General features: G+C 43.5%; 7 protein-coding genes, 1 long non-coding RNA gene and 1 other non-coding gene across 16 annotated transcripts; 4 read left to right on the top strand and 5 right to left on the bottom strand.

Annotated features, from left to right (window-relative positions):
• Positions 1-103,541: 103,541 nt before the first annotated feature.
• fzd8a (frizzled class receptor 8a) lies at positions 103,542-106,457 on the top strand. Its single transcript, XM_037455984.2, has one exon. It carries the CDS (start codon positions 103,961-103,963, stop codon positions 105,704-105,706), a length of 1,746 nt encoding a protein of 581 aa, XP_037311881.2. The 5' UTR covers positions 103,542-103,960; the 3' UTR covers positions 105,707-106,457.
• Positions 106,458-111,211: 4,754 nt separating this feature from the next.
• On the bottom strand, positions 111,212-114,882 carry gjd4 (gap junction protein delta 4). The gene has a single exon (XM_037456014.2). It carries the CDS (start codon positions 113,439-113,441, stop codon positions 112,263-112,265), a length of 1,179 nt encoding a protein of 392 aa, XP_037311911.2. The 5' UTR covers positions 113,442-114,882; the 3' UTR covers positions 111,212-112,262.
• Positions 114,883-114,970: 88 nt separating this feature from the next.
• Positions 114,971-143,016, bottom strand: ccny (cyclin Y). 5 transcript variants are annotated; one of them, XM_037456017.2, is made up of 12 exons: positions 142,373-143,016; positions 128,338-128,412; positions 127,441-127,461; positions 126,246-126,280; positions 126,072-126,095; positions 125,503-125,603; positions 125,355-125,390; positions 124,919-124,976; positions 124,642-124,758; positions 122,362-122,528; positions 120,281-120,443; positions 114,971-119,020 (listed from the first exon to the last, which is right to left on the bottom strand). In XM_037456017.2, the coding sequence occupies exons 1-12, from the start codon at positions 142,524-142,526 to the stop codon at positions 118,904-118,906; spliced, it is 1,068 nt and encodes a 355-aa protein (XP_037311914.2). In that variant the 5' UTR covers positions 142,527-143,016; the 3' UTR covers positions 114,971-118,903. The 5 variants fall into 5 exon arrangements, with proteins under 5 accessions (XP_037311914.2, XP_037311912.2, XP_037311916.2 ...); XM_037456015.2 differs by having other exon boundaries at positions 114,972-119,020; positions 124,642-124,761; positions 142,373-143,015; XM_037456019.2 differs by lacking the exon at positions 126,072-126,095 and having other exon boundaries at positions 114,972-119,020; positions 124,642-124,761; positions 142,373-143,015.
• A 1,850-nt stretch (positions 143,017-144,866) lies between these two features.
• On the bottom strand, positions 144,867-151,690 carry LOC119198635 (cAMP-responsive element modulator-like). 2 transcript variants are annotated; one of them, XM_037456031.2, is made up of 6 exons: positions 151,634-151,690; positions 150,809-150,923; positions 150,322-150,465; positions 149,991-150,095; positions 145,937-146,201; positions 144,867-145,494 (listed from the first exon to the last, which is right to left on the bottom strand). In XM_037456031.2, exons 2-6 carry the CDS (start codon positions 150,876-150,878, stop codon positions 145,359-145,361), a joined length of 720 nt encoding a protein of 239 aa, XP_037311928.2. In that variant the 5' UTR covers positions 150,879-150,923; positions 151,634-151,690; the 3' UTR covers positions 144,867-145,358. The 2 variants fall into 2 exon arrangements, with proteins under 2 accessions (XP_037311928.2, XP_037311929.2); XM_037456032.2 differs by lacking the exon at positions 151,634-151,690 and having other exon boundaries at positions 150,809-150,946.
• A 617-nt stretch (positions 151,691-152,307) lies between these two features.
• On the top strand, positions 152,308-162,864 carry cul2 (cullin 2). The gene is made up of 21 exons (XM_037455981.2): positions 152,308-152,446; positions 153,480-153,618; positions 153,932-154,034; positions 154,138-154,232; positions 157,681-157,786; positions 157,933-158,015; positions 158,139-158,235; positions 158,364-158,474; positions 159,044-159,206; positions 159,314-159,438; positions 159,533-159,640; positions 159,838-159,897; positions 159,995-160,123; positions 160,248-160,334; positions 160,421-160,573; positions 160,696-160,773; positions 160,849-160,915; positions 161,042-161,244; positions 161,389-161,490; positions 161,607-161,723; positions 162,049-162,864. Exons 2-21 carry the CDS (start codon positions 153,500-153,502, stop codon positions 162,178-162,180), a joined length of 2,238 nt encoding a protein of 745 aa, XP_037311878.1. The 5' UTR covers positions 152,308-152,446; positions 153,480-153,499; the 3' UTR covers positions 162,181-162,864.
• A 1,319-nt stretch (positions 162,865-164,183) lies between these two features.
• trnaw-cca (transfer RNA tryptophan (anticodon CCA)) lies at positions 164,184-164,255 on the top strand. Its single transcript has one exon. It is a non-coding gene; the product is annotated as a tRNA-Trp (tRNA).
• Positions 164,256-169,645: 5,390 nt separating this feature from the next.
• Positions 169,646-451,108, top strand: pard3aa (par-3 family cell polarity regulator alpha, a). Of its 3 annotated transcripts, none has more exons than XM_037455958.2 (24): positions 169,646-169,945; positions 197,731-197,832; positions 254,313-254,487; positions 271,530-271,708; positions 274,183-274,320; positions 290,347-290,453; positions 291,434-291,517; positions 294,962-295,087; positions 297,388-297,615; positions 299,844-300,031; positions 304,102-304,241; positions 305,016-305,144; positions 315,980-316,168; positions 316,398-316,568; positions 326,540-326,687; positions 335,982-336,168; positions 344,658-344,806; positions 352,088-352,321; positions 356,798-357,029; positions 373,464-373,592; positions 382,771-383,073; positions 435,517-435,634; positions 443,675-443,802; positions 448,020-451,108. In XM_037455958.2, exons 1-24 carry the CDS (start codon positions 169,826-169,828, stop codon positions 448,450-448,452), a joined length of 4,137 nt encoding a protein of 1,378 aa, XP_037311855.2. In that variant the 5' UTR covers positions 169,646-169,825; the 3' UTR covers positions 448,453-451,108. The 3 variants fall into 3 exon arrangements, with proteins under 3 accessions (XP_037311855.2, XP_037311853.2, XP_062415210.1); XM_037455956.2 differs by having other exon boundaries at positions 169,647-169,945; positions 435,514-435,634; XM_062559226.1 differs by lacking the exon at positions 274,183-274,320 and having other exon boundaries at positions 169,647-169,945; positions 435,514-435,634.
• LOC119198638 (uncharacterized) lies at positions 196,449-199,459 on the bottom strand. Its single transcript, XR_005114538.2, has 3 exons — positions 199,343-199,459; positions 198,716-198,822; positions 196,449-196,632 (listed from the first exon to the last, which is right to left on the bottom strand). It is a non-coding gene; the product is annotated as an uncharacterized LOC119198638 (long non-coding RNA).
• A 74,249-nt stretch (positions 451,109-525,357) lies between the features above and the next one.
• On the bottom strand, positions 525,358-527,953 carry LOC134107490 (uncharacterized). The gene is made up of 6 exons (XM_062559278.1): positions 527,824-527,953; positions 527,554-527,752; positions 527,063-527,286; positions 526,640-526,787; positions 526,428-526,537; positions 525,358-526,098 (listed from the first exon to the last, which is right to left on the bottom strand). Exons 1-6 carry the CDS (start codon positions 527,938-527,940, stop codon positions 525,790-525,792), a joined length of 1,107 nt encoding a protein of 368 aa, XP_062415262.1. The 5' UTR covers positions 527,941-527,953; the 3' UTR covers positions 525,358-525,789.
• Between the last annotated feature and the right edge of the window lie 48,763 nt (positions 527,954-576,716).

The following is a 576,716-nucleotide window of genomic DNA, read 5'->3' as shown; positions in this document are numbered from 1 at the left end:
ATAAAAGCTGGAATTAATTTCAAAAAGTTGCTTAAAATGCAACAAGCTGAAATTATTTTAAACATTGCTGAAAGAATAGAAAAAGCTGAAATACATGAATGAGAAAAGCTGAAATGAACTTGAAAGAATATCAAAAAAACAGAAATGGGAGAAGCTTCTATGAATTTGATATCACAGAAATAATAAAAGCTGAAATTATTCTAAACATTGCTGAAATAAAAAAGGCTGAAATACATTTAAAAATTGCTAAAAATACAGAAATGAGAAAAGCTGAAACGAACTTGAAAGAATTGGAAAAAACAGAAATGGGGGAAGCTTCTATGAATTTGACAAAATACAGAACTAATAAAAGCTTAAATTACTTCTAAACATTGCTGAATCTTTTTCATTCAAACTTAATGAACTTGTACACCGCTTTGCTAGTCTTCTGACAACTCAAAGAGCTTTAATACTAGATGACATCTCTCACTCATTAATACACTGATGACACAACCTACCATACACAGTGGCACCTGCCCATGTGCACAGAATAAACAAGACAGGAGAAGATCCTGGCAACAAGTCAAAATAAAATATAAAAACATTTTGCATGGTTGGTGAGTGCCTCAAAAGTTTGCAAATAGTGTAGAAATTACTGAAAGCTTCGTGGCGGTCCCATCAGAAACGCCCCTGGATACTTCCGGATAAGTTAACCGTCATGTCTTGATGACGTCATAAAGATGCGCGGTTTTGTGAAATAAACATGGACGCATACAGCGCCAATGACTAATACAAGTACTACGTGTTTCACTTGGACAATTAAATGTTAGTGGACACACACAAATACTACAGCCCCCATCTCGATTACAATTGTTCACTCCTCAGTGCGCAGTTTCGCCCACCAGCGAACCCCCTCCTCCCCCCTAACCCCGGCTGGTCCACCGTAACTTTTGACGTGCTTATTAACTGACGGACCTTCTTGCGGTCCGATGAAGGTTATTAATAGTATATTAAGTTGACGCTCTGTTGTGTAAAATAAAGACCAAACGATCTCCTGTCATTCGCGTAAGAAAACAAACTCACGTATCTGCAGCTCAATCCCCGAAGGAACAACGTCACGCCACTCCCCGTAACTTTTGACGTGCTTATTAACCTACGGACCTTCTTGCGGTCCGCGAAAAGGTTATTAATAGTATCACTCGCGTAAGAAAATAAACTCACGTGCCTGCAGCTTAATGACAACACCGAAGGAACAACGTCACACCCACGGTTTATGTCTCCAGCGGGGAGTAGCCTTGTTAGCAGTATAGCTAGCTAGCAATCTAGTACTTATGGCTCTCACATGTCTCAAATATCTTACGGTCCAGCCTCCACATTACTTACTGTCTGCTCATCCCGGGTCTCCGTCCCAACTCACGACACGCACGTCCATACGTACCGTTATCTAACCACGGTTAAACCTGCACGTCCATACGTACAGTTATCTAACCACGGTTAAACCTGCACGTCCATACGTACCGTTATCTAACCACGGTTAAACCTGCACGTCCCTGAGCTACGTCTTTATGGCCATAGATCAACAGCTGGTCGCTAATTAGCTCACGGCGAAGAGAGTGAAGAGATTTAGACAAAATCCACACCTCAAACAAATGCTTCCTGGAGCAAAACTATATGGGGTAGCCAAAAAATAATGACATTTTGAGAGACCCAAGACCCTATCAAACGCATGAGTGTAGTTTTTATGTCTCTGTGTGTTTTAAAACTGCTCAAACAGCCGTTTACAAAAAGTGTACCGGCTGTGTTTATTTTTTTTAAATGTCGCCAGATTTGTATGGAAGCTTATGGGGCTCGGGGCAGACTTTGTCTCACAATCGGGCTCCTCACGCAAAAAGTAAATGACTCTGAGATTTCAAACTTATACGAGTCCAACCAGCACAAGCACGGCTAATGTTTTCTTTTTAAATGAAGGCTGAAAAGTGAATATTGTGGCCGTAAAGATAAAAGTGCCTCTTTTTTTTTTACTGAATCCTGACAAGGCGCTCACTCTAAATCGCGGGACCATCCGGAAAACTCCACTCTAAATTCGAAAGAAACCCCAAAACTACTGAAACATAATTAGTGGTTATGAAAAAAGTATAATAGATATCAACAAGCTGTTTTTTTAATAAAATTGTTAAGACTTGTGTCAACATTTTAAAGTTTAAATGGTGTCTCTAGCTGAAAGATTGGAAAAGCTGAAAAAGTTGAAAGTTGAAGAAGTTTTGAAAGGATTTGAAAATTTAATCCATTAGGAAACCATGTTAAAAAGGTTGAAGATATTAATTTATATTAATTCAATTATAAGAGCTAAAAAGCTGAAAAGTCATAGCACCCCTCCCCTGAATGAGCTGAACATTTTAATATTTGAATGGTCTTAATAGCTGAAAGCGTGAAGGAGTTGAAAGGTGCGGCGGAAGAAATAGAATAATAATATGGCGGAATAAAGAAAAGAAGAACAATACTTGGAATGCTTGAAGCATTCCAACTAATAAAGAAAAGAAGAACAATACTTGGAATGCTTGAAGCATTCCAACTAATAAGTTGAATAAAGATTAGAAGAACAATACTTGGAATGCTTGAAGCATTCCAACTAATAATATGAAGAAGATGAATAAGGCGGAATAAAGATTAGAAGAACAATACTTGGAATGCTTGAAGCATTCCAACTAATAAGGCGGAATAAAGATTAGAAGAACAATACTTGGAATGCTTGAAGCATTCCAACTAAAAATACCTAGAAATCCTCACAAAATGAGGAAGCATACTGCTCTTGCCCTTGCAAAAGTAAATTGAGAAATGTCAGTTTATCAAAAGCCAAAGGCCTGTAAGTTGAAAATAATCATTCTTATGTAATCATTGCATGTTTGCTTGAACTTTGACAAAACCAGCGGCTGCCAGAACTTTGCATTAAGGGCATTGTTAAATTGCATTTTGTTTCCACTGTTTGTATTCAAAAGGAGGACAATGTCTTAAGAAATGATCAGATAATTACCTCCCTTTCAAAAAGATATTTAGCAAAATATTTAAAATGCTCCTGTTTTTGTCAAAGCGTTATGCGTCAGTATTGTTTTAAGATTGACATCTGCATATACACCATATGAATTTGGTTACCGTTAAATAAATGCATAAATGTTAAAAATAACGTGTTAAAACGCAATCATCTTGTTTAACCCTTGTGTGGTGTTCGGGTCTTTTGGACCAGTTATCATTTTTATTAAAACAAAAATAATCAGAGCACATTTTCATCCACCACACACAGCAACCCCCCCCCCCCCCCCCCCCTCCTACACATTTATATTTCATGGTGTTTGGGTCCACTGGACCCAGGGCTGTGTACCTACAGTCTTACAAGTCTACACAATAAAACCTGTTATAAATCAGGGGATGAGAGTAGTCCTGGACATGGCTGAGGGACTCAGTGGACACATCACATTCAACAATTTCCTTTACCATTGTTTGCGAACTTCCATCTCTTGCCATTTTATTGTTTGGTGATTCTTTATGGAAAAGGAGTTTCAAAACATATGGCATTATATTGTCGAGGTGTTTGAATGTGCACACCAATGTCTTCGGAGGCCTTTTTGAATGTAATACCGGATGAGCTTTCACCCGCCTATGTTTGATAAACTGAAGCAGAAGCCCACTTCAACTTCCCCCTGACTCTTCAGCACCTAACATTAAGTTCCAAGCTGGAAATAGTACTGAGGTCCACAGCCTGCCAGCACACGCTCACACATACACTCACACACTGGGGAACTGACATGTGGAGGGCTCCAGTAGCTCCTCAGGCCTGTTCAGCTCTCATCTGGACAAATCCCTGGAAGCTAAAGCCAGTGCTGAGTGAAAGCCCTCGCTGTGCCAGCTCCAGACATCCATTCTGCATTCTCCCATTCCACCCCCGCCATCACATTCGAGGGACCGGCATATCTATCGGCTAATAAGATAACATTACATGTATTTTGAAGACAAACACCAGGGCTTCTGAAACCTTTCCTACAGGAGGAGAGCATGAGCCTGAAGAGGGCTCTGGGTCGTTGTTGTTTTTGTCTCCTGCTTCAAGCCCAGAAGACTTGCAATACAGTGCCACATTTATGTGCAGTACAATACGCGTGTCCCCTTAGTGTTCTTGACTGTGAAAGGTCACATCAATGTAGGGTTTATTTTCTCCAATGATACTGACGCGGTGGCGTTGAAGTCCTTGGGTCAGGGGTGCGCTCATTGTATGCTGTTTATTTCATGTCAGAGAGCCTCTCCAAACCTTAAAACTCATCCTTTATTTACGAGCTACTTGTTTGCCTTGTCAAGCTGCGGCCTTGCTGCTGGTGCCAGCATGTGCCCCAGTCCACGTTTTTGCATCTCACAAGGCTAACCTGTATTAATATTTCAAATCAGGAGAGCAAACAGGCCCCGGACTTTCCTTTGATTGGCAGTTTTGGTGATATGCAGCATTGAGAGATTATTGATGTATTGTTACGGGTCTAAGGTTTCGGGTTTCTGTAAAATAGAAAACGGAGCAAATAAAGTATAATTGAATGAATTATTTTTGTTTGCGATACGTCATGCTGATTCAAAGTGGCACAGATGTCCCATGAATAAAACATGGCCCCCTGAGCAAGTATTAACACTAGCAGTTATGTTATCTTCTTGTCAGTGTTTGGCAATGTCACACGCACATTTGGTGTTGCTGTGCGATTGTGAATATAATTGGCCTCGTTGAAAACACACAAGCTGTGGCACACGACTCAAACGGGGAGGAGATTAAGATTTGCATGTCATTTCTGAAAGAAAAATGATCTTTATTTATTGCGTCTTCTGTATGGCGTTCACAGTCAGTGCGGTTTTGTAATCACATCCAGATCAGTGCAGGCTAATTCCCTCCACTCATACTGCATCTGTGCAGGAGGGAATCAAAATTACAGGCCAGATGTCAAAATGGGAGACAGCAGCGCAACGGCGCGTACGTCTAAGATAAAGCATGCAACAGCTCTAGTTCCCTTCATCCTTCCTACCGACCGCAGTCAGCAACTTCTGTCAGGATCCGTAACCTCACAGATCAAGTTAAGCTGACAAAAGGTTATTGCTATGCATCTCAACACCCCAGTTGAAACATTGCTCTTCAGTCCCAGCCTGCAGGGGAGATTGAATACGGGGAGTGTAAACTGAAATATAGAAATTAACTTTAAGTGGATAAGTTGTTTTTGTTAATCTAATGTTACACAAGATAAGAGCACATTGTGAAGACCAAAACCAACATTCATGTTCACGCATGTCTGTTTCGTATCCTGAGCAAACACAGGTCCTGTTGTCTGCTGCCGATATGACGTCCCTTATCAGGTTGTAGGTGTTTATTTTGCATAGGACTTTTCTGTGAATGGAGCACTTTGTGAGCCTTGACTGCCGTCTCTACCTCCCACTAGGTGGTCCAGCCTTTCAACAGAGTTTGTATATTGTGCTTTCCAAAGGGCCATGAGAAATGACATCCCAACGGTGCCCCTCAGAGAGCACATGTTTGGCCTGTGATGACTGACTCTGTTAACACACAATGCTAAAAGAAAAAACATTGTCAAATTCTTAGTGTTGCATTGCATTCTATCTATTCATTATTGTCCCATTGAGAATGCATTGCACATTTTTGTATCACTGCTTATCAACTCATGATGCGATAAATTCACTTACAATCTAAATCGAAACAATTTAGTTGATATTATTTTTCAAATTCGATTGATTGACAAATTAAACACTCCAAAGAAAACAAAATTGCAATATCAGCCATATTCAATTACAGTTGAGAGTTTTAATAGAATTCGACCAGAAATAGAGTGAATATTGAATCAATTGCAAAGCGTTCAGGTTGTTTCCAAGGCTCACCTGAGACCTTACAATCTCCTGACCTTCCGACATCAACATTTTTCAACCAATTTTAGTGACGTGATGTGTTTGAAGATGGGTGCTGATGAAGCTGCATTGGAGGATCAGCTGCTGTAAGAGATGGACGGTGCTGAAAATCCATCGAGGTTAACCCAGGGTACCCTTTCTGTCTAACTTCCATACTAGTTATCTATATAATAAGTACAACGAGAGAGAGAGGTTGCAAAGCCCCCTGGCACTTAATACATAGAGTAGACAAATATCAGAAAATATATTAATTAATGAGAAACAAAATATACCATATGATATTTATCGACGAGAAGCTGAGCGTATATTTGAAGGTATCTTTATCTTTCTCCCTCAAGTAATTGTGTTTTTGAAGCAAGACAAATTCAATCAGCTCCCAGCTGGCTCACGCAGCCCGAGACACTCCTTCCTAATCAGGAAAGTGAAAAAAGACGTTTCCTTACTTGTTTCATTAAGTGGAAAGCAAAGTGTCCTTCACCTTTCTTGGAGCGAAAATGTCCTCCTTCATGTTCTCAACAGGAGGTGTGTCCCCCCCCCATCTCTGTTGCCCTCTCTTTGACACAACTCATCCCGTGTTTGTTTTCTACATCTCTCATGATGAGGGCGTTAAGTGGCGGAGTGAGAGGCCTTTAAACCCCCCCCCCCCCACCAAATGGATTAAATTACCCTCTCTCTGCAGAGGTTTCGCATGCTGTGTTGTCTTCATCGCAGCCATGCTCACATTCATTATCACCTGTCTGTAACATGTCACAATCTCCCCCCCCCCCCTCGATCTTTCGGGCCGACCTTTTTTGATACCCGCTTGACTTTGTACGTATAAACAGATGTTATGCAGCAGGGAAAACAATTTGTCTGCCTTCCTTTAGCAAAGGCCAGGTCCAAGCACTGGCTCATACACCCATCGCCCTGGATTGGCCCGCCGCCACTGATGCTAACGATTGCTTTCCTGTATTTTGTGTTGCAGAGGACGTTAAATTTGGTGTGGGTGATTTATATTCCAAATTGGGGAAAAAAAATTAAATTCTTTCTTTGGAGTAGTTAAAATAAAGAGAATACCAACCCTCCCCTCCCACACACACCCACTCTCAACCCCACCACCAGATCCGCACACACCCAGACCCATTCCTAGCATACCAGCGTCTCCTGTATTTGATCAGATGGATTGAGTCATTAAGCCCATCTTCCATGATAACAGTCATTCTTTGGCCCAATGTGGAGGGATGCTTGGGGCTCCTTGATGAAAGGGCCGCCTGATGGCTGGAACGGGATGGTGGAGGCCGGGGGGGGGGGGGGGGGGGAGGGGATTTGGAAGCTGTCAGCAGTCCTGGACCGGGGTCACTCCACGCCAGGCCTCATTAGGTTGCCATCAGTGAAATGCTGGCTGTCAGGCTCCACATTGAAATAGAGCATGGCTCCTGGTGAGCCGTATGCCACTGAGCACCAACTTTCTGGCTCGATAGTCACGATCAAACACGTCTGGCCGAGCCCACAGCGATACCTTGTGTCACTCCATTAAACCGAATGTATTACTGGTTTCACGCCACGTTAAGGAGTGACAGGAAAAGTCAACTTGACCTTGAATGATCCAGAGGCTGCAATTCTTTCTCAGATGTGTTAATCAAGAAACTAATCAGAGGTCAGCAGTAAATGAACACAAACTTTTAATGAGGGAGAAAACACTTGTGGATAATGTTTGTGGTTTCCAACAGGAAATTGTACCAAAACATATATCAGAGAAGCATAGCAGTATGCAACATTACATCAGACCTGTGTCTCCCTGCTGCGGCCAGTGAAAACGTTCCTATCTGCTCTCTCTTAAATACATAATAGTAACGACTGGATTCTAATTGGTGAATGACGACATGTAGTGGTAAAGCGCTTTGAGTGGTCAGAAGACTAGAAAATCAATATACAAGTACACTACATTTACTATTTAACCGTAAAATAAAAACGACCCTGTAAAATTTGGAATAGTTTTAAGTACTAAGATGCTGCAGCAGGAGGTTCGGTTGCCTCTCTCCGAGGCTACTACAGGCAGCTTAACAGAGGAGTGGGAGACTCTGGGCTGGACCTGAAGCAAATAAAACTGCAAAATTGACTCACCTTGCAAGCGACAGTTCAGCCCTACTGAAGCCTGGGGATCAGAAGGGAGAGAGACACCTCAGGTGTGGCTTATATGGTGGAGGACACAAATTGAATGGCAGGAAGTAGGAAAGGGGTTGGGTCTATCCAGCAACACGATAGGTCACGAGGAACATTCCACTACCAAATACAATTGTATATATTATGTTACAATGTCATGTATGCTGAACTTTCATATGCTCATCATCATTATTCAAATTTAGAATGTTAAAAGTTTGAAAGTCTTTATTGCTTTGTAGGAAATATGTAGAATCATGGGTTTGTTTATTATTGAGGTTGGATTAAATAGTGGTTGATTGAACTGAATTGTACTAAAAGGTGTTTCTGATTCTTTGTAGTCCATATGTATTACATGTGGTAGTCAGAATATTAGAAACACCTCAGAATATGGAATATCTTCAATATCAAAATGTACTTGAACACTTGACAGTGTTAACAAAAATGTTATAGCTTTAATAAAAGTAGACTTTGCAGCAGAAAAAATGCATTAATATAGCAATAAAGTACGAGAGGCTATACTTTATCGTCCAATAACGTAACTGTCCCAATGAAAATATGAAATACTGTTCATTTCATATTTAGATAATACAACAAAAAGAAAATGGACCATGTTGGATTAACTTGTACCATTCGGGAGTGTAAAGATGTTGAACATGAAGTAAACAGTTACAAAATATAATATAACACTTCAATCAAATCAATTAAATCAGAGGAAATAAGATTACTAAAAACACACAATACAATTTACACAAACAAAACAAAAGAAACACATTTATGTTTAAAAGAAAACTTTTCAAACAGTTTTTTTCCTGTCTGGACTTGCTCACGCTCCCTTGCCCCAGTTGAAACAGGTGATTGAGGAAAATGACCCTCGCTAAGAAAGACTGCTAAAAATTGTATTAGTTTAATTTTATTAACTAAAAGATATTCCGTATTAAAATCATTTTTTTCGCAGGTAGAATGAATGAATAAAGGGATGAAATGCCCAGGTGAGCTTCCATCCCCTCATATAAGCTCTGCCCCTTAACCTTCAAATAGTGGGAATTAAGATATGCTCAAAATGTACAATACAATAAAAAGACAGAGCAGAACATATTACATTTAACAAATCAAATCCGGAAATATAGAAGTGCACAAAATGTATATACGGAGGAGTGGAATAGGTTTTTAGGGGAATTGGACCCTCAGACAAAACTTTTGAACGCAGTTACAATTGGTGCTGTGGTCAAAGTTGATTGTAGGTTTAAAAAACATTAATATAAACCTTTTGTGACGTTTAGTTGATTCACTGTTAGGCTTTCTATGTGAAGTCTGATGATACTCACACACTATAACGGGGAACAACTATGTTGGACCAAGTGGGCGGACGCCATCAAAAAAATGAAACTTTTTTTGAAAGGAAAATAATCAAGTGCCTGGTGTATCTCAAAGAGCAATATTTGGTTTAGGCTTTGTGTATTTTAACTGCAAAGCTGAGTATCAGCTGCAGAACAGCATTCATGCTGCTGATCCAGCTCTCACTGCCCTTTTACTACCCAAATAAACAACATCTCCTACCCGCGTTGAGTAAAAAGGATGACTTTTGCACGATGCATTGGAATACAATACAAACATCAGCACGTTCACATAAGCAGGCATTTAAAGGCAAAATAGCGGTTTAGCCATTTCCTGTAAGTAGGTAAGCTTATCACTTCAAAAACATTACGACATCATCCCATTTACTTTACGTAGTAGTGAGTATCCTTAATAACTTCAATGAACACTTTTCCTGAAATGCCAGAATTTGAGTTGATATGGATGTATATGTATATATACATATTTATTGAAATGAAGTTGCCAGTTTTAGTTTTTAGTTCTAACTATTGGCTGGATATCCATACAATTCGGTACACATATTTACAGTCCACCAGGGTGAATTGTAAAAACGTTTTCTCTCGTCTAAAACCAAAAACATGACATTCCACTGTCAGCCACAGATGTATTTTGTGTTTAGTACAAATAAAACATTATTAGTATGCAAACACGCTGAACAAAGATGGCCAACAAGGTCAGTATTTCCCCTACAAACCTTTCCTTGCATACTGATTAGGAGCAGGGGGATGTGTGGGGCTGCTGCTGCTCTCTTAGGCTTTTTTTTATTAGTAAAAAATTATTTCATATAGAACTAATACTACTAAGATTAGATGGTTGCAGTAAGTCATAGTGTGAACCAGCGTGTAGAGTACCAGGACCATGTAAGTTAAAGTAGCCGCCACCTTTCTTGTCTTCATCTTCCTCCCACAATCATCCATGTTTTATTAAGGTACATCACTAATTAAGCTTCTTTCCGGGAGTTTTTTGTGCTTTCTCGCCTAGCAGGTCTCCGTGGATCATAGTTTTGTGCGGACCCCGGTTCTGACTGCTGGCTCATGGCTCTGCTGACACCTGCTGCTGCCATCATCATTACTTTAAATATGATTTATATTACTGTCATCAAAAACCAACATCTTTCTGCTCTCCCTCCCCACAGAAGCCTCTGTGGATGGTGGTTCGATCTGATGGAGGTTGTCCCTGCAGTGGTCCTGCCGTACACCTTTTCTGCTACTTGCAATTACTTGTATCATTTCAGTTAGAGAAATTGAATGTATTGTACATCCTTTACATTGTTGATTCTGTACACATGACATCCATTGCAGTCTGTCCATCCCGGGAGAGGGATCCCTCCTCTGACGTTCTCCCTAAGGTTTCTTCCCTTTTTTCCCCATTGAAGGGTTTTTTCATATTTTGGGGAGTTTTTCCTGTGCCGATGTGAGGGTTTCGGGACAGAGGATGTTGCATGTGTACAGACTGTAAAGCCCTCTGAGGCAAAGTTGTAACTTGCGATTTTGGGCAATACAAAATAAAATGAATTGAATTGAATCTATTTGACTGTGCTGCTGCTACTGCAACATTTTATGATCTCTTCTTTGTAAAAAGCCAAACTTAAAGTTAACATTCAGCATGACCTGACCAGAAGACATTGAATAGTATCAACAGTTTCATGACCTGATATATTATTTTAAACTATAGGTACAAGGGGTTAGGCGGTTGTGTAGAGAGGTTAATATTTGCTTACCATTGTTACTATCTGTTGCTAAATACAATATATATTATACGACCTGTAAAACAGAACTGTACAGTACTGGACTGTTCGCATACAGTGTCAATCAGTCTCCGTTTCAGAAACATTCTTTTCTAAATTCATAATTTGCATGAGAGCATCCAGTGAGAAAAGTTTTAGTTGGAGCAAGATATTGAGCTGTCGTTTATTAACAACTTCTTGGCTGGTTGTCTCATTACAGAACTACTGGGGTCCCTGACTGATAGTTAATGTGTCTTCAGCAGTTAGTCAGTTGAATCAGTGAAACCCCAAGTCCAAAAAGACAAACTGGCTGCCTGTCGTCCCACATCCAAAAAACAAACTCACTCTGCAAATTCCCCCGATGACAGCCGGCTCCTAATAAGTTGCTGGTCGCAGTGCTTCTGTTTGCCAAGGCATAACGACACCAGAGAACGCTCATTCTGTGCCATTGCCAAGTCAGACCACTGCCCTCTTACCATCTCCTTGGACCCAGCATACTCGAAAGTTATCCGGATTTGGCATGATGCAGAACCCTTTCACATGCCCTCAGAGACTGTTGTGTTGTTAAGGAGTAAAGGATGAGTCGTATGCGGTGGCTTTGTCAGATGACAAAACATCAGAAGTTAGTCATTATAAGATGATATGTATATCAATTGCACGGTACAATACACAATATCATAAGTTATTTTACCCTTTAAAGCATACACTATTCTCTGTTAGCGTCTCATGTTACGCTAATGAACATATATATATATACATTTTTTCTTTTTTATTAATTTGAATTGTTTAATTTCTCTTTCAAATTTCTTCATTTTACTGTCTCTGAGAAAATTCAATGCAGACTGTCAAAAATCTATTTTCACTATAAAAAAAGGGCCTCTTGTTTGATAGAGACTGATAATCAAACGTATTAATTTACTAAACATACATTACACAATGTTGTTGTGCCTTAAAACTATTAAAAGTACTTTTTTTCACTTCAACTTTGGCAACTTTGGCAAGAGGAACACATGACTATATGCAACATAGTTATTATAATGACACAGAAAGGAGTTGACAAATAATTGATGGGCCTACTGCTAACCTTGAGGACACATTACTCTGATTTACTTCCTGTCTCATGACTGTTTCATCAAGGCTCCAGCCATGAGGGTTACAGCGGAGCGCTATGAGGTGAAAGATGGGGATACACAGGGAGCAGCCCGAGCATTGTTTATTTTCACAGAAACATTCCAGGAGTTGACAGGTATTCCCTCGTCTGGAGTGCTGAATTGCAGTGCAATTTTCCAGACCTCAGACACGGAGTGTGAACTCCCACTAAGATGTGTCTGGCGCAATGAAGAATGAGTCTCTTATTCACACTTCTACTGTGATGACAGTGGCTGTATTCTGACTAGCAAGGGTTACACAGCTTGTTAACTCATTCATCGGAATACAGCAATGAAGGGAGAGAAAAATGACATTTTTGCAAATCTGTTACTCCAAGTATGATTTATTGTTAGCTAAGCTGCTGCAGAGAGCTTGAGATCTATATTTGAATTCTAAGCCAACGTTCCAGTGTCAACCCTCCACGAGGCCTGTTGCACCGAGCTCTCTACAAATGTCAGGGTAACCAGATCGTTACACACTTGAGTCCAGTTACACCTCAGTTAACGACTGTGAAAAGGATCCCTACGCTGACCCCAGAAAAAGAACCTAGAATTAGCATACATATTTAAAGAATCTGGTATCTGGTTTCAGGAAGGTGTTTCTCAAGGTTCACACCCAAGCTCTCGATGTAGATTCATTCAAAAGGAAAATTACAATACTATATATTAAAATCTTCCAATTTAAAGTTACTTTTGGGGCCCTTGAAGGTGACTGGAGGCCTTAAAAACTGCATAATTGATACTGTAAGTATGATGCAAAAGAAAAATAGTACAGGAAAGGAAAGCTTCTAGTGTGTTCAGTCAGTAAGGATGGGATGGGGGGGTGTCAAAAACAGTGAATCCACAAATCCCTACAGGCTCAGTGTTGTTATAGGGTGTAGCCGCACCCCTTTATATATTCTAAATGTTTTAAACTGTCGTGAACTGCAATTACTAATCATCATGATGGAACTAAACATTCTGACCTCTGCCCTCACATGTCGGCTAACCACAGCATGTCTGAATATGAATTACAGCCTCCAATATGGCAAACATCTGGAAACTCAAATGAAACATGAATTGTGATTCATGTTTCCTATCGTCTTGGTTTTTAAGCCCTTTACAGCAATTGTTGTGGACCTTGCAAGGGAACTTTTAAACAGTATTCCACCAACACGAGGTGGTATGAAAGACACAAAGGCTTGTCTTAAAGACGTCTGGTAGGAAATCTTTTGTTTATCAAATTTTGTAATACCCCCTGGTGACATAAAAAAGGGACCACAAAGAACGAGGGCTAGTTGTTGAAAGGGAGAAAAAAAGTTCACCCAGACCCACGTGCAGGGTGGCCCCCTTGCTGATATCTTGTTCACAAACACTTTGTTTGCTCTTCTGGTGGCTGGAAAGTTCACTGGATTGCTGCCTTGTCACTGGGCCAGCTCCTCAGAGGAACATTAAAATAACATAAAATATATCCCATCTAGTTATTCTGTCCCACTGTGCCCACATGTAGTGTGACGAATCCAAAAATTGGAAGTGGCAATCGTCCACTATATTACGTTGTTTTGTCTCCCTCACGACTATTGTCCAAGTAGATGCCAACGTCTTTTGGTAAAAGATGGACGCTTTGCTTCTTAAATGTCTGCCAGTAAAGGGATGCCACCTATGAGCAATATGTTTGTCTGGCCAAAGCCCCCAAGGCTCAGTAGTTACTGCGTCTCACTGCTGGCACAGACGCATCGGTCCCCTGGTTGATTCTCAAGCATTTAAAAGCTTTGTTGGGTGCGAGCCGTCTCCTCTCATTGTTTGGCAATTTTTCGGAGGGCTGGGAGGCTTGTTGAAGTGTGTTAACAGCTTGTACGCGTCATCCCTCCATGGTTGCAGCTGAAAACAGCTCTTCCAGAGAGGCTGCTTGGCATCATCATTTGCATGTTTCATTCATTCATGTGAATGTTAACAGCCCTTTATTGAATATTCAGCGCTGATCAGCAGGGGTCAATTAATGAGTGGGCCCTGACCAACACATCCCAATTAAGGCTTTCAGAGCACTCCTCCCTGTGCGGCTCAAATACCCAGCTCCATTTGCCTGATAATTGTGTAATTAGAGTTCGAATCAATAATTAAACCAGCAACAGGGACATGCAGGGTATTATTCTCCTGTTTGCCTCATTTGCTAAATTGCAGATACATTTTTATTAATGATGGGCTGATGCGCAAACCTATCCGCAGTATTTAATGGAATAACAAATACAAGTAATACTGTTGCCTTAGTTGCACCAGTTCTGTTAAGGACATTCTAAGTATTCTTCTACTAAACAAAGTGGAGCTGGTGCAGCTAAAAAACTATTTCCTGGGGGTTTGGTGGAGAAAAAAGTTGAGCATAATAGGGAGTGAATGTTGCATTTTTATTCTTCAGGTAGCCAAAAACACAACTCAAAATGAATTATTATTATATTATTATGGCGCTTAGGAAGCAACCTCAATGTCTGAAAAACCAGATGTGGTTTAACAATATATTCTACACATGTTTAACCACCTTGTGTTTACCTGAGAAGTCATTCTCAAAACAGTGCAATGTTAATTTCGTAAATTATGGTATATTTACACCATAAAGCAGGGTGTGCTTCTGATTGACAGGCCACGATCAAAGCATTGTATGATATTTTTTCTGTGTTTTTGTCTTACAACTCAGGAATGTTAATTATAACATTTTGGGGGGCTATAAAATTACTTATTCAGCTTTTGGTTGTACCATCTCCAATTATTTCTTGTTGCAAAAATACAAGATGGCGAAAGCCAAAAAAACAGTTTTCAGGCAACTGAGCCCTCAGTCTGGTAACCAATTGGAAACCATTTGGTATATTATGGTTCCTCTATATCTACTGAATGTGTGAAACACCAACTTGTTGCTGATATGTATACAGGCTACATATAACAGGAACTGTAACATTCATTTCAATAACACTCCAGCATTCACAAGGCACACACGTTTTTGCTTAAACAACTGTGTGTGTGTGGCGAGTGTTGGGATACAGGAGCACGGTCGTCCTCCAAACAGAGAATTGGGAGATCCCAGGTTCTGCTTATCCGCATTTAAATGTGTCCTTGGGCAAGACTTAGCTCCAACATTGCTCCTGCTTTGACTACAGTGTGTGAATGTTACTGATAGACAGGTAGCACTGTGTATGGTAGCTCATTTCATCAGGGCGTGAATAGGCGTGAATAAGTGAATGATGACCTGAAGTGCTTTGAGTGGTCGGAAGACTAGAAAAGCACTGTACAAGTATAACCCATTCAAATTTTCTAAAATTATGGAAATATGGTATTGGTATGGAACTCTTGTGTTTCATATATTTTGGTAATAGGTATGGATTATAACTTTTGGTACAGGCACAAATCCACATATAACTCATTGAAACACAGCCTGTTGCTCCTTTCAAAATACCTCCAGGCATTTCCTCCTAACACAATGCTTGATTTCTTATTTTTGTTTAGTCTCTTACCTTTTCCAATCATGATGTCAATAAATATGCTCCTTTGCCCTTGTTTTTGGTCTGTCCCATGAATGTTTGACAAGACAGCCTTAATAAGGGAAAGGAATGTTATTTTTCACTTTTCAGACTTCCTCATGTACAACATCTGTCACTGATCCTTCAATAAATAATGGGTTGTACCACAGTTTCTCACACAGTGCAGTCTCCTGACATAAATATGAATACCCCTTTGACTTGACGGGGTAACAAGACATTTGACAGCTTCGACAGTCATAGGGCTGCATTCTGATACGCTTTTAAAACCTACCGGGAAGGGGACTTCTGTTGTTCCAACATGTCCATAAGCAATTGCATTTAGAAATCTTAGCTTATCTTGGACATGCACAGGAATCAAACTAAATTCTGGTTGGAGAGAGACAGTCTTTTATTTGAATGGGTGAGATATCTACAGGACTGGGGAATGTCACGAGAAATATCTACTCTGGAGCAATGTTTTCAATGGTGCCAGAGCCCCATATGCTGTACTTGGGAGCACATCTGTGCCTGGTGCCCAAGGAGAAATCCCTTGGAAGAAAAAACTTGATACTGCAAAAAAGGGAGGGAGAGGAAGTAAAAAAAACGCGTTCATTATTATGCCCGCCGGCAACAAATATCTATCCTAATTGCTCCACAATTGCATTAAAACTAGCTATTATGTAGGAATTTAATGTGTTTAAGCCCCGGCTCCAGTTACATTTTTCAGTGTGACTAATTAAAAACAAGGGAGCAGGAAAACCCCAGGCAAAAGCTTCCCCCAAGCAGGAGCTCCAGCTCCCCTGCCATGACTGTATTTAGAGTGTCAATCACAGGCGGAGTCGGAGGCAAGTAATTCAGGCAGCCTTTTTGATTCAACCTATTCACTCCTAAAAGTCCTTTATCTAGACTGTCTGTGTATTGTTGCAATTACCCATCATTCAATGCATTTACGTCGAATTGGAGGGGTCAGCGGTCTTTTCCACTCCCAAGTTTTGGTTCCACATATATTCATATACATGTTCAAGAATCTAGCAGTCTATATGTTTCCCATTGCACCACCTGCAGTAGTGCTTTAATTAAGGTACATTTAGTAGGCTTTGCTTTGGCCAAAGTCCAGCAACGCTGAGGCTGTTTCTGCCTTCCTGCTCAGGTCATCAGAGGTGAGATACAAGCTGATGAACTGAGAGTACAATAATGAGCCGAGAAATGAAGAGGAAATTAATTGGAGCCCAGTGAAGAAAAGATTAACATAGATGGATTAACCAGTCTGTTTGACTGTTGTAGGCAGTTATTGAATTGTTTAAGGGGGTTTTTGCAATGAAATTAGCATGACTTATCGCAACAGCTGCCAAAACTAAATCAAATTAATACTGTGAATAATGGTGTACATAGTCTAAACAATACTGCCTTTTTCCCCATTGCTAACATTTCAAGTTATTTGATTTACATATTAGCCCATTTAACATTTAAAATAATTAGACATGAATCATTCATTTTGTAACTAGCTCTACTGATTGTACTGGCTTTGTCGTCTTTTCTGAAAAACTCCTAAATGAATGACCGCCTACTTCGCTGCTGAATTCTCTGACCCACTGGTCAATAACATTTCATATTTTCAGTTTTTAGAGCTTTTTTAATAATAACGGCTTATTGCGTGTATCGAAAATAAAAGAGTCCTCAGTGAACAAAAACAGTGAAATTGTTGCCGGGCAGCAAGACAATGAGCTAAAATTCAATATGTCATTCTGTTGAAACTACTCACTTAAGTTTATAAATGATCCTATACAGTGCCGCTTTAAAAAGAAAGAGTAAAAGCACAGAAATCCTCTAAGACTGTGAAAAATCTTCAGGGAAAATCACCAGTTGCATAATTGAAAGTAATTAAAGATTGGAAACGTTTAATGGCCATTCACAAAAGCACTAAATACCTGAAATCCACCTTTGACAGCAGTTCCAGCTATCACACAATCAGCACCATTTGCATTAAAGCAATAATGAGTACTAATCGACTTATGAAGCTCTATTGTTCTCAGGGGTCTGGGCTGCTTCATGTGGGGTTAAGGAGTAAGTGCAGAGTGTTTTGTCCTGTGAGGACTGAAGTCTGTCTGCCAGAAGTAGCCACAGCCCCTTCTCTCTTCTCATTGTACCAAATTACTACGTTTATTTTGGGGGGATGTGGTAGATATTTCCCCCCTTAATCTTTGGCGAACTCCATTCTCTCTGTAGGATTGAATGAGAGTGACAGTAAGGAAGTGTCAGGATGTAAAGGAATTTGTAAGGGAGAAGGAGTCGTCAATCACAAAAGTTAAACGCACAACAATCTCATGCCGCACAAAAAAAAAATGGATTTTGTAACATGCTCTATATACAGGCCAGTTTAGAATAAAAACATCATGTTCAAAACATAATTTTATCACCAAAATGGTAATCAAGTTGGATGTTTTTTCTGATTTTATGTATTATTATTCATTTGATGCAGCCAGGAAGAACAACATAGGACTCTAAAATGTTTTGTAAGGTGTGGCATTGAAAACTCTTTTTATTACCATGTTATACACAGCCAGGAATCAGGTGTCAAACGTAGCGGTGGCAGAATGATAACATTTTAACCCCTAAAGATTGATGATGCTGTGCATGGATTTAACTCCTCAAGGGGATTAGTGAGCTATGCCAAAGTTTCTTATAGAGATGGGGAAACTCACACCGGGATTAGTAGTTAATACTTATGACTGCTGCTGACGGACATAGCCGGGGAAGTTTGGATGCCTTCTCCTCTCTCTCCATCTCTCTGGATCTCTCTCCCTCCCATTTCATTACGGTTTTTGGTATCGATTGCCTGCTGCCTTTTGAATAATGCATTCTTCAGCTGGGTTTTGAGGGCTCCTTGGTGGGTTTGTCAAAGCCACAAGACACATGTAGTCAAGCAGTGTGGCTGGGAGCATCAGAAATCCATACAGGTCACAATCATGTCACGCCATCAGTTTTAATCACCCAAAGCCCAATACAAGCTGGTGACAGGGCTTAGAGGTATAGGGGATGTGCCTCTGCCTTGGCTGCTCCCCCGACACACGGGATCTGGTTCAATACTGCAGGATGCCCCTGACAGAGACTCATTATCATCTTAGTGTGGCTTGCGGCTGGGCTCTATGATGAGACGACGTATGCTGGTCTGGGCCTGTGCTCGTTCCCTTGCCGCAGTGCAATTTGGGCCTGATCGCTTTATCAGATTATTCATCACCTTCTGCAGGTATTTTTGAAGTATAAAGTATTTGTAGTTACTGTATTTTAATTGTATTGTAATTTGACACCCTTTCAAAGACAATTATTAAAGCAGATGTTATAGAGTATTAAAGATGAACTTTCTTTATCAGGCTTATTGCACGAACAAGAAAAATATCTTCACGCATACTCTGTATACCTGTGTGAAAATGACATTGTCAGTAATGGATGCACAGCGGATCGTGTTGCGGTTGTTTCCTGCCGGGAATCTTCCCACGCAAGGGCGAGTCTCCAAAGGAGGCAAGTGCTCCTTTGATGAAAACAGTCACGGCACTCCGAGTGTCGCAAACCTAAAGGAGTGAAAACACAACGGGGTCAACAGAGCAAATCCGGCCTTCTGTTCTCGCTGCCTTTATTGTGAGGTTTGCACAAGGCGCGGTGTGATTTGCTCAACACTGCCAATGAAAAGAGGCTTGATTTTCACAGGCCAACTGACCTGCTAAGAGCAGGTGTGTCGCAGATACTGTTTCAGACTTGTTTTCACTCCACTTCCCAGCTGACGATACTGCCGCAGTCACCACAGCTCCAAGTGCTTATCAGGATTCAAATAAAGGCTAATCAATCATTTTCTTTTTTTCCCTTTGTCAGATAATCTCCCTGTCTCTCACTGAAAATGAGAAGATCACCTAAAACGTAACATCAATCACTGAGCTTGGCTTTTTCTCAGTTAACCGTTTTTGTTGAGAATGAAAAAAAATATGAAGACTGATCAGCAAAGCGCTTTCTCAAGTTTTCCCCCTTGGGCTTTTGAGGGGAAATACCTGATATCTTTCTGTAAAGGGATATCATTCGAGGAAAGAACCATTTCAAGTAAAATGAAAATCTGTTTTCAGACCTTAAGGCTTCTTTTGCTCGGAAGGCAGTATTGCGTTGTTTAAAATGTGATCGCTGGTTGTATCTACATCACTTTGTCATCATTGTCTGCCTGTTGTGACACTTTAAAGTAAGCAGAAACAAGTCTGGGAAGGAGCCAGAGACGTAACATCCTCTGCCATGGAGTGGCTCTCTCTGACCCAACACTCAAAATAAACCAACACACCAACAAATCAAAACAGGAATGTTTGTCCAGATTGTTATCTCAAGCTGTACATTTCCTTTTGGGTTGTGCAACTTGTGCAGGGTGGTTTATGTTTGGGGCTGTCAGACTCATTATGGAGCCTTCAGGAGGACGTGCACAGCTCACTTCCCTCAGGCAGACTACCAAGACAATTGTAGCGATAAAGTATCACCAGACTGTTACTTTAACCTCATTGTAAAATAGTGGCTTAGAACTTCAGTTTTTTGTAGTATCAAATGCTGCTCTGAAACTATTGCTCATCTTAAAAACAAATTTAATCCAGTCTTGTTGCGAATTATTCTTTTGAAAAGAAAAACAAATTTAATTTCCCATGCAAATGATCCTCTTTCACAGCTTTGATTAAGCGGTTTTCGAACAATGCAAGTCCTGATTATAGTGTGATGAATATAGGCGTATGTCTTTTGTAGACATTACACAATGTGCTCACCCACACAAGTCTACAAAGAGAAGCGGGATAGGATGATAACCTGTGGCACCGCCATGTCTCTGTCCCAACGTCTCTCTTGACTGCTATGAACTCATTCCACCTGAGCCAAGCTTCCGGGGGCGTCATGGGGAGCCTCCGGACAAGAGACGAGTGTGTTTCCGACCACAATCCTTCAAGTTTTCAACCCTGTCTCCTGTATCCCTCGGTATCACTTTACCTCCTCACTAAACTAAAAGATTTCAAACTGAATTAACAATTACGTTTCTGCTGTCAGGAACAATCACCCAGGAGGTAAAGTGGGTCTCCAACATTGACATCATCACAAAAAAAGGCCCAGTGGACAATGTACTTCATTCATCAGCTCAGGAGGGTCAACCTGTCTCAGGAGCTGCTGACTCCACTGTCATCCAGTCTGTCCTCTGCACTGTCCGGCTTGGATCGGCCACCAAACAGCAAAGGTACCGACTCCAACGGACTGTCATGTCCCGGGACAGAATCGTTGGGCCCAGCTCGCGCTCCATCGGGGTATTGTACAGACTGTGGTTCTTCCTCAGCTAGCTGTTAGCTCAGCCAGCACTGCTGCTGTTGTTTGCGCTGTTCTCACTGTGAGAATTGTTAGCTGTGAACTACCAGCTCAGACACCTTTGTGTTTAGGGGGAACCCCAATTACTCTTTGTTCTACAACATACGAAAGATTGGTTAGGTTAGTAAACAGTTCCGCAAAGAGAGGTAAAATTAAAAGGGTTAATAAACATTTACAGCAAGGGCAACAAGCCTGGTTGGAAAGACTTGGTCCTTTCTGCTTGTTTTGGGTAGTGAGTAATCCTTCTGCCTCACCGCTCGGTCAGGTGTAGGAGCTTCACTGAAATCACCCTTTTATTTGGCGAGTCTACGTGCTGTAGAACAAGCCTCTCTACTATTACAAAAAGCTGGTCGTAATAAGTGTTTGGGCTATATCAGTGCTGTATTCAATTTCCTCAGATCTTGAAAACACCACTGTTAAAGTAACTGAAATTTACGGCTTCGCCCCCTCAGGCTTTCTTAAAGGGAGATTCCCTTGTGTTGGTTCCTTTACTCCTGGCAGAAATATTGCTTTGCACTCTTCAGTGGGCCTGTGGGAGAATTATGGAAATTTTATACTAAGAAGTTTAGAAGCAGTGTAATTGGAGTTGGGCCAGGGTGAGACTCCCCCACCTCCCCCATGTACTGCAGCATCAGAGGCCCCTGAGCCACTCTAAGATCTCTGTGTTGCACATGCAAGCTTTCTTAATTGGACCAGGCTTAAGTCAAAACCCGTAAAAACTCAAAAGAGTGTAAATGCATATGCTGTTGTGGAGTTCAGGAAAGTCCCAGAGGTGTCATACTTAATTGAACATTTCTCAATTAATTTAGTTTACCATTAACACTATCAGTGGTGGTGGACAATCAAACCTCAAGATTTATTTAGGAGCTGTTCTGAAGTTTTAGATCATATACCATCAAATTTTCTCTTTTTTAGCTTTTTTGCTTTCTTGTTGAGACTCATTACAACCCTCTGCACTTTCGTGGTTATGTTTTTTCCTTCAGGACGTTTGTAGAAATTAGACATGACAACAGCCAAAGCAATGTTCTGCTGTAGCTTCAAATTTAAGAGTTAGTTTCATAATGTATCTTTGACCTTCACAACAAACGATCTAAGTTAGTTATAACTAACTATAGTTGTAATTGAAAAACCTAAAAGTAAGCATGTGTTAATGATGTTAAATGCTGCATCATATAAGTCTAAAAACCAAGCCCTTCATAATCTTAATTATTCATAATTTTAGGAGGTAGACTGAAATAATAGAAACATGTTTCACTAATGTGAAATGAGTTTTAGCCAAGTGTTAGCCTTTCATTTGTAGCCTTATTGCGATAAAGCAACATGACATGAGGCTGAGAATGCAGGAGCTACGCACCCCTCTAGCTGTCTGTCATGATTCATGCTATCGCTGATCATGATGCAATGCCCTGCAAAGTGAACTACTGCAGCAGATCATCACAGCGGGGGAGTACAGTGGAGTACGTTCCCATGACCTGCAGGATTCTGTCCATGTACGTTTGGATCGACAGAAGATGACAGTGGCATCATTTTTAACGGTTTGCTGTGACATCTACTGACTGGAGCAGTGGGAAAATCACTCACTTTACTACTTCACTCAGCCAACTAAATCAACTAATTACAATAAAGGTGGAATGAATATAGATTTTTGCTCATTAAAATAACATGCAGACAGTACGTTTGACCAAGGAAATGGGAACAGCTTGTCAATCAGGGGGTTATTTCTCAAGTGATTTTATAAGTTGTGACCTCTGAGTTGACAGATAACATCACCTAGCTTTGCAAGTAGAGATGATGATGTCTGATATACACTTAAATTGGCTTAAACTCCAGTACCTTGCAAAAGTGCATTGGCTCTTATTGATTATGATGTGAGCCAGTGTTGTGCCTGAACGCGTACATTGAATGATAGTTCATGAACTCGTTCATATTTTGGGGCGAACGTGAACTGAACGTACTGTATTAATGCCCGATGAACGTCACTGTGAACTCGTTCATTCTGGTGTCTATGAACGGCGCGTTCTTTCAGGTTAACATCGTTCAATGAGGTGCCTGATTTCTACAGAAAACACACCGTAAACGCGTCTTAATAAGTGACGGATAAAACACCCAATTTGGCAACACCAGCCACCAGTGTCGCACCGCGCATGCGTCATAAAAAAAAAAGAAATGCATGGAGGCGACAGCTGCGTGTAGCAAAGAGGAGGCGTATAATCATTTAAAAGTTTTATGAAGTTACTGACAAGGTCGGTGAGGATGGGAGGAATCTTAATGATTACTGTCCTTTTTTTTCTTTTAATAATTCCTTATTTAAAAAAGACCATTCAAGCAGCATGTGTTTGAGAATGTACTGTAGGGCTGAACGCTGCAGCTGCTGCTAGTGTGGAGTGAATGGACAGCAACATTAAAGCAACAATGTCCCCTCAATGCTAATGTAAACCCTGGTTGGATAAGGATTCAAAATTGCATATGAAGATTAAATCTGATGCATAGCTTCAGTGTTAAAACTGATCAAATAATTGCTGTCTGTGGTTCTATATGGGCTGTGGCAATAATTTTGAAAAATAATACCTTGCAGCAACATATGGAAAAAAACAACTGAACTAGTTGGAACTGTGAACTTAGTTCAAATATTTTGAAGTTTGAACTATGAACTGAACTAGTTCATTTTAAAATTTGTGAACTGAATTTTGAACTAGTTCATGTAGAAAGTAAACTTTCCCAACACTGATGTGAGCTAATGTTATAGTGGAAAACGTGGCCAAACTTTATTGGCCATGTTTGACGCAAGGAATTTCCATCAAGTTTGTCAATATACTTAAACAGATTACCAAGAATACGTTTATCTGAGGATTTTCCCCTAAGAATTCCGGGCTCAACAAAACAAACTTACCAAAGCAAACATTACGGATGTCACTGATAAAATCACATTCACAGCTAAGTTTCAGGATATGACTCAGAATAAGTGATCTTACTACCTGACTGTTTAAGATAAGTAAATACAATACAGACTGAGTTCACATCTGTTACATCTGTCAAACAACCAGTTCTCTGTACGCTTATAAAATTGGAATCATTTGGGAATTTCTAACTAGGGGAGCGTTAGTCTCGATATCTGCCTCTATAGAGCACTCAAACCCCCGGACTGAATGTGAATGGATGAATAGAGTTTCTAGTGAAAAAACAGGATATCGGAGCCAGATCCAGTACATCATGGATCTGACGTTACAAAGAAACCACTTGCTACAAATGCTCTAGCAGGATGTTGGTGCTCTTTGCTCCAACCGACCAGTGTCTTTTTCACAACAGCCTGTTGTTCCCTTCCAGGGAGCAGCTACTCCAGCAAGCGAGTTCTTTGCAAGAATAACGGTACACACAGAGGCCAGAACTCTGCAGTGACCAGCCTGTTATTCCTAACAAACGCCTGAACTGCTCAGGCCAGAACTGAGAGTTTTGGACGCCCTTGAAGCGTTGAGCCCTGAGTGGGATGGTTCAGTATTTGCTTCCAGGCATTAATTGCATATTAAGGTGATTTATTCTCTCAACACCACTTGATCTGTAATGAGCGACGTCTCAAGGCCATGATTAAAATAAACCGAGCCCTATTGATTGACCATTGAAATGTCGGTTCCAGAAAACCTCAATGCCAATACGTTCAAATGTATAATTCATACATGCAGCGATCGAGTGTTGTCAGACATAGCACTGACATTACACCCAACAAATAGATATTTTTCCCAGCACGCGTTCTATTTTGACTGAGTATTGACTTTCCAGAAACACAATAATCGGCAGGCTGCTGGTAAAACATGCAGAGCCATCATCAGCCTTTCAACAGCTCCTCAAGTCAGCTGACTAGCACATTGCCAGGCGCCTCGCTTTATAATTTATTAACGCATGCTGTCTCCGAGAGCAAGTGCTACTGACACGAAGAATCAGCTTTTTTTTGACAGTGCTGAAGCAAATCTGACATTGGACCCGTAAATTCCTCTGTGGCTTCACAGGCAATATAATACTTGTAAACTATGGAAAGCATCAAAATACAAACAAGTTCATCGCCAACAGAATTTGGAGCAGTCTACACTTTGGAGAAGCTGAACATGTGCACGTGTCATAGAAGTTCAGGGGAGTAACATGACTTTTGAAAGAGGCCATGAGCTCCATCCATCATACTTGTCTTTAGCACTGATAGGCCATGTGTCGGGGCACCCTCTGCGACATTTATCACCATCGAGTCTGTAACATTTGTACTTTAGAGTTCCTGCGGAGCAATTTCAGTCACAGTGTAACCTGATACACATGTTTTATGCTGAAGCTGCGGGTATGGAGCCTGTCCTTACGGAGCAAGCTCTGGAGAGAAGACTTTACCATTGATTTACAGTCTGTTTGACCCCATTAGGCCCATGCGCACCTTTGTATTTACTGCTCTTGACATGTGCGTGTGTGTGTGTGTGTTGCAGAAAGTTGGAAAAAAAGAAAGAAAAAGGGGAAGGGGAGGTGGTGATACGGGAAGCTTCCGAGGGTTGTGAGAATTGCATCAGTCCCATGTTTATTTCATAAACATTCTCCCCAGCTGTCAATCTGGGACACATTCGCTTGCCATCCTCCCCCCTTCAGTCACCCATCGGGATAAATAAGCAGCAACACACCTGCACAACTAGTGTCCTCAGATGAGATCACAAATGTGGAATCAAATAGAGATTTACCTTTATATCAATTCCTATTTCATTGTTTTTTAAAAGTTGTAATCACAATTTTCAGTATTTCGAAGGCAGCCAAAGATGTATTTTTAAAGCCCCAGAGGTCCCGTCCAGATGAAAGGTCAAAGAGGGGCATTAGCCATAATATAACAGCTAAAGATCAATCAACAAGGCTATACTTTTACTCCAGTCTCCTTGGTATCTAGCGATGAGAGATGTGTGACTGGGGAGGATGTGGAAGTCTAAAATACCCCCGCCCCCGCCACCCCGCCCCCACCCCCTCACACCACTACCACCAGCACCAGCAAGAGCACCAACCTCTATCCCCAAGGTCTCACCGCCGTCTGCACTCATGTGGAAAAACTCCAAAAAACAAAGGCTTGGATCTTTGCCCCGGGGCCATAAACCTATTGACTGTGTATCAAATGTATTCATTCGGAGCAAGGCATTCATTCATGCCCCCACCACGAGTGTTATGACATATCTGCCTTTTGCAAAGTGTGTGTGTGCAGCTTAGACTGGGTTGGTTCTTCCGCGCTGCCTGCTGGTCTTATGTAAATAGAGCTGTCAGCCACTTGTTATGGACGGGCTGGGAGTCATCAGGAGGCCCTGGCAGCCAGTGGGTCCCTGGACTCTGTGTGATTCATAGCTAGTTGGGGGACAGAGGGGAGGAAGTTCAAGTCTGCCCAAAGCCAAACAGTGAAGGAATAAGGGTGGGGGAGAGGTTGTGGAAAATAGGAAGGCAGAAAGGAAAGGAAAATATTGTGGCGGTGAGCGTTTGAGGGAGATGGGGGATAGAGTGCTGAAGGATGATGGAGCGAGGAAACAATTTGGGCAGTTTGTAAGGTTTGTAAGGACATAAGTGCTGCAGAAGAGTTTGGGTACGTTCAGATTTAGATTAACCGGGTTAGGGAAGATTAACCGCGTTTGCGTTTCCCTTGCTGCCTCGCCTCTTCCTTCACTCAGTCACCGTCACCGTGATCATCGCAGTGGTTTAGCCCTCCTGCACTATTGGCCTCATTATTTTACCCCTCCTGCATCTCTCGCTTTGCTCACTTTCCCCCCTACACAACCCCGTATTCACCACATTGATTGGCATGAACCAATTTCTAAAACTTTAATTTCCACTAAACCCCGAGGACCACATCGCCTCCAACTACTCATATGTTTGACTCAAGCAGTGCAGCAAAGAATTCGTGGTGGTATTGAATATTATAAACATTAGCTGGAGGTGAATTTGGGCTTCATTGGTGAACATCCTCTTAATTGCTCCTGAGCTGAATTTTTACTTTCTTTGAACTAAATTATGAACTACCAGACCCAGCAAATTAATAAATAAAGAACATTAAAAAATGGAGTATCAAGAATTCTATTGAAGCGTTATCCCTTTGCAGCCGTGGTATTGTTGTTAACTCTCATCAGTTTGCTGGGGAAAACATGGATCTTGCTGAGTGTTATTATGTATGACATCGCAGGAATCGACAATGCTGCATATTATTTCCATGCTCGTCTCAAACGAAATACTTCATGTACTACTTCATTGCTTTTCCAAATAGGTTTTGGAAAGTTTCACCAGTACTTTTAATGCACACAAGTAGTAAAAAGGAAATTAAGTAAAATAGATGAGTGTATGTTAGTCCTCCCACATGTTGTTGGATCAGGCTAACAAAGCATTCAGTTTCAGCCTGGTATGACCACTTCTTCTTCAGTAATAATGGCTCACAAATACAAATGTATGGATGAGCCCAGTTTTTGCCACCTGTCCTACATTTCATCATTTAGAGACTGAGGAGAGATGTCCCTCAGAAGTATCTTGGATTTATATATCCTCTGTTAACAGAATCAAGATTCCAAATGAATCCCGATGACGTAAATAGGAATTTTCATACCTTAATTAGACCGGAATGTCAAAGTAGAATTTTTACTTTTTAAATAATGTATGGTAACAATAGAAAATATAAATATTCTCAACAGCAAAAAAGCATCTGTGATTGTTTTTTTTAAACTGCTTTAATTCATATTTGTGCCTCTAGCATTTAATGTATTTCAGCTATAGTCTGTGATTTTAGCTTGTGAAAAATCAATGCTTTAAATTAAAGCTGTAAACCCGTCTTTTTCTTTTTTTCATTCTGTTGGCCTTTGTATGGCCACTTTTTATATTATGTTCACTCTTTTGTTAAGCACTGAGATACTTTTGTCAGTGAGAAATGCTATATAAATAGACTTTACTTCACTTACATACTTAAAGCCAAAGTTAAGTCGCTATCACTTCTCATCATCACCTCCTCTGATGGCTATAAGCCTTTCAATTATATCTTTGTTAAATTTCAATTTGATGGTCAAAACCATCCCCTTTATCTCATGTCAGAATTAAGTCTCCAAACCGGCTCAGAAATTTGACTGTTGCTGATTATTGCCCATGAAGATAAAATAAACCTTCATTCCACAATGTGTGTGTATGCTGTGTGTGTGTATCTGTGGGGGTGGGCGGGTGGATAGTGATAGTAGATACCGCTCAAATTGATTCTTCCGCCAATTGATTAATCTCATACTGAAGACGCCGATAATCTCTCAGTCTCTCCGACTGAGCTTTTTAAAAATGTTCTTCTTGTTCTTCTCGTTGATTACAATGCGAGAGTGCTGAATGTGAAAATAAAGGGGTTTATCTGGCTTGTGTTGAAGTGTTTGCTGGGCTGATAACTCGTCAGATACTTTGTTGTCAACCCACCTCTTTAGAAGCCTGGATTCTGCAGCTGAAGTGAGCATGAAGTTTGCAGACGTGATGAATAAAACAGGCCTTAGGGGGAAAATTGACAAATTTAATGTTCACAACTGTGAGGGGTACATATCAGCAAAGTGTGTGGAGATTGCATTTTTAAAAGAAAAAAGTGTATTTATTTGTTTTCCTCTCTTTCTCTTTGGGAGACTCAACACCTCGACTATTTCCACTGTCTCCTACAGATCAGCCTTAAACAGTAGTTGAATAAATTTGGATTAATTGCAGTCCCGGTGCCAGCAAGCTCAGTTCGACGACTGCTGGGATGTGAGCGGCGAAATCATCTGCCACCTCTTCCGTGCACTGTATTTCCCTCGTCATTGCACTGCAGAAGTCTTGCTCGCTAAAACAGAGATAATTAAATCTCCCCGCTCTCATTAAAAATACAGCTGTCTACCACCGAGCACCACGGCACCACTGAGCAGATGTAAATTTTCATTTCATGGTGCTGAGAGAGAGAGAGAGAGAGAGAGAGAGAGAGAGGTTGTTCTTTGGCAGACACCCAGCCTCTGCCATCACAGTGCAGAATAACTGGTCGCCATCAAATAACTGTCCTTTGGTTTCCCGACGAATTTTATAGGTAAAGGACATGGCTCACAGTCATGGCTCTCTCACTTACTGCTAGGAACAGTGTGGGTATTCAGATATCTCTTTTTTGTGACTAAGGGAAAAGGTAAAAGTTTGGATTGAAAGATGTTAACTGATTTTTAATTGCCTTTTCTTATTAAAAAACGCTCAGATGCTCCTCCAAGATTAACAGTGTGGAAATGTTGGGCGAGGTTAACCAGTAGTTGACATCCCATGCACATGCTCCATTAGGAAGAAGAATGGTTTTGCTGATTTATAAAGATTGGACTAAATTAAATACTGTACGCCCCGTGGGAAGTGTGATGCACTGAGTAAGGAAGGGAGTCAGGCACTTGGATTGACTGATTGACTTAATGAAGAATATTCCTCATGAGGTTCCACACAGCTGTTGTAGTCTGAATTCTAAGCATCCGAAACTCAGAAGGGTGGAAGCAAAGCCATTGGATTCATCCCACCAATTAAATAAAGAAAACAATTTCCATATTTGATGACGTATACACTAAGCAATAAAATAAAAATGTATTATTTCCTGCTTCATGGTTTGCTTGGATGTTCAGCCTTTGATATCTAAATTGTCATCCGCTTCTGTTAAGATTGTGCAAAAACTAAACGTTTTTTTATTGTCAAGGGGTTACACCAAACCCTGTGTATTTTTTAGGGTATTTGATCTGCCATTACAGGAGTTGCATTGTTAAAAAAACACCTCCATGTCTGAAATGCATCATGAAGAGTGTTTGAATGTATTTACTTGGCCTAGGAAAACATCCACATAAAAAAGGAACTGAAGGACAGTTGTGTTAAGGCAAGGAGTAGAGAGACTTTTCCCATGAGTGCTGTACTTTATAGGGAATGAAAATCTCACTGCCACAATGGTCAAATAAGGGGATTTCATTGCCTTTTGCTGGCATTGAGTCAGAAAACGATGCTGAGAGTTGCAGAGCTCTTGCGGTGCAATTTGAGATTTTATTTCATTTTCATGACGGGGGCACGGGGTCTGAAGATGTGCCTCCCCCTACTGTCAATCATCCAAGAAAACGCACCAAAGTAGATCCATAATTTAACTACAGGGGAGCTCATTCAATTCACAGGGGGCCAGTGTTTTCTTCTCCGCTTTTTTTATTGGGTGGCGGGGGGGCCTTGCACTGTTGCATTTACACTTTAATTCCAAAGTCAATGCTTGCACCTGACATCTTGACCATCCACCTGTCCCCAGCCTTATAGAGCAAAACAGCAAATGCTGCAACACCTACATGTCATAATTCAATGATCTCACAGATTTACAGAGGAAGAAAAAAATAAGTCAGATGGTGGTGTTCTCAACTGTCCTCAATTTGTACACTTCTCCAATCATTTCAAACCCTGAGACAGCTTAAAAGAAAAAAAAAGAACGTTCTTCAACAGATTTACCGATTTGAAGCTGTTGTGTTCATAGCATTGGACATGCTAAAAGACATTCATGTGCAGTGTTACCTGAGTCAAAAGTAAAAGGGGGATCAGTGGGAGACAATGTGTAGATTCTTTCAAATGCAAAGGCAGGCGCTTTTTCTCAGGTAATTCAAACACAAGAGCGTCAGCATTTATTTTAAATCCGCATAGCAAAACAGGAAATGAAGTAGAACATTGTGTCAGCGGTTTATAGGTGTCAGCATTTGGATAAGTATCAATTCAAATTGGGTAGCATTAACTGGAGGCCAACTTTTCTCTCATCAGTATTTTCCTCAAGCTGCTCTTTTTTCCCTCCTGTGAGTAGAAGAAGGAGGGAAAAAAGTAGAAAAGTTTTTTTGCTGCTTGGGTTTCACCAGGACAAGGGCATAATCATAGTTTAGACATTAGGGGATTCCAAATGAATACGCTTCCCAATATATGTAAGCACCGGCATGTAAACACCGACCAGGATGAATGAGAGTAAATGGGTTAATGATGAAAGATTCCAGATCAGGAGAACAATGTTGTTGGATTACTGTTGCGTTACTGCACCAGCGGATGTTGGAGTAGAAGTAGATTCCTCCACCCTTCGTCTTGCCGGAGCGTGCGAGAACCACCGAGCCAAGAGACAGGGTTCATAAAAGGAGAACATATATTTGACATATTTTCTGCTCTATATTTGGGGGGGGGGGGGGGGACAGATTGGTATTTTCTCAATATTGGGGGACACACGACCCCCTCAAAGAATGCGTGGTTACGCCCTTGCAGCAGGGTACTGTTTGTTAGGTGTAACGCAACACCGCGGCCACACACTTTGCTTTCTAAACAGCACTGCAAAGCGTACAACATGGAGAGCATGCAGCTAAATTACAGGAACATGTCCCAAAAAACCTACCACAGTCAAGTTATTTTTAACGTGAAAAAACATCTTCTTGTGTCATTTAACTCAAGCATGACACCGAAAAAGCGACCAGCAAGAGCTCTGGAAATCTCCAGTTTTGGGGAGGACGATTTTTGCCGAAGAGTCACTTTATGGACTACAATTCAGGAATAATATAACCTTTAATCAGGGCCCCTGCGATCAAAAGCTAAATCAATTAATACCTTATTTTTATTTTATTTTTTGCATTTTAGAAATATCTACATCATTAAATGAGGGGGGACAAAAAACTTTCTTTCAGTTTAAAAGTGATGTAAAAGATGTTGTGTGGGCACGTGGCCTGGCAGCTAATGCTAACGCTTGCTAGCAATTTGCGGATATCAGGCTGTGTCAAGAGACAAATAGAAGGAGCAGATAAATGAGTGTGCTGACTTTTCAGCTCTATCTGGGTTGAATAATTATTAAACTTGATATCCGTGCTCCCCTTAGTTGGACCATCTGGTGCTGACAGTCAGTAACTGTGTGGCATAACCAGTTATTTTCTTTTGAAATGCATAACAATGACCATTACGCAAAAAGAAAATCATAATTATGACTTATTTTTTCTTGCTTCTTTTTTGTTGACCATTTGGCGTACCGTTCCCATGATTGCTGTCTTGTTGCAATGATGAGTGTTATCTTTCCCAGTTGGATGAATAAATGCCATTATAGCAACAGGGATTTTAAACTTTTTGACAGTTTCGACAATGACTGTGTTGCCATCTGTCAGAGAAGCATTACGTACAAAATTGTGGTATAAATCTCACAAGAAGACAAGATTGCATGTTCTGGTTTTCTTATTTTGTGAAAAAGGGATCTGGCTCCAGTTTGGAGCGAGTTTTTTATGCAGTCGTTACATCTTTTCAAAATACCTGGGCTGACTCAAGCTTTATACTACATTGGTTACTCTGATTTTAATAGGAAGCAGGTTTACTTTGGAGTTGAGCGTGTTGCGTCGCACACAGATGCTTAATGTGTACGTGGGTTAGGGTCAAACGCTGAGGGGCACTGATCGATGATTGAAGTTGCAATATTTGACAGAGGGAGAACATGCTGAATACATGACTTATTAAGGCAAAAATATGAATTGAGAGTATCCAATATTCTTCCTAATCAAAGGAGTTGAAGTAATTCACTGAACAAGTAGGAGGGTCTCACGCGGGTATATACAAGTGGATGTGTGTCTGGCTGCTGTATATATAGACCTGGGACATATGCAGCAAATTGCTTTATGTCTTGCGCATTGGGTGCCCTAGAGCCCGTATTTTGCGAGGTGACGATGATATCTTAGCATTGTACACTCTGCCGAGGTGCAGGCAAATCATGTGAGCATCAATGTTTGTCGATGAACCACGGATTAATCACTAGTGGTGAGACTCCCTTGCAGGAACTAGTGTCCGGGAAGGCATCTTGAAAGGCAAGTGGTTTCACTTCAATGCCCCCCGACTTCCGTCAAAGAAGGCAGGAAAGGGACAATCAGCACTTTATCTCTCTTTCAGACATGGCTTCCGCTCGGAGAGGAGAAAAGCAGGTGCCAGGTGTTCAGAGAGCCAAAGCGATATCGACGTGACGTTCTGGAGTTGACCCCGCTGAACCTGGTCTTCATGAAAAGCCCCAGAAAGTTTCCTTTATGATCACAGCGCTCAGAGAGAGGCGATGGGGGTGAGTCCTTTGTAAGCCCTGTCAGTCTGCCGTAGGAAGCTTGCAGCTACCTTTTAATAACAACTCCTCAATTCAAAAAGAAGACCAATTGAAGGGTTGTCGCCACAAATCGTTTAGCTCAGGCATGCTCTAAACTTGTGTTGACTCTCTTTCGTGGTAATATGTTGAAACGGAGATTGGTTTCTCTCCCTTCTTTGCCGATCCTGCGCAGTATCAAAGAATAGCAGCCCCGGCGTTTGAACTAGCAAAAAAAAAAGCAGCTGTACTTTGGCAAACCAAGTAATCTCGAAACGTATTCATACAAACAAAGCTTGGTCCAATACCATCCCACTGTGGCTTTCCAATGGTTTCTGCATCATTCACCTAAATCCCTACAATAACACCAGGAGCCTCAAGGCTATTTTCAGATTTTTTCTTGCAGGGATACGACACTTAGTGGTTGAGAGCAGTCTCTCTCACTCAGCTGTGTTTGTTTTAGCAGGTAACATCTGCACTGAGTTTGGTGTATGATCGCCTAAGATTAGATACGGAACATACAGTAAATTTGTACTTTTCACCCGCTGCACATTTCTGTTTATGGACTAAAGAAACAAGCTATACTAAACTGCACAAGAGGCAGCCAATGGTGGCTGATGAAATGTTTCCCACTGAGCTGTGAGTGGGACTTCAATCCGCTCAGTCTCTATTCGATTCAAACGTTGGTGCTTGAAGGTGAATTTTGCTACTGTCGAAAGAAGCCAGGCTAGCGCAGGTAGCTACCTGCGTAGCTTCCTGGGCTTAATGACTAGCGTAAACAAATGGGGTTGGTCGTACTTCTCATTATTCCTGCTGCAGGACAACGTAAACATCTTTTTCCTATTACGACATACGATCTGATAACATTAATCTCAAACTCCTAATATTGAATATAGTTTGTTTTTTGTTACTTATTCTCTATTGTTGGATTTTTAAGTAGCAGTTTAACTAAATTATTAAATAGCTCAGTTTACAGTCCCGTCCTTGTGCTATTCTATCTGAGGAGCTGTTTTTTTTAGCCCATTTCAATATTGTGTGTGAAGGTTCTTTCCAATTTAATGCTCCCCAAAAGTAGTGCACAGTTGTCCGTTAGTCCAGCAAATATTCATACACAATAATAACCAGGGTTTCATGAATAAATAAAACATTATTTATAACATTTTAAAACACACTATTTTAAACTGCTTTCACCCTGCTATTAAAAGTAAATGGTATTGTTACTGATCTCTCAAATCTCAAATTTCTATCAAAATCACTCTGTATTCTTTGCTCATGTTGGCGGCAGCTTTAGCCAAAGCCGCAGTATCGTGTGCCTATGGAATTGCCATGCTGGAATGACGCAAGGACGACACTAAGTTAAATCAGTTCTTTAATTAAATGACAGAATGTATTTTCCAAGTAAAAGCTCACTCAAGAACAAAAACAGATTATGTGAGCAAAAGCTGATTTTACAGACAAGCTTTCATCTTGTACTTAATGAATCCAACGCTATTTCATCACGCTTTAATTTAATTAGATTTAGTTTACTTGATATTGAAAGTTGTCTTTTTGCTTATAAAACTGTCTAGAGGTCTGATACAATCGCCTGGTGAAGCTCCAAGATGTAGCTATTCTTCTCATTCTCTGACTTGTATTGGGCGGCTGGGGGCTAGAGCCTTTATCAAACCTGAAATAAGAGCTTGTAGCTCTGTCAAGGCGTCATAACCCAGGTGTGCCAACAAAAGCTCCAGCCAAACCTACCGCTGACCCCTGGGAAAGGTCATGTAGAACTCCAATCTAAATTCCTGTGTGACAAAACCCTTAAAAACCTGCCTGAAAAGGTGGTGCATCCACAATGCGGCACCCCCAAAAAGGCTATTCAGCCGCCAAGGCTTCAATTGAGACATTTGGAATGTGTCGCTCCTTTTGAGAGAAAAAAAGTAGAGCTCTGGGTTAAAGTTTCTAAATTAACTGCGGTTTATAACTACTGTAGGTACCTAACTGGCTTTGGTAACTGGCTTTGCATGGCACTACCGCCAGGGCCTCAGTGCCGAGCTGCCAGAGAAAGCCCCAAGGAGGGGTATTATTTTGGCCTACATTCCCCCTCAGAGGAGCCCACGGCCTGTCCTTCACAATTATTCAGTGTGACTGTGTGGTAGGGTTTGGTATCAGTGAAATGCAGACTCCCTTCTTGTTGCCCTTGTCCCTCACACATCAACCCAGCCCACACTCTCTCTTTCTCTCTCTCCCCCTCTCCATCTCTTTTGCCTTTAGCAGTTTCTCCACATGTAGAACGGGAGAGCTAGCCAGAAGGTGTTTCTAGGGCTTGAGCCCTTTCAGCCTTTGACAACCATGGATGTGCAAATGCGGAGCTGTGACCTTGGCAACGGCTCTTATACCACACTATTTTAGATTTGAAATGCACTTGTATATGAACTCCATTGGGCCAGATGCAAAGAGCTCCAATCACAGAGTATGAATGTTCGAGCTAATGTGAATGAATAAAAAAATCATACACAGCCTACAGTGTCTCTCTGTTTCCCCCAGTAGAATTGAGTTGTTCTGGCATTCGCAGTCAAACTCTCCCGCTCTCCCTCCCTCCCTCTATTGACTCTGTGGATAATCTTGACTCCCCAGAAAAATCCTTAAGCAGCTGGCCACAAACCTTGCGCTTGAGTGCACATGCATACAATATCGTCCTCTAGCCCCGGGGCTATTTTTTTCCGCCCCTTCTTTTTCTTTTTCTTCTTCTTCCCCAGTTCTGTGAGATCCTGAGCCAACATGTCTGTGAAAAAGAAGGATTTGTTGGTAGGGACTGGCAGCGATTGCCAAAATCAACACTGCTCTTCTCCTTGGGGAGACCTTCAGCAAATTGGACTCTAGCTGGGTTTGTGCCTCTCCGACATGCGTGAGGCTGCTGGCTTCCAGTGCCTGGGCCCCATGGTGTAACCAGAGAGGCTTGTGTCCATTTATGTTTAAAAAAATAATAGCAGCCCACAAAATACAGTGCAAAGCAAATTGGACATAGTTCAAATGTATTGATTTCCTGTGTAAACAGGTAGACCAATAGAAAGTCAGTTTTGATTTGCAACCATGCTCGAGCTGTATTAGTAGTTTCCTTCACTCTGGCTCATAGGATCAGCAGCCAAATAGCCAGTGTGTCTACATCTGTGAGTGCTAAAATAACAGTCTACAGTATTGATTCCTATAGCTATAGCACTGGCAGGCAATCCATTGAAGCTTTGGATTGGAATTGAAACACAAAGTAGTTACAAGACATATAGCAGGGTGGGTTGCACTGTCAGGTTTCATTTGGTTTTCCACGAGATGTATACTGAGATATCAGAGAAGGTGGCGAACAAGCAGGTTCAATCTTGTATAGCTTCAGCACATCCTTTGTATCATTACACCTCCTCACATCAAACCGGACCGGACAGCTGCAGATGACACCTTGTTTGAAGAGTTTGACGTTTGATCGAGGATGTGTTTGATGCAGGAGGAATAAAAGTAACACCTTTTCAAACTGGGGTGCTGCTGTTTGAAGTGTCAGGGCAGCGTGGGGAGGCCCAGGTAGCTTCTGATCAATTGCAATTGAGTTTACTGGTAAATTAAATCTCAAATATTAGCCTACTAGCAAAAATTCCAGGCATAAATCAAACACGGTAATATGATACAACTGGTGCATGATGCTTTTTTATTATTTGACAATAGCTTGTGCATGTATTTATTTTAATAAAAATTGTTACCTATTTCAAAAGCCATAATACATTTCATTAGTTTGAACTGAATAATTGTACCTTGCATTACCACTTTTTTGTATCTTAAAATTGCACTTAATGTTTTCATCAGTGATAAAATATAAAGAAGGTGGCTAAAGCTACACATTCTTTGTAAGAAAATCAGCAACCTCACTCACTAAAGCGCAAGATCGGAGTTAACCATGACATCAGGTAGTGGTGAAAATATTAGTAAAAATGCTAATAAGTCCATTTCCGCTTAAAATATTTGGTTTATATACTCCTTGGCTTTCGAGGTAACATTAGTTTAGACCTAGCCTAACATACTAATGATTGAGACTTCAGTTTAACATATTCCTTCAAGATAAAGTACAAAAAGTTTGTTTATAAAACAAGCTAAAAGAAATACAGGCTTAACCGTTGGGATCTTTTGCCCAGTCCCACTGGAGCGGAGGACAGAAAAAGCATATCAACTGAACACTTCCTAGCTGACATAAACGGCGAGCACCAAGAAACATGTTTGTCCAGAAAGTGCAAAATCCTGAGTGGATTAAACCACCTTTCTCTTTAGGCTGCATCGCATGTGCTATATGAACAGATGTCATGTCTTTTAGGTCCCTGTAATATTACATACAGGCCATGACTCAGCATGTCAGGACTTCTCTGCTTCCTGTGGTCTTTTCAGTCTTCTAAATATAGGCCTAAACTAAATATGTTTAAAATGTATCTTGTGAATAACTTTTTCTTGTTGAAATTCATCATTTAGAATATGAAATTAATGGATAGTTTATTATTCTCAGAATGTATTTGATTTAATAAATCTGTCTAGTTCTTTCAACTAAATGACTTCTGAAATAGGGCAGGCTGACAATGCATTCTTCCAGGTGTAGGGAGTTAAATGCACAATAAATACAATTTGAAAAAAATTACGTGATGAGGGAAATTGAGCCAGCTGCATTCAACCTGAGTGTGGAAGCTTCTCTCTTTGGCTGCTGTATACTTTGTAATATTCATTCACGTGAGACGCTGTACATTTGCCAGTAATGCAACAGATGAAGAGGCTATGTTTCATCCTGTGAAGAACTATGCAGCGGGCAACATCCGAGAATGTGTGTGCATTGTGCATGCACTAACACGCATGCATCTACGTGGAGAAGTAGTGTCAAGACACCTGTGGGTGGGGTGAGGTGGTGATTCACCTTGAGCACCTCCACCTCCCCACAGTAATGTTTGAGAGCAACATGTCTGTGTTGGATCTCATCAGGATCTGGTGTGCCATCATGCATGGTGCATCCATCAGTCAATCTGTGCCTCAATACTCACAGTCTGCCTCTTGAAAAATATATTTGTTCAAACAGATCGGTTCTTAATTGACTTGAGTTTATTTTCTCACTTAAATATGTTCTCCTTTTTCTCACTAATTATGAGTTCAGATCTTTTGTAAGAGTCCCACTTTCGCTGATTGCTTATATCCAATTATCCAATTCTTTTTTTCATTCTCAAAAAAACTATTTTTTTTGATTGTTTATCTCCTTACTTAGAAGCAAGTTTGACTATACAATTCCAATTATATACAAACTGATCATTTTTAAAGTTCATTAAAATTGGCTAGTGTGCTATTGTATTACACTGCTATATGAACATCTTATGTGATCTGACCCTATAACGTAATTTCATCAAATTCCTTCCTGTTGGGAAACACATTTCTTCTTAATTTCAGGGACAGTAGAGCCTTCAAAGGACATTCTTGAACAAACATCATGAACTGCAGTTTCATTTCTAACATTCTGCTGGTGACATCGTATGTCCTTTATCGGTGTCTGAGAGACCGTCTCTATTAGAGGATACACTAGGCGGGCCTATTATGGTCTGTTGGGGCTTTGATATGTCTGTCAATTTTCATTAACGCCCATGCACATTAATGCACAGTTGGAATTCCTCACCCATAAGCTGGTCATTTCCACAGTCATTTGAAGCATATATTGAATTCAGACGTAGAACACTAGCCCAACGAAGGGAAAGAAAATCATAGAAAATTAAAATAAGATGACAATGCCGTCCACCTTATTCGGGTGAAGAAGTTTGTGTATCTACGAACCTTACTACAACCTGTGTGCTGTGGCGGGGGGGGGAGGTGGAGCTTGTGCTGGAGGGGAATTGTATCAGTTAGATCTCGTGGGACTTACCTCTACTCACAGCCTCTGCTCTGGAATCGAAAAAAAAAACATTTTTAAACGCAAGATGTAAAGAGAGAGTTCTTGAAAGGTGTTCTTGGGAGGAAAGGCCATTTGTTGTTGGACTTCTGTGCTAGTCACGGATTGTCCATAACAAACACCATGTTCGAACATAGGGATATTCATAACCTTACTTGGTACCAGAGCACCCTAGGCCGAAGATCAATTTTGTGTACATCTTGTCCGATCTGAGGTTGCAGAGTTGTCAACTGATGACCATCTGGGTTCTTGAACCCAAGTGTTCAAAAGTTTCATTGCATCCCGGTGAGTTGTGACCTCAAGGTCTCAGGTCCACTAAACACTAATTAGCTTCGGTATTCAGGTTGTGGTCGGGAGTTTGACCCCGGAAGGGCAAAGGGTTTTGACCGCCAAACCGGATGTTTATACAGAAATATGCAAAGAGGACTCATCAACGGCACGTCATCCAGGTCATCCCGGAAATAGATACAGCTCAATAGCTCAGCAAAAGTTGACAGAGCTCCTTTAACGATAACTATGCTGTCTCAAATTGAAGTACTAAAGGGCTCATTGGTGTAATATTATTACATTTCTACTACATTTCTGATAGCTTTAATGCCAACATGTTGGGTTGTGAATAATAATCTTAAAGTTTGTCTCAATTCAAAGAGATAGTTTAATAAGCCCTTATAGAGTTGTCCATAAAATGCATTATTGGTTGCTGTAGGGTAATGTTAGCTTCCTGCCGAAAGAATTTGATCTGGATTGAGAGGGGACTGCTGGTCAGACTGGAAGCTGCTTATCTCCCATCCCAAAGTGCTAGAAGAGGAAGGCATGCAGGCTCCAGAACTCCTTATGTAAGACATTCTACTGTTTCCATTGGAGACATTCAAATATAGGATTTATCTGCTGATTATAAGAGCAGGATCTTTTCCATAATATACCATAATATAGATTTTGCGTTTTTTCAAACCATGGGCACCTGTTCTCCATTGAACAAATTATGTTTGGAGGCAGATTGTGTCTCTCCTCTCTCCCAGAGTGCTTCAAAGAGCAGGATTCCACAACCCCTTGGGGTTCAGTGGTTGAAAGCTCAGAAGGACGGACTGGGTCCCAAAGTCTTATAAAGAATGCAGCAGAGAACACATACATTATTCAAATTACATTCAAATGCCATTGGTTTGTGGACACAAATATCAACCAAAATAAGTTATATAAGGATTTACCAGGTAATGGTAATAATCAAGTCACCGCATCAAAACATATTTTTTTTATCTGGGGGAATTTCGTCTCACTTCAAAAATCGGAGGGACTGATCTGGCCGCACCTTGGCGTCTTCTCTTTGACTAAAGATGGCATAACACACTTCTGACAAGCTCACCGTGTTGCAGCTAGAGAGAGAAATCCACCCTCCTCCACTTTAAAGTTTTTCATATCTATGGATTTGGCGTGACCACTTCAAATATTCCAGAAATGTTGGTGTGCAAAACTCACGCCGTCTCTGCCCTCCAAAGGGAGTCTTCCAGATGTCAGAGCACTAAACGATTAGCATGGCCCCAAAATTAAGAAGAGGGGTAAACTCTGATACATACATATTAATAAAACCCACTCCCCAAAGGCCTAGGGCCTCCCTACTGCTATTGCAACCCTCTCTTTGCCTGGCTGTAAAAATCGGTTTCCTCTGCCTCTCTGCCATCACAGTGACTGTCTCTACATATTCATCCCAGATCAACATCCCTCTCCCATCCCACACGGACTCACACAGCGCCACAGACCACAAACTCGAGCGAAGAAGAAGAAAAAGAACACCTTTTGGCCAAATAGTATAAGTAGAGGGATATCTTTCTTTCTGTTTACTAATGAGAGAGAGAAGTGTCAAAGCAACCAGATGTTTTCTCCAATCAAAGTAAATAACATACCTCCGATATACCCCTCCTAGAAATGTCTGCATAGGTATTTCTGAAATTTGTTTGCTGAGGTATCATTTACCCTCGTTTCCCAGGTGGACAAGGGGTGTGGAGGGGCTGCAGCTGCACAAAATGTATTTGTCATCAGGTTTAAAGACTTTCTTTGGAAAACTATCCTGCAGCCACCTCCTTGAAAGGCTTTCCCACCGCTCGGCTCCTCTATCCCAGCAGGTCAACAGATTAAATTTACAGCTGCCCTCAATGCCTCTAATGGGCCTTAAAGGGCGAGCAGCGCTTCTCCAGCCTCCCTCCAGATATCAGTCCCAGAGGACTGGGGGCCTTTTTATTGGCAGTCGCTGGAACAAGTGATGTCCCAGTGAGCTGGCATAAGGTGACTCCAGGCTTAGATGCCACGCATGCCACTACTCACTATGTCTTTCCCACAGCCGTGTCGCCTCCCACATGGTTATTCTGCCCGGTTTGTCTGTTTCCTATGCCACCCGTATCTAGATCTCAGTCCACCGTTCCTCACAATACATTCACATTCCGCACTTGTTCATCACTTGTTCCACAATTCACCTCAGTTATGCATGTTTACTATGCATGGCACTATGTTTTGACTCACAATGTTATACAGCTGCTTCACAGGGATGAAATATATGATGTGCATGGTATACAGGAAGATTACGTCAAAGCCATTGGAATCCATAGCTGACAAATCTGGTAAAATTGGTATGCACAGCAGATGCAAGATCATTGCAGTTTGGATCCATTCACAATGACATGATATTTTCTCTAGCTTAACCTGCTACTGCTGCAACACGGCTCCCCATTGCGACAGTGTTACAGTGAACAGTGAAAAAACTATTTGTTTGCCCTGGTGAGAACAGGTAAATGTCATTAGTGTAGGACCTCAATGCAAACAGAAGTGTGAGAAACATTCCAGCAAGCAGCTTCTCATCGTTGTCCGGCCTCGGACCGTCACATTGCCCAATTCAACATAGTGATCATTTTTCTTTAGCTGATTGCATCATGCCGATCTCAGGAGCTGTATTTGATGTAGCCTATGAACGGAATATTTTCAAACCAGGACCCTGTGGAGCATGTGAAAAATAAGGTAGGTCTACGCTGGTTACAGCTGTGTTTGCAATGTGTCTTCATTGTTAATAAAGATATAAGTAAATATACATGTGTGAAAGGAGTCAGTGCTTGCCAAACCTCACTAGTATATGACTGTTGGCATTACTGAGAGAAAGATATCTCTGTGGTCTAATCTAATCATTTAATCTAAACATTTAATGTCCTGCATCCTGCTTTACCTTTAAGAAAGAAGTAAACCGACAACACAAACAAGGACATGTACAGATTTTAGGGCAAACTTCGTTGAGCCAGGTTCTGTTTCACTTTTAGGTTTGCTAATGTCGAGCTGCTGGAGCACATGAAAGGTCACACGCTCATCTCGGGTTCATGACAGTTTTTCCACCTCTGACTTAATCAGGGTGAGCCTGTGAGCACCTCCTAACTGTGCGTCTTGAAGCTATTGATTATCCCGCTCTCTGTCTCCAATTACGTACAACCACAAGGATTTCCGTAGACTGCTGCAATACTTGTTTAGCGCTCCATAAGATGCTGTGCCGGGCCAAGGAACAAACCTTGGGAAAGTGTTTGTGGGAAGGTTAATGAATTTAGATCAGTGTTTGCCACAAACACAGCCTTGCCATCCGCCGCAGGAGCCTTGAAGTCGGCAAGCTCGGGGTCAGAGCCTGGTCGTCTCTGAGACAATGCTGCTGATTAGGACGGCAAACAGCAGAGACTGTGGAACAGTGTCTCGCTGCCAGAAACTGCTTAAATGCAAAGCCCCGGTCCACAATCACAAAGCCATGCGGTATTGGTAAATCAGATAAAGACTTGAAGGCATAGGCGAACCCTCATAACATATTTAGCTATTGAATTAGGAGAAATCCTCTAATGTTTTACATTTTTAAAAATACCGTAAAACAAAAAGGGACGGATAATCTACTGTTGTTCACTCACATGATATGTGGAAGAAAAAAATACCTTTGCTTCAAATTAAAAAGAGCCATTCAAGTTTACCCCCCATCTTGGGTCACACCCTGTTTTCTAGGGTTTATTAGAGATCCGTCAGGGCAATCTTTTAAACATATGTATAATGGTGGTAGATGGTTTCTGGTGCAGTTTGAGTTGTTTTATAATCCAATCAACCACTTTGGCAATATCAATGTTGAAACATCAGGGTATTAAGTATTAGATTAAACAAAGCCATTTAGGTGAAACATAGACCAAAATATTCCCACTAGCTCTATCAAAAGACAGTGGCCTGGCAGAAAAGGAGGACTCTTAAAGTATATGAGTTCATAATGACAATCAAGGGTGATGAATCATAACTACCTACACAACTGTTTAGAGAGCCCCACTGTCCTCTTAGATTTCTCTCAGTATCTCGGAGGGACTTACTTGTCATGCACAAGTTTGTCCCTGTTGAGAGCAGATTTACTGCAAATTTACACTGGGGTAAACAGTGTTCCCTGGGGAATAAGCAAGCTCTTATTGGAGATGCAGGTTGTAGCAGGCATGGCAATTTGTACCCATCATGCAATACTAATTCATAATGACACCCTTGGAAACTCCGCTTCTTTCATTTGCAGTGCTAACTTGCCTCCAGACCAGGCTAACATGGCTCAACAGTCGGACGCGGAGGGGGCTAATTGCGGGGAGGCGGCCGGTAGCAACATGAGAGCCTGAAATTGGAGGAGGCGCTCAATGTGTGTGAAGAACCATTAGCATATCACTTCTGCTGTCTCTGCGAGGTGATTGGAACATTATTAGCCGGAACACTCTCGGCATCAAGCTGGGCGCTCCCTGCATTTATTATTTTCTGCCTTACATTTTTTCTGTGTCAGTCTGCCTGTCCAGATCAGTCTGTGAAATTCGTCTTTGTATGCTTTGCCTGCCAAAATTACATTGATCAACCTTCAACTTAATTGTGGTTTTCCAAAAAGCATTGAGTGAAAAACATATCAATATTATATTAATTCTGATGCTTTGTGTGAAGCTTTTGGCAGAAGAAGACTCCACAGGATACAGTAGATAGTTCAGTAAGAACACGGCCTACAGAGGGTAGATTTCCTGTATCGTTGTCATGTGGGTTTTGCCATTACCCGTTGCTCTATAGCAGACTAGCGGACGATCCTTAGTGTTTTGATTCGGATGGGATATGTTGATGTGAACACAGTTCATAGCTGTTTCTTCGCTCCATTATCGAAATAAATAAACACAATTCAGAAAAATGACTTCATTAAAAAATGACTCTGTCTTGGCAATACAATAACAAGACCTTCCCAGTCTTCCGAACGCTGAATGGGGCGACACTAAAGCTGAATGGAGTGATTTACACAGCGCCCACTTATAAAAAAGGAAGTGGATTTCAAACCCTAACACACAACCACGGTAATAGAAAAACATGCAAGCGGAACCGACATGAGGACTTATCATGCGCTGCCCAGGTTACACAAGCGCAGCAAAGAGGCAGAGAGAGGCGGAGAGTAGGAGATAGAGGGATGTCTAGACATACTGTTAATGGTTAATGTTCTTCAGCTCTAAATATCTAATAACAAGTCTTTCCAACTGCTCTTCGCCAGTACTGACGAGTTATTACATTTTAAGTGCATAATCAATAACTAAGTGCGGAGCTTGTCTTAAACACTAAAAGCATGTTGCACTACATGAGGCCAAAAGGATCAGCCTCATTACTCGACTTTTAAAATCAGAGGACTAACTTTCCCCACTAGGATGGCGCACTCCCCTTTTAGACCTTGTGGGGCTTGTTGTGAGACAATACTCCTAGGAGCCGCCGTGTTGTCCAAGCCTCCTCTCTGCAGAACAATGAGCCTGTTGTGTTTTCCTCAGTAGTGAGAAGAAGTCCTGGGAGACTGGAGAGGCAGCTGTGGCAGGATCCAGGGACAGAGGACGAGGGGAGGAGGAGGGGTTTTTTGTGTGTGTTTTTAAAGGGGGGGGGGGGGGTGTGAGGTTATGCAGTGTAGAGGGGCTTGTGTCTTGTGGGAACCCCAAATCACCCACCCCCCAATCTTTTCTGACTCAAGAAAAGGCCAATGCGACAGAACTGCCATTTGCAATGCAGATCATGTCCAGGAGGAAAGGAAAAGAAGCCAGGAATCAATGGTCCTGTATCAATCCGCTGACTGCTAATGTCCTCCACATTTTGATTCTTGACCCCCTTCGCCGCCATCCCCCAGACAAACTGCCATTGTCCTCCAGTAGCCCCACCTTTCTCCCACTCCCCACTCTATTGCATGGCCAAAGATGCCACATTAGGCAAAGAAAGTCCACAAGGATTTTTTTGAAGGGAGACGCAGTAACTGTCATTTAGAAATGTGTTCAGCAGGTTTGGGGCCGTGGATAATAGGCTGAAAAGAGAGAGAAGTGAGAAGGGGGGATAGTAATATAGGGGGGACCAGTCAGTGTTTGGCAAACAACATTTAACCCTTGTGGTAAGTCATAATATCCCAATTTGTGTCACAAATCTGATTAAGGTGATACGGTAAATCAGCAAAAGAAAGGGAGAGATGTCCTCTAGTGACAAAAGGGAGGACATTTATAATCCCAGCCTTGAGAATCATCACACCTGAGCTGTGCTGCACTGAGACATCATTATTTCCACATGAAGCTAGCAATGAAGTAACCAGCTTCATTAACTTATGAGCACAGCAATTAGAAAATCAGAGCATCCCTCTTTCTTTCTTACATCTCCAACCAGCAATAACGCCACAAATGATGATTTCCTGTTTAATGGAACATCTCAGAAAAAATTAACCCGAGTGCTGCTCTCATTATACCATTGTTATGATATATTTCAATTTGTTCAGTTGATTACAAACCATTTAAGCGTGATACGCAAGATAGTATTTCTATTTTGATTGCTTCAAAACTTGATGCATTCTGTTTCATCATATATATTGAGATAAATAAAGATATTCAACCCTACTTATTCCCATATGCATCCAAATGCTAACTTGCCCAAATTAAACGAAGCACACGGGCACTCTTAGCTGTTCTGGTTAAACAACCGGACATCCATACAATTAGCCAAACTGTAACTCTTATGGAAAACATCCCCTTCTGTTTAGCCATTAGTGATTGGGTTTGAAGTGGAAAATTGCTTCCAAGCCCTTGACCTTGGGGGGTTGAACAGAGTACCAGCGGTGGAGTAAATTGGCCCAGATGTGATTATGAAGCCAAAAGTTCAGCATTGGCCTCAGACTATTTATTATTCTGGAATATTGAGATGGAGGGTCATTGCAGCCTCCCGTGAACAGCTTAAAAAAACACATATAAATGCACTGACCCCTCAACCTGCTCGCGGACTTACTGAAGAATTAAAATGATGACATAGCCCTAAGATAATGAGAGAACTAGGGTTATTTCATTGTTGTGATTCTGGTGTCCTGTAAACTGCACATAAGGGTCACGTTTTATTTATGTTGCATGGTTTTGAGCACCCAGACTCATTTATATTCCATCCATGTTCATAGTTTGGGAAAAAATAAGAGCAGGAAGTTGGTTGTCTGTATTACAAGGGCCTGCTCCACTCATCATGAGTTTTTTTTTTATCTGCCTTAACAAATCCTCTCCAACCCCATAGTGCATATGCATGATTTCTGACCGAGCTACTCCTGAATAAAAATTCCGTATAGTGGATTAGCGAGGACTGAATGGTATGATTTGGAAGCCAATCTGTCAGTTCTCCCTGTGTACAAGAAGCCTGTTCAGTCCTGTTGCCTGCTGTTTATTTATGAGCAGGTCTAGGCCCGGTGTTTTTAATCATTCATGAAACTTCACAAAACAAGTCAACATCATGCTGGATCCTTATCCCAACCAATGGTAGGGGGAAAAAGCATCCAATTTACTTGGATGCCTTTTTACTAGGTAAAATATACTAGATTATAGAATGAAAATAAATGGGAGGAATAGGAAGAAAATCCATAAGCGAAGCCAGGAGATTTACAGGCAGCCATGTCTCAGTTTGCTTGGATTCATTACTTTGCTCTCAAAAACAAATGAGGCTGGCTAATAATTGGGGAGCCCATGTAATCTCATAATTCAACCTCCAATTATTCACCCAGTGTTTTCCCCTCGAGATAACCCATCAAATAACACAACCTATTATATGCAGAGCTGGCATTCTGCAATCTCCGGCCGCCCGCTCCAACAGTAATACAGTTCCCAAAACTCAATTCTCATTAATGAGTAAAAAATAAATTACAGGGGAATGCCGAATAAATTGAAATGTTCCAAAGAGGTCAGTGGCAGTACTCTGTTTTAAATCAGGGAATTAAAAAGTTCAAATTAAAATTGTTGATCTGTTTACCACTGAACCCGAAGGAGCCAGATAGTAAAACTGGTAGGAAGAAAATAATAACTTGATTAACAGCAGAAAATTTGGTCCTTTTATGAACAAATGTGCAAATGTTACTACAAGTGTCTAGAACAGGAGTGCCCACACTTTTCAGGCTTGCAAGCAACTTTTCAACAAACCAAGTCATGGCGATCTATCCCCTCCCCTCCGAGGACCGGCCGGCTGACGGGGGGAGACCAACAACAGCGCTGCCGTAGGCAGAAAAACGAGTCGATAAGAAGAAAACAACGTGCCTCTCATCTGTCAGAAGGAGGAAACTGTCACAAGCATCCCACACATTCTTGTTTATTACCTTACTGGAGTCAGGTGGGTTGCTTTGGAATGACATTAAATAAATTCATGACGTGACGTCATTTTTTTTATTGATGCCACGCGATCGACTGGTACTGCCTTTGAGATCGACTGGTTGATCGCAATCGACCTAGTGGGCACCCCTGGTCTAGAACCATGTTTGGAAATTTTCTTTAAAATGATGGAAAGACGAAACAGTTCACTGCTGGAAAACCTCTTTTGGCAAAAGGAGTTTGGTGGAGTTGTGGAGAGGGTTGAAAACTATGCGTATTTGTGTGAGTGAAAGAGGGTGAGAATGTAGATGGTGGGGTCAGCTAAGCTCTCTTGGGTCAGTTTAAACAGTGTGAAGATCATAAAGCCATAAACCTACACAATTAGCCACTATTAAGTCACTAGCAAACACTTAACAAATCACCTCCTACTGACAGCGCATGTCAGTGTTGAGAGTGGAATCATACCTACATAATTCCTTGGTCCGAGTTGGAAGAGCTTAGCTTGTTGCTTTTTCATATTTGGTTCATTGAGAATTCAAGTGCCTAAATGCAAATCTTAATGGAAAGTTGTTTTGCAGCTATTTCATCATATGCCAACACATTGGAAAATGTATAATTTTACATAAAAAGGATCACACAGTTGTTGCAACTTACCCAGTGGGTAACATTAACAATATGTTGGCCCATGAATCAAATAGTAGTAGTAGTGGAGTGTGGACAAGTTAAACGTAGACCTGCCAGTTGTGCTCCAAAAGAGGGTATGAGGGTATCCTGCTTCTTGAGGTCGCTTACAAGTACAAACTGCACATTGGGCTCCTCAGGTCACACATCTTGGAGAAATCATTAAAAACATATTTATAGGGAGCTATATGTGTAGTTTTGTACTATTTTGTTTGACATTGTCCGTGTTGAAATAACTAGTCTCCTGAAATAAAGCCACCTGAAAAAAGTGATTGATAAGCTAAAGTTGGGCTCCATCTAATCTTTGTATGCACATGTCCTGAAGTATTTCAGACCGACCATCAATAGCAGTTTAAGCTCTCATTAGAAAAGTGTCGCTTTTTTCATGGCTGTGTGTCACGCACAATTGTGCATTGCTGGTGTGCAATGTATCAAACAAACTCTTCCACACTGTTTTTACTACTTAATGACAAAATTGGACACATGTTGGTGCATCTCATTTGAAATTATTTCTGCTGCGGCAGTGCCAGGATCCAGGGATTGGGCCCAAGGAAGCTGCATTACTCAGGAGACAGAACATCTGGGTTTCCGAAGGGCAATCCACGAGGTACCCGACGGTCTTGGAGGACAGATGAGGTCCAGTACTAGCCATTTTAAAAGGTTAGCCAATTTGCCTTTAACCAAATGGAGCCACTGCCTCGTGCACCACTGTGTATTTACCAAACACCACACAGATGGGTAGTGCTAATCATTCCACTGTATAGAATAAAATTGAGAAGAATGGGTACAAGAGGCCAAAATAATAGTGGATGCAAATGTGCCTGAAATTTGACCCAATAGGGTTGTGTAGCACAGAAATAGAAATAGACGAGCAATGAAATACATTCCTGTACATTAAAGCTTTTGGAAACCCTGATGGTAAAAGCCCAGAGAATCTAAAGTATGAAGTCAAAATAAAACCTGGATGAAGTAGAACATTTTGAAAAGTTTACATTTACATGTAAAGAGTTGCCCCCAAAATATGCGTGCATAACAGCATGAAATCATCAATTCAGCTGAGAACGCCTTGATCTTCCTGGGACAACAAGCGCCCAACAGGAGAAAAGATGGATTGGGGACTCAGAGGGTCACCACTGTTTGTGTGTTTGCTTTTGCTGTTTGCAGAGAAGGCCTCTTTTTTTTCCTTCTTTTTACGATGCCATCTGCGCCACAGCAAGAAAGGCCCGCATTGTCCGTACGTGCAAGCTCCTTGTGAATGATCACTGTGTTGAGGCGTTAATGACAATACCATTTGAACTTCCCACACTGCTTTTCTTTTATGGTTTAAAGTTCTACTCCGTGTGCCAAAGAAAACAACAGTGTAATGGACATTTTCTGGCTGAGCAATTATGTGAAACGAGACTGCTCTTGCGTTTTGTTTGTGATGGTTTGTGGCCGGTCAAAAAATGCTGGCCGGTCCGAGGAAAGTGCAAAAGATCAGTGCCTGTAGGCACCAGATTTGACTGAACAAGGGCAAATTTACAATTACATACTCTAAGGTCTTTTGAGATTAAGAGGGAGTCAATTAAGTGTTTAAATGTCTTTGCGATGACCCTTTCCTCCATTCGTCACAAACTTGAGTTGCTTGAGGGATGGTATTAAATGTTGAGCTATTTTAGCTCAGATATAACTTGCTTAGGGGAACGTTTTCATCCACTATTACCTCTTGAATTAAAGTTTACTGCCATTTTCTTCGCCATCTCACAATGTCTTCAGAACACAGTATAATCCATATAGTATATTCTGGCAGATGAACAATCAACCCACATTGTTAGATCCCGTAATGGATCCTTATTCTCACAGAGATTGATTTACAGTGCAGGATGCCAGCCAATCTCCCGGGTGCAAGAGCCAACCAGCCGTAACGTCATTTCTTCTCCAGCTTTACGAAGCACTGATTGTGTCGCAATGCACAGGAATTATCAGAAACCAAACGCCAAGCAGAGGGAAGGAGAGGGAAGTGGAGAGAGGAAAAATGTCATGTCGCTCAGAGGTCAAGCACATCTTGTCAACAGCTGACGTCTCACAGTATAAACTTTTACTCATCGCAAGTCATCTGCAGCTGCACGTTCTCTGCCTTCGCACAGTCTAACACACTCCAAATCTGCCTGCTCTGCACCCAGCCCATCAACAAAAACTGTCAATCCCACTGGCTAATCAAATCAATTTATGTTGCCGTGGCTGTACAGTTGTTGTTGTTGTGTTTTTTTACCATTTCTGAGCGTGCCCGAAGGAGGTGTTTTCCTGAGCAACGGCGAGGGGTCTTTCTTTTTCTGCAGGCTTAATGCAGGCAGCTCATTAGATGCTTCGCTCCTCATCCCTACACAGCTTGGTTTGCATATTGAAGCAAATGGAAAGTGAAGGTGTTCGGAGGCAGAAAAGTGATGATGGGATTCAGACTTACCTCCTGATTGGCATTTTTCTGCCAGGGCCTCATTTTAGATGGGGAGAAAAACAAGTCTCCCCACCAAAAAAAAAAATACTTTCGTGTCTGCAATTCTTATGCTAAACACACTTGCCAAACTCTCTGCTGCTGTTCCTGCAGTGGTTGTGATTGCTGTGTACATCATTTAACTGCATTTACAGTCAACTTTCTCTGAGTTAAAATCAGCAAGCAAGTTGTGTTTTTTGGCATCATTTACTAACACATTGCATGTGGTTAGCTATGTGTTATGTAACTCTAGTGGGGCTAATGAGAAAGTGATGTAAGTAAGTAATACAAAGGTGGGTAAGCTGTGAAAACAAGCAGCAGATGCTTCTTAGTAAAACGGTACAGGAAAGGCATAGCGTAAATTCAAATAGAAAAAGAATGGGGCGAGATTTAGAATTAAGGGCCGCATGAAAATGTAAGTAACCAAGATTCTAGAAAATAAATTATTGCAATATTGGTCAAAAAACCCCAATTCCAAGAAATCAGAGGACATAACCATGATCTGAAGTAGGCATTTCATTCAGACCTCTGACATGTGGACTACAAAAGTATGATGAAATAATCAGATGAAAGAGCTAATTTGAATCAAAACATGTTCATGCAAATTCCAGGAATTGTTATTTTATTATTTACACTGTAAATAAATATCCAAATATACAGGTATTTTCCATAACTATTTTACAGAGACATTTTTTGTCCTGTAGTTTTACGATGAAACACCTTTAATAGAGGGTATTGTGTGTATATATATACAGTATATATATATATATGGCGATGGTGGCGCATGGAGTAGTGCTGGGGGCCGCAAGGTTGGTGGTGTGAATCCCGGCTGCCCCATGTGCCATGTCGAAGTGGCCCTGAGCAAGACGCCTAACCCCTAATTGCTCCCCAGGCCAAAATGTAATGCTCGGGTTATAATGCAATGTAAGTCGCTTTGGATAAAAGCGTCAGCTAAATAACATGTAATGTAATGTATGTATATACATACAGCGGTTGGAATAAATATTGAAGGTCACCATTTTTCTCAGTAAATATATTTGCAAAGGAGCTATTGACATGACATTTTCACCAGATGTTGGTAACAACCCAAGTAATACATACATGTCGGCGGCACGGTTAGCACTGTCGCCTCACAGTAAGAAGGTCCTGAGTGGGCTCTGCCACAGTGTATGTTCATGTAAGTTAATTGGTGACTCTAAATTGCCTGTAGGCGTGTGGATGTGAGAGTGAATGGTTGTCTGTGTTAGTTTGTGTGTTTGTGGTTGACTACAAGACAAATCTGTAAAATAATATTGTTTTACTGCAAAACCTTTGGTGATGTTATTTTATTGAAGGTGTTTGATCATAATAATACAGGGAAAGTCTATAAAATAAAAGTGTTTCTCTGTAAAATTGTTAAGGGAAATTCCTGTAAATTTATGGTTTTTCACACTTTGTTTGAATTAAGCTTTTTGACCTTAATTTTATGTTTTTTGTTAGACAGCCTCTGCTGCCAGTCATTTGACCTTCTTTTAAAAGGTTCTTGTTTTTACATTGTAGGAAACGATTGATACCAAATACTCATGCATTGAATATTTTATTACATCTGCTATATTTATTCCCTACTGTCTATAGGCACTCTCAGATGCTCATCTGAACATTACACCTCACCTGTATTTAATTTTCTCTTCAACTCATTTTTGGGACTTTGGATATGCTCATTTACGATTAGGTGGGAACGGTAGCAGTAAACATAAGGCTCTGTCAGAGGAAGGAGAGTCTGGCTTTCTGACAGAGAGGAAATGAGCTGAGTGGATCTCCTGGACCGCAGAGGGTTTTTCGTTGGCAAACGTAAGGGGGGGATGGAATTCCATGCCTGGACAGCGTCAGAACTTCAGCATGACATAGATGTGGATGTTTGGGTCCAGGCAGACCTTTCCAAAGTAAACATGATAACTGTGATTGCTTTGTCCAATTTTCAAGGTTTTTAAAAACCAGCATCCTGTGTACATTACTCTCCATGTTTTGGGGGGGATTTAGGATTACATGTAACCGTTTCTTCACGAAACCCCTTCACTTAAATGACCTCTGGACAGAAATTGCCCTTTCACTCTCTTCTGGTTTGGGCTTGGGTTGGCGCTTGGATGGAGCACGCAAGAAAACTGATCCAACTGATTCTATGAAATCAGTACTGTAGGTTTGTGATTCGTTCATCTCTTCCAGCACCTCAAACCAATGCCAACGAAGACTATAAAAACACTTTTGAATCTAATCATCCAAGAGGGTTGTCAAAGATGTGTTGCGGCAAGACCCGAGGCGACACCAGAAACATTGTTTAATGTGCTCTGGGGATGTGTAAACAGTCATTAAGACGGTGGGAATCCTATTCATTCTTTTCAGCTGCCTGATAGATGCAGGACGCCTTGCCAAGGTTTACATAAGGAAGCACAACCCAGTCTCCAAAAAAAGCGTGAAATGGCTACGTTGGTCCACCGTGATAAACGTAGTCATGTTACGTTTTCCCCCAAAATAACGTTACTATGTTACGTTTCTTTTGGCCCATTCATTTACATTGCTTTGCAAATAGGTCACGTGACTATCAAGTTTCCCGGTAGCGAAAAGAAAAACATGGCGGACGGTCAGCATAATCTCCGTGAAAAACACAATATTTTAAGAAAGCATCAGCATTTGTATGCATTTCGATGGCATTTCTAGCGAGAAGTATGCGTTATTCTTTCATAATCTTCTATCAGAGACTGTAGAAGACCTTCCGTTTATTCGTTTCTGCGAAGATTTGAGTGTCCCTTTGGCGCATTATTAAAAAAACACTTCCAGTGGGGGCGTTACCGTAAAGAAGCGTTCAGCCTTAAAGCCACTAATCGCCAAACAAAACAAACTCAAAGCACTCGAATCACATTATGACTTTTTAAACATAAATTCCGTTATTTTTATGAGTTTTCAATGAAAGAATGCATCATTTCCGGGGGTAGGCATGCCCGGGACATCCCGAATTATGGGCAATTTTGATTTGTCCAGCTTTTTGACAGCTCCAGTCCCGACTTCCAATCACAGCCTCCTAAATCAATGACGCGCCTAAAACTCTCGGATCGAACATTACGTCTTGTTTACATGGGAAAGGGGGGCGGGGCTTCGCCCTCAGAGCGGAGCGTCATTTCTCGCTCCACACGTCTCCTCTTTTTACTGGCCAGGAAAACGGGCGATCTATCCCACGTGGGTCTGGCTCCATTCCATTGGCTCTGACGAATCCATAGAGAGGCGGGACTTATAATTTGCCCGGCAAACGGAGAGATTTGAGCTGCATTGCTTCCACTGTGCGTGAAGTGGCCGTGAGGCCTTCACTAAAGTCTCTCTCTATTTGTTCTGCTTTACTCAATAAAAGTAAAACCTTTACAGATATACTGTCCACACACTAGGCTAACATAATGGAGACTTCCAGGCTTCGTCCTTTATGTTTTATGGGGATAAAGCCCCTGTAAGTAGTTTTTTCCCAAGCAAATCTGAGTTTCTTCTTTTTTTGTGTGTCCCATACAAATATCAAAATATATATACTGATTTTCACATCCAAACACACTCACTTATGTTCCCTTTTATCATGACAACAAGAAATTTCAAGATATACCTTTTGCTTTCATAAATATGACAGTTTTAGTGTGTAAATGCCCAGCAGTGTACGGTCCGAGGGCCCCTATCGGGCCACTTGTTAGATGGGTTTGATGGGTTACCGACTAAAATATATGCCCCCACCCCCTAACTTGATTTAGGTCTGTTGCCTCAGGGTAACTTGTAAATATAATAAGTCAAACAAGCAATGTAAGCATTAAGAAAGTAGTGCATTTTGAGCACATTAACCACAAATGGATTCAAACATAAATTCAAAAATATTAAACAAAGAAATGAAATGACCAACACTGTATGTACAAAATCCACATACAAAACATGTAAACTTAAAGGGCTTGTTTGTGTCAATTTTATGGCATACACATTCAACTGGCCTACAATAACCTGAAGAATGTCTTAAAATACTGAAGGGGGGGACATGATATCATTAGAAATGTTATGCCAGAGGGAGCACAGAATGTATTGTGGGGTGTTCAACAAGGAGGATTTTCAACCTCTACTATGTCTCCATCCTCATCTTGATCGACAGACTCACTGTCACTATCATCAGACATGCGTTATCCTAGTTTTAGTGTGTAAATGCAATTTCCAGCATGAGACCTAAAAAACGCCTACAGGAATAAAAGGGTTAAACCAGATACAACTTGCTTGTTTGACTTATTTGACTTATTATATTTACAAGTTTCCCTGAGGCAGTTAGGGGGTGGGGGCATACATTTTAGTCAGTAACCCATCCAACCCATCTTAAAACTCAGTCGAAGGAGTCTAACGCCGGAGTCACAGGGTGCAACAAAACTCTGTAGTGAAAAAAGTGAAGGCCGAGGCATGCTGGGTGAGGTGCGATCCCGGCCCTTTTGGGACAGTGTTGTGCCTGAACGCGTTCATAAACTTGTTGATATTTTGGGCGAACGTGAACTCAACGTACTGTATTAATGCCCGATGAACGTCACTGTTCTCGTTCATTCTGGTGTCTATGAACGGCGCGTTCGTTCAGCTTAACATCGTTCAATGGGGTACCAGATTTCTATAGAAAACACACCATAAACGCGCATTAATAAGTGTAGCAAAGAGGCGGCGTATAATAATTTTAAAGAGTTTATGAAGTTACTGACAAGGTCGGTGAGGATGGGAGGAATCTGACCTTTCTTTGCAAACATTTGCACCTTAATGATTACTGTCCTGTTTTTCTTTTAATAATTCCTTATTTAAAAAAGACCATTTAAGCAGCATGTGTTTGAGAATGTAGTGTAGGGGTAAACTCTGCAACTGCTGCTAGTGTGGAGTGAATAGACAGCAACATAGCATCAAAGAATCATTAGGGAAATGCTGTCCCCTCAATGCTAATGTAAACCCTGGTTGGATAAGGATTCAAATTGGATAAGAAGATTAAATCTGATGCATCGCTTCAGTGTTAAAACTGATAAAATAATTGCTGTCTGTGGTTCTGGGCTGTGGCAATAATTTTTAAAAAAAATAGCTCGCAGCAACGTATGGAAAAAAAGAACTGAACTAGTTCATTTTTTGGAACCGTGAACTTAGTTCAAATATTTTGAATTATGAACTGAACTAGTTCCTTTTTAAAATTTGTAAACTAAACTTTGAACTAGTTAATGTAGAAAGTAAACTTTCCCAACACTGGCTATAGGACCCCGGAAGATGATGAACTATGCCTGGGAAGGGCGAAGCCATGCCGGTACGAGCATGATGTGCAAATTAGTCGTCAGATCAAAGTATAGTAGTGATAGACTAATCGAACCATCTAACAAGTGGCCCGATAGGGGCCCCCGGACCGTACACTGCTGGGCATTTACACACTAAAACTGTCATATTTATGAAAGCAAAAGGTATATCTTGAAATTTCTTGTTGTCATGGTAAAAGGGAACATAAGTGAGTGTGTTTGGATGTGAAAATCAGTATATATATTTTGATATTTGTATGGGACACACAAAAAAAGAAGAAACTCAGATTTGCTTGGGAAAAAACTACTTACAGGGGCTTTATCCCCATAAAACATAAAGGACGAAGCCTGGAAGTCTCCATTATGTTAGCCTAGTGTGTGGACAGTATATCTGTAAAGGTTTTACTTTTATTGAGTAAAGCAGAACAAATAGAGAGAGACTTTAGTGGAGGCCTCACGGCCACTTCACGCACAGTGGAAGCAATGCAGCTCAAATCTCTCCGTTTGCCGGGCAAATTATAAGTCCCGCCTCTCTATGGATTCGTCAGAGCCAATGGAATGGAGCCAGACCCACGTGGGATAGATCGCCCGTTTTCCTGGCCAGTAAAAAGAGGAGACGTGTGGAGCGAGAAATGACGCTCCGCTCTGAGGGCGAAGCCCCGCCCCCCTTTCCCATGTAAACAAGACGTAATGTTCGATCCGAGAGTTTTAGGCGCGTCATTGATTTAGGAGGCTGTGATTGGAAGTCGGGACTGGAGCTGTCAAAAAGCTGGACAAATCAAAATTGCCCATAATTCTGGATGTCCCGGGCATGCCTACCCCCGGAAATGATGCATTCTTTCATTGAAAACTCATAAAAATAACGGAATTTATGTTTAAAAAGTCATAATGTGATTCGAGTGCTTTGAGTTTGTTTTGTTTGGCGATTAGTGGCTTTAAGGCTGAACGCTTCTTTACGGTAACGCCCCCACTGGAAGTGTTTTTTTAATAATGCGCCAAAGGGACACTCAAATCTTCGCAGAAACGAATAAACGGAAGGTCTTCTACAGTCTCTGATAGAAGATTATGAAAGAATAACGCATACTTCTCGCTAGAAATGCCATCGAAATGCATACAAATGCAGATGCTTTCTTAAAATATTGTGTTTTTCACGGAGATTATGCTGACCGTCCGCCATGTTTTTCTTTTCGCTACCGGGAAACTTGATAGTCACGTGACCTATTTGCAAAGCAATGTAAATGAATGGGCCAAAAGAAACGTAACATAGTAACGTTATTTTGGGGGAAAACGTAACATGACTACGTTTATCACGGTGGACCAACGTAGCCATTTCACGCTTTTTTTGGAGACTGGGTTGGGAAGCACATGAATGCAAAGCAACTTTCAAAAAAAAAAACCTTTTGCGATTGACGAGCATATGCACAACACACACACACACACATCTATTTAAGCGGTGTGCAAATTGAAGGGATTCACTCAGGCCGACGATAATGTCGTTTTTCTTCTCCAGAGTTTCTATGGCAGATGTGCAAGCGCTGTATGAGCGGAAGGGATACATTGGGGCCTTGTTAATTAGCAGAGGCTTTTGATAGGCCTCGCGTCCCGCCTTGGCTGGCAGGTTGGCAGCACCTGATTAGCAGGGAATAGCGAAGCGCTGAGACGATGCTCTGGTTCCCCAAAATAAAGAGAGGAGAGTCTCTCTCTCTCTCTCTCTCTCTCTCATACATACTTGGGGGCCAGTATGCTTGGCCTCATTTTTTTCCCTCGCCTTCACCTGACAAATTGCATTTACGCTGAAAAAAAAGCTCAGGCGCTTGAAGAGAAAATACGTGTGTCTAAAGCATCTCTTTGAGCTGAGAATGAAGATCATTAGACATACAACATTGCTTTCCAGACGAGTAACATGTTCCATGGAAAAGGCTAGGAATTATCCCATGTGATGAGGATGATGATGGCGATATGAATGGATGTAACATGTACAATGGAGTTGTCCGTCTGGGTGAATTGCAATGTAATCGTTTCTGGTTGTATTCTGGCTCCCGGTACTCCTGCACTTCTTTGACACACATTATTTCTTGAACGACTTCCTAACTGTCCTAAATGGGTACACGGCAAAATTCTTAGAGTTAATTTTCCAGTGTTGGGCATAAGTGCAGAGTTGAAATCACACTGCAAAGTCTTACAGAGTAAAAGAGCTGGAGTCATTATCCAGTGTCAAGATCAGATTCATTTGCAACACTTAGTATAGTTAAATTAACTCTTTGATGGGTTTAAAATGTAACTGTACAGTGTCACACTTCTTAGTGTAGGGTTTAACTCTATGTACTGTGGCACATGGATTGGTGAGGGTTCAAACCCTGGCTGCTCCATGTTCCATTTCATAATGTCCCTGCGCAATACACCTAACCCTGAATTTCTCCCTGGGCTAACACCATGTGTTAAAAATGCAATGTAAGTTACTTTAGCTAAATGACGATGTATTTAACAATGAGCAGATACATTTTTGACACTTATTTCGAATTAAATTGATAACACTTCGTTGAGTGTTGATTTAACACTGACATGATTGGGACAATATAAACACTAGCTTAGAGTTAAAATTGAATTACACAGAGTCAATTCAACTCTCTGAAATTTGCTGTGTAATCTTAATTTATACCTCCCAAATCTCAACAAACTGTCTAATCGTTCGATGTTATTTAGTCAATTTTATGCATTCTGATTCCACCTCCAGCCGCACTGCATAGAAATGAAGAAAAGCTGAAATTGTGTTTAAAATTTAAAGGGGTCCCATTGCCCCGAGCTACATACCCCCCTCGCTGTCACGCATGCAAGATTGTAGACGTTTTCTTCTTTCTCTCGCACTTCTGTGTATCCGCCGATGAGAATTGCACAGCAGGTGCCTCCTCAAAAACAGAGGCAAACATATTTGTGGTACAAAGTAATGTCAATTAAGCTCGTCTTTCTAATTATGCTAGCCAAAAGAAAAAAGAATGCCTGGTGAGTCAGAGCTAAGTGACCTGAACAGGAGTTAGCAGTGGCAGCCAAGGGCAAAGCTGGCTAATGTAAACCAAATCCAGTACCTGGGGAGCACAGCCTATTCAGGCTAATCCGCTGGCCTGGAGGCTGCTGCTTTAATAGGGGCACTATGGACCTAGTCATTGTCCTCTCTCCTCAAGGAGCCCAATGCAACATGTTAGCCCCACTCCTGCCTAAATATTTATCTGAGGCATGTGTGAGGGTGGAGGGGGGGGTGTGTCATTGGGTAGCGAAAAAGGAAGAGAAAGGAAGTGAGATTTTTTTATTAGTGCGCCTCTGCCTGTTATTTAAAAAGTGCCAAAAGTAGCCCGCAAAAAGGAAACAAAGTGCATTTCGCATGCAAGCTCGTAAAACCAAAATACTTTTTACTTGAGGTTAGCAAAAAGGGAATATAAATAGACTGAAGGGAACGAAGATCTGGCGGATTGTCGTGGTTGTATTATCAAACGCACCTTTCTCTGCAGGCCTGTCATTTGGTGCCAGTCACGAGGGAGCCATAGCAGCTGTCAGCCACAGCCCTTTAAATATCCATCCTACCAACACATCTCATTGAATTCAATTCATTTTACCTGGGGCCTTTTTGTCAGGCCTCTCAAATTCTCCCATTATGCGTATGTGCTTTGATGAGTGTTTGACTGTGTGCGTGTATCTGAGCTACATGTACATGCATGCATTTTTTTAATTTGTATTCGGTGTGCATTCATGCACATGCGAGCATAAAATAGCGTAAAAGTTGTATTCACACACATGTTTACCCATGCTGCCATGGGAGTCTGGAGTACGCCAGGGGCTGCTGGGTTTACACAGCAGGGGAGGGAGCCTGTGAAGGGCTGCCTCAGTAAGCCCACTGATTATCTGTACCATTAATTCACACCTTCTTGACCTTGCTGCTCAATCCATACGCCGGTTCTTGTCTCAAGTGGCGCGGTGGAGAAGGAGAGGCTCATACATCGTAATCCATGGTTGACACAAGCCAGAGAAACCGACGCTCCCGATTGTTTTCTTTTCTGACTTTCCACCCTGTGGTCTCGCTGACTTCAGGTATCAAGAAAAAAAAGTTATTTTAATCCTTTCAAACAACTCACAGTGACCTTGATGACCGCAAGGTACCTAGAATGGCGGTTTGCCCGTGGTTTGCAGTACCTGCACAGTTTAAATTTTGAATTAGCGCTTCTCACAGGAGCAAGTGAAGGAGACTTCTTACAACAACTTTCTGTGTGTGATTTATTTTCTGGGGGGCTGTAATACACTCTAAATGTAAATTAAGATTTGTTAAATGTAAGCTCCCCCCAATCTGTGTGTCTGTCCGCAGCTATGGCTGGAACGTAGGGGTCAGATTCATAATTAACCTCTCACACTTAAAAAAAACTAAAATTGGAAGTGACAGGTAGAAAGGAGACTACTAGTGCGCTTCATTGCAGGAAAGGCTATTTTCTCATTACTTTATTTCTTACTTGAGCAAACGCGATTGAAAGTGCATCCAAATTCCACACAACAATTTTTCTCGTATCATTCTCTTTAAAGTGCATTTCCCTTTTTTCGCTATCATGCATGCATAGCGCATGTCAAGTGTGTATCCACTATCATTGAGCGCCAACTCCTGTCCCAACGTTTTGCCTCAGTTGTTATCGCTCATCAGCGTCAGCCGTGTCACCCTTTGATGGCTCAGTTTTGGTGGAGAGAAGGGGGCTGCAGGAGTCGGGTACGGGCGGCGTCAAGCTGGGTTCAGAGGTTAATTGTCAGTATTTTGGTTTGTTACTCCACGTGTAGCTTCCATCCACTTTGATCCCACCACAGACACACACACACACACACACACACACACACACACACACACACCCACACTTTCTGTCTAGCGCGGAATAGGCTCTACGCCGAAAGCATTTGCCGCTCATTAATAGCCATAATCCGAGGTAGGCTCTTCAACGTTGTGTGTGCGTCGCTCACTGCCGCCCCCCTCTCACTCTTCAACCCCACCCGTCGTGGTGGACGACGGCCCCGTTGGATGGCAGGCTGGTGGGCAAAGGGAGGCGTGGCTGGGAGCTCCCGGCGGGTGATGAAAATGCATTCTGCGGGCTTAATTGAAGGTAGAGCTGTCATGCTCCACGCAGACAGCCGCATGTAATTATTCCAGTCTGCCAGGCTTCAGCTTGCCTGTCAGCTACCTGCCTGCTGCTGCTAGAGGGTGTATAGAGACAGAAAGTGAGGGAGGGGAAAAGAAGGGGATGGATAGAGGGAAAGGGAGGAAGTGTGTGTGTTTGTGTGTGCGTGCTCGGCCTGGCTGGGGAGTTTTACTGGAGGGGTGCATAAAAAGCAGTGATCATCCAATTTGTCTCTGCTGCTTGTCCTTTCTCTCTCTCCCTATCGTTAACTCTCTTTCTACCCACTTTTCTCTGGTGTCGGCACCCCCCAGTCAATCTTCTCTCTCTTTTTCTTTTTCCATATTTCCTTCTCCAGGAGAAGACACATGAGGAAGAAGAAACCAAAATACATTCAGAAGTGAGCGACAGTAAATGTAGGCCCTCCACAGATAGCCCAGGCCGCTAAACATAGCCCGCTCGGTTCAACATCGACTTCAATTTGGGGAACCTCAGAGTATTTTGTTCCTCTATGTGGCAATTAGGTTGTCAAATCAAACTTGGGAAGGCAAACAGCAAAGGAAGCCTCCACGCTGCTATTTCCAGATACCACTCTGTCTCAAGCACACACACATACACACCTCTTTCTCTCTCACACACAGAGCCACTATAGCTACGAGTATTACACAAACTCTGTAGCTGCTCTGAGAGCTTTTTTCTCCCATACGGACACACACACACACACACACTCACACACTGTTATGGAAATGATCACATCTCAAAACAATGCCCTGTTCCTGACCCAGCAGTCCAAGGAGCCATAAATCGGGGTGTTTCAATGGAGGCCTGACCTTTGACCCTTCTAACACCAGGCCTCTCCTTACTGTCAGTCAGCCATTATCTCTCTGTGACCTCTAAACATTAGCCAGACAACAACGGGGCAAAGTCAGAGCCCTCAGTCCCAATCACACGCCTATTTCCCCCCCCACCCCAGAATTTGACATCAGTGTGTGCTCTCTGCTCCAAGATGAATCGCTTCCATTCAACTTCGGTGTTATTGTCTACAGCAGATTTGTTGGATTTTGTCGGAAATACCCAACAGCAACACACACACACACACTCAGACACTGATCTATCAGGATTCTCTCGGTGGCTGTGATACCAAATTCTTTTAGTTAAACATCACTCAAGTTGTGGTATTTCTGGATCTTATCTCAGCTTTTGATACAGTGAAGTGATCCTAACGGGACATGATACAACAGCATCCTGGTCTATCTGGTTGATATTGCTTTTACCAAATTTGCTGTGATGGCCGACCCCTTGGCTCTCCCAGCATGTCAAATGATTAGACAGTTGGAGCAATTGAGTATCTGGAGTAACGGAGTCTGCATATGACATGGAGGAGGGGAGGTTGGATGGAGTAAACAAACAAGACTTTACACCATGAGCCCGGAGTACTGTCTGAAAAACAGGTTAATATAATTTACTGTAATTATGTTTCTTCCAGGGTTACATATTTGTAAGTTTCCTATGAAAGCAGTATATTTTTAAAAGACACTTTGCACGTTAACAAGTGAAAAATTTACAAGGGGTCCACCCACGTCCACATCTGACAGTAGAGAGGCGCCTAGAGCCTTGTAATTTGAAGTGTTTGGCAACTCACCAAGCATCTGAATTCAATGACTTGAAAGTGAGAAAGTTTTGCAATGCCTCATTTCTTTTTGAGCTCAGGAGTTCCTCACGGCTCTATCCCTGGCCCAATTTTATTCCCATTCAAATTGCTTTCTTTGGTCCTGATTTTGTTGTTTTAATAAACATTTTTTATTTCATGCAGAGACATGGCTATGTTTTCCCATTAAACACGATGACCACAGAAAACAAACTGACCCTTGAAGAAAAAGACTACGTGTACTCTGAAAACTAGATATTTAAAAACCTTTCCAATTAATATTAAGGACAAGTTATTATTTTTAGTAGGTTTTAGTTCGTTTTTTAGATTTTATCTAAATCAAAGGTCTAATGATACCGTCCATATTTACCATGTTTCATTGATATTTAATGATTTTACAGTAAGGCATTTTATTCATGTTTTTGAATTTAATGTACCAAGCATGTCTCTCCACACAGGATTTTTGCCACTGTAGTTCCAATGCTTATCTGACAAAAATCTTATTTTTTCTTCGGTTAGTCACACTATGCAGTAAATGTTTAAAAATTGTCAAACTTAATCAAATTCTTTGACGTCTGTCCTCACAGTCTTCCTAAATCCAATCCAATCCAATAACATTCCAGAAATTCCATGACAAGTGCAAAACCTTCAAACAAGATATAATATTTAGCCTTGGAGGTAATGGTGATTCAACTTGGCCCCGAACAAGACACACACCCCTCTGGTTAATCAAAAGCACAACCACATGAAGGCACTGTCTACTTTATTCCACCAACTGTTTTCTTTTCCCTTCTACCATAAAGCACTATAAATTATGATTGCTCTGATCTCATTCAAGTGCATGTAATGACAGACCAATAGGGTAAATAAGAGCTTTAGAAAACACTTTGTAAATTAGTAACCTAGGACTCAATCTGTGTGTTTGCATTCGTGCATGTATTCCTGTGCAGCATGAATGTGCTGGTCCTGTGCCAACATGGGGCAGTTAGCGCTAAACAAGATAAAAGAGTTTTCCAAGAAGCTAACTAAATGGAACGTGGACCCTGCTGTTTTTCTGCAGAGGAGGCTACCCGAAGGTTGCTTAGGAATGTGGGGCTGAGTGGGGAAGGGCCATAGGGGGACATGCGACTCACTCTGGGTCACTGCTTTTGAGGTCGCCCCCTTTTCCTCCCCATTGCGTATCCACTCAAACTATATGCCATGAGCGACCTTATTCCTCAACAAGGCAAAAGAACACACCCTTGCTACTTAAGTCATTAAACTGATATTAAGCTGTGTAAAGTCATTTTATTTGTAAAGAAGTCAACAAATTCCAGCCAGGTGTCACATCATTTAATTGTTTCCATTGCATTCATGGTTGCAGATTTTCTCAGGGAATTGTCAAACTATTGAAAGGAAGGGCTTTAAATACGATCTTAAAATAGTCAACAACACTAACTTGCAGTAAGAATCTGAATTCTTATGGTGGTCGTGGATTGCGAACAATTGAACAATTCTTTACACAGTGATCGGCAGTTATTGGTAGGTTATATCAGAAGATGTGCTTCATTGCCGAGATCTCCCTCCATGAAGCTTTATGCTCGGGGGCGTTAAAACGTACCAATTAAAAACCCGCAACTAACACTCTTTAACACAATAAAATTCCAGGACATAACAGTTTGTGACACATAAAGAATTTGTAACACTAATAATTGTACATTTAGAAAAAAAACATGAAAAGAGCAGAAAAGAGCAATGCAGGAAGAACAACGCAAGACCAGAGATGCACCAACACCAGGGTTCGAAATGACTTAGGACTCTTGGGGGGTCCCCTATATTTTGAAGGTGGGATAATGGTCTTGGGATGTTTTTCATGGTTTAGGCTAGTCGCAGTATTGTAGTGGTGTCTAGAGAAGTGGATTGGCTATAATCATAACAGGTAACCCTCTAATTCTGGAGCAACAAAGTACAGCACCTTATATAAATCCCTGACATGACAAAGTGGATAACAGGTCATTCTTTCCTTGAGCAAGGAAGTTAACTAAGTTACCTAGATCCAACAGGTGTACTCATTATTGCAGCACCATGCACCTTCAAAGGGTTTGATCAAATACAACTGGCGTTTCTCATCCCTTATGTTAATGGCATTTGTAAAACAACTAGCCGCTGGATTAAATAATAATGGTGTCTATAAAGAAAGCATCTAAATAAGACACCGAAATCAGAGTTGCTATTCGGTCCGGTAGATAACGGCCGTTAACACACCTGTACCGCCCAAGAGAACCTGTAAATATGCATAGTTCACTGTGTAGAGCAATGTGCTTGTTGGCTTTAGGATGTTTTGACCCACGGGGTTCGAATCCCGATCCTTCCGATCTTTTTTTAAATATATTTTCTTGAATACATGTTTCCATACGTGGTTGTGATGTAGTGCTCACTTATGCAATCGTGAACGCTGCAATGGATTTGTGATGCGTTTTGTAGATTTTCAGCAATATGTTTGTGAATGTGCTGCTGGCAGGTTGTTTGGCTCCATACACGTACAGCAATAAACGTTGACAAACGCACTCTTCTAATCATTACGTTACACTGGGTATCTAAGTTAGTTAATGCAAATTTTTATATAGGAACACAAACTCCAAATATTTTACTACAATAAGCAATTATTATGGAGATATAAACATAATCAAAGCACTTACAGCATTTTCATTCGGGATTTCACTCTTTGTGAGGCTTCGTTTTTGCCGCGTTCAACAATAACCTAGGTGTCTGCGCAATAGACCACAACAACAATCTGTGATGCTAATAGCTGCCCTGATTGCTGCCCAATCGCGCTAGGAAATAAATAAATTATTGTTATGAATATAAAAGGTCACTAAAGACCTTTTCACAATAATTTTTAATGTTAAAAATATTTGTCGGGGACCCCCCAAAATCTAAAAATAAATTCTTATAGGGGGTCCCTAATGACTTATAGGGGGTCCGGGGCCCCCCCAGACCTCCCTCATTTTGAACCCTGACCAACACCACTTGTGTTTCTGAAAGAGGAGCTTTGCGCTGTTTGGAGGGTTTTGGTTTTGAAAAATCGGATGTAAAATAGTTTGTCGAGCCGCTGGTATTGCCTCTAGCAGCCACAACGCTAACAAGCTAACTCACTGGCCCTTTTCAGCATCAATGAATGAATTTGTTTACTCCACAAAATAAATACCGTAATATACCGTGAATCATAAAAAAACATTAAAAAATGTTAGCAATACCCCCCATTATGCTAATAATAATGCTAACAAACTAAACCAAAATGTTGAATGTGGTAAAGGTTTCCCTGCTAAACATAGGTTAGCATACTGCCGTTAGCATTTTGCTCCAGCCTCACAGTGCTGCTAGCAATAAAATAAGAATTATTAATCAGTAGTAGCCATCAAAAAAATACAAAGCTAACCTTTCAAAGATGCAATACAGAAAAACAGAGCCACAAACTACAACCTCAAAAATCCCTTGAGAGACTTTCCCTTCATCATCATCATGTTTTTCGTTTTAATGAAATGCACATTGGTCCAGTGCTGAGGCATTTTTAATCAGTGTAACCTGGAGTTTTGAAACTGAGTGTCTGTGGGCAGAACAAAAGTCTTCACTGTGAATAAGCTGCAAATCTGGGCCAGTCACCACTGAGACCCACCACGGCCCCTGGGCTCACTTAAGGGAAGGCTTGTAAAAACCATGACTGATTTACATCTCCGCTGCTGCCTGTGCTTCCGCAAAGCAGCGCCGCCCCCCGTCCCACTGAGGGTGCTTCAGAGGACCACGGAAGGGGCGGGCTGAAACAACTACTGAGGGGGGAGCACAGAGCACGAGAGAGAGGCTAGGAGATATCAGGAATTTAAAAAAGAAAAACGTAGTAGAGCGAAAGAGTGGGGTGGCTGGGTGGCTTGGGGGGAGGTCACAAGGGCAGTGCAGGGCACTCCCAATCAGCGCTGTGTAAACAGGCCTCCTGTCCAGGAGTGGACAGGTTGCAGGGGGGGAGTCCTCCACGGGCCACTAGGGCTGTCAGCAGAGCAGATAACTGATGGAAGGAATGTGGGATTTGTTCTCAAAAAGAGGGAGAGCGGGAGCAAGAGAGGGAGGGAGTGAAAGTGGAGGAGTTCAACTAGTGGCAGAAAGCGGGGCCACCAATTAACATCTACTTGATGCATTCATACAGCCGAGCCTCTGGCTCCTCAGACCCTGCAGCTGCATTTCTGCTGGCAGGCAACCCCCTGCTTCCTTGGCTACGTATGCTTCACACAGATCTACAAAACGGCTTCGGGTCCATGGCTGTACGCTACAAACATTGTCAGAAAGTTCAGTCATTACTATGCAGACTGATGGTCATCTGGGGAGTTGGGGCTAAAACCCAGGATAGAAAGGGGTTAAAGTTGTAAGAAATACAGTAAAAAATGTGTAAAGGCAATTGGTAGTGTTTTGCTGCCACTCATCACATCAGAGTATATCACATTCTGGGATTTCCCTAACCAATGCTTCCTGTCTGTCTGTGTCCACTCCATGTTTCACTCTGGTAAAGGAGATTGACATCAATCCAAGAGTTAAGCTGCACCGACGGGATTAATGTGATCCACAAGTCAAGTCGTGTCGGCAACCTCTGCGTCTGTCCTTCTGCGCCTTGAGACGAGCGCTCGTCTCCATCTCATCCCAAAATAGTCATTAGCCTGTCCTCCTCCACACGCCCCCCCTCAATCTGGAGCATAGAGAATCAAGACTTGAGTCCGCTGACCTCGCGTCTTCTCTTAAAAAAAGGAGAAAAAAAGAGGCAGAGCTTTCCCTCCGTGCTCTCAATCGGCCAATGGAGCCATGATCCCCATCTCTGACCCTCCCTCTACCACCACCCGTTGTGGTGGTCTTTGAGGCCAAGTGGGGTGTAAACAAATCCAATATACGCTGTATTGTATGGCACCCCAAGGGTCCCAATGAAGTTACTCCAGAGGTACAAATCACTTTGGGTCACGGTTTGCTTGCTTTTCTTGGTCTATTTCCTTGAGGCTCGTGGTCCCCACCCCAAGAACACTACCCAGCCACCCACAGCTGCCATCATATAGGTTTATTTATATTTGGGCGTCTTAGATTGATTGAATGGGCCTCTTTTTGGGGGATTGGACCTCCACAGGTCTGCTTACTGTTCAAGCCAGAGACCACCGTGCAGAGAGGAAAAGGTCCACACATTCTGTTCCTTAAATACCAACTCACAACACAGACTGAGGACATTAAGCTTTGCCATGAATTAGTCTTATCATCTGTACGAGAAGAAGTTGAGGCGCCAACGTTGTGTGTTTTATTGTGTCTCTTTAAAGTCCTTGCCGTGCTTTAAAGGGACTTTTATTTTATAACTGGGTAGGTGTCATGGTGAATGATGGCCATGGCACAAACAATCTAATGAGAGATGAAATAAAAGAATCATCATATTGATACGTTATCTTTTGAAATATCAGACTAACAAAAGGTCAGAGGCACATAACCATTTCAAACTAGCTTATGTTCTGGCAAGAATCAGATATGAATTCACTTTAATGTACTACCAGAGCATTTATCTACCATGCATTCCATTCATATTAAGGGAACTGAGCACAATGTTGCATCAATAGGGGTCTGCAAACAGTGCAGGGGGTCAGCGGTAGCTATCCATCACCTGGACAAACCCATTCCACGTATCTGGCAGTCAGTTATCAGGTCAGCCCAGGTTAAGCCTCAGGGTGTGGCGATGGGGTGTCGCGATGAACGTATGCCGGTTACCTGGTGTGTTATAGAAGCATAAAGGAATGTGACTTGCCGCGCTATATTGTGAACTGGCTGGATTGAACAGGACGGTGAGTTTGCCTGTGTCATCTGCTGTTCTCTGACACAAGCTTCAGCAGGTTACACAGAATCTAGCGTTTCATGTGAGGCCACTGCAAATAATACACTGAAGATATTGATAGTAATCTGACTTGATAACATTGCGAATCCAGCATGTATAGAAGGAATTACAGAGGCAGTTTCAGTATCACTGGGATGCCACAATCGCTCCTTCGTGTCTAGTTATGTCACTATGAGCTGCTGTTTAAAATACAGGAGTGTTTTGGAGGAGTTCTCACTACCACTGAGGCTCTGTTAGGGGATGCACAGTTCACTGGAGCAGCAGCAGGTCTGTGTGTGTGTGTGTGTGTGTGTGTGTAGGTGTGTGTGTGTGAAGGAGAAAGAGTGACCTTTTTGCCTGCATCTGAGCATGTGAATAAGAGATTATGTTACGGGCCAATGAATCGATTCACTTGATATTATGTTGAATAGTTGCAAAATGGCGGTTGCTCTAGATGCATATCACTTAAGTTCACTTTTTTGGTAATTGGATTTGACACGTCTGTGGCGGACAACTGAACAAATGCAAGCAGCAATGCAGTCCAACTTGTCTGGATCAGCAGCATGACAGTCAGGCAAGCTGCTGCCTGTGAATATTCTCTTTTAATTACAATTGTATGATATGCATCAGTGGTTCCCAACAACATACACGCCTGATGGTAAGTTAGCTGAAATTGGCCCAGCATGTTCGAAAATGTTTATTTTAATTCATGAATTAGTTATTTTAGTATTATTTAATGGGGGGGGGGGGGGGGGGGTTCAGTGCAGCCCGCTAAATGACTTTGCTAAGTGTAAAAATGACAGAAAGACATAAAGTGCATTTCTATAAAAGTAACTGGTAACAGACATCAGTGGGCCCCTGCTGACAAAGCTACTACAGGAGCCCCATCAGAGGGCGACTGCTAGTGAAGCTACTACAGGAACCCCATCAGTGGGCAACTGCTAGTGAAGCTACTACAGGAACCCCATCAGTGGGCAACTGCTAGTGAAGCTACTACAGGAACCCAATCAGTGGGCAACTGCTAGTGAAGCTACTACAGGAACCCCATCAGAGGGCGACTGCTAGTGAAGCTACTACAGGAACCCCATCAGGGGGCGATTTCTAGTGAAGCTACTACAGGAACCCCATCAGGGGGCGATTTCTAGTGAAGCTACTAAAGGAACCCCATCAGGGGGCGATTTCTAGTGAAGCTACTGCAGGAACCCAATCAGAGTGCGACTGCTAGTGAAGCTACTACAGGAACCCAATCAGAGGGCAACTGCTAGTGAAGCTACTACAGGAACCCCATCAGTGGGCAACTGCTAGTAAAGCTACTGCAGGAACTCCATCAGTGGGCAACTGCTAGTGAAACTACTACAGGAACCCAATCAGAGGGCGACTGCTAGTGAAGCTACTACAGGAACCCAATCAGAGGGTGACTGCTAGTGAAGCTACTACAGGAACCCCATAAGTGGGCAACTGCTAGTGAAGCTATTACAGGAACCCCATCAGAGGGCGACTGCTAGTGAAGCTACTACAGGAACCCCATCAGAGGGCAACTGCTAATGAAGCTACTACAGGAACCCCATCAGAGGGCAACTGCTAGTGAAGCTACTACAGGAACCCCATCAGAGGGCAACTGCTACTGAAGCTACTACACGAACCCCATCAGTGGGCAACTGCTAGTGAAGCTATTACAGGAACCCCATCAGAGGGCGACTGCTAGTGAAGCTACTACAGGAACCCAATCAGAGTGCGACTGCTAGTGAAGCTACTACAGGAACCCAATCAGAGGGCAACTGCTAGTGAAGCTACTACAGGAACCCCATCAGTGGGCAACTGCTAGTGAAGCTACTGCAGGAACTCCATCAGTGGGCAACTGCTAGTGAAGCTACTACAGGAACCCAATCAGAGGGCGACTGCTAGTGAAGCTACTACAGGAACCCAATCAGAGGGTGACTGCTAGTGAAGCTACTACAGGAACCCCATAAGTGGGCAACTGCTAGTGAAGCTATTACAGGAACCCCATCAGAGGGCGACTGCTAGTGAAGCTACTACAGGAACCCCATCAGAGGGCAACTGCTAGTGAAGCTACTACAGGAACCCCATCAGAGGGCAACTGCTAGTGAAGCTACTACAGGAACCCCATCAGAGGGCAACTGCTACTGAAGCTACTACACGAACCCCATCAGTGGGCAACTGCTAGTGAAGCTATTACAGGAACCCCATCAGAGGGCGACTGCTAGTGAAGCTACTACAGGAACCCCATCAGAGGGCGACTGCTAGTGAAGCTACTACAAGAACCCAATCAGAGGGCGACTGCTAGTGAAGCTACTACAGGAACCCATCAGTGGGCAACTGCTTGTGAAGCTACTACAGGAACCCAATCAGGGGGCAACTGCTACTGAAGCTACTACAGGAACCCCATCAGAGGGCGACTGCTAGTGAAGCTACTACAAGAACCCATCAGTGGGCGACTGCTAGTGAAGCTACTACAGGAACCCAATCAGGGGGCAACTGCTACTGAAGCTACTACAGGAACCCCATCAGAGGGCGACTGCTAGTGAAGCTACTACAAGAACCCAATCAGAGGGCGACTGCTAGTGAAGCTACTACAGGAACCCAATCAGAGGACAACTGCTAGTGAAGCTACTACAGGAAACCCATCAGAGGGCGACTGCTAGTGAAGCTACTACACGAACCCCATCAGTGGGCAACTGCTAGTGAAGCTACTACAGGAACCCAATCAGAGGGCGACTGCTAGTGAAGCTACTACAGGAACCCAATCAGAGGGTGACTGCTAGTGCAGCTACTACAGGAACCCCATAAGTGGGCAACTGCTAGTGAAGCTATTACAGGAACCCCATCAGAGGGCGACTGCTAGTGAAGCTACTACAGGAACCCCATCAGAGGGCAACTGCTAGTGAAGCTACTACAGGAACCCCATCAGAGGGCAACTGCTAGTGAAGCTACTACAGGAACCCCATCAGAGGGCAACTGCTACTGAAGCTACTACACGAACCCCATCAGTGGGCAACTGCTAGTGAAGCTATTACAGGAACCCCATCAGAGGGCGACTGCTAGTGAAGCTACTACAGGAACCCCATCAGAGGGCGACTGCTAGTGAAGCTACTACAAGAACCCAATCAGAGGGCGACTGCTAGTGAAGCTACTACAGGAACCCAATCAGAGGGAGACTGCTAGTGAAGCTACTACAAGAACCCATCAGTGGGCAACTGCTAGTGAAGCTACTACAGGAACCCAATCAGAGGGCAACTGCTAGTGAAGCTACTACAGGAACCCAATCAGGGGGCAACTGCTACTGAAGCTACTACAGGAACCCCATCAGAGGGCGACTGCTAGTGAAGCTACTACAAGAACCCAATCAGAGGGCGACTGCTAGTGAAGCTACTACAGGAACCCAATCAGAGGACAACTGCTAGTGAAGCTACTACAGGAAACCCATCAGAGGGCGACTGCTAGTGAAGCTACTACACGAACCCCATCAGTGGGCAACTGCTAGTGAAGCTATTACAGGAACCCCATCAGAGGGCGACTGCTAGTGAAGCTACTACAGGAACCCCATGAGAGGGCGACTGCTAGTGAAGCTACTACAGGAACCCCATCAGAGGGCGACTGCTAGTGAAGCTACTACAGGAACCCCATCAGAGGGCGACTGCTAGTGAAGCTACTACAGGAACCCCATCAGAGGGAGACTGCTAGTGAAGCTACTACAAGAACCCAGTGGGCAACTGCTAGTGAAGCTACTACAGGAACCCAATCAGAGGGCAACTGCTAGTGAAACTACTACAGGAACCCAATCAGTGGGCAACTGCTAGTGAAGCTACTACAGGAACCCCATCAGAGGGCGACTGCTAGTGAAGCTACTACAGGAACCCCATCAGGGGGCGATTTCTAGTGAAGCTACTACAGGAACCCCATCAGGGGGCGATTTCTAGTGAAGCTACTAAAGGAACCCCATCAGGGGGCGATTTCTAGTGAAGCTACTGCAGGAACCCAATCAGAGTGCGACTGCTAGTGAAGCTACTACAGGAACCCAATCAGAGGGCAACTGCTAGTGAAGCTACTACAGGAACCCCATCAGTGGGCAACTGCTAGTGAAGCTACTGCAGGAACTCCATCAGTGGGCAACTGCTAGTGAAGCTACTACAGGAACCCAATCAGAGGGCGACTGCTAGTGAAGCTACTACAGGAACCCAATCAGAGGGTGACTGCTAGTGAAGCTACTACAGGAACCCCATAAGTGGGCAACTGCTAGTGAAGCTATTACAGGAACCCCATCAGAGGGCGACTGCTAGTGAAGCTACTACAGGAACCCCATCAGTGGGCAACTGCTAGTGAAGCTACTACAGGAACCCCATCAGAGGGCAACTGCTAGTGAAGCTACTACAGGAACCCCATCAGAGGGCAACTGCTACTGAAGCTACTACACGAACCCCATCAGTGGGCAACTGCTAGTGAAGCTATTACAGGAACCCCATCAGAGGGCGACTGCTAGTGAAGCTACTGCAGGAACTCCATCAGTGGGCAACTGCTAGTGAAGCTACTACAGGAACCCAATCAGAGGGCGACTGCTAGTGAAGCTACTACAGGAACCCAATCAGAGGGCAACTGCTAGTGAAGCTACTACAAGAACCCAATCCGAGGGCGACTGCTAGTGAAGCTACTACAGGAACCCAATCAGAGGGCAACTGCTAGTGAAGCTACTACAGGAACCCCATCAGAGGGCGACTGCTAGTGAAGCTACTACAGGAACCCCATCAGGGGGCGATTTCTAGTGAAGCTACTACAGGAACCCCATCAGGGGGCGATTTCTAGTGAAGCTACTAAAGGAACCCCATCAGGGGGCGATTTCTAGTGAAGCTACTGCAGGAACCCAATCAGAGTGCGACTGCTAGTGAAGCTACTACAGGAACCCAATCAGAGGGCAACTGCTAGTGAAGCTACTACAGGAACCCCATCAGTGGGCAACTGCTAGTGAAGCTACTGCAGGAACTCCATCAGTGGGCAACTGCTAGTGAAGCTACTACAGGAACCCAATCAGAGGGCGACTGCTAGTGAAGCTACTACAGGAACCCAATCAGAGGGTGACTGCTAGTGAAGCTACTACAGGAACCCCATAAGTGGGCAACTGCTAGTGAAGCTATTACAGGAACCCCATCAGAGGGCGACTGCTAGTGAAGCTACTACAGGAACCCCATCAGTGGGCAACTGCTAGTGAAGCTACTACAGGAACCCCATCAGAGGGCAACTGCTAGTGAAGCTACTACAGGAACCCCATCAGAGGGCAACTGCTACTGAAGCTACTACACGAACCCCATCAGTGGGCAACTGCTAGTGAAGCTATTACAGGAACCCCATCAGAGGGCGACTGCTAGTGAAGCTACTACAGGAACCCCATCAGAGGGCGACTGCTAGTGAAGCTACTACAAGAACCCAATCAGAGGGCGACTGCTAGTGAAGCTACTACAAGAACCCAATCCGAGGGAGACTGCTAGTGAAGCTACTACAGGAACCCAATCAGAGGGCAACTGCTAGTGAAGCTACTACAAGAACCCAATCCGAGGGCGACTGCTAGTGAAGCTACTACAGGAACCCAATCAGAGGGCAACTGCTAGTGAAGCTACTACAGGAACCCAATCAGAGGGAGACTGCTAGTGAAGCTACTACAAGAGCCCAATCAGAGGGCGACTGCTAGTGAAGCTACACGCCGAACAGCACTGAGCCCGTCGTCTTCAAGGTGCCTATTTAAAGAGAATTTTCCAATCCATTCCCATGGATGGGCATCTCCTTGCCGGATCCTCAGATTTTAGGCCTCACTATCTAGAATGTGAGGCGGTGGCAATTTTAATTAAGTCAGTTGTAATTAAGTTTTTTGCTTCTCTTTCCAAACTCAGCTGGACGATTGGAGGAAAGGTGAATCTGCCCAGCAGGACCCGGGGCTGGCTTGCTAGCTGGTGCAATTACAGTGCTCAGAATCAGGTTTTAAATATAATAGGCCTTGGCCTGGTTTCTCTTTGCCCCAGTTAAAGTTTCCTTTTCACTCTGCCTAATTAGACAAAAACAACTATCTCCTGTAAGTCTTATCAGCCTAACATTACCCAGAGGCGCTCATCGGACAGACGCACAGCTCGTAGGTCTGGAGTGTTCACTCTGCTGCATTGCATACAGATCGGGAAGACAGTGCAACACCTGCGCTTTTATTGCAATATCAAACATATTCATATTTTACCAATATCCCAATTTGACAAAGGGGACATTTTTTGTAACAACAGATGCAGCTCCTTCATTATTTATGGAGGAATGTCAGGATTCACATCTATGAAAATGGCATTTGCTGAACTCTGTCACACGCTCCAGCACACTCCACAAACCAATTAAACCAAGTTGACAGGATTTTTCAAACCGGTGTGAACCCCAACCCACACACATTTTGATCATTTAAAAAGTACAAATGTTTGATTTTTGTCGTAGCTCTGTGGGTTTTTTCAGTACCACTAGAACAGAGATGAGAAAATATTGAACACAGTAATGTTTCTGATGTTTCATTTTCAACGTTATTTTTTTGAGCATTTAATGCAATTTAAACAAATTTAAAATCATTACATGCATAAGTTACCTGTCATACCTTTAACCTATAGCACCCATATTTTCATTCACATTTAACTGGATTACTTCTGTTGGGGACATGTATTTTAAAAGGCATGTCAATGTGAATTGGTTTTTCATACAATTTACAGACCCAGTGGGTTGTAAATTCACTTTCCAATCTAAACTTCTTTCAGTGGTTTTCGGTTGAGAATATTTAAGTATGCTGGTGGATCTCTGAGTTGACATTGGTCAAAGAGATTATTTTTTGAAGAGCGTAACCTCAGCATGAGATGTTTACCGAAAATTCAATGAAAAGGCCCCTTGCTTATGGAGTCAAAACAGCCCCCAACACATGGGAATAATGAACATATGAATTTAGTAGATACAGACTCAAATCTGCCGTAGCACTCTGAACAGGGTTCATGAAGATTGGATCCATATATAGCGAGACAATGAACATACAGTATTCTTTTGATAAACATTTTTTATTCCTTAATTGAAAAAAAGTATTCCTTCCGACAGGGAAGATACATTTAAACAAATCTATATCACATGCTACTTTCACAATATTACAGATTGATGAGAGAAGCTGATGATTTGTCTGATTGATAACTCTCAAGCAATATTTCAACACCAGTCAACTTTTCCAGAGTCAGACAAATCCCCGAGCATCCCCACATAAAGAACCATCAGCCTCAGTTTCACAAACGCTAGATTTCAGCTGTGGTCAGCTGTGTTTTCCAGTCTGCGGCAGCTAATAAGGCCATTTCAGCCTTCTACCTGCAACTGACGGCTGAGATACACTCCTCAATAATGCATTAGACAGGCAGGCTAGCACCCCTGGGTAGCCCCCCCCCCCTCTCTCTCTTCCTCTCCACTGCACACACTGTACAGCTGAATGCGTGATGATGCCTATGCAGCCTAACTCAAAGGTGGGTAGGCCTATTGATTTGTGAACAGAAAGCACCACTTCTCATCTTCTCCAGGCCAGGCTGCAAAATGGATTTGTAGTGAAGAGGATGGTGGTGGAGGTGGTGGTGGTGGTGGTGGTGGTATATTACGACAAAAACAGGCAGGGATAGAGAGGGTAGAGAAGGGTGTGTTGGGAGTGGGGCCCAAGGAGACCCAGAGAGGGAAACAAACAACAGAGGCACCAATCCTTTGTTACCCTTTCAGCTGTGGTGACATCACTGTGCATTTCCCCCGGAGGACGGAACAGAGAGAGGGAGGAGGGTGGTAGTGGGGGAGGAGGGCAGAAAAATGGAAAAAAAGTTGAGGCATGGAAAGAAGTGGCTGTTGCTCCTAGAAGCTACTTCCATGCTCCTCTTAACCTCTTGGGGCATTCTGCAACAGAGTTTTAACCCACAGTGTTTGTGATGTGAGTCTATTTGAGCCCAAAATATACAGAAAAATACGGATATGCACATGACTGAGATTTTGATGTCTTCATTTTTCAACATTCTGATTTTGCTGTACACATTGTGTATGTTCTAGCAAATAATTATGGTCGTCCACAGTAACTGAAAGAGTTAGCCACATGTAATTACACCAACTTTGTTTTGCCACTTTTTTGCATTTTTTTGTTCATCTGCATAATCAAATTGTGAAGATGTTTCTTTCATCTGGTTGTGTTTTGTATGCATGTATGTGCAATGTTTTCTAAATTACATGTCTAACAAACAGCTTACTCTTTCATGTCATTCGGGTTTAACATAAATTTTACATCCTCTACTTTTGTAAAAAAAAGTGTCCGATAATCAGTCATGCCAGTAGAGTGAACCAGAGCGGAGCCAAGACAAAGAGCATTGTCTCCTCATTTGTCTCTGTCCACCGGTGGCTCCCTAAGTGGAGTTGCCATTGATAGCTACACAATGCTCTCCTTCCCGCGCAACAAAGGCTCCCTCAACCAGATGGCAAATTAGTGCCAATTGTCCAAAAACAATGTGGACGGCTGATGACAGACGCTCAGGGCGCACGCAGAGACAGCGGCAGACCGTTGTTTGGACAGATGATTTTTTTTTTTTTTTCATACAAGCTTCCCCATGTGCCACTCTCCAACACCGAGCGAGTGAGGGGCTGCTGGGAGTCATTATCCAGTACTCCGGGGGCTCGGCCCGTTTAACACACATCCGCCAAGTTCAATCTGCTCCAAAAGACACACGGACCTGTGATTTCTCTTTCAGCGTGTCAGTGGAACACAGATGAGCTCATGTCGCGCTCGCTCTGGCAAGGTTTAGACAGCTATATAATCTGTCCACGCCAGTGGTCATTAAAGTAGCACCGTCCTTTGCAGCACTACATTATCTGGGTGTATTAGTGAGCTCTTCACTTTCTTTGTATCCCAGATTTTTAACTGTGAAAGACATTTTCATGTGTGGGTGTTTGTCGATTTCAACATTTCCTCTCTCCTCTCACCATGTGTTGTGCTCTGCTGGAATGTAGCAGTTGTTCCAGGCCTTTCTAAAGGTCTTCTCGGTGTTAATGACTTCACCAGCGGAGCTCGTGACACATTGCTGACACACTGGACAATTCCCAGATATGCGGGGAAAAGCTGGCAGAAGTGGATTCTGCTGAAGAATTGCTCCACTTGCTCAGTTGCGTCCATCTTAAGAAAATAAAATCTGTGGATTGCTAGTGTCGCAAAAATTTAAAAGGTCTTTTTTAAGCCCCCCGTGTCAATTGAAATGTAAAAACGCACGTGTTTGGGTTGGTCAGTTAGTACAATGGCCCAAGTAGAGTAAGATTAGGTAGCGGTGTTCAAGATTATTTTTAGAAGGGGGAAAAGCTTGGTTGGAAACCACTAAATGAATAGGCCACAGCTTCTGTTCAAACAAGCATAACAAACCGAGACTTATTATAGCCTCGCTGGTGAGCAGTCCGGAGGACACACGCTTCTGAGCGGGCAGCTGCGGTGTTTACCAGAACCACAATCTATTACCATTAGATGAAAAATCCAAAACAAAAGACAATGCCAAGGATAACAAACATGAAATAGAAACAGATCACCCGATTACAACATAGCTCGCTTTGACAGCATGCAATTCGTTTTTATTTGGCATGCTGTTTAACTGAAGAGAGGAATTTTTTTAAAGCAAAAATAGGAGAAAAAGGCAATCAGGGAAGGCTGATCATAGAGGACGGGTGAGTTTAAATCTCATTTTTCTATGAGAGAGTTCTTTGATCATGTGGCCATACACTTATACATGTTTGGAAAAATCCTGAACTCTGGTTTCCTGTTATTTGAGTTATCATCTTCTAATGATTATGTTTTTGATTGGCTTGGACTTGATTCAGACCTAAGACACAAAATCACCAAATACTTGCAATCCGACTTGGACCACAAATCACTAGTGCCTTAAATTTACTTTATATATATTCCAAGCCTAAGATTAAAACATAGGTTGTCTAAAAAGTGTTTAACCAGTCATTTACATATACAGTAGTTATTAAATTAAACTTAATGTTTTAACCACATCTTTGTTTAAACCAAACCGGCAATCAATTTGTGCGCGAGAACTATGAAGATTTAACTTCACCGTTCAAAGCAACGCAGTTGTACACAATAAAACAATTATTGCAGGAAAAGAACAACAAAGAAGTGACAGCATTAAGTGAAGGCATTCAGATTGGTGAAGAGCTCATTTTTCCTTCCTTAGGATTAGAAACATTTTAAAACTTGGGCCATTTCAGTCTTTACTTGACTCTGGACAAAAACTTTAAACTTGTGACTCAGAAAATAATGACTTGTTCCCACCTCTAAAAGTCAGAACATCACTCTCAAGTCATTATGATCTATCCTCTAAAAAACATCAAAATATATTTTGAAAATTTTGCAGCAATCGGTCCAACCTCAACCTCACAGTGGGGCTTCATTTGAAAAGTCAAGACATCACAAAGTCAGGATGATTTTTAAGTTTTAAAGGATTAATCTTCCAGGAACCATGAATGTTTATACAAGCTTTAGAGGTTCACCAAACTCATTTAAATGTATCCCTGGGGAACTTGAAAGTCTGTGACCAATTTGACAGCAATTCCTAAAATAGATATTACACACTGAATCCAAATCTCAACCTAATGGCAATGCTGAAGGGACCAAAGTTATTCTAACTAGACAGTGTCTTTTAATACTTAAAATTAAAAACTAACTAAACTAACTAAAATTAAATACTAGTGCGAAAGTCAGCTGCTATGGCTACAACTGACTTAACACCCGTAAGACGTTTGCGTGAGGCAACCCCTTTTATTTAAATCACGGAAATACCACCAATTTAACACAATCACATAAATCAAAACACCTGTTAGTGACGACGCAATATTTTCAAAGACGGTCTGAACTTCCCTGAATGCCTCCCCTCTTCACTCCATCTCCTCCTTTTAGACTACTGATTTACAGCCTGTGACTTCATCTCATACTTGATGAATAGTGGGGCTGTGGGTACAGGGAGATAGAGCATGTCCTGTCTGAGTCAACAGTGGGAAAGGCAAACCTCCTGGGGGTGACGGAGGCGCCGACGTGATCAGGCATGTCTCCTTAAAAGCAGGTACAAAGAGCCCCTCAGCCTGTCCTGGCGCTCCAGTTCCTGCCATTTGTTTTCCGTCTCTGGGATGATAACCCAGCTGAAAGCACAGGATGCCGGATGTAGACAGCCACTCTCGTTTTGTACACATTTGACTGCAATTATCGTCTGAGTTCTTGCTGGGAGAACTTGTTATGGTATCCCCGCTTCCCCTCTATTTGCTCCGTCCTATTTCCTCCTTGTAGAATCCCATTATTTTTGTCCTACTCTACGTCAGCCCCAGTGATTTCACCTGTTCAGAAAAACACACAAGACTCCCACCCTGCCCCGGCTTGTTCTTACTCTCTATTCTGTCTGTCATTTTTCCTTCGAATCATCATTTGGAAATCTACCCCGTAATTAAGTCATTTTGCAGGAATTTCACCCCGCCGTCTCGAAACGCAAGATGGAGCCGGTCTGGTCGGGGCCACGCAAAGCCAGAGCTGGAGTGTATTTACTCTCCTCTTCCTCCAAAGTGTCATTTGTCATGTTCTTGGCAGACCAAATGCAGCTCCGGAGGAGACAACTAAAGGCCTCTTCAATACATGAAAAAAAAAGAGAAAAATAACGCCATCATCGCTTTTCCAGGAGCAGCAGCCGTGTAAATAAATAGCTCGCTTGTCCAGAACCCTTCCATTAAACGTAGCGAAGCTAATTCTGGCAGCGATCGGATTTACCAACAGCGTCGGGCCCGCCCTTGTCATCCCGCCTGACATCTGTGATGATAACAGAGTTAATGCTGGATCCTCGCCGCCTCGTCTCCCCGTTCTCTTTACACGCAGATTAATTTCAGCTCCGGTTTGACAGACACATCGTCGAAACTTGCCGCGCCGCACAGGGTTACAGAGTCAAGGCTGGCATCAAGAATGTGCCTGCACCTGCGTGTGTGCACGTGTGTGCACGTGGCTCTGATTGCCTGCATCTCCTACACCGCCTGCCAAAACCACTTCCTTAAACATGTCAGACATAATCCTGCTGGAGGGGTAAATAGTCAAGGCCGGCAGGCAAGGGATGTCGGAGAGAGAGTGTGGAGGGATGATAAATAGCCCAAGTTATATGTCCAGGTGTGGCACCCCACACCTGTACCAAAGATCCATTTAGAAATAAGCAGACAAACCCAGAGTTCGCTGGGATTCATAACACAGTTTATTTTTTCTAAAAGCACAAAGCCACAGTAGTTCCGGATAGTGGATGTGGCTTTGAGGTGTTCCTGTGTTTTGGCAGTTTCTTTCTAAGTAGAAAAACACAGATTGCAACTAGGCCTTTTTCTGGAATGGTTCACCTATTTCCATTTTTCCCACTCACTCACTCAAAACCAGACTCAGGGGTGTGTGCAGAATGTGCAGGGCTTTTGGTTTACCATAAGGCAGTGGTTATGTGGGTAGTTCATTTTGGTGATGGAATTGTACTTGTCAAAGTAATAAATGAAATCTGCTAACAAGGGGATATTTCAACAACCAGATCTAACCAAACAAGACACAAGCTGCACAGTTAAGCTGAGCTAGAACACCTGTTATGTCAATTATAGTCCCTCATTGCACTGGAAACTGTTGATACAACTAAACAAAAATCTGTAAAGATTATGATTGCAACCAAAACAAATTGTTTTTCCATATCCTTCCTTTGATAACATTCACACCTATATTTCTAAAGACTGTAAAAGGGTGAGTAGGTTTGTCAAACCTGTGGGTTTCTTTCAAACTTTTTACAACCTTTGAGTGTTTTGTGTGTTTTGCTATTTAATTACATTCCCAGATGGGACGAATTATCGAAAGGAATAATCCGGATTATGTAGAAGAAGAACCAAGACTTAACAGGGAATTCCTCTTCAAGACATTTCCTCTGCGGGCTGTTATTTTAAAGATCTCAAACATTTCATTGGTTTTATTTTTACATACAGCAACAGGGTTGGACACACTTTCTCATTCTATTTAATTCAGTGAGATAATCAACAGCTGCAAATGCAGTCTGGATAAAACATAAAAACCAAAGGCATGTGTAAATGAAATATTACACAATATAATTCTCAGCATACAGCAAGAGTCCAGTTATAGTTTACTTTGGATAATAATGATCTGTCTTTTTCCCAGGACAGTCCACAGCACAGCATGACATTGAGTGACTAGGAGATGAACCCGTAACTCAAGCCCAGGACGTTATCTGAAGCGACAACCCTTTCCCGTGATGGTATTCGTGCTTATGGAAAACAACATGAGTGTGTCGGTGTTGTCTATGTTCAACTGCTCCTGTCACTGTGTGTTCTTTCTACGCGCATCAGTCTTCTAAGGTGAAGGCGCGTGCCGCCCAAAACGACACAGAGGCCCCGGTTGGAAGAAGGAACCCGGCAGGCTGGCAGGAAGAGATAGAAGATACCATCCTCAAAATCAAGAAGTCTGCCTCTGCGTCCCACCCGTCAGCGACGCCAACCCGCCGCCTCCTTCGCCGCACATCGTCACGGCATCCTCTGCCTTCCTCTCAAAGTACGAACCAATAGGAGTGCATTATCCAGATCTAAACGCTTTTGGTTGCTTTTGTATCACCAGGCAAGTTTTACAGTGACTTTACATAGCTGGGAATGGGAAACTGGAATAGGAACTGACATGTGCTCCCAATGCTGGGATTTTTTTACCATCACTTTTCTTTGCACATATAGGATTGTGCGCAGTCACCAGCAAATCTAGACAGGGATGTGAGGCAAAAATACAGCTTGAGGTGAAGCGGACAGATGCATACGTAAATTAGTTTGTCCTGCTGATTCAGCACCTCGTTCACCAACATGAGTCTTCTGAACCATATATTACTCTGCCATGGAATTGAATCTTTCCCAGAGGTTCAAAAAAAACAATCCAGTTCCCCCAACTAAGTCTGTCAATAAAGCAAAAAACAAAAGGGCCTGATTTTACAGCTGTCTGGCCAAGAGCCATTTCCCGTAAGAGAAAGAAGAAGTGAAAGAGGAAAGTAAGAATTTGGTTATTTTACTTCACCCTTCCTCGCCCTCGTGCAGCAGCTGTAGACGCATTAGTCAAAACAAACCTGGGATTCCAAGGGCTATTCTGCTTTCCTGCACACTGCCGGCCTCCACCTATGCACACAAACCTGTGCAGTATTTCTCTACCAACTTCTTCACTCCTGCGTGTAAGCTTCATGAGATCTCTCAGCCTGTGGCAAGGGTAACCTCAATGGCTCAGTGAGCGTTGCACAGCAGACTGAATTTTCTCATCCATCAACAACTATTTGTGTTTGGACAAATAGTTGTGGATGGTTTAAGAGCGGGTTGGTCCAGCAGAAAGTTCTGGAATTTAAAAATAAAGGGTGGCTGGTAGGGCTTTAACAAAAAAAGAAAGAAAAAAGGCCCATGTTCTGAAAGTATGGAAAACACGGCTGGTCAGTGGCACACTTCTGAGCTGCCTGATAGCGAAGCAAAGCGGCAATTAGGAGATGATCCACAAAGCAGAGCCCGGCTGCATATACATCTGTAAATTAGACACAAGCTGCTTCAGAGGAGACCAGTGTAGTTTTGTACAGCAATGGATCTTTCTTTCTTGCATGGGTGCGTGCCGAGCGGCTTGCTCAAAAGCTGTGCATAGGTGATTCTGTGTGTGTATATTATGAGTGTGTGTGCAAGATCCACAGCTCCTAACCCTGTGGAGCAAACTAGTCAAGCTGCAGGAAGTGCTTTCATAATCCCACCTGGCAAAAAAAAACAACTCACAGGCCCACTCAGGACCTACACCTAAACTTTTCCTGCTACTGCTCCTACTGCTGCCTCCACTTTATCCCCCCCCCACCAACCTTCTTTTTCCCCCCTCCTCTCCAACCTCCTTTCTTCTTTTTCACATGCTTTTACAGTGAGGTACGTTGAAAGCTCTCTTTGTTGCCACGGTCTGTGGCGTTTGAATGGTACCAAACAAGCGCCCAAGTGCACCGAGCCCCCAAGACGGCCACTGAATAGAATTCTTCCCCTGACTTCTCCCTGGCCGAGCGACAATGAGTGGGACCACTCCTTTCTAGTCAAGCCCACACTAATGGCTAAGACAATATTTGCAGGAATGAGGGGGATTTAATTTGCATTCAGGCTGTCTCCATTTCTTTTCACAGGACTTGGGCCCTGCTCAGTTCAACTGTGCCGCAGCCTCTGAAAGTACGCATTCTGCCGATTTCCCTTTGATTTTTCTTTTTTTTTTTACCTCCCCTGCACCGCCACGGAAACCCTAACCCTGTCTTTTTACTGAGAGGGATCAGGGGGAGGGGATCTTTCAAACACCATTTACTGCCTTGTCCTTGGTTTTCTCTTATTCAAAATTGAGAAAAAGAAAAAAACAGCTGCTAGGAAAGGAACAGGTGTGGGTCAGAAAAAAGAGAGTATGGTTTCAATCCAACAACAAAAAATACAACTTCATATTTTGCCACAAAGAATCTAACATTGTGAACAATGTGACTTGTTTTCTTAAATGTTCTACTCTCTTTGTTTTGTGCGCAGTCACACTAATTGCGTTGTTTTCCATATTATCCTCAGGTGCAATAGAAGGGGTATCAGAGTCCTCCTGATCACTAGGGGTCCACATGAAAGTGGCACTCTAATTGTGTAGATATAACAGCCCCAAGGATTAACTATAAAAGCTGTTTTATCTCATACTGATATTGCAAAAGCTATTGTTACAGGTTCAAAATGAGCTTCGAGGTAGGAAAGTAATTCCTTGGCCGGCGCTCGATTAAATAAAGTAATTAGCCGTTAGTCGTTTTAAGAGGACGGGGCTTTAGATTACAAAAGAAAATACAGGAAAAAACAGTCCGTAATGCTGACTGACAGCAGAGAGAGAGGCGAGATGTGGTAAAACACCAAAATGTGTTTTTCCTCCAGGCTTTTTGAAGTCTTTTAAAACAAGTTACACACACACACACACATTAAGCTACACACACAGTGCTAATTATCACGGCTCCATGTTTTTTTATCCATTTGATGCTGAAAAAGAAAATCTTCCTGTTACCATAGAAATCACCTTACTAAATGCCTGTCGCATCAATTGTCGCCGTATAACTGACTTTTTTTCGTGGGGTTGTTTTCCGGCAAGAAGCTCAGCGCGGTAACAAAAGCACGGCGAAGCACGGCATCAAGTTGGGTATTAGATCGAGAGTGCCTGGAATGTAGCCGTGAGCCGTCCATCCACCGGCAAACAGGCGGATCTTCTACTCAAAGATGACAGTGAAATCTATATTCCGGATGCTGGGATATGAAGCAGTAATCTGCTGCCTGTTTACCGCGCTGGGAGTGAGACCAAACAAATGAGCTGGGCATCTGAACTAAGATTACCTCCATCCATATACTTTTTGTATGAACAGAAGACCTTAAAGCTTCTCCCCTCCTGTATTGTTCTGATGTAAAAGGGGAAACGCTCGTGTTGGCATTCTGAGGAAAAGATAAATACCACTTTCGTTCCTATTAAATATGTTAGCCAATAGCTTAGCTTAGAAAAACTGGGATCCTCCACATGTGGAACAAGACTAGTAAAGGCTGTACCTGACTACAGGCTCACAATGACAACGACCTTTGACCCATCTGAGGCCAATTATTTTGCAGTATTTATGCTTCGCCAAGAAAAGGCTGGCTGCTAATTTTATTAAAAGAACAGACATGAAAGTGCATTCAATATTGTCATCTAGTGCTGGCAAAAAGGAAAAGAAATGTATTTCCTGACGTGTCAAACTACTGCTTTAACATGAGCTTTATCCACGAGAGGGAAATGTAGAAACATTTAGATGTAGACTCTTCCGACCTACTGTAAGATGTTCCGTTTTGTTAACACACGCCATCTTCTACAAGGCGATGTTACTTTGACTGTAATTTGTCCTCTGAGGTCGCTGACATTGATCCCAGCTTTAAAAGCACAAACTGTAGAACGCTGTTGTTTTAAAGACATCTTTCAGCAGGAAAATAGATGTAGCCTCCGTGGAGAGGTTTGTGCCTTTGGGAACTTGAGATGGTAAACATTCGTTTGACAGGGCTGTTCACACACACCTCAATAAAGCTTGTCTATGTTCGCGTATTCTCTTTGAGATGTCTAGGCTTGACGTGACGAGTTTTTGCATTTTTCCTGAAATGTGTGCGTTTTGGTCATAAATATTTAGTTGACAAAATGAATATTAACATAGGTGGATACACACAACAGGATAGGATAGTCTGTCTGACCTGTGGATGAACTTCTCAAAATAATGATACAAAAAATTATACATTTGAATTATTGACAATTGGTCACAGCTATTCTTTTCTTTATTATTATTCAGGTTTTGTTTCATTATGTCTCTCTTGAGTCGTCTGCTTTCTGGAATTTGAAAGTGCTAAGACACTGATTGTGTTTTTCCACAGAGCAAAGAAGTGGTGTGTTTGTGTGTTAGAGACCCGAGGTTGTGTATGCGGTGTGTGTGGTGGATGTGGTGGACACCATGTGCTTCTTCTCTTGACACCGGCTCAGCCACTCCTCCTGATCTTTAACTTTTGATCAGCATCCAAAGACAGAAGGAAAGTTAGAGGAAGTTTGCTTTGGAGGTTTGAGGTGCAGCGAGGCACAAAACAACCACCAATCTCTGGTAAAGGAAGCTTCTCATTCCTTTCCACACTCTGCTCTGCTGGGTCAGCAGAAAGGGGAAAAAGAGAGGCATCTGCTGTCAAATCAAATCTCATTTGTCAGACGGCTGTGCCCCAAACACACACAGCTATGCACATTTTACAGTTAAAACTAGAAAAGGTTGAGGGTTGGGGTTTGTGCAGTGGGATGGAGGAGTGAGAGCACGCTTTGAAATGAACATTGTGTATGAGGCAAAAGGAAGGGGGAGAAGCTCAGCCATATTGAATGAGCGCCTCACTCGGGTTTGTTTTTTTCTGGTTGGCCGAGGCAGGTCTCAGGTTTAGGGGGACCAGCTCCACCACGATTTCTTTTGCCCGCGGTCATATTGACTCCAGCCAGGCTGTTGGGTCTAATATGACTGCAGGCTATGTGTGGGCCTGGCCGCCTCGCTGCTCGGCCGCTATCTCCGTGGACAGAGAGGGAGGGGGGGGCGAGTGTGTTTAGTTTTCCACAGGGCAAATATTCACACTCCCATCTCCCAAATTAACGAGATGTAGTGCTGACGATAACGATTCTGACAGCTTGTCTGTCTGCTGTCTGCCTCTCCGGAGTGAGAAGGAGCCGCTGGTTTCTGTACTGCAGGAATTCCAATGAGCCCAGTCCGAGGACTGTTTGCATTGGTAATTTCATTCCCAGAAGCCATTTTAATGAATCTGAATTGCTGTTCCACTCATCATGATGGGTTTATGTGCCGTCTGGGCGGGCGCTGCCTCGTTTTACCCGTCATCTGTGAAAGTTAGAGCGTAAGTTAGAGCGAAAATAACAAGTTTGCCCCAACAACAAGTAAGCAATAAAAAAAAGTATCTGTGAAAGTACACATTCCTTTCCTCCCTCAAATGATTGTGTAGAGGGCTTTCCACAGGTGAATTGTCCCTAAAGCTATACTTTTAGAATAACAGGTGTCCACCCTCAGCTTTCTAAAATCCTGCAAGAACTCACTAACACGGCTCTTTTGATTCATGGCTCTAAGAATGTGCGTGACGCTTTTCAGCTTCCTGTCAATTCAATTTTGAGGTGAATTATGATGACAGTTCTTTTAACAGCCTCCTGGTAAGATCCTATGCCTGTCTTTCTCTTTTGTCACATGGTAATCTTTTCTCTCCCCAACAGGCCTGTCTAATGTCCACACGTTTAACCAAGAGCTTTGGTTTAACAGATATGACTCCGCAGGAAAGTGTCACACACACATCTGATTACAATGAATGGAAGTAAGAAAGGGAGACGTTCATTTAGACATAAAATTCTTGATCTCTCTCTCTCACACTCACACACCCCGGATCCCCCCGAAAGAGAAAACCTTAGCGCCATGTTGGTGTGTATTACTTTGGGAACCTAAACCAGTTCTCATCCAGAAAGCGAGAAAGCACCTTTGTTCCTGCTACATGTGGATTGAGCTTCTCTGCAGTGACTTACGTTCTGCAGATTTTCACAGCAAATGATCAAAGTGAGGATGTGTCAACAAATGAGATCAGTCATTGTCACTAGTGAGTGTTAAAATGATGCTTTATGCAGACACTTGTGGCAAGGAAAAGCATAAATATTGCCGGTTCAGAGTAACAGGAGTACAGATCTTTATGCTTGAGAAGATTTAAGATGCCGTTTTCTTAGTAAAACAATTATTTCAGTAAGTGGAGGAAGGATGTGAAAAATGATTGGGGTTCTAGAACAGACACTACATTTACATAATGTTAAAATTAATTTGTAAACAATTTTCTTCAAGGTCAAGAATGAGAATGAATATAAACATATCTTTGACACCTGGTTAAGGTTTAAAACTCATTGGGGATAACCATTTGGAACTAGAATATACCAGTTGTGTTCTAGGTGCTCTGTGCAATTGTCAACATATTTCATCCGAATTTCAGGTGAGGCACAAGGCTCTCACGACTCCTCGTTGGACTTGTAACATGCCTGTGAAATACATCCGCAGCCTGCTTTCACTCTGCTAAGTCCTGGAAAGAGGACAGTGTGCTCACAGCTAAAACTGAACGGATTCTTGCAGTGTCAGAGTGGCCAATGTCAGCTCAAACAACAAAATGATTGAAAGGGGAGGGGTACAACGTAATTAACTTCTGTCCAAGGCAACGCCATCCCTTCCGACAGAAACAAACTAGACATGAATGTCTTTCTTTTATAAGTCACGTTTCTAGAAAAAGCGCTGATTGTGCGTGCATGGGTGTGAAGGTTTGCCGGGGTGGTCTGGACCCTGAGACAACAGCTCTATACCGGGGACAATGTCCCGGTCTTTGTGCAAATGGCCTCGCTGAATTAGCCTCTGCCACCTCTCTCTTCCCCCTCTGCTCCGCCGCATCACCATGAATACATTTCCATTGTTGCGCCGCATAATGTCACAATTTCATTATGACGCTATTGCAAGAGGTTTGACTCACAAGCAAGACTCCAGAACAGCAGGGAAGTTCACGCAGGGAAGAAGACGGCGTCCGGTGGTGCCAGGATGCAGTGGTGGCCAGAATCGGTTGCAGGTTACCTCTGAAAGCTCCAATTAGACCTAATTGGATAGCGAGTCCACCCCTTCAATTACGCAGGCTAATGGGGTTTCCTGCTGTGTGTACAACTGTGTGCAAAATAATGAACAAATACCGTATTTGAGGTGTGAGGCTCTGTTGTTTCACAGTTTGGAGAAAAGCTCAACAAAAATACCAATTAAAGCAGAAGCCCAGGCATCAGTCACCAGGAGAGAAGTAGAGGGAAAGAGAAAGAAAGAAAAGAGAGGGTACCAACATGACAGGAGACAAAGACACAACTAAAAAGGTAAAGGAATGGAATATTTGCCTCCCTGAGATTGAATGTTTAACAAAGCGCTTGGTTTGAAAAGTAACAATGCTCAGGGATTGACATTGCTATTATTATTTAGCCAGCTGAGCAGGTTATTCAGAGGTGTGTTCTCTGGTTTTTCATGGAGTCAGGATGCAACACAAAAGCGAGGAATCAAAAAAATCCCAAAAATAAAACTTTAGTCTGCAGTTACATTACAACATTTAACATTGAACAGATTTGGTTGCTGTCTTGCTGTGTGTGTGTGTGTGTGTGTGTGTGTGTGTGTGTGTGTGTGTGTGTGTGTGTGTGTGTGTGTGTGTGTGTGTGTGTGTGTGTGTGCATGACCCCAGCGACCGATGAACCAGAAGATATGCAAGTGACCTCGAGTCCGATGCCCTCCCTCCCGTGGCTGCTGGTTTTTGGTTTTTACACAAGCTTGTGTTCTGACGTGGCAAAGGGAAATGCCTCAAGCAGATGCAATGAGATAGCTTGGTATGCTGTGACAGGCCAGCAGGTAACCCAGAGATGAGAGAAATAGAAAGCTCCAGGATGTTAGGAGTTTTCATTTATAAGCCAACACAATTTTTCTGGATATCTTTCAGGACGCGTCTGCGACAAATTGCGTGTGCGCTTCCTCTCTGATTTCTACGCAGAGGGGATTCAGAGAATAGAGGGTAGTCATGCATTTATCGACTATTGTACGCGGACACGGAGGCTTAACGCGCGCGGCCCTGCGAGGGCGCACCGTGCAGCACAGCCCTTTTCAATCAAATCAAATCTCCCCGCAGCGTGGCAGACAACTTTGGCCCTCGCCACCGAGGGAGAACTTCTCATTCTGGTAATTGCATTAAGGTATAGAGATTGCGTCGCCTCGGGGGTGAAGCGCTGCCATTGCTCAAAACTTGTCGGAACTGCGGTAGGCTGGATGAGCCCGGTGAGGCAGTTTGATCCTCCCAAAAATGGAAGTAAATCAAGGACATCCAAGAAGTGCTGAAATTCAACTCGAGCCCGCAATGCACAGGAACATGTGAGCTTGGAAGAACATGTGTACAATGCATGAGAAGAGGCTGCTCTACTGACTATATTTGGTTTCTATAAATATGTAGGAATTGCTGTTTTGAATATATAACTATTTTCAAACTTTAAACTGCTATGCTAGAAGAGCTGAAATTAAGTTTGACGGTTGCTGCAGAAAAAAGGGCTGAATCCAAAGTACAAACCGTGCAGGAGGTGTGGCGCAAAATAACTGTGCTCCTGGGCAGCAACATTAGCATGACAACACATCATGTTTGCAGTGTCAAATGAAGCGCTTTGTTAACACTGCTGCTAATCACTTGTTTGCACTGGCAGTCAGACATTCAGTGAGGAGTGATAAGGCAAAGCTGCTCCTCCCATAGTAAAGGCAATTATTGAGATCATTTTTGCTTGATCTTATTGAAAAGAGGGGAACTCTACCCAATTTACACATCAAAGTGCAATTCAATATATATTAAATGTTCTTGTTTATCAGCGTATCGTATCACCATTGAGGTTAATTTGAATCATGGCAAAATGATGTTGTGATGTTTAAATGATCTGACGAACCAGCAATACAAAAAAAGCAATACATATGAATATCAGAAATCTCCCATAATCATTTCAGAAATTGTAACCATTTACAAGAGGACTTTAAATGGTAGCGCTAAAAACAGACTAGAAGAGAGGAAACCAGCTCTGGGCAGAACAGGGTTACTGCTGAAATGATGATATTTGTTCTAGTTTTATTCTAGACACCTTTTACCATATTAACTGAGCTTGTTAGCATGCTTACATTTGCTCGTTATAAAAGGACAGTCTTGCTAAAGGAGATTTAATTTTACAAACCAATTTTACAAACCAATTTACTTGCAATTGAGCCATTATTTCTGAAATAAATTGTGTTCCGGCACGGAGTTAAAGAAAGCTTGGATGTCCAAATCTGAATGATGAAACTATTTATATATATGCATGTCTGTAAATGAAAAGGAAGTGGTATAAACGCTGCTTTGTTCATATTCCCGATTGTCAAGCCCGCAAAACCTTTCCAAGTTCCAATTTTTTGTTTTGATATCATTCCCTGCTAGACATTGATGGGATACTGAAAGTGATGTCTGCGTAGGCGCAGCATCTGTTTGCCACTCAGACCAGTGTTCACCCGTGATGCGCCTGCCTAATGAGGCATGGAGGTCAACTTGTAGGTTGTGGGAACCTGGGCTGTGGTCAGACCCTGGAACAGTGGACAAACAGGAGGATGCATACAACAGGTGAGATCTGACACCGGCCCCATTCACTCTGAAAGACCAGGAGAGAAGACACTATAGAGGCATGGAAACCAAATATTCAACCCTGATATCACTTCCTCTTTTCTTAATAGGTTCAAATTACTTTTACTTCCTGTAAACCGTGAGTAGCTAAACTGCTCTGGAATGATCTAACCCTTACTTCTTACTGTTTATCTGTTGGTTTCCTGAGAGGGAGACTTGTTTTTTCCCTTGCTGTCATGCCACATTTTCCCATATAAACACAGAAAAAGTGGATGAGAAAACATTAGAGTTTTAAAGCAGTTAATATCTCCATTCACTGAAGCCAAAACTGCATATTCTGTCAGTTGATGCTCTCGGCTGCAGCTCTGCCTGGCTCAGTGTCAGATTAGGAGCGAGCTGTTCATGAATATACAGCCGGTTACCCTGTTTGGCTTTGAGCCAGTACAGTAGGGGTAAATAGAGTAAATACAGACAGGCCTTGCCCATGCTAATGTACTTAGCGTTAGCGGTAAACAAAATGAGATTACAGAGGAGGGAAGGCAAACTCTGAATTTGATTTACTCAGGCTTAGTGTAAACAGCTTGTCAAACTCTCGCTCTGCTGCGAGAAATGAAAAGGCTGTGGAATGTGTATTTCACTAATAAGCACAGTAAGTGTTTCTTGCTATTCATAAAAATTACTGAGGCAATTGTCACTGTAATTGGGAGTCATTGAAAAGAAGAAATGTAGGCGCATTTCCCCGAGATACTGTTGTTGTTTGGTTTTTGAGGGTAGTGGGCTTACGAGTTGGGAATCAATCTGTTCAATTATTATATTAATGGGATATGCATTAGCATAATGCTGAACAAAAAGAGAGAAACAAGTTAAACGTGCTGATCTCTCCCTGCTGTACGTTCCTGTGCGTTAGCTGGGACATCCACCTGTCTCTGCAACATTAACATAATCCACAGCATAATCAAGATGCGGCCTCGCCGTAACAAAGCAGATAACTACTGCAAGGCGCCAGTTCCTTAGTGAAATATAAATTCTGGCAATTTAGATGGAACCCGGCTTAGTGCACTTATTATTGGAGAAATAGGAGTTTTCTGGCATGGGTAATTTTTTATCCCGCACTTTCCCACTTTTTTTTGTTCTGATGACTACACCATTCACATTATTTCTTCCCTGAGCCACCAGGGGAAAGTGTTCAGTGTCTTTCAAGGAAAGAAATGGCAGGCTAATTGCATGTCAATAATTCAATACCTAATTTTAATGACCAGGAGAGTTCACTTATTCTGTGTCTAGGCTGGCTGACGATGTGATTAATAGGGATGAAAGATTAAGCTTGCAGAGGGAAGAGGGAGAGAAAGAAGAAGGAAGGCGAGGCAAGGGGATAGATAATGTGAGGATATTCTATTCTCTTCCTTCCTCCACCCTTCCCAGATGGCAGAGAGGTCTCGCAGACTCCTGAGTCGGCAGATTGGAGGAGCGTGTGGGCTGCCGGGTCACATGCCGAGCAGGAGGAGTAGGAGGAAGTAGAGGTAGAGGAGGGACGGTGGGGAGACTGTCTCTGGGGGCACTAGGCGTCTAAGCAGCCAGTCAGGATATTCTCTTTCGAAAAGGTGCATTTTAGCACTTTATCTATCTTAACTGGATACTTATGGATTATTTTGACCCACCCATAAAGAGTCCAACAGTCAATAAGCTGAGGAAATTTAAAGTTTGGTTGATCTACACACAGGAAATCCACTGTTTTTTGCATAATCTCAAGCAGGATGCAACCTTTGTTTGTGCTAAAAGCGGAAGGCATTCCAAGTACTTTTATTTTGAATTGAGTAGTGAAGGTTTAGAAGTAGAAGAACCCCCCCTACGTTGGAAGAAGATGAAGGCATCTCAGACCACTCCTCACAATGGAAGCACTTCCTTCAGGCCTAATGGCCTTTGAGCCTGAGCTTTTGTCCCCTGATTAGCCGGCCTATTCAGGGCTCAGCCCCGTAATTGCGTAGCCTGTTTAGCCACCCAGCATTACAGTAAGAATTAATGAGACACAATGACTGCACCCAGGAAATATCCCGTTTCAGACACTATACAGATCTGCAGAAGGACTGAATAAAACCTCCATTTGTCTAAAATTCTACTGTCCTAAAAAAGTAAACATTTTCCCATCCTTGCAGTAGGAAAAGGAATACATGTATTTATTCGAAACTGTCTTATAATTAGGCCCTAGAGTGAATGAGTGAGAGAGGGAGAACAGAGGAGGAGCTGGGAGGAAGAGGGGAGAGGGGTGGGAGAGAAGAGCATTCAATAGCAAAAAGGCCCACAGATACAAAAGGCAGAAGAATGACAGGCACAAAAGGGAAAACCTGCTCGGAGAAATGAGGAGGAGGGAGACGGGAAAGATGGACGAGGGGTTGGGGGGGGGACTCAGATTCAGACCTACGTTTCAGCTACAGATAGCATTTCATGTGGTGCTATGGCTTTGTGGCAAGGCTGAAATCTGGTAGGAGCCCGCGGGGGGCAGGCAGCACGCTCAATACTAATAGTCCTCTGTGGCACTTTAAAGAACCTTTGAAACGGGACAGTGGGCTCCGGTGTCCCTTCCACGTGGGAGAAGAGTGTTATTGCTCGGAGCCAATACAGGATCCACGGGCAAAAAACAAGACCTTCTAGTCCTCACATTCTGTACCCTTGTGACAAAAAGGCAACACATTGTAGCAATTTTAAAGAGGTCGCGGTTCGCTTTTCAATTCTGAGGCCAATAAGTTAACTTGAAGTTACAGTTTGAGATCCTAGTTAGTTGTGTCCTGTTATTTGAGAAAACACTCCAGACCAGCTGCCAATCTTTCACGTGGCTAACACAAACAGACAAATGCACATTTCCTAGCTGATCTGCAAATAAATGACAGGTTTTTGCCCAGCATAAAAAGAACAAGGCCAACATCTGACCGCTAACATTCTGACATCTGTGTAACAATAACTAACCCCTTTGTTAATTGTTGTTTTAAGGAAGAGTTATTTTGCAGAGTGTTACGGGAGAAGTTCGATCCCCCAATCAAGAGGCCACTTAGCTTAGCTTAGCATATAGACTGGAAACAGCTAGCCTGGTTTTATCCAAGAATAACGTAATGTGTTCGGGTCAAGTTATATCTGTTGATATTTGGGATGTTTCAGTTAATGGTGAAGCTATCATGTTGCCTTGTGCAATTCAAAATAAATGAAAAAATACTACACTCAGCCTCTTGTTCTCAATAAATCTAACTAAGTACTAGAAATGGACCAACTCCACTTGTGAGACCTAACTTTTAGGTCTTTTGTGGATGGAAGTAAACCAGTAAATCCACTAAAATGCTAAGGGCAGACCTGAGTTATCCAGAGGTGCTGTAAACATGACTCTGCTGTGGTCTGTTGTAGCTATTCAGCTATCAAACAAGAGTGGACCAATTAGGTAGATAAGACAAGGCTGAAAAGTTGACATTTTCCATCAGTAATTTAGCAGTGATGTCTCAGCCACTCATCAACCTTCCGTCTGCAGCGCTTGGCTGAAGAGGTACTAATCAAACACAAAGCATATTGATTCTTGCACAGTCACATGGGCCGCAAATGCAATTTGAAGTGAGCAAGCGGGGGAGCTTTTCAAGCCCTCTTATGTGGTTTGTAGGTTCTGAATTTGCCCGAGATTAGCCGCCATAAAGAGGATTACTACTTACTGTGTAATATTTTCAACAGCGGCATAGTCATTTCAGGAATGTTCAGTGTGGCTTTCAAAGCATTGTGTTTGCTCACCTGTCTGTCTGTTTTCCCGTTCTCTTTCACTGACTGAAACCAGCCACACACACACACACACACACACACACACACACACCTCACATTCCCTGAGCACCTACTGCGGCCCGAGCCTGGTGGCGTTGACTGTGCAAACGCTAGTACATTAACCTCGATGTTATCCGCACTGGGAGTTTGTCCGTTTCAGGCCTTGCTCAGAGCAGTTTACCTGAATGGCCTTTGTTTCCCAGTGACCCCAACCTCCCCTTGGAGCAGGTCACAGCCTGAAGCCATTCCAGCCTGGATCTTGGCCCTCCTTGAGTTTCCCGAGCTCTAAGGAAAAAAGAAGGGAGGAAAAGAGTGACAGTGAGATGTTAGAAAGAAAAAAAGAAAAAGATAGGTCAGAGGCTCAGGTGAGCTTAGCGTGTAGCCTGTCAATCAGACATCATACAGCGTAGCTCAGGGGAGACTCTTACGTCCACTGCAGTGCTCCCTCTCCTCAACCTCTGGTGCTCCGTTTACCCTCATACGTCTTTCACGGCTCACATTTTTCCTTTGACAGGGGGAATCTAATAGATCCCATTCCCAAGCAATTATTTTGGATTTAAGGTTGCAACACAAGGCCCCAAAGTAACCTCAACATACACCTAAAGTGTTTTACCAGAATATATATATAGTATTATACAGTATATTTATTATAGTAATAACAGGATCAGTAAGAATGTGGCCACAGCCCTTTTGTTTGTCCTGTCCTGATTTCACAATTAGTTTAGCAGCCCACTAAGCACACTTGCATTGACTAGAGATGCCAATCTTAATGGTGTGATTGGCTGATAAAGACGTCCTCAGTCTACAGGGGGTGGGGTGGGGACAACATCTCCAGCTGGAGAGTAGAAGCATTATTACGCCATGTCTTACCTGCCTGATGCAATCAGTAAAAATAAAACAAAGTGCCCTCAAAGGGGCTCACTGAAGCCAGCTAACCTCATTTCAGCAACACGCTGATTTCAATTGATCCAATTACTGTTTGCTGGACTGGAGGCCAGCCTTATGTTGGAGGTGGAGGAGAGAGTCAGGAAGGGGCTTTCATGTTGTCGTCCTGTTACACATTGCACAGTTAGATCAGGAGATGGGAAGGCGAGGCTCAAAAAGGATCAAAAAGAAACAACATTAATTGTGTTGATGCATTTCCTTTAGTCAGAGGTCATCCAAATGTAATTATTCTTGGTTTCAGACGGACGGAAAAGGACAGAGGACACAGTTTATCACCCTGTGGGACAGAGTGTCTAGGTGTACCATCGATGGTGGGTATAGAGCGGCCTTTTATTTGACTCTAAGAAGCTAAGATGGTCTTTCTTTATGCATGGGAGGACTATTGACGGTGTCCAGTGGCTCCATCTTTGTTTAGGGCCCTGTGTACCTATACGTTAGACATGCAGGTGTCCACGTTCATTTGGTTTGCATGACGCACAAAAGTAATTGTCAAGAATGTCAGAGACAGTGGAGGAGGAGCATGTAACAATAAGGTCATCAGTGTCACACTGTCTGGCCTGTGGAAGTTTTCACTAATACATTTACACAATCACTCACCATTAAATACTACCCTTGACTTGCTCGACACATATAGGCCACACACAGACTGTTTGGCTATAAATCTCCACTGTAAACAGGAATGTCTGTTTAATGACTTGTTTGGTTAAATAAAGGTTAAAAAAAAGAAATTCAAATATAAACGCAGTGTGAAGGCTACATTAACACTGAAGGTGGTGTCCGTATTTACATAAATAAACATGCCTTAATCGACTGCTAATGAGCTGTAGAGGATGCCCAGGGTAGCTCACCAGGGACGTCGCTCCGCCTCTGATGTGCACAGTGAGAGCAGTCGGGGGATTTGTTTGGAGCCCATCGAGATTGAGACGCAAACTCCACAAGGTCGTTTGTGTTTTACACATCTGCTACCTCGCTGCCTCTCCGTCTCACACCCTCTGGATATGGTTTCCCACTTCCCTACCATGTCGTTTTTTGCTACTGGCTCTCTCTCCCTCCTTCTGTCTGGCGGTCATCCTTGCCCTCGCCATCTGTTTCACAGAGCGCCACACACAGAGACGGTGGGAGGCAAGAAGGGAGACGGTGCTAAAGAGGGGATAAGTGAGGAAGGAAAAGATGAAGGGTGCAGTACATGATTCCACAGATATTTACAGGCTTGTTTTTCTTTGTCTTGCTGAGAGTTAAAAAAAAACAAGATCTGCCCTCAAATCTGACTGTTAAATATGGAACTAAAGACTGCAGCTTGTTAGCTTAGCATCTGAGAGAAATGACTTACCCTATAACAGTGCACGCTTTACAATCTAAATTGTCAATTTGTAGTTTAATTGATCTGTTATATGCCCTATGAATTAACCACAGGCTCACTAAGAGGACCTGTCCCACACACCCAGTAGGTCTCTTCACTTTCACTGTAGCAGGCTGCGAGGACAAGTCCCAAACCTCCATGCAGGCACAACAAATTGCCATTGATGTATAACCTGGCTTTACAGTTACAGGGCGGCCCAGGATAAGAAATTTTGCTCAAATTTGAGCACACAGAAGACATCTCACTTACACTATGGACCAAATGCATAACAATTCTAACGTTCTAATGCAACTACTTTTTGATAACTCCTGTAACCCCAGCCTAGAACATATTTTGCCTACAGGAAATTTTGAATGTTGGAAAAACATGAAAAGCGACCAAATTTAGTAGAACTGAATTGACATCCCAAGAGTCCAAAGCAAGACTTAAATAAAAGACTTTTAGCTGATAGTAATTAAGAGACACTAGGTGACACTAGGAGCACCGGTAGAAAAGGCATCTACAGGCTCCATGATGACGGAGTTCATTAGCAGGACTTGGTGCCTCATTCCCTCCCTGTGGAAATGACAGAGACCCCTCAGTGGTCTGGCTAAAAGCAGCAGTGAAATAACAAGGCCAACCCCTCCTGTGTGCTACCACGACGACGGGCAGCAGAGTATGAAATAATTAAATCACTACTTTTAGGATCCCAAGACAAGTGTTCAACCCCATGTGTTGGAACCAGATGGCAAGTCGACCTGCTAAAGTACTGTCCATGTGTCGTTCCAGGCACGCAGCCCTCGGCTCAAGTTACACGTAGGGGTTAAGAAAATCAGTTCCAGCTATTATATGGGCTAGTGTGTGTGTGTGTGTGTGTGTGTGTTTCCTGAGTGGGATAAATCTCTGTAGGCTCACTTACCTTTCTGGACGAAGAGAACAAGTCGCATGCTGTTTTACAAGAGGGGAGATAAATCTTGCGGGAGTGTCAAGTAGCAGGCGTCACGGCAGCCAAAAGCAGACCTCTGCTGGCTGACCAGGTTCTTTGGGGGATTGGAGAGTTGAAAACTCCCAACAATCACACAATAACACTCGCACGCACTTACTGGGCACAGGGACAGCAGCCAACAACAGTCAGTACTTTGGCTGCAAGAGAATGGTCCAGATTCTCCTCATGGAGGCAATGTTGTTTTTTAACAAGCTTCTTGAGCAAAAGGTGGGTCTGCTTTTCTCCAGATTTTTGGTGTAACCCATCCCACAGATGTGTGTGTCATTGTGTAACAAGTCCACATTGTTGCTGAGCAACTTGTATTTTATTCTGTTGACGTCGGGAGAAGTTTGAAAACAATCTTCTCCCAGGATTAAGCCACATTGCAATGCAGTGTTTTTTTATCAGCACTAAAAGGGTTGGTCCAACTAAAATATAGGAGTTCCTTAATCTAGCGCGCAAATATAGCTTTGTATATATTTTTCTGCTGCCCTTTATGATCGATGTATATTAAAGTTAGTTTGTATCAATAGAAGAACCCCTAATCAGAATAGATGGAGGGAAGGTGATTCATCCAACAGTGCAAATGTATTCTTTATTTCTGATACTCATTCAATCTATTCATCAAACCAGAGTTGGTGATTATTGGAACATTGTAAAAACTGAAAGTTTAATTTGATTTCTGTTCAGTTTTTAGGACAACCAGCAAGGATACTGTTGTCTCACTTGAGTGAGGTTGGCTTTGAGGAGAGCGCAGTGATGTTTTTGACATTAAGTAATTACAATTACATTTTCAAATCCCTGTTTATTTTATACATTGTATGTTCAGTTCAAATGTGAAAAAAAGGGTTAAAAAAGTTTTCACTCAGATTTCATGTGTCCATCACTGTCAATCAATGCTGGAGCGGCTAAAGTCCCAGGACTTCTGCAGAGTTATTTGTCCCAGGAACGAATAATCTTTGTAACCTTTTCTACAGAAAAAACAAAAGCCAGACGTCAGAGGGGTTTCTTTCCAGGGGGAGAGGGGCTGGACTTAGAGATAAGATGTGAAAAAGGTTTAGCTGAGGAGAGGCTACGTTAGTAAAAGCCTTTAACAGATTATATCTAACACAGAGAAATGTTTATCTTAACTGTGGACAGGTTACTTTGTTAAAGTTAGAAGTGTACAGCATCAGTAACATCCAATATTATGAATGCTGATCAAATAATCAGCGCTGGTTCCTCTCTCTCCTCTTCTGGGCTTTCTCTGGTTCTTCATCTTTTGTTTTTTTTCACGTCTCGTTTCTCTTACCAAGGCTATTATCTGCATTTCTCAAAAGGCCTCCTGAATCTCGTATCAATGTCACTGACATGGTTGTCTCTTTTCCTGAGCTAACATCCGCCATGTCTCTAGCCTTGCAAAAATACATTCTGCAGATGATCCAATTAGTTTTAATGGTGTTATATAACAAAATAAGAAGGCCCATTTTCATTCAGCATTTGTTTCATCTGAAAAACTCCAAATCGCCAAAACCGGAGATAACGGTTTGATGATGGTTTGCTTTGAACAGTGACAAAAAATAACATTTGAGTAAATATTCATTTAGTCTGCAATAATAAATGACTACATGTAATCAATACATGAAGTGCTCAAAAAAAACAAATGGGAATTAATAATCTGCAACCCAAAATAATAAGTGAAGTTAAATTCTCCAAGCTGTCAGTAAAGCTGCTTTGGGCTGCGTTGTGCAGCTTTCTTGACGAGACCTAATTGTCTCTTGGTCTTGTAGTTCTTGCTCTACATGCAAAGACGCACACACAGGTCCTCCCTGGTCTCCCAGAGAGGGACTGCAGCTGTAAGGAAGGATTTATGGGGGCCGCCTGTCCTCCCAGCAGTAGGCTGATTGGAGGGGCTGGCTGTGTTTGTTAAGGTAATGGGCTCTAGGTGAGCTAATTCACAGGGTACACGCTCCACGCTCCGTCACCTCGGGACAACCACGCTAGGAAAAGGAGGTTGCCGCTGGGGGCTGGGTCTAGCAACTGGAGGGGGGTTCCAATCCTCCCCAAAACACCCCCCTCAGCCTTGCTCCGTCTCTTCCAACTCCACCTGAAAGTGATTACCAGGCCAGCCGTGAGCAAACAAGCCCCATATGGAGTGTATATAGTGGGGCAGAGGCTGGGAGCCCTCCTCCACTCCTTTGGAGAAGAGAGGGCCTGAGCAAACACAGCTAATGAAGTCTTAACAAGGGGCCGCGGGTTAGCGCGAGACTGCTAAATACCACTGAGGCTTTTGGAATTGTGTCCAGCAGACTGGCTAAATCTCCTCGAGGTTTTCCTTCACAAGATAATGTCGTATTGGCCCATCTCGGTCTCACCGTCTCGGAGGTAATTCCTGCATCTGGCAGGCGGTCACACTCGATGGGGCTTCCCTCTTCTTCAGTCGGGAGCACTTGATTCTCGACAGACAAAATGGGGCTTTAATTTGAACATTAACTTTAGATCCCAACAGCATTCTGGGTTTCATTCATTAGTCATAGAGTGTTTCCTCACGGCTTTGGTCTGAGGGGGCGGGGTACTTTCTCACAGCGTGCAGCTATCAGTTGAAAACAGGAGACGAGTGGGTTTCCTTGACGTGAATCACTATTGCAACAGAGCCTCTCGGCCCTCATCGTGGCTCTCCCACACTTTGACCACCTTACCCTTACTCCCTTCTTATTATGTGTTCTTTCTCACCCATCCCAAACGCCAGGGGTTTGTTATTTAATGAAAATATCAAACAATCCCACCTCTGTGCAAACAGGGCCTTGCTCCAACTATGCAGCTCTGGCTGAAGCCGAACTCTTGTCCCCTAATCAAAAGCAAACAGCCATTAACGAAGCTCCTTGCTTGTTATCTCAGACCGACGAATCACTTAATCAATCTGGGTTCACCTGATGCCCGGCGCGCTAAGGGGTTATTGCGTTTGCTCTGTGGGTCGAGGCTGGATAAAAGACTTGGCCTGCGCTCCCAACATAATACAAGGAAAGTTAAATACCAGCACACAATGTTGCATTTTGTTTGGATGGGAAGATTTCTGCACTGTGAGACCAAACATTGCCCCCCCCACGTAAACGCTGTGTGAGTGAGTGTGCGCATGTGCGTCCACGAGGACAAAATGCCTATTCAAAAACGCACTCCTCTTGTTTGTGGAGTGAATATCGGGTTTCGGACAGATGTGCCTCTCACATGGTTGGCTTTCCTCGGGCCTCGGGCCTCGTTTTGGCTGCAGTTGCATGGCTTTGCGTCCTTGGACAGCTTGTTATAATGACGAGAAGCATTCTCACAGTAAGAAAATAGTTGTACATCTTTTATGAGGTCATTGAGCGTTTCTTAATGACACAGAAAGATAATTATGTGTCATTTTAAGCTCACCCTCTTGGGTTAAATATATATATATATTAAATAAATATAACAGCATTTTATTATTTGTGACGGGGGTCAAAATGATCAAGGTCATAACAAAATATTGAGGCTGGTTTTGTGTGAAATTCTGTACTTTAATGTGTAGCCAAGCATCCTTGTGTGTGTAAGATTATAAAGTCTACTGAATAGATACTATGTCAGAAAAAAAAGTATAATATGACCCTCTGATATAAAGTGTAAAGTATGAAGAACACTCATCTACCAGAATGCCAAATTTTCAGTTTGTGTTAAACTCGAGAACATTTATATTTTTTTGGAGTACAGTCGAGTAAATAAAATGATCGACAAGACATAAGAATGCTTTGAGAATATTACAAACACACTTTGCAGCACATCTGATCCATATCACACATACCATTGGGTTTTTCAACTACAATGAGAAATCAAATAACCGCCGAGGTCCCGACACGCAGAATGTCCCCGCTGATATGAGAGTTATGACGCCGTCTGCGCGCGCTCTGTTGATCGGGCTTTGCCTCGCGCAATTACCCCTCCCGTGGAGCTCCGCGAGAGCGTTAAACGAAACATTAGCACCTCATTTAAAAAATAAAACAGCCCTCTCACAAGGACAGACAGCTCCCTGGGTAGTCTTATCATGCGCAAATTAGCCAATTTACCACCCCCACCCTCTCTCTCTCACACACACACACACACACACACACACACTATAATCTGCAAATAGACGCATCCTCGCTCTGCCAATGTTGTCACACTGAGTTTTATGGGAAGTTACCAGACTGAACACACAGTTCAGTCGCTGAGGAACATTATGGAAGAAGCCGGTTATTACTTTCAACAGCTTGCCTTTCTTAATATAATTACTTTATATTGTTATTATTATTATTACGATGTTACACATTACATTTTGGCCATTTGAAAGATGTTTGGGGGGGGGGGATTCATTATAGGGTTATTACAGTTAATTGTAGAACAGCCATGCCTCTGGCATTGACGTATTGTCATGATAGCGCTGCCTATAATCTGCATTTTTCTATGAAAATGTGGCGCTTTGGAAAAATGCACGGCACTTGAAGTAGTATGTTGGTGTGGACGTGTGGTTGTTGGTGACCACACGATTCTCCCTCGTTTTCTACACATCCTCCTCCCACCGTCCTGCATCCCACAGGCAGACACGCTGTCAAACTATAGTGTGATCGGGATGTATTTACTACATCTTTTTCAGGGAGAAACACTTGATAAGCCTGCTGGGAAGCGTCACGCCCCTCGCTGCTCTGTGATTGGAGGAGCGACTCTGGGGGTGTGGTTTGTGATGCCTTGGGTATATACAGCACCGCTTCGTCTCCGAGCCGATGATTTGTATGGGAACCGGGACTAAGGTGGGACGAGCCGACTGGATGTAGTCGCTGTGTTTTTGCCAGAAGGAAACAAGGCCCACATTTACCTGTTTATAGCGATTGGACAGCAGCTGCACGCGGGCTGTTTGTTTATAAATAACAGACTGTCGGAGGATACTGAAAGCAGTTTGCAGAAGAAGGTGGATTCTCCTCTCAGCCATCTTGACTGCTCGCCGCCCTGAGGGCTGTTCTCTCCCCTCCTCTTCCTCCTCCTCCTCAGCTGAAAGTAAACACGGTTTGCACATTGCTTGCAACTCCGTGCAGGTTCCCGAAAGAAGCGAGATGGGCTCGCTGCATAACATCTAACCGGACCCGAGGCGAAAGCAGACGGCGGGGAGGGTTTGTTGGCACCAGAGCAGAAGAAGGGGGGGACACGACGCGCCGGAGGGATGGACCTGTTTGGGGTTTACCTGCTCCTCTCGCTCGCTCTCCTGCCCCGGTCCAGCTGCACCACGGCCAAGGAGATCACCTGCCAGGAGATCGCCGTGCCCCTGTGTAAGGGGATCGGCTACAACTACACCTACATGCCCAACCAGTTCAACCACGACACGCAGGACGAGGCTGGACTGGAGGTGCACCAGTTCTGGCCTCTTGTTGAGATCCAGTGTTCGCCGGACCTGAAGTTCTTCCTGTGCAGCATGTACACGCCGATCTGCCTGGACGACTATAAAAAACCTCTGCCGCCGTGCCGGAGCGTGTGCGAGAGAGCCCGGGCGGGCTGCGCGCCCCTCATGAGGCAGTACGGCTTCCCCTGGCCGGACCGGATGAAGTGCGACCTGTTGCCGGTGCAGGGCAACCCCGACACCCTGTGCATGGACTACAACAGAACGGACTCCACCACGGTGTCCCCCGTCCACTCCAAACCAACCAACCAGCCCGCGAAGGGTTACAATCCCCCTAAAAATAAGCCGAGCCGACCCGGCGCGCCTGGGAAGTACAAGCCGCCCACCACCCCGTGTGAGCCGGGGTGCAAGTGTTTGGAGCCCATGGTGCAGGTGAACGCGGACCGCCACCCGCTCTACAACCGAGTCAAAACAGGACAGGTCACCAACTGTGCCATGCCGTGCCACAACCCGTACTTTACGCACGACGAGAGAGCGTTCACCGCCTTTTGGATAGGACTCTGGTCCGTGTTGTGCTTCGTGTCAACTTTCGCCACCGTGGCCACTTTCCTCATCGACATGGAGCGGTTCAAGTATCCGGAGCGACCCATCATCTTCCTCTCGGCCTGTTACATGTTTGTGTCCGTCGGTTACATCGTCCGACTCATCGCCGGCCACGAGAAAGTGGCGTGCCACCGGGAGTTCGATCTGGAGCACATCCACTACGAGACCACCGGCCCCGCGCTCTGCACCGTGGTCTTCCTCCTCATTTACTTCTTCGGCATGGCCAGCTCGATCTGGTGGGTCATCCTGTCTCTGACCTGGTTCCTCGCGGCGGGCATGAAGTGGGGCAACGAGGCGATCGCCAGCTACTCCCAGTACTTCCACTTGGCCGCGTGGCTCATCCCAAGCATGAAGTCCATCGCAGTGCTGGCGCTGAGCTCCGTGGACGGGGACTCCGTGGCTGGCATCTGCTACGTGGGGAACCAGAACTTGGACAACCTGCGGGGCTTCGTCCTGGCCCCTCTGGTGATTTATTTGTTCATAGGTACTATGTTCCTCCTGGCCGGGTTCGTGTCCCTGTTCAGGATCCGCAGCGTCATCAAGCAAGGCGGCACTAAGACGGACAAGCTGGAGAAGCTGATGATTCGGATCGGGATCTTCACGGTGCTCTACACGGTGCCGGCCACCATCATAGTCGCGTGTTACTTTTACGAGCAGCACAACCGGCAGAGCTGGGAGATCACGCACAACTGCTCCAACTGCCTGTTGGAGCGGGACCGCAGCAGCCCGGACTACGCTGTCTTCATGTTAAAGTACTTCATGTGCCTTCTGGTGGGCATCACGTCCGGGGTGTGGATCTGGTCGGGGAAAACTTTGGACTCGTGGAGGACTTTTTGCACGCGGTGCTGCTGGGGCAGCAAAGGCACCGGCGGCTCCATGTACAGCGACGTGAGCACCGGACTGACGTGGAGTTCGGGCACGGCCAGCTCCGTTTCTTGCCCCAAGCAGATGCCATTGTCCCAGGTTTGAATGGGGAGGGAGAGGGAGGGGGTCAGCTTATGAGAACTGCTAATTGTTTGGGAGATAACCCATCACTCCCTGTCTTAAGCAATTTGCATCGTAATGAACCACTGCCGAAGTGACCCCCCCCCCTATCTGAACAGACATACATACCGCAGTGGAGAGAGATGGCTGAAACAATGTGACCTCGCGTGGGTTTCATGGGACCGAGGTACACGCCGAGGATTTTACGCAAAACTTTGGTACTATTCGCTGAAAGACAAGTTTGCACCGATAACCTGCCTCTCACTAAAAGCATTTTTGGTCCTCAATGCCATTTTTTATCTACACAGTGCCAAATAACATTGTATCATCCAATCACATCAAAGATGGTTTAAATTAAGCCTTAATAGTGCCCTTGTGTTTTTCTTTTTTTTTTACGGGTAGTTCATTTTTCTAATTTTCAAAAAATGTATTTATATAAAAGTTCTGTAAGAAAGTAAAATGATGTACATTTGTGTATAAAAGAAAACTTTATAAGCTATTGTAAATTTGTACAGTGTAGATGTCTCTTTTTGTGAGATAAGCAAATATGAGCTTTATTTTGACAATAAAACAAGTTTTTTGACAAATCTCAACTTCCTGTGGACAATTGCAGTGTTTTTTCTTTTAATTTGGCTCAGTAGTTTGTCATGGCTGTTTCTTTTTGTGGTGTCGTCACCTCGTTGACGGTGACAGCTTTTTGAAAGTCTCCCCCCCCCCTCTCTCAACCCCCTTTTAACCATCAGAGACCGGTAATTAGAGGCAGGGGTTGAGTTGGAGCATCTCCATAATTGTTGAAGTCCTCTTCAAATGCTTGCCGAAGCCCGCTTTTTCTTAATTTAGCAAAAGAGGCAGTGGGTGAATGGGGGGGTATAAATGTAGGGAAGGGACCCTTTTCATCTGCAGAAACTTTGATCTTTCTTTTTTAACAGCCGAGAATAAAAGGTGTTGTGTATTAGAAGTGTCTGTCTGATGTGCCAAGGTTCCCTCTAAATGTCCCCATTTAGATGCTTTGATGGACGTCCTACAATTCAATGAACATTTTGGAACCCCCTTCGCTTTTCTGGGTTTGTCAGAGCTGAAACCTGCCAGAGCCCCTGCGTCTTGTGTTTTCTTCTTCTTCTTCTCTTTTTTTCACAGGGTCTGAATTGAAACATCTTCTCCCTTGACTCAAGCTGTGTCAGCGAGTGCAGGGGCCTTGACATGAATGATATTTAAATAGCAATGAAAGCCCCACAGGTGGTCCGTTCACATGATCTCACATTTTAGGGCCCCCTAATCAAGGTATTTTTTTTGTTGCTACAAATGTATCACGTTTGGTCCCAATTAACCAAATGCGCTGGCATAAGATGATACACTGTAACCCAGCGAAGAAATGCCTTTGATTTGCAGGTCAATGGTGACAGTGGGCTTTGTAGGGACTGCTTTGTTCCTGCATTATTCTGTAGATGTGGACCCCCCCCCCCTTCCCAAAAAAAGTAAGCGCTTCTTTTCGGTGTAGTGCAGACATGCATCTGTTGGGAGTGTAAATCAGCCGTATCAATGTTGTATCACCGCTGTCAGCAAAAAGACACCAGGCAGTAAAGATGGAAGTCCTAACAAAACTTTTCCAAAGCTCAAAAGGAGCGGCTTCTTGAGCATTTTGCTTCTGCGCGGCTCATCGGTAGTTCTGAGTGTAAACTCAGTACAGATTCAGTTTGGAAGGTTACATTTCCATTTGAAAATATTGTAGCGCTGTTTGTTTGGTAGAGATTTATAATGCAAGTTGATGCTCTGAATCACTGCGTGGTTATCGATCCTGCACATAGTCACCGTAGCTTTCACTGATGGCCCTTGTTTTCTGTTCTTCTGGTGTTTACCTCAAAAGACCTCTGTGTATATGCAGCTCAGCAGGGACACGTGCAGCCCCACCTAGTGGTAGAAGAGCGGTGAAAGGAAAAACGTGAATCGGCCCATGAGATCTCTTCTAAAGTTCCAATCCCGTCAAGAGAAATATGCGGGTTTTTTTAAATGAAGAAGATTCTACGATAAGTCGAGTGATTTGGTCATTTTTGTGTGGACAAAGCTTACTTTAACACTCTGGACTCGCTGCAAGGTGAGCGCATTTTATTGGGCGTTCAAACTGACACTCACAGCTAAACAAATCAGCAGCCCTGGCTCAACCCTTTTCCTCCACAGGAGTCACCGACCCAAACCACTGCAAAGTACTAGAGAAAGTACAAGAGTGTCGTGAAGGGACTGTTCCCACTGCTGGTCGTATTTTATGAACATGCCACCTAACTGGGCTTGTTGAAACCCCCCCCGATAGAACATCAACGTGACTGATTTCCCCCCCCCAGAGGGGAGTATAGATCACGGTGGGTAAGGCCATAATCTGGGAGACGTTTTTTTAAATCTCTAAATGACCAAGAGGAGCCGCTGCAGATGTGAACATCTTGTCACTTGCATTAGTCGCTTTTTCAAGATTGTCAAAGACATTGGACTATTTTTGGTGTTTCTAATTTGGATGAGAGGAAAAGTTCGATTTTTAAAAATAGTTTTATACCTGAACTGTTAGGCCATCTCTGCGTAGTAACTCAATCGCAGACCCAGTTTGTAACAAACAAACACATTTATTCTTCTTTCTCAAAAAATAAAAAAAAACCACGACGGGGGAAAAATACAGATAGTCCAAAATCAGAAACTCTTTTAAGTTGTCAAATCATAAGGACACACCTATATATAGGAGGGGAAACTAACGAGACACAGGGGAAACAAATTAGGCAAACAATCAAGGGGCAGGTGAGTGACAAGGCAGGGGTGCAGCAGAGGGCGGAGTCTACGGACAATGACAGCACACAAACATGTGACAAAATAAACAAACCGGGGGAAACTCATGGCAGTGATCACAATAAAAAATGTCTCTTGGACCCCAGGGGTCTTAACAGCATCAAAGTGTAAAGCCCCTCCTGTGATTACTTTAGCATCAATGTCAGTGGAAGATGAACAACAGCACTGAAGTTTCCGTGAGTGCATTCTTCCATAGACGACGCATAGCAGTGACCCGTTTCCATCCGTGTTGGAGCTCCTGACCTCCTGTCCCCAGCTGGCCACTCCATGCTGCAGATGTTCATAAAAATAAAGAGGGGTTTGGGCCCCACCGGTCCCTGCTAAGGGACTCTGATGTCATCAGAGCTTTGGCAGTTTGGTTAAGAAACTTTTTTTTAACCAATCAATACATACATAACTTTAGCGTAATGACGGAGTCTCACAGAAATATCAGCAGAAAATGCCGGCTCCTCGTTGGCTCAGCAACAATGCCCCTGTGGTTTAGTAGTCCTTACACTGCACTCCTGCTGCCCCTTACAATTCAAGGACCCCCCATCCTCCACACACACAGCAGCAGAACACTGTGCTCCCTCAGTCCTTCACTGACTGACCGACATGTACACAAAGGAAAACTTAGTTCATCCCAAAGGGTGGCATTAGATGGGTGTGACTCAGCAGAACAATCAGAGGATGAGGGTGAGCGATGTTGCTGTTCATGGGAATAAAAAGGTGATGCTGCTCTACACACAGACTGCTGCAGTGTGCAGCGTGTTAAGTGGAGGATCATTATGGTGTTAGAGGCCATATCCATATAATAATGTATCGGTTTCAAATCGGTTAGGGTTAGCTCAAGCTCAATAGAATTTTGCTGGCTGTTGTTCAGTCAAGATATCATAGTGTTTATAAATTCTTTATGCACTGTATTACTCTATATTGCATGTGTCCCTCCAATCAGGCTGATGGCCAATACCAAAAGTCACTATGCAGCCTGGTCTGTACGGCGCATCTTAACTATAATAATAATACTTAATATAATGCAATTTCCAATTCTGTCCACTTGGTGGAGCCCTTAACTAGACCTTGTCTTTTTCTCCCACAACACTGACTGGATCAGATATATATGTCATTGGGCAAGAGGATAGATAGAAATAATAATAATGTGTCTCATCATCGGCAGGTCCTGGCCCCTGCTTGGGGGCTCCCTGAGTGGGAGACCTCATGCGGTAGGGTCAACCCATAGGGGTGTAGTTTGGATCAGGATGAATGGAGGTTTATTTTGAAAATTCATTTAAAAGCGGTCAGTCAAATTGTTTTCAGCCCGCTTTTGCTTGCGATCCTGCACATAAGCGGGCATCTCCATTCACGCATGAATCCATTAGAGCAAATACTTGGTGTGTGCACCTTCTAGGTAGGAATGTGTGCAATTGATAGTTGGTAGCATTTCCCAGGCGGTTCCAATCTACAACAGCGAGCAGCCTGTTCTACACAGTAAAGATACAACAAAGCAAGTCCTGACAGGCGGGTCTCCTTGCTGCTGCTCTGTTTTCTGTTGTGCAGCATAATGAGCAGAGTGGGACACACCTGGGACATAAGGCATGCTATTTTCTCTGCTTTCCATTATTACGTGCAGATACATGGACACTTCCTGATAAAGAAGGGAACGTGCATTTTCACTAATAAGGGCTTACTGACCACTGCAAGGAAGGCTCCAAACTAAAAGGGGCATTAGGGGGTTGGGGGAATGGGAGAGGGGAAGGGTAATGGATGGCGGGGGGGGAGGGCGGGGATACTCCATATTCATGGCCGTACTGCCAACAAAATAACTTGGTTAGGATAATAGGCAGGGATTGGCATTTGATAGCAAAAAGGGTCGTGTAAACATGGGACAGGATGCAGAGCACAGCAACATTTTCCCAGGGTGCCCCGAGCAGGTTGATCTACCGGTGAGACCGGTGTGCCTCTAGATTGGAGGACTGACAACTTAAATTACCAAAATAACTGCTTATTCTTTTAATACTGTTAAGAAAAACTACAGTACATTTTTTTCTTTTTCTTAAAATGCACCCGATTTATGACAATCAAAATCAAAAATTCCATATAAAGATGCAAAATATTATGTGAATATCTATCTTGTAAAATGTTTCATTTAATAATCGGCAGCATTTCATATTTTGTGTTGGAGTGAAAGGACGTATGATTTCAAGCTACAGTATTGGTGCAGTGATCAAACGAGAGCATTTACAACAAATAATACAATACATACAGTATAACACAATAAAAACATAAAAAAATGAGATCAAAATATTAAGTCTTTTTTCTTTTATAAAGAAACATGAGTTACATAAATTGGCATATTAAACAGTATATCTATACAATTCATACTGTGTTGGAAAATAACTATGAATAGTTTTTGTAATATGTCTGTTAGGCACTGATGGGTGTATGGAGGAGGTGCGGCACCATCAGACCTGCCCTTCTGAAACCCCCCCCCCCGTGGTCACCCATTTGATGGTGAGGGTGCAGCACCCAGTGGATAGGTGAGTCTGGGGAGCTATTGTTGTCATGTTTCAAAGACACCACAAGAGGAGGATGATCCAAAGCTATCCGTTTACACAAAGGCCACCCCCCCCCTCCAGCTATGGAGCGGCAGGTGTGACTGAAGATTTATTGTGGTAGACATGTGAGTATCCTCAAAATCACTTGTGTTGGGTAGTCCAGAGATTTCAAGAAAATAGAATGACATGTTGGTTTAACATTTCAGAAAAGGAAAACGTCATTTAAATCCTGCAGCAACCCAACTATATACACTAGGCGGCCAATGATTGACATGTGTCATAGTGGGAGTGTCGGACTCAGTAATCTTAGTTTCGATCAAAGTGAAACTAAAGCCCCAGTTAGCACACATCCTGAAGGGCAACTGGCATCGCTGCTCCTTTGCAGAGCTCCGCTGTGCTCTATTTCTAGTGTCAGTGTGTGTTAAGGTTGTATTCCTCCTAAGCTCAGCAAGGCCCTGAAATAGAGTGACAAGCCGTCTCCATAAATACTGAACCCCATGGGGGAGCATAATTGCTTTGTGAGCCTATACCGGCTTCAGGGTCTTTCATAGTGTCCTTGACTTCTGACGAAGGAGTCCTATACCTTTCCATGAGTCTGATAACACCACCGTAGACAGATTATGGTCTTTTCATCTGGGCCTGACCTACTTATTCTAAAAAGGTCATCCAACGAAAGGGCCTTAAGGCTAACCTTGTCCTCTGACCCCAGTGACCAACCTCAAAAGAGTTGGTATCACATAGAGTGGGGGGATGGTGTTGAGACAGGTCAAGGCCTGTCAATGTAGATGGACAGCGTGTCTGGGAAGGCGGGATTAAAAGCCAACAACAGGGAGAAACAGGTGGGGTGCTCTCTTTTAGATTTTCACAAGGTTGAGGTTTGTTCAGGGACACGGAAGCACAGGACTTGTTTTAGGACTTTTCATCCCTCCGCTTCTCAGCCTCTCAAAAGGCAACGTGATTCGATGGCGTAATGAAATCACATCAAACACAATTCTGCCTGCATTGTCATTATATAATCTCCTCTAGTAGCAGTGCAGTGTGCATTCTGAAATGGAGCTTGGCATCAGTTGCTGCCACTGTGTAAGCCTGAGGTTATCTGTGTCGGTTGGTCACGTTTCATTCACAAATATTTGTCCCATCCTTGTGCTCCAAAGTAACCTGGAAATAAATCAATCCAACCCTTACACCCACTCGGATCTCATCTCTTCATCATTGGCATGTGGCTCTGTGCCGCTACCCAGTTCAACCAGTGTGTACTGACCCACCCGTCTGGTACAAATTGCTGTGGAATCGTCTCCGAAGGGAACCGCCGGCTCCCTGGGGGACGCCCCGAGGTCCCGTCTGGGCGGAGGTGGGGGTTTGAGTCGACTCCGCTTGCTAACGCGGATCGATCTGGGTGTCCTCATGGCCTCTGGGGGGCAGAGAGCTACCTCGCTGCCATCCCTCTCCAGAGCTTCCTCCAGGGAAACGGAGTAGGCGTTGTTTCCGTTGGAGTTGCAGCCTGGGTGTCCTGGAGAGTGTGGAAGAGAAGAGCGCTCCGAGCCGGGTGTTTCCTGACCTAAAGCAAGCCCCGCACTAGAGCCCTTGCTGCCTCGCCTTTTCCGGAAACTCCCCGGGAGACCAGCCTCTTCTTGCTCCTGCTTAGCCGGTGGAGCATTTGGCTCTTGTCCTCTTGAGGCGCCCATGCCTAAAAGGAAACATTGCTCCTCCTCATATATCTTCTCCACTACCTTCATCCTGCTCTTAATCTTCTGTTTCACCGACCGCTTGATGGCGCAGAAGAAATCCAGCACGTCGAGGGAAAGGGACAAAGCAGCGGCGCCGAGCATGAAGTTGAGCATCACGGTCTTCTCAGTGGGCCTAGAGATGTAGCAGTCCACCTGGGTGGTGCATGGCGGATGCTGGCACAGGAACCTCCTGGGGATGTGGAAACCGAACAGATAGTAGTGAGCTGCACCAAACCCTGCCTCCAGCAACGTTCTGAACAACAGATGGAGGATGTAGGCTCCTGTGAAGCACCGAGTCCCCCCTCGCTCAGCCATCTCGTGTACAGATGTCTTGCGGAACGGCTCCTGGTGGTTCCCGGGCAAAGGTAGGGCTTTGGTGCGGCCCGGGGGGTAAGGGTCGACAGTGAGGCCCTTCGAGACCTTGTGGACCACGTAGATGACGAAGACGAAGTAGGGGAGACACAAGGTGACGAGCTGCACCAGCCAGAAGCGGAAGAGTGAGATGGGAGAAAATAGGTCATAGCACACATTGGCACAGCCGGGCTGAATGGTGTTACACACAAATCGCTCCTGCTCGTCCTGGTAGAGAGGATAACCAGCCAAGAGGAGGATCAGGATACGAAGGAAGATCATCACAACGAGCCACACCTTGCCTGAAAAATAAGCATGTTAATAAAAAATGGGCTGATCTGATAATTGCCTATTTGAGATTTATAGATCTCTAGAATAGCCAACATTTAGGGACAAGCAAAACACAGAAAGCTGTGAATGTGTCAGTGAAAGCCACTCACCCATCAAAGTGATGCTGTGATTGACAGAGATGAAGATGACCTCAGAGCCACTCATTCCCGTCATGCTTGCAATGCTTGAGGCGCTGCAGGATCTTTCAGATTCTGGCCACGGAGTCAAACCCTACACCTCCCTCGCTGCCTCGACACTTTCCCCCTACTCCTCCCTGCCAACACAGACTTGCTGACTCCCTCTCTCTTTTTCCTAGGATTGTGTGCCAGGTTCCAGGTGGGAAGATCCAGTGTGATCCATTTACGGAGCCCAAGTCTCTGTATCACTTCTTGCTCTGTTCCCTCCAGACAACACTCTGTCCTCAGACAACAGAAGCAAGCCCTATTGTGAGTCTATTCTTAACACACTTCCAAAGGCACGTCGCCGTCCCGGCATTGCAGGGATATTTTGGTGGCGCGGGCCGTCCTTACAGGAGAGAACCAGGCCTCCGGGCTTACTCACTCTGTGTTGCTGTATCAAGTGTTCAAGCACAATGGCAAATATGTTTAAACCGACTGCTCCATAATAAGGATACAAGCTGCTGCATCTTCCAGGGATGAATCAATGCAGCATGTAGATATGCAAAATCCTGGATTGGTATTAGCGCTCATGAAATGTTAATGGTATGTAAACTATATTTTCCCCACAGCTCTTGTCAGTTTATGATTTTTGATAAGCCCCTGCTGTATGGGTATTTAATATGGGAATTCAACTAAAATGTGTTTAATTATTATTCTATAAGTACAAAAGTTCAAAGAACCAGATTGATATAAGTTTATTCAAGCTACATTTAAAAAAGGCTTCAACAAACAATCACTGTGGTACAGATCTCCCTCATGAAATGATTTTACAAAGGGCATGAATTCCTTGTTACACATGCGCCCACCACCCTCAAGGACAAGGTCTCTGGTGGGACACATAGACAGTTGGCTTGGCTTATAATCATTGCAGATCAATGGTCATTAGCACCTTCACACTGGCTCGCAATGCAAATCCCCACCGCTCACTTGGGATTGACAGCCACAATCTGGAATATAGCGTGGATTCTTGGAGAACTTTTAGCTTGCTAAGGAAAGAAAATCACTTGCACCTGCAATGCGTCTACCATGGACATGAAGAGTGGTTAATGTTGTGTGGCGTTGGGATAGTTTCAGAGGGGCGTTGAGAACTTGTAGTCTAAGACCATGAAGTGTTATGGTCAAAAACATGAAACAAACACGATAACGAGGAAATAATCGAAGCAGAACCCCAACATGTCAGTCACGGAAACCGCTTGCCTAACTCCCACCACAGAGGAGTGATGGACAGCCCGCCCCTCCCTCCCAGCCTTATTTAAACTGGAACATACCACATGTCAAAGCACATGTTAAGTTGTCTTTCGCGGCGCACACATAAGCGTGTACATAAGCACATGAAAGGTAATACGTTGTCATTAAACCAAACCCCCTAATGCCCCTTTTAGTTTGTCTCGACTACTTGCCAGTGCTCAGTTGATGCTCAGAGGTTAATCAGGCTCACTTGTTTTTTATTTCACTGATGACCTGAATAAACACAAAAGTATTTTATAATCCCAGTAATTATCCACCTCCATTTTAAGTTTCTCCCTAAACAATTTTTTCCCCCATAATATTCGGTCGGCTTCAGTACAAGTTAATCAGAAAGCAAGGCATTTTTTTGGCAGAAATGGAATATAATAGTATTTTTCATTGTGCATTCTGAACCCTCACCACCAGATACCACTAATTCCTACGCACTGCTCCTTTAAGGGATCAAACACGGTTTTGTCAGCTTTAAGACACACTAAAGGAGAGAGAGAGAGAGAGAGAGAGAGAGAGGGCGTTGTATTTCAAATGTTGTGGATCCGTCACTTAAGTTTACAGCAGCTCTTTGTTGAAATGACTTTTTAGGCAATTACCAGAGCGGCGAATGAGGAGAATTGAGGAGAATTAAATTGTCCCTCAGTGACGCAATGGAAGATTAATCTCTGCATTACCGCTTTCTCTTGGCCATTTGAATGGTTCTTTCTGACAGAAGCCCTGCTGAGTCACTTCAGTGGCACAATAGTACATATTGAAACCTTGTGGTAGCAGCATAGAACCACTGGTTTTAGATCTCAGGGGGAGCCTGTGCATTGGTTCTTTGGTTCAAACAAGAGACATTTGCTTGGTTTTTTGCAAGGTTTTAAAGTTTAATTCTTGCAAACGTTTTTCTAAACATTGCTCCAGAGTAGAAGAATTGGGGTTTCTTTAAATCATAGTTGAAAACATACAGGAAAAAACAAAACAATATTAAGATCTGCAAAAGAAACTGAAAAGGAATGGCTGACTCCCCCAAAAGAAGGGCACACTTACAATAACAACCAACAGAATACAGCACTTGTTTAAAACATCAACATCAATAGAAATAAAATTTTAAAAAAATCACAGCCACAGCAGAGGACACCTTCATGATCAACGCTGAAATGTGAAAAGACAGAAATGGCTGCCAAAAAGAGGAAGAAAAATGAAGCGAAAAGCTCACACGCTGTGTGTGACACACACTGAGCAGCCAGCCGACAGGACGCCACTGGCCCGTGGTCTATGTGGACCACATGGCATCAACACTTACTCACCTCTCGGTCTAGAGAACACCGGTCCGTGTATGCACACACACTCCAGCAACGGAACTTTTCTACAGATCCATTTTTGCACTTTATTTTCCCACTCATCCAAAGCACCATGTGAAACAGCAGTTCTCTGTCTACGTTTTTAAATATCTTTCATGTGCAAAGTGTGGGCTCAGTCAGAGCAAGACGCCCAACGGGACAGTCCTTCATTTCTCCACCACTCCGTGTCGGTCCTGTCTCTTCTACAACCTGCTGCTCCGGTTCGGACCTCTCACTCACTAGCCAAAATCACACATGTGAAAGTTGGGATCCACATGAGATCCACTCAATAAGCTGGAGGCTTGTAGGTAGGTAAAAGCTGACGTCACATTTCAATTTTGACCTAAATTGGATCTAAAAAAAACACCTATCACGTTGGTTTACGTTCTACTGCATCCCTGCACATTTTTCTACTATTTCTCATTGCCAAAATAATGATCAAGGATCAGGAGCAGCACAGCAAATGCAAGAAACTGTGTGAAAATGTGTAAATGAAAAAGTTGCAGTTAAAACTGAATACATAAGTCATTTTTTTAGTTAAATAAAAACAATTATGCATAATAATTCTCTCCTCTTTTCTTAAAATAAGTTAATAAAAAAACAAAAATTTGTTTAGAATTTTCAAAACATAATAATTTATCTACTTACTGTCCGACATCTTTAATTTTTATATGGATAGGTTTTTTTACCCACACTATTTCTCAAGTTTAAATAAACCTCCTTTATCATAATGCAAGCTTGGATATCCATGTACGTCTGTGATTGGTCCATGGTGTGTGTGTGTGTGTGATTAGTGCGGCCATTGGCGCGTTCTCGTTTTCTAAGAGGTAAATTGAAAATGACATACCGAAAGGGGAATGTTGATACAGGGACTGGATAAATGATTTAAGGGATGCCAAGACATGACAAATGAAATGAGCTACAGTTCAGAAAGATAGACAAGAGAAAAATAAACTATGCATCACTGAGAGGAAAAACATAAAAGCTTTTTTTTAACAAACTGAAGGACAACTACAACTTTATAGCTCTTCCAACTCCATTGAAATAGTTTTATTATATTTTTGAGTTTTTGAGGTGGCCAGTGACATTTCTTTTTTGTGGGGCTCCATAATGATCGCTGAACTGCACTTCTGGCAATGCCTCCGCAGAGAGGGGTTGAAAAAAATGACAACAATTAATAAAATAAGCCTAAATTGTCTTGTATTATTAAGTTACCATATACAACATGTAATACATTAAAAAAAAACTTTCTGCTGTGTGGAAAAAAAACATTATAACAAGAAAACAGGCCAAAAGATAGTGGTGTCTCCCGTTTGAATCCTAATACTGAATCTTTTCTTGATTTTACATAGGAACATCCAACATATTAACAGTCCCTCTAGAGGACACTATAAACTGATCCAAGATCAGAAAGTCTTCTACCATCATTCTGTTCTCTTTTTACAGTACGATCTTAAGTCTACAGATTTTGTACACCGACGCTGTATTTACACTGTATAGAGAGCAAAACCTTTACAATCTGTCGTTTTGTAAGCAGTGCCTTTGAATTGTCACCTAATGCTTTTTCTCCAGAACACAACCACAATACAACCCTGAAAAGAATCATGCCTTTGGCGGCTCCTAAATATCAGTATTCCACTTCGCTGTGCTGTTTCTTTGTAAGCCGGAAGAACCATACAAAATGTTACAGAGAAAAACAAAATACTTCAGTTATTTGTTCCATTCCTCCAGTGGAAAGGGGAAAACGGTTAGCTTATTACAGGCACCACAGGTCAGGACGATGGCAGTAAATTAAGTACGACACAAGCTCTACAGGACGTCTCGTGTCTGCCTTCCTCCCCTCAGTCTCTTCCCGAGCTTTTTTTGTATTTCGTCCCAAGAATTGGGCGATGCATGATTATTGCTTGAAGTGAAGCGCTGTGTCTGAATGTGGCCGTGGTGGTGCTGGTCCCGTCAGAGCACCCCGGACGATGTGAGGCTTTTGAGTGTCCGCTTCAACAAAACACCCACGATGGAAGTGAATACGATGATATGCGGCGCTGCCCTGAATGTGTCAGGTGCACACTGAAGGTAACAGAGTATAGTACATGCCTTTCCGTTTGTGTACTCACCTCACAGATAGGGGTGCAATAAGAACAGATGAACACCCGACAAAATGTTCAAATGTGCCTTTCTAAAGGAAAAATAAAAATCACCTCATTCTTCCGATCAGAGAGTGACTAAACCTGAAGTTTAAAACAAAAAGGAATGTACACGGCCTCCCTCATTCACCCGCACAAGCGAAAGGAGCCTGAGAGGGAAGGAGCGCTTGTCTCAACTTCACACCACCTCTCTTATAAATATATATCGCCTGCTGCGTTTCTGATCGGCCTCTTCTTCTGCAGTCCAGCTGTTATCGGACAGCTGCAGTCCAATAACTTTCGCACAAGCACTTCAGTTTGGTTCAGCTCAGCTCTATTTGGTTCAGTGCAGGCAGCCAGTGGAACGTCTTTTATGTACAACAACTAGAGGGTGCAATCACACTTGTGAAAGTGCTAGATTTTGTGTGTGTGTGTGTCTGTGTGTGTACTGATCCACGGGTCTGCTGCCCACCTGGTTTGCCTGGCCACTAGGGCAGAAACACAGTGCAGTATGTCTGACAGGTGTGCCTGCGTGCTGTGGGCGGCCAGTGTTAGGAGATGATGGCCGGGCACCAGCGCACCACCGTCAGGTTGTCCGCGCTCACCGACCGCTTCTTCGCTTGTTTCCTCAAGTCCTTGTATATGTCGTCGCACAACCGCGAGATGGCCTGAAAGACAACAACAAACAACACGTAAAACAGCAGCAGAAATGAGACGATGACGCGGACGATTTGGGGTGCGTGGCCGTCAAAAAGGCATTCAACCAGATGTGAAGGCAGTAGTTTTTTCTGAGACAACAGTTAGTAGACTACAATGTTAGTCATGCTAACAGACTATGAAGGTAGATTTGTTTCTTTATCATGCAAACAAAAAATAATGTTTCGACAGCAAATTTCTTGCATTGCAAGCAAAAATAGTTTGTTTTGCTATTGTTTTTGCTCTAAAAAAAACCCCGAAACTTTTCGTTTTGAGACCAAAAGTTTTTGTTTTCAGAGCAAAAACAATAGTTTCATGAGCAAAACTAAAAAATATATTATTCTCAGTTTATATATTTTTACTTACATATATATTTTTTCGTTATTATTTTGTCATAATAAAGACACGAACCTTCATACTAGACAATCTAGACTAGACTGAAATTCACTTAAAGTTTTGGTATCTATTTTGAGAAATCTGTATCAATGTATTCACCTGTGATCAAATTGATCAATGTACGGTTATAATTGTATTGTATTTTAGTATTTAGTATTGTATGAATTTTTCTTTGGACAGCTCACTCCCTTTCTTTTTCAAAAACCACAATTGCGTTTGTTTATTTAGTCTTTTATGATTTTTAAATATTATATGAAATATAAGAATATGGTATATAGAAAGTATAAAGGTTTTAGATTCCAAATTGAAGCACAAAAGAAGCAGAAGTTTTCCCCAGCACAGCCATACTCCACCCACACCGGGGTGTTTCACATTTCAACTTCCATGAGGTGAGATGATCTCAGGACTGTGTGGGGCCATGTTGTTAGTTGTGCTGCACTTGTGAATTTGGGACATCTGCATTGATCATCCAGTTTAGTGACATTACATTTATCCACCTGAGTGACATCAGACAAAGGCTAACATTTTCACTTTCTGCTGAATTAATAACATGAACAAATGGCCATTTGGTACCAGCAGAGTGCCAGCTCCTGCAGCAGGCCTGACTAAAGAGAATACAGTTATGACTAATGTTATTAATTAAATGTGGGTTTTTCCCACAATGTAATGTCAAACAATGTGCTGAATAAAGTCAATGCATCCTCAGGCAGTGAAGCTAATTACACAGAGACACAGTACCGCAGTCTGTGATCAACCCAGGGCTTATATTACCATTTTCATTTTTTTCCTTTATGAAGTAAACTCCCAAAACTGTTGTTTGTGTTAATGCTGCTCACCTCTAGTTTCTGGGCCTTCTCCCTACTGAGGGGTTCCAGTGGGAAGCTCAGGTTGTTGGCCTCAGCCATAGAACGAAGGTCAAAGTAATACTTGGCGTAAACGCTGGACGGCACGTTGATGTTGAACTGCAGCAGCTCCAGAAACTGACGTTCCAGCTCATTCCTTTTTTTAAGAGAGAAAGAAGGGGGAGGAGGGTGTAATCAGATAAAAAGCGCTGAAATAGTTTAAATTGGCTGTCTGCAAATACTTTGTGTATAGAGTGACTGAAGAGGAGACAAAGACTAAAGGCTGGGGGAGGCGATGTTCGCATGTGTGGCACCAATACACATCCCCCAAGTAAATCTCCCGAGCCCACCCACCAGACATAAGCCTTTCCTCCTACTGAAAAGCAGTAATATCTGGGCACAGGTGACGCTTGACAGAGAATATTGATCGGGCATTGAACATGACGAGGTCAGTGGCCCCCCCAGCTGCAGCGCCCTCATTGCCGCTTTCCTCTGCTGATCTTCATTGGCGACCAGTTGCTTTTGCGCTGTAACCTGCGCAAGAGGCACAATCCATCTCTTCTTCCTCGCCTCTGTTCCCCACCCACGCACATTCACAGGCATGCAGCAACAGACAGGCTAAATTTAGCCTCCGCTGTAGCCAAAGTCTGCCCGATAACGCTGCTTCTGTTTCTATTTCATTCGGCTATTCTCATCCGTTTTGCTTTGCATCTCTCCGCTCCTCACTGTTCAGGACATTCAGGTGGTCAGCAGTATTGGATTGAAAAAGAAAAATAATGAAGTTGTATCTTAAGAGAAAATGGCAATTTGTCACATGCCAGGCTCCTCCCAAACAGGTGGGTTAGACGCCTTGCTCTTTAAAATCTGAGCCCATGGACAAGAATATACAGCCACGGGTGCGGAGGAGTGTGAGCGCAGAAGAGGTCAGAGGTCACAGAAGTGGCCTCACTTCTACAGCATTGTGTTGCACCCTTTGGATGAAATCTACCCAGACAGATATGGTATACATGATGGGATGGTGTGGTCCTAGTGCATCTCGAACAGAGGTCACTAACTGACGGACCGCAGTAAGAAAGGTATCGAAATGTGAAAAAAAGACGAGTGAGACGGAATTATATTAAATTCATTTGATTTGTTAGTCGTGTATTGATTACATGCAAATGTTGATACAACTCTATTCCTCTATTTAATCACACTAAATAGTCACATTATGATCTTCCAGACCTTTGCTTCTAGAAGTTTTCTCTAACTGGACCTCTTCACGTTTTATTCGAAGACCCCTACTCTAGAAGCTTCTTCGCTGGCCAACAGAGGAAGTAACAAACGAAGCAGACACCAGCAAAGGTCCACCGGTGCGTGCTCTGTGCGGGCCTGCATGCGGTCATCTTGCTCATATTTTACCAGAGCAACATATGTGTAACTCTGAGCCCCTCTTGAGCTCGCAAACATGATTGACTGAAACTCAATATACAGGTGAAACTCGAAAAATTAGAATATCGTGCATTCTATTCTAATTTTTCGAGTTTCACCTGTAGATACAATGGCCAAGACCCTTAGCAAAGGGGCAATAGCTACAGTGTGTAGAAATGTAAACCAAGGAAGATCAAATGCAATACTAAATTAATCAATTGGTCAATCAACATGAATTGTTTTGTTTGACAGCATTCTGAACTATGAGTTGTGGGCTGAACCACCTAAAAAGTCAACTAATCCACTGTAGCTAATCTATTTTTGCTTGCCCTCAATAGATCAAGCAATAGAAATGAAAAGTTGGCTATAAAAGTCTTATTGACTGTGAGCAAGATTCCATTTTTATCTCAGACATAATTAAACATGCCACCTCCAACAGAACCATAAATCCTCTTTAATACATTTTCACATTTGGTTATTAACGCTACGTAGAGGAAATGGAACCGGTTCAGAAAGACACTTTAGAAACAGCATAACGTGAAGGAGCCGCCTGTATTCAAAAAGCACATTCAAAGTAACTGCCCTCCGCCTACAGGCTTGGACTGTGGACTACGTTCTTATTTTTTAGTGACATTTATTGTGAGTGTGTTCTCGCAGTAACTCACATGTCCTCCACGGTGATATCTTTGAGGATTTGGCAGTAGTCGACGTTCCAGACCGCCTGGTCGTCCCACACTTTGGATGCCAGAAGGATGGCTCCCAGCACAATGCGCTTCCAGTTGGAAGGGCTGATGTCGATCTCGGCATAGGTCAGGAGCCTTTCCAGATATACCTTGAATAAAGACATGTTAAAATCTCAGAACACGTTCATCCATTCCGCTCTATTATTAAAAATAAAAAAATGATACACATAAGAATTGATTTTTTCTTCCATATGGCAAATACGTTCTTACAATACAAGACAGAAGCGTGTATCAATGTGTTATCAACTGGCCTTTATACTGTGAGTGTACATTTGTGCATTAGTTTTTATCCTCCTCCAAGTAAAACAAAATAATAACAACACAACGAGAAGCTGAAGAAATCCAACCTCTCTGGGGCTCATCTCTCCGCCTCTCTCCCCAGTTCCATTTGTCTCTCTGATTTTCCTGTAGCCAGACTTCCCACCGTTTACAGATCACAAAGCACACGGAGCAGCTGCTCTTTACAAGCTGGAATCGAGTGTGTAATGCGGAGGCTGATTCCACTGATCGTCATTTTGTGAGACGTTGTAAAGCATGAAAGCAGCAATGATCCGCTGCAAGGAGACAACTGAATGTCTGGCTTGCCAATCGAAGCCACAGCACAATATTAAAACTCCCTTTCTATAAAGGTGTGCAGACATGAGTAAGTCTTGTATTTTCTCTTGTGCCTGAAAAAACTTGAAGAGAATACTAGAAGACAGTTGGAAAGCAGAGGGCCCTCTGTCACATGATGATTTATCCCGTCTAATTATTGGATATTAAACGGTCCCTATGCTTTAGGATTAACACAGAGGCAAAGAGTAGCCCGGTTTGACTTGGCCAGTAGCACAGCTCAGGTGGCTAATTGGTCCACTCATGCTGGGCTGGGCTTTGTGCTCGCAGGCGGTGCAAGCACAAACTGTGTCGTGGCCCACAGTCTGCCAACCAACAGCACGTACACTGTACACTCCTCTGGCAGGGCGGGGGCAGCAAACATTGAAGAAAGCCTGCATGCAATGAGAGCCACATGCTGAGGGAACCACACACAGACTGTTTGAGATATTAAGATATTGTTTTCACTTGGTTCCTCCCACCCCAGTTCATTACTAATAGGACTATGGTCATATTATTTTATAATATAACTATTTCCTTCTACTTTCAGTCATCTATACTGGTGATTTGTAAATAAACAGACAATCCACATGATTTTAAAAAAGTATGTGGGTACTGGGGCTCACTCTCCGTTTATTTATGTTGCTGTGAAATGTCATTTTACAATACACAAAACACATGTGTTAAGTGACGGTCAGGAGAGGAGGATTCATCACACACACAAACCTAGCATCTCCAAGCAGTGACACAGAAATAAATGACCTCTCACCCCTGAAAACAGATTTGGTAACGTTAAGGCTTTGAGCTGTGGACAAAGTGCAATGCAAGGTGTCTTCTACTGGAAAACTCGGACATCATTGCAGAATTCCCTTCTATTCAATGGTGTGATGGTGGGAAGCGAAGGAAGACTAAAGTTGTGCAAGCTAAACTAACACCATAACCACCAGCCAACAGCCCTATTCATTTGATGTATGGCAGATTTTACTCTGCACAAAGCAGGCCGTGTCCCAGTTTGTGTCTGTGTTTGTGCACATGTGATTTACTTCAAAATCGTTTTGCTTTTTAAGATTTCTGTTGGCATACACATACATGGATAAACAGTGCTTGCTTTCCCATTACTGCCTGAACCCCCCTCCACCCCACCACCACCAATCCTAGAGATCACATATTTGAGCTTCATCCCTCCTATTTGTTATGAATAATAAGTAAAAGAAAAATCCCACTAGTAAAAGAACCTTCTTTTCCAGAGAAAAAAGAGAGAGAAAACGATGCCATAGAATGAGGAGAAACATTGTCCTTGTTTTTGTTTTGGGCTTTTAGAACAGCTGAGCAGCCAGTAAGTCATTAGTCGTTGGGAGAGATCCTAAAGGAAGCCACCAATTTTATCCTACAGGCGCAGACCAAGCGCCTTACACCAAGTCCTTCTGAAGGGAGACCGCACGGATCAAACCAATCATGTGTGACCTCCAAACCTCTGGTGACAGTTGGTTTTTTTATTCAACAATCTCTGGAGGGGCGTATGGAGCATTGGTATAAGATTCAGAGGAACAAGAGAGTAAGCAGAGAAAAGCGTTTAAGGAAGGTACGCCACTGAAACACACACAAACTTACCAAGGTGACAATGGCGCACTCGGCAGTGAGCTGTGCGGCGCTGAACAGCGTCCTGACGAAGCGGTAGATCTGCTTCTGCTCGGGGTCGTGTTTCTCATAATCAGGAGGAAGTTCAGACTTCTAGAGCAGAGGATTTATGAATTACAATGAAAGATTCACTCCGAATGGGATTGTTTACCGAAATGGAAGCTCAGGTTGCTGTGGTCTGTGCTGCTGATGAGTCGTGACAGCTCTACGGTCTTCACACAATGAAACGCATCCTCGGTTAAGACCTCACCGTGAGAGGGTGCAGCTTCTCATCGAAAATGTCCACTAACATTCTTCCGTCGACATCCCTGGAATGACAGACAGATAAGGCATGACTCATTTCATTTGAAACATGACTTCATCTTCCGGGATGTCACATCGCTCGTTCAATATCTAATTTCTGAGCATTTATCTGCGCTTTAAAAACACAAACCGCTATGAGGACGTCCCTCCACCATTCCACAAGACCAGGGTTTATTCCAGGGGCAAGCAGAACTTACTCAGGCCTCATATGGATCCAGCCATCTGGTAGTTTCTCTGAGCGAAGTATTTTACTTTTTCCATCATGGTTTTACTTTTTTTTTGCTAACGCGTGGTGCTGATAATTATGCAAGTTTATGAAAAGGACTGCAGACAGAGAGGAATGAATGAAAGGACCAAAAAAATAATGAAAACAGTGATCATACCTGTTCTTTATGTGGTAGTATATTGCAAGGGCTACGCTGTAAAAAGACAAAAAAAAAAAACATTAAAATGCAAATCATTTCAAACTAAAAGCATCTCAGCAGACAGATTAAACATTAACTTGTGATTTATTTCCTGTTTCGCAGTTACCATTTGATGGTATACTTGAGGTTGGGCTGACTGACGGTGCTGTCGTCAAGAAATATGGTGGAGCAGGAGCTGTACTTCCGTCTCACCAGGCCTGGATGATGCTGAAGTTCATACACACACACACACACACACACACACAGAAAGACATGGCCGTCAATCTCTTTGTGTCCTACTCTAATGAGCCAAGGGGCCGGCTAACAGACATGAAAGCGGGCATCTTTAAACCCACAAACAAACTTAGTCTGTCAGCAGTCAGTGGTTGCATGCAGGGATTTAAAGTGGAGTGCATCAAGACAAACATTGCATCCAGTGATGAACGCTCATGTGCTTCTGAAGGAGTGATGGAATAAGATGAACTAGACTGTACGGGGGAGTTAAGTTGTTGCTATTACATCTAAATAATGACATGGAACTGTATCTTTCAGCTCATAACACACACACACACACACACACACACAGACACATACAAACACCTGACTAGGACTAAAGGTAGACAGTGTGTGGTTTGAAGGGGATGAGTGAGGATTAAAGGGTTGGTTTTTTTCAAAGGTTCATTTTAAGGACTTTACCTTGTTCTCCGAAATGTGTGTGAACTTGCAAGAAATACAAGACAATAAAATCACCATATGTACAATTTTAACATCCACTATTATGCTATTATACTATACAGTATTTGCACCATCTCCATGGTGAGAGGGCATTTGTTTGTTTGTTTGTTTTAATGCATCATATCTATTACTCACATGGTTGATGTAAAGGCTCTTCCGTTTTTCCCGAACTGAAAGGGAAAGATAAGAGAACAGGTGTCAGGTAGCAACACACACACACACACACACACACACACACACACACACACACACACACACACACACACACACACACACACACACACACACACACACACACACACACACACACACACACACACACACACACACACACACACACACACACACACACACACACACACACACGCACACGCACACGCACGCTCAAGCTCAAGCTCAGTAGGAGTGCAGTACTCTACCCCCACAGGCAGGAAGCAGCATTCATCCAGAGTTCATAAACTCCCTCTCACAAAAGCTTAACCCTTTTCTTCTCTCTACTAATTATGCTAAACCACATTAAGCAAAGCACAGCAGCTCTAGCAAGCAGCATTTCTTCTATATTAAAAAATGACCCTGTAAATAGTGATTTTATCTCCTGCAAAATTATGCAGGAGTGAGCTTGAGCTAACGTCTTAATCCATATATCCATTTGGTCTGCTTGACTTCAAATGAAATGAGGCATGTTTTCATTTCTCTCACCTTGTACGCATGCTAATTCTGCTTAACGGCCTTGGTGAACTGTTAGTTCTTCAGAGCTCACCTCAGTGAGTGCACGGCTCTGAGTAACATCCGGACAGACACACACACACAAGTGTTGTTTGTCCTTTGGGCAGACGTGACGTTCGTGTCATAATAAGGGTTTTGTGTTTAGTGAGGGAAACTATTCCCTTCCTTAGTGTTGTCAATAAAGATTTCTGAAATAACAAGGGAGAAAATCAAATACCCTTTTCCTTCTTTTTTTTGCTACACAAAACTCTTGGAAACGCATGCGCAGTGGTGCTTGTGTCAGATCACAGATTAACTCTCCCGGAGGAATTCATTCACACGTCGTCTGTAGAAGATGCAACTCCGCTCCGCGCCGGGCTGGTGGAGGAAAACAAAGCGGCTGGCTTCTTTTTGCCGACTGGACTGACATGCACATGTGCACAAACACACACATAACATGATGTTGGCAGTGGACTCGCATCACCCACTGACACAAAACCCAGACAGATCCAAGTACAAGAATACAATAAAGCTGGATCACATTTAGCTGAAGAAGTAAAGCCCAAAAAGCACACAGTGAGCTTTGTGCTGCACGCTTACAGGGACCAGACACACACATGCTTACCTCTGTTGTTGGGCAGGGGAACTGAAAAAACACAAAGCTCAAATTGTGTCTGTGTCCTGCATTAGTATTCATATCCATGTACAGTATGTTGAAAGCACACTTTCGCACAGGGGCTTGAGGAGGTCGATAAAAGATCCGATCAATACCTACAGCCTTCTGGATACAAACCGGCGTTCCTCCAGCGTGCGCAAATGGGACCCAAATAAAGACTCTTATTGGGAGATTAAAGAAATTGTGGCTCAAATGAATCTCAGGACCTAAATTTATCGCGATCAAATAGAATAAGATGAGTTGCTGTCAGTCCGAGGAGCCCAGGCTGCTCCAGGATCAGTCTCCCTGCCTGTGAAAGATGATCAACGCACTGCGGTGTGCCTCGTTTCGCTGAGGGAGCTAAAAGTTTCCTGCCTGGAGCCTTTATGCTGGATTAAAGGTAGTTTTGTATGGCTCCACATCTGAAATCCCTGCATCAAAGTAGCGCCTCTCTTTCTCAAAGCGGGCGGCCATTGTTAGACTTGAATTGGCATGAATTTGAGGCATTAAAGATACCTTTTGAAATGATTCTTTCGTTCCAGCTTAAAGTGCAATCTGCTGCGTATATGGCGCGTACACAGCCCTTTGAATGGCTCGGCTATTGAGGATCAACGGCAACTAATAAAAATAAACAGTCAAGATGAATGGTCAAAGCGCCCGTGGGGGAGACTGAGGGAAGAGGGTGATGTAGAGCAGCGAGGCAATGTGAGAAGAAAAAAAAAACTATAGACCCTAGAGTTGTTGCGTGTCTAAAACAAGTCCTTTGTGCGTACAATGAAATGATTCGCCCACAATTCGTTGAAATTTTTCCGTCCCTGCACTTCAGTGTGAACGTTTCAAGGGAAGCAATGCGCACACAATGCTCACCGTCAGTCTGGGACTTGCTGAGGAAGATGGTGCTGGCCCGGGGATGGTCTGATGGATTGTACTCCATGGGTAGATCTAAAAGACAGGGGGAAATGAAACATCAATAAATTTAAAGATTGAGTTGATTAAAACTTCAACACCCATCAAAATGCACAAAACCAATTCCAAGCAGTGTTCTTAAAACTTCTTTAAACAAAATAATATTTCACAAGATCATCAGCATGTCAGGAAGCGCAGGTCCGCTGTGTGTTTACCTAAAGTTAAATAAAAACAGCTTTTGTGGTGGGACTAGCTTTAAGGGGTTAACAGCCTCTCCTGAAAATATATCCCAAACTGAATGGCAAAACACTCATCCGGCCGACAGTTTACTGCGCTGCCTCTGTCTAAACGGCGCTTTGTGAATCCATTTGTGCTCAGCAAAACCCACCAGGGAAGTATGGATTAGTTTTCGATCAGTGTCTCCACACCACACGCACCAGATAGGTACTATACTACTATAGCAGATTAAACAGTAAGCTGGGCAATACAAGGAGCAATAAACCACCAGAAAAGGCAGCCACAGAAAGGGCTGTAATTCTGTATTAGCTTGCATTTACTACGATTACATTTTTAGATTGAAAGTGACTACACTTAGATTATTCAGGATATTCTGATGATAAATCAGACCCAGTAACCCAAGTTACTCTTTGAAGTGTCTGGTCAAAATGATAAATGATAAACTGCTTATTAACACATTTAAAGTGTTTCAGTGGTGCATATCTGTGCATATATCCTGTTATCAATTATATTGTCGATTTTCTTGTATTAAGTAGTCAATCGTTTTGCCTAAAATGTCCCGAAACCTTAGACGGAATTTTAGACGCGCTTGCAGCTACGTGGCAGGCATCTATGGAAAACAATTACATTTATACATATTCATTTTGTGTTCTACTTCATTTTTACTAAAGTAAACACTGCCTTTTTTGTTTATTTACAAACAATACATTCGTTGGATTGAACAGCTGATTCCAGGCCTCCTGATTTAATATACTGTGTGAACATCATTACCATGTACCAGTCTAGTTAATCCTTATCTAAAACTTTAATACTAATACTAAGGCCCAACACAAATAAGCAAACTAAATTACAAATATAACACACACACACACACACACACACACATGCACACAAAAATAACATAGTCTGGGGCGGTGATTCCAATAGCAGCTTCCTGGTTTCTTGGATGATGTCATTGAAACAGGAAGGGTCAGGAGGAAGAGACCAACACCCAGACAGACTTAAAGAAAGAGAGAGAGAAACTGATGGCGAGAGAAGTGGAGGGACGGAAGAAGAGTGACAAGCTGATAATGGCAGCGAAAAGGACGCGGGAGCTGAAGTTTGAAACTCTACCGAAGGGCAGAGGAGGGAGGGGGAGACAGCATGGGCGACGAGAGGCGGGCAGAGAGAAAATGAGAAAAAGTAATAAAGAACACAGGGAAAGCGTGAGCATAGAATGGGGGAGAATGGGAGGAAGTAAGGAAGAAAAGGTCAAACCGCAGATTACAACCATCACAACAACAACCACAGAGCACACCTCACACAGCCAGTCTCACTACACTACAGGGTACATCGGTGAGCCAACGCCATTGTGTCTAAGCTCCTTTGAACTCGTGTCTTTTTGTGTTCCAGAGCCACTTGAGGAACCTCAAAGGACGAGATCGCACACACACACACGCACTCTTCTAGCAGGAAGTGACACGCGCTGTTGAATAAAAGATGGGTGAGTGGGAAGAAGCAAAGAGCGGTGAAGGAGAAGTGAGGGTGGATTAATGATGTCGCGCATACACACACACACACACACACATATACACTCTACTGTTGGGGATGTATGTAGTGCACGTGCAAAGTGTGCACTTGTGCAAATAACTTCAACGATGACCTCCTTTGTTTTGTAAGACAAAACAGTTTTAATGCTTTCACATCAATAATTTACAGACTAAAACTGTTTTTTAGTTTGTTCTTAACTGGTCATGTCACATTTTTGAACACAGGAAGCTGGCTGGCCACAGTCGGCGACCCTTGGTGTGGGTTCTCCAACCTGGAAAAGGCCGGAGCACCCAACTTCCTGTGTTCCAGGAAGCGGGACAAGGAATGAAGTAGGGGGTGGCGGCTGCACATTGTTTGGGGGGCGGGCGGTATTTCAGCCCCACGCGTTTCACTGTGCAGAAACACGAGCGCACACCTCGGGAACGATGGAAGACAATGCCAAGGGGAAAGCAGCATCTCTTCCCACGGCTCTCTCCGCTTGGCAGCATGGAGCTTTGCAGCATGGAGAGGTTCTTCTACCAGTATTATAGCAATCGGAAAATAACAGTAAACATGATATAGGCTTTGTCCTTACTGCCCATTCCTTACCTTTGTTAATACATTCATTTACTTTCCACACCCATTTTTTACAGAGGGCTCAATCCTATCCATGTTGAAAATGTTTTTATGACACCTTGTTGCTATTTAATTTGGATTATAAAATACCGGTAACAGAATCTATTTACTTTTATTTTTTCCAATTAAAGTGAGTTTTACTTAACTTTGATTGACTGCTTACCAGCCTTCGAATAGGTCATCGCACTCTCTCCTTCGGAAAAAAATGTGTATATTGAAAACAAATCCATTAGAACTGGTGCTGTCAAACGATTAAAATATTTAACCATGATTAATGATTAATTAATATATCATAGTTAACTCAAAATTAATCACAATAAATCATAATTTTTTATTCTAAATGTCCCATCATTTATTTTTTTCCATGGTTTTTCTTAATTTTAATGCTCTTATCAACATGGAAAAGTGGATTGTCTTGCTTTATGCAAATGTTTTATTTGACTGAAAAACAACATTGCCAAACAGGGCGGTACAAAATAAAATTATGAAGTGCACATTTTCAGGTAAACAAGGACTCCCTATAGTGCAGTTAAACCATGGCTTAATATTTTCTTTTTTTCAATTTTGTTGTGAACAAAGCAGTCAGGCCCCCCCTAAAAAAATGTTTATAACAAGAAAACGTTAATCTAAAAAAAATGTATAATAGCGTGTTTAACTGACAGCACAAATTACAACATAGCGTTATAGCAGCTACACTTAATGCACTGCATGTTCCTTTTCCTAAAATTCAGTCCAGGTTCAGTTCAGTTAATCAAACCTGTGGCTCATTCTGAACCAACAAAAGCCCTGCAACATGCACCTTGACCAGGTGCACCCACCTTCAGGACAGGAGGGTACTGAAGCTGCTTTGTGAATGTCAACATTAATATTACGGTTGGCTGTTGGCCCTCTGTCTGCCTCCTCTGGGAGCCTATCATAAGTTTGGCTTCAACATCAGCCATTTGTTGGCCTGCTTTGCTGAGGTGCCTTGCCTGAGGAGATCCAGATGGCATGGTGCGGCTATCAAAGAATACGCCCGCACGGCAAAGATGATTAGCAGCAAAAAACACTGTGCTGCCTCATCTTAGAAGGTGAAGTGTGAAGGTGGACACACCTTTTGTCATTCTAATAGAGACGGTTTGAAATGATGCTGCCATGTGGCAAGACTGGTGCTTTTTTCTCACGGCGTCAGTGCCATCTGAGAGAATGTGAGGCAAAGTGAAGCCGTCCTTCGAAAAGCGCCATAACAAGAATTTATAATTAGGGCGTTGCCGTGCAGATTCCCCTTCTAACAACCGTGTGATTACTGTATCACTTTCGGTCTCCGTCACACTTTGAATCTAAGCCCTCTTCTGGTTCTGGGGGTGAAGCTCGGAGCAGCAAAACTCACCGCTCTCATTCCGTTGATCACAGCTCAGACCGTATGACTGCTGCACCACATGATACTGTGACTTGGCCCTGATAACACCTCTGTGTAAGTGTCTGTGTGTGTCTTGTGATGTTGGAGAGGACAGCAACACACCAAGAAAAGAGGGAACCATTAACTGAGCATGTTACTGTGGCAGTAATCTTTTTCCTCGTAGCACCAACGCACGTCTGTTAGGGCTGGGCAGTTTACCGGTTTAAACGCTTTACGTACCGTTCAAACCGGTGTTACCCCATAACTGACGTTGCTCTTTGGCAGGCGGCAGAATTTATTTTTTCACGAGCTACTTGTCTTACGTGTGTTGAGATTGAGTCATGGTTACAACTTTATAAGAATGAATAACGCATAACAAACAATCTTTAACAAGGTAAAACACCACGACACTACAGCACAGCTTGTGAAAAAAACAATTTGTAACACAATAATTTTACATTCATAAAAATTACCCCACTGAACTGCATGCTGGGTACAGCTCATAACAAGAAGTAACTACGTGAAAACACGGAAAAGAGCGATACAGGAGGAACAACAAAAGACCAGTGATGAACGCAACTTGTGCCCAAGAGAGGAGCTGTGTCTGTTTGGAGGTTTTTTGTTTTGGGAAAATCAAACTTAAGTATAACTAAAATATAAATGTCCGACGACGCACCAAAAGCTCCACGGGTCACTGACGCGGCTACTCAGACCGTTTTTTCTTTAGTTAGTTAGAGATATTCTTCCCCCATCGGAGGATTGTTTATCAAGCAAATACATAATGACTCAATACTAATACTACTACTACTACTACTACTACTCTCGCGTTGACTAGTTATTAGTGTCAAAGACCGCCAGCATGTAGGCCACATCAGCTGTGACCACTTGACATGGAGCCCTACAGCTTCTGTGCCCTTCTGTGAAAAGCCTTGCATGTAAAGGATCCGTTTTCACAGGAACTTCCATTACCCTGATACAGACAATTTAAAAGACGATGCTTTAGGATTATCCTAAATGTACATAAATGGTGCCCAAATATGGAACTTATCCTAAAATACTGCTTGTTGTCATTTATCGCCTTTCAGTGGTTCTCACCTTGGACCACAAAGGAGGCAAGACGCCCCCCGTCATTGGGAAAGTAGGCTATCTGTGTTACGGCGTTCACCGCTGTGCCACTGCACGATGGAGGCGCCGTGTTTTCATTTGTACAGCGTGTGCGATAAGAGGCAGCGGGCCGGAGCAAAAGCTGCGCCGATAAGATTTCTATGTAGTGGAAAACTTTAACGGCAATATTGAATGTGCTCAAATTCCAGTGGTTACAGTCTGAAAATGGTTTCTGTGTGAACAGAAAAATGAAGCATCCTCTCAATCCTCGTCACAATCATTTCATTCATTATTAAGTGAAAATCCTTTGGAAGCATGACTTTCATAGCAGTCAGGCCAAAAGCTACATATTCCCCCCCCAAAAGTCAAAGCACAGCCTCACCACTTTGTGCAGGGAGCCCAAAATTTGGACAATCGATTCCAGTGTTCTGTCCCACTGACATCCCCCCGCAGCGTCCCTGGCCACGTATGCTGATGTGGAGCACTGGTGCAGATTACTTTCACACTTTAATGAGGTGATGGTGAAGTGAAACCGAACAGGGAAGAAAAAGACCAGTAGAGAGAAGGGGAAGGCGTGTTTTCACTACAATTCCAGAAGGCTATGTCAAGAGGGGGATGAAGAAGACAGCAGCGAATCATACTGCAAGGACATGGAGACGACGTTCACAAAGTGTTATTGGCATTCCAAAGAGAGGCTGGTGTATTTCTCTTTCACTTTAATCTGATAGTGTTGTTTTATGCAGTGTTATTGCAGGATCAGTTATTCTACATCTATTTGCCCGCTGGGCTGTGTGTACACACACACACACACACACACACTGGTGACAGTGTGACAAAGTAACCCAAAGAGGCACCATCGTGAAGGTGCAGCTCACACGCCGCTCCGATCAAAACTTTCTTGCATCTGTTCATCTGATGTTCACCATTATCCACTAATCTGCTCATTAGTTTGTTAACAAATCCTTCTGAGAAGAATATCCTAAGTACCAAAGATATTTAGTCTACCAGTATACCAAGTCCTCCTGTTTCAGAAGCTAGTCTCCTCAAAAGTTCATCATTTTTGCTTGAAAATGATTGAGCGATTAGCTAATGAGTGCAACTTAATTGTCCGTCGAGGGACAAATCCACAAATGGAGTGGCTGTTGCAGCTCCAGTTTGAATTTTTTCAAAACTGACACACAGAGTGAGACATAGAAGCGAGTACGGGGTTATGGGTTAAGCAGAGAGCCCGAAACCCACCGTATGCCTTACTTTCCCCTCCCATCCCTGCATCCTCTGCCCGCTGTAACTAGGCAACGCAGGCTTGAAACGATTCACGCGGCAGAGGCTGACAGCCGGGTTCACTGTCCTCTTCTTCCCCCCTGATGCTCGGTCCCTTCCACCTGCTCGTAGGCCACACTCCACTAATTGCTGCCGGGTCGTCTTCCAAATTGAGAGTAAATGACGATAGAAAACTGAAATGATTGCAGAAGGGAGAAAGCTCTTGTTTTAGGTTTGTAAATAAATAGAAGAGGTGAAAGAGCAGTGCAGCACTGGGGTCTGCTCTGGGGTCAGGGATGAGTAGTGGGTAAAAACAGCATAAAAAGAGTGCACACAGAGGTGTAAAGAAAAAGACTAAATGGAGGAAAATAAGTCAGAAATAATAGCATTTAACAATATTCTCCCATTCACCATAAAGATTTGGTTAAAACTAAATCAATTCAGATGCCGACAAGTAGTTAAATACAAATGAGAAAGAGACCTACGAGAGCTAATCCCTTCTATTCTTTACTCATGTCTTTAATAACATGTGCGGGGCACATTTACATACTCAAAGTCAATACCTGCAGACAGGACAGGAGGACACGTGGAGGTAAAAAACACTGCAAAATATTAATCTAACAGACAAACTTCATAAATTCCTCAGGTGCCATTGACCATTTGTGCCAGTAGAACATGATCCATGCACCACCAGCAGGGATCTGCATCAGAGTGCCGTGTCCAGGACAAAAGTCTGCAAATATCGCAATGCAAAGAAATCAGACCGAACCCAGCAGCTAGTCCAGAGCAGCCAATCACACTACACATCTCACAAAGTATGCTCTCACTCACTTTCATCCTGAAAGCTGTTCTCACTGAAGTATGTTTTTGTTTGCCTTAAAGGTCAGCCCACCATCGCATTACTCTCACACACACACACACACACACACACACACACACACACACGCGCACACACACACGCCTGCCGTCAAGCTGTGGAAAGAGCCGAAGATGACAGAAAGACTGTGCCACGCTCTGTCATACTCTGTATTGAAATTTTCACACATGTGTGCATGCAAATTTTGGGATGCACACACACACACACACACACACATATGCGCAAACAGGCTTGAGCAGCCATGCATAAGTCAACACACACACACACACAGCTGAATAACAGTGGATTTAATCAGTGATGCACAAACACACATTTGTGTACAGAGGCCGTTTATGAACAAAGAAATATTTGATTGGGATCAATAAACTGAAATCTCAACTAAATATCAAGTGAGAAGAAAATGAACAGCACTGAACTCACACGGCAGCACTGTATCATGATCTATCCCGACATGCTACAGGAGTGAGCATCATGTGATTGTGCAGTCGTCTCCCTCTCCGGAAAGTCACATGGAAGCTCACATGAGAATTCACAGCTGGTATAAATAAGGACGATTTCAAGCAATGCATAAATCTGAACATTTTGCCAGTACACATTACAGCCATAAGAGCCTGTTTTTCACTGCAGTGTTTCCCCTACCATTATATCAGAGGGGCGCCCCCTCCCTTAAAAATCTAGGGGAAACACTGCACTGTGAATTTGGCCTTTGTGATGGCATTATCAGTTATATGTCTACAGTAAAAACAAATATTATGATGCAGGCCTTTCCTGCTGCCCTCATCTATTCACCACATTAATGGCAACTTACTGGTGGAGCAAAGAGCTGCAGGTCATTTTTCTTGGGTAGATTTCACTTCATCTGCTCACTGCAGTCCAATGGCGGCAGTGGTAGGGCTGACGTAATGTCATTAGAATGGACATGTGACTCTGTGGATGTGGTATAACAGCAGGAGAAAAGTTCCCTTATTGAGGTTTTAACACTGCATTTCCTTCATAATTTATGTAGGTATGCAATTATTAAGTAAATGTTATAAAGTTAGACACTCCTAACAACTACCTACCACTTGATCGAGGAGTTGTTGACATTGTGTATAAAAAAACAAGCCAATTATTGTCTGCTTCAGACAAAAAACAGTCAACTTTTGGTCGAAAACTCTCCGTCCCTGTCACTTGGTAGGAACAGCGTGCGAGGGAATACATGTAAATCTCTCCTGTGAAGAGAAGGTCACAAAGACGAAACTTGATCCGCCCGTATGACGTGGATGCCTCCGTCCTCCAGCTCACAGGCACACAGCAGCCCTCTCTCCCGGTCATGCGGCACAACATTTGGCAACAATGCCAGTAGCCTGCAGACAGCTGTGCCCGAATCATCTCTTGAGCTCAGAGACACCACGTCTAACTTCCATCAAGCTCCCAAAGCAAGCGTGTGGATGAAAGCACCGCTCCGCCGAGACACACACACGTTGAATTATGCTTTCTGATTCCTGATTACGCCGCTCAGGAGCCCTGATGGGAATTTACATAACGACACTCAACCGTGGGCATTCACAGATTTCTGTTCTACCAGCTTACGAGAAGCAAACACTGGTCTGGAGTTGGGTTCAAAGGAACACACTCCAGGCAATTAAGTGGAGACTCAGAATGGAAAGGCCACTGGCGTTCCCACGGTTCACTGCGTAGCTGTCCAGTAATACCACAGCTTAACATTTTCAGAGCGCAGTATCTGTCTGCTCTGACCTTCAGAGGGGGAACCCTTTCTCAACTCCCTTTATTCTTAGGGGAGCACCAGGGTTGCCTTCAAACACACATATCAAAAGCTGTGTGGACACAAGCGCTTCTAAATGTTGACTCTTCACATCCAAAACGCTTTGCTCTGGGAGTCAGCTACGAACGACTCTTTTAGGGTCGCCTGATGGTTCTATATTGACTTTGAAAATACTACCATGTATGAACCGCAGATTACCTAATATCTATCTCCAAAATGTTTTATCAATTTAGGAAGAATAAGAATCCTTTTTAATGATGAGAAAGGAAATGTATGTAATGTATCAAGGTGTCCTCACAATGGGGAGATTATTCTGCAAATACAGACTTTCCACTTTTTAGCTTTAACTGTCAATAACTAATAGTATCAACTACACCATGCTTTACCCCCCTATTCAGAGGCTCCCGACCCCATGACACTGTACCACAGGTGTTTTACAACTCAACGGCATTTGACATGAATGAACAGGGGTTCCTGTTCACTGATCCAGAGGCCGTCTCCACTCTCTTCATCAGAGCAGGCAGCAGACCGTTTCGAAGTCACTTTCTCGGGAGACGGCGGCCCAATTAGGGGAAGGCGTGAGCAGGACATTTGTGGGCCGCAGATGCATCTTCTCGGACACCGGGATTAGAGGAGAAGAGTCACGGGCAATTGCATTTTCATTAAAGCTCAGCGAATCTCTTCACTCGTGTTCCAAATGGAAACCCTTCTCCGTGAAAGCATTTGTTATTCCTCTGGGAATATTGCAAGCTTTCCGTGGGCGACAATCCAAAAGAGATGAACTGTTTTTATGAGGCAGGGCTTTTGAGAAGCTTTAGAAGACACGATTCGGAAGCTCAACACCACTTCCCATTTTATGTAGCTACGATGCTTGAGAGTGAAAACAAGGTGTGCTGGTTGTTAAGAGCGGCTCGCCATTTGTGTTCTGGGGCAGAGATGCTTTCTCAGGACGTAAACACGAATAGAGGAAAACAATGATCAATATTCGTGATATAACACAAAAAAAATAAAAATAACGAACAGTTCAATGACTGAAATGTCACCATTACATTATTACTAAGTGAAATTTACTCACAATTGACACATGCATGTCCTCAGTAAACCCTCTGGATAATTATTAAATACTTTTCATTCTCACGATGCATAATCCTGAGTCTTTGCTCCTTTTGATTGTTCCGTGCGAGGATGGAACTAGCAATTATCTTCATTGTTGATTAATTGGCCCATTATCTTTTTGATATGGTGAACACCCAAACAGAGTAAAGACTTTCTTAAAATCTCTATTAACTATAATTTCCTGGAGCACAAATGTGTACCACTGGATTTAACCAAGTACAGAAAGAAAAGCAGCAAATACTCCATCAAATGGTTGCCATTTTTGTTGAAGATTAATTTTCTGTCCACTGATGTGTTTAATCTGCCAACTTGCCCTGAAGCTGTGTTTGTACATTGCCTTTCATTCGCCAAGACTTTCATGTTCTAAAATGCTTCAACAGTGTTCTTTAAGCTTTAATGCCACTCAAAATGACATTTTGAGACCAACTTTAGGATTAAAACCATTTGATTGTTGGGGTTACCATTTTAAATTGCAATATCAGAAAAAATAGAATCATGTGTTTGAATAATTAGGACTTTATAAAACAGTGTCAAAGTTTGTCTGAGTAAAGAATCTGACACCCCAAAACATGACACGAATGCCTGTTTTTTCACTCAGCTCATCAAACTGTGGTCAGGACAATTCTTAAAACAACAGTCTAGTGAAAAGGAATGCTTTGTTTTTATTTGCCTCTACAATCGGCAAAATGCTTGTGAATTTAGAATCTGCGATGGCCTGAGCCATCCACCATCAGCTCCACTGGTTCGCCAAATGTATTAATTACTGCTTTATCTATCTATGACCCACTTCCTCCTAAAATCAGTAAACTGAGGAAGTGATCCACTGATTAATAGAGAAAGGAGATAATTGTTAGTTGCCCCAGTTTAAATTGCTGATGAAACCCAAGTGAACAAGAAAAAAAAAAAGACAAAATTAGTAAAATGGAGGAAATTAGTGCGAAGATGAATATATTGACAGGAACCCTATTTCTCATTAATGTCCACAAATGTTAACATGATTGATGTATTAATCACTTCTTTGGTGAAAAATGTCTTACGTGCAGTTAAAAATATATATATTATTATTACTATATTATGTCAATCTCAGCCATTAATGAAATGAATTTACCACACTGGAAATATCTTAATACCCTCCTCTTTACATCCTGGGACACTGAAAACACCGACACAGAAACATGAGGTTTTCACCTAAGCTACAATCCAAACTGAATGGGATCAAACAGTGTTATAGTAGGTCACCTCGTCTGGAAGTCTCGTTAGGAGACTCCCCAGGCTCACCAATCGGGCATAAATAATCCATGTGCAGATTTCAATTAGCCTGCAAGCGAGACTCATCAATATGGGTGTGTGCGTGCTCCAGGAATAACGAACTTCAACACCAATGAGACAGAGACGAATGCCGGGGCCCGTGGGCCTTTGTTCATTTACAGATGTCTATGTTAAGTAAAAAAAAAAAAAAAAACAGGGTGAGAAATCCATCTGTTTCCTTTTCCATCTCGCTTTCCTCGCTCTCTTCATCCTGAGAGCTCCTGTGCAGCGACACACATCGCAGTGTTCTCCGATCAAATTAGTCAAGAAATAGCTGTGCTGTTTGTGTGGAGGGTCTGTAAATCTCGAAGAATGCCCCCCCCCCGACCCCCTCTCTCTTCAGAGAAAGAAGTGAGGTTGTGCGTTAACATGCTAATGTGGAGGACAATCTGTAGTGTTAGTCTGTGATCGTCCCATGGTCTTCCTCCAGTTATCTTGATGTAGCTCAGATGGGGCCTGTTACTGACATACTTTCACTGCATGGGTAAACAGTGATTATGATTATGAAAAAATGAAGAAACATTTTCTCCCTTTTTTCTATTCCCATTCAAAAATGAATTAAAATAAAGTGTTGCTTGCTGTGTGAAGCCCATGCCAGTGTTTCCTTTGTGTTTACAACTTCGGAGGGGGGGGGGGGGAGTAGTAGTCGGGCAAGTTGGCCGACGGGGAGGGGGGGGGCGTGTTTGTCCACGAGCGCATACACAGACCTAATTGTGCATTTGTAGAGGCTGAACTGCTGTGATTGGGGGGGCCCGTATATCTGACATGTCTTCATCACTGTCACTGTGCGCAATGGGCTTGGCCCCAGAGAAACCTGCGTTAGCACAGAACGCGAGTCTCTAGCCCATTTACCTCCAACCGGTGTGTAGGCTACGGTGGGGAGGCACCGGGTCATTAGAGACAGAGAGAGCAATTGCTGGGGGCAAAATCAGATTACACTGTAATTTGTGAGAGGGGGTGAGGGGGACACTTGAACACAAGGAACACTTATGCGTGTGATTTGTTTGTGTAGAGATTGTGACCCTGTGCCCTCACCACTGACAGGAATCACATGCCTGACGCAGCCTGCCCCCCCCCCACACACACACACTAACAGATCTTGCTTGAAATCAATATAATTTCTGACAAAACAATCAACCAAGAAAAACACTTCAGCCTCATTTTGTCTCTTCCAAGCTCAGATGTCAAATCTTACTGCATTGCTCGGGCCCCTTGAACACTTCAGTATTTACTCTTGGCTAAGTCCTCAAGACTAGATCACCAACACTACTTTCCGGTGCATTCACTCGCTGGAATCAAGCGGTTTATTCCTCCACAAGACGGGCACTTCTGCCTGTGGAATGCCATCAGAGATGTAAGGTCACTACCTAAAGACTTTAACAGGACTCCCCCGCCCTCACAATTCATTTCTTAGTCTATAAAATGTCATCATTTAATCTTTGTTTTTCGTTGGCGGGTATTTTTTCAAGCACAAATGCTAAACCAGTGCTCGTTCAAGCTTCTCAAATGTAAAGATTTACTGCTTTTTGTTGCACAACCCAAAACTCAACATCTTTAGAATTCGGACTGTTAGGTCCGGTCAGACAACACAAGACATTTGAAGATGTCCCATCTCAGCCTGATCTGAGAGGATCTAATTGAGATGTATAGCTTCTTTTTTCTCTGTTATGGACCAAAAATGAAGAATGTCATTGTGGATACGAGCAACCTAACAAGAGTTTCTACGTAAGGTAAACGAGCTCAGGGCAGAACTGCTGCTGCTTCTCCAGATGGGAAGATTAAGGTTACCGTGGTTTAGACATCTGATTAGGATGCCCCTGGAGTCTCGCTGTTAACGAATTCTAGGCACGTCCAACTAAGACGACATCCCTGAGTGGACCCAGAACATGGAGAAATGGCTACATTTCACACGGCATTGAAATGAGTTAGTAAGAGGTTTGTGTTGAACAGCAGAGGAAGGATGGGTGGACTATTGGTCTTAATATTCTTTCTGTAAATGTGCATACACAATGCTGATAGTCACGTTAGAAATGGAGTTGTGCTGTTGTCAGATAGGATTTTATAGATTTACCTGTGGAAATAACTGAGCATATTTGGTTACCCACAGCTGTGTGGATGTTCCAAGTCGAAGTATGTTGCACCAAACCATTCTTCAACATCCAGATGGGCCCTGCAGGCGTCAGAACTAAATTGTACAGTGGAGTGTAACTGTGCTGGTGTTGATGAGGGATGTGCGTCGCCGTCCGTCATGATCACGACACCTCCCACTGGAGCCCAAACTCACTCTGAGCCAACCTTACACACACACACACACACACACACAGGCGCATGGTGAAGATGACGTGATCTCGGGGTCAGGTCGGGATCACCAAATAACCAGGCAGAAGCAGCAGTGCAGTGTGTCACTGTAGGTCTATGTCGAATAAGGTTGGAAAACAGTATTAGCGAATAGATAATATAATTCAATTACTAACTAATAATACTAATTTCTTGCACTTTTGCATCCCAGCTTGGAAACCACTGCCATATGGCTGATTTCCAACAAGCTTGAAGTCCTACGAGAAGGAAGCCCACAGTGGTGTTGGCGTAATGTTGTGGGTGGGTCCCTTTGCACAGATGTTGCAAGCTCTCATCCGTTCCCCGGTAACGGCGCACATCTTAAAGGGTGTGATCAATTCACCGCAAATACATAACCGCACTGCAATAGAGCGCAACGTGCAATAACAATCATAGCAATACTATTCGTAATGTTGTTTAGTATCGCATTCACACGTTACTCGGAGAAGGGTGGGTGTCTGCATCTCACCGTCCAGGTTCTCTCGGTCGCTGATGTGCTGGAGGTTGCAGCCCGTGTCCTCTCGGCTCAGGTCGGTCTCCGGGCGGTAGGGCTCCAGCCTGGAGTGGTTGTTCCTCCGGTGTTTGGGGCTCGACGAAACGCAGCAAGAGGTTGTATTCCCCATGGTGGGAGCCGGTACGTGGTAAGGAGGTCCAAAGCTACTCCGTACTGTATCTCCAGCCTTCTCCGGGCCGTGCGGATAACGTTAGCGCGAGAGGGGAGAGAAAGAGAGGGAGGGAAAAAAACGGGGCGGTACCGCGGATGGTCAGACCGGGTGCAAACTACAAACCCCGGTGTCTGTTCGCGTTGCACGCCCTACTCCCGAGACTACAGCCGGCTGCGCTTAGCTGGTGAGGTCCCGTCATTTAAAAAAGGCAGGTAACACGACGGAAAGTAGGTTAATCATTAGTAGCCCGACGTCCCCAGTCCAAACCTCCAGGGCAGAAATTGCTTGTATTTCACCGCCTTCAGTTTCACACTCTATTCTGCCTCCTTGTAATTTCCTCTCGAGCGTTCTGTTGTCGCCATAAACGCATTTTGATGTATTATTCCTTCATGGCGAAATGAGTGAATTTCGTTATTTTGCAAGTCGGGGGGTGGGGGGAATATTGGTCTCAACGCTGCATGGTTGACGTTGTACTCTAGGCTGCTACATCCGCTATTGTGTGGCCTTCACGTGCTCGACGAAAAGTCGGGTTCCTTTAAAACTAGTTGAGAAACGGCTTCGCACTTTGAAAAAAATGCAATCAGCAGGCATGTGTCCTTGTTGATTTTAACGCATGTAAACCGGAGAGAAAACTTGACAACAACGAAATCTGAAATAACCAAGGTAAACCATGTCGGATGTCTTGGATACATCCTTATCCTGTGGCATTATTTGTAATTGGATGTAATTCTCTGCAATCAAAGAGCAATGTGTTAATTGTGTGTACCTTGAATTTTTTACTGTGTATTCCTTCTCTTTGTGGTTGTGTATCAAATCGTGGGAGAAGCGTCGTCGGTAGACATGTATGCAAAGCGAAATTACAATATCCCATAGTACGTGAATCTACCTTTAAAAACGACAGCATCACGTTTGGGAGAAAAGGTTCCGGTTCAAGTGGGTGTTTACAATGTAATAGATGGACGTCTGTGGCAAGTTCATGAAGAATGGTCTACATTTAAGAAATATATACATACAATTATAGACTATAATAGAAAACATATTCTTTCATGCATTCAGTTGAGCTCCTTGTAGAATTTATTCCATTCTACCAATGTGTATTTTATGCAGTAAGCTATAATCAAAGTCAGAATCTCGAAAATTCTCAATATATAATAATAACAATCTAATGCACATCTAATGCACTAACTCCAAATATTCTTGAATAAATATAGAACGATTGGCACAGGATGATTATGTGACTGTAATAGTAGTTAATAATAACATAATAACTACAAAGAGGCTACCCCTGCAATTTTGTTTTGTTTTTATTCAACCTGTGACTCGACACGGTGGCTGTCTATCCCTAGGTTCATGACATGTCATGGACCAGAACATCTGGCATTTCCTACCTACCCATATTTGTGAGTTATTTGTGAGTTTTGTGAGTCAGTTAATTACAGGATCTTGACAGAAAAATCCACTGGGGCTTAACTTTGCCTGTGACAGAGTGATACTCATACCAAACGGCTCTTCAAGATACGGCGAGATTTGCAGAGGTTATCGTAAACACAGTGAGGTTCTGAGGAGCCTTGGCATGTCATGCATAACAGACAATATGGACATGTTGATATTACTTATGATGCTGGAAACCTCAGAATGTATCCGAATGCTGCACTGCAGCCTGCTGGTTTTGCAACTGCATTGCATTTAATGAGATAAAGAATATACTGAGGTGAAAGCCTGCCGCCAGGTTTTTAAGAAGATTGTTCAGAGCCTAATTTTTTTTTTTCCTGAAGTTTACCTGCGCAGTTCATCTGTTGGAAGTCAAAAGTTGACTGTGTTTTGCTAAAGACAGTAATAAGGTTTCGCATTAGGCCCAATTCCTGAGTGCATTTTAATTCTGGTGTTTCATGTAAAATATATTACTGTTATTCATAATTGTAAATGTTATATGGGTTCCTCTGTTGATTGTATCCATTAAGTCAGAGAATGCGACCACTCAGAACCGGGCCGATCTTTTCTTGCCCTTGGCACGTCCACTGGAGGTGACCAACATGGTGGCTTTTCCATAGCATGTGTCATCTATGAAATGCAACAAAAGACGTAAAAGGGGAAACCACGCTTTGCTTTGCCGGTGACAGTGGTGGCAGTCAGGTCAAGTCAGCACATCAGATTCGGAGCAGAAAAAAACTGTTGGGATTAACACAGCGCCATAATCTTAAAACCACTCATAATTCCACAAATGTTTGTATTAATTAACTAAATATACACTAATGTTAACATAACTAGTTTTTTGTTTTGTTTTTGTAAAAACCATCCACCAGTTTTCAAAACATGAAAACATTTAAAAATACAGGATGAATCTGCCCAAATAAATATTAAGGCTGTAACAGATAAAATACAAAGGAAAATGGCTTATGAAGGCGGGTTGTTCCGGTAACAGCAAAAGCCTTGGGGTCAGGTGTAGGTTGCACGTTTGGATGTCTGTTGTACTCCAGCCCTCCATGTGAGCCTGGGTTGTGTCTCCAGCAAAGTGTTGGGCCTCTCTAATCCCTGTACGAATTCCTTCTTTCTCACCTGTAATCTTTTGGAAGTAACCCCGTTCAAAGGCACGTAAGCGCCTCCACAGCTAATGACCCTTACCTGATGGTGCTGTATCGGTGACGCACTTGATAAGTCAGAGCCAAAGACATTGTCCTCATTGTATAAACACATTTTTATACTAAGTACAAGCAGTTTTTGTGCATGTGTGTCAGGAAAGCCAGATTCCTCAAGCCACCCATGGAGGCAGAATCAAAGGTTTTCCTAAACTTAGCCTCCGAAGATGTCTCTCATGGCTTTAAGCTCCCTACTCAGAATGTTATTTACACTTTCAAGGGCGATCGCGCGTTCTTCGAGGGATCTGATGTATTCCTTCTTCTTGAGTCTGCACTCCCGGGCGGCTTTCCTGGAAGTAACAACAACAGCCACAGTGAGGAAATAAAGGATTTGACACTGAGCTGGCCATAAATCAGTTTCCACCAAGGGAATGAGAAAGCTCACATTACGAAAGCTACACAAGGCGTTCTCGTGTGACAGAATGCTCAGACGATGGTGACAAGGACCACGTTTGCGTGAACCTTCTGGATAAGACGTGAGTCAAGGGCCAACCTTGGTGTCTAAAACCTTTATTTTGAAGGACATTATGTCAGCAACGAGAGTGTAATGAGGATGTTCAAAACCCCCAGAGCGGCGGTCCACTGACAATGTGTTGATCCAGCTGCAACATTACTTTAACCCCCCAATAAAAAACGTTTATTAGTGAGCTTCAGAGGTGGGATTCATTTAACTCAATAATCATATTGCCCAAAACAATGTACAGTGTTGCTAAGATAAATGGTCCCCTCTACCTGTTCCTCGTCAGGCGGGACTCCCTCTTCAGCAAGAATTTGTAGTGTTCCATGGAGCAGTGACTGCTGTCCCCCGCAAACTCTTGGGAGAAGCTGGAACCGGTGTCACGCAGCTGGTAGGCTGGCAGGTCAGCCGAGTGACCTGGGTGGCGGGTGGGGGCCCAAAAGACACGTCCGTCAACGCGGTTGGTTTCCAAGTCCGGTACGAGCGGCGGTGTGGTATTTGTTGAGGCGGTGGGTGTGCCACTGGCGTCAGTAAAACAGGCTGAAAAAGACAACGTATACCTGCTAAGACTTATGGATAAGTCGGTGGGTTAAACAACAACTGTGCCACACACTGATCATGCCATACACTAAGGTTTATTGAAGTAAATCACAAGCTGTAACATGAAGCCAGCAAATATCAGAGACGTATCAGAAACACTTCTTAAATGCTTTTATTGCTTTGGCTTGTTTATCCAAAAATGGAGAAATATGAGTTGGTATTCATGCAGTTCATAATGGGAGGGACATATTTAACTGTGTAAGCATAACCAGCTCTGTGATTTTTAAACTTGAATGACATTTTTTATCCTCCTTCTTTCCCAAGTGTTGGTTTAAGAAATATTGGCCATCATCAATTACTTCACACTTTGGTATCATTATCTGATACCTGCCAACTTTTCAAATAACCTTGGAGTGAGATTTTGTCGGGGGTGACTAAAATCACGCCACGCACATAGCCACACAAGTTGGTGGCTCATTTATCAGAGAATTGGAATTCATTTGCTGTTGAACCCATGTTGTTCCCTGCATTCTGGTGGTTTGTGGGGAGGCACAAAGCTATTGATAGGGGCAGCCTATTGGAGACGGACAATATTAGTTACATTTGAAGCAGACATAGCTGAAGGTTCACCCCCCATGACATTTTGGATTATATAGATGTGATTTCCTGTATTCTAGTGGATTTTGAGTGGTCTGCTAAACGTGCAATACCTGAACTTATTCTGATTCATCTTCAGCATTCTAGACTTGAGCTGAACATTCAACCAGAAAACTATTGTCTAAATGACTGCCTATGCACCAGATGTAAGCCTTATTCATAGACCAGTGTTTAAGATTTGACCTAGGTAGGTAGATTGATATTTGGATTAGAATGGTATTATACTAATTGTTAACTGAAACCATATCCATGTTGAATAGCTGTATTCTTAAAGAGCACTTCATGATTTATGTTCAGCCAAAAACGACACAAGATTAGTTAGGGAGGAACATTATTCTTCATTCAAAGCCTCCCACACACATATACGCATTGCCATCACCAGATTATGAAATTTTGGCTAACCAGTGTTTGTTTAAAAGCACTTAAATAAGAAATTCATGTTGTTTCAGTGCATCCCTGGCTATTTTAAGCATCTAGCTAGTAATAATGTGTTCTCCTGCTGCTTGTTGACAGCTGAGTTTACATTCACCACACTAATCATGATCACATTCACAAACGAATCATTTCTTTCAAGATTTAAAGTTTAAAAGAGTGAGAACTGAATTAGATGCTATTTGATTGTTATATACCTAGCTAGTCGGTAGTGACTTCGTCCGTTTTGGTTTTCTTTCGCGCCACTGTTATCTCTTCTTCTGTCGCTTATTTCGGTGTGCAGCGCATATGGCTCAGTGGCACTCATCAGCGCCAGAGAGTTGGCAGCTCTGTTATCTCAATGCATTTGTTTGCTACTCTAAGCTAAGCTTTGTCCATTTGATTTGTTAACTATGCGCTAGTCGCACCTGGCCTCATGTACGTAGCAACGTTACGTTTTTATTTAGGAACGTCAGTCGGCATGTTTATTATTTATTGCTGACAGACAAAGCTATAACATATGGGGCGCCGTTTGTAAAATGTTGCACGTTTTAAAATCCTGCGCAGTTTTCGTACATTTAGCGTTATCATATGAATAAAAAAAGCAGGACAATATTCACATGTCACTTTTTCAAACATTTAGAGACAAAATCATGTAAATACATGCAACAACTTTTCCAAGTACAATGTTTGGCAGTAACACAAAGTTGTTAAATAGTAAATGTAAATGTTAAATGTTATATATAAATGTTAAATCTAAATATAAATGCTAAATATAAATATAAATGTAAATGTTAAATATAAATCTAAATGTTAAATGTTATATATAAATGTTAAATCTAAATGTAAATGTTGGGGGGGGGGGAGAGAGAAGAGAGAGAGCGTGGCGAGAAAAACGGTGGTAAGCCTCTGATTGACTGACCTCGATGGCCTTTTGTTACTTGTTATTTGAGGAAATGTATTAAGCTCTTGAACTCTTTTAAACGTCTGAAAAATTCCTAACGAAAAAACCAAATTAACGGTACACTTTGCCAGACAAAATGTTGTCGTTTCAAACCACTGACTGAATCATCAGACATTCCTAAAAGAGTCTTTCCTCTCAGATCTGTCAGTGAAAGAGATGATGGCAAACGTACCTGCTTCCGTCCCATCCCCAGTTACAGCCATGCTCTATTTACTTCCAGGTCTTTCCAAGACAAACCGCCCCCTTCGGAGTCTTCTCTCCGACTGAAACGTTACCACACCGTGACGCTATGTGCGCAATTTACAATTTGATGCACTGACATCACTATGACATCATTGGCCTGTCTGATGTCAGCGGCATGGTTTCCTCCCCCCTGACATGAGTCAGAGCTGGTAGTCCTCGGGAAGGAATGTCCTCTAGGACAGTGGTTCTAAACTGGTTTGGCTCCGGGACTCACCATCATCCCTTAATGACAAGCCGCGACCCACATTCTCAATTTATTTAAAATCAAGTTCATTAGCTGAATTTTATATTTTATATTCAGGATGTTTAATTATCCTAAAAACCCAATGTCTCCCCCATATCAGAATGGTTTGAGCCAACCTGGCACACGCTGCTGAATTTTTTGTGATTTTTATTTTTTAATTCTAATTTTTATTTTCCCACGCAGAGGCCCGCGACCCATTAAAAACGGGTCCCACCAGTTGAGAATCACTGCTCTAGGAGGACGCTGCTTGTTGAACATGGGCAGTATAAATGTATGTGTAGTCACTGTCACAGAAAAAACATTAGCGCTCAACTGATTACTTTCCGACCCAAAGCTAGGGAGGAGCTGGCTCCCTCTGTAGGCTTTATGGAGGTAGATAGAGGACGTACTTTCTACGTCCTATGTTTTGATTGACCTTTTTCTCAGGCATTGGAGGAGAAAGTGAAGCAGCGATGGAGGACGTATTCGGATGCTTTGTATTAAAGGGAAAGCTAACCCCAAAAATCATAATCATAAATCTACCTTACCACTAATAAAATGAAAATATATCACACTCTGCTTGTGGAGGTCAAAGCATGTAAAAAATATTTTCTCCTGAACTGAGAAGTAAGGGTTTATATATATGAACATAAATAATGCTCAAATAGCTCCTGTGACTATTATATTCTGGTATTATAATTAGTAACACATCAATATGTAGCATACGTCAGAAGCATTTTACCATTTTAGTTGTTTTAGGTGGAGCTAATTTGACCTCCTTAACAGTAAAATTGAATTAAACTTTTTAGTCTCATAAATGTTTTTATATCTAATTACAATGTGTAAAGTAATAACCAACTATAGCTGTAAACGTAGAGCAGTAAAGGGCACAATATTTCCCACTTTCAGAGATACCATGCGGTACTTTGGTTAATGTACTTACATTTCACCACTAAAACAAGATCAAATGATATCCTCCTGGATAGAAAGCTTTATACACAGGTTTTACCAGCCGATCCTGTTGATTTTACATTTTGGGCAAGTGAATTTCCAAAACATTTAACATGGTTTCTCTCTCTCGTATGTGATTTAGTTTACCTTTTAACTTATTCATGGTTTTATCTTGTATTTTCTTTTGTATGTTACTATATGTATGTCGCTACTGTGCAACAATACGTAGTTCCTCTAATGTCACCCGACCTTTGGTTTCATATTAATATAATACCTTTTGTTGGTTATAAAATGTTTGAGCAGCATCCCAATCATAAAAAATAAATGATGAAGAGGTTACCTGGGAATGTTGTACTATTATTCATTTCCACCATTGCCATGTTGTTCAGAAGGCCTCTCGCTGCGGGCCACGTTCTTTCTGTAGTGTGTCCTCTCTGTGTCTCTCCTTGAAGAATGAATAATAAACCTTCTCTATTATGGATATCACTAGTATTTCATTTGCGTCACATTATTTGTAAGATACTGTGAGACCATTGCCTCAGTTCTGGGCAATGATGCTCATATTTCTAACGTTGGGGAGCACAGTGGGGCACTTAGAGGGAACCACGCTGCATCTGTGTTTGATGTGACACTTCAGTGATACACATGCAAGTCGTGTTTTCAGGCGTTACCTGGCAGTTGTGTTATATACCACTTTTGTAACATCTTTTCCTCGTAGTATAGAGGACCGTCACATAGCAGTGGTGGTAGCTGCGTGCTGGTCATACACAAAGACGGCAGGTTCTTTGTAGTCTCAGGCAGGAACTTGATGAGACCTTGAACAAAGCCAATTGAAAGGTTAACATGTTTTTTTAAAAGGCTAAGAAATCACATATCAGGCTATTTCATTTCACAACCTGTAATAACGGCAAAATCAACCCTTTCCTTGAAGTGTGTGATAGCTGTTTTAATGTGGTAGTTTATTAGTGTGTAAGATTTCAAGAATCAGGAATCAGAAAAAGGCCAAAGTAGGTTAGACATATAAGGAATTTGATATTGCGGGTTGTGCGCATTGGACAATAAGACAATGGACAGCAAGACAAATAACAGAAAATATGATATGTTCAATTTAAAATGTACACATACACAAGACGTGAAAGGACAAATATAAACCCTTACCCTGTCCTTGGCTGGGCTCCACATCAGGCATTTCAGGCAAAGAGTCCTCTTCGTTCTTCACTTGGATCATTCTGACTGGCGTTGACAGGTGCTGCTGATCACTATTATATTTATACTATATGATTAGAGACGATCATGGTTAGGGTTTTCATGTGTAAGCATGTGTACACGATGCTTGGTACAGTCAGAAACAATGATTGCATTACCCCATGGTACTTCCAAGAAGTTTAATATGTTTTATGTCCTTTTTGTCGTTAATGCACTGATCCTTTCAAATAAAATCAAGCACTCAGGCGTGATGAGTCAACCAGTTCCCACCACAATTGGGAGAAATAGGTGGTTAGTTTGCAATTTCCCACCAGTGCTGCCCAACAGTAAAGTATTAGGTTAGGTTAGGTTATGCCATACCCGATCGTATAATTTCCATCTGTGCATTTTTGGTGGGCACACAGACAAGAGTCACTTTTGGGCAAAGTGGACGTCTCTCTCTGCTGGTTAACGTTAGTTCAATTAACGTTACGTTTAAATAAAGGAAGGTATTCTCTCTCCTTCATTTGTAAGGTTGAGTTGAAATTTGAAAAAAGTCCACACCTACCAATAATTTGCCCTCCGATCAAACATATTGTTTACATATTGCATTTTGATAATGAAAATAAATGCACATCAACGGATAATTTGGGTCGAGCTAAAGTTGTCTAACGGAAATTTTAGCCAGTGTGTAAAAGCAGAGAATTACTTTAATTCCTCGTATTGACTAACTAGCTAAGTTAAGTTATCTAGTGCAAAATAACATGCTAATTTAATCATTTCTACCGGCATACTCACGTCACGGTGTCCTGTGGGTGTGTGTGACCTGGTGAGCTTGATCTGGAGTAAACGAAGTTTCCGTTAATAATAAACTGATTTTTTGTTTGTTTACAAATTTGTGTTTTATGTTTTTCTTCAAAATCCTGCTAACCACACAGAGCGTTAGTCAGAAATTAGTTTTAAGTAACGTTAAGTAATGTGATACAATAATATGAGGATACTTTTAATATGTGTTTTTTTATGATGTTAACCACACACTGCAGTATTTGCGAACGATTGCAATTTTTGTTGACATTTCTCTCGCATAACTGTCGTTTGTGTCAAACGATGGTATGTATGTAAAATGATCAATAGGAGTAGAAAACTTGAATGGATGCTGTGGTCGGATAGATGTAGTGAAGTGCAGCTAACCATCATTTACACCGAGGAAAACATGTTTACTCTCCCTCATTAGTACAGGGAAACAATACAGTAACGTTATATTAGATTGGAACCCACACAATCTCCTAAAAGGTTTCCGTAGTTTTAGGCGATACCATCAGCGCACAATGCATACATGGGTGTCCTTATGTCTTGTATCCGTGTGCAGTTGAGACATTTAGGATTTTAAAGAACGTATTCTATGTTCATGCATGCTCGAGAGAAAACGTCAGGCACTTTGCTATGATAAAGACCGACAAAGCGTGACAACCAATTTACACTTGTTCATAATCCACCCCCATCTAATACAATGGTACAGTCCCAGAGGTAGGAAAGACCTGTAAGTGAGACAAATCAAGCCTGTGACAGCGGAGAAACTTGAGTTTTATATCAAATAAATACCAAACAGAGGTACGTACTATTCAAAAGTCCATACTTGACCTCAGCAACCTGTTTTGTTTAACAACAGTACCATGTTTTGCCGAGCTGTCAGTGGGGAAATGCAAAGAAGATGACCATTTGCTAACGATAGCTGGGCTATCGTTAGCTTCCTGCTAGCTGGCGAACAGCGAGCTGCGAGCCGATGCCTCGAAAACTGCTGGGACTTGAGCAGGAAGAAGTAGCATGCTAGCTAGAAGCTAGCTAGCCTTTTAGCTAGCCATCCTATTTTGGGATTGGCATTCCGCTAGCTAGTAACCTTAATTTAGCTGCCTTTATCATGACTGTTAAAAAGCTGCGTATTAAGTATAGTTGACTCTTGGTTTTGAATAACAGATATCGGCATATGTGAATCAGATAGTAAAAAAGAAACTGCTTGAGGAGGCTGCAGTGTATTCACTGACGTGAAATCAACTGGTATGAATGACGAGAAACAACACAGGGCCTAGCTTATCTTTCTTGCAGGTAATCTGTGATTATTCTGACACAGTTAAAGAGGTCTTCATATTTTTTATATTCAACAGTGTCCTGGTAAGGAGCACAGGTAACATTACAGTTATTGATATTTCCTGCTTATCCCAATGTGTACCCTGTTGATGAACGTTAGCATTGCCTCCACGAACTTGAGTACAAGGTGTATCTCAACTGTTGCTACTTTAGTAATGCGATCAGCTTTTTTCTCCTTTATCCTGACGTCTATTTAATGTAGCTTCCCTTGATTAATGGCGTTTTTATTTACAAATCCTTAAGTCAAGCATGTTATTTTAAAGAAACAAGCACATCTTTGCCTAATATTGTTATTACTATTTAAAGTGCAGCGAGCTTTTTTAAAATGCACTTTTATTTAATTCTAGTTCACAAATAAAATGTAATCCATTTACTAAACAAACGGTCCATATTGCTGGTGAATGGTTTCATGTTAACATCCTTATTTCGGAACTGAATTAAAAAGTTCCTGGTTTTTATAATTACTTTACTCACTTCTGTATTGCTGTTTTTCCATCAGGCTGAAAGAGAAACTGTACAATGTCCTTAAAGCCTCGGGTGGTGGACTTTGACGAGACATGGAACAAGCTACTGACGACAATCAAGGCTGTTGTGATGCTCGACTATGTGGAGAGAGCCACGTGGAATGATCGCTTCTCGTATCCTATGCCAACTTGCAGCATATTGAAATTGAATCTGCAACACAAGAGTTTTGGGGAATTCCGACAGTCCGACAGCTACTGGGTGCAGTAATGCAAGTGGGAGCTCTTACACTGTGCTATGTATTCGACTTTAAACAGCAAATATGGCTAATTAAGAAAAGCAGATATGTTAGAGTTATTGACATGTTTAGTGTCACTGGGATGTTTCACAGCATAAGTATCCAGTATTCCCTACTACATATTTATGAACTGTATGTTAACATAATGTTACCACATTTGTTCTCATATTTATCCTAAATTCCGACACCAGTGACATTTATGCCTTGTGCGTTGCGTACCCAGAGCCTTTGGGGGAGAGGTTATACACAGAGACCAAGGTGTTTCTTGAGAATCATGTTCGCCAGTTGTACAAGGTAAGCAGTCAGGAAAGCTCTCCTAGGGCTGGCAAAGAAAGCATTTTATGTCTGCATTATTCTTCTGTCAATAACCCATATTATGCTTGTGTCTGTTTTTTAGAAAGTCCTAGAATCCGAGGAGAAAGTTTTAGTGATGTACCACAGATACTGGGACGAGTACAGCAGAGGAGCTGACTACATGGACTGCTTGTACAGGTAATGTTGCCTTAACCTTGCTTTAATTCACAATGGTGTTAAAATGATTGCCTTGTTTGTTTTGTTGTTTATTTTGGCCCATTTGTCAAGTACAAATGAAGGATATGTCCTGTTGGCTCTTGTCTTTGTGCTGCGTTGAAGCAGAAGTTGTGAGCCAAAGCTGGTGTCTGTCTTTTTCACCCTCTTTTCTTTTAAGTTGGCTCCGTGTGGCGAGATCCTTAGATGCAGGATGATCTCATTCAATCACAAGCTCACCTAAAGTTATCAATACAATTATACAATTACCTTGAAAGCCCAGTGCATTTTCCGTTCCCTGATCTATTTAAATTCAATACTCCCTTGGGAAGTGTTCAGATCTATTTTTAAGTTACCAGATGGTCTGTGCATATATATGCCTTTTTGTAATTTATAATGTCACCAAGAGTGAGAGAGGGAGAGGGAGAGATAGAAGGCGGCTCTTGGCTTTAGTGGTGACATAGTTTTGTTCAGTTCTTAATTTAGAATAGGCCAGCCTATTATCTCCATCTGATGTCTGAATGAACGTGTTTTTGTTTGCATTTTGTCAAAGAAGGGTGGGCTTATGCGGCTACTCCCTAGGGTTATTTAACCCTTAATTCTGGTGTTTGATGCTCGTTAAATATTGATGGTTTGACAGAAAAAGTGGTATTGCTATCCTGCTGATAGCGAATTAGTGAGCAGCTAATGTTGTGTCGCCAACTTTTGTTCCTCGGTGGGGATGACGAGACACAACACATTTAATATTGGTCAAAAGGACAAAATGAGCCACCGGAAGGACTGTCGCATCCACACTGTTTGGCCGAGCAAAGGTGTGCCTCAGTGATCAAACTTGCTGCAGCACAGAAACACGTTTAAACAAAGCCCATGATGCAATGCTTTTGTTCAAATTTACCCTCACACCTTGAGGCAGTGGAAGATCCTTGCTGTTGTAAGCCAACGATCGGAGAAAGCCGCTATTTAGTAAGGCATTTGTCAGGATTAACGAAACGGACAAACAACGGATCACATAAGTGCACAATCCAAAGGGTTTTAATGTAAGCGCAATGCAAGCACACATGGAAATGGACTAAAAAGCCACAGAGCTAAACGCTGCAGGGAGAGTTTAAGGCCAATTGGCAGCATTTGGGCGGTGCGACCATGGGGCCATTTGAAGTGAAGTGGGTACAAGAGGCATGATGAAAAGAGTCAAGGGGCTCAACCGGTGTGTACGAGAACCCTCAAGCTCCTAAGAAACTGTTTTCATCCCAACTGATAAGGGGGCATGGCAGCAGGGAAACACGGACACTGAGCCCTCGGGCGGATGCGTGAGGACTTTAAACGGCGTAAATTTCCAACACTAGAATGAGAAATTGCTGACTTATTGTTAGTGAGTTCTTTTGGTTATCGACTGAAAAGCTCAGAGCTTGAATGTGCGACAGAACCGGCTGCGCTGCTGTCCTGCTCTCCTGGACAACGGCCAAAATGCGGACACAGTTCTCCGGGAGGTGAGCTGGCGCTGCCTCGACACATTTTGTAAAGCCCCAGGGGGGCGAGTGGCAGGCTGGAAGGCTACACAAACACAAATCTCAGGAAACTTCCTGTGGTCCAAGTGTATCGCCATGCAATCCCGGACCAATTCAATTCATTTTATCTTGTATAGCCCAAAATCGCAAATTTGCTTCAGAGGGCTTTACAGTCTGTACACATGCGACATCCTCTGTCCCAAAACCCTCATATCGGCACAGGAGGATTTTGGGACAGAGGATGACCAGCGGCGCCTCATTTGAGGGCGAGCATTTGAGACTTTTAATGTTGTCTGGACTCTGAGCTCCAGATTGGACCTTTCCTTTGATAACAAAACACAGTCTGGACCAACCTTTGTTTGCCTCCAAAGCTGGAGGCCCCAGTATCGCTGTTGTGCTGAACAACCGTGTTGAGTGCAGAGGGAGAGAGGAGCAGAACATGCGAGTTGACCAGCAGGCAGGAAGCCCTGCTGGTCTGAACAGCATGGTCGTAGGCGGCTATGAGGTCACCTGATCAGGAGGGGATTTGATGAGACATTCCTGAAAAAGTGGATCACGGCTTTACAATTATAAACAATAACACAATGAGGAGATTTATGCATGATAAGAAGTTAAAGTTAAAAACACAAGATATTTGGGCGTGCAGAATGTTTTGAAAGTGAGCAGGAATCTTACTGAAACACATGAGCTATTACAGTCTACAGGTTTTATTAATATATTGAAAGGAATTCCTGCTTCATTAACATTAATAGATGCCAAATGCTCATTTAACAAAATTCATGAGGGATGAGTGAATCATATTTAGTACAAGAGAGAACTACAGAGTACTACAGGAGAATTTTTGAAAGCAATCCAGAATTTCTGGGGGCCTACTGTATTGTATTCCTTCATATTTTTACATTTAGAATTGAATGAATGCATTTCCACTGTGAATTGATGCAAGAAACAAGGTGTCTTTACACTTAAAAAGATCTTTGAGGATGCCCACACAACCCTGCTTAGTGTCTGTACTCAACGGTAGGCCGGAACATCGTTCGAGGTGACCCACATGAGCCCGCATGGTGAAAGCCATCGAGATCAGCGTGTCACTCAGTGTGCAAGCTGTCCCGCTGCTGAGTCACTCCTTGCTACCTTTTGAAATGTATTGAAACAGAGCAGAGATGTGTTGAAATACTTTACTTCATTGGATGCATTTCGACATGAGAGGGTGTGTGTTGAATGAACAAGTGACATCAGTCTAAAAGTCACTGTCCTCGCGCTGATGCGCCGGAAACACAGCCTTCTGTCAAAGCAGCATTAAATATGTTCTAGTAGCTGCCTTAACGGCGTTCATTAGCCAACAACATTCCTTTGGTGCACTGTGTGGATTATCTTTTTTTTTTTGTCGGAAGCTGGTGCCTATAGAGGGACATTGCTGTGTATCCAAAACTGATAAAGTGGGATTCTTCTGTAAGCATAATCTGGTTAAATCATTACAGTGTTTCCCCTAGTTTTACAACTCCAGGGGGCGGGAGTAGTAATAGGGCAAAGGTTCGGTCGAGGTGATAATTCAGTTATTTTCACTATGATCTTTATAAGTGAAAGGAGTTCCAACGTGTGTGTGTGTGTGTGTGTGTGTGTGTGTGTGTGTGACCTTCATTGCCCATTAAGCCCGGCGCTCACTTTGCTTTGATTGGCTAACTTGACACTGGACAGGCACAGAGTGACTGGGTGACCATGAGGGTAACCTAAGAATGACCGCCTCACGTAGCCTCCATGAACTCAACTTGCGACTGGACACTACCGGCAGAGATTGTAGTGGAAGCCTTCCTTGACACATGCACACTCCTCTGCACGTTTTAGATATTAGATGACCTCCTCAATCTCCGCTGGATGCAGTTGAAATGTTAACATCTTGACCTCCTGCCCCCCCCCCAACCTCTGTTCAGGTATCTCAACACTCAGTTCATCAAAAAGAACAAACTAACAGAAGCAGATCTCCAGTATGGCTACGGGGGGGTGGACATGAACGAGCCGCTCATGGAGATTGGAGAGGTATTTGCTTGTTTTCTTTGCACAAAAAAAATAATATATTCCTGCATATCAACACTTGTTAAATATAAAAAGGGGGGCGTATGTATTGTCTCTCGATGATCTGTTTGCACTGTTGTCACGTGCCCTCCTGTCATTGGTCTCTGCAGCTGGCCCTCGACATGTGGAGGAAGCTAATGATCGAGCCCCTTCAGGATGTCCTGATCCGGATGTTGCTGAATGAAATCAAAAAGTATGTGAATCTCACACCACCAGATGAATATGTTTGGTTCTCTCTGATCCAGATAGAATGAGTGAATTTACTCCTGCTAGTCACAAATGTCAGACCTAATGGCAGCTTCCTCATGCCTCACAGTGATCGTTGTGGCGAGAACCCTAACCAGAAGGTCATCCACGGGGTCATCAACTCCTTTGTTCATGTTGAACAGTACAAGAAGAAGTTTCCACTCAAGGTGAGACCCCAAATTACTCCCCAGAGGATTCAAATTGTTTGCATTGGGTTTTCATAGAGGTCTGTGTATATACATTACATTTCATATATTGCATTAACCTAAATCAAGGCCCTCTTCCTTTGTTGCAGTTTTATCAGGAAATCTTCGAAGGGCCATTTTTGACAAGAACAGGAGAGTATTACAAACAGGAAGCCTCTAATCTTCTGCAAGAGTCCAACTGCTCACAGTACATGGAAAAGGTAGGATACATGTCCTTTAGGCTCTGTGTAGAAGACCTCAGCAATATAGCTCTCTGGATTGTGTGTGAGTGTGTGTGTGTCACAGCATCCATCATGTGACTACATTCAACCTGGAGGCCATGAGAACTGGCAGGTTGTGTCAGTCCGTTGACATAATGGTTTTAATCTGAGTATTAGCTCTACCATGGGCACAGACCCTGGGCGACTTTAACTGCCATGACCTCTCTCGCTGTCGTTCATTTATTCTGCCAATAATCAGCTTTCTCTGTGAAAGAAGATAATTATCAAAGCGTTTTCCAGGCATTAGGGCATGGGATACAACTGTGAAAGCGCAGCAACAGACAGTGTAGTACAATCTCCTCCCGTCTGGAGGAAGAAGCTGCGAAGCATTACAATGTTGATTTAGAATTGTGTGGTGCTTTGAACTGTTTGAAACTATCAAAATTTTGCGTTGTAAGGATGTTTTTGTAATTGTATCATTGGCTTTGTGAAAAAGCTGCAGATCCATTGTGGTTGCTGATTCGTCATGTGACCGACTGACTCCTTTCCACCTCTCTCTCTCCCTCCAGGTGTTAGGGCGGTTGAAAGATGAAGAGATGAGATGTCGGAAGTACCTGCACCCCAGCTCCTATTCCAAAGTCATCCACGAATGCCAGCAGAGGATGGTGGCAGATCATTTGCAGTTTCTGCACGGGGAGTGCCAGAGCATTATTCGGCAGGAGAAGAGAGAGGGTCAGTGCTTCCTCTGCTTCCTCTGTTTTTTTTGGTTGCACAATGCAATTATGTCTGTGCACCTGGTGAGTTGTGGTGTTTTGGGGACCTAACTGTGTTTTGTCCAGACATGGCCAACATGTACACCCTGCTGCGGTCCGTGTCCAGCGGGCTGCCCCACATGATCCAGGAGCTGCAGATCCACATCCACAACGAGGGCATCCGAGGCACCAGTAACCTCTCTCAGGAAAACGTCAGTACCACAGCACTGTGTCTGTGTGATTTTTTAGCTGCAGATACTTCTACTTTTACATTCTAACTTGATCTCGCTCTCCTGGCTTCTCTAGATGCCAACCCTGTTTGTGGAGTCGGTGCTGGAGGTTCACAGTAAATTTGTTCAGCTCATAAACACGGTTCTAAACGGAGATCAGCACTTCATGAGTGCACTCGATAAGGTAACAGATCCCCATGGTCCTGCTGCCATAATGAATAACACACTCATAGAAGTTACTACATTGACTAGCGTACTTTCTGTAACAGTTTTGTTCTCCTAGCGTACTTTCTGTAACAGTTGTGCATATGTTAAATCTTATCTTTGTCCATGTGATATTTTTTTCTCTGTCAGACTGAATATGACGTTTATTTCTCCTAGGCGTTGACATCCGTGGTGAACTTCAGGGAGCCCAAGTCCATCTGTAAAGCCCCTGAACTTGTAAGTGTACACGCTCGCGTTCAAACACGAATGTAAACACACAGCGTTACACACAGTTCCCTGACCGGGTCGTGTCCCTCCTGGTGTGTCCGTGCAGCTGGCGAAATACTGCGACAATCTGCTGAAAAAGTCTGCAAAGGGAATGACGGAGAACGAGGTGGAAGACAAGCTGACAAGCTTCATCACCGTGTTCAAGTACATAGATGACAAGGACATCTTTCAAAAGGTGACCAGTGCTCCTCTAATAACGTATGGTGGCTGGGAGGGTGGTTTGGTCCAGTTTTGTTGTATCCTCATAGTCTCCAAAAGGAGACATTCTGTTTTTCAAGTCTCCCTTTTCTCACTCACAGTTTTATGCCCGGATGCTAGCAAAGCGGTTAATACACGGTTTATCATTGTCGATGGACTCAGAAGAAGCCATGATCAACAAACTAAAGGTACACGCAGCACTGAGTGCTACTAACCAAGCAGCTTTTCTGTCAAATCATTCTCCGTCCTCCTGATTGTTTTTCTTCTTTTACAGCAAGCATGTGGCTATGAGTTCACAAGCAAACTGCACAGAATGTACACAGACATGAGCGTAAGCGCCGACCTCAACAACAAATTCAACAATTTTATCAAGACACAGGAGACTGTGGTGGACCTGGGCATCAGCTTCCAGATCTACGTATTACAGGTGAGGAGAACTCCTCCCAGAAAACCAATCTGAGAGTTTTGTGAGCACTGAAGTGGTCTCATTCGCCGTTTTCAGTACAAATGTGTAACGTGTGTTACAATGTGTTTGCCATGTGGTTGCAGGCTGGGGCCTGGCCCCTCACACACGTCCCCTCCTCCACGTTTGCCATCCCCCAAGAGCTAGAGAAGAGTGTGCAGATGGTGAGTTTGAGCTCGGGGTGCACAGCTGAAATGTCCTACTGAGCAAAATAAAATAAAATTCCTTTTTCTTTACAGTTTGAGTTATTCTATAATCAGCACTTCAGTGGGAGGAAGTTGACTTGGTTGCACTATCTCTGTACAGGTAAAAGAGACATGCACCATTTAAAGCAGCATTATCACACTTAGACTGTTTAAATAATGGAAAGGAAACAACATAATCATTAACGGTTATATGTACCATTCTTCCGCGTCTGTTCGTCTCTCACAGGGGAGGTGAAGATGAACTACCTGTCCAAGCCCTACGTTGCCATGGTGACCACCTACCAGATGGCTGTGCTGCTGGCCTTCAACAACAGCCTGACGGTGACCTACAAGGAGCTGCAGGACGGCACGCAGATGAACGAGAAGGAACTTCAGAAGACCATCAGGTCCCTGCTGGATGTCAAGATGCTCAACCACGACTCAGAGAAGGTCCGTGCTCTCATGTGCAGTTTGAAACTCTGAAATGAATCGTCATCGATGCTGGGGGATTGATTGCGAAGATTCGGTTTAACTCCACCAGATGCTTTGTCCACGTGGAAGGAGTTGATGTTCATTTGAATGCTCTGCTCACAGGAGGAGATCGAAACCGAGTCCACGTTTTCATTAAATATGAGTTTCACCAGTAAAAGGACGAAGTTCAAGATCACCACGTCGATGCAGAAAGACACGCCACAGGTTAGAGAAACAGTTAATCGTCCTTCTAAATGCTGTCTCGAGCTTTGCTGTGGCCGTTGTTGAGCAGCTGTGTTGATGCCTAAATGCCCCGTGTCACACATCTGTCTGATCCTTAGGAGATAGAGCAGACGAGGAGCGCCGTAGACGAGGACCGCAAAATGTATTTACAAGCTGCTATAGTGAGAATCATGAAGGCCCGCAAGGTGCTTCGACACAACGGCCTCATCCAGGAGGTGAGTGGCAGTCTTCTGTCTTTTTTTGGAATTAGACGTCAATCACATATCAAATGACATATCTTTGAGTAACATGCACACAACAAACCAGGCAGTTATGTATTCTTTAGTTGTTGTGTCTTTTATCCCAAAATGGAAATACGTTTTCCATTGCTGCACATACATTAAAACACACTATCTGCAAGATAAACACACACATTTTCTATACATACATTTACATGCATCACCCCATGTATCATATATACAAAACAGTACATAAACAACTGCTTACATATGGGCACAATACTTCTTCTAATTATTTAGTTTTGTAATTGTCTGTGTGCAGGTCATCAATCAGTCCAAAGCCAGGTTCAACCCAAGTATCAGCATGATCAAGAAGTGCATTGAGGTGCTCATCGACAAGCAGTACATCGAGCGGAGCCAGACCTCGGCAGACGAGTACAGCTATGTGGCGTAGGCAGAAGAGCCAAGCCAGGGAGCCCCCCCTCCCCACAAACACTCGCCTGTGTGACTGACCGGCGTATGCAGTTTTAAAACTCGGAAAAAAATCAATAACAAACCAGACTCATTCATCCATTTCGGTTTTTGACTGTCGCTGTCTGCTGTGATTCTATGCGGTGACCAAAGGCAGGACTTGTGCCTCCATCTTTTGAAGAACAAAAAAAAAGGTCATCACGTCACACCACACAAGACCCTCCTTCCGGGCCCCAACCACCTTCTGATTTTTACGCTGTTTACAACATCACCAGTGCCACGCACCCTGTGCGTCAAAACGACAAAAAGAAAATGCCTATCGCTGTTCCAGAGGGAGCTGATAAACATCTGAGTGGACCGGAAAAATAAAGAAAAATAAAGCAAAGAAGAAACCTGGGGAAAGAGTGAGTTGTGACACCAATGACATCATTGGTGGCTACACATTAAAAAAACAACCATGCTTTCTTTTCTCACGTTTGCAGTTGTTGTGTGTTTTATTTTTTTCTTTCTTTGTTAAATGTACTGAAGTTAGGAAAAATATTGTAATAAAACTGGTATACTGACTATTGTATCTACTTTCAAATGTAAAAAAAAACATGAGGTGACAAACATGATCCTGCTGCTTGTCAAATAAATAAATAAAATACAATGAAAGGTTTTATGTAAACATTTGTTTGGTGTGTTCATATGTGAGTCCTTTCCTGCTGTTTTGTTGGTGTTGGTCCCAGCTGGGTGCAATAACAGTAGTATACAGAGATCAGGTCATCATGAAATTGACTTCACCTCAGCCACGCAGCGAGAAAACCCAGAGGCTCCGATCTGTTCGGTGGAAACAGAACCAGAACAAAGAAGCACAGTAATTTTACTCCAACAAAGGCTTTGCTATGCTTTGGCAGCGAGACAACTGGACACTGGGAGCCCATTCATTTCATAATGACATCAGCGGCGCAGCGATTTGCTCGGAAGGTCTCCAGCAACCAGAAGCTTTCAATCACAAATCTGTGTCTAGGTAACTACAGGAGAGCACAGGATGTGACCCCAAGCAAGATAACTTCTTTATGACTTTACTAATAACTTTAGTTTGACTCAGTTCCATTGTGCCATGACAATTCAATCCAATTCAATTCATTTTATTTTGTATAGCCCAAAATCAAAAATTACAAATTTGCCTCAGAGGGCTTTACAGTCTGTATACATGCAACATCCTCTGTCCTGAAACCCTCACATCGGCACAGGAAAATACCCATCCATGGGGAAAAAAGGGAAGAAACCTTAGGGAGAACGTCAGAGGAGGGATCCCTCTCCCGGGATGGACAGACTGCAATGGATGTCATGTGTACAGAATAATCAATGTAAAAGATGTACAATACATTCAATTCGCCTAACAGAAATGATACAAATAAATGCAGCAGGCAGGACCACGGCAGGACCACTTCACGGACAACCACCATCCACAGAGGCTTCTGTGGGGAGGGAGAGCAAAGACTTTAGCAAAGGGTAATGTTGGCTTATAATGACAGTCAGCATCCACACCTGTAATTGAAGAAAATCAAATTCAGTTAATATTAATTTCTATTTTCACCCATGAATGCCTTGAAAAAGGCGTGCAAAGCTTTCCCAGCATTTATCTCTTCAGGGACATTTACACATGACTGAAAAAAAGTAACTACAGCTGTAAAAATAAAATAAAAACTGCGTCACGCGCACATGCGCGTTTGGTACGCAGCGGTAACGTGAGGAACAGGGTGAGCCCCCCGCACCCTTCCCTCGTGGAGCCGGTGCCGCTGACAGCTGTCCATGGTGCTGACGCAGGCTGGATACATTCGGACACATCGTGAGACGCAGTCGTGTGGTGTTCAGGTGTCAATGTGACGCATGTTGGGAATGTCTCGTGTGTGGCTTATATTATTGTATTTAGTTATTGCCTGTCGCCGCCCTGTTGGAAAGTTTTGTATCTCATTAATGAAGATGTGAATACAACCAGCGGACCTCGTGGCGCAACGGTAGCGCGTCTGACTCCAGATCAGAAGGTTGCGTGTTCAAATCACGTCGAGGTCATGTCTTTTCAATGAACTAACAACTATGATGTTTCAAAACTTAGGAGTTCCAAATGTTTATTATATTGACGTTAATGGTAACTGCTAAATCCCTCTAAGTATATACATATGGCTATAACCCATATAAGTGTTTTAATTCAACAATTTAGCATTTTATTTTCACCTGATTGAAAATGCTGCGCACCTTGTAGATTTATATAAGCAATCCACAATGCGAGTTTCTATTTAATGAATGTGTGTAGTTGTTATATGGCTTCATCCAGATTCAGACTTCCATAGTGTCCTCCAAAAGAACATTGATGACCCTGACGTTTAAATACACACCGCTCTGATTTGAGTCAGATGCATTTAAGTTTTGTCACAAGATCTCACACACATGCCTCAAGGTCTCCCACTGAAGAAATGGTCCTCATAGAGGTTGTGTTCAAATGAAACCATCCTAGCCTTGTTTATTCTGCCTGCTTCACTGGACGTGTTGCCATCATCTCAGATTCAAATTAGGGGAGGATTCACAGAAGTAAATCCACAACAGTATTCAATTTAAATGGATTTTAAAATTGTTAGCTGTCAGTTGCAAGTGGTATGCTACACAGGGGTGAGATCAGATTTGACCCCAAGCAGGTTATCTTGCTTGGGGTCAAATCCTGTATAGAAGGAAAAGCATCTGGCAGCATTGTTAAATCCTTGGAAGTGCTGACTCCATCCTCTGTGTCTTGGGCATAGGGCCCAAGCAGCATTATGGGCTCTGAACCTCATCTAAACAAAGGAGATCCCAGCACAAGACCAGCTGTAGTACCGTAAACAGCCAACAGATGGAGTCATTTAGCTGTGACAACTTTTTTCAAAACACTACACACAATTCTCTGCATTCTCTGCACAATTTTAATGAAGAAAATTTTGTTTTCACAAGAAAAACACTGTCATTCAAAATTCTAAAGTCAATTCCCCTACTGAGCACACTGACTCGTCACATGGGAAAACACCTGTCACACAGTGTTACAATTAGGAATCAGAGCTTTAGCATAAAAGGGCAACAGGTGAGCTCTTCTGTTTTGGAGCAATGGATGACAACATTAGAAACAGAGCCAGAGCCAGAGGAGTGAGAGTAAGAGGAGGAGGAGGAGGAGGAGGAGGAGGAGGGGGAGGGGGAGGACGAGGAAGGCCAAGGACCGTAAACTCTGATGAGATCTGAGTCACTTTGGTTGACCAAAGCTATGGAGGAATTCTTTTCTGCCTGGAGATGGAAAGTGTGTGACTGAAATCCACAAACGCATATCCCCCTTCTCTAAGCTATGGAAGACGCATTTGGAGATAAAGCAGTTGGTGCTTTTCATGGCTGGATTGGACATGCTGAGCGATATTTCCCCCGCTGCTTGTCCAGGGACAACATTGCTTGTGATGTGGATGAGGTGCTGTGGAACAGACCGGAACAGAAGAGAGGATGCAGCATAGTTTTTTTTACTGTAACTTATACAGTAAATGATTGTGTTGTTTTGTATGTAGACCACTGTATGTGCAACTTTGTGTTGGTTGGGATGTACACTGTGTGCATTGTTTTTGTGGGGAAAATAAAATATATTTGTTACCATGTATTTGTGTGTTCTGAGTACAAAAACAATATTCTAAAATATTTTACAACACATATGTATGTACTGTCTGTAGTAAGTGTAACACTGAACAAAAAAAAAGGTCAAAGTCATTATGATGAATGGAGAATTGTTTTCCATTCATCATAGTGTTTTACATTGAGCACATCAGTGTTCAACTGGTTCTTATAAAAGTCTATTCATTTGATGGTTTGTGGGTGTCATTTGAAAACAAAATACCATTTTGAGAAGAAATAACATTGTTTTGAATGTAAAGTTAAATTTTGTAGGAGTATTGAGGGGTTTTGCCCATTGTGTGTGTGTTTTTTGATTTGTGTGTAGAGTTCTGAGAGTATGAGGCATGCTTTAGGAAAATGTGTGTAAACAATCGAGAAAAACTGTAATTGCAATTGAAAAAAGCTGTAGTAACATTATGCATAAGTGCATGTGTATGAACCCTGTTTGGTTACTGAACATCTTACCTGGACCAGTTCTTTCACTCGTTCAAAGTTTCTCTCAAAGGGTACAGTGTACAATCGCTTCATCCTTATTTTATGCTTCTCTCAACTGTCGTATTGCTGACTGTTCTATACATTTTCAAAAGTGATATGGTCTGCCAGCTCTCTATCCTGAATTTCTCGCAGTTTTATTGCATTGTTGGCAATTACCATGTCAACAATGGCAATATCCTGCACATCCGAAAAGATTCTGCCTCTCCCTCCTCTTGGGGACCTTTGGATCCTAAAACACAACAATTACTGCACTGTAATAAGTTACAAAATTTAAATCAGCAGTGTGTTAGCAGATTAAAAATAACCTCCAAATGTGAAGTTTTTTGCAGTCTGTTGAGTACGACAAAAAGTGTTGGTGGATTTTGAAAAATGGTGTGATTGATGGATTTTGTCTGAAAGCAATACAAATATTATTCACAGTTATACAGTATACATGCACAGTATACACTTGTGCGTCGCTGAATGAGGCTCTGAAATGAGTCAAAGGTAGGGTTAGACTGCAGTGCTAAATTTGCTTTGAGCTGTTAGGGATTCATCCTTCGTCAAGTTGCTGTGATACCAGCTCCCAATGGAAGTCATGAGGGGAACTAGATTCAACCCTGAAACCTTGGGAGGGTGAGCGTATGCATCCGTTTTGTTGTTGCATCAAACGTCCTGATCATGTCGCACTCTTTTCTTCTCTCTTTCTTGCTTGTGATTCGACGTCGGGGAGTGATGCCTCCACTACACCTTGCTTGAATATGGACTAATTTGGCATTGTGGGTTTGACCCCCGACAATTCACACACATAAGCTGCAAACCCGAATAGCACACTTTGTCCTTCTACTTTCAGCGCACACTGCAGCTGAAACATGCAAAGTGGGCTCTGTTGCGTGCAGAGCGTATCACATTGGGACACAAGTCTCAGCAAAGCCTGCTATGTGTTGGGACGTACTAAACATATCGAAATGTGTGATGATTCAATAAATGATGATTGTAGCTATTTGATTATTAAGGCTAGACTGAGGACTTGATATCTGTGCTACCTGCCTTCAAAGCCCTGTTCCGTGAATCTAAAAAATGTGGGATCATTGCACCGGATGCTCTGTTCTTGGACCAGCTTCTACACGTCAATACGAAAGAGGCATTTGTGAATGAGTGAATCTGTGTGCGGCTGGATTCTCGGGGGGTGAGATAAGTCTGTGATGACAGGATTGACACCCCCTCCCCCCCCCCCCCGCCTTCTCTTGGGACCATGTTGGAGCACGCCTGCAATGGAAGTAACTGTCAGCTGACAGCTACAGCACACCAGGGCTTTGTTCATCCTGCCGCTTCTTCTTTGTGCCGCACTGTAAATGTAAGGAGAGCGCACACATTCTCATGTTCCCATTTCTCTGGTGGCCACTCGTATTTGTCCCTTTGAGGCTCTCTCCAGTGAAGCTGAGCCTCCTCCATCACTCTCTGCATTCCTCCTGTGCAGTGGAGATCACTGCAATCGCCGTCTGGGTTAATAAGTGATTTGTCCAACCGACGAAAAGCGTGATATGCTCATCGATGATCCATATAACAAGTCCTCAGGTGAACTTCATACACTGAGCAGCACACTGTGAATGTCGTCTGACTGGTTCACCTGTGTTTAAAAGTGAGATGCAGTCAAAGGATAACATATAAAATAACCCAAATCCTCTCAAATGATTATAAGCAAGTTGTTGATATTACGCCAGTAATGACAAGGAGAGGAAGCGCCCTGCACTGCTGTCCAACTCCACCATTGGCTTTTTGAGGGCGAGTTTTGGCAACCGAGGGGAGTGTGATTTGAGCAGAAGGAAGTCGTTTGTACAGTACGACCATCCATGTGGAAGCCTTGGTTTTCACCCTGACGCTGATTTGAACCCACAATCTTCTGATCCGGAGTCAGACGGGTTGGTTACCGTTGCGCGACAAGGTCAGGACCCCTATCCAAAATGAATGATGTTTTAAAAAGAAATTAAAGAAACATTCTTATCGCTAAGATTACATTTGGATGCTCATTGGGCAACAAACAAACAAAGCTGAGAGCGCAAAGGAACAAATATTCGAGCTGGAGTAGTGTAGTTGGGGAAAAGCGGGCTGTCCATCTTGTTCACTCACTTGGACTGCATTCAATCATAAAGAGCAAAGAGCTGCAGGGAGTTAGAGAAGCTCCACAGAGAGTTTCGCAGCTTTTATCACTAAATTGGGGCATACCATAGATGCACCCTAAGGCCCATCTCTGCTTCTTTTGCACTGCGTTTCAATTATTTATAGTTGCACGCATGAGGCTAATATATGCTTTGCCATCAGTGCTGCTCTCAGCACCTCCACTCTGCTGGGGAGTTCACTCAGTCCGTCTCGCTTGCTCGAGTTTAAAGTCAATATCTGTTCAAATGTTCCGTGAGCTGGATTGACAGGCGCTTGCCGCGATGGGCCTTGCAGCGCTTAGCCTTAACCAACCCAACTCACAGTCCCGTATGCTCTGACAGACTCTGTGTCACAGACATGACTCTGAGCAGTGCTATCTGAAGCACGCACTTAGCAGGTAGATGTGCACTAGGACAGAATCCGTCTCTACGCAGTGACTTCACAAAGCTGAACCTCAGATACAACTGTGGACCTAGTTTGAGGTCTTCATTCCAACATGGGAACCTGCTGGGGAAAAAAAACCCGTAAAACTGCTCCAGGGCCTCATTTTCGCCCCCAGTGAGTCAGTCAGGATGTCTGTGTGGCAACAACTCAACTGACTGCCTCTGGGACTCTGGGAAAAGTGGGTGGGAGTAACGTGTGTGGAGGTCACAGGTGCTCCAGCCTTTCTGTGAGATCCCATTACGAAGAAAAAGACACTACATTAAAATAAAAGTGGGTCAAGTGACACAGATATTTAGTCAAAACGACAATCAATCACCATGACAACAACTCTTAGAGGTTTTGTAATAGCTCCACTGTGCCACTGGTATTAAAAAAAACAAAAAACAAAAACATCCTATATTCAAATCTAAGTGTGTTACGCAACTTTCCGTGATAACTATAAAGTGTCTGTGTGCCGCGGGGGGGCCGTTGGCTATGGAACCCTAACCCGCAGCGTGCCGAGCAGCGCGGGGCAGCATTCTTCTAACCTGCCCCTACACGTGGACGCGCTCGCTATGTCACTCCAGCGCGGTGCGCTTCTGGTTGGGAAGTTTCTGTAAAGTGAGTCAACGCGGCGCGCACCACCCCCCCCCCCCCACACACACACACCAGAGACACACGTAAACACACACGCGCGCGCCGACCCAGCCCCGCCGCCTACCGGATTCAATGCCGGGCTCCCCCCCCCGGCCTGTCTTCTAGGAGGGCGCACGCCGACGACTATACGCTTCGACCGCTTCGTCGCGTCCACCGCGGATCTAAGTTTTGTTTCCGCAGGGGCTCCCCGGGGATGGTTCCCGTCGGCCTGACGCGGCAGTTCCCTCGCTCGGATTAACGCGGCGGAGGTGAAAATGAAAGTGACGGTGTGTTTCGGGAGGACCCGGGTGGTCGTCCCGTGCGGAGATGGGAATATACAAGTCCACAACCTCATCGATCAGGCGGCCATGAGGTACAAGAAGGCGATCGCAAAGGTAAGCCCCCTCCTCCCCCCCCCCCGCCTCCCACGGAGCGCGCAGCCCTGCTCCGGTGAGCTTCTCGTAGCGTCTCGCCTCAACATGGCGCTTTTTTTCTTTCACGGGAAGAAGAGAGCCGTTGAACGGGAGCCGGCTACGGACCCCCAGGGGCCCCTCTCCGAGGAAGGTGTATCGGAGAGTGGAGGAACTTTTCATTGCTCAGGAGGGATTGTTTCATCGTGGCAGGTCGCGATGAAACAATATAGGAACAGGGTAGGAACAATATAGCGTGCACTCTGTGTGTGCGCGCCTGCGTGTAAGTGTGTTTACAATTTTGTGCAACTAGTCGACATAATAAAATACTATTCTCTTGTTCCTGAGTAACAGACATTAGTTACTAGTGTGTAGATTCACTGTTACGCACACATTTGAATCTGAGTGCATATATGTCTCCTTATCTCAACATGGTGTATCCATTTTCTTTTATAAGTCCTCATCCGCCCTGTGCATTGGCTGTGCATCGCTCTGCAATAACATGCTGATCTAACAGAAAGTTCCCTCATTTACTGAATGAGGGAACGTGCCAGTGTGTGAAACCCCTTGTGCCAAATCTGAATGAGGCCTCAGTGGGAGACTCATTGCTTTTGGCCTTTTGTGTGGCTGCGCTAACAAGCCGCTTAAATGACTAATGAATGAATTCAAGTTGGGTACCGTTATCGGGAATGGTCACTGCTCTCTCTCCTCTTTGCCACGGGGTGTCATGGTGCAACCTCTTTTTCCTCCTTGAAGTACCTCGATGAACCCCACCGATCCGGGGCAATAGAGCGGTGATGGCATGACATGGGTTTTCATGGAACAAAATCCATATTTTATCTACAGCACATTCCTAGACAGGCTTCCATTAACATCTCAGCTCTGTAGTGACAGGTGAAATACCTCCTAATTCCTGGAAAACATTCACTGTTGCACCGTGGTATTAGATCTTTACCACTGGAGAGAAACAGTGACAAATTAGGTACATCAACGATCGTTCTTTGAAAGATCTTCCTCCTTGCCGACACACTGAAGCCCCCCCCCCCTCTACCCCCCCCACACACACACATGCCCTATCCAGTTTTCCATGGTTCAGCAGAACGGAGGCGACTGGTCCATTGATCCATGCAGTGGCACCATGAACGTAGACGAGTAGGCTTCCCCTCTGGAGAACACTTGTCTCGGGGTCAATACTCCCTTAACGTATAGCGGGCCAACAAAGACCTTTGGACCAAAGGAAGAAGAGTTCAGGGCACTCCAGCTGTGAAACATTCAGCTGTTGACGCTTGATTTAAAAGTTGTCTGCATTTAAGGAGAAAAAAATCAAAAGCCGATGGTGTTTCATGCAATACATATGAAATTCTCACTTTTTGACAAACTAACTGATATGAGAATCATTCCTGTTTGAGCTCTTCAACAACCACACTGCGTTCTCTTTTTCTCTGCGTTCTTCCTCTACACTTAAAGCTGATCTCACTCCTCCACCCACACTCTGCCTCACTCTTAATGCCTTTATCCACCCCTTCATAGTGCTTGAACCATCTTTGGTTGCAAAGATATCCCTCACACGTATTGCCTTGGCAATGCTCTGATGCTTTTACATTTTTTGTCTTTTGCAGCCTCTAATGGCAATAATGTGTAAGATTATTACCCTCCTCTCCAAATTAGCTGAGCCCAATCAAGACAATGTCACAAGCTGTTCCGACATGCCGGTGCATCCCTGAGACCCTTGAGACCTTCATCACAGTCTGAGTGGGACCAGGAAGTACGAATCAATCAACCCCTCAAGCACCGTTAAGCCTTAAGAGTCTAATTTGCTCCCCAGTATGCACAGTCATGCAGGAATTCTGCAGAATGCTGCTGTTCTGATTGCAGTTGTTTTCAGCAGTCAAGTAATAACTGATTGTTTATCACATTTTTAGGTACGTAAGCAGCAATACAATTAAGGTGTTAGTTTGTGGGATATCCTTTGGACACACCAATCTTTACTCCATCTCTCACATTTTACTGGTGCACTCACTGAGATATATACAGTATATATAAATATATGTATCTATTCAAAATGTCCCATCATTTATTTTTGTTCATAATCTTTTCTTCATTTTAATGCTTTTATCAACATGGAAAAGTGGATTGGCTCGTACAAGATAAAATGATAAAGTGCACATTTCAGGTAAAAAAGGACTCTATAGTGCAGTTAAACCATGGCTTAATAACATTTTCATGTTTGCTGTGAACAAGGCAGTCAGGCCTCCTATTTAAAAAACAATGAACCCTAACAGTTAGTTTACCAATAAAAGGTAAGCCTACTACTTCTTAGCTTTAAGAAGTACCACTACCAACGCAATGTTATGGGTGAGTGAGCTGCCCCAACCAAGATGGCTGCCATGTGCAGACATTCTATACTCACCCGTAAGACATCTAGCCTTTATATATGTATTTGTTGCTCGAACTCATAGAAGCGCCATGTCTCCAACCTTCCCACAGTTACTAAACCTAAGTGGTGCCTAAGGCCTTCAAAGCAAATAATTAGGCTTGTTCCTAACACTAGTCCACAAATTCAGACTTGCAGACATGTCAAAGCAACGTTAAGTTGTTTAAATACAGTCGTAGAATATCCTTTAGGGACAAAAACTCATCCCCCTTTCTTTGCTACATCGATAGCATATGATGAGCATTTATCCTGTGGTTCCAGGATTTCTGAAGACAAGTCCATGAGGTGATGATGCATCTCTCTTTTATAGCACATACAGATGCATGTGACATCAATCTCAAAATGGTAAATGATTTGCAGTTGTGGATTTACAGTGTCCACTGCTGAAACATACTAACCGTTCAACCAAGATATGCTAATCTTTTGAATGAGAATAACAAATGCAAGCATACAAGAAGGGTTATAAACAGTTTTTCTTCCAGGAATTGAGCCAACCTGATATAACTAAGAAGATTTCAAGATGTAATCGCAGCTAGGCTAGCTGTTTACCCTTTTTTTCTTTATGCTAAGCTAAGCTAATTGACTGCTGGCAGCAGCTTATTATGTATGGAAAGTAAGTGTGAGTGGGGCAACATTATCATTTTACCTTTGGAAAGAAAGTATTCCAGTAATTGAACACTTTAATTCTTTAGTCCTGAGTGAAGGTCTTACTATTATCTTATCACCTGTGACACTTTTTATTTAAAAGATAATAACATATTTAAAGATGTAAAAATGTTAAATATTGCTCAAGAAAATACAACCGAAATAGGGAAGTGAATATTTTGTCCTTCATGAAGTAACATGCCTATCGCACTCATAACAGTGATTAACGTGAGCACGTTAGCAGGCAGCCTGCAGCTGACCCCGGTCCTTGGCGTTTCAAAGCAAGATGGCTGTTGAGTAACTCAGCCAACGTGAAGAAAAACAAACACAGCGTTGGAGTGCCGCTCCCTACAGTCATGTCTTGGGAACTAAGGGTAGACTCTTTTTTGCTGCAGGGCAAAGCTAAGACATGTTAGCATCTCTCTGTGACATAATGTTTGAAGAGCCACACTGATGTGGATTTGGAGGGAAAAGGTAAAGACCGGACCTCCTTCAAATCAGATGGGAGAGATAGTTGTTTCCAGGAAGTTTCAAAGAAGCGATCCGCAATGGTGTTATGTGGAAAGGTTGAACAATTTGATCCCTTCGTCTTTTCTGGAACTCACCAGCCTCTGCTAAAAGTACAACACTTTTTAGATCCCCATTTAGTCTCACGTAAGGACTAAACAAGAAACTGCAGCTGCAAGACAACGCAAAGAGAAAGTGTGATGACACTGGAAGGGTAGTCAGCATTCCTTCCTCACTACACTTAGCTGCTCCCTGCTTCTGTAATGGAGAGGAGCTGCTGAATGTAAGCCTGAATATTACTGTAGTGGAAGGTAACAGAGGGGCCTGGGAGGGGTGGGGGAGGTTGAATGAACTGTGCAGGGTGGAGCAGTACAGGGCCTTTAGTCTGATGGGATGCAATGGGATGAAATATTATGCAATGTGATTGATGGTAACTGTGTAAGAGTTGGCCGGTTCAAGTGTGGTCAAGCTGCATAGTCCATGTGGGAACAAAGCAGGGAGAGTGTAGGGGGAAAATAGACTCAGTAACCTCTCTTGTTGTATTCTCCTCTAGCTTTGCCTCAGTTTTGTATCCTTTTCCTATATTCATCTCTATTTTCTTTCTTACATTCTTCCGCCTTTTTTTCCAGCTGACTGAGCAGTGGTGCAAAGGTGTTCAACACCCCTGGTCTGCACTGCACCCCTTAAGTGAATCGTTAAATACTATTCTAAAAAAAGAGATCTTAAAGTTTTACTTTAAGTATAGGTCAGTAATGTAGAAACATACAGTACAGCCGAGTAGCTGCTTACAGTAGCATAATCACATGTACTTTGTTTACTTTCAACTCATGCAAATTTGGAAATTACATGGAACCAAGGTTTAACGTTTCTTTCTTTTCGTTTCCATTCTTATTGGATGAACCGCTCAGGGCTGGTACACAGTAAAACTCTATAATTGCAAACACACATAAAAGGCACCCAAAGAATGTTTATTTTTCTTTCTAATATTTGGGATGTTCATTGACAAATTCATCCTCAGATTAAGACCGAGCAGTAATAGGGGAGACATCAAGTTTGTAATCTGTTTCTTTGAGGTTGAAAAGCATTTTAAACCAAAATATTAAAAGATTGTATGAATGTTCGACCCGTCAAATTCCTATTTCCCATCAAAAAAGTTATACATTCCTACACAGTTCCTACATACAAATGGCCTGAGAATGTTTTCTACGTTTCTACGGTTTGAACATTTGAAAGCACTGCCGTACGACCTGTCTCCACTGGCACCAAGGACAACAACACTACGCAGAGTCCCTTATCTTTCCCAAACAGCCGCTCCCTTCAGGGCTTCCCTGCTGGCCTCTCACATCTCAGGTGTACATACACATGTGCGGCCATAGGGCATGCAAACCACGTATGCATGCGTGCAAAGACACGTGGCTGTAGAAAGGGAAAAAAAAACAACCGCTTCTCTGGACGCTGAATCGAAAGCTTTATGTTGAATGTCACATGCAAAGCTGGGCTGTAGCTGCCAAACCTGGCAATGGAACCAGGCCGCATGCCATCATGGTAACTGCCAAAGTGTGAGTGTACCACAGCAATGCCAAGCCTTTTGCGTTTATCTATTTGGTGTTGAGGGCATTCAGGGTCAGTTTCTGTTTTCACTGCCAATGTGGTTTTATTGGTTTGCAGCTATCCACTGCCCTTTACTACCCTAAATAACAAAATAATTTTTGTTTTTAAATCAGTAAAAAAAGTGAAATTTGTTTGTGTGTTTACACGCTTCTATGCATGTGTTTTCTATGTAGCCATATGTTGTTCTTCAATGAATATTTCCTTCAGCAACATCTTGGCTCCACGTTGATTTATTAGGCATGTGCTTCTTGATAGCCTCTAAGCTTGTGTTTTCCTATCCCAGCTGCTGCCTTGTGATGCCCGGTACGCGTTTTGTTATCTGAACTCGCTGTTTCAGATAGTGGCGCCAATGATTTGCCTGAACAGTTACTAGCAACAGAATAGCGGCCATGCACTGCACTTGATCCTGAATAATTGAGTTGTGAGTTTGTGTTGTGAGGCATCTCTTCGTAGCTTCAGGAATGTTGGCCCTCAGAGATGGCCCTGATAGACAACAACATACCTCTACTATCAAGGTGGTCAATGCACAAAATGTTGAAACAGTAGTTAAAATAATTTTTTAGTTTTCCTGTCTCTCTTTTTGATCAATCCTGCTTGCCCTACGTGATCCAGTCCTATTTAGCTCTAGTGCTTCTGTTTGTTATCACAGATTAGTGTCCAGAAGATAATGCCTTTGCTTTGGGGATGGTTAGCATTAAGCTCCTTTCATGTAATTCTGCTGACCTGGCTGGGAGACACATATGGGGAGTTAGACGAATTGGTCTCACCACAGCCAACAGAGACCCACTGGTGCAGATGTTCCCAAACTCGGGGATTGGGACCCCCAGGGAGTTTGTGGCGGGCTGATAGGAAGTAACGCAGCTTCATCATCAACCCCAACACAAACCCAATTCCCAGTCACGGTAAAAAAAAACATGAAAGCAAAACCGACATGAGGACTTTCTTGTAACCCCAGGGCGGCTGAGGTTACTAGTGGACGAGCGCAGCAAAAAGGAAGAGAGAGAGAGGTAGGGAAAGAGATAGAGGGAGATAGCGAGAAGGGCATCATCGGAAAGAGGCGTAAAAGACATGGTGCGACACATAAAAACAACTTTCTGTTTAATTTGTTAAGTTAATAAGTTAAGTTTTTGCACTCTTCTCAACTTTAGAAATGCTAATACTGTTGTGTAAAAGTAAAGTAATATTCTTATTTTATAAATACATTTTATTGTTGAGTTTTATTGTTATGCAATTAATTCAAAACAAAGAAGGAACAATTTCAATCCGGAGAGACTTGTTGAAATTTGAACACTGCTTTAAAATTACTGGCATAAATATTTATAATTTGATGTTGTTTGGGGCTTGGACTCCATGCTGCCGTAGGTGCGTGCTGAAATGACAACTGACAGATGAGACTGATGAGAACAGTTTTCAACGTTTGACAGCACCAATAATAAACAATAAACAATTGACGCATGATGCATGCCAACAGCTAGGTCAGCAAGATTATTCTCACCCTAAAGGCTCTGGCATGGTTCTGCAACTGCGGCTGCGTCTTTATGTATGTGTGTCAATGGACTCATTTCAACTCATGGTTCTAAAAGGGTTGTGCGTGTTGCAAAGTCAGGGAAGTGGAGTGGTCTCCATCAAGAACCCAACAGCTATAGTAAAGAGAGCAGAATACAGTTACTTCACTTATCCACAAATACTCCAAGGAGGTTATGCTTTTGGTTCAGTTGGTCTGTTTTTCATCAGGGTTTACGTACAATCTACTGGCTTGATTTTTGTGGAATTTGGTGGAAGCTTTGGTATTGGTAAATGAAAAAACAATTCAATGTTGGAGTAAATCTGAGTCATGTGGTGTATACACAAATTATTTTACACTTTGGTCAACACCGCAAGAATACGTGACTTGGCACGTTGCTGGTGGTCTCTCATAATGCCTTCTAGTTGGGTATAATGTTTTTTAGTGAGGTAAATATGACTGAAATATGACTTGTGTAATGCAGTGATTTGCATAAAAACCATGCACATTTCCTTTTATTAACAAGGAAACACTAACATTAGCCCTTTGAAGTGCCTCAAGGTATTACTCTTATTTTTTTCACCCCAAATTCCTGATTCCAGTTGGATCCAACTGTGTGCAAGTTGTGGCAAAGGCCAACTATGTGGTTTGCGGTGTTTCAACATGCAGGCCACACCAGGCTTTCTTGGGTGTGATCCACTGTTTTGTCAACAGCTTATTTCTGTGGCCACGATTGCAGTTACTGACCACAGTGTTACTGAAGCACAAGTTTAAAGCAATTAAAAGCAAGACCTAATCATTATTGTCTTTGAGATAGAAGACCTGATATATTTCTTAATTAAAGTTATTTGCGTAAGGATGAGGAGTTATTCTAAATCTTACAATACAAGGATATTTGTCTTTTTGCACTCGGACATCACACTTATTCCTTGGTTTCCAAAGAACTGGGACACCTGAAAAAGCTGCATTACAACAAAAGAAAGTACCTCAAAAGAAAGTTTTAAAAGTTAAAAAAATAAATATATATATACGCTTTAAGACTGTATATACAGACTGTATATACAGTACAGACTGTATAAACGTAAGTGATGTTAATTCATACATGTCAACGAATCTACGTGTCTAACTACTGCAGGAAAGTTACTTTGATGAGATAAAGTAGAAAAGACTCACTTGGGCGACGGAAAGGAGCCAACGCCTACTTTAACACTGTTAAATCACCTGAAAACATTACACGACCATTTTTATCAATAGCTTTTCCGGATAGTTGGATTATTATTAGGAACACCATACTAATACTGTGTTTGACCCCCCCTTTCGCCTGCAGAACTGCCTTAATTCTACCTGGCATTGATTCAACAAGGTGCTGAAAGCATTCTTTAGAAATGTTGGCCCATATTGATAGGATAGCATCTTGCAGTTGATGTAGATTTGTGGCATGCACATCACCACCACATCCCAAAGATGCTCTATTGGGTTGAGATCTGGTGACGGTGGGGGCCATTTTAGTACAGTGAACTCATTGTCATGTTCAAGAAACCAATTTGAAATTATTCGAGCTTTGTGACATGGTGCATTATTCTGCTGGAAGTAGTAGGTATATGGTAGCCATAAAGGGATGGACATGGTCAGAAACAATGCTCAGGTAGGCCGTGGCATTTAAACGATGCCCAATTGGCACTAAGGGGCCTAAAGTGTGCCAATAAAACATCCCCCACACCATTACACCACCACCACCAGCCTGTACAGTGGTAACAAGGCATGATGGATCCATGTTCTCATTCTGTTTACGCCAAATTCTGACTTTACCATCTGAATGTCTGAAAAGAAATCTAGACTCATCAGACCAGGCAACATTTTTCTAGTCTTCAACTGTCCAATTTTTGTGAGCTCTTGCAAATTGTAGCCTCTTTTTCTTATTTGTAGTGGAGATGAATAGTACCCGGTGGGGTCTTCTGCTGTTGTAGCCCATCCGCCTCAAGGTTTTGCGTGTTGTGGCTTCACAAATGCTTTGCTGCATACCTCGGTTGTAACGAGTGGTTATTTCAGTCAAAGTTGCTCATTTATCAGCTTGAGTCGGCCCATTCTCCTCTGACCTCTAGCATCAACAAGGCATTTTCGCCCACAGGACTGCCGCATACTGGATGTTTTTCCCTTTTCACACTATTCTTTGTAAACCTTAGAAATGGAACAGATTGTCTTGACCAGGACCACACCCCTAAATGCATCGAAGCAACTGCCATGTGATTGGTTGATTAGATCATTGCATTAGTGAGAAATTGAACAGGTGTTCCTAATAATCCTTTAGGTGAGTGTGTATTACAGTCACAGTAAGCCAGCATTCACAATACTAGCCCCATAGAATGAGTAGTTTATTGTTACGCGTTTATTGTCTTGCCAGCTGACAAAAGTAAGTCCATCTTTGTTGTCCTTTTATGTCGGTGTGTGGAGAAGCTGAGTCTTAACGTGTTTTCTGCAAAGTAGCTAACTGCCTGTTGCAACAAATTAGCATAAGACGCTAAAATGCCGCTTGGACCTTACAGTACAGTGGTGTGATAATTCTATTTGTATTTGTCACTATTTACCACATCTGTCATACTACACGTAGAAATATAGTGTATGTATTTATTAACTTGAAACATCTTTTTAAGCAAACTTTAGCATTACCTTAAAAAGCCCCTTTTGTTAATGTTACTTAAGCTAAGTTAACATAACAGTGTGCAAACCCAGGTAGTTTTTAGCTAACTATCCAGTAAAACTATTGATAATGGTTGAAATGGTTGTGTAATGTATTCAGATGATTTAACAGTGTTAAAGTAAGTGTTACCATTTGTGCCAAATACTGTTTCAATTATTAAACTATTTACACTATTTCACACGGGCTACTATTACACACACTGTGGCAGCACAGCAAATTTGCTACTCGGATGAATGACATCAGTTATCTTTTCCTAACTCGCTTTCCTTTTTACTTTTCTTTGAGGTTTTTATCACCGGTATTATCTCTCACTGCATGACTCCCATCACCTCCTCAAGACAAAAGGTCACAAAGGGTCTCTTTCCATGTTAGCTAATATGTCTTCCTAATTACTTTCTGAAACTTGACATGTCATTTAGCTAGTGTCTCTGAGGCCAAACCGTTTGACTTACAGAATGCAGTCTGTACACACATAAAATACCATTTTAATGAAGACTTTATTGTTAATATATGTATACATAGTTGTTCTATTTGTCTGTATTGAATTGAATGACTTGCCATGAAAGATTTGTAAAAACAGTCCAACAGCGGACAACTTTAAACCAGTCCTGCGGCTTTGTCTGTCATCACCTTTTGACCCCACTAATGCACTCTGGGTCTTTCAACCCTCGAACACGACACTTGCACAAAGTCTTTTTTACCATGAATAGAGCAAACGAACATGGTTGTGTATAGTTAGTGGCTGCACAAAGCATTTATCATACAGGCTTAACCTACATTGGATTCTATTAGTTGAGCTTGAATGGTGGTAAACTGAATAAGCAAGGGTTAATTCAGAACATTTGTGGCATTATTATAATTTGATATCAATAATAGTAGATTACTATACTAACCTATAGTTTAGTTACAGGATAACTAAAATACTTACTGCATGTCCTATATATCACAACCAGATGCCTTTTTAAAAGTTGTCAATTTGTTGAGGCTTAAATACTTAAATAAAGGAAGTAAAATATCTAATTCCAAGATGTTTTTCAGCCACAATTTAAATTCAATCTGGTTTTGGCTTTAGGACTATGCATTATTGCGTTAGTATCCATAATCAGCATTAGCTTAATTTCTTATGCAGTTAGTACAGCAGTTTCCCGGATGTATTTTAACCTGATTAATTTACCAATGCTCCAAAAAGGCTTGTGACCAAAAAGACATGCTCAGTGTCTCTCAAACCAATCATCTATTGATCTGCTGTTGATGATTGTTCTGATGAACCGTTCCCTCATGGTTTGGAATCTATTACTCTGTCTGTCAAGCTTAGGGCACTATTTAATTTCATTTTCTAAATAACTGATTAGTATCCCCCCTGCGATATATTACCTTCCTCCATTTCCAACTGTTTTGGATACAATTCTGCAATCAAACGTGTTCTTTTCCAAAGAGTATCCGCCCGTTGGTGTCTGAAATAGGGTATCACAATGACACAATTATTCACCTGTGGTATTAAAAAACATAAGCACTTTAGCACTATCCCTCATTATAATTCTTTGACAAATAAATGATGTCAGCGCTCATACACTCACCACTGGCATTTATGTGAATCTGCCTGTGTGGGGTTTTCAAAAAACATCTGCTCTCAAAGATATGCTCTCAAAAATACAGACAGAACTGTGAAATTGAAATTACATGCTCAGGGCTACAGGCAGAATAATACATCTTTAATGTGAGATTGGCTTAGACGATGGCGGGGTTGTGGAATATTGTGGTCATTTGGCAGTATGAACAGAGGATTTGCAAAGTCATTGCTCTTTGACCTTGCTATTTCACGTTGGCAGTAGCTTCTTGCATGGCCCAATTGAGTAAGTGAGATAGTTCTTTATTATTTGATTGCAGCTCGAGGAAAACAAGTATTTCTTAAAGAGAAAATATTCATTGTCATCTTGACTGAGAGGCCTATCGTCAGTGGCAAGAAAACGTTTTTGTTTCAGGGTGAACATTATATGTTCTTTTATGTATTTCTTCATACGTGGCCACACTGATGGCATAAAGGAGAGTTAAAGCCCCGTTATTATTGGACATGGCCAAGCCAAAGTTGTATTGGGTGCTCCTTTTGCTTGATGCACGCTCCTGATCTTGAATCTACAATCGATTGCTCTTCCTGGAGGTCCCGGATGTTGTGGTTGAATTATTTGCGGTTGAATTATTTGCGGTTGAATTTTTTGCAGTTGAATTATTTAGGATTGAATTTTTTGCAGTTGAATTATGTACGGTTGAATTTTTTGCAGTTGAATTTTGCGCTTTAATTTTTTGCAGTATTTTAACGTTGAAAAACATTCAGATACATAATTTCAATGCATAAATATTCAGTGCACCTATTTCACCTATTTTTTTCAATACCCGCTGACACAGATTTACTTCCATACGTTAACAAATATTTTTCATCATAGTTTTCGTCAACAAAATTAACACTGATCTGACTGCAATCTCTTTTGTTTCTCTGACAGATTGATAATAGTAGTGAGCCTTTCCTTCTTTGATGATGTTGTGATTTGTTGGTATGCAGAAAAAAGCAAGCAGCACAACATCAAACAAACCAAATATCTGGCCTCATTTCAATCATAAAACCATATTTTTGTTGGCACTGCCTTGTCTTTATGTAGTTAGGGTAAATACGCTGATATATAGGTGCTGGCGTTCAGTCAGTGTGCAGAAGATATCGTATTAGCGTGCAAAAAAATTCACCATCTATGAGATCATCCCTAAGTGCTAAGCTGTAGGCTCAAAGGGGGTTGACTTTGTATGAAACAGTTTTTGAAAATGAGTTGTGAATTCAGCCCATCTAGTTTGGACGGCCAACATAGAGATTTCACTGATGAATATGTTAAGACATTGATTTATCCGTGCAGAGTAATGTCCTGACCAGACATTTTTTCTTCTCAAAGAACATGTTGCGCTATGATTAGTTGTTGCTTGGGCCTTAAAATGGGGTCATTCAGTACAAAGTAACCAAGTGCGGCTGGAAGACATTTCAAATCGGGGACAGTCACAGTGTTGGGGGGGTAATTCATTTTTTCCAATAAGTACTTTTCTTATTTAACTCTAACTTGTTGACACATTACCATTACCCTTGGACCAAGTTGTGCTGGTGATAATGTGCTGCAGTCCAAGGAATCTCAAACTCTTATTTTGATATTTAAAATTCTGCTACTTGGTGGACTACAAAATTTTCTGCAGGACATTTTCTGATGCTTTTCAACTTCATTGGGTTACAACAACAACATGGCAAACATGCTCTATCATTACTCCCTCAGAACACTTGACGGACACTTCAATCTCCGTTGAAAGATGCCATGAGGAATCATGGGTTGGTATTTGCATTTGTGCTAGGGTTTATAGTACATTGATAACAAATACATTTCTGTGAGACAGTGAGGATGCTGACTTGCCACTGCGAGGCCAACCACCTCACACCCTATGATTAGGGGTCAGTAATGCCTGAGGGCAGGAGACATCCTGCAAATACCATCTGCCTCCTGAAAACAGATCCTCACATTTCCAAAACAAGGTGACCAGATTTACTGATTGTGCATTCTTTGGGTGAATGTATGCATGTACTGCATTAGATTCTAATTCTGTTTGCGTTGGAAGCAAATATATTTTGTACTTATGGGATATAATCATGCTTTATCTGAATGCTTCACATACGTATCACATCAAAGGGATTTTTGTGTAATTATGATGGTCGACATCCTAATAAGGAAGTGGTCGACACTACCAGTGCAGTCAGAAAGTATCAACAAAATGCTTCTTTCTTGACTTTTATGGTTGTAGTTGTAACTTTTCAGTCAGGGCCCGGTAGATTGTTTGCAGAGCGGCTCTAAGTGTTTGGTATCTTAGACCAGTGATTCTCAACTGGTGGGTCGCAGACCCGTTTTTGATGGGTCGCGGGCCTCTGCGTGGGAAAATAATTTTTTTTTTAAAAATCACAAAAAAATTCCTGTGATTTCATTTTGAAGGGACTTTTTTAATGCAGCGGAGTGTCGTTTTTTTTGCCAGCTAGTCCGTCCATGTCCATGTTTTCAGCAGCGTGTGCCAGGTTGGCTCAAACCATTCTGATATGGGGGAGACATTGAGTTTTTAGGATAATTAAACATCCTGAATATAAAATATAAAATTCAGCTTATGAACTTGATTTTGAATAAATTTAAGAAGTTGAGAATGAGAATGTTCCTCGATTTGGGTCATTAAGGGTGATGGTGAGTCCCGGAGCCCAGACCATTTGAGAACCACTGTCTTAGACCATATTACAGTCTTCTGGTTGCTGCACCTCTGGCTGAAACCTCTGAGGTGTTTGTGTCCCTAATAAATATACTTAGTTTAATACTTTTTCCCCATAGAATTACAACATCGGGGGAGTAATAGTCGTCTGGTGAACGAATCAGCTGTCCGAGGGGGGGTGGGGGGTGCCTTTTATAATGGTAGGCGAAACACTGAAACACTTGTACATAGCAAGGCTTTGTAAATATTCTCCATCTTCAGACACTGTTAACACTGAACTTCCTTTCAAATGTTGTGTTATTGTCATCCTGCAGAGAGTGGTAGGGTGTATGTGCATACCTACGTTTCTGTGTATGTGTGGTCAGGTTTCGTTCAACAATCTGGTTGAGCTAGTTTTCTGCTGCTGTGTCTGTCGACCAGCTACCCTTTTCCTTACAAATGACAGAGCTCCCCAAGGCACAATGCAAGTTTCATCACCTTTTTGTCAGTTTGTCACCCACAGTGTTACATATAGAAAAAGACCAACCTGTCCAGTGAGTTCTTAGTTGAACCAGTGCCAAATTTTGGGTACTACTTTAGTTATTCATTATTTTGCTAAATCGAAACAAAATCTCCACCAGGAAGGCTTAACTTCGATGAGCACATAACCTCTCGCCACATATAGCTCTTTGTGATGGTGACATGATCACTTTTGGAGGTGGATTTAGCAACATCAAACCTGTTCAATAACCAGTTTAGTGTCAGAACCAGTCTAAACAAGCTGTCTTGGTGGAATTCCATTTGACCGTGACTTGATGCACACATCTTTTCATCTGACTCTACTGACACTACCATTGTGGAGGGCATCTTGCTTTGTCCAGTTCTGTTATCTAAAAGCTGAAGATTTAAATAGCATGAAAAGCACATTTGAACACAATCAATTTGAAAGTACTGCTTTGGTTTGCTTCTGGCAGTGCGAGGTGAACAAACTCCAGCCCATGTTAACTTCGTTGGCTGTATCAACCTAGCACTGTTTACAGTCAACCTCTTTATCTTCATAAACAGACTCTTCCATGGTTTGCCTTGTGCCCTCTCCACCCCCGCTTTTCTACTCCTATCTCCACCCTGTGATGCACAAATACATCGATATATTCAAGCTGTTTATCCCAGAGGTAGATTAATCAAGCCCAACCTTCCACTTTGGTGGTCTTTAAGAGAGATTGATGGGCTGTCCTCCATCAGTCACTGACTGAGAACAACCTCAGTGAAAGTTTTAGGTGGAAGGGAAGAAGGGGAGATGGAGCATCCGTGCAGCATCTTGCATTTATTGACTGCTGTTCATGTGTTTGCATTAGGTCATGGAAGTGAGAAAACCACTGGAACGTGGAATAACTGAGCACAATGAAAACCGGGTAGAGCTGGGCGGTATGGCCAAAAATCCATGTCATGGTATATAACCGTAATTTAACCCAGAGTAAACACATTCATTCATTGAGGCCGAGAACGACCGCCGGCCACCTGAACAGCTATTCACCAATGGTGTTCACCGCTCGCTGGCCAACTTGCTCACAGCTGGCCAGTGAGTTAGCTTGTTAGCCGCTGTGGCTGCTTGTGTTGCCACCAGAGGCAATACCAGCGGCATGACAAACTTTGCAATAAATTGTTTTCGGATCTAACTTACGTCGACTCTGACCACTGAGCCCTCGGCTATGAGCGGTCAAAAATAAATGTATCTAACAGTTGTTATGGCCTTGCAATGGTATGACAGTATGTTAAAACTCATACAGTAAGAACATTTGAAACCAGTATTCCGCCCAGCCCTACCATGGGGAGTTTTGGCGGGACTTTTTTTGGTCAATGGAATTATGGTACAGTTGCAATCTTGCAGGGATTTATGGGCAAATATTATGCAACAGAGAATTGTCCATTAGGATTCTGCAATAAAGTGTGTCATTGTACCTACACATTCTGTCTGCGCAGAAGGAATGAGGTTGCAGTGTCCCTTCATTTTAATAATCACAGACTTCTTGATCAGACTTTTATAATGCTGTATTCTATCATTTCGTCTCGAGGGCACGGAGTTCCAAAATAGTGACATTAAAGCAGTGACACATAGTGACACTATGCAGACAAACACGCGTCTGCCATAACTGCTGACAGTGTGCCTCTGACAGCCTTTGGCTTTCGGATGCCGTTTGTGCTGCAGATTGCATCCATTTGGAATACAAAAATGAAATAATAAACTGTCATAACTCTGAGATGATTATCGCATTATTTCTTAATGATCTCAATAAATCCGAGCAGCCTTGACGATGTGTGCATGTCAAGTTGCTCTTCCTGACATCTCTAAGCGAGGCTGAATTTAGACAGGATTGAATTCAGTGATTCTGTCCCACTGTCCCTTATCTCCGTCCAGATTATCGAAACTTGAATGTCAGAATTCTAACATAATTACATCAGAAATATGAGATATGCTTGGATGGCACAAATCCAATCTGTCGGGCCATCTGTGAATATTTTGCTGATTGTTACCCTGCATGATTATGATACATTTCTATAGACCATGCAGCTGTTTCTGCTGAGAGGTTAGCAAAGGAGGACTGTGTGTTTCACATGTACACAAACATGTTAAGTAATCTGGGGTGCTTGATGGGTGCATGTTCCCAGAAAACCTTTGTCTGGATTGAAAAATTAATAATTAATGGGTTAAAGGTACATGAAAGCCCATAAGCATAGAACTGCAGTCAATACTTGGGTAGATTAGTGAGTAGTTTTGCCATTGCTCTGTCATACTTACAGTAATACAAAGAAATGCTCAAGCACCATAACTACACCATCCTGAATTTTAAAGGTAATACTGGGACATTAATCCTGGATATTCAAAACCCAGGAAAGGTGATTAGACATATCATTAGACCCAGGTATAGATTGATCTTAAACTAATTCATCTTGGTAACGTCATCTTTTAATCAGTTTTTTTGTATGACGCATCATACGGCTGTCTTTCACATTGTAGAAAAAAGGAGAACAAATCAAAATCAAAGAACTGAATGGCTAAATATTGGAGACATCAAGATCAGATAGAGGCTGTGTTGGTAAAGTATGTGGAGCAGGTGGTTCAATTGTATTCTTGCAAGGCTCTTTGTAGGCCGAGAAATAAGGAGTTCCGAGATCTTAAAACCCTGGTGTGAATGCTTTGATCTTAAAAGGCTTTGTTCTATTGCACTCACCTCGGCGGGATTTGAACATACGGCCTTTTGAAAGAAAAACAAATAATCGAATGCAGCATCACAATCATTTTGACCGTTCGGGGTTGGAATGTTGCACTGTTATTCCTCCTCATAATGAAAATAGTTGTTATCTCTTCAAGTGGAGCTTCAGGTCGTCATCCATCTGCGTGTTCTGTGTTTGTCTTATAGTCAGACATCAACTAGGCTGAAATCTGAGATTTTTACTAACTCTTTCTATACTAATATGTTAATATCAAAGGTTTTTTTCCCCCTATGGTCTTAATATTAAGATCAAGTGTTCATGTATAGGGGGACATCTCTGAAATCCCTTACTTTACTTGTTACTTTAGATGTTTGTTAGAAAGTTAAGCCTAGGAGTAAAGCCATAGCCTACAAGTTCATTTAGTGTAAAGAGACTTTATCTCTCAGTCCTGTAGCGCGTCTGGCTGCAGATCAGAAGGTTGTGTGTTCAAATCACGTCAGGGTCATTGGAATTAATTGTTTGTGTCAAGAACAGACTGGAAAATAAAAAAAGCTGTCACCCTGGTGTATGAGGTCAGACTGGTTGCACTGAATTGCAAGTGATGATGTAAGGTGTTTGTCAATAGTGTTTGTTCTTCCCTCTATAAACATTGATACACACAAACATTTAGAAGTGTCTCTGACCCCTCTCTGTAATCCACATGTGTCTTGTTACTTCTCCACTGCGCCTGGTCTGTTCTCAGTTACTAACCCCGTGCTGTGTGCTTCTTTTGGTTTGTTTGGAGGCCCCATCTGGCTGGCCTCTGTGCTTATGAAATAATAAACCAAAGTGGGCCGAAATTGTGCTGACTGCGGCTTCTATAAGTAAATAAAGAGGCTCACAGTGTTCGCAACATCTTTTTCTGAATTTGCAGGACTACACAGACTTTCTGTGACTCCAGCATACTTTTGTGGCTGACAGACATTGTTCCAGTAAAAAGATCAAGCCACGTTGTCACAGGGATTTATTCTGTTGTTCAGTTATTGCTATTGCCGCTGTGGCTCCTGTGTATATGTGAAAATAACTGTATAGTGGCACAATATTATTTTAGAACAAGATCACTTCTATTCCTCCTGTTTGGATAGTGCCCATAGTGTTGCACATTGGCACTGGCTAAGCATTTAAAGTCTGTAAAGAATGACACACGGGCAATGAATGATGGCTCTTTCAAAGGTTTTGACATTATTCGTCATTCAATAACGCACATATATGTCAAATCTGCACCAAAGGCTTTTCCTTTTCCAAGGCTGAGCAGATGGCCTGCTGGGACCGAACTCTCCTTGGAGTAACACGACACCCTCACCTTCTGTTTCGGTTGCCTGATTTCTAATGAGCATTTGGATCTCAATCTTCATCAACCCGTTAAGAGAATGGTGCTTCTTCTTAAGCTCTGAAAGATGTAGCCATATTTGTACAAAGTAATTTACTCTTTAACATCTCTAAACCATATGAAGTCCTTCAAGCCAAGGGTAGATTGTATTTATATTATTCTACACTGTTTCATCATTTTTAGCTTCAGAAACTACAGTCATATATATATGTATATAATTAGACGTGCCTCTCTCTTCAGTGCACCGTAATTGCTAAATCGTGCATGTTAGCTTGCTTCTCCAATATTCTTTGATGCCCAAAGTTAGTTTCTGTGGTCTTTACACTCCTTTTTATTTTTATTTCTGTCCTCATTATTATAAATGTCTTTACCTACTTACTTATTCCTGCTTCTCTTGTTTTTACCATGTATCTTGGGTGCACTGTCCACTATGCTGCCGTCACCCTGTGAATTTCCCCATTGTGGGACTAATAAAGGAATATCTTATCTTATCTTATCTTAAGACAGCGCGTATGTATGTGAAGCCCTCCTGCTGTTGCTAACGACCACTTGTCTCAAATGGGAGGAAACTGGCTGACTAAGCTACCTCTCCTGCCTCTTCAGTCGGACTGCTGCTAATGAACATGCAAATAAAAATAAAAGTTATCATGGTACCTGTTTACCAAGCACAGACTGTGCTATAGTTCCTCTTACACTCCTCATTTATATATAAACACTTTTGTTTGGTAAATTTTTTAGGTAAATTGTGCCTCACTCCAGTATGTGGATATAAGTTTTCCAAAAGGCTTGTGTTAGGCACATAAGGAAGATATCATGTTTAAAGAACCTGCTTGGAAAAATCTACAAGCTGCTGCCTTTTTTAAAGTCTCTTCTGTGTCTTAATCCCTTGCACACCCTGTTTGAAGGTTTACTCTTAAATTGGCATAATGATGTGTCATTATGAAACTCATAAGTGAGTCCTACTCAGTGAGATCCTCGTTTGATAATGTCTGATTTCATTTGTTAGTGAAGCTTTCATCCCAGCGGCAGCTGGAGCTCATGCTGAGCCATGAGGAAGCATGTCTGGCCTGTGCCAACGCATAAACACACACACCAGCAGTCTAACCTGTTTTTTTAAACTGCCCAGATGCTCACTTTTCCACGTTGCACCTATCATGTGATGTGTGACGTTGTATATTCTCGTAGAAAAGCAGGTTTAAAAACTACAAATCCCCTGTCCAAGCAGCAGACCCCTCGGCAGGGGAGAGGCTTATCCAACCATACAACTCATCCCTCATTATACGGTTTGGAAAATCAGATGGCATGTTTCTCAAGAAGTTTCTCAAAAGTGACAGAAGGATAATTTCCCTGTTCCTGTGCCTCTCTTCCCTCCACAACAACATGAGGCTCTGGAGAAGGGACAGTAGTCTCTGCTCGGGGCCCAGTGTGTGGAGGTGTAGCAGATATTTGCAGGGTCTCCGTGCTAAAAGGCTGCAGGATTTGGCTTGGTGTTTGATAGACTGATACTGCCAGCTTGATCCTTTGCTAACCTCTCTGGCACCAATTCTGCTCTTGGCTTCATGCACATGCGGGGAAATATTAACCATGGCCAAAGAAAGTCTATGTTTTGTGCTTTCTGAGCAGGTTGTTCGGTCTAAATGCTTGATGTTGTTTAATGTAACTACGGACTGTTGCATGAGACTCAGGAAGTATGTTGTTTATTAGATCAACCTCTTTGCAAATATGTAAGTGACCCATTTTGGGGAGCAGCGTTCCAATATTATTAACTTGTCAACGCGGCTTACAATGCCCTCTTTGAACTTGTAAAACTGTTTTCAGTGTGCTTTATTGGCCAAAACAAATTACTTTTCAAGTTGATTGCTAATGAAATCCAGGTCATAAACTATAAATAGATTTAAGGAAAGTATCACTGTGTTGAAAGCATTGGGCATCTTTAAATGGAGTCATTTTGGAGATGCAAATAATAATCCTCGATGCAAATAAGTACTGGATGCAAATAAGTACTGCATATTTGTCAATAGTGTGGTAAGAAGGGTACTTATTAGATCTGTATATTTAGGTCAACGTAGGGTTGGGATTAGCTGATTGGTGGGGTCTAGGGTTTGCAATGATGATGTTTTATTCCCTTGAATATTTAGTTTGTTAATATTTAATATCTTAGATCAATAAAACAAATGAACAATAAATACACCTTTGTTAACAAAACGGTTAACAAGAACAAGGCGAAGGCGCAGGTGCATCAACAGGCCTTTTCTGCTGCAAAATCAGTTTTTCAGATTCTGGGAAGGAACCCCAACATGTTTACATTGTGGGGCTTAAGGCAAGATCTTTTTTTCAAAGCAGACAAGCTGACAAAGGCAGCATAAATGACTAATATGTTGGTGACATTCATTTTTATGTAAAAATGAATATAGTTTATTGCAGCACCAAAAATGATCACGCTCATTTCCATGCATCGTGCAGTAAGTCAATAAATTGACTATTGCGACAGGCCTGGCCACGATAACATGCAGTCGTTCTCCAGTGTGTGCAAAGCTGCATGCTTGTGTGTGGCGGTGTGTCCTATTTCGGTGTTGTACTCTGCAGGTTGCTTTGTGCAGTCAGTGCATTAATAATGCAGAGACCCTGGAGGTGACTTTCTCTCAGAGGAATACCAGTGGAAGGGTTCCCTCGGTGTACTAGCCCATTACTATCCACACACAGACAGGCTGTACTTAGACCCACGCTTTGGGACTGTCCAAATCCACAAAGCAATTGTTGTGCCCTAGAGGTTGTGTCTATTAAAGTGAGCTCAGGCAAACCTGGTGAACTGCACTTAAATGGATTATCTACCGTTGTCTCCAGAAAAAGCTTTGTCTCCCTCTCAATGTCTGATGTCAATCAGCAGACTAATGTTGGGTGAATCAGAAGTAGACGGCTCCACAGATTTGACCGGATGACACAAGCCGCGGCGATAGCAGAGAGACAGTGACTCTGTCACGTTACCAATAAACAGACTGATTGCACATGTCACGAATCATCTTTAATCATCAAATTTCTTCTTCTAAAAATACCTACCAATAATTGCACCAAGGCTCCCAATTTCAGCAATTCACTCTTGTAAAAACGTTTTTTTTAAATGTTTGAAAACTGCATTTCATTTTGTCGTTATAAAAGTCGCCTGCTACTTGGCTAACTTCTATTTGGAATTAGTTTTTAATTCCTCCCGATGGCCGCATTGAACGTTCTGGCAAAGATAAGGACCTAGGGAGTTGTGTGTGTGTGTGCATGTGTGCAGAGTGGCACAAAGCGTTTGTGACTCTAGTGTTTATGACTCACTGGGGAGAATATACACTCCATAAATCAGAGCTTTTACTACGCTGCAGAGTACAAACTCTAAAAATGGGAGGTTCACCTACTGACTAGGACTGATGATTCACACGGAGGTCTGGTCTCCCAGAGGTCAGAGGTCAAACCCTAATGGTGGTTCCTAAAATGTGGAGTCCTGTTTGAATGGCTGGTTGAGATTTTTGCAAGATTTCAAACAATAATTGCTCTCAGCCACGATTTAGCTGTTAGATTTCTAGTAAAACGAGTTTAATACAAATTCATTCTTTTTATTTTTCTGATCTAATATATATGTTTTCATGAACCGATATTGCACATCACTCTCACACTGAAACAATAGAGTTAGTGTATTTTCATTCTGTTTTTAGTCTCTGTAAAGAACTACACTGATTAAATAATACTCTATACCTCTAAAACAATGCTAATGGAAACAGCATTGTTCCCCCAATTCAATCTTATCTTCTCCCCTGCTTGCGTACCTATCAAACCCCTCCACTCTCTGTTTTCATCTGTAGGAGGTCACATCTGTCCTGATAACTGCTGCTCCAAGTTTGTGAAGCTGTGGTGCTTTCTCCCCGTGTGGGATCGCCTCCAAATGCTTGACATTCCAAAATGCCGGCTTTGTTAAAACCAACAAGGGTCAATTCCACCACTGTTACTTTGCATGGCCAACAAGGGCATCGCACTCCCTATTACTCCCTATTGGGTTTGTGAGCTAGCGCTTTTCCAACATCACTGAGGTTGGTCAGCCTTTAAAAAGCCATGACCCTGACATGAATAGAACACACAACCTTCTGATCTGGAGTCAGACGCGCTACCGTTGCGCCACGAGGCCCCTTCATCTTCACGGAATAATTGAGAATGAACTTGAGCCGCTGGTATTCCCGTGTGGGAATTGGAACACTTGCAGGAGCTGATGCGGCAAACATAAAACACACACACACACACACACACACACACACACACACACACACACACACACACATACACATACACATACACACACACACACACACACACACACACACACACACACACACACACACACACACACACACACACACACACACACACACACACAGGGACATGTTCTCTCTTTCTCACAGATACTTTCTAACATCCTCCTCCCTTCCCCACTCACCTCCAGGGCACCAGTCTTTGTGTGGTCTTGCACAGGCACAGGCAACCCACTCGGGTATAAAGACACAGATAATGGGGCGAAGAGAGCTTTTGTCTGAGCTTATGTCGTTTACGTGTGTGTATCACGGAGAAAGAACACCTTAGTGTTTTCCCTCACCGTCTGCAGTGTGTTGGTTCAAAGGATACCCGATCAGACTAGTGCTTCTCATGTATGGTATGAATGGAGGAATAAAGCTGAATAGTGACTCAATACACACACTCTCACATCCGGCATATCTGCTCCTACCGGCTTTGCTGCATGCAAGTATTTCTGCATGTGTAGACTGTGTAGACATGGTTTTTGTTTTTTTATATGTCAAATATTTGACCATTTGTACATTTGTACCACGCACCTGACCAAATCTAAAGGTTCAGACTCAAAGGCAATCCAAGGCTGCGACAATATTTGAAACACATTGAATGTACATATATACATTTGTTGAGTGATGCTATTTGAAAGGGATCTTTTGCTTCAACCATGTTATAAAGATGGTATGTTCAGGATGCTGATACCAATCACATGTCATATTTTCCATTTTAATCCCTGTGCTGGCAGTAGTTTGTTCATTGTGTCATGGTCAGTTACATTCAGGACCATTCTTCAATCCACTAATGTTACTTTAGAGAGGTTATAATCACAGGTTGCACTGGTTTCCACAGGTTTTCGATGATCTTTCTTTCAGTGAGGTGTCGCTTTCACATTTCTCCCACTTATCTTTCAATCCAACCCCCCCCCACACACACACACGCCTCAGTTGTTTATCAAAGTTAAATTTTTACTAAAATAATACACTAGTGGCCAATGTCTCTTTTATAAAAAACTAGTGACATACCAAGTTCCTCTCAGGATTTGAATAATGACGTGCTGTTGAACATAATTTGCAAACAAAGATGAATGTTCACTCACTTTACACACAGATTTTACATGCTGAGAGTAGCAGTACATTTGTAGATACAAGAACATAAGAAGATATAATATGATATGATACAGTTTGAAGTGAGAAAGCAACATGACAAAGCTGTTCTTGCACACTTGATTTAGTAGCAGCCATGACGGTTGACTTCTGAGTGTGCTCACACTTGATCAAATCCTCCCTCCCCTGTGTTACTGGACTAACTCTATAGTATTAATGACTCACAATGCACTCTTTGATGGAAGGATCGGCTCCTTCTCTCTCTCCTCAGTCCATTTCTACTGGCTTCCTTTGAAGGTGTGTTCCACCTTGGATGAAACCCATGTGTGTTTCCGGCCCCCAGAGTCTCGCCTCCGCCCGTTCCGGCCCCCAGAGTCTCGCCTCCGCCCGTTCCGGCCCCTAGAGTCTCGCCTCCGCCCGTTCCGGCCCCCAGAGTCTCGCCTCCGCCCGTTCCGGCCCCCAGAGTCTCGCCTCCGCCCGTTCCGGCCCCAAGACTCCAGTCTCCGCCCGTTCCGGCCTCCAGACTCCAGTCTCCGCCCGTTCCGGCCCCCAGACTCCAGTCTCCGCCCGTTCCGGCCCTCAGACTCTAGTCTCCGCCCGTTCCGGCCCCCAGACTCCAGTCTCCGCCCGTTCCGGCCCCCAGACTCCAGTCTCCGCCCGTTCCGGCCCCCAGACTCCAGTCTCCGCCCGTTCCGGCCTCCAGACTCCAGTCTCCGCCCGTTCCGGCCCCCAGACTCCAGTCTCCGCCCGTTCCGGCCCCCAGACTCCAGTCTCCGCCCGTTCCGGCCCCCAGACTCCAGTCTCCGCCCGTTCCGGCCCCCAGACTCCAGTCTCCGCCCGTTCCGGCCCCCAGACTCCAGTCTCCGCCCGTTCCGGCCCCCAGACTCCAGTCTCCGCCCGTTCCGGCCCCAAGACTCCAGTCTCCAGCCCCGTCCCCACGGCCCCCGACCATGACCCCTCCAGGCCCGTCCCTACGGCCCCCGACCATGACCCCTCCAGGCCCGTCCCCACGGCCCCCGACCATGACCCCTCCAGGCCCGTCCCCACGGCCCCCGACCATGACTCCTCCAGCCCCGTCCCCACGGCCCCCGACCATGACCCCTCCAGCCCCGTCCCCACGGCCCCCGACCATGACCCCTCCCTCCCACCCTCTTGGGACCGCCTGGAAGTCGGTCCTTGAAGGGGGGGTGGGGTCAGGGGTTGGGTCGGCGCCCCCGGCCACGACAACGCCGGAGCCGCACAGCTCGGCGCCCCACGCCACGACGACGCCGGAGCCGCACAGCTCGGCGCCCCACGCCACGACGACGCCGGAGCCGCACCGCCCGGCGCCCCCCGAGACCCTGAGGCCCGGCCGCCGACCCGGCAGACCCCCCGAGACCCTGAGGCCCGGCCGCCGACCCGGCAGACCCCCCGAGACCCTGAGGCCCGGTCGCCGACCGGGCAGACCCCCCGAGACCCTGAGGCCCGGCCGCCAACCCGGCAGACCCCCAGAGCACCCCACGCCCGGCCGCCGCCCCGGCAGGCCGCCGGACCATAGCTGTCGGGTCCCCACCCTCCCGCCCCTTGTCTGATTTTCATGGTTCTGCCCCCCTTTAGGACCGTCTGGAATTCGGTCCTTGAGGGGGGGGTTCTGTCACGGTTTGGGTCTGCTCTGTCTTATTTTGTAGTTTTCATGTCTCTGGTGTTCCTGGGTAACTTCACTTCCTGCCTTGTCCTGTCTTGCCCTGTAATTGTCTGCCGTGCCTGATCGTTTCCACATGTGTTCAATCACCTGCACCTCCCTTGTGTATTTAAGCCCTGTGAGTCCCTTGTCTGGTGTGGCGTCATTACATGTCGATCGTCCATGTGCCAAAGTAAGTCTCTTGTGTTTCCAAGTCCAGGTCCTTGTTTTTTGTCGGTTTTGTTTTCTCTTCCTTCCTCCCCTTTTTGGTTGGAGCGATTTTGAGTTTGAGTTTTTTTGACAATTAAAGTCTTTTATTTTTCAACTCTGCATCTGAATCCTCCCTCCTTGCCCTCGACCGCCCCCCCCCCCCCCTGACAATAGTCGCGCGACACAACGAATCGATAATGAAATTCGTTGCCAACGCTTTTAATAATCGATTTTAATCGATTTCATCGATTCGTTGTTGCAGCCCTACTATTGCTACATTACATACATGTTGTTTTAATATCTTGCTGTAATACAAAAATGAATGCTATTTGTTAAGTGTTCAAAAAGCCACGCAGGATCAAGCTGGTAAAAAAATGAACCATATGCAGGTATTACTATTATAGAGAAAAATATACTAGCAACTTCTTGTATTTGTGGTTTCAAATGGTATTTGTGGTATTTTATCAAATTCTAGTATCGTAAGGATCGGGTATATGATATTCAAGGCAGGTATTGTATTGGCGTCATAATCATAACCTTGAGTTGTGTGTCTGTGTGTGTGTGTATCTGTGTGGTATTTACACCACAATGTTCGGAGATGAACTCAGAATCACAACACTGACCCAATCCTGGCTAGAGATGGATTGTACGCCAATACTCTCGTGATGAAGATTGCTGGAGTCAGAGCGGCGCTGACTTGGCTCCCAACAAACATTTTAACCAAGTCAAATCCAAACTGTCCTCATTAAATGTTTTCCTTCCACTCACAGAGCATTTCTGGGATTAAGTTATGTGGCTGAGCTTCTGTCAGAGACATATTTGGTCCTCATAATCCATCCGAGGAACAAGTCTGGCTGAGAACCATGGTGAACTGACACGGGGTGTGTCAACATCTGACGATTTTCTTCCTCGGTTTCACGCTGAGGGTCATTTTGTGGTCTATGATGACTTCCAGAGATGTATTTCTTCCTCTGGATTGTCAGTAGTATGTTATATATAGTGGTGGTTAGGTGGTGAAGCTTTTGAAATGTTTCATTCCTCTTTCTTTACTCACATTGGAGCAAAATCATTCTCCCATTACCTCTGATTCCGTGTCTTGTCTTTTGAGAGTGTCCCCGATGAGCTTGCCATCTTTTCCTTGCTAATATCCCTAGAAGGAAGGGAAATACCACAGAGTTATTCCCCTCATGATTTGGGTCGTTTTGTGCTGAACCGCATTGGCGTTTAGTATAACAGAGCTGTGCATGAAGGGATTTAACCACAGCCCGAAGACGGCTCAGTTTGGGAGGAAAGGAGACGGAGGAAATGGAGTGAGAACAGAATCCAGACAAAAGAGGGAGGAAAGCGGAAGGACATTGAGCTGAATGCTTACTCTTTAAACTCCTGTCTGATGGGAGGAGGACAACAAAAGGAGCAAAAGAACATGCAGCGTTTACAAATCATCCACCATTCACGTTATGAAGCTGCTTAACAAATCCAGTCATTTCCTCTAAACACAATTCTGTTCTACAAAGGCAAAACAGAGAATAAGTTAAGACTTAAATCTTTATCATAACAGATATATATTATACCATAGAAATGACATAGCTCAAAAACGCCCCAGCTCCTTGTAGAGTTAGCCACAGTGAATGTTAGAAGTCAACAAACAGACAATGACCCAGCACATTTTGTTTGTATGAGTACTAAGATAATCCAAACTAATGATTATATGACATGTACCTCCATATACCACACCATTCACTGTTCAATAGGATTAGAATCAACTAAGTCTGTATAATATTCAACACAGCATTATTTGATAAAAGCAGTTCTTTTCTTGTCTTTGATAAAGGTCCCTTCGGATTGACTTAATCTGTACTATGTGAAGCTATGAGGTCTGGATGAATTATATTCATATGCGAACACAAAGAAGGGGGTAACACTTTTTGAATTGCAGAGGAGTGTTAACTCTTCCTTTGCCACTGAATGGTTTCTACAAAGCCCCCCCCAGTAGAAGACTATTTCATAAGTGCTATCAATCCATAAGCATTTTCGAGCCTCCTGTGTGCCAGCTGACTGGATCATTGTTTGAGCCACGTGGTGATCGGATCAGCTGGTTACTGAGGAGACACAAGCTGCTAATTCCTCTGGCCTGGCCATGCTAATATGTTGTATGGCTTCACTTGCATAAGGCCTCAAATCCTCCATATGGTGCAAATACAGCTAATCTCATTCCAGAGCTAATACTTTTTTTTTCTTCTTCTCCCAGGATCCCAGCTACTGGGTCCAAGTCCACAGGTTGGAACATGGGGATGGTGGCATTTTGGACCTGGATGACATGCTGTGCGACGTGGTGGACGACAAAGATAGGGTGAGCAAAACTGTGTATGGAACTGAGAGAAAGAGTACACGTTTGCATATTTTCTTCCTTTTGTTTGTCCATCCCGTTTCACCACCTCGTCTCATTTACATTCACCCAGTTTTCCTGGTGCAGAAATAGTTTGGTTGTGTCTACATTCTTTGTGCACACGGTTATGGCAGTGCAATAAATGTTGTGTATTAATATATTGTGCTGTGTTAGGGTGTGTGGGAAAAATCTGTGTCATAGGCAACATGCTATCACCCCACCCCGAAGACCAACTGTGAATGATTACCCACAATCCCACTGCATTCTTCCCATGCAAATGGTGGTGACTACACCTGAGTTACCAGCTGTTTGGCTTGTATTTGGGGCCGGCTAGTAGGCCGGGTCGTGAGCCCCTCTTTGTGTCTTTACGGGTGGGAAATGGTTTGAATGACTTTCGACGTGTTCACTTAGCATGTCCTGTCCTGGTGTGATGACACAAAGCTGTGTCGGCTTAGAGCCAGCAGGGCCATCATAAGGTGCTCCTTTAAACAGTGATTTGATCTTTGATTCCTGTCTGTTGGCAGGGTTATCAGGATATGTGATGTCATTGAGCCACCTTTATCCTGTGAATATATACAGGACCAGTCAAAGGGTTGGACAGACTTTGTCATTGAATGATGAAATGTGTCCAAAGTTTTGATTGGTCCTGTAAATACTTCATTTGAACAGTGTTTTTGTGCTGTTGCTTCATGTTGGAAAATGCATTTACCACATTTGATATTGAGGGTTTCACGTCCAGTGAGCTTTCAGCTTTGAATTCTACATTCAGATCTCTGAACCGTGGTCTGTTTTGTTTTGGGTTTGCATGAGCGAGAGGACGAGTGTGTATGCATGTGTATCTACTCACCTTATAATTTGTGGTAGGTGTCATGGTTACGCGTCACTTGGGCTTGGGTGGTAGGTGCAGCTGTTTTGCACCTGCTCTCTGAATTACTCCACTCCTTCATCGTTCTGCTGTGGTCCTCGACAGTTAATACACAAAGAAAAAGGGTTGCAGGAGACAGTAATATTAAACTATTGAAAAATATGTGGAGAACAAAGAAAATACCTGGAGTCAAATTAGCTAATAAAGGGCAATTAGGCTAAGTCTGATTCAGATTTTATCTCGTTTTGATTTGCTTTCATTTTTAACATTGATGTGAATAACTGCTCCCCCTGGTGGCTATGTAGGTTCCTTACATCCCCATGGTGACAGAAAATCACATTTCATCAACACATAAACAGCCGTTAGTCATACGCCTGACATGCTGTAGCAGCGGCGTAACATCAAATTCTGGGCCCTGTATACTCTCAATGTCAGTGGGCCACCTACACATGCCATTGTACGATGCGGGTTAGCAAAGGGCCCTCTCCCTAGACGGGGCTCTGGGTAGTCAGGTCCACTTTTCCCCCCACTACCACGCCCCTGTGCTGTAGTAGGACTTTGTTGGTAGTTGCTGTAAAGATACAAGATAATATCCAGTATATGGCTCACCTGAATGTTAATCTGTGTTTCTGTCTGTCCAAACACATGATTTGACATCGCTGTGAGTGGGTGTTTGCTCCTTTGTGTGTTGGTTTAGTGGTTAGTAGTAAATCCAGTATGTCCAGTTCTTCCTATCAGCTTCCTCTGCCCCTGTTTCACTCTACATACAGGCAGGAACAAAGTTAACCAGGCCTTCTAATTTAACCCCTTTAAGACCACGCTGCTCTTATTATTATGGGTGCAGTACTGAGCCTACTGAGGTCTACTGCTTGATCTTCCCTGTTTTTAGACAATGTCTTAGTTACTTTACGTTTAGGTGTGTTAGTAATAGAGGCCACAAACAGAATACTAACTATCAATGTGACAGTTTAAACTGCATTCCTAATGTCGCTGGTGTTAAGGTCTACATATGAATCAACATGGAAGAAAAAATCCACAATGTAGATCTACTATTGTGCTGTAGTACAGGCATGTGGAGGGAATATTAGCACTGCACCAAGATTAATTTTGACCAAACAGTTAATCTAACCTGCAAAACTCACTCAGACCAAAAAACACTTCATACGGGTCTCAAAATAAGCTTAATAAGCACCGATCACTGGCAACAGATTCTCATTCAGGAAACACGCTTGATGCACATTGACCTAGAAAACACTAGTGTAAGAGACATATTTGCCTTAATAAGATGTGTTCATTGTCTTATAAAAATGTGTCAATGCTCCTTTAAGTTACATAGCTGATGACATTATAGCCAGTCGAGGTTTATCAGTCTGTGGAGCTATACAGTTTTTGGAGCGTTGTGACTGAATGTTTCTTGTAGTATACAAGTACATTTTGTCAAGTAAATCTTTTTAAAACAAAGTTGCTGCCTACAAAGTTTCATTACACGTCAAGCTCACAGCCCAAACACAGACTGTTACAGTAGTGGTAATAACTGTCAACGAGGACGGAATTAAGATTGCCGCTACACCTAGCAAAAGGGAGCATTACATCAATAATGAACTTTTATTGAACGTTTGAATGAATTTTTGCATACAAACATTATTTCATTATAGAATAACAGATTTGTAATTTATTTCAGAAATCAGAAATAATTTGTTTTCCTGCACATCTGAAAATTGTCAGCCTCTGCCTCCTCTCTGTGGCAACCTTTGGATCCTAAAATACAACAATTACTGTATTGTAATAGGCTTCAAAGTTTAAATTATGTATTGTAAAATGTATCATCTCACCTGTTATTTTTTCCGAAAATGTGTACTATTGACGCAACTGTTGAGCAGTGCAGATTTAGCTGCAGCCTCAGACCGGCCTCCCTCAAAGTGAGACCATGTTTCACATTCAACATTTATTTCATCAGACAGTCTTCCTCACCTTTATGCGCCACACTCTCTCTCATATCACTCCTCTTTCCCCACCACCCTGTCTTTTGTGATCCTTATTTCAAACAAAATCAAAAGCCATCAGCTTTTAGTGAAACATGGTATTGAGAGTAAAGCTGGACACATGGTTTGGCTTTGTGCCAACATTGCAATTAGCTTGGATTTATATTACTTTGATTTTACTACAGAAATGTGTGTCGTTTTTATCAGTTTTGAACACAATGTGTTAGCATATGAAAAATATTCTGCAAATGTACAGATTTTTGCAGTTTGTGGGGTATGAATGACAAAAGTGTTTGTGGATTTTTTAAAAAGTCTATTGAAAGGAATATTACCTGTGGTGTGCCGCAAGGGTCAATACTGGGTCCAAAACTACTTATTATTTATATAAATGACATAAGTAATGCTTCCATGATCCTGAAAAATGTTATTTTTGCTGATGACACAAATGTATTCTATGAAGGAGGGAACCTCAAACAGTTGTTGGAGGCTGTCTCGACTGAGTTAACCAAGTTGAAATTGTGGTTTGATATAAATAGATTATCACTCAATGTAAAGAAAACCAAATTTATGGTCTTTGGCAAAAGTAACACACAAGCAAACACACACATTGAACTAAAGATCGATAATATAAAAATCGAAAGGGTGTTTGAATACTCCTATCTAGGGGTAATAATAGACCACAAGCTCAGCTGGAGGCCACAGGTCACTCGTGTACACTCAAAATTGGCACGATGTGTAGGGATACTAGTCAAAGTCAGACATATATTGAATATAAAATCACTGCATACACTGTACTGTACACTGTTTTCCCCCTATTTGAGTTACTGTATGGAAGTGTGAGGTAATACCTACAAAAGCACCCTACAGGCAATATGCACAACAAAAAAAAGCAATAAGGATAGTTAATAATGTGGGGTACTATGAACACACAAATAAATTATTTCTGAAATTAAAAATATTAAAGTTAAGGGATTTAACATTTTTTTAAACGTTACAGATTGTATATAAAGCAAGAAACAGCTTACTTTCAGGAAACATTCAAAGATGGTTTAGCGACAGACTAGGAAACTATAATTTAAGAGAGAGACTGAAACTGAGGCAACCAAAGGTGAACTCTACACTCAAAAGTAGGTGCATATCGGTCTGTGGGGTGAAGTTGTGGAACAACTTACCAGATAAGATCAAAGATTGTAAACATATTGCAGTTTAAAAAACATCTTAAATTATACACATTAGCCAAATATGAGATCTGTGAAAATATTCAGTGATGGAAATGATAGGTAGTTTACTGTGAGTGTGCGTGTGAGTGTGTTCAACGTAATATATACTAATTGTGAATATTAATAAATGTAGGAGGTATGTCCGCTAAATGTGCAAGTAAAATAAAAAAGGTTTGTAAACATATATAGGAAATTACCTAACGTTGATCATGTAAAAGATTCATTTAACTGAAAGATAGGGGTAGGGACCTATAAGCTTTTGCCTCCCTCTACTCCTTTTCTTTGACAAAAGGTGACTTTTTCATTTAATTTTGTGGTCTATGTTGATTTTTAAATATCTTATTTGTTAATGTCTACATGTTCAAGAAATTAATGCTTCAATCACTGAAATCATTTTGTCTGGAAGCAATGGAAAATTCTTAACAGTTATTGTAATAACTAATAAAACATGTGCCATTTTCCTATTTTTTAGAAGTTATTTAGACTTATTGCATATGGTATTGTTGTGTTTCTCATTAGAGTGTGGCAGTGCTACAAAACTTAGTGCAAAGTGACTCTACTAACCGGTTCTCATTTCAAAATGTCCTTATGAGGCTTGCTACAGTGTAGCGGCTCAGGTCGGGCTGAACCCTTTGGCCAGCTTCCCTCAGGGGTCATTCCATGGATGTCATCGGTAATTGTCTTCCTCTTTTTACCCTTTCTCTCCCCCCTCCTCGTGCTCCTCTTCCTCTGACTTCACCTCCTTGTCCTTGTCGTCCTCTCCCTCTCGCTTCTTCACTTCCGCGTCTTCTTCCTCCTGCTCTTCCTCCTACTTCTTCACCTTCACGTCCTCTTCCACACCCTCCTCTAATTCACTCACTCACTCTTCCTGCTCCCTCCATTTTACTCCACGCAGACAGCTCACCTGTGGCTTATTTATAGTGCTTAGCAGAGGTGTGGACTCGAGTCATGTGACTTGGACTCGAGTCAGACTCGAGTCATGTATTTGATGACTTCAGACTCGACTCGACAAAACGTACAAAGACTTGCAACTCGACTTGGACTTTAACATCGATGACTCGTGACTTCACTTGGACTCGAGCCTTTTGACTCGAGAAGACTTGCTACTTCCCATGAAAACTGGGGGAAAACATTTTCACACCACCGCGCCGCTCTGTTTATCTGCATCTGTCAAAAAATGTGCGCCACCTGTATGCAGAGAGCGCGCTGCCTGCACGACATCCAATCACTGCAGTCCATTTGACCGTATCAACGAGACAGCTCGTTCATGCTTACAAAAATCTGGATTTTTGAACCCGGATTCAGACTCCGATGGAAATCCTCGCCAACATTATGTCAACGTCCGTTTTAAAGTACTATAACAGTCACAGTCGATCCACCATTACCCTTCCCTTCGTAGTCTAGGTCTGTGAGGCAGCGCACCATCACCCAGGGTTCCCCGTCCCCACTATAATAAAAGGACTTGAAATGACTCGAAACTAAAATGGTAAGACTTTGGACTAGACTTGAGACTTGTTGGCTTTGACTTTAGACTCGACTTGGGACTTGCCTCATCTTTGACTCGACTTGACTCGGGACTCGAGGGCAACGACTTGAGACTTACTTGTGACTTGCATAACAATGACTTTGTCCCACCTCTGGTGCTTAGGTTGATTGCAAAGTGAACTAATTATCTAAAACAGTTTTCACATGTGACAGTGTGGCAGACAGTTAGCAAAATAGTGTAAATAATAGCCATACATGTAGTTTTGAGTGTATTGATCATTTAGAAAATGAGTGTAAAGCAGTGAGTTGTGTATACAGTTTCGCAAAAAGAGTGCTGTGCAGTGGATTGTACGCACATTTTTTCAAAGTGTGTGTTACAAAATTGCAAACTAAGTGCAAAGCCGTGTTTGTGCTTTTAGTTTTGCAAACTCAGTGAGTGGTTTTGTTATAAGTATTAAAAGTTTTAGAACTTGTGCTTTTGAGAATCACGGTTAGGATTTAAGCATTCAGAAAAAACTGTAAATTGTTTGTTTGAGCTGGTAGAAAAGCTTAATTTAGACAGACAATGAGCTTTGAATCTCACCTACACTCAGTCCACTATTCCCTTACACTCTGTCTCAACGATATTAGTAACTCATGATGCATGAAGTGTTTGAGTAGCTGTGTAGATTTCCAAGGCCTCCTCGATGTTTATTGGATGTTGCCACACTAGTTTAGGTGCCCTACTGCCACCGACTGGACAGAAGTGTGAAGCACTCAAAAACATGTTTTTATCACGACCAGTTGATTTTAATTAAAAAAGCAGTTTTAATGTAGTTCTGTTGGGAGAGCCACAGTGCTTGCTCTTCTATACAGATCTCTCTAATATAAGACACAATGGTCTCCGGGTGCAACAGTACAATGTGGCACTCTAGATGACAGGATGGTGTTCAAATAATGTCAGGGTCCAAGCTTTTCTGGTCTACTAGATGTAAAAACTCTTCATATATGGTCGGTATTGGCCAGGTCATCATTGTAAATGAGAATTGGTTCTCAATTGATTTTACCTTTTTAAATAAAGGTAAAATAAATACTCATGCTGATAGCGGCACACTCTGCATTTTATATCAAACAGTAACTACTAATACTGGGGTTTGGGATGATTAAAAGAAACACTAGCTACATTCTATAAATACTGGATTGGTACAGACCAGGTGAAATGAGGATAAAGACTATGGGATGTGACTCCAATAGCAACACAATGGTGCTTTGAGATAAGGTTTTGGTAAGGCCAGAACTCAGAAATTTACATAAGACTCAGACCAGATCCAAATTTTTAACCTGTACGTGTATTTTTTGGCCTCGTGACTAAAATACCAAGACATATACTGCTGCTGTTTAGGGGAAAGGAGAGACTGTGTTCTCATTTGTGTTTTCGTTTTAAACACAAATATCTCTGGAGAATATCAAACAAGACTCTCCGCAGGAGCGAATAAGCCCCTTAGCCAAATAACACAGCCTCGTACACTCAGTCAAGAGTGTCTAGGAAGGAGCTGCAAACTTTCATCCAGCTCAACAGCCTTGGGTTAGAAAAAGCACCTCTGATTGCAATGAAATGGACGGAAATGGCTTCAATAGAGACACTTCATCCACTCACCAGACGGCAATGTGGCAATTAAAACGACTTCTGGGTAGGGGATGGCTTTAGGTAAGGAATTCAAAGTACGGGTCCATTGAAATGAGTTTATAAAGAAATTAAATGGGTGTGATATGGCTAATTACATCAAATTAGATTCAACTCTAATGGCCCTAACAGGCAAATTGGGCTATTGCATTAGCATTTATAATGGTGCATAAAACTTAAAAAAAAGAGCTGTTATTGTCTCGCACGACAAACCCATTGTGCGACACAGAAGATAACTTGATTCCTGTAGTTAAGTCCTTTGAGAGTGTGGTGTGAGATTTAGTGTGTCAGACTACTTTTTTTAACCAGTGGATGTAGTGTGATTGTATTTACATCATGGTACAGCATCCAGTTCAGTCTAAAGCATGTGTACAAGACGCTACCCTTGACAGTTACGCACAATGTTCAATTTAAGCAGTCCCTCTTTGTGACTGCCCAAACCATTTCTCTCTATAAACCTTTTACACTTGACAGAGTGCAAGGTGCATTCTAGAGTTTTCAACCTGAGCTTCATAACAAACAAGTGAAGGTGATTTGAGGAGCGGCCCCTCGTGTTGGTGGTCTTGATCTCCCCGTTGACAGGTGAGAGGAAGCAAGCTAGCCTGTGGGTTCAGTGGGGGGATCCTCGGGGGACATTAACGGGAGAAGCTCGCTAAGGCAGAAGCACCTGAATTAGCAGTTCAGTTCTGCAGCAGGTGCATGGAGGGGTGAACTGCAGCTGGACAGATGTCGCAGTGACACTCGTGAACCACAGAGAGGCGCTCAAGCCCCATTTGCGGACGTGTACAGGGCCGTCCGTACACGTCCGCAGCACAGAGGGTTTTGATTTTGGGATTCATTCCAGCCTCAGAATAACAGGCATGGTTTTCTATACATAACATAAATGCCAGGAACCCGGAGGAAGTAAAGTAAGGAAAACAAGGAAACCTAATAGGAGCTAACTAAAACCCTCCATATCTGACCGCGTCCTCCATTTGCGCTAATGCGGCCTGTTTATAATGAGGAATACGTCCATGGCTCCTGTGGTTTAGCTCCTCGGACAATTGGCATTTTTTTGGCCCCTGAAGTTGGCATTACTATGGCAACAGCGGTCGGGTGCCAATTGGGCACCTGTGCTGAGTCGAGATCAAGCCGTGAGTGAAATTAGCCAAGGCTAAAGCAGGGTCCCAGCAGCTGCCCCCTGGTACCAGAACACTGCCGGGGGAAATCAAAGCCTAATTACTCTGTTTGTCTGTGCTCTGTGTGTGTGTGTGTGTGTGTGTGTGTGTGTGTGTGTGGGAGTGAATGTAGCTTCTCTTAGTGTTGACTGAAGGCTATTGTGTCTGTTGGGCTGTCTCATCTCTCAGACGCTGCAATGTATTTACCTCACACATTGTGAACTCATTATATGTACCGTGCTTGTTGTGCATCTCACCAACTTAGTATTATCCGTTGACCACTTGAACACTTAAGTGGATCCACGGAGCCCCATTTGATTTTTGCAGTAGGAGGATGCAGGTTTGGCAGGGGGGAGGAGAAATCTAGAGAGTTAACACCATCAAACCAAATGAATTCTCCTCATTGTGCTTATGAAAATACTTTTTTGGTGCTTACTTCATGGAGAAATTTTGCAACAATATGATGTATTAAATACTTAAATCTAACGGCAGAAGCAACAGCTGAAATACTCTGATATATCCTCAAAGGAAACCAGTGTCAGAAATGTACTGTAACCCAGATGCTGCCCTGTGTTTGATTGTTCTCTCGTAATTACCAGCATGTGGCTGCTATTGTGTTGTGTGTGTGGGTGTGTTATTTTGGTGTTATGTGGTCCTGGAAAACCCTACAGTGAAACCCTAACGTGAAACTACCACAGAGGTGGTTTTGAGCCTTTTGACACGTGTTTATGTGAATATGTCTGTGCAAGATTGTGTCACATAATTTCACATATGTGAGGTTGAGATCCAAATGAATGGGACATTCTGCATCTACTGTCTACTTCCACACACACACACACACACACACACACACACACACACACACACACACACACACACACACACACACACACACACACACACACACACACACACTTATCCTAGCCACAGAGTGTAAATGTCATCACCCAGCATGGAGACTTCAATAGAAAAAGAACACACTGATGAGACATCCTTCACCTAAGACCATCACACACTCGGACAGAAACCCACATGTCCACACATGTGTACACAACCTCCGGTGGTCAGCTGTAATTAGCCCTGGGCCAGAGTCAGCACTGCGTCCTAAAAGACCCGGTGCAGGAACAGAATCCCCCCCCCCCCCCCCCCCCCCACTGCTGCTCTGTTCAGTGGGTGGAAGTAAGCAGTTTTTCCATTTCATTTTCCTCTGGGGCTTTGGATTTATTGTCGGTTGTTGCTTGTTTATTAGGTTCTTATGTTCTGAACTTCACTTACTCAGGAAAGATTTGTTGAAGGCTCTTCTTTTTCAGCAACTCCCTCTATCCTAAGAGAGAACCAGATAGTTAAGAAGTTAAGAAAACAATTATATATTTTTTTATATATAAACATATATATATATATATCCTTTAACAATGTTAAGTGAGTTAAATGATCCTCTGTGATAAAACAGTGTGTACCAAAGTACCACAGTCTGATGCTTTTTACAACGCACACATCAACAGGATCACATGAGCCAATGTGTGGACAATGGAAGAGTTCAAATATCTGGAAAGTGTTGCACAAGACCTACAACCTGTCATTGTGTGCACTGTGTGTCCTGTTGTCAGTGTGTGCTTGGGCAACCGCTTCCCCTCGCAATGAATGAGTCATGTAAGGTGAGGCCGGGGAGGTGTTGAAGGATATTTACACCACAGGTGTTTTTACTCCATTTACCAGTACAGCCCGGTATGTAATGCTGTGTGTGAAGTACACTATAGCCAGTTGTACAATATATGCAGTACGACACACACAGACTCCTGGGGTAAGAAATGATAGCAGCAGGCTCCTCCATCTTATGCCGGGGGTTTCCTGTAAAACAGGTGAAATCAGGTCATGTCAGCAATCCTGTCTTCCAGCTCAGAGGCAACCCAGCCAGTCACGTATGTGTTTTCGGTTTCTCACCCATGACAGCCCCCTTACACAGAGAGATTTCTGCCGGCGCGACAAATTGTTCCTGACACGGCGTCGACTCGCCCGCGTAGTGTCTGGAAATGGCGGGGCGTTTAACCCGAGCCGGGGATTGGCAGTGCCAAGAAGAGAAAAAGTGGAGGGGCCCAGACAGACAACAAAACGCACACATTTACACGCCTCTGTAGAAAAACAACCATGCCCACACACATAGCCTGTACTACTGTCCTTGTATCGTGCACGTGCGTGTGTCATGCAGGAGGACGTTTGTCCCGGTTGACAGCTGTCAGGGCGGCTTAGGTTCCGGTGTCTGGATACTTTGCCATACAAGCTTATTATGTGCCGCAGTGAAGTCTTGTGGAGGGGCCCGGGATCGCCCCCAAGGGAGACGATTTGGGTCAGCCGCCATTAAACAGTCCCTAAACAGAGGTGACAGATACAGGCCCCCCTACTCGGATCCCGTTGGCCTCCCAAAGAGCCCCGCAGGGGTGTCCCTCGGAGCACTAAGATAACAAAGGAGTCTCTTTCCTCTGTTATCTTCATGTAGCGAGCACTGCTCCCACAAGGCCCCACTGGCATCAGACAGAGATCCAGGCAAAGACACATTGTCCTGGTTTCCACATTTTCGCTTTTTATCCCTGTTTGTTTCTCAGTGTGGCTGCAGTGAGTAACAGAGAAGCCGCGGTGGAGTCTTCCTCCCGCTCGCCTCACGGGGGCAACAGAGCATTCTCGGTGCGGCTCTCTCTAGCACGGCCGTCTGCTGGGAAATTACTTATACAAAGTCACAGCCAGTTCAACAGCGGCTGCAATCTTGAGCAGGAAACTTCAATCTACCATCAATTGGTTATTATTTTGAATATAGTCCTATTTCTCTCTCACCTCGCTGCCTCTCAGCTCTTTGTTAAACCAAGCGAGGGTCTCTTCTGCATGACAAGTATTCCTCTATAGCTTTTGTCTCAAGGGTTTCCAGACCATGAGCCCCGGTTTTCAACACTTGACTACTTCTCTCTGAACCATATGTAATTACCCTCACAGATCCAAAGTCACCCGAAGGTTATGCCAGAGAATTGCCTCTCAAATATACTTTGGTCTGTTTTAGACTGCTTCAGTTTATTACAGGCCAGTTTTATTTCAACCTTTGTGTGGATGCATATTGAGGGTGGGATCTTTTCCTGCATTCTGATGATTTTGCGTGCATCCATTTAAAGGAGCTGTATCAGAAATGCGTAACATTAGCAAACAGCTGACCTCTGAAATGGAGGAGTAAAGTCCACCTGAGCAAGGGTTGCAGCCGCTCTTCCTCTGCGTGTGTTGTTTGGCACGGTCCTGTATTGCCAATCTCGGATTTTACATGTGCAAGAAAATGTCTTCATTTATGGCGGCAGGTGAAAGTTTGTACATTGTTGGGACCCCCCGATTATAATCAGGGGCTTGATTACAGGTGATATGATATTCACCGGGCTGGTTATCATTTTGAAGGGGCGTTGTTAAATAAAGATGTGCGTTTGGTGCAGGGACTGACACCCTCACACGCACATACCTAATGCATTTGAGCTCAAAGAAAAGGAAGAAAGTAAAAGGAAATTATATAAAATTTTGAGATAAATCAAGCAAGAGAGAAGCAAAGAAACCGAAATATTGGAAGACCTAAAAATATACATCCCAGCAAAGACAACAGAACAAAGCAACACAGGATGAGGGGAAGAGCAGGCCGTGCCTCTCACTTAGCCGGGTCTGGCGCTGTACCGAGCTGAAGTTGACACTGGCGCAGTGAGGCAGGGAGCTGGTGCCAGAGCCGGGAAGCTAAGCCTGGCTCGGAGATCTTTAGAGGGGCATATTGCAGCAGACCGAGGGTTGAATCCTTTGTAACAGCCCGGCTATGTGTGCTCATTGCCCCTCTTCTCGGAGAGAAGGCCAAAGACCTGTCCAGATTATGAGCCGCTCTGCTGGAATACTGGAGGCTTACAGACCTGCTGAAGTGCTTTACCTGAAGTGCTTTCCTCATGCACAACTGCTGGTTGGGCCAGTTCCCTTTTTGTCAAACGGATTCAAATACCTGATTGAAGCAGTATTTTTCTCAAGCTTTATTATGCAGCGTGACTGCCTCTATCTGCCGTCTTCTGCACTATGGGTAAGAGTACTGAAGGCTGTGTGTACTACAGAGGGTATCAGAAGGTCAGCGGGCTGCTTGGAGAGAATGCGTTTCAATGTGTTTTTGCCGTGGTTTTATCCAGAAGGGATTTTTAGTTTGAAATTGTCTTAAGGCTCCTCCGCCACTTCCTTCCTCTTTTTGTTGAAAACAAGAAAGCAAATCCCATTCATCACACACAGTGTGTGTGTGTGTGTGTGTGTGTGCGCACACTGCGTGTACGTGGAGAATGTTGAGAGTCCCCGCATGAATGCCTTATGTCGCCCCTACAGCAGATGTGCCTGCAGCCCAGGGCCCCTCGGTTGCAGCTCGTTATGGGAGTGAGTGGTGTGTGTGTGTGTTTGTGTGTGCGCGTGCAAGAATGCTTCTCGCTATTCCCATTCGGAAGTCAGCGGGGAGTTTGTCTATAAAAGGCAGGAATAATAGGCACCCATATATCTCCGAAGACACTCATCCGTCAGTGTACGCACACACAAACACACACACACACATCGGATGGTTTGTGATATTATTGCTCTGTTGTGCCAGAAGCCATGTCCTGTATACATGCATTAGTGTAAATGCCTGTCTCTACACAGACGGAAGAAGAGTCATGTGTTCCCCCGTCTGTAAGTCTCTCTGGCTTTCCTTGTTTAAAGACCATTACACTCTGACAGCCCTGAGTCACCCGCTAACACTGCGGCCTACTCATGACACCCCCCAAAGGACACGCCTACACGCCTCTCTACAGTGATCCCGTTTGCTTTTGCGTGTGTGCAATCTACTGTCTGGCTAAAGTCAAGCCTATGTGTCTCATGAACACGTCTAAAATGACCAGTGTTTAAGAACAGTTGAAGTTGGAAGATTAAAGACCCGTGTGTTACATCTGAGCTGCATAACAGAAGTGATCGGTGGCTCTCAAAGACACAAACTGGTTCTGTGCACATAGTTCAGGCGAAAAGGTCCACTGCTGGAGGTATGACAGTGTGCAGAAAGTCACAACATGAAAAATGGTAAATAACAAGAATATAATTAGCTATTAATCAGCTTCCTGACATGTAAAATCAGAACTTAGGAACCCATCCTGACGCTGCCAAATATCTCAGACATTACTTATCGAGTGAACGCACGAGAATATGTCCTTCATACAATCATACCATAAACGTTCTGTAGGCATCCGCTCCTAACATGTAACCTTGATGTCTCTGTAAATCGGTGTCCTCGGAATGTCTGAAAGATGAGTATTTTTGTCTTAACTCCTAAATGTCAACAAGCTTTCCGTCCACTCCTCTTAAAGTTGTGCTGTTTGTTCTCCACCTGGTCTTCAAGGGCCCTTAAACAGTCAGTGAGATGAGAGTGAAGGCAAGAAACAGACTTTGCTCTCCTCTCTAATCCCATATTGATCATTAGGCAGCGAATGAACTGCGCATGGACTCACTGACTGACTCTATTGATCACAGCAGAATCACACACACACACACACACACAAGCACACTCATACACCAGAAGTCGTATAAAACAAAACTCTGCCCAACTACGTGGAGAAGGACAGGAATAGTATGAAACCCGATCAAAGAAAGAAGTGAGCGAGTTCAAGCCTCACAAGTAAAGTTTATGAAGTTCAAGCAGAATAAAAATGGATTCAGGTTTCTGTCCTAACGTCAAACATTAAACCAAATCCACTCGATCAGAGCGGGTTTAGTGACATGATTGCAGTCATAATGTTTTTTTTAAATGGGCTTCTTTGAACTATTTTTAATCAATGTAACCAAACCTCCTCTGAGCTTGCTGCGTTGGGTCGCTAGCAAATGTACAATTCCCCCCAATGATAACACATTACATCTTTCATCACCTAGTGTATGCAGCTAGTAATCATTGCACACTTGAAATGAAAGAGAATAATAATTACAGCACTTTTTGCTGATCATTCTGTTTTATCTTTGTTTTAAAGTTTCAACACCACAAACCCCATTTGGGCACAGCTGACAGATACGAGACACAGTTTTGTAATCATTTCTATTCGCATGTGAGATAATTATTTATTTTGCTGCCAGCAATGACGGCTAGTTAATAATTCATAACAGAAAACCAAAAAATACTCGACAGATGTGCCAATGATTACGGCAGGCGCGGAACTCATCCCCATCATCCCACAGAAAGCTCTTCTTCTTCTCCTGGTGCATTTTGGTGCACCTCGCTCCTTTCTTCTTCTGCGGGAGCTTTGCACTTGGGAGGCGGCAACACATGTGAACTTGAATTGCCGTGGAAAGTGTGTGTCTGTGGTGAAGCTGCTCGGCAGGATGGAGGTTTAAGACCCATCTGTGATGACAGATATGGAATGTGTGCCTGTTTCTGATCCTGACAGCGTGTAACATGGAAACAATTGGAAGGGTGACAGATTGTTCAGTATGCTAGTGCTGGTGTTTATACACGCACACACACACAGGCACACACCGACACTCTCTTAGTCAGATTCCCAACTAGGTTGCCCGCGTCAACAACAACAACAACATGGTGATATTTTATTGAGCATGCTGCCTCAACGCTTATTATGAGGAAGGTTGAATAAAGGAGACAGAGAGAAAGAAAGTTTTGCACTTCCATCAAGTTGAAACACCTCACTGCTTTTGTTTCTCGCCCTGTCTATTTTTATCTCTACGTGCTTTTTATGATGAATACATTGATACCATGATGTAAATATATATATATGACCTTTTTTCCTCACACAAACAGTCCCTGAACAGAGAGTGAAGCAAACGACTTCATCGTGTTCAGGTGTGTGTGTGTGTGTGCCACGCTCCAATTAGCAGTGCCATTAGCACAGGTGTGACACCTGAGACTAGGGTATCCGCACTGGGGGGGGTTTGAGCCTCTGATCACTGCATGCGGAGTACTAGCCTTTAGCTAGACAGAGAAATCACTGTGACATTTCACTCTGAAGCCTACGTTAATATTTTGTCCCGTGGCTTTCAAAATGAGTTTTGCTGCAGGGAGGGAATACGGAGGAACATTTCAGACCAGACATTACTTGGGCTGAAATGAGGAGGCAGAATAAATTACGTTTACTTCAGCTGTAGTGTTTCATATACAGAGAAGGTCGTAAAACAGACTTTTTTTCCCTCCATAAAGAGCAATTATGTGCAATATTATCAGTTTGCACTCTGAAAGCTAACTCTATGTTAAACAAGGCTGAGACGATGCAGCGAGGGCAGGGCCATTCATCTAGATTTGCGCCTACCCTTCCTAACTTGACAACGACTCATTCTTATCTTCTCTGGGCCACCAATAACATACTTATTTGAAACAATAGACAGTGACAAATATGGCCTCATGGCTGAGATAATTTGTTTCTTTATGAATTGCCTGCCATTTTCTTGTCGCTACTGATGTTTTTGACGCCTCGGCAGAAGCTTCTTGAAAGTGTATTTGCAAAGTCTGATGCAAGGAGTAAATACATAGTCCTTATAAAATCATGCTGTGTTGCTGATCTGTGCATTCCCACTCATCCCACTTCCCCTCCAGTCCACCAGCTGAGTCCCGCTTTCTAGATGGGGGGATTGTTCTGGGTGAGGGTGGATGGCGGGGGGGCAGATTGACACGCAGCAATACTGGAACAGGGCCCTTCCATGACTTTGCGTCCTTCCTGTTGCCCACTCATATCCCTTCATGTGAATGTGTGTGTGCGTGAGAGAGCCTGCACCTCCATTTCATAGCCTCTGCTTCAAAACTTTCTCCAACTTCTCAGCTTTGTCGTTTTTTCACCTCCTCCTTGGTTTGCAGTTTGCTCGGCTTCAGAAATGCTTCTGTGCTTTTTTTTTCTCTCCTTCTAGATCAAACAACTCACCTGCAGTGCTAGATTTCTACTCTCTACTTTTATGTTGTGTCATTATTATGTCTGGGAGAGAGAGAGAGAGAGAGAAAGGCAATTTATTGGAGGGTTTGGTGCTGATGTGAATATCAAACCATGCTGCCCGTGTCAAACACTGACATGTGGTCTCTATTGGTGTGTGTCTGTTTGTGTGTGTTTTTGTTATCTGTGCATACATGCTTCTCAGGGTGTGTCTAAGTGTGTCGATGCACACGTGATTTGTTTGTGTATTTGTGGATGCATGTACCGGTCAATGCGGTGTACGGCCTGTGTGTGTGTCTGCATGGAGCACTGTGAATGTACACTGCTGTGGGATGTTTGGGTAGTTCAACAATCTCAGTGTTTCCCCAAGGTTTACAGCTTTCCACCGGGGGGTTCGGCTGACTGGGGGGGCGGGGGGTGTATTGTGTTTTAGTCGGTCAAACGGTTCAGCCGGGCGGGGGGGTTGCCACGCTGCTGCAGGCTCACATGGACATATTCAGGACATATTCATGTCAGTGTGGAACAACACAGCGTGTGGAAAAATAACACAAAAAAGAAGAAGAAAAAAAAAATATATATATATGTGTTATAATGGTAGGGGAAACCCTGGATCTGATTTAACTTTAACAAAACAAACAGGGATTTATTATGAAATAGATCATAATTTCAAAGGATAACAATGGAAGTATTCCGTTGTCCACCCTGCACTCCGAGTATGGATGGGCATCTTTCTTCTGTATAAGGGACTAAATTCTACTAAATGGTCAACTGAATGAACTGAGCTCAAACACACAGTCAGTCATAGATTCAAACTGATAAATATCTAGCCACTGTTACCAACATGTCAGAAGGGTGAACCAGTGTCCATCAGGGTGTTACTACACCAAGGATCGGATTCTCATTGTCCCTATATATGGAAAACAGGAAATAAACATTTTTTCTCTTATTGGTTTGCTGTATTGAGAAGGGGAATTTGACACATTCTGAAATGCTCCACTAGTGCTCCATGCAGATTGACTCCACCACATCGGAGCGTGGCGACGTGCCTCAGTTATTTAACTCACACGTGTCGTCTCATCCATTTCAACGAGGCTGGTCTTAGTAGGGGGGTGTTGTGTTTATGCCGAGTAGAACAACACTCACCTCCTGTATTTCACGGCTGGCTTGGTAAAGGAGAAAGTCGAGATGAAATATTGAAATGTGCCCCCATTGCTTTCCTCGACAGTTTCATTTTAAATTTATTTTCACAAATGTCTAACTGTCAAGCCGTAGATTTTCTGTTTTAAATCATGTGGAGGAGTTTATAAGAAGGGGTTCACGGTCTTCATTATTGTCTCAGGGGCTTTGAAATCTCATCCGTACTCTAAATGTCCCTGTAAACAGTGAAGGAAAAAGAATAGAATGAATACAATACAGTGAGTCCTTTCTTGTAGCAGTGGAAGAACATAAAGTGAAGTAGGATTCAGGGGGATAACCCTGAGATAACACTCTGCAGAGCTTTACATTTTTAAGGTAGTAAAAGAATGATTGCAAATCTATCTTGAGTTAAAGGCTACATAGAAATGTACCTAATTTAAAGTCTTTGTAACGTTTGGTGACTTGAGATAGCAAACAGAAGCACAAATAGATGGAGCCAAAAAGTAGGACTGATAAAACAAATATCGTCATGTGTTAGTGTTTCTCTGGGTTCATTTTTCAATGAAACAATGAAGCATTCATTCTGTAGAAAGTCGAGCACTGTGTTATCCCCGACCCCGTTACAAGTGCAGCTTTGCTTTGCAATAGCTCATTCAGACAGTCACAGAACGCAGAGTGGTTCTGATAACCAAAGCGTTCTTCATCTTTGTCAATCTTCGACCAGCGAGCCTGAAATCTCACCTTCCCCTCAATCAGCTTGCTTTGCGGCATGTGAGTCAAAGCGGACACGTGTCTGTGCTCATTGCACTCTCCAAAAAGATGCAGGGACACCGGGGAACACAACAAGCATTCTCCACACTCCACTGTGGCACACGTCAGAAGAAGCACAACGCACCTCTCCAGGGCGTCGGGACCATCCGCTGGCTGAAATAGGAGCTTGTGGTGCAGTGATGACTGGGGCCCCGCCCCCTCATTTTTTACTTCAATCCTGCTGCAGCAGGGGGCACTCTGGCGTCGCTGTAGGAGCCGGGTTGGTTTGAGACGCGGGTCAGATTCCTCGGTGAGCAGGAAGCACCCCGTACAGCACTGTTGCCCAGTCACTCGCAAAATGCAATCCTTCCACATTAAACGTCAATCTTGTGAATCTTTGTGATGGACTGCATCCGTGTGGCCAATGACATCTTTAGATCCAACTTTCTCAAGCATTGAGTTGACGCTCTAAAAATTAGTTGAGAAGGATTTTTATATTTTTATTTTACAGAAGGGTATTTGCAGGGTCCAGAAACGTGTCCTTGGGTCCTCCACGTTTCAGGGATATCGCATAACCCTGCTGACGATGCATGTATGTTCAGAAGCATGTTGATGACAGCAGCACTGGTCCATATCAAGATCTTCACGCATGTTCATCGATTCTTTTTACAGGCCAAGTCGAGGGACTTCTCATCACAGCAGGAGTAACTCAAAACTACGCCTCTTCTTCAGAAGGGCTCAGGCTTCACACAAGATATGCGTGCAACACAATTTGCAGTTTAAAAAATACTTGCTTTTAAAGTGAAAAGCTAAATTTGCTTAGACAGTTTTAAGGGTGCTGGAATTCTTAGGCATGCCTTCATCAGAAATAGCATATTAGGCATGAGAAATCAGGCTTTTCTCTCTCTCTCCATCTCCATGTGTCTCTCTCTCTCTTTCTCTCTCTCTCTCTCTCTCTCTCGTTCCCACCCCTGTCCTCACCTTGATGTGGAAATAGTGGGAGGAATGTCTTTCTCTTGGGAATGTCCCATTTATCACTTACTGTCCTCCCACTCCTCCACCTCGGCCAGTTGTTTTACGGCATGCGTGAAATGGCTCCAAAATGATTCCCTTTTGTCTATTGTCGGTGCTGCTGTCGCGTTCCACATTAGGCCGGGCCTCTCTGGGCTCATATGGGCTGTACAGTATGTGATTCACCCTGCTTTGTAGCAGCCACACTGTAAAACACCTAACAGCAGGGTTGTGTGGGTGTGCACATGGGGAAATGTGGAGATATACTGTATGTGTTCTCTGGTTATAACAACTGGCCTGCTGGATATTGGAGGAAGTGCATCGACATGTTGTAAAAGTTTCTCCCCCATCGATCCACAGAGCCCCCGGGGACCGCTCCTCCTATGCTCGCAGAGTTAAGTAGACGTAGATGGGAGCACAAATCTTTTCATCAGCCACGCAGATGGTTTACACATCAGTCCTCCGACTCATCCTCCTCTAAGACCGTCTCTCTCTCCCCTACAGTCCTATCGAGCACTAAGCCCTCCGCCTCTCAACTCCAACCAAGCACATCTTTGAAGCATCGCTCATCGGCGCCGCTACACGGCTCCGAGAGCTTACGCATCGGAAAAGCCTTAAATGCTCGCCACTGGTTAACTTTCAGGCTTACACCTCTGCTGATGAACTCAGGCAGCCATCAGCTAAAAGCTGCATTGTGCTGGCAAAGTTTAGAGCTGAGGAGAGGGGGGATTGTCAATATGTAACCGTGGGGGCTGGACGGACTTGGGAGAAACCTGTTAATAGGCGTGTGAGACTAAGCTATAAAACGATGGAATAATGAAGTGACACTTGAATGGACGGTGTCGAGCAGATTTAAGGAACCCACTCAGCGGGATCTGCCACGTGCACCGCGGTGTCAGTCCCATTTACCCCTGACAGCCACTTAAGTCGCGCTGTACCTCAGCATCCGTCAGGCGGAGTGGCACCTAGTCGGGGATGATCTCCGTCGACTCCAGAGCGAGGCTTTATAGAGCTGTGCCGATTAAGGGCAGTTGTCTAACTGCCCTTAATCGGCACAGCTCTATAAAGCCTCGCTCTGTGCTGAAGTTGACGTTGTGCTGAAGCTGTGTCTGCGATGCGCGGGGGGGGGCAGGTACTGTGACTTACTGGGGGTCATTAAACGTGACGTGGCTCGGTAAGACGTCGGTGATTTAACGGCCTTGGCTGTCGATGCGTAACCTGTTGCCTCTGCCCCGTATGATGTCATACCCCATGTTCTGTTGGATTATAGACGTGCTGCAGGACACACGTTTCTCTCGGATATGAAAAAAAGCCGGTTTTGAAGGGAATGTGATGATTCACAGCTGTTGACGTACATTCTATTGATGTGGACGGAATGTATTTTTCGAAGTACTTTGCTTCTGTTTTTCCCTCGTGCCGACAGCAAGCAGAAGGCTCTGCACTCGCTGCAGCTTCATGGGGATCGATGGGCTGTTTACCGTTCAGCCTATCGTCGTGCTTTTACAGCAGCTGGTTCCACCGCTCCTCGCTGCGATGGTCCTCAATTCCCTAAATGGCTCCTTTGTGCCAAAAAAAGATATATAAAAAATATCTGTGTTTTACTCTGCTTCTTCTTCTTTCGTCACCCAACGAGAGAGGCTGGAACATAAATCGACATGAGGAGAAGCAGTTGTTTTCTGCCTGGGGGAGCCCGGGTTTTTATGACCCTGCACAAGGAGCTTATTGGAGGGTTCTTTTGTGTGAGGGGATATTTTACGGCTGATTGCATGTATTGGAGTAGTCGTAAAACTAAGTAGAGGAGACCTGTCTTTATGGTGTCAGCGGTGGCCACGCTCAGGTCCCCGGGTCCCACGGGAGACTCCAGTAAGGACTATCTTTTATCTGGTGTAAGACTCTGGTCTCCTCTCCATTTCCCCCTTTCCTCATCTCCGTGACAATGCAGTGCGCCTCATCAAAGGCCTCCAGTTCTGCAGTTGTGCGTCACACCAGCACTTGTGATATGGTCTCACCGGCCTGTGGTCACATAATATAACTGCTATCTCTCTTTTTTAGGTTTTATTTGTATTCTGGCTCTGTGTTGGGAAGCAGGGTCCTGTTTTGTCTGTATCTTATGCTAACGGGTGCGCGTGTACAGGGGATGTGGTTCACAATGCATGCGTGGTTTACTTGGAAACATCTTATGACTTGCTGGCGTGGTCTGTACAGATCAGATGGCCCACTGTGGTAAGTGAAACATAGACCAGCCATGTCTTTATGGATCTCATGCTGTTTCCTCGATCGACTCAGAAGAGAAGCCTGTGCAAACGATGCACGTGTCCCGAGGAAGGGAAAGCATTCGAATGCCTTTAGACCAACTCTTCATTTTGTTTTGTGAGAAGCACTGCACATAACTGTTTGTTTACGAGCAAACTCTACAGGGCATCATGAGCCTCACACTGAAATGAATGTGCAGCGGAAGGAAAGGATTAAAAGTGATAAGGTGTTGCTAAGCCACAGTGGATCCCACCTGTTGGTGTTCTCACCTGCTACGCTCAGCTGCTTATCTGTGAGGATGTTGTGACACAACAGTGGCACGTCTGACTCCAAATCAGAAGGTTTTTTCTACAAATGGTTATATTGTTCTTTATTGTTCTTTGACTGCAGGTTACCTCAGTTTGAGGATCAGTGGTGTAAATGATACAGGACAAGTAAGAAGAAGGGTAAATGATGGGTCACACCCCTCCCTGCTTTAGTCATCCACTCTTTTGTTTTATCTGCACACCCACACTGCAACCTTAAGTACAAAGTTTATCTTTCACCCCCTAAAATCGGTTGTTCTTTGTCTCTCTCTCTCTCTGGAATATCACAGTGCACCACTGTGCAGATGTCATGGGGTGGATGAGGTTATGGTCAGGGTATCAGCATGGTGTGCGATGGGGAATACTCCACACACTCATCCCTCTGCCCACCCAACCACTGATAGGAGGCTCACTATGCATCAAATTGGTCGTAAAAGGCTTTCAGAGCGCCTGTCTTATCGGCGTGAGCGGCTCCCCTCAGGCTCCGTGTAATCTGAATGTGCGTCGGTGTCTGAGAGTGTTCAGTCTGCTCACACTTGTTCTTTGCATTCCTTGTTTTTTTCTCGTATGTTTGCCGCCACTATTTTACCAGACTACTGAGTATCCGACCCCCCCCTCTGCATTAGCTCATTCTACTGATAGAGAGCAGCGATAACACGTCCTATCACATGCAGCGAGCCTCAGACGGGGCCTCGGAGCCAGAGCTCCACTCTTCCTTTCTACCCCTCTCCCCCCTCATCCTCTCCTCCATCCATCCCCGTATTAAACCAATTAACAGTAATTACCGGGCCACCCCAGGCGCAGCCTTTTTCTGCTGGCTCCGCAGTTTTGTCCTCATCACCACGCCGACACGAAGGGAGGCTCCGAGACGTGTTGGGAGGCAGGTCATTACTGTTTATTAGCTAAGGGAGGATGATGGGTCCTGTAGGAGCTGGCTAAAGTTTGGCTGTTAGGTCATGCCCCTGACTTTACACATCAGTCAGTGCTGGATGGTTGTAGTGATGTTGCAGTACTTGTCGTTACTGTCACTGAAAGCACTAGAGAAAGGGAAAGGGTTTTCATGAGGTGTGTGCGACACGGCTGCATTTACAGGGACATTTTGAGAAGGTCATGCCGGCGGACTCGGCTCCTTGGCTGTTAGAATCAATCTTTTGGCCTTGAGACAATTACTACTTTTGCCCTGTTTCTACAGTGGTACTACAGTACACATAAATGTAGCCACAGCCCTCCAGAGCTGTCATTTCAAGTTCTGTATTTATTTCTTTGCATCTGATGTCCTGAAGCTATTTTTGCAATGTATTGTCAAAGGCTAAGAAACAGACCGTTGCCCTGGTTCATAAAGTACACCTCGGAAATGACTAACTGGACATGATAAGCTGGGACGTGAGGCACCGCTCCGTCTCTCCGTCAAGTCAAGTGATCGACAATAAACAGACGCTAATGTAACATGCAGACAAAAATACTCAACTCGGCATGTTGAGATAATAACAGAACCGAGTGTAAATGCAGACTTGATAGTTGTTGTGATGGATTGTTTTGCATCATGGAAGTTGTTTTTTATGCAGCACAGAAATAAATGGATGCCCCTGAAGGGTGGAAAATGAGCCCCGATACCTCCATCACTGCTGAAACTGTGCAAACTGGAGCTGTCAGGCTCCGGACTCGTGGGTTTGGACTGCTCTGAACACAAATACATTGTTTCAGCATTCTGTGTTAATCACTGCGCTCAGAAATACTGCACACACACACACACACACACACACACACACAAACAAATTACTTGCAATTATTGATAACTGCAAATCTGTCGCCTACAGAGCGGAATTTCTGTGTAAGATAAGAATGTGTTACCTTCAAGCGCTCCTTTTAATTGTGAAAAGTTGTTAAATTTGTTGTTTGTTTTGTGACCCTTGTTGTGGTGTTTGTGACCCTTTTAACAGCTGTAGGCAAAAACATGGACTATAAATTATACCAATAGGATTTGTGACATTAAATGTCAGGCTGCAACAAACAAGCTAATGAATGTAGAAAATCTTTCACAATCTTTTCAAAATTCATGCAACAAAAATACAAAAAGAGATTAAAAAAAATTATGATTTAGGTATCGCCTCACACTCAAAGCAACATGCATCTCAGAACTAGGGACAATTTGATGAGATTTCATAGAAACGGACGAGGGGTGAGTCCCTAATATTCCAATGAGCCATTCACTGCAGCGAGACACGATCAATCGGTCACAGATCACACATTATTCCAACAATGAGACACAATCAATCATGCTTAGTAATTTTCCCTACCCGTAATCACAGGATATGCTGATGCCTGTGGTTACCTGAATACGAATGAACACCCCCCCCCCCCCCCCCCCCCCCCCCCCCCACCTACCAGTTCCCTACAACAAATACACACACCCAACACTTGATGAACAAAGATGGTTTTGGATGCTGGTAAACAGACGCCCCCACCCCAACAATAACACATTCCATAATGAACTGGCTTTACATTTTTACAGTTGACACCGGACATGAACACACATATGTGTACACACACACACACACCTACAAACACATATAAACACAGAGACATGCCCTCATGCCCCCCCCCCCCTGCATTTAAGGGATCATGATCTCATCATGTGAGAGATGCCACCCCCCACTTCCCGGCGTGGGGTGGGCATTTCGTTCCTGAATTATTTAAAGGCCTTTTATATTTTGAGTCTCGATATTGGTGGATGATGCGCCCCCCCATGCAATTATGTCAGCTTGAATAATAGATGAGTTGGGCAGTGGGAGCATGGGGCTGAGGGACTGGTGCCCATTCACAGGTTGGTGACCAGAGCTGGCATGGTAACATGATCTGACCAATGTTAGGGGGGTAAAGGGCGCTATGGTTTCATAGGGGGCCTGGGATATTGTGTGTGGGAGAGAGTGTGTGTGTGTGTGTGTGTGAAGAAGAAGACAGTGTTATACACGCGGTTCCCTGCCTGACCTTCTGTCTTTGCTCGGAATTTGGCTTTTTATATAAAGAAAATCTTTTCCATTGATTCAATGAATATGTAATAAATAAAATGGGATTATTAGATAATTATTAGAACTTATAAACGTACATGAGATATGCTCTCGTCAAAGTCACCTACTCACTCCAGACAACAAGCAAGAAGCAAAACAAACTCATCAACATCATGTTTGTTAGTCTTGAACTACCAAAAGTAACACAAAAAAGACGTCACCACAGCAACAACTTCACTGTTCATTACGCCTGCTGTGCCTGTAATGTTGAACATAACACTCAAAGGGCAACAGCATGACATTTTGGGTGTTTTTATTTTGTTTATACTAAACCTAAAAGCATGCATATCATATTATTCACACTTCGGAAAAGGGTTCTCTCTCTCTCGCTCTCACCCCCCCCCCCTGCTCCCCTGGCTGCAGGTGGCTCAGAGGTCTTATGGCTGGAGGGGAGCTGCTGACCTGTGAAACCCTCCAGCTCCAGACCGTTGACTCCAGTCTCTGGCTAATTCAATAAGTCCTTTCAGACGGACTGCAGCCAACATCTGTGAGCCCCACCCGGAGCCAGCAGGGCCAGCGTTTACAATCAGTTACCGCTTCACTTAAGTTTTAAGGCCTGAAAAAGCAGGCATTTAGTGGGTCACGATGCTGCTGAGAGACATTTCTGTCAGGGGTTAACCGTGGCCAGGTGCAACAACATCGCTCCTCCACCATGGCTTCAGCTAATGATTATCAGTAATTTTATGCATTTATAATCCACAACAATTTATAAAATGAATGTGACGTCCTTAGATTGTTTATCATCTCCACCAATAAAAATCTAAAGATTTCAATGACGTAAAACAGAGAAGCACCATTTATTGAAGCTGATGTGTAATACTTATGCTTAATCTACAGCAACCACATATCATTTTAATGTGTTTGTATGATAGCTGAATCGATTCCTTGATTCAACAATACGCGCTCTCTAAAGATAGACGTTAATTAATCACATAAGAAATTACTTTTGCTAATGAAATGAAAAACCTTTTTAATTCACATATAGAAAATTGTAATTTTTTATTAATATTTCGAACTCCATTGTTTGAACCTACAAGGAAATGAATGTAAGGCCAGTGTGTATGTGTGAGAGATCCACAGGTAATGTATCTCAGATCAGAAGCATGGTGTTGGTCATCTTCCTCTTCCCTCCTGTCATCTGTCCGATAACACAAAGAAATGTCCGGGAGGGCGAAAAGGATGTCTTTGTCTGGCAATGAAAGGGATGGAAAAGGAGAAGAGGATGGGTGTGTGTGTGTGTTTGTGTGTAGGAGGTGAAAGGGGGCTGAAGGAGGTATCAAATCACCTGCCTCCCCCTCTGCCCCTTCTGCTGTCTCCTGGTTTTATCAGTCTTCTGCACCTCCAAATTAAATTTGTCCTGAGAGGGTAGGAGAAGGGGTGGGGGGAGGGGGGGACACAGTGGCGCTGGACGCCCCGTATATGGATGGAAGGCGGCCTGCTTTGCTCCTTCAGAGCAGCGGGGGCCCCCAAGGAGCCGGGCTGACCATCAACGATGACAAGCCTGATGCAATCAGGGAGTGGGGGGGGCTCTCATAAAGATAAACACAGTATAACATCAATGGGGGTGGGGGGGCAAGTGCGTGCGTCCTGTCTGCTCCATGTGTCCACTCACAGATAATTGATTCATCTCGTCAATAGCAGCATCTCTGGCTGCGGCTTCCTGTCTCTTCGTCTGTCAGAGCCGCCGAAGGACAGCAGATGAGAGCCAAAGGACATCCTGGTGGGGAACCTTAGCGGATGCTCTCAGGTCACAACTTTCAGCCCTCAGTGCTCCAAATGACTCATCTAGCAGGCCACCATGTGCTTTGGGTTTTGGGATTTTATATTGAGGCTTTTGTGTTTTATCTCATGCAGTTTATAACGCTACATCAGCAGACACCAATCATACAGTTAAATGATTCTCGTATGAACCCACAACTATTTTTACAATCAGTCGATAACATAAACTTTCAAGATTCTCCAATTTGAAAATGTCAAATGCGAATGGTTGCATATTAGCATCTTTAATCGTAGCATTTAATTCAGTTGTTTTTGGCCTAGTCTGGACATAAAAGGGAATCTATGAGGGCGGGAAATCGCAATGGAGAATGTTCCCTATTTTGTAGATCAAATGATTAATCCATGATTGGAGACCATACATGAACAAATATATCTCATCAATAAATCAATAACACTACAGGTGCACAAAAATAATATGTAAATTGAAATAACCTCTCCATGTCCATATCCTCACCTGGTGATCCATGGTACACATTGATCTTACTTAGCAGCCTTACCTTTTTCCTTTTTTTCTCACACGCACACGCTCACACCCACACACACACACACACACACACACACACACACACACACACACACACACACACCCACACACACACACACACACACACACACACACACACACACACACACACACACACACACACACACACACACACACACACACACACTCAGCAGCTTCTTATCCCTCCAACATTATAACTAAAGCCATGGACGGCTCCAGCAGGCTTAGAGGAGTTTTTCTAATTCACACTCAATAATAATATTTGAGCTCTGTGTGTAAAAGTTGATTCAAGGAATCACATGCTTAGCACTGCGGGTCCCCCTCCACACCCCACGCGTCAGCCGCCCCCTTTGTTTGCCCCCTGAATACGGTGAGTTTTGCTTGGCATTTTGTTTTGTTTGCTTTTTTTGTTTCCTCTGACGGCATCGGGAAAAGGTCGATTCCCCACTGGGCGCCACTGTGAGAAAAAAAAATAACCATGCTGTTTGAACTCAGCATCTGACAGCTACAAGTACGGCGCCTCCAATTTCTATTGTTGTACACAGTGTAAAAGCGGACAAGGAGCTTTTGTGAGGATGCGAATCCTTCAGCTTAAAGGTTGCTCTTAATTGAGAAAAGCAACCATGAGGCCTTTGACACGTTCTAAGCATTCATCCTGCTGTAGAGATAAGAAGCATCGTTACCATCTTTGGAGATGTGCAGTGTGTCGGTACAAAGAGTTATAATGAGCTGCTGGTATGCAAACACACACAGATACACATACATAGACACACAGAGACACACCAAAGACAAAGACACGAAATGAAACACACAAGTACATACTTCCCTGGGGAATGAAGCGAGGGGCCTAGAGTGCGAAGGCCGGGCCTGGCTGACTGATAGAGCCATTGATTCAGACTCCCTCAAACACACACACACACACACACACACACACACACTCTCCTATCTGTGATGTGGCAACGCTTCTTTTCAGAGCTCTTAATCGGCCCGACGTTGACTAATTGAATTCATTAACCGGCTGGCCAACTGTCCCTTCATTGTTATGCTATCTCCCAGTTATTTACAGGTCTATTTAAGGAGCAGCAATACAGAGGAAATGTCAGGTTATAGTTGGAGTGGCATTATGCAAACCAACCGTGTGTGTCTACGCGTGTGTGTGCGTTCACGTCGGAATGTTGCATTTTACTTGTAGCACCTAATTGCCGTGAATGATTTAGCTTGCAGCCTTAGAGGAGTGAAGGAAAGCACCCCCTATTCGCTCCAACTGACTTTGTTTTATGGGCAAACGATGATAAAGCAATTGAATCGTAACCTACTTAACGTTCTGTATGTGTGCACTCATTTTTAAGAGTTCCTGCGTGTGAGGCAGGGTTAAGCAGACTATAAGAGGCGGGGCACCCTGGGGATGGCTTTTATTCCAAGCCAAATAAAGTCCTACATCAAGCATGGTCTGTAAAGCTTTCCCCGAGGCCTACTTAAGAAAATATCAACGCCCCATATTCCAATACAGGGAGTCCTTCAGTTCTGGGAACGGCTTTCCTCCCTCCCCTCTCTCCTGTTATTCCACGGACGAGGAATGATTTGGACGCGTCATGAAATATGCTTTTTTTACGCTCTCATTAGTTTTCGGTGACTCATTGAATTCATTCTAGCAGTGTAATGTGTTGGAATAACACATCGGGGCACGGCTGTGCAGTACCACAGTTGTTTGATTTCCTTGCGTTATGTTGCAGGGTTTTTTGTTTTTTTCATAATAGCCTCACTCTGAAAGCACCAGGGGTGTTTCATGCACGTCAATGAAACTGATTTTGGACAAAAGATGCCCATACAAACACGTACTACACGCGCTCACAATCCTACGGAGCCGAGCCTCTAAAACACGAAACCTCCGGGTGTTTTCTTACACTTTTAACCAGATTTTGTTGTAGCAGACCCCAGGAAGTGCTTTCGTGGGTCAAGGGGTCAATTGGACATGCAGGATGTGATCGCCCCTCGGCCAGGCTGAGGAAAGGCTTCTCTGGGAAGAAATGTTGAAGTAACAGGGGACACAGGAGGAAGTAATAGGGTACAACTCCTACGTTGCCATGAATCATAGTTCTTTGTGTTTTTAGGGCCCAGAGATGTCTCAAGAAAGATGGGCTTCATGTGAAGAAACAAGTGATGAAAAATAATAGAAGATGGGCGCACAGAGCGTATGGCCGTGAAATGTACCTCTCAAAGCCTCCTAAGATATATTAAGTGAAAGCTACAAGCATTGTAAAAAGATCTTTGAAGTTAGGTGTAACTCGAGTAACCCGACTACTGCAGAATGTTCTTAAAGCAGTCACTTCCATGATGGGATTGGTCTGCTCTGTACAGGCCATCTGTCATTAGGATCATAGGACAGCAGACACTGGTACGACTGATTAGATATGATTAGACGCCTTGTTCAAACAGACAATGAGAAAAATAGAGTATTCTCTTTAAATGATTCTATGATTTCACTGTGGCAAGATGGTCTTGTTTTGTTTCACTCAGGAGTGAGATAAAACCTCTGAGAGGTTTTTTAAATGGACAGATTCTATTTATGCTCAGTGGGTTTCAATGTTCCCTTTGCATATTTCAGTGGGAGGCAGCCGCTGCGTTTTAGTGCAGATGCAGCGTCTGTGCTTCCCACTGCGGAGAACAGCTTTAACCTGAAGACGACTGGGTGACGCTGGCTTCTGATGCGGACTAAGACACTCTAACGTCACGCCACAAGGTCTTCCTACTCAGAGGCTCTACCCTGGCGTATCCTGTTCTCATGGGAACGGATATCAGTTGTGAGGTATGGTTTGGAACGACTGCAAAGAGGAAGTCAAAAAAGGCTTTTCATGCAATCAAAAACTACCTTGAGGCGGAAATGTTTCAAATCGGTAAAGGAGCCTTTCATGTTTTTGAAAAATCCGTCATCTGCAGCTGTGAATTAATATTTGTTTGTCAGATTGTTCCAACTTCACTTCCCTTCCCATGTTTTTTTATACAGCCCTGCAGGACAGTATAGAATGGCTGCGGCCTGCTATTCACTGAACCCTTGTGTTTGTCGTGCCATCTTCCCCTTATTTTTTGGTAGAATGCTTTTTCACTTTCGCACATGTGCACAGAGCATAACCATGTGTTAAATACTCTCCCCAGCTGTTGAACCATGTGTGTGTACCGAGAGTCTAAATGTGGCAGTTTAGATTCCAGCCATAGCTATTGATAGTTATTTAATTGCTTCTATAGACTCTTGATATTGCTTAAAGGCAGCAGATAAATTTAACAGTGATGATTAGGAATACAGATGACTCGTGTACACACATTCATGCACAAGCAACCATTACACACACAGTGTCCTTATGCATTACCATGCATTACCACCACTCCATAGGTAAACAGTGCATTCCAGCAGTAACCTCTCTGGATAACAAATGGCTGGTCGCTGGAGGGGAGCTCATATAAATACCTATTAGACGACCCAATTGTCTTACTGCCAGCTTAGGGACGGAGCCCCGGCTGGCTAAATGGTTCTCTGAATGGCATTCATCAGCGTCCATTGTCATTGTTCCCCCTGCCTCTCTCGCTGGAAGTAATTGACTGGAGAATAATGCCAGGCGATCAGTCCACCTATGAAGAGACGAGCCGCAGATTGATTAGCCCCGCAGCAATGCACGGCGGGCCGCGCCGCGACAGAGATATTGTTATTCTCCGATATGAAAACCGCTCTAATGGAGCTGGACAAGGGCTGATGATCAGAGGGGATGGAGGCGAATAAGGAAAGCGCTTGAATTATTACCGTGGATCGTTTATTTAAGTGGCACATTTTGCACAATGAAAAGGTTGAGCCTCTCAGCATTGCTTGTCATATTTAGAGAGCAGGGAAGCAATCGCTGAGGTTATTAGACTGACAGTGTGCCGGGATGCATTCTCACTGCTGATGGCACTTTGATGGCACCTTAAAATAAACGTTAAGTCTGCACGGAAACAGTTTTGCACATTGAGGCCTCCAAATGGCAGCGAGAGTGATGAGAACAGTTCCATTTTATTACTCCGGTTCCCCGTGAGGGGAGAGGAATAAGATCTATGCTGGTGTGTCTGCCAGTTTATAAGTAATGAAAAACACTTTCTCACAACTTTGCTGGTAGAGTTAGAACTGGGCCTATGTGTGGTGTGATGATCTTGGTTGTGTCTATGTGTGTATTATATTTACTCCGTTACTCCGTGGAGTCCCGGGTACTTGTGCATGGCTCCACTCACTCAGATCAAATCCCTGAGTAGCACACACCCGTGACGCATTGCACTCTTCTGCTCATAAACGTGCATGTATACGATGCACCCATGCACAATACAAGCAATACACATTGCACGTGGGCGCACGTGCAGGCACTAGAGTCTTTTAAAATAGTTTATTCACTCGGTCACTCTCACACAGCTCAGGTAATAATAATCATAATAATAATTCTCAAGGTTCTCAAGGCTCTTTACAAGTAATAACAATAAACAACGTAGATGACATAACAGTAGGAAAAATGAGTTAATTAGCATCACCAAGTGCTGTATAGAGTACAGGCGAGACAGGCTGGAGAAGGCTCTATGGAAAGCTGCAGGAATAAGACTTAGCTAATGTTTATGCTGAGCTGGAGTTTCTTTCAGCAGGTTTGAGTAGTAGTTTTAATAGCAGCTGGATCAGAGTTGCTATTCATCAGTCAGATAGAGAACACAATCTTGAGTGGCACTTCAGTGCGGATGTGACACACTAAATAAGACTCACTTGACTGGAGAAAGCTGTCCAGTTGACTTATTAGTATGTTGGTGACATACCTGACTCTTTGGTGCGTGGTTATTCAATGATCAATGGAGTTGCACTTTGCCTCTTTCATCTTCCCACCAGTCAAAGCGCTTCACAATACCAGTTCTCCACTCATTCCCACACACAAAAAAATGTTGAGTGTGTTGCCCAAGGACATGGACTGTAAGAGTCGAGGATCTAACCAACAACCTTCATATTGGGAAACAATCCTGCATTTGAATTAAGACTCACAATTGTTCCAGAGCTCGTAATGCCTAAAATATTTGTGAATGCAGCCAAACATAACGTAAGCTTAGGTGCCTATTCATGTTGACCTTTTAATAAATGTGGTTCTATATAACTAGTAAACATGTTTACAAGTACGTAAGTAAGTACTACTGTCTTCAAAATGATTATGACATAATTACGACGCTGTGTGTTTGTTACGCATTCTATACACACTTGTTGGTACCACACAAAGAGAGAGAGAGAGAGAGAGAGAGAGAGAGAGAGAGAGAGAGAGAGAGAGAGAGAGAGAGAGAGAGAGAAAAAAATGACGAAATTGACAGGGACACTGGGCTTATTGCCTAGTCAAACACACACACACACACACACACACACACACACACACACACACACACACACACACACACAGCCGCCGCCACATGCAGCCTAACCAAGTAATGGGGGCCAATGAAATCTGCTCATTGGGAGCAGAGGACACGATCGTTGGCGTGGTAACTGAGCCGAAACAGTCTCATTCTGCTGCTGTCATACACAGAAAATGGGTTGACTCCAGTCAGCACCGCGTGTGGCGTCCCACCACTTCTCTGCTCCAGCTACACCGCCGTTAACACCAGGGGGATGAGAATTTATGGTTTTTCACGTGGTGGAACCCAAACGGATGTGACATGCAATTTCACCTGGAATAAACAACAAACTGTGCTTTTATAGAGTTGTACTTTTTCTCCGCCTTACGTGGGTCAAAACCCCCACCGAAGCGGAGAAACGGAGGGATGCGCCTAAAGTTGACAGAAACACTGACAGAACTGCTATTCTAAATTGTCTTCCTTTGTTTTCCACCTCGTAATCAGATAGTACCGTAATGAGGCTGTAGGGGAAGAAGAGGACAATCATGTGTTCAAAATGAGCTCAGCTCCTCTGCGGAAAGCTTCTTTTTTTTTTGCATAGCTGTGGGAGATGCTGCTTGCAAATGGCCCAGATTGCTCCCCACAGGGCTTTAGCACGGCTCTCAACTGATTGCTCAGTGTGGTTGCAGATTGAATCCGACGTCCACTTGATTTTGTGTCATTTTGTCAAGCAGCGCTAAAAACGAATGTCTCCCTAAGTCAAACCCTAATTTGGGGTGGGTTCTCCTCCATTAAGATCCAGGTGTGGAGCAGCTCAGCTGGAAGGGAAAGCCCTCTTTCTCCATATCAAATACCAAACCCAGTTACCCCAGAGTAACCCCATTCATTGCATTGGAACGCTATTCCCGCCATCCGAACCCTATATTTATCTTTATTATCATATTTATCCCATCTCACTGTGGTGGTACACGTCATGAATTACTGTAGGTTTTCAGAAAAGCTAGAATAGCAATATTGAATGTCATCCATCGGACAGAAGGGTGTGTGTGTGCTTGTTTGCATACATGATGATTTAAAAATGATTTACAAGAGTTAAATGGGAAAACAATCTATGCAAATCCAATTGCCAGGAGGCTGAATAGGTTTTTAAATTTTGAATTATGTCTCATTGTCATGATGTGCAGTTCTCTGCACATCATCATCTAACTTGATTTGACTTGCCAGGGCTCTCCCCTTTGAGACTGAAAAAGAATAAATGAAACTTTTTCCCTAAATATATACAAAGAAAATTGCATTTAAAAGTAAATGCACACAGAACAAAAGTGTTTTGATGTGTGCTCTCTTCCCCCTTAGCAGGAGTAATCCCTCCTCTGCCATCTCCCTGTGTGTCTTGAGGGGTTTGGAGAGCTGAAGAAAACCTTCTTTTCTGGACCCTTATCCGTTGTGCAGCTTGCCCCCATGCAAACACCCCACAACTGCCCCAAGACACGCCAACATTAACATAATTTCAAACTTGCCATGTCTTATTATTTCCTTTATTTCTTGAACGTTTGCCAGCTCAACATCTCCAGTAAGTCAACTTTGAGAAAAATATGTTTTTCTGAAAGAAGGCTGCTTTTAAGATCAGGTTGAAATTTAGGTTGTCATCAATGACGGAAGCAGCAGTACCCATATGACACGATGAATCGAAATGAATATCTTGCAGAGAGATATTACATTTGCTTCCACCTTGTCGGCTTGTTACATGTTAGAAACGGCATGGTATTCTGTTGTTAGCAATTCATTCCAAAACACAACTAGAAGTGTAGAGGTCGGTGCTGCGTCTTCATGTGCAGGTGTATAATATCCTACATCCATGAACATTGTACATATCAACACTAATGCAGGTAATAAAACATGCTAGAACCATCCCTGAAAAGGACACGTTCGACAATACTTGAACAAAGTGCTTTTGCTGTTTTCCTCCATTGCCTGGTGACTCTTTCATTATAGATATTGTGGATGTCACAGTGACACCCGTTTCTTGACGACTTCATGTGATACTTATCTCTGCAGTCTATACGATATCTCACTCTATATCTATCTCCCTCTCGTGCCGTTTCTCTCTTTCAACGCCTCCCGCTCCGGGTCTCATCTGTATTCTCGATTCTATCACAATGCGGATTTTTACTCTCCTCTCCTCTCTTCTCTCCTCTCCTCTCTTCTCCTCCCAGTAAACACAGCTAGGTTGCCTGGATACTTGTTCTCTCCTGTCTGTCTAAAAGGGGATTGCAGGGGGGGGGGGGGGGGACTAGAGGAGAGAGAGAGAGAGAGAGAGAGAGAGGAGGGAGGATGGGGACAAAGAAAGGAGGTCAACCACAATCCCCACAAGGCTTCAGAGCCCACTGAAGGCAGACGGCTGGGGGAACAAGGGGGGAGAAAGGGGAAACAAAGGGGGGTGGGGGCATGCTGTCAGTCTGTCACTCTGTCGGGGCTTGTTAGAATCACGCCTTATTTGTCAATTTCCTCCCATCTTCTCAACCAACCCCACAGCTCCACTAGGTAACACAACACAAACCTTGTAGCATAGCTGCAAGTGTAGTTTTGTCTATCTGCTTGAATTATTGATACATTTGTATTCTGTAAATTATTGATGGAGCAGAGGTAGCGAGAACATTATCTACAGGTGTAGCTCTATTATCACCCCAATCACAACACACGCACAGACGCACACACCCCTTTTCTGCAGAGCTTTGCATTGTGGCCATCACCCTCCTTTCTTCCCCTTAATAATAACCCGTGCCTGTCTCTGTTTCCAAGACAACCACTCCATCAGCTTCCCATGGCTTTGCTGCCAATAGTATTGCGTGTGTAATAAATTTCACTGTATGTGCTCTTTCGGCTCACTTTCTTGTGAGATATTGAAGATCAAGAGCCTTTCGAGATTGAAAATTGATTTCTGATGTAGTATGTCTTGGCTAGGCCCATTTACCAGTGCATCTTGGGATATATTATGGCGTAAACTTTCCAGGTCCAAGACAATATCCACAAAGTATACAGCAAAGTAACGACGACTCGGCTCGGACCCAAACAGGATGAACCCGCATGGCGCTCTGTTGTTGCGATTTGCTTTGTTTGCTGTTGAGTTCCTCCACCTCTCGGTTTACCACCTCATCTCTGGGTGAATGCCTCTTCACACAGACTCCCCTTTCATTCAGCTGCTTTGTGTGTGCCTCGCACACTTGGAACCTCACGTGCCTCATGGGTTGATAATGACCCGTCCCTCTCTCTTTGTCTTGCATCACGGGGCCTCTCCGCTGCTGCCATGTGTGTGTGTGTGTGTGTGTGTCTCCGATCCACCAGGTGAGTTATTTCTTTCAGATGCACCTCTAATCATTACATTCAAAGCGTGAGCCAGTTGGCCATGAACACAGAGAGGGCAGGCAATGTAGACTACACACACACACACACACACACACACACACACACACACACACACACACACACACACACATCCTCTCCTCCCCCCCCTCTTGTTCTCCATCTTCTTCATCCGTCCTCTCGCCCCCTTTGCCATAGAGAAGCCGATTCAATCCCTTTCTTACGGCGGGTATCTCTTTTATTATTATGGGATGTTTGTTCCCACAAAGAAGGGCCCTGCGTGTGCTCGCGTGTGCGCTTGGCAAGAGACGAGTGTTGATGAATGGGCTGCCGGTGCTGGATCCAGATGGAGGCAGGTCTTGTCTAATAGGATTCCAGTCGGGGAGGAAGAGAGGGCGTGAGGCAGAGGTGTGTTAGAAAGCCTCCAGTGAGAAGCTTAGACTACACGGGTGATAGTACTTATACTCCTACATTGAAATACATCCACGGTGGTGTTAATGGGTGTTGTTTTTTCCCAGGGTTGTTGCAACCAGTTTAAAATGGGTCAAAACACCCTCTGCTGTTTTAGATCTGACCTGAACCTGTCAAGATTACACAATAGAAATAAGTACAACACAAACACACAACAACACGAACACACACGCACACATTCTGTGAACCAATCAACTGTTTTCGATTCGCTACAACCTTATTCACTGAAAAAGTCATTTCTACAGGTTCACTTCATCTGACATTGAATCTAAAACAGTGATCAGGAAAATGTTCATGCTTTTCAGATGAAAATCAGGTGAACATTTGAAATAATTGGGTATTATTTTCTTGATACATGCATGATGATTCATCTTGGACTTACAGTACAGTTCATTCAAATGCAATGATTTTTGTAAAGCACATATACTACATTTCTTTAATTATCCTAAACATGGAATGAAAACAATATCAGTGGGCTGCGGGATAGACTGTATGCAGCCTTGTTGTCCTTGGGGTCTGGGGTCTCCAGGAACCCTTGTGATTGATGGATGAACTGAAGGACAGGAGTCAGGCATCTATAAATAGCTACTTATTTTACAGAGACTTTGAGAGCAGGTTTGACTTCAGGTTTCGGCTTGCCAAGATAGTACACGTTTACTTTCTTCCTACACCTGATACTACTTGATGTACATTTGATATTTGGGTATTAATATATTTCTTTTCCACAGAAGATTTGATTAGTCATAGTAGGAGAAGCACAAGTTTTAGTAATGACACCAGGACATTGGTTCAAATGTCCGTATTCCAGAGCACGCACAGTACCAGCACTTTGAAACCAAAACAAATTATGTGAAATAATGGTATTATTTACACCCATTCTTTTCCCACTGTGACATTTCACTGTGACGCCTTTTTCGATTTGAATAGTGTAGTATTGAAGAATAGTTTTATGCACCCAAAAGCCTTCTCGTTAATTTACAGAAGCTGATTTCCTTAGCAGTAGATTAACACTAATGATTGTGTGTTCCAAATGTACTACAATGCTATTAAACACTTGTTCAGCAATGTAGTTCTATGTGTAATTAACAAAATTACAGCATCATTATCCATTAATAAGTTGGTGAATTTAATTCCCTACTATAAGACAATGCAGTAAATCAAAAACATTGAAACCAATAGAGCCAGTGGTTCCCCCCGGTTTAGGTGTGGTGCCTATCCCCGATATAATGAATTACAGCAAATAAATTCTGTAGATTTTTACAAGAATATATTACTTTAGACTTATTAAGCAAGGGGAAACATTTTGCATTCCTCAAGCCCCTCTACTAAAGCGATATGAAGCAGTGTCCCCGCGTTGCTTTGATGTACTGATATGCAGGACAAGATGAGAGAGATGATAACACGTGTGAAAAGAATGAATAGGCACACTACTGTAATGTATTCAAAGTATTTCAGTGTCATTGGCACCTCAAGTACCTGCTGGCAATGGGTGAAAGCGCTGGCACCTTTTCAGTCTAAATTGGAACATCGCCTTGAAGACGACTTTAAAAACAGAAAGGCGAAAGAGCTTAGCTCAGCGCCATGCAACTTGGTGACAGCATCTTTGTCTTTGTTTCAACGCTGTATCCCACAATCTCTGTCTTTGGTGCTGCGATTTCCGCAGCTTAACACTCGCTCTGGGCTTTCCGGTGTAGTGAACCCAACTAAATGTGAATACTAAGCTCTTCTAGCATTGTGGAACTGCATTTGCTAGAGAACCAACCTTTTCTCAGCCGGTCAGAGCTACAGTAACAATAGCTCCGTTTCATTTTTTGGTTCCCTTCCACCCATTTGGATTTAGGGTTGCCCCTCGTCCTGCACCTCATTTTCCTCTAATTGAAGGATGCCGCCTCTCGCCCCTCATCTTGCCTCTGGCGGCTTTTAAGACACTTTTAATGGGAGCTCAGAGGACAACCTTCTTTTCCTCTTCTCCTTCAATCCAGAAGCCTTCAATGGGTCTCTTAAAGACCATTGTGTGCACGCGCCTTTGTGTGTGTGTTTGAGAGAGCGAAAGCAAAAGAGTGAGATAGAGTAGACCAGCTGTGAAGTACACTAATAGGCTCGCCTGGCCCGATGTCGCAATCTCACACGGCCAATGCCTCCATCTCCACCCCGCCGCCCTTGTGCCCGATGGGAACTCAAGCAGCCTCCTCAAAGAGAAATAGCACAACGCATTGTTAGCTGAAGAAAGAGAGAATCACGAGGAGGCCGAGAAAAAAAGCGTGCCATGGAGACGAAGAAGGGCTCCCTATACACCTGGTATTAGAGCTGTTTTACATTTACATTTACAATGTCATGACCGCCATGACATTAAAACGCTCCTTTATCATGTGTGTCCAGCATGGTACTATACAGCTGTGAATTTCTTTCTTAAAATCTAAACGTGACAGGTCTGTAGTGTTAGATGATCCGCTCGTCTGTCCCAGTTCGGTGCACTTTTCCATCTGGAGTCATTTTACCTGTGGCAAAAAAAGGAGGAAACCAGATCGAAGCACCAAAGGGAGATGGAAGAAGGGGATGGAGGCCTTGTTTTCCATCCACAAAACAACGTTTTTTAAAACGCCTGTTTGCTGCACCTTTTGTCTGTCACCACTGTTTGTGTGAAGTGTGTGTTGCTTTGTTTGGAGAGCCCCCAACCCTTCAGTGAGCTGATCAAAACAGGCAGTCTTTCTCTCACTATCTCTCTCACACACACACGCGCACACACAGACACACACACTGACGCTGTTGACCCGACTGAGCTCGAGCCAGTGAGTAAGTGCTACATCTCCCAATAGAATCGTACTCATGTCATTAACTTCTTTGGCCTGACTGCCGATCAAAAGCAATACAGCCGAGTTGGAAAGCCATAAAGAACAAACAAACCATTTATGTATTCATACGTCATGCGTTATCTAGTTGAAGCTTGTAAGCTATATCATTATTGATTGGATTTTAATAAGCTTAAATTATTTATTCTTTTTATTTTATTTAAATAACATGAAGTGAAAATCACTCTGACTCCTCTCTCTTTAACAGCCTTTCTCTCTAGGCTTTCTTAATCTCCTCCTCCCATGACAGCCCCCCCCCTCCCCTCCATCTCCCCCCACCACTCAATATTGCACACAAATACTTGTGCAAATAGTTAAGTGTATTTAAGTCTGCCCCAATCACATCGATCAATCTCGCAGATATTACCATTTAACTGAAGAACCTCGGACAAGCGCATTGATTTTGACGTCTTTCTAGACATATCCCTTCCCCGCGGATATATCATCTCAAAGCTTTTTTTAATACCGGGTAAAGATTCCCTTCACTCACTCTCCAAGGCGACGAGGGAGGCTTGTCTCATGAAAGCTTGGAAGGCTGATTGCTATCGCACAACAAACTGTGGAAGCGTTTTCTCACCTCGGGTGGATTCCGAATTCGGACCTCGTTTTCGCTCTTATCGCACATTAATGCAGTTTGCTAGAATGCAAAGAATTCAGTTCACTTTCCACTGGCACCGGAAAGTTTCCCGAAACAATTCGAAATGTGGGAAAAGAGAAAATGTCTGCAGCCTGCATATCATTGGGCTAATTAGACGGAACAGGGCATTCCGAATGCATAGCTAATGAGCACCTTCTCCATCTCTGCCGGGATCACCCGGCACGTCTAATGGTCACATAAATTCTCATTTATAGGTCATAATCTGTCATTTATGTACACGGGTTCCCCCCCAATTAGAGGCTTGGGCCCTCCAGTCTGATGCCTCTCTGGGGGATTCACAGCTCCTGGCACTCACAGAGCCCCATTAGTGACAAACACCGATCTGGCGTCCGAGTCGGCCCTGGAGTGCTGTGGATAACCTGGCTCATAAACGATGCTGGTACAGGGGAACCTTTCCAGGTGCTTGTTGCGAGTGTCCCTTGTGTCTGTCTCTTTGTCTGTCGGAGGAGACGGCAAGGGACTGGCAGGAAACAAGCAGTGAGCCGGAGACGCAGGAAGGGTGGAGGGGGGACACTCACTACAGGAGCTGGGTTCGGCTGTGCTCCTTTGATTGTCCAAAATTGTCCCTATTTTGCTGGACAATCAGGGTTCTATTATCAATTATTGCTCATCATCAAGCAGACAAAGTTCCATGACCCGAGGATCGCTGTCCGCGTCGGTCTTTAGATGCAGGAGATCCAGGCGTCCAGTTTTTGTGGAGGTAAAAGTGAAGGAAGGAGGAGGAATTAATTTCTTCTCCCAGGACTGATCAGATGACAAATATTGTTCTGAAGATGTAAACCAACTCTACATTGTACCTGACAGTCTGGAATGCTTCAGTGTATTTCATATATTTACGTTGATATATGTGCTCCGAAATGGTGGAGCGAGCTCTCTGATGTCATCAGGACCGCAGGAAACTAAAGACACACCTCTTCAGACTATACCTTGACTAAAACACTAACAAATTGTACTTGTAATGGCCGTTATGCATAACATGTTGTAAATTGGCTTATTTGATGAAATTGCACTTGTTTCTTCTTCTGAGATTGCGCTCCATGTGGACTTATTTATTGTGGTAGATCAGCCTTTGCAGCCACACCATGTAGGGGAAAAACGGAGCAGCAGCTACAGTGCTTCCCGCTGTCAAGACGCAGCTGAAGTCGAGTTCTCACTTTTGTGGAAGAAGAAGGCCAGCAAGTGAAAGTTAAAGTGCCCACACTGTGATGACCCCAGAACAACCCATGGCTAGTTAGCCCCTGTTGACCCAGCCCGTATACAGTACTCACCCCTACTGTTGCTTTTCCAGGAAGTCGATGCTTTCAGATTCCCCCGGAGATCCGTCTTTTCTACACGGTATGCTATCGCGGTTGGATTTTCTCTGCCTCCTACTTTCCTTCTCTTTAATCAGTCTTTCTATGTTTTTGGTTCAGAAAAAGATCTCTGAGTGACCTTAAAAAGCTCTTATATTGAAAAGGAAGGAAGAAGGGCCTCCCGCTACTGTCATTTCTGTCACATGGTCAGTGCGCATGGTTTTCTCTGGATTGGAAGTGCGCCTGATAGCAGGGCAGAAAAAAAGGGTAAAATGCTCGGAAAAAACAATACCACCTGTTCGTAACCTTGGCTTGTTTTTCAGGTAGACATTGTAGCTGACTGAAATCACAGATTTACAGTAAAAGAGAACTTATCAGCGCATTGCCAGTGTTTCTTGAACCATCACTTGCAGGAAGGATGCTAAGCTTGCTAGCTTCCGAGTTCTAGCCATGGGCCGGCCAGCTGGGCTGCAACCTAAACCCTCGCAGTCGGCCAGAAAGCCAGTGCAGGTCAGAGGCAGTGTGTGGGCGTATAGTGATTTACTTCTGCTAAAGCGCTCTCTGGAGGGGCTTTTCTTGGGTTTTGTTACCAGAAAGGGAGAAGAGGAGACGTTTGTGTTGTGGTTTACCTCTAAATCTGTGGGAAAAACTCATAGAGCACATCATATGATCCCTCCCTAGTACTCGAGCCAAACATAATGTAGTCTCTTCAAACGGCAGAGTTCTGGAGACTAAAGAATCCGTCAATCTTCTTGGGACTAAGAGGCTAAAATAGTTACGGATAGATAAAGCGAGTGGTTAAACAGCATAGAAATAAATATGGCCCAGACACGCAAAGCTGCAGTCATGTTATAGTCTAGAGCCAGTTGGATAAATATGAGACTACACTGTGTGATATGTGTGATTAACTGATCTGAAATCCAACCTTGTAGTGGTTGCATTGCTCTTACCAACCTTTAGCGGTGTGTTTATTCACTGCATTGAAAAAAAGTAATTGATGCCCTGATGTGGCCCTGACTGCTATTATCATCTTGTTGACATTCATTCTTCAGATGATACCAGAGTCTCCACTGGTTAGCGGTTAGCTCTGAATAATGCATATTAAGTAATGAACTGCCCGAATGGATCAGTGTGCAGTCAGTTAGGCCACGCATAAAACAATCAATTATTCGATCCATAGCCCTCATTAGTCCATCATATAGTTAAGCTATATATATGACCCTCTGGCTGGAATGAATAATTTACAGCCCACAAAGAGACCTGGGACGGCTGGCCCAGTTCAGAGCTGCCACATGTCTGATGCTTCCTTTAGTTGATACTAATGAGATTACAGACATTTACAATGGGATTTCTACAGTAATGTATTTTTTAAAAACAGTTGATGGAATCTACATGTAAATGCTATTTACTATAAGTAATGTTATTGTCATGTCATTGTCTGTGATGGGATTTTGACCTAAGTGGTCACAGCCCCAAGTATTGCAACTTCTGCAATAAAAACCTCTAAAACAGTTAATACGTTTTTTCTGAACATCTGTATTTTCAGGCGTTTGGCAATCCTTGAAGAACTGTATACTTGATTGGATTTGGAAACGTGTTCAGACTTTGGAGTGTATGTGCGTGTTTGTGTAATTTTCATTGGAATTAACAGGCTGCCATTTGTATGTCCTGTATCCAATTCCCCAGCTTTTAAGGACAAAGACTAAAATTCTGTCGCGGCTAACAACCATGTGATTTTTACGCAGCAGTCCATTCATTCTTACCCCTAGATGGTACTTTTGCTTGAAACCTTAGCCTGATCCATCTCATCTAACTCTGTTTTATGTGTGCAACGTTGCATCAAAAAGGTGTGAATGCTCTTTGCTTTGGAATGGAATGCTTTGAGGTAAAGATTTGTGAAAATACACCTTGTCTTCAAAGCCCTCCACCAAGAGTCGTGCTGCGCGGCCCACTGTAATGTTTCCACGGCACATTTTTAGATCTGGGTTGGCGGTCAGGTTCTGGACTAGCGGCGGCTCTTCCCTTTTTGTGCTAATGAGTACCGTGACGTGTGCTTAGCGAAACTTCGCAGAAGGGGGCAATGCTGGGAACCCTAGCCAAGCCCAAAACCGCTGGCGCCAGTCCCACATAGCGATAATCTGGATTGGGCGGAGCCATTAGAGATCAGTGACGCCTCTGCCGGTTTCCCTTGGGACTCTTAATTCAAAGAATAAAAACATCACAAAACAGCCTGTTGTCCCCATCATACCATCAGTCCATTTATTTCAGCGTAAAATAGTCCACCTTATTCCCAACATCTACAGTTTTGACTAAGTTTGAGCCCAATGAATCTGTATTTGCACTTTCAATTCTCAGAAACCACTGTCGACCATTCCAATTATTAGGCTAAACAACAGAAGTCTCAATTCCCAGCCCGGTGTCTTAAATCCCCTTCCTGCTATAAGTGGCCATGTTTCCTTTCTCTAATTGGATCCAGCCGTTTGGAATCAGACCTGAATGGTTGTTTAGGTGTTAATTGGTTTGAAGGACTGGTAACAGGGGACAAACAGGAGAAAGGTGAATTAGGACCATGCATGTGGCCCATAAATAGAACAGTGTGGCCCGGGTGCTGTCATGCCTTGTTCAGAGGTGTTCTGGCTTATGTTTGTCCATTAGGGGGACCTGGAGAAAAGACATACGCATTGCTACACTTATCCTGCATCACACAAACACACACACTTTTCTGACCGATGCAACTATCTTCTGTTAGCTCCATTGTAAAAGTCACTGCCTTTTGTCCCTTCTTTAAGTCGTTTTCTTCACATGAAAAGGGCATTTGAACTATAACCTGAACTAAACCCCAATAAGCCCTTCTTTACATTAAAAGCTTGTAGAGATTCACGGTTTGTTGCTTATCAGCTTTTCCAAAGGCATTTGCACTCCTCACCCATAGCTCTCACTCTAAGTGAAAGAAGACTTCTTCCTTGTGCCATTGGCTCCTCACTCACTCATGCTCTTCGTAGTCACCCCCTTCCCTAAGCACACACTTAATTCATAAAGCCTTATAAAACATGAGTGAGGGGTGGAAACATGGTCACACAGCTCACGGAAAGATACATTTGGACTCCTCTGCTGAAATCAGCCGCCACATACTGCTAGACGAATGTCCCCGGTGCTTCTCTTGCATACCACATGGACCCAGATACAGGGACAAGGAAACTACGCAGTACGAATCGCTCACTTTGGATGAGTGTGAGATGTCTGTGACATGGCAATGTTGCAAGGCACAGTTTCGTGGGAAAAATTCTTGCAGAGATTGCTGTGAGATATTCCAAAAACAGCATATTATCTTAACTACTTAAGCTCTTGTTGAGGAGCTTGTTGTGTTTGAAACACCAGCACGGAAAACTGAGTAGGAGCACAACACTGGCTTTGGGAACCGCTTTTCCTTCAATGTTGTCTCAGAGATTTCATCCTCAGAAGCTCTCTGTAGCTTCAGTAAAGTGTGGACAGGTTTTACATGCACTTTGAGTTTGTCAGGAATCTCTTTCCTATCCAGTGTCACTGGGTGTCAGAGGCTTTTCCGCTGAGAAACCTGCTGATTCTGTGCCTTGAAAGCAGCAGTTCACACGTATTCAGAAGGGGGAGACGATGCTCTTCGGAAGCTTTTTTGTTGAGCCTCAAGATACTGCTGCCTCATCCTCCCCCGCCAAGGCCTTTTTTTCTTCTTCTTCTACACAGATCAGCTGTCCACCGGCTAAAAGAGCTGACATTTTGGCTCTTGACACATGCTCCACTTTCCAAAGGAGCCTTCAAGAACGGCTAGGCGGATTTGCAACTGTGTAGAGCGGAGGGGGAGCTGGATCCCCAGCTGGTGTTGGCATGTTGGTGGCAGAGAGAAAGCAGCCAGAAACACTTTTCTCTCTCTCTTGGAATAAAGTGTGGATCTGTTTCTCTGCGACAAGATCTCTTTATGCCTCTTTTGTTTTGTTCCTCTCCTTGAGTTACTTTCACACTCGCCAGGAGGGCTCAAGTCCTACAAGGCTTTTTTAGAAGAAGAAAAATATAACAAAGAAATATCATAAAGTATCTTTTCGGGTGTCTTGTAGGAGATAGCTGACTGGACATACGTAATTGTTATGGTTGGCGCCGTGTGTTGCAGAGATTGTGCTCTCTACCAGCCTTAGTCACAATGCTCTTACAATAGAGAGGTGCCATTTCAGGTCAGCCTTTCCACTAACTACATCTATTGCCCTGATATGCAGTGATAGCTTTAACCCTAAACACGAGCGATAGCACGAAGCAACTCTTATCTTAATCCTTGAGTCGTTCAGGCCACTTCCCAAACTACCCTCTAATCTCAAAATCGCATCACGCTTTCAGACATGTAAATGGAAATAACACAGGCAAACCAACTCTGACTCACACGTGCTATAATCTCATTCTCATACTTATTACTTGGTGTCAGCCTTAGCCGTGCCACTTTAATAACAGTGAGAAGGAACTGCAAGGCTTCAGCGGAGAAGCTCATCTAAAGGTCAATATTCAGATGACGAACTTTAACAGGGCTTCTGACACAATATAAAAGAATATACATGATTTGTTCCAAGAGAGTGTTTGGGTGTGATGTGCATGGTGTGGGAGTGGGGGGAGTATCCGGTAAAGCTTGACTTCTGAATAAGAAAAAAAGAATCAAAATAAAGACGAATGCAGAAGCAGACGGTAAAGGAAAGCAAACCATAGAAAAGACAAGTGCACAAATAGACGGAGAGGAAGAGACCAGACCATGTGGGTTCTCAGGTTGAGGTTTGCAGAGAGGAGCCCCTGCTCTCCTTGAACACAAGCCTGATTTACATTCATGCCACCCTGAGCTCTCTGCCTTCTTGGGAATTGCAGGTCTTTACTTTACAGCTCCGTCGTCTCTTCATCTCCCTCTTAATCTCGCCGCCGAAAATCTGAGAGCTGTGAGCTCAGGGCGAGGAGCGTCTCCTCAGTACGCTTTCTGCAAAAGTTATGTGTTGTGTAGCAAAATGAATTTAGCCTCCAGGCCACCATGCTCTCTTAACTATTTAATTCTGAACCCCCCCACTGACGGCAGTTTGGAGATCTTCGTAGCGGTGCCTTTCAATCTATACCGCTGACTGACATATACAGTATTGCGCCAATAAATAATGAGGGAAGTGTTTTGCCATTGTAGGAGAAAGTGGACGTTGACAGGGATGAACCCATATGAAAACGGACCTCTGAGCACTGACACGTAAAAGTTAGACCGATGTGTACAAAAGTAGTTGCACGCTGTAGATAGGCCTGTGTGTCTGCAGACGCTTAACTAGCAGAGGAGAGAGGAGGCAGCCATCAAGAAACGTGTCATCAACACTGGCAATTACTCCCAATTAGTCTATCAGGAGGCGGAGCCGAATCGCCGACAGCTAACTACTCACTTGCCGCTAACCCACCCTCAGCCTGCTATCAGTGTAATTCGCTCATTGTTCTCTCTTTCATGCACTTTTTACACGTGATACTATAACACGTTTCAATCATACTATCATATTTATCAATAAGTCATCTTTAATGTCTCTTAACACAGGTCTGAAAGACGCCCTATGTGTAGTCTGAAGATATCGTCATCTCTCCCACACTCTCACCTTTCCCAGCACCCCGTAAGCCCCACATCTACCTCAGCCTCCTCAAATTAGCGTGCACTCCGTCAGGCTGCTGGGTCTCAGATCCCCCACCCCCTCCCCCGCCCAGTCTGCAACCTCCAAACAGGCTCAGCCCAGATCAGTGCTCTGCTCAGCCCAGCACAGCTTCTCAAGGTTGGGCCAAGGACAATACTGCAAAGAGGCAACTCCTGCCATCTGTTGTGCTTGGAACCTGAGCCATGTCTGACCATGCAGCCAGGTACCGAAGAAGACAGACCTGCATAGGATTTTGACCTCAAGGATGAAAGAGAAAGTTTTTCCTCTTTTACCATGGATGCGGGAGCTGTGTTGTTTTCTTGTCCTGTCAGCAGTGTTGCCACTTGTTTTCACAGCTGCTGGTCCCGGCAAGTGTGAGAAACACTGAGGCTGCCTGGCAGAGCAACGTGATGACCGAGGTCAGCCTGTGCACCGACGGACGCTTGAAAAAGTGGCCCAAGTCCCCCGAAACCTTAACATCAGTAATAATACCCCGCAACCTCAACCAATTAGTCTTCCCATGCATATCTGACAGTCCCTGAGCTTTCATTTCTAACATAAATATTGTTCCTCCCTCGGCAGCAGCCCCAGTCATGGGAACCCTCTGCACTCACCCTGACATCGCCCTCCCACCCTAAGGTCGTTTGGCCAGACTAACCAGTCCTCCCTATTTAACTAGAGGCGGCCTCGCATTCGAGGCCCTGACATCTTCATTTATCACGGCCCGATAACGGGTATCTTTAATTACACCCTCCTCTCCCGTGGATCTGTATCTCTTTTCTCTCTCCCTCCTAACAGAGTGCCGTCCATCCGTCCATTCTTAAAGATCCCTCCCAGGGAAGGCATGTCACTGTCCCAACGCTCGGGACTCAGTAAGTCGATCCAACAGGAAATCAATAGCGGGGCCTAATGCTGAATAATTGAGGTTACGGGAGTTCAGCAGCACTCCCCAGACATACACCCCCATGTCGTCCTGTAATAACCTCCCATTATGCACAGGGTGGGGAAGCTCCCTGCTTGCGTCCCTCCTTTCTCATTGAGCGGATGTGTTTGTTTTAGTTAGCGACCGATTACACACTGGAGCACCCCCCACCCCCATTTCACTGCTCCTAGGGTGTACATGTAGCTATCTAGTGATGCATGTTCTTTAATAAGATCAACACATACTTCTAGCCTGCCTGCTATGTTTCGGTCTCTTCAGAGACACAGTCTGTCTTTGACAGAAAATCCTTACATTCCTGTGTGTAAAAGCAGTTTTACATGTAATGCACCTTAATGTTCGCTTCCTTTGTTTCCTTTGTTTCACTGTCGGAGCATGTTGTAGAGTGCATCGACTCATGAACTGCAATCCTTGGAGTGCGACGTGCACTAGAGGGCACAAGCTGCCTTGCTAAGACAGAAAGTGAGCGTGAGCCTGATCGGTGCCATAAGAGACAGAGCAGAGAGGAGCGGTTCACCTCTGCGAGGAAGCGCTAGCAAATGTATAGTCTTTGGAATGTTTTATTTAAGGATCTCAAGCTATAGAGAGCGGTTTTGTGATTTCTGAGTTGGCTTTACTGTTGATGTGCCGGACAAAGAAGTATAGTCACGTCTGACACACAGCAACAGCTGTGAGAACTCTCACCAGCCCTCACTCCGCTATGGTAGTGTTTGACTGACTTCTTTCAGACTCTATAATGCAACACACACACACACCTCTTCACAAGTGCTACAGAGGTGCTCTGCTGCTTGAAGGGATGCGCTCAGCTTTTGCCCATAGCGGCCATTAAAAGCGTGGAAGGGGAGGAATCAGCAGAAAAAAACACTTGGTGTCTCAGTATCCTTTCCTAAAGTCTGAGGCTTTCACTTTTAAAACACTTCATCATGAATGACAAGTGTTTGCACAAAGTAGTCAAACTCAAATGTTCTTGAAAGAATCATTAACACTGACTTTCGTGTGTTATTGTCTTTGTGAGGTGCATTTCCACTCACACGCACACACACACACACACACACACACACACAGTGTCATTGGCTTGTCCTGTTTGAGCGCACCACTGCAATTGCTCTCCTCTAGTCCAACAAGCCGGTTGTACACTTGTCTCTCACAAAGCGAATATGTGTTCCCTTACAGGCACAGAGATATTTATTATTTGTTTTGGTGTGTTAGTGAGAGTGTGTCACGTCTCACATTGTGTACAATCCCCCGTACACACACACACACACACACACATAAGAACAAGCATCCTCTTTCCCTGCTTCTCGTCCCTCGGTTTCGTTTTACTTCCCTCCAGGCTCAGGCCACTGAGGCCTGCAGATGGCAGATAATGACAGTGCTGTCCCCACCGGCTAGTTGTGTGTCTGTCTGTATGTGCGTGTGTGTGTGCGTTTTGATATGTGCATTGCGGGTGTTGGCTGAATTTGCTCACTGGTTGGCTGAGCATCTCATCGCCAGACAATGGTACTAACTGGTTTCCCGGTTGACTGCGTTTTGTAACCTGGAGGTTGTTGCTGGCTGGCTGGCTGGCTTATGGATGTACAGTCTGGTTGATGAGCAGTCTCATTGAGCACCTGGCAAGCTGATTGACAAGCAAGACTGCCTCAGTGACCAAACCCTGCCAGCTGTTGCCAAAAGACAGTTGACCACACTGTGTGTGTGTGTGTGTGTGTGGGAGGAGGATTAGTGGCCTCAGGTGTTCAAGAACCTTTTCCCCTCAGTCTGTGCCTGCACTATAAATAAATAGGTGTTCGGCACCACTGCTACATTGTCCAAGTTACTTTGTTCCTCGTATTGTACGTTCTTTGATATTTCTCTTTTAAAACTGAAAAGATTTATTCCTTTTTCTTATGTTCACAAGTTGAGTAGTTATCAACATCATCAATAAATATAGCTATTCATAACTAGCTAAATAAAAATATATTAATGCACACGCAGTTCTGCCTTCCTGTTTTTAGTATGGTGCTAAATACAATACACTATTTCCAACATTTTGTTTTTTTTATTATTGAGATGGCAATCATTTGTGCACTACTAATGACTTCTTCTGTAAATGTGGGATTAAGCTTTTATTGATTTCCCCATCAGTTCAACATGGAAACTATAAACCATCCCTCTTGCTTGCTTAGAGTCGAGTCGAATGCACAGCTTATAAAGGCCACGCTCATATGGCAACGGTACTGTGTTTCCACCTCAAAACTGAAAAAGTCAATCTCAATCCCTTGTGTCATGTTGGCATCTGTACTGTGCATGTTGCTTGGCATTTGTGCATGAACCTGACATCAGAGCTTTGCTCACCAGATACAGCTCACTCCTCTTTTGCCAGTGCTGCAAACTTCATATGCATATAGGAAAATCCACATTTTAGAATATCTAACAAGGATGTGTTGGTGTTTTGAGCTCTTGGTGTCATCCTCTGAATCTACATCCTTTCCCCAACACCACAGGAAGTAGCAAATCACAGTAATTAGGGCCAGCGTGCATAAGAAGACAATCTCAAAGCAGAACGTCTTGTGGGTAATAATCGTATCTGGCCTTGTTAAAGGTATGAAATCTGCCTCGACTACAGAGGATGGCCTTGTCAAGGATACGGCCCTCCCTTTCTGTCGGCCCCTCTCCACTTTGTGCTCCTCATTCCCTCCATCTCTTTCCACAAGGGAGGCCTGAAATGTTTGAAGCTTTCCCTTTTTTTCCCTTTGCACCCCCTCTCTCCCTCTCTGTCCATGTGCCGAGGTCCCTGGATGTTGGGTTTTTAATTACTCTCTCCTGGCTTTGTGCATAACCAATGAAAGATTGAAGGGCATTTCCCTCTGAAAGGCACTGTTAGAATATGGGTTTTTCTAATGCCATCGCTTTGGGAGAGGAATACTAATACACAAACGGTGACTTTTTGTGCTTTTGTGAGAGCGGAGGGGCGGTGGGCGCTCGCGGCCCCCAGACAGACTGTCTGGCTGTTGTTTTGCATGTGAATTGTGGCGGGGTGGGGAGGGGGGGAGGGGCTGGATAAAGACTGGCAGGAGCAGTAGCTTCATCGCATTGATTAGATTGATTTAGAGTTTTAGGTTGCAACACCTCGAGGCCCCCCAGCTATGAAGAAAGGACAGCGACCAGCAAATATGTTATTGAACATTGTAGCTCAAAATGAAAATGAAAGCGGCCAAAATGAAATGAATACATTTCTTCGCCTACGATGGGATACGTTGATTATTATGATTAGGTTTAAATATGTTGACGTGTTGATGGAACAAGATGAGTTCAGCATTATTTAATGTGTCTGCTTGGTGTTAATTAGTGTCAGGTGATTGATGGTAATTCAGCCCCTCCAGGTCATAAGATGCTCATCACGTTTCTTGCTTTCATATGGACACCCACCCTAATTGCTTTTATGAATATGTCATCATTTTCCCTCCTCTCACTCTCGCTCTCTTAAGTAGCAGACAGTGAAGGTCTTTTGTGTGCCCTAAAAGAAGGAGAAGACAAGTTTATTTATTTCCCAAGGCTGAATAGCGCCGCATTGTACACATGACCACGGGTTGTAAGGTATTAATATCCACAGCAGAACACGACGGGGGCGTAGTAGGAATTTTCCCCTTCTGTCAGCACCACATAGGTAGCTCACACATGGGGCGCCCTAATATGTGTGAATTTATTTCTCCCAACACCAGAGGAGAACTTCAAAGGCAGGGACCAGAACTAGGCAGAGTGGATTCGAACGGAATGAGTCTATAATCTTTTAAAACTTAGCTTGCTCTATTTTCTCACTGACTCTTCGCCCATTCTTATTCTCAACAAGCTGGTCTCTTCTTCTTTTCTTATTCGGGCATATAAAGCCCTCCACCCCCGCGCCTTGCGTTCCCTCTGTACTCCCTCGCACATCGTCACTGCTCTGAACGGGAGGACGTGTTACGTGTGTCTTTGCGCGTTACATTTGCTTTGCGGCATGTGTCATCATTTCAGGTGTCGCCTCAGCAAGGCTTTGGGGCGCTCTCCCCTCTCATCAACCTTTTGTGACAGCAAACTGAAATATGCATACGATTCCAAGACGTTGCAGGGCGGTGGGGGGGCCAAAGAACTATTCTTAGAATATTCAATAGTGTTAATGAGCAGGAAAGATAACAGGACTTAGCACTTTGTTGGCTCGCTCGACTCGGCTCGTCTGAGAAATAGAGGACGAAAGGAACAGATGAAATATTTAAAAACTGCGATGACTCTGAGGACTAAGGTCTCTCCATCGGGATGTTGCAGAGGGTCATGAAAAAGTTACAGGTAAAGGTCACAATCTAGGAGAGGGAAATGAAAACACTGTCACTGCTTTGAAGGATGGATCATATCAGGACTGCAATGGAGCCGTTTGCATACCAAAAGATGATCAGAAACCGGCTCTTTGATGGATGCCCGGAGGACCCGTGACTGATTGATGGCGCATCTTGGCGGGGACGAACAGGTGGATGGATAGATAAGTGGTGTGTGGATGAGGAATAGCCATGGATGGCTATTCCTCATCCAAGTTAAGAGTTCCTGGGAGTTTCTGAAGAAGTGGCTCTCACAGTTTCTACCACTACTGTTCCTGTAATAACTTTGCGCCCCTGGTGCCCTTGCAATAAAATGATGATACATAAGTGAAAGCAAAGGGGACCCTGGACGATTTGTGTGTGTGTGTGAGAGTTGTGTTTGTTTTTTCTCGTTTAGACAGTATACATGTGAATGTTACCTTATAACTGAACATAACTTATTCATTATGCCAATTAATACACTGACTAAGGAGTCAATCCTTCATCCTTTTATCAAGAACAGATGCAAGAGACATTTCCACAGAGCCTTGTTTAAACTCCTCACACACAAACAGAAGAGTGGGACAGCGTGAGGAAACCCACCATCATAGAGTCAGCCTAATCTCTATTTATGTTGAAATCCCGGTTTATTAGTAACACACTGTATTTTAGCCCTAGGATTAGAAGGGACACGACAGACCAATGAATACACATGCATCTTGTCTCCAAGGGGTGACTCTCTGTGCAGCACTGATAACTCACTGCAGTATGCGCCCTTTAACTGAACGTGTGGATTGAGCGGACAGGTCTCCCGCATGGTTGACACGTGTCGGCCGTCCCTTCCACTCGGCTGTGAAAAAGCTGTCTCGGCAGAAACGGATTAGCGGCGGAGCATCGTGGGGCAGGTATTACATGTCTCCGGTGGCACTGCCAGCGCTGCCCCATGACTGCTAATAGCCTCTGTTGTCTCGTGGCTTGGAGCAGAGGCTCCCTGCACGCCGGGGGACACCTGTTTTCTACTGCTGCCAATCCTAATGCCCCGGCTGCCTGGCAGATGAGAGGTTCTGGAGGGGTGAAGGGTGGAGGTTTAAGGGGAGAAAAGAGATGGAGGGAGGTTGTCAAAACAACTCCTCATCCCCTCCTCAGCTGCTTCGTCTCCTTCTCTCCTTCTTCTACACCAACATGACTGCCAAAAGCCGAGAGAGATCAAAAGAGGCCAACTTGAAAGGCATCCCTGAGATTCTGTTTCCCCCGTCTCCCTCTCGCTCCGTTTCAGATATGGAAATGCTAAAAACCCAAATACCGCCCTTACTTAGGCTGTAGAGCATGCCCGGCCTCATCTGACTCTCTCTCTATCTTCCTTTTGCTTTTCTCCTCTCCTCCGCCTTGCCTCGTCTCACCCCTTCATCAGACTGCCTCTCCATCCTGTGCCCTTGCCTCTTTCTGGCAGCCCCTCAGGCTTCCAGGTAGATAGTGGTTGATTGGCAGCTGCTGTGACAGTCAGTGGAACCGGCTGAGAGTGGATGAGTGTCAGCCTTGCTCCGGGGGTCTTAAGGCAGCCGGGATGTAACTCCCTGCTAGAGAGAGAGAGAGAGAGAGAGAGAAAGAGAGACCCATGAAATGAGACTCTGCCATTTCCCCTCGCTTCTCTCAACTGAAGCAGGTAGGAGCGAAATAGGTTTTTCAAATCGCTCCAGAGTTTATCCTGAGATTGAAAAGTGGAACATTTCTTCAAACAACATCCTGTCATGTGCTTTCCTTCTCTCGTTGCTCCTTTTTTCAACCTTTTGGTTTTGATGCAACTGTGTGTTTTATCTACAGGTGTGGCGTCTTGTTATTGTCTTTCACTCTCTTCTCTTTCGTCCTCTCGGACTCCTCAGGTGCCAGGCCACTTGACAATTAGCCATGCGATTACCCACCCCGTACAATTCTGCTGTGTGGGGAGGGGTGGTGTTAGAGAAGAAAAACATGGAATCTTCTTAAAAACACCGTGGCTGTGACCAATTCCCAGACGGAAGGGAAAGCGTTTGTGTGAAGGTTTTTAGCTTGAGCTCGGTCCCGTCAACTGCAACAATTGCATCAGTATTCCTCCCGGCCAAGAGTGCTCCATCATCCCCGGCACAGAGGGAGAGAGGCCTCACGGAGCCCATACTCTCTCAAAGATACACAATTGTCATTACTGTGCTGTCCAACTCGCTCTTCCATCTCTTTTTTTTCTATGCAAACCACTAAGCTACCAGCGATGCTGGCCGCTCCAGGAAGTGCATATTTAGCTGGACCTAGTAGATGGGACGCACTTTTTTTTTTTATTTGGGTAGTAAATTATAACAGTGGTTGAATACTACTAATGTGATATGCATCAATGGATCAAGACATAGCTGTCCCCACTGCCTGCTTCTCACTGATCAGACCACTACAGTTTACATTGAAATTAAACTGCACTGTACAATTTTATTAAAAGCGTTCACTGGGGATTAACTGAATCTCCCTGTCATGAAAATCTCAGGTGACCAGATCAAGAACAGACGGAGCAAAGAGGCAAAAAGGCCCAAAAGACAGCTGTACCGCCCGGAAAGGAGGACACAGCTTTCAGTGCAGTGGGAACTTTCCGTGTCCCGCTGGGTTTAAGGGACGGACGAGCACTTTCGACACCCCATAAATATTGTATGATGGATGAATGCAGATCCATTTGATGATGAAATGGAGGGTGTGTGGATGAGTTTAGCTGCACACGTCAGATACCCACAGAGTACTCTGGAGTGTCTGGTAAAAGGATGCAAGGCAGAGCAAAGTGGACCCTAATTAGAAGGATTTGGAACTCATTTAAAAATGAATCACGCTTTGCCGCGACACCAACAACAGTTTTTACCACTTCTCTAAATGGGCAGCTGGCAGGCAGAGGGCTTGTCAAGTTGTGAAAGTAAACTCCCAGCAACATGAATGGGAGGCCTGATTGCTTTGTTGCTGATGACTCATTGGCTCGTGCGTGCAGTCGGGCGCCGCAAACGCCTCCAAGGACGACCCTGCGCTCCAGCGTGAGTCCTTTCACTGTTATCGTCCAAAACATGACGTCTTTCAAACATCGAAAATTGTCCTCTTCCGGAAATTGTTTTGAACATCTTGTTCCGACGCCATATATCAAAGTATAACAAATGACAACGTGGCACAAAGCAAAGATTTCTTTCATGCCTCAACAGAGCGACTTACACATTTGCCATTAAGGAAACCCTCAGCAAATTACCTCCTCACACAGCCTGATTTCTAATATCAAGGCCTTGTTACTTTCTAGTGCTGATCTCCATCCTCTCTGATTGCCACTTTGATGCACTGAGCACATTTTACAACAGAGCCCATACAACCTGAATAATGTATTTTTAAGATCGGATCGGATCGCGTTTAGAGTGGAACGGGCACAGCCTTCGGTGACAAAGCCCTCCTCAGAGGCGGCATTGAGATGCGAGGAAACCTTTGAAGGAAACGAACTGCAGTCTGCTTTAAATGTGCGGAGCCAACGTGAGTTACGGCGGCGGCAAACCACATGGGCATAGTCGCAGACAGACATAACTTAAGACGCAAACACGCCGCCGTCTGGATTGAATAAGAGGCAAGGCTATTCGGGAGAAGTTTGGTAAAAGGTTGTGTGGTCACTTGGCATAACGTCTATGGTTGGACTCCAGGATTAACTTAAGTTAGATTTTGGAGAGTCCAAGGTTGAGGTCACTATGAGCTCACGTCCATCACATGATCCATCATTACGATGTATGTCAGGTCTCAGCAACACCTTGAGCGGATCTCTTCATATTGGGCACGATCGTCCACCAGGTCTCAAGGATAAAAATGTTTGGTTTTGGACGTCAAAGGTCATTCTGTCCCCCATTATAACGTTTGCTCACTCTCTCCCTCTCTCTGCATGTTTTAACAATAAGCCTTGACTCATGTCACTTAGCGTTGGCCAACCTCATTTTCCTCATTCTGATGAAAAAGAGGAAACACTGTAGTATTTGCTCACATCATCATCAAGGCCTCTCCTTTTCTCACTTGGTAGGTGGCTAAATTGGCTGCAGTGCTGGGTCATGCGTATGTGTGTCAGAATCTCATTATTACAGTATGCTGTATGCTTCTCTTTGTGGCGGAAACATGGCAATGTATCACCTTTGTGGGAATGGAGCAGCTGCTCACTGTGGGAGACAAACCTGGCAACCCAAAACACCCCACTCTGCACGGCTGCAGATGTTGATAGATTACACTGTAGAGAGAGAAAGAGATAGAGGGAGAGATTACCTGAAGGTGCACCCATTGATGTATGGACAAATACCTGACACATCCATCCATATGTACTGCTTACCTTGATACTTGTGATATTTCTGTCTCTGCTTATCCCCCGAAACAAACACTAACAACACCCCCCCCCCCCCCCTTCTCTCTCCAGCTGGTAGCAGTATATGAAGAGCAGGATCCTCACAATGGGGGCGACGGTACCAGTGCGAGCTCCACCGGTACGCAGAGTCCAGAACCCTTCCCCACTGAAATGAGTTCACCATCGGCCTCTCAGCCGCGCCAGCCCAACAGTGAGATCGTGGTCACCCCGTCCGCTCTGCGATCCAGTGAGTCCAATTAAAACACTCACTTCAGCACTGTGGCCTAAAAAGAAAGTTGTATTAGTAAGTTAATGGTAGACATCATTTTTCATGAGGTACTCGTTTCAATGATTTCAGCAAAAAAGTAAGAAAAAACTAGTAACTTACTTCAGGTAAAAGTGCATGTTTCTACCCCCAAGCAAAAAGCAACTTTATAAAATGCAAAAAGAAATATGACAGCAGAAAGTCCTGAGTTTTTTTTTGCTGAGAATGAGCAGGGAATCTGTGCCACCAGCAGGAATTCAAAATGTGAAGCTTAAAAGATATGGAGATGAAAGCTGACACCTCAAAGCTTAAACAAAAAGATGACGCACGTACTTGTTTATGTTAACGGTATGAAAATCAGAAAAGTACATTGCAGCGGAAAGTTTGACCAAGCTTAGATAAAGTTTTGTTATTGTTTTGAATCTCGCAGACGGTCATAATGAGGGATAAAAGAGACAAAGATCACGGGTCACCATAATGTGCATTACGGAAAAGTACAATTAAGTGCAATTAAGTGTGCTCGACGACCAAACTGCCCAGAGTGTGTGTGTGGCATGGTGCGTCTGGTGCACCCGGTGGAGTCGAGGGTACGGCGGAGGAAAGCCGACAGGTAGAAACCCAGACACCTGAAGCAGTTGAGAGAGCTGGAAAACCAGTCATGCATCAGCAAGAGCACACATGCCAGATCAATGTCGCCATGGGCTCACCCACACACAGCACACACAGCCACAGAACCACTCAGATGCGGCTCGCGTCCACACATCCACCTCCCGTGGAGTGGAACCTTTGAGCTGATGCAGAGCTGTCTTAAACATCAAAAGACACATCCAAGACATTGAAACCAGGTCACCAACCATCACACACACAGGCATGAGCTCACACACACTTTACTCCTGCCTGATGGACTTTACAGGATAAGTTTGTTCTCCAGATATATATATATATATATATATATTGTAATCCTCATTGATATTTTCCCACTTGCAAATTCCGAGTACCACTCTACTGCAGAAGTACCATAAGATGTGAACAACAAGTTTAAGAGATTGAGAGACAGCCGGACCGACAGACAGACTTACTGGCAATGCATATTCACCCAGACAAACAAGACAGACAGATGGTCCCCGCAGAGATGCAGATGAGCAAATTAGTGGCAGCAATATTGCATGTCAGACATCAAAATGTTGCAGCTGTGCTCTGAGGCAGAGAATTATGGGTACTTAAAATCATCATCTTTTAGAGCCATATTGATTGTTCTTTCCACTCCTACAACTCCCAAAGTCCCAAACTCTGCATCTCGCTTACTTTCTGTCCTCCACCCCTCCCTTGCTTCTGTCTAGGGAGCCCGTTTTAGATTTCCATGCTCACATCTGCCGTGCAGGTCAAACTGCTAATAATTGGATTGGAGATGAGATGTAAATTACAATAATGAATGTCATTTTCCCGTAATTATATCTGCCTCTACTCACCACTTAATTCAAATTTTTCAGAAGAGTACATTTGTAAAACTTGAAATTAACACTGCACCTGGATGCCGCAAGTAACTTTGAATTTGATTGTTCTAGTCTTTGTTGCTCAAATATCATAGACAATTAACTTAAAAATGAATAACTTAACTAAACAACACTGGCTGTTGCTTAGTTGGCTGCTAAATGGTAAATGTTTTTGTGTGTTGACTCTAGGATTGGTGTGTGACCTTCAGCTATTACTACGTTTAATGTGATTGTTACTTCACTGTTGGGGGTTTGTTCCTGTGTTTTTACAGGCTCAAAGGTTGTTGCCCAGGGTATGCAATTAGAAAAATGGGAGCAGCTGAAGTGCTATTGACAGAGGTTAAAACTACGCTGACATTGATGTGGAGTGGTTCAGAAACACTCAATAGAAGATCACAGTGATTGCAAAGATATTTTCATGATTGGCCTAAACTAAAATAGCTACAGAAAACTTTTTGACAGTTACACAGTGACCACTTTCACAAATGTCAACTCCAGCTGAGTCAAATCCGTTCACTCTTTTATCCCTAAACCTAAAGCAAGGTGGTGATGAATGGTCCCTTCCTCTACTGACCTGGCCCTATTGTCCTTGATCTCACCTCCCTCGGTCCTTGAAGCTCTGTGGTGCCAGGGTTGCTGGGAGACTATTAGAGAGATTGCCTGTGGGGGGAAAGTGGAAGGGGGGGACACCTCTGATGAGGAGGGCCTTTATATAATCAATTTGGCTTAGTGTGCTTCCACAGAGAAGGCTCCCCACTGCCAGCCAAGGCCATATTAAAGTCACCATAGAAGAGTATAGGCCCAGTGACATTCTGACGACATATAACAGAAGTGTAGACACAAAAAAACACAAAGTCGCTCACTTAAGACATAACTTGTCCCAGGAGCTAATGTCTGAGATGAGTGTACGGAAGCGGAAGTGTACGTTCTTCCTTCTCTTTCTTATTGACATCATCTCATATTTAAGAAGTGGACTGCCCGTCCCATCGTGGACTCTCCCATTGGGTTTGGGTGACTTCCAAAGACAGTGATCGTCAATTATAGATAAAGTACGAGGTTTAGGTTTGGAACCCCATGCAGCTCTCTCTGATAGCAGGCTCCGAATACATATCATTCTCATCTGCCCCCTTGCTCCTAACTCTCCCTGGTACAGAACTGCATCTTCAATCTTTCACTTTAGCAGCGAGCAATTGATGCAGTGCGATCCAGTGGTTTAGATATCAGCAGCATCACGGCGTTGATGGCGATGGCAGAGTGCATCTACTGATTGGCCCCATCTGACGGCTAACCCATCTCACGTCCGCTCTGTCCGTCCCCTTTTTGCCTTCTTCTCTCAGCAAAGTTCCCAGAATCTTGGACAATGTCAGAACTTCTACATAATAGTTTGTACTGGCAACAAGTGGAGCGGTTTATCAAATAAATACTGCTAAATTTGTTTCTGGCATCTTTGAGTAGAGGTTACCGCATTACTGCTGTAGTACCCTCCCATTGTCCATAATCATTGTAGGATATGGTTGGTAATCCCTTCCAGAATACATAGCAACCAACTAAGCAGGGAAGCCCTTCCATCCTTCTCCTCCACCTGCTAAAGAGAAGAATGAATGTGAGCAGTTTTTCTGTAATTGCCAATAAAAAAAAACCTTACTTTCTCAACTGATGAACATAAATTTCCTCTTAAAAACTTTTTTTCCCTCTATTTTATATTTGGCTTTAAGAAGAGGTGATGACAGAGCCTTTCATCAGGACTCCATGTTTCTCTTTCTACCTCTGCAGAGCCGGGACACTATCCGTCGTCATGACAGAGTTTTCCAGCAAAAAGATTTATTGCGCTCTGATTCAACAAAATTGAAAAGCTCCCCCCTGTGTTATACGGCTATGAAAGAAAAGCACTATTGTTCCAATGGACCAATACAAATCTACAATAGTCTTTGCAAGGACTCAATGTTTAGCCGTCTTAGGGAAATAGAAGAGAAGATTCACAGTGGCCGCTCATACATGGGCTCTTCTGTGTGCGTCACACCCCTCACAGTAGCTCCACAGTTGAGGACGCACTCGGCACTGAGGACGTTGGGATAGCGAGCTCATCATTAGCAAAGCTGAAAGCACTTTTCAACCCAGCGGCCCTCGTGAGACGTTGAACTGCCTCCCTCTACCCGAGTTAGTGGAGAGGCTATTAGTTATGTCAACTTTTAATCATACTCGCGCTTGTGGAGAGAGAGAGCGGGAGTGCCCAGGGTGGGTCTTTAAACCGCAGATGAGTGGGGGTTCAGTTCACAGTTACTGGGAATATTAGTCATAAAAACACTAATTCTATCATATTAGCATCTAGGGCTTGTTATAGCTAATTATTGCAACAGCTGGTACTGTTAAATGGCGGAGACGGTGTTCAGTAATGAAGTGTGAAGTGCTTGGAGTGGTAAAACTCTCCACTCAGCACCAATGGGAATGTGCTACCAGCATTATTTCTATTATTACTTCTGCCAGGATCCCAATAAAGCCATAGCTAGACAGCTGAATCATGGGGAGTTGGGTGTGTGTTTGTGTGTGTGTGTGGACTGCTTCATTACTTTAGCTGGGCTTAGATCAATTGTGCAGGCCACGCAGGGACAGGGAGGTCTCGGCTGGGAGACGAAGGCAGTTACACATTGTGACATGCAGAAATAAAATGAAGTGGTGGCTGGCCATAACCCCGTGACAGGGGGCATGGGAAGGGAGGCCTAGTTTGTTTGCGCTGACTCCTGTGTCATCTCGGCCGCTCAGCCGCAGGACCTTTAGCAGAATGATGTGTCTGCCTGTCGCCATTTGACGAATGGCATCCTCGGCCACTTTCTCAGAGACCTCTTAATGCACTGCTTGTGTATCCACTTTAAAAACGCTAACATATTTACAGCATGGACTTTAATGCGGTCCACAATGGTCCCGCTTTGATTGATAATGCTGGGGGTTGAGACGCTGCAGAGAGGGGAAAGGTTCCATCGCATTTGACGGAGTCATGTAAGCATTTGCCTCGTCTTGTTGTTGTTTGTTCTTTTGTTTGAGAGGAGATGACTGTGGAATCTCTTTCTCACTTTGTGAACACAGAAAATATCACAAAGCATTTTTGTTGCTAAGTGACAAAATTGAGAACAATCATTCGATGACCACATCAGAGATTGCTGTCTTCATTGGTGGTCCCATGTGTCATTCATGAACGATTGATACTCTACTTTGTCTGTTTCTTAGTCTGAGAGTTGCACATTCCTCCCTACCAAAGGTGCTTCTTAGTTTCAACAGACACATAATTATTTACCTTAATTAATACATTGGTCTCATATTTCTCTTCCCTTTCCGCTTCCAAATTCATCTGCTTGCTTTTGTTAGTTTCCCTTTCATCTGAGCGAAGAGAGCAACCAAAATAAACCTACTTGTAGTTTCAGGCAGGCTTTTACTCACATAACTTGTAATCAGAGCCAGTTTAGCTGAAGTGATTTTACTTAAAAAACAAACCATTCATTTTGCTTCAGTAGTTCCTATATTATGTGTCATGAATTCATTATGAAAATCATAAATTCAAACACAGATAGTTTGGGCTTTATTTAAGACCACATCAGTGAGACATTTATAAGTACTATATTCCAGTGTAATTTGATTCATTACCCACTTTTTAATGTATATTTGAGAAAAGAAGTAGATATACAGATCAGATTTTTGAACTATCAATGCACAACAATAATAAAGCAGAAATCGTTTTCGATGAATGTCGCCTTCGGTAGTTCTCATTGGCTGGAAGGAACTCTGCGGTTTGTGTAAATTGTGAATGACACGTCCACAGAGGGTCAAATTGGCCAAGGGCAATGCCTCCTGGTCTCAGCACAATAAGTCCTCAAAGGGCTGGATGTGTTTAGCATCTCTTTGTGTCCGGGCTCTTCATCCCAGTGGACCTGCAAACAAGCCTCCTCCACCCTCTTCATTAGTCCCTTTGTACGAGGCCTCCACCCTCTCTCGCTCCTGCACCCATCTGCTTCATTGTCTTCCACAGGGAGGTCACCTGTGAAGTTTGTCTGCTTCAAAGCACATGTGAGGCAAGCCCTCTGAGGCGTGTGCGGGCACATGCTGGCAGCCACATGCGGCTGGAAACACTTGTGTTCACACACACCTAATGGAGGCTGACATGCATATGCACACGCAAATACGTCCATGTAAGCAACATGGGGACGTGTCAGCAACTAATCACTACATCGACAAAAAAACATTTCCTTTAAGGAAATTATTGAAACAGGAGAAACTGGTCCTGTGGCTTGTTAATGAGAGAGAGAAATGCATCCTTCTGGCCACAGCTACAGCTACAGAGTGTCTTACGAGCCCCGGCTCTCCTCCTTCCTGTTTTTCATCAGATCCAAAAGATACAATACAGCCCCGGAGCCCTGTGGAAATCCCAGAACACTCCAGCAGCACATTCCCAATTTCCCGCAATCATGATCATTCTTACTTACTTTGGCTCACAATCAACGCTTTGATCAAAGCAAAACATTTTTGTGTACTTGCTTGATTTATTGTTTCTTCTCAGGGAATGGTCTTTCTCAGCCGTTTGGACATTAAGAAGCAAATTAATTTGACATTGTGCAATGACCACTCGGCGGACTTCCTCCATTCTACCCAAGCAAATGTTTAGGAGCTGCATGTTGGTTCAATGGGCCGAAGCTCCGCTGCCCTTATTTATGCACAGATTAAAACTATACATACGTGACTAGTGATTCGTGACAAAGCACTTTTGGTGGCAGCAGAATCACATGCTCTATGATCATAAGGGAGGCATCCTTTCATGTTTAATCTCAGCACTGTGCTAAAGGAAGACACCATGGAGCTGGTTTAGTTTCTAGTTTCTTACTCTGGCAGAGCAGATGCAGGACAAGAAGGCTTGAATTACATCGCTGCTTCATGAAGACTGCCGGCCCAAATCGTCTTTGTCATGTGGAATTTGGACACGTAGCAGAGATCAAAGCCACACATATCTGACTTGTGGGGTCTCCCTTGTGCTTTTCACTGTAAATCAGCAGACCCCAAACTCCTTTTGTGCAAAGTGAACTGGGTTGAGCAAGCTAACACCACACTGAATAGTCAGTGATTCAGCCACCTGTTGCACCATTTTACTTTAATTCTTCCCTTCCTGTTGTTTTGTACCTTGAAACTGATATCCATCTATTCCTCCACCTTTCTGCAGTCCTACACTGTAAGAGGTATGATTTATTTATTATTTATTATGTGTTTAGATTTATGATGTAACTTTGTTAGAATATAAACTGTGGGACGGAGGTTTGTCAAATGGCTTCATCTCTTGTAGACTTCCTTGCAGGGTTTTTTTTATAACCAATTTTCAAAATACATTAATGAGGAAACATAATTGCTGCTTGGATTACGTTTTCTATTAGCACAACTCGGAAATGTGTCTAATTAACGTATCCAAAACTCTGAACGTATAATTAAACCTTCACTGACAATATATTTAATGTGTTTTCCTACTAAACTGGAATACATTATAACACAGTATTCACTTGTTTAATAAATGGCCAAACTTGGTAAAGGGTGATGGGTAGATCCTGTCCAAAGGGGCCTGAGACACCTACAGTATCACTATTTTTCTCTAATCTTAACCAAAGTGTTTCACTCACCTCCCTGACTTTGGTGCAGCACAAACTTCATTCACTCCGAAAAAAGCATTGCCCGCTGTGAACATAATCTTAACAGCAATTAAGTTTACCACCCCAATGTAATTGGTAGAGCAGTAGTGTGTAAACAGAGCTTCTAGGAGACAGGGTTGATAATTGTTCCTCCATCTATTTTCCTTTAAGTAAACATCCCTCTTAGGGTGACAGAACAATTTGAGCGAGCTTATATTTTCACTTTATAAGTGTATTCTTTTTTCAATGGACATGTGTGTGTCTGACCAGACAACTGCAAACGGAGAAACCAGCAAAAGATGTTAGCACCTGCTCACAGCCTCAGTACTTCAAGTGCCGCTGCAATTTCTGAAAAGTTACTCTGACATTTCATCATCCCACACCCCTCACTGTGGGGTCAAGTTGCTCTACTAGCTAAGAGCAATTGGACCTCAGCTGACACGTTCTACCGCTTCCATCCACAACTGCAAAATAAGTCGCAGCGACGGATGCTTCACCCCTTTCCTGTTCTGATGAGTGAAGCAATCTGTTTCCGTTGCAATCACTCAACTTGTTGCAATGATTTCTTTCACAGTCATAAATTAAACCAACACTTTATCCCAATCCGAGCTACGACAATTATCACTGAGACCAGAGTAGAGCCTAGCTACTAACTGCGCCACCCTGTTCTCCAATTACTGCCTTGCTCCTTCCAAGGGTGTATTGATGAAAAGGGGGGTTTTGGAAACTCCTGCTTCCGTCTCATCATCCTCTGGGTTGAATCTCAATTTAACTTCATGCGCTTTCATAACACCGTGTGACAGACCAAAGGGATCCATACCACACAATTCCATCTGTTTCCTCGACTCCTGGATTGCAAAAACTGAATCACAAAAAGTTCTCCCCACAGTGCCGAGCAGCGCGAGGCGTCTACGTTATTTTTCTTCAGTTTCTTGGCCTTGCCTCTCTGCTCTGTGTTATGCTTTGACTCGTTGCATGTAAATCACTCTGACCTCATGCGTGCGGTAGTTGTGCGCATCCTGTATCTGAGCAGAAGTGCATTTGAGTGTGCGAGCGGTTTCTTGATTAGCGGCGGCTCCCAGCAGCCGTCTTCTAACCAGAGACGTCTCGGTCCATTGAACGGCGCGGGGCCCCAACACCGGAGCCCACGAGAGCTGTGGAGTCTGGCGGACGTTTGCTTTTGTCCCTCTTCGCTAGACAGAGGATGTTTTGTTCAGAGTGGGGGCAGGAAGTTATTACCAGGGCTGAAATGTTTGCGATATGGATTTTGTGTTCGTGCTGTCCGGAGTCTGCCGTGTGGATGAGTTCCATGCGTCAGAGGCCGTCTGACCTGACAAAAACTAAAATCCATTCACTGACCCATCAGCCTCCATTTTCCACACATCGACTGCGACGATTAAATCTGTCAGGATTTCATGACAGTGAGGACTTTAGGAATGTTCTTCTCTCTGTATCACTGTTGTAGCAATGTCTCTGAATTAATTAAATTATCATAAATGCTGTTAACGTGCTATAAATTACGCCTTGTAATAAATGTGATTGCATTAGCTTACTGCTTGAGAGCATGTTTTCTCATTTCTACTTAATTGGTCGTCATTGTTTGTTAGGACTGGAAAGGACATCATTAGCGGGCTACTAACATACAAAATGCAATTATCCTATACAAATTGTCAGTGGTCCAATTGCATCATGGGAAGAATAAACTGTTGACTCAATAAAGTCTCCGGTTCTTCTGCGTTGATATGTATATCCTATGTAAAATAAGACGGGAGATATGCGTTTGTAGGGGTGTGGGATGCAATGCTAATTCTATGGAGAGCTCTTTTAATGCATGCTTTGGACTCAATTCTGTAACAATGGCAAGCAAGCACACAAGGCCAATACCAAACTAATAAAAGAATTTGGTTGCATAGCTACTGATGTGAAACATGTTGAAGTTGGTTTGCGAGGAATCTTAATTTATCTCACCAGGGTCAGTGTTTTCATATTTACTGTAGAAGTCCAAACTTATCCGGTCTCCTTGGCCATGCCTCCAGCTTCCCTCCCACCCGGCTGGCTCATGACATTTTTAGAGTGTTGTTTTTAATCATGAGCAACTTGGCCAAATATCAGGCTAAGTAAGATTTATGGCCCCTTTTCTCCAAGAGCCTGTACCTCCGGACCGGCCTTAATGGAGAAACACACAAAATGGTGTTTACACAAAAGGTGGTGCTGGGGACCTGCTTCTGGGCCCCGCTGAGGGTGGTTTGGTTTGCTGATTAGCAACTCCCTGAGGGGCTGGGTGTGGATGTGGATGGTTCTGCTCTCAGTCAGGTTAGGGAGGGGGGGGGTGTAAGGGGGTGGGGGGTGCAGACAAATCTTAGTGTGCATGTAAACAGCATTGGGTCTCCTTGCGAGATCTCACACCATCTCATTCATTCACATCGCTCATGACGGCCACCTTAGTTTTCCGGTTTGCGAAAGCTTGCATTGCCCGAAACTGATTATTTATGGTGTTTCCGGTCGTTTTTTACCGATGGCCACCGAGCTAAAAACTGAAATGTCCTAACGGTCCCGCAATATATAACCTATACTCTGAGTGCGCATGGATATGGAACGCTCAGGTCAATGTAAACAGGTACTGTACATTAGCACTCATTATGCACCCCTTGTCACTCACTCTCAACCAATCAGAATGCTGGGTTTCATCAACCCGTATTATAATGTTGTTTAAGACACCTCTGCATTGCCACCACTTTCCAGAGCTGGTTTACTACCGGATGTCTATAATCGTTCAACAGGCCGGAGAAATTAGAGACTTAAGAAGCATGGAGCCTCTCACATGCATGTGTTTGCACTCATTCATACTGTATGTACGCGCATGCAAACACATAAACACACTGGCTGCGCTGCTCTCTAGGGTTTCAGCGTGAGTAGAGGCTCGACCTAGATGAGTCAGGTTGGATTTAGGGAGTAAATTCCACTGCTCCCCTCCTCTCAGAGATCTGCATTGTCTGGGGTAACAGTCTGTCAGCTGCTCATGTACACACACACACACACACACACACACACACACTAACACACACATACACATACACTCATACACTCATACACTCATACACATTTATGTTGTTGAAATGTCTAGTGTCTGCTGCTGGAGGCCTCATCACTGTGGACATTAGGGAGTCTGACATCCTCTCCTTTTACTCTCCTGTAAATAGTCTATATTGTCTTTCTGTCAGGAGAAGAGACAAAGTCTCCCTGTATTTCCTGCTTAAAGTGAAAACAAGACAGTTGTCTCAGCAGCCCTGTGTGAATACAGCTCTCATTATTATGTGTGATTGACAGGTTAGTCACTGATTCCAAAATGAGTAGAGCTTGTTCAGATTGCTATTCAGTGGTCAAATAATCCTAGCTAACATTATGACGCATGAATGGGGGATATCGTTTGACGTTTTCAAAAATGATGGTATAGATTGGACCACATCACCGTCAGCGGAACATGGCTGAACAAGATTTAAGAGTTTGGCTTGGTCTCAAATCACTCATTCCAAAGAGAAGATCCCGAAAGAGGCGCAACGATGTATAACTTCAATTAACCATCCAAAGAAGTGGAGAGGCTTTCCATCACAAACTACGGTGCCAGTCAAGTGATATTTTAGGGCCGTCTGCAAAAGGAGGCTGCTGTGTGAAGAATGTCACCTTTAGAACCTGTTAACAGCAAAGAGAACAAAGACCAGGCTTGTTGGGATGTTCTTTTGTGAGTGTAGCGCTGCCTGTTACTGTTTCAGTCAGAAAAGCAACAATAAACCTGATAAAAAACATTTGAATGGATGCACAGGTGAAGACTGACATTCACATTTTTGCACACACACAAACACACACACACTTCCATTTAAAAAATATCCAGAAAAAGACGCACACAAACACACACACGTGTGTATAGATTGTTGTGCTCTTAACTCTAAAGCCATGTCAAGTTTTTGTTTGCATTACTGCCCCTTTGCTTTAAAGTGCTTTTCCATCCATCCATCTATTGGATTTCCTCTTTTGCTCTTGGTAAAGGTCAACAGTTGATGTTTATTCAAAGTTGGCCTGCTCTCAATCTCTGAGGCTATATCAGATTAGAGTTTGCTAAACGCTCCACAGAAGCAGTCGAAGTGGTGCTCTCGACCCTGTCTGGCCTTGGGTTGACCAGCGTCCTTTTTAAGCTCTCTACATTTTTCATCTGCTTCTGCACAGCCATGGTTCCCACCATGGCACAACTGTCTCACTGCCCAAAAATGTATTTTTTTCGTTCCCTTGTGGATGATTCAGGTCAGGGTGTATTCAGTGAAAATCCCCTTCGCCACACACAGGGGACATCAATATGTAGTCAGCGGTTGGGGAAGAGAGTTAAAATGGCTCTGTGCCATAATTTATTCAGACATTGAACTGGCCCAGGCTTGAGGTATTCAAAGTAGCCCAGAAAAAAAAGACATTTTCTGAAGCCACGGTTGCTTGCATTTATATTTAAATCAGTTCGCTGTGAAAGGATGGACTCAGCGTACGCCGGGGCCAGAGTGCCTCAAGAGGAAAATACCCAGTTCACCCACCAGACAGGCTTCAACCCTGCTCAGATGATGTTGCCTATATGCCAACTTTGTATTGAAATGCAACCTGCTTTATTTATCCCACCACCTCTCATTCTGAAGGAAAATACCTTCGGCGGAGATTTTATAGCATCTATGACGTTTACTGCAGAGGTTATACTCCATCATGTATGAGTGTTCCTTTCTTTTCCTGAGCCCACCGTTCATATTCTGATTAAAGGCTAAAACCACACAGAGTCACATAGAAAACACCAAGGACGTTTCACCGCTTTTTGTGTCAAGGTCCAATGTGTGTTGCCTTTGAAGCCACACCCCAAAGAGTTTGTGCAGTAGCTTTTCTATTCGACAGTTACAAACGCCCGCTGCAAATTTGTGATCAAAAATATCTCAAACCGTAGAGATTACTGAAGCAACAGCAGGCATCTTTGGGATCAGTGATACTGGAGCAAATGGTGTTCCAGTCACGGAAAGACTGCATTTTTCATCATGGAGGATACACTTCTCCAGCAGAGAGCTCCTCGTGTGATTGTTGAATGTCAGCACAAAAAATACGCTGATGATTTTATAATACAGCCTTGAATCCATTAAAGTTTTCACTGGACACTAATTGAAGCAACTAATAAAATACCAAGAAATCCATAAATTCTTGCTTACATGCAAAGTCAAGTCGACAAACCCGAAGCCAGTTCCATTTAAAAAAATAGTGTTAGCTAAACTCTCATATACCTCTCAATACATCAATACTATTTTTGTTTAAAAATGAATGATAATAATATAATTATTATCAATATAATAATTGGCATGTGGCAGAATACATCTTTCTTTTTTTGCTCAGTAATATATTGGTGTTATAATAGTAATTAATAAAATTACAATAATGATATATGCTAATTCTATAATAATTTGGTCTCCCTAAACATAGAAAGGAGAGAGCAAACACGCACACACAGTCCAGTCCGGACATGTCCTCTCTGTAACCTTTATCAGTATGCTGCGTTATTAGCTCCATCACCTTGAGTTGGCAGTGAGTCAGAAGGAAGGGCCACTCCTTCCTCTCCAGGTACAGTAAAGCATCCTGTCCCTTGACTTTATGCCATCTCAGTGATTGGAAACTTCCACAGCTAATACATTAGAGCTGACCCCCATCTCTCTTTCACCACAATGTTGGAAGTTGATTTGGCTGCTATATTAGAGCCACTTGAGGGGAAAAGGGTGTGGTGGGTTTTACCGTACTGCAGCTCGGTGTTGTTTATGAGAGATGACTGTAGAAAGGAGACTTTTTAGTAGTAACGTTTTTTTTAGAGTTCATCACTTGCGTAAACACCCGGCGACTTCTTGGAAAGTTCAGATGACGGTGATGAAATGTTTTCTCTGTAGGCTCATCACAGGCGAGCAACTTACACAAGTTCAGAGGAATTTTTTTCATGTCATACCTGTAGTACCTGGAAAAAACACTGAAACAACCTCACCGTTGTTTTATGACCGATTGTAGTATTTAAGTTAAGTAAGTAATTTGTGAATTTATTTTCATAAAACTGATGGCGGTTCTTTTTGTCATAATATAGTGGTTATCATTGTAGCTTTAGAGTGAAGTGGACAATGGATGATCGACAGCTATATCTCACAGTGACACAAACTCGGACCAGCACACATCCTCGTTGTTTCTAAGTAAATGTACAGAGAGAGAACATCATGAAGCACAGTTAATTTAACATATGGAACACCTAAAATAGGATCTTCCATGGCATGGCAGTAGATGAATTTATACACACATCCAAATGGTTTTTTATTTCATCTTATTTTTTTGCAAATAACTAAAATGCTTTCTGGCTTTGGGTGAGGTCTGAATTCATCCCGTCATTTAAATGTGTAAATAAATACATCCTATGGTGGTTTTATTTCTGTGTCCACCTCCCTATGTATTTGTTTACAATGTAGCTGATTAGCCAAAAGAGTTAAAGGAAAAAAAAGGCAGAATAAACAGGGGAAAAAGTAATGTTAGGGTACTGTAATAGCATCTCCTTTCCGTATGTCAAAGTTTCTTTGAGCGAGACACTGTGGCCAAACTGCTTCTCAGGTGCTTTATAGCAGACACTTGCAGCGGCCTAATTTCACACTAATGTGTGTGACGTTAAAAGACTATTTTGTTATTTCTTAAACTGTCCCCACCTGCTTCACAAATGTGAAATATTCTCATAGGTCCTCCATAAAACTATTAAACATCCGTAGCTGTATGTGATTTTTTTGTAGGGTCCAGAGTCCAGTTGAGTACAGGTTCTTCAATCTAAATGACTTTAATATTGACTTTAGCTCTGTGTGTATATATAGCTGTGCTTTTATCCAGGGGATTCATTCAAGCTAATATATTTCTCCCCTAAACAAGGTGAGAGTGAAAGATAAATAAAGGACAAAGCAATACGAGGTAATAGCCTCTGGAGACTCTGACCTCTCCCAGTGGTGAATTGTGGTGTGTGTGTGTGTGTGCGTGTACATCTCTATGACCCCGCAACCAGACCATAATCCCTCACTACAGGGGCTGGATTAGGACCCCGTTTTATTAGCCAGACGCCCGACCCCCGCCTCCTCGTACCCCAAAGGCCTCGCTCCCTCTCCTGCCTGGATCGATGGCTGGCTCGGTCTGAAGTGGTGGCGCTGGTTATTAAACGTGGGACCAACCAAGCCCTTCGGACTGGCGAGATAATCCCATCACAAATTAAGTAGAGGAAAATTGTTCAGTGTGAAGGCGCATTGGAGAGAATCTCTTTATATTGTGACCTTCTAAACAGAACAAAGCACACTTTTGTTTATCTTATGTTCATATGTGGAGGACTTTGCTTAAAACAAGATTATATTCTGCTCTTGGTAATGTTCATGCCTCCCTCTTTATCTGCTGAATTTGAATGTAATATACGTGTCAGGCGTGAATGATTGGTACCGTACAAGCATGGTATTAAATTATACGAATAAAACATTTAGTAGGAGTTGATGATCCGGGCTATATAGTATCACGTTATGACATTATAACTAAAAAAAACATCAAAGTTCATGTAATACACCAGTTTGCCCAGTAAACCAGTCTCTTACTGTTTTGATGGGCTGGATTGGCGTTGGTAACAGTTGTTTTCACCGCCATTTCAACAAACCTAGAGAGTGGCTGCCTTGGTGTCGCTTGCTTCCTCTGTGTCTCCAGGGATCTCACTGGAGGCCTTTCTGTATGTGCGTGTGTCATCTCTAAGCCTGTCATGTAGGATAATACTGGACGTTAATTATCCCCCCTGCCTGATGCGAACGTCATTACAGCCCTGAACTGGATGTGAACCAGCCGTTACTGAGATGGGGCAAAGTCTATTAAATGCCATTATTGAATCTTCAACCTAATTTAAGAGTAAACGCACAGTGACTGGCTGTCTGGCTGCTAGCTGCTCTTCTTTTACTCAATTTCCAACCTCCTTTGAGGAATCCCACGAACCAGGGCCAGAAGAAATGAAACACATTTGTAACCAGACTAATGCAGAATATATTAAAAGTTGCCGCTATGTTTTGCTGGCATGGTCTATTGCAGCGGAGTGATTCGGTCATGGGGGAGATCAAACTTTTAACAGAGTGTTGTGAAAGCTACTTTGAAAGTGTGGTTTTACAAGCTACCTGTTACTGTCTGAGAACTTGCAGCAATGACTCCCTTGTGAGGAGTTTTATTAACTCGAGTTGGCTAGAAAAAAAAGTTTTGCCAACTCCACTTTCTGGTTGCAGAGAAAATTCCTAGTTTCCAGATGTCATCATAGCATATGCATAAGAAATCCCTCTGCTCACAGCACAAGAAGGGGGGGGGGGCTTAGACAGGATAACAGTGCAAATGTTACTGGGAATTTTGCAAGTGAGACCTTGTTGAACTCAGCAGTGAAGTTGACCTCTCAATAATAAAAGTGTTTATAACATGCAGCTAAGCAAACAATAATCAGTGGCCATTCAACTACTGTGTAATGGCCACAGTTCATGCTAAAAATAACACCATGAAGACCTCAGTCAGCTCAGCCAACAAGCAGGGAAGGAATCTAGCAACCTCCAAGCTAGGGTTTTTTGACCAAAAGGAAGAAGAGGGTTAGATAGAGTGAAATAAATAGTAAGAAAGGAGGGGGTGGCTTGTCACGTGAGCGAATCAGAGCAAGTGGAGGAGGTCAAGAGAGTCGCTCCTTGGAAAGATTCCTGTTAGAGACAATTTTGTAAGCGAAGGGGTGTGTTTTATCTCTGGAGAAGAAAGGCGACTGACAAACATGTTGTTGTCACCTTCATTTCGGGGATTCAGTCACATAATTATATTGCCTTCATTCCCGACTACGCTGCAGGCGGGAGCTACAAACGATTACAGTCACATTGAAGTCTCCCCGGTCTTGTCACAGCATTAAATACGATCGAGTTGCGGAACAGCGTAAGCCCTGATTTGAATGCGTCGCTAAGACATGTGTGTGGTGTATCAGATGGAAGCTTAGCACTGGCATATGCTCACTGCCATGATCTGCCGATGGATGACAGGTGGTTACCCAACTATTTGCATAATCACGGGCGCCTCGCGCAGGCTTCTAGAGCCTCATAAACAAATCCATATGGCCTATTGGGTAACTCCAGATGATTCATACCCCGGCTCATGGATACACTGGCAGTGTAAGACATCAGCAGCATTTCTCCCTGAATGTTGCCGTTGAAGAGTGAAGAGCGGAGCCCACTTTGGCCGTCCTGCTTTTACTGGCAGCTAGGATCCCATATGTGAACTTTACACCAAGTTCTACTTGCAGTTTGGTCCATGTGGCAGCTGTAGCAGGGACCAGTGTTTCCTCTGCAGTTTCTTCATGAGGTCTGATGGCAGGGATTGGTTGGGAGACCCTGTTTCGATCCTGTGTAATGTTCAAGAATCAGCTTCAGTCATTAAAGGATTGGGTACAATCATTTTCCCTCATAAAAAAGTCTGTGTATTTTTCCACCACAAACTATGTCTACAGTGTATGTCACTAGATGTCACAAGCCAGGCCTCCCATGGTGATTTACAATGTTTTCCATTGGGCTGAGTAGATCTCCTATGGAAAGAAGTATTTATAATCACCAGTCTCCATGCCTTAGTAGACATATGGTGAAGTCAAGGAGGCACTGCAGTGGTCTGTGGTTACCGAGCAGAAGAATCTTGCCACAGTTTGAACCCTTGAGTTGGAGAGCGATCAACTCATTATGTCTATAAAGCAGATTTGATGTTGCATTAACTCTCATTTTAAAACTGTGTCCCCTACCTGTCCTCCCTGCCCTCTCCCCCACAGACATGCCTCTCCACGTCCGACGCAGTAGTGATCCCTCCCTGGTCGGCCTTCCTCCGGGCGAAGTCCTGGTCACTCCAGGTGAACCGTCCAGAACGAACCCAACGCGCTGGTCCACAACTGCTGGCTTCCAAAAGCACAAATCCAAACCAAACACAAGCACTGGCAGCCTGGAACAGAAGGTAACGCAATCTGGCCTTAAAGGGGTTCGTAAGCTTGTCTTTTGATTGCTACACCTCAAGACTACTACTTACTAAATGAATTCTAACGAGAATCTGGCAAACTATTCAAATGTAACATAAAGGAAAACATTGTTATGTTCATTCTGTGTCACACCATTGTGAAGATATTTTCTCAAAGTGCCCCAGATATAATGAGACTCCATCTATTATAATGTCTGAGATATGTGCTCTGGAAGAAGTCGAGCTGCACTGCCCCACTTGCAGATATCAGCAGAGGCATCGATAGCCTTCAACTGAAACTCACTCTTTCTGTCAACGCCCCTTGTTGTCTTGTTGTTTTTAAGACGAGCTGAGGTGGTTAAACACTTCCTCTTTATCCCAAACTCACTCGTCTGAGGCATTTTAAGTATTTAGTTTACTATACCAAACCACTGCTCAGGTACATCCCCCCCGAGCAGCTTTTGTAATGGAAACCAATTAACTTCTCCAAAATGGCTGCCCTGCCCTCCACTTGGTGCCTTTTACTTCTTCTACTGAGAGAGTTGCGTTTCAGATGAAAAAAGTTCAAAAATGGTATACTATTGAGTGTTTGGAACGTGACACAGAGAGTCTCCACGTGATTAGTGTGTCTGAAAGCATTGTCTGATAATCCCATTTAAAGACAGATGTCGGAAGCCTCCCAGTAGAATGGCACGATCCCCAGCCAAAAGGGAAGAAGAAAAGGAGAAGGCGAAATGTCATTCCTTCAGGATGGCTTCTATTCCTACCCCTCTTACAGAGAGCACGTATTAAAATATGTGTTTATCAGTTTGAGCCTGCCTGCTCAGAAATAGTGAGAACAAATATAACAGCAACAGAACAGGAACCCTACCCTGTCATTATTTAACCCACAGAGAACTGAACAGAACACAGCTGACTGTAGTGTGTAAGAGTGAAACTAGCATACACATACTATAGTGTATTAGAGTAGTGTAGAGTACTGTATACTCATATACCTGTATATTATATTCATATATGTATACATGGTCTGTTTTAAACTATTTCTTTGCAATCAACAACAGATGTTGAATCGATTAGTCAGCATTAACGTGGAAATATTTATGTCTTGGCTCACTAGAAGGGAGCCATACATCAACGATTAGCATCACCAGAAGAGCATTTGGATGCACGCCACACACCATATTGTCTCCCCATGGTCTAGGCTAGTTTCCTTTATACACTACAGTGAGCATGTTTCTGTCCAATTCTCTGTAAGTTAAATTATGGAAGAGTAGGGCCCGGTTCTGCTTAGTCTTCCTATTGCAAGGCACCGGGAGAATCCTCAGTCATCAGGTAGCACTGTAAACTCATCCCGTCTCTTGATGTCTTTGCAACACGCTTAGCACAGTCAAATTGAGGGATTAGGTAGTAGATATGTGCTATTGATTCACTGTTACCTCGCTGGTACCTTTTTTGATTCACTGCTACCTCGCTGGTACCCCATTTTATGATCTGCGTCGTAAAGGTTTTTTGGAGAGTGGTCCTTTGTCGCGCTGTATGGCTATCGAGGGCCGTCTCAGTGAAGCCCACATGTAAGTCGGAGTTTTACAGTCCTGTCTGCTTGGCTTCCTCAAGCCTCATCACGCCACATTCAACTGCACTAAAACACATGGCTTATTAGCGTGCAGGGGATCACGTCTCTCCCCTGTTCTCTCCCTCTCTCTCTTTTCCTTGCATTGTGTGCAACTATTTTTTCCCAGTTGTCAAATATAACTTGTTTTCATTTGCCTTTGTTCAACCTTTCATCTGCCTGTCATCCTCCCTCTCACTCGGCGACCTGCCACTTGGGAGATTTTCTTTTTTAACTTTAGTCTGTGTTCTTCTTTTGTGTGATGTCTCATTAAAGAGAGACAAACTTCTGTTTCTGCCTGTCTCGCTCTTTAACTGCCATTTCGTAACACATCAGACCTTTAATCATTCTCATTCTGTTTGGCTGCCTCGGTGAATCGTTGCCTCTGCTGTGTTTTTTACATTCATCTGTTTTCATCTTTATTCAAGTAGTTTTAGCTACTGCAACCTTCAATTGTCGAAATTTCACATTATATAGCGAGGCTGGCATGTCTAGAATTTAATTTTGTATTTTTTTTTCTGTGCTCGGGGCCATTGTAATAGACCTGCTGAAGACTGTCACTGTATGACATTAACTTGACAGTGGTAGTATTTTGGAAGGTGTATAGGAAGAGCTTAGCTGTGGCTATCTTATTGTAAAAGGCCTCTAAGCAGCAGCTTAGCAGGGGTTAGAGGTCAGTGTGAGTGAGACCAGAATGAACAACGTAGTACTGCTCAGTTGCACAAGCACAGGCTGACATACACCACAAGATGTCTGTCATCCAGGTGCTCTAGGTATCACCGAACCACAAAACTGTCAGTTCAAACGCAGGCTACATGGAGAAGGGATATTCATGCAGCGGCCCTCTCGTCCTGTTCCTTCGTAGGGTAGAGGACCCCATGCCTATCGGAGTCTTCCTCGTGATGCCAATGGCTGGACCTCTCAGTTCCAGAGAGAATTGACTCGATCGTCCTTGAGCGCCAACCACCCAATGGTGGACCAATGGTTGGACCGACAGGAACAGGTATGGAGCTGTGTGTGAGCATGACCACATCCACATTAAATACAGTTTATATACATTCAATCGTGTTAGGGTGTGTGTCAGAGCAATCTTTGACCCCACGTTACCATGCGATAAAATGATTACCAGAGTTCCACACGGTGAGCTATGCAGACTTGACATCTGGGAGAAAGAAAACCCTGGTATTAATTTGGTACCTGGGAAAAAAATTAGTTGTGGTCTTTCAATCAGAAGAGATAAAACTGTGAGACACAGCTTATCTGCTTACAGGAATAGTTCCCACCTCCAACAGCGTTGTTGCCCTAATAATATATCCCACTGAGTGGCAGTAACATATAACATATGCCATTTGGCTGTTACATTATTCAAAAGCACCTCATTGTAGCAATAGTGGATCTAGTTCTTCGACATGGCACCCAAAACAAAACGCACACACGGGGCATTGTATCATAAAGCATCATACCATACCGTAAGCACAGTGGTGACAGACAACAGCCGGGCAGTTACATCCCCACAGACAGCTCTCTGCCGAGCCACCCTCCAAACAGAAGCGATGACAACATCAGACTTCATACTCCTGTTCCATGCGGCTGTGCTTTTCATAAAGTAACATTGTGAGTCACTGCAGGCTTCTGTCCTCACTTCACACCTCCCCGCTCCATCGCCACTTTGTGATTGCCTCACTCTGCGACAGGTCTTGCTACTCCGCAGCCTGTCAGAGGAGACGGAATATGTTCCCCTTTAAAAGTTATTAAAAGTGACAGAGGCCCTCTGCTGGGAGAGCAGAAACGACCTTGGGAGGTGTTGGACACGCCAAGCTTGACGTGAAGAGGAGGTTTCTCAGCTCGCATGTCATTCTCAGCCCGTCTTTTCTCCGCTACCTGCTCCGACCCATGTGGGAGGCGTTTAATCGATCCCGTCTTTGTGTAAAAGGAAAAGAATAGAGCAAAGGAGCCTAGGAAGTTGATCAGGGCAAGGCTGTGTGTCATTGTTACGGAGGCAGCAATACCAACTATGAGTCCTCTAAGAATAAAATAATAAGAATACATTTCTTCCCTAGACAGTCTGTCAGTTGGGTCTGTTAGGAAAAAGAAGCTGGCTTAGTGTACTATGTGTTTTGTAATAGTCTGGCCATGCCACGAAACACACATACTTACAGAGGAAAATCATAAAATAATCACTATTGCGATTCTGGCAGGACATATTTGATTTTGATGAGATTTGAATATAGTGTTTAAAACAGCTCAACTCTTTAAAAACATTAATAACCATGTATGTAAAGAGCCAAGTCACCATATGTATTTATTGGGTATCTTTTAATTATCTTGTGGGTTCATGTTTCATTTATGGGATGACAGAATCCATCAGAGGAATTTTGACAATGAAGATATTTAAAAGTGTAGCGTGAAGTTTTTCGATTGTAAAATTATACGTTTCAATAATTGACCTAATTGGAATACTTGAGCTGTGCTTCTCTCACCTAAAACAAGACATGGAATCAAATACACTTTAAATCCAAGATTGCTGTGACGTTTCTGTATTAATGCATATGAATTTAAAAACGGAGCCATACCAACACAAGTGCAGTGTGTAAACATGTGAGAAATAACAGCAGGAGTTTAATCATCCAGCCGGTGCAATTTTCAAAGCTACCTGAGTCTTTCTAATCTGACAGCTGTGCGCCTTAAGATGATTCACAAAACACAAATCTGCTCATTAGTGGTGACACAGGGTCAGTTTGGAAGCGGCGCCACGTTGCCCAGTTGTTTCTAGCCTTTAAGACACTGTATCTCAAGCTGGATCGCCGCCTCTCCCTCCCACACGTAACTGTCTGATACTTTGTCTTCTTTGTCTGTCTGATGGAGGGGCAGCACGACAGCATCCCACTGGAAGATAAAAATACATGCCGTGGGTTAATTAAAAACAATTGCGATCAGTGCTAAAGCGCTGCCGAAGATAATGAGGGTACACACACACACACACAGACCCACGCACGGCTACGTACACACCACAAGTTTGGGGAAAATCTCATTAGATTAGTTGTTGTTTTTTTATCATGGATTATTTTTCTCCTATACTTTATTGTTCAGCTGTATGAGAAAGGATTAAAGAATAAACAAAGACGACTAAGAAAGGCCATCGCACTAATTTCTCCCTGCAACTACGGGCACATTCTTTGCTTTGCATATCGTTTGCGTGTGTGAGCGTGTGATCACTAACTGAATCTCTACTTAACTCCATGCACACAGCCTCCCTCCCTGAGTCAGACTGTCTGCAATTTTGGAGCACTTTATTCCTATATTTTCTCATTTTAATGGCAGATGTTGTCAAAGCAGCTCTGTTTTGCCTCTGCACCATTTGGTTCCGTCTTAAAGTGCTTCGGTTCACCATTCATATTGAAGCAGGCCTTCACCCTGCTATAAATTAGGAATACGAGATCAGGCCAAGTAAAAGTGACAAACTTCTGTGCTTAAAATACCAAAGTGGTTAAATGAACTGTAGAAGCTGTGATTCTGTCGTCACCACGAGCACCTCGAGGGGATGAACTCAGTCAGGGATTTCAGTTTTGGGCTTCAGGAGTGCTACTGTCAGCATTTCATCTCACATTACATAAATTGAATATAGATGGCGGCACTGTTGTAGCTGATTAATTTAATCTCCATTTAATCTTGGAAACTGTGATTAATCTTAATTACAGAACAATTTTATAGAGTTACCGATTTCGGTGTCTCTTTATAATGCTGTGGTCTGTTTTAGTGTCTCATCGCTCTGATTGTACCTGGAAAGTATGCCTCACTTGTCTTACAGCATGTCTAACTAATCAGTCAATAAATTCCCAGTGTCAAACAATTCCATCTAAGACATGCACACACACACACACACACACACACGCACACACACACACACACACACAGGCCCGAGAAATGTGGCATGAAGAAAAGCTTGCTCTATCCGCCCATATACGCCAAAGCCATATGAGCTATTCTTTATATAAACAGCTGACATTACCATTGGTCTATTATCCCACTGATGAATGCTAATGGGCCCTCCCGCTCAGCATCACACACACACACTTAAGCTTACACACATTCGGATCCGGCTGAGTGCCTCTCCACTAAATTATTTTGCAGCCTTGATGAGGGACCGGAGGCCATTATCATGAGCTGTACCAGAGACAGGAAGAACACCGGCTGTCTGTCACAGAGGGATTTAACCCAATCACAGCGGCTCACATGGAGAAAGACAGACACGTTTGAAATAAAAACAACAAGTTCAAAGGTTAAGGCATTTAGAAACAGCAATTTGGAGAGAGACTTTTTGTTAATTGCAAACACAAATACTATGACCTGTGAGCATTTTTAACCCAAGTAATTGATTTGTTGTTAGATTCCTGGTCCTGCTTTGAAAAAGCCCCCATAAAAAATTGAATGACGGAGAGAAAGAAATACGAAAGCGTTACATAACAGGGTCAAAAAACACATTGGAAACATCTCAGATAAAACATCTTTTGAGCATCTTTGATCGAGCCTCCAACTGTGGGGAGCGCCTCCCTCTCTTTGTTGTCGAAATGAGACACCTCGTCTGTTGAGTTTTAAAGGAAACTAAATTGGCAAGGTTCCCGGCTCAGACATGAAGCCAACATGTTAAAAGGAGATGATTTGTTCAACTGCGAAGCCTGAATTAGGGGATAGGGAACACAGCTTCTTTACAGACAAACAGATTGATCACCTTCAAAGTGATTCCACTGATTCCTCCTTTTTCCTGGGTGGGGGTTATGGGATAATTGGATATGGGATATCATTTGTAGAATTTGTTTAAGGAATAATTCCAATATTTGTCAACCTGATTGTAGCATCAGCCATTAGAGGGATCAGGGCTCTTCATTTGGCAAAGTTTTAACCTTGACTTGTTTGATCAAAATACAATGAAAGAAATTAGAATATGCTCTGAAGTGGGGTATTTGAACTCAAAGATACTTTAAAAACCCTTCAGTGGTTCAGTTCTGCACCGAAGTTCATATTTAATTACCTGGCTGGTAGTTGCTGTGTGCACTTTGTGTATTCTTCTGAACCCACACCGTCTGCACACCCTGAGGCGAGCCATCGGCAAAGAGCCGCTGTGCATGGAGAGAAAACACAAGCACCACCATAACTTCTAAACCCTGGCCGCCTGAGTCCATCTCCCTTTCTGTTCGTACCCGTCCGTCTGAGTGACCGGCGGATGACTGGTGGCTGCAATGTTTGTAGTGGGAGTGCATTAGCTTCACACAAATCAGGGCTAACTTTTGATAAGGAGCAGTTCTGGGGTTTGCTTGTGTGCAGAAAAAGAGCAGTCCACATTCCACGGTGGCACACTGTTCAAGTGTCCAGGACCTGCCTCTTAATTCGCCCTGAAACTCACAGGCACCACCTTGCTGTAGTACTGAGTGCCACTTTAACCCTCTCACAGCAAGTTTCACTTCATGACAGTTATTGTACTCTATATTGTTTAGTTAGACTTTGCTTCACCTTCAAATGTCACTTCTGCTCGCCAAGACGGCGACAGACAAAAAAAAACAGACTTTAAAGTAGCAGTCCAAAAAACATTGGGTGACGTCAGGGTGGCGATACAGTCTATGGGTGGAGCCTATTTCACTTGTCTCTGAGTTTAAATGGCAGCTCACCAGCGCCGCTGCGGCTCAAGCTGGAACCTGAAGGAGAACAATGTATCCCTGAGCATCACACTGGCCTCTCCTCTCCTAATCAGTCGTTGCCAGTGAACCCCTTCAGGAACTTCATGACCCCTTCATGAGGCCTGCACGGCTCTTTCAGCCTCATTCATGTTTGGTCTCCTCCTCCTTCAACATCTAGGTGGCTTGGACACTTCGCTTTAGCACTGTATTGACTTGTAGTAAGTGAAGTGAAGTAAATGTTTGAGCCCCCAGCTGTGTGCAGAAGTAACTACAAAAGTTACACATTTAGTGTCTTTCTGTCATTAGATAGATGTGTGCCTTGTTGTTCAGGTTCAGCTTTTCTTCTTCGCAGTTTCAAAGTCCTTCATCACACACACACACACACACACACAACACACTTCCTTATTCTTCATTCTGTAAATTCCTTGTGTTGATTGTGTTCATTCCACGGTAGGCTGGATATATTGTAAATGAGCAATTAATGCTATTGAACATCTCATTAGTAATTTAACATCTTTGTTAGAAATAAATGGCGACGTTAATCGCCGTGAACAGTAAGGTGTGTGTGTGTGTGTGTGTGTGTGTGTAGGCAGGTGTGGGTGTGATTTATGTTGAGTACAAGACGGTTAATCATCCACCAGCTTTACTACCCAGAAGCTTTTCTCACTCGGCTCTATGCGTCTATTAGCATTCAGCAAGGCTCCCCTTTCACCTTCACACACACGCCAACACACACACACACACGCCAACACACACCCAAGACACACCGGTACTGCGGAGAATTTGAATGATAGAAAATAAGTCCTTAACAATTCAGAGAAACTTTCACAACTTAATCTCAAGCACATAATACAGCCGACTAATGTGATTCCCAAGGACAGCGAGTGAAAAGGGCCGCCAGCAAGGGACCACAGCTTCAAATGTTGCTCCACACAGAAATCGGAAAGAAGAAGAAAAAAAAGATATGGCTGTCATTCTCTGTGGCTCCATGACAAAGATTTTCTTTTCTTTATTTCCCCTCCGAGCGAGATAGCTCTCATTTGTTCTTGTTCTTCTCCCTTGTCTTGCATTCCTGACTTCAATCTAGAATCGTGCAAATGATGTCTTTTCTCTTATCTCGTCTGAACAGGAGAGGAGGCAGCAGACTTTTTTTTTGGAAGTTGCCGACGCTCCTCCCTATCAGCTGTACTGTAGCGGAGCATGTTTAACCTGTCTTGCTCTGCGGGCTGCGTGTGTGACTAGACCAGACACTTCAGATTAGAGCATGACAGATTCAGGCTTTGAAAGCTTGATGGCAACTTTTTAATATATATATATATATATTGCCTGAGAGGGAGGTGTTTAAACTAATTTAAAAACGATGGGCACCCTTTAAGAATTTAAACATTGTTGCTTTTTTCTTCAGAGTTCTAGTTTTGTCGCAGTAAAAAAGCCTCTGGAAAAGAAAGCAGTTAATAAAATTATTATGAAAAATTGTTTTACTTCGTTGTCCTTCACTTCACTTGATGTCTCTGCCTTCCTCCATCCTCTTTCATCATCCTCACCTAAGTCACCTGCACAGCATCAGGGTGGCTTTCCGTCTTCCCGCACTGCCGGTTGTGAAGGCGTTAATTCTCGATGAGGGTTGGCGCCTTCGCCTCCTTTGATTTGCTCCGTGGAGTGAGAAATCACTTTCTCAATGAGAATAATTGAACACGGGCAGGGGGGTGCCAGCTCATTACCCACAAATCACAGGGAGCAGGGGCACCTTAGCCGAAGACAATAATGACTTCAGGGAATAAAACGGGGCCGCCAGCATGGAGCCAAACCGGCGTGGGCAGCAGAGAACAAAGCTGGGAGGGGAAGATGCACACTCTTACCAATGTTCCTAAGGTGAAATCATTGTGTGCTTATCTTCCCACATTTTCATTTGAATGCAATTACTTTCTTTTTCAGAGAGGGGCTGAGTTCGGCTTTGGAGGGCTGCTGAATCAGTTGTAGGAGGGGAATGGCCTATATTGATGCAAGATTCTGCTTTTATGAAGTTTATTAGACGCATCTGCTTGGAAGCCAGGGCAAAAAGACTGCAAGACCTTATTCCCCATCTAAGGACAAGAGAGAAAACCAAGTTTAAAAAAGCCGAGTAAAGTAGACCCTGCAACAGCTGGGGCTAAAAAAAGCCCTCTTTGTGCCCAACATTAAGGCTCTACATGGACATCTGTGATTGACAGTGATAGATTTATTCACTCAGATTTATTTGATTTCTCTCTACTTTCCACTTTCTCACCTTCTCCTCCCTCACAGCTTTTACTTTAAAAAAAAATAATTTCCACTCTCCGAAGATTGCCAAATGAGTCCACTCTGACACAATGAGGTCCATTGTCACAATAGGCTTTTCACTCTGTTTTATAGGTCCCCTTGGGGGGCGGGAAGGCAATGCTTTTAAGATGCTGAAGGAATGTAATAAGGCCCTGGACGACAGTAAACATCCACATCCCAGGGCCACAGAGAAACACAAGACGGGCCGGTTCGCCATCTCGGCAAAGGAGACCCGATTCGTTTTTATCGGCTGGAGAACAAAAGCGGTCACAGTTGGATTTGGACTGAGAGGAAGGAGGTGGTTTCAATTTAGAGTCAAGGAGATGGAGGAATAGCAAGCCTTTAGGGACAGGAGTAAGAAAGGGACAGATGGTAGGGGGCCAATCACTTCATTTCTGCTCATGCCATACAGATGTAACCGTGGCAGCCGACCACTTTAGGCTGCACCAGTACCATTTGGATTCATTCACACATTACTCTGAGATCCATTGTGCACCATTTCTGTCCAATTAGATATCAACATGTGATAAAGAAAAGCCCTACAGCTACATATATAAAGGAAATATATAGAACATTTGTTCCAGCGTAATGGTTGTAAAGGTTCCGGAGTTTTTGAATAGACGGCCATTAACATATAGTCCTGTGGATAATCAATTCAATCACACATGGTGCAAAGCTGCTGGAAGTATGAAGAAGACAAGAACACAAGAAGCGCTGACAACTCAGATTTCTCGTACCTCGTAAAGGATGAGAATAACATCTTGTTTTAAGTAGAAGTCTGTTGTCCGTCAGCTCAAGACATTTATTCTCCACCCAGAAGTCAAATGATATCACGCTGGACTGCAGTAGCCTACCAAAACCGGTGATACATTACCTGTTTCAAGCTAGTTTTAATCCATCTTAAATTACACAACGGAACACCACCTGGAAAATCTTTTGCAGCAAAACATGCAACCATAATTCTTACAACATATTGTATGGTTTATATATCAAGCAACATTCTTAAAACCACACAGCAAGATATTTGACTAAAATGAAACAAAAAAGCAGACTTAAAAAGAATCACATCAAACCAGGAATAGTCATGTTTCTACATTTATTTACATACAACCACTAATAATTATGTGAGGAAATTAATTGATTCATATTTCAATGTGATCATTTTCACAATCAAATAAATCCCAATATAAATGAAATATGAATGTTCCATTGGTTTCTGTGTTTATTCATGAATTCATTTAATTCAGCTCTGGCCTTTAGAACCCTCTATATCTCAGGGCTTGATGGCCACATTTACAAAAGCCCAAAAAGCATCAATTGTCACCGTAGCATGGAGCACCTCCGTAATGGGCCACCATTCTCCCCCCGCAGAGTTTCCCATCGGAATTCTCTCATCTTGTTCTCGGCAGACCTGCCACAGGAGCTGTTGTGTAGAATAGCAGCCCTACTGAGCGCCATCACACCATACTCTGAGACTCCCACATGTAATCATAACTTCAAGCAGAACCACACTGACAGCCAATTCCATTTAAAAAACTGTGGAGCGGGGAAACACCGGTTTGTTTGCTTGTTGGGGGTTTTTCTGTGTGTCGGTTGAGCTGAATTCTTCATGTGATTGACTGCAGCAGAGTAGATACGTGGATATGTAGGGATGCCTACATATGGATGTGGTTCTTCTCGTGCACAAAGCGACGGCCTACGCCGCGTTCCGTCTTGTTTGTTGTGGCGCTGATGATTTCTCCGTGCTCTTATCTCTGTCAGTGATTGCAATCGCTGTTGTATTTAGCCAGTAAATTATCTTCAGCTCTAACTAGCGCCCTCCTTTGATCAGTTGATATCTCGTTGATCCACAGAGCCACGACGTACGCAGGGAAGGCAGGAAGGTATTTTATATCATATGGACGTTTGTGTAACTCAGGCGGCGCACCCCCCCCATGTCTGTTCTCTCCCCTCCCTCCATCTTCACTAAAAGGTGCCCCCCACCCCCATCTTGATACCCACCCACACCTCGGCCCCTCCTCCGTGGTTTTTGCTGGATTACGGCATCTCTGCCGGAGTCTTTTGGGACCTCTCTTCATTACTGGCCCTCCACAGGCCCCTCATCCCCACATGGCTTTCTTCATTTAGCCCCAGCCGGGAGCAGGGACTCGGCCAAATGGCTTTCTGCGCCCCCCCGCCCCTTATCCGAGAATTTCAGTTTCCAATTAAAACAAAATGGAAAGCACCCCGCGCCTTACCCCATGCTCCCACGACGCTACAGATGAGCCCGCCTCCTGCCCCCCCCCCCCCCACTAGCTCAAAAAAGGCAGCAAACAACGGTATATTGTCGAAGAAGACCATGCACCCCTGTTATAACTCGCCGCAATGTGTACCAACACTTTACTTGCCACTTGATTATTCATAGTTCCACATCATTCACCTCATTCCCTCGTCTTCATTTCCTCGTCTTTACGTTCAGTGTATTTAGAGTGCAGTTTATTGATAGCCGCCCTGCAACTCAATAATCCACTGTGTGATTCTGACTCACAAAATGAAAATGCTGGAAATAATAACAATAAAGGATGAAATGTGTTTAATTGCCATCCAGGGCTGAACAGCGGGTGCTTTCATTGAAATTGAAACACCCGCTATTATTTCAACAGGGGTAAACTTTTGCTCACTGACCTTCACAGTTTGAAAGATGGATTAAACGTTCTGAACAGTGGAAAGCAGACTGTCCTCCTACTTAATAAGCTCAAAATGATGATTAATCTGTGGAAAGCGCCACGGAGCCCTTTTTAATGCATGGATAAAGAGCCAGGATTCAGCTGGGACCGGCCCCTCAGCTGCGCTGCGCACTCAACCCCCGGGATTATCTGTTCACAACCACCTCCCCTCACCTAAGCCAGGTGTCTGGAAGGGGATAATATCCCTTTTGAACAATTTGTTCACGCATCAAAACCTGGGAATCTGCTTTAAACACCCCCTTTGAAGTGCTATTCTAGTGCAACATACTGTGCACATTCAGACTGTTTGGAACACTTGGCCCGCTTGTACGATGAAGAAGTGCTCTGGACGGAAAGGACGGTGACTTTAACTCAATTCGCAGTCTTTCCTCCCCGCTTGAACCTCTGGCTCGCCGGTGCAGGGACGGTCTTCTCCGGTTGCGGCTGTTATTGATGAGGTTTGGAAAAAGTCTCGGGCCTCCTCGTCCGCTTCAGGCCTTTGTTATTGACCTGGTGATTGATTTAAGCCCTCATAATTAGCAGGCCTAATTTAATTAAAGTGCAATTTAACGATACAGTGGTCAAAGGCAAAGCCAGCTGTGTCATTGATGGATCAGTCCAGGCCTGATGTGAAGCAGGCGCTGGCAGATGATGCATTCGGCACAAAGCAGGTCCCTGACTGCCGGCTTGGCAGAGACAAAGGAAGAGACCAAGATTGCAGTTGAGAGAGAAATAGAGGAGTGGAGCGAGAGACGGGCCTTTGTTTTTGCAAATATCAGGTCAGAGAACTGTCCGCCTCTCGGCCCCACCCCTCCACATCTCGCCGCCCTACGTCCTGATGTGGACAAATGCAGCCTCACATCTCTGATCTAATTTGCTTAACAGCATTAGGAACCTGTCTGTCCCTGTAATTTGCTTCAAGTGAAGCCACATCATAGCCCGAACTTCCATGCGCCAGAAGACTCTCTCTTCTAAACCCAGCAAATAGAGAGACAGATGTAAGGGCTGGAGAGTCCTGTTGATTCAAAATAGGTTATTCATAGTGAGTGTTATATTAAATTTGGTAAATCAAGGATACACTATATGGTGCATATTGTAGACAGGAAAAGAAATTGCAGATAAGATGGGGCCTTTTATTTATTTTGATTGAAATTGATTTGGATTCAAATCATTCAATTAAATGATGTCTCTTAACTGTTGGCGTATCAGGTGTGCAGGAGGTTTCAAAAAATGGGCTTGTCATGCTGAAGATGAAAGTATCTTGATTTCCGCAATATAGTGCTAGCATTAGCTGATCATATCCCCTCATGGTGCTATCAAAAGCGCCATAAGAAAGGCTGCATTCATAATGGAATTGTCTGCACTGACTGTAGAGGAAGTCTAAACTTTACTGTGGGATGAAGGAGCCGAATCCTAAAAGCTTGTTTTCTTCCAACTCCGAGCACGTTTCTTGATGCCCATCCTCATTCCCCACCGTCTTAGCCCAGCACAACAACTCATACATGACTCCCTCTCATCGTCATCAAAAGGAATAGGACATCCGTAATGCCAGGGCTCTCCTTTGAACGCGGCTTGGGCCCAGTGGGTGCATGGTATGAAATATGAAAGACAACACATGTCCTCATCAGAGGACAGCCGCCGCCTGGGCCTCTCAACTTGGCACACAAACACAGGCCCGTGGTATTGTGACCTCGCTCCATCCGTCTCGCTCACGCACACGTATAGCAAGCAAGAGAAAGCCGGCGCCGGGGTCACACTTTGATTTTCTTCCAGATCTGTGATTTCCAGGCCAACGGAAAGCTAATAGCTCGCCAAGAAAATGAATTCCAGAAACATTCATTTTGAGCGTGCCGGATACAGGAGGTACAACGCTGTACATTCTCAGCCCAACTCTCACATCGCTCATCCCCATTGCGGCGTATTGAAATCCCTATCAGCTTACGTCATCATGACCCTTAAGATGCTAACAATGTGAAGCGGATAAAAAAGCATGCTGGAACTGGTCTTTGCCTCGCTGCTGACAAGCTATTAGTGCCATTTAGAGAACTAGCGGGTTGGACGAAGGGGGACATTATGACCCTTCATCATCCACTAATCAGTTTAACCCCTCTCTCAGCCTTTTATAATGCTCCCCCATTCCCAACATAAATGTAAATAAGTATCTCATGATCTCAGTCATTGTGATGGATTGTTGTTTTAATGCCGCTGGAGTCTGACAGGGCTGGCTGAAGAACGAGGGGTTAAGGATGGCAGAGAGAGCTGGTGGGGCCGGGTCGCTTGGTGCGGCGGTCATGCTTTTTTTGGTGCGTTGTTTGGCCTCCGATACCAATGTCCTCCAAGGAGATGAATATGAGGGATAAAAGGCCAGCTGTAAAAGGCAGAATTCTGGTGAAGCTATGACCAGCTCACCCGACACTCCGTATCCAATTTGGGATCATCGGTGGGTCAGATTCAGGGGGAAAATCTTTGCGTCCAATGCGGTGAAGCTTATTTTAACGGCTGATGGATTCAGCGTGATTCTGGCTCCGGTTAAGATGAAAACCTATTAGTAATTACTTTAAGAGGTCAGAGGAACTTTAATAGGACAATTAGGAGTCATTACCGGCGGTTCGTCTTTGTATGTCAATGCCACCGTGCAATGCAGCCACACTGTCAAGTCCTCTCTTTCCGCTCTTGTCTGTTGTACAGTGTCTAGTCAAACTGCATTAAGTGGAGGTAATGAGGGTTCAATTATGGCTCCTTAACCTTTAGTGAGGAAGAGGAAAAAGCCTCCGCTGCTTTCTTTCTTTCTGCACGTCTGCTTGTATTGTTGTCGATATGGTGTTTCTTACCAGTTGTACACTTTCTGCGGGGGGCCGTGTGTCCCGTTGCGTAATTCAAGTTTTGTCTCTGGTCAAATAGCTTGTTTCCTTCATATAATTTGTATTCATTCACACTGACTGGGCACAGGACATTGTTGTTATTGTTGTGCTGGGCACCGGCAGGTCTCGACACTAAGCCCTGTTCCACCCATGAGGCTGTCTCACGGACCCTGAAGGAGGAGGACGAGGGCTGGCCAGGAACATGGCACACGCTGCGACCTTTGAACCTGTCCTTGTAAAGCCCTTGACACCAAAGATGGGCCCGGGTGGGTCCCCCCTTCTCCCCCCACCCCTGCAGATACATTGGCTGTACTTGGCCATGGCTAATGGCATGACACGCTTCCACAAACGCGTGTGCTCACAGGAGGTGTCCGTTAGGACAGTGGTTGATGGAAGATGACAGCCCCTCAACACACAGCCTTTGTCCCAACCCCCGAGCAGTGGGATTTAATACGTGTCTGTGTGTCTGTGTGTGTGAGAAAGAGAGAGAGAGAGAGAGAGAGAGAGAGAGTGCATACAGTGTTTCCTTGGTGAGCAGACAGCTGCTGCCTCCCTACCTCTCTCCCTTCCACTCCCTTCGCCTGGGTCCTCTCACCATTTTAACCTGTCGGTCCATTTGAAGGTAACAAGACTCTGCACTTTGCAGCCCCCCCACCTCTCTCTCTCTCTTTCTCTCTTATATGGTTTTCAATAATCTAATGCTGCAGCTGTCCGCTTTTTGAGATAGAGCGAGGGAGAGAGAGCAACGTGTGCCATGGAGAGTTGAGTTGAAAAGCTTTGTTGCTTCCCCCACTCCACTGGTTACCAAGGGATCAACAGGGTGCTAAAAGCACTCAAGGGGGAGGAAGAAACTGAGGGTTTTTTTTAGAGTTGGGAAGTGGTAGATTCAGATTTATGATAGAAAGAAAGAGAGAGCAGAGAAAGAGTAGAGTGGCAGAGATGGAAGCGTATGGAGCCAGTGCCTCTCATCTGCTGTCACTCTTAGCCACTGACATCGGGACAGACAATAAGTGGGCTGGCAGGGACTATACAAGGAGATGGCTTCCCCTGCTGCCTCTGGTCACTAGGAGCCGCTGACCCCCGCTGTTCTGACTCTGGTATCAGCTACTATAGAGGGCCTCACTGTCGGAGATGTCAGTCCTAACAAGTTGTTATTTACCATATTCAGCGCTGTGTGTTTGTCTGTCAGCGTCAGAGTCCAGTTTCTAATGAGGAGGCAGTGCCCGTGCTGCTTGGATAGTCCTGTTCTGGGCTCTAATGAACCACAGTGGCCACTTTAGCACTGCCTTCTGAATCCATGGTCAAGTGTCAAGCATGTGTTGCTGTCCGTGGGAGACATTTACTGGCAGTTGCAGCGTGTTGTGCATTCAAATGTGAGAGTAAAATTGAGTTTTTACATCTTAACAGGTATTTACTAAGCAGCGCACCAGGGCGGGTGTGTTATTTGTCTCAGCAGGATGTTCTTGACTGTGGGCTTCACTTTCGAGGTGCTCAGCGTTTGAACATTAATTCACAAATAACCTGACGAGTTGTGCAGTGATATTATTCCACTTTCATACCTGAAGTAGTTCAACTGTTCCAAGATGATCTTGGAAGGAAAGTCAACATCTGAATCAGGAGTGTTAAGCAGTTTGCCCAGTTTAACAAAGCAATACTTCAATTAGACTGAGTTTACAATAACTTGCATTACTCATTACTCTCATTCATAACTCCAGAGACTAACTTCACACACCAGCCCACCGATATCCAGCTGAACAAAATCATCACCTTGCTTGTGCTGCTCTCTTCTTTTTTTTTGGTAATTTTACCTGTCATATTCATGACGAACCACTTGCCCTGTGCTTTAGGTGAAGAACCACTCGCCCTCGGTAATTCTTCCACATTCTTTGTTCCATCACATGAGACGTCTCTAGTTTCAGCGGAAGGACGCTGAGAGGGATCCCACTGCTACCTCCTATTTGCATACCAACAGATTGTTGCTGTGCGCTCCTGAAGTCACTCACTTTCTGTGATGATAAGTTGTGAATCAGCGCTCCTCCCTGATCCCTCTGTTTTCTAATGACACAAAGGTGTCAAGCACCATCGTCTCCTTCATTATTTTCAACGTTTTCCTTTTCGTACCACAGTCTCTGACAATCCTGCCATATATCATTTTACTTTACATCACAGTCTATGGTGTTTAATTAATTCTTGTCCATTCTCCACTGTGCGACCTCCTGTCTTCATTTATGGAACTCTGCAGGTGGCCCAGTACTTTGTGCGAAGCACTTATATGCATAAAAAAGATAGAGCCAACCCACCTGAGGGGTTTTCATGGAAGGATTTGTGAATAACGGGCACCAGGGAACTCAGCTGACATGTAATTAAAGGGAGGGCTGACTGATTGACTGAATCGTTTTCACACCATACGGTCAGGGGGGGGAAACAGACAGGCGAGGTGAGTCGAGGTCTATTAAGGTAGAATGCTGATTAACATTTCATTTTTTTAAATAATTTTCTCTTAAAAATAAATAGAGAAGAGAGTCCCTGTGTGTCACGCCTCCTCCCTGTCGCCAAAGATATCGTGGGCTCTAAAAATACTTTGAATCCATTTCCATAAAGAAATCAGGATGGCACAACACCTATTTGGATGCTTGCTTGACATTTCAGAAAAGGGAAGAGAAAGAAGAAGGTGACGGGTGAGGGGCATGTGATGGGCGGCGGAGCCGCGGCCGCTAACGAGAGGCTTCAAGGGGCTGACACGCTCACTCAAATTAAATTTACTTTACTGAAATGTTGATGCTCAGCTTGGCCAGGCTCCTCCTGTAACCTGTAACCTTCAGCAGATGATTACTTGACTTTGAACCTTGCGCTAACAGGTATGTCTGCCTCCTACTCTACATGCAGCATGTCAGCACTGCCCGTAAGTGGCCTGCTCAATCCGAGCCATCCCCATAAAGTGAGCTCCGATGCGGATTTTACAACCCATTAAGGAGGGCACGAGGCTGCTCTCCTTTCCGGAGTCTCTAGTTAAGTCCTCAGACGTCAGCCGGCGCTGTAAAAGCCGCCGCCTCCCTGCCTAATGGCTCCGAAGGAAGATGAGCAAACGAAATGAAGAGCACAAGAGAAGCAAATGACAGCGGGCGCGACCACTTTGCTCCCCTCTACACCTCATCGTGTCCCCCGCAAAAAGAAAACCTGGTAGCAGGTGCCACGGCCCGGGTCAGACCTGTGATTGAGGGGCCATCGTTCAGGGCCACTTTGTCACTGCGGTTGCTGAGGTTTTTGTCAGGGGGGGAAGCGGTTTCTGCAGAAAGTCTCTTTTGATTTAGAATTGAGGCTGTTACTTGTTCCTGCAGATAATTGGATTAAAAGCCAGAGGAGAGATATACGCAGGAGAGAGGGAGATGCAAGCACTGCCAAAACGAAATAATGACATTGAGAGTGTGAGTCTTTTACTTTGCTGGAAGAGTCTTTTAATGATTTATCCTGTTTATCCTTTTTTTCTGTTTAGGAGGATGAGGAAGAAGAGCGAAGGAGACATGAAAGAAGGATTGAAAGGATCGAGCCAGTAGGGAGGGCTGATTCTTCATTGGAACATTCACCCGGATTCAGTCTAGAGTGAGTGATCAACAACAACAACAATAACAACAAGCCACACCTATAAAACATCATCACTATGTTTTTCAGCTGAAAAATGTAGTTTTTCCCCCCGTCCTGATATACACTCCTGTAGATAGTTTAGATGTCATTTGTCCAGGTAGGAGATGTGTTTCTCACTTATAGCTGCTGCCACAACAGTTTAGTTTAATGTATAAACCATGGCAGTGTTCTTGTTCTCATGGGAACTATTTTGTACTGTTGAGCCTTATCAGACTGTTGGACACTTTGAATCGTGTGAAGTTGAAGCAGCGCTAATGAAGCTGTGTTGCTAACCAAGGCGGTAGTCCACTTTCTCCATTCGTTGCCAGAACCTGAAAGCCTTGGAACATGAAACACAACCCTCTACATGTAAATATGATTTGGGCCTTTTATTTTGGTTCATCAGTGTCAACTGTTACCAAAGTACCATCGCCAAACACCTAAACACAACCCTCCCACCACATGACAAAGACAACAAAAAGCAGACATGACGACCACGCCTTCCCCCTTCAACATCGTCACACTCATCTCCATCGGAGCTTGCTTGGGTTCATTTGTCTTCATGTCTTTATCTACACAAATAAACCCCCCCCGCCTCCATTGCGCACATGTTTTTCAATTAATATGTCCACTTTTAGCACTGCGATCTGATCCTAATCACTTAATTGGAGTCTCCATTCGGGTTGCTAATTGACCCTGAGGTCCACCAACCTGACTTTGTAATGGATGACTTCATAAAGACAAGAAGATGCCTCCTCCAGCAATGAGGCCATGCCACCCCCCATCCCATACACCCTATTAAGGTCCTGTCATGTCTGACTGTGTCGTCTTTTATATCCGGCTTTTCTGCATTTTGTTGTCATTGTCATCCTCTTGTCATTATTTTATTCTCTGTTGTATTTCCCCTGTGCCCCCTCCCTCTTCTCGTCGCCTCGGCCTCATCCATCATCGACCTGCAGAGGCCTGCTCAAGTCGGTCGAGGTGTCCAACGGAGGAGGGCCCCTGGGGATCCACGTATTGCCTCTCAGTTCGCAGGATGCCAGGTAAAAGAAAAGGAAACAAGAGACAGTTATTTCCAGCATGCAACGTTTCTCAAGGCCATGGGTCTTGTTTTCATTTTCTTTTTGCTCATCATTTGACTTTTTTTTGTCTTTTACTCGGCCCTCTTTTTACTGTTCCATTCCCTTATTTCTACTTATTTGCTCAAGGCTGTCTCTTTCATTGACTGTGATCCTGCTGGACATATTTTTTTATTCTTTTTCTGTGAGCTCCTCCGTTGAAACACCAGGCCAAAGCCCAGCAACGCGCACATCCGAAAGTCTGCAAGCCCCCAGTGGGAAGAAGAAAACAGATGAAAAGCAGCTTTACTCATGACCCCGTTACACTTTTCTTTTATCTTAACCTCCTTATCTGCTCAATCATACCGGTGTCCACAGCGCTTTGAAGGTGACTCAGACTGCTTTTCTTTTGGCTTTTTCATTTATTTCCTTTTAAACGAGGAGGAGTGAAGATGACAGGGGACAAGAGGAGCAATACATCCCGGTTTACAGTTATTCCAACAAAAAGAATATATGACGGAGGAAGTGGCCGGATGTAATCAAACTAAAAGCTTGTGTATAACACAAATTCCCCGCTGCATGCCAAAACACTGGCACACCACCAAGGTGAATTCAACTACTCAGCATAGGGAGAAGGAGCCAGGGGAATGAGGTGGAAAGACAAAGTGAGGAGGTGGAATGGGGTGACATTTGAGAGAGAGAGACAGAGAGAGTAAGAGGATGGCTGTCATTGAAGATTGCTGTGTATCTTTTCTTTGGGACACTAATCCCATTGCTGTTTATAACCAAGTGTCAGGAAGCTATATTTAGCTTTGACCTCATGCGATTGACTCAGTCATAAGCTGTGACACATGTGAGTTATCCTGAGTCAGAGGAGGAAAGCGACAATTCATGGTGTGTGGTATCAAGCAATACTGCTTAACCTTTACATTCACATCCAGCTGTTTATGAACTATTCTCCTCCAGCTCCTCTGTATTCCCACAACATCAAACTGCATATTACCAGGTAAGCATCTGGTCCCAGACCTAGCATCTGGTCAGTTGGATGACGCTAATGGCCCGGCCCAGCTCTTTTCCTGTTTGCCGTGCACAAGGACAGGAGGCATTGGGCTCAGCGGACTGTCATTAGTGTCTAGACCAGGGCCAGAGGGGTCAGACAGCAAGTAAACCAGATAGAGAACAGGTGACTGCAGGCGCTGCAGCGTCAAGGAAGAGCCAAGCCAGAGGGGCACACACTCAAGGAGAAAGCTTAGACAATCTCTCTCGCTCTCTCTCCCTCTTCCTCTTCCTTTCCCTCTCACCCACAAATGCATGGATCCTTACCTGCATGAACCTCCACCCGTGTATTCTGTTATCACTACGGCCTCGCAGTGTGTTGCTCCACAGACTCTCGCCGTCTCTCTCGGTCTCTTACACGCGTTAACGCAGTTTTTGCTGCTACTTTGATTGCTGTGTACACCAAAACTGCAGTACATCTGCACACACACACACACACACAAACGTCTCTTGCAGATGCGTTATTCGCTTAATGAACTTCTCATTCTGTGACCAGTTTCGATTGTAAACAAACGGACATAATTGCCATGCATAAATGGATCCTGATTGGATTATTATTTGATTAAAGGCTGCGGTTGAGAGCAGGTGGTCTCTTTCAAATCACTTCTCAGCACTGCTTCCCGGCCACAAGATGGAGTAAACCCATTTGGCGTAGTGGAATGAGGAAGCTTGCATTTTAGAAGCAGTGGTTTGAATCGTCTGGCTACAAGCTTCTTGTGCTTTTATCAAACACAGTGACTCACAGCCTGAGAGAGTGCTTTTTTCCACCCCAAGAACTTGATAAATAAAACTAGATGAGGAGGACTAGAGACTGCTTTACAGTCACCACAATAACAGCGCTTTTCCTAAATCATCATCTTCTTTATATCTTTATAAGATGCCGCTTTATCCACCAATCCTTCCTGCCGCTGCTTTGAATACTAATCGGGGATCATCTGAAGCTCCTTCATCTACTGCGTCAGAAGTCATTAGAGTGTGTCCGCACTTAAATCTCCTTTTTCGCAATACTTTGTTTTCATGCTGCCAACACTTATGAAGATAAAGGACAATCATGTCTGCGTCCGCGCCGCCTGTAATTACTCTCTGTTCTACACACTTAAGCTGACCTGGCTCAGTCTCCCAGGAAGAGGGACCGGCCTTTTAAACTTTCATTTTGACTCGATGCTGAGCCCTTTACCCCCGCTGAGGAGCCGAGAAGGGTCCGCGGCGAGAGTGTGAATGTCCATGCTGCTTAGCCAATTAGGGCAATGTTCCCAAGCCTGGCCCCGTTTGACCAAAATGCTAAAGAGCTTTGCAAATGTGCCCTTGACTTGATTTAAATGCGCTGTTGTTTATGTGGACAGGGAGAAACGACAGGAGGTAACCGAAGATGACAAAGAGCACGTAGGTCCTTGCTGCTGATAAACAGCGTAACCTTGGTCATCTTAGTATGGCTTCTGAATACTTTAGGGTCTGGTATATATAACACTATTTAGTCATTTCCAAAAAGTAAGCACGTTTTTTCTTTTTTCCAGTTTCTTCAGTTTTTTTCAGTTTTTAGGACACTAAATGTTTTCACTCAGTCGGTCTACCTGCTTCCTCAGGCCCCGACGCCTTAGAGACGGATGGAGTTTGTGGTTCTGCTGCGAGAGCACATATCAGATCTCTTTGCATGCAGTTATCCTTGGGGCTTTGGGCTCACTGATGTATTTATTTAGAGGAGGGAATGACGGGTGGGGAGGGGGGTTTGAAGGTAAAGGTTGCCTGCTTTTGAAGGGACTGCTGAGCCGGCAATGCCGTGGAACCGCTCGGGTATTTATTACGATACCGCAAGCTCCCGTCTTAAGCTCCAGTGAAGAAAAGTGCACCGATTCCTCTGAAGCCAAAAGATGATCTCTCAGCTGTATTACCTGAAACGACCCGCCGCGTCATCCTCTTAAACCCGCCTACAGAAAGGCGGACGGAGAGCAGGACACACAGGCTGAGAATTGTGTTGGTAAAGCAGTGCTTCTCCAAGAAAATCCAGCTCTTTATCACTGCTTAGAGTTTACAGAGTTTACTTTTGGCAACAGTAGGGTGCTAAGTACTTTGGGGACTTTGGAGGAAGAAAAAAACAAACAATTATAAATAACCAGGCCATTAAACAACAACCAAACTCCACTCTGGATACCAAAGAGATTTAGCTCAGTCTTTGAAAAATTCTCATCTTTCTTACATTCCTGCTATCTTAATGCCATCTTCTTTAGTCTTCGTCATTAACTTTTAAATACAAGGACGCGGGGGATCCGACGTGCAACTTGCCACCTGCCGTTCAGTATGTTGGAATGTGACCGTGAGGTGTAATTGAGAGGCTGACGACGTTCTATCCGTAACCCATTGTCTCATCATTTCCAGGACTCAGGGCTTGCTCGTCAAGCGTCTGGAGCGCGGGGGGAAGGCCGAGCAGGAGCGCCTCTTCCAGGAGAACGACTGTATCGTCAGAATCAATCGGGAAGACATTCGCCACCTGCGCTTCGAACAGTAAGCTCTAAAGTTGACCCTCTGGGGTGTTGTTTGGTGTCTCTCACTGCTCAGATCCTTTTGGTGTGGCCCCTTCTGGTCAGGTGCTCTGAATGCCAGGCTGATCTTAATTCCTTTCACTTCTTCCAAAGCTGGGACACATGCTGATTTGTGTCCTTCCAGGGCTGCAGTTCACCCTGAGTAAATAGTGTTGCTGTGGATAAGTGGAGCCCACACAGCTGCACAAAGAAACAGAAATATGACTGACTTGGATGGCCTTCCTGTAATAGGTCTCAGTGACCTGCAGTCCTTCCCCACTGCTTCACACCCCACCGATCCGAAACCACCTACACTCCTCTCTCAATTCATTCCTATCGATTCATTGCTCCCCTTCATTTCCTAAAGTGGAATGAAGATATAAAACTGTGACTTTTCCAAACATTTACCCAAAGCCACCCCTCTACCTCACTGGAACACAGACACACACACATCAGCCATAGTGAGCTATCACGTCTTATCTACACCCGTGTGGGAGTGTGTGTCAGGCTGGGAATTAAATTGCTTCTTCTCCAGACTGCCTTCTGGAGGCAATGTACGGGGATCTGCTCAGCTCTCCCCCTTATCATCCATTGCTCCACAGGAAGAAATAGCCCAGCCCACAGTCATACTGGACACAGTCATCTAAAAACCACTGGGCTTAGAGCCCCCCTGTTGCATGAGTGACAGAAACCAAGTTTGGAACCCCTCTGCTTTTAGAAGTAGAGTCAGAGCCGAACCACTAAGCACAAACTCTATCACTGTGGATATTCATTTGATCTCGGCATGGCTACAACTACCAGAAGTAGAAGAACATTTGTGATAATCTCCAGACTATCATTGTTCCCTCACCACATTGTGTCGATGCGTTCATCCGAGCGTATTCAAAGCCACCAAGGTTTTAGGATCGTTTTCCTTTTCAAAGACGCTATTGTCATTAGTAAACATCCCAGTTTCCTTCCAAGCTTTCTCTACTGTGAAAGAGGCTTACAAACCGAATCCACGAGGGAGTGATGTTTTTTAGCATCCCGCGCTAACCCCCCACCCCCGCACGCCGTGCAAAACGCCGACACCCAAATGCATATGATGTTTGTGATTCTGCAAAAAAATGATACGAAGGACCAAAACTTTCCTCCCCTCCTGTCGCTCTCACCACCCAACATTTGATTTTGTGCCGCACAGAGCGACAGTTTAAAGTGATAGTCTAATCCCCTTAGATTGTTTTGCATGGGTAAATATTTTGAGGCGCTTAATCTAACTGAATGTAATGATGCATTGATGGGGTAATTTATTATTCAATCAGGCTCGCGTGGAGGCTGATTACTGGAGTGATGGCACTGTATATGTGCAGGTGCGAACATTTTTTGCGCAAACACACACACACGCTCAGTCAGTCATCATCCCCGAGTACGCGCACATGAGTGATTTTAGTAAATTACCATAAGAATAAAAGATGGGAGAGACCAAATCCTGCAGCATGGGCTTGGCACGCACGCTTCGCCTCCATGACGCCGCTCGAATGAAGTGCTGTCTGTTGGGGCAGAAGCAGCTTAGCGGCTGTCGTTTGGATAGAATCAGCATGGTATTACTGCCGTGGTATCGGGGGTCTGGAAACAGGAGGTGGGATTGTTGGAATCCAGAGCCCCAACGCGTCTCTGGCCCCTTATGCTGCAGCCTGGCTCGCTTCTTGCCCAGCCTATCTATATGCTAAGTGCCACCGGGAATCATCATGGGAATCATGTTGAGCCTCTTGTCTTGCCGTATTCCCCCCCCCCCCCCCCCCCCACGCCCCCTCAAAAAGAGCTCCATGTGACCGAGTATGTGTTTTGGCTATTTTCTTCTCATTTTGTGTGTAAAGTGTGTGCCTGCTTACTTTGGAAGCTCATTGTCTGGAAAGCTTCCTTGATGCATGATTCATCTTCTATGCTGTGATTGTTGAGTCCACTCATGTCCACACACAAACACACAGACTGCTCTACTGTTGAGATAACCCTTTACTTTATCTTTCACTGGCATAACATAGAATACATTCTGTCTCATCACTGACTCACCATTCTTATCTCATTCCTGTCTTGATGGTGGTAATTATAGATAATGTCATTTCTATCCTAGTCTGCTATGAGCTGAGTAACCCTGCGATTAGCCACGTCAACCTCAACTCTCCCTATCGCCTCTCATAACGTATCACTTCATTGCTTTTTTTATCCTTCTATATCTTTCAAGCTGTGATAGTATAATTTCACTTGTGTCTCTTAGCTCTTATTTCTTTTCTGCATCTCCTCCAGGGCGCAGAGCATTTTCAAGCAGGCAATGCGTGGCTCGGCCATCCTCTTCCATGTGGTCCCTGCAGCCCTGAAGAGGCAGTATGAGCTGCTGACGGCCCAGACGGAGCTCAGCCCGCCCCAGCAAAACAGAGTCCGCTTCAGTCAAGTCTCCATGCAGTCGGGGGATCGCTTCAGCCTAGTGGGGGGGGCAATGCCCAGACCTGGACCATCACCGGGCCTCAACCACGAGTAGGTTAATGAGTCACCCTGTGTCCTCCTGTCCGGCACGATGCCTTAGTGTGTAAGACGCAGAGTTGGAAAGCAAGACAAAAGTGATTACCTTGAAGCATGGTTAGGCTAAGGAATCTCACACACCCAGTGAACTTTTAATCACACCAGTCAATGACTTTTTATTATTCCGTTCAGTGCAGTGCATCCATCAATGTTTAAAAGCTACACTGTCCACGCAGGAGGACGGGTTTATAATCATTTCAACCTGAGGACTCAGAGTTCATGTCGCTGATCATCTTGTTAAAACATAATTTGATCTGCCTGTGGTTACTATTCATTCCTGTATTGTCCTTTTCAGAAAGCTAAACACGTGGGTGTTAATCAAGTAGGTCTTTATCTACAGATTTATAGTCTTAATTTCAATCCTATCTTAGATAAAACCTCTATACCTTATCTGTTACACTGAATCAATTACCTAAATGTTCCCCTCAACAGAGGTATAATGATTTTATTTTGAGACATCTTTATATTGTACATCGTACTTTACAATGTAGTAGCTTGACAGATGATATTTACACTCACCGGCCACTTTATTAGGTACACCTGTCCAACTGCTCGTTAACACTTAATTTCCAAGCAGCCAATCACATGGCGGCAACTCAGTGCATTTAGGCATGTAGACATTGTCAAGACAATCTCCTGCAGTTCAAACCGAGCATCAGTATGGGGAAGAAAGGTGATTTGAGTGACTTTGAACGTGGCATGATTGTTGGTGCCAGAAGGGCTGGTCTGAGTATTTCAGAAACTGCTAATCTACTGGGATTTTCACGCACAACCATCTCTAGGGTTTACAGAGAATGGTCCGAAAAAGAAAAAACATCCAGTGAGCGGCAGTTCTGTGGGCGGAAATGCCTTGTTGATGCCAGAGGTCAGAGGAGAATGGCCAGACTGGTTCGAGCTGATAGAAGGGCAACAGTGACTCAAATAACCACCCGTTACAACCAAGGTGGGCATAAGAGCATCTCTGAACGCACAGTACGTCGAACTTTGAGGCAGATGGGCTACAGCAGCAGAAGACCACACCGGGTGCCACTCCTTTCAGCTAAGAACAGGAAACTGAGGCTACAATTGGCACAAGCTCATCGAAATTGGACAATAGAAGATTGGAAAAACGTTGCCTGGTCTGATGAGTCTCGATTTCTGCTGCGACATTCGGATGGTAGGGTCAGAATTTGGCGTCTACAACATGAAAGCATGGATCCATCCTGCCTTGTATCAACGGTTCAGGCTGGTGGTGGTGGTGTCATGGTGTGGGGAATATTTTCTTGGCACTCTTTGGGCCCCTTGGTACCAATTGAGCATCGTTGCAACGCCACAGCCTACCTGAGTATTGTTGCTGACCATGTCCATCCCTTTATGACCACAATGTACCCAACTTCTGATGGCTACTTTCAGCAGGATAAAGCGCCATGTCATAAAGCTGGAATCATCTCAGACTGGTTTCTTGAACATGACAATGAGTTCGCTGTACTCAAATGGCCTCCACAATCACCAGATCTCAATCCAATAGAGCATCTTTGGGATGTGGTGGAACGGGAGATTCGCATCATGGATGTGCAGCCGACAAATCTGCGGCAACTGTGTGATGCCATCATGTCAATATGGACCAAACTCCCTGAGGAATGCTTCCAGCACCTTGTTGAATCTATGCCACGAAGAATTGAGGCAGTTCTGAAGGCAAAAGGGGGTCCAACCCGTTACTAGCGTGGGGTACCTAATAAAGTGGCCGGTGAGTGTATATGCAGCAGCACAAAGGTTTGGGTTGAAATGAATAGCAAATGTATCCTTTTCTCTTTTAAGGCAACGCTTCTCTTTCACACTTCCTTGAGCATCCTTGGTCCTCACAAATGAGCAGAAATATTAGGCCGACGGGTCATGCAATATGCAAGATTAGCTTTTGATAATGAGACAGACTGAGTTGCGCGCGGGGGAATACTTACACACAAAAACAACAAATATATAACCTTCTGTTGCAATCAAACATGCAGTTCTGTTATACTATTAAGAAAATCTTTTTTCTTGTATTCGATTGTTGGCCTGGTTTGTGTTGAAAACACAGACTACATAAAAAGGGCCTGCATGAACTAAACTACTTCTACTTCATTTTCCAGCACATTATGTTAGATTTAATCTGTACTATATGTGGGTATGTTTTACATAATCTTGATCCTCATCTTGCTCTTTAGCTACCAGGAACCCCTGGCAGGAAGCACCCCCGACCAGAGCCGACGGTACCCCACCTCACCCCACCACTTGGTCGCCCGGACCTCTTCATCCACCTCCCCCTCCCTGCAGCGCAGGATAAGCACGAACCAGACCACCAGTTCCTACTTGAAGAACAAAGGACGCAGATTCAACATCCAGCTGAAGAAAGGTAAGAACCAGCAGACACTGTAAAAGAGAAAACCCCCCCAGCATTTTCACGAGAAACTTACGCAGACGGGTCAGTAGTATATCTATACCCTGCCTATTCATACAAGAGCCATTATATAGCTGGAGTTTAGGCTACAGGCTCCTTTCTATCTTTGAAAATGGAGAAGCATTTAATGTCCCAATTTGTTGAGCTCAGTGATGTGACTGGCTGAGAATGTATTCATCATTCAGCTTCAGCCACCACTCATTTTCCTTTGAACAGGGCCCAGAATGACTGACCGGGGTTTGACTTTGCTTGGTGCCAGCCAAGTTAGTCACTTTATTCACAAATTATATTTGTTCTCTCGTAAAGTGCTCAGTGGAACAGATAATATTACAGCATGGAAGTGTGTGGGCCTCGCTGATTCTCCACAAGCCAGATTTAACATTCCTGCATGTATTTGCACAAGGTTCAAGGTTAATTTAATGCCACTATACAACATATGGTTGGAAAATAGAATGGTTGTAATTCCTTTAAGCTCCACAAAAAAAAACAGAAAACAAAAACATTTATTAACAGTAAGACAGAATTCAGACAAACAAGCCATTTTACTGAATTGATTATTAAGTGTATGTGACAAGCGGAACCGTAAGTAGTTCATCCTACTCTGCTACGGGAGAGCAGATGCAAATGACACCTGCCTCTCTCTCTCTCTCCCTCAGTCTTTCTTCTCCTTTTTCTTTATGTCTATGTTTGCCTCAATCCCCCATGTTGCACTCTGTCACCCCATCTACTCCCAGTGAGACACAAGAGACCTTCTCGTCATCTTCATGCATTCATTTCTCCCTAGAAAACAGAACAATGGGTTGAATGAGACAAGCATGAATCGCTGGAGATATTTTTGAAATCTCTACTTGCTCTTTGGTTTTGTTAAAGTGAGCAGGATAAAAATAACACACAAATCAACTACTTCTTAAAACCGGGTTTGTGGCTTGGTGCACTCAAGCTAGTCAACATGGTCTTGTGGTTGAAATATTAAGATTCAGCAATCAGTACTCCTCCCGGTGATGACTGGGGCGGGCCTTCAAGCCTGAACAGTATATCTTAGCCAACCATTGTGGTGGTTTTGTTGAGGGACCTCATCTCATTTTCATCACTTCTCTATCCTCATACGAGTTGACGGTTGACCTCATCGGTTTGTTGTAGAATGACCCAGTGCAGAGGTGACACGCCGACTCTGTGTCTCCCTCTCTCTGCTCCTCTTTTTTTTTGTCGGAGGGAGAAGACGTTGAGTTGAAAGCTGGCACCGAAACCTCGGCGGCGAGCTTCTGGGAATAATTCAGCAAGTGAGGGCAGCAGCACAAACTCAATGCAGCGCGCTCAGGGTGAGATTCAGTCACAAGCTGCTCTCATATATTTGCCGGAGGTCCCTGAGTGTTGCCAGCACGAGTTTTACAATGTGGAGCTGCAGTGTTATTTTGTTTAAAATGCGATTATGTTTATCTCAGTTTATTTCTGCTAAATTTTTGGGAAAGCGAGCTGGGACCGCGTTGGTGGTGCTCCAGTAGCTCCAAATACCCGGTGCCAGGAGTATAGTCAGTTTACACTAGCCACTTCATGGACCTACTCAACACCAGCCATATCTCTCAGAGGCGCACTGTTGCAAGTTGCAGAATTGGTTTCTCACATTATTGCTCATGATTTAAATAGGGCTTGGAGGAATAGATGTGCTTTGCTTGTAAACAGCCAGTTATGAACTATGAATGGAGAGTTTTTGTTCGAACGCCATTGAATTGGAAATTTGACCCCGGATTCCATGTTGACCATTCTGTTCGATTAGCATCAGACTTCATCACTACTAATGTACTTTTTCCAAAGGCTTGAGTAGTTTTGTTCTTGATTCATTGTAATTGTTTGGATTTGGCTTAAGTGAGCTGGAGGTCCGAGGGGCAGGATCAGATCTTGCTTGGGAAATGAAGCAGAGTGCCCTGATCAAATGCCTGAAAAGAACACATGCACACCATTAAGTCATTTTAATGTGACTCAGCCTCTACTGGTGTTTGCTGTTTAATTGGCTTATTGGAGCCAAGATTCAAACTAATCCAGATAGGATACAATTACAATTATCCTGGTCCCCTTTTACCAAAAATAAAGACGTCACTGGTTAATTAGCTCAGCCCTATTAGAGATGCATTCTCCTAATTGCATGATGGGAGGCTTGTAATGACTGGATCTTACGATAGGCAGTAGTTTTGATTCCGGTCATTAGACTGTGTTAATCAGCTGAGAGGAAAGGTACTGCAATGGGAGGCAGGAAGGGGGGTCACAGTGGAAAAGGGAAGCAAGAAATGGGAAAGGATTAGAAATGGTACTGATCATGGAGTGATGAGTCAGGTGGTCCTCTTTTTGATTAGAAGGAAAGTTCGTCCGAGGAGGAAACTGACTGCCGCCATGACCTTGTACTGAAAGTTTGGCATTCTTGAAGACAAACTACAGATTCAACATTCAATATAACCAACGGCAGCTGTTTCTGTGTGCTTAGTTATGGTGCCGCCGTTATCATAGCACGTTGTTACCCTAGACAACTTTTTTCCCCTGACAAGCACCCTTTTCATCACCTCTCTGCGAGTTTGCTTGTTCGCAGGAGCCAGGAGAAAAGTTGCGTCTCCCTCTTTTTTTGTTTCTTGTTCATCAACCCCATCACTGTCAGCGAGACGACAGACTGCTGGAGAGAAGTGGCGGGAAAGTAGGTCATGACAAACCATCAGAGGCGCTGACAGCTCCGTGAAATGAGCAGCTACTTTGACATGAATGCTAATCACTGTTGTTAGCATCAGAGAAGCCTCGGTTGAAGCTGCGTAACGCAACTTTCCCCCCTGACTAGTGGAAACGCCGCCGGCTAGGTTATATGCACGGTGGAATGTGTGTCTCTAAACACTCTGTTCCTGATGACTCATCTAATATCATCATGAAGCAGGGTTACTGCGTTTTTTTAAATGCTTATGTCAAAGAATAACCAACCAAACACAATTTATTAGGCTTACTCTGTTCCCTTGCTGACATTTTGAAACAATCCCTTGCTTTTATTTTTCAAATCTTGGTCTGGCCAGCAGAAAAGGTCAGGCCTGAGATCCTCTTATTTATCTGTTATTGTATTTGCCTACTTCCCCAAGTCCTGCAATTCATATTCATTAGATGAACCTTAAAGGTCACTTTTTAAACCTGAAGCAATAACTGATATCTAAAGTGTTTTCTCATCTTACCAAACACTGCACTTTTAAAAGGAATGGAGGACTGGCTCTAAGTATACAAATACAAGTAAACCAATGCTTCCCACATTATGCAAACGTCAGACCATCGTAGAAATGAAGTGAGCGCAGCTTCCCGACCTATCTTGCAGAGAGTCTGAATTATTTTTGGGAAGAAACATCTGGCAACATGGCACTCGGATAATTTGGAAAACAGCATTTTTGCTATTTATGTGCAAGGCCCTCCATTTTAAGAGGCTATTGAACAGCTTCCCAATACTCTCTTTTTCTGCTTATTCTGGTCCCTAACCGCTCTTTAATCTGACCGTGGCTCACGACAGTGGTTTTCAAGTCCACATGCACTTATCATAAACACTCAATTTTAGGGTCATGGCATTGGCACTATATTTAGATCCCGGGACTTTTTTTCATTTTTACTTCTTGAATGTGCGTGCTTGAGACACACCCTGATGGCAACGATGGAAATCTGTTTTCATTAACCACAGGACGTTCAGAACGTGGTGGAAACCCGTAATTTGATCCCTGCATGGTGGTTTCTCATGCTTAGAAACAGTTTCAACAATCTGGATAGTTTCTACGGGTAGAAACAGGACGTAAGCAAGAACATGTTTATCACTATATTTACCTTAAAAAAAAGGTAATGTGGAGGTAGTTGGAAAACTTTGCCATTCATAAACACGTGCATATTATTTACCCTCTACAGAGAGATGATGCTTCGACGAGTCTCTAAATCAGTAACATCACTGTCACAATACTGTTCTGCTGTCCTGATGAGAAAAATAAATTCATATCACATTATCTTTCTCTTTTTGTTATTCACAGGTCAAGAGGGTCTCGGGTTCAGCATCACATCCAGAGACGTACCCATTGGTGACAGTGCTCCCATTTATGTCAAAAACATCCTTCCTCGAGGGGCCGCCATCCAAGATGGCCGATTGAAAGCAGGGGACCGGCTGCTGGAGGTGGGGCGTTACTCTCTAGCTTTTCAGCCTCCACCTGTCCTAGTGTCGGCGTAACTGTAACTGTGACTGTGCATGATCTGTGAGATTGTACTCGCCTTTCACTAGCTAAGACCACGCCATCCACTGAAGGCGTTTAACGTGAGTGATTGATTTGGTCGATCGGATGGGTTGTGGGGAGCTACGTCGGAGGATCTGCCGTGCTCCCGGGGCACCTACGAAAAGTTGGGAAAAGCAGGGAGGGGTTTTCAGAATGTGTACTCGAGAACAAGAAGAGTGGGTTGAGCTGAATTTATAGAAATACCGGATGAGGCGTGTTGGAGGCGTGGTCTTGCTCCCGAAATTATGCTAATTAGCTCCACTCAAAAAATGAATTGCTCTTTCACTGATATGGTTTTGTCCTAAAATGAAATCCTACAAAGCTTTTGTTGAAAATGGGTCAAACACACCGTGTTCCCTCTGTCCACACCACTTCAGCTCCAGCTCTGAATTGCTGAGTAGATGTAGTTAGATGGAGAAATATTTTGATTATACTTCAATCAGATTGACATGAAAATCATCTAGCGCTCACTTCAGGGGGGAAATAACCCATGTTTAAAACCATCTCCAACTGACTCACTGGGTAATCTGCATGAAGGTTATGTGGAGGCCAAAGACCCCCAACCACCCCCCCCCCCCCACCCCTCTTTTACAGTTGGGAGCTCTTTGATTTAGGTTGCCACTCAGTGTGTGTGTAGACGTTTATTTTGGCTTTGCGTATGTGCTTTGTGTGTGCAGGTCAGTGGAGTGGACCTGAATGGTCAGAGCCAGGAGGAGGTGGTGGCCCTGCTCCGAGCCACGCCCATGGGTGGCACTGTGGACCTGTTGGTGATCCGCCCTGAGGACTCACTGCTGCCCCGAGAAGTGGTCAGTAGACAGACGGACACTCCCGCTACTGCTGTCCCTCTCGAAATACCACAGTTAATTTCCATAAGTGGGGATCGAAGGAGAGTGGTGTCGTGATATTCTCCCTTTTAACATTTAAAATACAATTCAGGGGAACTGGGACTGTCTAATTGAAAGTGAATTAATGTTAGACTGCTTTAGAAGGTACTGTTTTAGCGTATATTCCAGTAATGATTGTTTTATGGGATTTAAGCAGACCCTCATTCCTAGTCTGGCCCGGCGTATCCCAGCTGAGCTCAAAGAAGTAGGAATATGATAAAGATCAACACAATGCACAGCTGTGCCTTTTAACTGCTCCTTCAACCCCTCAGTGTTTGGGTACACGTGGACACAAACAACACTTAAACACAGTTACTAAATGTTAGACACGGATGCAGCTCAGGGCACAAACACGCACACGTTTTGTGCAAATCTGCATAGTTGCAGATAAACGCATGCACAATCATAGCTAATAGCATCAGCACACGCACACACACACACAGACTCATGTATTGTGCATGTGGACCCACAAAGAGCTATGGACATACTCACACACACACGACCAGGGACAGTGGCATGCACACGCTTCTGGTATACACACTGCAGCGCTCAGCCTACGCGCAGGGTGACTTTGGCTGTCGTGCAACAGATGGTGAGGCCACTGCCCTCGTCCAGCCCGCGCTCAGTTGCAACTGACAGCGGGCCCCGGCGTCAATGCACCTTGGCAGTCCAGGGGCCCCCGGTGCCAACATCACTCCTACCCGCCATACTCAGCCCGGCACCCGTGCTGTTAACCCCCGCCACGGGAGCCGTTCTAGCTGCAGGGACGGCCCCCCGAGACACATTCTGCTCTGCTAGTGTGCCGCCTTTCCACCTCATTTTAAACAGGCAAATAGGCTCAGATTGTTCTACTAGTACGTTGTAAAGTATAGCAAAAATGAATGAAGATGAAGGGTGTAAAGGCAGCTTACTGACACTACACATGGAGGGATGCACCAGAGCGCTGCTGGTGGGTGTGTGAGTTTGTGGGTTTAAAAATACACAGATTTTTACTCGTCAGAGGGGTGGCGAGTGTGAGAGTTAGATGCTTTTTCTTTCTAATTGCTTGGTGCAATTAGAAAGAAAAAGCTCATCATGTAAACACTGGTCAAACAATCTCTCTCTTTTTTCCACGTTCACTCTTTTGACCAACTGCAACTATGCATGCTTTGAGAGACTGCTTCTTCCTCTCTCTCTTTTGTTTCATTTCGCACACTTTCACATTTCCCAGCAGTGTTTTCATAAATCTCAATAACCCCTACAAGTATGTTCATACAAATCACATAAGGCTGAAGCTCTGCCGGTGACAGTTATTGCAAATAAAGCATGGTTGATAATTGCCTCCACTGTCACCAATTTTACATGTATATATATAAATATATATTACACACTGTAGTGCAGAGACACACACAAGTACACTAGTATAGATAATCACTTACGTGCTGTTATTTATGTAATTCCCTCAATGACAACGTGATAATGTTTTAAATTGTAGAGTGAGTGACATGCTCGCTGCAGGCTGCAGGCATCTTTCAACACACAAACACACACACGCACACACAAAGTCATAAAGTGATCTAGCCTTATAGATGAAATAGAAAGGAGCCTTTTTGTTTTCGGCGAGTTGACATTTGCCTGCTCATGTTTAATGTCAGCACAGTAAAATCCATCCAGGTCTCCCTTTGTTTAGATGTTTCATTGTCTGCCCGGCTCGCTGCACACACTCCCAGGGGTATTCCTTTACCCTTCCAGCATGTTTGCTTGCGTCTTTAATTACCATGCTGGGTGTATTTTGACAGGCTTTCAGTTGCAGTAGCGGCAGCTCTCAATAGTTTTCAATAAATGTGTACTCGCTGCGGAGGCAAAAGGTTAAATGGCAATAAAGCGGCGGGGGTGGAGTTGTCTATGTGTCGGTCTAGCTATCTGCTTGCTATTTCCTCTGAGAATATCAGTAGGTACTTTTAGATGGATTCCAGGTGTAGTATGAGAAAAGTAGAGTGGCTTTAACCTTTCCCTAAACGCTGGACTCATAACTAATAAGCCTGCCCTTTCATACCTCTTTTCCTCTCTGTTAAACATTTACCATCCATGATAACACAGCCAAGAAATATATAGTTGTTTTCTAGTTTCAAGTTTGGTTCTATTGGGCGGACCGTTCGACCTTGGTGTTATAAGACAGAGGAGGGTGAGACGAGCCTTTACACAGAGTTCTCTCTGAAAGCTCAGCTAACGCCTTGAAGACACAGTAGAAGGCGCTGATCAATGGCTGTGTGAACAAAGTCACTTTGTGCTGTGTTATTCCTTCATTTGACAGCTGTGGGAATTCCACTCAGTGATCTTCAAGAAGGATTGTTTAGGCAGACTAAAGGGACTAAGTCAAAGGGATGCTGCCCCCACGGGCTTGGAGGTTACCTCATCACTTGTATCGTAGGAGCGGGTTGTTTTGGGGGGGGGGCGGGTGGGGGGGCGATGTACCTTGGTTGGGATTCACTGCTGTGGGATCTTTAGAAAACTATGAGTGATCTCTCAGTGCTTGTTTCGTCACACCATTCTAATTTTTTTAGAGGAGAAAGGAAACCACCAGATCACCACCACATCATCAATTTCAAAATGAATGGATTGAAGATTGGTTTCGGGTACTGCTCAAAGCAAGCGTTGTTTTCTTGCTGCCTCAGTTCTCCCATCCGTCACTTAGTCGAGCACCAACCGCCACTCTCACCCCCTTCACATTATCCATGACCTCAGACGCTATCCCCTACCTGACCAGTGCACAGCTCAACAGTAAAGATGTATTACAGAACAGCTCCTGGTACAGAAACACAGATCCCCACATGGAGGCAAGAAGGGCACATTTAGGCACATTTAACACGCACACATGTGCCACACACGCATAGCCGCTGGAGCTTATTTATTGTTGGCATTCATCTCCCAGTGCGCTGCACTGTTTGTGCTCGCAGCTGTTTCGAGCGACGCCGATCACCTCGGCCGATCACCAGATTGTTTTTTTTATGGCGTTGCTTTTTTCCCCATGAAATAACCAAGTCAAATGTCATGGCTCACTGCGCGAGACGCAATGGCGACAGGAAACGAGGTACCATCCACATCCTGCCAACAGAGATGTTCACGTGTTACGAACTTGTTCTAAACCGTGCGCTCATCTCACTCAGACACACACACACAACTCAGTCACCCCCTAAACACGTTTTAAACAACATCACAAACGCTAACCAAGCTCTGTGTAAAAAGCTGACGCACAAAATGGGCTCGATGTGTCGCATATGCTCAAGAGCCATAATAACATTGTCAATGCATGGCCTTACATCATCCTGTGACCCATCGATGAGCATCATTTTTTTATTTCCAATGCGACCAAGGACCGTGGAGAACAAATGGGCTTGTGAAGCTGCTGTTGTAACGCCGAGGACCACATAAGAGCAATTAAACAGTGCATTAAAGTCCCCTCTTTACGATCATATCACACTTGTCACTGATCCATTAGTAGCTATATCTGCCAAGCAATGAGATTTTTAATTGCACAATTAATTCCGGCCCCTGATTGATGTGACCGCCAAATTTATGGCCCGTGCGAATGCCGGCGTACGCGGCAGACAAATGTGTGACAGTGTTGCTGACGATTATAGCAGACTAATGGCCTGTTTCAGAAGTGCCAGCCCTGGTGGCCTGGTTTAAAATCCTCACTGCCATGTTTTTACTAGAGAACTTTAATTGGGGTATTTAGGAGCCCTTCATCCGTAGTTGAGTAACTTTGGCTGGAATCCTATTCATATGAAATCCTTTCATACAGTAGAAATATAAGCACTGGTTCTCCAACATGGACCCAACATCTGAAAGGCCCACCGTTGTTTTTCACTTCCAAGTCAACGTAATCATCGTTAGTGTTGCATTGCTTTGTGCAATTATTCACAGCAGATGATATTGCCCTCCCTCTTTCTTACATGCAATCCACTAACAGTGTTACACAGCTGGCTCTTTTTGTGGCGCCCTCGGTAGAGTGAGGTTTCGATTCCTCTATTAAAGTTTGAAGACAAAAGCTGATTTACGAAGCTGTATTGATTTCCTCGCCGCCAAGATCCATTTACCGAGTCGGTAGAGGGGGAAATGAATTGATACACAGCAAACAGAAGACGATCCCCTGGTGTTGGAGGCCACAAAATGATACACAGATCTGCTGAATTAGAACCAAGTTCATCCCTCCTCAACGCTCCATTTACTCCTTCACATTTATCCTCGTCATTCCTCCAGTCGTGGACAGTTTGTTAAATCACGTATGGGTAAAATACGAAAAAAGCATCCAATATCTGATGCTGGCAACAATATGAGGAAATGGATGATGTGTTTTTTTTCCATACATCACAATCAATCCCAATGAACATCATGTTGGTGTAGGTCTGTAAAGGGTTGATCATGGATCTATTCGTTGTTGTATGAAAAATATACAAATAGCTTTGATGGAACGAAATTTTCCAACACATTTAGATCGACCTTTTAACTTCCGTAAGTGTCATTATATTGCCTTTCACTTCTTCCAGCAACTGGCGGAAAGCAGAACGATTAATCTTTGAATGCTTTAAGAGCACAGCATCCACAGGATGATAAAGCCTTTGGATCGTTCCACTGGAGTGGTGATAAAACAGTGCTATCTTGAGCTATGCGGCATCTACAGCCATGGCAGAAAATGACATCTTTGGTGTTAATATAATTGGATATCTTTTAATGTAATGCTCTTTCACAATTGGCATGATGTAATTTGATGCAACTTTTGCCCTCAGTGCTGATCAGTCTCTTTCTTGTTGGAGAGTTTATTCATTCGGCAGGTTGCTCAGCCAGATATTTTACTTCAGTAAAACTTGGCAAACAGCTCAAGGAGATGAGTCATTTCTTGCTGAGAGCTGATAATTTAAGTTGCTGTCACCGTTTTGCAGATATTCACATCTCTTTGATAGTGAGTTCCCAGTCTTACTCAATGTGATATCATTAAAAAAAGACTGATAGAATACATGCGGGTGCAATAAGCAAATTGCATACTGTTACAAATGCCTGGCCTCAGCTTACCCCTACTCTTAAATCTTCACTGAAAATATGTTTGGAACTCAGGTGAAGCCAAATTACAGAAATTGCTCTAAAAGCCCTTTGAAGGAGCAGTGTACGATTTTGGATTTTGCAACCTGCAATCAGCAAGAGCCTCTATGAATTTACAGCACTCTTCAGAACAGTGTGGAGGCAGCGGCTGCATCTTAGAGGTCACCTTCTCCTCCACTTCATGGCTTGAAATGTCTGTGAAGTGACAGGGCTCAGTGATCCAGTAGGTAAGGGTCCCGAGGTGTCATCAGGGCACCAAAAAGCTCTCTCACAAATTCCAAAAAGCATCCTCTTGGACACAAACTGTCTGTACTGCGAGACGTTTAGGAGAAGTTCCCTCCTTCCAACCCTTCCTGCTCTCTCCTGGCTTATTGTCCACCACTGACACGTTTTATTCCAAGAATGCTGATGATTCCCCCTACATTATTAATCTGGCTTCTATAGAAGGGCTGTCTGATCGGGAGAGCAGAGTTCAGAAACATTCTCAGCCATAATTAAAGTTAATGCTGCAGAGCGCGGTCGAAGACAATGCCAGCCCCGGTTAACGATTTCCGAGCGTGTCTCGTCGGCGCCACCTGTTTTCGTTTAGCACTTTTCAGCAGCTGTTCCCATAATTACGCTTGCTGTCTGCGCAGAGAGCGCGAGGGGTGAACCGCAGCATTGTGCTACGCCAATAAACAAGGCAGTTAAAGGCCACTTATGGCGACACAGTCACCCTCCCGAAGGGGACTCGCCGTCTGTTTCCAGAAGCCATAATGGCTCGAAGTGTGCCTGTGCAGTTGGACATAGCAAGGCGCTTTTTATCCGCCATTAGCTTGTAATGAGAGGCATCTGCTTCATGATGTCTATGCTGTGGCTCCGCTGCAGCGCTTTTGCAAATATCCCCAGTTGCCAACTACAGTTGGAAGTACACTCGCTCTTTTTCTACGTTCTCTTTCATTAATCATTTTCCCTTCCTTGGGGGCCGACAAAAACATCCGTGCCAGTGCCATCTACAGGTCTGTCTTTTAATTCCTCACGTTGGGACCCACTCAGTGTCTTCACAGATGCTTGGGAGCCATGCTGCGTTTTGTAGTGGTGTGCACAGATCTGGCCTCAGATGCCCTCACAGAAACAGACTTTGTTCTGCTAATGAGTCAAATGAGCCTCGCCATTAGAAATCCCCCGAAGGGTAACACTCACATTTAGTCAACGCTGAGTTCAAAATGTGCTTGATAACCCAGCGGAGAACATGTCATTTTGGTTCACAAACACTGAGGACCTGTCAATGCCAGAGCTGCACTTGGTGCTCTTTAATGCCGTTTAAAAGCATAGTCTCCCTGCCCCTCTATGTACCTGAATTACATTTGTTTATAGGCTTACATGTATTTAATATTCGTCCCCCTTTGTCGGAAAATGTTGCAAGGAGAAACACCGCCAAAAGGAATTTGTGTTACAATACTTATCACGCATGCACCACTTTTGCAATTACACCCATGGCTGATTTCTTTTAGCCATTTTAAATGTATTTCCAATGACCTTTATGTCGCCAAATTGGGCCAAGTGTAGAGAGAAGTTTCCAGCGGTGTTAATTGTTTTAGGCAGTGATGTGCGGAGAACTCAGAGCCATGTGTGAATAGATGTAATTGTGATTCACTTGCAGTCTCTGTTTCTCTCCCTCTGCATCTCACTCGTGCTTTTCCCCCTGCTCGGAGTCTCTGACACACGTGAGCACACCGCCAGCACACCTTCCCTTTGGCCTTTTCGTCACGTTGAGCAAGCTAGAAGCCAAACAAAAAAATACCCGTTGTGCAGACGGGGCTCATTAGATGGACTGACCAGCAACCCTCTCCTCTGTTCACCTGCTCAAGTACTGCCCCCCCACCAGGACAATAGACTGTAATGAATGGGTGCTTCCCTGTGGCAGTATTAATTAACAAAGGACATCATTATGTAATGGAATGTGGCAAGAAAAAAGAAGAAAACAATGAGGGCTTCTTTTGTGAGGAGCTGGAGCTGAAGTGGACGTTCACCTGAACGTCTCCGGTAGTCATAATACGGATATTACATCCACTCCGCTCAGAACTGGTGAGGTATTGGTACCAGAGTACAACGGTGCACCTTTGATGCATATTTGTGGACAGCGGTGGTATCTTTCAATCATGTTGTCATTTGGAAAAACACATAATGCTTCATCAAGGACACGGTGTTACTCCCCTTAGTCTAGGGAATAAGACGGGGGACGGACATATGTCAGCCAAAGAATATGTGAGAAGTCAAAAGTAGAAGTAAATTAGATTTATTTTGACATGAATAACTAAATATAAACAAAGATTCTATTAAGTGGGAGAGATTGGGACAGTTTGAAATTAAGATAACAAAACCACACCTGGATAACTACTTAGAAAAGAAACAAACAGAATGACTTCCCTTACTTCTCGAATAACCGTCCACCAAAACAATTCAGAGGGAGCACCAACCTACTGCATGTATTAGTAGTGTGGTGCGCTGGGGGCCTCAAGGTTGGCGGTTTGAATCCCGGCAAAATGTAGTCCATGGGTTAAAATGCAATGTAAGTCGAAAGCGTCAGCTAAATGACATGTAATGAAGTAGAGATTTGATTTCCCTCACATCTGTAATAATGTCAAGTAAAACAACCACTGTGTATGTCTACCATTAACTTTGAACTGATATAAACAGTAATGCAGCTGTTTGGACTTTGCTTTTATTGCATACTTCCTATTAGATCAGTGAAAGCATAATTATATTATTACCACTTACCTGATGCACCAGTTTAGTACTTAGTACCTGCAAAAATGTCCCTTTTTGGCAAAATTTGCTATTTGTCATCCATGTGAATCATGTAGATTTGGGGGAGTCGACTGGCCGACCAGCGTTTGGAGTGAGATGGCGTGATGTCATCTTCTCAATAAAACTTATTTGATCCGTTTTGGCCAATCAGCGTTATCTCTCCATTAATACCATTTATTTTGCGGCACACTACAAATGAGCCGCATGGTGAAGGTGTTGGAAACATTCAGCCCTTTTTAGTTTCTCTGGAGATGTTTTTTCTCTTTCAGAGAGACAATTTGGGATTGTCAGCCCTAGTTAGCAGAGGGTTTCCTGACAGAGACTTTAAGTGAGACCATAGTTAGACTTCAAATAAACATGTTGAGCCCAAAATGTTGCCCGTAATAATTTAGCATGGTTTGCTGATATTTTTCCCAGTGCGTTTTCATTTATTTTTTAAGCATGCATTCATTTCAGTGTTTTTACATCACTGTGTCTCTTCGTCGGTCGCTTTATTTCTCTCCATCCCCGGGACATAAATGGGGCTGAGCCTTGTACAACGAGGTGAGGTTTATTCTTCGTCTGTTCTGAGGAAGTAGGAACCGGCCCTGGATGAGCTGAACTGGTGCAGCGAGGCCTGTCAGGCAGCCTGACAAACTCATTCTCGGCTAGCGGCGCTTGTTCCTGTCTGATGAAAATGTTACACAGCTCTCTCTCATTCTCTGCCTCAGCCTGCTATTCCCAGAACACAGCTCTGAGTGGGTGGTTATTCTGTCATCATTTTAGAGGAGAGGCCACGCGCACACACACAGACGCTCGGAGTCCTGTGTACTTTTTTTTTTTTTTTTACAAATGTATTAGGCCTACTCTGTTCAACTCCTGGGCTAAAAGCTTCTCCAGGGACATAACTCACAGCCATTATTTATTAACTGTGTTTTGATGAAAACATCTTCATTAAAGATAAAGAGCTGACCCTGACGATGACGCACGAGGCCATTCATCCAAGAGCATTCTTTTCAGAATGGAAATGGTCCGTTTGCCGCGTTGCTATGGGCCTGCTTTTGGTAACCAACTAATCACATTCCCCCAGTTGAGTAAAAGTTGCTTCAATTCAGCCGCTGTCTTGACCTGGAGATTCAACATTGTTGGCATTATATTTACAAATCCAGTGGATGAGCTTAGTCCCCCATCCGCTTCTTTCAGCCATCGCTCTCGTACAAATGACAACTTGTGCGATTCTGTAATAGAACAGGAAGTGTTGAAATGCAGCGTGATGAGAATGGATTCCGGCGGTGTGAATTTGAGGTGGGTCCCGGCAGGGACAAAGCACACTTGGCGTGTTGCACAGACAGGTGTGCTACCATTCGGATAACAGTAGACGCAAAGAGTAGAGAGAAGAAAAGGCCGCCGATAGGAGGGCCGTCTGGAGAATAGGGGCTCAGTCAGGGGGTGTTGAAAAGAGCCTCCAGCTGAACGCACCGCTGCGTCCTAATAACTCCTCGGCCTCAGAAGATCCCCACCCTATGCTCTGTCTTCTTTCCTCTGCCTCACTCTTTATCCGAGCACCTGTGAAGGGCACACACCTGGTCACCATCCATCTGGCTGTGTGTGTGTGTGTGTGTCTGTGTTTGATTGTGAGTCTATTTAAAGAGGTCCTGTGCCGGCTTTCTGGGGTTGATTGCTCTCACAGTGAGTATTGTTCATGCGGATTTGGCTGCCATGGCAATGACCCCGCCATCACTCGATGCAATCTGGCCAATCACAGTGTTAGGACGCTGCTCTCAAGCTTCCTGCTGAGCGGGCTTCGCGATCGGACAGTTCTCAGCTCTTATCTGCTGCATAGGATCGTGTGCGGGGAGGAACATTCTCAGCCCTTGAGCAAGGCAACAAACATCCAGCAACTGGATTGGTTGCAGATGGCCAAAAGTCCATGCCAGAAGGCCGTATGTTGTTTTTTTACGTCCTCTTTGGAATGAAGATTTTCTTCTGTCAAGCTGTGAGAGAAGATCAACTGCGGACTGAGATCAAAGCGTTTGGGTTCAGCACATTCACTCTGCCCCAGTATAACAGCCACGGCTCAACCGTCTGAGACAGCAATGACTTGAATATTAAGCAACACGTTCTTTGATGCCTCTTGCTGTTAGCTTTCTCCTACACCGTTTTTTCCCTTAATTAAACTGATTAAATGCTATTCCTCTGTGATATTCTATTTCAGGTGCTCTTTGTTAGACACGAGTGGAAACTGTTAGAGAAGAGAGTTTTTGTTTGTCGGACTATTATCCAGCTGATTTAACGGTGGCGGGTGTTAACTCTCTGGTACCAACCATTTCTTTGTGTTTGTACCATGCATGAAGGTCTGCACCACCGGCCTTGTAGGTAAACGCTACTATTGTGACTCCCAACAAAAGGGGGAAGGAGGGTTGGGCTCTTAACGTGTCACAAATTATACTTCAGGTGTTTTGTCAAAGGAAAGCCGCTGTTTTTCCGAGCACCAAATTGCTACCCAGCGCTTTTAAAGTTGTCCTCCGTACCCACTGTTCCTGTGCCGAGCTCACGGCTGTGGAAAAGAAATTAACAGCGTTTGGCTCGATAGTGCGACCAATTGACAATGACAGCCCCGAAATATGTGACATGCTTGCCATCCATTCGCTTTCTTGTCCTCCGCCCCTCATCTTTCCCCTCTTTATCTTGTCTCCCATTTTCTTGTCTCCCATAATTTTTCTTTTTTATGTTATTCTTTTTTTGTATTTCCATTTCTGTCTCTGCAAAAAAGTTAAAGTCAGATACTTCACACAGAGTTTGAATGGAGTGGTGACTCGTTGGAGATAGACAGTTCAGTTTCTCAACGTTTATTAGCATCTGCGGTGCCACTGTGCTGATAATGAAACACTTTCCCTTTTCACTCACAGCATTCAGAAGAGGACGACATGGTGTTGACCCCGGACGGCACACAAGAGTTCATGACCTTTGAGATCCCACTAAGTGACTCGGGCTCGGCGGGCCTGGGGGTCAGCGTCAAGGGGAACCGCTCCAAGGAGAACCACGCCGACTTGGGCATCTTTGTTAAATCCATTATAAATGGAGGTGCCGCTAGCAAGGCAAGTTTTGTAGTTGAAGTGAAGTTAACTTGATGTTAAATCCGCAAGTTCCATTAATAGTATACTGTTGGCAACAATGTAAAATGTTATATCCTTGAGTTGTTATATTAAAGGGTTGCTAAATATCAGTGGTTTGTTAAAATTATGTAAACGTTTTCCAGAGAACACGAATACAGAGAAAATATTGAAATTGAGATCAAACTTTTGTCTCGTGGCGTTTTTTCTGCAGGATGGCCGTCTACGGGTCAATGACCAGCTCATCGCAGTCAACGGGGAGTCGCTGCACGGGATGACCAACCAGGATGCCATGGAAACGCTGCGCACGTCCATGTCCGTGGAGGGCAACAAGCGGGGGATGATTCAGCTCATCGTGGCCCGGCACGTGTCCAAAAACAACGAGGTAGCCCAGCAGTCAAGGAGGAGTCACGCTGGTGTGCTAGGCACTAATTGGCATCAAATGGAGACGGCTGTTTTAGTCTGCCTTTTAATTATTTATGAATCAGATATTGTTATTAGTATGAGCTACCACATCTCCAAGATGGACAATTCGTATCACCTCAATCATGTTTGCACGCATTCATTGTGAGGCACATGACACCCCACACGTCATACATACACACGTGCATGCTCTTATCCTGTGGACACATGTTGAATGCAGAAGAGGGATAGCCGCATTTCCACTGCACTGGATGATAAACGAGAGTAGCTTTCCTCTAGGTTGCCTCAGGCCCTAATCTATCCCCCATAGGTTTTTGTTGCTTTGAGATAGCTAGAAGAGTACCTTTATGAAGCAACCACACCACCATGCAAATCTTCAAACAGTCCCATTTCCTGTGTGAGATACGTGATATCATCCCCCCCCATTCTCTGTGTGAATTATTTTGCACACCATGTGCCTTGATATGATATCTAAGAAGCACTTCACTGAGTTATGATTGACAGGCCTGCGGAATAACACTGTCGGATAGGAGGATGAAGGGAATACGTATTGCGGCAGGGTGGATATTTGTCACATATCGGTGCGAGGTGATTTCAACTTCTTGAAATGTCTGATGTGATACTGAACTAATCCCTTTCTTTGAAAGGAACTGTTTTCTTTCATATGGCGGGGTAAAAACCAGCATGATTTAGCTCAATGTGAAATGCCAAACACAGTGTGAGTGAATTTCAGCAGTGTGGAGTCATGTGTGAGTACAACACACACGCACACACATTCACACTGGCCCTACAGCCAGAGGTTGTAGATCAGGTTTGATTAGTGTTGCCGTGACTCTAATTGGACCCTGTGTCCTGTGGCTGTGTGTCAGCTTGGAGTACCCCGCTGAGCCCCAGTCCCCCCCATCTGCCCTTCACCCTCCCTGCAAGCCCTCACCCTCTGAGCATTCTGTCTCCCTCTTCTCACTATACCGTCTAGGCCTGACACCCAGTGCACTTGTTTTTCTTCTTGTTTTTAATGATTTCGCCCCCCCCCCCGCCCCCCTCCCCCACCACTTGTGGTGCTCCACAGTTTGCAAGGTACAGCATACGATAAATACGGGCAGTAACAGTAAAATAAAGTGTCATATATTGTGGCATTAGTGTTTGCCACAACATAATTTTACATGGGGTATACATGAATATATCCATGGGGATTTTTTAAATATTTTCTCATGTCAAAAATACTGGTTATTTTCATACAGCAATCCCTGAGTCAAACGCTATGATAAAAGAAGGTGAAAATACATCTGTAACAGCTCGCACAGAATCAAATTAATTTAATCTCCGTGTCTAAGACAGTCTGCAGAGCCTTTCATAAGCTGTTAGTTTAACGGAGGAAAAATACAACAATGCAGCAGTGTTGACCTTTCATGATGTTATTTAAAACCACTGGTCAATGTCTTTGCCGCCCACAACCAAGTTTCATCAATCAATCAATCAATCTGACTTAAATTGGATTATATCACATTTATGCAGCGGTACCTGAAGTACCACGCCCACCTAAAGCAGCCCCACACATTTTTGTAAACACAGGGCTGTTTTCGGTTTGTACAGTTTTCGTTTGTCTTTCTGCCGCACCCCACCCCCTTCCCCCCACCCCCCCACCCTCCCGCCCATCCCGCCTTCAACACGAGGGGGAGGACAGACGTCCCTCCGGGGAAAGCTCAGCTTCGAGGTTCAGTGAGCTCTATCACTTCGGTCCAGTCACTCTGTTGTCCTCTTTAATCCTTCACCAGCAGGCAGACAGGTGGACACATTGACACTGAGCAGACAGTTAAGGTCATGGACAAACACATTTTTGGAAACAGCTTTTTTTTACTACACTATGGCGTTAAAGGTGGAATTAATGAGTAACGTAATTATATTCCTACATTTTGGATCCTTTCAGATAAAACAAATTTAGAGAGACATTTTATTTAAGTTTTCACCGGCACATCAGTTGCTATGAGACTGCATGTTGATGAAGAGCGTGTGTGAAACAAAAGGAGAAGGCGATGTAACAGCACATTTTAAATTACATCTGTTAAACTCACAGGCAATAATACCCCTATGAAGATGCACCGTTTTCCGGAGGCTTAGTGGTTTGAAAGGGACATGAAGTCAACAGAAGGAATTAAAATGCATTCAGAGTAGAGAAACGATACAATTGTAAATAAAGAATTGAAGGTCCAATAAGAAAAGCGGAAGTTAAATGTCTACACAGGCTCCCGGCAGTTAAAACGTCCTCCCTTCTCCTCCCCCGCTCGGCCGTGTTGGTCGGACAGATACACAGGGAGCCAACACCAGTTTGCAACTGTCACCCAGCCGAATGGGACTGAGCACTGGAGGCCACCACTGGAATGAATCAGATCCATCACTGTCTGCAGGGGAGAGGAGCCGTGCGGCACATCTAATGCTTGGGGAGTGGGGGGTGTGGGCTCCGATGGGAGCAGCGTATCCAGGCCACCTCACTTCATGGATAAAGCATCGATTCCATCATTGCTTGGCACTGTGTGCTAAAGTACAATTAACTTTTCCTTAAAATAATGCAGTTTTGTGTTTCTTTGTAGTTAGAGGTTTGGCCGGATGTTTCTAAAACAGTCACTGAACTGGCATCCATTCTATGATACACGATGCATCTTAAAGTGTGTCTTCACAAATACAACACTATCCCTCTTAAGGATCCAAACATGAAACACCTCCATGGAAACATGAAATGCGGTATGCAACACTCTCATCACATGTAAGGGTCCCTCCACAAGCATGCACATCCAACATATTTAAACCCAACAACAACACCTGACACACACACACACACACAACACACTTCCACATATTGCTCAAGGTCTCCCAGAAGCACAATTGCTTCTAACAGGATTGGGGCTATTTTCGGCCAGGAATATCCTGTCAGCTATGCAGACAAGCACTTCAATAGGCAGGTTCATAACGCTGATGATGACGCCCATGTCTGAGGGGGGGTACCTGCTCTATTTTTGCTGCCATTAGAGCAGTGGCAATGAGTGGCCTTTGCCTCGGGTTAAAACGAGATTTATTTTCCTCCTGACCTTGGAAGAAAAAAATACTTCAGCCTGATTAAGGATCCTTTCAAGTGTAACAAAGCACTGTTTGTGGACTATTTCTACTGTTGCACAAACCCGGAAGGTCGATTCAAAATCTGACCCTGGACTCTTATTGCTCCGAACCAAGTCCAAGAATACAAGTCTGAAGCCGAGTCCCAAACCCCTGTCAGGGAAACCATGGGATAACCATTGGAAGCGTGCAGAACAAAGAGGATGAAAATCTGTGAATATTTACTAAAGCTATTTTGACAAAGAACAAAATTACCTCTCATCTTATGTTGAAAAAGCCTGGAAAACATTCAAATCCGAGAATGAAACATATGAAAAAAATCCTCTCTGGATGTGGCAGTCCTTTTCCCTCACAGACTCTCTCACTCAACCACTTGCCAGGTCACGTTAGGTATCTAAGGGTTCGCGGTTTAGTCAACCAAGGTCAAAGTCAATCAGTTAAAATAGCAGAAAGTCCAAAGCAACTAGAACAAAGTCAGAAGTACCGATGAAGCTATTAAATAACAAGTTAGTCATTTGTTTTTACTGATATCCTTAGCATTCACAACATACACAAACTCTCCTCGCGGTCCGTACTGGAACAATTGGTTCCACAGATAGACCACGTTTGAAAAACTACCGCTTTGCCCCAGATAGTCAAACGACATGATTGGTTACTGGCAATTAATTTGAAGCATTATAATTGCATGGCTACTTCAGAGACTGTTAAATTTCTCCTTCTAAATTGGAGTTCTATTAATATATCTGCATATGTGTTTAAGCAATTCATTCATTTATGAAAAGTAATTTTAATTCCATTTCATTTTTCAATATTGTTTAATTCCACTTGCTGAATTTTTTCCATCTTTTTAGTGCAAAGACTGATCCTCGAGTCACAAACAAATCGAATGCACGTCTGTTAGTAGTTTACAGTAGTTTAGTTATTAAAAGTCAGCGTTGGTTTTCAAACGTGTGCCCTCCATTCTTATTAGTTTCTTGAAGATCTACATTCATTCAATGATGCTGGCATTACTTCTGATACCTTTTCTTTTTGTGAAGATACGATCCTGTGGAGGCCGGCTGTTGTAGCACCGCTACATTGGACAGAAGAACCTCCCACAGCAATGTTCCACTTGCCTGACACTTATGAACTTCCACTCAGTGCATGTTTGTTTCTGTCTGTTGCAACAGCCGTGTCCTGGTCATTGGGTATGATATGATACATAAGATATGTATCCCAGCAGCATCTAAAAGCAGACAGGCTGATGATAAGCATACTCGCGTCTGGGTTTCATTTCTCTCGTTTAAAATTCATCGCATGACACACACGTACGCCTCTGTGTGTGCACTCAGGCTGTTATTTACGGCCGAGATCTTCAGCCAGACATAGACTCTTTTTTCAAAGACTGTCTGTCTGGTTTTTCCTTGTTCTTATTTGACAGCGCTACGGCAACTTGCCAATGAAGCGCTGTTTTAATCGGAGCAGCAGAAAGACGCCTCACCACACAGCCGTTCTCGGCTTCCCTCTCTTCTCTCTTCTACTGAGTCGAATTCCACATTGTACTATTTTCACATCGTGGTGCTCCTCCACGGAACTCTCGAGATATTTCTCGAGACGGACCTCATTCCTTAGGACGGCAGAGCGATGAGTCCTTTTCACTCTAGACATTTATTAACTTTGACTGTCTTGTATTGCTTGTCTCAGCACATATTACTGTCAAAGTAAAGCTTTTATGTAAAGCATTTCTCCTCTTTGACCACTTGAACGACTTTCCATTCCACTGATCCCGATTATGTAAATACCACGTGGGACAAGAAACCCCTGCAAAGTTGCCCGGTGCAATTAGCCACCTGAGGAAGTTGTTTCTGGCTTTTCTAAGCCAGAGACAAAGAACAGCATTCATGGAAATGTCCGGCTGTGTCCCGTCCCACATTTACTACACAGCCCAGGTTTTGATGCATGCGTGAGCAGAGTAACGTCAATGAATTCAAGGAATGGGACAGGCTAGTTACAGCATGACGCATAATGATGACAGGACAGCATCACTGTATCCAGCCAGTGACTCCGTTCTAAAGTTGCCTCTCCAGCATGCCAATGGCCTTGTTTGTAATCCATTTGGAAAGCGTTGCTTGTTAGTCACTAACGGGACGTTTATGCAAAGAGACAAGGGGGGAAGGAAGTGGCAGGCCCTAACAAAAGATGCTCACTTGGACGAAAGAGGGGCTGATCGATAGAGCCTTGAGAGAGCTATCAATCAGGGCCGCGGCCCAGGAAATTATGGTTTTATTAGTATTGAGCCGACCACTGCTGGGAGAGGAACTTAAAACATTGAGATGCTGGGCCACATTGATGGCTAGAGAAAGAGAGGGAAATGTGTGCCGACCCACGCGCCCTGCCCAACTTAGTACGCACTGATTGAATTCTAGTCAGATCATGACTTGTATGTACCACAGCTTCCCCGCTGTCACAGCAAATAGCAGTGATTCATGGGAAGAGGATGGAGGCAAGGTACAGAGCAGTGCACTCTGGGAAATGTAGTTTGCAATGAATGGGGTGACTGAAGTGAGGGAAGTAGATCGCAAGGTAGCAGAAATGCAATTCCAGCGCCGCTGGGCCTTCATTCCCAGCCGGCTCACTGAGGACTAACTCATTTAGGAACAGCAAGGGAAACTCAATAGGACCAATTGAAAAAATAATATATTGAATCTGGTGGTTGAGTGGGCTGCTCGGGCACGGGAGAGGACTGCAGAGGGAAAGTGTGTGCACCATAAACACACACACACACGCACACAGATTCCTCTCACTTGCAGCATAGTACATATGTTGTTCCCCAATTAGCTGTTAGCTGTTACCATTGGACTGAATTTGAACATTTTGAACAATTTGAACAACCAAAAAGACAGGTCCTTACTCAATACTGGAAAATAAGTTACTTTTTGTGGTGAAAACTCTTTGAAGTTAAAGGAAAACTGATGCTGTAAAAACGTTGCTGTTTTTCTTTCATTTGTTAATTAATTTGTTCAAAAAAATCATTAAACCATCTTTCTAACCAGATAGTAAACGTAGGCAACCTTTAAGCTAACCACGAATAAACCCAACCCAATAACCATTTAGCTGTACATTGTTGATTGAACTTGTCAGCCGGCCCGCCGCTCTTCATCATTACATTACGTCCACAACAAGGTCCTCACCATCCAGGTCGGGACAGTCGGTCGAACAGCGTTAGCTCTGTCAGCACAGCCTCTTTGGTTTACGCCTGTCACCACCAATCTTGGATCTTGCACCTTTGTGGGGGTGGCTGTACATTCTTTATGTTTGGATTTTGTCACAGTTTGGTTCTTGTCTTGTTTTATTTTGTAGTTTCATGTCTCTTGTGTTTCTGGGTAACTTTACTTCCTGCCTTGTCCTGTCTTCCCCTGTGATTGTCTGCCGTGCCTGATCATGTCCACCTGTGTCCAATCACCTGCACCTCCCTTGTGTATTTAAGCCCTGTGGGTCTCTTGTGGTGTCATTGCATGTTGATGTTACGGGTCATGTCAAGTAAGTCTTTTGTTGTTTTCAAGTCCAGGTCCCTTTTTGCCCTCTTTTGGTTGGAGTGATTTTGAGTTTTGATTTTTGACTATTAAAGTCCTTTAATTTTCGTAAGGACCCCCTTGCCCACGACCCCCCGGTACTGACAGATTTTATTTTAATCTTGAGGATTTTGACTGCAATGTTGGTCAAGCCTGGCATATTGCAATACATATGACTTGGATCTCCAGTAGAGATTGATAGAAGATAGTAGCCAGTCTCTGCATTTCCTCTCAGTAGTTGGGTTGCAGTGTAACGCTCTACAAAGAAGTTTTCTGTTGCTCAGTTCATCACCTAAGCAGAGATCTGATTTGTTCTGGGTGTGTTTCAAATGCACTGTTCAAATGCATACGCTATGGCTCCTCCGGCCTCAATGCGGTCTCATCTACGGTATGTGCTGGTGGCCGTTCCTCACTCCATTACTGTGCCAAACTAGTAAACAACTCTTTGTATGTGCTTGAAACAATCCAGTGCCATTTCCCCTCGCCTGGTTCCCTGGTCGTTGTGATGGAGAACTTCTGCACAAAGTTGAGCTTTTTTTTTTTATTTCCCCCCATAATGCTGCTGACTGCTGTTTTAAATTTCCTTGGCAAGACACCTATCTCTATCGTTGGCGGGGGAACAGTTAAACCCAACCACAAGTTATTCTCACATCTCTTGGTGTGCATGTGCATCGCGGCTTTTGGGGAAATTGAGGTTTAACTAAAAAGTCCTAATAGGACCTGGGCATCCACTTTGGGAAGAAATGGTATTAGCTGAGGCTCTAGGTGGATGTGAAAAGCTAATGAAAGTGGGGTATCTAGCCAGCAGCAGGGCGAGTTGTGCCTGAGGCCCGATGCAGCAGCTTAAGGATTGTAATTACAGCATTATGGTGGAGGTTGACTGGATTAGGGCCGCAGCAACAGGCTGAGACCAGGATAGTAGGCCAGGAAATGGCCACGGACGAGACATTATTAGCCTCGGTTGACAGCTTAAGGTTCATCCCGTCAACACACCACTCCCTCACTGAGGGCTCAAGGTCAGGGAGATTCTGATGCACCGGTAAGAGCAACACTATGTGCACGGGTCTGCACTTGCCTACAAACTCAAACGCACATGAATACAGGGAAACGCACTCTATCACGCCTCATCCCAAGATATCACCATCACCTTGAACGGCCAAACCCAGGGTTGCTTGGGGAGTCCAGTGGTAGCTGAGCAGCAGATGATCTTGACTGGGATCAGTGTAAATTCACATAGCTCTACCCTCTCCCTCAGTCAACAGGATAATCCACTCTGAAAATAGCTGGATTAATCAGATTTAACACATGATGAGGGGATGAGAACCACTGGGAATAAAGGGATGTCATCTCTAAGACAGACAGTGAATAACCTAAAGGAACGTCTTATTCATGTGACAAATAAACTCCTTTGTTTTTTTTATAGAATTAAACATTAAGAGTAGCAGTTTCCTTTCTGTATTATATAGTAAAATGTGACCAGCCCATTATTAAGATAGAATGCATGTGCTTCAGTTTGGGAAAAGAACCAGATGTTGATTCACGGCTGTGATATCAAATACCAGGTAATTGCAGTTTTGACATGGAAGTGGCACTGCTCGTCATGCACTAGTCAGTAAACATTCACAGGTCAGTAAACATGCACAAAGCATTAGCATGCACAGAGGCAGACTTAATTAATGCTGGGTACACAAAGATTAAATAGCTGCCATTTTGCCTCTGTGTTAAGTTCATTCCAAAGCCTATTTGCAGTAGAGGCCTTTGGAAGGAGCCTGTTGGGCGTCAGAGATAGAGGGAGACAGTTACATAGCGCTCCTTTGGGATCTCTCCCGCTTGACACATTCTATACATAATTTTCATATAATTTGGCCCTCAACTGCTCCTGGTACACACATTTTCCACCTCTTACCCGAGACACTCCATCTTACTTCTGCTTTGCTTGTGACAGATTCAAAGTCAGATTAAAAAGCGCGTAGAGAGGTTGAGTGAAAGAGTGGGTTAAATAAATCTTTATTTCGTCAATCTTAGCCTTATTGAGTCTGAATCATCCAGGGACCTGCTTTTTATTATAAGGCTTCCAGCGGTCATGGTGGTGATTGTAATTGTGTTGACCCGGCCCCCCATTTCACACACACTCTATCACACACACAAACACTCCTTGCATCTCGTTCTCATCAACGCAGCGCTGAACCTCATTAAACCTCTCATTTACAAGTCCCTCCACCTTGTTACGCGTCTTCCAAGGTACACTAGCCCCACAAGGAGGCTACTCGGCCGCAACCACACAGAACTTTCCTCCCCTCAAAATCCTCCTTTTTCTTGTTCTCCAAACTCCCGCCCCCCCCTTGTGTTTGCTTTGCCAAAAACTCCCATCCTCTTGTTCTCTTCGCTTAGTAAATGTTGTGAGACAATAATATTAGCCGGGGCCTCCTGGTTTAAAGCATGCTCAAGGTACAACGTTGAACTGCGTAGGACTATCTCGCTGTATGGCAGCTATTTGTAATGAGTCCAGTACAGGGAGGTCTTCTCCAGAGCCAAGGCCCAAGGTCTGTTCTCTGACTTGTTCAGTGACTCTCCTTGGTCTCTGTCCTAAGAAAAGTACAGTATCTGGGCCTAGTGGTTTCAGAACTGCTAACCGTGTCCCCTTTGCCAAGATTGTTCCCTGCAGCGCGGCGTATCGACCACATGGCCAATGTCACTGGTTCATTTTCTGGGGTTCATTGTTAGAGACAGCTGTCTATTGGCCTATGGGAAATCCATAGAGCTTTATCCGGCTCCGCCTCCTGCAGAAGCTTTTCACACTGCTGAGCCAGAACATTCGCACGTAAGACGAGACGGATGCCGGTGCCCCTGGTTCCACGCTTCTGAAGTATTGATGGCATCACATCATGCAGACCCACTTGTTCTTCTGTGTGTGAATTTGTGTGTATGTGTGTATAGCTTCCTTTTTATTCAACCCGCACACGGTAAAAATGATCTGTGAATAACCCCTTCATTTACAGGACTTTTAATGTACAAAATGAATGTAGCTAAGCATAGGTTTAGTAAATTATTTGTTATTTGAATCAGACAAAAGTGGCAAAAAGCGTTTTGTGTGAGAATGATTCAAACCTTTCATTTCAGAACTTGAATATGTCTCAAATGTTTATTCAGAAAACGGTTTGCAGTGGCCCTTTTAAGAAAAAAATACGTTGTTGGTGTTAAATGGAGCATTAGTTTTGCCCTGAAACTATTTGTAAGCCCTACATCTGCTCTTCATCTCCCCATGTTTCTCTAGGAAGCCCCTGCCAGCCCTCCGGTCCTAAAGCATCTCCAGAACTCTCTACTGGACAATCACGAGCGGCACATCTCCAACCCCATTTATAAAATCATAGAAGGCTTGGATACCAACTCCACGCCGTTGGCTAATATGATCGGACGCATGGGTGAGTGACATGTCAGCAAGGTCAGCTTTTAGACTCTGACAGGACAATGCAAATTGGATTTTTTTTTTTTGCTGCCTATCACTCCCCATTTGCTTTGATGGGAGTGTGGTTGACCCCCTAACGTGTTATTTTGCCCTTACATTGATGCTGTATGTAAACTGACATCCCCTGATCAATTCTAGCATCCCTCTGCTAGCTCCCTCCCTTCAATCCCCAGGCCGCCATCACCTTCAAAGGCTCACACACCCTCCTCCCTCAAGCTGCGTTATTTCACTATTCCAACCTATCAGGGAATAACGTCACCCCCGACTCCACTCCTGACAGGTTTCACTTGGGTCAATTTTCATCCCCCCAGCTGACATCAGCGGGCTAAGATCTCATCTCTTCAGGTGAATTAGAATTGGCATTTCAATCCTCGGTCAGCCACCGCTGTCATCTTCGACATCGACGGACCTTTCACGCATGCGCGCAAGCAAGAAGATTCTTTCTACTCTTTCCTTGCCGCACTTTTTTTTTTGCTCCCCACTGTCTCCTTGTACCCTCTTTCACCCCCCCCCCTCCCCCCACACCCCCGTCGTACTTCCACCCGGCTCTCCTCGGATGGTAAATTTGTAATCTGCCAGTGATTTACACTTTCTGCCCCTGTGCCATTCATTCTCCCCCCACCCTCCTTTCCCCGTCTCGCCCAGAGCGCTGCCACTCTGCCACTGATCACAGAAGATCTGAGGCTGTGTCAGAGGCACCTGATGGTTCATTAAGCCTCCAGATCAATAGGGCTTGCCCCTGACACTCCCTCTCCCACTGCCTTTGTCTGCCCTTCTCTTTTTTCACTTTATCATCACGCCTTTCTTTTCCCCGATGAATCAAATGCCCTCCAATTGGTTTGGTTTTCCGCTCCCTTATTCATTCCGCTGGCTTTTTTTTTGTTTTTTGATGCAGCCTTCTTTTTTATGCTGTGATCATAAGCGGAAACTGTGGGCACGTTGATGGAAAAGTTTCTTGTCATTGAAAATTCAACGGCACCCGGCGCTCATCTCATCCTCCGGAGTGGGTGTCAAAAGAGCCAAGTGGAAAAGTTTTAGGGGTGGGGGCGGAGCGGGTGCTAAAGCAGTGAGTTATCACAGCAGAAGCTCGGCAGAGTCTCAGATCTTTGACGCTGCTTTTCTTTTCTGTCTCGAGGCTGTCTGCAAGTCATATCCTCATTAACCTGAGCCCACATTCTGTGACAGGTCTTCCTTTCTGAATTGACACAATTCTCCTATTTAAATTTAGCAAGGTTTAAATTTATTACAGCAACACACCACTGCCGCTCTGACACCTGAGAATTAGAGACAAGAGTGTGCCGGTACCAAGGGTTGGTCAAATGTTTTGCTTCATGCAATTCCTGAATATCAGAATACATGAAAGCACACTAGTTTCAAAAGAAGAAAGTTTCTCTTTAGCCACCAAGGTTAAAGTGGTCAGTGGGATCTTAGTCACCACACAGAGCTAAGATCGAGTTAACTTTGATCAAATGTCACAACATTTGTTCTGAAAGCAAATAGCGTCAACATTCATATGTATCAACATGTGAATTGTGTTTTCTTAGTTTCTAAATGTCAATCTAACTGAAATGTCAGTGCAGCCCTCTCTAGTTTAAATGTAGGCGATACATAATCAGACATTGTATGAACTTACCTTTCTGTGAATTGAACATTAATAGTATGTTTCTGCAGGCTAAAAAGAGAGTCTGTTTCAGCTCTCTGTCTTCTCCTATATGTTGTATCAAAACAGCTCAGACTCATTGCCTGGTGTGTGAGATGTGACAGTAATGGTTAGAGGACAGATGCCTGGATCAGTTGGGAAAGGTCAGGAAGCACACAGCCACCAGGGCTTGACTGGCAGCTCAATGCAGAGTGTATCTAGACCTGCTAAATTACCGAATCGAGAAAGCTAGACATGTAGAGTCTGGGATATATGGAGGGGCATAGATACAGCGCAGCACACACAGTGGCACACTCACGTACAACCTCTCCATCAGGTTAGGCTCAATTTCCACTGATCCACTGAATTCTCTAACCAAATCAGTTCCTCTCCTCTGCTCCATTATGCTGCCTATGCTGCCGTAAGTGGACCAAAGCACAGAGGCAAAAGGGATGGAATGGCTTTGCTGCTCTAGAATTAGAACCTCACTTTGATCATAAGTTATAGCAGATGGCAGCAAGCCAGTACAAGGACATTTCTAAACTACCATTTTTTCCCAACAATCATGTTATGCTCCGCGGTCTCCTGGTAAAAAAAACAACAACAAAAAAGCTGCATGTCCTACAGATGCCTTATCTCACCTTGCCCAGGTATCGATCAAACACTGGACCAGCTTGTCTACTCCCAGCAGTCACAAGTAGCTTGCAGCCTTTCTTCTTAAACAGTGAGGAGGATTAAAATCAATCAGTTATGATCAATGAGTAATGATTACTATGGCAACAGCAAAGAAAAGCACCAAATGTCGCTGGAGGGACACAGGTGCTAGTAAGCTGGTGATCTACCACCATATTACATTGGTTGTAAGCGTTGCCTTGATCTTCCACAGTAGTGTGTAATTCAGAGCAATCGGCTTTGTGTGTGTGTTCGTGTGTGTTCGTGGGGGTGCACACGTTGAGTTTATCAATAGTCAAAGATAATCCCACTTCCTGTTTGCCTTGATAAACCCTGAGATGCTGATACCTTCACACATGCACACGCATTGTAGCATGTTGACCAGAAGCTGAATCCACAGCTAGCGGAGGGTGAACATAAAGTTCTGCTTGACTTGCAGCTCAAATGTAATGAGTCCCTGACACTTTTTATTGTCATCAGATATGCTTTCTCTCTCGAAAGAAGAAAAAACAAACAAAGGAAATGCAAGTGAAATCTCCGCACAGTGGGACAGTGACAGTCCAGGTTTGATGCAACCGGCTTTGTCTTCCGTTCCTTCTAATCAAAAAAAGGGCTGTGGGGCACGGGGTCAACATGCTGGGGTGAAAATTGAGGACCTCTTTCTTGACGCTTTCTGTGGTTGTGGCTCCTGGGCCAAGTGCCGAAGTTACCAAGGACCAGCAGAGCTATGAGGGAGGATGAGGATGGGGTGTGGGGGGGGGGGGGGAGGGGGGACTAGGCAAGCACACTCATGCTGTTGTCACACTGAAAATGAGGTGTTCACAGGATGCGCAGCAGTGCAGGTGATGGTGCAAAAATATCTTATGGATTCACCCAAATTCCAAATTGGTTAAAATATTTTTCTATCATTCATATCAAGAGGACATTTATAAGGATTAAGATACTTGAGCAAACACCCAGTCCCCAGGGACTTTACTAGATGGTGATGGGCGCGCTCCAAGTTCGGAAAAGCACACAGGAGTTGGCAATGAAAAGCAATGTACCGATGTGACGGGTGCTGCGGCTAAACTTATTTTAGCCATTTTAAGATAGCCATCTAAGTTTCATTTCACACTTTATTTAGAATCTTTTCACCTGTTCAGTTTGTTTTTGTTATTTTAAGACTTACAAATAACTGATTCAAACTAACCTAAAGCAGCAGGGGCAGAACGAGCAGAATTGAGTTGCCTGTTGGAAACGTAGACCCTATAGCAGGTTAATGGTGTGAAAAGGATGTGAACACGTTGTACACTTTTATTGATATTTGGCCTTTTGTTCAGGTGGCTATTTATTGCTGCTGCCCCGACCATAGCAGTACATTACTTTGCTCCCATGTGAAATTTCCTTTCTGCTGTTTCAAACTTGGGAAAATTAGGTACAAAAATAGATGTATTTGCCATATACATTTTTAACACATTTGCTTAAAATTCTTTTGAAGTACCAGTAATATCAAGTATGTAAATCACAGTGGTTTAGAAAATGTAGTAAAAAACTGGTGCTTTGACACGTCTCATTAGACCTCTTACAAGGGCTGTGTGGTGTGATTAGTGTCTCTCCAATTCCCCCATTAGTTTTTTTGCACCTGCCAAGTCGAGACAACTTTCTTTCTAATCACTATGATTGGTCGGTGTCGAAACTTTGCATGAGGTGGAGTGGGGGCCCCTGTCAGCAGAGCTACATTTAGAATGTAGTCAACGGGATTTCTGATTTTTGAGTCTGAAAAAAATAGCAGAACAAACGAGGGGAATTTGTCTGCTGAGGGATGATTTTAAGAAAAGCGTATCAAGTATTTTCCTTCCATATTGCTGCTTAGACTTTGTGTAGATGCGTATCTACAGTAAAGTTCATATCGATTGTGCAGCAAGTTCTTTCTCTTCTCTGCTCAAGTGATTTTTTTTGTTAAAGTCTGATGGATATTTGCATTAAGCCTCGAGCAACAAACATATCAAGTACACTGTATCTAGTATGGATGCCTGGTGTGCATCATCCTGGCTTACAGCTTGTGTAAAAAGGTTGAGGGGGTCAATAATGATATTTCCTGAAATGGCATTTAAAGGCTAAATAACAGGCTTGGATGGAAGGACGGCTCGTTCTTCTACACTCTTGATGGATTGATCTCTGCAACAGGAAAGGTTTTGTGGTTATTTATGCCAGAGAAGCGGTTAGTTTGGTTTGACGCCGTAGTGAAGATCTCTCATGCCTATAGTAACTGCATTTGACTTCATTTTTGACTGGAAATTTTTGTGTGGAAATATTTTTTTGCGCTAAGCTGTCACCAAACCGGTGCCAATTGTCACATCCTGTTAACATATGGTAATAGGCACCATGACAACCCATCCTAACTCAGAACACACTAAAAGCATCCTATGCTGGATCTAATAATGGAATTGCTTTTAAAAAGATTTAATTTCTACGGAAGTCCTGATAATGTATCATGACAGTAAACTGCTCAATTTGTATGAATTAATTTCTACTCCTCTAAATTATCTTACTTTGTCTGTAAAATGTTAGTGGATAAATAAACTGGACTTAAAGACACCTCTGCATTATTTATGTTTCTTTGTCTTGACCCAATTGACAAAAGTACAGATGCGCTATAGTCCTCAAAAAACGTTTGTTGGTGAAGCTTTCGTTGCCACATGTGTGTACGCAGGACGATTTCCATCAGCAATTTGAAAGTCATGGTCAGCCTGGATCAACTAATGATCTCTTCTTCAGTCAAATCAATAGGCCAAAGTGTCACCCAAGGAGGGAGGAAGAAAGCGAGCGTGTGTGACTGACAAAAATTGAGGAAACCGCCCAGGACAAAGAAGATGGAGCGCGGCCATTAGCGTGACCTCTCACCCCACGGGGCCATGTTTCAACGGGCACCGCCTGGCCAGAAGGAAGAGAAAGTGCAGAGCGAAGCCCTGATCCGTGAGGATGGATGCAGCCAGGTGGCCTCTGGATCCAGAAAGCTCATTAGTCTCTGTCTTCACTCTCGGCCAGAGGGAGGACAAACATCTACGCTTCCACATTGTGGATTTAGCTTCCACAAGCTGCGCATGGGTGGCCAGGGGCGGCGCGTACATAGGTACAGCCGTCGTCGTGGAAACACAACCTCCACTGTACTCAGCGGGTGCCAACTTGTCAAGTGTAGGGAATAAAATGCATTCACTGGATGCATGTTCTATCCCAAAGGTATTTTCAGTGGGAGGATAGACTATACTGGCATACTTATTGTGTGTCTGTCTACACACTCATTGAAAGAGCGTGTACCACAGTTTATTTTCTACAAACCATGTTACAATAACAACAATTATTACAAGACATGCCCTGCACATTAGCGCCTCATGTTAGGCCCTAGCAGACAACTCGTGTTTTAAGCAGGACGGATGAGGGTTGTAATTGTGCTGAGCCGCTTAGTGGTGTGTGTCAGCGTGACTCGTGAGAAGCTCTCTTTAATTACAGTGTGACAAAGGCCACAGTGGCACACACTCATGTTGCCACAAGAGCTCTTTCTCTCTGCTGCATGGACGGGATACATGAATCAGAAGATCTGAAACAGACAGCGGGAGCCATCTTCTGTGAACAATTAATCATATCCCCGTTTGACCTCACAAACATGTTAGATCTGTGTGTGACTGCTGATTCATTTGCGACGGCGTGGCGCTATTAATGGTCACTCAGACTCAGTGAAAGGCTCCAGTGTTTTAAGGATTGCAGAAGCTGAATAGCAGCGTTTCGATTGGAGCCAAGATAGGACTGCTGTCATTTGGTGAAAACAAAAAATGTTTGCTGCGTTGGGCATGGGAATAAAGAGGCAAACATCGCCTCAACATTAAGCTCAGAGAATCTTCCCTGGGCAAAATCTTGTAAAAGGAGGAGGTTCATGCTGTGATTCCATAAAGGAAGACCACAAACGAGGCCCTGAGAATGAATGCACTCATCATTTCACCAGCACTTGTTTGAATGGAGAATTGAACTATTTGTATTGTATTGAACTACCATAACCTTCTGCCCTCAGTCACTACTGAGCTTTAGCACACATGTACACCGTTTGTCCTTTTGGCAGTGGAGAGGAAGTGAGCCGTCGCTGTTGGTAGTCTCACCCCCTCCACCCCACCCAAACCCCATCACCGACTGTGAGACGCAGCTTTAAAACAGTGAGTGAGCAGCACCTCGAAGAGGCCAAAACACTACTGGAGGTGCTGAACCGTTTTCTTCCTTTTCCAGATTATTTTTATTTGCCACCTTCGGCAATCAGGCAAACCAAACAGACAATATTATTTCCTCTTCTTCAGTTCAAATCCGCATTTGCATCGTGTGCAGCATCGAAGCGTTGGTGGCGGGTTATTCACCCATTCATAATGCCTGTTATGCTGACAGCTTCAGAAAAGCAGGTGCTGCAGTTTCTCTAATTATTTTCACCTACCAAACCATCAGGGTGGCCCAAACTACACCTGTCCACCTAGCCGCTCACTGTGTGAGCATGAGCGTCCTTTGGAGGGGAGTGGAATGACTTCAACAACTTGATCTGAAGAGCTGGCTACCCGTGTCAATAGGTCCTGACTGGAAGTATTTCATTAAGCTGTGAGAGGATTTTTCTAATTAAAAAGGTGTGCTCCGTCAGCGGAAGTGGTGTGATGACGTGAGGGCAAGGTGAATATGGGTATTATTGAGAGTTTAAGAGTGCATACTGGGAAGGCAAAGGTGTGTACTTGAAGAACGCGCTTTATTTAAGGAAACATCTCTTCCTTTTATACTACCACCAGGCAGTTCGTTCTCTCCACGTACTACTACTGTCAAGATGGGATGGCAAAAGCAGGACCCAAACGCAGACTGGCAAATAATGACTTATCCAATTTAAAATCAAAAATCCAGGCACTTATCACACACATTTGGTTTAAATTCACTGGGAAGGTTCAGGTGATTGGACACAGGAGGAAACAATCAGGGACACAGCAGACAATCACAGGGGATGACAGGACAAGGCGGGACAGCACCTGAAGTTGGGTTTTTTAAATTTTATTTCTGCAATTATAATAATAGAAGGTTTACGGTAGATTCAAGTACTTTGTGTTAAATTAATAATTTGCTTTATTTTACATGCTTTGCTCGTGATGATAGACAAGCTTTAATTTTGTAAAGTAACGTAACTCAAGGATGAGAAATGTCAGGTGATAGCGGCAAACTTTTCTTTCCCGTCTTCCACTGCTGGTCTACCAGGCGAAAACATGGTAAAGTTTATTCAGTTGACACATAAAAGTACTGTTATGAAAGACAGAAAATGAGCTTTTTGTTGTTGTTCATGCGGCTGAATAAAATAAACGTGAACATCAGTATGAAAATGTGGATTATTTATGACTGGAGCGGATGCAACCCCAGCTCTCATCGAAGTCCTGCTTTAGTAGTGATTGGCCTGTAGCTCAACAGACTGGAGTTCATCACTGTCAGTGCTGCAGCCCCGCTGATATATAGTACAGGGTAAATTACCCATAGTTCTCTGTCAAGCTGCCCAAATGAGAAATTGCAAAAGGACAGCAGCAGGCTTCAGGAAGGTTTCATGAGCACGTGTTTGAAGCAACTTGTTTCATGGGCATCAGATAAGAATCACCCGGCTTGTAAAGGCCATATAAGTATTGAGTGTACTGGTTGTATCCACTGTAGCGCTACATGTAAAGCTTTGATATGGAACATGTATTCATACATGGTATAATAAATCTCTTTTATCGCATGCCACTGATAACACCCAGGACGTGTATGAAAAATTACACACAATTTGTGCTTGATTCTCTGTTTGTTGTTTGAGGGGGGGGGGACCCTTCTAAGCCCACCTTGGTTTTCTCCCTCGCACAGCTGTTTTGCTCTTGTATCGTTGCTTTTCTTAGAATATTTTTTTTTCCCCCTTCAAATAACTAAACACGTCATTGCCGAGTTGATTGTTTCCCAGATTTGCTTCAACAAAATGCATTCATCATCGCCGGGGCCCCAGTGAAATGAAATGCCTCTCAGATGCATCTCAGTTGGGATCATGCCAGTGTAAATATGGCTGTCTGCTGCTAGTGATTATACACAGTTGTTCCTGAGCTATTAAATTCGCAGAACGGCTCTGCAATAATGGAAGCATTTCTGCATCTAATAGCAAGCAGAAGTGGATCCCGGGCCGTACTACGATCCCACTGCGCGTCCTGTCGTACAACCCTTCCCCAGCCCACGGCAGCTCGTTCCCCCCCCACTTACACTCCCCATCGACTCCTGAGGAGAGCAATTCAAAGAAGTCCTCAGCAGGAAGGATCAGGCAGTACAGAATACAGAGCAGGGGAGCTCCTGTCCTGCTCCTATTTGTCCTTGAGGATGGATGGGGAGAGAAGGGATAAAACCACTCAGGTCTACAACTTTTCAAGATTATTTAGAGTCTGGATTTTGGAGCATACTGTATATGTATTAATAATTAAGTGTCTTTTCCTGTGGCTACTTTGTCCAATCATTTAGGTCTGTCTTGTCCACCAGCGTTATGTGTCTGTTGCTGATATCGTCTCGTTGTTCAGCATGGTTGTTTGCGTGCAGCATTGCAAAGGGCCACCTCATGAGTGTCATTATTTACCCCGCAGAGTATGTGCCCTTTAGAGAAGGCCCGATATGAAAAATTCACTATACAATTCTCTTGACTGAAGTTATTTCTGTATAAAGTATTATCTTGGTCATTACTAAAGTCAGATAACATTATGTTTATACAAACTTGTCTGTAGAGGAGTGTGTGTGTTTGTGCATACTTTTCCTCACAAATGCTTTCATATTGTATTACTCTGATTTGGTACCACTTGTTATCAGACAGCCATAATAAAATAAAAAAATCTGGAATGCATGTGTTTAATAACAGTGTGGAAAAATCTCTCTCTCTCTTATTCTCTCTCTCAGGTAACCACCAGCTCTCCCCCACGGTGAACATGCCTCAGGACGACATAGTGATGATCGAAGACGACAGGCCGCCGCTGCTTCCTGCCCGACTCTCCGACCAATCGTCTTCCAGTTCCCACGATGACATGGGCTTCCTGGGAGAGGAGCCGGTGTCCTGGATCCACGACTTGCCCAGTCAGGATGAATGGTGAGCAGTTTTACTGAGCGCTGGAAACACAATGAATTATTTATGACTTCCTATGAGGAAGAAAGCTGAAGGTTGTTTGTAATGTTCAGTTACAGGAGGTTTCGGTTAGCCTACTCTGCGTGAGTGTGTTTATATGTGAGTGTTCCTGCTGTTCATTAAATGTTTGTCACTGAGTTGTGAGACTAGGGTTTCCTGGGCAGATCCAGTAATCCACACAATTAGATGTCTGGATTCCATTTTCTGCAGACATTTGTAGAGATTTTACAGGATATTTATGATTTTCTGTTATTTTACTCTGGTCCACACGCCGCAGCCGATTACCCTTACAAGAAAATATTAACCCTGATAGAAAATGAAAAATGCCTCATAAATCCTTTTTTAACATATCCCTGGTCGTATTGGGCACATATTCATTACATTATTTTTTTAAAATTAAAAATACTTTCATTAAAAGAACATGACAACCATTTTCAGCCAATGATGACTTGACATCCACCCACCAATCTAATCTAGCACAGTTCTCTGTAGCTCCATGGTGGGCTACATTGTAAGTCATTGTAAGACACACTCACTTCCATTTCTGTGGGACTATTAAACTGGCCTTTTAGAGCAGGAAGTTATGGCTGTTCATCCCTAAAGGTGTAATCATGCAGGTTAAAATTACTCTGCATTTCCTGTATGAATCAGTGTGGTGCAGAGAATGCATGAATCATGGCCTCTACATTGTCTGGCTGACAAAACCAGGGACTACTTTTCCACGTAATGTAGATTCTTATTAGCCTTCCGCTATTTTTGGTGAATATTTTCTTCGTTCAGTAAAATTGCTGTTATTTCTTATGATTGGCTGTTTGTGAATTGCTGAAACAGAAGCCCAGAATTAATTTCTTATGTTTTATTTTTCAAGGTAAAATGTTGTATGCTTGCCATGAATACAGTTGCACGGTTTTGCATTTATTATTTAATAATCATTTTTATTTCTTTCTCCCCTGAGAGACGCTCTGTCTCCCTCTTTCTTTCTCTCTCCACCACCCACCCCCCCCCTCTCTCATTTATAATGAATGAGTGGATTTGCTCAGTATGCCTGTTGTTCATGTGATGTCAGAGGTTTGTCGTGGTGGATTAGGTCCACAGCCTGAACCTGACTCCAACTTCCTCACATACCATTTACACACACAAGTGTGCACACGCAGACACACGCGCACACACACACACGTAAATACACCTGCATGCCGTATGTGCGCTTAATGCACAAGTGTGCTATATACCACTGCCTGGGGTTATTGTGAATAATTCATGACCTCGAAGTCTGTCTCTCTCACCCACACACACACACACACACACATGCCAACAGCCGCTTAAATGCACCAAGTGTGTATCCTCATTTTATTTTATTTTTCAAGTGGCCCTAACATTCCAGTACTCACACAGTGTTAACAGTCATACTTTGGGTCAGCTCGACTTCACCGTAATGGAACTGTTACTTTTTTAATTAAGCTCTTGTAAGCCGGGGCCAGCTACGTATTGTCTTGTGCGCAGCTGGGAAAGTCTCATTTCTGGCCTCCAGTATTATGCAATGTCTCTTAGTCATGGGAGACGCTTTGCTAAGGCCACGGCTATACACAAAAGTGGGTGCACGGCTTGTAAAATCATTGTAATTCAGGCTCTTTCTTTTCCTATTTCTTTTCTTTTTTGGCCCATTGGAATTTAACACACTCCAATTTCCTCTCTCTCACTCTCTTCTCTTTTATTTCCCTTGATTAATTCATTTCTTTTCTTCAGTACCAGTGCTCTGTGGGACTCTGTTGAAACAGTCAATAGCGAGATTTTTGGCTTGTAAAACTAATTTAATCCTGGCTTACTTTACTCTATTAATGTAGGGGTAATCAAAAGGTCATGTGAGCATATGTTAGTGGTTATAATGAGGAAAATAACAAATAATGTAAACAAAAATCAATTAAATAGCCCATTCTTTTTTACAATCTACACACCACTCTCGTGTAGAGTTTTGTGGAATTATATTCTTATCTCACCCGAGTAATATTTTCCCGCTGCTCAGTCCTTTCCAGTGAATGATAGCCTGTGTGTTAGTGTGCTAACGTGTAGGCCCCCAAGATAAATGGTTGTTTTGGAGGCAGAAATCCCATCTCGCACAATACACATACATTGACCTGCTTTTTCTTCACATCCCCAGCTGAAATCTAATGGATATGTGTTCTGTGTGTGCACGCATGCACGGTCCTATTAATTCATGTTTTATCACGTGAAGACATGCGACCGTTCAGCCTTCTCTTACAGGTACGTTGACTGTTAGTTGTTGAATCAACTTTAGACACCTGAAATGATCGTAAAAGAGGCTATGAACTTTACAACCCCATGCGCTCTGTTGAAATGGTAATGTACAAATATCCACTGTTATATTTGTCGCTGCTGTATCACAGACTCTTTTTATCAGTCGGCTGGCGAGTGCTTAGTGAGAGTGGCCTGGTTCCAATCAGACCAGGTGGTAAATCTGCCTGTCAGCCAGACACAGAGGACCGTGGTTACGTTGGTTAGGTCCATGGTGTGCGTAGAGGGCTAAAGGGGGTGAGATCCACGGCGGTGATGGAAACCAGCATGTGTCTTCCTTCAGGATACACCGGGTAAATAAAGGTTCTAAGTTATTGCTTTGCATATCTGTTCTGAGTTCATTCGAGCGCTGGGTCCAGACCCGTCGCATTAGCGTCTGCCTCTTCTTCTTCACTAGTTTGAGTCCAAAGCCAAACAGGAAGGACCCCGTCTACATGAATTACAGTTAAACAGATAACACGCACTGGTTGATATCGTGGCTGTTCGCAGAACAATCTGAACAAATGAGATGATGAAAGGTGGTTCCTCTCAGGAAAAGAGTGTGGAGCAGTGGAAGAATTGTGCAATCATGGCAGCTCCTAATGCAAGCTGAATCATCTGAGATGATGGTTTTTTTTGCACAAGTTGATGAAGTGCATTTACATGGTGTTTCTTTTCCCATCAGTTGAAAATCGAGGTGTCAAAAATTCTGAGCTCGTATTACTGAGAGGAGGCTAGTCTCATCCATGAGAAAGAATGCGCTGTAATTCTTAGATATCCCGCAAAATAACTCATTCACATAATTGTGGACAGGAAATAAGTGAATGGGTCCAACAATCTGCTATCTGTCTCCTTGTCAAACAAAAAGTATACACAATTTTTTCAATAACAATTTCTGCAAAACGAACTAATTTTTTGGCGAACCATTCTTAAATGTCAAAAGTTGGATGGTTGCCTTAACCTTTGTGTTAAGTTTCCTTTTCACAGTTTGTTTAAAAAAGGCCTTTATGCATGAGTGCGGCTGGTGGTAAAACCCACACATAATGTCCCTTTTTGTAAATTATCACCTGAATTGTTGTTTATATCTGTTCAATGTTAAGTTTTTTTTTTATAAATCTTTAGAGTTTAGTTAGAATTACCCTCCTAGTAGTTGTCTAATCCTTAGGGAGGATCAACTTCAGAAGCAAAACAAGCTCCTCAAACTGTTTGCTTGGCTTCCTGGCAAAGTAATATCCAAACACAAAGTTCCTTGCTCTGGAGAAGTTTACAAGAGTTTCCACCGTTTAAACTATAAAGTGGTAAGGCACAGGCTTCCTTTTGAAGACATGGCTCTTTGAGAACTGAGAATGTTTACCCTCCCAACAACATATTCTCTCTGCCTCCTCATTCTATTATATTCTATATAGTATAGTAACACGTACAATTTTACTAGTGATGCCTGCTCCTTGTAAGGCTTTTGTTATTTAAAAAATGAATACGATACTAAATCCATTTAAATGTATTAAAAATGCATTCGCCCACATTAGTACCTTTCCGTGACTTTATAGGCCTGGTTTCCTGTAATTATTACAATGTACTATTACTAAGGCTGTCGCATTCATGTAGTCGCTGTGTGAACACACGTTGACGGTTTTACCACATAATGGCTTTGAGAGTGAGAAGCTTTTAGCTGTGGTTTCTTAAATAATACTGTAAAATGATTAGTAAAATTAGTTAAAACTGTGTTTGAGCTTCATTGCTCTCCAGCGCTTTCCAGAGAAGGCTGGAATGTGCAAATGCACATGTGTGCACACACATATTACTGTAACTAAACTTACAGATGTTTTCATTTTTCTACAGTTAAGACTGGACCCTTATTACAGCAGCAATATCTGTATGATTTGTGGGAATGAGAACAGAAACAGCTTCTGAGGTGAATTCAAGTCAGAATATTATGCTAAAGTATTCAGAAAGGATAAATAAAATCCCTTCTCTGTTTTACTCAACTCAGCAAAGTGGTACACAGCATCCATTTTCACAACTTCATTTATTCAATCAGTTGATTATTTTACTATTATCTACTATCTGTTGGAAACCCGTAGGTCTCAGTCACGTTTTTAAATTAAAGTATTGATAGCCTAGTGTTTGTGTGATTTAGACATTACTGCATGTCATAGCCTTTCCCTTACAAACCTCACACCTCAGTCATGTGACAAGGAAGACAAGTGAGCAGCGATCGAGAGAGGGACGCAGAGACTGTGGCACAGGTGCACACCCTGGCACAGTGTGTCAACCAGCCAAGACAGAAAAGGACAAACAAACATCCGCACACACAAAGTCTCACAAATGTTTGGATACACACAGCCGCTGTGTAAACAATTTCACAAATTAACATATAAAGTGGAAAAGGTCCGCATAGGCACCAACAAACAAACTTCCAAACTAACATTGACTGCTGACTGCCGACTTCAGTTGACTCCATCAACAGTCTCCATCAACAGTTCAGTGCTATTAGCTTGATGGTATTAGCTATTACCATCAAGCTACATTTGAATGCTAACAACACACATACAAAGACCAATTCATTAATCTCATTTGTCCGGTTCAGTGGGTGGTTAATTCAACACTATGGTAGAACACACAGTCTTTCTCTTTCTCTCTCACACACACATACACACACATGTAGCAGGCATTGTTTCCATACATGCTAATGGTTTCCTCTGGCTTTATGAATATTTACCACGCCTGGAGGGTGCAGCATCACTACATGCATGTCACACCTGTGTGTGTGTGTGTGTGTGTGTGTGTGTGTGTGTGTGTACATGAGCACCCTCCACTGCCCCAATGTGAAAGGGGTGTTGGTGGATCCCAGCGTGAGTGCTGCCGAGGTGACCGGCACACACACACACACACACACACCTCTCTCTGCCCGGGCCTTGTCAGTCGCTCTCCAGTTATGCAGACGAGGAGGAGAAGTCAGAGCAGCAAAACTCAATTAAATCCTCTAGCACACCATTCACCGAAGGAAGGAGGAGGTCGACACACGAGTCAGCAGGCGGACAAAGAGGTCTTAATTGATCTTTACCGACCCTCGTCGCTCTTTTTTCACCTTTATTACAACTAAAAAGGATATTACGGTATGTCCTGAGTGTGGCTGCTCCTCTGTGTGGTACCGGTGGAGTCTTATTTTACGGCCTTTATACCGTGGTTTAAAGTCAGGCGCAATTAAGTGAGTCATTTCAGAAATGCTTTTAACAAGAAATTGAAGAGCTTACCTTTTCCCTCAACACAATGACTAATTTCAACTATCTAGTGTCTGCTGGTGCACATGCCAGTTGGATGGACCTCTGCACAGACAACTCATGTAGAGCTGTATCCAATGATTAAAGGCAGCTCTCTATGGCCCAACTGCCCATTCATCCATTGAGCTGAATTTGCCCCCACCAAACCTCAGGGGCCCCATTTCAGAACCACCTCTGGGCCCAGTCGCCGCCTGTCCCCTAAACCAAGCTGCACCTTCCTAGGAAGTAGGCCGCATTAAGAATGACCTCTTTGGGGTTGTTTTTTAAATGAGTGTACGAAGGGTTGAGAGTTGTAAAAAAGAAGTTAAAAAAAGAAGACATGTCACTAGGGTAATTTCTGAGTACAGACGGCTTTTAGCACACACCACTTAGCAACAAGGGCAATGTGCAGCCTGACACATTTAACTTTCTGGGAAGACAGGAACAAGTTGATGTGTGATGCAAGTTAAAGCTGTGGATTTGCCTCTGAGCCATCCTGAGCACTAGTTAATTTTAGATGATGGGATGATGTTGAAGAGGGTGGGGGGGTAGGCATCTGCTCACAATGATGGAAACTGCTTTTAAACACTGCATAAAGAAGGAATAATGCGGAAAAATATTATTTAGAAGGATGGATGATCCAAGAAGGAATGCTGGGGTCATTGCTTATTTTCTCTGGGAGGCGGTTACATGGTCGGCCCTTTTCTCATTTCCATCCATCCAACACAATTTTCTTTATGTGTGATCAATGAGAGCTTTTCTGAGGTGATTCTTCATAGACTCAAGGTCCTTTCACTTGGCTTTTCTCTCCACCAGTGGACTTTGTTTGATCTGAAACGCATTTGGGCCAAGAGACTTACAAATCGGAATCTCATTACAGCGAGTATTCCTTACGGGAAAATGAATCGCCACTAGAAAGGGAATACGAGATCTGTAATTGAGTGCTGTATTTCTATTAATGGACTGTAGTAGCTGTGAATCTTTGCCTGTCAGCTTTAAGTAGACTAGGCTTGCCATTTCCTTTGTACATCAAAGAGCAGACGTATTTTCCGGCTTGCATTGTGTTGCTTTTCAATTTGACCTGAATGTTGTAGAATCTCGTTCAATTCAATTATGTATGCAACCTGTGACAAGAGTATGCAGCCTCGCAGGTAGGACAGTCTTTGGATGTAATGGGACGTTAGTTTGAAGGGGTGGGAAACAGTGGTGCAGAAGATCTCGTTGTCCTCCAAATAGTTCCAGACAGCTGGTACGTCCTACCTGACACAGCACTCACAGCAACAGAGATCAGCTGTCCATGGATCCCCAACCCGGACATTTAGTCACTGCTATGTGTGAATCAAAGCAAAGAGAGTTGGTGTCAAAGCGCGCAGCAACTCAACCCAAAAGATCTGAAGTCCTACTGCGGGAATTTGCACCACCGCTGAGCCGTTCCTGTTAACTTCACTCTGACTGCCCACAGATCTCTCCCTGCTCTTTTCGCTCTGACAGGCTGGATTCATCCAGACTGCTTGTGTCCCTAATTGCTCTCACAAACAGCAACATGCCCGCCAACTCTAACTACCTGCGTGACAGGGCACTGCACATGAGCCCTCCTGCTGTGCTTTGTCTCTTTCTATGTTCAGTTGGTCTCTCCGATAAGCACTCAAAACGTGATTGAAATCTTACCTCTGGATGAAAAGACATCCTTTCTCTCTCCTCAGTATGACAGATGACATTTGCGGAAAAAACAGGGCATACTGTGTTTTTATTTTGTGGGCTTGGGAGAGGATGATGAATAAATGCATAATACATCTGTGCTGTCATTCCTCTCTTCCTGCTCCACCTATCGCTCTTCATGTCAGACCCGGTTGGTCCTGTGAGTTGCTCTGATCTTAGTGGGAATTGTCAGGTATGGACGACAGCAAAGTGACATGTTGACGCCGGCTTCTCGGTGACACATGAAGCAGCTCTTTTGTTAAATGGGGTTGACAACCCAAATAAGAATTGTTTACATGCAAACAAGTGCCAGCAGGTCTGCAGATGCTGTTACGTGATATTGCAAATAATGAGGGGCTTTTAAAAAAACATTTGTTCCAAAAGGATGTATTGTCAAAAGAACATTTCCCATCTGACTTCTCCACCTTTTTATATCCAACTCATTCTCAATCACAGGAGAGATCATTTACAGTTGATGACATTTTGAATATAAAGATGGGGAAATGCCAGCCTCCTCTAGAGGTAAAAATGCAAACAACCTTTTAGTGGTCATATTCTATGATCATCAACAGGACAAAGGTCAAATCACAGTAAACATTTGTGAGACTCCATCGGCACCGCATTTCTTCCCCTCTGCCCCCTCCCTCGAATGGAAAGATGTTCTCACCTTAATTGTAAACGTACTATTCTGCATGCAAATACCACCCCCCCCTACCTCCTCGCCTACTCCCGACCTCCTTCCCCCACTCCCCCACGGTTTTTCAATTAAGATCCAGACAGAGATAGAAGATCTCAAAGGGAGCACTATGGTGGGCCTCTGCTCCAGACATATAGGAGGATGGGGGGTTATTGAGTGGCCACGACCCCACAGCAGCCTCACCTCACTGGGGTATAGCAGATCTCAGCCAGGCCTCTTCTACCCAATCACGTCCTGATCCCACTCAGTAGAGGTGTCCCTGAATAGAAAAGTCATTGAAATGAAGGTTTGACAGTGAGTGTGTGTGTGTGTGTGGGGGGGGGGGGGGGGGGGAGAGGAGGAGGACTGTGATCTCAGTCTTATTATAATGATAGCCCCTAGAAATAGAACTCCCTCCTGATGTAGACTATTTTAAAATACATATTTCATTAGATACTCGTTAGATTAAAGGGTTTTCTTTTCTAATGACCCTGCATCATAATACTTCCTTTCTCCCCTATGAACTGCAGCTCGCTCAGCCCAGATGCCGACCCTGACGGCTCGTTCCAGAGGGAGGGCTTCGCCCGTCAGAGCATGTCCGAGAAACGCACCAAACAATATGAAAATGCCGCTGAGCTGGAGATCATCAAGACGCGCAAGTCCAAGAGCATGGATCTGGGTATGCTTTACACAAAAATACACATTGAGAGTGTGATTAAAGGAACTGTGCATTCTTAATACTCCTTAAGACCCTTTTCACCAACTTAAAATGTAGAGGTTATGATTAGGGTTTTTCAACCATTTGGACAGTCAGGCTACTTCTTTTTCAACGTTTTCTAGTCTTTATGCTAAGCTAAGTTATCTAGGAGTAGTTAATTATGCATCATAGTTATTATCAGTGAGTCATTTTCTATACCGCTTATCCATAGAGCGGGTGCAGGGAATGGAGTCAATCCCAGCTAACATCAGGGGACACCCTGGACTGGTCGCCAGTCTGAGGCAGGGCTGACAACTATTAACACTCACACACACAGGCAATTACAAATCACCAATTAACCTAAACCCAAGAGGATGTTTTTGAACTGCCTTAGGGAGCCACAGACACGGGGAGACTTAAACTCCACACAGAACGGCCTGTGTGGGGATCCTGTGTACCAAAAGGTTGGCCTGTGATGAATGTTTACAAGAGAGAGCCTGGGTCAAGTGGGACTGACTAAAATGTGGGTTTGTTTACAGTAAAACTTCTATGATTGTTGGATCACTCCTCTGTGGACATCCCAAAGTGATAATGGAATAGATCTCCCTTTGACCTGTGACTCCTCAAGCATTCAACGTCTCCCACTTTCTTTCCGGCTGTCTCCTTAAAGGCATTATACTGGGGAAATGGACACTTTTTCAGTGCTGTCCATCCATCACCACACCTCTTTTTGCCTTTCCGATGTGGAGGATGAGTAAAACACAATAAAGAAAAGAACATGGCTTTGTTAGTGAGTGCCTCAGACACACAGACTGTATCGAAAGAAGAAGACCGTCAGAGTCCAGAGTGTCCAACTGAGACTGAAGCATACGCTGCCTTCTCTCGCATCGCTGGCTAATCATAACAGATAAAGGCCAACCGCATTCCTCACGGAGCCCAGAGACCTGTAAAACTCTCAGACTCTTCCACAGGCTGGTGCATGTAGGAGCCACTGCCCTCAGCTCTGTGGGGTCCACCTTCCCTGTGGCAGCCCTACCCTTTGTCCACCCTCAAAGCCTTCATGCAAAGTAAACCCGTTGAACTTTCAGCCTATAGTGCTGCTGAGGAGAAAGACGATACTATCACTGAGCAATTAGCTGAGTATAAACATATTTTCCATTATGTACTTAGTGTCAAATAAAAGTATAATTGGATATAACTGAGCGTAGAATGGACGGGATGCTGAGATCGCTCCACGATGGCAGCGATAATGCTCATCTTATCAGTGAGTTTAATCAAAAAAGCTTTTTAATTGTTCCAAGTGGCATTAGCATTTGTTTGTGAATTTGATTAGTTCTACTGAAACAGCAGTTTGTTTATTACAGAAGACACAAGTTCATTTACTCAAAAGACAAGGCCTCTCTATGCAAATAACCAGACTTACCAACAGTTTACAAATCTCTATTATTGTTCTATGTCTGAGTTCTCATGATCATTGTCTACTATTAGAGTTTATTCAAAATCACAATCCCTTCTCGTGGGCCTCTATGGAGTTTGTGCAATATTCTGCTGACAGAATTCCTTGCCAATATAAAGTCATACTCCATCAGTGAAAAGACCATAGTGTTCAGATGTGCTCCACACATACTGTATTAACTGTAGTAGCTGACATAGGTTACTATAGCAGAAATGTTTCAGTCGGTCCATGGAGCACCAGCTCTCGTGTGTTTAAAATACACAGCAGGATTCGGCACATATCTGGTGTCACATGCTTTCGGTTTATCTGAAAGGCACACACTGCTACAAATGAAATTATTACTTCAAAGCCACACAATGGAAATTGGCCTATGGGTAATGTATAACAGGGTTTTAAATTAAATGAGCCGAAGAATATACAATACATTATTTATCCCCAAGCCTTTTCATTGCTGCACTGACATTGAGGTTTGCCTGCACAAGGGGACGTGGCCAGTGTACACTTTCCTATCTACTTTCTATTACCACTTCAATAAAGCTCTGGCTTGCAAGCTACACTGACTAAACGGTTAACAGACTCAACAACACTATGCCCTACCAACTTTCATTTGGTCCTGTCACTAGGTATTTCACATCAGGAGATGGATTTCATGACATCATTGTTGAAATGGGCTAAACTGGTCAGACACGCTGCAGTTCAATACTATTTAAGGAACAAGATTGAACTGGCTAAGAAAAGGGAAGTAAGAGGCTCAAGGTGCCACAACTTGCAGTAATACAGTAGCACATGCCAGACATTGTTTAAGGCTCTTGATGGACAGGCCCTTGTACAGAGTCGAATATTCTTCTCTACTTATGCAAAGGCACTAACCACCATTGCTTATTTACACTATTTAATATCAGCAGATCGGATTAACTGCAGCACGAGAACCAACCAGCTCAATACTTTCACCAATATTACATTGGACCTCACAACGATTCAGCAGGCTCTGGGTCAATAATAGAGATTGGAAACGCGGGGCCTGTACTTCTCCATAATCAGCTCATACCCAACCATTACTAGCCTTGTTATCCTGGCACCTTTGTATGCATATGGAGGAGAGAGTTGTTCGAGGTAATTGCAGCATGATCTAAAAAGGGTTTTCATATCGCTGAAAGGCGAGTTACACAGCGTTGAATAGCGTTTTGGCAACTAATGTGGGAACCTGTGCCATTGAACTCATTCTGCAGAGCAAATGATTTAAGAAAACCCTGGTTAATCCAGGAGTTGTGTCGGGCTGGAAGAAGCCAGACATTGGAGTGGCATTTGCAATGGAGACATTCACTGCCAATTGGCCTCTTCAGCTCGCCTGCAATTGATCCATCATAATCAGGCTGATCTCCGGTTGGAGCGTGTTGGAGTACATCCGCCCTGTGACATCAACGAGAGGATGTGATTTCTGCGAGAACTTATTGGAAACTGATGTGCTTTTTTCTCGTTGTGTACAACGATATTTGAAACAATATATGATGCGTGGCATACCCTTCCATGAAATGTATGTGACAATACATTTATACGGAAATATAACACAATTTTCTTTTGTTCAAAACAAATATTAAGTGACTAGAGGAGCCAAGGTCCAAAAAATAGTAAAAGAGAGACCAGCACTTGGAGCTCGGTCAAGCCTGCAGTTGCCGATCCCTTTGGGTTGCCAGGCTTCAGACAGCTTCTGCATTTCAATAACTAAGTTCACTTGGCGAGCTAGTAACAGGTTTACATATAGCTCTCTGCTGCTTTGATAAAACGGCACAATCACAGGACGGTGATTGAGGTGTTAGTCAGTCAGGCTAATGGTGCTTCTTGTGGGACACAGCGTACAGAGGACGTCCTCTGATGGGGGCCAACGATCCACGACCGGCAGGGAAATAGGAGCCGGTTCGACCCAGGGATGCCACACTTCCACTAGGATACCTGGACATGGCCTTTCCCCCAACCACCTTGGAGGCTATTTTAAACATAATTACCCTTTTACCGCCCTGCTTAAAGCCCTGGCTCTCTGAATAAATTATGTGTAATGGAGTCCCTGTCTGTACACAGATCTTTACATGCAAGAGCCTGTGCTGAATAATGGCGGGGGAGCATAGTTTTAGCAGCTCTAATTATACAATGGGCTCGTGTTCCTGTAATAACCGCTGCTGATTTATTCATGGAGTTTGCGATACCTCCCCTTTAACGTTTAATGGCAATGGATCGTCTCCAATTAAATGTCCTTGCCCTTAATCTGGCTAAGGAACACAATACGCCGGCCTTGACACAATTCCAGGTGCACTCTCCCCGTATTTGCTTTGATTGTATTTTCTTTTTTGTGTATTTCATTTTGATGATTTTCATTTGTCCTCCGGACGTGTGGGGAGTGATAAACTTGTGTCTGCACGCGATGGGGGACTATGTATTTTCATCCCTCTGAATAAGAGTGAGATGAGGAGCAGTGCACCGAGGCTCCTGTTGTGTGATACGAATCATATAATAGACTGGCATACAGAGAGCTGTCAGTCAAACTCTCCCAGGAGAGTCGCGAATGCTTCTGGTGAAAACAAAGGCAGGTTTGCAGGTAACCGCCGTCTATGGGCAAACTCCCTCTTTTTGCCTTGCTCACCCGTTCTCTTTGTCTCTCCGCTCCTCAGTTGTGCGCCACGACAACTAGAAACATTGGTGACGGGGGCCGTGGTGTGGAATACCGAGTGGGAGGATTGTTCCCTGTGCCCGATTGCAGCAGATGTCATTTGTGTTTCCTTGAACTGGTATCTGGTGCGGCTCTAACTTGCAGTCCTATTGTGTCAAACATGCATAATGGCTACTGCGGGTCCACTGTTGGCAGGCGTTAAGCATAAGCTTTTGAAAAACAGAAATTTACATGGCGCTTGTTCTGGATTGATAGAATTTTATCCACAAATGAAGAATGACTACATGTTCCTGCTACCCTGCATCTGCCCCTGCGTTTCCTCATAATGTCTTTCCTCTTTATGCTGTCCTCTCTGATGAGATTACTCCTTCTGGACAAATGAATTACATGATTTTTAGTTGCATTCACTTAGTCTTGCAAGTCTTTTCGTGTTTTCCTGGCATTACAATTTGTCATGTTAATCACAACTGGTCCACCACGAAGCAGTAAAATGATTCTCTGGTCGTGCAACCAGAGAGCTTTTTACCCCCTAGATATTTGTATCACATAGTAAAGTTTCATTTTACTGTCTAACGCAGCCTAAAGGCTCTTCCCACTAAATGGGATGCAGCATTATAGGATTGGTGTTCATTTATTTTGAATGGCACTTCCAGGATTGAGTTTAGGTTCTCTTGGGATATGGCGATTGTATTAACAAGATCACAAAGGAAGGGAAAGATTCTGCATTTAAGACATAATGGTGCATTTACCAGTTTGGAAACCCAACACCACAAGGCAACGGCTGACCTTTTAGCCTTTTATCAGACTCCAGATCTATGGCCACTATGGATGATAAAGAAACAGTAAAGGTGCACTGCTTGCAAATGTAGCAGAAATAGGTTTACCCTTTTGACCCTGAACATCCTGGAAGTAGCATTAGCAATGTTCAGCGTCCTTAAAACTACAAGAGGATTGAAATGAGAAATCAATTTCTGTTCTTCCTTACGTGGCCTCTGCAAGGAGCTTCCGAGGTGCTCTGGGTTTGAACTGTGAAACTCAGATAGCCCGTTAATCACATGTAAGCTTCTGCAAGTTTGCTTGGTTAAGGAATCAGAACAGTTTACCCTCTTCCTTTTTAAGCCCCTAACTCACTCACACCCAGCTTTTGCTACCTTTTGTATCGACCCATATGTTTCTCCTCGTTCTGCCTCTGTTACTTATACCCTAGAACAAATCTATTTCAGAGGGGAGTACTCCAAACAGTCACAAAGTCTTTTCTTTCAATGATGGAGGTTTGTTTTCTTTACCTAATCCATGTTTGGCTTTGCCGCCCTCCATCCAAAGATCCACTGTGACGGCCCGCCAGTGGTGGGTCACGCCACATTTAGGCCACTTTAAACACGTGGATGATCTTGTGGACGGTAACTTACATTAAAGTGTGTGAATGTCAGGAGTCTGTGTCTTATGTGACTTATGCGGAGTACCACACACATGCAAACATATACACCTACATGTGTGTGTTCTATTCCGTGAGGGACGCTAGAGCAAAATGTGCAATGTAAAGCCAACAGGATGAGCCACAGGAGCTGTTTATTTACACCACACTGCTGTTTCCACAGAGGAAACACACACTCTCTGCCTGTGGAGGGTCTATTTGTTCCACGGGGAGTCGTAAACTTACAATGCGGCTCTGTCCAGACTCCAACGACATGTGCTGCGCCCTCAGAGAGTCGGCGAGGCCACTGCAGTAATTGAATCAACAGTTTATCCATTATTACTGATAGTTTCCTCTGCAGACGTTTACGCCCAACAAAGCCTCACCTGCAAACACTCAGGAAACCATCTCGTTACGTTTGACAGCGGCTCGCTGCACGCTGAGGCGAGGCGCAATAAAGGGGACAGAAAATCAACCAGGCTGCTTGTTTACCAAGCAGCGGGTAAGGTAAGAGCTCCGGGGGAACCAACCGACGCTCCTTGACAAAATGAAATACCAATACCTGCGCCGTGCTCCACTTACATACCCTAAACAAACCCCTGGTCAGAATTGGAAATACAATTACAAGTAGTCCAGGGCCTGGCAACAGTATTGCCTTTGCTCTGCACACAGCTGGTCTTCTAACTGGTCTATCGGCTCGACGTCTGTCCTTTTGAAGGGATACTGGTCTTACAGGTATCATATATCTATCCCACTCCAATAAGCTCCTTTGCAACATATTTCAAGATATCGCAACCCCTAATTTGTTCGTTGGTCACAATTTACATCTTAACTCATGAGTGAACTAAAGGTGTTGTGTGCCATAAAGACATGTTATGTTCATGTTCCTGCTAATGTGCATATTGTTTTGCTGTGTTAGTTTATACAATGTGATAGCAATGTGTTTGACAGGTTCCTTGTGTTTCTAGCTTTGTTCTGCAAGCGCCCTGTGTTGACTGATATTCTGGTGGTTTTCCCTACCAGGCTAATCAACATATGGCCGATAGCTGAGCCTTGCACTGCCCTCATGATGGGCTATTACCTGCTATCTAACATCTACACGCACATAGGCCTCAGAAAGAGAGCCAAAGATTGCTCCTTAGAGATACAGTATATTGTTTTTGCTAAGATGGGCTCTTAGAGAAGATGTTGGAAATGAATCGACTTAGATGTGTTTAGTCGGAATGCTATCTGTTTCTGTCTCTGAGCAGCTGCGAGTAAAAGAGAGAAATCAGTGAGAGGAGCAATCATTTTAGATTTACACTCTCTAAACATTCGTGACCTTGTAATAGTTGGATATAGCACTATCAATCCGTTGCTGTGGTACATTGCTGTCTTTTGATATTGCTCCATTTATATGCATCATGTTTCAGCCACGTAATTTAACCGTGAAGACATGAGGACAAAGCTTGAATTATCATTATCAGGGGAAAGTGTCTCGGTGAAGATATAATACTCACACTTCATTGGCCAAGCAATGGCATCCTTTGTTTTTTATGTTAATTGCTAGTCTCACACCTTGTGTGCCGCATAACTTCATCCCAAATGAATCCAGCAACACGTTAATGAGTCAACAGCGTGCGATGAGGTCAGAGACGGGGCCTTTAGTTCGCCTTTTGGGGGAGTTAGAGTGTTAGAGTGTTGACACTGTCAGTCTGCCGGCCTTGCTGACGGCACTTCCTCTTCCCACAGGTGTCGCAGAACAAGTCCTCGGACCCTCGCTGGGCCTGAAAAAGTCCAGCTCACTTGAAAGCCTCCAGACGGCCGTTGCCGAGGCGACGCTGAACGGCAAGATCAACGTGAAGAGGACGCGCTCGCGGATCGCCAGGGGCCGCGGTTGTAACGAGAGCTTCAGGGCCGCAATCGACAAATCATACGAGAAACCTGTCGCCAGAGCGCCACGAGAGGACAACGGCACTGAGATATGTGAGTGTTTGCTCATAAGATGCTCATGCAGGGGTTTCTCTTTTTATATCATGTACAATAGTGGATACTAGAAGATCCTCACAAAGAAAAAAATCCAACTCAATAAAGCCTGGAGCCCCTTTTAGAACGGTAGGAACCCCCCCCCCCCCCCCTTAGTAAACTAGATTTGGGATCCCTTTTGCTGGAGATGGATCTGTGTGTGTTTGTCATAATGCACAGCTGCAGTAAGCATCTAGGTTACACACTCATTAATATTCACATATTTCATGTGGAGTGGAATTGTCAGAGTCTGTGGCAGCATGTTTTCCCCGGAGCATACATTCTCTTAAAGTGCATCGCCATGTTGTTAGAACTAGAGAAAATTCTGCTGTTTACCCCACATATGTCTGGCTGGTATTGTATCTTTTTTACACGCAATATCTCAAAGCCACGTAATCACAAATATTATAAATGAAATACATGTCTTTGCAGCCCGTGCCAACTGTTTTTGACACATATTATTGTTCAACTTCGCCAGGATTCCTCACAATAACTCTCCTGCATCCCTGACTAGGATTGAAACCAGAATTACTAGTATTTATTCTAAACTATAAAGACAATATTAGAAAGGAGAGACATGCCACTTTCCGTTTGTGTGAACGTATCCATCCCTGCTTAGTGTCTGATGACAAAAAGTCTAAAGACAGCCGTCTTACGTTTGGTGACAGGTAATAACACTGCAACACCGCAAGAGTAATCACCAGATATAAATTTCCATTCACCATTAAAGGATCCTATTAAAAGAGCCGGGGGGACATTTGAAAAAGAGGGAAATGATTTGCCTGAAACGCTTTGTTCTCATAAGCTCTGTCGGCAAGCCACTAAATACAGTCTTATCTTGGCAAGAAAAATGGGGAAAGCAAGCGATTTCCCCTGCCGTGGTATATTGCATTCTCCCCCATGATATTCAAATAACTCTGTTTTTCAATTTAGATAAAAGCAGCCAGTGCATGCTCGTCACTGAGGTTAATAGTCAAAGTTGACAGATAAGGTTCAGCCTTCCTCCTCTCCCAGACTTTTATTTACATAAAATAAGAATGTGGCATCACCTAAAGAAAATGTGTCCCCACAAGATATCCCGTTGGGGAAAAAAATGCACTTTCCCTTGTGCTACTTTGTGTTGCATCGTTTGAGTAAAGGAAAAAAAAACGAAAAGGAGACATGCTCTGCTGAGCAAAGACTGGCAATTTGACTGTCTGTCGTAACCTTTGCTGACAGGCCAGATGAATGTCCTTGATGTTTAAAGCAGGGTTCAATGGTAGAATTTGCCACAGTAAGAAAATGTTTCGTGATTGTCTGTCTCTGCAAATGGTCGTCGGATGTTTTCATCAATTATTCTGCTGTCATGTTGTCAGTCAAGTCTTTTTATCTTCCATTGATGTCCAATTTTAAAGTTGCTTGTATGTTTTGTGATGCAGGATATTTGCTTTATTTGAAAGGCTACAGGGTGAATGTAAAAAGACAAAATTGCGTTTGATCGACTTGCCCTCTATTGCTTGACCTCCTCTTTTTGAGGCCTCAATCTGAACCATTTGCACATCTACATGTAAAGAATCTGCCTCTCTGCATCCTCTGTTTCTGAGTTAATGTGGAAGAACCTTACAGTCGTGCTGCTGACCAGCAGGGGGTGACTCCTCGGGTCAAAATGTGTCTACGAGAAAATGATTGTCAGCAGCGGATGCTTAAGGTCACTACTACGCGGTTGTCCGGTCCTGGGGTTCTTTATATTTTAGAACTTTAGCCCTTCCCTGGAGTGTTTTCAGTTCATAAGAGTTGTAACGTTTTGGTTGCCTAAAAGTTCCGTCCTCTCAGAAAAACAAAACAACTTCCTTCAAAAAGCGAGCCGTGAAGGTTCAAAGCAGCAATCCACAAGCCGATGGGTGGCGTTGCAGCCTTTTATGCTGTCCGCACTTGCTACAAACAAATGCACGCACCCCAACACACACATCAATGCGTCTACAGACACAAGCCCACATGGTCGCTGCCCCCAGGGATGGTCTGGATTACAATGTTGAGCATGTTATCTGCTGCTCAGTATCATTAAGCAGCAGCAGCATTAGCTTTCCAGCTAATCCGTCATTCAAATAGCAAGATATAGCTCACAGCTGCAGCTGCTCTTAAGTGAATGATAAGCAGTCAGAAGATTGAGTGATAACATTGATACTCTGAACCTGCTTCCAAATTGTCAGGGGTGGAAAAAAAGAAGGGAGGGAAAACAATGAATTTTACAATTGTGCAGGTTTAAGCTGGAAGTTGGCTTTATCTCCCTGCTGTTCAGTGCCTCACATGGCTGATAACTCCACAGATCACAGGAGGAAACAAAATGCGAACCCAGCGGGTTCCACCTGTCCCCCTGTACCTCAAATCCACCTCCCGAGTCCTCCCTATAAGTTCTCTTCCATCAAAGGCACAATTTAGACGACGACAAGCAAGACTCTAATAAGTTCTAATCAGAAGGACATCTCACGCCTTTGAGCCAGTGAAACTGCACAGACAGGAGCTAGGCCGAGTGCGATGTGCAGCATATTAGCAATTAAGATCCCTGGGAGCCTTTTTTCAAGATTATTTAAATGCATAATTACTGACAGAATAATTACATTTTGCGCATCAGTTCTGATTAGATGTGATGGAAACTTTGGGTTTAATCAACCCTGCATCACCTAAGGAATTTAGTTTCAATTTGATGTCTGGATTGAAATTAGTCGGGATGTGAATTAAGAACCAGATTCACACAACGAGCGTCACAGTTTCCATCATCCTTTCATGAAATGTGAAAGAAAAGGGGAAAAAGACAGTTCTCTTGTGAGCTCTGTGCAATGCAAACATATGAAATAACTTGAGGCTTTCAGCTGGGTTTAAAAATGTTCAACAGAAACCTCAAAGGGTGAACTGAATAAATATATTCTGTTATAATGAGGCAAGTGTGTTTTGTTCAAAGCTGTGATACCTTGTGGGACACAGTTTTTCGTATTGGTTCATCTGATAAAAGAACTGATTGTCTTTGTAACTGACAAAAAAAGTAAAATAAAAGCTGTTGTGCAGAGATCAAATGTAGTTGCTGTAATCCAAAAGCAGTCAAATGGAAGTTAAAGCTTAAATCCTTATTTGGATTTATCCACTTCCATTTTATTTCTCTTTCGTTTGTGTGAGAGTGCTCTCCCTCACAATATACACTCACCGGCCACTTTATTAGGTACCCCATGCTAGTAACGGGTTGGACCCCCTTTTGCCTTCAGAACTGCCTCAATTCTTCGTGGCATAGATTCAACAAGGTGCTGGAAGCATTCCTCAGGGAGTTTGGTCCATATTGACATGATGGCATCACACAGTTGCCGCAGATTTGTCGGCTGCACATCCATGATGCGAATCTCCCGTTCCACCACATCCCAAAGATGCTCTATTGGATTGAGATCTGGTGATTGTGGAGGCCATTTGAGTACAGCGAACTCATTGTCATGTTCAAGAAACCAGTCTGAGATGATTCCAGCTTTATGACATGGCGCTTTATCCTGCTGAAAGTAGCCATCAGAAGTTGGGTACATTGTGGTCATAAAGGGATGGACATGGTCAGCAACAATACTCAGGTAGGCTGTGGCGTTGCAACGATGCTCAATTGGTACCAAGGGGCCCAAAGAGTGCCAAGAAAATATTCCCCACACCATGACACCACCACCACCAGCCTGAACCGTTGATACAAGGCAGGATGGATCCATGCTTTCATGTTGTAGACGCCAAATTCTGACCCTACCATCCGAATGTCGCAGCAGAAATCGAGACTCATCAGACCAGGCAACGTTTTTCCAATCTTCTATTGTCCAATTTCGATGAGCTTGTGCAAATTGTAGCCTCAGTTTCCTGTTCTTAGCTGAAAGGAGTGGCACCCGGTGTGGTCTTCTGCTGCTGTAGCCCATCTGCCTCAAAGTTCGACGTACTGTGCGTTCAGAGATGCTCTTATGCCCACCTTGGTTGTAACGGGTGGTTATTTGAGTCACTGTTGCCCTTCTATCAGCTCGAACCAGTCTGGCCATTCTCCTCTGACCTCTGGCATCAACAAGGCATTTCCGCCCACAGAACTGCCGCTCACTGGATGTTTTTTCTTTTTCGGACCATTCTCTGTAAACCCTAGAGATGGTTGTGCGTGAAAATCCCAGTAGATTAGCAGTTTCTGAAATACTCAGACCAGCCCTTCTGGCACCAACAATCATGCCACGTTCAAAGTCACTCAAATCACCTTTCTTCCCCATACTGATGCTCGGTTTGAACTGCAGGAGATTGTCTTGACAATGTCTACATGCCTAAATGCACTGAGTTGCCGCCATGTGATTGGCTGCTTAGAAATTAAGTGTTAACGAGCAGTTGGACAGGTGTACCTAATAAAGTGGCCGGTGAGTGTATGTACTTAAACACCCTCTGCTCTCTCTTATCTCCTCACCCCAGTGGACGAGGACACCGAGGGAAGCTCCAGATCTGGTCGCGAGTCGATGTCCGCCAGCGGCGAGCTGACAGCGGGACCCGGGCTGAATGGCAACCCCTCCAAAGACGACAGGCACAAAGACCGGGACAAGGTTGAGGGGAAGGAGAAGAAGAAAACCGAAAGGGACAAAGAGAGAGAGATGGACAAGGGCAAAGCCAAGAAAGGCGTGCTGAAGGGCCTGGGAGAGATGTTCAGGTAGGAATAAGGCTCATAGTACAAAACCCTCCCCACACCGCGTCTCCCTCAAGCAACAAAACGCTATCTGCTTTATTTAATTCCACTCAGCGCCGGGTCACTCCGAATTTGAATGCATTGTCTGGATGTTGCAAGTGCTAATCAGGGAACCCCTGTCCTTGAACCCTGTGAGGTGGAGGAAGGGGGGTGGAGGCGAGGGAGAGTTATCGACCTCCGGGCCCTCTGGCACGTTTCAGCCAGATTATTTTTAATAGGAGCCACATGTTTTATTCATAATCCTGTGTGCACGCTCCCCCTATCCAAACACGTTGGGCATTTTGTCAACTATTTGACGATGTTGAGGGCCCGTGCGGGTGCTAATGTTGGGAGGGTTTGGTCTCGGGGGAAAAAGGCCTTTAAAGATGACTGCTGGTTGGAGTTATTGCCGCTGGCTGGTATTCTTCAAATTTTTTAGAAGCAGGAGACCATGAGAGGTGATTCAATTATGCCCTTAAAATACGTCAGATATTCATCAACTATAAAAAAAAAAAAGATTGAATATCAATGATGCCAGTGGAAGGCCTTCATCGTTTCCTCTGATAGACCAGCACGTTTGAACTGCAAACTTTGAGGACTGAGGACTTCATCAGCATTGTGACTTTGTGCCATCTGTGGACATTAGTATGAGACTAGTATTTTCCAAGAGTCCGCAAATGAGAAAAAATATCCCGGGGGTATCCATCCAGTGTCTCCGCCACGAGGAAATCACTAGGGGAGTCAAATCAATTATTTCCATTGAGTGCACTTTTGGATATGGCATAAATTAACGGTGCGGGCCGTTTTTGCGCCGTGAGTCGTTTTCATGTGGATTAGTTTAATGGGATTAGTTAAGGTGTCGCAGGGCGCGGCTCGGTAATGAACAATAAAGACGACGAGTGTGTTCTGAGGTCACGACTGAGGAATGCAGGGACCTCATCTTTCCCTCTTTTATTTTTCACTCTTGCAAGTTTTGTTTGCATCCTGTAGTGTGAAATGGCAACATTTCCCGTGGCACAACCAGCACGCACACGCAAGGACATACCCACACGCTAACAGGAGTGCATACACAGAAAGCTGTGTACGGGATTGGTGATTTAAAGTGGAGATGTGAGCCACAGGTTGGGCACTCAGTGACAGTCAGTGACGTTGCAAACCCCTTTTTGAGCATGTGGGGCCCTCTGCGCGCCCTTCCCGGCCTCATCATTGTTCTTCATTATCTTTGAGTGCCACAGCCACTTAAGAGTTGGCACACGGCAGCCTCGCTGACACCTCCCCCTCCCGCTCCCCCTCCCCCGACCTGCTGAATGCATTTAACTCCAGACCTGCGCCTCCTGAATGCAAAGAGGCCGCCTTTGAACCGGCATGGCTCTCCTGCACTCTGGCTCTGTGTCTCCTTCTCTCCGCTCATTCTGCTCTTCTTCTCGATACGTCAAACCAGTGTCTACCCAAAAACTGTGACAGCTCTCACACCCACACGTTTACACTGTCCTTGTCTCTCCCTGTTCATGTTTAGAAAGTTAGAGATGGCAAGAAGCTCAGGTGAGAGTGAATGCGTCCCACTGGATAGGGTAACAAACTTTTGCAAAGAAAAATGACAGAGTGATGTAAAATGCCTCGCGGTCAATAGGGAAGAGAGGAAAATAAAAGTGAAAGATCTATTGCGTTTTGCACTTTTTTGTATTTCCAGCAAAAGTTTTGACAGCGATTTCAGAATGGAGAAGTTTTTACGCCACATGAAAAATGGTGCAGTAAAATCTCAGCATTCGAAACATGGAGAGACTTTACATCTGCAAGTTCTTCATGTGAGTGTCTCATCTTCGCATCAAAACATCAAAAAGGCACTCTGATTGGGTTAATCCCCAGTGCTGCTTGTCTCCGTCGCAGACATTTACATAAAGCGGACGGGCTCATTTTTTTCCAGCATCCCTTTCACCATGCATGTCCCAAACTCACGTTCTCCATTTTCAAGAAGATTTCAAGGAGCTTGCAGCTCACTTCAATTTGCTCTCATTTGCATGCACGCCGTTGGACGGCCTGATGAACGCGTAGTGTACATCTGCCTAATGGACAGCCTGATTGGGAGTACATTAGCATCAGTGCCAGGGGAAAGGAGGATGGCCTAATTTAAGGAGAGGGCGTAGGATTGGGGTGAGGCGTGTGGAGATTAACACTGTGGGTGCAAGAATGACATAAAGTGCGCAATTGTGTGATGTAAAGTAAATAGACTGCCTAAAGCCCAGAGGGAAAAAAAATAGTGCCTCTCTGGATCCCTGCAGTTCTGCATATAAGAAGGCAGACTGCCTGCTACATGGTACGACCCAGTAATGAATAGCTTATAATCTTGTGAATGGACAGCACTGTAAACCAGCCCTGAGCAGCTTCACATCATTGTTAATTCAAGGGTGTCTGTTGCGTATGACTGCGTCCATGTCTGCATCCAGTGGTATAGAGGAGTGCCCCCCTCACCAATATATGTGATTATTCATGTCCTCTCAAGTACATTACTTGTGATCATTACTTTTTGATCCTATCAGGTTTGTTTAAACGTCAGAAGCTTTGCCCTGGGCCCCCTTAGCATGCTAACAGACCATGATGTCCTAATGAGGTGTTGTTTATCTGCTCTGTGACTGACTGACCTCCTCCATCAAAGCCCCATCTCCATCTTTTGAAGTGTTTGTTTGTGCGTGAACGTGGTGTGTGCACACACAAAAAACCCTCCCATCCTGGTTCATTTATTATGGAGTGCATATTTCAGTGCGTCAATTATATTTTTGCAGTCCATGTACTGTATGTTCTATGTATTGGTTCTGCGCCTGATATTTTTATATCCAAACAATTTTTTACAAGTCTGTGTTTCTGTGTTTTTAACAAGGGGAAAGGCATCATCCTGTAGAAATACACTAGCATGAAGGAGACAAAAAAAGGGAGGGCTGCAAAAATATGGAGAGAGGTGGGGGTGGGTTCAGAGAGGGCGGAGGAAGAGATGGAGCGTGTGCACTGGAGTGAACTAGGGCACCGAGGGAGAGTGAGGCAGTGGGAGAAGAGGATGAAAAGGAGAGCAAAAGGAGGAATAAGAGGAGAAGGGAGCCTTTCACAGCGGCCGTCACGGCATCAGGCGACTGTCTGCCTGGGAGGATCGAGGATCTCAGGCATTTTTACAGTTTGTGTGTGTCTGTAAGTGTGTGTGTGTGTCTGCTTGTGAGTTTGAGGTTAATTTACATTTGCATCCATGTGTGTGTGTGTGTGTGTGTGTGTGTGTGTGTGTGTACAAATGAAAAGATGTGTTAATGGGCTCTGGCATCACCCTAACCCTTTGTTACGGGTGCCTCCTCACCCACACACACACACACAAACTACCCCCCCCCCCACCCCCCCCAACTCCCAACCCCTCCCCACACCACTCTGATAAGTGGCACGCCTCACGCGGAGCCATCAGCCAACACTGCAACTCAGCGTGACAGGCCTGTACCCCTCCCCCTCTCCTCACCCACCACCCTCCATCCCCTCCGGGACCTCGTCTGTCTGCTCCTCCCTCCAGATGCAGCCCCACTCAAGGCAACACAGGGGAGACATGAGAGAGAGAGTGAGGAATGCAAAAAGAAAGCCGAGAAAGCTGCAGCGGAGGGATGCTTTCCGTCATCCAATCTTTATTATTCGTAGGCGGTGTGGGAGCACGCTGGGATCACCGGAGTATGCCGGGTTGGCACAAGTGTGTGTGTGTGTGTGTGTGTTGGCATGCATGTTTTCTGTATTCTAATGGGTTTAGAATGTGTCTACCATGGCACAAAAGCATTATTGCGTAGCATGAGAGTAGGTAGTTAGCGCGTTTCCCGCGCTGCTCCGTGTCTTCCTACCACATGACTCTTTCTGCTCGCGTGGGTGTGAGCAGCTGATGGCGGGTGAGCCGGCTTGATCATCAGTACGCCGTAATGACACATGCATTAGCCTGGTCTATTTTTACACACACACACACATTCACACTGTAACGTCTCCATTCTCCCCCTCCACCTTCCACACACATACACAAGGCTCTTGCATATGCTTGTAGTATTATGCCACAGTTGATTTTAAGATGGCAATTAGCTTCCTCCACATGTGGGCCCTGACATCTGCTTAATGTAATCTGAGGGAAAATGATAATTGTTCCTCTTTTGCCCGGCCCCACTCATCATAGTAGGGTCGTTAAGGCAGACACAGGACGCAGCATCAAGCCGGAGTGTGTGAGTGAGCATGACTGGAATGGAGGAAGCAATATTAGAGAGATACTGTAATTATATGGCTTCCTGTCAGCTAGGGGCACATCAAGGCTCCTGGCGATGACTTTTGACCTCTTTTTGAGCCACACATTTTGCCCGCCATGGATGAATATTTCAGATAGAACTCAGCGGTGAACTTTGGCAGCGTCACCAAGTGCAAAGTCATAACTCAATATCACCTTCAAATGCCTTCACAGCTAAAAGAAATACCATGTCGCCGAGGGCACTGCACCCAGAGGGGTCAGCTATTTCTACTCCTGGGGAAAAAAAATGCTTTCTATAGAAGAACTCTCCTTCTGTGTCTTCCTAGCTGCTGCAAGATGCCAGGTTTTCTTAAGAGGTCATTTTTTCCCTCACGAAAAAAGGAAATCATCCTTTGGGTGTGCTATCCCATTTTTCAATCATGTACCAAAGGGACTCAGCGGGGTCCAAACAACAAACGACTAAGCCCCCCACTGAGAAGATTAGCGCCCCTGTCACGAAGCACAGTGACGGGAGAGGAAAACATTTAAACAACAAAAACTCTTCTGGGCGCCAGGTTATGGCGAGCACAGCTTTGTGCGTGGTGTTGGGAAGAATTGGATGTCACCGTCAATTTCTGGCGGGGCGAAGCATGTAGACATAGGGGAGACGCTGAGTGATGGGATTGAGGAGAGGGAAGAGAGGATGCTCTGCGACGTCACCCACCATGCAAGTATGAGAGAAGGCCCTTCAGACATCGGGGGGCGTGGAGGATATTTGGGGGAGGGGGGTATTGTCTCTCCGGCAGCGTTTCCTCTGCTTTTGGCCACTCGATGCAAATGTGATTGGGCAGCACTGAACCTCCATCAGACAGCACTGAAGTAATTAGGTTTAGAATGATCACGCAGTGCTCCGAGATAGACCTTGACGCATGAGGAGAAGTGGTGTGTGTGTGTGTGTGTGTGCGTGAGGAGAGTTGGTACTGCACGATGGAGTTAATTGAATCTGAAATCTTGTCGGCCTGAAATGGGATACACCAAGGTCTCTCACGCTGTGTCTCAGGCAGAGGGCTGCAAACATGACTGAATTCATAAAGTGTGTTATTAAATAGCTCAAATTAAGTGCAACAGTGCAGCCCTTCGTACCATACCAGGCCCGCGACTGCTAATGATCCAACCCCAGTGGAACGCCACCCAGACCCACCGAAGGAAACCAGAGCCCCCCCCCCCTCAGCCGTCCTCCTTACTGTACTCCCTCACCTTCCCCTCGCTCCACGATGCTCTTTTCATCGCATGCGATGTTCCACACAGAAACCGTCGGATGTTCTTAACTTGCTCACTCTCCGTTTGATATTTGTTTTCCACACTTTGAGACACCATGATTCTACTTTGATGTTATTTTCCCCCCCGCTATATGGCCCAGTTCGCTTTGATCAACCGGGAACAGAGAAGACTGTTGCAACGCGAGTCGACTCTCAGAGGAGAGGCAGATTTGAAAAACATTTGAACACATTACGTACAAAGATCTGAGAGTGGCACAAACTCATTTAGTTTTTTTAAATAGTACAAATGAATTTGCTAATATCCCCCCGTAATGAACCAAATTCAACGTATGTTGGTTTGATGAGGGAAAGAAGATGCAAAGCATGCTTAGTATTACAGAGACAGAAGTGAGGATTGCACACAGGAGAACATATTTACGGCATATGGAAATGAAGCGACTCATTGTTAGTCCGCTCAGCAGGGCTTGGCATGTAATGAAATCCAGGCCGGTGGCTGAACTGACCTTTCCCATCCGCTGAGTTCTCTCCTGCTGATGTGTGCACACACCTGAACATGTGAGTGAGAGAACGGGTAGCTGGAGAGGAACGCTCTCAGTCGAGGCGAGGGCGATAAAACATGCAAAATGCCTTTTGATTACAAAGGTAGTACCAATCGATGTTGAATTACACTTCTTATTTTCATCAAAGGCAAACAATTAAAGGCAGGGGCTGTATTCATCCTGTCCTGCCAGCGCCTCGACATGTGTTTGGCATGTAAAGTGAAATTGCCTATGTATTTTTTTTTCTTTCTTTGGTGAGCATGTCAGAGAAATGGAAATTCTTTTCATGGTTGAATCGGGATTGCGGTCCTCCCCGTGTTTGTCATGAAGGAATCTTAATTGGCCTGTCACTTCCACACCACTCACCCTCTTCCCTAACAAGAGGGCGAGTGAATGAACAGTCCAGTACAGCAGATAAAGGCTGCTTTGATTTTTCCTGATGCAGATCCATAGGCCTTCCTCTTATCAACTCATAACAGGCTTCCTAAATAAAAATATAAAAATGTATATATATATATAAAAAGTGGTGTGCTAACCATAACTTTATCAGAGAATTTTTGCCATAATCTTTCTCCCACCTCAATCCTAGTTGTCATACATTCTGTGGAAAGCAAACTAATCTTTGCATTAGACATTATACGACATTGAAAGCAATCTGGAGTTTTGCTGAATTGCCAAATAGTGCCGCTCTTGTTTGATGATGAGTTGGTAGATCAACCTTGTGGTTTTACAGTTACAGTTTCTCCATCATATAACACCTTTCCCATAAACCCCTCTGCTTGTTGACACGAGGAGGCTTTTCTCTCTTGATTCACCATATCAGCTTTGATTCAGAGAGCGATCCCTTCCATCCCTTCCAAGTCGCAACGCCTTCCATTTTCATTTGTGCTGTAAATTGGGACAGTAGATATGCCATGGGGTGTCTGCAATACGGAGGTGGGTTGTGGCTGGAAATTATCTTATTGATCTTACTGTCTCATTTGTTTAAAGTAATTGTGCTGGGGTTTTCTAAATGATTGTGAATGAAAAATGCTGCATGCAGCATGTTTGATTCAGCACACTGATGGTTCTGTTCTTGTGAGAACCAGCCGTCCAACAGGAGATCCGAAGAGGAGTGTCCAGGGTTATCTATTTAACCTGCTTGTGATGTATCACTATCCCCCAGAATCCATCAGGGTTCCTATTCTCGCTCATTCTCACTTTACTCACAATTACTGTCACTCCCTCCCTCCTTCTTTCCACGTATCCATCCGTATCCCTGTTCCCTCCTCCCTCCCAGCTGCCCTGGAGATTCATTGTGGCATTGACAGAAAGACCTCTCTCGTCTCCCTCTGAACGCTGGGAAGGATGTATATCACGGATCAGCGGCTGCGCTCGGTCCGGTGTGTGTCCATGCCTGTATTTCAAAGTCTGACGTTTTACGAGACAGAAAGCCTGCCTCTCTTCTCCCCTCGCTTGTCCTGCAGGTGGGCGTCTTGGAAGTCAGGGCCCTCGAGCGTCGCAAAAACACATCCGTCTCCAGACTCATCAGCATGTAAATTAGTTTGGAAATAACTGCGGAAAGTCAAGGGTTATCAAAACATAGGAGACAAATGACAAATTAATTCATGAGGTGGAATCACGGAAATAATTGAAGATATTTCCCCTCACATACAGCCACAACCTTCTGGGTTGAAGCTAAGATGTAAAAGCAGCTGTAAATACATCAGCAAACTCATTCAGAATTCCTATTTTTTAACGGTTGCACATCCACTATTGTGGTTGCCATTATTAAAAGAGCTGAACAGACTCTGGTGAATGCTGTTTGTGTTTGAGGCATGCGGCAGCAGCCTGGCTGAGGGTGTAAAGAGTGATCAAATATGGCCCATTAGGAATGCAGTGTGCCACACTGTATCTAGGTCAAAGCCTTAGCCACCTCTTCCACAGAGAAGCCACGGCGCTGTCCCCTCCCCGCGCCCGTCGTTCTCAGCATGGTTAAGCATTCGCCATATGAGCATGTGAGGTCACGTGCGTGGGTCTGATCATGCATTGGATGTGGCAATGGGAACACCATTCGCAACTTGTTTGTACGTAAAGTGGGAAAAATGAAGCGTGCAGGATGATTGTGATTGCAAAAATGTCAGCATTTCAAATAACAGAGGATGGCTTTGCCAGTTCCGAACACACATACCCATACCCACACACACACACACACACACACACACACACAGTGTTTATCCCAAAACCAGAACTCTCTCTGCTCAAGACTTTTGATGCAAATTGCCCTTCAGAAACTCTCTATTCTCGGCTCTCATACACTTTAACAAATGGATGAATGAATCCATGTGGACTGTTTATTTGTGTTGTAATGAGAGGCTTTAATCAGGGGTGTCAGCGATTTGATAAGTTCCTATAAGTGTGTGCAACAACATCCCTCCCCTCACACACACACACGCACGCATATAACTGTGTGATTTATGTGAAACATTAAAGGCAATCATGTTGGGCTGGGCCTCGTCCTTTGTATTGCAGGCTGTTTGAAATATGGAAAAGCCAAGCTGTCCCTTGATATGCAAGCGCACATACATAGATCAACACTCACACACACAAACACTCTTGTGTGTACCTGCTATTGCTTAAATATGAATAATTGGCACTAGAGACAAACAGATGAATGCAGTTTTTCTTCTTGCAAGCGCACAAACCCACACGCATGCAAGAACCTTAAAGTTATAGACAGACATCCTCCTTCCCACACACACATATGCCTTTATTCACTTCAGCCGCTTTGATAGCAATAGCTGTTAGTTTGAAAGCAGAGAAGATCCTCCACCATTCACTGCGATGCAGCTGTATAATGTCTGGCTCGTGTGACTGGAGAAAACATTTCTTAAGAGCGGATTAAGTCTGTCGCTAGAATTTTGAAAAATCAATAATACCCTCCTCTGCACACACATTAACACATGATGGCACAAACAAACCCAGGGGACAAACAATACAATATGTGTGGGACGGGACGCCACCCAGAAAAAGCCCTGCAGCTCTCTGTGCCTGACCATTCTTCACATCAGAGATGCTCACAAGTCTCTGAGCTCGAGCTCGAGTCGAGTCTGAAACCTTTCGAGGACGAGTCTCAAGTCAAGTCTGAAGTCACTGTGTGTGCGACTTAAGTCGCGACTCGAGTCCGAGTCTCAAACTCGAGTCCCCATCTCTGCTTTACACACATGTATTTATTTCAGCCTAAACACTTCTTTCTAATCTCACTCCTCCACCCACCCCTTCAGGAGTGTCGGTGGTGATGCTCTGTCAGTTTCCACACCAGAGATGTAATGTTGTTGTCAATTAGGCCAGAAAAACAGAGATTCTGATAGAGGTGAATAAATGGACCCGACCTGACTAACGGAGAGTTGCGGAAGTAGGAAAACTGACACGGCAGGAAAATAGATACATAACGGGCTGAAAACTGTTCTGAAAGAGCACAATTGCATGAATTTCCATGCAACTGTATTGCTGTCGGAAAATATTCATTTCCATACAATAACCTCATTATGGTAAACAGGTGAGGATGGGTTGAGAAAAACAGTGTCATTTAGATACAATGTCCTGGGATGGCATGTGATCCATATATCTGTAAATAGTTTTTTCTTTTTCATTATTTTGCTTTCGAACATGTCGAGCTTGAGCGAAACGGAGCATCCTTCAACATTGCGCTGTCTTCTTCACTCAGCTGGGAGACCTAAGAGGTGTAGAAGTATCTGATGAGAACCATTTCAACATCCATCTCGCCCATGGCCTGATGTATGAATAAATGCATGGCATGTCTCCACGCTGCGTGGGCAGTTGGGGTCCGGGGGGGGGCGACGCCACTCACCAGCCAGGCATGGACCATTTTGAGTCCTGCCCCCCCCTGTACTTTGCCCCCATACGGTTTTCACACCATTGCTTAAGGAACTAGGCCCGGCTGTACTCTAGATCTGAAAGCCAGTCAGCAGCTGCCTACACCCCCACTTCTCCCCTCGGAGGAGAAAAGCGATTGGTTCAGTGTGCGCCGGCCTTTGTCCAATGAGGTGAAGGCGCTGGGATGTCTCACTGTGACCTGTATGAGGCAGTGGACTGTTAGACTGAGTTAAAGGGTTGTGTCCAGGGTTGCAGTCCTCTTTAAACTCTTAAGAAAAAAGGTTTACCAAGGATGCATCAAATTGTAGAGTCTGGGTTGGAGGGCTGGCTGAGCAGGGGAAGCGCTGACTGACAGTACAGGTCGCGGATAATGAGTTCCACGGGGAGGGAGATAATCGGCTGGCGGGGGCTGGAGGCTGGATCACAACCGAGGAACATCCTCCCATGCCTCTCCGGGGCTTGTGTCCCTGGAAACCAGTGGCGGTGACATTACGCCGAGGCCACTCAGCGATAACGAATGCCCCTTTAATGCCTTTAACAATCGCTGGGTCACAGTGTGATTCCATGGAGAAAAAAAACTAAAGAAAAAAAGAACTCTCTCCCTTTTTTCTACCTCTGAATGTCTTATTGGATTCTTTTTTTAAAGGCATCTGTGTGTCTCAACCCGGGTAGAGAGTGTTCACTAGCCACAGCCACACCAACAGGGAGGAGAACTGACCAATCCTCTCCAGCAAGGCACTATTAAAATGACATGCCACTCTAAGGGAAATCGTGCACTGCCACATATTGGGGAAACAGATGTGCTTGTTTGTGTGCAAGTACAGTATGTCTGCTAGACTCAACTTTCTGCTTTGTGCTTTTGCCATTAAATAAGAAAATAATGACATCTCTTGATTATTCTCTTTTTTCATGGTGCTTTATAGATTATTGGCCATCAAACGCAGTGGGTGGAGGCATGGTTACTTATTCTCTTCCTTGCTCTAACAAATGCAGTTTCAGGGGGATGTGGGCTCAGATGCGGGGGGAGGGGGATTGGCGCCTCGCCCTGTGAGATTTGGAATAACTTTCAGGTTGGCCGAGCAGAAACCATAATGACTCTCTCTGTCTGCCCTTGAAATTATCATCTCATCACTTACTCATATTGATAGATGCAGACGCTCTATCTATCTTTTCACATCACCTACTCCATTTAGAAATTTGACTAATTTAACACCGCACATATGTGGAGGTTGAATGCCGTCCCTGCTTTCACTTTAAAAAAAGGCCCGCACTTTTTATTAGACAGAATAGAAGTCTTTTCCTGCTGTCATCCCCCAGCAGCCAACAAAGTCAGCAACTTCATGTGAGCAAACCATATATTCCCCACAGAAGATGTCAAAGCAGATTAGCTTCTCTCAAATCTACTCCCCAGATTAAATGATTGTACAATCAAACTAGCTTTGAGGCTTTGCATAATTTACTTTTCCTCCCGCTTTGAAAATTCTGTCTTTTTTCCCCGCCCATGTTGTGCTGCAGCCTTGAAGTATTATTACCCTGTAAATCGATAAAGATGATATATGAGGCCTCGACTGTCCACTGTATAAACCCTTCTGTATTCAGTGATATATGAGGAAGTATCATATTGAATGGAGAACCTATTTACTGAATTATTTTATACTAATAGCAGACACGTACAACAGAGCGAGCTCCTCAGGAATATGGCTAATGTGCGACTGCATTTGAAAACATTTGATTTTATGAGATGCAGTCAGCAAAAGCCGGGACACTTTGATTGAACACTTTAATTTGACTGTGAATGCTTCATTGCGCCAGTGGCAGTCACAACATTAATAAAGCATATATTATGACTGACACATGTTAGATTACACACCACCCAAATGAGATTTGATGGCCAATCAGATGTTATCGGAGTCGAGCAATGATGAATAGCGCGAAACAGCTCGAGCTCTGAACGCAGCTTAAAGGTCGTAAATATTCCCGTCATCTCCCGATCAAATCTGCGTCTTACTCAGCTGTTTGTGCTCATGTTGTATTGACTGAGCATCTTTCCACCGACGCTAGGTGGGCTAGGCGATCGGCCTCTCGCCCCACCATCGCTCTTTGTCTTTTGACGGCCCCTCTACATCATTTGTGTGTTCATCACTCTTACACGCTGCTCGCCACAGTTAGATAGATGCTTAGGGACGGATCATTAAACCGGGCTTCGCTTTGGTGGAGTGAGGCACAAAAATAAGATCGGAGTTTATGAGGATGTAAATGGCATATTGTTGTTGACGTGGCTCGAACTCAGACGTAAGTTTGAGCTGCTGGCAGCAATAGTGACCATTGCAATTCACTTTAAATAGCTTAGAGTAGCCTTATGGCGCGTTTCCACCGAGCAGTACGGTACGAGTCGGGTCTGTTAACCATGATTTGGCGAGCGTTTCAACCGCCAACAGTACCTTTACTTGATAGGCGTGGTGTATTCCAGAAAGTAGTGGTAACGTCACTTGATAGGCGCGGTATTGGACGGAAAGTAGATTGAAGTCATTCCGCTAACCGCAAACAACAATGGAGGACATACAGCCGATCCTGTTCTTGCTTCTCGATATGTGGCTGTTAAAGTAAATGCTGCGCGGCGACATTGTTGCGACGGTGTTGTAGTTTAAAAATGGCGCCTCGTGTGTTGTATTTCCCCTTGCGGCACGCGCAAATGACGACACTCTTTCAACCAATCAACGTTCTGTAGTGAGTCTAGCTCCACCCTTTAGTACCAAACAACTGTGCCAAGTACCCTAACGAAAGGATACCCAAAAAGTGGTACGGTACGGTGCGGATTTTTGGGTACCAACCCGACCCGTACCGTACCGCTTGGTGGAAACGCGCCATTAATGGAAATATCCACAGTTCCACAATCTAGCAAGTGGAGATTTTTTTTATATTCCATTAATCTCTTGCTGTCAAGAATGAGTATTTAAAAAGTAAAATATTGTATTATTTTATCTAAAAACAAAAAATGCCATAATAATCCCAGGTGGTAATCATACTGATGTTCAAAGACACTAGTCTGACTTTGGACCCAATAAAGTTCTCTTTCTAAATACTACTGTAGTTACTCCATTGTCATTCTACTCATGAGTTGTAGCTGCCAATCAATACCTTATTATCAAGCCTCATCAAACTCACTCTCAATACAACTGCGCTGATGCCAGCCCTGATTAATGCCAAGGTGCCAATACAGAATCAAGAGGTTTTTTTTTATTGGATCCATTTATTTTCTCAAAAGAGACACTTATCTTCCAGAGACAGGTATGAAAGTCGATACTAGTTTGCAGTTCTCATTCAGAGATATTCTCCTGCTTAGAATATGTACAGTGTTTAAATTTGACTCTGGGGTTTGTTCCACCGCGGTCCGTACTGGCAGGGCTGAAGCTGAGGGCACAGCCACGTTGTGAACCAGCAAAGGTCCCGATAGAATGCTAAAGGCTCGGGTAGTTCCGTCCCTCCCCTCCGCCTCCACCAGCCATGGGGGAATAGCCTTTTCTTAGAGGAGCCGCTGCACGCCCACAGTCCCGCTCGGTGTAATCCGCAAATATGTTTCCCTGTGACAAATCCCTCAATGTATTGATGTTGATCCAGAGGAAAAAAGAAGGAAAAAAAAGTTTTTCTCTCCTTGGGTTATTTTATGTTTTGTCTTTTTGACATGAAGTGTCTGAGCAAAAAGGACTGAGAAAAAATTAGAAAAGGAAAAGGAAGGTGAATTTTCCTCAGGAAGTTAATGAAAGTCCTTGAAGTGAGGCAAGGGAAGCTGTCACCTGCCCTGGTGATAGATAGCAGGCTCGCTATTATTAGCATGCCCAGCCCCAGCTTTCGAGTTTTATGCCTTACTAGAGCCATTTGTTGATTAATTAATCAGGTAATGTATGCTATCTGTGCTACAAAGGCTCCCCTAACCTCTCTGCAACCACAAAACATAATCTCTCACCGGGCCACAGTACATTTGAAAAATTACAAAGCAGCTACTAGCAAAGAGAAACTATTTCAACAAAGGTCCTGGCTACTTTTAATGTAAAGTAGAATAATAAACATCCGAGAGAGAAAGAATGTCCCATACCATGACGATATTCACTTCCACTGGCCCAAAGTAACTGTCTGATCTCATTTCTCCAGCTTGACAAAACTGTCAAAACTGTCAAATAAAGCTCAGCTATGAGGAAGGTAAAAACAAACTGGGATTGAAGCACCATGGGGCTCCGAGACCGCGCAGCTTAATGCTTTTTCCTATTTCCCAGTCTGAAATTGAACAGGACAGCTCAAAAAAGCCCACGTGGAACAACATAATCGGTACCCGTGTGCACAATGCTAGAACATAAAGTTACGAAGTTATGTAATATAAAGAGTTAATAAAACTCAGTCCTTTTCTGTGATTATATTTATTGATTTTTTTTCTCAAATCTCACATGGCCTCTTGCCTGTATACTTTTGATTATTGCCTTGTTTTTACAACCATCAGATTTGTTCATATAAGTGCCCCAGCGTCCACCAACCTGACAATTATGAAGTACAAGGTTTACTGCAATTACATTTATTGTGTTTTCACATTTTAAACCAGCAACAACAATACAACAAGTATTGCATAGGTACGAAACACATGTGGAACAGAATAAATAGTTACTTTTTGTGAATGTTATGCAATTCCAGTAATAACATGTTTAATCGGTTATGTTTTTTACTTTATACTGTATATGAAAATAATACCACCTTGAGGCACAGAATTTCCTTAAATTCAGGGATCAGAGGTTAATATCTCACCTCACCAAACATTTTTATCTAGCTATAAGTCAGGGAACAAATGCGGATAATTCTAATTTCAAACTTTTAAATGTGTAATAGGATAAACTGATGAAATGGTGAAAATATATTTTGGCAAACATACCGTGCAATTTGATTGGTTAGTGAGTGCATAAAACCTCATATTCTTTCATATCGTTTCAAATAGATTAAACTTCTCGCCAACCTTGGTGAAATTCACTTCAGAGTCACCACTTATCCTCTGAACACCTAATGAGTGACTGGAGTTTGATGTGGGTTGTAATAATTAAAGGAGGCAAGTTCTTCCATCAGAAGACTCATCAGTTAGAACACATTTCTATCATCATTCCATTGATATTTTGATATTTTGATAGTGATTTTACTTTGTTCTCACTCTGACTTGGTTTTTATGTCAAGCATGTGCTGCACCCCCCCCCCACACACACCCCTAAATGTGATCTGTGACATAATCCCTCAACTGTAATTATTTAAAGCAACCTGTTAGCCTTGAAACATGATGATGAAATAGTTGCATTCTATGTAGACATTGAACGACGTTGAATGAGGCTTTGAATGCAGTATATCTACTGCATATGGCATGCAGATGGGCATCACCGTGTGTAAAAATTGCCGTCATGTGCACTGCCTGGATAGTAGTCTGTAATACTTCCTCTTTCGGTATCCTGCTGTTTAACACTTCCTTCACAGCTGGCACCATTGTGGAGCAGCAGGAAATGACATCATACTTTCTCGATATTGCCTTTGCTGCTCTGTCTCATCAGTCTGTCTTTTACCTATGAATTCTTTGCACACAAATATAGTTGACAGCTGTTCTTTGAGCACATTGGCGTAATAAGTTAGTAACTAGGGCAGTCAAGTTAATAGTTGTATATATTTTCTGTATGTGTGTGTGTGCGCGTGCGTATGCAGACCTGTAAAAGGGCTGCACAGCATACCCTGTCACAGCAGGCATCCCCTCTTTTTGTTTTCCATTCCTCATCATTTTCTCACACTCGTCTAAGTCTCCAGTCATTTATTTGCCTGGCACGGAGTTGTTCCGACCTGAGGAATATCCGATCATTGGCTCGGCTCATTTTCACCTCGCTGTAAAGCTAAAGTTACGGATTTACAGCCGCCATCGTGTCACTACCTTCATTAAAGTGTAAGTTTGCTTCCCAAAAAGTACCAAATGATACCGGCGGTATCGGCCATTCCCGCCACTTACATTTTGCCTGGCTGCAGGTAGCTTGTTCCCTCCTCGCTCAAAACTAAATCTAAAACTAAATCATGAGCTGTCACTGGGCCCATCACTCTACGTACACCCCACAGCTCACCTGGGGAAACGGGGAGCTCATCCTCCCCACTAAAAAAAGGGCCCTTTTCTACTTTTCAGACCCACTGAATTCACTGTATTCAATGTTACGAGTTATCTTTATATACGGCTTGATACGCTTTGATTGCATTCATATGAAAAAAGAAAGTTATTCTGCTACAAATGGTAGCCCGGGGAGACTCCTCCTTAGCTGCCTTTCCAGTAAAAACCCAACCTCAAGATTTTGACAGTTTGACACTTTAATTTCCTTCTGAGGAATTCACCTGAAAAGAATAGAGGTGCTGCTATAAATAATTAAAAAAAACAGTTCACATTGGGTTGGAAATTATTAAAGTCAGGGCTTCAATTAAAACCTCCCTGCTCCTCTCTTTTACTCAGGTTCGGAAAGCACCGGAAGGATGAGCGGCCAGGAGACAGGAGTGAGAGGAAGGGCTCCAGTAAATCTAAAGCTGAGGACAAGCAGGCGTCAGAGGAGGAGACCATGGGAATGAGGATGGAACAAGAGAGGTGAGTGCTCAGACAGAGACCTGGCCGCTATAGGCCTAAACAATAAAAGGCCTGGCTGAACAAAGAAAAGACACCAAAAATAATAGTGCTGCCCGGAAGATAAGCAAACTACCTAATTAGCAAAATGGCAGGACCACGGTTGGGAAAGTAATCAGATGTCAATTTGTGAAATGTCCCTTTCTTTTATATTAGTACATTACATAGATCATTTATAGATCGCTGTTCCTGTGCCATTCGGAGGCGCTGACCTCTTAATGGTGCTCGTGGGCCCCTGTGGATTTGGCATGATTGAATGGTGCTCATTATGATAGTGAAATCAATGTCGCCCCACATTTGTCTTCTCCTGCAGTTGCCCAGGTTGTTAATCGCTCAAGAATGCACTGTTCCTTTTAATCCGCCTGTCTTGGCTCTGCACCCTCCGGTGTTCGTGGACATCGGGACATCCCGAAGAGTAAGGCGAGGCATTGCTTTTGGGGCAGCGTCTCATCCCTCAAAGACAAGCCCCATTTAATTCTCTCCAGCAGGGAAAGACAATACCAGTGCAAGGCCGAATTAAAAGATAGCTCGCTGCCTCCATTGTTCTCCAGCAGCCAAATGAACTCGGTAATCAAACTGCGGTCGGTAATGACAGCTAATTGAATAGAAACAATAGGGCTTGATACCGCTCCCTCTCACGGCGAAGAGAGAAAAGGGAAGGATGGTATGCCGAAAATGCATGGTCCCACAAATGCACACAAGTGTGCACACAAAAAAAGGATGCTCACAAAAGGCCTGTTTCTTGTTGAATGGAACATCTGGAGGCCTCGCACCAAAAAGATGGAGCACATTTATGTTTAGGTATTCAACTATGGCCTACAGCGATGGTCCTCTCCACTGAGGCAGCGGAGCCCACATGGCTGAGGGCCCAACACATTTCCCTCGGTGCACCCTGGAGACCGGCGGGCCTGGCTCCCCATTCTGATCCGGCCCCTTTGAGAGGCTCCCAAAGGACTGCCATGCTAACCAGCAGAACCAACACAGACACACAGTGGGCACGAGATATGTAGATCCTATGCCCTCACAACCCGGTCCTCGCCCACAAACACGTACACACTAAGTCCTGCCTCTGGTCTCTCACCGCCGTAACCAAATGTCTTTGTCCGCTCCTTTGTCATGTGGTGCACTCTCTTTTCTTTGTTCACCTTCTGGATTGTGTCCTTTATGCATTTGTGAGGGCAACCTAATTCTCTCCTTTTGTACCTGTTACCAAGTCTCATCGCTCAGGCGGACCAGGATTGTCTGTCGGTTAATGGAAAAGGAATCCCGAGGGGAAACGTGGTCGGTATTAATAAACCAACAGGCCACGAGGACAAGTCGATATTCAAAGCATTAGGGTTCAGCTGGACGACAGCTTAGAAATACATAACTTGTTGTATTTGTTGTTGGCCTTACTGTATCACACTCCCAAAGTGCTACATTTGATTGTCTCAGTTGTGCTGTGCTTTAGGCCACATTCTGTGATTGATTACACTGCCTCAACGGAGCAGGACCATTTCAGAGTGCGTTTATAAAACCATGGATCTGACCGCAGCGGGTTGTCGGAGCTGGCAATCCTCAGCCAGCCCTGCGTTTCAGCGACCCCTGAGATGGGCCGCAGCCAAAACCCCCGGCTCGGCTGACATTAGTGATCGTTAATTCAAGCAGATAGTTTTGACAAGGGCTTTTAGTGATTCAAAATAGGAGTCAGCGAAGAGGTGAGACAGACTAATTCACAAAACCTGCCCTTTTATATGCTGCATCGAGGCAGCAAAGGTCATTTATATATTTTAAACTCAGACCTGGATAAGATTCATGCTATTTCTGGTTTGGCCTGTGGCCCTTGCATATAGAACCTTTTCCTCCATTGATATATTATCAGCCTCCTATAGACGGAGGACCATGGAGAAGAGAGTCCATCAAACGTCATCTTTTATTGCAAAATGCGGTGCATAAAGAGGGCTCACCGGCAGCATTGGTTTTGCTCAAATCTGGGAGATTTAACAGGGCTCCTTTGATTGAATGTTTCGTGTCTCATCACGGCGACATTAGAGCCTGTGGTTTGGCTGATCTAAATATCAGCTACGGCCAGCGGTGGCAGCAGCTATTATTCCGCTCTCTGTATGCCTGTGGACAGCATCCAAGACACCTCTATCTGATTGGCTCCCGCTGAGAGGACTGTGGAGACAACAAGCCCTCTGATTGGACCTTGGATGGTAAGGAAAGCAGCGGTTTCTGAGGCCACGGCCCTCATTGATGCAAGGCCACGGGGGAGAGAAGGGAGAGTGAACGAACACTGGGTGGATGGGGTTGGTGGAGGTTCTATCGCTCTCGGACTTATCTTTGTGCGTGTTAGCCCTCAAACTATATTTTCCCAACCAAAAAGGGGAGCACACAAAGACAACCTGACAATTTTCCTTCATTTTCCGCCTGAACTCAACTCCATTCTCACTGGCAGCCGATTATGATGTCCATTCTCTCTTATCTGCTCTGCTTTGGTTGGCTTTTAATCAGCTGCCAACACTCCACTGCCACTCTCCTGAACCACTGCAGAGGACATCGCTGCTTTTCCACCCTTCTTTTTAAATGCAACCTCTAGTGTGTGTGATGTTGGACTTCCTGCTTACTTCAGATGAATGCAGACTGACAATTGATTCGGCAGTGGGTCAATCAGCACAATTCATATAACCTGGATTTGCCCTGACAATTTATTATTTATTTGATTTAACAAAAGAGAATTTTGTTCGGGGTACAATGCTGCCTCTGAAAAAAAAGAAAAAGTAAAGCAATTTGCTATAAGGCACATCCCTCCTATCACAGTGATTGTGGTACCAACGATATCATTCCACTTTGTCAAACCATCTCATTATTTCTCTATCCTATTTGCATCTCATTTGCATAGCGAGTTCAAAGGAAGCTCCAACTGGCTGATTGGGAAGTGTGATTACATTTGTAATTATATTGATACCTACAGCCAGTTAATGTGATTGTTAACACTTTGAATTAACACCGCGGAAACTCTGACAATTATCTCCGTGATTGCATTATGCGGTTTTGGGCCAAGTGTCAACACAAAAGATGAGCTATCGGAGGCTTTTTAGCGATTCAGTACAGACAGCTCGGAGTCATTAACTGCACTTCGATCAGATTCAGGTACATCGTTCTCTCCATCTGCACTTTAGAACAATAGAACATGTCTTCGTGAGATTGCATTAAAAAGAAAAAAGAATTCAAGGTGGTCTGGTGAAAGAAAGTACGAGAGCAAATACATTCTGTTTCATTCAGCCTGGCAACAATGCATATTGAGGAGGCAGGCTTTCATGCTTCTAAGTGTGTTGACTTCAAAACGAGTGTCTCAGCCTCCCACCTCCCCTTGGTAGATCACACATTGACTAACATATGGAGATGGAGTATGCCGGCTTTGTTAGTCCCCCCTAAAAGCATCCTGTTGGATAAACTGTGAGATAGATTCAGTGTAGTGAGGAAGGACTTGCGGTGAGCTCTCGTTGGACCCATATAGTGTGTTACAGTATTTACCCGATATGTCTGTCGGCTTTCACACTTGTGAAGAAATTAAGCTCATGCAACGGCGGTTTTTAAGCAGGAAAGAATAAGATAATAATCATCTTGAGAACAGGGTCAGTCAGTGGATTATGTTCAACTTTAACCCTCAGCATTAGACGGTCTAATGCTGAGGGTTTTGTATGGAAGTAAATCTGTGCCATCGGGGGTTGAAATAAAAAGTTGATTGAATTTCTAGCACTGAATATTTATGCATTGAAATTATGTACCTGAATGTTTTTCAACATTAAAACACCGCAAAAAAATTCAACCTAAAAAAAAAAAATGTTGAAATATTCGAAATGGAGGCTACAATATTCAACCGCAAAAAATTCAACCTTGGCACACCAATATGCGGAGGCTACAATATTCAACCCAAATAAATTCAACCTTGGCACACCAACATCCGGGACACTAAGGAGGAGCAATCGATTCTAGATTCAAGATCAGTAGCGTGCGTCAAGCTAAAGGAGCGAGCACCCAAAACACCTTCGGCTTCGGATTGTATCCATGTCCAATAATAACGGGACTTTAACTCTTCTTCATGTCATCAGTGTGGTTTGTGTCTGTAAGATTCCGTAATAGACAGCTGACATTTGTACATTAACAGACTGTGTTGGACATGAACTAAGCGGAAGTTAAACGAGAGCGTACAGCCGCTCACAATACGCCTCTTCTTCTAGTTTTGAATTAATTTAATAATGCTGAGATCCTTCGACAAGCTGTTAGGAGTGATTGGCGGAGTTTTGAAAACCAGGAACGCGCTTGAAGAGGCAGATGAGCCGCTGTATCGTAGTGGGGGGGGGGGGGGGGGGCAGCGGCTTTAACGGAGCAGCGGCTTTAACGGAGCGCGCAGACGCATAAACCCGACAGGACATGCAGGAATAACCGCAGTAGCGTCGGTGGAAGGATCCTTTTTCACAGCGGCACAAGCCGATCTCAGTTGGGTATTAAGCGACATTCAAAGTCCACGTAACGTTAAATGAGTCTTCATGACCATGGGTAAACTTTATTGAGGATCTGGCACAACACAGCGACCTGCAAGTAGCGCAGAGTCTTACATAAAGGGATGTACGTCTTAATGCGAGGCTTTAGAATTTATCTCAAAGGGATCCTGTATTTGCTCGTAAAGTCTGAAACGAGAACCCATTTTCAGTGACGGTGTTACGTGCCTACTGGTTTTTGAACTACTGGTTTGGCTACGGGTGCGTGTTTGTTTTCCCCCGGTGTTACGTGCCTACTGGTTTTTGAACCTACTGGTTTGGCTACGGGTGCGTGTTTGTTTCCCCCCGGCAAGCAGGTGTTGTCTGCCTCCGTCACTTGAGTCGTCACACATTTGCAAACATATTGTTCTGAAAATGTTCAAAAATGCATCCCATATCCATTGCAGCGATTACGATTGTATAAGTGAGCACTACGTCACTGCCACGTATGAAGAAATACATAAAAGAACATTTATTAAAAGTCCGCCACAACCGGGATTCGAACCGTGTCGCGCAAAATAACGTAGTGCCACAGAGCGGCTGTGCTACCCACTCGGCCAACCGAGCTTAATCGATTTCAGTTGATTTGTATATTTTAATAGAGTTGTATATCGTCAGTGGCAAGCAAACGTTTTGGTTTAGGGTGAACATTATATGTTCTTTTATGTATTTCTTCATACGTTGCCACACTGATGGCATGAAGAAGAGTTAAAGTCCCGTTATTATTGGACATGGATACAATCCGAAGCCGAAGGTGTTTTGGGTGCTCGCTCCTTTAGCTTGACGCACGCTACTGATCTTGAATCTAGAATCGATTGCTCTACCTTAGTGTCCCGGATGTTGGTGTGCCAAGGTTGAATTTATTTGGGTTGAATATTGTAGCCTCCGCATATTGGTGTGCCAAGGTTGAATTTTTTGCGGTTGAATATTGTAGCCTCCATTTCGAATATTTCAACATTTTTTTTTTTTAGGTTGAATTTTTTTGCGGTGTTTTAATGTTGAAAAACATTCAGGTACATAATTTCAATGCATAAATATTCAGTGCTAGAAATTCAATCAACTTTTTATTTCAACCCCCGATGGCACAGATTTACTTCCATAGTTTTGGGGTTTTGCTGAGGGGTGCCCACACTTTTCAGGCTTGCAAGCTACTTTTTACTACTGATTCATAGTGTATTTTTGTTTCATCCGTCTAATTCAAATCGAAATGAATCGCGACTGTCCCCTTTTTTATGTGAAATAGCCCGGTGCTGGTTGAATTAGAAGCTCCAGTGTCCCCTCCTCTCGATCATTGTGTGTCTGGTAAGAGGGGAAGAGAGTAGAGGGGCCGGTAATTGGGGCTGTACAGTATTAATGTGTTCAGTGTGGGCAGCCCTTTCCTCAATGTTAACATGCTGGGCCATTAATTGGCTAATGGAGTAAATGGTAGAAAGCGGGGGTGGCTTCTCAGGAGAGAGTGGGAGAAGAGGGGGGTTGGAAGTGGAGCAGCAGTCGCAGGTTGCCCAAGGAGAACTCTGTGAGCAGGTGTGGATGTATGGTTTGGAGCCAATATTACTCTGCAGAAAAAAGCCTGTTTTCCTACTAAATACATGAATATACTACTAATTTGCTTTATGTTTTTCTAAACCCCTATTGGGACTTTTTTTAATGGAGTTTAAAGTCAAATATTTGTGACTGTTTTGCAGGTGGAGTACGTTCACTATAAATGCCTCTTTGTTCAGTTGATAAGACTAGCACACTAGCAACTATATACTATATATTTTTGTTTTTACTGAAAATGCATTTGAGCTAAATGTTAATGTCATACATATTGGCATTTAGTGGGTATCATGTTTTCACCATCTGAGTTTAGCATGTCAGCATGCTGACATTTGCTAATGGGCACAAGCAGGGGTGAAAGTAGTTTTTATTTCTTGGTGGTACTATGATACGTCATGATATGTCACGTTTGACGTCACACGTTTAGCCTCTTCTGGGTCCCAGCGCTCCGCTCGTCCAGATCTAACAACAATGGCGAAACCTGTTAATTTATTTACGATCACGTCCTACTTTAGTGATGCACCCTTGGCGGTCAAAAAGGGTTTAAGCTTAGTTTAGTCAATTTAGTAGGATGATCTGACACAGCCAGCAACGAGCTAGTACAGTACAGAGTATTGTTTTGATAAACAGCGGTGGCAGCAATGTGTTTTAGAAGTGTTTAGGGTGACTGTTTTCAATACAGGTGCACGTTGAGGGTCAGGCAGTCAGGTACAGCACATGCGAGTGCCCAATCGGCAGAGTGCCATCATATGGCAGCTTTGTTGATTTGGGCAGAAATCCCCTAGAATGACAGTTGAATGTCACTTGTTTTTTTAAACTCTGATCTATTTTAACAACACGGGACACAGCACTGCGGCAAGTTAAAACTATGTCTCTGTCTAACGGACTAACATAAACATATTTTTGATAGCCTACCTGCTGCAAAATTACACCAAGACAAGTAGAACTATTTTATCCAGTGTAATTTATCACTTACCACTATCTTGTTTTTTATTATCCTCCTGTTCCTCTTTCTTCTTCCTTTTCTGGCTTCCTGAAGCGTAATTCCGCTTCATGATGACTGCCGACCGCCTGACTGCATCACCCATTTGTGAGCTCATTTAGAAATTTTGCTTGTTAATATCCTTTCATTGAAATGCACCTATTAGCTTATCCTTGTTAGAGTCCCTCAGGCCTGGAAGAGAAGTCTTTCTTTTTTAGAATCATGTCGCCAGTCAGGCCAAGGCCATTATCTCATCCCAAATGTCAATATTGCCGTTTTTATGAATCTGATTAGTATATAAAATGCCAGAGGGTTCAACGATCCCAACGGACTTCCGTGAACCTGTCGTAACATCATTGTCTGGTCCTTCCTGGCAGACATCTGACATCATTTTTGCCGCAGGTGAAGGGGCTTCTGGGAATTAGGGTTTTCTCCCCGAGAGGCTCGTTTTCTATATCCTGACTGAAGTGACAACTGTGACTTGGTCATTGCCGTGATGTACCTGGTCTCTGCCAATGCAAATGAAACACAAAACCAGCTAAGGGGCTTTAGGGATGTCTGCATATCATGCAACATTGCATCAGGCCTCCATCAAAATCTCATTTGGCAGATAATGCTGAGAAAATGGGATTTTTTGACAGCTAAAAATAAACAAGGCAGTCTATGGGTGGGATATGGGAATTGGGTTAATTTGGCATTGAAGAACGGGGATTGTTTGAAATGTGATTACTGTTACTAAAATACACAGACACAGGAGAGGGAGTTGGGCTAGGGGGATCTAGGGGATAGCAGCAGCAGCAGTGGCGGGTGGGGTGGGGTGGGGGGGTTCAGAGGTTAGTTATAACCTGAGGTAATAGGGAAGTCTTGCACCAGCGGGAGGTAGCGTGCTTGTGTTTTGTTGTGTGTGTTACCCTACATCTGGAAGCACTGAGCGGTCCGCTGGTGGCTGCTGCCAGGGTCACCGCAGTGGGAGGTCAATACCCCCCCAAGCCCCTCTGCCCTTCTCCTTTCTTTCTGCTTCCCACTGTCCACCTCCCCCGCTCCTCCCCGGCCAGCTCTTCTCGCTCCCACGCAGCACCATGACTGAACCTTGTTAGCTGGGGACAGATGGGCGTTCACATTCTCAGATACAGGAAAAGACCATGTGAAAGGCTCTGTTGTGTGGAAGAGGTCCTGGGGAGAGCCACAGCATGTAGGGAGAGGAAGGCCTGGAAGGAGGAAGAGGAGGTCTGACTCTCTCCCTCCCACCTCCTCTTCTTAGAGGACCTGAGGGATAAGATCAGTGCACTCGCCGCGGCCCTCTCATGGCTCATGGAAAGATGTATTTGAATAATAATCCTCTCACTACAGTAGAAGACATTATTCTCTGTCGTCATTCCCTGTTACTTGAGAGAAGGAAGCCACTTTAGAAGTTGCCTCAGGTCAAGAATGATCAATACCAAAGAACAAACTTTAAAGTTGGAATGCTAATGTTTGCTTCTCTGAGTGGACTGAGTGAGTGGTGGAACATACTAGTTTATTTTGCTTTCTTTTATTCCCAACTCATTATCCCCGGTTGCCTGCTTACTGTACATTTTTTAATACACCCCCCACTCAGTACGTCAGCTATCATCAAATATCTCCCTTTTGTCTCCAGCTGGATACAGTTGGTCTGCCCAAACACATGCATGTCACTGTAGCATCATTCCCAGGCAAATGCAATGGAAACCTTTACTTTCATATCAAAACAACATGAAAAAGTGTTTCCACCTGCAGAGCTTCAACATTAAAGTTGTATATCGGCTTCCAGAGAATGAAAATCAACAAAACCACAAAACAAAAAATATCTTAAGAACCACTTAATATTTGACAAATCAATATATTTTCTGAATTAGCTTATGTTATCCATATACATAGTTTCACAATAAGGTACAGAAGGGAATTGACAATATTTAAGACATTTTACCCAGACATTTTACCCAAAACAATATTTTAACAGCATAAACAATTCAACATCATAGTAATTTTATGTATGTCTGCCACAATTTGAGAGTGTAAAATAATTTTGAATGTTTCTCCAATGATTCACAGAGGGACATTTTTTTGTTAATTCTCACAGAATACATGCCAAGATGCAGGAGTTTCGGGAGAATCAGACAAAGGAGCGGGAATACGCTGAGATCCAAGACATCGTCAGCGGGGCCTTGAGCTCAGATGAGGAGCACACCTACGCCGGCATCGGATCATTAGACTCCTCGGTGGATAGCAGCAGCTTGGAGCCCTACAGCCCCCACTACCATCTCCCCCAGAGTTCCCAGAGTCCTCCACTTCCTGGGAGTCTACAGGACAAGGGTCCCCCCCTGGAGGCCCTGTATGCCCGGGTCAACAAGCCACGCAACGGACGCCCTGCAGCTCCAGACAGGTAGGGGGCGCACAAAAAATATCCCATGCACAGCCGCTCGCAAGGCCTTTGACTCTGCATATATGAACGCATTCAAAGCCACTCAAAGCTCCACAGTGTGCTTTGCTGCCTTTCTCCTTCATTCAGAGGACACTCAACAGCTTTGTGCCTTGCTCTTGAGCTTTGCAACGATCCAGTTCATTTACGCCTCATGTATAATGTATTAGCAGCAGTGTGATTGTGTTTGCTCGCTTTTTTCTTGTCATGCGTGACAAACGCTGGAGAGAAAAACAATGCATTTCACACAGGGTTTTATCGCTGTCGCTTCCCGTGAGGCATTGCCCCGTGCAGGCAGGCACAATCCTAAGGCAAGGTGAAAAATAAATAAAATAGAGAACAACAAGAGCCTATCAGTCATTCTGCCTGTGTTAAAATGTAATATCAGGCAGTCCTTTTATTTTCATTATCCTTGGATCACAGGTAATCCTCCCCAGCTGAGAGTCACGTGACTTTGGCTTGTTTGTCACTGGGGGTTGCAGCACATATAACCTCCGTGTCAACACATATTTGATGTGTTGGCAACGCCACGCAGAGCCTTAGTTTTATATTAGTGTGTTGATAGCTTATTGCCAAAAGGCCATGTGAAGTTCCCTCATATGTTGCTATTAATGTGTTTAAGCTCCTGTACATAAACAACATCTTAATAAACCCAAAAACTTCGCTAAACAGCGAACAAGGGATCATAATAGTGACAATATTTTACACAACATTTTGATGAGAATTATGAAATGCGTAAATGGCTTGATACAACTTGACTTGGCATTTGATTTCTCTTGAATTTTAATGTATCTTTAGCATTATGCATGTTCTTTTAGGAAAGCCAACCTTTTACAAACCAGACTTGTTTTTCCTTAAACATAAGGGCTTGTGCCAGAGAAGCTCTGAGGGGTCACAGGCTTCCTGTAGGTCACATCCAGTGGTGACAAGTGAGGAGATTTATATTCCCATGGACTCCTAGAACCTTTAGGGGTGTTATTAATGCATCGGATAATACCCACCTCCCCTGATTGACAGCTGTCACATGGGGGCGTGTGACCTTTCACTGCTGGGCTCAGGTGGGGTAGGGTGCATGTGTTACCAAGCTGTGTGTGTGTCTGTGTGACTGAGACAGAGCGCCTCTGTGTGACTGTGAGTGTGTGAGTAGTTGTGTGTTTTTTTTATAGAGGATTTACAGGGGTTGACTCCCCATCCTGTAACACACCCATGACAGTCAGAGTTGATATGACAAGCTTATCTGGCGCCACTGATAGCCGGCTGAATCCATGTGCCAATACATCCGGGGCTCTGTGAAGGCTACTGATCCATATGTCTAAAGTGAAGGTTACCTCCATGTGTTTCCTGCGGATAGCCTCGTTCCGTCAGAACAGCTATCTACTGTCAACGATCCCACTTTCCGAGGTACAATCCAATAATAAGCCTGAAGGCCAGGTGAAGAAGTAGGCAAGACAATGCTTGACTGGTGTTCAATGAGCATGTGTGATCACACCTTAAGGTGTTGGTCATTGATAGATATTCTGTCTATTCTTTATTCTCTTCCTTTGCCAGAAGAAATATTAATAGCAATCTGCTCAGTGGCTCTCACAGAGAAATACAGAGAAAAAGGAGTTGTGCAAAGGGCGTCTTGCATGAGGAGGTCTGATTGTTACCAGATGCTTTATCGCTTAGATACCATTTGAAAAATAATTTCCAAATACTTTTGGTTGCTTGGTTTATTCAGACCACCTGGGTGTTGTATCCTTTCCTTGTCTTAGAAACATTGTTTAGGTTAAAGAACAAATAATATAATAATACCAACCATTAGATTGCCTGTGAAATAATAAAAAAACACTTATCTTCTCCCTCCTGGTCTCATGTTTCCTGGAGATTGTATTGTCACCTTCACTGGTGTATTTCAGCACAAAAAGCTGAGAGTTGCATGCTAATTATAAAGACAAGCTTATATTTGCGTTGGGGTCTGACCTTAAAGTATTGATAGCACACTATGGAGTTTCATTTGCAGGGGCCGGATTAGCTGTCGCGAGTGTTGTGATTTGATTTGAAATATGCGCCGCATGTTCAACACTGCATTTCTGTTTTGCACCTCTCACTACTTTGCATATCTTGTGTATGCCAGCCCGGCCTTACGCTTGTAATATGTGTCTTGCTGCCTTTGAGATATAATAATATGCGCTGGTTCTTATTTAGCTCAGAGGCTTTCTATTTACCATTTGCAAAAAAGGAGCTTGAAACACATTCAGATTCAAGACTCCTGTCACTTGCCTATCATAAAAAACACAAACAGGGATTTGCATTTCTAAATTAAACTTATAGGAACTTTTATTGTCAAGTAGAAAGTGCCAACACAACGGAATTAGCAATTATTTCTGCCGGTTCCATGAATCAAGGCATAGTTTTGTCCAAAAGTTTTGTTTTTCCGTTTAGAGATCCCCTTTGGCTTCCAATGTACTCACTTTGTTATCCTGCCAGGGCTATTTAATCCAGTATTTTTGGAGCTGCAGGACTTCCTGTTTGAAGGGAGGAGGAAGTCGCTGAGGTTTGTGCAAGCAAGTCTTCATTCCCGGCTGTCAGTAAGTCTTCAGAATGAAAGAGCAGAATGAGTTGCGTTTAACCCCGACCTGGATACTGTTACTGCCTTCTGAGGTGGGCCCCGGAGAAACACGCTCTGATCTAAGGCACAGATTAAGGACTAGCTTTTAAAGGGATATATGAGGTTATTTGCTCACAGAGTCATATCCCCTCATCAGATCTGAATGCATTGAAGATCAAAATGCTAATTGCCTCCAACCGTTATTTCTTTTGATTGACAAGCCCAAGCTTTTTACTGATGCCAAAATAGTAAAATGAAAAGAGATGTTAAAGCATTGAATAAAATGTTCTTATGCAGTAGGTTAATATAATTATATACAGTATATATATATATATATATATTATTTATAATATAATATATTTTCATTGTATTTCAACTAAAATGTGAAGAGGTCCAGTTAGAGAAAATTTCTAGAAGCAAAGGTGCGGAAGATCATAATTTTACTAAAGAACTGAACATTCATGTGTGACTGCAAATATAAATGTTCTCTTTATTAACTAAATAAAAGTAGGGCTGCATTTAAAAAAAAATGTGTGCCTCATGATGGTGTTTCAATGGGTTCTGAGCATAAGGGACACTGGTTTAGTGTTGCAGTGGGAAGTATGAACAGAAACGAGTCTGTCTATTATGGATTAAATGCTCTACTTTAAACGCTGTCCGCTCTTCTCTTTATGCACCAAGAGAGCGCCATTTTTTCCTCACCCGTCCCGTTCTCTCGCTTTCTCCGTCTCACACATCTTTTCTCAAATTTCCCATCTTTCTTTTCTTCCTACCGTCTTTTTGTTTGTAATTTGCTGCTACCTATATACGAATACAAAGACTCGATTGGTCGAGTAGTATCAAATGGGATGGTTTAACAGTAAAGCAATTGGTTTGTGCTTTAAGCCGTGAAGATGACCAAAGATGCGCTGTGACGTTTAAATCACAAACGTATTTTTATAGGTTTCAGATGGCTTCTGAGTCCGAATCCGGACCGCGGTCCGCCAGTTATTATACAGTGATTTTACCATGGTGGAAGCCATCTCCTTATGTTCAGGTGACCTTTAGACATTACGTACAAGTGCACAAATCTTTGTACCTTGTAAAATTGGTTCCAGGGAACACGTAAATGGAAGAAAAGTGAGTTGAAATAAGCTGTCAGCCTACAGTTTCTTTTCTCTCTTTTCTTTGGTGAAAAACGCACTTAATGCTGAACAGAGGCGGTGCGTTTCATGGCGGATGGCTATACTCGTACTAATCAGAATCTTCCATCTAAAAGACACCGAGTCAAACATTTGCCTTGCTGAAAAGACATCGAACAATGCTGCTAGTGCCCAGGAGTTTGAGTTCTCATCGCTTTGTTTACTGTACATCCCTGTGTGCTGTTATTACAACACAACGTTTTAGTGAAATAGAAGACTTTTCATTTTCTTTTTTTTTAGATCCAGTCAGCTAATTAGAGACACTAAGGGGCCCTTTGGCGCTCCTTTTTAGAGGAAGTGGGGTCCACATGCTTGTCATTGTCAGTCACTGTACATCGTAGTTTTGCATCTTGAACTCGTTTGATACTTGCATTCTTTTCATGCCATTATAAAGTTAATCTGCGCTCTTGTTTATCCACTACAGTTTATAAGGAGAGGCTGCACCTGGAAAAACAGACCAGCTTTACGCTTCTCTCTCAGCTAATGGAGCACTAATAGGAAGGTCACCGGCACTGTAAAAGAGGGAATGAGTCAGACCTGAGCCCGTAAAGCCTTGGAGATACAAGAGCCTGTGGTTTCTGTGGGCGTCCACTGATCATGCCTGTTCTGCCATATCGGGTTTTACTGTGCCTTTCACGGTATCAGGGTACTACAAGAGCTCGTTTGACAGTTTATTGCCAACCTCCACGTTATGAGAGCTGGCAGCACCAGCTGTGTTTTGACAATGCTGTCAGACTCCATAAAACTGAAGGGCACCAATAGAAATCCAGCATCAATTTATGATTGGATGTGTTAAAGCATTGTATAAAGCAAAAGTAAATATCATTTTTCACCCTAAAACCTATATACATGCTGCTCTATAACCAAGTCTACATGAGCCAGACAAAGTGTTTTCTTTTTCAGTTGCATGGTGTCAGCTTATAAAAGAAAAAAAGACAAAAGTTAGACCCAGCTAAAATAAATGACCTCATTTCTCGACAGGCAGTCGACAAGTCAACCTCTCCATCTGCTGAGGGACCGGGGGGTTTTGGGTGACTGGTGTTGGATGCTGCGTTTCAGAACGACACCCTGACAGGTGCCAGGCTCGATGGGATTTGTGGGAAGCGAGCGTGAAACAAAGCATCACCTTTGAAAACGCAATTTGATTGACTGCTGCTCCCATTACCCAGTCAGGTTTCTAAAGCTCCTTAGAGCATGGGCGAGGAAGAGTCAGGGAAGCACAGGGGGGAAGAGGTGGGCGCTAAAGGAGGGGGGCAGTGGGGTAAAGAGATATGGAGCTCAGCAGTGCAAAGCCCTTGAAGTCCTCTGCGAACTCAGCAGCTCCAGAGAGGCTTGAAGGCAAACAGCAGTGAGAGGAAAAAGAGTCCTCACCTACAGAAACACACATTATGGTGTTTTCCCCTTGCTCTCTCCACTCTATAATTCAGTCTGAACCGTTGCATGGTCTTAAAATTGGATAATGAGGTAGCTAATGCATTTTCCACTGCTGATAAAAGGTCAGGCTTTTAAGTTTGCGAGGTACCTCCAGCCAACAACCTCCACCCAGCAACAACCCCGCTTCCACCACCTCGCCACTCAAGTCCAAAAAATGTTCATCTGCTGCAAGACACGTCCACAGCTGTCCACTGGTTTAAAACCCACAAGAGCAATGATGCTTTCAATCTCACTGTTGGACCATCATCCCTACAAGCAATTCATTTTGAGAACATTATATTGCCATTCCAACAAGAACCAATACTCATTGTGTTTAATATTTAGAGAAATGCAGAAGGGCAATGCTTACAGACCTTGATCAGCCGGATACTCCGGACCAATCCGAAGTAATCGCTCTCCTTTAATCTCATTTGGCATCTGTAATTAACTCTACAATCAACACTCTCTGAGAATTTTATAGTCTGTATTTTCACTTAGATGCAATCAAAGTGAGATTAACAACAATTTCTGACTGCAACATCTGTAGCTTTGATTAAATCCTACCTCTCAATAATTCATTGGTAAACAAATGAATCTTTTACACGCCCTGCCTCTGTGTTAAGACTTTAATAACAGCCTGTAGGTCTCTAATTTCGTTTTCTTGTAGTTCCCAAGGGAGTAAAATTGATGTCTAGCATCAAGGAGCAGTTTGCTTTAATGCGACACTTACATTAGTGGTAACTAATTACTTTTTGCATTGGTATCTCTGTTATTCCAGAGTGTTTGGCCTGTTGTATCCAGTCTCTCCCCCTCCTGTTGGCTGCCGAGCTGAACACAACTTGCAGTCGACTCTGACGGTGCCACGTTTTGTTCCCCGGGCCATGGCACCATGTTGCGCCGCTGCCTTTTGTTTGTCTCTGACATCCTTTGCCGTTTTTCCATTACTCCCTCTGAGTGTCCTTGTGTGGGTGTGAAATTAGTGTCACAGTGAATGCGTGCAGCAGTGCCTTCTCCCGCTCTAATTGAGAATGAGAAAAAAGGACATAGAGGTGGTGGCAAGAGTTCGTCTGAGATGTCAGCCCGTGCTGAGAGAGCTGCAGGTTTAATGAATGAGTCCAGGTGAAGCCTCGGGTTTAGCCATCCTCTGCAGCTGGTTAACCAGTGTAGGTGATGTTTCAGTCCCCAGACTGCTTTGGAAAAGCCACGTGTACACCAGGTAACAAAATGAGGGTGCATTCTCACGCTGACCTTTGCCTTTTCCTCCCAGCTTGCTCTGTGCTGTGGCAATAATGCACCAAATGTACATCAGCCTTATCGCAGGGGTTCCACGCTGATAGAACGGAGTATCTCCCAGGCAAAGCCAATGAATTATTTTTCTGGTCTACTTTCATTTGCTTCAGAGAGGGCCCTGTGGGATGAATGTGATGGGATGGAGCACACAGAAGGCAATTTATCCTACGTTTGTACCATTACGTTCATTTAAGAAGGCAAACAGCCTGAAAGCAGATCGAGAGGGGGAGTAGGAGGGGGAGGTAGAGGGATATAGACCCACCTCGCTTTCAACTCTACATCAAGTGGATTGAGCTGATTGAGGTTGCATGTACAGCATGTTTTCTATCAACATCCCTCAAATGGGAAGCCTGGAAGGCATGCATACAGTACCTAATGAATTTGAAGATGAAGGGAAAGGGAGCACGCCATTTAGGGCAGGCATGCCCCAGAAGACAAAATGGGGAGCGGCGGAGGGGGAGTTTGGAGGATTTGAATAAGGCCGAAGGGTACCGGAGCATCGTTGACTGATCGTCACCGGAGGGCATCTCGTCCCCGGCAATCAGCTGCTGCAAATAGACAGTTAATCCCCCCCTCAACTCTCCTGAAGATTGCAGATGCCTGACACCGTAACTGACTGTATCACGCCTGGGAGAGATTAATAAACTACACAAATTAACAGCCAAGTTTTTCCTACACAATTTAGAGAGCACCATGATTTGTTTTGAAAATGTCACAGCGTCTAATGGGGGGAGAGCCCTCCGAGAACTTGTTGCTAGCAAATCTGGGACGCACTTTTCTCTGAATTACTGCACTGAGAGGACTCTTTTGATTGAATAACACACCCCGTGGTGCTGCTGTTATGTGAATGCGAGGCTCCTTTGTAAGTAATGCTGTTTTTCACATGATAGATAAACCAGTTTCATAAACTAATCACGGATTCTCTTCGCTAGCAAGGCGTCACTGCAGTCGACCCCGGCGCCCCCCGCTCTCACACAGCGGCACCAGAAATAGATCAGGTGTGGAATGCGATTGAGAGGCAGGTGACTACAGAGCGTGGTCTTGTCCTGTGAACCGTGGCGACAAGCAGATGACTCTCACGTTGCTTTCATCTGCAGTTATGCCGAGTGAAAAACACAGAAAAGTGACCTTGGAGCAGCATTTTAGCCTTCTGTGCTCTGATGTTTACCAGCCTGGGAAGGGATCGTTGACTTTATAATGAAAGGGACAGTTTAGGGGTTCCATCTCTCTGTATATACGTATAACTTGTAGAAGACTGGAGGGCAAAAACAGGGTCAAATATCAACTGAAATTAATCTATACAGCAACAGAACAAGGGTCAATCGTACAGTAAGTTAAGGAAATTAACTGAACAACTGAGTACAAAAAGGATCAGATCAATTATTTTGATATTGAATTCTGTCAATATTACATTACATTACATGTCATATAGCTGACGCTTTTATCCAAAGCGACTTACATTGCATTATAACTTGGCTTGGGTATCGAGGATCGATTGGAATCGGCACTAGCTTTGCAATTTACCCGGTATCGTTCAAAAGTTTTAAATTCGATTCCTAGTTTCGATTCTCAGTCCGCCGGCGCCGACCGGAAAAAGAAACCGCTGAACACCAACGAAGAAGCGTCCACCGGAAGTGTTGGCATAACAGCGCGATCGAACATGGATAGCGTGCGTCGGCGGTCCAAAGAGTGGTTACACTTTTCGAAACAAACTGAAAACTCTGCAAAATGCAACATTTGCAGCAAAATTGTTTCATGCATAAGAGGGTGCACGTCAAATATGATTAAGCACCTCCGAGGTCATGGAGTGGAAGTAAATGTGTGCCCCGTCTTTGACGCGCTGCCTCTTCCTCTGGCTCCAAGGGTTAGCCTATCAGTGGGAGCAAGGTAACGTTTAAGTACCTGCAGTATCATACGCTCATGTGTAAATGTGTTTTTGTGAGGTTTCAAAAATAAAGCTCTCTTGAGGAAAGTGTACTCCTGTTAAAATATATTAATAATTTATAATGTTTATACAATATTCAAGTTTATAGTTTGATATTTATATTGTAGTTGAAAACAGCACTGTTAGAAATTCAAAGTAAAGTTAATAAAAAGTAAAAAGTTCATAGAATTAACATTGATGGAGAAGGTCAGACTATTTCCTTCATTTAAAATATCTTAAAATTAAACTTTTTTCACCCTGCCTCTTAAAAGAATCGGAATCGAGAATCGCTGGGAACTGGAATCGAAACAAGGAATCGGAATCATTCAAATTCAAACGATACCCAACCCTAATTATAACCCATGTGTTACATTTTGCCTGGGGAGTAATTAGTAATATGAGTTTTGTATATTAGTGAGGGAAATTGCTTGCTGATTCATTCCAACAGAAAATAAACAATAATTCATACTGTATCATCTCACTTAATAACCTGCACAATAATACTGAAATGGTTGAAAAAAAGCAACAAGTATTTAAACTATAACCACCAGAAACCATTTAATAAACATTATAATCCTTTAACTTTTGTTCATTTAAACAGATTTATAGACCAAACCACCGAATGTTTTGTTCATAAGTCTCTGTCCCTCAATTTAGTCTCTTCTCTTATCATCTCCTCGCCTGCGTTGTCAACGCAAGACAGACCAGGAAGCATCAAACACAAATCAGCCTGCTTGCTCTTAGTGCCAGAGAGGACTCTAGCTTGGTTCGCTTTAGAGTGTCCCATCTGTTTACAATATAAAAACATCAAGGATTGGAAGTTTGGTATTGTATAATCATCATCTTTAACAATCACAATGCAATAAATTCATTCAATCTTTCAATCAACTTCCATCCTAACCTCTCACTGTCACTCTCTCCTTTTAATGACGGAACTTACGCATATTTTCAGTTGGAAGCAGTTAAAATCCATACTCGTATTAATAGACGAGGCCTACAAGTTCTGTACTAACCAGTGGCCCCTGCATCAATTACCCGACTGTGTCACAGCTGTATCAAGAAGTTAGTCCATTCTAATCGAAAAGCCAGTCGTTGTGTACAGGGCACATAATTAAATTTACCTTGCCCACATCTGAGCCAGCGAGCATGTGCACTCAACCCCCAAAGGCATTAGTTCTCTCTATTTTAAGAGCAGTATCCATATTCCTTTGTCAGACTACGCCATTGTTGAGCCAATCCGCGTGCCTTGAACAAGCTCCCAGCGGCAAATCGGATCTCAGTGAGAGCCTTTGTAATTACAGGGAGCTGAATGGGTGAATACTTCCCAAATCCGCAAGACCATCCAGCGACACATTCCATCTGTCTTAAGCTTCCCTTCAACATTTGCGATCAAATCATGAGGAGGTTTTGAAATAGTGCACACCACCACCTTTTTTCTGCTGTTTGGATGGGAATTGTTTGAAGTTTTTTGAAAGTTTTATACAAAATGTGTCTTTTCCCTGTCATGACAAATGAAGGCCTTTCACATCAATTCTGAGGAAATAATTGTTCTGCTGTAATGGGATTCTGTTCTAATTTAATACGTTGATAACATTGCTGTTTGGATGAATAATCCTCGGAGATTGTACTCGTGCATTTGACAGCTACAGTATATTATGAAGAATCTGAGTCACGTAAAATGTCATTTTGTAAAATGCTAAACAAATATGATAGTGAGAAGTGATTATATCTTGAAATTCCACACTTCATAAAACAAAGTCTTTCAGGGGGTTTTAATGTTACACCTTTGGCTTAATTTTGTTGAATAGCCAGAGAATTCTCGAACTTGAATGTAATTTTAAGTGTATAAGCCTTGGCCATGCAGTGAATATGGGACTCATTCCTTGACTTTTACCCTGTTATCTCACACAAAATAACAGGGGAGGCCCGGGGGTTTCTCTGAGTGTTTCTTTCCCCAAAACAGGCTGTGCTTGGGCCGGAATTGGGCTGTAGGTCCCCTTCAGCAAAGTGGGACAAGTGCCCCTGAGCCGGACCTTTTTTCAGTTCAGTATTGGACCTTATAAAACCCTGTGGGGGGCTCCAGACATCTCCAAAGCCATCAGCATGCCTGTAAATATGCTCTTAGCCCCTTGCAGCAGCATAATGACAGCACATGGCCTTGTTGGTCAGCTGTAATTGGCTCCATGATGTCATCATGGACGCCAACGTCTTAGAGCCTGGCCTGTTTTCAAAGAGTATATTCAAGGGAATCACGTTCACCTTCCATTGTATGCTCTCTGACTGGGGTTTGTCTGTGCCAGAAGATATGACTGGGGAGGTTAATAACCAAACGCTTTAACAGAGTCAGCCTTATTGAATTGGTTCACTGATTGGACCAAACGCTGTGAAGGTCTTCAGCAACCATCTCAGCTTTTCCTTTCCCCTGCTCGCTTATTTTTCCAACCTGGAATACACTCAGCATATCAGGAATTACATATTGTTTTGAATAGATTCAGTTGAGGAACAATGTATAGTAATATAAGAAGCAACTCACTTTTAAGAATGGTCAACATCCCAAAAGGTGCAGTTTTTAAAGCATTTTCATAGCTCTGAGAGGGTTATTGTTGGTTATTATCACCACACTTCGATCCACCCTCCCTAAAATCCTCAACCCGATGGGCTGTAAGTGTCCCGGTGAGAGATGTCATCCCAGAAACACTTGTCTTCTCGGCCGTGATTAAACCTAAAGAATAACCCCCATCCTGCAGTTATATGGCCGTCATTAAAGGCTCACTGTCGGGCCGACCTGCAGTTGCTTTCACCCGAGTAATGGCCATGTTTTAGTGGTAGTCAGGGACGTCAATTAACGTCCACATTGGTTTTATGACCTTTGGTAGGAAGTCACGGTTTATCCATCGCATGTCGGGGAGGGCCAACTATGTGATAAAGCCTGTGATATCGAAGCAGTTCATGCCAGGAATCTTTTATTTGTGTTGCGCTGTGCGTATACGCGTCCCAGAGCAGACATGTGTTACCGTTATTTCTCCAGAGCGTGTCAATGTCTTACATTTATTAATAATATATCACAAGGAACTGAGAGATGATTGTGCAGGAATACTTTAATAGAGTGCCTGATAGTGGGGCTTAGAGGCCAGACAGGAAACTAAGTGGTTATTGGAAGATGACGCTGACTGTGGTCGAAAACAAACAAACGGAGGGAGTGTGGTTACATCATAGATTCACTTCCTGGTGTGTTGAGGTAAGGCCCTTTCAAATACGTGCTTTATGTGCAATCATGGTATTTAGGTTGCGCCCCTCCACTGGGAGGTCAGAGGCCAGGGTCAGCTGTAACACTACACCATGGGACTTTAAACATGGTCAGTTTGTATGTGTAGTAAAAACTTGTTCGAGAATTTATTACACACACAACAATTTAAGTAGAGCAGTTGTCCTGGTCCTCCCTCCAACAACGTTACTGCAAAAAGAATGGATGTACAACATGTGTCATTTTTTATTTGCTTATGCTTCAACCTGACTGATTTTTCTAAAACATATTTTGTTTTCGTTAAACTTTTGTTTGAGTTTGATTTGAAAAGAAACAACTTCCACAACCATAACATGTGACATTTAATGACTGTTACTTTTCTTGTGTCACAGTTTTGATATTGTCATAATTAAATTGTTTCGAAAAAGTCTCCTTGGTACATTTAAAGAAGATCCAAAACCAGAAAGTTAGTAGCCAACTGCTACACAGAACCTTTTTTAAGGAGCTATTCCACTCATCAGTTAACTTGTCTCTTGTAGCCACTACTACTACTACAGCCTGTACACACATCTTAATGGTGCCATCTGTTGTGTTAAAGCTTTCTGTACTCTACATAAATAGCTCTAATGAAATCAGGGTTATTGCCTCCAGGCTCGCAATTGGGTGGAGTCAGAGATATGTGAGCTTTTAAGAGATAGGGAGGTTAAAATTAAATCTGCCGAGGTGCATTAAGGGATTGTAGGATCCAGCATTTTATACAAGGTACTACAAATGAGGGTATCCCTACTTCTAACCTGCTCATATATGCAATATAAAACAATTACGTCTCAATTATTAATAATCAATTTAGTGGAATGTTCATCTGTTCCTCATATGAAAAAACAAATGTCAGTTTTACGATGAATAGCGAAGGCCATTTCAAGTTTCACTGTGTCCACGTGCTGTCACGCTATCCTAAATCTTTCCCTGTTGGGGCAAGAAAATGTGTCCGTTGGAGGATCTTGTATGAACTGTTGTTATGGCTGACGTGTCACTACATGTCTTAATAATCACGGTAAATCTCAGCCATCATCTGTTTCACAGCAGAGCCTGAGTCATACGTGTAGCGAGGGGCTACATCCTCAAAGCGTTTATCACTGTGGGATGATTCTCTCGGTCGAGTGAGATCATAAACTGTAAGATGTTAGACATTCCGTCACGGGTCGCAGTGCCCGTTTCCCTTAAGTACCTTTCATTCTTATCATGGCATGTCCGTTTTCATCGCAGTCTGCACGTCATGTGTGCCCCCAAATCCATCAACTTTTTCTCAGCACGTGAAAAACCACTCTCTCTCAAATTCTTCAACGAACATTATGACATTTGTAAAACGAACAAAGTTTGATGCCATTGTTATTATCAGTAATACCAAGGAATGTTCTCTATAATTTTTGCCTCTTACGAAACTCATTTTCTGCATTTTCTGTGAACATCATAAATTGACGGCAACAGCTCCAACCCTGGAGCACAAGTGATTTATAAAAGTGATTTAAGACAAGTGGAATGCATTCGTCTCTTGGAAATAACGTCTTACATCACAGAGATATTGGGAGTGTGATCAGCATATAAAAAAGGTTGCGACAGCTCCAGTAAAGAATGGGTGGAAATTTAGTGGAGACCCGAAATGTTCTTTTACGTCTTAACACCCCTAAATGTTCTCAGTCATGGTGGTGATTCATTAAAGCCCCTTTCCCTCAGTCCACATCGACTCTCATTATATTTCTCCCTTTTTCCTGTTGCGTCTCCCCCGTCTTTTTCCCCATTTTCCACCAATGCCAGGGAGCCATAAAGAGCATGTTCTGTAAAGCACTGATTCATTGCAACAAAGAGCGATGGAGAAGGATAGATGGAAAAGGGGAGAGAGGGAGCATAGGAGAGATCGAGGGAGATGCTGGAGTGTACCCTTGAATGGCTTTGGACTATAAACCCCTGCAGCTTCCTCCTCTGGCTATATTTTCCTAATAGCCTCTTGGGCTATTTCTGGGTCTCCTTATAAATGGGTGATGGGTGGGAGTCAATGCAGTGGAGGGGTGTGTCTGTGTGGCTTTGTGTGTGTGTGTGTGTGTGTGTGTGTACATGTGTAGGGGCTCTCTGTTGCCACTGGAGACAAGGGAATAGATGCATATGCACGCACGCACACACACACACTTTCAAACCCTGAATGTGGAACCTCCAAAGCTGATTAGTCAAACTTGTGATTTCCAATTTCAAACCGGCGACACAAATCCTGCACTTAATATTCATGCAGAAAGTAGTTAGGCCCTCCTCGCCACGAGTTGGGTAGTGGGTGAGCGGGTGAGCGGGGAGGAGCTGAGGGTTGGGGGGGTTGGTGGGTCATTTGCCTTTTAATCAGCTTATTTAAAAGGGTGGAGATGAGCAAAAAAAGGGAGGGTGACAGGAAAAGAGAACGTGTTGTTTTGGGTAGGTGTCATTGGCCAATGCAGCAGTACACATACAGACCCACATATGCACACACACAGGGAAAATGTATCTAGGGGGTGCAGAGTGATAACTGACAACTTTGGCTTCGGATTGTAGCCATGTCCAATAATAACGGGGCTTTAACTCCCCTTGTGATTTTTTTTAGGTTGAATTTTTTGCAGTATTTTAATGTTGAAAAACATTCAGATACATAATTTCAATGCATAAATATTCAGTGCTAGAAATTCAATCATCTTGTTCTTTCAATACCCGATGACACAGATTTACTTCCATAAACGTCTGTTTTCAATGAAAGGCTTTACACGGATCTTTTAATGTTTGCGGCTGTGTATGTGCACTCTTTTTGGCCCGCTCACACCTTCGTCAGACAGCGCACACATCACAACAGGATTAGGGCCGCATCCGTCATACGTCGTCTCTGTTTTAGCGAGAGTGACTTCAGCTGTGCCAGTGTTGGTGTGACTCCTTCGTCTGTGCCTTGCAACCTTGTAATCGGGATGGCGTGCTGTGTCATCGCACATGTTTCCCCGAAAGGCACAATGAGCTGAAAACGAGGGATGGCTGGAGGGGGGTGTAAGAGACATGGGGAAGGGAGATGAACAGCTAAAGCAATCAGAATGGAAAAGTAGAAGGTGAATAGGATGTAAGTTCAGTGGTCTGTCTGAACTATTGTAATACTAACTATGTGCCTACATTCATTTACATTATTATTGATAGATGATAGATTATTGATAGTGTGTTCTTTAGTAGTGATATTAGTTTTCTTTCTTTTTGGATATGTGGTAGTGGGCGGGGCTTATCAATGAACACAGGAACTACTGTTAGCTTTTGCTCTAAAAGCGAGCAGCTTATAAGCCGCTGAAGGGAGTTCTCTATTTAGTGGCCACCTTTTGAGGACACTTCATCGCATTGTCTCCACTTGATAGAAGTTACATCACATGTTATTTAGGTGACGCTTTTATCCAAAGCGACTCACATGCACCGTGCATTACATTTTTGCATGGGGAGCAATTAGGGGTTAGGTGTCTCAGGGACACTTCGACATGGTACATGGGGAAGCCGGGATTCGAACCACCAACCTTGCGGCACCCAGCACACTGCACTACTCCATGCGCCACCATGGCCCCTTGTTGACTGTAGAGTTAACTGTATTTAGTTTTCTCTACTCGATGGGCACCATAGAGGGATCTCCATCATGTCTTTTCCACTGGAATGGAACCCCACAGGGCACTCTATTACGTTTTCTCTTCCTTTTTTCATATTTATCTACTATGGGGGAACAGGAGGGCACTTCTAAATTGTTTTTAGGACATGGGGCACAAGCAGGTGTGTTTTCCCCCTCTTTCTCAGGCGCAAGGGTGGCTTGTAAGACTGCAGGGAATGCACAGCCGGAGAGATAAAAACACAGAGTAGATGAACAAGCAAAACTGAGGGTGAATGAAAAACAAACTTGCAAAAAAGAAAGATGCAGGGAACCATACAAAGGTGGACAAAAAGACAAAGATTAACCTAGAAAAAAAGAACACAGGGAGGCGAGTGAACCTCCATCTCCCAGAGAGCAAGAGTGATTGCAGCATGGAGCGCCTCAAACCTAACGCGCCTCCCCGTCGAGGCCACCTCCGCAGATCCCCCTCCCATCATTCATCCGGACCTAGCAGAGCAGGGCAACATGTTTCCAGTCCACACCGCGCTCCATAACTCAGCCCCTCTTCCTCAGAGAGACAGCCCTTAAACACCACCCCCCTCCGCCTTGCTCTCATCACTCCCATCAGTCCGTCTTTTAAAACAACCATCAGGGATTTGGGGAACAGCAGGCCGGCGACCTTCAGCGCCGCTCTCCACATATCCTCTGGCCTCCTCCTCCCAGGGCTGGGGGAGACGAATATGGTGGACGTGCGGACATTGCGGTCCCTGAGGGAGACTCTAGGAAAGATGGCAGCAATAGAGTCTACAAGGACCATAATTCACCAGTCGGGCTCAGCTATGCTGTGACATGGTTATTAGCTGGATAAACTAGAGCTGTCACCGTGTCATTATTGCTCACATCCACGTGAAAACATCCTTTTCTCTTTACTTATTTCTCTTGTTTGTATCACGGCTGTGCGATTGATGCCTTTGGTTCAAATGCGTTTGCTTTCCTTTCGTTGCAGTTTTGCTTTGTCTACCCCGTTACTTGACAGAGTAAAAGCACCCAAACATACACTGGCACATTTTACAGAAGGTAGACGTTAATTGGGTGGCCGGGTGCCTGCAGTGTGTTGACAGCAAGCGCAGCCAGCAGAGGAGCCCTTCATGTCCACTTTGATTCCTCCAGGTTCACTGAGTCCACTGCACAACTTACAGCATTTATTGATGAAGCAGCACTTAAGTATCTTGCACATATGTTTCACAAAAATCTAGACTGCTTAGCATCGTGATTAAGGAGCTGAGGTTAATGAATGATATTGGTGCAAGACAACATTTCAAAAGTAGCCACAATGTGGCCTTTTGGATCTGTCTCTTGTGACTTTTAGATCTTTCTGGTGCCTGATGATGTGTTTTGGCATACATTTTTTGCAGATAAGAAGAAAATATATCAACATGTTAATTTGTGCTGCACTTGATATTATTATTGCAGTGTGCTGCATAAAAAAATCTGAATTCTATCCACAAAACCTTTCCTGCAATCGCTGCAGGTGCAGATTAATTAAGAAATTGGAATTCGGAGGTGCAAAATAACATTGGAAACAACTTGTTCGGATTTGTCGCTTACTGTCTCCTGAGAAATTTCCAGCCATTGCACATCACAAAAGAACATAATTTAATTGAGTAAATGGATTGAATTTGTGATGTCTTGTCGCTCCCCTTTCTTTAGTGCCAGTTTGTGATGTGGCGTATAAAACAGGCTTATTTTTATCTTACCCATAGCTGCTAGCTTTAAAGAACTGATTCATGTTTTTACTCATCCATTTGACGCACTGTGTTGTGACGGTATCTAAATGCACCACATCAGGAACAAGTCTCCCCTTCAGGTTGTGAAGTCTATTTTATGAGGTGGAGTAACAGCAAGGTCAGGGGCTCTGTGACCCGTGAGATAAATAGACTGTTAGTCAGTGTTTACACCTGGTCAGAATGATATATGTCCCCTCAGGGTAAGAGAGAGCGGAAGATCTTATTCTCCTACTCATCTGCAGTCAAACATCGCAGCCCATCATTCTAGTTCTAGAGGTATGAATGGGAGTTATGGGCTGTGGGTTTGATGAATGTTAAACAGAGAGGATTTGGGACAAGAGAGAAGATTTATAAACAGCCACATGTGATGTCAATAGCTCTACTTTGCATTTGGAAGATTGCTTTTTGTCATTTTTGGTTTTGGACTATTTAAAATGATTCAACCTTTAGTTTGATAACTTGTTGTAAAAAGCTCTGTCAGGGACGAGGCAGGCAGGAAGGACCCAAAAGCAGGCTTCTCAACAAAAATACCTTAATAGTCCACTTCAAAATTCAAAAACTCCAAAAAATGCCAAGGCAGGTCAAAACGCATTCTGGGGACCTGGAACATATTACATTACATTTCATATCATTTAGCTGACGCTTTTATCCAAAGCGACATACATTGCACTCTAACCCATGCATTACATTTTGTGAATTAGGGGTTGGGGGTTTTGCTCAGGGACACTTTGACATGGCACATGGGGCAGCCGGGATTCTAACCGCCAACCTTGCGGCTCCCAGCACACCACACTACTGCGCCACCATCGCCCCTACAGTCTCCCACATACAACATGCAAACAAGGACAACATGCACACACGCATGCAATGACGCAATAAGGGGCACAAGAGACACAAAAGTAAATTAATGAGAGACAAATCTCCGTCTATTAATATCAGTAATTGTGATTAACAGTTAAACAGCTCTGTTGATTAATATGAATGCATTTTTGTCATCCAATCCCCCTGAAAGTGAGAAGTACAGATGGTGGAAAAAATATAAACTAAAGTGGAATACAGGCAAATGTGCAGTTTAATGCAAACGTGGCCATCTCTTTATTTGTGGTAAAGCTCTGTGGAACTGACATACTGAGTATGTCTATCACGTAGTAGAGTGAGCATTTAGGTAGAGGTAGATTATATATTGAGACACAGCAAAACAAGGGCATCCGCACATGCATCAGTGCCTGCCCAAATACGGAATTTTCCTGTCTGGTAAACACTGTTGTTTGACCTTCAATTCTAGATTGGACCTGCACTACATAACCCAGTGACAGTTTAGGACTTTTGTCTTCTCTTCATCGTCAGCAGCCCTTTGTAAGCTTCTCATATTTCTTTCCCACTCCATCTCACTCTCTCTCTTTCCTTCTAAATCCCCCCTTTACATCCTCAAACACATGCACACCCATGTGGTGCAGCTTAGGCGCCCTGAGGAGCCGCTGTCAATCACCTGTCAGGATCCCAGGTCAATTTGCCAGGCTGCCAAATGTGTCATATCAGTGTGCTCCCTGGTGTCAAGAGCCCTCATTAAAGGCCAAAGGGTAAACCAAGGAAGTGGACGAGGCCTTCCTCTTCATTATTTGCAGTCTCCTGTCACCCCCTAACCTCTCTCTGGCCCTCAACACCACCTTCCCTCACCCTCACCCTCCATCCCCCATACCAGACCATGACAACGGTACAACCTTAAGGCAACCATACTGGCATGACCCTGTTTCCCGGCAGCCTAAATCCCTTCCCTCTCTCTCTTTCTACGGTGAGCTATGGTGAAAGGGAAGAGGATGACAAGTGGCGTTAGAATAGAGTTTTCCCACAATGCACTCTGCACGGTACCAGACACCTACTGTTTTTAAGTTTGAGAGGGATAGAGAACTTACTCTGTGCTTTGTCAGAGGCTCAGAAGCTCAGCCAGCCAGCGAAAAAAAGTTCTCTTTTCCCAAAGGAGGCGGATTGGGAACATTAATGCGACGGCTGTGTTACCTGTTGGCAAAGTGAGTTGTGAGATAAATCGTGTTGGTTTTTCCTCCGTATCAATGAGATCAGTGGAAGCAGCCCCGCCACACGTGGAGCGTCTCGCCGTCGGCCAGGTACCGTGACGCCACAATCCAATTGGTGGCAGATTTACTGATTATTAATTCACAAATCAATTAACTGTCATCGCAGCATCTGTCTGATGAATGGCTTGTAATTAGCCCGCAGGTGTAGCAGAACCGTCCTGGCTGATGTGTGCTTGAGATGGCTTTCCCGCGCATTAACCTAACACAATTAAACTAATTATTGATTTTTGTTTTGCCTCAGCACCATTCACGGCCCAGATAGCACTCTGTAAAATAAGGCCCCGATTTCTGGGTAGATTACAGGAGGCGGCCAGAGGCGTGTGGCGAAGGACGTCTGTAACTTAAGAGCATGCTTTGTTTTTTCCGTTTTTAACCCTGCAAGGCCGTCGGTGGTTTGATATCATATGAGACTTACATCCGGAAGAGAGGAACAAGGTTATCTGCAGACATCGATGGCCTCGCCTCACTAACTCAAAGGCTTCAGTGTTTGTTTATCGGAAAACAAATGAATCACAAACGGCATCTTGGCGTCCTTGGTGTGGGTCCTTGGTGTGGGCTTAGTAACGGTTACATAACTAGTGATCAACACAACACATATATATACATTACATTTCTGAAGCTAATATGAACAGGATCTCACCTTTGCGCAATGGGGGCACACACACACACACACATGTTAAGTACTTTGTTAATTTGCGAGAAAGTCTCCAATATATTTGTATGGTACTGTTATCGATTTAATTGAATACGAGCGGAAGGATTGGTATATATAATCTGCCAATGGCTTCTCTCTGTGAAGGTTAAAAGGAATAATGAAGTTTGTTTTAAAAAGGTTAAAGCTAAACGTCTCACATAGTCTTTACTCCTCGAGCAGTGAGGCCGCAAAGTAGACCAATTAGCATTTGGAACCTCACAGAGTGTATACAGAATACATTTTGAGATTTACCTTTTTAATAATGAATAATATATAAACCAATAATGATGGTCAGCTAAATAGTAAAAGCTTGATAAAGTGTAGTTTGTTCCGCAAAATAAATTCTTCACTAAGTTTCAGACTGAACATTATAATTCTAAGATCCCAATTTCTCTTAGCATGATGAGAGTCAAATTATTTAGACCACTCCATGAATAGACCCTGTGTAATCTCATCATGTCTCAATGCGCCACTGTTGGCACAATTGCGAGAGGCGTGTCGCCCCGCGTGTGTCAGAATGTCATGTGGCTCAACCCGGAGGTTCATTCCTCTTTGCCACCTCCTCCGTCCTTCTCGACGCATGCCAGCGTCAGCGCTGCATGTAAAGCCCTGCCCCTCACGGATAAGCCTCCTTCAGGCCCACATATGGTGCTTGACCGCAGCGGGAGGAGAACATAACAGGAAGTGTGGCGGGAGAGACTCAAAGAGTAGAGAGCATTCTTGGAAGCGTTTGGGAGGCACGCTAATCCTTCCTCCCCCACCAGGTGCTGAGCGAGGAGATAACCTGGGAGACAATGGCAACACAAAACACGGTCTTCTCCATATGGGCCTGTGCGTGGATGTGTGTGAGGGCTGCTAAGCAGCGGGGAGGCGGCGACTGAGTGAGTGGATTGGTGGGTGAGTGGGGGGCAGAAAGAGAGAGAGGGAGCAAGAGGGATAACAAGAGTAAGTGAGAGCCTTTTGTCTTTGTTTTGCTGGCCTAAGCAGGGATTAGTGGCTCGCTGACGCTTTCTGTCACTGGCCACACGGTAACGGCTGCTTAGAGGGGGGCACGGCTCAATGAAAGTGACCGCGCTAAGAGTGACCCGCCCCAGATTAAAGCGTCGCTGACTGATCCGTGTCTGGCAGCTACTGGCATGACCCCGGGGGGCTGCTGGAAACTCGACTAGTATCAAAGCACCCTCAAAGTTAGCTGAAAATGCCACACATATAGTCGTTGCTAATTAACACTTTGCTGAGTTAAAGAACGTGTCAAAGTGATTTCTGTCTCTTGGTTGTACCAGCCCTCAAAGGTCAGCCAGCCAGCAGCTAGAACGTTCATCTGCAAATTATAAATAGCAATTGCATCTACTCTTTTTTAAGAAACTACAGTGTTGCAATAATTCACATTTCAATATACAAATAGAAGGACTAACATTTCAATTTGAAAATGAACACTTGAGTGGGGCCTGAAATCACTGCACTCAACTAAAGTTCAAAAATGCGAGAGGGCACTAGATTCAAGAGTAAGAAGTTACTTTACAAACATGATGAAAATGCCATTGATGAATGTGGAAATAATCAAATTAAATGTAACAGTTGCCTAAAGCAGATGCAGCAGTAAAGCTGTTTATATGTATTACACAACTGTAACGAAAGCAAACTCATATTTGCCAAACAACTTGTGTTTCAAATGATAAGGAATACAATTGGCCCAGCTGTGGCTCAAGGCTCTTTGTTTAGCTGAAAATGACACAAGTGAAGGATCCCCACGTTCCTTTGTAAATACTTCCCGAAAGAAAGTGTGTGAATGTGGCTTTGAAGGCCCCGTCACATGGGATTCATTATTTATTTATTTTAACATGATGGGTGCAGTGTCCCCAGTTACCTCTGCGCCCACACAGGCATCTATGTATATTCCTGGCAGCCCCCACTATCGGAAAAAGTGGACCTTGGTCTGCGGGACTCAGCACTCTATGCCCTTGAAAGACTGTTATTATTATTATTATATAAGGTGTGATTATGGTTATCATTTAAACAGTGTGATTAAGTAATCATAACTTTTGTGGCTTTTTGCATTATAAAAGTGTTATGTCTTAATTGAACTTGCTTTATTGATTTTGTATATCTGTATCTTTCTGTATATTTGGTTGTGTTTTAGAAAGGGACCACTTGAAAGGGGAAACATGCGGGTGAGTACAAACAAAGAGAGAGATAATGTGGGAGGGAAGAAGAGATACAGTAAGCTGAGTGGGCTAGATCGTGGCCAAGAAGAGAGTTTTGTCCTTTTCATCAACACTTTCCCCCTGCTGATCGGGACGGAGTGCGATGATATAGCAAGATAGGACAGGACATCAACTTGGCACCTGCTTGAAAGCCTTCCCACTTTTCACCCTCACAATGGGTGAATGTTTTTTTTTCCCATGGAACCCAAGGAACAGAGATGCGCCACACGATCCTCGGAGACATTGTGTAACACAACACTTGAATCCAGGGCCGACGATAAGATCACGGATGTAACCCGCTTCTCATGGTGTCCTTGGATGACATAATAAAAGTCCTTTTTAAATATGTTTACAAATGTTGTCGTGGCAATGTGCTGATGTGCTGATCTACTGGCAGACGCTGTGTGCCAAACAAACGGCACATCCATTGTCGTACACCCACAAGGCCATGTCCATGAAATCGTGACATGCGTAACAGCCGAGACTATCAGCGAGGCAGATGCCATATCTATTTTCATTTAATTTTTTTGAATCAATTCTGGCTTTGTTTGGTCAGCGCAGACGTGAACGGAACACATTAAATGCTAAGTCTGTGTGGGTTTCTGTGTTTATGGATGTCCCCGGGCCTGTCCTCAGCCTACAATGGAGATAACACCACAATGTCCACCCTGTCCGACCACTGTGGGAAGAGGATCGAGCTCCACGTGCCCTGAGGGTGCAGAAACCACAAATACATATCGAAAGAGCAAACCAGTTTGCGTAACATTGCTGCTTGGCTTCAGGCTTATTGAGAAAAAATACCATAATATGGCATTTGTTTATTTAAAATGAAATAAAAGCCTGTTGAAAGGGCGTGCATAACCTCTGCAACTGTTTTCTTCATGTTTATCTCATTTGAACGAAAGACAGAATGGCCTTTTATTCTTAAATCCTGTTTAAATAGTCTGTGCTCTGGTTTCTCATGAATTCATTCAGTGATTGTTCCCAGCTGTACATCTCTGGCTGACAGTCTGATGTCACAACCGGACAATGGACCTGAACCCATCTGCACAACTCCAAGCGGGCAAAGTTTATTACAAAAGAAACTCTGTACTAAACTCCTTGAAAGAGGAAAAACTCAAACAGCAAAAGAAGGTCTAGACAATAAATGCTAGACCAAAGAAGAACCACAAGATTGAACATAAACAAAGTCTCCAAATCACAAGACCTGACAATGGCGTGGCCACTGGGCGGGTTCTTTGGTCCGAGAGACAAACTGACACAAGACCAGTGAGAAAGCACACAGGTGGAATGAGCAAGTTGCCTGAAACGAGAGGAAAGTCAACTTTCAAAAATAAAACAGACAACATGGACGCAAGACAACCCGATTAAATTAACGTTTCCTGGATAGGACATCTGAACATTTTTGCTTTCATTACGAGTTAAGAGTAATTGGCATGTTGACTTTTCACTTCATGGAGGATGATAGTATGTCTCTCCCGTTTGACTACACTCTTGAGACGCGTTGTGTTTACCTTGTTACCACCCTAAGCATAGGCCCATCATAAATATTGATGTTGAACCGCTCGCCTTACAACGCCCCGTCACCGCTACACACCGGGTGTCGGGGAATATTCTCAGGCATCTGGATCCAGACTGTGGCGTGTTACGCCGCAGATAGCGAGACGGTTTCCCAGACGCACTTCTTTCTTCCAGAGAAGAAAGTGTCTCCTGCAGCACTCGGTTCCACCAACCTAGCAGTCCTTCCTTCTTGTTTTGATCTCGGGTGACAAGTGAGGGCTCTTTGCAGACGGGAGAAAAAGCATGGCGCGCCGAGAAGGTGGCTTTGATAGTTGAAATTAATGAGGCTGGATATGTTTGGCACCGCTCATTATGCCTACACATAGACCTCAAACCCTGGGGGCCCCGGAACTCTGCTTCTCGTCTTTGTGCCGTGATCTCTCACTGTTTCCTGATTTAGAGCCTCCTCCATTCTTTTCTCCTTCTTTCTTTTGCTACTTTTCCCGTCTCCATTTCCCTCCACCCACACCTCACCACATCTCTCAAGCTCCCTCTTTTTCCGCGGCACGTGCAGGAAGGGAGATAACACAATCAGCTGTGCGTGGCGAGAACAATAAGTGTGTTGTGTCGCGCTGACACGAAGCAGACACCCCATCAAAGCCACCTTAACATTCCACTTCAGCCCTAACTGCAGACGGCCGGAGGACAGCAGAGACGGGTGGAGCGGCAGAAAGTGTCTGTCAAATGAAGCTGCCAGGGCCCAGACATGTGCGTCTCATACCGCTCTGCAGCTGTGTCTGTGTGTGTGTGTGTGTGTGTTTGTGTTTGTGTGTGTGTTTCCTCATGGCCGGAATAAAGAGGGAAAGAGGGATAGTATTTTTAGGGAGGGACTTAATGCCTCCCAGAATGAGACCTAACTGTGTGTCTGTGATTGTGTGCGTTAAGGGCTTGAGGTTGGTCCTGAGATAAGGGGAACATCTGTTAGTCTGTCTTTATCTCTGGCAGAGCTCCTGGCACACCGTAGTAAGAAGCCCCATCTAATCAGAGCAGACACAGTGTCAGCGTGGCTGCCAGCTGTGTGGCCCGTCTCTGGCACCGGCACACACACACACACACTGACAGAGACTTGTGCAGAAACAGACTTCTTTACATTTTGTCCTGTTTTGGCAAAAATGTAGAATGTAGCTTTGTTTGGTTGTTTTTTTATGTTTATATGTTTTATTCATAGGAAACTGTAGTGAGCATGCATGTTGTTTTTCCTTCCCAGCAGCCTGTTTAACACTGATCCACTTTAACATCCACACCTGGAACTGCCCACTGCTGTCCATTCTAACTACTTATGGCACAGTCCTCAGCTTCAGGGGATCTTGAAGGTAGTAGTTGAGGAAGGGCCCGGTGTTATTTATTTCTTTCAATTTTAATCACCGAAAGCCTGCCTCTCTGCCCTCTGGGCTCAACGTACCCATGCTGTTTCCGCCTCCAGAAAACAAAAAACCCAGCTTTACTATGTGCCATTACCGCTGTTATTTTATGTGGTTCTGTTTTCGTGTTTCCCCCACCACTTCTGGCTGTGCTCATCATGTCAACCGTAGCAGAGTTTCAGGAGTTGAACATGCCGATCACGCTCCTTGACATGAATTGTCTGATATTGACTCCAAACTGGTCTCGCTGTGCATCAAGATCGATATAAGCCCTTTTTTCCCCATCCAGAGCAATCGCTTTGCGCTGGTTATGCTTGTGTGTGTGTGTGTGTCAGGGTAATCGGCAGTGACACCGACCCGCAGTGCAATGTGGATGTGGTCCTCAGGAGGTCTAATGAATCTAGGTGGGCCTTGACGATGCATGACTCCACACGTCGCCCTGCCGATCATGAGAGAAGACAGGTTCATGCAGCTGTGGCGACTCCCTGGGGTAAAAGGGAGGCTGCGCCCAGGGACACACACATACATTCTCCATTTCCATATTTTCAGGCTAACTGGCATGTACGCAAAGTTTCGGTTAAGGGGGCAGTAGTCGCACTCTAATCACGGCTTGGCAGGCAAAGCAACGTGCTTTCCTGCACGGGGCAGATGCAGGTGTGGAAGTTCCTTAGTCTAGTCCAGATATCCTACAAGGGCACACATTGTGTCACTTCTTAAACACGTGTGCCACCTCATACAGGTGGATATCAGAAAAGACATTTTGCCTGTTTCTATTTGTTGTCAGTGCCGGGGCTTTTGGCTGACGCTCTCGGCAGAGAATGCAGCTGTTTTGTATCCTCCAACATTCAGGAATTCATTTTCATTTTAATAACTCTGAGGAGAATTGTTGGCACCAGGAGATACCATCATGCATTCGGTATATAACTGCAAGTCAAAGATTATTATTTCCCCTCTCATCTCAGTAATGAAAATGTATTCCAACTAGAGGGGCTTGTGTTTATGGGAATTAATTCACATATGAATGGATGGCGCTGATAGAAACTCAAGACGACGTTTGAATTAGTGGTCCTGCACAGCCGGGTGAGGGGGGTAATGGGGAATCAAATGTCTGAGGAGAGTCTGAACTCTCTTTGTCTGCTTTTGTTTTTGTCGCTTTTTCTTCTCTTTTTTGGGGAATTCACTTGAATGATAGTTTATTTTGCTTCCACCAGTGGCCCTACCACAACTAGACTGGATTGGATTCAATTATGTCAGGAAAATGACTGCATTTCATCCCACATCAGATCCCAGAAGACCAACTGGATTTAACCAGCAGAATGAGTCCCACCTGTAGCAGACTTGTACCCTGGCGAGCTAACACATGGACATTCTTCCCCCCTCCTCGAAAGTCAAAAGCCCCCCCCACATAATGACTTAACTAATGCAATTTTCTTTTTTGTCCTTACCATGTCAACTCTCAAGGAGGGAGACCTTTGACTTGCCCCCTCCCACACCCCCCTCAGCCCTGCTGCCTTTGTTATGCTGAGTCTCAACATGTGTCCCTTTAACTGCAGCAGCGTTTTCCCCGCCCGGTTGAGATAAATGCCAATTTGAAGCCCCGCTTGTCAGGAGAAATTACGGCATTGCAGCTCGCGTTGGAGAAAAGCCAGAAGTTCCCTTGTTTACACACATGTCGTCTAAAGCTGGACTTTAAAAAGACAGCCCTTCTTTTCTCCCGAGTAAACACTTAGGGATTTAGGAGATTGAGGTGAACTGAAAGTCTTTTTTGTGACCACGAGGGGAAGGGGAGTTAAGTGTGTAGGGAAAGTTTATGGCAGCCTTGTCAGAAATGGTGGTTTGAGGGAGAAGCTAAACAGGCTTGTGTATACACTTTGCAAATGGGATTACTGTGGACCTAGAAGACTATGGGGGGCCTCAGATTCAAACTTGCATTGCATGATCATCAAGATAATCGAAGCATAACTTTTTATGATATGATTGCTTCACAAACCTACTCTAAATAAACCGAACCTGCGTAGCAACTTTTCTGGCACATGGATGTGTTTATGTCCTTCACACAAATCACATCTGTCATTGGTCTGACTTTGAAGAGGCCCTTTAGCTATCAACACACCTCGGTTCAAAAGCACCCTCTCCCTTAGCTCAACCTGAAAGGTCCATTGGAAACACGGCAATGCAGCGACATGGGCCAGACTCCCGTCACTTTGAAACCTTCCAAACTCCTACCTCTGGAGGGAGGCAGGCGTGGAGGAGATAAGGCTAAGCCTCTCCTTCTGTTGTTTTTCTCTCTGCTGTGCTGCCATACTTTTCCATTTTAGTGGGCCGAGGTGTTGAAGGGGAGGTATCCACGGATGTTCTATTGTGAGCCTCCTCATAAAGTTAGCGTGAGGGAGATCTGCCCCACTCAATTGTCTGGCTGACAAGCTTGAGCCGCAGTGTCACTAGGTTTCATTAACATAATTCACGATGTGAAAATTATGTTTGTGTCTCAATGTACACACTCATTTGAACGAGATGAAGATTCTTTAGTTGTTAGGAAGGAACATTTCGGAGGCAGGCGCCCAGCATATTTGTTGAAGAAGGTGTTCTTTAGTACAAGCTGTTGCGTTCACCTCTTCTGTGTTGTTTCTATGGGAACCCAGGCCTCGTCAACAAGATCAAGATATTTCTGTCTGCTGAGTGAAGTACTCGGCCTGTGGTAGCTGCCATCAGGGGCACAGGTGTTAGATTGTAGCCATCAGCTTCTGCTCTGCAGAGTTATTGTTGCCAGTTGATTCGGCTGCCTCATAAGGTCTGAAATAAGTCACTGAGCAGCTATTTTATTTCCTCCATGATTTTTGTGTTAACTCTTTACAAAGCTGCAGCAACTGATTAGACACGCCACACCGTTTTTCCCTGTTATATAGAGGGCCCCAGTGTAATGCCACACTTGGGGACAGTGCTGTGTTTTCTCTGTTCAGCCTAGCACAAGTCTGTGTGTGTGTGTGTGTGGGGGGGGGTTGCATCCCTAATGTGTCAGCTTCCAGCACGGCACTCCGCACAGTAGGAAGGTACCTCCCCAACACAGTCCAATCCCCCAAAAGGCCTCCCTCCCTCCCTCCCTCCCTCCCACAACCAGTGACTGAAGCTTCTCGCCAGGGGTGAAGCAGAGGGAGGGATGGCCTTTGCACAGCCTGAGCTTCCTCCTGCCTTCTGGGTACAGAAGATTTCAGTGAGCACACTTAAGTCACGTTACTATAATTAGCGTGCACTTCAAAACTGAATCAGCTTGTTTACCAAAACAAAATGTGAAAATCTGCATCACTCAACTGCAGGGCGTCTGGCAAATGAAGCATGTCCAAGTCCTTTTTGTGAACGCGGGTAGTGATCAGCAGTTTCTTCACAATAGCAACTCTCGCTAGCTGCGATGCCCAAAGACACCAGCTCAGTAAGAGCACACATCTGTCACATCTGTGATGTTCTGAGTCCCATGTCCAAGGTTTAGTGACGATGCTCAGTGGTCGTAGCTCAAAGAGGTACGTCTAGTGGTTTGAAGACAACTGTTAACGGCAACCTTTGTGTTGTTGGTTAACAAACAGGGGACACAACAGCATGTGTCCATGCCCATGCCCCATGCACAGCCAGCAGGAAGGTCGGTGTCTGTAAGAGGAAGAAAAACACAGGAACAAAAGTCGTGCTGTCACACACAAACCGACCCATTTGCAAGCACCAGCACATTCTAAAGCCCAGTCGATGTGTGCATGTATTGGATTGTCACAGTTACATTGTAAACACATACATCTCATCATGCTCTGGAGCTATGTTATACAGCACAAAAATCCACAATACCTTTTGTATGATAATGTGAAGCATGACCTCTACAAACAAACCATGGCTACGCTTCATGCACGTCCACGGGATTTGTAGACAATTTGCACTTCAGTGGTTGTACGCCGCCATGCAATTCTTACTGACACAATGTGCACGCACGTAGCAATGCTCGTCAGTGACACAGCCATACACACGCATACACACTCCTGACACATGAAGCAGAAGGTGCACACACTTTCACAGTCTAGAGTGGCTTCATAGCCTGTGATTTAACGGTCATTTTGTTGGCTGCAATAGTATCCTCTCCCATCCCCTGGTGCCCAGTGGTGAAATAACAGGCTTGGGCTCATCCACAAAACCCACAGGACCACACTTGAATCATTGCTACAATTTGAGCTATCAAATCATAATGGGAGGATGAGATTGCCTTTTCTTTCCTCTGTGTGGTGTTTGTGTATGTGTGTGCGTGTGTGTGTGTGTGTGCGTGTGTGTGTAAATGTGTTCATGGTGGGAAGCTAAGCAGGTTTATATTCTCTGGGCCCCAAGGCTCGAGTTAATGTGTTTAGATAGCCCACATTTGTTCTCCTTTTTTCCAACTGGGGAGAAGGTGGTTTTTCTTTGTTGTTTTGCTGTTTTTTACCTTCAGAGCTCTCCATCTTAATTAGTAGAAACTGGTAAAGGCTTTGTTTGAGCTGTTGCCTTGATTGTCTCTGGATCTTTCTCTCCCTCGGATTTTACCGTGAATAAAGTTCCCTTGCCTTGCATTGTCCAAAACAGTGCATTATTTCACAGTGTACCTGGTGTCCTTCTTGGTCTACATGATGGGGAATTCAGGGTTTTCAGAAATGGCACAAATGGGACATCTCACATACCATGGAGCACCATGGATACGCTTTATGTCTGGCTGCCATAGCTCGATTATTGTGCAATGCTTTCTGTCCAATTTCTATCTGGACACTGACGCACTCACTCCAGGCCATCTCCAGTCCCTCTGTTCTCATATAGATGACCGTACTTCTTTTTATGCTTTCACTTTGTTACGTCATTGGTGTTGAAGTGTTGTAATCACAGTCAGTGGCATTACATAGCTGCCTGAGCCACCACAAATGCAGCCAGTTCAACTTTTCCTTTTCGTGACTGGAATGTAATTTAGCATCAGCTTAGTGAAGGCGAGCCCCTCTCCTCTGCCCGGGCTAATAATCGCCTTTGAGAGAGAAGCGGCGGCCGCGTTATTCGCCACGATCCTTGTTCTTCTGGCATTGATCCCCTTGCCTATTTTCACACAGTAATAGATGGCTTTGTCCCTCCCTCACCACTGTTAGTACAAATAATTACGAATCAATATGCACTCAAGGCCCCGCATTAGAATATAATTTTAACACATGATTTATTTCCACCTATCCCATATGGCCCCCGCCCATATGCGGGGAGTCAATGGCGCGGTGTTCTATGTGCAACTAATCAAAGCAATTGGCTAAGGACTCTCAATGGAAGCCGCTGAATGAATGAAAACTGTAGCTCTAATGGTTCGTACGTTTGTCTTCACCCAGGCAGACGTCCCTGACAGTAAAGAGACACAACAATGGAGCCCTGTTGGTGCATCAGTACATTTGACGTATTTCACAACAGTGAATACGAACAAATTGTCTGGGGTGATTTCCATTTTTGATGAATTATTATTCATGTTTAAACCTTCACATGGTCCGTGCAGACCTTTTAGCAGCTGAAATAAGATCTAAAATTGCTCTTAAATCATCCTACTGAGATTATAAATTTCATATCAGGGACCAGCACGCTACTCTCGATGCTCTGTAGCCCCAACAGGATCGGTGAAATGTCATGCAGTGTTACTCACTCGGACGCCGTGTGTGGTTGTGTCAGTGTGTGTGAAACGGAGATTGTCATTTGACTTTACTTTAGAAAAGCAGGATCACTTTGAATCAGACCTTCTCCTTCCCATTGAGTTTCAGTCCATCCACCCTGTGCTGCTGCCTCTTCTGTCACCCGGAGGTGTGAATGGTCACTCACGCTGCCTCTCTACGGCCCCAAAAAAATTATTTTGTTTGACCAAACCCATCTGACACATGAAAGTGTATTTCATAAAGTGATAAAGATGTCCTAGGAATACCTTGGAAAGATTTGTAGCTTTCCCACACCGCCTCAAAACGTATTTAATGGTCAGGTTTGGTGGGGTGAAAGCAGTAGTTAAATACCTCAGAAATAATTATTTAACTCAACTAAATAAACTTGGACCAACATTTTCATGGATGTGGTGAAATGTCGGATGTTTGTGCGCTTTATGACCTTTTTAAGGGCAAAACCTCCATCACAGGCAGACAGCTAATACGGGTTGTGTATCAATAGTATGGAAATTAGGGTCACAGGGAGGCGGTCAGCAACGGTACAGTGACACACTCAGAGAAACACTACGGCAACACTCTTCCTGACGCAACTTTCGGTACTTGTCGTAATTGACTTGATATACTCAACTTCTCAGCGGGTCAGCAATAACGTTCAGGTTGACGTTGACTTTGATACCAAACAGAGCAGTCGGCAAATGTAGATGTTTTGATCATTGACGAAAGTCAGTCTCTCCAGGGTAAAATCCAACAGACACAATCGGGCAGACATGAGGACACTCAAAAGAGCCATACAAAGTCCATCCAAAGTACACACAAATCCTGTAAAGCCAGATGAAAACTCACTGTTGCGTCCCCTTTGTGGGCTTTTCTAAGTACAACGGTTTTATTAAGTGGGAGAACTTGGGACAGTTGTGGTTGTGCCAAACAAATAGAAATGAAGATGAAGACTAACACTTACATAGATACACACCGTGGACACACTGTCAGTGTCTTGATGTGCTGCTGACAGACTGGGGCACTGTCTGCTGGGGTAAGTGAGGGACTACTGAGCCACTTTTAGAGATACAAAGGATTGTGTATGTGGCTGTGTGTGCGCGTGTGTGCGCGTGTGTGCGCGTGTGTATCAGCAGACAGAAAGCTGGGCAGCCATCTGAGAAAAGTCCCGGAGACCCACAAACCCTTTCTCACGCAGAAAAAGATGCAAACTCAACACATTTCTTGGTGTAAAACTGCCCATTTCAACAGGAGTACACTCTTTGATTCTCACAAGATGAAACGAAAACAAATACAGCACCAGCAGTATCCGACAGATGGAGGTCAGACACTCCGAGAATTCATTTTCTCTCAGTGGATTGCAGAATGAACACGCGTACATATACATGTAGGGACGCACACACGCGCACACGCACACACGCAGTGTCTCCACAGTGGAGGCAGATGAGTGTTTTTTTTTTTTTGATGGCTACCCCCTACTGAGAAACCAAGTCATCTCCTTTCTCCTTCACACATGTATTTCTTCACACAGCCACCCTCCCCACGAAATACACAAATGCACACATACACACACAATCTCTCCATCCATCCTGTATATACCAATGATACAGTGTGGTTCTCAAAAATACAGTAGCCATTTCCATCTTTTATGGAGGATGTAACGGCAAAGAGAAGGTCAGTGTTCCCATTGTCTGCAGCGGCAATGCCAGTCTTTATTTCTTCATTGGTAACAACTCACACACACACATGCGTGCACACGCACACTGAGGAAAAAGATCACAGGCAAGAGAGGCAGAAGAAAGCCCCAGTGTGCAGTCTATGTGTTGGTGGGAGGGCATGAGCAGCCACAGGCCGGACCTCTTGAGACTCTTTCATGTTTAATGTGAGACGGGATTGACAAAGTGGCTCGCATTGTAGTCGCGCCATGAAGCATGTGTTTCTCCTCTTTTCTTTCAAGGTGACATTAGATCACAGTTATCTCAAAAACACTCGCCACCTCTTCATTAAAGAGTGCTCCTCTCACAGAGGTGCCCCTAATTAAAAGTGGACAGCTCTGCCGGCTGGACGGCAGCCACGCTGCCACCTGCCAATGATGGGACGGTCCAATCCAGTGCTGCTAGCTCTCAAGCCGTCGCCCCGAGCGCTTCGAGCTAATGAACACTACAGCGGGGAGAAGCTGCCAGGGTTGCTTATCTGCTCTTTTTTTATTCCTACCTTTTAATTCCCCTGATCGAAATAAGTCATCATGCACCTTGCCGACGGTAGCTTTGTACCTCGAAAAAGGGGACAGATTTAAATAACTCAAAGTGCCTTCGCTCAGACCTAATCCCCAACCCCACTCTAATCAACGCCGCTGTTCCCTTGTTCGCTTCTTAACATTTTCCATGCGAGGGAGTGAGGAAAGACCAGATAGGCACATTTAAATGTAAGTGCTGGCAGGCTAATCTCCGTGAATCCACCCTCCGTAGCTTCCATTGCCCCGCTGAGGTGTGCGTTGTTTTCGTTTTCTTTCGAAGCACTCCTTTTGTCTTTACGAGTCACATATAGAATTCTCACAGTGTGAAGTACAACGATTTGATTCAGCTTCAGCACCGAAATTGCCTAACCTTCTACAATCCACCTAAGGCTGCAGGGTATGGGATGTGGATCTATTTTGTTATGTATCAAACACAGGACAAGCTCTGGCAGGCCAAAGTCGATAAAGACATGATGTGTTCATCGGCCCACAGCTGTGGAATAATCCCGCCTCACTGTTTCTGCAATCGTGGCATTTGCCTCATTATTTATCTACCTAGTGGAAACCTTTACTGAGATCCCTAAGAAGATAAGTGAGGTCATGTCTCATGGCATGGATATGATATTCTCCCTTCCCAATCATTCTTTGGAGCTGAAGCCCTGAAGCGAAACGACACAATAAAAAATAGCTTTCTAAGGTGATTTCAGCGCCCAAAGCTCCCGTGACATTCAGTCAGGATACAAATCTGCGGGGAGGAATCAGCAGCGTCCCCCGGCAGCCTTAGCGTCTCACCACGGAGAGCAAAAGCAATAAAAGTGCAGAGATAAGCCGAGCACGATGCCTTCGTTGTTTTTTGTTGCATATTTCGCCTCACCGTCTTCAACAACTGTTTTTGTCAACCGGCTGGGAGTCATTGCGTCTACTTCATATGTTTTTTGTCATTGGACGTTTGCGTGTACATTTGCTGTGTTTAAGATATTGTGGGAAAACATTACGGCACCTTATGTGAATACATTCCCTTGAGGAGCATTTCACTGGCAAGGCTTGATGCAGCATGAAGCACAGATGATGACTCAGCCCTTCAGTGACTTCACACATTGCGTGCTATACATTGCTTTGCCACTGAGGCCTCCCTTTCTTCCCCACTTCCTCACGGCTGTTTTGGGTCTGCCTGGGACCCTCTGGGATGTGGATTCCACTGGGGTAAGTAGCTTGGGGGGTCCAGAGCACAGACGTCTTTCTCACAGGGATTTTTTTCCACGCCCAGTGAAGAAATCCATTGGGATAATCCAGCAACGTTTCCCCTCTTCCTGCTCGGCCTTTGAAGCTCTGCACTTGTCTCGTCCATCTATCCATCTTTCATCGTGTTCGACAGGCTTTATGACACAGATTCTCCAGCAGTTGGAAGGCTAAAACATCTGTCGAGCATTCCTGCTCAGGCCCTCGCGTCCTCAGCCCCTGTGTCCACCAGGAACTGATTAGAGGAAGGTGAGAAGGTGAAAGGAGCAGGTTTTTAAGGCTGGTGCCAACTTTATTGAATGTGTGTCTGTCGTAAGGTTTATTTATGGGACAGGATGCCTCATTCATAAAATAAAAAATATCTTTCATTGACAACTTTTGGTTGTCCTCCTCGAACATCCACAACAGATGGTCTTCAGTTAAAAGACGAAACACAGCAGGGGTGTCAAACTTATTTCAGATTCAGGCCAGATACTGCCCACTTCGATCGAAGTCCATTAAAACCATAGGGAGGGGTGGCGCGGGCAGCACAGCGACAGGGGGGCGCGCGCAAAACAAATCAATATAAAAAAAGAGCCTCTCATTTGTCAGACGCGACTGCATATGTGCGGGGACCTTTATGTCATTCTCACAACGGCAAAGTTTTTCGGCGGGCTGCACTGGACGCCCCGGCGGGCCAGATTTGTCTGGGTTTGTCACGTGTTCAACCCATTACCAAAATGCCAGACTCTTCTTCTTTAACTACTCCTGTAGCATTATTCACTTTGTTGCCAATACAGCTGAAAAATCAGGCAACAAACAACATAGAGCTTAGGTACACAGGTGGTTCAACGGTGATACATTGGTGGACACCATCGGGGAGGCAGCTGCTATGAGCCCACTGGGAAGACGTGAGGGCAGAAGTCTGGACACCGGACAGGGGACACAGTGATTGTCAAAGTAAAACAGGAAACAGTGATACCTGAGGTAAATAATAAAAAGTACTTAGTTGGCTAACCTTTTTCTGACACAGCGTGTTTGACGGCTTGATTTTCTTTTGCTTAATGGAATATTAGAGTCATTTGTAAAAACTCTTGAAAATCCATTGGAGGACTTTGTTTAAGAATCAGCCTAATCTTCGCTTAGAGACTTTAAGATAGTGGAACATTTTGAAATATTAAATGGACTTAACTTTAACCACCCAACGGAATCTTTTAATATTTTTTCACTATATTTTGATTAGATAATTTAAATGCAAATTAAGTTAATCACATTAAATTATTATGATTATTTAAAAAAGGTCAACGATAAATCACCCAGCCTTGATGCAACTATTACTTTGCATTGCATTACACTCAAGGCATGTTTGATTAGGTTCAAACTATGAACAACGTTCATGTACTTGTCAGGAACACAATACTGATTAATCAGCAAGAGTAATAGACTTTCAGAGGCACACAACTTAATATACAGTGTACGAGGCAGCATGGGGCCACCCTCTTTGTGTGGGACCTCCCTCAGCACTTCAGAGAACACCCCCTTCACTCTCAGCACACAAAAGGGGGACAGAGCTGGCCCGAGTAATTGGTATAATAATTATTTCTGCATTTAGTGCCAGCTGGGTGCCTGAGAAGGTCAGGGAACAGCATGAGGACAGGCTTATCTCCGTGTTGGTGCTGGCCTCCATATGGCAGCAGACAATAGGAAAAGGGCCTTGGCCCCGGATACATCAGCATGGCACAGGACAACTCCCACGGACAAAACACAACAACACACTGAGGCAGCACTTGCCACGGTGGGTCTCAGGACGGCCACACAGGCTGGCTGGCTGAAAGAATGGCTGCACAGCGGTGTACTGACAATAAATAACAGCGAAGGGATGGGAGAGGGGCATGAACGGAAAGGGGATCTGAAAAGAGACAATACTATAAAGTTAAAATCATGAACTTGTTGCCTTTAAATCCTCTACTCATTCTGCACACAAATGGGGCTTTTCTGCTGCCATGAATGAGACAATACGCAAAGGCCTGTGTAATTTATGAAGAGGACTTTGACCTCTTGATTGAAACTCTACCTTTATGTGTTTGCCTGGTAAAGGCTGGAGGCTGGATGAAAAGATGTGAATACCGAGAGGTTAAAAGTCTCCTTTCTTTTCTCCCCCTTCGACAGCTCCTTTTTCAGCTGCCCCTTCGACCTCAGTGTTCACTGGGTTACCATGGCACCAAAGCCCCCGTAGCAACCCGGCTGGAGCTTCATAAATCAGATTTTTACTGTGTAGCACTCCTTTTAATCGCCGTCCACTGACGGCTTTATTCGATTTAGTCTCTTTGGAGCGCTTTCAGTGGTCAGTCCATCGTGAATAGAATTCCGAGGTGTGCGTGAATGCGTGTGTGTGTGTACGTGCACGCACAGGCGCGAGAAGGGCTTACAGAAAAACAATGTCCACGGCTCCATTGAACCTCCTGCATGCATTTCTTTCAGTGTGAGTTGCCAAGCGTCTTCCCGTGCAGTGACTGAGACGGAGCCTCTGCAAAAATCATCGTCTTAATTGACGAGTTATTACTCCCCCACTGAGCTGCAATCATAACTTTTGTTCAAAATGAGGAGGGGAGTACATTTTTTTCTCCCTCCTTCAGTGTTTTTTTTCTTTCCAAATGTGACTTGATGGAATTAGAATGGAACTTGGCTGCATCAAGGCAGCTCCATTACTTATTCATAAACTGACTTTTGTTTCTTTGTTAACCAAAGCGACACTGTAAAGCGAATGGGCCGACCCACAAAGGCAAAATCTCTGAGTGCCGCCATCAAACTTTAATACAACTCACTTAAACAGGTCACACACTTGTACCTGGGTCCATCCCTCAAGCAAACAGCCGAGGTGAGCGAGGCCGACCCCGAGAAGACGGACTCGAGCGAGAGTTAGTGGGTGACAGTTAAAGTGTCTGAGCTGCTCCGAGGGCCGTCTCAGTAACTGCCCCACTCATCTGTAGGTAAATGGATGAGGCGGCTCTGTAATAGCGGAGACCTCTGGCTCTCAACGGCAGCTGTCAATCTCACGAGTTATGAGTTGTGATCGATGGGATGGCCGTGTGATTCCAGATACTGGGCCTGAGAGAGCCAAATGTGTTTTTGGTGTGTCTGAATTTACCTTTCAGAGTGTGTAGAGGAAAGGTCTGGTGGGAGTACATAGTGTTTGTGTTAGTAATCCAAATCCACACATTTTCTCCTCATTCCATCCATCATTCAGTCACTTTATTGGTTGCTAAGTCAAAGGGGAAGGGCAGTTTACAAAAACATTTGGGAGCAATGGCACCCCTTAAGTCAAGTCAACTTTATGTTATGTAGCCCATTCATCATAAAGCGAATTGACCTTAAGGGACTTAAGTACATCCTCCTAAAAAATAAAATAATAAGATTACAGTAAGCACAAAAAAAATGTGGATAGAATGTTTTATGTTGTAGAAAGTTGTATCAGGGACTTTAAATGTTATCACTAAATCTTCAGGAGACATTGGAAATGTGTCCATGAACCAACAGGTTTGTGAACAGGTATGAATGTGAAAACACACGTTCGTTACTGTGGGCTATCAAAGACGGGTGACCCGAGATGCAGCCCCCCATTTCTCTCTATCAGTCTGAGTAAAGGTCTAGAGTTCATTGAGAGATTTTCCTCTTTAAGGGACATGGCGACCATGCAGCAAGCGCATATTACGATTCTATCACATAATCTCTACCCACTTATATCCCAGACATGGGGATCTAACTCGTCTAGCATGGGCCTTCTCGAGAATCTATTCCCATTCAATGCATGGAATTCATCTGAAAGCGCCTACAGAGGATCGCCATTTCTAACCATTAGCAACTTGTCGTGCAAAGCCGCCATTACTGAAAGAATTCTGCCAGCGAAGATTACAGGACTCACTGGAGCAAAGGCTAAGTCATGCTACATGGGTTTGAAAAGCATCCTCTTGGATAATATTATAATAGCAAATATGGTCATCCGCTAAGGAAAACACTTGTAACCTGCCACAAGCTTTCCCTTTTAAAACGGCTTGGAGACTTTTTACAATATGCATGGCAACCATATAAAAGCAGAATAACTTCTGTCATGGGATTAACTCAGGGTGGGCCACACATGGACATTAAAAGGCACACATAAAAGCTGCAGAAGAGGAATAAAATGAATCCATAAAACTGTTTTATAGCTTATCTTTATAGGCTGTGATGGAACGGATTTTCCAATTGATTTATGATTAAAGGCTCAAATTTGGCCGTTCATCAACGCAAATTTGCCAATGACGAGTCAATCAGTCAGCAGTTTAATTTTGGAGGAATGTTTATTTACTGTTTGCTTTTAACAGTAAAGCCAATGCATGCTTGGTTACTGTCAGACACGTGGCATGAGGGAAGGACAAGGATGCAGAGATGGCTTGACTGACACGGATTTATTCCACCACTCTACTAGTTAACAATAATCACAAACAGTTAGGTAACAAATGAGAATTCTTTTCCTTAGCAACATTAACATGCAAGACACACTGGCACAAGACAAGGGGAGACGCAGACTATAAGTATCCATGAGGGAGGTGAGGGAACAGGTGGACACGATTAGGAATCAGGGAAGACAATCAACGGGAGACACATGAGGAAGGGCAAGGCACCTGAAACGAGAGAATTAGATACCAAAATAAAACAGGATGTTCAAAAACAGACGTGATGACAGGACACAAACACAAGCTTGACCAACAGGTATGACAGTTTCATGCAGATTCATGTGTTCCGTAAATTCAGGAGAAAATTGAAATTTTAAAGACAAAAAAGCCAAACTGACGTTTTCTCTTTCATCGTCAGCACGGCTGCCACACCCTGCTTTGGAGGCTGCCAATTGGCAGCTGCTGTTTACTGCTACCAGCTGCTTTTGCTTTTTGAAGTTGTTGCCTCATTTTGACACATCAATCTTTTTTCTCTCTTTTCCCCTCTCATTAATCTTTACAAGATCTCGGTGTATAGCATAGCTTTGCCATATTGACTGGCTTTTGAGGCCCGTTAAAGCTATTTTTAGCATTGGTTTTGATACTGTAGGAAAAGAGACCACTTGTTGAGCTACATCCATTCTTTTAGTCATTATGTACTCCAATGGTGATGGATTGGTTTTTGAAATGTACAGACGGCCAACAATCTCTCAGAAGGTTAGAGTTTTTTCAGCGTTGGACTCCATCTATAGCCATATTATAGATGTAAGAAGTATTTTTTCCCAGTTGACCAATACGTCGTTCATTTTCAGACACGCTGGTGGTGTCAGAAGTTTTTAAAGCCTGATCTCTTGTCCTTGTCCCACTCTTCTTCATGAGATCACTTTAAATGTATTGGTGGAGAAGGGTAGAGGGGTAGGACTGTTTAAATGTGATAATGGTCTTTAATCTGTGGCAAAGATGATTTGTTAGCTCCTGGCCGGCCTTTAAAACATAAAATAGAAACTATTAGCTATTACCGGCGCATCACTCACTTCATAGAATTTCTGAAGGTGGGGGGAAGGGCCGAGGCAGGAAGAATTCATCTGATTTTTTTTCTTTCTTTTCAAAGCCACTGTAGCCCCAATCCAATTTGCCAGGCATGTGGAGTTATCCTTAAGCCTGTCAAATGCACTGACAGGGAAAGCTGTCACTTCTCACTTGGTCACATGGTCACAATCAGCACTAGTTATTTATAGGCCTCATCCCTTATACTGTCACCACCACGAGATCTACATCCCAACAACCCAACACACAGTATCAACTATTAGCCTTCCTCCGAGCTGTTAACTCCATTTTATCATGCAGTTGTTGGGAATTGTGTTTGTTTAGTGGATCCAAGCGATCCACCCTCTTTCAGGTGGTTTTGGGTTTCATAGGAACTCATCCAGAAAAAGACAACGGATAAAAATTAACCTCTACTTGATTGTGTAATTTTCCTACAGTTGCTTTAGTATCAAATTCTACACAGCTTTGCACTGAAGATCATGCTTAATAATATGATATCAGTTTGCATTTGAGGTGTGAAGGGGGCTAAATGTAGCACTAAATGTGCTCCATATATTCCTGCATCAACATGGACAAGCCACTCAACCTGGGCAATTACTGCTTAACTTCCACGACGTGGCCATTGGCTTTATGTTTGAGTGGTGTTTTGTCATACCTGGAGGATATGTGTTAACTCAGCAGGTCGAGCATTACCAGAGACCTCCATTGTTCTCAGCTCTATTCAGAGTTCTCCAAACACTGGCCTGTAATTAAAGGGCTCAGTCCTACTTAATGCTTTTGTTCCCATGCCCCCCTCCCTCTTCTCTCCCCCATGCTTGGGTTAGGGATAATGAGTATTATGTGTGCATGCACATACGTGCGTATGCTTGTGTGTATGTATGTGTTTGTAAGCGGATGTGGTCATAGGATCTTTAGTTTCGAACCACTCGTACATTCATTCCCACATTTCTGGCCACCGCATTGGCCATCTGTGGGCGTACCCACGACGCTTGGTCTCGCTCTGCTATTAGCGCTGGTAGCTAATCCTCCAACTCGGACTGGGACAGCACCGTCACCAAGGAGCTTCCCCACCACCCTTTCCTCCGACCACCTGAAGGTGACAGTGTTTTGTCACAAGTGCCTCTCAGCTCCCCACACTCAGTGCAGCCCGACCCCCGGGGCCAAAGTTCTTTGATCGGTCACATTTAACGTTCCTCTATAAGGCAACACGGCAACAATAATTGCCCAAAGAGGGGTGCTATGAGATGAAGCACGAGACACGTAGAGAGAGAAGAGTTTCGGCTTTATTCCTTATCTCATTCCTGTGATTTCCACACCATGCTCTCTTTTCCTTTTTGTGACTGCTGAAACGGCAGACAGGAATTCTTCTCAGTCGTTTCACAGCTCTGTGTTTCTTCCTCCCAATTTGGAGCCAGTTTAGTCTGAGGATTAGAAGAGATTACACTGTGATCTGGTTTGTGATAGCAGCTCATTTTTGGGGGAACGTTTCACATAGTCACCTGCAGAAAGAAGGAAAGAAAAAGACAAACGCCTTTGTGTGAAATGCTAACAATGTGCCCTCATGACAGAGCCGCCCTTATTAGCCTGTCTGTTGAGAGCAGGGGAGAAACGCAGAGACCCAAAGCCCATCTTAGGTTACACTGATACAAATCCCTGTACGTCTGAAATGAATCAACAGGACGGCTCTGACAGGCTTAAAGAGATGACCACCAATACTTGCTTTAGCTGCTCCTCTTACATTTATGTTATGACCCACTAATCTCCTAAGTCGGACGAAGAAACTAGGATCACCTTTAGCCTTTAGAGTAATGTCACATGGTTGATCAGGCTGTTGTTTTGTGTGTTGACTCCTCTCTCCTCCAAGCCGTATCATTGTCTCGCAGAGGTCCAATCCTATTAATTAAAGCCAATTGAAATTAAAAGACATAATTAAAGTTGACCAATCCTGCACCTGATGGCCTCTTCCATACTTTGACTATTTACTGCTTGTGCTCCTGATTAGCATGTCGGTCACAGGGGAAGTAGTGGCCTGCAGTCATGATATTAATTGAGATTATAACCACAGCCAATGAGTTTGTGCATCTGTGTGTACGCCGTTCATAGCGCTGTGTTAAGAGCCTCGGGGGAGGGGGCATTGGCGGTGTTGCCAGCTTTCAAGCTGTCACTCTGGCTTTTTGATTGATTGATGCCTTATGCGAGTTGATGGATGCGTACTCGCATTAAGCCGAATGGCGGCCGCCGCGAGGCTTCGGCAGTTTAAGACGACGTTATGGCTTAATTAAGGCAGAGAGCCGCTGTGGCCAAAGATCATGGTGGTGACAGGCCAATATTATAGCTGGCTGGGTTGATAATGATATCATGAATGTGAGGGTCACAGGTTGAAGGTGCATTAACATATGTTAGGCTCCTGGAGGTTGATTGGAGATCGCAATAGTGGCAAAATCTCCCCCTTTGCTGGTTTGACTTTGCAACTTTATTGACTGGTGCAGATGCTCGACGACATTGTTATACAAAAAAAAATACTTCAATGTCCGTAACAATACCAACCGTGAAAGTATCACCGGAGAAAAAAATGTCTTTGTCAATGAGTTTTGCATTGGTCATGTAAATCACTTGTTTATGCTTATGATTCATTTTTGTCCTTAAGTTGAAGGATGGGAGAGAAAATATTCTATAGTGTATTCTACGTGATCGTTGATTAGTCCTTTCAGCTCAGATTGTTGCTCTTTTCTCCTTTTATTCGTTTACTTTTTGTCTCCCCATCTGTCAGTATCTGCCAACCTCCTGACCCTCACATTGATTATTACACAACATTGATAGCCTAAATTGAAGCGATGCTGCCAGCCCCATCCTTTTCTTCCTTTTGCTCGTATGTCTGTGTGGCCATTACCAAAGGTCACGACCTCTGGCCTCCTCCTTCTTCCGTCTTTCTGGCTCAGTCGAGGCGTCTGAGGACTTAATCCAGTAATGGAGGACACGGGAGAGCAGATAGTACAGGATGCAAGGGGACATTGGGGAGGTTAAAGGGGTAACATCCCCCCACCTCCCCTCTCCCTATTCCCTTCACCTAATTTTTTTCTGTAAATCCTTCCATTCCAAAGAATTACCAGCAACCAGTCATCGCCCCACCCCACCCACTTTTACCTTCTTCTGCCCCCACCAGCTGCACCAGGAGCAAAAGAATCATTGGAATCCATCTTTTAAAATTTTTGTTTATTACACCCACTATTGATATTGTTATAGTTTAAAGTGGTCTCGGCTGTACCTGGACTGTGACTGACAGGCGTCCCACCGTGCCTCTCGTTAATTATGAATAGAGGGAGGTGCTGCAAAACAGGGGGTCGTGGAAGAAAAGACTTGGGGGGCTGCCTGTGTATGGGACAGCAACGGGACCCACGGAGGGCCTGCGTTAATAATTTACCGCCAGCTTGTGGCTCGCCCGTTGAGCCCCATGCACTGCCATTTTGGAAAGGGAGCGATTGTCTGCCTTCAGCACAGTGTGATTCCGCGCTGAAGTAAATAAGATAGAGGTGTATTCTCTTCCAGGATAAACATGGGGCTCAGTGGCCTTATAAACAAAAGCTAACTGCTCGGCCTGCCAATGGTGAAAAGAGGATTAAAATAACAAACAGGGATGGAAACTTGCAATCCCCCTGAAAATGATGCATCAGATGTCAAATTATGCATATGCATATGTAATATATGGGCAATCCACCACTGCTGCTTAGGCCCGTTTGAAATTCAATATTAGCCTTTCATTATAGGTAGCCAATATGTCACTCTGGCAACGTGCTGGAATAGCAAACGACTTAGAGTGTACCAGCTGTATGGGAATATCTGCATCATGAGTGGATTTATCTGCTCATTCTCTGATATCTTTGCATTTATTTCCATTAAAGAAACATGTGTTTTCATTTGTTGAGTTCTTTTCCTCACACTGTTTCCCGTTTTTAAGCATTATTTATGTTTTTATAACATACAGAGACCGAATGGTATGAAAATCAACTTCCTTTGACCAGATGGTAAACCCACAGTATGTTGTAAACCCACAGTAAACAGCACACTGGATTTTATTTTGGTCAGTTTCAGTTAGCTGTATGAATGCTAATGCAGTAGTAAATGAAGATTGTTCTTCAAGGATTTGGAAGAATATGTGGAAGTGGTGAGGCGAAGCTCGGGCATCTACAAGGCAACCAGTGCTTGCATGTTTAATATCAGCATTCAGGGATGTTTGCCTGCAGGTAGGATGAAGCTAAGGCGGTTATCCCTGGAAAAATAGTCCGTAAATCATTTATGCCACTGGAAATCTGAGATGTTTTCAATGGCACACAGGATGAGGTTTGATAGTAACTGACATGACACTATTTTTTTTCTTCAAAGCAATATTCCACCCCATTTTAAGGGGTTCACCCCAAGACCCGTCTTTGAACTGCTCCCCCCCAGCCTCTCGGTTTTCTTGCTACTGTGGCGAGGCGCCGCGGTGCACCATGCTCGGAAAAAAAACATGTGTGCATCTCTAACAAGCTGCCTGTGGGCAATCCAGCACATGAGAGCAGCTGAAGGATCAGGCCGTTTCAGAATGCAGAGTTAGAAAGTTTGTCAAGTTGGATGGTGGGGGACGTTTAGGGTCACACAGCTGTGATGAGCTCAGTTGGACCTGGACAGGTAGTTTTTTTGGGGGGGGATTATGACTATGGGATTACACTAAAAGAATTGTGGAGAACAAATATGCTTTCTTTTTCTAATAGTCTTCTATCTTCATTCCCTTTAAATGTCCCCACAATTTACTAACTTTCCAACTTCAGACATGGCATCTGTTTTAATCAAAATACTCAAGGCATCCAGACGCTGAACCAACTCGTCTCAAGATCCTGCTGACGATGGGTCTAGCTGCTGCATCCGGTGAAATTCTCCAGCCCTCTCCGAGATTTGGAGTTCTACTTAAAAGAGAAACCTGCGAAGGTGACAATTATTTGAGGTCACCTAATGCAAAACACAGCTACCAAATTATTTTCACGGCGCCAGCCTATTCCGTGAAAAAATATTTTGGAGTCAGGATCCATAAAAGAGTCTACTGGTAACCATAGAGTACAAAGTATACCCCAGCTCACTACTCCACTGGCCTCTTGGTGTCAAGCTAGCTGATAGCTCATCAAAGCTGTCTTCAGAGCTGAGCTAATCTGTTTAGACGGATAATGTCTTTTACACCTTACTTGAGACTAACACATCCTTCTTCCTCCTGAAGAGGAATGTTGAGTTTCAGATGCTTCTGTCCAAAAAAACAGCTGCAACATACATGAAAACATATTATTGAATAGAAATGATTCACCCAGTTATGAGACTCTCTCACATGTGTTTTCATACTGTTATAAAGCATCTGGAAAAAAAGGATTGGATAAAATGGAGTTTTTGAGCATGATCCAGCCAATTCATTTTATATGTGCTAGCAAGTTTCAGGGCACGCAATTAGCTTTAATCATTAGCATGCAGCGCAGCTTTGTATCATTAGGAGGGGACACTGCTCGGAACTTACTGTGGTGTATGTGCACTCCTGATGTGTAAGAGTGTGCCACTGTCAATACATTAAGCAGTCGCAACCACGCTCCCAAGTCTCTCTCTCTCTCTCTCTCTCTCTCTCTCAGAGTGAGCAAGTTCCTCTGAATCAATGGGCTGGAATTACGGGCATTAACTTCAAAGTTCATCTCTTCCTTCATGCATGACACACAGGGTTCGAAATGCACCCCCCCCCCCCCGCCCCCCCATTGACCGATCAAATTGGGTCGCGGCTTGTCATTACGGGGTAAAGGTGGGTCTTGTGTGGTGGATTTGTGATGCGTTTTGTAGATTTTCAGCAATATGTTTGTGAATGTGCTGCTGTTAGCTGGCAGGTTGTTTGGCTTCATACACATACAGCATATCTAAGTTAGTTAATGCAACTTTTGATATAGGAACACCAACTCCAAATATTTTACTACAATAAGCAATTATTCTGGAGATACAAACATAATCGAGGCACTTACAGCATTTTCATGAGGGATTTCACTCTTTGTGAGGCTTCGTTTTTGCCGCGTTCAACAATAACCTACGTGTCTGTGCAATAGACCACAACAACAATCTGTGATGCTATTAGCTGCCCTGATTGCTTGTTGCTTGAATGTTAAAAATATTTGTCGGGGACCCCCCAAAATCTAAAAATAAATTCTTATAGGGGGTCCCTAATGACTTATAGGGGGTCCGGGACCCCCCCAGACCTCCCTCATTTCGAACCCTGATGACACAGCTGTCAGTCAGAGGCTGCCGGGCTCCTCATTCCCAGAAATAACAATATCTAATATTGTTGCCAGAATTTGAGGTGAAGACATTCAGCCCATGAAATAGTGCAGGATGTCAACATATTTGATTATTTTTGAGAACAGCCATCCAAGAAGAAGCATCAGTGTTTCCCCTACCATTATAACACCCAGGGGGGGTGCTAGTTTCTGAAAAAAGTGTGCAATTAAAAAAAAAAATGAATTTTTGACTATTACCATGCCCCCCCTGACGTTGTAGACCTAGGGGAAACACTGAGTATGATATGTTTTTGAACTCAGTGGAGGAGGACAATGAATAATCTGCTGTTGGAAATGAATAAGAACAAACATGGAAGCAACTCACTTTACCACATTTTTAGTTATTTGTTGACGGTGAAAACAAACTTCTTGAACTCAGCCGCTGTAAGCTGAAACCCCCTGTCTATCCTCCCATCTGTCCTCTGCCTTAAGTTACAGCAGCTGCACAGGTTTGGTTGAATAATTAATCCATTTACACATTGTGCCTGATCATTCATCTTTTAAAATAACTTTTATTCACTAGTTCTGGATCTTTCACAACAGCCCCTGAGACCATTTTGCTGGCCTCTTCCTCCTTTACACACGTTGCCACACAACCATAAATGTATACCATATACAGAATTGGAAGTTTTAACACAATCAAAAGCTGGTCACAGCTGTTTTCTTCTTACTACGAGTCATGCATCCACAGGGCGCAACATGCAGAAACAAAAGAGCCTTTGATCAGATCCAGTATATTCTCATTGGAACTGAAGCCATAAAACTTGGTGTTGAAGAGGTTGAGCAGAAGGCACCGACTGTCTCCCTCAAATGTAGACAGCTGCAAGGCCAATTCCACACTTGCACTTGTTTTTGGCGATTGCTCAAAGAGACAAATGTAATATACAAAAAGAACAAAGTGTTTTAACAGTAATGACTAGTTGAGAAGAGTGGTTTTAGCACGTGTCTTTGGGGTAATAAAGCAAATTGGGGTGAAGGGTGATAGCAAGCTGAATATGTGTCAAATCAAATGAGGATTTCCAAATACTAAGGGGCACAGCTATCTAAAGGGACAAAAAGATAGCTGAGGTTAATTTTCTGTAAACTGTTTTCTAAATTGTGGGTTCTCGTGGTTCCCTTCCGGGCAGAGCTGTTTCCTGATTTCTCCCACTATGGAAGCAAGAGATGAACGATGCACCAGGGGCCAGCTATGCAGGACAGGCTTTTGAGCTCTATGGGCGCTGGTTCTTTTCCTTGCTAATCAGAACTCCACGTTCCCCACGTGCCACCCTGGCCTAGGCAGGCACCCCACATTATGTCCTCTTAGGACCCCAAAGCACCTCTCATGCAGCTTTGGAGTCTGAAAGGAATCATGGATTCACACATTCAACAACACAGCTCAACAAAAGCAACAGCCCCCATCTAGAAATGGGATTTTTAGCTGGCAAGGCGTAACTGTGAGTGCATCAGTCACAGGAGGACATGGGTGAAGTACGGGCCTGACAAATCCAGGGTATTATCAGGCCTTTGTCCAGCCTGCAGCTGTCGTTTACCAGGCTAGTGGGAGAGAATAAGGGACAGAGGGGAATTCATGACCTATCCCTGTAACCACAGAGGAGTATTCAGGCATTCTGAGATAAAACATATGGGAAGAAAGAAAGATAGAATGGGTGCAGCATGAGGCAAAGAAAACTAGAAGATATTTTTAAGAAGAAGGAAAAGACACTAAATTGGAGTGGGAGAGAAAGCAGAAAAAGACGACAAATGCTTTCGTTTGATTGCAAGAATCATGGCAGATTGGCCGATATGTTCAGATTTCCTCTGAAGACTAAAAAAACATTTTATCTTTGTCCCTCTCTCCTTCAAAAATGACCAGCGGTAATGCAGATCTAATCTTTTTCTATCATCGCGGTAGGTCCCAAAGGCTGTCCATCTACCCAAAAGTGCCTCATCTTTCTGTCTTTGAAATAAATGAAAGTCCACAGGGCGATGGAATAAAGATGAGCCAAGCCTTGATGAAATATTGCCAAAGGGCTCAAACTGAAGACGCCTGCCCCATCATCTGCTGCATGGAGATACCAGTCCAGAGCAAGAAACCAGATAATCTGATAGAATTTCAATCATCAGCGATCAGATAAAAAATAACAGACCGTCCGATTCCACACCGACAACCGTGTTCAGCCCTTTTCGCTTTACTTGAAAATGAGCAAGTTTGCAACAACTCTTCAGCAAAAAGACTTCCGTTGAAATTGTAGCCAAAGGATTAGAACATTCCATCTCTTTCTATCTCTTTCTGAATGGCTGGGATCCACGTTACACTCCTTTATTGGCCGATGGCAGTGTTTATTGGAACATGCCGAGACTCGAAGCAACTTTGATCCACCAACAGAAGCAAATAGGGGCACTAGGAACATAGTTTGCATCCTTGGCCTAAGCCTTGTGGTGTGTGGGACATCTGCTAAATCCTTCTGGATCAAAGGATGATTATTACACGGACAGGCGTCCACATACCCCAAACTGCAGCTTTAGATGGCTTATGACCCCTGTCAACGGGTCAGGTTGAAAAACACAGGTGGGATGGGGGTCATGCATATGTATGCACATGGACATCATTGGTTCTTAAACAAGCGCTCTAACAAATGCATTTGTGTCTTAGTTGTGAAGTATATTATTTACTCAGAAAGGAATGTTCATCACAGGTTGAAAAGTAGCTTTTTTTATTGGTTTTGTTCCCTTGCATTTTCTGAAGTTTTTGTAACTGATTCATAATAAGGGAAATAATGATTTGGAGCAGCAGAATGATCAGCAGCACAGTAGAGGGTCTGTTATTGCGTAGATGGACCTACATCCTTGTTTTTTTTACCCTGCATGCCTGCGAATTCAAAAAACAATAACCCCTCAGAATGAGCTCTCAGCCAAGCACAGCAGCAGTGTGACTTTACAGAATACATGGTGTCTGTAATGTGAGGAGAATGGAGACACGGAGAGGAGAGTAAGTTTCTTGACTTCTTCGAGTCTTCTCAGTGTGTTTGCATGCATTTTGGAATGCAGACCATTGTTGTTTGAATATCATTGGATAGGGACGCTTTCTCATACCCCGTCTGACGTCTGATACCAACACAAGAACCACCTCATTCCAACTTAGTGTTTCTGTTGCCTAGACCTGAGATCATCTTTCTGTTTGAATTCAATATGTTAACCACAAATTATGCAAGGGGCAACCACGCAAGGGGCACATCGCTCGGTCAGCTTTTCCTCCCAAACCATTGCATCAGAGAGTGGTGCCAGGATGTCTGATAGAGTGGGAGTATGTGACGAGTTGGAAAGAGAGGCTGTTGGGGACCAGAGAGGGCGGACATATCAGCCTTGCCAACACACGGATGAATTTTAAAGGAGTGTCAATATATACAGGCGGGAATGAAGATGACTGTGGAAAGATGTTTTGTTAATTACAAGCGGCATCACATTTTCCATTGACTCACCTGTCAAGAGACGGCTTTCTGGGGGAAACAAAACCAGAACTGGGATTAGGCCCAGGAAGCTTCTGTGATTATGATGCTGCCTGCATGTACCCTTGAGAACACTTTCACAACCAGTGACCTTTTTTCCTTATGCACAAAGATGTGGCACAAAACTGTGCCTTATGGCAAACTGATGAGCGGCGCTCATTAATATTCCGTCTCAACCATCTATCGCTGGTTGGAATGAAACATTCATCCTAATCGCTGATGTGGAGTGCTGACTGCCGCCCCCTGATATTTCCGTGCAGCTCTGGTTGTTCACATTGGAATTTATAAACGATGGCACCTGATGCATCGCCAGCAATCATGCTGACTAATTACACTTTGCAATGTCCAAGTATTAGGGAGCTCTATTCAGGCAGATGAATGTATCTCCTTAATGTATGGAGACAGGCTTGCTACTGGGGCCATGCTCTTCTCTGGTGCAAAGCTCTCAAGCTCTTCCTTTCTCGTGGTATAAATATTTTTCCATTGAAGAATTCCAGGAGTGGTTTGCGAGAATACCATCGACTTGGTACCCCCGTGGTGGGTGGAGGGCCACCATTATCTGCCCCTGCAGATAATCTAGATATTGCACAGGCCTCCTTTGAACTTCCATGACAAATTCCCTACTCGCTAAATCCCATCCCCGCTCACAGTTCGTACGCGATGCAATTTCCATTTGTAGCACAAAATTTATTGGATTGCCAAACTGCGAGTTCTTTAATTTGCTGGAGATCTTGTCTTCAATGATCTTCTCTCTTTCCACTACCCAGCACTTAATTTGCCACACACAGAAATGTTATAATATAAAGAGCAAACCCTCATGCTTGGATCGATGCTTTAAATCCTGTTGTGTAAGTGTATATGGACTCAACAGTTGTTTTTTGTAGCCTGGTTATATTGCTCTGTTTCTGGATTCCCAGTTGGCTCCCAATGGTCCCCAGTCCATTGGCGTATATTTAAGATGCTGATGTTAGCACTGGCCGTCTTTGGAATGTCCAAGGGGGACATTTCCGAAGCTGTTTGCTAGGAGTCTTCTCTTAAACCAGCCACGGGGATTAAACTAATTACAAGAATTTTTAGATAGAAGATCGACCAGATCTATGTTTGGTCTTTTCTTACCCATTATAGTCTCATCAAAACTCTCTCACAATCAGGGGACATGCCATGTGCTGTATTTCAACATATATATTCAAATTTAATCAGAATTGCAAATGTGTTTATTTTCTTCCTAATTGCTGTGTTTAGGAGTGTAAGGAAAACACACTTTAGTAGAATATGTCTTCATGGAATTTGAAAAACTTAATTGGTGTTTTAAAATTAAGGATTTAGCAGTGTTACTCACACAGGAACAAATTCTCATAGCATTTGCCTGTAACCTTGTACTTAAAAATAATAAAAACTTGTATCGTGAAGGAGAGCACATTTATGTTACTGCCACCCATAGGGAGCCTTTAATTGTTGCTATTGGTTTGTACCAAAAGTCAATGTTGCTCTGTTGTTTACAGGCTTAAGATAAGTCATTTAATTTCTCTAACATTGCATATGCTAGTTAAGCAACCTCAACATTGATTTTGTAATAGAAGGACTTCACCATCACCCTAGAAGCATTGGCCACCTCACACCCAATGAACCACTTAATTGCCCACATCCAGATAAAAGGCCTAATGCACACTGCCTGCACTCCCACATGCATAAAGCTATCGGAATCAAATGGGCTATAACTAATACAATTGATTTTGATCAAGCAGTAGGAATAACACTATAACAGCTCCTCGCCAAGTGCTACTCAGGGGCAATGCAAAAAGATCCATCGAGCCTTCATGAACTGCTATTTATTGTGCTTTTAATGAAACTTGATTGGCAGAATGTCCTAGTTCCCATTATCATCAGAAGGATGTGCTCATTCTAATCTGCAATTATCACCATGATTGTGCCCACAATCCTCTGGGCCCAAACAGGCAATCAAGTCCACCGCTGGCGTGCCACCTGTAAGTGCTCCTCAGGAGGACATGCAAAGTGGCAGGGTAACAGGTCCTGGATGACTTTGTCTCTTTACCTTACCTCACATGCTCTTGATTAAACTTATCATTTTTCTCCCAGAAAAATACCCCTCATGCCTTCATCTCCCTTTTCCATTCCTCACCCTTTCACTCCCACTCCCTACATGCCAGAGCTCTCTCCCAGCACAAATTCCTGACCTTTGGTCACTTTTATCGCTGCATTATGCATAAATACAGGGCCATTTTCAAGCCAAATGTCTCCCCATACTTATGCATTTTGTCATGTGCTGCCTCTGTAGCTGGTGATAAAAGGAGAGCCTGATTATGCTGAAGGAAGGCTATTGATTCCTATTGACAGGCCCCTCAAAGCCCTTAAATGAAGGAGATGTAAATGAGAGTTTTCCACAGTGTTTAATGACTGCGTATCATAGAAAGGCCAACATTCTCTTGCAGTCTAAAAGGGACATGCATCACTCACAATGGTGCACGAGGGACACTTTCCGTTATAGGAATATCAAGAGGAAAAGCTGAAAGGAGGAAGGGTGGGAAGAAAAGGACATAGGGAGGTCAGTCAGGTATGCAAGGGGAACCATGACTGTCAGATAAAAACAGATCTCCAACTGAATTTAGTGGGGTGTCAGTGTGGTCAAATGAATAACTCACATATGAAAAAGCTTTATTAGAAATCAAGTAATGTTGCATGTATTACTTCTGAGTGGGGGCCTAATGAAAAACACCTAGATTTCCACCAAGAGGCTGATCAGACAAAGACAGACGTTCCGGTAAAAGTGGGCGCTTGGAGCTTTTGTTAACAAAGGCGGCGCTGACAACACTTCCCTCTTATTGAAATCCATTACAAAACAACACCATAGGCAATTAAAACATTCACTGTCTGTCTGTCCTGGCGATGATTGGCCTTAGAGTGCAATCTGTATTAAAAACAACCAGTCTCACTAACTCACCTCCTCTGTCTCTCTCTTTGTCCCAGCAGTCACATGGCTCCCAGTAACCACAACCGGATACAAGTGCTGAGGAGCGAGTTCCAGCAGGCCAGGCAGGAGGATGACCAGGAGGACCAAGGGCGCACCAACATCTTCAACCAGTCCCAGGTGAGTGTTTGGATAGGAGCTGCGCTCCAGCAGAGTTGCGGTGAGCTGCCCACGCCCAGATACACATGCTCCAAAATACCCCTACACGCGGAGCTCTGATTCCCCCTGATGCACCACTGGACTCAGATTATCTCCAAATCCACTGGCAGCTTAATGGATTCCTTACACTCAAATAGTTTAATTCCCCCATCTTATTTCAGTGACTACCTACTTGTGACAAGACGTTATTTTGATCAGAGTTGGCTAAGTAACAGCCTATAAAGCAAATGGCCATTTATTTTTTGCAACAAGCACCAACAAATTAAGATTCACAATAATGCTAAAAAAACTCAAATGTAATTTGTTACTGGTAAAAATGTTGTTAGATACATTACAGTAGATTTTACTGTTTCAAATTCATACCAGTGATAGAGAGTGAGAAAAACCCACTGAGCATGAATGTGAATTGTAAGCTGGAATACCCAGGAGAAGACATGTATATCAACATACTGCAATTAAGTAGAGTCATAAATTCCTGCATTCTGGGATCAGCTATAAAAGCAATTTTCCTTGTGAAATTAGTAATAATTGATTTGACACAGTATGAAGTCCATTACAACACTAACTTTCAATGGCTCCGTGAAGTCAATCGTTTGACTCCTTTTATACGGCTGCCAACTATCTGACTCACCTCCCTAAAATGTTCAGCCAAATTTCCTTTTACACATTTTAATTCCAGGTTGACCTTTGACTTGGGAACACTTGCTCATTACGTATATCTATCTGTGCTTTTGCTGTCTTGGAGGTATGCCATACTGCATGTATGGCATAAAGGAGGATAGCAGATGAAAAAGGGGAACATTACATTACAAGTGGCAGTTCAGATCTTTGCGGCAAGGAAAGGGGCGACATATTGCAGACAGTTGGCAAACTGTTCATTTTCCTCTCCATTATGCTTATCAAAGGGATTTTTAAATTAAGAGGTTTCAAATTAAAATGTGTGAGTTTTTCTTTTAAGCAGTGATACCAACAATGGGATTTACTCTGCATAATTGGAAAAATGTAATCAAGTTCATTCCTTGGTTAATTCATTCAGACCTGATTTCATATCCCTTCTTGCTGTGCAGCTGTGTCAAGAGTCTAAGTAAAGACCCACTTTCATCTTTCCTCATATCCATTTTATATCAGTGATGATCGCAACATCTGGTGCGCTCATTTAAATTCTGCAAATTATTTGGTTACCCTGTTAAAATCTCTTGTGGGTCCCAACCCAGTATTTGAGATACAACTCATTGGCTGAGACTGTATTTAAGGTCAGCCGTCGTCTTTATTTTATCTGTGACCAAACAATAATAGAGCCAAACTTATATTCTATATCAGAAACTATTCAGAGGTCAAATATAAGTGTATTTATTTTGCGGTTTAATGGCCTTAGACAGATGTAGCTTTTATTTTTTCTGTAACTTTTTCTGGCTTAGTTTTAGAGGAAAGAAGGCTACATGCTATACGAAGCAGAGGCATTTTCTAAATTATGGGTCAGAGAGTCAGACCTTGAAAGTTAAACTATTTGGCATCCAATTATCAATGTCAGTTTGTCAATTCAATTGGTCTGGAATAGTGGTCTGGAATGTGGCTGAGATCTTCTGCTGTTTTTCCCATTGCCCGACACCACGTCTTAATACAAAGGGGGGGGCTCTGTATTTCTCTGTGTTCGTTCTCCCGATGGTATAGGAAATCACTAGAAGCAGACATCGCTCTGCCCTGTCGTCTTAATCTGTCCCTTTTCCCATTCTCGCTTACAAAGAGAGAGGTTAACTGTTTGTTCAGCACTGAGCAGTTTCAGTCTGTCTCTGAGCTCCTAATTGCCTGTGATTGTTGACATTGTTGAGCGTACCCCCACTACTCCACTGGTAATAAGATATAGAGCAAGCCCCAGAGTATTGAAGTCTGTTTTATTAGTCGTCCTTCATGTTATTTTAGTCCTGTGAGCAAGGATTCAAAATGGTAGAGCTTGTAAGGAAGATGTGTGGACATTGATTCGAGAAACTCCAGGGAAATCCTGCCTTAGCCTCATGCAAAAGTAGGATGAATATGGCTGTGTTCCTAAATAACGGAGCAAATGTTTCAACATTATAATCAGGGGAAATATGTTAGGTGACACTTTTTGACCTTTTGTGTTGGTGAAAAGAGAAAGCCCTCAGAGATGTACAGACAGAGGCAGTAGTTAGAGGAAAAACATTTACTTTTATCTTTCCCTTGCAGTTTCCATTTCAAAGGCATATTTTTGGACTGATTGTGAGTGAGAAACTGTATCACTTTAAGAAAGTTAACTTGAAGTCTGAGTTATATGTGAATGCATTAGCATCCACAGCTGTTTTTTTTATCAGATATTGCTGTGTTTGGTTTTCACAGTTTGCGATTTTGCTCTGAGAAAGTGAGCCCCTCTGAAAATATCCACTGATTGTAACCACAAAACGGCGAGATGCTTCGGAAGGAAGTTAAATGCCTCCCACATCAACGTTACTTTAAACTGCACTTTAGTGCACGACGTCTCTGAGTACTCAAGGTTACAACGTGATTACTTCAACATAGATCCACAAGCCAGAACAGGAACTTCATCTCAGGGATGCCTCAGTTGTAATATTTAATCTATATCACTCATAAAAACAGACAGCATTGGCACAGATTTGCAGAAAACAATATTTCGGTGACAGCGATATTAACAAAGCAATCGCAGCTCAAATGACATGATCTTCATCAAGCAGATGGAGTTTTCCCAGATGTCATAGAAATGTATTTTCATATTTATTTTGGTGTTCTTTCATTGCAAAATAATACTGTCTGATCCAACACAGCAATTCACAAAACCATTTAACGTTTTTTGATTAGCTGGAGCTCTTTGCTAATGCTGCACGACCTTCATCAGCTGATCGTGTCTACAGTTTCCATTGAATAAAATGTTTTTATTTCAACATTCCTTTACCCTGATATGAGCCTTTTTGCTAATCTAAGCAAATTTAGTAATTTGATCATGTTAAGACTCATTAGCGGGCTACTTTGTACTGTCGGTGTCAAATGTATAGCTATATTTGATCTTTCCCACATAGAGATCCTAGCAGTGAGACCACATGCTATGTAAGGTGGCTCGCTCTGACTTCTGATCTCAGCGAGTCGTGGACATTATGTGGGTACTATCCGAACAAACTAGGATAAATATGTTGCCATCATCTTCCTCTTTCAGGGGACTTATTTTTCTAAGGAAAGCAAATGGGAGAGAGGAGGAAAACCCACCATTGTGAGTTTTATTGAGCCAATGTTTAGGACCAGTCCTCATTCCTTATTTTACCCTTCTGCAGTGAATCTGTTTCCTTTCATACACATATACCGGATGTCCAATCACTATTCGATCAGGCCTCTCTCATTGAATTGATACTTGTGGAGTCACATATGTGAACACAGCTGAGGATCTGACTCATTCTTTCAGAAGAGTCACATTGCCAAAACCAACTCAGTAACAGTCCAAAATGCAGTTAGACCAGTTCCACGGTCCAGTTTCACTTCACAGCTGATGACAAAAGATCTGTTATAAGAGTTGTGTGTTTTTCAAAATTATGAAAGATAAGATCAAATGTTGTTTCCAAAACTGTAGTCTTGAGATTGCTGTGATCTTAAACTGAACCTCGCTGCCCAACAGACGGACAAGACTGTCTAAGTCTGTCAGACATCTGCTGCTCTGGGATCTAGTTTTCTTCAACTTTCCATTCACAATACAACTGAACAAAGAAGCACTGCCTCTCTGTCTTAGGAACGCGTCGCTTTTGGATGATTGTATGGAAATTGTCACTGGACAAAACTGTGCTTCCTTTCTTTTTTTGTGAGCTGTGTGTCTCTCAGCTGATACAAACAATGTGAGCAAAAAAATCCCTAATTCCGGCTGCGCAGAAAGGCCTGTCAGAGTTTGGATTACCATTCAAAATGAATAATAATTGTAAGTGTTTTCCCTGCTTAAACTCATTTTAATAAAGAAGTCAGTTATTTGTTGCTCCATAGCTCCTACAGTGAATGTAGAATCCAGTGCCCATAACAATAAGGAACTGGGACAGCAGTGTGAGGGGCGAGGCTCCCTGTGAGGGAGTTTGACCCCTGGCTCGGGTCTGCGGTGTTGGAGACTGACCTCAGGTTCGTCAGCAGTGAACATCTGTAATGATAACGCCAAGCTCAGTTCTCAAACCCTCGGCACCTCCTTAATAGAATAATGACCAATCCATGTCCATCATGGAGCCCCCTTGCCCCCCTCCCTCTCAAACCCAAAGCTCACATACACAGTTAGAGCTGGCTTGTTTTCTCTTTTTCATCATAAAGCTCTAGTATTTTCCAACGGCTCACTTTCTTTTTCTCTCTGCGGCGATATAATCGTTTTAAGCTGTTGGGTTGGAGCACCAATGAACATGACCACACAGAAGAGTGTGAGCAGCATGCTGGTACCTTGCATCAAACAGCAGCAGCATCATGTTAAGCCCTTATTTATGTGAATTCCTTCGATTTTATTATCGCTCAATCTGACGCTTCATTGGTATTTTGTTGTGGTTACGCAATCTTGGGTTCCTTTGAATGTGGAGCTCTGTGGAGTCCAACTCACTCCTCCTATGTGATCAATTGAAGATTGTTCCACGTTTATTCACTTGACATTCCAGTGCAAAGGCATTCGTTAGGTTAGTGTTAACCCGACCCAATACATAGTGTGGGATGTGTGTTGCATCAAAGCTGGGCTACTTGTGTTTATTTAAACAAAGCCATTTTGCCCATAATTACACATACTTGCCAGTAGTACTTTGTTAGATACTTTTACACAGTTCAACCACTCACATCACAAAGAATAACATATCATATTGTAAAAATAAAATAAAGGTGCAGGGAGGTTTTTATCATAGTGCTGAGACAATGTCAATATCCTCTTGCTACTATCTCATCCACCTAAAACAAGCCTGTTTGTTTCACGGAAGCTAGATTTTGTCGATTATGGAGATCCTGGTTGATCTTTTTTTGTGCTACTTCCCTGTTTGCTTGGCAAAAATAGCTGTCCATGCTGCATGATTATTACATTATTATGGATATTGCTGTGTAATGCTGTGCGAGTAGCAAGCAGGGTTTATGATTACAACTGAGCAATAAGCAAAAGGGCTCCCTGTCAACACATTTTAGAAACACATATCGCACATAAATAATGATTTAGTTTGGAGTAGGACATTTATTTGATTTTTATTTGGAATATAACAGTGTTGCATTTTTTTAAAAACATCTCCACTGAGAAGTGTGTGTGTGCAGAGATGTGCATTACTGCACACTAAATATGCTTTAATACCAGACCTGTGTGTAGATGTTGCACATTAGATAGTGAGCAGAGGGCGGAGAGGAGAACAAAGCGATTACATTTATTTCATGTCAACATCATAATACATTACAACACTATTCCCCAACACATTCATCCACACAGAGAACTTCACAACAAAGAGATAAGACTCTAACATTTTGTTCTGCCATCTTGTGGGGTCCTGAAGCGATAGAGAGATAACGAGCCCGACCTCCTATTCACCACGGTTTCCTGGTCTAGGGGACCGGGAGAATGGCTGACCACACTGCTTGCTCTCGGATGAATACTAAGCCCGGAGCCACACTCCCAGGGACCACAAATGGACTAGGCCCGCTCATAATAAATTGGCGGAATTGGGTCGTGGACTTAAAGAGAGACTCATTATCCAACTGCCCTTTTTTCCAGGATGTGGTGTTTTGCTACCATTCTCTCACTTCCCATTAGCAACTTTAATGTCTCCCATATGTGTGTTTGTGTACAGCTCTGCTCTCTTAAAGCTGTTCCCTATGTGCTGGCCTACAAACACAAAGCATTATGAGGAGTTTGGGCGGTAAAGCCATATGTGAGTGCTGACCCATCATAGCAGCCTGCTTTGATATTTGAAAGGTCTGTGACCAGCTCTGAACCAGGGAAATATCACACCTTGGAACTTTTAAAAGTCAACGCTTTCCCAGCTGCTTTCCCATTCCCGTATTTTTGTTAGCTGCAAATGTTTTTTATAATTTCCTACACACTGTCTGTGAACGCTCTTAAACGCTGTTTAAACAGGTGATCCCTTCTTCTTCTTCTTTTTCTGTGACACCACCAAGGAAGCAGGGCGGAGATGAAAGCGTGCCTTACAGACATCATTTTTTACATTATTGGATAAAAACGAACACGGACGTCTCTTTGATTCGATTTGAACAAATGTCATGTTTTGTATGTCATTGTATTCCGGGCCTAACATGGAATAATCTGATTCTCCTGCCCTGGATAATGCCATTACACTGACAGATTTTCTTTCCTGACTATTTCTCATGCATTTCTCTTGACATGGCGTCACCCACCAAAACCCTTCAGTTTTTAGCACCTCCGGATTCTTCACCACTTATTTTTAAATTGCATTAAAACATTTCTGTGTGTGTGACTAATTATTTTCTCACCATCACATTTGGCCCCAATAAAATATTTTATCCTATCCCCTTACTGTCCATCTGATATTCGTTTAGGCTTCTCAATACTTTCAGAGTTGCAGGGAATGTGTTTTTGCAGCGAAATCTGAAACATATGACTCCAATTCACTTTCACCCACATGGAATACAATTATTTTGGAGGACTTGGGGTGCTTGAGAAAGGACTTGTTATTGGCGCTGAGTGAAATGTAATTGTGCTGTTATTACAGCTGTCCAAGCGAGGAGTAAAGCAGGAATTTCAACAATAGAAGATGTTTCCAAAAAGAGAGCTTGTCGGCCAACACACCTTTACCGCATCGACTGCCCTTCCTGTACTGTTACCTTTCCTTTACGCAGTCATCTCACCTGTCATAAAACGTCTCTCCAAGCTAACTGAGTATTTGGCTGCTCTGTTCAGCTTTTAAAAAGTCAAAACATTTCATGTTTGAACTTGTTTAATATCAACTTTACACCTACCCGCCACATTACCGTCCAAGCCTTATGAAAACTGACACCTCCTCAGCTCGCCTCTGTTTAATTGGCTTGTCATGTTCTTCCGTCTGCCAGCTCGTTAGTGGTGTACTGTTGTAGAGGGAGATGATATCCCCATGTCAACCCCACTGATGATCAACAAACTCTAACACAGTGGTGTGTTGTTGAGTCACACAAAAATCTGTGAAATGAAGCTGGGACAGGATTTAATGTCTTCAGATTACTTTGTTCTGAATACACAACATACCTTAAGCAGAATATAATTTTCAAAAGAACTCGATTTAGACAAACAGGAAGTGGACAAGTAGTTAACGTGAGCAGTGGATTGTAAACCCCAAAGGGAATTTGACCAGTTAGCAGATTAATTAAATCGAGCAAAGCACCAAATATGTAGATCCAAAGTCATAGCTTTATTTATTAAACGTGAAATGTGTGTAAAAGATAAGGACTAAGGCCATGAATCGATTAAAAAATAATTAATGTCACATTTTGAAATTCATTAATATACATTAATCGTAATTAAGTTTATTTTTCTTCTAGAGACTAAATCATGCAAATTAACAAGTAATTACTTTAGAAAGTGTGTATTTGAAACAATGTTGTTTAAAAGTATTTTTTAATCATTTTTTGTATTCTTCAATTTAACCGGATGAATGTTATCAAAGTTCTCACAATACAACACGGTACAGTTCAAAGACATCCACCACTGTTAAATGCTAATTTAGAGTCCTTAAAGACCAACCCAATACAGTTATTTTAGGTTTGGGGACTTTTTATCCACTAGCACACATGCATTCTCATGATGGAATCACACCTACTAACTACCTGTTCCCTGGGCTACACCTCAACACACTTGAGGCTTCACACTGACAAATCATCCAATGCGCTGAGGGAAAAATATTCCATTATCTAAGTGTGTGTGTGTGTGTGTGTGTTTTTTCTCTTTCCAAATGTTTGTCCAAAGATAGAATGTTAGTTTAATTTTTCTTCTTCTACTGTGTCTTTACTGTGCATATCTTGACTTGAATCATTCAATGGATTTTACAGGTGGGCAATGGGACGGAGTTGCCAAGCGGACGCCATTCGGTGTCCGTTGAGACTCAGGCCCAAAAGCAGCAGCAAGAGGACAGAGATGGTTTCCAACAAGGACAGAGACAGTACAACTCCCTGCCACGGTGAGACCTTGTCATCCTTCTTTTTTTGTCCAACTCACATTCTCCCTGCCCTTTCTTAACTTCCTGGTTCGTTAGATTTCCATCACTTCCCTTTACCCTCAAACACCACAAAAGCCCCCTCATCTTCAGACATTTAAATGATTCTGAGCAAAACTCTTTGACTGGAATCATTTAATGTGATCGCTTGAAATTGTTTGACTGATATATACTTCCATTAAGTCAATGTTGACCCTGAGGAAGTGGTGACTTTGTCACAGGCACCGCCCTCTCCGACTTTTCCAGTGTAATGAATGGCAGCTCCAATGTCAGCTTAAAAGAGAGTTTAAAAGGGAAAAGAGTTTTCTCTTGACAATCTTTTACCAGCTTGAGTTCAGAGCTACAGTCACCGCTCTTCATCTTCTCCATCTTCCTGTTTCGATTCTCTCGCATATTTTTCAAAGGGATGCCAATAAAGCTTACCGTATCTTACATCTCGAGCCGTAGGGGGAGGGAGAGCGTTTAGTATGGGTATTTGTGTTTCCTAACTTCCCTCTGTTAGCGTTTGTGCCTCTACCAATCCTCTGAAGCTCTTGAATTGCACAGCTGATGCAAATTGCAAAGCCAACAGTTTTTTAAGCCTTACATCCTTAAATAGAAAGTCACTGAAGACACACATTCTCTTTTTTATTGACTGACATTTAAAGTTAGTAATAAAATAAACACCTTTCCATGTCAAATATTTCCAGATAGACAACATTGTCAAAAGTGCAGTGTGTTCTAAAATATTAAACCTGAAGTCTGATTTATTAAGGTTTTTCTGCTAGTTTAAACAAAGACCGAACAATTAATATGTGTGTGTGTGTGTGTGGTCTCTTCATTTTCTTGGCCAGAGTGATTCGGCTCTCTTTCTCTTCTACATAGCCTTCCTCCATCGCTCCGCTGTCTCTGAACAGTGACGGCCGGTTCGATTAAAAACATGTTCCTGTCTATGAGTATGGATTTGCGGTCCACATGGACGCATAATCCATGCGGTCTGTAGAAGCCAGACAGATCCGTGCATCCACTTCATAGGTGTTATCTGCTGGCATTTCATGTGACAGTTCCCTCCGGCCCTCCCCTCTCTCGCTGAGTTCCTTCTCTTGGGAAAGTTAGTCTGGCCGGCAGAATGAGCCCAGCGGATGGCCTTTGATATGCATTCCTCTCATAATCTCATAGTGTCTTTTAGCAGAGAGTCGCTTGAGCTCAGGCTTGACGTTTGACCCCTTCATTAAAGAGCTGAAGTCCTACATCCCCAGATTAATAGCCACAATTCCCTCTAACTCCATCCATCTCTCTTTTGGAAACCCCTTCAGCCTGTGTCTCTTTTCCAAAACAGGCATCTAGAGCAGCCAGACGAAAAAAGCGGACATTCCCTCCCAAAGAAGAAAAAAAAACTCTTTCCCAAAGAGCTCCTAGAAAAACCCATGGTAGCTGGTTATCTGATGACGGCCAGGCTTAGCCGGCTGTCTGGGATCTGAGGATTGGAAGAGCACTAATGAAGGCTTGTTGTTGGAGCAGGATTAGTGGTGACAGGCAGTGGAGGAGCGAGAGGGGCCGGGAGAGTGTGTTAGTAGGAAAGAGAGACCACTGATTAGTCTGAAAGAGACGCACAAAAAGACACACATTGTATGCGGAAAAGATAAGGTTGTTAAATGTGGCCTTGGTGAACTGCCATGAGCTCCTCCATCTCCTCTCGCAGTCCGCAGCCTAAACAACATCAATCCACGTAACATAAAGAAAACATTATTCCAGGTTTGTAAACAATTGAATCGCTTAGCAGCGATTGTTCCACTGCCGGTTGCATGCCGTTCCGTGTTTTCTCCCCTAATCATTTTGTGTCCGTGCATGTGTGCTCTCTGCTCCTCCTCCTCCTCCTCCTCCTCATAAACTCTGATTCTTCCCAGCTGTTTTAAAGAAACAACACAGCGGCCACAAATGTATCTGCAAGCCAACTTCCTGGATATGTTTGTTATGTTCTGTCATTCTAAATTTACTCGCTCTCCTGCATGATGTATTTTCCCATCCCCTCCCCTCTGTAGATGTAACTAATCTACTTTGTGACATGCCCTGGCACAGGAGTGGAGTGATAAGAAAGCCGACTCCCCGACGCATCGATCACGGTTGCATTCCTGTGGAACACAGCCATTTCTCCTCTCCCTTCATCGCCCCTGAAGGCTTTCCCCTTAAATCTCCTATCTTCTCTTTTTCGTATTCATAAACCTCAGCGGTCATGCTCAAAGCGCATATCACAGCCCTCTCCCACCAGGCGTTCCCAGGTCCCTCCCTCAGCACTGGCCGCTCTGTGAGCCAAGCCGGGGTGTGAATGCATGGCGGCTGGCCCAGACAGCACAACCCAGATACGGAGCATGTGTTGGGGCTCGCTCTGCAGTCTGTCCCTACATCTGCCCCTCCGCCAATTACCCACGTACTTACACGTGCTCCGCAGAGTCAGAGATGTGTATGTGCTGCACATGTACAGCACATACATGTGTACACATTTGTCCTGGCATGCGTGGATGTAGACCAAGGCTCCAAAGGCTTAGATACTGGCATCACAGCGCTTAGAATGTGTGGACTACGTGGGGATTCATTAGTGATGGCAGAGGTATGAGACAGTGATGAAGATAAAATTGAACTGACTGGCCAGAGTGCAGGAAATACAGTAATTCCGTTTTTTTACTATTAATCTACTAAAATAGCTCCTCAAGGGGAGACAACCTGGAGTAAAGCCTTGTTTCATTCGATGACAGAAACTTACATACATACATACATACATACAATACACATTTGGGTATTTATTATACTACTAGATGTCTCTTGAATGAAACAATTGATATACTAAAATGCGAATGATTTTATTAATCCTTTTTATACAAACCTATAAATTCTGAAAAATTCTTATCCTAAGTAATCAACAAAGGAAGTTTAATAGATTTGCTTCACTGTCAACAGTCTCTTTGCAGATTCTCTCAAACTATGAAATGTAACTATAAGATATTAAAGTGCAAGGTAGAACTGATTGTCATCATCTCCATTGTGAGTCTTTTTTCATGTAAACTAAATAGTTTTGAGCAATAAGTAGCCCCTCCTGTCTTGAGACAGTCTGCATTAAGACCCATCCAAATGACACATGGGGGTCTTGAAAGTCCTTGTCTCCCTCTTCAGGCTTGTGTGCCGTGAACTCAAAATCCTTTTAAGCGCTCAGCGGCTCAGTGAGGTGTGAATGGGATTTCTCTTAGCACCCCTGACGCAAAACACACTGTCACAGGTCCACCATGGCATGGCGGGCCTTAATGGATCCTAATAATGGAGGAGCAGCCCCAACACTTTGGCCAAAAATTGGCAGTTCCCGAGGACAGCGTTTTAGGGCCAATTTCAGGAAAGGGTAGCACGTACAGCGGAAGGCATGCTTTGGCGTTATTTAATTTTTGGGAGGAAATATAATACAAGGGCATCTCAAGCTCACCTGTCAGTGCAGGGCTCCGACAGGCAGACGGGAGATAAGTAAAAGGCGAATAACGCCGCCTGCCTACCATTACTCTGTGCTGTGAGTGCACCAGTGTACATCTCTAAAAAGTAGTCAAATCACACATGTCACATCTGGCCCACTGGGGCGTCCAGTGCGGTCCGCCACCGGAGTGTGGACGGCCCGTCGGTTGACTTTGTCATACCGTCAGCGCCACCCATCCCTATGATTTTAATGGTCTGGCCCGCATTCGGTCGAAGTGGGCAGTATGTGGCCTGGACCTGAAAAGTGTTTGACAGCCGTGAGTTAAATGGATGAAGCCCCTTTTCTCACTCACACGTTTGTGTTTGTTTACTATGTGGAACTAATAGGGCTGTGGGCTTCTTTTTACCTTCTCCATTTGTTTCTTGTCTCTTTTATGTCCTTGTGTCCCAGGATTATAACACGTCTTCCTTGGCTTCACTCGGGTTTGTTAATGTTAACTCAACCCAGCGACCGCATCCCCCTTTTAATCCAACAAAATGTGAAAATGCCTACATTCTGTGCTGAAGTGCACTTTCTTTTGAATTCCCCTTAAATGGCGCTGACCTATAGGCCACTGAGGGAAAAAAAGCAATCTTTTCTGAGCGATGGCTCTCCTACTTTGGTCCCTTTTTTAGATTCAGGCGCTTTTTAAGGTGAGTCACTCAACAGAGCGATTGACCTCTTTAACCCTCTCTGTGTGTGTGTTTAGGCAACCTCGAAAGAATCCCAGCACAACATCCCAGGACTCGTGGGACAAGGGGTATATGCCAGTGGAGGGATTCCAGATATCCAGTGAGAACCCCCGCTACTCCGTCAGCCACGGATCACACAACGGCTACCTGGCAACGTCCAGCTACAATGCCCGCGTCCTCTTGGAGACCCAGGAGCTGCTGAGGCAGGACCAGAAACGCAGAGAGCATGAGGCCAACAAGATCAGGCCGTCTACTGGGCTGGAAGCCCCCAGCGGGGAGCCTACTCCCGACTACGGCCGAGCCCACACTCAGGCCCCAAGCTATGCCCCGTTAAAAGCCCCACCTCAGTCCAAGGGCCCATACCGGCAGGACGTGCCCCCGTCGCCCTCTCAGCTCGCCAAGCTCAGCCGGCTTCAGGGATCAGAGAAACGGAGGCTTTTTTACTCCTGAGACAGGGACCAGACTTTTGTAAGATTTGGACTGATTCTATAGACCATTAACAGGGGAATACAAAGAGGGATATAAGTCATTATTAGATACTGAGATTCAAAGATTTTTATGGAACTGTTGACAGAATATGTTAATATGTAAAACAAAAAAAATGATTTTTTCTTTTTTATATGAACCATGATGCATTTTATTAAAAACTATATGATTTTGAGATGTTATGAATTGTGATAATCTACAAGTGCCTTCTGGTCCGTTGATGGCTTTTAGTCAGCATCAACCCACTTTGCTTTTTATTCCTTCAGCTTTCAGCCAACGTGATACATTGACAGGCGCCGGCAGGGATCTCAGTCGGTACAGCGCTAATGTGGATGAGGCATCGTTTTTTTATTGCGATTTGGGCATGACCCCCCCCCCCCTGCCACCTCCACTCTCTCGATGACCCCTTTGGTTTCAGATACTAACCCAGAGCTTGTATCCTACCTCCACACCCCCCCACCCCACCGCTGGCATTCCATATGATATTCCTGAATTCTCTCTTCCTGTTGCTGATTTATTCTTTTCACACTTTCACCCTCACCATACGGCGTTTTGGAGGAAAACAGCTTTAGATCTCCTTCATCCCCACCCTGTCGCGCCCACACGGGGAATCCAGCAGTGTATATGGGGTCAGGTCTGGATTATTAATGATTGGACCTCATTAAAAATGAATGGGTCCCTTTGTTGTCGTGTATGGCAATAAAAGAAGACGCGGCGACATTGCCGGTGCAGCTCTGGCCCCGTCTTCGCCAAGAATGATTCTGCTGTAACCGAAGCCTGCTGGCCTCGAGGTGTCTGAGTTGTTCCTCTGTATATTTCATCGGTGCGGTTTCATGGGAAACCACATTGTCACAGTGTAGGACCCCCTATCCACCGGGCCTATACAATGGAGCTGATTTTCTTTTCCTTTCTCAATCATTTCCATTGGTAGGAGTCCTCTGGGAAGTCTGTTTGTCGTTCAGTCAATAATCACTGGAGAATTTTCACTGTTTGTGAAAGTGTACATGCGTTTGTGTGTATGTCAGGGGATGATAATATCATTCAATGTAGGACAGCATTTGTGCACAGCTGGACCAGGAACGCATCTCATCTTGAAAGTCTTGTAAATGTCTCCATGTAAAACCTGGTTGCCCATATACAGGGCCAAGATATCTGTGCTGGGGAGGTCAGGTTTCTGTAATCTCCTACCGCGATTTATGGAATCAGGTTTGCGGTTTCCATGATGTTTTATGAAATTGCTGGAAAAATCAGACTTCTTCATCCTTTGTTTTGTTCAATGGAAAGTGCATCTACACACACTTCTTTCTTGAAAGAGTGCAGAAAGTTAAAAAGCATGCAGTGCACAATCTTTGTTGTCAGTTCCACTAGGTCGGATTCCACAGGAAATCCGATAAAACACTTCAGGTTCACCAGAAACCAAAATGAAATCCAAATGAAAGCTTCTTGTGGTTAATTAAAAATGTATTTTCTATTGATATCTAACCAGAGCCCTGGCGGCACAAGAATTCAGGTCACAGATAAAGTTCCATTTCTATCCGGCATCCAAGGGTTAGTAGGTTAAGAGTATGATCTATAGAATTATCGCCGTTCACGGTCTACGGGCCTCACAAGTACATGAAAGATCATGTTCTCACACATAAAAGGGAATGTGAAATACGTTACAGTATGTTTATTCGTCTAAAAATGTTCCTCTGCGTCTGTGTGTAGGTGGACATGTGTTTAAGTGTCTGTGGTTGCTGCCAGTAACCGGATGCTCCAATATGTCTAGGAATATGTCTTGGCAGCCATATGAACCACTTGGCTGCTAAGTGGGAGAAGAGCAGAGGAGTAGGAGGCAGAGAAGATGGGAGGCCTGACCCTGTAGATGGTTCAGTCAATGGAGTAATCACAACTATTCCTCTGAGTGTGCAGTACAAACATGAGGTTACCAACAAGGCTGCACTCACTTTGGCTGTCTCTCCTCCTTCTTCTTCTTCTCTTAATTCATCACCCTCATCTGTTGCTTTCACATTTTGTTTGTTTACCAGAAGCTGACAGGGTTGTGTGTGTGTGTGTGGGGGGGGGGGGGGGGGTCCAACTCTGACACAGAAGTTATTTTAACAGATGCTTCCATCTTTTATGAGTCCCCATTATGAGCTGAGGAGGGGTTCAAGTGCCTGTAAAACGCATTTTTTTCTCATTGTATGTATATTAGATAATATCCCATAATGCATGTTTATTGTTTCTGTTGTGTAATTGATGTTTGTGCAGCGCCAGCGTGACATTTGGAGTCTTCTCATAAAGCTACTCTTTTGTTTTTTTCTTTTTTTTTAATCTTGGGAGAAATGAGAAAATATATTTCTATTGTTCAACTGTGTTTTCATGACCATTCCTCATTGTATTTTATTGTTCACAATATAGTACCATGGTGGTAAAAAATTACTTATATGTAAGAGCAGTGCAATTTTCCTTTTTCCGTATCATTAAGAACCCTATCGCCATTCTCTGTATATACTATGAATTGAGGGTGGATTCAAATTCTTGTAAAAAATAATCCTTTAACATTTCCTAATGATCTCTCTGCTTTTGACACACCAGTGAAATAAGATGCATAAAGGAAATAAATGATTTTTTAAAATTTCTTCCCGTTTCCCTACTGCAGTGTTTAAGAATTGATATTAGGGATGTAAGAGTTTGAATTGAAACAGTTTGTTTACATTTCTTTCCCTATTGTAATTTTGAATATGGGCTTGGGACTTTTAGATGTATTTAGTTGATAACATATATTAATAAGTAGTCTGGCTGCCAGAAAAATGTTGAAACAAGTTGACCTCTTCAATAGGTGCAACTTTCCATTGGCACTGCTCACATGTGGCTCCAACATTTGTTGAGGTGGTAGTGAAAAAGTCCAATAAGAACACATCCTCCCTTTCTCCCCATTACTTTCATCCTGATTCATGACCGGTCAATGGAGCGGCTCGCTGGGAGGTTTGGCCACAAACTGGCTGAACTTCTAATAACATCTTGTGATGACGCCTATGGTGATTAAGACAATAGTTACATTCATAATGTTCCACCAGGATGGGAGAAAAGTTTTAGAATTTGGCCCAGCATCACAGAGCTCCCACCAGATATGTCTCTATTCTGAGGAAGGGAGAGGCCTTTGAAAAATCTGGTCTGAGTGAAAATGTACTAAAAAGCACTTGTATTTGGAATGAAGTCATCTATTCATGTGTAAATCACTTCTGGGGATACGGGTAAAATGAAGGTGAAGAGAGCAAACCAAACTGTGGAAATTTGCCCAGACTGTGAATAGACAGGACAGAGAGGAGTTTTCACGCTTAATAATATATTCAGGAAGGAGGTGTTTAAACACACCGTCTCTCAAGCAACTTCCTCTGAAGCACCTCACAGAGCTACAGTTTATTTCCTTCATTAATAATACCTTTGGTTGAGTGTCAATAGAGCAAATGTAGAGAAATGATCCTGCACTCGGTCCAATGTGTTTCTACAGTCAGGTGCTCTTCAGAAGCAGCTTTCCCTTCGCTCACATGAAAAGAGATAGCCTGTCGTGCCCGAGGCTCACCCTTAAGGGCACAAAAAAGAGCCAGAACCAAGTTCCAACCCGACAATTCTGTCCTCATCACAAATAAATATGATGATGCAGCAAACCATACGGGACATTAGTCTTGGCTCTCAACTCAGGAACAGTTAGAAAATACATTCCAAATGTTTCCAGAATTGTAAACACTCTCACATACTAGAGAAAAGATCATTTCATTAAGATGATATCCTTCTGATCTTTAAAAAGGTTGACAGTGACCCTTTTGATTAACATAAAGTACAATACATAAAATATTTGTGTTTGAAGCTAAAGAATTTAACTTATGAAAACGTTTTAGTTGTGTAACCCTTTTAGGTTCCAAAAGTTTTGTTATCATTCTCATCAGCCGTTAATTATTAAAAAATAATTAGTGTTTTAGATTAGATATATTATATATATATAAATACGTATATATGGGGGACCTGACAGGAGCTTTAGGTTTATTACTGTCTAATAACATTAATATTACTCACTTCCTATGGTAAATTTGTGTGCTTATTTATAAACGCAATGTAACCCATAAAGGTAACTCACTATCTACAGACTCTGTCCCAAATAATAAGAATATCACACAACTACATAGCTCTCCTTTTAATTGGTTTGATAACACACAAGTAGGGGTCACTAGGCACGTTCGCTAATGCAAGTTTATTGCAAACTATATGGATGAACTGGCCTGGTGCAAGCCTCAGTTGAACAGTGGACAGGACCCTGGCTCTCCACTGGGAGTTATAGAGTTTAATACAACACAGACAATATGTTCCTCTCAAAATATAGAAATGGCATTTAGGATTATAAATACCATATTGTATGGAGAAAGTCAGCTAATATGGATGATAAAATGTTCAGTCTGTCACCATATTTCTATTGTGATTTGTGGAAGTGTCTTAAAGGGATGTTCTGGTGTCCAGGAACGTCACAGAACCGACATCACAGACACAAATCAAGTTGACGTATCCACAGAGGTAGCGTAAAGCCATCAAAAGACAAAAGGGCTCATCCTAGCATGATACACAATGCAGCATGTAACCTAGTGGGTTGTATCAGCCCTTAACACTTCAAGGCCTAAGGGAACAGTGAAGCCCCCCCCCCCCCCCCTCCTCCCACCACCTCCGTCTGATCATTACTCACAAAGAAAGAGCTCTGCTGAGTCTTTAATATCCCCTTTTTGCATTCCAGCCATCTCAGTACTTCATAATGAAAACCTTTTTGTACAGTGATCAACAGCAGACTCGATCCTTTGTCCAGTGTGATTTCATTACTCCACTCTGTCCTTTTGACCCCTGCAGGCCAGACCAGTAGATCCTGTGTTGGCAAGTGTAAGTGTGTTGATATTAAAAGCAGATGGGGTTTGTGTGAACCGCCACTAGATAAAAAGAAAAACGTGAGTGTTAGTGCGATGGATCTGGGAGATGTATTTTTGACCCTGTCTTCAGCCTGGTGAGTCACCTGTTTCAGGTTGAAGAACCTGCTTCTCCCTCTCATCCACAATCTACTGCCCCAGTGGGATTTCAAAAGAGGAAGCCAACATATTAGGAAAAAAAACATCTTAAATCTTGGCAGATGCATGAAAAAAAGGATCCAATGGTCGGAGGCTGACATGAACGCACACACAGACAAATGCATACGCACAAACCCGGGGCTTCATTCCTACAGCTTTGGCTAACATCTGGTGAGAGCGCGTATCAGAGGTGAGAGGCTGGTCCTGGTAATGTGTGGGTGGAGCAGGCAGGAGGGACGGCTAATGCTTTTCACTCTCTAGACCATGAAGTGGGCTTTGTGAATGTGTGGGAGAGAGAAATAGAGCGGGTCACAGATGAACTGGCTCACTGAAAAGATGGCCAGGTGAGGAACACAGAGAGAGGAGAGAGAGCGTATCGTGTTTACCAGAACGGCCTTTCATCTCAGCTGGAACCCAAGCACTTTATTCAGAGATACCGAGTAAAACTGGAGGGAAAGGTTTTAGGCAATAGGCCAAACGGCTGACCTTTGGTACCGTCAGGAATGTGTGTTCAATGAAGCCGCCTTAACTGAGCTTTTTGAGCTGTTAAGACTGACATAGGTTTGAGCGAATTTTATTAATGGCTAAATATATATATAAATGTTCCTGCTTCTCATCATTTAGAGTATGGGAAACAATGTAATGTTTTCCAGCCTTATGATTACAGTGTTTAAAGAGAAAACTAGGTACAGGTTTCTTAAGACTAATAGCTCAGTGTTAGGGTTAGATTGTGTATCTGTCCTTTAAAAAAAATATATTATAATTTAATAATAATTATAATTGTAATTATTATTATTATTCATGTTTTTCACAGTAATTTTCCACACATGTTATTTTTAGTTTTCTTAAGATTAGTCTTATTATAGAATAAGACTAATCTAAAAATCAGCAGTGGAAATTCACATATTTATATTTCTTCTGATGGCATTCCTTTTAAGTAAGTGGAATAGACAGTATAGGTTTTTTACGTAGTTAGAAGTTCTTTCCAATCAGATATAAAGAAGAATTACAAATGATTTGTTTTTGGAGGAATCAAACAAGAGCTATTTGTAAAAGTCTTTTCTACTCGTTGTAAACTCACATTATGTGTAGTGACAGGCCCATGAACTCTCATCATCACATTTTAATGTTAATACTATTGATCTGTCTTGCTGTTCGGCACATGTTAATCATTGTGTGGAAGGTCACTGTCCAGTGCACACCATAAAATGAGGTACCCTTAGGCCAAAATTCGGTCCCAACGAGACTACAGTAGGCCCCTCCCGAACAGACCTCCTCTTCCTGCCCCAATCTCACCTGAGGCCCTTTCCCATCCTGCCACCCATGGAGCGCCACGTGCTGCCTGGGTTGGGCTGAGGCCCCGAAGGCGACGCATACGAGGAGAAACAATCCAGATAACAAGCATGTGTTAAGAAGTCGCCCCAGCCCTCCTCCTGAAAGCTAAGGCTTGATGTTTTACTTGAAACGTTTTATCTATGCTCCAGTGGGATTTGTGGTGTTGTGACAACCTGTAACAGAGTACATGAAGCACTTTGGGTTTTCTGCTTAGGTCATGATGCAACTTCATTAAACCGGTTTTATTAGACGCTGTCTAGCCTAAAGCCTCAGAACTGTTTGTGGGACAGCGTCTTCCCGCTGGTGTAATGTTGGACAGTAAAAGCTGTTGGTGTTTGTTCTAGCTTGTATGATTAGACACGTTGCTGTAGAAACAGAAGCTTGTGGGCAACTATGGGGCGTGCAGCATTGAAGGTAATGGGACCTGTCACGTTCCTCACTCATATACACACATACACACACACACAAACAAGCACACAAACGCACACTACAGGGAAGCTTTCAGGACACAGCAAAGCGCCCAATTGAAGGAGGTGTTCTGAGGGTTGTTTGATTGGTGACACATGTGGAGCTGGGAGACGTGAGGAAGGACATTTCCTGCTCTAACCGAAGCCGACATTGACTCTTTAGAGATGAGCCTTTGACGCATCCATCCTGCAGGAGGCCTCTTCTAATGCTCCCACTGCCACTGCAGTCCGAGAGAGTCGGTGCGAGTTCACCACAAAGACCAACTGATGGTGCACAGCTGCACTCTCACGCTCATTTTAGAAAGTAATCAAATCTAATCAAATCAAATCAAATCGGCAAACACAATTTTATCTTGTTTTGTGGACGAATTATATGTACTTGACCAGCTTTGAAATGGTAATGCATTGTATGAAGTATTCTGGTAAACAAAGTAGCACAACAAATGCAAATACCCACCACAGTTTGGATCTCACAATAATCTTTACCCCAAATCCAGGTTGTTTCTTGTTTTTCTCAACATCAAATAAATTAATTATTCTGGCAAATATCCACTCGAGCGAGAGCATCTATAATTAGTGTTTCCATCCTACTCGCTGGCTTCCTGCATTATCCACCTTTAACGCTCTATGGATTAATATGTTTCTGTGAAGGAGTCTTCTGACACTGATCAAAGGCTTGTTTTCCCACTGTAAAACAAGGCCATGCCCGCTGCCATATGCTATAAATACATAAACATATACTCTGCTGTCATTTATGTTGACACTTCATTTGTGTGCATTGACACGCACACACCTTTGATCCATGTGTGCCCCGCTCCGCCTCACTGTCCCGGGAAATAAAAGGGATGGAGCTCCAGCACTATTTATGTATTTATACCAAGAACATCCCAGGTCACACGTTCCGCTGAAGGGAACAGAATGGCTCCGGCAAAGCGTCTCCGTTGGAAATCTACATAGAAATAAATCCCATAATCTCTCCCCAGTTTGCACACTAGACTGGCTGAGAGCAATTACTCTGACAAAGAAAGCATTTTTTCTTTCCCTCCTCCCTCCTTCCTCTTCCTTCTCTTTCCCTTCTACCATCCTCTCTACCTTGTGTCAAATGAATCCTCTGAACTTCTCAAAAGATCTTCGTTGATTCCCTTCTTCTGCGTGAGAATGCAGCCACTCTGTTTTTTTTCTCTCCTCTCCTTGTCATTTTCAAATATGGCCCCCGCTAAAAGAGATTGCCAAGAATTCCCAATGTCTTCATGCGCTTTCTCCCTCTTTGTTCTACCTGACCCCCCCCCCCTCCTTGACTCCCACTCACGGCGAGAGAAGGCCTTATCTACTCTCGGTGGGATCCTTACAGGTGCTGAGTGATGGGAGAAAGGGGGATGGGGGTCCTCAAGAGAAATAAGGGAGGGGAGGAGGGGTAAGAGCGGATTAAACAGAGGAAGGATGGTGAAGGGAGGCAGGGCAAGGCTGCTGCTGGGGATTATTTAAGGATGGGGTAAGGCTCGGGGAGGGGGAGGCTGACACCTGTGGGGGAGTACACAGGGAAGGGTGGGTGAAGGGGGATCAGGGGGGTAGGAGGAACATGCAAGAAAAGGGGGGCGACCATCTGTTGCAGTCACAGAGATGAGAGGCACCGGGAGCCTTTAGCCCAGTTCCAAAAAATGTTAATGGTGCACCGACGATGCATATCAAACGCACATCTGCGCATGTAGCAGCTCCCTCCTCCCCCCTCCCCACAGTAAATACATGATTCACACCGATTGCTCATGCACTGGCATTGTGTACTAGCGATTAGCGTCATCACCTCGGGTTGTTTTTATTCTCCCCCTCCATGTGATTCTGAAGTCTCATTATTGTTTCATTATTGTTTTATTGATTCTTACTTTAATTGACCTGGTAGCATAAATGCCCCCAAACCAAACAATCCATACCCCTAAGTGGCTGTAATTTGATTTTTGTTTTGTTTTTCTGCTTTAAACATTAATCTGAATTTGATTGTGAATGCACTGGAGCAAGGATGATGAATTGTATCGCAACACAGCAAGGTTACAGGACTTTGTGAAGAGAAACTGGGTGCAACATGGTGCACACACACACTTTCTTAGTTACTAGCAAGGTTACCCCTGAATTTTGCATTTGCGTATGGTGTTGGGGTTTTACATGCTGCAGCTTTAATAGCCCACAAGCAGAGAAGGTTCCAAAGGAGTCAAATATTATGATCTACTAAATCTACTGCTAATACTAAATCACTTTATGGACAGAAGGAAAAGGTTGTGGTTTGGTTAATTACTGATTCCAGTCAAAGATCGTAATCTTTTATTTCACTTGAACCAAGTGCTTTTTTAGTTGCCTATAAGTAACCACAATGTATGAACCGTGGCAGACTTTGCGAGTAAATCTCATGAAACCATTTTCCTTCTGTAATTGTAGAAAAAATTAAAATCCATAAACACAAACTCACATTATCATTGTTCTTTGCTTCCTCAAGAGACTCTGAATTCATTTTGAGGTTTTCAGACACACAGTAGTCTCCATCTACTTCCTTCCAATCACACTACCAGGTGCTCGGTACCTCTGCCGGTGTGGGCCCCGTTCCGCTGACGACGTGCACTCGTCTTCTTCCACAGTGACAGTGAGTATCTTTGATGGTGACGCTGTTTTGTTTTTACTCGTCTCTGGGGATGGATAATGGGAAGCGCTCCCCCTTTGAGGCAAACGGGCCAGGGGAGGCTCTGTAAACATGGGAGAATGAAGATTAATCACACACTGGAGATGGTGTTCCCACTTTAATAATCAGTATTGATTACTGTCACCTTACATCTGCACCAACAGCTGCTGCAAGGGGTGGGGGGGGCGATCGACCACACGCTGTTGCCCTGTTGAATTAGTGTGTATTCAGAGGAGAATATAGTGGAGTTAGCATGAAATTCACACCTACAAATATTCTTCATGGTCTATGAAGCGGTAAAAATGCACATGATTTCTATAGCGTTACTGCCACACGATGTGGACCAACCTTGACCTCATGAATGTTTGTTTTAAAGGTTTAGGGTTAAATCTTACTCGTCTCGCTTTTTTTAAAAATATTCAATTTAGCATCTCATTCCCAAAGTAAGAGACTAAACATTCTAACCAATGTCATGCAAAGTAACCATTGGTTTAAACAATAATTTCCTTTGATGATATACAGAAGCAGCAATGAATGGATCTGCCATCTGGTTTGCTCGGTGCACGATGAGTTTATTCACACAAAGGAGGCAATGTTTGCTATACCAATACCAATGGACATCATGTTAGTCAATAGCAAACTGGTTTTTTACCGCCCTTCCGAATCTGAGCCGCCAACTGTCAATATGAACCACTGACATAAAACTGACTGCACTTGGCATCATTTACCACTGATTCACGGAAATAGCCGGCTTGTACTGGCTTACAGGGGTACCTAAAGCACCGTTGTAGGATTAATGAAATGTCGTGGTTCATATTCATCTCTTTATGAATATTATCTCATATTTGTCATGTGCATTTAAATTGGTAGGGTGTTTCAGTAATTAGGAATATGACGGTAGCTTTTCCTTCTGTCCTGCACATGGCTGGTTGGACGGGGAGGCTAAAAAAAGGCTATTCATTCCACCTTCAGTGTTTGTATGTCTTAATGTTTTCCGCACAAAATGTTGCTTTCTGAATAGTGGGGGGGTGGAGGAGTTCCTTGGAAGATGGTCAAAAGAAAGATCGAAAACCTCTGAGTAGGACCTCTGAAAACATTGTCCGTGGTTAGAGCAACACAAATAAATAAATGAAAACAACTTTAATAATACCTTACCCCTGACCTCAAACCGAGGCGTGCTGTCGTCAAAGATATTTTTCTGCACAGACACGGGGCTTGTGAGTAATGAGAAAAGAACAGGCAGTATGGTTTCTCTGAATGAGTACATGGAGCCATGTGACCCCAAGGCGGCCTTTTTCTCCATCTCCGGAGCCTGGGGCCAGAGGACTGGAAGATTGGGGGCTGGTCGTGACCGCTTCATTGGCGTCTAGGCCGTGTCAATCCAAGCTCACACAGTAAAAAACTGATGTAACCGGTTGAATGCCGCAGGGATAAAGCTTTGCATGGGATTAGCATATACATTGTAGGTTAGACCGTAGGTAAGAAGAGACAACCGATTAGCAGAAAATCTACCAGCCCAACGATTGCCGTGGAGATTGTTGCACCTGGAAACAGGGAGTGCCATGCGTTTGTATCTAACTTGTTGTGCTGATATAATTACACAATCTTGTTGTCATCTGTAAGTACAAGCCCGCACGCTTGGCCAAAGTCCATTAAAAATATTCAAAGGGCTACACCTCTCAGGTAATTATGTGGCAAAACAACAGATCAATAAGACCGTTTATTTGGATTGGCTTTCAGAGTGGAGTTCAATCGTGCATTTTTGTAAACATCGTGGGCCAGAGAGCAGCAAGGTTAAAGACATGGTGATTGCTGCCATACGCGTGGATGGTAATGATGATGAAGCCTCACTCCATTCGGCACACGCTTATTGAACACTCGCCGTTATTCATGCGCTTACTGGAGTCACTGCGTTAGTCGTTTAAAATCAGGATTGGCAAAATACATGTAGCTATTCCTCCAGCTGTGTTCAGACTGAATTAAAATTGTATGAGCGATTTCAGGGGCACCAGAATGTTGTGTCTTATAAGAAGTGAAACATATTGGCGCTGTGTAGTTTTAATGCATGGGAGTGCTTTGGACTGGCTGATTGATTGGACTGAAAGCTGAATTGGCCCCTCAGAGAACCGCAAAGCAAAGCAACACTGAAATTAATAATAGAGACGACCGAAAAGAAAGAAGCAGCTGGGATTTTTACTTCTTCTGATTGTTTTTTCCCTGCCTTGTCCTCACAAAAATGCATAGTTGGTTGTTAATAGCTGACAGATTGAGATGTTTGATATATCAGGCTAATCTATATTTGAGTAAACTAGCTGTTTTAATGCCACTATAAAGTACCTTCTTATATTTACTGAGGGAGGGTACAAATAATGATGGGATATGTCTGAGCTAGAGAAATGACTAAGCCTGCTATTATTCATATCGGAAAAGGATCTCAGATTCTAGGTCAGCGTTCCTGACAGTACCGGCCTGTCTGCTCGGGTTTCAAGGTGTGAAATGCTTGATGTCTGCCGTGGAAACTGGGATGTGATAAGAAAGAAAGAAGGGGGGAGGAAGAGAAACGAGATTGTGATTGTGTCATTTCGCTGAGCTTATCTTGGTTTATAATCGAGGCTGTGTGAAAATGTGCTCCTCGAGAGTCAGAAACATCTATCAGCATGTGTAATGCATTCCCTGGTCAATGAAAAATGTATCTCCTGATTCAAATGTGATGGGGTGAAATGTTAGCCTTCTTACTAGGAATTATTGATGGCGACGTGAAGAAGACGAAGCCAATGGTCATTGTGATTAATTTTTCAACGTTTTGACTGAGCCACATCAACTGTGTGACAGAGAAACTTCAAAGCGTACCATTTGATCTCCATTATTTCTTGCTCACAGAATTGTTTAAATATTATAATGATTCAATATTTTTACGCTTAAAAAAGAAATTAAAATAAAATGTATTTTTTCACATAATAGGCACTAATTTAGTAGCGCCCCTCCAGTACGGTGTGCATTTTAGGACATCCTCAGATCTCAGACTCAAGTATCAGACTCAGACGAAAAGGCGTCAGTTCTCAGATCAAAAGTCCTCAGACTCAGGTGAAGTTCTCAGAAAAACCTCCGTCATTCTTAGACAATATTCCGTCAAACCAAACGGATTCAAGCGAAACTCCGTCAGACGAAACTCCGTCAAACCAGACGGAGACATTCTTCCTCCGTGTTGTTCAAGCTAACTTTAGCAGTTTTATCGCTATCTTACGCACAGCCATTGGAACATAAATAACAACGTTGTAATGACAAGTAGACATCTGTACTTGCTAACTTAGTATTGTATTTAAGAGTTCTGAAACCAGTCAAGCGCATAATGTGACAACAAGAAAATTAAATTATGACTTGCAAACTCACCGTGTTAGAGGGACGCCGAGTGCGAAAAGTGGTCTGAGGTTCCTTTTTCAGAACGGAAGGTTCTGAACATTGGCGAAATGACTCGTTTCCGGCTTTATGAGCAAATACAGAATCTCTTTGTGTTCATTTCTAAAGCCTCGCATTAAGACATAACGTTACATCACTTTATTTAAGACGATGCGCTACTTGCAGGTCACTGGGTTGTGCCAGATCCTCAATAAAGTTAGAAAAATTGTAATACTAGAAACACTAGATTGTTCTCTGGTTGTCTCAGGTTGTGCAATGAAGGGTTAAAATAAAGCATATCTTGTTTGATTGATGATGATGATAATAATGAAGATTATTTATACACTCATCAAACATGAATTAGCATTTGCTTGATTAAATATTCAGTAAAAGCAAAACACATTGTGTTACTAATGCCTTGTATTCAAGCATTGATGATCAATTCCCTGTTGGTATGAAGGGCAGATATTTAGACAGTTTCAGTCATGCGTCGATCATATGCTCCTTGTTTGTTTTTAGTGTGCACATATATTTACTGTCCAAAAGTTGACTAATAGTTAATTCGATGTATTGTTGTTTTATGCCACAATGGTGCACTTCTGAATTCAATGAGAAAATCCCCATTCCGGATTATTACTGGCCTCTCGGATGTGCTCACTGTCCCTTTTACCTCCACATGCATTGGATCAATCTGCAAAACAGTCGGCTCAAGTGTGTAACCAGAACCGTAACTTAATTGAAGCAAGGACGGCCGTTATATTGAGCCAATAGATTAAAATAAAGGTCGGCCATCTGTATGGCTTTGGGGCTGTGGCGTTGGTGAGGGATCCACTTTTTATTACATTACTTACGACTGGGATCTTTTAGAATAACAATTAAAACAACCTGAACATGAAACGGTCCTCTGCCAAATGCTTTTAAAGGACAAGGATTAGCATTGGTCTCATTTGTGCAAAGAAACAGTGTTATCGTAACCAACATGACCCACTGTTGAAATGAACCAGAACTGTTCAGTGTGTGCGTGTGTGCGCGTGTGTGCGTGTGTTTGTGTGCAGGTGTTATTGCTGAAGTAAAGACAAGTCACACTCATTGCTGTGGCCCGACACACTAGATAGTGAGTCAGTCCTGATGAGATAATTACAAACGAGATGAGATATGTGTTACCTTTAATGCAAAGACTAATGGAATAATGATCCAACAATCACCACCATGATAAAAAGTTCCAGTGTCCTCTGTTAGGAAGAAAGCTAATAGCCAATACCTTTTAAAAGCAGGATAAGGATTAGCATGCATCTCTTTGCACATAGAGTAAGCCACTGATGGTGAGGTTGATCAGATTGTATCACTCCAGCTGTGTAATCCACTTCACATTTTCCAAATAATACTTTCAGACAGGTAATCAGCAATTTACAATGGATTATCTTTTGAGCATGACCTCTGCTACCCTGTTAATCTATTACGGCTCACCCGGGCGTAATTTCATATTCAACTGGGTGACAATTCATTAGGTGGGTGCAGTGGCTCCAAGCAACGCTGCAGTTACAGCCCGCACTGGAGGGGCCCTGACCTGGGAAATTGGCCCGCTGTCATGACGACCAGTAATGGAAGTAGAGGACCACAGGGAAAAGGGGGCTGTCGTGCTTCTCAGCCAATGGACTGACCGCCCTGGCAGGTGAGGATGTGCCTCTTGTAATTATTTAGCAGGGACACGGAGCAGAACATCAGGGGATGACCAGAAGAAAATGGAGATGAGATGGAAAGTGCAGCGGGCACAAAAGCGCTCCGGGTACTTCTTGTTGAATGAGGCTCAGATGGTTCGTCTTGTTCATGGGGGCTGACTATTTCTTTTATCCTTTTACATAATGTTTAAGTGGAGGGATATTTAAAATTACTTTTGAGCATCTTGAAAGCCCAGATGAATAAAGTCCAATACAAGTTTTATAGCCGAATGAGATTAAGACATTACACCTGATGTGTGATCATTTACTTAGTAGAGCAATTTTCCCTCAAGCCGACACGTCATGGACTTTTATAGTGGATTGCAGCTTTTAATTCCAACAGCTGAAAGTGTTCTCTCCACTTTTTTCTTCGTCTTCTGTTTTCTCAGCTGCACGGCCAACATCGTGTTTGTATGCTAGAATCCAGGTCTTCAGCGATGGATTGTGTACTTTTTGTTAAGCAGGAGACTTCTTAAAATGAAAAAACATAGGATTTTTTATTTAGAAGATAGGAGTTGTCAGAACATGAGTCTTGACCAGATTGAGTTGTTTTTCTGTTATGTTTGGATGTTACAGAGCTAGAGAAGTGACGGTAAGTAAGGTTTTGGGTAGATATTTGCATATCTTTCTGCAAAAACATGAACACAGTCATTTATTACTTCAATTATGACAGTTGTTTATCAGTTCTGGAACCACAGTCCACATAGCTAGCACTTTATGGCACTCTTTTTTTCACATAATAACCAGGGCTGGTACAATGGCTAATGTTAGCTAATCATAACTAACATTGTAAGTACGTAGATAACAATGGAACCAGACTTATTTGTGGTTTCGGGAGCTCCAGGAGAACTTGTGAAAGCTGCGGCTGTACTATATGTATAGCAAAGCCAAAGCCATAAGCTTATTGGGGAGCCACCCACGTTTGGGTTTTGCGTATCTATTCCTACAGTTATGGTACTAGTGCCTTGCACCTTCATAAAGCACATGTCACACCTCTGTTTAACTGAGAACATTTTGAAAAGAGCTTGTATAAGCGACACCACCAGATAGATATCCCAATATGATAAACAACCTGCTTAGAAGACCTATGTATTAATGCTCAAGCACAATTGGACAATTTCCTCACATATGAACTTCAATAAAAAAACGTGAATCTGCATATCTTCAGTGGATTAAAACAATGGCGGGCATCACATGCTAGCTGTGTGGGGGATCTCAGCCCCGCTAGAGCGCAGACTGTGACGTCACCTAATCTTTGCCCCCTCTCCTAAAAACCCTACCGTCAGCATAAAAAACAGTGACATGACTTAAGAAGTCAGAAGCTTGTCATTAGAAAAATATATTTCAGAATGCAATAATATATAAAGATGAAATAAAACATTTATTTTCAGTGAAACCTATGTTTTGAATATTATGGAGAATATTTAACCGCCAAAATGTATTTTTCAATTCCAAATAATATTGTGAATCTTGCAGGTCCATAGGAGGTTATTTTTTTGTCGGTGTTTGAAATCCCTTAGGTAGACAACGATGCATAGACACAGATGCACTGATGATTTTCAGGAAGGATCAAGCCTTCTGTTCCTTCTCCTCCAAGTGCTGAGGGAATGTGACTCGCCTCAAGTCGCAGGAGAAGCTACGGTCTGTTTTGAATTGTGTTTTGAGAGTAGAATATAGATGACATTTCTGGCGCTATTCCAAAGACATAACCAAGTCAGAAGTAAGGAACACCATTGAGGTGGAAGGAAAAGGCTCTACACAGGCCTGTTAAGGGTTTCCTTCCCTTTCATCTCAATGTGATCTTTGTCTTTCTCTCTCTCTCTCTCTTTGTCTATGTGTGTGTCTTGTAAAGTTCATAACCTTTTTTCCCTTCTCAATAAAGTGCTAAGATTATATTGGCTTTATAGATGCAACTGTACAATTAGCGCACACACAATGGGCCTGTCGGTGTGCAGAAAGTAGAGAAATATAGATTGGCAAAAAATACAAAGTTAAGGACCTACATCTTACGGAACCAAGTATGTGAGCAATTCAACCCCAATAATAGATCATTAGGTGTACTGTTGCCACATATGCAACAAATGCCATATGCCACAAAGGTGCACTTCTGAATTCAACAAGTAAATCCCCAGACTGGATTATTACTGGCCTCTCGGATGTGCTCACTGTCCCTTTTACCTCCACATCAAGTGCATTGGATCAATCTGCAAAACAGCCGGCTCAAGTGTGTAACCGGAACCGTAACTAAATTGAAGCAAGGACGGCCGTTATATTGAGCCAATAGATTAAAATAAAGGTCGGCCATCTGTATGGCTTTGGGGCTGTGGCGTTGGTGAGGGATTCATGGAACCAAGTATGTGAGCTGTTAAACTTCATCAAATGTGCCAATGTGTCAATAGTTATTAATTACTAATTGACAAATCACAAATTATTAAAAGAACTGCTGATGTAATATTGCTTTAAAAAATTGGAGGTAATTTCATTAAATAGTTAAATAGTTGCAGTTTACCATTAATAATTGCATAAAGCTTATAATTACAGTATGTCCAGTGCTATTAATACACCTTTGTGCTGAAGTAAATTCTGTTAAAAACGTCCCGGCTCCATAAAGTGTCCTAGTGAGCCCTGACTGAGCCAGCATGTCATAGACAGGTAGACAGAGGTATTAATTGATAAAAATTAATTATGGTGTTCCTCTTCATTCCTGAACAATAGGCCCTTTTCACAACAACCATTTTGAGCATGTCATTGCAGGGTAAACACAGGTGTAATTAATATAAGTAATTATGGTCACATTCTATTTAGTGTGTGCAAACATTCCAGTGAGTCATCATGAACAATACCAGGGGCCTGACCCACTTAAATGGAACAGGGCCATAATTCATGTTAATCACTCATGTGTTTACCCTATGAGGACATGGATGGCTTCTGGGAAAGGGCCCTACAACTAGCTTAGCTAAATGGAATGCAGTCGTTTCAAATGTCATCTTTTCTTGCTGTGATGAGCCAAAACGTCTCCATCTGGCGCTCAGATTTCTGCAATTGGTTTTAAACCTAGTGGCTTGCAGGACATGATCAAAGTGACTAAATAATGAAGTTGCTCTTTGTGTAGATGAAGTGTAGATGTACTCTTCACTCAAGAATATGGATAATTAATTAGCTGACTTTATGGCTGTATATGAAAATTGGTTAAAGGTAGAACCACTAACTAAATAGAGTAGAAGGGAACATACATCTGAGAAAAATGGCACTTTCTCTTCTCAATCACATGAGCAGAGCAAGAGAAGAAGAAAGGCCAACTTCAGTCATATCACTGATGGCGGCAGTTGTTGACACAAGTTAAGTTTCAACCAAAGTTTAATTATACTCAGGCAGGCCCCCATTTGGAGAGACACATCTCATCACCTCAGGGGGTGTCAAATCTCGCAGGTTAAACATAGAGCGAGAAGCGTGGGCCGCCACTCCACCTGCTATTCTCTAGCAGAATGTATCAGAGAGCGAGAGCTATGGGACCAACTCTACACAGACTCATACAGGCTAGGGGGCATACTGTATAATAAAACATTCACATACACTTAAGAAGTAAGAAGGTTTGGTCAGGAAACTGGTTTTCATTTCACTCAAACATCTTCAGGTCTTAGCATTCAGTGATGCAGACACCTCAGACCTCCACGGCGGGTGTCATGACTGCAACGTCTAGTATGACAGAGGGCATGGAGGGGGAAGAAGACAATGCAAAACTGAAGTGTTTCATCCACTGTCGAACAGATGCCATATTGCGAAACCAGATCCAAGCAAAAATGAAAAGTTGATCCTACCACCATTCCCCCAAAAAACTCTATTAACAATACTGCAAATGAGCCGTTTGCAGAATAACAGATGTCACTGTCCACCCCTTTTTCTCCTTCCTCCCGCCGATTACCGCATGTTGCTGTAATGTTGCAGGCAGTTGTTCTGCTTGCTGTCCCCATTGTTAACTCCAGAACATGCTGAAGCTGAAAAAGACTTTTCTTTAAACCGTAACCTTTCAAGAGATTTGTCTGTGATTCTTCCTCCACTTCTGTTTTGGTTGTCAAGGTAACGACACTCTGGTGATGGCCCATTAATGTACCAAGATGTGTACAACTGACATTGACATTTTTGGTAGTAATGGTAATCCAAGGCAGCCAAAGGAAACATGCCCAAAACTCAGGTTTTCAATCGAAAGAAGGCAGCTGTTGACATCTGAGATGGAAATTACAAGAGAAACTGAGTAAGAGAAAAAATGTGGACTAATCGTTTTATGATCGGTTTTTAGCTTTTTCATTTGGAGAAAGCTAAACTCCACCAAAGAAAGCATCAATGTCCATCATGGGTTGAGACTTGAGAGTCTGAGACACAAGAGCAGTGTGGAAGTCCTCCACCGGGGAGGCTGAGCCCGGCTTCAGTAACAGACTCAGGAGTCATGTGGAGGGTTTAAGGCTAGCTGCCGTAACTAAGCTTCCACCACTGTCGATCTGTGCAAGAAGACAGCTGCGTGGAGCAAGAGAGATGGGAGACAGAGAGTGAAGTAAGGGAGGGGGGGCGGTGTGGGAGAGTAAGGCAGGATTAGGAAGACAGATTTGGATGCCGGTGATGGGTAGCCAAACGGTGAGAATTAAGGGAAAACAGTGAGCAGTAGAGCTTATCAAGGAAAGCAAGATTTTGCGAGGCCTTGAAGCGACCTTCTGCTGGATGCCGGGCAGTTAAAGCTGGCGGCTGCCACGCCCGAGGCTCAGTGTACCCGAGTGGGGAAAAAGCTCCTATCCAGTGTTTCTGTGGTTACAGCAAAGATCCAATAATTTAACCCATTTTTAAACAATCCTAGGCCAGATAAGAATATTCATAGGTCATTTTGGGATATGGCCTTTCATGAGGTGCATTTGTTCATACAAACAAAGTAGCACAAAATGTTTCTATATCGGTTCTAGTGCTCGACCATATAGCTCTTTAACTAATATATTTTTAGTTAAAGAATATTCTGCTTTGGTAAGAACCAAGGTAAGGAAGTAACCGAAAAGTTGAATACTGTTTTCCAGAGGTGGGACAAAGTCATTGTTATGCAAGTCACAAGTAAGTCTCAAGTCGTTGCCCTCGAGTCCCGAGTCAAGTCGAGTCAAAGATGAGGCAAGTCCCAAGTCGAGTCTAAAGTCAAAGCCAACAAGTCTCAAGTCTAGTCCAAAGTCTTACCATTTTAGTTTTGAGTCATTTCAAGTCCTCTTATTATAGTGGGGACGGGGAACCCTGGGTGATGGTGCGCTGCCTCACAGACCTAGACTACGAAGGGAAGGGTAATGGTGGATCGACTGTGACTGTGTTATAGTACTTTAAAACGGACGCTGACATAATGTTGGCGAGGATTTCCATCTGAGTCTGAATCCGGGTTCAAAAATCCCGATTTTTGTAAGCATGAACGAGCTGTCTCGTTGATACCGTAAAATGGACTGCAGTGATTGGATGTCGTGCGGTCAGCGCGCGTTCTCTGCATACAGGTGGCGCACATTTTTTTGACAGATGCAGATAAACAGAGCGGCGCGGCCGTGTGAAAATGTTTTCCCCCAGTTTTCATGGGAAGTAGCAAGTCTTCTCGAGTCAAAAGGCTCGAGTCCAAGTGAAGTCACGAGTCATCGATGTTAAAGTCCAAGTCGAGTTGCAAGTCTTTGTACGTTTTGTCGAGTCGAGTCTGAAGTCATCAAATACATGACTCGAGTCTGACTCGAGTCCAGGTCACATGACTCGAGTCCACACCTCTGCTGTTTTCACGATGCGGAAGACATATACTTCTTCCCCCATTATTAAACAGCAAAGTTGGCATCTCAAACATGCAAGATCATTCTCACCTTGTTTCACAGATGTTTGCCACAGTTCAACCAGGTGAGCCCAAGAAACGACCCATGACCATGTTTCTTGTTTCTGAATGACTTCAATACCACATCAGAGAGATGATTATTTTTCATCTACGCTCTGTAATGGATCACCGAACACGCCATCTCATCACGGCTACGTTTCTGAGGCAATGCGGCACAAAAAGTTAAGCAAATTATAATACATTTAAATAACAAAGGTTAGAAACTTGAACTGTCAGAAAAATCACCTGTCTCCTGCAAACTACAGTTTTAATTTTCACCTCTCTTCTTCACTAAATAAAGCGTGTTAGCGAATACCTAGAGGCGTGCAAAAGGATCATTTTCACCTGTGACATGAAAAGGGTGTTAAGGAATTAATTATGGCATTAAAAGCGCAGATAGCAATAGTCTCAATGCCTCAGAGAGAAGAAAACAGACAGGGAAGAAGAAACAGAAAAAAGAGAGGTTGTGTGTTGAAAGTTATCTCAACCCTGCAGCACAATTGGAGTGTTAAACACAGCTAAACACTTCAAAGTGCGTTTTTGTACAGGGAGAGGCGCTCAGCGGAACAACCTCTATTTTGCGTCTGGATGTGAGAACTGTTATTGATCAACTCCAGTCCCGCTTCCTCTCGGCTCCAACTTTAGCTGATGTTGCAATTGAAACTTCTCTTCTCTTTCCTACGAAGTACGCAGGAAGCAGACGATCTTTCATCCGCAGCTGATTGCAGGTCTGTTATTGCTTTGACCGAGGGTGACAGTAGCTGTCACGGCCTCGGCCTGCAGCGTATCACACCCCAGGTTGCAGTGTGACTGGTGACACGCTCAATCAGCCATTAAAGAGAAATCACTGTCAGTGGTACATGGCTGCTGACAATCAGTCATCACGGGCAGGAGGCTCATAAGGCCCAATTGGACTCAAGGTGATGGCTAGGGAAGCATGCGGTCTAGGGTTGGACCATCACATGAGCGTCTTGTCGAGCAGTGGGAATCCTGGTCTTATTTATTAAATATTGGGTAAGAGCCAATCATGCAGTCCCTCTCCGACATGATGGAGATGGCTGTCTCTGCTTCTGACAGCCCTCAATGTTTGGAGGTTGTGTGGGCTTTTCCTGTGTAATCCCCCCCATGTAGGAGCAGGTGACTGTTGATCAGCCTTAACAGGGTGACCAATGCAGCAGTCCTCAAAGTCAGTTCAGCTGCAGTGTCACAGTTAAAATGTCCAAATGGTGTATGGAAATATAGTTTTTAAAGTTAAATAATAAATTCCTGTATGGTGGTTATCATGAAATGTAAATATACCATTAAACCTTTTCACAGAGAGCCATACTGCATGGAATCTGATTATTCAGATTTGCTCTGTTGAAATGGCCTGTGCCAGTCGTGGAAAATCAAATCATTTAATTAAGTCAGATTATTAAAAAATAACTTCAATTTTAAATTAAAAGCAGCACATTTCATGTATGATTGAAGGATAAGTCATTATTATGTTAATCTCAAATTGTCTTATATCTAAGAGTCTTTCCAAAGCGTGTCCACTCTTGATTTGGGAACAATAAACAAAACAATACGTTTTTCCACTACCACCCTGTAAAAGTTGCACGTAGAAGCAGAAGCTGCATCACAAATCCAAACTCGTCCACGAGAGAAATATCCAGAGCTGTAGCCGGAGATGGAGTCCAGGTCCGTCCACAGTCGAAAATCACAGTTCTGCTGTAACTCTACACAGCGGGCCGTGCTTCCCATAAAACACCAGTCAAAACTTTTTGAATCACCCGTGACTTGCCTAATAGGTGAAATATAAAAAAAGCAGAGGAGGGCCTTTGAAACTGCAGGTTTGGTGTTTCAATCTGGCCATCATAGAAACTTCTGTGACATGAAAGGAGCTCTGGGTGGAGACAGGTGGAGTGTCACACACTGTTTCCATGCCACCGGTCAGTAAAAAGAACGGAACACTCTTTCCAGGCATGGGGGCAAGGAAAGAAGAGGAAGAAAGAAGGGAAGAAAAATGCTATACCCTGAGGTTAAAACTACAAGGTGTCTGTCAGATCTTTTGCAAGGCTCGTAAAAGTTCGTTTCAGCGTTTAACAGATGGCGGGTGGATGAAGGATTTGGTAAGGTGAGAACGAGGTGCTGGTGGAACAGGGAGGGAAAAAGTGACTAACCTTAATCCCCTAAACTTTTTCCTGAAGGTAGCACTTTTTAATTCCAGACTCATCCTTTCCTGGGGGGCAGGTTTGGGGGGTGTGGGCGAGACTTGTGTTATCAGCTGATTCTGTCTTCCTCCTTCTGCTCCTGTCTTCCTCCTCCCCCATCCCCTCTCCCATCTGCCAGTGTCACGACGCAGGGTCCGAGGGCAAGGAGGGAGGACTCAAACGCAGAGTTGAAAAATAAAAGACTTTAATTGTCAAAAACTCAAAATCAAAATCGCTCCAACCAAAAAAGGGAGGAAGGAGGAGAAAACAAAACAGACAAAAACAGGGACCTAGACTTGAAAACACGAAACAGACTTGACTTGACTTACTTGACACATGAACGCTGACATGTAATGACGCCACACCAGACAAGGAACTCACAGGGCTTAAATACACAAGGGAGGTGCAGGTGATTGAACACAGGTGGAAACGATCAAGCACGGCAGACAATCACAAGGGAAGACAGGACAAGGCAGGAAGTGAAGTTACCCAGGAACACCAGAGACATGAAAACCACAAAATAAGACAGAGCAGACCCAAACCGTGACAGAACCCCCCCCTCAAGGACCGAATTCCAGACGGTCCTAAAGGGGGGCAGAACCATGAAAATCAGACAAGGGGCGGGAGGGTGGGGACCCGACAGCTATGGTCCGGCGGCCTGCCGGGGCGGCGGCCGGGCGTGGGGTGCTCTGGGGGTCTGCCGGGTCGGCGGCCGGGCCTCAGGGTCTCGGGGGGTCTGCCGGGTCGGCGGCCGGGCCTCAGGGTCTCTGGGGGTCTGCCGGGTCGGCGGCCGGGCCTCAGGGTCTCGGGGGGTCTGCCGGGTCGGCGGCCGGGCCTCAGGGTCTCGGGGGGCGCCGAGCTGTGCGACTCCGGCGTCGTCGTGGCGTGGGGCGCCGAGCTGTGCGGCTCCGGCCTCGTCGTGGCGTGGGGAGCAGAGCTGTGCGGCTCCGGCGTCGTCGTGGCGTGGGGCGCAGAGCTGTGCGGCTCCGGCGTCGTCGTGGCGTGGGGCGCAGAGCTGTGCGGCTCCGGCGTCCTCGTGGCGTGGGGCGCAGAGCTGTGCGGCTCCGGCGTCGTCGTGGCGTGGGGCGCAGAGCTGTGCGGCTCCGGCGTCGTCGTGGCGTGGGGCGCCGAGCTGTGCGGCTCCGGCGTCGGCGTGGCCGGGGGCGCCGACCCAACCCCTGACCCCACCCCCCCTTCAAGGACCGACTTCCAGGCGGTCCCAAGAGGGTGGGAGGGAGGGGTCATGGTCGGGGGCCTTGGGGACGGGGAGGGAGGGGTCATGGTCGGGGGCCTTGGGGACGGGGCTGGAGGGGTCATGGTCGGGGGCCGTGGGGACGGGCCTGGAGGGGTCATGGTCGGGGGCCGTGGGGACGGGGCTGGAGGGGTCATGGTCGGGGGCCGTGGGGACGGGCCTGGAGGGGTCATGGTCGGGGGCCGTGGGGACGGGCCTGGAGGGGTCATGGTCGGGGGCCGTGGGGACGGGGCTGGAGACTGGAGTCTTGGGGCCGGAACGGGCGGAGACTGGAGTCTGGGGGCCGGAACGGGCGGAGACTGGAGTCTGGGGGCCGGAACGGGCGGAGACTGGAGTCTGGGGGCCGGAACGGGCGGAGACTGGAGTCTGGGGGCCGGAACGGGCGGAGACTGGAGTCTGGGGGCCGGAACGGGCGGAGACTGGAGTCTGGGGGCCGGAACGGGCGGAGACTGGAGTCTGGGGGCCGGAACGGGAGGAGGCGAGGCTCTGGGGGCCGGAACGGGAGGAGGCGAGGCTCTGGGGGCCGGAACGGGAGGAGGCGAGGCTCTGGGGGCCGGAACGGGAGGAGGCGAGGCTCTGGGGGCCGGAACGGGAGGAGGCGAGGCTCTGGGGGCCGGAACGGGAGGAGGCGAGGCTCTGGGGGCCGGAACGGGAGGAGGCGAGGCTCTGGGGGCCGGAACGGGAGGAGGCGAGGCTCTGGGGGCCGGAACGGGAGGAGGCGAGGCTCTGGGGGCCGGAACGGGAGGAGGCGAGGCTCTGGGGGCCGGAACGGGAGGAGGCGTGGGTCTTGGAGCTGGGGGCGTGGGTCTTGGAGCTGGGGGCGTGGGTCTTGGAGCTGGGGGCGTGGGTCTTGGAGCTGGGGGCGTGGGTCTTGGAGCTGGGGGCGTGGGTCTTGGAGCTGGGGGCGTGGGTCTTGGAGCCGGTTCGGGCGGAGACGGGCGTGGTTGGCGCCGTCGCTGCCGCCGAATGCGGAGGTCCAGGGCGTGGGGGTCGTACCTGGCCTGGAGGCGGGCGGCCAGCTCCAGCACCTGTTTCCAGCGTGCGCTGAGGACTGGGGGCTGGACGCTGGCCTCCATCGGCGAGGCCCAACTTGGGTCTGGAGAGCGGCGAGGGCGGTGACCGGGGCGCTGCCTGGAGCCTTCTTTCGAGCCGGGGTTGGCGTTGCGCCGGGCAGCCAGCTGCGTGCCGTGTGGGTCCCCAAACGCCAGGCGAGTTCCCAAAAACGGGTTTCTTGGGTCAACCCCTGCTGAGTCCTTAGGTGGTGGCGTCATTCTGTCACGACGCAGGGTCCGAGGGCAAGGAGGGAGGACTCAAACGCAGAGTTGAAAAATAAAAGACTTTAATTGTCAAAAACTCAAAATCAAAATCGCTCCAACCAAAAAAGGGAGGAAGGAGGAGAAAACAAAACAGACAAAAACAGGGACCTAGACTTGAAAACACGAAACAGACTTGACTTGACTTACTTGACACATGAACGCTGACATGTAATGACGCCACACCAGACAAGGAACTCACAGGGCTTAAATACACAAGGGAGGTGCAGGTGATTGAACACAGGTGGAAACGATCAAGCACGGCAGACAATCACAAGGGAAGACAGGACAAGGCAGGAAGTGAAGTTACCCAGGAACACCAGAGACATGAAAACCACAAAATAAGACAGAGCAGACCCAAACCGTGACAGCCAGGTGTGATAAGGCAGACAAACGTTGCATTTACAGCGCTATTAAAACCATTTCCCCCCGCAGTTTTGAAATGATTATCGCCTTAGGCCCACGGTTACAGGTTAGCTGATAGCTCACCTCCATCTGCCCATATCGGGGCGACTCTTTGAGGCTTAGGGCTGGCTGGGTGGTTGAAGATTATGTGCGTTGCTCAAACGACTTGAATACCAGGGGAAAACGGCATCGGCGTGAGGGAGGAGAAAAAAGGGGTGGAGGAAATGAAAAGAGCAGGAGTCCTGACATCCACAATGCTGTGGCGGATGATAAGGGATACGGTGACAGCTCTTCCTCCCTATGGCTTCATCTGACTTTATATGGAACACATTGTCAGGTAAAGGGCAGTCTGTCTTGAAGGAAGACATTTTTGTGGGGCGGGGGGCTTTCAAGAATTGTCTGCATTGTTCAACAATATATTCTTAATTTGTTATTAACTGGATTATGGTAAAATGTCAGTCTCTATTTGAACACCTACAGGCAGTGATTGTTTGGTGGAATACATTTTTATTTTCTTCAAATAGAATAGGATTAATTTCCTTAACATACCACAGCAGTTTCATTTACAAACACTTGAAAAAGTGCTTACAGTAGACATTTGTTAGCCGCTGAGACAGCTACAGTATATCTATCTTCCTGCGCTCCTGCTTCCTGCCAGCCGGTCTCCCCAAATCCTCTCAATCCTCCCGTCTGCTCCGCAGAGATATCCCCATCAACGCCAGTCGCCGCTGGCTTCTTCCCATTACCTGCTTCCCTCACTTATCTGTCTTTATTTCAACCCCTTTTCCACTGCTCATTAGGATGTGTCACTTATTGGTAGTCAATCTGGGTCAAATTTGATCCTCCTTTCTATGTAACATGTTTGCACAATGCAGACAAGGGGGCGCAATAGAAGACAACGTCGGTTTTAGGTTTGAAAAGGATCCGTTTTCTTTCTTGAGCGATCAGGAAAAAATACCAAATGATTGATATTGAGCTGAAGTGTTCATTAGCTCTGTTAAAGTGGAAAGAGCCCTCCTTTAGCCACGCTGACACCTTCATAACAGAATAATCTGACAGCCGAGGCACTTAATTGAGGTAGAGACGAATATATATTAATATTAATTTAATTGCACTCAGAGAATTTCCCCTCTGATTGACCTCAACCCCTTTACAGCATAATTACAAAGAGCGTTACTTTTGCTCACCGCAGCCAGACACATCCTGTAAGGTCGCTGACCCTACAATCTGCATAAGAATTAAACAGGCAATAAATCGGAGCTTACAACAGACTAATGACGAATTATCACCCCGTAGAACATGTATATACATTTATCACGTACCCCTGATAACAAGGGATGTGGGAATCAAGTATGTGGTTATTAAGACCAACTGGAAGGAATGAAGATTACTGAAATAAAAACCACCATAAAAACTTGGTGCATTTGCTTGCGCACATAGTGCTGAATATAAACAAGATGAAGTAGACATTAGTTATGGATAAAGGTTTTCATTGTGGACTCTAAATGACCAAATCACTTGTTACTTAATGGATAGAAAAATCACTCTTTTGGGGGTAGCTAGTTACGCCCTAAATGCATTTAAGAGGTCTAAATATAGGCTTGGTTCATGATCAATTTCAAACTGTTTAATTTAAAAAATCAGTCCCCTGCCATGGAACTATGAGTACATGAAGACAAAAAGTATTTTCTTGTTCTATTGCGCAAATGATTTGTCACTAGAGATGTTAGGAGGACCTAATTGTATTTTACACAATGACATAACAGAGCACCTTTTGACTGCAGCAGCTCCTTTTTTTAACCAGAGCTTCTAGTCATTGGTTCACCGGAGGTGATTGGAACTGTTCAACCATGCAGTTGAGAGGCTGCAGAGAGCTTTTCACCCTGGCATTTAATGAGCTATGTTAAGGTCCACTCCACATTCATCCCAGCCCATTATTGGCTCCAAAAAAGCTTTCAAAATGTAGTTTGAGCACTCAATGGCCTGTTCATTGGAGTGCCAACGGCCCTTCTTAAAAATGGGGCGATTTTCATTTTTTATGAAGATTGAACCATTAAAGATATGAATGTTGACAAGTTCACTTAGCACAATGACTTGATTAATTGCTTTAATGTGGAATGATGGTAAAAGTGTAGTCACCAAAAGTCCAAATACACTGACGTAACATATGTTATTGCAACTGCCTTGCTTTGTTAAAGCTAAATGACCGAGGCTATCACCTTGACATAAGTTACGCTCACATCGGTGCTCTCAGGGCCCTACTTTTAGTTTGAATTTTTTATTTATGGAACGGACAAGGAAGAGAATCCGTAACATGCTCTCAGGATTAATTGGAGGCCTCGTAGGTGTTTTAGAGCTTCCGTTCTCCTGCGTTGCAGCCCCCAGGGGTGTTGTTTTCTCTGTCATGGTGTTATGAGGAAATTTCGAGTAATGAAAAAAAACAAAAAAAATGTGAACGTAGCCTGCAGTCCTGGACCTGCTCTAAAAGAGATAACAACATCTTATGAGTGAGGCCTTTCAATAATGGAGTTCACTATTAATCATCTCCCTCCTACTTTCTATTTCATTCAGTAGCCATTCTTCCGACCAGAGAAAAGGGGAAAAAAACTCTGCTACTACAATTCATGTATTTTTCTTCCTCTCCGTCCTCACAATAAAGGATTATTGGTAATTGCATCTCTGTCTTGAATGCCTTAAAATACATGTAGTCCATCAACAATTAAACACCAAAATGGCACCCAATGGCTCTGTAGAGCAGCGCTCATGCTAGCCATGATGCAATTTTTTCATTTTGAGGAAAAGATGATTAGATTTCGGAAGAAGGTTTCCATGAAAATGGGAGAGATAAATGGCTTCAGCCAGATGTTGGCTCTGAGTCCTATTAGACACGACATGAACCCGAAGAAAATGATCGTTGAAGGTTGAATGCTGTCTTGACCTTAATGTTTGCTCAGGTTTCATTCCATTCATGTCTTATTTCAACATAACGTCTTGCAGTTTTCATGTAGTTCAATTATATTTTAAGCTTGTATTGTGCTATGATGAGAGCTCCAACATCCATGACAATTACGTCCTCATTGGACATTTGTGCACTTAAGGATGTACAGTATTCCTAGTGTCAATGTTCAGTTCCACTATATTTCCCTAACTTCAAACATGATGTAGTTGGCACAAGAAAAGGCTATTTGCCAACAAGTATTAGTCTTGTGTGCAAAACCTTGATCAATGAAAATCCTTTCATTAAGTTATTCATATTATTTAGCAAAAATCAATCTGGCAGCACTTGGGTGGCAGCTTTATAATGTCACGCCCAGCTATGCCGTGCTGGGTGTGCTCACTCCCTTCATGTAGAGAATATGGTTGGGCCGTCTCTCCCCTCCCAATCTGAAGGGGGAGCTGTGGAATCCTGGCCCATCTGACAGCAGCTGATGGGCGGGACTGTTTAAGAGGATCGCCTGCCAGTGCCGCCGCTCTCTCTCGACCCCTCTCGATTCGACTCTACTCGGCTCTGGGCTGTGCGTCGCTGCGAGCCAGTCCAGGACGGCAGCAGCACCTTTTGCTCTTCTTTGCTTTTCCTTTCAGGACGCCTAGGTTACACTTTGCAGATTCGCACTACACCTTTTTGGTTTCTCATTTACTGATTACACACCTTTATTAATGAAAGTTATGATTTCGTCATAGGAAATGACGTTTTGAATAAACTATAATTTGATTGAACTAAGCAACTGTGTGGTCTCCCCTATGTCACTGCTACTGCGAGCCAGCTAGTCGTGACAATAATTAGTAAGCATCCAGCCTTACTGTCTCAACAAACGCTCAGGAAATACATCTACAAAAGATTTGAAGCTTTTGGTCCTTTTTATCCTGCATTGCAATACACTACAGGAAGGCAGCGCAGGAACATTTAAAACGCGAGCGTGCAGGACCCACCGCATCTTCTCCTCATGGGTAACTTTAGCTAAAGTAACGGTAGCCTTGTTAACTTATCGTAAGGTTTACACGCACATGTTGGAGAACAGAATTTCTTATGGAGGATGCTAATGTTATTATGTTAAATCAGTGTAGTAAATATGCTAATTATTGTATGTCTTTTTGTTTGTTCTATAGTTAAGGTTAACCTCCACATAAAAAAATAAATTCATATCAACACAATTTTAATCTACTCTAGCATAATACCAACTATGATACTAAAGCCTAAAACGTGATAACTAAAGCTCTGTTTCTTTCTCTTTTAGTACTAAGCAGCGTGCACATGTTTGTCCCTCAGAGGCTAGAGCAGCCTAAGATGAAGGAGTCTGGACAGAAAGCATCCTCACCATGCTCATCTTGCATACACTTCATCTTAATTTGCTATTGTAGGGGACTAAAAAGATCAAACTTCCGGGGCCTTCAAGAGAAAGGGGGGTAACGTCTCTGGTTACGTATGTAACCGTAGTTTCCTGAAGGGAACAAGACGCTGCGTAAAAACGCTGTGGGAACGCCTCTGAGTGACCGCGTCATAAAGCACGTGTGAAATCTAACCAATGGCGAGCTGGTACGTCATAGGTGGGCGACGCCAGGACCAGGACGCTATAAAGGGACCCGAAAGGCAGGACCATTCATCTCTGAAAGGCCGAATCAAGTGCCTACGGGCAAGCCGGGAGTATGGCAAGTTTACGCAGCGTCTCGTTCCCTTCAGGGAACTACGGTTACATACGTAACCGGAGACGTTCCCTCTCAGGGAACTCAAGCTGCGTAAAAACGCTGTGGAAACGCCAATACCCACTCCACTCCACCATAGTGGAGTGGGTCCCCAAGTGACCGTGGTGTGAAGTTAAAACACACACACAGACGAGAGCACCTGGTGGTAAAACCTCACGAACGTGTGGGGAGAGGACCAGCCTGCCGCCATGCAAACGTCGTGTAGCGATACTTTTCCCGACAAAAGGGCTTTAGAAGCCGCCATACCCCTAGTAGAATGGGCCCGGACAGCCAAAGGTGCTGGCTGACTGGCGGATTCATAAGCAAGTGTGATGGCCTCAAACACCCACTTGCTCATCCTCTGCTTAGTCACCGGGCCCCCAGAATTGGGAGGCACGAAGCACACAAACAACTCGGCTGTCCGGCTCCTAAGAGGCGGGTCCTCTCGAGGGCCACGCCAATGGTTTCCATAGCTCGACGCGAGGGTGAACGATGGACCCCGATGCCTGAGACAGCAGGTCCACCCTGATGGAAGTCTCCAACGGAGAACCTGCGAGTGGCGACAAAAGTGGGGGCCAGAGTGGGGCTACTAGCAGTAGGCCTCCGTCCTGACGGACCTTCTCCAGAACCCCTGGGAGCAGAGCAACCAGGGAGAAACACAGAGGACAAAGGGAAGTCTCTCTGGAGGCAAACAGGTCCACCTCAGCCATGCCGAGATGTCACCAACGGAGTTCCACCACAACGGGATGGAGTCTCCAGTCCCTGGGCGCAGGCAACAGGCCACGCCGAGTGACCTGGATCAGACGGTGCTGGTTTCCCCTCGGGGAGAACCCCTTGGCCCTGAGCCACCACTGCAACGGTCTCATGTGTAACAGGCAGCAAAGGATCACGTAGGATGCCGCTGCCAGGAGACCTAGCAGTCTCAAAAACTGTTTCGCAGTGGGTGGCTGGCCTAGCTTGACTAGGGTCGAAACTACTTGAGCGGGAGACGGAAGTGCCCGCGTCGTGGTCGAATCCCAAATAACGCCCAGGAAGGTGGTCCAATACACTGGGGACAGCACACTTTTCCTGGAGTTGAGTCTCAGCCCCAGACGGGTGATGTGGGCAGGCGCAACATCTTGGTGTTGGGCCGAGAGCCGCTCTTATGGCGCTAAAATCAACCCGTCGTTTGTGTAGTTCACAATGCGGATGCCCTGGAGACGCACTGGCGCCAGAGTAGCATGCACACATTTGGTAAACATATGGGGTGAGAGGGTTAGGCCGAATGGAAGAATCATGTGGTGGTAAGCTTTGTCCCCAAAAGCGAACCTCCGGAACTCCTGAACGATGAGGTAGCAGCTGTAATAGCCCGACTCTCTGTCTGGAGGAAGAACTCGTTCTGAGACTTCCTTCCGCAGCAGGGTCTCTTCTCGCTCCGATATCCGAGCCTGCTGGGGGTCTACCAGGGTGGGTAGTACCCCGCGAAGTCGAGGCGGCCGCCACCTGAACTGGGTGGCGTAGCTTCCGTCGATTGTACGCAGGGCCCATTGAGATACATAGGGGTGCGACACTCCCTGACGGGTATGTATGTATACCAGTGGCGCTGTAGTGTGTATGTTCTGAAATCTAAAACAGTAAATTTGGTTTGTTTGTGGGTGTTAGGGTCGTAAAATTGCTTCGCCGTGCGCTGGTATCTGCACCAACCCCTCCCTTCCCTGCCACGCTGCTGTTTTGTCTCCGTTTTATTTGGATTCCAACTACAACTCGTAGTTGAAGCGCCCGGATGTGTTGCTCAAAGTGTCGGGCAGGGCTGTCTGATTGCAACCCGAATGATAGATACTTGTTTTTGGGTTGCCCGTGTTTTGCTAATATGTGTATGGAGTTTGGGATTTATGTTTATGGGTTTATTTGTTAAACTATGATTTAAGTGATTTTGGTTTATATTTCTTTTGTTTAAGTTCTGATGAAAAGACTAATTTTGTTGATTATATTGTCTATTTTTGTCATTTTGGGTTGGTAGGCTCTAGGCAGCCATTAAGACACCTTTGCTGCCTAGATTTGCCTTGAAGTAGTTTTCATTTATATTCGGGTTTATTGATTTATTTTCCCTCCCAATAACTGTATGCTCTCCTTCCATAGTTGCTGAGTGCCGAAGGTGGTGGTGTCGGTGTCCCAGGTGGTGGTGTCTCCCTCTCGTGAGCTGTGTTTTCCCCCGTTTGGTTTGATTTGAGTTTTGCTCGCCGCAGTGTGTGTTTGTGTGTTCACGTGTGATTGGGGTGATCCTTCCCTGAGACCCCACACCCCGCTGGCCCTGTCCCTCCACCGGTAAGGCCTCAGTACCTACTTTCCATATTTAGTAGGTCTGGTATTTTAAATGGTATTTTATATTTGATGTTTTAGTAATTGTATTAAATAAAATTATTGTTATAACGGAACTACGTCTCTGGCTTCACGCATAAATCGAACCTGTGTGCTTTCTGTATTTGAATTAATTGTAGTACGATCTCATTCTCGGGGTGAAATTCCCCGGGTGGCGTTGCCGGTGTCATCAGTGTTGAGCGGGCCAAAAACGCGATCCACACCCAAAGAGTTCCACTCGCCACACTTGCTGACTGAATCCAACCTTGGCATCTAGGACTGAATCAAAAGGGGACAGAAGCAGCAAAATGTAGTTCTTTAATCCTCTCTTGTTAAACCAACTAAGCACTGTTTTCAAAGTGGCAATGATATTCATGGGAATACCCAAATCTGTAAATCTGCTTGGATAGCATTTGCTTTAATCACTGTATTTATTAAAAAGCACCCACACTTGTGTTACCTGATGCTCCACAGCTCGACAGAGTGCAGCGCCACGTGAGTGTGTGCCATCAAGTCCTGAGTACCATAACTTATTTACGTTGTTTGCTCTCAACTGTTTTCCCCAAAGACGCTGAGCAGGGGCTCCGCTACAGGAGGAGGGAGGCGTTGGCTGAATGATTCAGAGGCCCCCGAGCTCTGCAGGGGGCCCCTGGAACATGCCAGGGATTTTACATATTTATAGAGTTGGAGGTGTTGCAGAGCTGTTTGTGCTGCCTCAGAGGTCAAGCTCACAGTGAGGTTGTGGCGTGTAGTGTTACCTCATGTGTGCTTTGTCACACTTTTACAAGGGCTGAGGATGCAGAAACTGTGAGACATACTGTTACACGTTCCCATATTGACCACAATATACAACATAAGAGTGCATTTGGAGCGCATATCAATCATTTTTGGAAGTCTATTTCGAACAATTACATATATTCTTCGCTGCAAAGAACAAATTCATACTCTTTTATTTTTTTGGGAGAGTCAAATTTGATTATTGGAAAACCCCACAGTACCAGAGGAGTATTCATGCTGCCAAAATGTGAATATTGTGTGATCATATTTTAAGAGGTTACCACCACACAACATACAGCATAAAATAGCAGTTTCACATATGTTCTCCATGAGTGCAGTGGACGCCAATACCTAATCACACTATTTCCTGTAATTCCAACCCCCTGGTGAGTAGAAGACTGATGCCCAAAAAGCTGACTTTGGAGACTGGGGAAAAAAGAAACAACACACAGCATCCAAGGCTCCACTGATTGGGAGCACATTTTAAGAAAGATTGATCTCACTAAGAGAAGCCGACATCAAAAGCTTTTCTTATTATTTCAGGAAGGGTTGTATTATTGTCCTCTGAATTGGTTTATCTGATCAGCGTCCAAAAAACTGGATCCCATCATGACTGATGGAGGTGTTTTGAGCGGCCTGCTTGGTTGTTTCTTATGGGGCTAAACAGCTGTTTATGCAGGCTTCATGAAAAAAAATTAAAAAACACTGGAACCCACAAGTCTCCTTCGAATTGGATTACTTAGATAGCCCATAAAGTAACAGAGTTGGTGCCTGCTCCAGAACACTGTGATTGGTACCAGAAAACCAACCGTGTCTGTGAACCCAATTAGAAACCAACCACCTACATACCAGCTACATGTTTACTACTCAAATCACAAGGAGAAGACCTTGGTAGCAGCAGGTATATTCAGGTTCCATAATCGTCTGGACCCACCCGGACTGCGTGGTGCTAATCATCAGTGGAGAGTGTTCCGGGTTTGAAAGGATATGGGGGAAGAAGGAGCATGGTGGATAATGCTCACCTTCTTACCCAAAGGTTTATTCTCAGCCGTTGTTGCCTTGGTGAAGCCCCCCCATGCTGTGAGCAAAAGTACACTACATTGTCACTTCACCCCGGGCTTTGAGAAGCTTTCGCATCACACAGCTAAATGGACCCCTCTTACAGACGGCTGTGGCGAGGCCTTAGTGGAAATGACACTAGATAAAATTCTATCTTGGTATCTGACAAAGGAGAGCGGAGCTACCTTGCCAACTGCAGCGTCTGCCGCCTCTCTCTCTTCCCGGCCAATTAAAGGGCTGAAAAAAATAGCTATGCCTCCAGGCGTAGTTTTGCGTGATAACATTTGCATAAAATGAGAGCATCTGTTTTGAAAGCTTTCATTTTTTGACTGTGACTTTAATGTGTTAATGCTCTGATTCGCTACACCATTCATTTCCTTGTGGGCAAGGCTGCCGAAACAAAAGGTCCACGCAGGTCCAGGTCCCCATTGAATAAACCACAGCCAAAGCCACAGCTCGGTGTTTCAACAGGATGACAGTTTGGCACATAATCTTAATAAAACATTTACCTGATTAATTACATGCAAATTATGCAATGTCAATATTGGCGCAGAGAAAATGTCATGCCAGTCAAGATAATTTTTAATTGGATTCTGTATTTTCATCTCCAATGTGGTTAAAGGAGCAGTTTTTTTCAACTTTTGACTTTTTTATGTTGGTATTGGTGATCACAACAATGTACTCTCAATAATAAACTGAGATGTGAGAAGATGGGATACTCTTGCTTTCAATACAGATTTGTGTTTCACAATTTATAATTATCTGGTGAAAAAAACATTAACTTTAAACTACACGTTTTGGATGCCATTGATCTGAAGCAATCACTGCGCTACTGAAGAAGGCCCGTCACATTTCAGGATCTTGCTATCAGCTTGGTACCAATGTACCGGCACTTCTGACATTCCAACTTAAAACTTCCCAAATATCACAAAGATTGAAATAAACTTGAAACCGCCTTTAACAAGAGCAGTTTTGACAGTGACGTGGGAGTCACATATAGAGCCAATTTGTAGTATTCCATCAGTTGCCAATAGTTTTGGATTTGGCCTCATTTTGTCTTCACCCTAATTTGTTTTTCATTGGCATGGACTGCCTCCCTATAGTGCCTCCCACAGCCCACCTCATTCACAGCTTTTATCCTCTTGGCATCCCAGCCAATGATGGTTTTAAAACAAAAGATAAGCTAATCAAACGACAGAGCGTGTCCACTTCCAGAGGGGTTTTGTGAGAGTTGATGACCACTCACTGGACACCCACTACGCATGTCTCTGGAACCACTGGGCGCTGTCTAAATGTGCCCCCAAGGGATCCTCTCCAGAACTTGTCACTGACCCCTGGGACCTAGCATGCACTTGACCTCAGTATGCCAATACTGCACATCCTGCTGTGAGTCCCTTGATTATAGAGGCACCCTCATTTAAATTAAAAGATCTTCAGCCCCCGTCTTGGACCATCTCTTTCTCCAATGCAATTATTCTGACAGGACATTTGGGGACTCCTCGTCCACACAGCTTATTTTAAGATTTAACTTTTTTATTTTTTTTTCATTTTGCCACAACAAAGGCTCAAGTTAAGCTCTTTACTCATGAAGAGGCATGATTTGAAATAGCTGGCGGGTTGTCAAGACCACATTCTTAGATCTACAATCAGTTTTCCTTCATCTTCTCTACCACTATACACTCCTAATTGGATTACATCACAATGTATTTGAATCAGAGAGACTAATCAGAATGATATTTTCCTTCTCTTTTTCCTTTTGCGGTGCTATTACTTTGGACACCTATCCAAATTCATCCTATACAAAATTATTAGGATTACACAAATATATTTACTATCATTTGGAAATCAAAATTCAAAACAGAAACTCCACATCTAGGGCAATGACTGACCTTTTACCATGGAGATGTCTTATTGTTTTAACTCAATGCCATGAAGACGGCCCTACGCGTTCATCAAGTGCCCTGCAAAACAGCTGTCACTATTCCAGTAATTATTATAATAACAGTTAGGCTTGGGCTCACTGGACAAAAACAAGGACGCCGGCCACACTGTGAGACTTCCTGAAAAATTCTGAATTTGAGATTGACTTGTCAGGTGGCCTGTTGGGTGCAATTCAATTATGTCTTTGTTTTGCTGCAGGTAATGAAAAGAGTAGATAGATATGTAACACACAGGGAAATAGCAGGAGGCTGCTGCTACCAATAAAAGGTCAATAAAAGCAACAGCGTGAAAGAGAATAGTGATTAGCAGTAAAACTAATAGATTGTGGAATATTGTACTAGGGGAGCCATTTGAGTTGTTTTATTTCACTTGAAAATGGGAGTTTTTAGGACATTTCTCGACTTGTGTCATTTGGAAAAAACTCCCATTCATTTGAAATGGGACTTTGCTGTTTCCCCGTTGCGTTTCCTGCATTTAGATGTTACAGATCACAAACTAGTGTTGTACTGATCCTCATTTCTTTTGCGAGAGCTCCTTCAGAAATTCTCTGAAACCTAGTGCTAAATCTGACTTAATTATTTATTTTGTGTCTGATAACCGCCAACTCAGCACGGCTCAGTAATAACAGGGAATAGAAAAAGAGAGGATGGATGAGTTTACCTCTGCTGCATTGTGCCAGTGTGAGTGCATTTCTATTGATGCCTCGTCTGCGCCTGGAAACGGTGGGCACATGGGGGACATACTGCTCTACAATTTAATATTCAAAGACATCTTATATAATTTATTCTATTTTTTTACTCTTTCTGGAAAGCTATCCTCAAAGTGTCACTGGCAGACCCTTTTAATTTGATGAGATTGCTGGAGTACAAAATCTTGACGACTTGGCTTCGCAACTTCTCGCGGGACGGGCTGATGTTGTGATGATAATGAGGCACACTTCTCAAAAGAATGGATGAATTAATAACCAGTCATCAGTCTTGGAGGAATAGTTCAAAGAGCGTCACAATCCATCGGCTTGTATAGCTCCGCTTCCAAATGAGGGGATGCGTGATTTATTTAGGTCATGGACAGTCTCTTTGTGAATAAACACTGATGTTTTTGCAGTCTGGAATGAAACAGAGAACAACAAAACTGAGAACAGGTTCGAATGGGAGTCAAAATTCAGGAGTTTTGAGTCACTGCAATTGAGTGACACATTTATGACGCCCTGGAGAAAACTGCACCTGTATGTTGATTATCCCTGGGTGCTCATGTGGCATTGTTTTGCACCAGGGGGTCGGTCATTTAGACAGAAATCCTTAATTCCCATGTTTTTTTTGTTTGTTGACGTGTGCAAACAGTCTATTTTCCACCAGTTTGGATGGTTTTATATTTTTTTGACTTGGAGGTAAACATGTGGAAGATTTTGTGGGTTTTGGAAACCTGGAAGCTTTCTTCCCAGTTTCTGCCAAGTGGATTTCATTCTGATACTCACTTTTACGGTATGCCAGTGGGCCCCATTCTGGTTTCTTACTAAATTATTTTTTTTATTATTAAAAATAAATGGCACTTACGGATTGGATAAAGATTTTTTTTTCTTTTTCCAACCAGCACAAATCTAGACTCAGAGTCATCATTTTCATTTCCATCATCCAGAGCTCTCCTCTTACTTCTTACAGTTTTTTTCTTCTTCAAAGCCCTAATTTCTGGGTCACATTGCGTTAAATCACTCGCGACTGGAGCAAATATATTTCCAACTCGCCCCAACTTTTCAATCATCCATCTCCTTGATGGAGCAGACTTGATACGCTGAAAATACATTACATGTTTGTTAGCCAACACCCTGCTGTATCTCGTTTTTACCCAGATGGCCTAAAATTAATTTGTTGTGGCCAAATAGTGTGCAAGGGAAAAATACGAGCTGTTTGTCTGGATGCTGTGGTCCCCCACATGAACCACCACTATTTGTCTCAGCAACACCAGACAGCTGCAGCTCTCACAGCTGGGAGATAGAGGCCATTAGCAGGCAATTTCACCCCTCCACTCCCTCATGCCTTTCCTCCCTTAGACAACTTCCTTCACGCTTTCCTAATGGACTGGGATTTTTTTCATTTAAACTTCTAAATTCACTTTTGGCATACCAACACATGGAAACTAAAGGCATGTGCATCCCCAGGTATGGAGAGCTGTTGGTTGTTTGTCTTTCAGGTCACGTAGTGAAAGAAATAAAATAGAGGTCCATTAAACATACTGGATGTGGAGAGAGGTTTTATCCATAATCCTCCCACTTGGAAATATTTCCACTGTATGAAAACATGTTTTTGGAGTGGATTTGAAGTTCGGGGGAAGAATAGCAACTCGTTTATTAGGCCACATTAACAACTCACATGTGTTCAGCAAACAATAAGCCAAAAAAACACCCAATAGGGAAGAGCGCCAGCATTATACCCACTAAGCCGTCATTCAATCCATCACAATTGTGTTATCAAGCACAATCACGCTGCATTCTCATCGACTCATTGTTAAAATCTGTGAAAAGATGTTGGTGATTCGGCTGAAATTTAAGTGGGAGCCAATGGTCACGTTTGGCTTGTGAATTAAATGATGATTGTGTGTTTTGCAGGTTGTGAGATCTAGCTTGAAGCGCAGTGGCAATCATCAGGCCTCACTTAGTTAATCATTTTCTTCGTTGCAAAGCAGGACACTTGGCCAAGTAGGCAATATGAATGGCTACTGGGAAGATAAGCTTGGAATGCAGTTCCTCTGTCACTGCGCATGATAATCCAAGTACCGCATCTATCTCGGCTGCTATTGAAATGAACAGATGGACTCCCATGCTGCACAGTGGGGATAGATAAAGCCCTTTTCCTAAGTGCTGAGACAGTTATTTATTGACGGTTGGGCAAACAGGACGTAGCCTGTAAAGATGCTAGCATGGTTGGATATTGTTCAAAGAAAGCGTCATACAAACATGTAGCATGTGTTATTGCTGCTGCATTGGATGCTATAACTTCATATAAGAATATACAAACTAACATTGTTCTACAATGTTCACAATTATTGGTATGAAGACCTTTTGAACAAATGTGTATTTTTCTGCAAATCTATGTTCCTGAATTACTCTTCCTGAATCTATTGCATATTGCAATACGCATTGCAAGAAAAACATTGCAATGTATTCTTGCTATTTTCTTGTTGCAGGTTAATATTCTCTGTATGAAATGAAATGTACTGATGGCATATTTCTGTAAGAAGGCCATATACCATGTATATGTGTACAGTACCTCCTTTACATCCAAGTCTGAAAATAGGGCTATCCCAGTGTAATTTGACCTAATTACATCTCTAATCCTATTTCATTATTCCATAGGAGGCTCATGTAATGTTGGGATTGAGCGCTCTTTGATCTTTGCTCCGAGAGGCCATGTTTCTCCTCATTCTGAATGAGGCGACTGTGTATTTGTTATTAAATTGATCGATGAACAGATTTTTGTTCAAACAGGACGTGGATGACAGGGAAGAAACAGTAATTACCTTCCTGGCTCTGCTGTAATCCTGAATTTGTGCAAAAATAAAATTAAAGGCAGGCAATGATTACCTTGAGGCTGGGGGTGTTTGATAATCATCCAAAATGTGTTTTCTGCCATTTGTATCATTTGAGTTGATCTCAAAGAAAAGTGACTACTTTGTAAATTGTTTTTCAAAAGGTTCTGTCAAACACTGAGGTTAATTTTCTTTAGCCACGGTAACACAGTAACACTAAAGGCCATATTATGCTTGCTTCTGAAAGCTGGAATATGAATGTTTACCGTGTATACAACATTCTTTGACACGCTACAGGCAGAAGATGACCTCCCTGGTTCTGTTGTTAAAACTGGGGAGAAACAATTATAGTTCTTGTTTTGTTAAACCTGCTTTGGAGAACCAATCCTCAGTCTTTAATGCAGCACTTTGTATTGAGGCAATGACATGCAGAAATGTGTGTGCTTTTAAAAACAGTGTTATCAGAAGCTGTTCTGCTAACATTAATAAAAAGGCACACACAGACGGTTGCGGCCGCAGGTTTTATTTTTCCAGAGTCTCTGGGTCCCTGCTGACTGACTCCCCAGGGCCATCGTAGCAGAAGTCTACCAATAAATGTCGTCCCCAAGCATGTAGGCAAACGGTTGTGATTGGTCTGTCCTAATTCACACGCTCTCGCTGCAATTCCATCAACAATTTTGCACTTAAAACTATTGGTCTCATATTTGTCACGCTCTTTATGCTTTTTAGGCTAACTGAGGCTACATTGTTGCCAACTTTTTTGTGCAGTTGCCATGCTTGTACATGTTGTTTCCCTCTTTTGCGTCGTTTACTTTGTATATTCAGGTACAGCGCACTTGTCATTCTCATACTTACCAGTTTAAGATCTGAGACAAGCAGCTAAAATAATGGTTAATATTAACACATTTTCACAAATTGGAGAACTAACATTAATAAAATGCAACATGGCCACCGACCGATTGTTGAATAAGAATTTTAATAAAACAGCATCATATTTGTATATTTATATATACATTTATATATATTTACTTAATGATTGTATCATTTTGCCAAATGCCTGTTTTACTTGACGTAAAGTCATAGATGTCACATATTTGTTGTTCCCTGATGAGGCAAAAAGATTGATAACATAGATAGATTCGACATAACAATGCTTTTCCCTGTGTGAGCTTAACAGAAGCATAAAATTACAGTTGAATCTCTCTATCCAATGTGATATTGTAGTGTGTGAAAGCACTAGACGAAAGAAAAAGAAAAGTGAGCACATGCTTGCGGTTCCCTACCAGCGCTTTAGATTATAGCTAGTAGTTTAGTATCAAATATTTTGCCGAAGCCTATTAGCCTAATTAGCTCCTGCGTGGATCTCTCTGTAAGATAGGTCTTCAATGAAGCCATTGACCTAGAATAATGTGGATGTGCTGCAACATAATGAGGGTAAAGAACACAATCAAAGCCTACCAAGAGACTGAATTTGAAGCAGAATCTTGGATCAGCTACTTCCTGCTCTTCCTGATGAAGCTACAAAGGAGCATTTTATTTTCTCTAGACCCATCATGTTGGTCTGTTAATAACTCAGGATGAGTAATCTGAAGAAATTATTGAACACAAAAAACAGTATAAAAAATAATCAAACGAATAGGCATTGCACCATCATTATGAAAGAATCCATGATCACACAGTCAGATATTTTCCTTCTGTGAATAAACAGGATTTGGAACTTAAATTGCAAAAGACTTAATTTCCGAGGAGACACATGTCTTATATTCAGTCCAGACATATGGCACTTTCGTTGCTCCGCTCTTGTGTCAGCGTTTATGCAGGCCGGGATTTTATTGTTGTAGTCATCTTTTTTTTTCTTCCTTCATTATTGCAATAGAGAGTGGCTTACACGAATAATAAGCAATTCTGATACATTGCAGTGAGCCTCATCCCAAGAGGCCAGACTTGAAGTCTTTCTCAAAGAAGACAGCCTTCCGCTGGCTTTAAATGAGCTATTTAATTCTACCAGTCAACAGGCAGTTGAGGGATTTCACTACATTCTGCGCAGTCTTTGGAAAATACTGACTATAATTACTTTGCGCTACATCTGTGGCCAAATTAAGATATCATGTTTAATTAAGCATTGCAAAAGGCAGACACATTACAGCACTATGGTTGGTGGCGCGGCCTCTGCAGTGCATATTGTCTACCCTCCTCTCTATTTTCCCGATATTTCAACAGTGCTTTGCCTCGCTGTCCTTCCACTAACCACACTGTGAGTTCTTCGGCCTAATGCACAGAAGCAACAGATCAACAGTCCTTGAGGACTGCGAGAAAGTGGGCCAGGTGCGGAATGTAGCGATGTGAACAAATCATGTTCGGGCTGTTTAGTCTGAGTGGATTCTTGTAGGAATTACAATTTCAGTCATCTGTGATTCAGAATGTTGTTATATGCCAACATTTTTCTATTATGTTGTTGATAGCATTGGGCAATCAAAAGTGTGTGACTTAGTTGAGAGTAGGGATGTCAACATAAAGGCATTATACTATGCGATTCATGTGGTCAAGATTAATGCAACAAAATATTTTAACGTTATTAACGTACCTTTGTCAAAAAACACTCAACTTTGCAGCCCCACTGTCTCTCTATACTTCAACATAGAGAAGTTATTTCAAGCTTGACTTTTTTATGCAGAAAGGGTATACGCATACCTCCAACGGCTTTCTTCTAATCATAGTTCAAATTTTTGAAAAATTGAGAGCCCGTTTCTGCGTTTAATGGGTGTGTATGTGGGGAGGAGTGGGCGGGGTTCAGATTGTTAGAGGGTGAAGCAGCGTCAGAATCTGGTTAAAAAATATTTTATCTTGCCCTCATGGCCAGAATATTCACTATTCAGGCTTCATTTGTGGACAAAATGATGGTGTGCTTGTGCTGGTCGTCCTCATGTGTCTATGGAATCCCACGAAAACCAGAGAGTACATGTTTTGTTTCTCCCTCAAAGAGAGCAAAACACGTCAAGACCACGACTCTTTGCTGTCCTTGCTGGTGGAATGAGCTCTGTGATGACATAAGGACCGCAGAGAGCCGCAAACTAAAGACAAACCTTTTCAGACTATACCTTGAGTAAAAGCACTAACCATCTGTACCGCTTTAAATTGTAGTGTAATGTAATGTTTCGGGCAATGCAACCTTTCGCAACCGGACAATTAAGGTGGACGTCATGAGCGATTACTGGAGGGCTCCCCTGCACATCGGTCCTAACACCCCCGAAATGTTACATTATTGGACAATAAAGTACAGCCTCTTGTACCTTATTGCTTAATTATACTAGGGATGCCACACAGCTGCGATTATACCCTCTGCAGTTTACAGCTCTCAACTTCCTTCTTGCTGTTTGTCACGTCCAGCTTCATCACAGGTGTCGAAATATAAACACCACACCTTATCCAAGCATGAAACATTAAAAGACATCTCTAAAGGTCTTAAAACTTAGACCGCTGCTCATGCAACGACTCATGCAATGACTCATTGTCTCAGCCAATGTAATTCTGGCGGGTGATTTCCGCCATCCCACGTTAGCAGTCAGTCCCTCTCCATTGACCAGCTAATTCTATTAATTCCTTCTTTGAAGTGCTGTGAGAGGAACTCCAAGGTTACTCATCAGAGGGCCCCTTGATCCTGGTATTTTCATTTGCTCAACCCTTGATGGCGGGAGGAAAGGGTGAATGGTGTGTGTGTGATGTGAGAGTTCAAATGGGGGGCAAGATGAGTGTGGTGGGAGAACTGAGATATTGTGTGATGTAATGGAAAGGTGGAGGCTGTTTGTGATGGTCCCTAACCTCTCTCCTCTGTTCTTTTGGGTGGAGAAAGGCTGACATGTTTTTATTGTCCAATCAGTAAAGTTAGCATCATAGTAAACATTAATTGAATATTTCCATTGGATTTTGGATTATTGCTCTAGTTCAAACAAATATTAAAGGTTTTCTTCAACAAAGCAATCTTCACAAATTCACATGAATTTGTCCTGATGTTCAGATCGCCCAGAACACCTTCTTTTTGGGAACTGGGTTTTAAGAATGGAAAAGTAAGGCAACAAGACATGTTAGGCGTATAGGTGAAACATCATTGATAACCTTAAAAAAGCTATGCACATTAGCAAAATCAGCAAAAACATAAACTAATGTCCCGTTATGGAAATATCCTGTTTTTGCTCCATCCTGCTCCCCTACTGCCAAACATAAGTATTCTGAAATTCTTGATATGTTGCAGACCAGAGCTGGTGCGGCCACCAGCTCTGGTGCGGCCACCAGCTCTGGTCATGTATAGTCACCATGATACTTTGCAGAAAGTACAGCGTGATGACGTTTAGTAATCTCATTTAAACACTCGAGAGCAGCAGCCGAGTTAAAAACCCATAAAAGCTTCGAAATTCACCACAGGGTTATTAAATAAACCGAAAGTGCAGAAATGCTGACTGATTCAGGGTTTTAGGACCCCACTATGTTGCATAAGGATATATGTGCAAAATTAACTCAAACAGTGACTTCACGAAAGTGAAGATCTGATTTGGTTGCCATTAAACCATTTGCCCTAAAAAAAAAGCAACAGCAAGCCACAGCAAGTTTTGTGCCAGTATCAGAGAGAGAAAAGTCGAGTTTGCCAATGACCCCAGGCTTTGTTTTCATTACTGCAATTATTATTTTCATCCTCTTGTAGTTCATTCCATTTCTTTCCTCCTATGGATAAGGAAATTATAGTCCACTATTTCCAGGGTGACTCATTGATCATGCAGACTCAATATTGTATTCCTTGCAATATGTCATGTGGTAAGCAATACATTTACTCACAGATGCATGTTTTTGTGTTCCCTGAGTTAATTTGGTTATGACTACAATTTACTGATAAGCAGCACAAAAGAGATAAATCAGCCCAATACCCGTTAACACCTGGGCGCAAGAGAGGGATGAATAGAAGGGAGTGAAGAAAAAAAAAGAAGCCAGGCTAGTGCCACCTGACTGATGAATACACACATGCGTGTAGACACTTGGCTGGTGTACAGAAAATAACAGGGAGGGGATCTGGCACTTCATCAAGTGGACCCACTACTGGGAAATCGCAGTGCGAGAGCGATGAGGATGATGCGTTTATCTAACTTCCTCTGTGGTGCATAACTGACTTGGCCGCCGTCACTCTTGCGGCGCGGTGCGCAGTGCGCCTTCAGAGCAGAAGCATGGACACATCAAGCATCACATGTGTCAGTCACCTGGCTTTGTTGAAGCAGCTTTGTGTTTGGATAATGCCAATAAAACTGCAGCAGTAGATGGCCTCTGACAACTTCTGCCTTCTTCAGTGGCCTCAGCGTGTTTTTTCAGATGTGTTGCATGGTTCCTCGCTTAATGAAGTCTGCAACGACCGAAACAATGGTGACATTGATGTTCAAGAAATTTTGCGAAAGTTAAGGGACCAAAGCATTGGAAGATGCACCGAAATGAGGCTTGTACACTCTAAACCAGTAATGGGATTACAGCTCGGGGCGTATACGAGATCATTTGTGCGTGCATGTGAGTTAATTGGCAGCCAAAGAGCCTGAGAGGGAATGTTCTGTGAGCCCAGCAAACAGTAACTCAGACCCAGGGCAACACTAATTATTCCAGGCTGCCCGCCAAATTCACAATATTACAGCTTCACAAAAGCCTTCAGAGTGCATGCGCTAGCTCCGTGCTACCATGGGCCACATGTGGGCTTTGAGGAAAAATCGTCCAGTAGGAGGAGGTACAGAATAGAGATTTGCACGGTTTAAATCAACATTTGTAGCTAAACCAACAGACAATATTGCGCTCTTATTAATTCATATCACTCAAAATTGTTATATGTGTTATCTACTCAATGTACAAGAAACTATCAAGATCAAAAAAAGCGGGGAGGGAGGGGAGGCTATCTTTCAGCCAGGAGACAGATTTCTGATTTATTTGGCACATACCCTGTTTAATCTGGTTACGGCAACCGATAAAGTAATGGGTTATAAATTGGCATGTCTATCCCTTTCATGAAATAGCACCATTGTATCCAAAATACCAAATTATTAGGATTTCCCTGGATTCCCTGTTGATTGAGAGACTGGAACATGTCAGTAGCACTGCATTTCTGGAAATTCTGCGATCTTCAACTACAACAAGCAATGAAGCCAAGCTACTCACAAGGCCATTTGACTAATGCAGCAGCATGATTGCTGAGAGGAAATAATGGTGAAAAGACAATCGTGAGTTGCATGAATACAGAACGGCGGGGGAAGAGGGTTAAGACTTGGTTGGAAAGATGAAAGTACCAGCAAGGTAAATAAGATTTGCCTCTATTTCTGCTGAAGGGTGTCAGAAGAGCAACACTTTAAGCTGCAGATACAGTGGCAGCTCAATGTGTGTGCGCAGAGTTGTCTGTTGTTGGATTGTGTATGGCAGAAGCTAATTATCTTGGAGGAGGGAGGGCGGGTTGGGGTAGTGAGTGAAGAAAAGAAGAGCGGGACGGGAACAACAACCCCCCCGCCCCGCCTCCCAGCTCCGTGTGACACGCCTGCCTTGCTAATAGATTAGCAATGTAGCGTGCTTTGAATATGAGGCTGTTTAGAAAGCCCTTGATCACCAGTCCCCTGTGACATCAATTTAACATTTACGTGCTGCAGGAGGACGGAGAGCTGACCATGTCACATAGTGCGATAATGTTCTTAACATTCTTGGTTGCGTGTGTGTGTGTTTGTGAGGTTTTTGAAAAGTCCCCTTGAGCAGATCAATCCTAAGTATTGGCCGCTAGTAAGAAGCATGTTGCCAAAGATAAAATGCTATAATTATCTTCAAAACTAGTCCGTGGTTAAACCAGGGTGATAGAAGATATCAAAACAAGCAGAGACAGATATTCAGTGTGTGAAGAGAGAAAAAAATTGTCCTGTTTATCCGTCTGTTTCTGACTGCCACCGATGCCAGAAAACTCCCTGCCGTCCAGTCAAATAGCTGCACACTGCTGTGTGCTAGCAGGCTGACAGGGATACGACTCCACATTACGGCAGGCAGACAAACCGACGGCCATCCACTGCTGCATATGCTAGTGACATATGTGCTGGCAAGGACAAATCCACAGAGTGACCAAAAATCATAGATGGACGAATCATATCCTCAGATGAATTCACAAACGTTCTGTTCTGGCCTCACAAGCATTCCTTTCTCCCCCCCTCACCGTCACACATCCCCCTGTTTTCTTTCGTCCGTCTTCCTCATTTGGCATTGCTGCGTGACATCTGGCACAGGCCAGACAGTCCCAAGCTGATGACCAATGTCCTCTCATAACGAGGATATATGGCTCCATTAGCCAGCAGCTGATTATTTAATCATTTCTTAGATGGCTTTAATTGAAACGGTGTGATGAATGGTGCCGGGTTGGCTCCCCGCATAGAGGTCTAATTGCAGCTCTGTCCTGGGTGCCTAACCTTGGAGCTATTGCGTACTGGCCACATCACTTAGACGGAACAGGTACAAGTAGGAGTCTGGGTGGGGCTACGGATAAAATGTGCGGACACGATGACTGTCGCCTGCTGGTTCATGACCCATATTAGAGCGGATGAATAATTACACTTTGAGGACAGTGAGGAGTGGCGGTGCAACACGTTCCACTAATATGACTGTCGTTTTTGCCATTAAAGCTCGGCTATCCAGCTCCCCACTATTAGTTAGGGCTCTAATCTATTGATCCTGTGGGAACGTTTCTCCTTAAATCCCTCAATGGCTTCCTACTTAAACCCTCATCAAAGGCAGAGGCAGTGCGCCCGGGCGAGCTGTTTATGTCAATACAGTTAATGTGATGCACTTCACAGCTCCCCTCTCAGACACTGACAGCGGCACCAATGAATCCACGCAAATGCAGCTAGAGACCCAAAATAGAAGGGAATAAATAGAAAATAAGTTCTCCCCTCTGAGGGATTTCGGGGAGCGCTCAGGGGGACAAGATCAGGGAAATGTAAGACAAATCCCAGAGCTAAGTTTCGATTCTCCTGCTGTCATATCATGAACCCCTCCACCCGCTCTCCCTTTCTTCTTCTTTTCTCTCGTAAACACATTACGATCTGACGATTCAGACAGCCTGGTCTTTGTTGCCCGTCGTCTCCATGTCTTCTGTTAATGGTATGGATAACCTATGATGGCATGGTGGGCGTGTGTGATCCTAACTGACAATAAAAAGGATAAATGCCATAAATAAGCACATCGGCTGAGCTTCAGCCATGACCTTTGCCACAAGGAGCTTGCAGCGGTAAGTGCTTGATACAAGTGTGTAAATGCAAACTGTCCCAAACCTTTTAATAGATCTTACAGTGGAGACGACAGGTCAGGTGGATTTAAAGACAGATTTAAAGTCAGATTCAAATATGTATAGTAATAAAAAAAATGCATGGAACCAGAATCTAGAACAGTAAAACCCATTGACTGTGTGAAGGGTGATTGCGGCATTCATTATTCTTAATAAAAGCCAGCCTTCCACCTAACAACATGGTGTAAACAGTCTGAATATGTATTGATGTGTCTACGCTAGGGCTATGGCCAAAAATCCATATCACGGTATTAAGAAACATTCTGACAGTATCCCGGTATTGCTTTTTCAAGTAAATACATTCATTCATCGACCCCGAAAACGACCGTGTCTACCTGAACAGCTGTTTGCCTCTAGCCTGGTGAGCTAGCAACGGGACGGTGAGTTAGCTAGTTAGATTGTTAGCTAGTTAGCATGTTAGCTTGTTGTGGCCGCTAGTGTTTCCACCAGAGGCTCGACAGACTTTTCAATGAATGGTTTTCTGATCTAACGTAACTTACGTCGGATTTTACAACACAGCTCCTCTCTTGGGCACAAGTTGTGTTGGTGCATCTCTGGACTCTCGTTGTTCCTCCTGTATCGCTCTTTTCCGTGTTTTCATGTAGCAACAGAGTTACTTCTTGTTGTGAGCTGTACCCAGCATGCAGTTCGGGGGGGAAATTTTTATGAATCTACAATTATTAGTGTTACAAGTGTTATGTGTCACAAGCTGTTGTGGTGTTTTTTCTGTTAAAGATAGTTTGTTGTGGGTTATTCATTGTTGTTATAACCATGACTCAAACTCAACTAGCTCCGACCACAGAGCGCTGCACGACGACGTGTGAAAATGACATCTGCCGCCTGCCGAAGAGCAATGTCAGTTGCTATGCCGTAACACCGGTATGAACGGCAGAGGTGTGGACTCGAGTCATTTGACTTGGACTCGAGTCAGACTCGAGTCATGAATTTGATGACTTCAGACTCGACTCGACAAAACGTACAAAGACTTGCAACTCGACTTGGACTTTAACATCGATGACTCGTGACTTCACTTGGACTCAAGCCTTTTGACTCGAGAAGACTTGCTACTTCCCATGAAAACTGGGGGAAAAATTTTTCACACGGCCACGCCGCTCTGTTTATCTGCATCTGTCATGTGCGCCACCTGTATGCAGAGAGCGCTGCCTGCACGACATCCAATCACTGCAGTCCCACCTGGTTCTGATTCAACAGCATCTAAACAGGCACATTGCAAGACAACCAATGAAGCGCAACAACGCGCCAGTTGTAAAAATGCTTCCGAAGATAGTTTTGTTTGGCTATAAAAATTACGAGGTAGTCGACAAAAAACTAGTTGCTATATGCAAAACATGCGGGTCGAGGATTACAGACGGAGCTGCCACAACATCCAACTTTGTTCGACACCTGAAGTTGCACAAAGAAAGGTAAGTTTTGGACGAATGCTGAGCACCTTATCGAATGTACCGTAACTCACTAGCATTTTACCGTATCAACGAGACAGCTCGTTCATGCTTAGAAAAATCGTATTATGTCAACGTCCGTTTTAAAGTACTATAACAGTCACAGTCGATCCACCATTACCCTTCCCTTCGTAGTCTAGGTCTGTGAGGCAGCGCACCATCACCCACCCCCACTATAATAAGAGGACTTGAAATGACTCGAAACTAAAATGGTAAGACTTTGGACTCGACTTGAGACTTGTTGGCTTTGACTTTTGACTCGACTTGGGACTTGCCTCATCTTTGACTCGACTTGACTCGGGACTCGAGGGCAACGACTTGAGATGTACTTGTGACTTGCATGACAATGACTTTGTCCCACCTCTGATGAACGGTATGTGAGAAATTCATACCGTGAGGTATACCGTTTGAACCGGTATGCCGTGCAGCCCTAGTGTACGCTAGCTTCAACACTGTGTCTGCTTCTTAAAAGAGGTGATGTTGTAAGGTAAAAACACAGAGAAGTAAACTTACCCTGTCCTTGACATGAACAGCTCGATGGCTTATTTTTTAACTATTTCTGTTACTTCAAGCTGCTGTAAGTAACTTGTATGTTGGCTTGATTGTGCAAGTTGTTTAACCAAACATCAACATTGTCCTAAAAATATTTTAAGGGTTTTGAGTATTACCAATAAAGGCTTTCTGTTGCCGAGCCTCTTTCTTGGTACTGACAGACCGGAGATCAAATCCGAGTATCCGAGGAACAAGAAAGACCCCCTGCAGGGGGATCCATGTGGTGTTAAGCTCTGAATCCATAAAGCTGGTTCCAGGAATAAGTTTATGTGATATGGACAAATGTTTTGATATGCTGGTGCAGTGTAGTTTATTGTTTCATCCAGTACCAGTATCTGTGGTGAGCTAAACCTGAATGGAAGCATGGAGCTCTCCGCTGACTGGTTGAAAATCTACTTTCAACCACTGAACCATGAGGCACAATCTCAATACTTTCCACAGGTGGGACCAATAAAAGGGTAATAATATGAGGGTAGACACATATCAACAAGTGTTTCTGACAGTAATATAAAATCCCTAAGAATGAATGTCCTTATATTATATAAAAATATATTTAATACTATTTCCCTTCAGCTTGTAGTGTATATCCAAAAAGGAAACACAACTACTATCTCTTATTTTTCTTCTTCTTTGGTGTTATACTTCACCTTACGGCTTTCAACAAAAAAACATCACAGCACAGTGTTCGAGGCTACACATGTTGCAATGTTTCTACTATACAGGGAAAACACATGGGATACTCTTCAATATCAAGTCACAGCTGAATGATGAACGTAATGCTTTCTACCCAGCATTGACCTAAATAGTAATCTCAGTGAAAACACAATAATAATTACATTGTGATAAAAGTCCTAGTGGTCTAATTAGGAGGTGATGTTATTTTACCCACTTTACGGCCCACTTATCAACATGTTTGGTGTCTCTAGGTTATCTCGGAGGGCAGAAATGGCTCAGCTCAGCAAGAAAATGATATAATTGATTGGGTTTGTTTGTTCTTGGTAGTAAGATAATCAAAAGAGCGAGGTCTTCCCTTTGATCGTGAGGCCTCGCTATTGATTTTCTGCTCTTGTTTCTTTTCTTTTTTTGTTAGTGGTGATTTGTTTCAAGAGCAGATTTTTGTTTTTATTTCCTGGCTGCAGAAAGGTGGTGTCTGGTAGCTATCCTGTAATTAATCTGGCTAATCCATGGCTGATGCCTTGGGCTCGTGCAAAGACTCAGCTGTCTTACAATCACCTGTTGTCTTCTTGGAGATGTTCATTTTGGTGTTTTTATGAGTAGGTTTGAGTGTTTGTGTGCATACTGTAACCTTCTTTATAGGACACAAAGATTAGGAGTGGGAATCTCAAGGTACTGATATGATTTCATTCAAAGGGCAACACGGCGTCTTTATAACAATTATTGATTAATCTTTATGCATAAAAATGTTCTATTCATTTATTTTTCCTCACTGTGACTAATTGCAATGTGTTAAACACAGTTTAATTGTCATGACTCATCATTACAGAAATTATGAATTTACTTTTTTTAATGGATTTTAATAAAAAAAATAGATTCTCAGTTGATTGGAAGGCTAAATTTCCGATAGATAACTAGCAAGAATTCAGCATCTTCTGAGTATATAATAGCAAGCTGCCCCTAATTACAAATAAATAATCAACCCACCCCTCCTTTTATTGGCAGTGGCAGCCCTGATCCTGTATGAAGCATAAGCGGACCTGTAGATGGTTCAGGATAATGTAAGTGTGAGGTCGGGGTAACCTGTACCGAAGTCAGTTCATGGAGAGGTTTATGTGAGCATGATGTCAGGATTAGGTTGGATGGTTAGGGGTTATGATTAGGCTGGTCGCGGTAAAGTCAACAGGAAATGAATAGCCCAAAAGTCATGAAAACACAAAGGTGTGGGCGTTTGTGTGTACAGGTGTACTGCAAGTTTGTTGAAAATTAAATGTGCAAAACTCATTCTCCCTTAAAAATCACACACTTTGAAATTGACTCCAATTGAGGACTGAAGCTGGGGGTGTTTACACGCTCCGCAAGGAAAGTTGCCATGTATCAAGGCGTCACCATAGCGACTCTGCATCACTCTTCTTTGCATAAATGAGTCAGGATAAATAAAAAATCCAATTTGTTTTGTTCGCAATGCTCAGAATAGATTACAGATGTATCAGCCAGCTAATGCTAAATTGGTTGGCAGCCTGCGTTGTTCCGATGAGAAAGGTGAGAAGTGAGGGGGCGGCGTCGGTCGTAAGCGTAAGCTGTTTGTCATCATCTTTGTTTACCTGGCAGCCCCTCCACAGGCTGCAGCCATATGGCTTATGATAATTAGTGTCCTTATCAGGTTTCTGTCTCACCCTATTCTCCCATCGCTTCTGATCCACAGCTCGCCTATTTACTGCTCATTCAGGATGCACTTCCAAATCAGATACCAGTTAGATCATTCGCTTTAGCATCTGGCCCTAAGGTGTGAAATGTGTTTCTTTTATCTGCTTGCACAGCGCCATGTGAGCAGTTTGACTATTTTTCTCAACATTGCCACATCAAGTGGTCTCAGCAGGTGCATCATGTGGAGGGAAGCCATGCATGTGTGAGGTTCAGGGCAAAAAAGGTCTAACTTCTACTTCTCAATGAAAATCACATGACAGAATTATGCATTTACATAGTGTGTGTATAAATTAAATATTTTTTGATGAAGATAAGCACAGAGATCAAGTAATATCAAAGTCAGTACATTCAAGACTTATTTCTTGAAAAAATTAAACTACAAGCGTAGTCCTCTTGTGTGCCTAATTATACCTGGATGTGTTCTACAAATACTACTGGCTTTGTTTGTCTAGACTAGGGATAAAATTTCCTCCAGTTCATAAAAGCTAATTCAGTGCATGGTTCTGTGTATCAGGCTAAAAAATTAAAAATATATTTTGAGTCCTAATGAACCGTATTTTCAGCTTGTTTCACAAATTTGTACTGTTCATTTGAAGTATTATTTATTAAATTAATAATAAAAAAGTGCGCAGTGATATGGAATGCTCGGGTCAATGTGAACAGCAACTGTACATTATCGTTCAATAATGCGCCCCCCGTGAGTCACTCTCAGCCAATCAGAGCGCTGGATTTCATCTACCCGTGTTATAATGTCAATTCTATCTCATAAACAGTTGGTAAAAATCTGCACTTATAGAGCTATGAAATATGTTTGGTAAGTAATCAAAATAGAGAAACAACTGGTCTTAGAGAAAAACTTCAGTCGCTTTGTCCCGAGGCCAAAGCTCTTTCAGTGGGTCAAACAATGCTCACTGAAAAAAACACCAAAGAGATGTTAGGACTCACTATCACGGCGACTTGTGCCCTGCAGTCTGCTGTCTGGCCATATAAAAACGTCAGGGAAGCTGATGAGCCTCTGGACAGGCGCTAGACTGGGACAGGAAGCAGCACATTCTTTACTTCAAATCATAACCCATTGACCTGTGAGGTTTCCTTACTTTTATTCCTCTACCTTTTCGTCTACCGCCCTGTCATTTTCTCTAATCCTCTGTTTCCTTCTCTCTGTGTCTCTATGACCAAGACAGTCTTTCTACTGCAGACACGTGAGGATTCCCCAAAAACCAATGCAACCGTGATTGACAATAACACCTGATCATACAGTACGAGTTTGTTTTATCTTTTAAATGAGGCAGGACTAGCAACATGAATTTGCGTACAAGTTTAGCAGAGATCCAATTTGTTCATGGAATTGCATGCTAATTGGAAATGACGGAATCCTGGCCCCAGAAGCTGGCCCGTCCATGGGCCACTTTGCTGAAGTGAAACTTCTCAAGCACCATATCTGGGTTTTTCATTTTTGATTCTACGTGAGGGCAGCAGCCAGATGCTTTAGTATTGGATTGAAATTTCAAACCACAGCGAGCTTCTCATGCAGACAGTTATGACGACTCCATGGAATTATGTCTAATGATAATGATATTACCAGAATTCTACTGTCTACTGTGCTTTTTCTTTAGATGGGCTGTTCTTAATAGTACCCGACAAACTTTCATTTTCTCAAATGCATAATGGGATTTAGAGACAAACTAGAAAGAGTTTGTTAGAAGAGAAGCTACTAAGAAAACACCACTCTATTATGCCAGCACCTTTAATTAAAACCAGTGTTGTTGCTTCGTGAAGCAGCCCTCATGTGGCTTCAGTAATCTTAGCTGTGCTAGTTGTAGTGGGCTTAAAACTTGCATCTCAATGTTGCCAATACAAATTGGTAAAATCCATCATAGGCTGAGGAAAAGAAGATATGCATTATTTTAAGGGAATCCCCAATCCTGAATCTCTCAGTTTGAAATGTGAAGAAGTTACAGGCAGACGCAGCTATTGTTGAGAAGGAAGTGCCAGATTCCTTTTATTTTGTGTGAAATAAACACAATAAAAACAATCTGTTTGATTTATACGAGTGCTGCAGCCTCCTCGCTTCCTCAACCAAATCACTGAGTTGTCTTCCCTCTACGTAATGACATTTTTCTGAGTAGGAAATTTCTGTGCCATATGGCCGGACTGATAGATGCAGCGATGCTAAGTGGCTCACTCAAACCGTGCTGGCAAAAAATAATTGTAATTTATGAGGCCAAACCTTCCGATTCATCACGACCATGCTTTTTCAGGGCAGCCGCGACACATCATTACAGGATATCGCCTTTCCCTCTCACTGGCTTCCTAATCCAATAGGAGAGTGGTTTGAGCCAAACCTACCTCTACACACACCATTGTCTTTGGCAATGCTTCGTTGTAATGGCTTTGACCTGCCGAGCGTGGGCCACTAATGAAGGTTTATGTGACATGGTGAAGACGTCAGTCAGACGCCATTAGACTGTCCTCATGGCACCAGCGCTATGGCTTAACGGAGGAGAGCTTCCTGTGCTGTTAGGACTTAAGTATATGCGAGCAAACATCAAACGAAAATTTCATAGTACTCTGGTGGAACATTGGCAAATAATTAGATTTTCTTTTCCGGTGAATGTTTTCCCAAATTCCACGCTTCAGATTCCTCTTTATACAGAATTAGTTCCAATTTTCAAAAGGCTTTGTTAAAAAAAAATCTTAACTAATTAGCAACTAAAACAATTCCACTTTGAAGAGTTAGTTCAAAAGCTATGAAAATGCATCGAAAATATTTTATCCTATACTATATGTATCAAAGTAAATGGGCTGATGTCAAAGGGAATGCGATTTAACAATATTAACAAATGTTTCATTTGGACTTTGCCTTTGTCAACAATTATTCATAATTTTCACACCACTAAAGGGGTATTGAGTAAACTTTTAATATTTTAAAACTTTATCTTTGACTTGGGATAAATTAAAGTGTTTTTGTCATAGGCATGAATCCACCAGCTGATTAATGCTGTGTGCAGCCGGAGTGTTTTTTCAGCATTGCTCAAATAGAAAAATAAAAAATGTTTAATCCCAGAAATCTCTGCAGTCATTGATGTTGAGTACCAGAACTGGGACTGAGCAGGACTAGCAGAGGGCGCGTCAACGCTTACTCAAAAGTCATTGGGACTGTCTTGTATGAAGAGGTCAGGCACTGCGAGATGTTTGGACAGTTGAAGTCTTTTGCCGTTCCAACAAGCTTTTAAGATGGTACCCTGACAGAAAAAGCACCTTTCAAACCAGGAGGTTGATCCCAAAGTACCAGTGGGTGACCTCTGGCTTCTATCATCCATCCAAAAAACTGGAGAGGCCACAGTCTATTCACAGGGAACGACGGAGGGGTCAGGTGGCCGACTTTTTTTTGCGACTTTTTCATTTTTGTAGGATAACTTCCTCCCTTGTTGCACACTTGAACTGCTGCAAGACACAAAAGACCAGGGTGAGACAGTCTCAGGAGAGTGAATCACGACATACATCAAACAGCACTACAATGTGTTCAAACCCCAGGAGCCTTCAGAGAGCGTAGTCGAGCAAGACATGTTCCCAATATTACATGTCATATGAAATTGTGTTAATCTCCTCTGTCTTGTTCCTGTAGTGTGTTGGATTCACATTAGTTCCAGAATGCATGTATCTGACTTGAACCCTGATTATCTCAATTCCCCTGTATGAAAAGCAAAGAGATAAGGCAAAAAAGAGGAAATAAAAAAGTCTACCAACCACTTGTGTGTGTCCAATTTGAAGTCCCCTCTCTGCTTAATTATCGGATGATCACATGTCCCCCACCCCAAGACATGAGTAAAGGGATGAAACGGACATGCCAACCCTCCCATTTTTTCCGGGAGACTCCTGAATTTCAAAGCCCCTCCCGAAAATCTCCCGGACCGACCTTTCACCCGAATTTCTCCCTATTTCCACCCGGACAACAATATTGCTACACCATCCGTCACTGGGCGCGCCGTTTCAGACCCAACAATAATAAAGGTTAGACCTTGAAGTCAAGCGCAACAATTAGAACGGAAAAAGATGAGATTAACGTGAGTAAAGGGGGAGGGGGAGAGGGAGGGAGCATCTTGCATCTGCCACTCGTCTCTTAGCAAAGAGGTGTCATGGCTACAGGTGCCAGCCGGGCGACGACACGCCCCCCTTTCCTGCAAATTGAACTTCACAGGTGCTGCTCATAGCTATGCTTCTTCAAGGTAGGGTTTCCAACCGTCCCGCATTACCCGGGGGCAGCTCCAGTCCCGATTTCCAATCACAGCCTGCTAAGTCAATGACGCGCGAAAAACTCCCGGTTGTTGTGAAGTTGTGACGCATCAGACCACTGTGTGCGCGGGTGCTGGGTGAGAGGTGTCATATCTGTTGAAATGAGCAGTGAGGCTGGCGCTGCAAAGAAAAAATTGATTGTACAAGCCCGGCCGCCGACCGCTAGCACACCCCCCCCCCGTCAGCCCGCCAAAGTGTCCCTGATTTTGGCTGGCTGCGAAGCATTGCACCTTCAAATACAACCATAAGTAGAGTAGTGTTGTTATTATTGTACAAATTAGAGTCTAACCTCTTGAGGAGAACCTTTAAGGAATTGAATTTGTGAAATAAATGAATTAAATTTTTCTTTGCGTTTGTGTGTGTGTGATATATATGACGTAACCCCCCCGGTCCTTATGAATATCTCCCTAATTCTGAGTTCTCAAGGTTGGCAAGTATGAATATCTCCCTAATTCTGAGGTCTCAAGGTTGGCAAGTGTGGGATGAAACCAGGCATCTGCAACTGCCTTGCATTTAGGCTCAGAGTTTCTGTTCTTGTGTTAATTCCCCCGAAGTACTGAAGGTCAGTGCAGATGAACTGAAATGGGGACCACTCCTTCTTGGCTTGGGAAGCTATATTTTCATGTTAGGAGGCACCTGTCTCTGTAAAGCGTTTTATGAGGCACTGGACAGCTTTTTTAGAGGTTTCACATGTTGTCTATATGATTAATGCCCCCTTACGTCCTTTTTACTCCTTATGCTGCGTTCACATCAAAAGCGAAGCAAAATTTCACAACGCTTTACACAAGCGAGTAAAAGTAGTTTTTTCGCCTCATTCGAGTCTTATTTTATTTGCTTCATTCGCGCCATAAAGGGGCGTGGTTTAACTCCTTTTTTTCTCCCGTAGAGACAGTTATCCTTTCCACTATCCACTATTTCTGCTCTTTATTTGTTGTGTGAGTTACACAAACGTCGGGACCGCAAACGGTGTTGTGTTCGGGTTCATGACGTCATCTGTCGCCGCACACAGCTTTAATTTCACCAACTCCAGGAAGTGCTGCTTCTGGCTGACCAGCAGCCGGTTAGATGACCTGTTGTGTCGGCTCGGTGCCCGCGTCTCTCGGTTAGACACCAACTAACTTATAGGCGTTCAGTCTCAGCAGCCCGTGTCTCCGGTGAGCGCCTGATTTATAAAGTGTATTTACGCCGTGACAGCATGACGAGCGGAGCATCTCAAACGAAAAGCGATTCATTCGCTTCGCTTCTTTCGCTTTTTTGCGTCAAACGCGCCGCGTTTTTCGCGCCGCCCGTTTAAAATGCCCCTCATTCACGACCAGACGCGTCTATGCGTTGACTTTGCATGGAATCTACTCGTGCGAATCTGCGCATTAAACAGCAACCCCTTTTACTCTACATCAGCAGTGTCGCTACTACACTTTAAATGGACTAGAACATCCAATAACATTCTCTTTCACAAGTAAACCCAGATACTGTAGTCACATCAGACTCTGCGCTCTATTTCTCCGGCCTGATCGCTTTACGTGACATTCTAAACCTGCGGGAACTGCGGAGAGGAGGAATGTCCACATGGGAGATGGATTGCGAGGAGCTTTGGATAACGCAGTTTGACAAAGTCTGGGACACCCAGAAAATGTTGAAGTTAAGGATTGGTGTCTCCTCCGGTTGGTGACATTATGGTATTTTCAATACGGACACTCACCCCTTTTCAGGGGAAATATTACAAATATGGAATCTATTATGGTGTTCACTAAATGAATAGTTAATTTATGAAACGGGTAATCAGTTTATTTCCAATACTCTACACCCGATACAGCTGATTCTCTCTCATTTCATCTGCTGATGTCTCTTTCAGACTTTCTGATATGATTACTAAAATAATACTAATTGAAGGCACTTCTTTATTCGGGAACCGGCATTGTATTTACAAGTATCTTGTCACTAGCATCAGCTAACTAGTCACCGGCGTAACATTGTAGAAGGGAAATGTATTTTTTTGATCATATCTTTATAGTAATGATCAATGTTAAGATCTATACTTTTATATAATCATCTACATTTTATAATGCCCAAAAGTAAAACTTTGGGGGCGGTGTTGGCAAGACGACACATACATACATGCACATATGTCATTCCCACAGGGCAGCTCACAAGCTGGATGGTTTTTAATTACAAAAGCTTATGCTGCATAAATAAAGCATTTATGTCATGTCTGGTTTCAATATTATTTTTATATCAAGGTGATTAGACTGATATGATTAGGCATTAGGTGCCAAAACAGGATTGTTTCATGTCCTCTTCAACGTAGAGGACTTACTGAAGTGGTTTCACCAATAACCCTTAATGTTAAGATGAGACATAAAGAACACAAGAAAAGTGAAAGAAAGAAGAGTATGAAAATAATCAGAGCTTTTCTAATTTCTTGGTACAAACCCTTTTAAAACAACTATTAGATCAAAATTTCCCCAAGCTCTCTCTGGCTGGTGTGTATTAGCTTTTGTCGTCCCATGAAGCTCACATTTGAGCCTTCTGATTGACGGCTCAAGGCCTTAGTCATGGTCATGTGTGCTTCAAAAACGTAGATAGGATTTTTGTTTTTGCAGTTTCAACAGTCTATCATTAAAACACAGCACGTGACGAAAGGAGTGAAAGAGGCTCAGGGCCTCATGAACTTTAGCTTTTGCGCCCACTTCAGGGGTATTTGTTTTGCAATATGCACGTAAAAGCATGGTGAGGTATGTACAAACATGTCGCACTGAGGTGAAAGCGCAGAGTGCCTGCATGTGGGGGACATTAAAATGATAATATGGCATATTGCGTTTTCTGTGTCATGCATATGCATTCACAGGAGGGTAAAGTGGGAATTATTATGAATTCTGTATGTACAGAAACCGCCCGTGGAAGCTCGCCTCCGGTTCACGGTAAAAATTCTCCGCCATCTAAAAGCAGGTGTAAACAAGAATGCAGGTTTCCTTGCATTTACCTCCTGGTGAAATGACAGCAGTAACATGAGCACGACAGCGACACAGGCCAAGGAGACAAGCTGAAAGAATTTTTGCCAAAAGGATCACACTTTTTCAGTTGAGTGAACACAAAATCATTGCGTGTTAAAAAATGAAGCAGCCATGCAATATTACAGTGACAAGAAGATCTAAGATGACATTGCGTCTCCGACTGCTTTCTCATTCCATTCCAACAGTTGTTAAACTCCTCACTACATTACAAGTATTGGCATCAGAATCATTTTAAACAGTAATAGCATCAGCAGTGGGAATATCGCAGTCTGCACTCAGCCGTATTACATCACAAGTACTTAAGGCTTTGCTACAGCACACTAGTCAATACATACATTTCCCTACCACTAATGCCCAAACAACATCAACATTTTTGTCACTGAATTTTTGTTTTTGCTGTTTTAACTTTGGCTGATCCCTGATAGGAAGAGAAAAGTAAGTCCATTTACTTAAACATCTAAATGCTTACAATATCCAGTATAGTGGGTGGAGAAAGGCGCTGATTACCTTATGAACTGCAGGTTTCGTAAATAAGATGAAGTATCACAGAAAGCCCTATCTGCGTGGTTGCCGTGGCGCTGATAATGCTATGTTTGCAAATGTACGTAAATGAGGGTCTCAGTCTTTACCTTTGAGAAATGTCTGCCTGGCCCAATTACAGGAGCTGTCTAAGCTTGGGCTGTAGTATTGTGATCAACAATTAATTGCCTTCACCCGCTCCGTCTCAACCCCCTGCTCTCTTCTCGGTGCTTCCTCCCTCCGCTGTTTGAAGCTAACAGAAATTAGTTTCCTTGGCAATATTGGTCCCACCCTGCTTTGCAGGGGCCATGATAAATTAAGACAGATTACAGTTTGAGGTAAGATTGGTTATGTTTTAAAAACCTCTTTAACGGTTATTTCCATTTTAGCTCTGAGTCCTGTACATACGGCATCTTTTTCGACCTATTTGTAAGAACCGTCTCAGCGTTATAGTTATCTGGCTTTGTTGTTAAGGCTACATTAAATGCTCCATCTCATCCTGAAGATAGGCCTCATCAGTGATTTGATTAGAACATACTAATAGGACAGATGTTTGAATGGGAAAATCAATTGGGCTTACCTATTAGGAGGTAGTGGGATAGAAAGACTATATCTGCAAAAGCATGAGTGCAGTCTCTGTGTGTGTGTGTCTGTGAAATCAGATGCACACTCTTCTCAAAAACACGTTTTATTTGGATGTACACATGTACATTAATAGTTTGCGTATATGACAAGAGACAGAGAATAATTTAATAAGTTTAGAAATTTTTCATCAGGGCCCATGCAGACAAAAAAAGGGGAAAATAAGATAAAAGGCCTCATAGGCTGCCGAGTGAGTCAACTGGTGCTAAAAGCATAGGGACTGAAGAAGTACTCCTTGACGTTAACGTTTGGGCTTAGTTTTTAGATTTGGAACCAAATTCAGACACAGAAACACAATCAGGAAAAGTGGCAATGAAGAAAGATTTACCTTCCCATGATCAGCATAGCACCAACCGTTCTGCACCAAACATTAAGGTAATACAACTGTGCCTGACATGCTACTGTAACCTTTCCGCAGAAACTGGGCAAGCATTCTTTTAATTTCATAGTGCTCAGTTACAATTTATTGAATCACTGCAGGGTCACGGAAGACATGATGTTCCTGAGGAGCATGAATGGACTTTGTTAGTTGGGAAGTTTATTGAATTGCCATGATTTTAATATTTTACTTAGTTCTTAGTTCATTCTAACTACCTTTAGAATAGGAAGGAGGGACTAATTATAAGGAAGTGACGGATTGATTTAATAATAATGTTTGGAATGACTAACTTCAGATACTATTCTAGTATTGCTTTACACTGTGCCGACCTGCAATGCATTGTTTTGATCTTAGCTTGCCCACATGAACACCCAGTACAGTTTCCTTTAAATCCTTTCAATATTCTGGTGTGACTGACAACAACAACATCAAACTCTAAAGGAAACAAATATTTTTGTGAAGAAAAAAACAACATAAAAGTGGTTTATAATCTCGGGTTATTATCAGTGGGCCAGCCCATCAGTTTCAGTAAACATTACAGTATGATTAAAAAAAGGGTGTCGAACACACATTATTATTATTATTATTGCTAACTACATCCTTTCCGGAGTCTCACATTTCCTGTTTCATAGCATAATTCCACCATTATTAAAACAAAGATTTTTTACGAGAGAATGAATCAGTTTGAAGAGTTTTTGTCGGAAGAAATCCGTAAACATGACCACTGTTACAACCCGTTATTGGCGGACTGTAAGGATGCGTGGATGGCTTCCAATTCATGGAGGGAGATCTCCGCAAACGTCGGTTTGGTCTAGGGGATGCGCAGTTGTTGACAAAATTACGTGACAAATATACGCGAGAAAAAGGCGATGAAAAGGAGCGGTGGCAATGCACTCTCTAGGTCGTCTTCAAAAAAATGTTATTCCACCTTGTGTTGTGGCGGTGAATTGCTTTGCAAAACGCGTAAGCCTTTTTGAACCATGGATTCAAACGAGTTTGTCAACACAAGACGCAAACGTAGACCCAGACGCAGAGCATGTTCCAGCCTTAAGGCTGGGTCTGCAGAAGAGCATTCTTATAGTCCGCCAATGACGGGTTGTATCAGTGGTCGCATTTATGGATTTCTTCCGACAAAAACTCCTCACTGATTGATTCTCTCGTAAAAGTTCTTCGTTTTAATAATGGCGGAATTATGCTATGAAACTGGAAATGTGAAACTTTGTAAAGGATGTAGTTAACAGACCAATCAAAGCTTGCCGGGTGCCTGAGCTCGCGAAGCTTTTGACGCAAGTATAGAAAACTGGGTCGACACACGCAAGCACGCAAGAAGGGGTAAAAAGGAACGCAAGGGGCTCTTGCGTCTGTGTCTCTGAAATCGTAGTGCTGCGATATTCATTTTACATATAAATAAACGTCACCAACATTTAAGTTGATCGCGTTGTCCCTGTGCTTTTTCTTTGTGGAAAGCGAAGGTCTTACGCAGCATGCGTACAAAGACACATGGAGTGCACATGGACCGGTGACAAGAAGCAACCAAAAAAAGACAGGAAGGAGGCGAAAACAAAACCGACAAACACAAACAGGGACCTGGACTTGAAACACCAACAGACTTGACCGTCGAACGAATGACGCCACACAAGACAAGAGACTCACAAGGCTTAAATACCTGGTCCATCAGGGCGGTTGATGTAGGGGTCGGTATCCCCAGAACGGGTCCTGGGGACCTGCTGAGGTGGCGTCATTCTGTCAGTACGGGGGGTGCGTGGGCAAGGAAGGAGGACTCAGACGCGGAGTATGCGAAATAAAGAGGACTTTAATAGTCAAAAAAACTCGAAATCAAAATCACTCCAACCAAAAAAGGGCAGGAAGGAGGAGAAAACAAAACAGACAAAAAAACAGGGACCTTGACTTGAAAACACAAACAGACTTACTTGACATGACACAGAACGTCGACATGTAATGACGCCAACACAAGACAAGAGACTCACAAGGCTTTAATACACAAGGGAGGTGCAGGTGTTTGGACACAGGTGGAAACGATCAGGCACGGCAGACAATCACAGGGGAAGACAGGACAAGGCAGGAAGTGAAGTTACCCAGGAAGTTACATGAAACTACAAAATAAAACAAGACCCCAAAGTGACAGTCAGAATTCAAAGCACACAGTTCCGTTGGTACTACAGCAGGAGACGTTGTTCCAGTACAAAAACAATCTTTTATTAATTTAACATAGTAGAATATACATGGTACCCAGAAGACTGGAGCTGTGCGTAATAAATAACAGTTTGTAAGGGTAGGGCTGCGGCTTACCGGTGGTGAGGGAAGCCCAGTATGGGTGAGGATGCCAAAGAAACAACTTCAAGACCAACAAAATAAAAAAAGAGAACATAATCAAAAAGAACAAAATCAGACATGAACAAAACCGAAATGAACGGCGGCTACAGAGGCGGCTCAAATAGCCACTACCCAATGTCGGCGTCCAATGGCGCCGTGACAGTAGTTTTCGGGGAAGAGCCGTCGCGGTAATACACGCGAACGACACGGCCGCAGAGCCGGTGAATCGGTGGTAGCGGCGTTCAGCGGCGTCGGCAACACAGTGGCAATCGGCGGAAGTTGGCGTTATGTGCGGCCGACTGACGCAAGGCAAAACTTCCGGCATCTGCTAGCAATGTTCCTACGGTGGAGGATAACGTAAAACCAAATGAGCACTACAGCATACTTCCTAAAAAAACGGAGCGTACCCAAAGATCAGGCAGTCGTCATTTGCTCCAAGTCAGTAGGAGCCACCACCACTGCTACCGGCGGCTACGTAATAAAACGTGATTAATGGGACCCCGTACTAGCGGGGAACTCAGAATTACACGCAACTCACCGGAAAAAGCCGCGTATACAAAACCCTTGCGGCATGAGGGGGGGGGCCCGTGAGATGGTCGGCACCTGACAGGGACGTCCGACCGCAACCGCAACCCTGTATTGACGTCAGTGTAGAAACCCAAAGGATCCCTACCTATTTATGGAAGCCCCTCCCTCCCGTGATTGGCGGATGGGTATTGATTGGTGTTGCACCAGAGGCTTCCTCAATAAGCTCCCCTTACTACATGTTCATATTATTACATTTAAAATCAGTTTACTTTTGGTCAGAAGTTCATCGTTGGGGTTAAAATTGATATCAACATTGTGGTCTTGGTTAAAAGAACACAGCAAAACCCTAGATGGTAACACTATTCATGTCAGCAGCACCTAAGGAACAAAAGTGGACCTTTTTTGCAACATCAACCCATTCATGCAACTTAACTTAATTTAAATGTTGTTTCAACAAGCAACTAATGCGGCTTTGTCATGATTAGGACGGTCTTCAGCAGACCCAGAATTCAATTGTGTGTATAAACGATCAAATGACCTCTAACCAAAACACCTGCACAAACCAGCCACAACCTCCTGCATTTTTTATATATCATCCATTAAAAATTCAGACTGCTTTTGATTCAAACAGTTTTTTCTTAAATCGGAGTGGACTTCTCACTGCATCAACCACAATCAGAAAAAAAGAATAACTTACTGCCTACTTACTTAGCAGGAAGCTGCCTTTTAGAAAATTGATTTAAATGGACCAGAATATACACTAACATTCAGAATATGCCGTCTAATTGCGTCTTTGGATTTGGCAGCAGTGATCAGAGTTAGCACTTTTAGGGTCACTTGTGGGCTGGAGTAGGAAAGCGTCTATGCGGCCTTCAAGTGTACCTTCTGATTAGGAGCCTCAGAGGAAATGCAATATTTAAAGTCCTCACTGCAAATTTGAAAGAAATTCCATTTAGAACCGAATCTATGTTGTAAATGAATTAGACACTCAAGCCATTCCTCCTTTTCTTCTTGCGTAGAAGTAATTTAGTCATTTTGTAGATTTTGGAAATTATAAACAGGACTAAATGAAGTGAGGTAGGGAGCAAGTATAACCCCCCAAAAAATCTGCGTATTATATCTTCATTAAAAACAGTTCCAGATTCATCTGGTTTTCCTGACTAATTATCGGAGGACTACTCATACAAGGTTGAATGTCAGAATCGTCATATGACATTTTTTGGACATTGTATATGCCTTAAAACTATTTAACATTCGTCTGAAGAATTTCCTTTTACCACCAAAAATAATAATTGTTTCTCGAAAGTACGAGAAAGGACTGATTACTGCTACACATTGACATCAATCATGAATCAACCAAAGTAACGCATATAATTCTGTTGCAAAGATGCACCCATTTTCTCGTTTTTCTTCTCTTTTCCTAAGTAGTGTTGTGTTTCCATTTGTACATCCATTTTGACCTTTGATTACCGTATTTTCATGACTATAAGGCGCACTGGATTATAAGGCGCACATTCAATGAATCGCCTATTTTAGAACTATTTTCCTATATAGGGCGCACCGGATTATAAGGCGCATAGGATAGAAGATACTGCAGTAAAGCGTTTGACTGGGGTTGTGTTCTTCACTCCTATGGTAACGTTGTTCAGACGTTAATGTGGATATTAACAATATCTCTGTACCTCCAACTTTCGTTCTTGATTAATGAAAACATTCTTGGCAAATGCTTTCGTCCATCTTGCACCGAGAGGCAGCGCTGGAACAGACGGTGGCGCCTCGCGGACCGTCAGCTCGATCCCGAGATCCAACTACAAGCTTTTTAACTACAGCAGCTTTAAAATACGCTATTGGAGCTGAAATTACCGCGGCTGCTGGCACCAGACTTTCCCTCCAATGGATCCTCGTTAACCAGTATCGATCAACCAATTGATCCATATATATGGCACTCCGGATTATAAGGCGCACGCAACATTTTTTGAGAAAAAAAAGGATTTTAAGTGCCCCTTATAGTCGCGAAAATACGGTACAAGTCACCGTCTGAAACCTCCAACCCTTTGATAATATCAGCTACTAGAGATGAGCCGGATACTCGGCTGAAACGAGTATCCGGTACGGATAAAGCACTTTTGCCGAGTACGAGTATTATACGAGTAATACGAGTCAATATCTGTGCTCGGATTGAATAAAAGTCCTCATTGGGTAGCTGTCTGTGTCTGCGTTCTGTGATTGGCTGGTAGTCACAGCGCCCCTCCCCTACACACACACTGTTTGTATTGCTGTGTCCCGCTCGGCTCACTCAGTCACCAGGTTCGCGGGTCTTTCCCGATAAATTTAAACGATTTCTTGGCCTTTATTTTTGTTTTACTTTGTTGTTCTTAACTAGTAGAGTTCAGGTAAACGTGGGGCTTGTTAAGACGTGGTGCTTAAGAATGCGACTCGCGTTGCGTCTCTGCCTGTCGGAGTTTTTTTTTTCAGTCGGCTCTAACCAGTTTTTTTTTTTTACTTCACGCACTGACCTCTCTCTCTCTCTCTCTCTCTCTCTCCCTCTCTCCCTCTCTCTCTCTCTCATCAGTTTTTTTTACCGTCTGCTGGCTCTCTTCACGCACTCAGTGTCTGACGTTGACTAGTTGTGTTGAATAACTAAATATTAATATTACAAATTAAGCCACACACACACTTCCCCTCTCTCTCTCATGATCATCAGTGATAAGAATTAAGAAGGAATGCTGTTTTAACCGCAGAAAGGCTTAACCCGACAATTTACGGGGTAAATCCTTCCTACTTCCGGGTTCGGCCCCGCCCATTTTCGGGTTAGGCCCCGCCCAGTCCGAGTACGGATACGGATACAGATAATTCATATGGTTCAACAGATACAGATACAGATAATGCTGTACTTGCTCATCTCTATCAGCTACTACTAGTAACATCCCACTAACATACTAGGTCATTAACATTTTCCATTCAGACAGCCTGTCGGAGTCCATTAGACTAGTGTCAGAAGACCTGAGAGCACTAGGGGGAAGATACCTGGTGTCTTGTGTCAGACTCGTCAACTCAAACCAACCCCCCCCAATCCACTCACCGTCTTAATAAATGCAGACAACCTAAGATCTTATAGCTCCCAAATCAATGGAGCATGGCAAGGTCAGCGTGAAGACAGCTACTTCCTGTTACACATCCAAGGAAGTTGTTTATGAGCAAGTGGGTGAGGGCTGGTAGAGGAGAGGCTGCTAACTGCCCCCACTTCACTTATTACCACCTAAATGTATAGGATCATAGTGCAGTGATATGCTGCTCTACATGGTGGACTTGAAACACCTTCTTCCCATTCATTTTTTTACTTTAAAATCAAATTCTGGTTTAATGTGCCTAATGTGTAACCAGAATTGGTTTTCCTTTTAGAAAAATTGATTATTTTTATCCACTGGGGATAACTGGGGTTATCCACGTGTGTTTGAACTCACCAAAGCTTATCGCTGAGATCTTGGAGCACAGACACCGTTAAAAGAGTCTGGGAGGACACACAACAATTCTTTCTAAACAAAAATGATTGGGGACATTTCCTATATATTTCTCAATTGAAGCTGCGGTATCTATCTTTGTGCAACTTTAGTTTGCATGTATGCATTTGCGAGTGCAAGAACGGTGACATGACAACTAAGTGAGCATTAACTGGTGGTGTGGAATATCTGAGAGCCCGGGATTCTCCACAGGAGAGGCGTGGGGAGACGTGGTCAAAGGGCGCAGGGTGCTCCTTTGTTCCACTGCCGCCTCTTTGTCTCCCAAGTTGAAGCGGCTGAATGCTCTTGGATGTGCACTGTGATCCTCTCTCTTGCATCGGCCTGCGTTTTACGAATACCCAAAAAAAGAAATTGGAACCGTCGAACGCACTCTTGCAGTGGCAAAGGCCCATGTAGTCATTTGTAAGCCCCGTATGAAACTTGATGGAGAAAAAAAAACACACAATGGCACATTGGAACATCTCATCATTTTAGCTTTCCAGCTGCAAAAAAAAAGAAAGGAAAAGAAAAATCCCTCCACCCCAATACAAGCAGCATTGTTTGCGCTGACAAAAGATGAAAGGCGTTTCTTTGCGCTCACAGGAGGCACACAAGCAAGGGGTATCAATAGCATGCTATAATATGCAGCGCTCTATTTCCCCAATGTTTAGACACCTCAAGTCACTCATGCAAATTGGCAATTGCCACAGTCAATGCTTCCACGCAGAAGGGGTAAGCTATAGAATTTTTTAACCCACGTTGGTTTATTTGTGAAACTATATTTTTCAAAGGGGGTTGAATTAACATGGTCTCTAAAAATATTTGTAATTCCCGAATTGAAGTGAAATGTGTTTTCCTTGGATAGTCAGTTGGATGGTTTTGAAGTTTTGAATATATAACCCGTATGGGTTCCGGGGTGTTGCATTTGGAGGGGGCTTTATTGCATGCAGCTTCTATGCACTGCACAAGACGTGTATCAAGGACTTTACTTATAAATGAACAGTGGATTTAAAAGTCTGGGAAGCAAATAATTTAACAGTATAGGTCTTCGCAGCAAAACTACGACTTGGGATCCCAGGACTGTGGCTGTTCAAGCATTTCAAGCTGCAAGGCCAGTGCTGTTTGAAATCAAGACTAGACTACATTTGGGTATTTGGGCCATTCAGTCAACGCAAATGAAGATGGAGGCAGAGGAGGAGAAGGATAAGAGGAAAAGAAAAACAAATGAGTAGGACGGAGGAAGACTGAGGGACGGAAAGAGATGATATACACGGTGAGCGTCTCTTCGAGAGGGCCGTGGGAATGGCAGCTGTGGCAGCAGAATAAATTTGAATGCTGATTGTCGGTTGATAAATAACTTTGTGAACCAGAGCACCTGGCCCGGTCTCCAGTGCAATCCAGTGTCACGGCGGGGCACATGCAGACGATTCGCCAACCTTCCCACATTGAATGAATGGGTCTCCTTCTGCAGTATGCTAAAACACAACACGCTGCCATTATTTGTGGGGAAATGGGGAAGCATTGATATTCCATAGACAAAACACAGACTGGGGCAAATTGAAAGATCCGGTTCTCGCTGCATTTACTACTCCATGCCTTGTATGGAGAACGGTCTCAAACTCAAATTAAATATGGTCGATAACAAGGGTGCAGAGCTGAATTGAAGAAAGTTTGCAGAGGGGAAATGAGATTTGCTTTAGCTTCTAATAGTTAAAAGCTTTAGTGAAAGAATATAGAGGAAGTCACAGAAACGTGACATCCTGTCATATTCAACCTTTAAACTACTAGATTGCAGACCAAATTTAAGATTTAAGATATTTATTTTCATGTGTACAGTTTTTATGACATTCTTATTTTGCTATGCCCTCCTTCCACATAGCTACATAGCTACAGATGTAAGAAATAGATTTATTTGTATTGGTCTAAATAATAAAATGTGGAATTGGTCATATCAGACAATATATTCCATGCTTCATTCCTTTTGATGTCTGCCCTGTTAAACAACTTTGGGGCCTAGTCTCCTTGATCTTGTTGACTGTGTCCATGACATCAAAATAAGTTGGGATAAAATCAAAGTCAAATCTAGCTACCGTGCGTTGTTCGGCGGTCAGCGGCAATCAACCAGCTCATTTCTAACGGGCCTAGTGATTCAGATAACATGATGTCTCCTCATCACATTGCCTCGGAAGAGGATCCATATTAACTACTTCTAATCTCTGTTGGATTTTCTCTCTCCTCTTCCTCGTCGGGATGTTCCCAGTGTGCACTTGTCACCCCGGATGGTGGCTCCTCGCTACTAGGGCAAACTGTGCTCACGCTTGTAAAGATGAAGACCCGAGGCCTGCATATCATTAAAGTAATATCCTAAAAACTAGTAATTTCCTTAGTTCACTACTGAGAAATTCAATTAATATTTTAATTGTTTTTATAATTGCCAGTGCCAAGTGATTATGCGCACGGCCAATCCTTAATTCTAACTCTGCTAAACAGATTCAAACAGAAACGATAAACTCATATTCCTAGTCCTCTCTTCAACATGTTAGACTCTCATATGTAATTAGAAAGCCCTTTGATGATAAATAATGCCCTCAAGACTCATTTAGCTTAAGACTACATGACGTTCTTCCTCATTGTTCCCACCATCAAGCCTGGGGTCATGGGAAAGTAAACGAGGGAGCCGTAAAAAGGATTGTGTTGTTTCTTGTATCCTGTTAAGGTAAGGATTGGGTAATGTTTAAAGGGTTCATTCTGCCAAATGAAGAAAACATCATTTCATTTACCTCAAATGTTATTTTACCATGCTCCGTTATTGGAACAAATTTAGGATGTGTCTCTTGGATATGTGCCGCCACCCGACATACAATAGAGGTGAATGAAAAATTAGGTTTTGCAAACTACCACTACCACAGCCACTGTTAATCAGTACGATGCACTGTAACATTTCTTTAGCAAGCATGTTTTTGTTTTGAAGTAATACCAAAAAATATTTTCTTTGGCTTTGTTAGTGTGTTACTACACTACTGTGCACGTTCCATCATAGGGTAGGGCCATCTAGGTATCACCTATTATTACTCTTCTAATACCTCAATACAGTACCCTGCGACTGTTTGTCATTGATACTTTCATAAAAAGTTTGCAAATTGAAATAATTTTCAATAAAGTCAATATAACAACTGAGTGGATAAAGGAAAAGCTCTAGTTGCGGTGGTTGGGAAAACTTAAATAATGTTTCAGCTAAGTCAATATTACTTTGACGACAGAGAGTCTGTGATCTCTCACACAGAGACACATTGTGTTCTGGGTCAAACGATTGGAGAGATGTATGTGCGTCAATGTCCAGATAATATCGTGGTGAATGAGGTGGAGAAGATGAATGTCTCTATTTTCAAGGTTGATTATCAGTACTGCTTCATGCCCAACACCCCCCCCCCCCTTTTTAGTATGTTTATTGTCCAACTTTATATTTTTTTTGAGTAGCCTTTATACATGACTTGTTTGTTTCCTACTTCCAAGTATTATTTAATAATTGGCTGTTTAATGAACAGGTGTTGAGTAATAATTATTCTAACAGTGATCACAATTTTTCTTTTGTTTTCTCATGTGAAAAGGTCCAGTTCATGCTACTTAGCTCAATAAAGGATTGGTTCAGTTTCTACCGTGCAGTGTATGAATCACCAAAAGCCATAGCAGCGGTCCTTGCGAGGCTTCCTTGATGTGAAGGGTGTAGAGAACCCAACGCTGACCCCCTTGGGAGGATATGACGGCGCGGTGTATCGGCGTAGATAAAGGCAAGAGCGGGGGCGATCAGACACATAGCTTCCTGTGTGAAAATCAGATGTGATCAAAGGGATGGACTGTGTCCTTGAGGGATCATCATCATTCATGCTCGAAATACTAAAATGCAAGGATTTATCTCCCTTTGTGGTGTTGCATTTCCACTTGTTGACGGATGCTTAATTTTACGCACCCTCATTGTAATTTCCCCATTATTGCTGGAACTTTAATAAGCTCCAGCCAGACTTGAGCATTCTTTTGTCAACAGGGCAGCAGGTAGAAATGAACTGCAGAGATTTTGAACACATTTAACTTTAGCCGGCAGCAATAATTCACCCAAGGTTGGCTACCCACTTTGCCGTGAGCCGCAAACATTCCTCGCAGAATTTCCCCGTAATACTCTTATTTTCCAATAACTTTCTTTTCTTTTCTTCTCTTGAACCATTCCTGTATTTAAGTTATTTTTTAGCCTGTTTATCTGGAAACCGTGTGTCTTGCTTGTTGGAGACACAAACTGTTTTGTATTCGCAGATATACACAGAGCATAAATATTGGATTAAGTAAACAATCCGAGCGGCTCACTTCTGAATGATATCGGTGAGTTGGCCTTTGGGGCCAGCAGGAATGCCATGGTTGCAGTCTTTAAGAGAGCCAACACATGAAAAGGGGGAGAAAAGTAGAGGGTAGGAAGTGAGAGAGAGTCAAATGGCGGTTTAATCCTGACGGAGTGTTATCTCACAGGTGTTTTGCAGACTGTGCTCTCTTTGGGAACTTTGAAATCGGGCCAGCCTTTCATGTGCAGGGTACGGTAGAGAGTCTGCGACTGCCTGTTAGAGGGCAATGAACATCAACTCAGCGGCGCACGACTCCACCAAACATGTTATTCCCCTAAGCTCCTTGTTAGCCAGCAGGCCATATTGTTAAAAATAGATGTAGCACCCGTCCCATGTAACTATACAGTATAGTACTAAGTGAATCTGCTAGGTGTAGTATTACTATGGGCCGGGCCCTGGGTTCACTTGTAAATATAATGGTGCAATTACCTGGTCTTATACAATTTGTCTTATAATTATAGGTCCCTTATTTTGTTAACTAATATAACTGGCGGTGCCTCCAATAGAATTTAAGCAATAAAACAAAAGGTTAATGATTCTTATTAAAACCCTCTATGGTTTTAATGGTGTATTACCACTTTTACCTTTTAACCAGCTCTTACCCGAACACTATTACACTCGATATGGCAAACACACTTCAAAGGCATTTAACAAAATAGTTTGGCATTTATTACCGAGCTAACCTGTATTGTGCTTATGCTAATGCTATCTATAACTGGTCGTCAGCCATCAACTTATTAATAGGATTTTCGCTAAGACCATTACAACTTTACATAACGGTGATGACTCTCCTCTCTCTTACTCCGATACACTGAACCTGACCGTATACGCACAAGTCCCACCCCTTTCCCTGAGAACGGAGCCGGATTGGCTGCACTGTCAGAACTAACCAATTAAACACGAACCAAACAAAGATTGTTAGGACTGTTAGGGTAAATAAACGAGCTGAATCATGTACATATCACACAAACTATACTAATTTACATAAATGACAATCTTGAAACTGTAAAAATAAGGCTGTTATTGGAATACCTTTTATTCACCTGTATCTTTTGCACCATATTTATGCACACTTCTAACTTGGTTTTTAGAAAAATATTTACATCCTGATGTCTGAGTGAATTTTGTGCCAGGGCTACACCCTCCCCCTTCTAACCGTCTAGATGTCCTCATCAGACACCTTTAACTTTTTGGACTTATTTACTTATTTTTGAAGTGGGCCTCTGTCTTGCATCATTCGACATCCCCCTGGATGGTTTATACTTGCAGATTGGCTCTTTAACTTCTTTCTCTTGTGGAGCAACATTGAACTGAATAACCATCCCATGATGCATGATCGTAACAGGCTCCGTAGATGGGTTGCCAAGTTGGTCATAAGTCAAGCGAATAACTGGTTTAAGTTCTCTTTGGGATTTCACCTCTTTCTCATGGTCCTCGTTCTCACAGTTTTGGTAGGATTTTGCCAGGTATCTCCTGATCTCCTTCAAAACAACTGATGGTGGGTTACCAACATTTTCAAACTCTCCATCTGATGAGGCTGCGTCGCTTTCACAGTTTGGAGCAGCAGACGTAGTTGGTCTGTGACTTGGTTGGGTATGCTGTGATCTTGTGACGGGTTTTCTCTTCACATGTCCTATATCTTTGTGAGGGTCGGACATTCTAACCAGATAACCTATATGCAACAAATGGTCTCTGTGCAATTTTTTGACCACTCCAGGTCCCTGTTCTGGTTTTACCGTGTAAACTGGCAGGTTTGGTAACTTCTTTACCAAAGAAGCTTTCCATCAGTCTTGCAGTTTGTGCTTCCCAGTTAGTCCAAGGTTTCGAATAAGGATTCTGTCACCTTCAGCCAAGGGCAAATCCCTTACACGTTGGTCATAGTGTGCCTTATTTCTATTTCTCCCATATTACATAGTACTGTAATAGCTTTTTGGTCTTTAGTAGGAAATGCCTGAGCATAACGCGTATAATGGACGGTCACCACTAAAACATTAGCGACGCCTTTCGAATCAGGCTCTATCTGCAGGATGTCAATACAGACTAGATCCAAAGGTCCATTACTTGTTATCTGATTCAATGGTGAGGCACGTTGAGGAAGTGTCTTTCTGGAGATACATCTCCCACACGTTCGGATATACTTCTCTACCTCGGTTGTCATATGTGGCCAGTAAAATCTGTCTCTGATCAGTGCAGTGGTTCGTTCTACTCCCATGTGCCCACACTCGTCATGCAGAAACCTTAATACCATTGTTCAGTATATCTCCGGCAACACAAGCTGCCTAATTTTCCTTCCAGACACTTTCCTTGTCACTCTGAAAAGTATTCCATCCTTTGCCTCAAGTTTACTGCTTTCCCAAATGAGCAATGCAGTATCAGGTGGGTTGCTTCTATCATACTTTGTACTTTAGTACTTAGTATCGATTTCTTTCTTCACTGGCCCAATTACTGGATCCACATCTTGGGCTGTCTGTATGTCCTTGGGACTCAGCTGATCCAAAATGGTCAGAACTAAGTTCATTGGAAAGGCATATGCATCTGGTACGGCTGTAGCTGGAGCTCCTAGTTGCTCCACTAGTCTGACCGTAGCATCTATGGTTTCACTGACACAAGCTTTCTTACAGATGGCTTTGATACCAGACGGTGATATGTTTGTCCAACCATCACCCTCTCCTTTGGCATATTGCCGTGACAACAGGTCAGCATCAATGTTGTGACGTCCAGGACAATACTGAATGGTGAAGTCATAAGTGGCTTGGGCGGCGAGCCAGCGATGTCCAGTGGCATTAAGCTTGGCTGTAGTTAGCATATACGTCAACGGGTTATTATCGGTTCTCAGGGAAAACTTAGCGCCATATAGATAATCGTGAAACCTGTCCACTGACCACTTTAGTGCCAGAAATTCCAGCTGGTGGACTGAGTAACGCTGTTCAGAAGCACTAAGTTTCCGGCTGGCAAAGGCTACTGGCCTGAGTCCTTCTGGGTACTCCTGATTCAACACCGCACCCAAACCATTTGTGCTGGCATCTATATGTAAAATGTAGGGCTTCTGGGGGTCTGCAAATGCCAATACAGGAGCATGAATCAAGCACTCAATAATCTTTTTGACAGCATCCTGACAGGCCGGGGTCCAACGCTCCCCAAATGGCTCAGACTCTTTAAAGTAGGTTTTGGTTGGGTCTTTCTTCTCATCCCACTTTGGCGGATATCCCTTTGTGAGCTCGGTCAGCGGACGGACAATAGCAGAGTAGTTTGCAATGAACCTACGATAATACCCGCAAAATCCCAGGAATTACTTTAGCGATTTCAGATCGTGGGGCTCCTTCCAATGTTTTACCACCTCCACTTTCTCAGGGTCAGTGGCAACTCCAGACTCCGAAACAATGTGGCCCACGTACTTGACTTTCGTTTGACAAAATTGGTATTTGTCAATCGAGATCTTCAAACCGATCTCTTCTAGCCTATCCAGCACCTTAAGAAGACGCTGCTCATGCTCTTCCAGACTCTTGCCAAAACGATGATGTCATCTAAGTATACCAGGACTTGAAGGAGATACATGTCACCAACGGCTTTCTCCATCAACCGCTTGAACTTTGTAGGCGCTCTAGTTATTCCTTGTGGCATGCGTTCAAATTGGTAGAATCCAAGAGGGCAAATGAAAGCGGTCTTCTCTTTATCCTCCTCCGCCATAGCTATCTGATAGTATCCGCTCCGTAGATCCAATACCGAGAACCACTGGCTGCCTGATAGACAATCTAATGCGTCATTGATGCGAGGCATTGTGTACTGGTCCGGTATGGTGCGCTTATTGAGGGTTCTATAATCAATACAGATTCTGATACTTCCATTCTTTTTCCGAACCACTACAATCGGTGAGGCGTAGGGACTACGAAACTCTTTTAAAATCCCAGCTGTTAGCAGCTGTTGTATGTGACGTCGCACATCGCCAATGTCTGCTGGTGCCAATCTGCGTGACCTTTCTCTAAATGGCCTAGGGTCCTCCAGGCGTATGGTGGGTTCTACCCCTTTTGCCAAGCCCACATCCCACTCATCCACGGAGAACATATTTTGCCTCTCGGCTAACTTCTGGCGAAGCCGATTCTTCCAATCTTCCGGGATAGAGGAGTCACCAAAATCAAAGAGATTTGGGTCTATAGCATCGTTTGATGGCTTAGATGGCTGTATTGTCGTGACTGTATTTACAGTATACATTTTGCACTGCAAAAAAGGCCACTCTAGAAATAAGCCAAATATTCCTAAATCTAGTCAAAGGATCTTGTATTGAGCAAAAAAATCTGCCAATGGGGTTAGACAATTTGACTATGTTAGAATTCTTAAAACTAGAAAAAAAATCTAGCCACTGAAAAATCTTAATGTGTCTAGAATTTAAGCACTCAGCTTAATACAAGCAATTTATTTGAGACAGAGTAACTCAAAATGAGGAATTTAGGCTCTAAATTAGCTGACCATTAGAATGTATATCTTCAAATAAGATTAGCAAAAATCTTAAAATAAGCCTTTTGTTAATTTATTTTAGCTGACTTTAAGAAATAATACCTTGAAGTAAGGTTAATAACTTGCCAAAAAAAAGTTTATGACAATATATTAAAACAGCACAATGAAACCAAGTTCGATAGTCTCAAATTAAGTCAACAGAAGCATCTTGTTTTAGCATTTACTTCTTTAATGCAGTTCTTTCTCACTCAAGTGTTGCATCCATCAATCCCCTCACTGAGTCCAGGACCATCACACCAATACCAAGTACTTTGAAAATATGCAGGTATTCCAGCCTCAGAACAGTTAGAATAAAAATAAAACGTTTCAGCTGGAATACTGACAGCAACATATTTTTCCTCGAACAGAAACAATTTTCTCAGAGTAATGCACTTACTCATTAAAGGACGTCCAATGACATCAACAAACGCGGCTAACGAGTCTGACTCTCAAACTGAAAAGAAATGTTGGAGATAGTCAATCACTCAATGAAGGCCCTCCACTCGGCAATGGCTTTTTTGTAGGAAGCAGTTGAATCTTGGTCATGCAGGGAGTCCTGGAGAACCTCAGTTTGCAATACTGAGAGCATGGTGGAAATGAACTTTGGATAAGTGAGGTGCAGACAATAATAATACCCCAAAAGGTAAAGGAGGCCTTCATCAAACTTCTTCCTGTCAAAGGTGGTCACTGGTGTGTTTCCAATTGCAATCATGCAGTTATCCCCACAGACGAGCATAACTGGACAAGCCACGGGCCGCTTGCTCAAGTACGTGTCTGGGTTCTCTGAAGCCTAGATGACAAGAGCAGAAGTTTAGGAAATCACAAGTAACACAAACCTGCTCCTGGACTAAACAGATAAGTGCATATCGCTCAAAACCAACATGAAAACACATAGTAATGTTCCTTTTTGTATTTTTGTTGTTGTTAGTAAAATGAGCAAGGACATTAAAGGCGAATTATGGTTGTCCAACTTGTAGCTGTTTGTCAAAACGGATATTTTCTATGTTGAATAATTGTGATTTCAATAATGACCAAAATAATCATGTTTTTTTTTTCCATAATCAAGCAGCCCTAACATGGTGTGCATGAGTAACTGAAATTATATACTTCAAGTCTCACCGTAAGGACATGGAAAACCGCCTCGCTGCATGCGCCTAGCTTCTTCGGTGGCAAAGTGCTGGATGGAAAGAGCAGTGGCAGGGCTCTGAAAACAGCAGTGGCATGTTCCACTTTTTTGACAGAAAGCACAACACAAGGCAGTGTGAATAACCACTCATCATGAGATCTCAGAAATATATACGTGGACAAATCAAGGTATACAGTGATCTCACCTCCATCCAATGTTTTAGGGGGCTTCATCACTTTTTTCATCACCCCATAAAATTGGACCTTTGAAAAAAAGTCGTTCCATCTATTCCTCATTTCTGAGACGTAGTGGGCATTGTTTGGCTGTATTATCCTTTGCAACTCATCTAAGACCTGAAAGACATTAACAAAACAAAACCCAATGGTTATAACATAATGCCCTTTATTGTGACTATACAAATGTACAATAAGAAATAAAATCAACTGCTTTTCCAGTGCACAGTTGAGACACTACATATGAAAAAATAAGAATGGTTTTATATACATTGTAATTTGCTGTGTGGTGGTGAACATAAGAAATTGTTATTTTAAAAGGCCCCTTATGGCCCCAAATCTGTATCGAAAGCTATACAAAAAGGTAGAAACTTGATACGACGGGATTTACTTACATGATCCAAGTCTTTGAAACAAGAATAGGCCTCCAGAATCTTGCTGGGTCGGTCTTGCTCCTTTAGAGTGTCAGAGGTTATGAAGAGTCTTCTTGACTCAAACTCCAAGTTCAGCAAATGGGTTACTGAAGCTTTGTTTGGCTTGTTGGACCGGCACATCTGTTGCAGTGTCGTGTAGTGCCTTGCCTGGGTTTTCTGGCTGTCTAGGACGTCGCCCGAACCACCTGAAAGAATAAAAATAGAGGGTGGGGTTAGAGGGAAAAAGCAACATTAGATTTCTTAATTAAGTAGGAAGACGATAGCAGGTAACAGGACTCAGTCCTGGGATGACAAAAGTCAAAAGATTGACTAATACTTTTGCAAGGCAATTGCATTTCCCATGGACTATATTTTCTTTTGTTGGTAGATTTAGCATAGCAATCTCTCCCACACATCTCAAAATTAAAATGCATCACAACAAGTGTATTAAGTTAAAGATATAGACTCATAACTGTTATTCAGGTGTTGAACTGGGGTGCTGGCTCTGACTGGGGACTGCTGAAGAATGACCGTAGAAGCACTCGAATCCCCGTCGTAGTCACTCGTTGTCATTTCCTCGATTTCCTGCCGTTGTTTCTTTGCAGGAGGAACAGCCTTCTTTGGGCTTTTTACATTTGAAAGCCTCTTCATGAGCTTTTTGGCAACATACTCCTGCCAGGTAAAAACAGTAAACATTCAGACAATGTTTTCACAATCAAAAGGGGAGATAAAAAAATACATACCCAGTGTTGTACCATCGGATAATACTCCACCAACCGCTTTGCCATGGCATTGACCTCTGGTTTGGTGGGATATCTGGCATCTTCTGTAGCTCTTGCAATTGCGATCATATTACACATGGTGTTTCTTATGAGCCGGCAGAAGAGCTCCTTAGATAAGTCCACAATGTTCTCAGTCCCCATCCGTTTCTGCTCAAAGTAGGCACGTCGCACCTGTTCAAGTTCACTGTCTGTGTAAACTATGAATTCCGGGCTGGACATAACCACAAACTTAGAAATTTTGGGCTCTTCTTGTGAAAAACTACTGCCTCCAGTCACTGATGGCAGTGGTAGTTCCGCAGCAGTCTCCACCTAAAATACATTTACATTTAGATATTTCATAGGATAACTTTCTGTCATAATATATTACCACACAATTAGTTTTGCTCTTTGGCCCAGCCAAAATGTAAAGCCCAACGACACCCTTGTGCAATAGCACTAAACTGTTATATAACAGCAAATCTATGTACTTATTTCTGCAAAAGCCCTGAAAAAACAAAGATCAAGCTGAAGGACTTACACTATTGTTAAACTGACTAAACGTTTTGGCTAATACATTTTAAAATGAAAAGATTCATAAATTGATGGTGTCACATAGATGTATGGACGCACTTGGATGCACTGTAGGCCATACTACATTTGATCATAGCTTAAATTATTGTGCATAACATAGAACTGACCTTTTTATCTTTATTTACAGCAAGCCATATAGCCCGCCGCCTGTGAAAGTTTTCAGGACCAGGAAACAGATCGTTGATTTCATCTCGAGAGAGGGAAGGCAGTAAGTCTTCACCAATCCTGGCAGCTATAGAAAAATATACAGTTAGTGCCAAGATACTGAATACTGAGCTTTTCAATTATGGGCAAATTTGATTTGATTTTGCTCCAGTCAACATTTTCCCAGTGCTAACACAAAAATGTTTTTATATATGGTATATTTATTAAAGCTATATTAAAATCAGAGTTGCTATTCGGTCCGGTAGATAACGACCGTTAAGACACCTGTACCGTATCTACACGATTCACGTACATTACCTATTTTGAGTTGAAATGCGGCGGTTTGGGCTCAATCGCCGTTTTGAAAACAAAATAGGTGACCTACATGAATCGTGTAGATTCGATGAGAAAATGTTTTTAGGGGGGGGGGGGGGGTTACGTGTGAACAGGTGCTTAAGCGCATCCTGGACGAGCGCCGGACGATGTGAAAGATTTTAAATAATCAGGCCGGCCCGGACCCTCCGCACGCCGGGTGCAGCCGTTTCCTGCCGTGTCCCAGGTGGCTCTTCCCCCTCGCCGGTGCACCACGTCGCTCCTCCGAAAGTTGGTTCGAGCGGATTTAAATGAGCGGGCGCGCCTCGCTCCAGATAACGCATCTTATTGTAAAAAAATGCATCTCGAAATTAATCAGATTGATAGTTTAAAACACATGTGTCAAACTCACAGCCAAATCCGGCCCGCCAAGTCATTTTATGTGGCCCGCAAGTGCTTTTCACATACGTGAACCTCGCGGCCCGCCGGGTGACAGCCAGCGCGCACTATGTTACCGAAAGTATCGGTACCGGCAAGTACACAAATGTAAATACACATACTCGTATCGGTTTGGAAAAAAAATGGTATCGGGCCATCCCTAATAAGAATATCTTCAGCCATGCTAGCTAGCTAACATGGGTTTTAGCACACAGGCCAACCTAGCAAGGCAGGTTCAAAAATAAAAACGAGTTTTAGGAAAAGATGATTTAATATATCTTACCTCTTAGTGTAGCAAGTGCAACCTCGTCCAGTTGATCCATTAGCTCAACCGCAATTCCTAAAACTCCTGCAGCAAACAAAATGTAGCTGCATTGGAAATCCAAAGACTGCCGTTAAACGCTGCGCGCCCAATTCTCTACACAATGGCGCGACCACATTTGGAATATACCATTTTCAGGGTAGGGCCAGGGGTGCGGTCGGCCGAAACAGCTTAAGTTTGCCCCGTTTTCCTAATAAAAATTATTTTTACTAAAATATAATCAATATTAAGCCCAATGTATGAGATCATTGATTAATGACTGGTTGCTGCTCTTATGAGACACATATTTATAGACACTTTCCCTTGATGAGTATATGTGATAAATCAAACAGGTCGCCCCAAGGGGACGCTACGCTTTGGCGTTACCCAGACCTGTGCGTGTTTGGGAAGTGGGAACAGGGTTGTTTATCTGCGTCAACAAGCCAGCTAGCTTAGCTAGCTAAACTAGAAAATCATGATTTGGCGTTGCGTTATCTGCTTTGTTTTTGTGGGTCTAACCCTCAAATCTTTATTGAGTCATATCAATTCGGCTCATAGTCGTAGTCCAGATTTCCGTGTCGTTTGTGGAATCGATGGTTGTAGCAAAGAATATCGCGTCTACAACTCACTTTGGTATCATATTCGAAGAACCCATTCTGAACACTTTGACAGTGGCAGCACCAACTCAAGGGGAGGAAGAAGGATGGACACCTCGAGACTGGACCGCACATCAGCGATGGATTTAAACACTAACAACGTGTGGGCATATAGGTAAATCACTATGCGTTACTTAAGTGAGCGGTTTTCAATTGGTGAGGCGCGCATTGCTCAATAATATGTAATTTTAATTTAATAATGATTCAATGCCGCCCCAAAGGCGTGCCAGTATACGGGGAATGCTTTACAAGTTTGACTCGTGGATGTTTTAACGTTAAGTGCGATAATATATTGCACTTAACACTGAAAAAGAGCAAGGTTATTTCCGGTGTTCTGTCGATCTATGCTACCTATCGAGATGTGCTACTTGGCGGTTCTGCGCATGCACAATTGTGGTCTGATTCCCCGCCCATAAATCTATGCAACCTAGCAGGTCGGACATGCGGTAAAAACACTGAAATATTCAATAAATATACATTAATAGAATATCAAAATATGCTCCTTATCTCCTGACAGTGCACATGGAGTGAGTAGTGGTGCAATATATAATGATTGTGTTGGGGGAGCATTATTTGATAGGGTATATTTGTCTATCAGAATACGCCACCACTGAAATATTCAATAAAGTATCAAAATATTGTCAAATAAGCATACGATGTCAATACTGTTAGAGTTATACCTCTATGGGATTCAGCCTGCCTGCACAATTCGAAATGGGAACACATAATAATTCATTATTTTGATAGGGAAGCGCGACTCGATAGACCCTACCATCGATTTGCGCTACAGTAGCATTTTTCGACAAGGCAGCATAGATCGACAGAACACCGGAACTAATGATTTACCAATGTTTTTGAAATACTGCCTTAAATGCATGATGTCAAAGTTGCAGTAGGCTATGGGCATATATGATGTGAGTTGTTGTAATGTTTGATCCAACCCTTTCCTCAGTTATTTTTAAAACCGATACCTTTCATTATTCTAATGTAGCAAAAGTATTTTGATGCACAAAGACTTTTATACGTTTGGGCCCCTGCTCTTCTAATATTTTCATGTCCACAAATACAGGCCAACTAATGCAATGGTGGAAAACCGAGAGAGTCCAGCAGAAAATGTGGTGGATAACGTAGAGCGACCAACGGAGGATGCAATGGTGGAGAACAGAGAGCAACCCTGTCCTGATCCTGTCATCGGCGAGCATTTTGGGGCTTTTGACAATTCAGTGTCATTGTACTCTGGCTTTGACAACAGCAAACTCACCTCTCCACGGCACCCTACTATGTCCCAGACATGTGACTGTACCATACAAACAGCTTTGAACATACCAGATTTGCCAAGTGAGCCTGCAGATGGCCCCTCTAAATCACACCAATCTGAGGTATGCATGTAAATATTTTTCTTTAGCACACAATAACAATCTTTTCTAATGCTCCATGTATCTTCTTGTCATTTGATTTTTCTGGGTATATTGTTGTTGGTCATGGTCAGTAGTTCATATTTGATCTTGAACTGTAGTTGGCCCTAGCAGCCCCCTGCTCCCATACAATCTGCCAATACTGCGATTATAGCAGGTTCATTTCCTCACACATTTGACCAAAAGATGCTTGAACATATTAGACGCATCTGATTTGACTGTTCTTTTTTAAGGATGCCTCCTGCCAGGACATTCTGACCAGACAAGCTACTGCTATTGTGTTGAGTGCAAGAGAAAGACACCATCTTTCGCAGGTCTGTCCGCATGCAACATTAACATAATTTAGTCTTTGGTGATCCTCTGCAATCTCAAATCTGATCATTAAATAATATTTACATTTGTCTATCAACTGTCAAAGCCTGGAGTGCTCTTGCTATAAAGCTTACCTCTCAAAATTAATTATAGCCTCTCTCAAGGGTAGTTCATCTGCATTGATAATTTTTTCAGTTTTGCTGTGCATTTAGTCTGTTCCCTTTGCAGCTTCTTTTTACTGTAATACAACGGACATCTCTGTAATGTTTTATTTTTTAAACATGTGCATTTTCTTTTGCCCAACACAAATTAGATTTTGCATATTAAATTAGACATGTATTTGGCATTATGTTTAATTGCCCCATCATTCAATTGATGAGTGAATTGTTTCCCCTTTTTTTAAAATAAATATTGTAGTTTACGTTCCTCTAAAATTGCTCATTGAAAGGGTGGTGCAATATCTGGCCCTAAAGGCTAGTACAAAATGAAAATGTTTTACATTGGACTATTCTGATGTAATGTAATTTGCATCTGTCCTTTTGGCCCTGTTTTTCAGACTGGTGTGAATGATGTTGTGGCAGCAATGCAACAGTACCAAGCTTTGTTGGTGACCAATCTGAGGAGTCGGCTACAAAGAGTATTCCATCAACATCAGGGAAGTGAACTTGAAAAGGAGGCTCTGGCAGTATTTGACCAGTTGGAAGATCCGTTTGCCTCTGTTTCAACAACGTACAGGCAGGACTGTGTGATTAAGGATCATTTCCATTTTGTAGAGTCAGAGGAAGTTATTGTTGGGTATACTGCTTGCTTTCTTAAAAAAGGAGCAAAAAGAGTCCTCTCTACCAGACCCAAATGTTTTCACTATGTTCCTCTGATCAAAAGTCTGGAACAATTATTGTCCCATCCAAAAGTCCTGTCAATGATAGATGAGCCACAGAAATACAGAAGTGGCTATTTGTATGACATTACAGATGGTGAATTCGTGAAATCACACCCCTTATTTTCTGCCCGGCCCTCTGCCTTACAAATAATCCTTTACTCTGATGACATTGAACTTTGCAATCCGCTTGGGTCTCATGCTTCCAAGAATAAGTTGGTAATGTTTTACTATACACTTGGAAACATTAATCCAAAATATCGATCAAAACTGGCTTCGATTCGCCTACTCGCCATTGCAAGGAAGAGCCAACTGTCTGAATGTGGAGTTGATGCAATTTTGGGACGGCTTCAAGAGGACCTGGTAAGGCTTTATGAAGGTGTTAGAATTCAAATTGGGAATGGTGAACGTGAAATATATGGAGCATTATTTTCGATTTGTGGGGACACTTTAGCTCAGCATGAGCTTTGTGGTTTTAAAGAAGGTGTTGGTTTTGCTTTCAAGAAATGTAGGCAATGTGAATGTACATTTGAGGACATGCAATTGTATTTTGATGAGGATTACTTTGAAGAAAGAACAATAGAGAGACATATGCGACAGTGTAGTGATATTGAGAAGGCCAATACGGAGTGTCTTAGAAACAGTTTAAAAACTACATTTGGGATCAACAGAAGGAGTAAACTAGTAGAATTCCCGGCTTTTAACTTGATCCAACAAACACCACAAGACATCATGCACGTAATACTGGAAGGCATTGCCCCATTAGAAATAAAGTGTGTGATGAAACACTTAGTACTTTTAGGGCAACTTGACTTGGATATTTTCAATGGTGCATTACTTGCATTTCCCTATTCTCCACATGATGTCAGAGATAAACCAAGCCCTATAAGCTACAGCACATTAGCATCCAATGACAATAAATTAAAGCAGTCCTCGGGCCAAATGCTTGTTCTTCTTAAAATTCTGCCATTTTTAATTGATGCAGTAAAAGGTAGTGAGTACCACACAGTCATTCTTGAGCTGATAGAGATAGTTCATATTTTGTTTTCTCCTGTTATTAGTGTACAGACTATCAACACATTAAAATCACTTATTGAACAGCACCTAAAACACATGAAGAACCTTTTCCCAGATAACAACATCACTCCAAAGCAACATTATTTGATTCATGTGCCATCTCAGATTAAGCAACTGGGACCAATGGTTCGTCATATGTGCATGAGATTTGAATCAAAGCATTGCTTTTTTAAACAGTGGGCTTCAAAACTAAACTTTAAAAATGTTTGCAAATCCTTAATAAGGCATAATCAAATGTATGAATGTTGTCAGAATGTAAGTAGTTCTGAACACCCCATTTTTTCAAATGATTGCACATTGGGACCAAAATCAGAAATAACAAACATGTCATACTTAAAAGAAAAAACAAGAGCCTTCCTTGGAAATGATGAGGTTAACCATGCTGTGTCTGTAAAATGGATTAATCTAAATGGCAACAAATACATACGGGAAAAGTCATTATTTGTGTGTGATGTTAATTCTGATCTGCCCGAATTTGGACTTTTAAGAAATATCTATGTGATCAATTCATCATTGTACTGTTTTGAGTTCATGCCGTACAACACCATTTGTTATGATAGAGATTATATGGCATATCAAATCGAGATCCCAAACTTAGCGCAAGCAACGGAGCTTGTATCTGTTGATAACCTTGTAGATTTCACTCCATATTACAGCTTTACTCACAAGGATATAGTCTATGTCCCAATGAAATATTACCTCAGGGATGTGATTGAGCTGCACAAAGCCTCATCTGATGCATTGTAAAAGGCACAGTTATTCTGTCATTACAACAGCTGTTGCTCAGATATACTTGAAAAGTTAGACATTTTATGTTTTTGGCTGTATTTGGCTGTTGAATACAATTGTTCTTAATCAAACTGCATACTTTCATGTTTGAAATAAATTGCTGTCATTTCCTAAGATTCTTAAATTGAGAAGTTGTGGAAGTGGTCTCAATCTTAAAATAAGGACGATAATCGTATTGCTGGAATATTTAGCAAAATATGTCCACACCTAGTTAAATTTAACTTGATATTAGTTGGTAAATCTTATTAAGAAAAATTAAGATATATTTCATCAAAATAAGACAATTTTTCTGATGTGAAAAATGCTTGGCAAGATTCTTATTCTTTTTAGACTAATAATAAGAAAGAAAATCTAGATGCAAGGCTTTTTTACTTTCTTAAAAATCAGTTTTTGCAGTGTGGCAATTACCGTTACAATTGGTATGGAGGTTTTCTTTTGAGACTCATTATGAATGAGTACGGTGAAGCCGGTTTCGTCTATATCAACGTTTTATAATACACCTGGCTGAACCAGCACTCCGGCTGGTAGTGACTGGGAAAGGGGTGCATCAATCAGCACAATGTCTTTTGATACCAGAGTCGGCCTGTCTACTTTGCAGGTGGCATAGTATTTTTCACCTGGGGCTATGGAAAGTGGACCAGGTCCCTTCCATTTCACTTAAATTTTGTGCCAGGGCTACATAGAGTCCCAGCTGTTTCCCTTTGTTCTTTTTGGGGAGTTATCCTAGAATGGAGATTTTGTTTTTTCCTCAAAATAGGTAGACAATCACAATTATTGATTTTAGCCAAAAGCTGCTAAGAGCTCTCTAAAGTAATTTGAATCAATGTGATTTTAGCATCAGCAATTTATCAATTTGCTGTGTCCCATAACACCCATATGGATATAGAGTTACATTTCTCTAGCTCATCCATACGAATGTTCCTGACTTCATTAGGATTGAGCCCTGCACATGGATTTCCTCCCGAGAAATTAGCCATTTTTTTAAAAGGCGAGATGAGAGCGCACCCGCGCCCCTGAGCAGGCATTGAGTATCGGGTGTCGCCGGGCTTTTAATGGCTCAGTACATCACCCAAGATGGTGGTTGGCCGTTGGCATACGGTACACCCCCCCCCCCCCTAACTCCCTCCAGAGAATGTGCTGTTTTATTGGCCTCCTCAGTGCTCACTTGTCCTTGCACGTCATGCAGCATTGGAGATGGGGAAGGCCCCCCCTCCCTGATTAATCTGAGGTGTATGTTTCTCAATGCTAGCTCAGCGTGTGTGTTCCATATTTTCTAATGGTTATGGGCAGAGTCATTTAGAGTGCTGCTGGGGGAAGCCATCAGTCCTGACGTTGCACAGCTGAAGCGGGTCAGCTCTACCAAATGCAGCAAGTGGGGATGAGAGCATGTCTGGTAAGAAAGGGAAGAAGGATGAGGACATAAATAACACATGTGGCTACACATACAAAGCGGACTTGCATGTACTCAATGTCTTTCATTTTGTCTGTCAATATGATAGGCTCTTTCATAAAAGGTAAATGTGGGGTACTAAGTGACGCCTAGCCGATCTCACCGGGTGGTGACAAAGTCTTTTTGACAACAGCATGGGGCACACATTTGTTCCCAAGGAGAAAACTGTTGAGAGCGCTCCACTCCCTGTAGCTTGGCATTATTTTTTTAGTGTTTTTCATTTTTTTCCCATTGCGGTAGGAATCCCACAGAGCCTTGCCACTTCAGTGTCTCAGCATAATACTCAAATTCAATGTGGCATTTCATAACGGCACTCTCTTCGCGGTTCTGAAGCTGTGACGGGTCTGGTGGAGGGAACAGCTCGGCCTGGGAGCTTAGGGAGTTCTACATATTAATCAGTGCTTTGAAGATGATGTTTTGTGGAAAGCATGCAGGAAGCGCACCAGTAACATTGCGAGCCACGATCTTGAAGAATGTAAACGTTAATGTTGTCGAGGCACAGTTAGGGCAGCGTTAAGAAATGAAATTCTTCTCAAGGCAAAATGAATTCCCTTGAGAAGCAAATCCATTCAAATCCGTTACTGTGGGCCAACAACGAGCCCTGAAAAGGCACCACAGTAGGAAAATCAAATAAACCATCCGTGTCTATGAACTAAAAATTACAATCCACTTTCCCTTACTTTGACCCTATGGGGAAGTATAAATTGCCCAAAAAAAGAAACATGGTTTGTCAACCAGTATAAAGATAGGAGTTGATAGAACCAGTACCTTCCTTGAACAAACTTGATAGCCCAGTAAGCAAATGAAAAAGAATAGCCAGTGTTTGTAGGCTTGCAGGAACTGCTGGGTTTAGAGGCCACCCTATATCGACAAGATCACGTGATGTACACTGGCCAAAAAGAGCATTACCAAAATACTATCATGTCACAGGGTCTTTTTAGTACCAGATGCATGATGGTTATTGTAAACGGTGTGCAATTTTTCAATTGTATCATTGAGCATTTCCAACCTAAAACAGGAGAGCAGAATCATTATTAATCAACTTTGAAAGAAAAAGACGTATGCAATATACAGATACAGATAGATGTTTATGAGATATTAAAAAAATTGGATGTTGTTGAAGCCAGGATATGATAAGTTTTCAGTGAATAAGATTGAGGGAGGTGAGTGATAGACAACCGATTGGGGCTCGTACAGTATGTGATAAAAATAATAGCATTTGAACTGAGCAAAAAGGGCAGATTTGACATTTGGGTGTTATAAAGGGGTTACGGCACAGGTTGTACACCCCAGAGCCCAAACCCAATCGCTTCAGCCGGCCTCACAATCTCCCCTTCCATCACGGACAGCAGGTTTATACATCTCCACTCTGCCACCTTATTTCATTTTTTCCCCTCCTCACTCAGATCAGCAGCAGAGTCAATAGAATTGCAAAAACATTGGATCCATCCGGGCAGAAAATGCGCTCCAAACAGTTCCGTGCTTTGGCCAGCGGTGACGCCGGGGCCCGGCTTATTGTGAGAGGTTATCAGGCGGAGCAGAGATGGCCAGTTGAGGCCGGTTGGTCATCCTGGGGACCAGTTCAGAAGGCGAGAGGAAAAAATAAGGCGCGCCTGATGGATATCTTTAAATTGTATCTGGGAGACGGCATCTTTGGCTGCCTCAATGAATGTTAACCTTCCTCCTGCAGTTATGAGCCGGCGTCATTTATTTTGAGCCGGCTCTCGTTTTTCCTCGCGGTTACTTTCACAATTTGCAGCTCTCTGTAGTTTTTGTTCAAGCTATTAACGTGAATGAATTCTATTTTTTAGACCATCACTTCAATTGGGATTGAAATATCTTGAATAATGATTCATATTCTTTTTACGCTTTTCGCATGTCTTCTTGAGTCTATTGTTTGAGGACTGAATATCTTTGGTCACACAAAAAGTGGGCCATGCATTTCACACCTAGGCTTTCAGCGTCGTCATACCTGAATTAATACCATTATGACGCCGTCGTTGTGGACCTCTGATACCCTGCGAACTCGTTTGTTGAGCCGTAAACACACCCAGGTGTCCCCAAAGGTTTTCAAAAGCTCCGTAGTTTGTTGCTCTTCTCCCAATGTCTAGCTTTTCATGAAAAATCTGTCTTGAAAATGCCGTTGTAAGTATATCTACGAACAAATTGATCTCTTCTCCATATTTAGGTTTTTAGGTTGAAAAAAAACTTGTAGATCTACACTAATTGGCTCGTTCAGGTTGCATGGGGGAGTGAGGGTCATAAAGTTCAGTTTCATAGCTTTGCATAGCTCTACCTCTCACTTGTGTGTATCCAATCAAAACACATGTATGTGCTAAGGTTGATGGATGCTTGCTGGCTGGCCCTGTTGTTGCCAACTCAAAATTGTCAGTTAATGCCACAGTTTAGTTTCCATTCACTGTAAGCTACAGGCGCCTGCACTGTTGATTTTGACGGCCTAAGGGCAGAACTTTTGAACTCTGGAAACACATGATGGTTGGAAAATGATTGGATAAAAGCTCAAACCTAAATGCCAGCTCTACAAAAATACCTAAACCTGGGGGCAGTGCAACCAAGAGGGAAGCTATGAAATGAAGAGAATAGACTATGGGAAATAATTGAATACACATTTGAGGGAAAATGTATTAAAATGAACTGAAAATATGTCCATGTTTGCCCATGTACTTTGTCTGCACTGCTGCCAAGGGCTGCCTGGATCTCTTTGGGAAAATAAAAATAAAGCCTTCTATTAGATTGCATTGGTTCACCGCAACAGCAAAATTCATTGGGAATTATATAATTATGACTAACCGACTGGTCATTTGCCAAAAGATTGTCCAAAAAGATAAAAACGATATCCCAAACTAATGTAGTATGTGTAGTAGTTTAAAATACATCACCTACTCAAGTAGCAATCCCCCTCTGTAGCCATTTTTGAATGGCATCTAGCAGTGAAGCAGACTGTTGGATTACGCTTCGACTACGTACCTCTGATCTCAAATGTTTACTCTGCCAGGGTTGGCTGTTTTATATTAGTTGTTGATGGTTTGTGTTTGTAATGGGTCTGTTCAGTAGATGGAGGGTTTTTCTGGTAATTGTCATTTTTGTGGTAATTTATAGTTTTGACCAGATATTCGGTGCCTGTTGCATTTCTTCACACTATATTTGTGATTATATGTATTGATATCAGTAAAATATTCAATTCGATTTGGTGCGCATTTGGCTAGATTATTTAATGGGTCTATCACTAGCACCTGTCGTGCAGATCTACTGCATGCATTTCTCAAAAGGAAAATATGATAGCACAATTTGGGGTTCAGCTTAAGTAAATTGTAGACATTCGGCTTATCTTCCCATTCTTATTCTGCACCTCCCTCATCTCTCCCCCATGCTGTCTCTTGGTGATTGCCTTGCCAGCTATCTCTGTCCCGCAGTTGTGTTTGTATAGTGGCTCTCTATGTCCAAAAAAAGGAGTAGCCTGTCCATTTTCATGATCTGTCACATGTCTGCCACTCTGACGATGGGCAGTGGGCTGATTGGGTGTACACTTATTTACCAATATCGCGCTGTTTACTCCTCTTCTGCTCGAGTCCCATCACACATCCAGGAAGCTGAACTGAATTGGTTTCCACATGCTATAGAGAATAGGTTAGCTCAGAATGGAGGAAATTATTTTGACACAGTTTAACACAGTTCAAACCTGTCACGGTTTGGGTTCATCCTGTTTTATTTTGTAGTGTCATGTCTCTTGTGTCCCTGTGGTAACTTCACTTCCTGCCTTGTCCTGTCCTCTGTGATTGTCTGCAGTATCGATGATTGTTTCCACCTGTGTCCAATCACCTGCACCTCCCCTATGTAATTAGTCTCTTGTCTCGTGTCGCGTCATTGCATGTTGGCTTGTCTACGTATGGTTGGTGTCGTCGTGTCCTTGGTTTTTCCCCCCTTGGCGTTTCTTTGAGTTCTTGAATTTTTGATTTATTAAAAGGCAATTCTCGCCTAAAAACTCTGCATTTGAGTTCTGCCTCTACCTGCACCCAGCAGCCTGACAAAACCAGGTTTGAGCAATAGACCGCTTTGGTTATTATAACTGTTTTTTTTTGCACACTTTAATACCGTTATTCCTGCATAATGTAAATGCGTATTTGTATGCAGATGATGTTGATCACAGTTGCAGTGTAATTTGATTTAACGGGCGAAAAAACTATTCAGCAAATGTAATATCGCCTTGACAGCTATGATACCCTGTTGAGTTTCTGCATTCACTCCAGTCAGTCTTTAGTTTGTGCGTTCAGCGACTGGGGGGGGGGATTCTCAAACAAGCTTTCATCAAAAGAAGAAATGAGAAAATGATCTACATGACACTGCCTCAGTAACTGAGCCTCCTGGGAAACGTTTCATAAAGCCGGCGGAACTCTTTGTGTGTTTAAGCGTGCACACATGTGAGATTGCATTGGTATTTGTTCACAGCAGGAAATGTTAACTGAAATTACGATGAAAAAACAATGAAAAAAGATCTCACATTTGTAGTAATAACAGAGTTTTCAGAGCCCAGCGCTGGGTAAGAAAATTGTGCATTCCAGAATTAATAGAGACCTTTACAAGAACTGTTTATTGAAAACTTATTTAAATGTTTGTCCTGTGCTTCCTTGAGTCGGTAGAATTCTACTGTAGCTTTTACAGATAGCCTTATTTAAATAGAGCTATCTACCTACATCAGCAAAGGAATAGAACCTCAAGATCTTTATAAATCCAAAAACACAAAGCACTCTAGTAACCAAAGTTTGTAAGGTTGAATTAGTAATCTTCCAATCAAGTCTACGATCTTAAACAAAGATACTGTATTCGTCTCTCTCCGCTTGACAAACACAGAGCAGGTGGGCCACTTTGCTATGTAAATCTGACTGCTGTCTTCCAACATTGCACAGAGCCACAGAAATTAAAGGGAGGCTTTGTCTTGCATGAAAGCGCATATACAAAATATAAACAGGGCACTTCAAGGCCACAAGGAAAAACTCTTCACTTAAATAACTGCAGATGGAAGGGGAACATGCCTGCAGCAGCACAGGAATATTTCCGGTGAATGGTAAGGGGCTGGATGATTGCCAGGAAGCAGATATTCCAGGGGTATATGGCAACTGTGGTTGGTTGTTCCGGGGCTATGTTTGTGGAACGGGATTGACACTCGATAGAGAATCTGATTCGACTGCCTGGGGAGCCCCAGTGATGATGTATCGGGGCCCCTGAGTTTTTTCTCGAGATGGCTGAGCAGCAGTCACCAAAACAACAAAAGGACCCCCGTGCCAGAAAGCATTCCTTCTTCCTCCCACTCTCATTCACTGCTAACAAGAAATGGAAGTGAAAAGCAAAGCAAGCTATGGAAGGAGAATGGAGAGAATAAACCCTTCAGAATAGTTCCTATATGCCAGGCCTTTACAGTACTCTGCCAAGTGTTTTGTTTGCATCCGTCACTGCTTTGCAGTTTTCCCAAAGCTGTTTAATTGTTGGAGAGAAATGAGACATTATTACAGGTTCAATGCAGACACAATTGGAAAAATATTTTCAGGTCTTCAGAAAGCGTCCACAGAAATCTTCTGTTCCGGAACCACATTTCCAAGTGAGTATCCAATCAGTGCTGATAGGTAGTCGACTGAAGAAATGTAATTCCCCAGCATGTGCTATATTTGGCACAGGGAGCTATTTTGTTATGTATGTTCTTGTTACGAAGAAGATTGTAGACACACACACACAATACAACTCACTAAACATCTCTAGGTTTGTCTTTCTACTGTTCCAACAATCAGCATCCCATGTTTGATCAGAATAAATCCTTAATTCACCAAGTTGCATGTGAAAATAAGCTGGCTCTACACGCTGTTTCCCCCCTGTATCTCCCGCCGTCCGTGCACTAGCTGCTGCGCAGCAGCGGGTCGTTGGCGACCCCCACTTCTTTTTCTGTAAGCAGACCATTAAATAAGAAAAATAAGGCCCCAAAATCAGCCTTGTGGTTTTGGTTGTCTGTTCCCGCTTTTTTCTGGGATCCTTAAGACAGTATCCATCTCTTCTCCGCCCCAGTGCGGCGAAAAACGTTTCTGCATATTATTGCACACATGGCTCGCAGTCTCTGCCCAGGTAGCCAAAATGACCTGGCCCAGATCCGGCTTGAGCTCGGCATGCCGGAAAAAACACGTCCGGCCGAGCTCGTCTGAGGGATGAATGACGCCCCAGAATCAGGCCGAATACACTGGCCCGAATCCGGCGTACAACACTGCAGTCACTGGGCCATAATAATAATAGGCCATAGTTCTGTTTGACACGTGGAGGAATTCCTCTGCTTGTTTCCCTTCCAATGCAAAAATCTATCTTCAACTTCCGCCTCGGACTCTGCGATCAAAGATAACTTACTTCAGCTAGCGGCGGTTTTGTTTCCAGGTCATCATTGTTTACTTAAGGTGTAAGTAAACGATGGTGACCCTAACGGGGATTAAAATATTTTATTGCATTTATCTCACATCGCATAGATTAATGTGTTAATGTTAAATTTAGACACCCCTACAAATTAAAACCAAATACTTACTAAAAACAGTGGACATTGGTGGAGAATGAAAAGAAAGTGCGAGTATGAAGTCTGTTCCTATTTATTCCCAAGTGGAGGCTGTTTCTTTTAAAAACATTCAGGAAGCCAGTTTACAATACTTTTGATTGTGTAGGTTTAAATGAGACAACTTTGAGGGATGTTATTACATGCATGCAATGTAATATTATTCGTTTAAGATGTAATAAAACAAACCTCATTGAAATTGCTAGAACAGATCTTTGGAGATGAGGTGGTATTAGAATTGTGCAGCGACAGTACATTGAAGTTTCTTTGACAAGAAGGCAAGATTGAGATGGGCTGCAGGGTCCTCAGACTAGCAGGCTGGTAGTTTGGAAAGCTTACAGACTGTTTGCCTGACAACCTTTACAGATCTGCTATCCAGACGGAAAGATCAATGTGGCAGCCGGACCGACAGCTGTGGCCCGAACCTGGAAACACTGGCGCTAGCGGGCTAAATACTCTTCTAAGTTAAGTTGAAAGCTTGCATGAGTGTTCTAAAGTTTTTCCCTGGTGAAAGCAACCAGAGTGCTGAGAGTTAAAAACTGCTAAAAGCTTAAATAAGAGACGGCAACATCCATGGTCATCTTAGATTCGAGAACAGTGCACACTGTACTCACAAAAACAAGCATCTGCTGTCTATATCCCATAGCAACCTGACAGACAACCAATTATCTTTCTCTCAACATGTCTCAGTCTGAATAGGCCTGATTCTGTAATGCTAGATCTGGCCCAGGTTTGGCAGCCGTCAATGGGTCCGAACCGGTTTCAGTGCTGGCTGCCAATAAATCCAGCTGCCATGTCTTAGCCTGAATAGGGCCATTTCTATGAGGCCGTATTCGGTCCAGATTCTGCAGCTATCAACGGGCCAGAACTGGTTTCAGAGCTGGTAACCGATAAACCCGGCTGCCATGTCTCAACCAGAGTAGAACCAATTCTATAATGCCAGATTCAGCACAAGTTTGGCAGCCGACAATGGGTCAGAACCAGTTTCAGTGCTGGTTGCCAATGGATGATTCTTCAGTCATCAACGGGCCAGAACCGGTTTCAGAGCTGGTCGCTTATAAACCTGGCTGCCATGTCTCAACCAGTTTAGGCCCGTTGCTATAATGACAGATTCAGGTGGGAGTCTGACCACCTGGTGACGTGGTGCAGCCAGAACAACTTGGAGCTCAACGCCCTGAAGACAGTGGAGATGGTTGTGGACTTCAGGAAGTACGCCTACCTTCCCCCCTCACCCTGCGTGTCTCCCCCGTCACCACTGTGGATTCCTTCCACTTCCTGGGCTCCATCATCAACCAGGACCTCAGGTGGGATCTGAACATCAGCTCAGTCACCAAAAAGGCTCAGCAGAGGTTGTTCTTCCTGAGGCAGCTGAAGACATTCAACCTGCCAAAGACGATGATGGTGCACTTGTACACGGCCATCATCGAGTCAATCCTCTGCTCCTCCATCACCGTGTGGTACGTTGCAGCCACAGCCAAGGACAAGGGCAGGTTGCAGCGTGTCATCCGCTCTGCAGAGGGGGTGATTGGCTGCAATCTGCCGTCTCTCCAGGACTTGTTTGCTTCCAGGACTTTGAAGCGGGCCAGTAGGATTGTAGCCGACCTCTCTCACCCCGGACATAAACTATTTGTGCCCATTCCATCTGGGCAAGAGGCTGAGACCTCTCGCCACACTAACAGTTTCTTCAGTCCGGCAGTCGGGCTCTTCAACAGAGCCCAGGTCCCCCCCTGACTGACTCTCACTCTCTACATGCACATACACTTTGTCCCTTTCACTTGTCACTTGTAACTTTCTGTTTGCTGGTGCACTTTATCTTTATTTTTATTTTTAATTTTATCTTTATTTCTTAACTTACTAACACATAGCTTATATGTTATTATGTTTTTATCTTTTTTCTGCACTACGTTGTCTGTTTCCCATTATTGTATTGTCTGCCGTCATGCACCAACCGCCAAGTCAAATTCCATGTATGTCTGACATATCATGGCAATAAACGTTTCCTGATTCCTGAAATGGGCCAAAGCTGGCTCACATCTGGACGCATCAAGTCGGAACACAGCCGAGCTAGCCGACACTCGGCTGGCTAGCTGAGTGGGTTATCGTCGGAGACAGCCTCCAACAAAAATGATCTGCGCTGACGTTAAAGAAATGTTCTCTACTAAGATTCTGCAGGGTTAAATTTCATTTTTGCTTTTGGAATTGTACCACAGGCGATGATAACAAGGTTTTTGAACAACATTTTCCCCCACAGCTGCTAAAGTGGTGTTTACGCTTTAGTTGTTTCTCATACCAAGTATCAGTATCACTAGGATGCAAAAAGTTGAACAGAGTTAGAGAACATCAGTAACAACAGTTTTTCACACAGTTCAAAACAATTTGAATCATTTTGAAATGCACTGGATAAGATGTCAAACCAAGAAGCCTCTATTTTGAAATCACCAGTCCGGCAAACCTAATGAGAAAGGGGGTGGTGCCTTCGGTTGGACTTATCTTATAGTATAGAGTTGAAAGGGCACTTAGGTGTGGGTGGTTTACGTCGAATAGAGCAGATTGTTGGAAGATTCATACTGACAATATGAAAAGCAACCTCGTCCTACCCTCCTCCAATATCTCTAGCCACTAAGCCGATGTGCACAAATGCAGAATTCACTGCAGTAGGAATGTTGCAAACATCCAAAACCCATGTAGTTGTTTCATATTTGTACCTACAGTGGGTAAATATAGATTGCAGTGTGTAATAAGCAGGCGCCATCCCGTCGGGGGAGGCATTAGAGCTTCTTCTTATCCCATTACACCCTCGATGCACTTTTCCTTATTTGAAGCAAACAATTAGCTTCATTATGAGACTGGCTAGCAGTATTTCCACCCTGGCTTAATTAGGACTCCAGCCACTGTGGCTAACCATCAGTGGTTTGGGCACAGACTCCCTCAACAGGTGACTATCTGCAAAGAGACTCTAAATGCAGGGTCCAACTAAATAGCACATGACTTTATTTCATGTCACGGGTTCTTGTTTAATGTTTGTTTTGTGAAGATTCCAGAATTTAATGAATGTTGACATACATTTGACATTTGTTGAGTTGTGTACTCAAATTATCCCAACATTTTCTATCCATTTATTAACTTTTACAAATCTGTATTTTGACCAAGGCAACCACACTTTAATTTGATTTCCAGTAAAAATAATTAAAATCACCTCTGCAAATCTTTCTGCATTGTCTTTGGCTGCAGAATAAGACCATTTTTTTCTTATTCTGGTGAATACCTTTTTCTTTAACCTATTTAATAATAACAAGACAAATACACAACAATGTTCCTAAACAAACTGCTCAATGTAGAAAGAAAATCATGTTCTCTGAAATCTAATTGACCTCTGAATTGCTGTTTACGGGTCCTCCCCATGTCAGGTAACTGAAGCTCAAAGAAACATACAGCCCTGCCTAATTACAAACAAAGCAATAGCAAATCCATTTTTGAACTACATTATGGCAAAGATGACAAAAAACAGAAGAACACACACTGCGGCCTCCCAATCTGCGTTTGTCATTTTTCCAACCTAATCCACAGTATGGTTAGTAAGTACTTCTGCAGTGTCAATCACAGGAACCATAACCACAAACATAAACCTTGACTCCTCACAACTCTCCTCTGCACACCCCAGCTTCATGACCTTGCTTCCTTTCATGGGTAAAAGGAAAGCACCAGAGGCAAGGAGGGAAGAGGTTGTCATTACACAGGGTGGGGTATTTCTTTGATTTGGAAGAAATAGGTTCTGCATTAATGGAGTCATTCCCTGGCTCGTCTCCTGCTTCAAAAGACAGGAAAACACAGGCTGGGGAATGATAGCCGCGAGCAGCGTCTTCTCACAGGCAACTTGTTGTAGCCATAAATGATTGTGCACACCTCTGTACGTGATATGGAGATCTTTGCTTTGGTATTTAATATGTTTTTTCTAAATAACAATGCTATTGATAACAATGTATGAGTAGATGTTGTAGAAATGAAATATTCAAAATGTTTTGTTCATAGATATCACCTTCACATCCATACACATACACACAGACAAGAACCTTTTCAGACGGTAGCAAAATTTCATTAAATATCACTCTCCTTATGTTTTTCTTACCACACTAAGTTTCAAAGGTTGAGTTTCTCGAAGTATACTTAGATACTTTAGATTTGAGAAAAGGTTCCCACATTTGAGATAGTTGTCACTCACTGATGTGAAGAGTACACTGTTGTAGATGTTGATTTAGCAGCACCCAACTTTTCTAATTAGAGAGTTTTGGGGGGGGGATTCAAGGAAACAGATGAGCTCTGATGATAATCAGGCACAAATTAGTACTGGGCTGCAATACCAGGTGTCGAACTCTCAGGCGCAGAAACGAGGCCTAGCAATGCTAGCAGTAGTGATTAGCTGCTAGCACTCTGCCACACAATCAGCATTCCATGTGCCATTAGAATTAGCCACATCTGCATTCACTCCTCGGTTCTGCATCATGGTCAACTAATCATCATCACAAACCATTCAAACTTCTGAGGAAGAGGACTTTGATTGCAGCTGAGAGCCTGCCGTCGATATGCGGCAATTCTGCCAAGTTTGAAGAACATTTTTAAAGATTGAGTTGTCTGCAATATGCCATTTGTTTGTGTTTTTCTATTGAATTGAGCACATTGGTCCTATAAATGTAAATTGTAGTCTGTAGATCATTAAATTAAAATGGTATTTTGATGCTTGTCTTCTTTTGGCCTTTCTATTTGTACACAGTACTCAATAGACATTCTTTTTGCATGCTGTTTATAGTATTAATCCATTTCTTTATATTTTCAACTACTGACAGCTATTCTTTTTTATTTCTTGAATGTTCCAGACACATCGCTCTGCTGCACCACCACCACCACAGTAACCCAAATGTCATCACAACCCAGCTGTGCAAAATTTGCTACAATTCGATGCATAACGAGTCAAAACTCTGGTATCAAATTAGAAACTTGACCTTTTTAAATTCATGTGAGCTGCCTCATCTCTGTATTGGATAGTCTCAGGGAAAAATAGAGAAGGTACAAATGAGTGGGTGAGGGGGTGAATGAGGGAGACAAGGACCACCTGAGACAGCGGGTCTCTTATGTGGGTCTGGGAAAAAGGACAACAGAGGTGTAATGAGGATCGTGATAGACATCAGGCTGGAGTCGTGTTACATCAGTAGAGAGGGTGAGTGAGATGAGGAGGCCTGAGAAAAAGAATGGCATGAAATTACCAAGGAAAAGCAGACCTTACAGCAGAGTCGGTCTCTGCTGGTTCCTTACCCTCCTGTTTCACAAAAGAAAGATGCAAAGCAGCTCTATTGCACATTTCATGCTGTTGTTAACAGCTGGGCGTACAGTTGGATAACAGCAGCACACAGTGTAGCGGTGAGGCTATGCGACAAGAGCTGGTCAAACATGAGATCCTGCCACCTCCCCAGTGTTCAAACAAGACATGGCTACAAGGGAAGAGTGTGGGCTGCAAAAAGTCCTAGCGGTCCCTTACCTCTATCTGGTGTTTCGGAGCGTCTGGTCGATGCTTATCTCCAGCTGACAAGATAGCTTTTCCCTTGTAAAGAGAACAAAGAGAGGAGCTCAGAGGTCGGCAGGAGGAGCTGAAATGTAGACCTGCAGGCTGCTAAATGACCTAAAGAAGTAGTTGTGCAGCAAATAAAAGCATCACTCGTGTTGATGAAATCCCAGGGATTTATTACCCACCTTTATTTGAACATGCAGAATTTTTCACATTATAAATGCAGCCCTACTTTTATTTTGTCAATTGAGAGAACATTATTTATATTTTCAGTCACACATATATGTTCAGTTCTTTGTTACGTGACAATAAATATTGTCAAAGGAGTTGTATATTTGATTTGTTGGTCATGTATTGATTACCTGCAGATGTTGATACAACTCTATTCCTGTATTTAATCACACTAAGTAGTCACATTATGATCTTCCGGAAATAGCCGACAATCAATCTGAACTCCACTTTTAAAAACAATAATTTAAAGCATAAACTGACTTTATACTAATCACCATTGTTAGTCAGTTATGTTGACATCCTTTTTGATCAATGCATTTTAAATAGAGTACTGTAATTGTAGTGACCTAATTACGGTGATTATTTGTTTAGACAGTTTGGACTTTGTTTCCTTTTAGCTGATGGGTTCAGTCTAATTTACTTTAACTATTGGAGTCTGGCTGGCTTACTAGTGGGACATAATGAAATGATATCATTTTATGTGAAACAATGTCTTTTCTAATCTTCAAGGATCATAAGACTTTCATCTCATTGTTGTAATAGTACTATTTTAGGTGTCATGTTTGTAATGATAATTATGTAAATGTTTGGTGTTTATTCTATGTGGTTTCATAGATGCTGGTATTAAATCCATAGAGGACTGGGAGTAACCCCATTAGCACAGTAGTGGAAAACCATCCAAGGGCCCAGGGGAGATCATTATGAAGGAACTGTTTGCTATCTTCACATCTGTAATTAACATATGCAATGCTGATTACTTCTTTCAGCATTTAACCTAGATCTATATTTGAATTAAACAAAAAATCTAGGAACCCCAAAACAAACTAAATTCAGAATGGCATTAAAACATAACCTACATTACATAGTTTCTGGTTTCAGGCAAAAGGTGGAAGAAGGTAAAATAGAGTTATTTTCACAACATCCTGTTCATGGGAGAGTAAGGGATACTAGTGTGCTGCGTTTGAATGGCAGGACAAATGTGACAGAAACAAGTGTGTGATCGTGGGGTATCCTAGTACGCAAGCTCTATGTGATGACCAGCTGCTGAACTCAGTTTACACTTGACGGCTCCATATTTATATAGTACGACGGCATTTAATAAGAACAATTCAATCACCTGGGTTCCACCTCTGTTTTTATTTCCCCTGCATCCAGAGAGATGGAATGAAAGGAAAGGGAACGCGAAATGAAAGCATGAGAGAACTGAAAGAAATTGCTGCAAAGCAGAGGGGTGTTTGATGTCCATTTGGACTGTGACGGCAGAGTACAAAGCGTTTGTGTTAAACAGGTACGAGTCTTTCATCTGAAGGAGAAACGCTGATCTTCCAGTCGATCATTCTGTTTTACTCTGTTTTTCACACTGAAGAACCACAAACAACAATTACTCTCACTTCCTTTCTTTGTCCTTTTGATGACATCATCTTGTTGGGAGACTGTCCCTTTTGATTTTGCATTCTTTTGAAAAAAGTATTTGAAAAAATGCATTAATTCATTGAAGGGAACAGGTGGGAGGCTGGTCTCCGTTCCTGGGCTGCCTCGAGTCGATTCCCAGCCAGCGTTTAATTCAGCAATTGGGAGGCAATGGGCGAATGTTCAGACAAATGCCAGCTTCGCTCATCAGGGCACTGCCTCATCTTTCGATATGTCAATCTCTTGCCAAATGGTTCCCGGACTAGAGAGTGTGCCGCCGTTTTATTCCATGGGCGGCTAGGCGAACTTCTAAACAGACAGGCGGCAGCGTTCTGTGCCCTAGTTTGTTCAATCATATCATTATGGAGACAGTACAAGTCCCAGCGGATATCTCTCATTGCATTTTTAATGTGGTGATGAGCACAGTCAGATTTGCAGATTCAGCGTTAAGTGTAGATGGCTGCCAGTTAGAGGCTGATTTGCAAAGAGAGGATCTTAAGAGGGTTTAGGTATATATATTATCCATAAGAAACTGCGGCTGTGTTTACTTGCACACAGACTTACCAATAAATGTTGCAGTAGTGTTTTTTTTCCACAAAATACAATTTTTAGAGTTGATGCAGACTGTTTGAGTAATGCCATGTATTACAAATATGATCTCTGTTATGTTGAAAGATGGTCAAGAAAGTTGCATTTTGTTGAAACACTGCAGTCTGCTTAGGAAATGAAAAGTCACTCAAGCTACAATGCTATTGTGTTTCTTAGCCTGATTGAGTTAGACCTACAAGGGATCTTGCTCATTATTTCCCTAAACTACACCATGATAAGATAACATGATATTTGTGTATATATACAGCCAAGTTAGCTAGCTTGGCGTGTTGTTGACGCACATTGTGCAAGATGAGAGATGTAGTTCACTGATTGACTGTTTTACGTGAAATGTTAATAATGCTACAGCATGCATTGTGCAAATGTAACTGGATCTATGAGGTATGAGTTCAGTTTAATTCCTGTGTTCCTCTTTGTACTTTTCAGCTATAAGCCATGTTAACGTTTATTAATTGCTTTCATAGCCATGTATCAGAGCTGGAGCGTATTAGAGGTTTTCCACGGGCAAAGCACTTCTAGAGAATGCAGTTTCTCAGCGAATTTTGTTAGTTGCGTCATTCCATAAATTATTGATTCCACAAAAGGATTTAGACATATTTGCCAGGAGATCAAACACTGAAGGAGTTAGTTGTGTAACTTTTCTATTGTTGTATGAATGCATATGTCAGTCGAACAGGATATGATGACCTTTAGCAGGGAAAATATCCTAACCTGCTGTGCACAGACTATTAGTCAGCTATAGTCAACTATTAGTCTGTGCACAGCAGTCACCTAGAGCAACAGGGGATCTTCTTAAACAAATCTGGCTGCTATAGTTGTGCTTGTTTTTCATCTGTTTCACTTCTAACTGGAACTGGTAACTGGAATGTGAGAAAAATGTAATGAAAATACACCTTCACACCTTCTAAGGAATTGCTTGAAATGCACACGTCCGTACCAGTGTGCAAATAACCGGTACAGAAATACAGAGTTTTTCCTCCTAGTTGTTTGTGATGTTAACCAGCAAACACTCGCCAGGGATTCCTGCTGTTCCTCCTGTAACATGCCAAGGCCACGACAAACATAAGGCACCAGCTGGTCAGCACCCATTTCCACAGGAGTCATTTTAATGAAAATGCTTTCATCCTTTGCACATAGGTAGCAATGCACACACACACACACACACACACAAACAAAGCAGAAGAATGGAAGAGCCGGCGGCTGTTTCGATACTTCCAAACTTGGGAAAGCAGTTCTGAAGTTGTGCAGGTTTCAGATGTTAATGTTTTCCAGGTGGAGTTTAACCGAGCAAGCCTGAAGTGCATTGCATGCCTCGGATGATTCTGTACCTCATCCAAAGGATTCTGGTGCTGGGGCCTAGAGGATCAAGGGATGCAGAAAAAGTATTTGAACGGAGGAATGTTGAAAATGAATAAGTTCAGTGGGAGAAAGAGACAGCATAGTTTTTCTGATCCAAAATGGTTTTGAAATGTTAAGATTCCCCCATATCTTTGCAACGCTTTGAAACTAGTTAAACGTGCAGAATTTGACTTCCCGTGTTGTAAGGATGCAAACTTGAGTCGTATCCCCGCAAGGTTCTCTACAGGTGCACAGTGGAAGTTGTGCATTAACAAACAAGACAACTGCTGACTTTTTTTAGGGAGTCGACAGAGCTTTAGGGCAGCACAGTCTTTCATCCGAACGCTGATGCAGTCGAAATGCAGCTCTGGAAAACACAAACTAGGTGAAAAAGACGGGACGCGTGCCTTGTCAGGAATTTACATTGATGCAGCACAAGAAGAGGGCAGGCTCTCTTCTCTTTCACCCTGTCTTCCTTCAATTGTTAGGCACTGCGGCTTCATCAGCAGATTCCCATCCATTTGGAAGCGGGGGATTATGCAAGAGAGGCAGCATCAAATGATAAGTAACTTGCCCACCCCTCCCCCCTCTCTATCTCTCTCTTGTCTTTAAGTCTCCTGGCTGCTGAGCATGTATATCTTGCGACGCCTGTAAAAAACACAACTCTACAGTCAAGTCACTGTCTGACAGGCAGCAGTGTCAGCACACACACACACTTGATGGTATTTGAAGTCAAGGTCAAACGTACTGTAGTAAACATACAGTAGTAGCTACAGTGTTGGCGTGAAATAATGTACGTAGCTGTATCGATACATAATGGAATGGCTCTCTGCGACCTTCTTGCTAGATCTTTCCACAACAAGATTAGAAAAACGTGAGATGGCTGCACAGTTATCTGTTTTGTGCACCGATGGAACAAATTAAACAAAACATTTGTATTACGTATTGCAGTGAAATCTTGCCCACATGGACTGTAGCTGTAACATTCCTGTCAACGACTGCCGGCGCAGCGTGTCCTCTCATAAGATCACCTGGAAGGGAAACCTTTGACGCACTGTGCTTTGGTGACCTGTGACAGAACTTGTGTGGACCAAGTAAAGATGTTTTTATTGACGCTGTGGGCCTTGTGTGCAGTGCCCCAGAAACTCATCTGATGCTGTCGTGCTCAAGTACATTGATTATTGGGTGTCAGTGAGTGAACTGTCTCTGAACCTCAGTGTCTCATCAGAGGCGTTGAGTCTTCTATGCGTTGCCACACTGTTTCCATTTTCTTCAGTAACTCGCACTGTCCTTTTTAGTTAATGAAATCTCTCTATCTTTGCCCTTTTAAAGGATTCAGCTCAATACATTTTCCAGACTGCAGAATTTTTTAATGCTGGTATTAAAGCTGGTTGCATTTCTGTGTCTTGCAGCTGGAAGAGATCCAACAAAAACTGTAATTTCTTTTTTGATAACATTTTTATAGGCAAATGTCTCATTTAAATCACACTCAGTTACTTAACCATTGATCTTTTCCTGACATGCTGATAAGCCTGTCTATATATTCTATTAGATAATTGGTATCTGTTCCCCTGATAGTATTTCCCTCCGTGCATGTTCTCTACTTAGCGATTGCTACCATTGAACCTATTAGTAACACAATGCAGGACCTCCTTGTCTTATTGACGGACTTGTTGATCAGCTGTCTGAGCGCCAATAATCCATTAAATACATTGTTTACTTTGCCTGTGCAAATAAATCCACTCTTACATCACACGCATCCGTTGATATATATTGCGCCCCATTTAATAATGCCATTAAACTTTACTGTGCAATGAATAGATAGTTCTCGCAGCCATTAGTGGCAGTGGAGGAAACCAAGTGGGCTGTAATTTGCACCATATTATCGCCTCTGCTGCATTTTACTTTAATATGATGACCCAATGTGGTGGTCCCATTCTCTTTTCATACGAGAGTGACACGCTACATTACACCACGGGCTGAAGTCATGCCTTGCAGCTCGCCAATGGCGCATAAACACAGGGTGGACAGCGGGGGGACTGTCAGGGAAAAGAGGGTCAACAGTCAAGATGGTGGCAGTCCACAACCAAGTGGGATGTCATAGGGACAATTACTACTAAAATACAGTCTATATATAGAGCCTTTCTCACCTACTTTAAGTAGCTACGTTTATATTATTTTGTGAAAGAAGAAGGTGGTTCTGTAAGCTTGGTGAAATATTAGATCATGTCCCACATTAAGGACTGTGGTTCCCTTCTTGTGGCAAAGATCGGGGCAGTATGCAATTGGTCAATGGTGGGCTTTTCACAATTCACCAAATTTGAGTTCCACCCTTAAGTCCATAGCTGAATCAAATTATCTCTGCAATGCCATCACACCCCAAATCATGAGGCATGTTGGGTTCTGGAAGGCTCCTCGAGGGAGATCACACTACGATGAGTCAAGTCACCTGGCTTGAATTTTAAAAATCAAAAAGTATTTGATAACTAAACAAAGTGATAAGGAATACAATTTACAAAGTGAAATACAATGTAAACAGAAATAGATTTTGCGAAATAGAGAACTCTCCGACCAAGTCAAAAGTAACTCAAAGCGGCTGCTAACGGTTTGGCTTCGTGCTTCAATCAGTGAATATAACACAGCATACATAGTTTGTCTTCATCTTATAGCTAGTACACTTCAATTACAACGCAACATATAAGATCACAGTTCTTAATGGTTTATCACAGTTTATCTAGTGCAATACTTTTCATCTGTGATGCACCTTTTATGTGGTAACACAATTGGGATTTTATACGGAATATGATGTTGTAATGGTTGGGAGCATTCATTGGAATCGCAGCTTTTGCTGTGTTGAACAGCAGGGATTGGGGCGCGAACCAGGTAAACCGGAACCAAAGTGCGAGTGGGGTTGCATCGCGCTGCTTAGAGTGACGGACGCCTTACTTTTCTCTCAAATTGAAATTGGGATCTAAAGATGGCGGTTCGCTCGTTCTCTCGCTGACAAAGTATTTCTGTTTTCCAGGTTCGTACTCAGTGAAAAAAACAAGAACTGTTTCCTCTCGGGGTGTATGAGGTGTGTTGTAGCTGTGGCGGGTTGGTAGTTGAGGGTTTTGGTGGGTGGAGCCGAGTAGGAGAGCCGCGTTCGTGATCGCGGGAGAGGGCGTGTGTCGACTATGGCGTGTGCGGTTGCTTAGCATGAGCGTTATGATATTCTGAATGTATGGGTCGGTGCATTGGTGTTCTCACTCCCCAGCGGTGCCTTATTTAGAGTTTGTGAATATCCTGACATGTTGTGAAAATGTTGTAAATGTTGAGAAAAGAGAGAGATGTTAAAACGTAGAATAGATAATATTAAGGTTACAGAAGAACAGTTTCCCTATAAGTATTATTCATGTTGTGACTGAAGTCATTTAAATATTCCTTTACAACCGGAGAGTGTTTCAATCACATAATTGCCTTAGAGAGATGATGCATTTCTGAAGTTTAACAGAAAACGAATAACTATAAATATAGATAACTATATAGCTTTAAGAGTGACTTATCCTTGTGATATTATTGCATTTATTATTGCACTTTAATAGAGGGACATTTATTTTTGTTAAAACATTATTTTGTGAATGTAAGTTTTAGAGATGAACACTGTTAGGTGTAGAAAACTTTATTGACATGTTTAAGTTGATATTAGCATCAAATATGTTTACCGTGGGGAATGTTACTGTTTGATATTATGACTTGATGTATTGTAATAAAGATATTGAAATTGGGATCTAAAGATGGCGGTTCGCTTGTTCTCTCGCTGTCAAAGTATTTCTGTTTTCCAGACGGACACCAAGGTGAGAGTAGTGAACCCCATACAGAATCTTTTTGTTACTGGCGTTACTTTTCATTTGAAACCGGTAACACACCCAATTGCTTATCTGATACCCGACAGGAGAAAAAACTCCCAAAAAAAACGTCTTTGGGGAAATTTGGGAGAAATCCATAAAGGATGGCAATTAGCTTCCGTCCCCAGGTTTTAACATTACATCATGACAGGATGTTAATGTGTACAGTATTTATATGATTTACATAACTATAAATTGTTATTGACTATAATGCATTCACTTCATCTAACATACAAATATATCTACTATCTAACATCACACAAACTAAAATTCTACACTAAACATTACTAGAGGAAACATACTTCCCACCGCTAGGTGTGCACTATATTTATACTTAAACCCCTAACAGGCACTACATATGTGATGTCCAAGAAGCAGTGGTAATTAGGTTTTATATGTTGTCTCGTGTTTTTTTTATTTTTTTTATATGAACCTGCATCTCGTTTCAGGCAACTGGATCCTTCCCCTGTGTGCCGTTACGAAACGATTGTTTCCACCTGTGCCCTTACCATGTGTGTGTATACAGTATATTGCCTGCGTCCCCCTTTGTCCTGTGTCAGTTCATCTTGTCCCATGTCACAGAGAACCAGTGTGTACCACTGCCCACTGCAAGTCTGGCTATGTTTTTTTGTTCCTTGTTCAGGCTCAGTTTCGGTTGATTCATTTTTGTTGTTCTTTTATTTAGTATAGGGCTTTATCCTCTACCAAGAGTGATTTTCCATTGCTGTTTGTTTAATAACCTTTGATTTCAAACATTGTCTCAGGAATACTGCAGGCGGGTTCAGGGCCATTGTCCAGTCGTGACAATAGATTTGTCACGGTTTGGTTCTGCTTCCTGTCTTATTTTGCAGTTTTCATGTCTCTTGTGTCCCTGGGTAACTTCACTTCCTGCCTTGTCCTGTGATTGCCTGATTGTTTCCACCTGTGTCCTATCACCTGCACCTCCCTAGTGTATTTAAGCCCTGTGTGCCTGTTGCGTCATTGTCTATGTCTGTCGTCAATGGTGCATGTCCTTTGGCTTTTGTTTTTGAATAAAGAGCACCTTTGGAAGATCCTGCATTTGAGTCCTGCCTTCAGCCTGCACCAGCACCGCTTCCTGACAGAATGACGCGACCAAGAAAGGACTCAGCAGGGTTTTTCCCAAATGACAAGTATTTGGGAACTCGCCTGGCTTTTGGGGACCCACGCGGCATGCAGCTGGCTGCCCGGCTTAACGCCAACCCCAGCTCGCCAGCAGGCTCCGGGCAGCGTTCTGGTAACCGCCCTCGCCCCTCTCCACGACGCCGTAGAGCCCGGCGGCCCCGCCACGCCGCCGCAGAGCCCGGCGCCCCCCGCCACTCCGCCGCAGAGCCCAGTGCCCCCCGCCACGTCTGTGCGGTTCTGTGTGGACTGTCGCAGGGTGAATGACGTGTCACGTTTCGATGCCTACCCGATGCCCCGGGTCGACAAACTCCTGGACCGATTGGGCACGGTGCGTTTTTTTTACGACACATTTACAGATTTAACCAAGGGCTACTGGCAGATTCCCTTGTCGCCAGAGTCCAAGGAAAAGACGGCTGTCTCCACTCCGTTTGGGTTATACCAATTCGCCATGCTTCCCTTTGGGTTGTTCGGGGCGCCGGCCACCTGCCAACGACTCATGGACCGGGTGCTTCGTCCGCATGCTGCATATGATGCCGCCTACCTGGATGATGTGATCATACACAGCACCACCTGGGCGGAGCATGTGCGGCAGGTGGCCGTGGTGCTGGAATCTTTGAGGCAACGCCAACCCGGGGAAGTGTGCAGTTGGGCGGAGGGAGGTACGGTATCTGGGGTACCACTTGGGCGGCGGGCGGGTGCGCCCTCAGGTAGACAAGACCGCGGCTATTGCGGCCTGCCCACGTCCCAAGACTAATAAAGAGGTGAGGCAGTTTCTGGGGCTGGCAGGGTACTACAGGAGGTTCATCCCGGGCTTTGCCTCAGATCTGGTCCAGTGGACCGAGCGGTGCCAATGGGTGGTTGAGGGGGTAAAACAGGCTCACTTCTCCATACACCTGACTTTTCTCTCCCTTTTATCTTGCAGACTGATGGAGGGTTGGGGGCCGTCCCAGCAGGTGCAGGGGGTGGACCACCCGGTCCTCTACATCAGCCGGAAGTTATCGGAGAGAGAGGCCACGTACAGCACCGTGGAAAAGTAGTGCCTTGCCATCCGGTGGGCGGTCGACTCCCTGCGGTACTACCTCCTGGGGCGCCAATTCACCCTCTGCTCGGATCACGCCCCGCTGCAGTGGCTCCACCGCATGAAGGATACCAACGCCCGGATCACTCGGTGGACGCAGATGGTCGTGGCCGACTTCCTTTCCCGCCCTCAGGAAGGGGGGGGGTAGTTGGTTCGGCTGGACGGATCTCCGGCCTAAGTCGGGTGGTGGGGTATGTGGTGGCGGGGTGTGATTAGCTCAGCTGCAGAGGGGGGGAGCTGGGGGGAGGGGTTCAGGGGAACCGGCCGGTAACAAGCGCAGCTGAAGAGCATCAGCAACAGTGAGCAAGACTGGCGGGAGAGGCTGAACCCGACGCTCAGGGGCAAGGCCGAGGAGCGAGCGAGGAGCGAGCAACGCCACAATAAAATATGTTATCGAACTGACCGGTGTGTCCGTGTGTTACTCCATCTGGACCCTGCGCAGAGGAGTCCTCTCTGCCACAATTAGTAAACAATATCGGTACACATTTCTTTTTGCAGTTTAGGTAAGGGGTTTGTTTGGGGTTTTAGACATTCAATGAGGTTATGAAATGAGAAGGGCGTGTGGCGGCATGCAGTTGGTGCAACCACAATAAGGAAAGCCAATACTGTAGGAGCGAGACAAGAGTTTGAAAGAGATAAAAGACCCCGTGATGATTTATTCCATAAAGGACAGAGTTGGAGGAGGGAGAATCCATGAACACACACACACACACACACAGATTGATTTAAGTGAAATGGTTGAAAGAGAGAGAGGATGGTGTGTTGGGGTGATGGACGCTCATGGTGGATGTCCACATTATTGTCCTGGCAGAGAAATCTTATCCAATCTTGGCAGTGGGTTATGGAGGCACGAGAGATACCAGGTGCTGTTACCTTCTCAATTCGGAAAGGCACGGCCACATGCCACTGAGTTGGATAAACCTTTTACTTGTCCTGCACTTGGCTGGGGTATCGTTTGCAAAAACCCCAGCGATGAAGCCAAGGTTATACAAAATAGGTGCATTTTGGTATTTTCAGTTTTATAACCTTGGAAATATTAGTTGTTAAAGTGGTTAAAATGGTCCTTGATGACAATATTTAAAAAAAGATAGCAAGATAACTTTACTCTCCAACACACACTGCTCTCTTTTCAAAATAAATTCATGGAAACATCTCCTAATGTATTTGTTTCTTTCTTGCTGTTCTTTCGAACTATGACTTCTATGTTTGGTTACATCTTCATTCAGTAAGAACAAAAAATCTCAAAAGATACATACTTTTAAACGTTATTTGGAAGTGTAAAAACAGGTAATTGTCCAATATTGTTTAAAACATCCATTTGTGCCGAGGATGATTTGGGATTTAATTTTCAGTTTTTGAAGTTAACCCTTCATAGACTTTGATGCCAAAACACACAGATAATTATGAAGTTGTATTGTCCTTTAGATGATCTATCTAGTACTCACAAGCCTTTGCGTTAAACCTGTACATTGGTGTTAATTAGCCGATGCACTTTTAATAAACAGTGACTACGCACTCCTCATCCACAACACTTCTGGACCAAAACACAACACCCACAGACAGACACACACGCACATTCACGCAGAAACAAAAAGAAAGTGAGGAAATTATTTGACACACAGGGACAGGAGATCATCAAATCAATAACAATACACTTTATTAAGAAAACAGTGCTATTGTGTTTTGTCATCAGAGCATGACAAAACAAGCTGACAAACCGACTGCTGCGGAGCTGATTATTGTCCATTACATTTGTTTGGAGGACTTTGGTCAGACTCAAAAGGATTAGAGCTGATTCAGAGAGTGAAAAGGGGGATTTAGAGGAGTGTGTGTTTGTGGACAGAAGCTGTTGCTTTGAAAGCGTGGAGCAAACACTTTGACTATTTAGAATAAGACCCAGAACAGGGAACGCGGTGCTTTGTTGCTTGGTGACCCTGTTGCTAACCGCACTGGCGATGCAATAGGATAATGAAATCTCCTGTTGTTCCAGCTCTCCAGACTACATCACAAACAGTGGAGTGGAACTGTAATACAAATTAACACTTCAGTTCATTGTAGCATGTTGGATTTGACCCCCTTAATAACGCCTCTTCTTAGGTAATAGCAGCACGGGACATTATACGTGAGGAAAGAGGGGATTGTCCCCACGAGAAATTAACTGAAAAGTTGCCACTGCTTTCGCATTTTGTTGTTGCCTTATTTTTTTGTTGTGTTCTTTGTCACTGTCTCAAAAAAGTGATGAAAGATGTATTGCCGTCACAGCTGAGGGGTGTCGCAGGCCATGCTGAAGATGGTTTGCAGCATTTGATGAGCGTCCGAAGGCCTCCTCATCTGCCTTCTCACTAGTCTCAGCGGCCTTCTCCTTCAGAAAGGTCACCTCAAGAAAGGTGTGAGAGGAATCTTCAGTTGACCCTCCCTGTCACAGGTAGTCCGGCTAGAATTTAGTTTCTTTTCTTTCTTTTTCTTCTTGCCTGTCCTTACCACATTTTGTTCCCTCACCTTCAACTCTTGTCCTCGCTTCCTTTCCTCTTCTCACTTTTTTCACATTTCCTCTGGTTGCAAGAAGTATCACATCTAAAAGTATTATTTTTTGAGAGGTGACATTCAGTCCCTCACTGTTGCATTCGCAACCCTGCCATGGCAACGACAATTAGTGCTGGCTAATGGGAGAAGGGCAAATGCAGGTCCCTACACAAATGTAGGTGTGCAGAGGAGGTGGAGGAAGACACAAAGACGAAGAGTAGCTTGTGTCAGTATTTTTGTGTTGTTTTATGTCTGTGTGTGTGCGTGTGTGCACCTAAAAACCCACTCCCTTGCCTCTAATTATGTTATGTGTTCATTAGCATCACTGAGAGATTAGAAGTTCTGTCAACCAGGGTGGCAGACTCTAACTGTTTTGTCCAAAAGAAATATAAAAAGTCAAGGCATACCAATCATTGTAATCCTCTTTAACCTCCCCGGTGCCACCTTAGTGCTTTCTTTCTTTTTTGTCTTGAAAAAAGAAACCCTGTTAAAGTTGCCCCTGAAGCACTGTTTCCATCTACTACATCAATCATAACCTTGAGGAAACAGGGAGAAGTAAGACCACTTAAATTCAAAAGAGGGATGTTTCAATAGCATTGACAGGGGAGAGAAAATAAGAAAAAAGTTATGTGGCCCTCATGTATCCATGGTTACCTTAGCTATATTGCTGTTTGTCTTGCGCGGCAGATGCAATAAAAAGTTCTGGGAGAGAAATCACCGGGCAAGACGAGTCGTAATTGAAGGAGAGGGCCACACACAGAGGTGAAGAGGAGGGCATCAGGAGGCGGGAACTGCCACGAAACCCACTCTGGCTCTCAAACATTTCAATCTCTTGGCTTAACAAGGGTCTTATTAGCCCTGATTTGGACGGACCCCTGGATGTGCACGCACATCATATTTTAGTTTTCCAATTAATAAACCTGAGCTTCAGGACTCTCAACTATGCTATTAAGAAAAAGACCAAGTATTAAATGAATCTCTCATAGCAAGCATGATTGGGCTCGGCCTCGTTTGAGGAATAATGAAACATGGAGGTGGTAGGTCAGGCGCATTGTAATAAAGAAGTATTAAAAAAGAAGAAATAAGTGTTTTGTGTGAAATCCCCTTTTTTGTCAGGTTTCTCAAGTTGTTATCCATTAACAGCATGACTCCATTTATGTCAGCGCCACAGGAAAGGAAATATCATTCCTAACTTGTGTCACCTTCTTTATCAAATACTTTTAATTTCTACAAAGCTATAATAAATTATGGAGAAACAGCCCACGCCCCTCTCTCTACATCCGCACACATGTACTCCCAGCTCAAAGTAGATGTGGCATTAAACTTGTGACCAGCCAGTTTTCAGATGCGGCATGTCATTGACATTTTCAGCATCTTGAAATGACAAAAAAATAGTGATATTCCAAACATTGGGGAATTCAGAAAACAAGACTGTGAGAACTCACTTCCTTAAAAATGGCTCACGTGGTTAACGCTTTAAGCCTCTACACCGTCACTACCGGCTGGTAGCTAGTTATTGTTCTGTTGCCAGCTCATCAGGGATAGTGTTGCCTTTGGGAAAGGAGACCCATGGGAGCCTCGGAAAAAAGCATGATGATAACACACACAGTGCTCATCGTTCTAGGCACACATCCCCGGGGGCCCCATAACTTCCCCAATGTCACACGAACAGTTTTGCCACTGACAAGCCATCTAATCCACATTGTGAGTGCTGGTGTTGTCTGGTGCCCGAATGTGGTTCTTCTAAATTAAAAACGTTGTGGCTTCAATTGAAGTGCTGCTGTTTAAATAATCAAAGAAGGATGTTCAATTGTTGAAGAAATGAATCAAACAAGTAAAGCACTGGCTTGGATTCACAAGCTGCCCCATTCACTCATTGACAAATCATAATGTAATAGACTCTCCGATGTAACATAATACTCTATGAGAGCATTAAATAGAGAGTTCAAAGTAATGAGTCATCATCTTTATGTGTCATTGTTGACTGCAGTGTTGCATAATTGTCATTTTTGCATCCAATTAAATGGGTAGATTTGATTTGGGAGATTGTTGGCAAAACGATAGCATGCCATTAATAACACGTTTAATTTTTTTTAAACAGTGAGGGTAATGCAGCGGTGAATAAGGTTATCACTTGGAATTTTGTACAAATAAACTAAATAGACAGAAAAACTAACTGAAACTACAGCTAAAAAACATGTTCATTGATAATTCCCCTTTTTTTCACACTCTTTTTGGATGTCGAATGGTTTAGCTTCAGTTGCAATTGAAATGGAAGCAAATCCAGTCAGCAAATCATATCTGTGGCAAATTCATAACTTGATGTCCATAGTTTCTGTATCCATGCCAAATTGACCCTGAAGCTCAAAAGTGAAAGAATTCTAACAGCAGAACCATTAATCAGATTAAAAAAACTGTTATCTTTAGCATCAGTTGGCTGTTAGCGGTGCTTGCCAAAGAAATGTTAAGCTAGTTGTTGAGCGTAGAGTAGAGCTTGCGATAAAAAAAATAAAAAATAAATCAGCACTCATTTTCCAATGCAGTTTATTCCTTCATATTGGTATTGTGAATTCACCTGGCCTTGTCCAATCTCCTGATCATCATGTACAGAGAAACAGACAGGACTCCTACTTGCAGAACAGGTGGAACTGAGGTGATGAAACATCAGGGCCGTAGATACGGCTGCATCATTGAAATGCGTTCTTATTCAAATTCTGCACCCTCTAACATCTGCCATCTGTCAGTTGTCCAACACATTGGAGAGGAAAAGTGTCAATCAAATTATTTAGCGGTCTGAGAAGGTGCCATTACCAGAGAACTGCATTGATCCCCTCAGCTCTCTCACGGATTTAGAATCAGACAAACATCGGTGTACCAGGCATACAAATCAGATGATGGAATGTGCATCAGCATGTTCTCACAGCAGAATCATTTGAGGGGGGTTCAATACAAATAAGCTTTTGTCATTGATTTACTGAAGGAAAAAATGGAGATTTTAGTTCAAATGAAATTGAGGAGGGAGACTGAAAGGCACAAGATGCTTGAGAAACCTCTCTTGATTCATTAGAAGGTCTCTGTCACCAGAGATGAGAGGGAATAGGATTAATGCGTGCTCCTGCTGTATGTGCATGAGAGATGTAGCTGAGTGATTCTCCTTGCATCTCTGAGGGGTAATTAGCTCTGACGTGGCCTGTTGTCACTCCACGGGCCGCTTTTCGGTCCAGGGACTTGGCTGGCTGTGTCGTCAGAGCCACGGAGCCCCGTTTATGGGGAGAAAAACATGCAGTAGGCCTCTGTTCTGTGGACCATGAGTGGTCACTCTCAAGTAATCATTCTGTCGGACCTCACTCTGTCTGATTAAGGTTAATGTTTTCAAATGCCCTTGTTATGGATTCTAAATGCTTCCCTTTCTTTCTCTCTCTTCATGTTAGTTACTTTCTTTTTTTAATCTTTTAATTTATCTTTATCTCCGCCTGACTCATTTTAATTATTTTATTTTTTTACTTTTTGTATCCCTTTATCCTTTTTACTCTCTTATCTTTCCCATCCTTTCCTTGACCCTTAACCTTTTTTCTTTTCCTGTCCTATTCCATATTCTCTCATCCTTTCCAACATTATTCGGTCTTTCAATCCTTTCCTATAATTCTTCCTAACAGAGGCCACTATGTGAGGAATCACATCCTCTCTCCCACTCCAGCTTTCTAACCTTGAATTGTGTGATCCAATGTACCACCAGTGGTTTCTTTTTCTTCTTTCTTTCCATCTCCATAGTCATTCTCCATCTCTCCTTTTCATGACTGTCATTGATTATCCACAACAAGGCGCGTGAAGCCTTTCGATATTTCTAGCCGAAGAATGAAATCAATCAACGGCACCCCTCCACGAGTGGTTAAAAAATGAGAGCTCAATGGTTTAATTATTAAAAAGTCAGTAGCTAGTGCTCACCCACCCATCTCCTCATGTTCTGCTTGAGCCTGTGTTCACTAATGGCCGGCCTGTGACCGACCTCAATATACGGGATCGATACACTGCCTTATGTGTACAACCTGCAATTTTAGAAAGCCTTGCACTCGGCGAAGGAATTTCTAAACATATTGTGTTTTGCATGAGATATCACTGCAAACACTGGGTTGGTTGTAGATTAATTATTATGTACATGCCATATTTGTTTCAGAGAGCCATGTTTTGAAACTAGCCTCAGGGCAAACAATTTGTGTTGCTTTGAAACTCCCTATCTAAACAGTTTACAAAATTGGTTTAATTTTTTGTGGTTCATGGAAGATTGGTCTTTTGGCTGCATGGGGCAAGCATTTTCTTCTGCTTTGGGCTCTGATTGTGATTGAAAATCCCATCAATCCCAATTACCAGTCACAGTATGGAGACTCACAGATATGGGGTTAGATCAGTCTCAATAATTGCAAATGCAGACAGAAAGATTCACAAATGCGCATGGAACAATTCACAAATGTATTCGATTTACAAATGCAGACAGAAGGATTTACAAATACATTTCAATGCACACATAAAAAAATTGTGATTTATATTTGCGGATCGGACTGCATTCAGCAATCAGATGTCGCCGTCATTTTCAACCGATCACATGAGCGCAGCTCCCACCTCCCCTCCCCCAACAGCAACACAACTCAAGTCAGCAAAACAATGGCGTCTGGTAGTGACGACCAGGGTTTCGAAATGACTTAGGACTCTTGGGGGGTCCCCTAAAATGTAACTATAAAAAATACTGAAGACTACCTTGCTACACTATATACTGCAGGCAAAATTATATTGACATATTTTGAAGGTGGGATAATGGTCTTGGGATGTTTTTCATGGTTTAAAATCATCAACTAAATCCGCATAGGAAAAACTGTGACTCTCCATAGCTCACTGCGTAGAGCAGTGGGCTCGTTGGCTTTAGCATGTTTCTTTCCATCTCCATAGTCATTCTCCATCTCTCCTTTTCATGACTGTCATTGAATGACAGTTCCGATCTTTTTTTAAATATATTTTCTTAAATACATGTTTTCATACGTGGTTGTGATGTAGTGCTCACGTATACAATCGTGACCGCTGCAATGGATTTGTGATGCGTTTAGTCGATTTTCAGCAATATGTTTGTGAATGTGCTGCTGTTAGCTGTCAGGTTGTTTGGCTTTATACACATACAGCAAGAAACGTTGACAAATAAAAACATGGACGGACGAGCCGGAAAAAAACCGACACTCCGCTGCATTAGAAAAAGTCCCTTCAAAATAAAATCACAGGATGAATTTTTTTTTTTTTAATTTTAATTTTCCCATGCAAAGGCCCACAACAAACGGGTCGCGACCAACCAGTTGAGAAACACTGTGCTAGGAAATAAATGAATTATTGTTATGAATATAAAACGTCACTAAAGACCTTTTCAAAATCATTTTTAATGTTAAAAAAAATTGTCGGGGACCCCCCAAAATCTAAAAATAAATTCTTATAGGGGGCCCCCCTCATTTCGAACCCTGGTGACAACGCTTCGCTTCAAGTGAAGTGAGTTTCATGCCATCCATGATTAACGTTATTACGTTCCAATTATTGCTAGTCAAATATGTGGCATCATGTATTTTGCGGAATTTTAATACAACCGTTAGCTAACTGCTTTGAAAGGTAACGTATCTTAGAAGCTACATTCTCATATGCTTGAGTTACACTGTGCTGTCCTTTTGTTGCTCTGTGGAATATTGAACCTAATTAAAAATGTGTGAGACCCTTTCATTGCCCCACCCCTTTGGACAGATGGCACGATCCAATATTTGAATGCTATTTAGCTAATTATCAGGGGAAACACCTACATCCACAACCCCGCTATTGGTAATTGCCACACTCGCCACTTTGCCTGAGGGGGGGCAAAGCTGCAACTCTGCCAGTCAGAATCAGCACTACGCTACGGGGAGTTTTGCCCTCACTGCAGAGAAATTAGAGGTTCCTGGGATAGATGATGTTGGGAACAGGAAGTAGAAAGATGCCTGCCATCTGGTCCACCTTCTTTGTACTGCTGTCGATACTCAAAAGGTTCTACCAAGCTATACTGTTCACTAGCACACAGGGAGGTGACGGTGATGATGGCCTACATAGTCAATTTAGCTGACATAAAGTAGACGGATTAGGTGATTGATAGGCAGAATTCTCACCTCCACTTTTCAAAGGGCATTTGAAAACTTTAAATATGCACATGTGCAATCCATCATTATAATGGAAACAGCAATAATTGGGCTGAATGCTGTGCACATCAGCAGCACAGCTAGAGAAATGGGAGTCATCTGTGAGTTGTCTAAATGGTACGGGCTGAGAAGAGCTCATATACATTCATATACCTTCACAAAAAAAGAAATGGAGACGGCTGTGATCCAAAAAAAAAAATGACACATGTCACATACTGACAAACAGAGAGCTAACATATCAAACAACAGTCAACAATCAAGCCTGTGTTTATTAGCGGCACAAGGCAAAGGGAAATGAGGACGGAGAAAAAAAACAGCATAATGGATTTGATGCCAGCAAACAATGGACACACGCACACACACATACATCCAGAAGGTGAAGGTCTCTGGGGACAACCCCTGATTAGGGATGCTCGTCCCTTTTCTACCTCCCTGGCCTCTAGGCAATAGCGTGCTTACTCATCTACATCCACTGCGAAGCGGGAAAGAAGGGCTGTCCTGCATCCAGACGCCTATCCCCTAATGAATGTGACATTTAGCTGATATTTACATGCTATGCATGACGCTGAATTAGCATCCCAAACAGTAAGCTTCAGATTAAACAAAGTTTAGTAATTACATAAAATCTATCATGCAAAGATTTACTACAGGTGACCTGCTTAGCCAAGACATTAACAGAAATCTTCATTAAAATGTTACACACACCCAAGTTATTTCCATATCAGTGAAGCAAAACACAGTGAAGCAAAACACAGGGGCTCTGCAGGGGGAACTTTCAATCCTGTCCTTATGCTCAGTTTGAAATTGCTCTGCTGACAAGAGGCAAAATATCAATCAGGAGTAATTTTTTCCTACTGCCCCGGCTGTCAGCACTGCAGGCAAATGCCCCTCTTGTCAAGATACATTTGTTCATAGTACCATTCACTCACTGCGCCGACTCCATAACAGCTACACAAGCATCGAGAGAACATCGAGTTGCGAGGGCATTTTAGAGTGGATCCCTCCCCGTGTCACAATCTCTCCGAATTTAGTTCACTTCAGAAGTTTGAATTTTGAAAAGGTAAGTTATACATACATGCCGAAAGGCCAAACCGTCAGCCCATAGTTAGTTCTTTTTATATGAATGAGATGACATTGACAGTAAGGCCTGCCATCAACACCTCTAATGGAGATGCTACCCGACTCACAGACAACAACTGGCGACAGCAGCGCTTAAATCTGCCGGTTAGCTCCCAGACAGCCTTGTGAGGCTGTGTGTCAAAGACCAGGGTACGCATGGAAGAGCGGGTAGATAATAGGGAAAATAAGGACTTTATTCACCTAAAATTGATAACAGCATTAACCAACCAAATGAATGTAACATAATTCCCCTTTTTTTTCACGCATGGCGCATGCCTTTTTTTTTCAACCAACAAAACCCCCCCTGATTTATCCCCCAACTGCAGGTTCATAGCTGGCTGGTTAGTCCACAGATAATTGCAGGGTTGCCAGGTTAATTGTCGCCCTTCCTCCTCTGCAGGTTAGATTTGACTGCCTCCGACAACGCCCCTCTTCCGGCTGGTGAGTGGACCAGTCCAATTACCCAATTAACGTGTTGGCTGGAACTCCGTCATCCCCACACGTTGACGTCAGTTGCAGCCACCCAACTGTGAAATGTGCAAACTGCATCAGTACAAGCATTGTGTGAGAATGGTCCGAGACAGAGTAAAGGTGAAAGAAGATGGATAGAACACTGCTGTTTCTGAAACAAATTGAGCCCATCCTCTTCTGCCATCTCGACCAGCTTGCAATTTGTAGCTGACTTTGCTAGCTGACTTTACCTCAAGCTGACAATTGAAGCCGGTGGTGTCACGAGGGTTGCTGGTGCAGGCTGCAGGGAGGACTCAAACGCAGAGTTTCTTGAACCGAGTGCTCTTTAATCCAAACAAAACCAAAGACGTGCACCAACGATGACCGACAATAGACAGAATGACACAACCCTGGGGGCCGGAAACGGGCGGAGACGAGACTCTGGGGGCCGGAACGGGCGGAGACGAGACTCTGGGGGCCGGAACGGGCGGAGACGAGACTCTGGGGGCCGGAACGGGCGGGGACGAGACTCTGGGGGCCGGAACGGGCGGAGACGAGACTCTGGGGGCCAGAACGGGCGGAGACGAGACTCTGGGGGCCGGAACGGGCTGGGACGGGCGTCGGGGGGCCCACTTGGGCTGGGACGGGCGTCGTGGGGCCGGGTCAGGAGCCGGGGCTGGAGGGGTTCGTGTCCTCCTCCTCCCCGGGCTCTTTTTCCTTGGGTTGAGGATGTCCCATAGCTCGAGGCACGCCTTCTGATAACTTCTTGGGCCCAAAATGAAATCAGTTTCGCGCCGGAAAAACGGGCTCCTCACATCCAGGTAGTCCGGGCCCAAGTCACACCAGGAGTCTGCTGAGTCCTTACGTGGTCGCGTCATTCTGTCTATTGTCGGTCATCGTTGGTGCACGTCTTTGGTTTTGTTTGGATTAAAGAGCACTCGGTTCAAGAAACTCTGCGTTTGAGTCCTCCCTGCAGCCTGCACCAGCAACCCTCGTGACAGGTGGTGCCTTACTTTGTACAACTGGCGACTTGACAAACGTTTTAGACTCTTCACAAATATTTGGTCTGAACTGGGTTTTAGTCTTGATCTGCCTGCAGGAAACGGCATTACAGCCCCTTTGTAATTATCTCCCTCACCTCACCATTAAGCATGAGGGCAGTGGATTTGCATTGTACCTGGGTAGAAATGTCAGGCCGTTAATTTCCAGGATCACGTCTGTTTCTCGTTTTTATACCTGAGGCCTCTGCAAGTTATGGTTACTCGAATTGAATTTGCACCAGGTCACTGAGAAAGGAAGGCTTAAGTGCGGATGTGGACCCGAGTGATATAATTAACATATGAAGTTGAAAGTCAAGCCCTGATGGCAACAGATTCCACAGCAAAATGCCATTTCTTCAGAAAGCATACCTGTGTGACATTACCAGGATGAAATGTTGTGAATATGATAACTGGCTGCTGAATTATGATAGCAATTTTGTAAACAGTATCCCCTTGCCAAATTGCTAAAATATCTGTCTTCATACCAATTCATAAATGATAGAAAACTGAGTTGATTACAATTAGGCTAAATACATCTTTTCTTTTTCCAGCCCTTCTTATTTCCAAACACACCTGTGCCCACTGTCACTCTTTTGTTTGCTTTCATTGCTGCATCCTTCAGGTGTATATGTGTGTGTGTGTATCCCCTTTGCAAGGTGTCTGGGAGCTGAGGACCCATCTGTGGGCTTCCTCCGGAGCCTCTTGTGAGGACCACAAAGGCTTCAAATTATCCCTGACCTTCTGGCTCTTCCTCTCTCTGCCTCCCACTCAGGCCCCCTGTGGCTCTCTTGGGCGACCTCTCTCTTCCATTCACTCCCTCCTTGTTCTGTTTGCCCCTGTGCACGTTCAAAATAACCCTTACTGCTTGGCTCCTGCCGCTAATTGCTGCCATTTCAGAGACAAAAGACGGCGCTTGGTGCGAGGCGATCGGGAAGGTCGGTCAAGGAGACGGGCTCCGCTAACACCTGCGTGTCTGTCGTGCCTCGGTGTGTGTTTGGAATCACATTGCTTTGACAGGCACAACTTTCAAGGTGCTCCATTTGTGGAGAAAACGTGCTGCTTCAAAACCTGTCATTAACAACAAGAAAGATAGAGAACAGACATTGGATGATGTCGGGCCTGACAGGATTGTTGCTGAAAAACAATAATTTTCATGCACAATTAACATTTTCAATTGTATGAAAATGAAAAACATCTGTGCGACACACAAAACGTTTCGTTCAATGAAAGAATATCAACCTTTCTAACTAACTAACTAACTTGCTTTAAAAAAAACTGTTATAAACTGATAACCCGATTTGTTAATACCTGCCAGCATGGATATGTTCCTATTTACATTATTGGGCTCCAACTGTTGCTTATTTTGTTGCTTTTCACAACACAAACATCGGCAGAGTCCCATTGACAGCGCTCAATCTTTTGTGTGGTCCGCTCCGAGGTTTGATTGACAGCTTTCACGCCAGCCCAAATGCACAAAACGGAGCAAAAAGACCTGAGTTTGTTTCAACAGAACCAACATGTTACGTGTGAAAGAGTCTACACATTTGCTTATATTTACAATGATTCCCAGGTTCACCATGTTAGGATGATGAGAATGTGTTTTGCTGATCATAGTGTTGGACATCAATTGTTATAAAGATATATTGTCACCAGTATTTCACTCAAAACACATTTCAACCTTGGGTTGTGCCTTAGGACAATCCACTGGTAAATGGGCTCCTCTCTGGACCTTGACTTTCTCTACAAATATTCATTGCAATCACAAGGTGAGACAATCACAATCAGAGGGGAAAATACACCAGGGCAGGAAGTGAATTAACCCAAGGTCACGAGGGAGGAAAATACAAAATAAAAATTGGTATGAAAATATTTTAGACTAGAAATGCAGGCTGACAGACAAATAAACACTAGACCTAAAGCAACATTATGTAGCTATAAACTGATTTGTTTACAAAAGTCTTGCAGTATTTAATTGATCAAATGTATTTTAATAAAAGTGAGCTGACATTGCCCTCTTGACAGCTGATGATGAATAGTTTTGGGACAAAGTGTACTCTATTTGCTTCTCCCTGCATGCCACAAGCGTCTCTGAGCACTCTTGTTCAGTTTATAGTCATGGATGAATGGAGCAAGTGAACATGGGCGGTAATTAAGACCCCAGCTTATTGAATTTCACACTTTTCAAATTGAGATTTATCACACAGTTAAAGGTGGCCTTTCCGCCTGCCTTGCCTCATTGTGAGGACGTTGAACCAACAAACAGTCATTAGCACGTAGAATAACTTTGTAATTAGCCTTGAAGTACATATTTGAATGTGTACCTGCAGGGTTCTTCATCTCTTTTTCTCTTGATAGTTATTAGGTCTATTTCAAGATGTCCAGTCAGTAACCCGACCAACAGTATCGCCATGGAGACTGTAATCATGTACTGTATGTCCTGATGAGGGGTAGAAATAGACGTGGCAGAAAAGAGGGGGGGCCGGTGTAAAGCATGTCGGTGAATATCAGAACTTGAACTCTGCAGTAAATAATGACTTCACTGCCTCACTCTGTCTCCTGCTGAATCCTTGCTGGGCTCTAGGAGAGAGAGTTGCCTAGGAAACAGAGAATGAAATAAATCCAGTTTCATGTCAGAAGGTTGAGGGAGAAGCAAGACAGGAGACAACGGAGCAACGATTTTAATCTGTAATCATTTCTGTCATGCATACGTGTACACATACAGAATAGCGATGGGATGTAAAGAAGTTGTGAGGCAGTCACGTGTGTATGGGTAGTAAACCGGCCATGCCATGGCCTCAAGGAACAGAATACAAACTGGGTTTCCTTTCCTTAAAGTTTCCTTTAAAGTACACCTCAAGAAAAACAAACCAAAACAGGAACTTTAAGAAACTTGCATGTGACCAGCGGCAATGACAAAAGTGTTGAGCCTTGTTTTCATGTTGTTTGTGTGCAATCGGTGTATCCGTCAGTTATCTGGCTCGTGTTGATTTACGGCCATGCTTCTAATTGACAAGTTGAAAGCTGTTGCCCCCCTGTCCTTAATCCTCCCCACTGGAATTGATTAAACATCCCTCCCCTTTTCTAATTAACAGAGCATTACAAGAGCAACAAAGTAAATCAGCACTCTTCATATGTACAACTGATAATCCGAATTGTAAGGTACTTATCGGGCAACACAATCCTCCTCTCGCCCTCATTTAATTAGACATTAATCAAAGCATTGCTTCATTTGTAGGATGCAAAAGAAAGACTGCTTGAATGCATAAATTATCAACAAAACAATTTCAAGGTTCTATACTTGGTCAGCAAGAAGAATGTAAAATAATATGTCTATATTTCAGTTATAAACTACTGCCGGACTATGTTTTTTACTCCTTATGTTTTGTGGCCTCTCGTGTTGCCTCAAATCTGGAAGCTGTCACCAACTCTTTTATAGCGGTGGACTTTCTCAAAAATAGCTATTTGTGGCAACCGGCTCTGCAGAAATCAACGTCGGATGCTCCTTCCATCCTACACCGCAATGACAGTTTTGCTGGTTCACATTTGTAATTTTAAGCCTTGTTTGAGCATGCAGTCACGCAATTCTTCTCCAAGCACACGGTTATGCTCTAACAGCGTTTGATTTTTAGTGCACGATGAAAGTATAATTTTTGTCCTTTCCCACCTTCCAATGTATGGGTCTTCAGCAGTCAACCTGTTTTCCATACCTCTGTAACAATTCACTAAGATTTGTGTTTGTGTGTTTGACATAGCATGTGTACGTGCGTTGTGTCTTTGTTCTTCATACATCGATGTGGCCGCTTTGTTCTCTTAAATTACATGCGTACGGCTTGCCAGCAAATTCCCCAGTTAATCTATAATGGATCAAGGGATGTTCTAGCTGCTAGTACTCGGAGAACACTCGGTAAGTGGGCTGCCTCAAACAGTCCAGCATGTCCTGGCACTTGTTTCAGGTGAGAGGAATGGGCAAAGCCGAGTTGCTCAAATATTGATCAGTGGAACTTTGAGCTGCCTAGTTTCAGCTCTAAAGCTTACAGAATGCCACATTTCCACACGCTTTGTCTGAGATTTTTTGGGAGGTAACAAACCAGGGAAGCAACTTAATGTGGATTATGGGAGACTCTCACTCAAAAGTTGAGTCATGCACCCTTCTACTTTTTTGGGAGTCGATAATTAAGCTGAACTTTTTGATGAGCTCTAACTTCTACTTCACTCAGGTATGCTGTCCAGATGCCAAAGCCAATCTTGCATGCACTGCTATCCGTACTCTCAGATCCTATTTGGATGACTGCCACTGACTTCCTGCATGTCAACACAGCATCAGGTGCATGGTTTCGACTCATCCCTTGCCCAAGTTGAGCGGCCGAGTGGCGATGGCTGGCCGAACATTGCGGCACTGCCAGGATCCTGACACAGGCTGCAGATGCACAGAGTGACACAGGGTCCCCTCACGCCCGCCACCCTCCCCCTCATGCCCCCTCGCCTAGCCATCTGGTACCTTCATAGCAGGTGCCAGTCAGTCACCACTCCCACGCCTGCAAGCGGCAGCCCTCCGATGAGGCCCTCGGACCGGCTTCACAGCTTCCGCCCACAACTCCTCACCTTGCTCTTGCCAACAGCGAGTAATCTGGTGCCCAGGACCGGGCCCATGGGACATCAAAGAGCCAACACGGCATAGTTGTTCACAGAATCAGCTCACACAAGCGATGTGGAGCTAGTCACTTGGCTTGTGCAGAAAGACAAACAAACAGAGATGTTCATAATAAGTTATGTGCGCTTAGACAGATTGTCACTTTGCGTGTTCCAGACAAAGAAGAATGTTGGGGGGACGGCGCAACCAGGCAACCAGTCACTTTGTCTTGTCTGTTCAGTGTGAGCTGTTGAAGGCGAATAGATTTGTCGCCAGGGCAGACAAGCTCATGGAGAAACTCTCATCAATCCTTCCACTGTCAATCAATGTTGGGTTGAAAGAAATCTCCCGGTCGAAGCAGCTGGGAGCAGAAGATGAAAGCACCGATTTGACTGATGACATTTCAGTGAACATTAGCACTTTAGCTGGCTTTCAGTAAAGTCCATCAATATTAACGCCTCCTTCTTATAGACAGGCGGCACTTTGCTTCGCCCTAATTTTTTTCTGTACTTTATTACATTAACTCAGATGTCGGCTGAAATGAGCAGCTGTTTGTTTGTTTGCTTCCTCGCTGACATTTCCTTTGACATGAACAATTCATCAGAGCGGCCATAAGCCCATCACATTTTCTTAGTCTGCCACTAAATCCGTTTGCTCAGAAGCTTGTCACTGAACATTAGTGGTGACAGTTGACAAAACAAAATGTAATGTGTATATTTGGACGGGCGATCTGCATTAAAAGGCTGTAATCATTCAGTTTGTGGTTTGGAACAAGATGCCCAAATTTCAAATCCTTTTGAAAGCTGATCGCACAATGCACGACTTGGCGTTCTTTAGCTAAAGTTAAAGTTGTTTACTTAGAAGTCTTCCAAGAACTTTTAAACTTTTAAACAAACTAATTTAAGGCCTGATCATGATCCCAGTATGTCTGTTACACTTGTGTTTCGGGCTGGCAGGGGACGAGGTTGACATTAAGACAGATTTTGTTTGGGCTGTGCAAATGCTGGTGTTGTTTAAGGGGTGAGCAGGGAGACAACATGATGAATGTGTCTTAGCGCACCACAGCTCCTGACGCACAAGGCGAGGTTCTCCCGCCTTGTGCGGTTATCAAAGGGCCTAAACCGTGCCCCGGCGCACGTTTCTGCAATCCATGGCCGCCCTTATCTGGGAATCCCCTAAGCACTTCCAGAGGTTCTATCTGTGCTGGTGTCAGGGGTTTAATCATAAACTGGTGATCGTCCTTGTTGCCAGGGGGCGATTCAAGCTCCACATGCTCTTTCAGCTCATGAACTTTCCTTGTGTGCCGCGGTCCTAACACGTTGTTGCAGGGTTATGCTTTTCAATCTCAAACTAGCGTCGCCAGATGAGTGTCGTGAAGCCCTTCACTGGCTTCACCACGCAAACACACAGACGCAGACACCTCCCCTGTCGTGCTCCGTAACCCTGTGAGATACAAGCATTCCAGTGCACATTACTATCATCATCTTTTGGCTGCTCTTACACCCCATGTATCTAGCTGGCTGCTCGGAGATAAACAGAAAGTGGCCGCATGCTCGTACACACTCGCTCACACGCCATTGTGGCGATGAATGTCCCAGCACTCCGCGTCCTCCTCTCTGAGATAAATGCAAGCACAGATGAAAGCCACTAAGAAAATATAACAGGGCAACTTATTTGTTGGGTTTGATAGCATCTGCATTGACAGGACAATAGAGATGCATGAGGGGGTTCGAGAGGAGTATTCACAGTCAACGCATAACTTGAGAAAGAGCACAAACACTTGATTCATCATGCTGGCAGCGTTTGCACTTCCGAGCTCTTCAATCTGAGGGAGACTGTAATCTCAGTACAGGGTGTTTGTATCATTCAGAAAGCACTCAACCAACAGCCTAATGTCGAACAGTCGGGTTGATTTGCAGACTCTGCAGCAAAAGGAGTGGTTTTGAGTCGGATCAGAATGATCCGCCTCAGCGTGGGGTGTTTTATATCAATTTGATATTAGAAAACATTCCCCAGCGTGCGGGTGTGATATGATGGTAGATTTGTTTTTTTTTCCTTTTTCAAACAGTCACTCTAAATCTTCCAATTATTTGTGAAAATCATACATCACCTAATTATGAGGAAAACGTTATCATTAGGCCCACTGAGTTTTCTTATGTAGTGATTAGTTGATCTGTAAAAAATAAAATTAAGCAACAAAATCGTTCTTGATCAACTGATCTGGAACAAAACAGATGTTTACATGTTCATTTTTTCCAAAATAGATAAAAAAAAATAGATTTTGCTATGAAATGTGTAGCCTACAGCTGGTGAAATGGATATAGCATATCAACTATGAAAACGTTCAATTTGTAACCGTGGGCTGAATAGGGCCGCGGTTGAAATATTTGATCTTTGGGCAAAAAATTTGCCCGACGCTGTCTTGCCAAAGCCAATCAGCGTTGAGATCCTCCGCTCGTCATCACCGTCCTGCTGCCACAGCGTGAACACACTTTATGAAACAGCCGCTCACCGGAGAATGAACACCTGTAAGTTAGTTGGTGTCTAACCGAGCCGAGCCGTCACAACAGGTCATCTAACCGGCTGCTGGTCAGCCTGAAGCAGCGCTGGAAGCGGCGGTCATCCAGACGCACTTCCTGGAGGAGTCGGTGAAAGTGAACCTGTGTGCGGTCATAAACCCAAAAATGACGGCATTTGCGGTTCCGA

The sequence above is a fragment of the Pungitius pungitius genome, chromosome 19 (assembly GCF_949316345.1).
Source record: "Pungitius pungitius chromosome 19, fPunPun2.1, whole genome shotgun sequence".
Lineage (NCBI taxonomy): Eukaryota > Metazoa > Chordata > Actinopteri > Perciformes > Gasterosteidae > Pungitius > Pungitius pungitius.
The sequence above is the reverse complement of the archived record's forward strand: the minus strand, read 5'-3'. Positions and strand labels throughout refer to the sequence as shown.

Excerpts from the sequence above, each read along its gene's own strand:
- pard3aa (XM_037455956.2), top strand. The coding sequence starts at position 169,826 with ATGAAAGTGACGGTGTGTTTCGGGAGGACCCGGGTGGTCGTCCCGTGC. Across the intron at positions 274,321-290,346 it reads GGTTGGACCGACAGGAACAG|GAGGATGAGGAAGAAGAGCG; the intron begins GTATGGAGCTGT and ends TTTTCTGTTTAG. Across the intron at positions 291,518-294,961 it reads CTCAGTTCGCAGGATGCCAG|GACTCAGGGCTTGCTCGTCA; the intron begins GTAAAAGAAAAG and ends CATCATTTCCAG.
- cul2 (XM_037455981.2), top strand. The coding sequence starts at position 153,500 with ATGTCCTTAAAGCCTCGGGTGGTGGACTTTGACGAGACATGGAACAAG. Across the intron at positions 158,475-159,043 it reads GCTCACAGTACATGGAAAAG|GTGTTAGGGCGGTTGAAAGA; the intron begins GTAGGATACATG and ends CTCTCCCTCCAG. Across the intron at positions 159,207-159,313 it reads TCGGCAGGAGAAGAGAGAGG|ACATGGCCAACATGTACACC; the intron begins GTCAGTGCTTCC and ends TGTTTTGTCCAG.
- ccny (XM_037456015.2), bottom strand. The coding sequence starts at position 142,526 with ATGGGGAATACAACCTCTTGCTGCGTTTCGTCGAGCCCCAAACACCGG. Across the intron at positions 127,462-128,337 it reads CAGCAAGTCCCAGACTGACG|TTCCCCTGCCCAACAACAGA; the intron begins GTGAGCATTGTG and ends GTGTTTTTTCAG. Across the intron at positions 120,444-122,361 it reads GATATCACCGTGGAGGACAT|GAATGAGCTGGAACGTCAGT; the intron begins GTGAGTTACTGC and ends TCTTAAAAAAAG.
- fzd8a (XM_037455984.2), top strand. The coding sequence starts at position 103,961 with ATGGACCTGTTTGGGGTTTACCTGCTCCTCTCGCTCGCTCTCCTGCCC.
- LOC119198635 (XM_037456031.2), bottom strand. The coding sequence starts at position 150,878 with ATGATCCAAGTGAAGAACGAAGAGGACTCTTTGCCTGAAATGCCTGAT. Across the intron at positions 150,096-150,321 it reads GTATATAACACAACTGCCAG|GAGAGACACAGAGAGGACAC; the intron begins GTAACGCCTGAA and ends TCATTCTTCAAG. Across the intron at positions 146,202-149,990 it reads TAATAGTACAACATTCCCAG|CCTGTTTTACTGACGCCAGT; the intron begins GTAACCTCTTCA and ends TGTCTTTTTCAG.
- gjd4 (XM_037456014.2), bottom strand. The coding sequence starts at position 113,441 with ATGATCTTCCTTCGTATCCTGATCCTCCTCTTGGCTGGTTATCCTCTC.
- LOC134107490 (XM_062559278.1), bottom strand. The coding sequence starts at position 527,940 with ATGTGTAATATGATCGCAATTGCAAGAGCTACAGAAGATGCCAGATAT. Across the intron at positions 526,788-527,062 it reads GTTTCAAAGACTTGGATCAT|GTCTTAGATGAGTTGCAAAG; the intron begins GTAAGTAAATCC and ends AATGTCTTTCAG. Across the intron at positions 526,099-526,427 it reads CGGTTTTCCATGTCCTTACG|GCTTCAGAGAACCCAGACAC; the intron begins GTGAGACTTGAA and ends CTTGTCATCTAG.